This window comes from Gopherus flavomarginatus, chromosome 2 (genome assembly GCF_025201925.1).
Source record: "Gopherus flavomarginatus isolate rGopFla2 chromosome 2, rGopFla2.mat.asm, whole genome shotgun sequence".
NCBI classification, from domain to species: Eukaryota; Metazoa; Chordata; order Testudines; family Testudinidae; genus Gopherus; species Gopherus flavomarginatus.
Window position 1 is genome coordinate 158,275,047 of NC_066618.1, and position 576,716 is coordinate 158,851,762.

At 42.2% G+C, this 576,716-nt stretch overlaps 2 protein-coding genes across 4 annotated transcripts; one reads left to right on the forward strand and one right to left on the reverse strand.

The window, feature by feature from the left end:
- The first annotated feature begins 22,139 nt into the window (after positions 1-22,139).
- Positions 22,140-469,936, forward strand: LRRTM4 (leucine rich repeat transmembrane neuronal 4). Of its 3 annotated transcripts, none has more exons than XM_050940020.1 (3): positions 22,140-22,823; positions 24,899-26,445; positions 469,572-469,936. In XM_050940020.1, exons 1-3 carry the CDS (start codon positions 22,820-22,822, stop codon positions 469,794-469,796), a joined length of 1,776 nt encoding a protein of 591 aa, XP_050795977.1. In that variant the 5' UTR covers positions 22,140-22,819; the 3' UTR covers positions 469,797-469,936. The 3 variants fall into 3 exon arrangements, with proteins under 3 accessions (XP_050795977.1, XP_050795979.1, XP_050795978.1); XM_050940022.1 differs by having other exon boundaries at positions 24,899-26,494; positions 469,572-469,661; XM_050940021.1 differs by lacking the exon at positions 469,572-469,936 and adding an exon at positions 361,340-361,429.
- On the reverse strand, positions 461,639-463,820 carry LOC127044954 (uncharacterized). Its single transcript, XM_050940287.1, has 2 exons — positions 463,581-463,820; positions 461,639-462,235 (listed from the first exon to the last, which is right to left on the reverse strand). Exons 1-2 carry the CDS (start codon positions 463,771-463,773, stop codon positions 461,673-461,675), a joined length of 756 nt encoding a protein of 251 aa, XP_050796244.1. The 5' UTR covers positions 463,774-463,820; the 3' UTR covers positions 461,639-461,672.
- Positions 469,937-576,716: the final 106,780 nt, after the last annotated feature.

Sequence of the window (576,716 nt, forward strand, 5' to 3'; positions counted from 1 at the left end):
CCTGCTGATGGATGTATGAATCGAAGGAACTCTGAACTTCGTGGTGCAGCACAGTACTGTGTAGGTTTGGTCCAAGGTGTAGGTGGGAAGGGGTGATGTAGAAGTAAAGGAAGAAACACGAGCATCAATATTAGCAAGCTCAAGTGCTACTCAAGACACAATAGAGCATGGTTAGAGAGCATCAAGGATGGCAAGCCCTGTTGTGATGCTGCACGGGAGAATTAGTTAGTCAATTCCTCCAAGATTATTGTAGAGCACTGGACCAGAACTCGGGAGTTTTGGGTCCTGTTCCCAGCTCTGCTGCTGAGTGAGCTTGGGCAAATCACTTCACCTCTCTGCTCCAGCGTCCCCACCAGTCAAATGGGGATAATGATACTGCCCTCCTTTGTAAAGTGCTGTGAGATCTATTGATGAAAATACCCTATAAGAGCGAGGTGGTATTATTATTATTGCTGGTTCAGGTCAGTCCCTCTGTCATTTTTAAGGTAGGAGGTTGGGTTTTTGTGTTGAGGTTTTTGTTTTTGTAATTAGTAAACCTTGCCACCAGTTCCTGGACTGTAATGCAGCCTCCTTTGAAGTTTCAAAGCTTTCCTTTTGAATCAAGAGTGACACTGGATAGCTTAGGAAGCCATTCCGGGTGCCACGCAGTTCAGGATTCAATAGCAAAACTTTGCTTAAAAACTACAGAGCATTTCTAAGGCCTCTATCATGTCTTAAGATTGGGTAGAAAACCGAATATTGAAAGTAGAAGAGCAATTGGCTGCTCACCTCAAGCTACAATCCATTCTGCGTGTTGGCTCCACTTGTTTCAATAGACACAAATTCGGGATGTGACAGACACTTATGATAAATTATAGTCCATTGTACTGCTTTTTAAATCTAAAGGTGTTACTTGTTATGGAGTGAAACTCCAATCCAGCAAAGAACATTCAAGCATATGTTTAACTTTCACCCAATATTCCAGTCTCATGATTTACATCTACTCTCTGTGTACCACAATATATTTATGTGCTGCAGGCAACAAACACCATTACTAAATAAATAACACACACCTGGAGGACTAGGATGGGAACCCTGACCCCCCCCCCCATTTCTAAAACCAGTCATTAAGCACTTGAATGAAAGGAGATCTTACTTATTTGATATTAGTCCCTTAATTTCCATGGGAACCAGCCACTAGAGAGTGGTATTGGATAGGCCAGCACATAAAGCCAATGTATTAGTGTGCACGTATGCATATAGAGTGAAACAGGAGTTAAATGAGCTGGCCCTCTGCAGAAGGGTGAATTTCACCTGTTAAAGCTTCCTAATCCTGGAGGAGACACTATGCTGGCCCTGGCATGAGTTAGAGCAGCCTAGAGTTTGCTCTTACTTGCCCCACTGAACTTGGGTCGCCATCACTGCACGTCTTGTTTCCACCTTTGACACTTCTCATCAGTGAGTATGGGAGGAGTGCAGTTGGTATTGGAAACAGTCCTTCCAACATCTCACCAGTCCCCCTGCCGCCACAGGAATTTTCTGGCTATTTGAAGCGAAAATCTGGCTCCTTTGTGCTGATTGAGTGGGGGAAGGAGGTGAATCCTAAGTGAGAATGTGGCTGTGAATTTAGCATAAATCTGTATAAGATGCATCTCTGAACTATATGGCCATGATCTATACTAAAATAACCTCATTACAAAAGATGCAATTAAAATAGCTTAGCCACTCAGAAACCGTCCATTCAGACTAAAGCCAGAAGCTTTGTGTTCATGCTCGTGTGTGTATGCGCGTGGATTTGGCCTGCGAAACGTTGGCAAGTGTTTCATTGCACACCTGATAAATGCAATCCCAAGAATATTGCTTTTGATTTCTGTAATTACTAAAGCTAAAATGAATTTAAAAGGTTTAACCTTCATTATTTTCTTCGTTTTCGAATGACAATATTGATATTAATTGAGATTAGGGAGCTATTTTTAGATTTGTAAAAAAAAACACATTACTTATTGGCACTGAATTCAATTGCCTCTTTGAAAAGCTTTTATTTTTTACTTACAGCCCATTATGCATTCATATACTTCTTGTCCCTAATAAACAATTAGGCTGTTCTATGCTAGGATTTCTCCCATGCCATTTGGTGCAGGCTATACTTACTCATAAATGTATGAAGATGTAATAGATGAGATAACAAAACCCAGTGATTAAAATTAAAAAAAAAAATCCAAGCAAGCGGAAGTCAGCTGTGGAATACTCACAATGGCAGTGTTAGAGAATTTGAAAGACAGTAAAGATGGAATAATAAAGATCCTGGCAACCAGAAAGCCCACAAAGCACTTCAGACTCTGTTTAAAAAAAAAATCATCAGCATACTTCGCTCTTTGGGTGAAATTCACCCCCATGCAAAGGCACAAAGCAAGGACTATGCAGCACTTGCATTCTATTTGGTGGGTGCACAGGGGTGAATTTCACTTGCATACCATATTCCATCCAAGGATCTTGAAGCACTTGGCAAGTGTTAATTAATTAAGCTTTGCAATGTGCCTGTGAATCGTTATCCTAAATTGCCCCTTCTGCTCAACTAGCAATTCCAGCCTCTGGGCCCTATTCAAAGCCTTCTCTCAACGTGCTTCCCCCCATTCCTCTGCCACGTTCGAAACTCCCCCTCTCCACTGCTCTTTTTCCTTCTAATCTGTTTTATACTGCTGCCCATCACTATATGAACATGTCCCACGTAAAATCAATAGTGATAACTCTGGTCCTTTTCCTTTCAGGAGGCAAATGTCTGCTTGGGTAGGGCTTTGGAGTGTCTTCTGGATTAGCTGTTCAGGGTTTGGGGAGCGGGTGTTGGTATTGTGAATTTCACTTGTGGTGAGAAGGCTGTCTGAAAGAGTATGGTCAGACTCTGGATTGGCCTGATCTCCTCTGGAAGATGGTTCCATAGCTGGATCCCCTCACTCGGGAATGCTTTGTCCTCAGCTCTCACCCTCTTCATCCTGAGCCATATCCGGGCTTGTTTCCATAAAATCATCACTAATGAAGTCTGCCGATAGTACTATGATTGGGGGAGTAGTAAGTAATTTAAAGGACAGGTCATTGATAGCAATTGGATCCCTTGGTGAGCTGGGCACAAAAAAAAAGTGTTTTCATATAGATGAATGTATACAAAGAATACAAAGAAGATAGAGTCGTCCTCTCAGTAGGGCCTATCCTGGGAAGCAGTGACTCTGAAAAACATTTGGGGGCTGTGCTGGATAACCAGGCACTTCCTCACTCACCAGTGGGGGGATCCGGGCCTGTCCACTACTTTGAGTCACAGCCCAGGCACCCTGTAGATAGGCGCTCCTGCTGCTTCTTCTTTACTTGTCCGCCTATGCTGCTTCAATTCCCTGGGCCACTTCCCTGTGGCCCCAGCACCTTCTTCACCCTCTTCTCAGGGCTTCCAGACAGCATGTCCCAACAGCCAGCAGGAGCTCCTCTTGCTCTCCAGTCCCTGCTAGCAACTGCCCTGTCCAAGGTGCTACCTTCAGACAATCTGCTAGGTACCCATTGGGCTCCCTGCAGCAACTGAATCTGCTCTGCCCTGGAGCTCTTCTTATATGGCCCTGTTGGGCGTGGATTGGCTGCTCCTCGTAGCACCTCTCCTGCTGGCTGCTTTCCATGCAGCTTCCCTAGGGCTCTATTAACCACTTCCATGCCACTGTAGGGCAGATGCCCTATCACACTCCTATCATCGAAAAGCTGGCAGAGTATCAGTTGAGATAGCTGGGTCATGTGAGACAACAAGATGTGGGATATGGTGGCCAGAGGGTACAACAACTAGTAGTTATGGGACAAAGACCACAAGGAAGACCTAGAAAAATATGGATTTGAAGATTCGAGATTTGAAGAAGATTGTTGTTGGCTTGAAAGAGGCACTTGACAAAAACACTTGGGGATGAAGAACAAGAGTTGCCAACCCCAATTTATGGGACAAGACAAAGACAAAGTAGTAGTAGCCAGTTCCACCAGTTAGAAATCCTACAGCCTTGATTCTACCTTGCATCATGTAAACCAGAAGTGATTCCAATGCGGTCAATAGTTACTCTGGTTGTAAAACCGGTATGGAAATAAAATCAGATTGCAAGAATCAGTGCTTGTCTGCATAAGAAAGGTAATTCAGGTTAACTAAGGGTGAGATTTTAAACCTGTTTTTAGTCAAACCGGTGCAAAAGGCTGTTTGAACATTCTTACTGAACCTTAATGCAAACTCATGTTGGTTTAGTTTTAAATGGATTAGGAACAGATTTAAGGTTACCCAAGTAAGTCACTCTTAAACCATGTCCACACAAAGAACTTGCATGAGTTTAACTACATTGTTTTTCAAGTCTATGTGTAGACAAGGTGTTAGGGGCAGGTTTAAGCTAAAACAAAATAATGCCTGGCCTACACTTAAAACTTGGTCAATGAAGCTGTAACATTCACGGGTGTGAAAAATCACATCCGAGGGCTGTAGCTATGCCAGCCTAGCCTTTGATGTACATGTGGCTAGGAACAAAGCTTCCCTTGAACTAGCTGCCATCACTCTAAGAGGTAGTGTTCCTACTGCGGCAGAAAATCCAGTCTACACTATGGCTGCATCTACAACATGGGGTTATGCTGGTATAGCTTTAGTCCCCAGAGTGTAGACATGGACAATTCCATTCTTAAATTGAAATCAGAGTGTCTAGATTAAGGTTTTTACTTACTGAAATAAACTCATTTAACTAAATCCGTGCAAATCAGTGTCATAGATAGGCCCTTAGTAACATTTGTGAATCTGTTCCATCACCAGTGGAAATCATATCATACAGATGGTAAATCTAGACAGTAAGCTCTTTGGGTTGAGATTGTCTTTGTGTTCAGTATTTGTACAGAGCTTAGCACAATGGTGTCCTGGTCTGTGACTCAGACCCTTAGGCACTAGCGCAATATAAATGATAAATTATAATAATAATATATATCCTCGCATGATGTAATTTATTTAAAATGTCTCAGGAAATGTTATCTCACCAGTTAGAGCGTTTGCAAAAAATGTTCTTGGTTTTGGTTTGTCTCCACAAAATGTTCGAACCCATCTCTCTTATGGAGATAGCTTTTTGAACAATTATAATCTCGTATGTAGAAAACTTGCACTCATGTTACATTTGTCAAAATCTAGTTCCTTGGGGCCTGGCCCATCTTTTTGTTCTGTGTTTGCAAAACAGCTAGCGCAATGGGGTCCTACTGTGAGTGGGGCTGCTGGGTGCTACCATAATGCAGCTAATGAATAATGTTCAGACATAAAACCTTAGGGGTTCTGGTCTGGGACTATGGCTCCTAGGCACACAATTACAGTACAAATAATAAAGTATAACAGTAAAATAAGATCACTTTCCAAAATGTAGAGTGAAATTCACTCCTATATAGAGGGTCCAGGCCTATAGACCATAGAAGTTCTGAAAATAGAACTCAAGTGGTGAATCACCATTTCATTGACCCTCTGCATGGGAGTGAATTTCATCCTGCCTCTTAAGAGTGAAGCAGTTTTAATATAGAAATATGTGTTTCATTTTGGTAATTCAGCTGTAAATAGGAAAATTTCCATCTCTTTTTTCAGTTTAATTAGCTGGTTATTTCTCTTGATCTTTGTTACATAATTTGAAAAATCAGTGATGCAATAAATAGGTTTTAATCTTTGATTTGGTACTGATGATTACATTCTATGCAAAAATCTGTGCTAATGCAGCATTAAGGCTGAGAGTTCAGTTAATTGCACAACAGTCTTGAAATGCAGAATTAATGTAACTCCAGTCATCCTAACTTTGACCCCAGTTTAGTAAAGCATTATGCACTGTCCCTGTACAGTAAAGTATTTAAGCATATGTTTAACATTAAGCACATGCTTAAGTGTTTTGCTGAATAGATATGGACTGCTGAGTCAGAGACTTGGGCAGATGAGTCTTTCGTTATGTGGTACCACAACACTAGTCAATGTGACTTTATGTTGAAGTTCCAAAAAATGAAGAAAGCTGCTGCTATTTTTGAACTATTTACAGCTATCTCTGTCCTTACCAGCATACCCTGTCACCAAAGGGATCGTGTGTCATGCATAGGATAGTGACAGGCCTGTATTGCAGCAAAACCGTGAAGGTCTATGGAGCTTTTGTGGGTCAGCAGCTATGGAAATAAATTTTGACCAGATCGGGCCCTTGCTGTCATTCAAGCACAAGGAGAGTTGCTTATGTTTGAACAGAAATATGTAAACTCTTTTGTCTTTGTGTGTTTGTTTTGCTCTGTCTATTGCTCAGTTTGCTGGGAAACTCTCATACATTAATTTAGACAGACGGGGACTGATTTCCAGCCTGTTCTTAGCCAAGTCTCCTTTGCAGGTGCAATCAGCTACTTAGTGTAAACAGAAAACTGACCTCTAAATTGTGCCCCCGGTTATGATTTGTGCCAGTATGTTCCAGGTGCATTGAGGGAGGATTTGCAGAGACTACTGCAACTTGGCTAATTTCAATGGGGGCATACATCAGGGCAGAACTTTGTTTATAATCTGGTTTTGTGTGTGTGTTTATGATCTATGTATACATCAGTACAGTTAACCCATATTTGTAAAATAAATAGGGGTCTAATAGTATTTCTCACTGTTTAGTGTCATAAAAGATTCAAGGTCAAATTCTCCCTGTCACTCCTATGTAAAACCAGAGCGATTCCATTGGCTTCTGCTCCAAACTAACACCAGTACAATTGAGGGTAGAATCAGGGCCAGATTTAGGAGCAGACGACCCAGGCAACCTCCGGGGGGTGCCGAGTTCGGAGTGATGTAAGGTATTCAAAAGTTTAACAAATGGGGGCATCAAATGGGCAGCTAAAGATGCTCCTCTCCTGGGGCGCCATTTGATCTAGGGCTGGCCCTGGTTAGAATGTGGCTTCCTACATTGTAATGCAATGGATGTACACGCAGGCAAGATTCTAGAGAGCGGCGGAATGCCTGCATAAGTAGGCTTTATGCAGGTGTAACTCTGATAGACCCTGGTCGTCGGTGGGTGGGATCGAACCAGGGACCTCTGGAACTTGGGACCTGAGCCTCTGCTGCATGAGCTAAAAGCCAACTGATTGTTAGTTAACACACTAGAGCAGACTCATTAATCTCTTTCTCTATCTCTCTGTAAGTGGTCTCAGTGTCACTAGAGGGGGCAGAACACCACACCCTGGAAGTGTGTGGGTTATACAGATATGCTCCATACTGGAGGAAGGGGGCAAAATCCACCCCACAGGCCAACCTTGAGGGGTGCTGCAACTCTGAACGGGGTTAATGACCGCTGTCTGTCTGTGCTTCTCCCTGCGGCTCTGTGGAGGATCCGGTGATCCTACCTCAGCTCCATGCTCTTGTCCATACTTGCCTATACAGAGCACAATGGAACTCAGTTGCCCAGCTTAACAAGCATGAGGGGGCTCATATGGGAAGTCAGCCTGCCATACAGGGCTACGATGAGCCATCCAGTGCTGTAAGGCTTCATGCAGGACTGCTGCAAAGAGGCAAAGGTCACGTGAGGTGACTTGTGATTGTAATACTATCTCTTAATGAACTGCAGTTATATGGCACTGTAACGGTGCCCGGCCAGGGCTCGACCCTCCCTGAGGAGGAGGGGAGCCACACCGGCCTCGCTACGTGCTGTCTGAGTCTGCCATTTTTGTCAGGGCTAAGCGACGCTGCACAGTCGCTTGGGACTCCGGCCTTCTGCTACAGGGCGGAGTAAACAGTCAGGCAGCTCGGTGTCTCAGGCCCAGATGCACACACCACAAAACCACCATCATGACTGGCACCACTAAGCCACCTCATTGACCAGCTTAGCAGAGGTGCCAAGAGTTTGAGATGCACTATGGACGCTGAATTGTCTTCCCACTTGTACTCACTCCACACCAGGAATAAAGCACATGGGCAGAACAGCATGGAAGAAGCTTGCATTGTTTCTGGCCATGCCGTACCTAGTATCTGGAAAAACAGACAGGACCATTCTCGAAGTTGCTCAATCTGGCACCTTTACTTAACATTAAGTATTGGAGACAAAAAAAAATGCATGCACACAATATTGCACTGTGAATGCTGCTGATGCATTAGGAAATTGGGAGGCAGATTTTCAAGAGTGCTCAGCTCCCATTGAAGCATCAACATCAGAGGTGAGATATTCAGAATTGCTTAGGATGTTAGATACATATAGGGGGCTGAGCCCTTTTGCAAATCTGTCACTACTTGTGGGTGATGAATACAGCTAGATGAAAATTTTCCATCTAAGCTTTTGCTGCCTCCCCCCCAGTGAAAAAATATTTTTCTCTGAAATGAAAATGTTCAGAATTTTTTTTCATTTCAAATGTTTCATTTTTTTAAATAAAAAAAATCTTTTGTATATTCATTTATTTTACCAAAAACATTTGTTTTTCAATGTAAAACTGAAAGTTTATCGTAGGAAATTTTGAAGGAAAAATGGATTTTTTTTTTCTGAATCTCCCAGGAAAAGCCATTGGCATTTTTTTGACCGGCTGTAGTACTGAATACTTGAAAATGGCCCCTTATAAAAGCTGACCCTTTAAAAATAGATATTTTGGGAGTCAAGCCCCATTTCTTCTTTTTAGCCTGCTCTCTCTCTGATCTGGCCTTGTACTCAAGCTGTGGCCCAGGAATTGAGCTGCTGCAGAGGTCGGTGATGCAAATTTCACCCCCTTGCTTTTCATAGGCTTTGATGGACTTGAACATTCGTGAATATTGTGTGTGGTGGTAGAAGATTGTAATGCAAATAACAGAGCTAACCTATTGCGTGAAGTTGGTCGCATTTCATATTAAAGGTTTGATAATGTAGTTATAGTTGATACTGGGTTAATAAGTTATTAATACATATGACAAGCATGAATTGTATATGTTATATGGAGTAATAATCATGTCAGATGCAGGTGTTCTAGATGGTTGCAAACTCGTTACAACCAATCTGTTGAACTCTGTAGCAATTGAATAACTGTGCATTGAATAACAATAATACTTGGCTTTTATGCAGCATTTTAGTCAGCAGATCTCAAAGTGCTTCATAATCTTTAATATATTTAGCCCACTTGGAAGAGGGAAGTGCCATTTTACAGATGCAGAATCAAGAGAGGTTAAGTGACTTGCCCAAAGTCACACAGGAAGTATGTGGTGCAAGAGGAAATTGAATCCAACTCTCACAAGTCCAAGGCTAGTGCCCTAAACACTGGGCCATCATTCCTATTAATCAGTTATTAACCTTTTATAAACAATTTACAAATGTGCCCTTCATAAAAAGGGAAACCAGTTAGTTAGCCCGAGCTTAGGTGAAACTGTACGAGAATAGAGAACATGTTCTTGGAGCTGCAGTGAGAGTACCAGTAAAATGCAGGAAAAAAGAGTGACTCACTCAGCCAATCAAACACAGGTAAGGAGTATTAAGTTGTCATGATCAAAACCTCACTGGCTTCTCGAAGGATGAAGGCAGGACCCTGTCACCTTACTACTGCTGGATAAAATTGTCTCCTGTGCAGAGGTCCAGAGCAAGTCTTTTTTACACCACATAAGCCCAGTTTTGAGGGGTTAAGTGCTTCAGTGGCCTTGTACTGGCCCCCTGAACAGGGGGTGGATTCTCACCCACTCTTACAAATTAACCCTTTCAAATTAACCCTTGGTGATGTATTTACCAAGCCTCTGGCCAGCAAGTTGCTGCGGTGGTGATTCTTATGCTACCATTCCCCATTACCTAAAATAAAATAAAAATGGTTCCTGTCCTCGGAGAAATCAGCCAAAAAAGGAGTGTGAAACAGCTCCCTCTGTGGCTTGTAAAATGGGCTGTGTTACAACATTATAAACATGTTTAGTAAATCTTGTCTTGATTTAAAAATTGACATGGCTGGCATTCCCAAATGCCAGCACTCACATTTTCTACTTGAGAACATAAATGACCATACATTAATGCACTAACCTAATATTGCCGGCTTAGATATTTCCTTCTTTAATAACATTAGGAATAAAGACAAGTGACTTTTTAGCCTGTTGAATTGTTCCAAGGATGAAACGAATTGTAGGGCTTTAAATTTATTAACAATTGCCAGGTCTGAATTATTTTTATAGAGCGTGAGGCTCAACTAACTAACTCAAGGATGATCTTCAATATAAATGATAACCTCCAACACAATTACTGTGCCAGGGAGAAATGGAAAGTGGGCAAATGGTGTATTATGTCTCAGCATCATTTTGAACTTAAAGGGTGAGATTTAATTTAAAAGAGGGAGGAGGAGTGTTTCATTAGCAGAAATTGTTTTTTCTTAATAATTTTTCAAATTGAATGCTGGTCGTCCCCCCCCTTTAAAAAATAGACTGTGATAAACCACAGGTGGCTTCCACAATAGTTTGTAACCAAACTGAGCTTTAACATATTTTGGTGATTTTTGAGGGCCAGATCCACAGCTGATATAAATTGGAAAGCTCCTCTGAAGCTCAATCTTTTAAGTTTGCTTAGAAGCCTGAACCTCAGAAGATGAGGTTTCAATTCCCTGCTCTGCCACAGACTTCCTGTGTGACCTTGGTCAAGTCACTAAGGGCTTGTCTATACGAACATTTAGTTGTGGTGTGAATCTAGTCCTCTGCAGGATAACTATCTATGTGGCCCTTCCTGATGTGCATTAAGAGTTCCTTAGAGATCTTTGAAACTGGATTTGATCAAAGCACATTAACAACTTGTTAATGTGAATCAGCGGGGTCCACATAGACTGGTGGAGTGTGGCAGGGTAGTGCAGGGCAGGCACACACCTCAGCTCAAGTGAGCTAACTCTTTGTGCTTCAGTCCCCTGTGTGAACAATGGCTCTTTCCTGCCTAAAATGGTTCACTGCATACATCCAAGATTGTGAGGGTCTCATGTCATGGGGGTAAATAAGTGCCTAAGATTATCTATTTGTTAGACGAAGCCTCAGGATTTAGCCAAAGAAAAAATACCCTGGTACATAACATGCCCAAATGACCCTGTGGGGAAATTCATTCATTTAAATCTGGGTTGTTTTAATTTTTTTGCAGCTACAGTGAAACCTGTCTTATATACCCACCCAAGTGATAGCCAAAAAACAGCTGCCTGACAGAGGTGGTCTAACACAGATACTTCAGAATTTGATACTTTGGAATAGTTTTAGGAGACTGGAGCTAATTTAACAAGAGTGGTTTCTTGTGCAGGTTTCAGCGTAATTCCTTGGGCTTCTGAATATTTGAGCTGCCTGTTTCCAGGCATAGTTTGGGTTTACCTGATTGGCTGAAGTTTTTAGAGAGGCATCAGAATCATCTGTACTTATGTGGGTTGCAGTTTTCCAAACCCATCCATCTCACATTTCTGCTGACTTCATCAAGTCAATCTCAAGCCAGCGACAGTCTCCGGGTTAACACTTCTGAGTGGATGACATTCCTCAGATATTTTACAGGGGAAAGGAGTGGGAAGGAGTAGGGAATAGAGCCCAGATCACCTCATAAACAAGATGAATATCAGTCTAAAAATAAGTCTGATGCCTAAATATCAGTTGATGGGCACATTCTAAATCCTGGCCAAGTTTTCTTTTCTTTTCTTTTCTTTTTTAAATCGGAGCCTGAAGCTAGGCTCCTCCGTCCACAGGTCAAAGAGAGCCATTTTAAAATCAGGCAAGTACCTACTTAAAATTTTGGCTGCAGTATCTAAATGGAGGAAAGAAGCAGAGATGGTTATTTCAAGGGACATCCATTCTTATAGCCCCTTCTGTATTCTTAATAGCATTGTAATGCTTTAAGAAGGAATATATATAATGGGGAACAATGGTTCAGTTTCACAGTGACCAGTTGTAGTCAGATCTTTATATCACAGAATATTAAGGTTGGAAGGGAACTCAGGGGGTTATCTAGTCCAACCCCCTGCTTAAAGCAGGACCAATCCCCAGACAGATTTTTACCCCAGTTCCCTAAATGGCTCCCTCAAGGATTGAACTCACAACCCTGGGTTTAGAAAACCTGCCTTGCATTGTGATGTCTGATACCCACAAAGGCAAGAATGCAACAGGAGCTCAGTAGAGCTGGTTGGCAAATGTTGGCGTTTGTTTCTTTTCTTGTAAAAATTATTAAACAAAACCAGATTTTTCATTTTTGTCAAACATTTTCTGTGAAAATTTTGTGGTTTTGTTGAAAAAGTGAAACCTCCAAATTGAAATTTGTTTTTTGGCTAACAAAAGGTTTTCCTTTGAAAAGTGGAAATAAATCAGGGTTTGTTTTTGTGTGTGTATAGGGTGTTTTACAAACACCTGAATATTTTTGTCCAAAGCTATTTGTTTTGGTGAAAAAAATCTGTTCTAAAAAGAAATCTATTTGTCAATGAAAAACTTCTGTTGGGGGAAAAAATGACCATCTCTGGTGCTGATTCATAGTTGACTAAAGGCTGATGGGTGCCTTTAGACCTTCCTTTCTAAATGATGAATGTGTATTTTTGCAGCACCACCACAGCAAATATAAAGTCTCCAGCCCAAAGGGCTGATAAACTGATTCAGATTATCTGAACTGGGTTCACATGATTGTCTCTTAGATTTGACTCAGAGGAGTTCTAGTGGCACAGACTAAATGCATGAAGGTTATGCATGTGATGCAGTGTCTGAAGAACTTGGATTTCCATGTGTTAGGAAGAGAAATAGTGAGAAATTGAGGTGCTTATAATGAGATTCCAGAGAGTTCTGGCAAATGCAACTGAAAAAGAGGCTTTGTATCTTGGGTATATTTTGAGGATATTCTTTCAAGCAATACAGTATTTTTAGAAGCTGTGGGTGTATTCCAAGAAGGCGGCATTGACTCATAATCAAATTGATGTTGTTGGGGGAGGGGTTGAGTGGGTTAATTTCCTCTCTACTGATTCACTAAAGAAAAAGTGCCTCTTCATCCCCCATAATATAGTTTTCAGTCAGAAAGATAGAGGAGACATTGAGGGTCATATTTTCAACTGGTCAAGTTTTTTTTTTTAATTGAATGTTTTGTGTATCTAAAAATACTGGTTCATCTAAACCGAAACAGGTTCAGATTTGATAGATCTCCAGACACAAAAAAGTGGGGAAGAGGGAGTTCAAAATTGTGAAAACATTTAATTTTGACTTTTTAAAATGAATAATTCATTTTTTTCTGATTTGAAGTAACTTTTTGATTCAAAATTTTAAGCTAGTTAGACTGGGCGGTGGGGAGGTTGAAATCAAAAGAATTTGACCCAAACCAAAATATCTTTTTTTGGTTTGTGGATATTTTTGAGATTTTGACTTTTCTTCCTAATTGGTGATGGGGAGAAAATGGACTTTTGAAAATATTCAAGGGTTGGGAAAACCATTTCCCACCTTACTCTTCCCAGCCGTGTCCACCATAAGGACTGGAATTTCAGAAGAGTTCAGTTTCCATTGAGGCATCTAAGTAACGTCCAGATTGTGAAACATACTCGGAACCCAGATCGTTGGAAAATATTGCCACTCACTTTGATGTCTAAATGGTTGATTAGCCCTTTTGAAAATACACCCCCAACTGGGGGGCATCTGAATGTTTGAAAACAAGACCCTGAGGCCTGAGCACTTTTTGAAAATCTGGTTCCAAGGGTTCAGTTAAGCTCTCTCTCGTGTGCTCTCTCTCACTTTCATACTGCCCCAGCCCACAGTATCCTGTTGCATTTTGGATACAGTTAGACCTTCAGAAGCATGACCATATATTTTTGTTTGTACCTAGGCAGTATTTTTCACTGCCCTTGAGATGGAGAGGAATATACAGAAATATTAATAAAAGAAAAAGACCTTGTCTAGCTTCTGGGCCACAGATGCCATCAAACAAACTTATATCAATATCCAGAGGAGGAGGGAGAGGCAGTCTGAAAAACCTTTTTATAAAAGAGAAAATCATAGTTCCAAAATGAGTCTTTAGTTTGGTGTTGCTAGACAGTAGATACTAAACTACAGAGAAATCCAAGAACTGCTCATAGCAGCTTTTTTTACACTGGAAAAATGTGGCATACTAGCAAATGTGCTGCCTGAAATGTTTTAACTAACACAATTTTAAAATACAATTATGCCCTTAGTGTGGATGAGGAGAGTAATGTTAGCTGGTCATGGTTAACCCAAGGAAAAGCTGGGGCTTACCATGACCAACCAATATGTTTTCAGCATGACCATCTGTTGCTGTCTACACTTCGTGCTAATATTTTTAACATTTATTTTATTTGTAATGTGTCAGTTAATATATTTTTATTATGACTTGTTTTTCCCATTGAAGATATGGCCAGTAAGGATGGCACCCAACAAAAGGTCAACAGGGTGTCAGAGCAATTGTATCACCCAGTGGTTCATAATGGCTGAATCTGCTGACCCTTATGGCATGTTTATAAGACGAGCTATAGTTACATGCTTTTAAAGCCTGATCTGAAGTCAGTGGGAGTATTTCCACGGATATCACTGACTTCTGGATCAGACCATTTGTGCTCAGGGGTTGATGTGAGGATGGAAAAGAGTGGGGGGGTGCATGAAATTTGGTTAAGGGGTGATAATAGGCTGCTAGAGTTGTGTCATGATGGACTATATTTTTGTAGCTACACTTGGGCTTCTTCAATTTTGTGTTAGAAGTAGGTCAAGCTGAGGTTAGGCATTTATAATTAATCAAATGAATTTATAAATAAAATAAAATAAAGTAAAACTGCCTAAATAGGTAAGCAAAGTTTAAATTAAAAGCTGCAAATAAAAATTGAAATAATAATACAAATGAATATTGGTGAATGTGACATAACAGTGAAAGTTTTGGTTTGAAATAGGCTCAGAAGCAACTAGAAACAATGCCCTTCCTTAGTGGTTTGACCAAGGGTGGAGCATTCAGACACTAAAGACTTAAGTGTTGCATTCCTCTCCTAACCCAAACTTCAATTTTAAGACAGCTTCCTCCATGCCACAGCCGATTGGTACTAGTATGATGACCGCCATTTTATGCAGCACATGTGGGACTGAACTAGGGACCTCCAGAGAGAGAAGTGTAACACCAACAGACCAACTTGTTGGTGGGCAGAAGTGAACCTGAGACCTCTCTGGAGCTTAGTGCATGAGCTTCTACTGTATGAGCTAAAAGCCAACTGCCTGTTAGCTAAGGCTGTAGAGCAGATTCATTAATCTCTCTCTAAGTGGTCTCGGTACCACTAGATAGGACACAACCACACCCAGGAGGTGGATAGGTTATGCAAGCACAAGCTGCTACATGAGCTAAAGAGCCAAGACTCAGTAGCTGGAGGCTGTATCAGATTCAAATCCTCCGAATGGGCATATTGTGGGGGGAACTGTAACTCACCCTCACTGGTGGGTTACACTAACTCCAGACAATAAAGCTGTCATGTGAAACATATGTTTGTATGTGCCTGTGATCCTGCGCCCCTTGAAGACAATGGCATAGCTCCTATTGACTTGAATCGAGCAGGAGTAGGTGCTTAGGTCATACCTGTGCGTGTGGTCATTTCTGAGTTATTCAGATTATACCCCACCATGAAAATATCTACTCATGAGCTTGAGCCACAAAGTTCTAATCTAAAACAAACTTTTCCGAAGTCTGAAGCGTGGTAATATTTGGTGTTTGAGGGCATTCTATTATAGAAATAGGGTGCATGGTGCACATGACAGTCGTAAATAACTGCTCATTAAGAAATGTAGTGAATGGATGGGGTAATGGTGGCTCATGATGGAGACAAGTGAATTCCACCCATGCACTTGGAAAATAGATGAAATAGTATTTGTTTGAATATGTGGGCTGAAAGAATAAACACTAGCTTCTGAAGTCCTCTTAGCCAGAGCTCTGACTCTCAAGCTTTTAAACACTGAAGGAAATGAGCCATTGGAACAATTTACCTAAGGATGTGGTGGATTCTCCATCATTTGCCATCTGTAAATCAAAACTGGATGTCTTTCTTAAAGACACCCAATAACTCAAATGGAAGTTATGGGCTTAATGCAGAGATTTCTGGGTGAGGTGCTTTGGCATCTGTAATGCATGGGCTTAAAATCTATTAAATGAATCAGACAAGGATCTGACCAAGGCCTTCACAGTTAGGCTATATATGTTCTGTTCGTGCACATTAAATTACTTATATGAATGTAAAGACTGGTATACAGCCAGGTAATCTGGATATTTATTTGAGCTGGTTGAATTTTTTTGAATTTTTGATGAGATATGAAAATGAACGGGGAAGAACTCTGCAAAGTTTTCTGTGATTTTTTTTTCCCTCCATTGGTCAACCAATACATAGTTGGGATTTTCAAAAGCATGGAAGAGAGTGAGCTTTCCAACTCCTACGTCTCTGGAAATTGGATGCCCAACTGTGCTTAAGTACTTTAGAAAAACCTCACCTGATGGAGGTATTTGAAATGTTTGGAATTTCCAAAAATCAGAATTCCATGCATTTTGCCAAATATAAACAATATTGCCAGAACTCAAGATTTAATTTGGAGTCTGAACATATTTGGGGTGAAATCCTGGCCTCACTGAAGTCAATGAGAATTTTTCCATTAAATGATCATGATTTTGCCCTTTGTATTTTCCTTAGAGCCTCAGCTGGTGGTGTCTATATGGCAATCTCAACTTTATGATTATTTTAAAAAAAAATTCGTAGCTTTGTGGTTGTGGAAAAAAGCTTAAAGAGTTGACTCAAGTGAATCTCAAAGGCTCAGAACTAGAAGGCAAATGCAAAGAACCGAAAATGTATTATTTTTCTTTTCAGCCTGGTGATTCTGAAACCAGTCTCATGATTTTATCATTATTATTATTATTATTATTTTATTTATTTTGTGGCCTGACTTGTGAATTTTGAACACTGGATGCAATCTTGTGTAAATGTTCTGTCTTTTGTAAAGAGATAGAAGGCCCAGATGCTCTGGAGGCTGATTTATCTTTTCCTATTTATAATGTTGTTGTAGCTGCGTTGGTCCCAAGATATGAGAGTCACAAGATGGACCATCTTCAAAAATGCTCTGTGTAGCTCGAAAGCTTGCCTATTTTACTGGTCCAATAAGAAATATTACCTTACCCACTTTGTCTCTTTCATGTCTCTTGCTATCTCAGTGGGAGTCCCTTCCCTCTTCGAGAATTTCAAGGCCCCTATTATTTTCATCAGGTTCCATAAAAGCCCAGCAGGGAAGGACAGAATGGTGAAGGGGTTGAAGCTGAGTGAGTAAAAGAAAGAGACAGTTGAGGAATATGGAGGTATGTGGAGATGACATGATCAGAAAGATGAGCAAAGATCATATGTTCATCAGCTGTGTTCTGAATGGACAGGGCAGGGATGGTAAGAGTACCAGAGAAGAGCTCACAATAGTCAGATCAGAAGGTTTTGACTAAGGCTATGTCTATACTACAGCTGGGATCAATGCTCTGAGATCGATCTACAGGGGATCGATTTAGCGGGTTTAGTGACGACCCACCAAACTGACAGCAGATCTCTCTCCAGTCAACCCCTGTACTCTTCCCACAATGAGAAGAGTAAGGTAAGTCAATGGGAAAGTTTATCCCGTCGATCCCCTGTAGTGTAGACCCCGTGGTAACTCGACCTAAGGTATGTTGACTCCAGCTACATTATTCACGTAGCTGGAGTTGCGTAGCATAGGTTGACTTAGCGCGGTACTGTAGACATAGCCTTAGTCCTGGTCTGCACTAAAAAATAAGATTGACCCAACTATGTTGCTCAGGGATTTGAAAAATCCACTTCAGGGCATGTCTACACTGAAGCATTGTGGTGCTTCTGTAGTGGTTTAAGTGTAGACATAATCAAAGAGTGTGAGTTGACACTTTTGGGGCAGTGTGATTGGATGTGTACTTAGAACAGGTCAGGAATTTTTGCCCAAACTGGTTTTTGGGGTTTTTTTTGGCTGACTCGAAAAAGGGTTGGCGCAAGGGGGAAAGGCTTTGAAATTGTCAAATTGTGCTGTTTCAACATTTTCTAAAGGAAAAGTTCTCTTTCTGGTCCAGAATGACTTTTTGTTTTGAAATATAACTTAATTTATGCAAAAACGAAATTAAAAACAAACCAAAAGTTCGAAAGTTAAATGAAATGTTTCAATCAACCCAAATGGAATTGTTTTTCAGTTTGTTGGTTTGCAAAATTTTTTTAGATTTTAGCTTTTTGTTTCAATTAATGATGGCAAATTTATTCAGAAATCTCAAAAATTCTTGTGGGACAGGAAAACCATTTTCCTGTCCAGCCTTAGTTTTATCCTTGATGTCACTGTGAAATTCCAAGTTGCTGAAAGATGCAGCATAGTGATATGTGTGGTGATGTTGGTGGCCATAGATTTGTGATGAAATTTCCCTCCCCTCATAGGCATGTTGTAAGGGTTATTAGTGTCTGTACAGCACTTTGAAGATGTAATGTGCCATGTAAGTGCAACATATTGTTTATTCTCTATTTATTATTATCATTTCTTTATGAAATGAGATACAAACCATTAAGTTTAAAGGCTCAAGGCCAAACCTCCATGCTCCCTGACAGAATGACAAAAAACCCTAATCACAGCTATTATATTGATCAAAAGCTTAACTAAACAAATACAGAGTCATGAGTCTGGATGATAAAGAGTAGATCTCAGTGTAAACAGGCTCATTGCTTATTAGTATTGATAATTTCTGCAGATTTCTGATAGGAGCAGGCAAGAAATCTTGCCGTTTGGATTGGTATCTAAAATTTTGTGTAAACTCTCTATTTCTTGGGTAGAGAATGGGAATAAATAGAATGGGACTAAAAACAGGCATTTTTCATCTTTCTCATACAACTTGTTTCCTTTTGGGCTAGCTTTTAGGTCTGGTCAATAATTGGGGTTTGACACAATTAAAGTTGTTATGGGAAGTGTCAGCTTTCCTTGACATTTTTTTATTTGATTTTTGGGGGGCGGGGGGCAGAGAACTGAAACATTTTAGTGCAGGCCAAAAACATTTTGTTTGTCAATTGAAAACTGTTTTGGTTTTGGCTGAATTCCCAAAATTTTCAAGTTGGGGGTTTTTCAAAGGAATTCTAAAACAGAAACAAAATTATTTTCATTTTTGTGGAAGTTTTCAGCGGAAAGCAAAAAAACATTTTCCAACTACCTCTACTGCGGTATAGAATGTGGGACGGCTTCTGGCAGTTGGGCTTCTGGTCTCATATAAAAGTGAGAAATACAGACATCAAGGAAAAAGAAAACTATGGGGAAAGTTTTGAAGGTATTTTAGATTTCCCCCTCTATTGCCCTCTCCTCCTTCCCCCCCCCCAAAAAAAAAATTAGATTGAGTTTTTGGCTAAGTGTTAGATAGGTTTTTCTTAGAGAATTGTCTTTACCAAACCCCAGAGCCCAAGACTTTGGCCTTGTCTATATTAGACATTTTTATCATGATTAAAAATTACCTTTAACAATCAAGTTAGCTAACATGATGCGGACCATGACCTTGTTGTGTGTGTAGACATGGACAAATTGTCTTTAGCATCATGTCACCTGTTACAACTAAACCATGAATCTAGTAGGGTGGGTCCCAGCATCAGATTAGCTTACTTGATTGTTAAAAATCGAACATGGTAACATTTGCTAATGCAGATTCATCTAAGGTCAGAGTCTGAAAGGAGATTTGTAAATCGCCTCATATCCTTTATTCCAGGCCAGAACTAAAACCTGGATCAAAACTCCCCTGAACTTTGAGAAGTTGGACCTGGATCAGAAATTTATTTGAGCCCATCTCTAGTCCTTACTGGAGCTGTTTCCCCATCCCTAGTTACTGAGGGCCAAATCTTGATATCTTTAATCAGGCCTAGATTGTGCACTTGACTCTGTGTGAAGTGGGGAGAGAGGGTAGTAGGAGGGGGGCAGCCCCTTGACTTCATCTGGAGCTGATTGCAGGATCGGAGCCTCAGTTTTTACTCAGGCAAAATTGCCATTGGTGCCAGTAATCAAACTGGAATAAAGAGCTCAGGGTTTGAATGATACCTGAATTTTATCATTGTTAATAGTAGTGGAATTGCTAATAGCAGCATCCAGAGTCTCCAGGGAAGATCAAGGCTCCACTGTGCTAGGTGCTGTACAGACACATAGGTCAGTATTTTGAGAAGACTTCAGCTTCTACAACTGAGGACAGATTTCTTTCAAAGAGCTTGCTTCCCATTCAGGCTCATATATAAGTGGCCATATTTTTCAAAAAGGTCTGCAGGTTGGGTAATGAGCTCTTTTGAAAATCTGTCTGAAAGTGGTCACAACGGGGGATACCGGGCGCCGAGCACTTGTGAAAATCTGGGTTTTACAGGGGTTTCTAAATGGGAGCTGAGCTCCTTTGAAAATCTGGCCCATAGCATGATCTCGTCTGTTATAGGGTGACAGTCCTTAAGAGGGTAGAGGCCAGCACATCAGCGACTGTTCAGTTGACCTCCAGTTAGGCTTAAGTGAAGGCACTTGGGGGACCTGAGAAAGAGGAGAGCCTGATGACAGAGTGGGTCAGTCCAGGAGATTGGAGGAGGTCTCTGGGGAAAGCTGCAGAGAGCAGGAAGAAAGAGGAATTATGAGGAAGCCGGTGGAGGGCTAGGCTGCTGACCTGTCTCAGCCCGAGAGCCAGTGCCAGGAGGTTGGGAAGATCTGGGGGCTGGGAGGCCAGAGGATGGCCAGCCTGCTGACCCTCCTGAGCCAAAGAACTCAAAACAAGAGGGTTGGTGCTGGAGCGTGGATCCCAGGAGCAAGGCTAGGACTCCCAGGCAGGGAATAACACAGTGGGATTGGGAAGCACCCTCACAGCAGTCCTGGAGGGTGTGGGAGGAGAGAAGAAACCTGAGCCCAGAACAAGGGATTGGTCCCGGAGGGGGTTCCCTGAGCAGTGGTAGGACTCACATGCAGGGAGGTCTGGGGCAGTGGAACACTACAAGGTGTTTTGTCATGGGAGAGCTGACTTGGGGCTGTTGGGGAAGAGTCATGAGAAAGAAGCAAACCTGGGAGCTCTCAGGAGATAGCCTGGAAAGTAGAGCCCTAAAACAAGGGCAGAGTTTGGGAACAGACCGGAGATGGACTCTCAGGAGTATGAGCTGGAAATAAAGACCCAGGAGGGGGCATGGAAAACTGCTGTGAACCTGTCGTATCTTGGGAGGGGTGGTTTTATCGGGAGGGTTCTGTGGACAATTGAACATGTACAGCAATACGTTATGTCCAGAGATGGGCTTTGTATCAGATACTGAGAAACAGTGATCCTTTCATGGGCAAAAGGAAGGGGAAACGGAGGCAGTCACCCTCATGCTGTGGTGTAGGAGGGCACCTCAGGTGGGTACCATCCTATGACTCTGTCCCACCTTTTACATGGAAGGCATATGAAACCCTAAATAGACATGGTACACAAAGGGTGGGAGAGGAAACATAGTCACAGACGTGATGTGCGCAAGGTCACACAGGAGGTCAGTGATAGAGTTGAGAGTAGGAACCGGGTCTCCTGAGTCCCAATCCAGTACCCTATCTGCTGCACCACACTGCTTTTGAATCTGAAAAAGGTATGAGAATGGGGGATAAAGTATCAATAACTATGCATCTCTATCCCTGCACTGGATAGTGAACTTAATATTTTTCTGACAAAAAGCAATTAACCTACTTAAGGAAAGAAAAAAAAATCAATATATTTACATTGTAATGTGGCACTTTTAATTAAATTCCCTTTGTGGATGATTGACTTGTATATTTCACAGCCCCTGCCTGGCCCCTTTAAAACCACTTTCATTTTAAATCTGCAAGTATCCCCTCCCCTACCCCTCCCCACCTATTCCCCTGCTGAATAAAGAAAATAAAACAATTTATAATTTGCACAAGAAAAATATTCAGGTTAGAAGGATTTTTTTTTAGAGCATGCAGCTTGCTAAATATGCAGGAAACAAGTGTTTTATTTAGTCTTTTACAGTCACTGCAAGAAAACCATGGCATCAACATTTAATAATTTAGGCAGGGAGATGGGGTGGGGGACGAGAGGGCAGAGAAGTAATCTGTGTCTTTAATTTTCTTTTCTGAAAGGGGAAAGTCTGCATAGCAATGACAGGATCACTTGTTCATGCCTTTAATGTGCGATCTGTTTTCTCCAGTGGAGGGCACTCAGTGTATCGCAAACTAGAACATTAGCACCAACAAGCTCCAGAGCATCATCACTCTCTGGAAAGCCTTCTGAATTAGACAAGAGCTGCCTCTCAGCACAGCTACAAAACACTTTAATCCTGACCAGCTAAATGGATAAACCTATCCTGCATAGCTTTTAAACTGGGCTCATCTTATACAGCGCAGGAGGCCTGTTTGCTTCAAGAACTGGAGAGCTGGAAGATGGATTGCTGTGTCTGGGAATGGCAAAAGGCAGCAGAATAAGGGATGCTAGGTACCGGCGAAGATTTTCTTATTCCTCCCAGAGAAGTTGGCTTACCTTCATGGTGTGCTATTGCTTTTACATGCAGATTGCCAGTTAATGCTGTCGGTTCTCTACAGACTTATACAATGGCTCTGAGAGCTTAGGGTCCCACCCGATCTCCTCTGTACCCCCATCCCTAGTCCTGTCTTCCCCACCCCCATCCCCTTCCCCATCCCTTCCTTCCCTCATCCCCAAAATTCTTGCTTGTCCTCTCTAGGGAACTTTGTGTGGGTTACTGGCATGCACGCTGGATGGTGGTGATGTGACTGGCAGCTGTGCTGTGACATGAAGGTTGCAATGGTTTAAAGAAATGAGACCAATTTAAAAAAACAAAACAAAACACAAAAGCAAGAGTGAGACAGAGGAGAAATCAGTTGGAGGAAGAAAAAGGGGACATATTTGTGGATGACAAAAGGATGGGTAAGTGAACTTTTGTTGAATCCTTCTTAGCACAGTTGTAACTGTACAGTATATTTTTCAGTCAGATTATTAGCTGTTACAAGAGGGAGGACAATCTAAACAGCAGCAGTGCATTTCTTTGCCAGGTGACTCACTGTACTTGCTATTATATTTTTAGATCATGTTTCCCCCTTCTTTCCTCCTGCAGTGTTTTTATCTGTAATTAATTAAATGCATGCACTGAGTTAAGGACTGTGCAAAGTACATTCACAATCTATACAACCCACCCACACACCTCTACATACATAGATAAGTACATAGGATTTCTTCTGGGTTTATATTCATATTAAATAAGCCTGTAGATCTCTTACGCAGGCTGTCAGGAAGGATGTTTAACACTTTGCAGCTTGTGAGGAGCGGGTGTGGTGGGGGGAGGGGTAATGGATTTTGTTTTTTAGGTGGTTTTGAGACGGCTCACTGGATATCTGAAAAGATATCCCTAACGTAACTGCTAGATTTCCAGCAGTCATTTGCCAGCCTTATTTTTTCAAGTGTGACAGGTTTATCACTCCCACTCTCACTCCAATCTATAATAGCTCAAACATATTTCTGTGTTGCTGTTGGCACATAAAGAATAGTGAAAGATCAGGATTTAAATTAAAAACCTAGCCATTAAAGTGAAAGGCAGAGACACATAGGGGCTTTTTGGATTAAGAATTCTTGCTCTGATTGCCTCTTGGTTTAAAATTGGCCATAAAAGCAAATAACTGCAGAACAGTATTTGAGAGAGAGTGTGTGTGTGTGTGTGTGTGTGTGTTTGTGTGTGTGTGAGAGAGAGAGAAATGTGCACACAAATAATAAAGCCACTATTTATAGAGGAAATAAATTCTCCTGATGGAAGAAAGCAGCCTAATTGTGAGTAAGATTACAACTCTGGAGAGAGCTGGTGGTCCCAAAATTATTACAACCTTTGAGAAAGTGTGCGCGCCTATGTGTGTGTGTTGGATTTTCTGATACCTCTTCTCATGATTATTCAGACAATGTAGAAAATGTGACTGTGCTCACATAACAGCATTAATACCGAATAACCAATCTGACATCTGAAGTGCAAAGGATTAAAATCAGCAGCAAAGAGGAGGGGGATTCAGATTCAAGTTTCACTCTTTAAACTTCATAGTTTTTGCTGCTCTTAAGGCAACATTCCTATATAAGTGTATATATATTTACATACAGTGTATACAATCTACCCATATATAGTATTATCTATTTATACATTGGTTAGTTATGCATGAATAAATATGCACATATATTTTAATCATGATCATTTTATCATGACATATGAATGTTAATGAAACTATCAGCATGATATCTTGGTCCAGTATGGACGTTATATGAGATAGATACACATATATGTTTGTGTTATGTTTACATGTATGGAAATGAGAAGTCCCTGAAATGCAGTCGCAGAAGTATTATTCAGAATGCTGTTCGGTAATGCTTACATCTAATGTTCCATTATGCAATAAAGACACCATGTTAAAGGCAAGGGACAAACTTTATTATATATTGGCCTGCTTGCTGTAGCTCTTATTTTATATTAATTGTTTGGGACTGGACTACGAAAGATTTACATGCAGTTGGGTTTATTAAGGAACATTTTACTTGTTGAACTACCAGAAGCTGTCTCTCATTTCCTTTTCCAATAGTACAGTGAATTCAGCACAGTGACTTGACAAATACGTGTATTGCTAAAGCCTCAGCTTCTAATGATAAGGCTATACCAGCTACGAAGAGTGCTGATGTACAGGAGAACAAGTGACTAGCAAATAGGTTCCCAGTCATCCGAAGGGGTCATAAATCACACAAAAGTAATTGAATAACAAGAGCGGTGGGGGTGTGAGGGAAGGTAGGATAGGAACTCAAAAAAACCAGACATTTATACAACAAACATTGCAAGAAAGGAGCCAAACAGGTTGTCTTCAAATCAACTCTCTACCACTAATGCCTTAGCAGAAACCCCATTGACATTAGTAATCTGCTGATGATTTATTTTAATAGCTTTACAATGGACATTTGTCTTCTTTTTAATATTGTAGGTTTCCATTTAATTAAGCAGCTGAGAGGCATGACTGTGGTGTTAGTGCTACTGCCTACGGTGCTGTTTCTTATGCTCGCAGGGGCTCAGCGAGCTTGCCCCAAGAACTGCAGATGTGATGGCAAAATTGTGTACTGTGAATCACATGCATTCAGAGATATCCCTCAGAATATTTCTGGAGGGTCTCAAGGCTTATCGCTACGGTACAACAGCATCCAGAAGCTTAAATCAAATCAGTTTGCAGGTCTAAATCAACTCATATGGCTTTATCTTGATCATAATTACATCAGCTCCGTAGACGAGGATGCGTTTCAGGGGATCCGTCGGCTGAAGGAATTAATTCTGAGCTCCAACAAAATTACCCATCTGCACAACAAAACATTTCACTCTGTCCCCAATCTCCGCAATCTGGACCTTTCTTACAACAAGTTACAGGTGTTGCAATCTGAGCAATTTAAGGGCCTTCGCAAACTCTTGATCTTGCACTTGCGGTCGAACTCATTGAAAACTGTGCCAATCAGAGTTTTTCAAGATTGCCGAAATCTCGATTTTCTGGATTTGGGCTACAACCGTCTGCGGAGTTTATCCCGTAATGCTTTTGCTGGCCTCTTGAAGCTAACAGAGCTCCACTTGGAGCACAATCAGTTTTCGAAGATCAACTTTGCCCACTTTCCACGCCTCTTCAACCTCCGCTCTATTTATTTGCAATGGAATAGGATCCGGTCTATTAACCAAGGGCTAACATGGACTTGGAGTTCCTTGCACAACTTGGATTTATCGGGGAATGACATCACTGGGATAGAACCTGGGACCTTCAAATGCCTGCCCAACCTACAAAAGCTGAACTTGGATTCCAACAAACTCACCAACATCTCTCAGGAGACTGTCAATGCGTGGATCTCACTAATATCCATCACTCTGTCCGGAAATATGTGGGAATGTACTCGAAGCATTTGCCCTCTTGTTACTTGGCTTAAGAATTTCAAGGGAAATAAAGAAAGCACTATGATATGCGCGGGCCCTAAGCAAATCCAGGGCGAAAAGGTGAGCGATGCTGTGGAAACCTATAATATCTGTGCCGAAATCCAGGTTGTGGTCACTGAAAGATCATACCAGCCACCTAAAACTCCCCAGAGACCTCTCTTTGTCCCCAAACCTACCATTTCCAAACTGGAAAACAATCAAATGACCTCTGTGATGCCCACTCCTTCTCCAGACTTACCAACACCTGGAGCAGAACCAGAGTATGAGCATGTTTCCTTTCATAAAATCATTGCTGGGAGTGTCGCCCTCTTTCTTTCAGTGGCTATGATTTTATTGGTTATCTATGTGTCTTGGAAGCGGTACCCAGCCAGCATGAAACAACTGCAGCAACACTCTCTCATGAAGAGGCGCAGGAAAAAGGCCAGAGAGTCCGAAAGGCAAATGAACTCCCCTTTACAGGAGTATTACGTGGACTACAAGCCGACAAACTCTGAGACCATGGATGTATCAGTTAATGGATCTGGGCCCTGCACATATACCATCTCTGGCTCCAGGGAATGTGAGGTATGAACCATGATCCTCCTAAAACCATTTCAGCTGCTGAGAAGGAGAGGTAAATGTTTGAAGCTCTTGAGGTGTTTCTAATCACTAGAAAGATTAATGAGCCTTTTTCCTTTTGGCTTTGCCCAGTCTGAAAGGTTATTTAATTAAATTACAACAATCAGGGAAGTGACGGTGGCTATTTTCAATAGTTTAAACTTGAAAGAAGTTCATTCAAGGGTGAGATTAAGTTGGAATAAACAGCCATATTAAAGGCATCTGAGGCCCGATTCTCCTCTTGCATGTACCGCTTTTACACTGCTATTTGACAGGGCAGATGGACTAGTGGATGGACTAAAAATGTGTTTATATCCGAGTTTATGCCAGATCACATCACAAAAATGGACTCATAAAGATGATGCTGTTTAAACTTGTTACTAACATTTCCACATTTGGTCCCTGATGCAGCAGACCATATAAGCACAATGGCACCATTATAGTTAAGCACTCCTTTGCTGAATACTGATGGATTTAAGCACTTGCTTATGTGCTTTGATGAACTGGGGTCATGAAAAAGACCCAAGTTGAAAGATACATTTGCAAGAGCCTGCTATTTTTGCTGTAAACTTTCTTGACCACAATTGAGGTGTATCCACTGAGAGTTCTACCCTCTTACGCCAGATATCACTTTGGCTCTGAGCGTTTGGTAGATACAGGCAGGAATAGCCATCGTCTGTGTCCCATGTTCTTAAACTTTGTCAGCTTAAATTTGAGCTGTCATAGACATTTTCTGTAATTATTTGAACAGGGATAAATAAAAAGGGGCATTGCTTTTGATCACCACTGCTCCTTTATACTTGGTAAAAAAGATTTAGGCAATTACAGTGTGTCCTATTAGCAAATAAAACTTGGTAACTTAATGTTGTGTGCACTCTACTGGTATTAAAACAATGGCGGACCATTGTTGTTGTGGAGACCTGAACAGGAAATGTTAAGTGTGTATTGTGCCTGATTCACATCCCTCATATTTCCACTGATGTCAGTGGGTCAGGTTGAAATCAGAATAGAGTTTGGCCAGTCTCTTTGGAAACCACACATGTTTAAAGATTAAGGCCAAGTATTTTTAAAAGTCGATAGTGATTCTGGTGACCAACTGGAGACACTTTCCAAGGGCCTGATTTTTAGAGGCTAATTATTCTGCACTTCCTGAAAATAGCACCGCTTTATTGTGTCTCAAGTTGGGCATCCAAAATCACTACTTGCTTTTGGAGCATGTTGGCCTAAAAGACGCTGATGAGAAAAAGTGAAAGGCTGTGATTCATGGTTATTTTTCTTAGAGCAACATCCCAGCTGAAAATGAATGACCTGTTATATCCATCATTGCCATCAAAATTAATTGAGAAAGGAAGTGCAAATTCTGCTGTCTGCAACACCAGTGGAAAACGACTGAAGTCAGTGGAAATACTCTGGGTTTGCACTCCGTGGTCACTAGGAGTGCAATTTGACTCACAAGGTCTAATTCTGTTCTCTCACAGGTTTTATAGCAGTGTAGTTCCATTAACTTCAGTGACATTCATTTTTATTTACACCAGAGTAACTCAGAGGAGAATTAGATACCTCTAAGGCCTGATTCAAAGCCTACTGAAATCAAAGGAATTACTATAACGGCATTAGTGCATAGCAGATGCTATAAGTCTGAAGTCGTTTTAGGTTTGAAAATAAATTATACTGGTGTGAAATCATGGCATAGAAATTGAAAGGTGTGGGTCTTCTCTGGCAATTAACACAGGGCTTATATGGCATAATTTCTTCATGCTGAAGTTGATCTTAACGCAAAATTAAAGGCTGAGAGAATGTCAGGCCATGGTGAGGCTGCTATAAACCAAACAGAGGTCACCTGCCTACAATACATTGTTTTAGTATCTGGTTGATACAACTGATTGCTTTGCTAAGAAAAATAATTTAAGCAAGATTTTAAAACCATTTGCCTTTCCAGTGTTTGTTATAAAAGATGGCAAATGCAACATATTGACATTTTGACAACACATTTTCAAATCTTATCCTGCATTTAGAAGGCTTTTATAACTGATAATCAAACTATAGACATTCAGATGCATATAAACAGTGATGACATTTTATACAAATGCATTTAACTGCAACATTTGCACTGTCTTTAAATGCAGTCTCACATAGTGAGCTAGATTTTCAGCTCCTGTAAGTCAATGCAGCTATACTGCCTACAGTAGAACTACATGCATTTTTATCAGCTGAGGATCTGGCGCTGTAATTCCTGGAAACCATTTTTGTGTTTTAGGTACTAGAGAATATTCTGAGTCCTAAATGTGTGCACTGGAAAAGTGTAGATATATTGGATCAGATTCTGGATCTGACCTATAGTTTTCCCTTTGGATATAAGATAGGGTAGGACCTTTATGAATATTATGCTTTTTGGGCTGAATTCTGTTCTGTTACACCATTGCAAATCTGGAAGAACTAGTTAGTTCTGATTTGAACGTATATAAATGGGAGCAGAATTTGACCCTATATATTGAGGACCATTTAAATGGAAGTCAGGGCTTACAAGGCCAAGAGGGAAAATGTTAGCCAGTTTTTCCTGCTTAGTTGGATGAGTGATATTTTTTAACCACTAAATAACAATCCAGTCTTGAAGAGTATTAAAGAGGACAATGTCACAGGAGAATCCACGGTCAGTTTGGTAGAGGAACTATCAACAGGCCAGACTCTAGCTGATGTAAATTGGTGTAGATCCATTAACTTCAGTGAAGCTAGGCTGAAAATCTTGCCCTACATTCATGATGAGACTTGTTATTTCAGCCATCCAAAGGGTTGACCGCAGTTAATCACATGGGTCATGCTCTTCCAAAGACATTAATAACCTTTGTTCATGTGAACAGTTCTAATCTCAATCTCTCCTTAAAGCTCACCTGTGTTGTGATGCCAATAACACACCAGACAATGGCTGGGCAACTGGTGTGTAGCAGCTGCTGCTTTTCCTGCTAATCATTAATGTCTTGCTGTTTTCATGGGCTCTATCTCTCTGTTTCTTACATCTCTTCTTGTCGCTATCGTCTCTCGTCTTATACTTGGATTGTAAGTTGTTTGGGGCAGGGGCTGCCTTTTTGTTATTGCCTATGTAGCACCTAGTGCCAGGGAGCGCTACTCTCTGACTTCAGGTGAATTTGCTTTGGTGCTTCTGCTCATGTGAGTAAAGCACGTGAATGTTTGCAAGATAGACCGTGTAGTTTATGGGCCTGATAATCAGCTGATGTTAATCAGTGACGCTACATTGAAATCCATAGAGCTACTTCATTTTACCGTTGCTGGCAATCTGGCCCTGTATTTGCACAACAACTTACTGAACATTAGTTGTTTTAGTACAGAAGACTCAGGGAGACATTAAAGCACCTGATCATTGAAGACACATGTAGCATCCATAAGTCCCTGCTGAAATACTGTCCTCAGCTTGGATTGAACATTCTTCGTCTCCATAGCTACCAGGTTCCACTTGTAAAAGGGTGGATATGCACCCTGCAGTACTTATAAATTGGAAATAAAAATCATAGTATCTTAAGCAATAAAAGATTTCATAATTGGGAGGAAATGGGAATGGAATATATTATTAATAATTAAATACTCAGGCAGATATACTTCTGAAAGGACTCATATTTTGTAAAGGAGAGAGAGTCATAACTCTGGGCTGTCATTTCCCACAGGTCTGACTGGCTCATTCCTTGTGCTCAAGTTCAGCTTTCACAAAGAAGAAAGATTTAGAGGAAAAAGAAGGTCAAGTTCTCATAATAAAGTGCTAGTATTTTTAAGGACACATTGAAGTTGCTTAACTTTTTATATTGATTTTACTGTTTTTTTTCTGTAAATCTTTGTCTGCCTCCAAAAACCCTCAGAAGCAAAAGCAGCCATCTCCACACTTGAAAATATGTGTGTGTTGCAGGAAGGAAATGCTGAATTAACTATCTCATTGCATTATAACTTGAGGAATGTGCTGGCATGTTCTAACACTGGGAGTCAGTAGATGATTTCCAAGCCTGGGCTAGGGCTGTGTAGGCTCTGCAGGGTCACTTGTTGCTTTTGCTGTATGGAGCCCATAATTAGACACATCCAGCCAAACTACAGATAAAGATTCCATATTTGCTCATACATAACTGGCACTGACACATGGCACCTGGGTACTCATTTAGGCCCTAATGTAGCAGAGCAATGAAGCAGATCAGGAGATGCATTGACTTCAGCAGGACTATGCATATGTAGTTAGGGTGACAGATGGCCCGATTTTATAGAGACAGTCCCGATTTTTGGGTCGTCTTCTTATATAGACTCCTATTACCACCCACCCCTGTCCTGAATTTTCACAGTTGCTTTCTGGTCACTCTAAAAGCAGTGCATATTCTTAAGTGCTGTACAGAATCAGAAACGTATCTTGCAAATAGGGAAGTAAATTGCACAGCCACATTTTCAAAATGGTCTTTGTTTGTTTGTTTAAGTGAAACAAGGAGAATTACCTCTAGTTTTACAAATATAGAGTCAAATTCAAACCTGTTATAAATGGGTGCAACTCCACTGGGATCAGTGGCATATAATTGGTTACACCTGGCCCAAAGTGTTCCATTTAGCTGTCTGCCAAGGCTTATAATTTTGGCTCATACCACTCTGTTAGCAGGCTGCAGCTAGCTTCCTTTGGCATTTGCAGTGTGCACCTGTGTGTGCACATACTTCATCTCTCTCATTTGTACGCTACTGTTCACACCTCTACAGTGAAAAGGCAATTTGATCAGCCACACTGTATTATGATACACGTAACATGTCCCATGCAAATATATTTTGAGCTGGAACCTTGCTACAAAAAACAAAACCAAACAAAAACCCCACTTCTAGCAGAAGTTTCTTCACCTACTGCACCTCACGCCCTGTGCAGGTACTTAACACAAGGCCTGTGTGCCAGTTAAGTTGCATTTTAGCCCTGGAAATAGGCAATCTATTGGACATAACATAAGTGATACAAAAGCAGCAAAGAATCCTGTGGCACCTTATAGACTAACAGACGTTTTGGAGCATGAGCTTTCGTGGGTGAATACCCACTTCGTCAGCCAGCTCATGCTCCAAAACGTCTGTTAGTCTATAAGGTGCCACAGGATTCTTTGCTGCTTTTACAGATCCAGACTAACATGGCTGCCCCTCTGAAAAATAAGTGATCTATGCAGGCCTAGTGCAGGATTTCTATGCAGGAATAAGTTCATGGAGGGATAGGGTCATCATCTGCTGTTAGCAGGGATGGTGTCCCTAGCCTTTGTTTGCCAGAAGCTGTGAATGAGCTGCAAGGGATGGATCACATGATGATGACTTGTTCTGTTCATTCTCTCTGAGGCACCTGGCATTGGTCACTGTCAGATGACAGGATACTGGGCTAGATGGACCTTTGGTCTGACCCAGTATGGCTGTTCCTATGTTCTTATGAATGAAATTAACCTTTAATAACCAACTTAATTCTGGCTAGCAAAAACCTCTGTAAAGAGTAAAGAATCTTATTTTTAAAGATAAGTTTAAGTTCTTATGTAAAAATAGCCTCATCAGGTCTGCCCCACCATGTAAGAGACCTTTCTGCTTTCTTTGGTGACAAAACCAAGACTTTACTGCTTTTTACTCCTGTTAGCCATGCAATGGTAATGCAGCTATCACTGAGTGAACTTGAGTCTATTCGTTCTTGTGCATCTTCAAGAAAGATGTTCCTGGAGTTCCAGTGAGGTAGATGATCTTATCCCATTTTTCTTCTTAGCTTATGCACAATGTGCCTCGGGTGGCACGTGACCGGGATTCATCACCAAACTTGGTCCGTTGGTTGAAGCATTAGCTTGACCGGGCTCGTGGTGATAGAGGGAGTACAACATGAACTCTGATCCATGTCCCTCCTTAGCCCATTGAAGGCACACAGGACTGCTTAAGTGTCACAAGGGGAATAATTTTAAGATTCTGGGGTCACATGGTAGTAAATAAAGGCTTCATTTGGCCTGCACAATATACAGTGATGTCTGAGAAGGGAAGAACCCAACTTGACTTATGAATCTCAGGGCAAGTTTGCAAGGCGGCAGTTTTATATATATTTTCATTGTAAACTGAGCACAGCTGATGTGGAAAACGTTGAGACATAATTGACTTAGAACCCCACAGTACCACTTTTGCACATTCTCTTTGGAGTCTAACCACATTTCATCAGTTGACAAACAAATCCACCTGTTCAGATAGAAGATAATCATCTGTATTATGCTGCTGTGCCTTTCACTGGGGTGAAAGCCCAAGGCATTTGTCATTTTCAATTATACATACTAAACCAGTCACATTAAATAATACCCATCCAGAATTTTACCTCCTCTTCTCTTGCCATTGGGAAAGGATAGATTCACTATAAGAATCCTAATGCATGCGCACAGGTTGAGACACTATGGGCCTGTGCCTTTTAAGCCTAATTCAGAAGGAAATGTTGACATGCTAGTGACATTTACTATCTATTTATTTAAGCACCAACAGTGTTTTATATAAAACACAAATATTAAGGTCCTATTGCAATCTGAGGTGGTAATTCTGCAGAGATTTTAATGTGTGCTTAACTTGGCATCAGTGAGATTCCTCACATATATCATGAAAAAGATGTGCCTTTGTAGGATCATGGCATAAAACAGAAAATGGAACACGATGGAAAACCCCAAGAAAGGAATAACTTGTAGAGCTTTAAACAATTGTTGCTCTTAATTCTTGTTTGTTTGCTTCTTGTGGAGGGAAACTTTAGCAAGGGCTTGACTGCAGAGAGAATAGTGGCTTGGGGAAATGGGACAAGAAGGGTATTGCATACCTAGAGCACGGCATAGAAATGAGAGGGGCAAGAAATGACTGGGGCAAGGAAGCTGTGTTGTATACTGGAACCCATTTGAGGCATCATTCCAGACATGACCAAAGATGATAATTCCCTTTATGATTAATATTTGTTGGCTTATCTGAGGATGGACATAATGAATTTATATTCCTTGCATCCCCATTCAACTGTTGTGCCTCCTGGTCTTTTCCTGCTAATTATGATTAGCCTGCCATCTTCCCCACTGCATGTGTCATGTTCACTAGTGCAAATGGTGAAACTTCACTTCCAGCTGAATGCAGATGCTCTTGAAAAGGCTCTGTGTTTGCATAAGGAAATCGAATGAGGAGAAAAATAATGTGGTTTTCTTTAATGAAATATTTCCTGTGAAAAATGTTTCAATGTATAAGTGCTGGATTATATGAAGGAGGTGAGAATATTTAATTTTGTAGGGTACAGCAGCAAGCAGATGATCTCAGGCTCAAACGAGTTGGAAGATCATCTGGGTGAGGATAGGGTAAGCCTTGGAAAAGTCCTCAGGATTTGGCCCAGCTGTAGGAATTGGTGCTTTGAGAACTGAAGTTTATGCATTAGAATGTCAACAACACACTAGGGAGGGATCTGTAGTTATACATGCTCTGGACCAGATATTCAGTTGCTCAGTGTTTACAAATGAGGCCATGTTTTTAAATGAGCTCAGCTCCTGCTTAAGCATCATAGTAAGTGGCCAGATTTTCAAAAGTGCTCAGCATGCTACTGACCATCTGGCCATATGTCCCACATTGGCAGTTCCTGGGTATAGAACTCTTTTGAGAATCTCATTAGGCCCTTGTTGAGGAATTTAAGTGGGAGCTGAACTCTCTTCTAAAAATCTGGCCCAAACTGTGTGCACTGCTGAGCCCCTGGAAATCCCATTCTGTCGTTTGTTTCCTTTTGTATAAAGCTGAATGAAAAATGCGAGTCTGAAATAATGGGGCCTTCAATTGCAAAGAAGAGTTTCTTGTTTTTTTTTTTAAAGCATAAATGCATGAGGAGAAGTTGCTCAAGATGGTGTCCTATGGCAGACACCTCTCTGCCTCTTCCCACAGGAAAAGGCTTGATACTACAGATATCATCCAGTAGACAGACCATTTCTTAGTGGTGAGGCTCTGGAGAGAAGACCACGGCACTTTACATGGGCCCCATTAGCGAGGTATATGAGCACCTCATGATATTTAATCTCACAACAGCCCTTTGAGGGAGGCAAGTGCTATTCTCCCCATTTTACAGATGGGGAATTGAGGCATACAGTAACTTGCCCAGGATACTCCAAGAAGTCTGTGGTGGAGCAAGGAATTTGAACCCAGGTGTCCCAAGTTCATAATGGTACCCTGACCACTGGGCAAACCTTCCTGTCTAACAATGTTGCATCTGATAAGCTCTTGCAAATATTTATCAGTCAGAGGTTGACAATTAAATAACATGCAGCTCTCAAAGTATGCCAAATCCTACCCTACTTATCAAACATTCCTGCAGTGGTCAGAGGAAAATCACTGGTGTGGTTTCTCTTCCTATAATCATCCACCCTCTTAGTACTAGAAATACCACATGTGTTTTATACATGGTAAGGACTGATGAAACAGATAGGACACTGTACTGGAAAAGCTTTGTCCAAGAACAAAATTACCTACACTCCTATTATAATCATTGCATGGGACCCATGAAAAATCCCTGTGTTGGTGGAATTGTGCAGCTTGCTCTCTTCATTTCTCACATCCTTTTCTCTCTTGCCACTTCTTCCTCTCTCTCTGCTGCAGCCTGTGATGTGCTGCCAGTATTTTAAGTCATTTTTTTTTCCATTTTAAGCCCATGATGCAGCTCAGGATAGAGGGAAAATGTTCACAGAAGAAGGGTGAAATTTGTGGAACCTGTTTGTTTGTTTGTTTTTCCCTTTAAAAATAAAAGTGCTTTCTGTAAAGAATGCACACAAACTCATTAGTACATGTCCTGTGGCTGGAAGTATTGTTCAGATGTAGTTCTTGAATAACATGCAGAACCTGATACTTACTGACACTATGGCCCATTTGCTCCGCATCGCTCCTGCCAGTGTGAGGTGAATTTAAATGTAATTTACACCCATTCTATGGCTTCTGTATGTTGTTAGTGAGGTGTAAAGGGGGCTTGGTGTCAATGAGAATAAGGCCTATTGAAAAAAGTGACAGAGAGTCCTGTGGCACCGTATAGACTAACAGAAGTATTGGAGCATAAGCTTGCATCTGACAAAATGGGTATTCACCCACGAAAGCCTATGCTCCAATACTTCTGTTAGTCTATAAGGTGCCACAGGACTCTTTGTCGCTTTTTACAGATCCCGACTAACACAGCTACCCCTCTGCTACCTGAAGGCCTATTGAGTATAGCTCAGAGTTTGACTTCTGGAGTGAGGAGATGTGGCTTACAGACCTCGTAGGAGGATCAGGAGACTTGTCCTTCCCAGGAATGTTTTTGAGAGCTCTCTACAACCTGTACCATGCCAAAGGCTAACATTTGCTTCTCATAGTGGCAACGATGATTGTGTGTAACAGACAAGACATCCTTCCTTTCTTTGGCTGGTCCACGGAAGAGAAGTCTATTACGGTTTCTGATTGAGAAAGTTAGTTCTGTAGCTCAAGCGGTAAAGATCTGTGCTACGAAGGTTCAGGTTTCAGACCTTTCTCATGATCCATGTAGGGTGAGTCGTCAGCATCCAAACTGAGGCTGCGCTCCACCAGCAATAAAGAAAGCACCCAACCTTGCCTTCAAACTAGTGGTGAAATTTTAACAGGAGCACATTTCTGCTGATGCCCTTAACATCAAGGACTGGAACATGGACGGTAGTGTCCTGCTGTTGCCGTAACTGGGGCCTTACCTTTCTCAGGAAAATGAGAAAAACAAACCCAGCTGAAGTTTGCTTCATGTTATTCCCATGTACCATTCCCACCTGATGATTGCAGAGTAGTTCTTCCAAATGAGGGATGCAGCAATGGTGTCCCAGACACATGCACGTTCCAGCAGAGGTCTCCAGAACAGCAGGCCACTTGGAAATGGGCTGTTAACAGGTTAGTATTTCTGACTGAGACAATTTTGAGATCCCCATTTAAAACTCTGATTCTGAGCTACCATTGTGCAATGTGCTGTCTTTCTGTACATGAATGAGTTGTCCTAATAGATGGGTCCCTTATCCTCTTTGTGGATCAACAGCTGTGCCCAGCTAAAAAATCTTTCTTCTAACTCAAGTGTAGTAGTCATGTGACTTTTGAAGCTGAGACTCCAGGGTTCAAAACTCAGCTCTGGATGTGTGTGATAATTATCTATTGATAGATATCTGTAGATCATATCCTGTATGAGTTACAGGCAAGAGTTACATAATATAAATATGTGATCAGTTCTCCATATTATAGATAAACATTTTGCCATGAAATATTCCTGTATCCTTTGTTTAGAGCACCATTGACTTCCTGATACTTGGACATTTCAAGACAGGTATTTTAGGACTGAACACAGATGGGTTGCAGTGGTAAACATTTTAGACACTAATCAGCTTTTATCACATCTGTCTGTGCTGCAGCCAAATAAGCTAGATTGCTTGTAGCCCTCTCTGTGTATACAAAAAAACAAAATAGATCAATTCCCAGTGAATTCCTAGGAGCTCCTGCCACTTTACCTAGCAGCGAGTTTACAGCTGTCATTGGGGAGGGAAGATCTGAAGCTGGGGGCTGGGGAGTACCAGCCTATGTGGGAGGATTCTGTAATGAGTTAGTTTTGCCTTGTTACCATGAAGCTGCATGGGGAGAATGCACGGAAGTGAAAAGCTCGAACTGGTGAAGCTCTCAGCAGTATTCTTGCCAGGCTGTCTCTGAAAAGAAGGTACTTTGTATGCATATCCAAGATGAGGGGGAGGATGGAAAGGCCAGGGGATGATGATCTATAATCAGCTGCCATGCCTGTGGAGTAGGGCCCTGGGCAATTGCCCTGCTTCCTAATGCTAGCCCTGGCTTTTGATCTTCTGAATATGCAGAAAAACAGTTGTTGTGGCACAGGTGGGCCATGGCATTTTTATAACACGTTGGGATTGGGGGAGGGGAGAGATCAGAAATAAAAAGGTTGAAAACCTCTGATAAAGCCCATCTGGTAAGCTGAAATGTCATTGGGTAGGGCATTGGACGTTCATAGTGATTCAAAATGCTTTAAATCCTCCCTAAAAGCTTTGTGATTTAAGTCAGTATCTCTGATGTCAAGATTACTTCACCTAAACAATGGTTCCTAATAGCATCATCTGAACTTGTTGGAAAGTCCCCTGTAGTTTAAAGGGGGAAAAACAAAACAAAACTGAAAACTGGATTAGGGAGATGGTTTCTAAGCATTGCATTAAAGTGGTTTCATTAGAACAAGGTACATGAAAAGAAAAAATACCTCAGTCTTAAAAATATGACAGCTACAAATATTCAAGTCCCTGGGAATAATGAGGACTAAATATATATTTGCCATGTAGCCCAGTGGTTCTCAAACAGGGATCCAGGGGCCCCTGGGAGGCTGCGAACTGGTTTCAGGGGGTCTGCCAAGCATGGCTGGTGTTAGACTTCCTAGGGCCCGGAGCAGAAAGCTGAAGCCCCACCATGCAGGGCCTGCAGCCCGGGGCCCTGAGCTCCAGCACCTGGGACTGAAGCTGAAACCTGAGCAACTTAGTTTCACGGTGCCCTTTGTGGTGTGAGCCCCCAGGCAATTGCCCTGCTTGCTACCCCCAAATGCCAGCTGTAGCTTTTATATGGAGAAAAACAATTGTTGTGGTACAGGTGGGCCATGGAGCTTTTATAGCATGTTGGCGGGGCGTCTCAGAAAGAAAAAGGTTGATAACTCCTGATATAGGCAGTCTCAGCACAGAGATCAAGGACCCTGTGGCCATGAAGTCTGAACTGCCTGTGGCAGGTGATCCTTTTGAGTCAGGCAAAGCGCATGGTTGGCAAGACTTTTGTGTGGATTTTTAAACTAGTTGTTGCCCATTCTGTATCTGTTCTATAGCTATAAAATACCTACTTTTTATATAGTACTTCCTATTTGTAGCTTTCAAAGCACTTTACGTAAGTAGCATTATCCCCATTTTATAGAAAGGAAAACGGGGGTGCAGAAGTGTTACCACTTGCCTACTGTTACTGAGCAGGCTACTAGCAGAACCGGAAATAGAGCTCAGTGCTCTTCGGTCATAGACCAGAGCTCTATCTACCAACCCATACCACCTACTTAGTCTCAATGCCTGTCTACTTGGCTCCTTTCACTAATTCTATATTCAGTTAAAAATAAAGAAACAAAGAAAGGTATTTCTAAATTATTTCTTTTATCAGTGACATACAAAACAAATTCCTTTTCAGTTCAGTAACACTGGCATATATTACATCTTCCTAATAGAGGTGGTTCTAGGCCAAATCCCTACATTTAAGTGTTCCCAAACTATGGGGAGTTTGTCAGGAAGAATCAAAAATTCAGGTCATGGGTATTTTACTCTTGGATCTGCCATTGACCTGCACCATAAGCCACGTCTTGTCCATGCTTTTGTTTCTCCTCTCACCCTTTGTCTTATCTGTGAAGACTGTACGCTTTTTGCAGCAGGGACTCTCCCATTATGTGTTTCTACAGCACCTGCAACAAGGGGGCTCCAATCTTGGTTGGAGCCTCTAGGCACTACTGTAATACAGATAATAATAATCATCCAGACCTGACCATATCAGACTACTGACTCCTTAAAAGTAGCAAAGAATCCTGTGGCACCTTATAGACTAACAGACATTTTGGAGCATGAGCTTTCATGGGTGAATAACCACTTCCTCAGATGCATGTATTCACCCACGAAAGCTCATGCTCCAAAACGTCTGTTAGTTTATAAGGTGCCAGAGGATTCTTTGCTGCTTTTACAGATCCAGACTAACACGGCTACCCCTCTGATACTGACTCCTTGTTCTTCATCCAAGGGTGTGCCTACACTACAGTTAGACATCTGCGGCTGGCCTGTGACAGCTGACTCGGGCTTGTGGGTCTTGGGCTGCAAAGCTGTTTAGTTGAGGATGTTCGGGCTCAGATTGCAGCCTGAACTCTGGAGCTTCCCATCTTGCAGGGTCCTGCAGCCCAAGCCTGAATGTCTATGCTGCAATTAAACAGTTCCTTAGTCTGAGCCCAAGCCAGCTGCAGGTTTTTAATTGCAGTGTAGACTCATCCTAAAATTTTTGTCTTCACCTACAAAGCCCTGTGCAGCTTTGCTATTCCTGTATCTTTGATCGGGCCTTTCACAGGTCAGCCTCCACTCCTATACACTTTCAGTTATGACACAGTCAATGCTGCATACATCTGCTTCTGCCACAATTGTCTATCTTTGAATCAGGTTATCACCTCCCTCACCCTTCAGTAAGGTGACCAGATGTCCTGATTTTATAGGGACAGTCCTGATTTTTGTGTCTTTTTCTTATATAGGCTCCTATTACCCCCCAACCCCTGCCCTGATTTTTTACACTTGCTGTTTGGCCACCCTACCATTCAACTGCCCTAGCTTTGTCTGCTCCTGAACCAGTGCCACATGAATGTTAACCTGGACTGATCCCCTGTGAGGCCTGGTCCACACTACGCTGTTAAACCAATTTTAACAGCGTTAAATCGATTTAACGCTGCACCCGTCCACACTACACTGCTCTTTATATCGATTTAAAGGGCTCTTTAAATCGATTTCTGTACTCCTACAAAACGAGAGGAGTAACGCTAAAATCGATATTACTATATCGATTTAGGGTTAGTGTGGACGCAAATCAACGTTATTTTTATTATTAACTTTATTTTACAGTAGCTACCCACAGTGCACTGCTCCAGAAATTGACGCTAGCCTTGGACCACGTACGCACACCACCGAATTAATTTGCCTAGTGTGGATGCGCACAATCGACTTTATAATATCTGTTTTATAAAATCGGTTTAAGCTAATTCGAATTTATCCTGTAGAGTAGACGTACCCTGAGCTGTAGAGGAGGGATTAGGGCCCTTTGCTTCACTATAACCTCCATTCATTTCCAACACCTGGGTCTGCGTTTGTGGACAGCTGCACAGAACCTGGGCTGAATTTTGCTCTCAGTACAGTAAGCTATTAGGCAAATACCCAAGCAGCTGAAATTAAGCAAGAAAGCTTTGAAAAGCTGACCTGTCTCATATTTATCTCATTGCTTCTCCTTCGATCAAAGCATATGGTTAGGAACAACCTGCTCATTTTGATTCAACAGCCTGCTTTTACTTTACACTACCATCTGCTGTAAAGAGATAATTACTAGTTTTAAGTCAAGCTTGAAGGCAAAAGGCCCGGGGGAGAGGGGGAGAAGTTCAGTGTTACATTCCATCCTCTAGTCTCCTCTGCTGAAGAAAGGCAAGGAATTGGCAAGATGCTTCCTGATGTTCGTTCATTCAGTGTGATGTAGCTCCACCATCTCCAGGTACAGCATCTCTGAATGCTGGTCTCCAGTGGAACTGTACTAGTCCAACTACTCTCCAACTGCTAACTTTGCTTGCTTAAATCATGGCTAACTGATATGAGATTTTTTTCCCTATCCACTCTAAGCCCCTTATTTACCTGAGTGCTTTTGACATGAAGTATAGGGTTGAACTTCAAGAATGTGTGTATTGACTGTGGTCATCCTTAAAATAAACAAAACAAATCTTTACAGTTGCCTGATAGATGGATTGAGCCTTCATTACAAAGGTTTGCTGGGTAATATTCTATGGCCTGTGTTATGCAAGAAATTAAATTAGATGATCCTAGTACCCTTAAAAATCGTTGTCTTTTTCTTTCTTTAACTCGGTGAAATGTAAGTGCACAGAGCATCGCCATGTAATCCTTTTTTTTCTTTCTTTCTCTTATTTAAATGTCTCCCCTTTCTATAGTATCTGAGTGTATCCTAAGGATTTAAAAATGGAAATTAAAATAACTATCTTTCTTCTTTGTCAGCCTGTGGGAGAAAGAGCTTCATTTGTCTGTAAGGAATTTTATTGTTTGTCATGTATGTGTGCATATAAATAAGTGTTCTCTGAGTGAGAAGAATTAAATGAGGGAAAAGTAAACTGAAAAACTGAGTTTTGATTTTGATTCCAGAATTGTCGAGTTCTGTTGTCATTACAGTAGTAGTCAAAATTTTCTCTATCCAAGTTTAAACAACACTACAGAATGTTATAGATTCATAGACCTGAAGGTCAGAAGGGACTATCATGATCATCTAGTTTGATCACATGCACATTGCAGGCTAGAGAACCTCACCCACTTCTAACCTCTGGCTGAGTTACTGAAGTCCTCAAAACATGGCTTAAAGATTTCAAGTTATAGAGAATTCACCATTTAAACTAGTTTAAACCTGCAAGTAACCTATGCTATAGAGGAAGGCAGAAAAAAACCCAGGGTCTCAGCCAATCTGACCTGTGGGGGAAATTCCTTCCCATCCCCAAATATCAGTTAAACCCTGAGCATATGGGCAAGACCCACCAGCCAGACACTTGGTAAAGAATTATCTGTAGTAACTCAGAGCCCTCCCAATCTAGTGTCCCCTCTAGCAGTTGGGGATTTTTGCTACTGGCAGTTGTCAGTGGGCTACATGCCGTTATAGGCAATCTTATCATACCATCCCTTCTACAAACTTACCAAGCTCAGTTCTGAAGCCAGTTAGGTTTTTTTGCCTCCACTGCTCCCCTTGGAAGGCTGTTACAGAGCTTCACTGCTCGAATGGTTAGAAACCTTCGCCTGATTTGCAAGTTTTTAACTGTCTGTGCTGAATATTATATTTATTGTGGGTGTGTTGTGTGTCCTTGACTTCACTGCAACAGGCGAAACAAAGAAATTATCCAGCGTGCAAAAATGTTCAAGTATGATCAATAGATTTAGCACAGTGGTTTTCAACCTTTTTTTCTTGTATGGACCCCTAAAACATTTTAAATGGAGGTGTGGACAACTTTTCGAAATCTTAGACATAGTCTGCAGACCCCCATGTTGAAAATCACTGATTTAAGATATTGTCAAAAAAGCACATTGTATGATCTTATTAAAAGAGAGGCCTTCATCCTGAGTTTATTGAAAAGATGAGACAAAAATAATGAAATTTCTGCCCTAAGCCTGGTTATATCTGACACAAACTCTAGCCATTTCAGTAAACAAGTTACTGATGGATTGAGATTCTTTAGTTCAGAAGACAGAGACTCCTCAGATGCTATTTAACAAGCCTGCAATAGAAAGTTAATAAAAAAAAGTTAGTAATGAGTTTAAGCACGGGACAAAAACTCAGCTTAATTATACTATTATTACTATTACTTATTATTATGGTACTGACTAAAAGCTCCAACTGAAATCATTAAACTAGGCACTGTACAAACATATAATAATAGACCTTCCCTGCAGTTGGAGTGCTTACAATCTACATAAAAAAGAATGACACAGGATGGCAACGGAAACAGACACACGAGGTAACATGATTTGCCCAACGTGACACAACAGCTCAGTGGCAGAACCAAGAATAGAACACAACTTTTCAGAAACCCTTTGCAGTGTCCTAGCCCAGGGACCACGCCGCTCTTCCCACTTGTATGTCCATTTAACTTGTGTAGCTGAAGATCCATCCCACAATTGCAGAGAACCAGCACAAGGGCTATTATCACTGGAGTGGTGCCTGTGAAGCTCTCTTCACAAAGGGGAATTTCACTCACAACACCTTGCTCCCCACTTTACCTTAATCCTGATTTTTCCAAATATTACAGCTACGTACAGCACCTTCGCTTAACAAATGCTAGTAGAAGCAGAGCAGGAATTTGCTGGCCCTGACTTCTTTTAAATCGTCCATCAAGGCACAATGATAATTAGATGGATGGGTAGTAACGAATCAGAGCTATGAACAATCATTTGGGATTTTGAAGGTCATTGAGTGTAAGGGAGAGCTGTTTTTAAAAAATGAGAACCAAGTTTGAAAAATAGGGAAAATACCACTCAGATCCAGTGATTTAAATTATAATGAATCTGAAATGTGCTACTTTTAAAATTTAGTGATGTGATTGCCTGAAGCCTCTCCATGTGTTAATTAAATCATCATAATTGTAGTTTCTAGAGACTTGACAGGTTATAAATAGTCTATACCCCCCTCCCCGAAGCAATTTGGTATGAATGACAAGCAAAACTACTGTTGTTTCAACTGTATATCAGACATGAGTCCTTCCTAGTTCAGACTCTATATCTTGACTGTTATTTCATTGTCCTGAAATAATCAACAGTGCCTTTCTTAAAAGCTGGGCAATTACATTGTTCTTTATAGACACTATGCAAAATGAGGTAACTTATGTTCAGGGTCAGCGTCATCCATTTCATTTGACAGGTTGCATGATGAGAAGAACTGAGGATCAGGATTTCACAGGTAGGTTCCTCTACCCAAGGAGGGACCTAATCCACCCTGTTGTAAAAGGCAAAGAAGGAACCAGCATTCTAACCATATTAGTAGAGAGAGAGGAAACAAGTCGGAGCTGCTATCATCCTCATCCTCTTTTCCAGCGAAGACAGAATGGGAGAGTTACATGAAACCCAAGCAGCTTTGGTTGGCCTGGGGTCTGTACAAAGTTTTTTCCTTCACTTTTGATCAATATTGGTTTTCACCATATCATTCTATCTAGACTAGAGAAGAAAGCATTGGAAAGTATACTTGCTTGGAACTTGAGCTTTCAGCACATGTTCTATGCCTTGCCATTCACAGACATTTTACAAATGCCAGTTAGAAACTCTTGGTATTGACATCTCCTCATCAATTATTGGAAGTGTACCACATCCACCTTGACTAATGTGGCCTTCAACACTGGTTCTTCACTTGTAAGGCAACTCCTTTCTTTTCATGTGCCAATATATATTTATGCCTGTATCTGTAATTTTCACTCCATACATCTGAAGAAGTGAGGTTTTTTACCCACAAAAGCTTATGCCCTAATAAATGTTACTCTTTAAGCTGCCACCAAACTCCTCATTGTTTTAGTTAGAATAATAGAATCATAAGACTGGAAGGGACCTTGAGTGGTCACCATTTGCGCCATTTGGTTGTAATGTGTGAGCTGTCTTTAACTGAGCATAGTGTAGGCTACAATGGTTTCCTTCCGCTGGCATGGGACGCCAGAGTTTTGCAGCTGCATGAGTTCGGCTGTTCCACCTAAATCCAGCCCACAGTGGGGTATTTTTCAAAATGTGTGAAACAGTAAAGCCCCTGCTTCCTGCCACAGTGCTAAGCGCTATGGGTTAGGTGGGTGATGGCAAAACTGTTTTGCTGACATGACTGCTGAACAGTATTGTACAGACACTCATATCCCATAGGGCTAGCTTGCCTTCATTATAATCTGCCTTTATTATATTCAGCAATCATAGAAGGAACTTATAGGTCTGTATCCTGTAAGACATTAGCCTCAGCACTTGGCATTAGGCTTGAGGCCTGTGGGTTTTGGCATAGATAAATGACTCAACGGTAACCCCTAAGTTTTGGAGAACTGGAAATAGAGTGTTAGGGAAATTTTGTGCATAATGACATCATCCAACTACAGAAATGTGAGTGAACACCAGCTTTTGGAAAGTTTGGGAAAGAACATCCAACCGCAAGTATGCCATGGCAATGAATTGATATATATGACAAGAAGTTCAGATAATTAATATACTAGCCTATCATACACAAGTTGCATCCCAGCCTGTGGGCGGTAGGGAGAGAAATGTAGTCTGTGGGAGGTGCTAGAATGATGGCTGATGGTGGTGAGAGGGAAGGTGATGAGGATGAGGAAGATGATGGCTGACATTTCAGTTTGTGCTGCAAGGGATAGTGTGAACCTATGGAGGTGCAGATGTATATTCTGTGTCTTTACCTACCTTCCTGAGTCGGAGTGTTTGTGACTATGCTAAATGTATTAATCAACTATTTGTAAATATAGAAGAATACCTATAGTGTGAGTGTTGCAAGTGTGCACATTGGGGTTCCCAACTATATCATAATTTGAATAATACTAGGCCTGATCTTGAGATGTGAATCTGACAAGCCTCAAAGTGATAACTGGGGATTCTTCAGTAATCAATACAATTAATACATAATCTGTAGATCAGGCTACAGTGGACAGATCAAAAAATTGCAAAGAAAAACAAGGCAACTTGCCCTGTGCCTCTGAAATGCATTCTGAGCTCTAGGCTTGAATTCATGGAAGAACTTAGGGCCAGATTTTAGCACCCTGCTATGGCCCTTTTTTGCCATTCCAATGTTGCAAAGTAACCATAAAACTGGCTTAATCTGCCATTTCAAAGTTTACCCATTCAGGGGCATGACCAGAACATCTTTCCTGTATAAAGGACCGTTCAGGGACATTACCAGGCTGCATAACTTAGAGCAGCAAGGTGGGAGGAGGAGGATGGAGGGATGAAAATAGCACATGCATCTCCAGCTTTTTGAGGGTTAAAGCCCTCCATTCAGTTACCTGTGCATAATGTTCAGAGTATTATACGTTTCCACAGCTTTACCTCCAAACCAGGCACAGGGTTAGCTAGGGGAAAGGGGGCAACGATTACCAACCAAGGAGAAGTGATATGATGGAAGGCACACGCAGTGAGGCTTTTGGTCTGCTGACTATTGTGATATTGAAACTACTGGGAGCAGATGCGAAAATAAACCGTAGTGTAGCTCCCCTGCCTTTGGTCAAGATAAAAATTAGTGAGATCCCTAAACTGTCATGTTCTATGCGCTCTCATTCTGGAAGAGAGGCCATTGTAGGGATCTTCTGACTGACTGAGCCTTGCTTATTACAGCTCTGACTAGGCCAGTGACCCTTTCCCATCCCTTTGGTCACTTCACTCGTAGAATTGTGCATAAGTTTTGATAGGAATCCTGGAACTTTCATTTGAGTATTATATTCTTCTGCCAAACTGGAAGCCTATCCCTGTGCTGAGTGAACCCAACCTTGGTAATATGTCTCGGCTTCCAGGGAAAGCAGGCACAACATTGCAGTTTCAGCTATTTATGCTATGGAGCTGAACCATAGATGGTTCAGATTAGGAGATGATGGGGATAAAGGTGTTATCTTTTGGAGGGAAACTTTGTGCAAAGCTGGAGTGCGATGTATATTCACCATAGCCCCACACCCGTCCCACTAACTCCTCCCCCAGAGCTGCCCAGTCTCTACCCCCCCCCCCAGCATGGATTGTAGATCCGTTGGTGTGGGGTCACTGATGGTGCCACTGAGGCAGCATGACCTTTCTATCCCTGTCCAGAGGATACCCTCTGTTTGTGGATCTAGAAGGCAGCATAGTCTAGTGACTAGAACATTGGCTGAGACCTGAGCTTTATTTCATAGACTCATAGACTTTAGGGTCAGAAGGGACCAATATGATCATCTAGTCTGACCTCCTGCACAAAGCAGGCCACAGAACCCTTCCCATCCACTTCTATAACAAACCCCTAACCTATGTCTGAGTTATTGAAGTCTTCAAATTGTGGTTTGAAGACCTCAAGCAGAGAAACCACCAGCAAGTGACCCATGCCCCATGCTGCAGAGGAAGGCGCAAAACCTCCAGGGCCTCTGCCAATCTGCCCCAGAGGAAAATTCCTTCCCGACACCAAATATGGCAATCAGCTAAACCCTGAGCATGTGGGCAAGACTCACCAGCCAGCACTCAGGAAAGAATTCTCTGCAGTAACTCAGATCCCATCCCATCCAACATCCCATCACAGACCACTGAGCATACTTATCTGCTGATAATCAAAGATCAACTGCCAAAATTAAGTTATCCTATCATACCATCCCTTCCATAAACTTATCAAGCTTAGTCTTAACGCCAGATATGTCTTTTGCCCCCGCTACTCCCCTTGGAAGGCTGTTCCAGAACTTCACTCCTCTAATGGTTAGAAACCTTCATCTAATTTCAAGTCTAAACTTCCTAGTGTCCAGTTTATACCCATTTGTTCTTGTGTCTACATTGGTACTAAGCTTAAATAATTCCTCTCCCTCCCTAATATTAATCCCTCTGATATATTTATAAAGAGCAAGCATATCCCCCCCTCAGCCTTCTTTTGGCCAGGCTAAACAAGCCAAGCTCTTTGAGTCTCCTTTCATAAGGCAGATTTTCCATTCCTCGGATCATCCTAGTAGCCCATCTCTGAACCTGTTCCAGTTTGAATTCATCCTTCTTAAACATGGGAGACCAGAACTGCACGCAATATTCCAGATGAGGTCTCACCAGTGCCTTATATAAAGGTACTAACACCTCCTTATCTTTGCTGGAAATACCTCGCCTGATGCATCCTAAAACCGCATTAGCTTTTTTAACAGCCATATCACATTGGCGGCTCATAGTCATCCTGTGATCAACCAATACTCCAAGGTCCTTCTCCTCCTCTGTTGCTTCCAACTGATGTGTCCTCAATGTATATCTAAAATTCTTATTATTAATCCCTAAATGCATGACCTTGCACTTTTCACTATTAAATTTCATCCTATTACTATTACTCCAGTTTACAAGGTCATCCAGATCTTCCTGTATGATATCCTGGTCCTTCTCTGTGTTACCAATACCCCCCAGTTTTTTTGTGTCATCCACAAACTTTATTAGCACATTCCCGTTTTTTGTGCCAAGGTCAGTAATGAAAAGGTTAAATAAGATTGGTCCCAAAACTGATCCTTGAGGAACTCCACTAATAACCTCCTTCCAGCCTGACAGTTCACCCTTCAGTACGACCCGTAGGAGTCTCCCCTTTAACCAGTTCCTTATCCACCTTTCAATTTTCATATTGATCCCCATCTTTTCCAATTTAACTAATAATTCCCCATGTGGAACCGTGTCAAATGCCTTACTGAAATGGAGGTAAATTAGATCTACAGCATTTCCTTTGTCTAAATAATCTGTCACCTTCTCAAAGAAGGAGATCAGGTTGGTTTGGCACGATCTACCTTTAGTAAAGCCATGTTGTAACTTGTCTCAATTACCATTGACCTCAATGTCCTTAACTACTTTCTCCTTCAAAATTTTTTTCAAGACCTTACATACTACAGATGTCAAACTAACAGGCCTATAGTTACTCGGATCACTTTTTTTCCCTTTCTTAAAGATAGGAACTATGTTAGCAATTCTCCATTGTACGGTACAACCCCTGAGTTTACCGATTCATTAAAAATTCTCACTAACGGGCTTGCAATTTCATGCGCCTTTCCTTTAATATTCTAGGATGAAGATTGTCTGGGCCCTCCGATTTTGTCCCATTAAGCTGTTCAAGTTTGACTTCCACCTCAGATGTGGTAATATCCACCTCCATATCCTCATTCCCGTTTGTCATCCTTCCATTATCCCTAAGCTCCTCATTAGCCTTATTAAAGATTGAGGCAAAGTACTTATTTAGATATTGGGCCATGCCTAGGTTATCCTTAACCTCCATTCCATCCTCAGTGTGTAGCGGTCCCACTTCTTCTTTCTTTGTTTTCTTCTTATTTATATGGCTATAGAACTTTTTACTATTGGTTTTAATTTCCTTTGCAAGGTCCAACTCTACATGGCTCTTAGCCTTTCTCGCTTTATCTCTACATGTTCTGACCTAACTAAGGTAGCTTTACTTGATAATCCCACCCTTCTTCCACTCCTTGTAGGCTTTCTGCTTTTTCTTAATCACCTCTCTAAGATGCTTGCTCATCCAGCTTGGTCTACAACTCCTGCCTATGGTTATTTTCCCCTTTCTTGGGATGCAGGCTTCCGATAGTTTCTGCAGCTGCGACAAAGTAATTCCAGGCCTCCTCCGCATTTAGATCCAGAAGTTCTTCAGTCCAATCCACTTCCCTAACTAATTTCCTTAATTCTGTAAAGTTAGCCCTTGAGAAGTCAAAAACCCTAGTCCCAGATCTATTTTTGTTTATCTTTCCATCTAGTTTGAACTGAATTAGCTCATGATCACTTGAACCAAGGTTGTCCCCTACAACCATTTCTTCTATGAGGTCCTCACTACTCACCAAAACCAAATCTAAAATGGCATCCCCTCTTGTTGGTTCTTCAACTACTTGGTGAAGAAATCCATCTGCCATCACATCCAGAAAAATCGGAGCCCTATTATTCTTGCTAGCACTTGTCTTCCAGTCTATATCGGGGAAGTTAAAGTCTCCCATGATCACACATTTCCCATTAGTGTTTACTTCATTAAAAACATTAAAGAGGTCTCTATCCTATCCAAATCTGATCCCGGCGGTCTGTAGCACACCCCAAGCACTGTCTCAGGGGAGGCTCTAGTAGCTTTCTTTCCCCGTGTGATTTTTGCCCAGACAGACTCTGTCTTCTCCATTCCATCACTTCTGATTTCTTTACAGTTAACCTCCTCACTGATGTAAATGCTACTCCACCACCTTTGCCTTTATTTCTGTCTTTCCTAAACAGCACATAGCCTTCAATACCTGTACTCCAGTTGTGACTACTATTCCACCATGTTTCTGTTATCCCTATAATATCTGGTTTCACTTCCTGCACCAGTAGCTCTAATTCCTCCATTTTGTTAACTTGGCTTCTCACATTGTTATACAGACATCTTAATTTTTGCAGTTTGGCTTCACTGACATTCTTTACCCTGTTAGGCACAGACATTCTACCACCAGCATCACCTGTTAGTGTGGTATCTACACTACCCTTCCTCCTTATGTCAATTCTTCTATCCACAGCTGTATCCCCTCTTACTTTGTTTTCTTCCCTCTCAAGGTTAAATTCCGGCGTGGAGATCTCCTGGACATCTCCCAACCATCTCCCCCAAATTCCTAGTGTAAAGCTCTCTTAATCAGTCGGTCGAGCCTCCATCCTAGAAATCTATTTCCCTCCTTACTCAGGTGAAGTCCATCCCGAGAGAACAGTCTTCTGTCCATAAATGCTTCCCAATGGCCGTACATCCCAAAGCCCTCCTTATAGCACCACTGCCTAAGCCATCTGTTGATCGCCATAATCTTGTCACACCTTTGTTGCCCTTCTCTAGGAACCAGCAGAATCTCACTGAAGATCACCTGAGCCTCGATTTCCTTAAGTGTCTTCCTCAGTCTGGCATAGTCTCCCTTGATACATTCCAGTGAGAATCTAGCCATATTATTCGTTCCCACATGAAGGACAATCAACGGATTCTTTCCTGCTCCCGCTAGGATCCTCTTCAGCCTCAGGTCCACATCCTGTATCTTAGCACCCGGCAGACAGCACACCCTTCTGTTCTCCCAATCAGCTCTAGTTACAGGCCTGTCTATCCTTCTCAGTAAGGAGTCTCCAATCACGTAGACCTGCCTTTTCCTGGTGACAGTGTGATTCTCCGGTCTATCCCCTGCACCCACTGGCTGCAATTCCTCTCCATTCCTATTCACCCTTGCAATCCTCCTGGGGCTTATATTTGGTCCATTGACTCCTCCCCTCCTCCTGTAGGACTAGCAGCTCTTCTCTTTTTCCTTGCCCTCTCTCCTTCAGCAACCACCTGCTGTGCCCCTTCTTCATTTTCCAACTCTGCAAACCTGTTCCTGAGTTCTAATTCTCCTTCACTGGCCCGTCTTTTCCTCTGCCTGGTTCTCTTAGTCACATGCTTCCACCGTCCACTTTCCTCACCCAGCAGTCTCTCCTCAGAATTGTTTGGTCCTGCTTCCATCTGCAAGTCTGAGCTTATCCCTTCAGCCCCCTTGTGTCTGTGCTCCATCATCTGCTCAAACCCCCTTCTAAACTCGACCAGAGTTTCCACCTGCATTTCCAGTCCTTGGATCTTTTCTTCCATCAGCTCTATCAGGCAGCACTTCATGCAGACAAAACTCTTTTCAGGTACCTCCTCCAGGATCATGTACATGCCGCAGCTTCCACATCCAGTCATCCTCATTGTGTCTTTCACTGCTACCTCTGTATCAGTCATAGCCTTCCCACCTAAAACCTGGTAGTCCAAGAAACACAACACAACGCAAACCCCCAACAGACACCAGAACACTGGCAGACCACCACCCACTCCCTTAGCTAGCCTGTCAGTTCCTCTGTCTAGGTCTCTTAGTCTCCCCCGCAACCTCCCCCTGTAAACTCCCTCTGAAACTCCCCTGTTTACAGCTCTGTTTGCTGCCATTAGCCTGCAGTGTGAGTTTGGCCAAGTCACGTCAGGTTAAACGGTCAAAGGCACAAATGGGAGTTAGGTGCCCAACTCCCATGGACTCTCAATGGGACTTGGGCACCTAAACTGCCCTTTGTGCTTTTGAAGATCTCCCCCTTCCCCTCTGAGATTTTTTTTCGTCTCTCACCCTTTCTGGGTCTTGTCTATTTAGACTGCAAGTTCTTTGAGGTAGAGATTCTCTTTCTTTGTGCACAAACAGCACCTCACACAATGGGACCCTGATTTTGATTGGGGGGTCTGTCTCTAGGGTTTAATGTAATATAATTTGGACCCTGGATAGATGCCTATCAAATTGTTTTTTTGTTCTTGTGGTCAAAGTCTGTCTGATGTGGGCTGCTTTGTCTTAGTCTGTTATTATGGTGCCTATTCAGTTCTTTTTAAAATGTCTACATTGCATTCAGATGTAACCGAGACTGGCTTTCAGCAATTCAATTGCCTTCTCCAATGACTTTCTGCAGTGCAGTAAAATTGCATGATTTTAATGACTTTCTAATCCATTCCTTTCCCCAACATTATCATTTTCTTTCCCAGAACCTCTAAATCATATGTTAGGCTTTTGATTTAAAAAAAACCTTGTCAATGTCACATGCAAAGTCAAGTGGGGAAATAAAGGTAGCTCTTGTGTTTCCCCATTTGGAACATGAACTGTACAAATCAGACCAGGGGTCAAGTTACTGGCATTTCACATTAGCTCAAGTTTGCCTCTGTAAACAAAATCTGTTTTTTCCTTCGTATTTTGTCTTTATTTGTTCCATGTACTGAGAGTCCAACGTGCAAAAAACAGTTTCACCCTACCAGATTCGTCTTGTGCTGTTTATTATTGATCCCCACACATTTATTATATTCATTAGCCTTCAAGAGGTAAGTCCGCTCTTTCTTTTATTTTTTACTATTATAGATCAGCGATTAGACTTCTCATTGTTGATCCAGATAAGAACTTTTTATATAGACAATAGCAACCAAGAGACATGAATAAGAAAATATCTTCCATTATCTATTCAATTACATCTAATGAAGACCAAAAGAGGGGACAATTCACTCTGATAAAAATAAGTGATTCATAGAGGGATAGCTTAGTGATTTGAGCATTGGCCTGCTAAACCCAGGATTGTGAGTTCAGTCCTTGAGGGGGCCATTTAGGGAAGTGGAGTGAAAATCTGTCTGGGGATTGGTCCTGCTTTGAGCGGGGGGTTGGACTAGAAAACCTCCTGAAGTCCCTTCCAGCTCTCATATTCTATGATTTTAAGGCCAAAAGGGACAATTTGATCTGGTCTGACCACCTGTGCACACAAGCCCTTAGAACTTCACCTAGTTACCCCTATATTGAACCCAATGTCTTATATGTGACTAGAACATATCTTCCCAGAAAGGCATCCAGTTTTGATTTGAAGGAGAATTCACTACTTCCCTTGGTCGTTTGTTCAAATGGTTAATCATTCTCACTGTTAAAAATGGGTTAAACTGTCCATCCTCTTGCTTTTTGTTATGTTGCCACACCGCCCCCTGACCCAAGGCTGCTTGTGTAGGGGTCCTGACTTCCTGTTTATATTGGTGTGTAAAGTGCCTAGAGTGCTGTTTGCCCTGTAGTAAAAAATCCCTTTTTCTAACCTGGATCCCCGCGTCGTACCCCAGCACACAGAGGCAGATTAAAATCTAAACTGATCTGATGTCAGAAATAGGGTTTAAATAGTATTTGATAGTCCAACAATATACAGGAAGCAGGTCATAAGGATACCAATGCAGAACGTTGCTCTTGCAATGCCAGAACTGTAAAGCATTAAATTTCCATGGGCAGGAAGTTGAAGATAGTCAAAGTTTATGAAGAGGATAATTGGAAAGGGACTTAGTATACAACTTGCTTTCAAGGTTTGGAATGTTTTTAACAAAATAATTGCAGATCTTATAGCATGCATCTATAGGAGAGACTACAAATGTATTTACTTTTTTTTTTTCTTTGTTTAAAAAAATGTAGCCTGTCAGGATCTGTGAATGTTCATGGATTTGGGATTATTATTATACGTATTAGTTTCATAAGAGCACTCAGGACCCAATTAGGCTCCAGGCACCCTTGTTATTTGTATTGCAACGATATCTAGAGGCCCTAACCAAAATCAGGGCCCTATTGTGCTAGGTGTTGTGTACACACACACACACACACACACTATAAGAGACAGTCCCTGCTTCAAAGAGTTGACATCTAAATAACCGACAATACAAAGGGTGAGAGAGGGCACAGAAGTGAAATTACTCCTCCAAGGTCACATAACAGGTGAGTAGCTGAGCCAGATTAGAACACAGACTTCTTGACTCTCAAGAAAGTGCCTTATCCACTTGGATGCACTGCCCAGTTAACATGACGCTGTCCAAACAGAACACAGTCCATGCTACAAAGAGTTTATAATCAAAATGGGAAATTCTTGGCTGGGGGAGGGGAAGAAACAGCCTGTTGCCAGCCTCATTTCATGAGGATTCTGGATTCTAAATGTCTCCTGCATATAGACCTGCTCTACCTCTATGCAAATGACAGTTATTTTTATGGATACTTCTTAAGAAGCCTGCTACATCAAGAAACTGGGATTCAGGATGTTAAGTCACTTCATTACTTCTGAAAAATTTCCCATATATAACATTTACATGATGATGGTGCAGAAACCTTTATAACTTCAGGTACCAAGACATAAGTACAATTTTGGGGCTGGATCCTGTCAGCTGTGGAGCTCCACTCATTCTCACAGGGAATCAAAGAGGTTCAAGTCATTATAGGATTGGGCCCTTTTCCCGTTCATACTTTTATGAGATGTTTTTTGCTCTCTTTTGTATTTTTTTCTTTTTTCTTTTTTTGCAGATCCACAAACACAAAAACCAAATGATGCATCAGATATTTGCATATACTTTTCTGGGATTATATCCAACTAAATGTATATATTACATTGTTTTATGGCTTTATTTTTATGGCTTTATTTTTTTTTTTACGCCCACCGTGTTTCCTACATAGCTGAACATAATCATAGTATCACCTGCAACAAGGCGGGCAGGCATTTTTCATCCTCTGAAAACCTATACAAGGGATGATGCAGTTTTCAGTTGTCTCTGTCAATCAGTTGAGTGCTTGTGTGTTTATTCCAGGAAAGCTGAGTTTGGTACCACTTCTCTGTTGCACGTGTGCATACCATCACTTGCTTATTTAAGGACAATGGGTAGGTATGTGGGAATGCATTCTGTCTTCTAGCATGTCCCTGTCCAAATGGAATTCACTGGGATGCGTGTAATTAAATGGATCCCCAGAGTGAAATCATACTGATAGGTAAACTGTACTCAGCAATGTGTCTCCTCAAATGTGTCTCCTCCTGGAAGCAGAACTCAATGGGATGGATTTGAGGGGCCTGTAAAAGAGGTTTGTAACAAGTGAGCAGCTCTGAAGTGACTGGGGGTGGGACAGGGGTCAACTGGAACATCTGCTTGTGCATAAAATTTCCCATCTTCTCTCTCCCACCTCCTTGCTGTGGAAAGAGTTTTGAGAGCTTTGGAACTTGAGGTTCTTCCGTGGCCTCAAGCAGGGGCATCTTCTAATTGATAAAACTCTAGACTTGGAACTGGCAGATTTAGATTCTATTCCCATCTCTGCCACTGACCAGCTGTGTGATCTCGGACAAGTCACTTCCCCTCTGTGTGTCTGTTTCCCCAAATTATATATATTATAATTTGATTATAATTTATGGTTGCTTTACCTTCAGAGCCCTCTTCAGTATATATGGAGGCTGTGTGCTGGATAGCAGAGCTGGTCAGAAAATATTTGTTGTTCCCATAAAATTTTCAACAAAAATTAAAAGGTTTTCAACAATTTATTTTCTTCAAAAGTGGTAGATTTTTCTTCAAAGAAAAGGAAACCCCAAAATAAAATATGATTTGGTTTTCTGGAATTGAAAACTGAAAACCCATTTTTTTTCCAGTTTCTGTTCTCTAAACAATAATCCATTTTTGTTGTAAAAAAAATGAACCTTTTTCTTGGAAATTTCCATTCTGTAGAAAAATCAATCTTCATTTAAAAATATATAAATCAAATGACAAATCATATCAGTTTGGTAGTACTAGTTGGAATTTAAGCCTTAAAAAGGTAATTACCTTTATTTATTTTCATTATTATTTGTAGTGTGGTTGTGCCTCAAAGCCCTAGTCATAGATTAAGGCTCAATTGTGCAAGGCTTTGTACAAACAAGAACAAACTGATGGTCCCAGCCCCAGAGAGCTTCCAATCTTAAGTTTTACATTTCTGCTTTAAAAAGCAGCATATTAGTTCATAGCTAAAGAGTAATAGTTAATTTATTCCCTTAAAATGTGTGTCACAGAGACAACACATATGACACAAATGACTCTCCCTCCCCAAGAAGCATTATCTTTTCCTCCTCTGACCTTGTCTCACCTCCCCAAAACAGGGACATGGAAGACCAGCTGTGATCCTTTCTGATACACAAACCATTAGCACAACCGCTTTATATTTCATCCCCTCTGCTATCTTAAATAATTATTAAATATCTATAAAAACTAGTAGGACAATTGAATTCTGCTCAAGGGAAATAAGGAAGCCCCTTGCTGCTGCATCTTTCTTTTTGATAATAGCAATATTTTGATTTAAAACCCAGCACGGTACTATTTCCCATCTATGCAATGATAGTACCTTTATTGTGAGCAGCAAGCTTATTATTTCAGGTATATAAGTTTTTGGTTAGTGAATTCCGCCTTAGATGTGGTGTAGGATGTTTCTTTTCCTTCTTTCCCATCTACACTCACGATTCTGTCTAAAGCAAGCTTTTATTTTTACCATTGTGTAACTGCAGCTTTTGTCTCCTAGCCCTATGGAAGAGAGCATCTGTGAGGCTTGCAGTTTTGTCCACCATCCATGCCTTTACGTGGAAGTTTTCCCTCTGCTGAACCATGCCCTCTGCAGTCTCTTCACAGAATGCTGCCACAATTGCAGCCGTACATTTCCTCCAACACTAATGCCTCAGCAGCAACTTTGACTCCAGGCCAACATTTAAAATATGAAAAGGAAAGAAAGAAAGAAGGATGTTAAAAGCAGCCTGAGTCAAATAATGTTCCATGCTGTGTTGGAGCACCTTTCTCAAGCACAGAAGGCTCTTATGATGGCCTATTAATCAAGGAACAAATACAAGCTTCTGAATGAGCCCCTGATAAACACATCTGAATGCTGTGGGTAAGAGAGTGAGTCCAAAACACTGGGAGTTATTTCACAATGAGTGTGTGTGTGTATTTTTTTACTAAAAAGCAGCAGAATAGAAATGGGAGGTGAATTTGTGATTTACACCTGCCACTTACATTCAAAAAGTCTAATTTGAAATCAGAAATGTGTTGACTTAAGTGAAAACAATTATTTAAGGCAAACAATGTGTCACCCTGACACATTTGGCACCTGGATTTAATACGTTGCATATAAGGCACAGCATTTGCAAGGAGGAGGGTTGAATATTTTTTTATGACCTTACAAATATTGCTATGGCCATAGAGGCAATCAGATGCTACAATAATATAAAGAAGCTACACAGATAGTCATAAGTGATGGAACTAAAGGCGGGGGGAGTGCTGCACCCCTGGTTTCAAGTGGTTTCCATTATACATAGGATTTATGGTTTGATTCAATGGCTCACAGCACCCCCACTATACAAATTGTTCCAGCGCCTCTGCAGACAGTCAGGTGCATGGATGGAGAATTTAAATTACTGGTGTAGAGTAAAACAAAATTGAGATTCAATATAATTTATAGAGGGCTAATCCCAAACCCATCAAAATCCAAGGAAAGAGATCCAGTGACTTCATTAGGTTTTGTATTAGGGCCTGAAACCACTGAGTTTAATGTTTACTCTTAGTAAGAGGGTGACCAGATGTCCTGATTTTATAGGGACAGTCCTGATATTTGAGGATTTTTCTTATATAGGCATCTATTATCCCACACCTCTGTCCTGATTTTTCGCATTTACTATCTGGTCACCCTAACTCTTACATGGTTCGAAGCAACGGTATTGCACTGGAACTAAGCATTCCTGCAGGGCAGGTGTGACACTCTACCGGTTGCAGAGAACAAGGCTCTTGCACCAAGAGTGGCAATACTGCACAAAAGGAAAGGGAGGAGGCCAGATGTTGATTTGCTGAAAGAGCACGCAGAGGAGTAAAGAGAGACTATGTCCATGAGACTGGCTAGATGAGGCCCACAGTGGGTTTTAAAAATGAGGGCAAGTTTGATTTGGATGTAGAAATAAACTGAGAGCCAATGGAGTGCTGAGAGACTGGTGGTGCCGTCGTATGGACAGAGATTCCTATCAAAGCTGTCAGCCTTTAACAGCATAGTTGTTCATTTAGACATTACCACAGAGAGATTTCTTGGGGCAGGGGGTGAGACAGGGATTGACCTTCTGTTCTACCTATAAAAATTGCAATGGCAAGACTCCCCAGAGCCACCTTGAATCTTGATGGTTTCTCCTTGACTATAGGCAGAGTAATACAAGCAGTAGTGTCTGCACTTTATTAGTACCATGTCATGGAAATAATTCATGGCTTAGGTACGGTATGCATTTGCTATTTCCTGCTCAAATGAGCACACCACCTTTTTTTGCTTCTGGATTTCTTGGCTCAAATTTTCCAAACATGTCAATTAGCTTGTAGGCAGGTCACACCTTTAGGTCTGCATTTGTGTAAAGCATGTCATTGCATACATATTTGCATGTGCACGTGCCAGCCTTGCAGATGCTGCAAATTTTGCAGGCCAGAATGGATTACTTTTTTCAAAATGAGTTCCATCATGTTTCCAGGCCTGTATTTGCATATCTAATACTCTTGTGGAAAACTGTGATCCAAATGAATTATAGGTAGGGTTGTAAAAGCAGCTGGCACTGGTCTAACTAACTAACTAACTGCTCCCATTGACATTAATAATAAAGCTTCCATAGACTTCAATGGGAGCAGAGTTAAGCCAATCATGAACCCTTTTGAAAATCCCACTCTGTGGGATAGGTTCTTTCGTTCCTTTAACAATGTATAATATGTTCAGATAATACAAATTAAGCATTCTTGAACAAATGATACTAGAGAAATTGAAAGAATTGTACAAACAAGAATTAGTTTAGTTTTTTGGCCAATTTTTTATTTATTTATTCATTCCTGAAAATGGAATTTGGATTGAAAGAGAATTTTTTAAAAAAAGGTTTAAAATATTTCATGTTTTCAGCATTTGTTTAATTGTTTTTCCTTTCTTTTGTTTCTCGGTGGAAAAATAGAGAGAAATGAGGGTCAGGAACAAAATCCTTTCTTTAAAAAAAACCAAAACGAAACTTTTTGTTTTGTTGAAATTTTTTCCATCAAGAATGCTTTTGAGGTGAAATTATTTTTTAATTTCACCCAGCTCTAGCACAATCATGAATGAAATAATTCTTGGAACTCCCCTATGATGATGATGGGTAATTTTATCCCCATTATCAGAGGAACCTGAAGTACAGAGAGGCTAATGAGACCAGGTCCTCAAAAGTATTTAGGTTCCTAACTCCCATTGCATAAAATGGAAGTAAGGAGCCTGAATATCTTTGAGTATCTTGTCCTCAGTGATTTGCTGAAGGCTGCCAGGGAATATGTAGCAAAGCCAGGAACAGAAAACAGCTTACAAGATTCCCAGTCCAGTGTTTTAATTGCTGGAGCATGATTGCTCCTTAGTATAATGGTGTTAACATTTAAGTTTTAAGTGTGCTTATTATGAGGGAATTGAGTTAATAAATGAATACGTTCTTTTAGTAGCACCCTAAATTAAACTGCTAAATTTCTGCTCAGTTATATCTAGGGTTTCTTGCCAACAGAGATTCTAAACCTTACCTACAAGATGATACAGCCTGGAATGTACACACTTTGCTGCCAAATATCTTTGAAGATACTTGGAAGCTCAATGGTAACAAAGGAGAATTTGATTTCGACTCCCCTGAACTAATTAATTTAAGGTTTTTTAAATTAGAGTTCTGCAGAAGCCGGGTTATTTTCACTTGCATCAAATTAAATTCTCAAGCCTTTGCTTTATCCATATGCTACTGTCTGATAAGCTTTGTTCAGGACTGCAACTCTGTCGAGAGTGATCCTGGGTTTAATTCTTTTGTTGATGCGTAATGTATCCCTTAGTTAAAGTCTTGTTGTCTTACCACAATAAGGGTCTTTCTGTCATATGAAAAGTGCTTCATAGCAGTTTAGGGCCATAGTTAAAGTTTTTACTCTCTGTTTATGAAATTCGTTGTGCTTACAAAAACAAAGAATTTGTTTGTCAAAAAATGAAATATACATTGACTGAGAAAATCGCTCTTTTTTAATTCTTATCATGATCTCCTATGTACAATATTTTGCAAGTTCACCGCTACCTGATAGGCACAGAAGCCAGCGTATCATTAACCGAAAGGATGCTTTCCTCATGCTATATAGCAATTAGCCCCAATATACATTAAGCATTAATAAATGATTTATAGATGTCCTAATATACACGAACAGTATATATTAAAGATGGTAACAAGTACATCAAGAGGAAGATGCTATAGCTGGCTATAATCCATATAGAATTGGATTCTATTAGAATCTGTAACAATTGTTTATCTATTTCTTAAAATATCTATTAATCATTAAGGTATTTATAAATGCACCCAAAATTTATAAAGTATGCCAAAATAATCTATAGTCATAAAACAATTGAATGAGCTCACAGAAGTAATGTCTGCTACTGCTTTAGCCAAACTAGGCTGCACCGGCTACAAATTATCCTATATATCTTAGAGATATAGGTTTGGATTGTAATTGAAATAAATACAATATAAGCCAAAAGGCTGAAACTTGGGACTTAGATTTTCAAGAAAAACTTGCACCCTACATCATTTAGAATGGAAACTGGGAAGGAATCAGTTTTCCCATCCCAAATTGGGAATGTGAGATTTTTAAATAATTTCCCATCCCAAATTGGGGTGAAAAGTCAAAATCTCAAAAAAATTAACACAAAATATTAATCTGGAAAAATGTTTGCGACAATTTGAAATGTTTCATTTTGATAATTTTGAAATATTTTCTTTCAATTTTGACCCTTTCTAATGTTGTATTACTTTTAAAATAAAATAACTAAAATTTCAAAACAAAGTCATTTTGAACCAAAACTTTTTGCTGAAAAATGTTGAAACAGCTTAGTGCCTTAACTGCAAGACCATCCGTTCTCCATAATATTAAAAAAAAGAGAGAGAGAGAAAACAGCACTTTACATGGTATATGTCCTATGATATCAAAGATTCAGGTGAAGTAATAATAGCCATGAATAAGACCAAAGTGAAAATTACTGTGTTTAGTTGAAGCAGCAAAGAGTCCTGTGGCACCTTATAGACTAACAGACGGATTGGAGCATGAGCTTTCATGGGTGAATATCCACTTCATTGGATACATATGTGTTGAGTCGGTATGTAGACATATATAGCCCACAGAAACAAAGCTGTAACCTTTGTAATTTAGAGTCAATAGAGTAGTTTAAATTTGGGGAATGGAAAGAGATTATTATTTTTTTTGTTTGTTTCTTATGTTTACTGAGTCAATATTTATACACCCCATCTCACTGGAAGCGGATGGCTTAGAGTTTTCCCTGTACATCAGGCCATTGCTTTGTTTCAGTAAGCGGCTATAGTATTCATTTCTGTTCAGGTAAGCACTTAGATTTGTTCCCTCTCTCCTTCTGTTGATTGCTAATTAGGTGGATGCCAGGTCTGCTTTGTTTCCTTTTTAAAGCATTTACTTGGGACTATTTCATCACCATCTCTGAATCAAGCAACAGTGTGAATATCAAAGAGAGAACTGTTAGAAGCCTGTCTTCTTTCCAGTGAGTCAGTTTGGATTTTTCATTTCTACTGCTGCATCCTTTTGATGTTTTAGCATCTGAAACATGTCTCTTCGCTTCCTCCCCCGCTCTTTTTGGCCTCTCTGGTTGGTTACTTATGAGACTCAGCTGATTACCTCAGGGAAGGTCCGTGAACCTGCCAGGTTTCTTTATGGGAAGGATCTTTAGAAAAGGAAGTTGCTTTGGTGCTGTGTATTTTAAGAGCACTTGTTATGATATCACCCCATCTTTTACAAGGCTATATTAAATGTTGCAGCAAAAGATTTCCTACGCTTGAAAAGCTTCATCATGTTTTGTATCCAGCTCTTGCTTTGAATATTCATAATGATCATTTTTATTTGCATTACAGTACCACCATGAGGGCCCAACTGCAACTGGGCCTCCCCTTGCACTAGGTGTTGTATATACAAATAGTGAGAGACAATGCTTGTCCCCAAAGATCTTACAACCTGAAGAGACAAGACATACAAAAGGTGGAACTGGTGCCTCCTACTGGCTGTCTTGGGAATTAGCTCTGCATGGAAATGCACCCTCTTGAGGTGGTGCCTCACTACCATCATGCCTACTTTGAGACACACATCTCTCCAAGGACTGCAGCGTCCTCTTCAGCGACACAGCCCTCTGGCTGTGTCACACCCTGTGTTCCCCCCTTCTGGGGGACCTACAGTTGGCTGTTCAGCCACTTAGAATCATAGAATATCAGGATTGGAAAGGACCTCAGGAGGTCATCTAGTCCAACCCCCACTCAAAGCAGGACCTAATCCCCAACTAAATCATCCTAGCCACAGCTTTGTCAAGCCTGATCTTAAAAACTTCTAAGGAAGGAGATTCCACCACCTCCATAGGTAACTCATTCTAATGCTTCACCACTCTGCTAGTGAAATGTTTTTTCTTAATATCCAACCTAAAACTCCTGCACTGCAACTTGAGACCATTATTCCTTGTTCTGTCATCTGGTACCACTGAGAACAGTCTAGATCCATTATCTTTGGAACCCTCTTTCAGCTTGTTGAAAGCTGCTATCAAATCCCCCCTCATTCTTCTCTTGTGCAGACTAAATAAGCCCAGTTCCTTCAGCCTCTCCTCATAAGTCATGTGCTCCAGCCCTTTAATCATTTTTGTTGCCCTCCAATGAGCTCTCGCCAATTTTTTCACATCCTCCTTGTAGTGTGGGGCCCAAAACTGGACACAGTACTCCAGATGATGCCTCACCAACGTTGAATAGAGAGGAATGGTCACGTCCCTCGATCTGCTGGCAACACCCCTACTTATACAGTCCAAAATGTTGTTAGCCTTCTTGGCAACAAGGGCACACTGTTGACTCATATCTAGCTTCTCATCCACTGTAACCCCTAAGTCCTTTTCTGCAGAACTGCTGCCTAGCCACTCGGTCCCTAGTCTGTAGCAGTGCATGGGATTCTTCCATCCTTGTTGAACCTCATCAGATTTATTTTGGCCAAATCCTCTAATTTGTCTAGGTCACTCTGTATCCTATCCCTACCTTCCAGTGTATCTACTACTCCTCCCAGTTTAGTGTCATCTGCAAACTTGATGAGGGTGCAGTCCACACCATCATCTAGATCATTGATGAAGATATTAACAAAACCGGCCCCAGGACCGACCCTTGAGGCACTCCGCATGATACTAGGCATGGATCCATTGATCACTACCCGTTGAGCCCGACGATCTAGCCAGCTTTCTATCCACCTTATAGTCCGTTCTTTCAGCCCATGCTTCTTTAACTTGCCAGCAAGAATACTGTGGGACACCATATCAAAAGCTTTGCTAAAGTTAAGGAATAAAACATCCACTGCTTTCCCCTCATCCACAGAGCCAGTTCTCATCATAGAAGGCAATTAGGTTAGTCAGGCATGACTTGCCCTTGGTGAATCCATGACGACTGTTCCTGATCACTTTCCTCTCCAAGTGCTTCAGAATTAATTCCTTGAGGACCTGCTCTATGATTTTTTCCAGGGCCTGAGGTGAGGCTGACTGGTCTGTAGTTCCCCAGATCCTCCTCCTTCCCTTTTTACAGATGGGCACTACATTAGCCTTTTTCCAGTCATCCGGGACCTCCCAGGGGATCCTGCCCATCAGTTCCCTGAGAGAGTCACAGTCTGCTTTTCTGAAGTCTAGGGTCCATATTCTGCTGCTCTCCTTTCTTCCTTGTGTCAGGATTCTGAACTCGACTATCTCATGGTCACTGCCTCCCAGGTTCCTATCCACTTTTTCTTCCCCTACTAATTCTTCCCAGTTTGTGAGCAGCAGATCTAGAAGAGTTCTGCCCCTAGTTAGTTCCTCCACCACTTGTGCCAGGAAATTGTCCCCTACACTTTCCAGGAACTTCCTGCATTGTCTGTGCACCGCTGTATTTCTCTCACAGCAGATATCAGGGTGATAGAAGTCTCCCATGAGAACCAGGGCCTGTGATCTAGTAACTTCAGTTAGTTGCCAGAAAAAAGCCTTGTCCACCTCATATCCCCTGGTCTGGTGGTCTATAGCAGACTCCTAGCATGACGTCACCCGTGTTGCTCACACTTCTAAACTTTATCCAGAGACTCTCAGTTTTTTCTGTGGAGTTCTGAGCAGTCATACTGCTCTATTACATACAATGCAACTCCCCCACCTTTTCTGCCCTGCCTGTCCTTCCTGAACAGTTTATATCCATCCATCCATCCATGACAGTACTCCAGTCATATGAGTTATCCCATCAAGTCTCTGTTATTCCAATCATATCATAATTCCTTGACTGTGCCAGGACTTCCAGTTCTCCGTGCTTGTTTCCCAGGCTTCTTGCTTTTGTGTATAGGCACTTAGGATAAAGCACTGATCATCTTGCTTTCTCAGTATTAGGCAGCAGTCCTCCCCTCTTGTGCTCTCCTGCTCATGCTTCCTCCCAGTATCCCACTTATCACAGGGCTTCAGTCTCCTTCCCCCGGTGAACCTAGTTTAAAGCCCTCCTCACTAGGTTAGCCAGCCTGCTTGTGAAGATGCTCTTCCCTCTCTTCATTAGGTGGAGCCTGTCTCTGCCTAGCACTTCTCCTTCTTGGAACACCATCCCATGGCCCAAGAATCCAAAGCCTTCTTTCCGACACCACCTGCGTAACCATTGGTTGAATTCCACGATTCGACGGTCTCTACCTGGGCCTTTTCCTTTCACAGGGAGGATGGATGAGGACACCACTTGCACCTCAAACTCCTTTATCCTTCTTCCCAGAGCACGTAGTGATCTGCTCAAGGTCATTCTTGACAGTATCATTCGTGCCCATGTGGAGAAGCAGGAAGGGGTAGCAATCCAAGGGCTTAATGAGTCTCGGCAGTCTCTGTCACATCGTGAATCCTAGCTCCTGACAAGCAGCACAATTCTCGGTTTTCCTGGTTGGGACAGCAGATAGATGACTCAGTCCCTCTGAGGAGGAAGTCCCCGACCACCCCCCCCCCACCTCCTTCTCTTGGGAGCGGTGGTCGTAGAACCCCCATCCCTGGAACAGTGCATTTTATGCCTTCCAGTTGATGCAGTCTCCTTTTGCTCCTTTCGCTCAGATGTATCATCTAGTCCACTCGCCACATTAGTACCTGTGGAGAGAACATGAAAATGGTTGCTCACCTGTATCTGCATTGCTGGTACATGGATGCTCCTCTTTCTTCTTCTGGAGGTCACATGCTGCCAATTTTCTTCCCTGTCCTTCTGTCCCTGCTGTGCAACCTGGGGGACAGACCCTTAGTGGCTACTGCAGCGATTGTCTGGCCACTTTCTTGTGGCCCCAACATCCTCTTTGCACTTGCCTCTTGGCCTCAGCCTGCAAACCCCAGCAGCCAGCGAGGTTGTCTCTCACTCCCCGAGTCCCTGCTAGCAACACTTCTCTGTCCAAGGTGCTGGCAGTTCTCTCAGCTCTCCAGAGAGACAGTCCTTTCTCCCTGGGCTCTTAGCAAAGAACTGCCCTCCTCTGCCCTGCAGCTCCCTTTCTATATGGGCCTGCTTGTCCCTGATTGGCTGCTCCCTTCAGCCTTTCTCTGATTGGCTGCCTCCGGTGCAGCTTCCCTAGGGCTGCCTTTAACTCCTTTTCTGCCCGTGAGGGGCAGCTGCCCCATCACAGCAAGAAAAGAAGGATTATTGTCCTCATTTTACTGATGGGGAACCAAGGCATAGAGAGATTAAATGGTTCACCTTAGGTCACACAGGTAGTCTGTGGCATAGCCAGACATTGAATGTTCATCTCTGAATTCCTGTGCAGGGCCTTGTTGCAGTCTAATACTTAACCACAACCACTTAACCTCAGCCATGTTCTTCCCTGTTTTATTACTACAGAATAAAGGTCCTGATCCTACAACTCTGACAGACGTGCACAGCCCTTCTGAAAAGGACTCCGAACTAGAGCCGGGGTCTACCCATTTAGCTAAAACTGCAGGATTGGGCCTAGTAACTGGAATTTAGGTGGGCTCTTTACTCAACCTAATTCACTAACGTCCAAATTTCCCATACTGCCTTTTATGTCCCCATCCTTAACCTCCTCCCATATGCAAAAGTCACACAGAATTTAATAGAAAGTAGTTTTGTTTTTGGTGTGTATGTGTGTGTGTGTGTGTGTGTGTGTGTGTATAAATATATATATATATATATATATATATATATATATATATATATATATATATATATATATATATATATTAGAGACACAGACACCCAACTTTGGTTTTTATATATATATATATATATATATATATATATATATATATATATATATATATATATATATATATAAAAATAAAGTGGTGTGTGTGTGTGTATGTATATATATAGAGAGAAAGAGAGACAGGTGTCTGTGTGTGTACACACACACAATTTGGACTACCGTATTGAATATAATCTCTTCCCCTGTGTTTGTAGGACAGGCTCCCTCCTGTCTGACATGTTGGAATTAAATTGGGCTGATCAGTTGATCAATGTACAGGATCTGAAAAGCATATGCTGTTATTGCTTGGGATAAAGTTCTCTAGCTGGGTGCAGTAGCAACTCATATCCTCTGTGGACCAGCACAGAGAGGAAAACACGGGAAGGGATTCTGCCCTAGAGGCACTGGAGTCCCACTTCAGAAAGAATGTGGGAAATTCAATGCAATTTATGTTCCATTCAGTTCAGTGTGCTATTCGTGCTTATTATTTTAGCTGCGCTATGTTTCCATCTCTGCTGTGAGGGATGCGCTGCCATGAGGAAGCAGCTGATTTAGTGCCTTGGAGTCTATCCAACACATATTCCAGTAGGTGTCTCTGCAGCAGCCACAGGACTTCAGTCTTGGTGTCCATTCTTCTTTTAATATCCTATTAGCCCAGTATCCTAGGAACAACTTAGGGCTCAGACCTCTCCCTGTCTCCCTTTAATTAATAAGCACGAGCATATCTTTAACTGGATCTCTACTGGTCTCTGCCTGCCTTTGGCATAAAGCCAGGTCTCTCCCTGCTCTGGCTGCACAGCCATTTCTTCAGATACCCAGACAGCAGGCTGTTTGGTAGAATCCTCATAATTAGCACACCCTGGTGGGAAGTGAAACATGCCAATTAAGAGATTTTCCTGATCCTCTGATGCTCATAGGGATGTGTTGTGCCAGAGAGAGAGGCTTCCTTTTTTTGACTTGTTTTTGTTTTTGTTTTTTTAAAGAAAGAAATAGGGACAAGGCAAAGTATTATTTTTAAAACATATATATATGGTAAGATTGACTCATTTAGCAGCTATCACAGAACAGAAAAATAGCCTAGGGAGAACAAAGGTCCAGGCACAGTGGGAGGTTTATGTGCCCAATTCTGGAAGTTATTGACAACCTCCTGCAATGCACTGAGTCCCCCCCATCAACTCCTATTAAAGTCAAGATGTGTTGGGAGAACTCAGAGGCTGGCAGGGGGCACTCAGCACCTTTTGAAATGGGGCCAGATGTCAGCAAAACACAATTTGCACTTATGACTTGGCTTGTAGACACAACCACATATTGCACTGAAGCATAGCAAGGTAGAAGGAAGGATTCTGATCTTACTTTCACCAGTGTAACCGTGGCTGTGGGTCTGGAGAGCTTATGTGAAAGGTAATCCGATCCTGATCACTGTACATCTAGTTTGTCAGTGTGAATCCAGTCCTAGTGACTGATAATTCCAGCACTATGTGCTGATAGAGTTTGCTTGTCTCGGTTTGCTTCTCTATGGACCATCTTTGCCTTGTTCTGTCTTTGTACAGTGCCTAGCACAATTGGGTCTTGGTCCGTGACTGGGGCTCCAAGGCACTACTCCAGTACAGATAAAGAATAGTTTCAGAAACCACTCAGGAAAACAGATTGATGCTTCAGCAGAGACACCAGGAATTATAGATTGAGTTTCCCCCTCCCTCTCAGGATTGAACTGCTCTGTGGAGAGGCTGGCACAGCTTTTGCACCTGGTTGGTGGCTGCAAAGGGGACACCAAGTCCACAGGGCTGTCAGTCTGATAAACTTTCACTAAATCTCCTCCCAACACACACACACACACACACACACACACACACACACACACACACACACACACACACACACACACCGCCTGCTTTAGTCCATGCACATTCCGACCTTCTATGCAGTTTATTTAGCTCTGAACTCAGTAAAAGAAATAGAGCCCCAAGCTCTTAGTACCTTTGATAATGTACAGTAGAATGCACACTCTCCAGCTGTTTGCTCTCAAATATCTTGATAGCAACAAAATAGTTAAAACTTGCCCCCCTCAGAATTCTTCAGCCCAGACCCTCTCATACCTCTCCTACCCTAGAAATGAAGGACAAGGATGGGTGTTTTAGAGCATCAAAGGGCTTGTCTACACATAGTTAATCTGAAATAACTGTTTCACTTTAATTTCACACCCTGCCTTATTCTGGAAAAACTTTCAGATGTAGACACATCCTTATTAACTTGTGTTGCCAGCTCCCTGGTGAGCTGGGGCAGGGACGGGGGGGGGCGAGGAGGGCTGCCCACAGTAATGGGGGGGGCGCACAGGGGAACCGCTCCCTGCCCCAGCTCACCTCCACTCTGCCTCCTCCGCTGAGCACACAGCTGCCACTCTAAGTCTCCTCCAATCGGCGCCACAACCCTGGGCGGGGAGGAGAATTAGAGCAACGCTGGTGTGCTCAGCGGAAGAGCTGGGGCGGTCTCCCCAGGCGGGGTTAGCTGCTGCAGGGCGGGGAGTCTCCCCAGGCATGGTTAACTGCCATGGGGGGGCTGCACGGGTGGGGTTAGTTGCCGTGGGGGGGGGGCTCCCCAGGCAGGGTTAGCTGCAGAGGGGGGTAGCTGCTGCGGAGGTGAGGGGCTGGGTTAGCTGCCGTGGGGGGGGGGCTTCCTCTGGTGGGGAGGGGCAGGTGGGTGTGGTTAGCTGCCACGGGGGGGCAGGGTTAGCTGGGGGGGTGCAAGGTGGAAGTTTCACCTAGGGAACAAAAATTCCTTACACAAGCCCTGTATCTCATTATTTTTTGAGAGACTCTTATGATTCCTTGAGGATGTGATTCATGATTTTTTGATGTTTGAGATTGGCAATGGGTAGAACCTAATTTAAGGGACCACTATTTTTCTCATTCGTTGGTTTTCCTCTGATTGAATATGTCACACTTACAGAATACTAAGAACTAGTGATATTTTCAAAATAGCTCACTCTTTGGATTTCAATAGGAACAGCGTATCAGAGGGGTAACCATATTAGTCTGGATCTGTAAAAGCAGCAGAGAGTCCTGTGGCACCTTATAGACTAACAGACATATTGAAGCATGAGCTTTTGTGGGTGAATACCCACTTTGTTGGATTCATGGGACAAAGTGGGTATTCACCCACGAAAGCTCATGCTCCAATACGTCTGTTAGTCTATAAGGTGCCACAGGACTCTTTGCTGCTTTTAATAGGAACAGAGTTAGGCCAATCCTGAGCACCTTAGAAAACCCCACCCATAATATCTAAGAGTACGTCTACTGGGGAGGGATTTTATTATCTCTACAGGGATTGATTTATTGCTTCTAGTGTAGATGCGATAAAATCGATCCCTGATCACTCTGCTATCAACTCTGGAACTCCACCGCGGCCAGAGGCGGAAGCAGAGTCGATGGGGCAGATACGCTATTCACATAGCTGCAGTTGTGTATCTTAGGTCGACACCCCCCCCACACACACACAGTGTAGACCAGGCCTAAGGCTTTGTCTACACCGGCAAATGAAAGACACAACTTTTGTCATTCAGAGGTGCTTTTTAAAAAAAAGAAAACCTGAAACACAAAAGTTTTGCCCATGACAGGCACCAGTGTGAACAGCGCTGTGTCAGCAGGAGCACTCTCCTGCTGACACAGCTACCATTCATTGAGGATGGAAGTTTTTTGTCAGCAGGGGAGCTCTCTCGACATGGCTGTATCGCTAAAAGCTGCATAGTGTAGACAAAGCCTAAGCTAGGGTTTCTCAAATTGGGATCGCCGCTTGTGTAGGGAAAGCCCCTGGTGGGCTGGACCAGTTTATTTACCTGCCCCGTACAAGGTCCGTCTGATCGCTGCTCCCACGGGCGGCTGTTTGCTGCTCCAGACCAATAGGGGCTGCTGGAAGCATCAGACAGTATATCCCTTGGCCCGTGCTGCTTCCAGCAGCTCCCATTGGCCCGGAGCAGTGATCTGCGGCCAGTGGGAGCTGCGATAGGCCGGACCTGCAGACGGGGCAGGTAAACAAACCAGCCTGGCCCCCCCAGGGGCTTTCCCTACATAAGCAGCGACCCCTGTTTGAGAAACACTGGCCTAAGCACTGATATACAATAAAATAAGAGAAGCCTAGATCCCACAGACAGTGACCTCTGCTCTTCCTCTCCTAGTGTTTTCTATAGTATGTCCTATAGGTAGACTCAGGCTACAACACTTGAATCTGGATCAGGGACCTACCCTCGTTCCCTGTTTGTTTGGGTTTTTTTGTTTTTGTTTTTTCCACCTCTACAGAAATATGAGCCACTGGCAGAATTTTGATTTAGCTTTGAGTTCTGTACAACCCCAAAGTGTGTGTGTGTGGTGGGAGTAACATGTTTGGATTTCAGGTTTTGGTTTGTCCCCAGGTCTCACGATTGCTTACGTAACTTGTCACTGAATAATTAGGTGTCGTTATTTTGATAGAGAGGAAAGATTGTTTAATGGTTAGGGTGCTGGACAAAGGAAAGATTGTCCAATGGTTACGGTGCTGGCTTAAGTCTTAGGAGACCCTGACTCAATAGCCAGCTCCACCACAGACTTATTGTGTCACCTTGAGCAAGTCATTTAGCCTCTCTGTGCCTCAGTTCCCCATCTGCAAAATGGCATAATAGCACCGTCCTGCCTTACAGGGATGTTGAGGATAAATACATTAATGATTGGAGACCCTCTGGTATTATGGTGATGTGGGTTACATAAATACCTAAGAAAGAAAGGTAACTTCCAGATACTACAGTGTAAAGCATACAGAGTTGTTTTTTTAAAGATATTTCTAAGTAGGCATGCCCTGTATTGGTGACTCATATTTTTAAACACAAAAGGTTATTAATTTCCATATAAACCCAAGAGGGAGTATGGTTCCTTGATAGGGCACTGGGTCGGGAATCAGGAGATCTGGGTTCTGTTCTCAGCTCTGATACTACCTGTTGTGTCACCCTTAACAAGTCACTTCCTTTCTCTTTGCCTCAGTTTCCATTCCCACCTTCTGTCTATTTGGACTTCAAGCTTTTTTGAGCAGAGTTGCAGCCATGTTAGTCTATATCCGCAAAAGGAACAGGAATCCTTGTGGCACCTTAGAGACTGCTGAAATAAATTTGTTAGTCTGTAAGGTGCCACAAGTACTCTTGTTCTTTTTTGAGCAGTGATTGTTAGTTGGAGCTTGTCTAATGTTTAGCACAAAGGAGCCTCAATCTCCTTTGGGTCCATTAGATGCTACTGAAATACAACTAATAATAAATCTGCCCCTTTCAAATCAAGCATCTCTCTCTCTCTCTCCCTGCTGCTACAACTGAGAAGAGAAAAGAATACAAAAGCATGTGAAAAAGTTGGCTCCGAACATCTGCCTTTTCAGTGTTCAGTGTGGTCTGATGGGTCGTTGTCCAGAAGCCTATTACTAAGTAATGAGAACCATTTAGCTCTTTCATATGGTCTGATTGCCTGAATCTGCTTAGAGATGGGAGCACAGATCAAATAAACTACACTGTACATTCTCTCAAACAGGGAGGCCATCTAAGTTGTTTTAATTCAAAGGGAAATAATTGTACAGGGAAAAAAAGATTGTTCTTTAAAAAGATGATCCCTATTGATACTCTCCTCTTACTCTGACCATCCACAGCTTTTATGGACCTGAGCAGGCTGGTTTTAAAAATTATTTTTATTATATATTATTTATTTTACTTTATTAGGACTTTGGCCTTTCTTGTAAGTAGTGGCCGATATATTTTAATTAGCTAGTTCTCATTTTCTGTACTGCTTAATAAAATGATTCAAAAGCTATCTAAAAATAAAATCAGGGGAGTATGTCGCTGTTACAGGAATGTTTTTGTCAATTATTTATTTGAGTGTCGTAGAACTTATAGAGCATACCTAGCGGGGCAACCATCATAGGAGTTTAGTTGAGCATGCTTTGGGAAATAATGGACTTTCCAGGACATTCACTGAACCCTGAGTGTTTGTAAGAAAGTACTTTGAGATCCTTGGATGACCAGTGCTCTATCATTAAGCCCCAGTTACCAAGTTATTTTGGATAAACCAGATTAGTTTCTATGTAAATTGGGGACAGAGGGACCTATATGGTGTTTGGATAACATGAAGTTTAGATAGTTGGGATTTGGTTAATCTGAGTTTGCCTGTGCTAGGGCCTACTCTTGTAAACCCTGTACTGAAGCCAGTAGGAGTGAATTCTGCCCTTGGGGTGAAATTTACCACTTTGCAGAGGGCCAGCACAAAGCTTTGCAATAGTGTTTACTTGCAGTCTACTGTTTAGCCATTAAATGTGTCTGTGTGCTTTATAGACTTCCCAACAGGTTGTGACCCTTGATAAAAAGCAGAGACAAAGATGGAACTTAAGCTCTGTGGAAGCATGTCTGTAGTTGCAGTTTTCTTTAATAAACACTCTTGTTTAGGGCATGTCATTAACACCTCCTATCAAAACCTGTACCATTTAAGGCCTGGATCCTATCAGCTCTCCAGGACATAATGATGTCTGAGCTAAAACCACTTCCGTTTAACAGAGAAAGGATAGCTGGTAGAGCATTCTTGGTCAAGGCTTGGGCACCCCCTCTCCAGGTCTATAACAACTCAAGTTTGTCAGTCTTCAAGGCACTGTGTGAGGCTAATTCCCCTCCCTCCCCGCCCCGGCACATGAAGAAATAAGTGTTGGATAGGTTTGGCTGTGGGAGCCTGGGGTGATGATGATGATTTATTGTTTATATTGCAGTAGTGCATTGGAGCCCCTATGCATGGTCAGGACCACATTATGCTAGTTGTTCTACAAACATGGAACAAAAAGACAGTCCCTGGCCTAAAATTGCTTACAGTCAATGCATAAGAGGAGGACTGACAGGGGAGCACAAGGAAACAATGAGACAATATTGGTCGCCATGATCAGCAGAAGTGTCTGTAACAGCTACCTAACTGTTGTCAAATTCTTGTAGACGTCACCAGTAATATGTAGGGGAGTGCTGATTAATTTCAAAGCATTTTTTTTTTAATTTGCAGCTTTTCACAGAAGCTGCACTGGGAGGATTGATGGCTCGGTATATTTCATTGTACTTTAAAAAAAATAGGGTTAAGGGTGCCCAGAGGACTAGATGGGCGCTGTTTTATTACATACATTATAAATATAAATAAGTCTTTCTGTCCTCTTTACAAACGGCCAGCAGGAGGTGCCTGAGCTGAAATCCCTTTGATATAAGAGAGGGAGAGATCCTAAGTCCCACTTAAAACACATTGAGTTGGTAAAGTTGTGGCACAAGCAGCATTTAGACTTTTCCCTATTCCTGGGAGGAATTTCACCTTCTGTGAGATTGGTGTAGTAACTGCCCAGTTCTGGATTGTAGGCCCAGTATGACAAACAGCTAATGAAGAGTCTCCATTCAGTTAGGTGGTAGGGTCCTTTGCTTTTAGAACAAGCGTTCCATCACCACTGGCTCTGCCTGATCACAATGTGCAACATGGTAGTATCTGTGTATTTTCTACTTGGCCACAGAGTTGTTGTAGCATTATTTACTATTTCTTTTATTATTGTGGTAGTAGGTGGCATGAGAGGGTATGATTAGTTATATTACATGCATTCAGTTTATTCTCATTATTATTATTTCATAAAATACTTAAACTCAATTAGAGATAGAATAAGCCATCTGGTCCCTGTCACAGCTACAGTATATCATATACATACAGGGAGATTGCTTATTGATTTAGCCAAGTGTGAACAAGTGTTACTAGGAAACCACAAAAGTATTCATAATACTGGTACATACTATCACAGATCACATGGTGCTCTCAATTCTTGGCGAGGGAGCATTAACTTTTAACCAAGGAGCCTATCTTTAAAGAAAAATTGAGTTACTTTTTTATAGCAGACTATATCATTAGAGCTTCCTGAAGACAGGAGTATAATACATTTAGAGACAATGTGGTGTGTTTGTTTTACAAATCTAACAGTACTTGATATTCCAGATTTAGGTCCAGATTCTTGAAAAGACTTGAGGACGTGCATGTGAGTAATTGCACTGTAAGCAATGTGACTGCGTAAAACCTTATATAAGTCTTTGGAGGATCTGCACTTTACCTGATCAGGTTTGAGCATGGGAGAATTGGGGAAAACTACAAGCAATATACAAGGATCAGAAACATCACAAATGCCTTGAATGATCAAAACAGCTCAGCTTTTGAACATTCACCCAAGTTGCTCTCATGAAGTTGACAGACCAAGAATCAGTCACAATATTTATTTGGGAAATAAATTGGAATAAGAAATAAATTCCAGAAAATCATGATCTGCTCTTAAAACAAGTTTTGCAGTCAGAAACCAAGACAAAGAGCATGTCTACACTGCCCCACCCTGCAAACTCAAGACCTTTATGTTCACTCTTGGAGCCTTCACATGAGGGAGGTATTGTGCAGTACTTTGCACGCTGCAATTCACACCCTTTAATCTAACTGTGGGGCGGCATAGACATGCTCAAAGGCTCGGATCCTGCAAACACAACCATATGTCCATACAGAGCCCCACAGAAGTGCCTATTCATGGACATAATTTGCTGAAGAAATTATTAATTAAGAATTAATGGACTCTAATCCACTCAGTCAAGACTGGAACTGGGGACTTCAGCTTCCAATCTTGTGCTCAGCCTATTCCCCTTTCACAGGTGTTTGCGTGTACTGTATCCTTCCAGTCTCGGCATTCTAAACACCATCACCCCATCTTGAATTGAAGTCCAGATGTGTTGACATTAAAGCTGGGAGGGAAGTAGGGCCTGATCCTGAATAATGATGGATATTTGATGGAACATTATTGATAGAATTAGTGTTAATCCATTTCTATGTTTAAATATTATAATAAAAAACTTGACAATAAAAATGCACAAAAAATTCAGAAAACACCAATTTTCTAGGATTGCAAGATGTAAATTCAGAAGTTCCAAGGCCAGAAGGGATTTCTGATTGTCTAATTTGTCCTTCTGTATAACACAGACCATAGAACTTCTGTGAAATAATTCCAGTTTGAACTAGACCATATCTTTTAGGAGGAGGAGGGGAGGTGACCCCTTATTTTGATTTAAAAATGGCCAGAGATGGATCTTTTTTTTGGTTCAGAGAGGAGGAATTGTTTAAATTGAAAGCAGTGATAGAAATAGTTAATCCTGCCTATTATATACCCCCCTCTTCCTTTTAGAAAACACATATATGCTTAGCTATGACCTGTCCTTTTTCTCATACTTCATCAGCTTTCTTTGCAATGTCCTGTGGTTGCATTAGAATTTCCTCCAAGCTTGTCATTTACAGCATCTAATCGGATGCTGTTTTCCTCTGAGTCATGTTTGATGTTGGGTATTTGTGACTAAGATGTTACAAGCTTCGTCTAATGGAAAATAGGTAAACTACTCTGGATCTTAATTTTAATTTAGGAACCAGAGAACAGTGGCTTTTACTCTGGGTGTTTTCTAATTCGTGCCCTCGACAGAATATGATCTATGTTCCTGCAGGATTTCAGAGGGATTTTACTCCTAATAAATACAAATGTTTAAATAAATGATTCTTTTGGCAGTGGCTAATGAATGTGAATATTGGCCATAAGGTGTTTCTCTTTAAGGAGCGGTGTTAGAGTGGGAGCACAGCTATAGAAAGGAAGGATGGGCCAGAGATTAGAGTAGTCTGTTTAATACTTGGGAGACCTGGGTTTCACTCTCTGCTTCACCACAGGCCGGCTGTGTGACCTTGAGCAAACCCCTTAGCCTCTCTGTGCCTCAGTTCCTCATCCGTAAACGTGGATAATAGCACTTCCCTACCTGCCAGGGTGTTGTGAGGATAAATAAATGAAAGATTGTGAGGCACTCTGGTAATGAGGGCCACATAAGTACCTAAGATCCAGATGTAGGAGTTGATTACGAAAGCAACTAATCCATGCAGAGGTTGAACTGAGGAAGTGGGGAGGGAAGGTAGTGTTATACTTCTAAGCTCTGACTACTTAAGATACTGTAATTAGTCTTACCCACTTGACATGCCAGAAAAGGTACTACTCACAATATATGGTGCGCTTCAAATTATGATCACATACACCTCTGGTTTCCATACAGTGGGGGACTGCTGCACACGTGGGTTCTGCTGTGCCCCTTGGGCTTGGTTCTTTCTTGGCTGGGTGTGAGTGGAAGTGATGGAACTCTCCAAAGTGCCGCCCACTCGTGGAGCCAAAATAAGGCATCACTCACAGTAGAGGAACAATTTTGACATTTAAATTACCATCTTTGGCCATCTAACTTAATATTGGGAATGAACAGGGGTACTTCATGGCTCACAAAACTATTGATCCAGCCTCTTGGTTAATGTACGGATCTCAGTGCATCAGCTGTGCTTGATTCATATTTTGAATGTTTTTTTTTCCCAACCATAAGGGCTTGAGGTTTTTTATTTTAAGTGAAAGCTTCAATTCTGGAACCCTGAAAGACTGGTGGTGTGGGGTAGTGTTTCGTACCCTCTGCCCCCAATTTGGTTCCTGGTTCGGGGAGCGTTCCAATGGCAGAGTGGTAGTCCTGAGCAAACAACTCTCAAAAAGCAACTTGAGACAACGCAGACCCAAAAGCAATGAGGCTGTGCCAGGACCAGGAGCATATATGCCCTTGCTGCTACAATAGGGAGCTAATGAACAGGGGTCACCCTACCTGCAATGCATCATGCAGTAAAGAGGAAACAAGTGTAGCCAGGGGAAACCACCAAGTTAGTCTGTGTGTAGCAGCCTCAGTAAATAATTTTCCCTTTCTTCCCTGCAGCTGAGACACAAGGAACATGCCATTACTCTCCCCTTTCTTTCTGGGAACTGAAGGGGAGTAGCAGTGGCAAGACCCTCTGACAAAGCCTCCTCACAACTGGAGTCACCTGGGGCCCCTACTTGCTGGTAAATTAGAAGGAGCCATCTAAGCACAGCAAATATCACATAAGATGGATGGGGATGAGGAAGGTTGCAAGCCAAGAAACTAAGATCAATAATGGGGGCCTACTGAGATGGAGCATATTGCTTTATGATGATATCCTGGTGAGAATGTGATGGAGGCTGAATTCATAAAATGCTGCATTATGCTCATCAATTTAATTAACTCAATCAAGGTGCTATGCTACTGTATTAAGGGGCTGTGATGCTATTAAATAGAAGCTACATCAATGGCTATAACATATTAATGAGAAATCTGGAGGAAAAATGAATGCAGAGCTGCAGACAGACTCAAGCACAATTCTTTTTTTTATTTCATTTGGCCTTGACAATGCTATCTCTCATCTGGATCTTCTAGTGAGCTCTCCATAGCCATTACTCATTGTCTACATAGGTTAAACTCCATGTTAGCCATGTGCTGGACCAAACTTGTGTGTGTTTGGTGGTTGGTAACTATATTTGAACACACAGAGTGACATGAAAATGGAATTACTTCTACTAGTATTGCTTCCCTCTGCATAATTGAAAAAAGAAAGCCCTGGCCTATCTAGCATCTTTAGCTGGAGTGTATCAATCTGTGATATTTTCCAGTGAGTAACTTTTGTTTTAGATACAGTGGGCATTTTATTCAATAAATGCCTTTTCCTATGATGATGCTGCACTTTTTAATGTCATTTGGAATCCCAGAAGGAGATATTACAGCTTTTTATATTAAATAGCTGCTGTTGCTTTTATTTTGTGATGGTTGAGCACTAAATTTCGCATGGGGTAGAATGTTTGTTCCTTCTCAAAGATGCTATAAGATTAATAAAGTATGAGAGGAGGCAGAAGCAAACTGAAACTTAGGTATACCTGGGGTTGTGGCTTTGCCTTTCCTAAGAAAAGTAATATCTTACCTATCTCAGGTACTTATCTGCCCCTACTTACTATAGTATTGTGACGTATTTATCGTTGCAATACATCTCTAATAGGACTGAGGCACAGAGAGGCTAAGTGACTTGCCTAAGGCCTGGGCTACGCTAGCTGGGGGGTTCGAACTAAGATACGAAACTTCAGCTATGTTATTCGCGTAGCTGAAGTCAAAGTATCTTAGTTCGACTTACCGGGGCATCCTCACAGCAGCGAGTCGATTGGCGCGGCTCCCCTGTCGATGCCGCTTATTCCTCCTGCTCAGGTGAAGTATGGGCGTCGATTAGCGGATCGATTGATCGCGTCCAGACGAGATGTGATAAATCAATTCCTGATACATCGAATGCCACCCACCGATCCGGCGAGTAGTATAGACGTACCCCTAAGAGAAAGTCACAGGAAGTCTGTGGTGGAGTATGACTTGAAACATGTCTCAGAAATCCTAGTTTAGTGTCCTAAGCACTGGATCGTCGTCCTCCTCTAATATGTCCTGATTTTCTTCAATAGCATTCTGGTAAGAAGTGTGCACTGATTATAATCTGCTAGATAATCAAAAGTTGATATTCATCCCTTTAGTACTCAACAGTAGGGACCCATCTGCAGTAGGGGAAAGATGTGTTTTTAACATGTTTTAACATCCTAATATAGACAAAGCATGTTTAAGTTTTATCACATAGTTGGCCAAGATAAGCCACACCTTGTCTACTCTAGAGGTGAAATCCTATTTGCTCTGTTGAAGCCTATGGCAAAACTCCCATTGACTTCAATGGACCCAGGATTTCACTCTAGGATTTTAATACATTGTTGGATGACACTGGAACTCAGTGGGTTCAAGTCTTTGTGTCCTGGAACAAACTCCTGAGGAGTTTCTACGTTAATATGAGCAGTCATGTTAATTATCTCAAGTTCATTCTTGAGTTATTACAGGACCAAAATAGACTGGCAAGGCAGTAAAGTGGGAAAATGAGGAATTGAAGGAGACTGAGACAGGATCAATCAATCAGCACAATGTGAAAGCCCCAGAGGCAGCTTTAGTCTCTCATTCATACTGTCAGTTGTTATTTGTACTGTGGTAGTGTCTATAAGCTCCAGTGATAGACCAGGCTCCATTGTGCTAGGCGCTGGTCAATGCCAGAAGAAAGAGACGGAACCTGTCCCACAGATCTTACAACCTAAGTATAAGACAAGAGACAGCAGGTGGATCTGGACAAACTGATAGGGGAGCACAATGAGACAAAACTGGTCAGCATGATAGGCGTTTTGTGTGTCTTGAAAACCTTTAATAATCTCTTTTGTGTTGTGACAGGCAGGGGCGGCTCTATGTATTTTGCCGCCCCAAGCACGGCAGGCAGGCTGCCTTTGGCGGCTTGCCTGTGGGAGGACCCCGGTCCCGCGGATTCAGCGGCACGCTTGCGGGAGGTCCGCCGAAGCCGCGGGACCAGCGGACCCTCCGTAGGCATGCAACTGAAGGCAACCTGCCTGCCACTCTCGCGGCGACCGGCAGAGAGTCCCCCCCACCGCTTGCCGCCTCAGGCACATGCTTGGCGTGCTGGTGCCTGGAGCCGCCCCTGGCGACAGGGAGGTTTTGTGTCCTCCTTGTGTTCTATCTGCTCCCATTTGCAGGTTTAATCTGTTGGTAGTAATATCACTGCAACTGTAATGCAGGAATGCGGTTTGCTCTCAATGCAGTTGCTATTTTGCACAAACACTTCCAAATGATACCAGTCAGATGAGAATAATTGTAGGGTGCCAGTTGCTTTTTTTGGGTGGTAGAAGAATCCTTGTGTCTTGAATCTGAGGCATAAGGGGTTGAGCCACAAAGATTCAGAGGAGAGTGATTGTGGGAAATACAGAGCATCTGCAAATCCAGTCTGAAGTCAAAGGAAACTGCTGATGCTCAGCACTTGGTGAAATCAGCCCCCATCTGATCCCCACCTGATTAGCTTGAGCTGGTAAAATCTGGTGGGTATCAGATAAAGGCTACAGTTCTGTATCAAAGAGGGATTTCCTTTAGAGTGACCATAAATCATCTCATTCCTAATCTGCTCAAAAGCAAGGGAACTGTTAATGCTATTTCCTAGTACCTAATTTGTGGTGCGAGTCTTATTTCATGATATAGGATCAGGTGATCATGCCTCTTAGAGAAAGTGTAGGTGATATTGCTCTGAGTTATGTTTAAAAAAATGTAAAACTGAATGCACTCTTCAGTTAATAATAATACTTAAGCACGTTACATTTTACATGCTGTACAAACATTAACTAATTAGTACCCACAACGCTCTGTATGGTATGTAATTATGTATTATTATTACAGCTGGTGGAATTATTCGTTGCGAATAAATTATCTGGCAAATTTAGCTCTTTTTTTCCCCATAGTTAATGAATTTGTTCACAAACTGATCCTGATTTCTGTGGAGTTATTTGATGTTTTTGCCCAATAGTTAATAACAGTACCTTATATGTTCTTTGTAAACTATTCACTTCAACATTTTGTACTGTGCTGTTACTGTTGCTTGTATTACAGAAGCCCCAGCTGAGACCAAAATCTCATTGTGTTGTATGCTGAACTCTTAAGCCTGACCTACACATGGGTCTTGTCTGCATGAACTATTATATCAGGTGTGACTCTATCCTGAACTAGTCTGCTGCGGAGTAATGGTCCATGTGCACCTTGCTGATGCATGTTAAGACCTACTTAATGCACAAAATCTAATGCACAAAGTTGTTCCAAAGAGGATTAGATCAGAGCACAATAACTAACTGTTAACACTAGTCAGCAGAGTCCACATGGACAGTTAGCTCGTGGAAGGGTAGTGCAGGGTAACTTCATGCCGAAACTTACTGTGGTCTGATTGTTCATATAAACAAGCCCAAAGATTTTGTAGTGTTTAAACTCTGTCAGGGGCCTGATTTTGTTTTCTGATAATACCTAGCTCTTATACAATTCTTTTCATCAGTAGATTTCCAAAGGTGGACAGTATTGTTATCCCCATTTTATAGATGGGGAAACTGAGGCACACAGTGCTGAAGTGTCTTGCCCTAGGTCACCTAGTAGGCTATTGGCTTATCCAGGAATAGATTCCTAGTTTCCTGAGTCCCAGCCCATTGATCAATCCAGTAGGTAATGCTGCATCCCTATTATACTGGATACTAGCTTTATATCCTCAAGATTACACTGGTGTAAAGGTACCTTATACTGGTGTAGCTTATTTCCCTTCTTGCATGGGTCTAAGATCTACTGATATAAGCACATGTAGACCATATAATGACATCCACAGTAAGGGACTTGTACTTATTTAACCATATCGGTGTAGCAATGCAACTTTTGTGTGTAGCGAAGGTCCTAGTGAGAGACAGTCTCTTCCTAGAGATTTCAATATAAATAGACTAGACAGGTAAATGGCAGAAGGGGAAATAGAGACTCGGAGAAGAGAAGAAAGTGTGACAGAGTTAGGAATAGAATTTAAGTCTCTGGACTCCCAGTCCACTAGAGCATGCTCCTTCCCATAATTGTGTCATGAGTAATTTGTCACCTGTGTAAGAGTAGTCACTGGAGTCCTGAAAACCTCAGTTTGGGGGTTGATAATTCTTCCCATCCTGACACAGGTGTTGCAAGGCTCAAATTCACTACCATTTGCAAAGCACTGAGGTGGAAGGCAGTAGGCGTACTGAACAGAGGAGCTGTGGGTGATATGCCACTGAGCCCTCCAGTCCCTTACCTGCTATTTTGGGTTGAGATATTGAGATTGTTTGCCACTGGCTTTACAAACTATTTGTAGATAGCCTATGCTGCTGTCTGAATGGGCGTTCCAAAGTGGCGCTGCTCATAGACTTTTGAAGCACTTGCTGCAGAAGGCCTGACATTTTGAATTATGAGATGATATCAATTTCTCATATCAGCACTGGATGATTAGCACAGCAAAATCCCTCTGTTCTTCAGTTGCAAATGCCTATTAATTTCATATCAGCTGCTTATTTTTCTGTTGCTTTACCGGCATTCAGCAGCACTGGATCCCTGCTCTCTAGTGCTTTCTCTGTGTGTGTGATTCCCCTGCTCATATACACATGCTTGCATTAGCTCTCATCAAGCTACCAGGAGTACAAATAGCAGGGTAGCTGCAGTAGCATGGGTAGCAGAAGTGGAGGCACATTTGAGATGTACCGAGTGCATATCTACCTGAAACCAGTGGGTATGTACTCTTGGCTGTGCCTTCGCTGCCACTACCAGAGTTACTATGGCTACACTGCTATTTATACTTGGGCTAGCTCAGTGACAGCTGGCGTGAATATATGTACACAAGCAAGGGAATCACACCCCTGCCTTGATGTAGACGTAGCATAAGGGTAGGTCTACCCAACAAAATCTGGGCATGATTCGGCCTACCTGTACCAGCTTGAATCCAGCCAGTGTGGGTGTATCAAAGCAGTGAAGACAGTGCAGTGTGCACTATTGAGCTGGGGACAGATCCAGGGTCTGTGCTGGGCTTTTACAACCCATGCTCAAGTCAGCACTATGTGGTCTTCACTTCTGTGTTGCCCATGCTAGCTAAATTCAGGCTAGCCCGTGGACAGCTTTTGCTGTGTAGACATACCTTTGGAGAGAGGGAGTAAAAAGATTGGGATTGTTTATTTTGGAAAGGAGACTAGTTACAGGAAATGTAATTAAAAATAATGAATGGTCTGGAGAAGGTAGGATTGGGGTCTTCTGTTCTCCCTGTGTCATAATATGTGAAGAGCAGAACATTAGATGAACCTGAATGATGGTAAATTCAAAACTGATAGAAGAAAACATTTTTTTTTCATACAGCCCATGATTAGGCTGTGGAACTCATTGCCACAGGATCTCAGTTAGACCAAAATTACCATTAGATTCAAAGAACAGCTGGAAATTTGCATGGATAACAAAAGTTATAACAGATTAATGAAAAAAATTGAAAAGGGATATAAATCCTCATGCTTCATGCTTAACCCTATCTTTAGTCATACAGGTTAGGATCAGACATTCACGGGGCAGATTATTGCACATCTGCCAAATGCAGGATTTCTTCCTCCTTTCTCTGAAACAGCTAGTCCTGGTCACTGTTGGAAACAAGATGCAGAAGGAGATGGACCATCAGTCTGAGACAGTGTAGCAATTCCTATGTACCAACTAAGCAAATTTATCCCTTTGAGCTTTATTTATGGTTTCCCTAACTCAGCCTTCCCTATAAGACTCACTCTCTTCCCTACCACACATTCCTACTTTGCCCTGAACTGGAGGTGTTCAAAGCTGTGTGGTAAAAATCACAATTTTAAATTGTCTGTTGAATGAGGAGGAAGCGGAACAACAGTGATAATTACTATATCTGCAAGAAAGTTGTTTCTTTTATTCCCTCCTCTTCATTTAAAAGAAAGGAAGCAAAACAGAAATGTGGCCCAAATGCAGCATTTGTGTGGCTGTGAAATTTCCAGAGATCATTACAGTGAGCACAGGATCATTAGGGTAATCACAGCAACTGGAATCTCCTTTTTTTTTGCACACTTTGCAGTGAATATTTCAGAATCTATTGTTTTCTTGTCAAATGCGATGAATTTGTAAATATCCGCCTGGAACATACTTTTCAGAATTGTTCCTAGTAGTTTGATGATGATTGATTTTAACGGTGTTCCATTTTAAAATATACACACACATGATTTTATGGAGAAAAAGGGGGCTGGGAGTGGAGAAGAGATGACTGTGAAATATATGTGCCTGCTGTGATGGTGGAATCCATTCTCTCACTGGATAAGTGTATTTAGGAGTCAGATTTTCTAAGAACTTTTCTTAACATTAGCTAGGATTAATTAATGCACTGGGAAGTATTATTCCTCGTCACTGGGTTCATTGGCCCTTTAAGAGGGATGGGGCTGAACCTCACCTGTGCCAGGGTTAGACTCCCTCCTCACATGAAGGGAAATGACAGCAAGGGTCATGAGATGGGAGCATGTAAGTGGAAATCAAGCCTATTTGGAAAAAACAGGTTGGTTATTGGGTTGGTGGAGCTGTGTTGGTCCAAGGATACGAGACCGTCAATGTGGGTGAGATAGTATCTTTGATTGGACTAACTTCTGTGTGTGAAAGAGAAGAGTTTTTGAGCTCCATATTCAGGTCTGCGAAAGTGATCAAAGCAGGAATATAAGGGCTGCCTGACATTGAGAAAGAGTTTGAGAGAGATCTGCAAGGAGCTGGAGGCTGATGTGGGATACGCATCAGTTGAGAGCTTGGAGAAGAGGTGAAGTAAACGGAACCCCTTTGGCCCTTGACCAGAGTCAGGTGGCATAATGGTGGAGGCCCCTCTTTGCTGGCATGATGGGGCTGGTAGGCCAAATTTGAGTGGTGCTGCAACCCCATGCACTGACTTGCTTCCCTCCCCTTTTGTAACATTTCTGGTGTCCAGGGGCACCGGGCACAACCAACCCCTGAAGAGAAGTGGAGCAGGGTGCACCAGTAACTCATCATCCCCAGGGGGTGGGAGGGCTGGATCCAGGCTTTTGGCACTGCCTGGAGAAGCTGAGATGCAGGAGGAGGATGAGAACTGGGGCTCCCAGAACTGCCTGCCCCAGGCGGAGGTGGTGCTCTTCATCCTGACCACCTCTCTGGGTAAGACTATGGGGTAGGATGAGTTCTGGGCTGTATGTGGGGCAGCCGGAGGGGACTGTGTGTGGATTGGGTGCAGAGGGAGAGTGAAGATCTGGATGCAGAGCTGGCATGAGACTGCACATGACTGGGCATGGGGGAGCAATGGGGAGAGAGACCTTAGGTCTGGGTATACGGCAGTGGAGGAAGAGCTCTGAGTCCCCTCCTTAAGAAAAATTTGGTTGTACCTCTGGACTGGAGTAAGTGCTCAATGCAAGGCAAAGCCCTGGTAAAGGCTCTTGAACTTCTAAGGCAGAGCCTATAGCCAGTCACTGTTACATCCCCAATTTACAGCCAAGGCAGAAAGGTCAAGGGCTTGATTTTCTGTGATGCGGACCCCTACAGCATTCCTTGGATTCCTAGAATAATTTGTGCTCTAGACCTCTGAAAATCAGACTCTATGGCCAGAATTTTCCGAAGAGCTCAGCAACTAGCTGGGGCGAGACTTCCAAAAGTGCTTATGTGTCGTGTTGGGTGCTGAGTTCATTTGCAAGTTGAGCCGTTGAGGGTCACAATGAGAGCTTCTGGGTGCTGAGCTACGGTCCCATTTGTGGGTCCTCGGCAATTAAAAATCTGAGCTCTTCTGAAAGTGACTGTTCTAAGAACCCCTAAGGAAACTGGCAACAGATCTGCAATTAGAATCTAGGAGGAGTTCCTGCCTTCCCATTCAACAATACAGACCACTTTACCACACACCCATCTCTCACCACTTTGAGTACTCCTCCAGGTGCTGATTGCCTTCCATTTCTGAGCATTACTGGTAACAATGGGGAATTGTGGAGATCCAGGATTTTGTGGGTACCCCATAGGACTCTGAGCCCTGGATGTGTGAAAAAGGTTCATTGGTGTATGGTAGGATGGCCAATTAATGGGTCAAATATCATGTATTTTTGCCTCATGTTAAGGTGTGATGCTAAGGCCAATGGACTCGACAGGAAGGCTCCTTTTGACTACAATGGGTAAGAAAGATGACAGGGATTTTCAAAGCAGCCTAAAGGAGATGGGCACATGAATTCCATTGCAATTCAATAGGAGTAAGTCACCCACATCCTTTTAGGCACCTTTGTAAATCCCAGCCTATGTCATTTTCTGTGTAACGTACAGCACTGAGTTCATTGTTTATGCTTAACTAATAATAGTGTAACCTGTGTGTGTGTGTTGTAGGTCCCCCTCCATTGAGGATGTGAGTCACAGCCGTTTTCGGAGAGCTGTGGTTTAGCAGCTCATGCTCTTAGCTCTGGAGGTCCCAGGTTTAATCCCTCGTATGTGTCAGCCAAGATGGCAGCCATCACATCAGTACTGAACAGGGTATCTCAACTCTTAATGGCTAACATGAAGACAATTGCTTCATCACTAGGATCTTGTGCTGCTTTGCATTCCCAGCCAGCAGCAAAAAGCAATAAAGCCAGCAGCGAAACAAACTAAATTAGATTTTGTCATAGTTCATCTAAATAAGATATTCTTCTTAACTGCAATATTTGCCTATTTTCTGGACCATTAAATAATATCCAGTCATATTAAAATATGAACTTAGAGTGGTCAATTGACAAGTGTTTCCTTTCCGAGATGCAATTTGCACAACACATGTCTGAATGGTCCAATGGACAAGGCACTGATTAGAAGATCTGAAGTCTATTCCCAGCTTTTAAATAGACTCACTATGACCTTGTTCAAGTCACTTAACTGAGTTATCTAAATTCTGTACTTTTTATTTCCCTTATTATCAGTGAGTGCCTTTCAATGTAATAGCAAGAACAATCAGCCAACAAAATTCCCTCTCTTTTCCACCTGCAGGAGTACTTAAAAGGTGGAATGTGTAGATTGCATGAAAGGTTTATTCTGGGAAAGCTAAGTCAGAGAAATGGATGTGCCTGAGTTTCCCTAGCTATAGGACTGGGCTTAACTGTGCATAACTACTTTTGTACCTATGGAAGAGAAGCCTCAATATGGTTATTATTTATCACTATCACTTAATAGCTGCTAAATAGAGCTAGTCAAAATATTTTAATTTTTTGCTTTTGATTAAAATTGTAGTTGTTGGGGGGTTTTTTGCATTTTTTTCTCTTCTCACTGACTATACCGCTAAATAAAAATAACAAAATCTCTAAAATAAATAGACCAAAATCCTGGATCTCCACAATTCCTGAATTAGGAGGTACTTTGGAGTTGGTTCTTCTGTATGGCAAAGATCTATGGCACTTAATAGGGATGAAATGCACAGGACAGTACTGACCTCTCTGTCTTTATTTCTCTTTTCACTGCTCCTCTGTCTTGTTTATTTAGATTGCAAGTTCTTTGGAGCAGGGGATGTCTCTTAACTATGTGGCAGGTGCTGTATGTTTACATTGGGGCCCTTAAATATGTGGCCCCCTATTACCATAAATATGTGAACACCTCAGTCTTTCAATGTATTTATTCTCCCAGCAGCCATGTGAGGTAGGGCAGTGCATTTATTTCCATTTTACAGATGAAGAACTGAGACAGAAAGGCTAAATGACTAGCCCAAGGTCAGGGCCAGCTCCAGCCCTTTTGCCGCCCCTTTCTATTGGCCACCCCAGGCACATGCGTCCTTCGCTGGTGCCTGGAGCCGGCCCTGCCCAAGGTCATACAGCAAATCTGTGGAAGTGCAGAGAATCGACCCTGGATCTGAAAATGCACAAGCTAATGCCTTAACTACTGGACCATTCTTTTTCATCATGCTACCGTTTTACCAAATAAACATAACCATAAAAATGAAATGGGGAAAAAAATAAGGGAAAGAGAACTAAGAAGAGGGGAAAGAGACAAATGTGTAATCCTACATTATTTTTAATGGATATACCAATTTTACTAACAAATCCTTCACTCACACATCCACCCAGGCACAAGGATTATACCCTTTTCCCTAGGAGCACAGAGTTATGTATATTTTTGTTCCATTTTGAATATTGGGTCAAACAGATTTAACACTCCAGCTTAAAATGCATCCTAGTGGAGAGAAGACAATTATCTTGTTTTCTTGCATGAGTCAACAAATAGATTTTATTAAGGGGGTTGGAGCAATTTATAATGTCATGCTACTGCAAAAGGCAAAGCATGAATTCTCCTGCCTCTGTGCTTCGAGGGGCATATTTAATAAAGTCGCCTGTTTCAGTGTTTAAATTTCTATTTGATGTTTTTTGATTTCTTTAACTCTCCTAAAGACCTTCGTTGATCAAAAATTCATAAAAGCAACCAGTGTTGGCCAAGTGGAAATGTAACTGAACAGCACCATTGAAAGGTCACATTAATTATGAGAAGCAACTCAGAAAAGTTATTTTACACCCTATTCATGCTAATAGGGTCAATGTCATAACAGATAAAGTCATGGCTTTGTTTTCGGTCCCAAGATGTCATATATAGAGGGTTTGGTGTTAACATGGATTTTTTCTGCTGTGGAGGGATGGGAAAGTTTCTTAAGGCCAGACCTTAGCACGTCAGGTGCTGAGCATTTTTTGAAAATCTGATCCCAGCTATGGGTGCTGAGCACTTGAAAATCCGGCCTAGAGAGTGCAAGGTTTTATGAACCTTGTGATTAGATCAGAACTTTTTCAACTAACCCTTTTTTTCCCCCAGCAAAAAAGGCAGATTTGGTCATTCTGAAACATTTTATGAATTTATATTGATTGTGCTGAATTGTTTGGGTAAAAGAAACAAACCCTAAAAACATTCAAAGATTTAATTTCAACCCCAAACATTGTTTGAGCCAAAAATTTCAAAACATTCAAACCTAAATTATTCTCGCTCTCATTCCTCAGTTTTCCAGAATAGCCAGTGAACCAGCAAAATCACTTATTTACCCAGCACTATTTGTGATCTGCTGTTGAGGTAGTTTGAATTTGTGAATCTATTTTTTCCTCTAGTGGCACCTTAGAGACTAACAAATTTATTTGAGCATAAGCTTTTAAGGACTACAGCCCACTTCACTATGCATCCTATGAAGTGGGCTGTAGCCCGCAAAAGCTTATGCTCAAATAAATTTGTTAGTCTCTAAGGTGCCACAAGTACTCCTGTTCCTTTTGCTGATACAGATTGACTCAGCTGCTACTCTGAAACCTATTTTTTCCTCTGAAATTTAATGCACTTTCTTAAAAGCAAAGATGGTTAGAATTGTTTAAGTAGAAGAAGAAGCTGGTGCTATGGACTGGGGCTGGAATAATACCTCCTAGCTAAGCTAAAGCTTTACCCTATTCATAGTATGTAGATTGTGGCTTTGATTCTCCCTTGAGTTAAGGCTGGTTTTTACCATGCTGGTAGTGCAAAGCAGCCATAAAGCTGATATAACCAGCAATGAAAGGATAAACTCACCACACAGGGAGGCTCTGCTGATGCAGTACCAGCTCCTTCAATCACTAGACCATGTTTCCTTTCACCAAAGGTGTAGTTGCTCACTTCCCTTAAAGCAGGAGGTGAGCAAACCAAAGACCTAATGTTTCAAATAAAGTCCCGGACTTGCCTTTTTCTATGAGTGGTTCCTAAAATCATCAGCTGCAAGACTTCCTAGCTAGTCAATCCAAATGTGAAGCAATTTTAGTCCCTCTGTCAATGAAGGTACAAGTACAGGCACGTATCAAGGTTGTGCGCATTCTGTTTTGTCTTTTAAATTATGTAAATATGCAATTAGATGAATCCCTCTAGTTCACAAGGAGTTTACAAGGTAGCTTGAAGTGTAGAAGACCTTACATACATACCAATGTTCTAAGGCTATTGGACTGAGATTTTCAAAACAGCTCATGGGATTTAGGAGCACAAATCCATCAGAATCTCATTTTGTACCTCTTCAGTTCTTGTGTGCTTGAATTTGGCATATAAGGCGCTTAGTCCCTGGTTCAGCAAAGTGCTTAAGTGTAGGCTTAACATTAAGCATGGAGTAGCCCTATTGACCTTAAATTTAAGCCTGTGCTGAAGAACTTTAATGAATTGGGACTTTAGTCTTGCAGCGCATGAGCCTTTGAAGGTGAAACATCAGTTTGTATCTTGGGGTTCCGTTGTCTTTTTCCTTCAGTTTCTGCCTGTTCTCTCTGCTTTTCATCAACAGTATCTTGAAAAGTTGTTTTGCTCCCCTTTCCCTGTTAGAATGGGCCAGATAATAAAATGCAAAGGCACAAACATACACAGTGACAGGTAGGCCTCAGCTGGAGTATTGCGTCCAGTTCTGGGCACCACATTTCAGGAAGGATGTGGACAAATTGGAGAAAGTCCAGAGAAGAGCAACAAAAATGATTAAAGGTCTAGAAAACATGACCAAGGGAAGATGGGAAAAAACTAGGTATGTTTAGTCTGGAGAAGAGAAGACTGAGAGGGGACATAACAGTTTTCAAGTATATAAAAGGTTGTTACAAGGAGGAGGGAGAAAAAATTGTTCTCATTAATCTCTGAAGACAGGACAAGAAGCAATGGACTTAAACTGGAGCAAGGGAGTTTTAGGTTGGACATTAGGAAAAACTTCCTAACTGTCAGGATGGTTAAGCACTGAAATAAATTGCCTAGGGAGGTTATGGAATCTCCATCATTGGAGATTTTTAAGAGCAGGTTAGACAAACACCTGTCAGGGATGGTCTCGACAATACTTAGTCCTACCATGAGTGCAGGGGACTGGACTAGATGAACTCTTGAGGTCCCTTCCAGTTCTGTGATTCTAAGAAAGAGAGAAAGCGGTCTTGGACAGCATACAGAGCAGCTCTGTAGGGGAGCGCTAATCCACGCTACCACACAGAAATGAGAAATTTTGAGGGTTATTAAACACTGAATTCTCACAGTGCCTGAGCACCAAGTTACTTAGCCCAGGTCTTTGTGTAATTGGGATACATTTGAAATAAGCCTGGTGTTCAATGACCCTCAAGCTCTGGCTTCTATCTGTTCTGAGGTCTTTTTGTAGCACAATTAATTGGCAGTATTAAACAGATTGGCAGGGGGGATATAGGATGGCTGAAGACTGAAAAAGGAGTCCATCTGTGCTCTTCTTTGTATTGTATTATATACAAAAAATAAGGAACCATTTTTAAAATGACTCATAATAAGGGCTGGCCAAAAAATGAGAAGGGGTAGAGAGCAAGTTCTTTGTGAGGGGCACACATTTGAACTCTGCTGCACCTTGGTTTGAAATAGCTCAAATTTGTTGAGCAGCGGAACATGCTAAAAGGCCCATATATTTTACTTTGAGGTACCTATGGACAGGATCAGTGTTGGTATTCTTGGTAAGGATGTATTTCTGGGGTCTTGATTTCAGCATTGATTAATTATTTTCTGGATTTAGGATGAAGAGCAGTTTTTTGCCTTGTGTATTGCTGACACAGTACAGCTATAGCCTTGGATTGGAACATCTTTATGTGGGAGGCTGCTACTGAACAAAAATTTTTATTGTTACCATCTTAAAGCATTTTCACATGCTAGGATATTTTCTTCCATTACTTTCCCTTTTCTCTTGTAACAGCTAAAGCTAGCCAGTTTCACTCAGCTGATAGTGTCAGTACTATACTGTAGTAATACTAGCCTTCTTACACAAAGGATAGGCCCTCATGTGGGCAAAACCTACCATGCGGTAGCTATGTGCTTGTGAGCACCTAAACATCTTGTCTACCCTTATGGTCTCTTCTTTTGTTGTGCCTCATTTTCTGAACCACCTGGTGCTATTCTTCTTTGCTTGTCTACCTCCCAGTTTGTGTTTCCCACCTGCTCTTATGCCAGAAGGCCTAACTGAGTCTGCTTTCTCTTTGAGGGGATTATTATTGTGGGTTTCCAATGTATAGTGAACTCAAGACTATACATAGAAATCCTATTCACACAGAAATAAACTGGAGTTTTATTCTTAATTTAATTGGGGCCAGGATTTCAACCTAAGTGAGTAGATAGGTAATACTAGTCTAGAAATGAGCTTCCTGCGGAGTCTTATAGTTACAACAAATTGGAAATTATATCTAAAAGGACACAATTATCTGCATGGATACTTTGGAGGATGCTGACTATGATATAACTAATCAGCGAGGCTGTATTATTACATGTTCTACATGGACGATGTGAAGTCAATAGTTTGCTGTGGAAAAAAAAACATGAAATCCCAGTGAAAAAGAAACTGTATGCCATTTTGGGTTTGTGAAAGACAATGCTGCGTGTATGACCACATAGTAGGACCCTGGTTCTCATTTATACTAAGGCCCCATTCCAACAAACATCCCGGCAGTGTAAAATGGCCCTTTCCTGGGTGTCAAAATATAATTTGCACCTTAGCACTTAGTAATCAAGCCCAAGGGAAAAACACATGGGGTCAGATTCTCAAGTGGTCAGTGCTCATGGATGGGGCCAGATGCTCAAAATAGCTCGGCATCCATTTAATCACCTAAATGAGGGCCAGATTTTCCAAAGTACTCAATAGCCAGCAGCTCCCCTTCGGATACCTGTAGCCAGGTTTTCAGTTTTTAAACTCTACCCCCTGCTAATTACTACAGTTTGTGACTTATATAACCCACCTGCTGAATTTGGGACATATTGCTGGATACTGATTGTAAAGAAGACTGCCCACAATCCTTTATTCAGGTTTCAAGGCATAGCCTCAGTATCTAATGCCAATAATCCCTAAGTGAAATATTTAATATCTTGCTGTTCTCACCCATCCAGAACACTTAGATAACACTGCATCTCCTCTGTCATGAAGCTTTCTTGAGGTGACAATGTTGTTCGTGACATTAAGAAGGTAGCACAGCCTGCAATAGTATTTCTGCAAATGCTTAAAGTATGAAGCAGATCAAATGAGAGCTCACCTTCTATTTGACAACATACTGGATTTGGCTATGAGTAACAGGAGAAGCTTCTCAGCACAGAGTGACAAAAAACATCATGATAGGTTGCACCCTAGAGCTGTGTGCAGTAACCATTATCAGCCAGCTACAGAGTTCTTAGAAGCAGAGTCTGCTAGGAATTGGCCTGGATCTGCGCCATTAGAGTAGGGAGCAAACTGGTGTATGGTCTCCTAAGACAGATGCACAATCTAGTAGGCTATATGGTGCATTCATGTGGGGGTTGGTCAGAGAGTCCTTGAGTCTCCTGATTACCAGTCATAAGTAGAAGTGGTCAATGGCCCAGATATTGTCTGCATCTGCCCTTTGATGCATGAGATACTCTTTCTCCCTTCCAACCCGCTATTAAGGAATAAAATTGTGGCATATGTGCCCTTCTGTTCATTTATGCTTTGTCTTTGAGGTTTCATTTTCACAGGGCAGCAATTTCTGTGCTACTTAACTATTTTTGTTCCATGAAATGGCACTCCCTGCCCCACATGGAAAGAATAGTTTTACTACTCATTCAGGATCTGAGTTAGCCCCTTGCTCACATACAATGAGCAGTCCCTTATGCATTGCAATCATTAGGCCTGTTTTCAGAATAAGGTCCTACTTGGCAAGAGTGGCATGGAACTGGTCCTCAAACTCCAATGAACACAGAGATGCTACTGAAAGAGCTGTTGGTCATTCGATAAATGGTAGAGATCTCTGTCTATCTGATAGACTAGACCATCTCCATCCCAGTGTGTTTCCGTAGGTCTTTGTGATATTGGAAAGAATTAGCTTAAAGTGAGACACAAAACCCATGGCGCTGATGATCTATAATCATTAAAGTCTTGATTCAGTTTGGCTTTAGTGTGAATGAAGTATATACTCAGAGTCAGAAAGTTCAGTTTTAACTATGCAAGCATACAGCACTTCTACGATTTGTCTATGCGGGTTTCAGTGGTAGCCATGTTAGTCTGTATTTATACTTGCTTCAGTATCTTTTACTTCATACATCTGATGAAGTGGGTTCTAGCCCATGAAAGCTTATGCCACATTAATTTGTTAGTCTCTAAGGTGCCACAAGGACTCCTTGTTTGTTTGTTTTTGTCTGTGCAGGGACACTAAGGAAAATTAATCTAAAGTAACTAAAGGTGCAAATTTAAAGTGGATTATTCAGACTGCATTAAACACCTGTGTGGACACACTTATTCAGAATTAAAGTGGACTTCATTTGATTTAGGTTAATTTACTTTGGAAGTGGATTAAGATAAACTGAACTAAGGCCACTTTAATTCTGAATAAGAGTGGCCCATGCAGGCTTTTAATGCAGTGTGACTAATCCACTTTAAAAAAGTTCATTGGAATTAATTTTCCAGAGGGCTGGTTTACAGTAGAAAATTAGATTGACCCAGCTACATCACTCAGGAGTGTGAAAAATTCATACCCCTGAGCTATGTAGTTAATCCAGCCTAAGTGTCTGTGTAGACAGTACTAGGTCAAAGGAAGAATTCTTGCCCACTTAGACAAAAAAGAATGACCATTTTAGACACTTCCCTAACAGGGAAGGATTCTTTTTTGCCGAATATAAATCATGATTTGCATGCAGTGTCCCAGGCACATGCATGTGAAAACTTTTACGCAGTTAAAATGATAAACAAGTTACATTTCGCAAGCTATGGGAACCAGCTAACATACCTTTCAGCTAAAAACACATTACATCATCATCTTTCATTGCTGACTGTGAATATTGGTTAGGCTATCATTCTCCACCCAAATGTGTGTCTCGTATCTCATCCCCTATTAACTTCATTGTGCATTCTTTTTGTTTTGTCATTTTCTTATCAGAAAAAATACCAATAAAAGGGTGAACATTAGAAAACCACAGAATAGAGCAAGTTGAAATGTCCTTAGCTTCAGTAGAAAGATAAATATCCCAATAAGAAAGAATTAGATTTGTCTTTTCAAAAACCTAGATTGATTCTGATTGATCGGTAGTGTGAATGTAAAGATACTGCTTGTTTTATGTTAGTGCCGAGAGGTTCCATCTGAAATCCATGCAGCTTTGTGGCTGTTACCACGTCCTTGCCCCAAAGAGCTCACAATGTAAATAGACAAGGAATGGGAAAGGGAGAGCATTATTGTTTCCATTTTACAAATATGAAACTGAGTCACAGAGAGATGAAGTGACTTGCCCAAGTTTACTTAGGAAGCCTGTGTATGGTCCAGAAACTGAACCCAGATCTCAGTCCTAACCCAGTGCTTTATCCATGGGACCATCCTTCCTCTACAGATATCTGGAGCCAAATATGACAGGGATAGACTCCCCTTAGCATTGCTTTTTGTGCACTCACACAGGCTAGTGTAAAATGAAACTAAATCAAAATGGTAATGATTTACATACAACTTGCACTGACCTAAAAGAGAGCACAACGTGAAAGGCAGTGAAGAATCTGACCCTACAAAAAATATGAATAAATAAAAAACATCTGTGATTGTTCTGTGTCACAAATGACAGCAGACAAAATACTTTGCATTACCATTGGGCTTGACAGAATTCAGGCTTTTTAAAAAATATTGTTGATGGATAATATTGGTGCCTATTTTAAAGCTTTTTTAGATCTTTATCAATTTAAATGATCACAGTTGCACAAAATTATTGGGGGGAGTGTCAGGTAGTAATTATTTAATGACAGTAGACATTGAAATTCAAATAGGTAAACCTTTATAACTGTTAAAACATCAGTTGTCACCATCCCATGTCAAAATATACTAAGGAAATATCCTTAAAACAAACTTGATGTACTCAAGCAGCATTTTTCTTACTTTGCCTATCTGTAAATTTCACCAATTATTGATGGAAATCATTTTTGTCCTTGTGTGTATTTATAGTGAAATCAACATTTACTGACACTTACTGATTTAGAAATCAAATCCTTCCGAGCCTAATTATCTTCCAATTAAATACAGAGGATCCTTGTTGCCTTCTCTGTCGTCCAGAGATAAAATTGAGTCCCTGTATTTTGTTTTATGCTAAGTCTGTAATCAGGCCTGATTATTTTAATCCTGACAGACAGTTAGTTTGGGCAGTTTAGTGTTGTGTTATGATACAGATTCGCTGGTGCTTAAATATCTATAGCTACAGTTGGAATAGGAAATTGTGAACATGGAGCTGGTGCATAATTACAGCTTTGAATGATTATGGTTCTGTTAGGTTTTTTACAGTCTCATTTCTTTTCCTTGGTGGAATATCATAAATGTTTACAGGTGTTGGAAATAATTTGGTTATTTATAGGCTTGGAGATAGTTTGGTTCAAAGTTAAATATGCAGGTACCAGTCCTTTTTTAAAAGGGGATAATTTGTATAACAGCCCAGGCAAAGAAACAGATCTAGTTGGACACAGACATACGCAGTGATTCTTGAGTTATTTGTTTCTTCATTTAATCTGTTTATTACAATTATTTCGTTTATAAACTGCAATCCAGTAGTCAAAATACAGTACTCAATTAAGAAGGAGAAGAGGCAGCAGGCAGTGAAAGAAAATTGTAAAGTGGTACAAAGAACAAACATTGAAACAAAGTCTTTCTTTTGTAGACTTACATTTTGATTCTTTTAAAAAGTGGGCAGAAAAAATAAAGCAAGAATAACGTAATCAATGTAACAGGCAATAATGCACCCTTAAAATTGATGGTACTTTATAGGACTAATTTCTCCAGTTGTTGAGCTGTAAGTGCTTATGAAGTCTGAAAGCCTAGGTGGGGTTGTTGGAGAGGGAGGCTGAGAGAGAGAGAGTGACACAAATGCACACACAATCTCTGTTGCTTTGATCCTGCACGCATTTTCTCATGTGCTTAACTTTACTCACATGAGCAGTCCCACTGTCATTGAGTTAAGCCTGAACATAAATATTTGCAAGATTGAGGCCTAATGTTCTGATCCAGAGGCCACTGATATCAGTGGGAGTATTTCCATTGATTTTTTGATGGGCTTTGGCTCAGTCCTTTAGTTCGTACAGGACTGTGCAAAACTATAAAACAGAAGCCTATAGAGTTTCTGTGTGTGTGTGTGTGTGAATAATAGTAATTTCCAGTGTTCTAGGAAAATACAAAGAGAAGGGCATATTTTTCAAGCCGTGGCATGTCTTAAGCAGTCAATATTCCATTTCTCTGTTTATTTCAAAGCCTCTTGTAGTAGCTCTGCATCAAATCAAGGTGTCAGTGGAAGGCTGTTGAACTTTAAATGTAGCATCTCTGGTAGTAGGGGGATTTGCTAGGCATTGCAGTTGACAATACATTCAGGGAACACGCATTTCTTGGAAGTGTCAGAACTTCAAAAAGATTCAGGTTTTTATTTTGATTTTGCCAAGCTTATTTAAAAAAAAAAAAGAAATCTTTTAGAACTTGGCTCTGGTGAGCAGAATACAAACTACTGCTGATGACTGGTGTTTGTATGTAAGGTCTGACCCATGGAGACAGTGGTGCCTTCTGTAAGTGGCTCAGGGCTTTGGGTGGTCTGCATACGAAGCAGGTGCAGTTCAGAAAGGCTTTGGGGTGCTACATGGCATGATATATTATAATATACTAGCATATAATTAATACAGGGGTGTCCAAACCATGGCTTGTGAGCTGCATGCATGCTTGTGGAGTCCTCCACACTACCCCTCCTATTCTCCACCTACCAGACTGGGATGGGGGGAGCTCAGTGGTTCTACCCTGCAGCAAGGTGGTGGGGCTAGTGGCTTCAGCCGTGCAGAAGGTGCCTGATGAGATTTGGGGCTTCAGCAGGAGCGGAGCTGAAGCTGCAAGCCCTGGCAGGTGTGCCCGGCTCTCAAACTTCTGAAGATTATTGCATGCGGCTCAGAGGGTCAGTCAGTTTGGCCACCCCGATATGATATATGATATAATATAATGAAATATAAAATATTACATAATATAATACAAGAAGGATATACTTTACAAGCTGGACTCTGTAACAAGGGCATGACTCAGAAGAGAGATGGAAGAACAGATCGGGTCCTTTGGGTTGCTCACATGGTACAAAGGGCTTGGATATTGGCAGGCTGAGAGTTCCCTGGTTGGAGAGAGCTCTCAGCTGATCTCAAGTTGGCTGAGCCAGCTCCTACTTGATTCCTCACCCCAGACTTGATGTAAGGGATGTGTTGAGGTTGAAAGTGAGCCAAGGAAGGGAGAGATCATGGCAGGTGCTGCTGCACTTGGGCTGTTCTTAGCTGGCATATGTGCCCTTGGAGGCAGTTGCCAGTTCCTGTAGGTTCTTGGAGGAGAGGAAGGTGATCAGGAACAGTCAACATGGATTCACCAAAGGCAAATCATGCCTGTCCAACCTGATTGCCTTCTATGATGAGGTAACTATCTCTGTGGATATAGGGAAAACATGGACATGATTATCTTGACTTTAGCAAAGCTTTTGATACAGTCTCCCACAGTATTCTTGCCAGCAAGTTAAAGTAGTATGGATTGAATGAGTGGATAGAAAGTTGGCTTGATTGTCAGTCTCAACGGGTAGTGATCAACGGCTTGATGTCTAATTGGCTGCCGGTATCGAGTGGAGTGCCCCAGGAGTTGGTCCTGGGGCCAGTTTTGTTCAACATCTTTATTAATGATCTGCATGAAGGGATGGATTGCACCCTCAGCAAGTTCACAGATGGCACTCATCTGAGGGGAGAGGTAGATACACTGGAGGGTAGGGATAGGGTCCAGAGTGACCTAGACAAATTGGAGGATTGGGTCAAAAGAAATCGGATGAGGTTCAACAAGGACAAGTGCAGAGTCCTGCACTTGGGACGGAAGAATCCCATGCACTGCTACTGGCTGGGGACCGAATGGCTAAGCAGCAGTTCTGCAGAATAGGACCTGGGGATTACAGTGGACAAGAAGCTGGATATGAGTCAGCAGTGTGCCCTTGTTGCCAAGAAGGCTAACGACATATTGGATTGCATTAGTAAGAGTATTGCCAGCAGATCTAGGGAAGTGATTATTTCCCTCTGTTCGGCACTGGTGAGGTCACATCTGGAGTACTGCGTCCAGTTTTGGGCCCCCCCACTACAGAAAGGATGTGGACAAATTGGAGAGTGTCCAGCTGAGGGCAACAAAAATGATCAAGGGGCTGGCCCACATGACTTATGAGGAGAGGTTGAGGGCACTGGGATTGTTTAGTCAGCAGAAGAGAAGAATGAGGGGTGATTTGATAGCTGCTTTCAACTACCTGAAAAGGGGTGCCAAAGAGGATGGATCAAGACTGTTCTCAGTGGTACCAGATGACAGAACAAGGAGCAATGGTCTCAAGTTGCAGTGGGGGAGGTTTAGGTTGGATATTAGGAAAAGCTTTTTCACTAGGAGGGTGGTGAAGCACTGGAATGGGTTACCTAGGGAGGTGGTGGAATCTCCTTCCGTAGAGGTTTTTAAGGCCCGGCTTGCCAAAGCCCTGGCTAGGTTGATTTAGTTGGGGTTGGTCCTGCTTTGAGCAGGTGGTTGGACTAGATGACCTCCTGAGGTCTCTTCCAACCCTAATCTTCTGTGATTCTATGATTGCTGTAACCTATTCCAACACTGGTGCTGGAGATGCACAGGGCAGAGAATCAGGAAGCTGTAGCCACTTCCCACAGAACCCAAACCACTGCTTGTTTCAAGCAAATCTTGGCTTGAAAGGATCCAGTCAGGAAACTTAATTTCCTGGCACCACTCATATTTTGTGAGGCTTAATATCCCTGTCACATGACAGGGATGGTTTCTACTGACTTCAGTGGCTGCCACTGCAGATTCAACCTGGTTATTAAACATGTGTGCCCTAAATTACTCAGGTAGACCAGAAAAAGGAAAGAGAGAAAAAATGGACATTGCACAACTAAATGTATGGAGTGAATTTTCAAAGTCAAAGCTGCTTTTGAAAATTCAAGAGGGTCAGAGAGAAAGGATGGGCCCATGATTAGGGTAATAGCCTGGGATTTAGAACTTCCTTCCTCTCCCCACATTCCTTCTGTAAAATAGGAAGAATAGTACTGCCCTACTTCAGATTGAAATTGTGAAGGTAAAATTTGTGAAAGATTGTGAGGTGCTCAGGTATCATGGTGATGGAGAGCTATGCAAGTATCTAAGATAGTCCGTAGCGTGTAGTCAGGAATGTTGGAGTGAATCTAAAATAGGAAATAGAGCTTGAAAATCCTCCTGGATTTAATTACTTTTTCAGGGATAGGAAGATATTAGTCATGCAAATTTAAATTAATTATTTAAAAATTAAAATCCTGGTGCTTTTCAGAAAAGAGGGGATACGTTTTGTATAAATCTAGTTTCAAGGGGCAAAATCCACTCCAGGACATGCAGATGTAATGTCTCGTGCCTCAGGATGCTAATTGAAACACTGTATATCATTGCCGCTGTTTTATGTAATATTACCTACTTTTTCTACCGTTATAATAGAGGGGGTAAATATAACAATCCTTAGACAGACTTTTTGCAGAAATCTACTAAATACCAGTCTCCAGTTAGCTGGGATGGACTTTCCATATGTTCTAACTGAGGCAGGCTTTTGGAAATGGGAGGAGATAGTTAGCAAGGATTTATCATAGAGACGTTGGTGTGTTAACTATGAATACCGAAAGGGATTTGAATACAGTGGTGTCAAACATAGCAGTTTCATTTCACAGGGGTTCCTGTGAACATTTCCTTTGGCTGTAATTTGTGTGGTATAATGTAGAGTAAGTGAAAGCAACAGCCCCCTAGGGCTTGAGTCACAGAAGATAAAACTCAAAGCCATCATTTTCATATGTAGATGCCTAAAGTTAGTCACCTAAATGAATGTCTGATTTTTCAAATGTGTTGAGTATCTGCCACTCCCTCTAATGCAGTGGGTGTTCAGCACATCTGAAAATCAGTGTACTTGTTTAGGTGCTTAAATAGGGAGTCAGGACATATTTGTATAAGTATTTATATGCCTAAAGATGCAAGTAGGACCCTGTTGGGATTTTGCCATGGATATTAGGTGCCTAGCTGCTTTTGAAAATCCCACTAGCTAGGCAACTATCTGCATCTTTGGGCACCTAAATATCTTTAAAATTCTTGCCCTAAGGAGTCAAATTACTTTGAAAAAAATGTAATTGCGGTTTCTGATCTTCTAACGTAGATTCTTACCAATAACCTAGTGAGGTAGGTATGTATAATAGCGCCGGTTGAACATATGATCTACAGGTTTGCTCAGCCCTGTGCTGATTGGCTGCAACAACTTCCTGACTCCTTTCTGTCTTGTCTACCTAGACTATAAAAAGGGGCAACAGAGACACAGCAGCAAGCATCCCAGCCTGCGTCGACAGACTTGGGCTAGTAGGTCTCATGCTAGTGCTCTGAAGACTGCACTTGAAAGTTGCAGCTCAGCCTGGGCTTCAGAGCCTGACCTGCAAATTCAAAGTGCTTTTTACACAGCTATTTTTAGAGTACTAGTATCAATACTCCTAGCCCAAGTCTGTCAACCGAGGTTGGGAGGCACGTTGTTGCAGGTTAGGAGGCATAAACAGACAGACTGAATGACTTGCTCTGGATTTGGCGGTGGAGTCAAAATTAGGACCTAAAACTCCTGATTCCCATATGTATTCTCTGAACCCCAAAGGAAGGCTGCTATACTTAAAATCTATGTGAAATCAGTGTCCGCTTCTCTTACTTGCTGCATGTTAAAACCCAGATTGATTGCTCGGATAGCATTGTATTTCCCCATTCTGAAGTTGGGAAGGAAGAGCTCAGTGGTTTGAGCATTGGCCTACAAAACCCAGGATTGTGAGTTCAGTCCTTGAGGGGACCACTTAGGGATCTGGGGCAAAATCAGTACTTGGTCCTGCTAGTAAAGGCAGGGGGCTGAGCTCAATGACTTTTCAGGGTCCCTTCCAGTTCTCTGAGATAGATATATTTCCATATGTTATTAAGCCTGAAGCCTCAAAACATTGTCTGTTTCTATCTTCAAAACACTGTGAGAATTTAGGGTATTGCTACAGCAGCTCCTTTGGGGTTAATATTTTTTTTTAGCCAGCTGCTTCCGCCATGTCACCAAATGCTCTGAAGAGACGAGGGTAATTGATATAACAATATTTGAGTTAGGAGATTTTGAAGAAGTTCTGTGTTTCACTGGATCCTTCCGTCTTTCTGAAATATTAAGATATTTTGCTCAAACATTTTCGAAAGGTTTTGAACACATTTTTTCCCTTTGCCCCCAGGGGAAATTAATTTGAATGCCTCAAGAACAGGTTTATCCTTCTATATATGTTCCCTCCCCCTATGACAGAATACAATCTGATTTTTCAGGCTAGCTCTTAAGAGAGGTCTGCCAAGACTTTCTCTTTTCTTTCAATGGTGCATTGAAAGTGAAAATGAGCCAGGAACATGTCCTCTAGGGAGGCCATAATCATACTATACAGGTCAAGATTTTAAGCACTTCTAAATTCATAGATTAATTGGTACACAGAGTCATAGACCTACTTAAATTGGCAACATTTATTGATGAAAACTCTCAGACTTCCCCACAGCTTGAGTTCCAGGTCTGCCTTTTGTTTACCAGGGACCACACTTTTTTCTGGAATAGTTGAAGAGTGGGATTTCTTTTTTAATGAAATCTTGATGTACCTTCTAATCAAAAATTTGAAATTAAAATTTTTCAACAAGCTCAATGAGTGTTTGAAAAACAGGATATATTTTAATGAAAACTCATCACTTTATTTTGTCAAAATTCAACAAAAAGTTTGTTGAAAAATCGAAATTCAGAGAATTTCAACCAGTGGTAGCCTGGAACTCTTACAGTGGGCAGAGACATCTAGTGGATGCATAATAAAATGCGAGTATACTCCTGCCTCAGAGAGGATATCTGTCAATAAACTATGTAAAAGTCTGACTTCTAGCATGTAGAGTGAATGGTTACACCTACTGCACAACTGTGACAGAGCTGCTTGGTTTTTGATGTGTTTAAAAGCTTAACAGATGTCTAGTGAAACTTTTGCTTAAGGTTTGCAAACATTTTGAGCAAACTTGGGCCCAATTAAACCATCTTGCCTTAGGATATTTGGGTATTAGTTTGACATTCTAAGATGCCAAGAGTTGTTTTAGAGAAGTAATGGATTAATTTTTTTCAAAACAGAGTGGGAGGGATTTTGTTTAGGGCGTGGAACTAGGAGCCATGTAGAGAGGGCAGGGTTCTGCTTTCTCAACCAATCAAGACAAATTCTAGGAAGGAGGGCAGGGCAGCATATAATCTCTCTTCCCTCATTGTAATCGGGAGAGACGCTAACAGGAGGAGGATACCCGCTAACTTCTCTTAGGTCAGGGAGAATGAGGCTGGAATGTTTTTACTCTGCCCCTGAACTGTAGAGGAACATCTGAAAACCCACCAAAGATACCTGGGGAGAAAAAGGACATTGGGGGGTTGTGATTGGGGATTTTCGCCCAATTTTTGTTTGTTTGAGAGGCATCACGGCCAACTAGTCAGGATGGAGCTGCATGGATCTAATTTAAAGAGCCACAGCAATAGTCTGCTACTGTGGGTAATGTAACAAACCAGCGGAGCAACAATTGCAAATATTGTGAGCGGTACAAACAAATAAGAAATCTGTATTTCACTTTGGACAGAATATCCTGAAGTTAAGATTCACTTTTTTTCATGAGTATTTGTGCTATTAAAGCACGAGTGTGCAAATATAGGTGACAAGTGATTGTGAACCATGACTGAATCAAAATTTGCTTTTGAATTTGTATGGGAAAAAATGGTGCCCACCCTTCATCTCTCCTTATGTCTGCATCTCAATGGAGAATGTTTTACAAAAGAATAGAGGATATTTATTATCACGTTGCCTGCATGAATCATTATTTTTTAAACATATGACAATATATTGGTTCATATATTCACAATTATTTGAGCTTTAGGCACTTGGTGTGACAGCTGTATTGACAAGTGACCACATAATGCAGCAGTTAATAAAGGTCTAAATGTTTAATGACATCAGACTTGCTAATTTGGGAGTCTCTCATGGAAATGGATATTTATTAGGCACTGACTGTTTATCATTCATTTTGCAGACATGATTTGCAGACAAGATCACCAGATTTAGAGGGCAAGATGAAGGCAATATTCTGCACAAATAAACAAGTGGAGTGGGAAGGTTTGGTATCGCTGAGTGAGGAATGGATATAAATTATAAAACCACAGTACAGGATATGACGGAAGCCCCTTTCCTGGGGGCGAGGAGTGGGAGAGGGAAACAGTGCTGAGAATAAAAGTATTAAATAAATAGACAGCAAACTCAGCCGTATACATTCAAACCTAACCATAGGGATTGCAGATTATTTCCTCCTGTTCAGGCTACTTTGTGCCACCCACCGAAACTAGCCATGATTATCCAGCTAAGAATTCTGCCAACACGGATGAGCTACCTGCTGGCATAGAGAGTCATTGCTGGCTCCTATAACAGCTGCCTTCTCCTCACACACTGGTGTAGGTGGGAGGAGTATATCTGTGATACAGCAATTCACAACTGGCATGTAGTCTCACAGAGAATATAGCCTGTTCAGTTAGAGCAGCCTCTAAAGTGCTCTGAATTTCCCCAATGGGTCAGGTATGAATTCAGCCTGGGAATCAGAGAGGCCTCATTTGCCTCTCCTGGACTTTTGTATTAAGCTTCTCATCTTATCTGGCCCAGTGATGTCTCTAAATGGAGGGGAAAGAGGGAGAAATAAGTGCAAGCACCCCTAAATTTTGAGGGGTTCAGAATACAGAATCAGATTATCTAGCTCTACAATGAGTCAAACTAAAACAATAGATTGGAACATGTCTGAATTTCGCTGGAGAGTTTCAGTATCTCGGTCCCCATCCAATCTAGGTATTTATACTACGCTCATCACCTTGATATCTGAAATGCCTTAGGCCCCTCTTTAATTAAGACTGTGTACTGAAAGTGAACTTCCCCAGTGTTCAACCATATTAATGTTAATTTAGCTTGAGACTGGGAATATGATTAGTGCTATGTCCATGATGAACCTCAAAAGAGACTGGATTTTTGAATATTGTTGTCATGGTTTTTTGCATAGTTGCATAGTTCTTGGGCAACAAATCTCAAAAATCCAGTCTCTTTTGAGGTTCATCATGGACCTAAATTCTATCAGTGTTATAGAGGGTGGACAATTTATTAATTTACGCTGTATATGCTTTATAGAGAGTAAAACAGATTTATTTGGGGTTTGGATCCCATTGAGAACTGAGTGTCTGGGTCCTGGAGATAGGTAAGCCGCTGAGTGCTTTTCAGTTACAGCCTGCAGCTTTGGGGGTGTGGTTCAGACCCTTGGTCTGTGTTGCAGCAGGTTAGCATGTCTGGCTCAACAAGGCAGGGTTCTGGAGTCCCAAACTGGCAGGGAAAATGGGCTCAGAGGTAATTTCAGCATGTCAGCTGACAGTCCCAAGGGAGTCTCTGTGACCAAACCCCGATGCCAGTAGCCTCTTCTGAAAATCAGGCCCGCGGTGTGTCATATTGGGGATCTGAAAATTAACAAACCCAAAATCAGCTTTTGAAAACATGTACCTGATTTTGTAACCATTTCTATTTATTTTCCCAACCAGCTTTCTGACCAGCTGTACATCAGCTTTCTGACACTCTCCTCTAGTTATCTCTGACAGTGCTTAAGGAAGAGTCAGCCCTGATTAATATGGGTCTTCATGGAGAAATAGGGCTAACTTGTTTGAAGAAAAGGAGCCCTGTTTCCATATGAACCTGTGTGCAATCGCTCACCTACATTTGTGCATGTGGTTACTACAAAGTGCATTCATTTTGGTGTTTGCATGCAGAAAGAGACATGTAGATGCCCACGTCAGTTACCTGCATATGCAAATACCAAGTTTAGGTGTGAAATCATATTAAGGCCCAAAATCCTGCACTTAGATTTTTATGTTTGCATTGAGCCCTTTTGGAATCAGTGATGCTCTGTGTGGATGTGAATAAAGATACAATTGCAAGATCTGGGCCTAACTGTGCACAGAAATGGCATACAGAATGGTAAATAGCCTTAGGCTTCTGGACCTTTGAAAATCTGGCCCTTATAGTAGTATTCAGGGTCTTCACTCAAAAAGAATGTTGGGACCATTTAAAAATAAAATAAGAAAGATAGCTTCTAAGGTGAATCTGCCACTTACTGTAGCCACGTTACTGCAATATACAGAATGCAGTGTGAAAAAAAGTGCTCACAAATGTTCCATTTAATATGTTCTATTTCATAACTGCTTTCACATTCCTGATTTAAAAAAAAACAACCACTCTTTGCTGACTGCAAAGAGAAGCATGGAGTGGGAGAGAGAATGAAAGCAAAGTGGCTTGTTAGAGATAGAATTAGCATAATCAGGCAAAGCACAATAAAACACTTTGCAGTGACAGCTCTTCTGCATAATACTGTCTCACTGAGGTGTTACTTAATACATACTGCAATGGGGGGGCAGGGAGGCAGAGGCACCATTAAAATGGGGGAGTTTGTGCTGCTGTAATTAAGATTCTGTTGGCATTCCATTATCAACCCTATTTTAGGAGTATAACATGTTGGGAAACTTTAATGGTGAGAAGAAATTTAAAGTGAAATGCCTTGATATTGTAACAAAGGTTTTTTTGTTTTGTTTTGTGTATTTTGGTGTGTGAAAATCTGCTTTTCAAGACAACAGCCTAAAAAGAAATAAGTTCAAGTAGCTCTTCCACATACTTCATAAGTGGAAATGCATGTTATTATTCAAAAATATGGACTGTGCTTTCAGGATTTTTTTTTTTAATAGTTAGATATAAAGCATTTGAGGCCTCAATCCAGCAAGGTATTTAAACACTTCAGTGGGCTTTAAATTTAAGGATTAGTTTAAGGACTCAATTCAGCAAGTTGCTTAAGCATGTGCCTACCCTAAGGCAGTCTTTGGTGAAGTCAGTGGGGCTACTCCTATGCTTAAAGTTAGGCATGTGTTTAAGTGCCTTCTATTCAGTATAGGTTCTTATACCACGCTCATCACTGTAGTGTTGGGGAATAGAGATTTCAAAAGGTCTCTTACCTCTTAGGTGGGCCCAGGGTGTGGGAGGAAGCCGTCCGCGGTCCTTCAGTCCGGGGGGGTCATCCGTGGAATCCGAGTCACGGCACCAAATTTAGCTTGCATTAATTTTAGCTAAAGCCTGAGGCCTGGATGTATAGACTTGTAAAACAAAGCGAAAAGCATTTAATTGTTACAATATTATATGTTAAAATTATAGAGGCTTATATCGATATCAGGGCTCTGCAGCAGGGACTGACAGTTTACTATTTTAATCAAGGCCCTGGTACAGTATCCGACCAGTGACAGCAACCTCCAAAAGGCTTTGGTGGCAAGACAAGATCCCATATAAACAGTTGCAAATCTCTATCCAACGAGACGGGGGGGGGGCTGGGTTTGTTCCCTTACATTCCCTTCTTTTGATGCCTTTTATGGCATCAAACTTTTAAACATGGGTTATTAAGGTCTCAGCATTGGTGTCCCTAAAGTGTTGATTTTTGAAATAAGAAGGATGATTATTATTATTTTTTTATAAATTGGGGAAACTAGGGCTAATGATTGTGGGGGGACGTGGGGTAAAATTTGGGCAGAGGCAATAGGTTCTATAGCAGCAGAAACAAAGACACATAGAGAATAATAGTTCTCCCCCCAACAGATCCCACAGGAGATACCCATGAGCATGGGATGGCTGGAGGACCTTTGTAATTAGGCAAAGGACATATGTTTTCACACAAAGAGTAGTGAGTCTATGGGCAGTCTGGAAAGTATTTAGCTTGGCTTGACCCATGTTTTTGAGGATATGGAACTGGTTTTGTAATTGGGAGATTTTTTGGATCTCCGGTAAAAGAGATAGTAACGTATAAAATTGATTTGATACTATAGATGCCCAGTTAAAGGGAATCTGAAATTGTAAGGAAACCTGGTATGATTTATCTGTGGGCCAGTGTATAGCGTGAGTGCCTGAAGCCGTGACCAGATTGAAAGCTACATCCTGCAAAATAGAGGAATTAACATAGACACAGCTATTATTGGCCTGAATGAGGGTTCGGGAGGTGAGGGTCATTATGCGTCCCTTGCCTTTACAACATACTTGTTGATGCACAGTGACAATTATTTTTTTAGGCTTGAGCTTTTGTATGCATTGGAGCTGGGGAGGTTCTAAAGGCCAAAAAGTTTACAGGTTACCGAGCCCCATTTAAAGATCAGGCGTTATTTCCGTGGCACCGATAAGTAATCGGTTAGGGCCGTGGGGTGGTTTTATTTTCCATACGTCCCGGTGGACCACCCAGTCTGACATACAACCTCCCCAAGGGCCTGGGAGGATACGGTACGTGGGGGCCTACACTCCTTTCACAGGGCCATGAGCCTGGAAGGAACACTGTGAGCGCCAGCAATTCCACCCCGAAAACTTTTAAGTGTGTCTCCATGACCATAAATTAGGTGGCACGCCCGAGGCATTTGTGAGGGCAGTGGGCCGGGTTTGGTGCTTGAAGTCGTCTTGAATGGAGGCTAGCTGAACATTTAGGAAATCCTGTACCTCGGAGCAAGCATGGTCCCACTGCAATGCCTTCTCAGACTTCGTAGCGCGAATAACCATCTGCTTGAGCAAATCCTGGGTAAAGACACTAAGGGTGGAGATCACATGTAATTTACCTACCCCAGCCCGGACCCCAATTACCTGCGCCACGGAAATAAGTCCTGCGGCCCTTTTTTTATGCTGTTGGGCTTTATAGATATTTTAAGCGGAGGCAGCACTGTTAGCCACTTTCCATAGGGTATCTGTAATACTTCTTTTTTTTTTAGAGAGGAGTGGCTCCAAGCCTGTTGCTGTAGTAACCTGAGGGCAGCTCCTTGGGAACAATTAGGGTAGGTAGCAGAAATTTGGAAGTGAGTTAAGGGTAAGGAAAACCTAATAGTTCCCAAAGTAGCATTAAGTATGGTTCATTTAAACCCTGCAGAATCCCCTTTACTTGTAGCTTCGTACCATAACTGCTGGCTGAACACTTGAATGCCCTGCTTGGATGCAGTTATATTGGTTGTATGTGCGGGGGTATATTGAATTAGGGTGCAGGTTATATTTTTAGTCAGGGGAAGGGTTTCTTTACAGCTGAAGGACACTGTAGAAGGGCAAAATCTTTGGGTATTTACGACAAATTTGGTTACTTGGGTAATTAAGAAACAAAAAGGACCTCGTTTATTAAGGGTGGAACATAGGCCAAGGATTAGCATAGAATCCACATCTTTTCACCAATTATGTACAAAGTAAAGGGACTTAACGGGTTGATCATGGGGGTTAGTAGTTATGTTTACAAAGCTGATATACACGGCTTCAAAAGTTTTCCATTCGACCACTTGTTTATAAATGAGGCCTTGGACTGAAAAAATAACCTAGCTGAGCAATAAGAAAACAGATTACCAGAAGGGGATGGCCTGGGCCATTATAAAATGCTAGAGGTAATGCCCATGCTAAAATCGGAATGGGGCCGAGGCACAGAAGTGCTGTTTGGGATGTCCTTTTGGGTCGGGACCAGGGCACGGGAATGATGGGGCAGGGGCAGGGAAGTAGTCGGAGGAGAGGGGCTAGGTTTATTTAATAATTCAGGGAGCACTTGACACAGATATGGTACCTGGCCATACTTACAGGTAGCCACTTGGGGAATGAAACCCAAAACCCAATTTGTCCCACATTTCCAGGAGTACACCCCACAAGTCCCTCCTTGCCAGGTAACAATGTTTTGTCTTTTATACCACGGCCAACTTTTAACATTCTTAACAGTCAGGGACTTCCTTCCAGGTTGCTTCGCCACTGATCGCACAGTTCTTTTCCATTTCGGGGTTGAGAATGGTCTTGTTTCACGTGATGGGAGGTCTAGGGGCACTTCAGGGCGGCTCTCAGGTGTAGGATGGAGTGGTATTACTGGAGTACCAGTTCTTCCGGGCATCCAGAGACACTTAAAGGAATCATGAAAGTTTAAAAATAACAAAAGAAGCAAGTTTAAAAGTAACAAAAGAAACCTGGTTACACAAATAAAACAAAGGGAGAGCATTAACCCGCTTCGTGCCATGGCGGATTTTTGGACCAATCACAGCAAGAACAGTTTAACAGTAGTCCTACAACCTTTTCCCTCTAGTTTTTTTTTTCTGGTTTTGAGATATTTTAGTTCCTTTTTTTTTTTCTGTTTCTGAGATTATATCTTAGTTCCTTTTTTTGGCGTGTTAGGTGTTGCGGAGGGCTTCGATGGATGATGAGTCTCTTTAACACTTGGTGCCTGATTCGCGGGGCTGCAGGGTATGCTGGTGGGGTTCAAAGGCGGTGAGATCCTTTTACACCGAGAAGCCTTGGCACTTCACCGTGGTATGGGTGATTAACAAAACCTGATATGGACTCTTTCACCTAGGTTTCAGGGGAGGTTTGCGCAGGTGGACCTTGAAATAAATCCAGTCTCCAGGCTGTAAGGGATGGCACACAGTCTCCGCCGGATCAGGCATTGGACCTGTGAGTGAACAAACCTGACATGGCGAATTAGTGATCTGCAATAATTTAAAACAGTTTCATTATTTAACTGCAAGTTCACTTGACTGGGGAGCAGAGGTGGGGAAACAGGCATTTTTATGGGCCATGCCATGAGAATTTTGTGTGGGGATAAGCCATGTATTTGAGTATTTACAAAAGGTCCCCATGGAGTGGGGTGAGCTGCCGGTTTAGTCTGAACTGGCTTTTCGCTGTTGTGTGCCAGACAAATAGGGCAAGAATTCCAATATTGTTGAGCCATGATCGAAATTTTTTGGGGGGCATACCAATGCCATACCACTGATGCAATCATCCCTTCTTTGCTCACGCGGGCCAAACCATGGGCCATGTGAGCAAGGTAGGAGAGCAAAGCCCGGGGCGCAGCCAGGCAGCCATTTGGAGTACACCACAAGGCATCCTCAGGGTGTGGAGAACACCCATTTTGTCTCCAACCGTTGTTGTTCTTCTCAGACACTGATTCTTGCAAAAGCCAGGTCATGAGGGGACGCAGCTGGAGAAAGAGGTTGCAGCATACAAAGACAAAAATTTTAGAGGAAGCTGGAGACCCAGAAAGGGCCGCTTGCCTGGCAGCAGTGTCTGCCAGGACATTTTTGCACATAACATTATTGCAGGGCTTTTGATGGGCAGAACATTTAACAACAACAATTGCAGACTAAAGCTAAAGGGCAGATAAAAGGGCATTAACATAAGGGTCATGACTAATGGGTGCTTCTTCAGAGGTAAGAAATCCTTTATATTTTCAGAGCTGCCCATAATTATGCACCACCCCGAAGGCATATCTGGAATCCATATAGATGGTAACAGACTTGCCCTCAGCTATGGAGCAGGCCCTGGTAAGGGCAACCAGTTCCGCCACCTGGGCAGAGCTGGTCTTTCGAAGACAGTAGGCTTCCACCGGGCCATGGGTGGCACAAACTGCATAGCCAGCTACAAGCTGGCCCGAGGGTTTTCCTAAGACATAAGCCATTCACATAAAATAACTCAGAAATCTGAAGCGGAGTGTCCTCCAAATTAAGCCTGGGAGAAGAGAGCCCAGCAGTTACTGTTAGACAGTCATGGGGTTCACTATCCCCCCCACGGGAAACAGAAAGGCTAGGTTAAGCATAGGGCACCTAGTTAAGGTAACATTAGATGCATTTAAAAGAAGCATCTCGTATTTAGTGAGCCTGGAGTTAGAGAGATGTTGAGTTTTCCCCTTAGTGAGGAGAGCAATAACAGCATGGGGAACCACAATAATCAAGGGGCTGCCCAGCACAAGGGTAGCGGAAGATTCTACAAGGGCCGCCGCAGCAGCCACAGACCTAAGACAAGGAGGGAAGCCATCAGCTACTGGGTCCAAAGAGGAACTAAAATATGCAACGGATCTCTGCTTATTTCCGTGGGTTTGCATGAGGACCCCAGGGCCATTTCCTCCTTTTCATGACAATAGAGAGTAAAGGGTTTTGGTTTTTTTCTTTTTAATAAGCAGGGAGGCCCAAGGCTAATGCTCGGCCAGAACATGCTTAACCTGAGTGAAAGCCTCATTGGCCTCTGATGTTCAAGGGATGGGGGTCTGTGACCTTGTCCAAGGTCAAGTCTTGCAATTACAACATTTAAACATTTGAATAAATCATTTTTACAAATATTTTTGCTGATGTAGGTAAAACTGAGGAATTACTCAAATTACTCCCCATATTTTCCTGTATTTGTTTTATAGCCAGGCTAAGTTTTAATGGCTTTTACCTTTTTAACTTCTGCCTTGGAATACATGTTGATCTAAAATAGAAAACACAATCCATTTTGGCTTCCCTTTGGCAACATGACTGTTGATTACATAGAGCCACCTTAAGGCTTAATGTGGGGTACTTACTACAGTTTTTATCTATTTGTTACCAAAACAGATTTAAGTGGGTTTTTTTACCATTCTTTTGGTCTTGACTGCCCTATTGCAGCCACAACTTTGGATTTTTTTTTGTTTAGTTTTGTGTTTTGGTAAAAGTATATTGGTACTTAGTTTTACTGCTTAATTTTGTTTAATAACTGCAGAGTTAACTTTTAACTTTTTAACTTCCTTAAACCGCGGTTGCCATTTGTTTGGGCCCGATCCTTTTTTTTTTTTTTTTGCTGTATTATTTTTTTTATGGGCACAGGCATAATTTTACTACTAATTTAACATGGGAGGGTGGGCTTTTGCCTAAACTCCCCTTTTAACTGTTTATGCACACCTATTTACATATAAAAATTACATTTAGATACATTTTGTGTAATAATTAATGGTTTTTTATGTTCGGACTTAATACAATTTGTCCTTGAGGCAATAACAACTCCTCAGCCCCGGTGCATTATAAGAAAAACTAATAACAGGGCTACAAACAAACAAAATAGGGAGAACAAAAGCATAAACAGCAGAATAAATTATTATTTTTTTTCGGTATAGTTTGAGAGAGGGGTTTGCTATATTTTGGGAAGTGGTCTTGCTGAGTTCAGACAAATTTTAGCCAGTTGGGCAGACCCAATGTGCCCATTTTGGCTAGCATGATCGGCTTACAATGCCCACAGGGAGGGAGAGACCTTAACCAGCAGTTCCTGTTGCAACGAGGAAGGGCTTGAGTCGGTGTCCCCCACAGGAGCTTGCTCCTTTTGTAACAGGGCTAAAACTTTGTTTTGCACAGGATCAGGCACATCCAGAAACACCCCTTTCAGGGAGCAATATATAGTGCAATTTAATTTACACAGCAAATCCTTTCCCAACAGATTGACAGGGGAGCAAGGACTGAGGAGAAATGCATGGTACTCAGTGAGAGGGCTGATTGAGACTGACAAAGGAGAGGAAACAGGGTGGGGAATGGGAACATTTTCCACACCGATGGCAGTAATAACTTTTGAGAGAAGGGTGCTGGAGGGAAATCCTGCACCCTAAGAGTGGAACGCAAAGCTCCAGTATCTATTAAGCAAGAGGTAGGCACTTCGTTTATAATACAAGAACTGAAGGGCCAGTTTGATTGACTGGCTGACAATTAAATAAAAAAAAACTTGGTTCGAAACTTTCCCAGGACGAGGAAAACGCTTAGGAGGTCGTGAGGGACAGTTTTTTATAAGATGGCCTTTCTGCTTACAGTAGGCGCAGCATTTTTTTTTACGAGGGCATTTATCCTTTCAGTGTCCTACTTGCCCGCACGAAAAGCAGGCACCGGGTTTAGGTGGGAGGCTTACCAGGGGCTTACCCTTTTCGTCCTCGGTACCTGTCTCTGTTTGGGCAACCTTTTACTAGTGTTCTGCATGGTTTGAATGTGCAGAGCCATAAACTTAGACTCCGTCTTGTCCTTTTCCGTTTCCAGTTGCCTATAAAAGTGTTGTGCCGCAGCTAAAATACCCTCTAAATTTTCTCCTTTCCGATTAGCGACTACAATTATGGGAGGGTGAGAGGTATCTTGACCTCTCCCTTTATTAATGGCTACCAGTGGAGGCCACAGTTTACATTTTATAAATAAGTTATATAAACTATTTGGTGGGGATAAAGATGGCAGCCTAGAGGTTGCTGCTCCCCAGAGAGGGGCTCCCAGACCAGCTGCAGACTGGCCCGACAGTCCCTGGACCCAGACTAGCTTTCTTTGAGTTTCCTGGGCACGGACTTAACTTTTTTCGGGAGTCCTTAAGACCCCTTATTTGGAATTCATGGTGCCATTTTACTGTCTCATTATGCCAATTAAGATACGCATTGAACTGCCCCTGTGGTACGGCATTGGCAAGTGCACCTTGCAGGTGCACAATCCTGTCAACGTCGAAACTTCCTTCTAGGGGAAATTGCAATTTTGGATTATTTTTGGTACACCAATTTTATTTTTTTTTAAGTATTTACACGTCGATGGACTATAATGTACATACATATATGCAGCAGGCGTGCCTTTAGGAGGAACTGGGATGCCTTTGGATCCCCCTTTCCCTATTCTTGCTTCAGCCCACATTCACACAAGCCACACACACAAGGAATGCGATAGGATTGCCATGGTTCTAACACCTATGGCCTCGTTCCTGCCCTTGGCAGGGGAAAAAGGTTTCCGTGGACCAGAACCACGGCTGGAGACCTACAAGGGAAAGAGGTAAAAGGGAGGGGAACCTATAAGAAATCCGTGGTCCCCGCATGCCTTCTCCCTTGCGCAGAGCACCAGCCTTCAAGCCAACGGTGCCTCTTGAGCTAATGAGTTAGCGGTGCAGTTTCCTGCGGCTCCCTTTCTCTCTGAGAAGGGGAGGGAGCTTATGGCTCCTGAGGGCAAAGATAGGGACCCTGTGGTCCTTTACAAGACAGTACTCAAAGAGCGGTCACAGGGTTATAGGTCATGAAAGGGGAAGGGAAAAGGGACGAGGAAACATGCACGCACCTCAGCTGGAGAGCCACTTACCAAGGCCTGCCAGCTGGGGAGCTTCACAGTATCTCCAAGCTCAGCTGTGGGGCTTGCTTTCGAGACACTCCCGGTCACGAGCTTTCCCTTCGCAGGAGGCTCGGGGCTTCTTCCCACAGCTGTCACTTACACTGGCCGCTTGGCCTTCACACACACAGGCACGTTCTTGACATAGCTGTCAAGGCAAGAAACCTCAAAACCCGGGTCCCCACCAATCCTGGTAGGAAGGGGACCCCCGATCAACTCCCAGGGCGTATTAGCCCAAGAGCGGATCAGGACTCACCGGACCGAAAGGAGTGCGATCCGTGGGCTGCCGGCGATACCTTTAAGACCTTAAGACTTTAAGAACCTTGGAAAGACCTTTAAGAACCTTAACAGATACCTTAAGACTCTAAGAACCTTGGAAAGACCTTTAAGAACCTTGACAGATACCTTAAGACTCTAAGAACTTTGGAAAGACCCTTAAGAACCTTGACAGATACCTTAAGACTTTAAAACCTTGGAAAAACCTTAAGAACCTTAAAGAAAGAGCGTCAGGCCTGTCTGAAGTTAAAAGTTCGATTCCAGCTTGTGACTTACCCCCAGCCAGAGCCTACGGGCCGGTCCCTCTCCAGACCCCAATAGAGATTTCAAAAGGTCTATTACCTCTTAGGTGGGCCCGGAGTGTGGGAGGAAGCCATCCACGGTCCTTCAATCCAGGGGGGGTCATCCGTGGAATCCGAGTCACGGCACCAAATTGTTGGGGAAAAGACCACCACCCATTCGATTTTGGTCAGACAGGCTGAGTCACCTTTATTGTTATAACAAGAGTACAAGTATGCATACAGGGAGAGAGAGCGAAAATCCCATGCAAGGGATAAGCTGCTTTTCCCTTCACAAATTTTACCAAGGTTATAAAGGTTAAAACCGCAAAACGTCATATTGATTACACAAGTTATTTGCCTTTTTTTGGTAATTAATATTGCAGATCAGCAGGTTATTTACTGTAAGTTCAGTTTGGGGTATTTCCAGGTATTGTCTCTTTTTTTGCAATTACATTGACTGTCTTGTGACCTCTTGATTGCGAATACATATTGCAAAATCTATTGGAATATTCCATATATCACACATTCTGGCAGTGACTGAGCTGGTTATTTGATAACCCCACCTTGCAGTTACCATAAGCAAGCAGTAATTATCATGCTATATTTTGCTTGAAGCTGGGCTGGCACTTAAGTGACCCTTTGTCCCCCTGCCCAGTTCCTCTTTTGTCAGTGTTCTATACCCTGTTTCTTCATATCTAGTTTCCTCCCCACCAGTGCCTGGTATACTGATATTTTACATTATTTAGCTTGCATTAATTTTAGCTAAAGCCTGAGGCCTGGATATATAGACTTGTAAAACAATAAAGCGAAAAGCTTTTAATTGTTACAATATTATATGTTAAAATTATAGAGGCTTATATCAATATCAGGGCTCTGCAGCAGGGACTGACAGTTTACTATTTTAATCAAGGTCCTGGTACAGTATCCGACCAGTGACAACAACCTCCAAAAGGCTTTGGTGGCAAGACAAGATCCCATATAAACAGTTGCAAAACTCTATCCAACGAGACGGGGGGGGGGGGGGTTATGTTCCCTTACAGTAGTATCTGAGAGTCTTCCAGTCATGCATTAAGCAACATGATTATCTTCTATCCCACATTTGTTCTCTCATCCTTTCTCCAGGGGGGAGAGATGGACAGTACAGCGCTATTTTTTTTAAATAAAATTATAGATACACACACACACGTTGTTATATGCTTATGTTAGAGAAGGCAAGGTCAAAGAAATCTCCCTGCCATTTGTAGCAGAAGGTGGTGAGATTTGTGATGGTCCTTAGTTCCCGGCAGGGGCGGCTCCAGGCCCGAGCATGCCAAGCGCGTGCTTGGGGCGGCATGCCACGGGGGGCGCTCTGCCGGTTGCCGGAAGGGTGGCATCCTGCTCCTCTGGTGGACCTCCCTCAGGCATGCCTGCGGAGGGTCGCTGGTTCCACGGCTTCGGTGGAGCCACGGGACCAGCGGACCCTCCGAAGGCAGGCCTGCGGGAGGTCCACCAGAGCTGAGAGACTAGCGACCGGCAGAGCACCCCCTGCAGCATGCTGCCGTGCTTGGGGCGGCGAAATGTCCCCTGGTTCCTGGGGGAGTTTGTTCCATTGTCTCAAGCCAGTCCCCTGCTGAATCAGGACCTAAATGTTTTGCTAGATCAGAGAGCAAAGTAACCAAGCTACTAAACTCTTTAAAGACAGGTTAGGTTTCTCCTGTGGCCTATCCTATCTGCTTACAGAGGAAAATTATGCCATCTCTTGCATGACTACTTCTCTTGGAAAGGTCACAGTGGGTACTGGACAGCATTCCTGATGCAAGTCCCCCGTGTGCAACTGTGCAGAGATGACTTGAGGATAGGATGGAGAGAAAAGGGTACACAGGCTGTTTCACCTCTATAAATTGGCAAAGTGATGCAGGGGCGTGTTCCATCATTGAGGCTAGAGAAGCAGCTGCAGAGGGCCTGATGCAAAGCCCATTGATATCAGTGAATACCCCGTTGACACCATTAGTCTTTGAACCAGGTCTATAATGAGCAACTGCACCGCAGTTCCATGGTCTCTCTGGCAGAATTTGTTTTTCTCAAGAGTTTCAGAAGAACTGCTCAGAGTGCAAAATGGTTTCTAAGGCTGTGCAAGTGTTGGTGGCTGCTCATATTACATTGTGTGGTGGATTTGCAGTGTGGGCTGTGCTGTACTAGGGACATAGGTTGAGCCGACTAAACTCATTGTCATTTCGGACTTAAACTAGGACTTGAACCCAAGTTGTCAGAAAGAATTATCACTGCTCTCACCATAGAGTTGGGGCTTGAACGCTTCATGTCCTTGTGGTGCATACAAATTTCTTCCCCCTCTTCTGATTATTTTTCTGTATACGTAGTTTTGCACCATTTGAGTTGCCCTGTGTATCTTGAGTAGCTGCCTCCACCATTATCCCTAGAGCCTGGCCCAGGTAACCACATAAACCACCATTGAGTTGTGCAGAGATTCCTGATGAAGCCATAACTCACTTCGGAATTGGACTCTGACTTGCCAGAAAATCTAGGAAACCTACAGTGAACTTAACCTAAGTTTGGAGGTTTTTGTAAAACTTAAAACTAGTTGCTGGACATATATAACCAAAAGTAAGCGGTGAGTCTACATGACTCAAAATGGGATTTTTTTTAACATTTCAAAATAAAACAATATTTCTTTTCAAATGAAATTTAAAAAAAATCCAATTTTTAAACAGTTCTACATAAAACCAGGAACTTTAGTGTGAGTTCAGGAGTATTAATCAAGTTTTTTTTTTGTAATTGGCAACCCCCGAAAAGCAGGTCTTGACCCATGCCCTGTTATGTATGATCACAGGATGTAAAGATTGTTACAAAGAAGACATATCAGTTATCCTATTGGAATAAGAACACCATTCAACGTTAAACAAGAAGGAATCCATTCCCACTTCTTGAACTGACAGAGTCTAAATTTGTTGCAGGAGTGATGCCTCAGGTCAGTTCATTCAAAGTCAATGGGAAAACTCCCAATGAAACTCAATAAATTCTTGGCCCTTAGTTTCTAAGAACCAGATCCACAGAAGTTTAGGCTACTAACTTGCAGTGAAATGAATGGAAGTTAGGAACTTAAATACTTTTTGGATTTGAATCTTGGTGACAGATACCAGTGAAATCACTCTGGGTTGAGAGTGCTCAGTGCTTACCAGGATCAAGCCCTAGGTTAGAAGAAACAGCACAGCTCCTGTCCAAGTGAATATTGCTGCACTCCTAGAGGATGCTGATCACCCTCTTATGAATGTAACTGCCATGAACAGAAAAGCAAAGGAAGGGGTTAAAGGGATTACATAAACAGCAGTTGAATTTTTACATCTCCTGCAGTATGTTCAAATGTTCTGATTAAAGATCCATTTGCAAGTGGTGATTTATGGTTCATCCACAGAGATTTCATTTCCCTCGGGCAGCCCATGGACAGAACATGTTCATCTGCTTATCCACGGTACTGTATACGATTACAGGGCCTTGGTGTGAGATGCTTGAATCAAATCTGTTCCATGCATATTACCATAATAGGCCAGATGGGATGCATGGTCAGAACACAGCTGTTTTATGAATTAATCATGGCAAGAAAGACCTTTTCATGAGGAAAAGAATGTGCATTGTATTTTTAATAGCTTTTTAAAAAAATCCTGGGATCATCTCAAATGTGCCTTTGTAGGACATAGTCCAACTGATAAGACTCACAACTGGTACAGTCACCATCTTTGGATGGAATGAGACTGCCATTTTGACCAAGCCCAGGTCATGACAGGTTCAAATTCTTGGTGAATTTCTGGGCAAAGTCTGCTTCAAGGAAGATGGGCTCTGGTGCATTATGATAGCATATATCAGGTTTGTACACAGTCTTCCAATTGATAATCACTGAGGGAAAATATGTTAGCAGCTTATAAGCCTCTGAGGTGTGGAAATGCCATGAAAGGAAAAGAATTGTTGAGGCTTCTTCACTGGGAAGACAGCTAAGAGTAATAGGATGAGATTAATCCAAAATAAATTTAGTCTGAATAGCCTGAAAACATTTCTGAAAATTCTACCCTGCACCACTGAGAAGTGACTTAACGGACTTAAGAGCCTAAGTCCCAGACAAAGTCAATGGGATAATTCCTATACTCTATTTTCAAGAGCGATGTAGGCACTTTTGAAAAGTTTACTTGAGATTTATTAGACTGAATTCATTCACAAAACGAAGTGGTAGAAGCCACTTTGCTAAAGTCAGTTAAAGCTGTTCTGGAGACTGGCTGGTTTCCATAAAGCTTATTTTCTCTCAGTGTATTTTATCATCCTTTTTTTCTTAAATATATCAAATAAAAAGGACTATTAATATAGTTGAAACACTAGAATTAATCTAATTTAAATCCCAAATTATAGGTTTCAGTTGTGTGGCAGATTCATATTACAATAGAAATTAGCACTGGATTCCCTCCTCATCTGTTCAGAAGAAGAATATTATTATATAACAAACTTTTGGTTTTGAAACATTCTCTCTCTCAGGAAGGAGTGTTTGTGGAATTATATGGGACATAATTCTGAACTTCCTGACTTTAATGGAGTTGTTGTTTATATTGTGTGCATGGCAACCTGGGTTGTAATACCACAGTGCTCAGGCGGGCTGTGCACTAACTGTCCATGTGCACCAAGTAATTGCTCGCTAAAAGTTCCCTATTGATTTCAGTGGGTGCAGAGTTAGGCGAGCTCTAGATGCTTTCTACACCTTTGGTGGTCTAACAATAATGACATTTTCAAAAGGCAGTTTGGGGTGTGGATTTGGGCACCTCAGTCTCTTAGGTTAAATCTACATAATGAGCTAGGGGTGTGATTTTTCCCACTTGTTTAGGCATACGCACTAGCTCAGTGAGAACTAGTGCAATGTAAATAGCCCATTTCATGACTTCAGTGCACAATTTGCATGATTTATTCCTGTCATATAAGATGATAAATTTTCACACTAAGATCTGTAAATCTGTATTTATTCATGCCATATGGAAGCAAATAAAAAATCATTCCCTCTAAGCTTATTCTTAAAATTAAAAAGTTTCCGTAACTGAAATGTACTAAGAACAAGAAATTGAACTGTGCACCAACATTGGGCAGACCAGTATTAAGTAGTGTGACAGTAGGTGACTGCCTTAGGGCAGGTCTACACTATGGGGCTAAGTTGACCTAAGTTACGCAACTCCAGCTACGTGAATAATGTCACTGGAGTTGACGTACCTTAGGTCAACTTATTGCAGTATCTACACCACACTGGATTGATGGAAGAAACTCTCCCATGAAATGCACGTCAATCCCCCAGTAAGGGGAGACAAGCCCTTAGAATGTTAACCCTAGTCCTTTAGTTCAAAAGGTTCCTGTCATAAACAGATAGCTAAGGGTTAATGTTCTTTTACCCGGAAAGGAGTAACCTGAAACACCTAACCAGAGGACCAATCAGGAAACAAGACTTTTTCAAATCTGGGTGGAGGGAAGTTTGTGTGTGAGTTCTTTGTCCTTTGTCTTGTGTCTGTCCCTCTCGGCTATGGGAAGGATTTTTCTGTCTCCTGCTTTCTAATCTTCTGTTTCCAAGTTGTGAGTAGAAAGATCATAAAACAATAGGAGTTTTTTTTTTTTTTTTTTGTATTTACATGTGTGTAGTTGCTGGAGTGTTTTGAATTGTGTTCTTTGGAATAAGGCTGTTTATTCATATTTCTTTTAAGCAATTGACCCTGTATTTGTCACCTTAATACAGAGAGACCATTTTTATGTCCTTTTCTTTCTTTTTATATAAAGCTTTCTTTTTAAGACCTGTTGGAGTTTTTCTTTAGTGGGGACTCCGGGGAATTGAGTCTGCAACTCACCAGGGAATTGGTGGGAGGAAGAAGTCAGGGGGGAAAATCTTTTTGTGTTAGCTTTATTAACCTGACTTTGCATACCCTCTGAGTGAGGGAGGAAAGGGAGAGATTAGCTCTCTCTCGGTACTTGTGTTTTCCAGGACTGGAAATAGGGAGGGTGGAGTCCCTCTGTTTAGATTCACGGAGCTTGCTTCTGTGTATCTCTCCAGGAACCCAGGGAGGGAACACCTGGAAGGGAGAAGTGGGAGGAAATGGTATATTCCCCTTTGTTGTAAGACTCAAGGAATTTGGGTCTTTGGGGTCCCCAGGGAAGGTTTTTGGGGGGTCCAGAGTGCCCCAAAACACTCTAATTTTTTGGGTGGCGGCAGCTTTACCAGGTCCAAGCTGGTAACTAAGCTTGGAGGTTTTCATGCTAACACCCATATTTTGGACGCTAAGGTCCAAATCTGGGAATATGTTATGACAATTCCTTTTCTTGCCTTTGCCCTCACGAACTGAAGCACAATGTCACAGATCCAGAGATTGGCCAATGGCATTTTCAAGTGATAAAATAGCCAGCAATGTCAGTCTTTCATCGGCCATTGTTGATCGAAGACATGTTTTAGTTAGCCTGAGCTTCAGAAGTCTTAGAAAGACATCAAACATTACGTGTTAAGCATGGCAAAAGAAGTATTACTTTTATAGTCTTTCATAGATAGAGGTTTGATAGATATCTCTGGCATCTCATTAAATATGTTCATTATTTGTTGCTGTTTACTCTCTTCAGGTCTTAAAACACAAGTACATGTTCACAATTACACCATGAAACAAGGTTCACAGTATCGCAGCTGTGCTCTCTCTTATATCTCACTGACTGACTAGTGATGCCCTGCCCCTTATATACTGTGGAGGCATGGCCAGGCCCACCCAGAGGATTCAGGGGGCCTGGGGCAAAGCAATTTCGGGGGCCCCTTCCATAAAAAAATTTGCAATATTATACAATACTATATTCTCGTGGGCGCCCCTGTGGGGCCTGGGGCAAATTGCCCCACTTGCTCCCCCTCCCCCCCGTGGGCCTGGGAAAAATAAACCTTCCACATCTCAGCACAAATCCAGTTTTGAGAAAACTTCTTTACAAGGTATCACTGGTTCTCAGCATCAGCTAGTACTAAAAGGCACTAAAGCTCATTAAAAGGGTTGGAGAAATATTTTCCTTCAAAACTTTTTTTGGATCGAAAACTAGGGGTTTTTAAAAAGCAGAAAAAGATCACAGACAGTGTCTGCTTTCCTTCAAAATTTGTTGTGTTTTTTTTAATTGAAAAGCTGAAATTAGTCTGCCAAAACCTGAACATGGTTTGGGGTTTCAGATGTGTGTGGCCAAATATTTGCTGCTTGCTGTGTTTGATTGTTTAAAGAAACAATAAAAAATTTCTACTTAAAAAAAATCCAAAACTTTCGAACCACCTCAGCTTGTGACCAAATGCCTGAGCCCATCCAGTCGGAGTTTTTTCCAGGTTTCTGATACTCTGCTGGCTTCCTTGACTCATAACTGTCTCCATAACTTTGGGTTCATTTAGGTTAAAACATAAGAACAGCCATACTAGGTCAAACCAAAGGTCCATCCAGCCCAGTATCCTGTCTACCGACAATGGCCAACATCAAGTTCCCCAGAAGGCGTGAACCTAACAGGTAATGATCAAGTGATCTCTCTCCTGTCATCCATCTCCACCCTCTGACAAACAAAGGGTAGGGACACCGTTCCTTACCCATCCTGGCTAATAGCCATTAATGGACTTAACCTCCATGCATTTATCTGTTTCCTAGAGACTGGCTCCATGGGGTCCCTCACAAACTGGAGACGGTTACTGTGGGTTTGTCTATAGTATAGCTTATGTACATACTCCATGAACTGAGCATTTGAGCTTGTTCCAGAATCTGGGATCAGCCTATGTTGTGAAAATTGAAATGCTCAAAATAGCACATGCATGTGAATGGACACAGTGTGCTAAAATTAAATTAACCCAGGGGTTCTCAAACTGGGAGTCAGGACCCCTCAGGGGGTCACAAAGTTATTACTGGGGCTTGCGAGCTGTCAGCCTCTACCTCAAACCCCGCTTTGCCTCCAGCAAATATGTTACATATATATATAAATAGTGTTAAATATATAAAAAATTGTTTTTAATTTATAAGGGAGGGGGGTTGCACTCAGAGGTTTGCTATGCGAAAGGGGTCACCAGTAAAAAAAAAGTCTGAGAACCACTGAATTAGCCCCACTGAAGCCTCAGGGAATGCAGGGGCGGGGGGAGGGATCTCCCTTGATAGGCTTGGGAAGGAGGTAGGTGGAGTAGGATATTATCTTCTCATGTGATCCCTCCCCCAGTGGCTAATTTTAAATGAAGCTACCGTCCCCTGACATGAATCTCCCTATGGCACTGAAATGAAATATAGACTATAATTTGGCATTTGAGAAGTGAAAGGGATGGTAGCCCTAATGGAAAAGCTAACAGCTTGGCTCTTCTGCAAGCCTCAAACTGCTGAATGAGCTTTAGGGTAGGGAAGGCTGTGCCTCCCAAACAGCCTGGCCCTTCTCCCTATCCGACCCCCACCCACTGCCTGCCCCCCTCAGAATCCCCGACCCACCCTGCTCCTTGTCCCCTCACCATCCCCCAGAGACACCCCTCCCTCAACCACCACCCTGGGACCCCACTCCTGCTCCTGTCCCGACTGCCCCGACCCCTATCCACCCCCCCCCGATGAGTCCTGACAGACCTCCGGAACTCTGTCCCCTGACCGCCCCCCCCCAACCTCTGTCCCCTCCCTGTCCCCTGACTGTCCCTGGGACTCCCTGCCCCTTATCCAACTTCCCTGGGCCCACAACCCCAGCTTCCCCCTGACCCAGAGCCTCAGCGTGCTGCATCCAGGAGTGTCCCTGGACAGCGCTGCAGCATGGCTCTGGTGGGGCCTGAGCTCCTCCCCGCTCAAAGCCATGTGGTAAGGGGGCAGGGCTGCGAGCTGCAGCAGGGCCTGAGCTCCCTCCGCTTGGCCTGGAGCTTGCAGCCCCACCCTCTTACCACGCAGCTCTGAGAGGAGAGGAGCTCAGGCCCCACCAGAGCCACGCTGCAGCGCTGTCCAGGGACATTCCTGGATGTGCTGAGGCTCCGAGAGAGGGGTGGAGGTGGGGTCGGGCCAGGGAGGGTGCCTCAACTCTTCTTGTGGGGGCCCCTGCAGAGCCTGGGGCCTGGGGCAAATTGCCCCACTTGTCCCCCTCCCCCCCCAGGCGGCCCTGGGCATGGCAGACAACATTCTAGGAGGTTCAAGGAAAATGTAGTTATCAGAAAGTGTGGAAGATTCCACGAGATTCTACAAAGGTCCAGAACATTCTAGGTTAGTGAAAAATATATCCACATATGGAATACCTGAAATATTTTACTTCAAACATTCAATTTCCCCAGTTGTCGCTAACAACAAAAACAGCACCACAAGCCCAGCACCTTAGGTGGTCTCCTGGTTTGTCTGCCCCTAAATTCAGCCCTGACTGTTTCTCTTCCTTTAATACCGTCCCTGTGCATTACACCAGCTCTGCATTTCCAACCTGAATGGAAATAAGCTGTGCATGCCAAATTCCATGACTGTGAGCAGCTCATCAGTGTTGAAATGTCAGATGGCGTATACAAATAAGACGGGCAGTCAGGGCTAATGGAGCAGGTGACTTCAAGGTTGAAAATGAATGCCAATAACTTCTTATGTCTGTCTCATTCTGTTGTGTTTAAAAAAATAGTAAACAATTTTATATATATGTATAAATGGCAGCTAAGAAACTGCTTATGGAATTAGTAAGCTTGCTCACATGTCAAACAATGTAGTAGCTGCCATTTGTCAGTGGTATAAGATCTAGGGCAATTCTTGGTACTTGTATCTGTTAGCTTTGCAGAATAAGGAAGGAGAAATACCAAGATAGCATGCAACCTACCCAACAGTGAAGGTATGGTGCTTTACTGAAGGTTAAATACCAAGGGACCTGTTTCTCCTTTCCATTAAGTCCTATTTATATCACACTGGCCGTGTAAAAGGCCCTTAAAGTGTGTACTGTAACACCGATTTTAAGGCCCATTGACACATCCTGAATGGTACAAAGGAGAGTCATGCCGTTTTATTCACTAGAAATAAAAGATGTCTTCTTACTACACATCAGCTAACATGTGGTAACTAACACAAGGAAAAGCAGCAAAGAATCCTGTGGCACATTATAGACTAACATGTATTGGAGCATGAGCTTTTGTGGGTGAATACCCACTTCGTCGGATGCATGTAATGGAAATTTCTAGGGGCAGGTATATATATGCAAGCAAGAATCAGGCTGGAGATAACGAGGTTAGTTCGATCAGGGAGGATGAGGCCCTCTTCTAGCAGTTGAGGTGTGAACACCAAGGGAGGCGAAGTTGCTTTTGTAGTTGGCTAGCCATTCACAGTCTTTGTTTAATCCTGAGCTGATGGTGTCAAATTTGGAGATGAACTGAAGCTCAGCAGTTTCTCTTTGAAGTCTGGTCCTGAAGTTTTTTTTACTGCAGGATGGCTACCTTTAAATCTGCTATTGTGTGTCCAGGGAGATTGAAGTGTTCTTCTCCAGGTTTTTGTATATTGCCATTACTAATATCTGATTTGCGTCCGTTTATCATTTTACCTAGGAACTATTCAGTTTGGCCTATGTACATAGCAGAGGGGCATTGCTGGCATATGATGGTGTATATTACATTGATGGATGTGCAGGTGAATGAACTGGTGATGGTGTGGCTGATCTGGTTAGGTCCTGTGATGGTGTCGCTGGTGTAGATATGTGGGCAGAATTGGCATCGAGGTTTGTTGCATGGGTTGGTTCCTGAGCCTAGTAGTCCACTCCCGTCCATGCGAGTCTCGCTCGAAGTACACATGCTGTCAACACCAGAGGCAGCTCAGGCCGCGTGCAATAACTTGGTACTTCCGGTGCCGAGTGTGCCGCCTCAGTCAGGCCCCCAGTCCCATGGAAAGCTGCCCTTGGGCACCCATCAGCCCTCCCCGGAGGTGTCGGAGGTCGAGGCACCTTCCCAGGTCGAGGTGCTGAGTAGAGCTCCGTGACGCACGTCGACTCCGCGTCCCGGCTCTTCAGTGAGCAGATCTCACCCCTCTGGTCTCGGACGCCGTCGAGGAGGTGACAAGAGATGACGCCCTTTCTCCTCCAGCCAGTCCGAGAGGAACAGGTCTCGATGCCGTCAGCACCGAGGCTCGTACTCAAGCACCAGCCATTACAGAGGCCATGCTCAGAGTGCGTCCCAAGAGTCCCCGGCACTGAGGCACCCTGGTCGCAGGCGCCGCAGGGAGTCCAGAGATACCTCGTTGGAAATCTACCTTTCGACTTCCTCCAGGTCGAAGTCTCGTGGCAGGAGCCGTCATGACGGAGACCGCTCCAGTCATTCCTATGACACTGTGCGTTCCTCCAGGACTTCGGCATCAGCGCGCAGCCGTCTCTCCCCGAGCCGCACCGCACCGCATGACCAATCAGCCCTGCCGGCGCTGAGGCAACTCATTTCCAAGTCGTTCCCTGGCAAGGACAATGGTGCCACTGGGGCACCATGCCTCAGGTTCCTGCGCAGCTGAGACCTTGCTCCGTGGCGGGAGCCTCTCAAGGCCTCCCTGCGTCACCACTCTGGCACCGGGATCAGACCATGGGCGCCGAACCCCTGGCACCAACTCTGGATGTCGAGCCCATGATGCCATTGATGGCTGAAGGCATCGCACCATCCACTTCTTCGGCACCGAGGGATTCAGTTGCAGTACTGCCTTCCTCTTCCCAAGAGGATTTCAAGGCACATCAGGAGCTGCTTAAGAGGGTGGCAGCAAATCTCGAGCTTCGGGCCGAGAAGATGGAGGAGCCCTCCAATAACCTCTTCAATGTCCTCACCTCATCGGTACTGGGGCGTGTGGCACTCCCATTCCATCAGGGAGTAGCCAACATCACCACTGGCCTCTGGCACACCTCGACCTCCCTTGCATCAATTTCCAAAAAGGCCGAGAGGAAGTACTTCATCCCCACAAAGGGTCATGAGTACCTCTACACCCACCCAGCTCCTAACTCCTTGGTGGTACAGTTGGTCCACCACCCATGAGCGGAATGGCCAGCCCACACCCACACCAAAAGACAAGGACGCTCATAGACTGGACACCTTTGGAAAAAAGGTTTATTCATCCGAGAGTTTCCAGCTCTGAGTGGCCAACTACCAGGCACTGCTGAGCTGGTATGAGTTTAATCTCTGGGGTTCCCTCTCTAAGTTTGATCCCCTTCTCCAGGACAAGGACGGAAAGGAGTTTTGGGCCTTGATCAACAAGGGTGCGGCCACGGCCAAAGCAGCTGTCCAGGCAGCTTCGGATGCAGCAGACAGAGCTGCTCATACGATGGCTTCCGCAGTCTCCATGCGACAGGCATTGTGGCTCTCGCTTTCAGGGTTGTCGGTTGAATTCCAATCTATAATGCAGGACCTGCCGTTTGATGGTAAGGCCGTGTTTGCAGAATAGACAGATACCAGTCTGCACGGGATGAAAGACTCCTGCACCACCCTTCAGACACTAGGCCTGTACGTCCCTTCCTCTAAGGACAAGCCCAGGCCTCAAACCTCTGCTCCTCTCATTTGGGGCAGATACGAGCCCCAGCCTAAGTGGCAGAGGGAACTAAGGTGTTGGTCCCAATGCCAATCCCGTTTGGCCCCATGGCCTGCAACCTCTAAGGCCAGGCAGCTGGGGAAGCGGCGTTTTTGATTCATTGAGGGGGGTCACCGAGCCTGTTGCCAGTGTTACCCCCCGCACTTAATAAAGTTGCCTTTTATGAACCGTTTATTGGCCTTCCGACTGCAATGGGCCGGTATAACATCGGACCAATGGGTCCTCAGAACCATTTCCCAAGGGTACAGGCTGCAGTTTGTTTCCACCCCTTCCAACTGTCCCCCGTCTGGGCAGCCGTCCGGGGTCCCAGAGCATGCCCTCCTCCTCCGTCAGGAAGTGGAGCACCTCCTTTCTCTGGGAGTAGTGGAAAGGGTATCTCGAGAATACCAAGGCACGGGTTTTTACTCCAGGTATTTCCTCATCCCGAAAGCGAAGGGCAGGCTCCAGCCCATCTTCGACCTGCGGAATCTCAACCAGTTCCTCGTTTGTTGCAAATTCCGCATGGTGTCCCTGGCCTTTATTATTCCATCCCTAGACCAGGGGGATTGGTTTACGGCGCTGGACCTCCAGGATGCATACTTTCACATCCACATATTCGAGGGTCACAGGCATTTCCTCCGTTTCATGGTGGGTCAGGACCATTTCCAGTTTACGGTCCTCCCCTTTGGCCTCTCTACTGCCCCCAGAGTATTTACAAAGTGTATGGTCATCGTGGCTGCCCACCTCAGTAAAAACGGGCTGCAAATCTTTCCCTACCTCGATGACTGGCTGCTCAAGGGCCGATCTCGGTCTCTGGTGCAGCAGCACATGAGTGTCCTGCTAAGCACCTGTGCAGGTCTGGGCCTACTGGTAAACGAGGAGAAATCCACGTTAATCCTGGTTCAGCGCATAAGCTTTATAGGGGCACAGCTGGATTCCCGGGTGGCCATAGCCTCCCTTCCACAGGACAGATTCGAGATGCTCAAAGCTCTCATCGCCTCGGTGACGGCTTTTCTGGTGACCATGGCATTGGGTGTGCCCGCAAATCCTTGGCCGCATGACAGCATGCACCTATGTGGTACGACATGCCAGGCTTTGAATGAGGCCTCTTCAGCGCTGGTTGGCCTCCTGATACTCCCAGGTCAGAGACAGCCTGGACAAGGTGGTCATGCTGCCGCCCAGGGTGGTGGCAGATCTCCAATGGTGGTCACCCCGGATCATGTTGCTCAGGAGGATCCCCTTCCGAGAGCCTCCTCCATCACTAGACCTAGTGTCGGACGCATCGAACCTGGGCTGGGGAGCCCGAATGGGTGATATCAGGACCCAGGACATGTGGTCACCAGAGGAACTGACCCTGCACATAAATGTCAGGGAGCTCAGGGCTGTACGCCTGGAGTGCATGGCCTTTTGCCAGCACATACAAGGGAAGGTGGTCAGAGTCCTTATGGACACGACCGCCTTGTATTACATCAACAAATGGGGGCACGCTTTCCCAGGCCTTATGCCAGGAAGCCCAACTCCTGTGGGAGTTTTGTATAGCCCACAACTTACTTCTTTGGGCTTTGTATCTGCCGGGCAATAGCAACATGCTCGCTGACTGCCTGAGCAGGGTGTTCTCCCAGCAGCACGAGTGGTCCCTGCACAGGGAAGTAGCCAGGTGGATCTTCCTACAGTGGGGCGCTCCCCACGTAGACCTGTTTGCCACCGCCCAGAATCGGCAGTGTCCGCGATTCTGCTCCAGAGCGGGAGGGAGTGAGGGGGCGATATCAGACACATTCCTGCTCCCATGGTCGGGGCCCCTGTTGTATGCCTTTCCACCCTTCCCCTTAACAGGCAGGGTCCTACAGAAGGTGAAGTCAGACAGGGCGAGGATCATTCTCATAGCCCTGGATTGGGCTTGTCAGCATTGGTATGGGTCCCTACTGCTACACTTAGCAGCTCTCTGTGCAGGCTGCCGCTCTGCCCAGACCTCCTCTCCCAGGAGGAAGGTCGTCTCCTCCATCCCAACCTAGCCACATTCCACCTGACAGCATTGCTACTCCACGTGGCTATGTGGTTCATGTCCCTATCCAGGACATCTGTAGGGCTGCTACATGGTCCTTTGTCCACACCCTTTCATAGCACTATGCGATCGTCTCCCAAACGAGGGATGATGCCGGGTTTGGTAGGGCGGTGCTCCGCCCTGGTAACCCTTAAAACTTCACATTTAAACTCCTACCCGCCTTCTCAGGTATAGCTTGGAGTTACCTATAGTGGAATACACATGAGCAATCACTCAAAGAAGAAAGGACAGTTACCTGTTTCCGTAACTGGCGTTCTTCGAGATGTGTTGCTCACGTGTATTCCACGTCCCACCCTCCTTCCCCTCTGTCAGAGTTGTCTGGCAAGAAGGAACTGAGGGTGGAGGGAGCACGCAGCCCCCTTTATGGCACGATATGTCGGCCACACTCCAGGGGTCGCAGCGGTGCTCCCCCACTATGGATACCGCTAAGGGAAAAACTTCAGGCACTGGTGCACGTGGCGAGCAGGCACACCTATAGTGGGATACATTAACCTCTTGTATAGGCCTTTTTGTAAACAGTCAGGGGAAAATGGATTCATTGCTGTTGTGTTGACAGATTATTTTATCCAAAACTACTACTACTACATCTCTGACAATAATTAATTCAGTATATCCTGCAGGACATCCATTCATGAAGGGGCCAGGTCTGGGGAAGGTCCTCAGCTGATGTATTGGTTTCAGTGGAACTATGACAGTTTATACAGCCGAGGTTCTGCCCCATTGATGCTACCCCCTTTACAATCATTCATAAAATCTTGTTAAATAAAAAGCTAAGTTGTGAATCTTTTATTCCCAGTGGTGAACAATTATTCACCCGAGTAGTTCTATTGAAGTCAATGAGACTTCTCATGTGAGGAACTACTCCCTAAAGAGAGTAAAAGATTCATAATCTGACCTACATTTAACAGGTTTTTTTTTTTAATAGCATGAGTTTATTGCCAAACATTTCCAACCTTTTGAAATTGCAGATTTCCAGGCTGAGCAAAAATGGCTGCAATTTTCTTTTAAGGTGATAATGTCACCACAGCTTTTGAATTAAACTGATTAAGCAAAACTGGAATAAGCCTCACTCAATAGCAGGTGTAAACTCCTATTAGAATTATTCTCATAATGAATTTTGAAAGCTCCATTACAAACACTCTGGTTCCACAGATGGTAGCATTGAAAGCTTCTACTTATCCACCTTAGTTTAATTACAAGCAAATTAATACAATTTACTTCATTATATGGGGTGAGGGGAATGCTAATTTGAAAGAAGGCAGCATCAATGGCAATTACACCCCAGGCTTGATCATTCGGGAGTGGCCCGTGGTGTAATGCTATTGCTAGAAATATGATGGAAGCCATTAAAAAGGCTATATTTGCCGGCAGATCTCTCTCTCACATACACCACATTAAAGGTCTAATCTTGCAGTCTCTCTATTGACTTCCATGAGAGTTGGATCAAGCCTTAAATTTGGATTTTAGGTATAAGGAAAAAGTTTGGTGTTCCCAGTGCCACTGGTTGGTAAATACTGATTTTGTACTGGTGGCCACTTTTGTACTTTTTTTTTCTTTTTTAAGATGAGACCAACAGCTCCTCTCTTTCAGACAGTGGTTTTTATATGCAATAATACTTACTTGTTGCCAACTCCTCCATTGAAGTCAATAGCCCTTGATTCTCAGGGAGGAGGAAAATGTTCTGATGTACCTATTTTGAGACCTCTATCTCCTTGCCTCATCTAGGTCTTTAAGCGACAAAGAAATAAAAGTAAATTTATGACCAGGAAGCCTCCTCTGCTCTAGCTATGAAAGGTGAAACTGAAATTAATGGGAATTTCACCATTGACTTCAACAGAGCTAGGATTTCAGCCTGTAAGTATAGATAGAGTAGTAGGAGGCAGATATGACTGGCAGAAGAGAATCCTGGAGTATGGCATACTGTAAAAGGAACCTCATTTGAAACATGCCATTTAAAGAGCTTTTAAGATGGCTTTGCATAATTTAGGTTCATAGAAATAAACTCGTAAAAATATTCTTATACATATTGGAAAACCAGTCTCCAACCCTCGTCTAATCCAACGTGATATAAATAATCTTGTTTAAAACAATATGGTGAAAAAGATTGTTCTCCCTGATTTGCCTAAACTAAGATCATTTTGTAATGTCAGCTATTGGTTTCTAAGGCTAAATAGGTTGTCATTACATGAAGAACAAGTAATAATATTTTTAAAAAGAGTGATCAATCTGTTTTCAAATGTTCTGTACCAGATTGTGAGACATGGGGCCCAATACTGCCATCAGGTAGCCCCAACAACTCAGCATTTTGCAGGATTAATACTACAATATTGTAACTTAAAAAAACAAAAAATCACTGTATTTCTTGGCATGTGACCAGGGCCTGGTCTACACTACATGTTTAAACCGATTTTAGCAGCGTTAAACCGATTTAACGCCGCACCTGTCCACACTACGAGGCCCTTTATAACAATATAAAGGGCTCTTTAAATCGGTTTCTGTACTCCTCCCCAGCAAGAGGAGTAGCGCTAAAATCGGTATTACCATATCGGATTAGGGTTAGTGTGGCCGCAAATTGACAGTATTGGCCTCCGGGCGGTATCACACAGTGCACCACTGTGACCGCTCTGGACAGCAATCTGAACTAGGATGCAGTGGCCAGGTAAACAGGAAAAGCCCTGCGAACTTTTGAATTACATTTCCTGTTTGCCCAGCGTGGAGCTCTGATCAGCACGGGTGGCCATGCAGTCCCAAATCCAAAAAGAGCTCCAGCATAGACCGTACAGGAGATACTGGATCTGATCGCTGTATGGGGAGACAAATCTGTTCTATCAGAGCTCTGTTACAGAAGATGAAATGCCAAAGCGTTTGAAAAAAATCTCCAGACTACACAGTGCTGCGTGACAAGCGTAACGGACAGCCAAAGAATCAAATGGGCGCTCATGGATGGAGGGAGGGGGTACTGAGGACTCCAGCTATCCCACAGTCCACAGCAGTCTCCGAAAACTATTTGCATTCTTGGCTGAGTTCCCAGTGCCTCTAGGTTCAAACACATTGTCCAGCATGGTTCAGGGTATAGCTTGTCAATTTACTCCCTCCCCCCACCAAGTGAAAGAAAAGGGAAAGAAATCATTTCTTGACCTTTTTCAATGTCACCCTATGTCTACTGAATGCTGGTGGTAGACGCGACGCTGCAGCAGTGAAGAGCAGTATCCGCTCCTCTCCCCTCCCTGGTGGCAGACGGTACAATATGACTGATATCCGTCGTCACCATCAGCCCGTGAGCGCTCCTGGCTGGCCTCAGGTGAAGTCAGCTGGGGGCGCCTGGGTAAAAATAGGAATGATTCCTGGTCATTCCCAGTAGATGGTACAGAATGGCTGGTAACCATCCTCATCATAGCAACTGATGGAGCTCAGCCCCCTCCCTTTCCTGTGTAAAGAAAAGATTCTGTCCTGCCTGGACGATCATAGCAGCGGGATGCTGGGCTCCTCTCCTCCGCACCGCTTAATGTCCTGCCTGGACTGTCATAGCACCGAGAGGCTGCCTCCCCCTTATTTTATCTCACTAACAAGTCACTGTTTCTTATTCCTGCATTCTTTATAAAATCATGACACAAATGGGGGGACACTGCCACGGTAGCCCAGGAAGGTTGGGGGAGGAGGGAAGCAATGGGTGGGGTTGTTGCAGGGGCACCCCCAATGAATGGCATGTAGCTCATCATTTCTGCAGGATCTGACATGGAGCAGCTGTGCTCTCTGATACACTGGTTCTCTAGCGCACTTGCTATATATTCTAGGCAGGACTGACTCTATTTTTAGAAACCATAAAGGAGGAATTGACTCGGGGAGTCATTCCCAGTTTTGCCTTTGCCAACCTCAGCCAGGGGCACCCATGATAGCAGCAGACAGTACAGAACGACAGATAACCGTCATCTTACTGCCAATTTACAATGGCAGCAGACAGTACAGAACGACTGATAACCGTCTCTGCTATCATGCAAAAGCAAACGAATGCTGCTGTGTAGCGCTGCAGTAACACCTCTGCTAGTGGCATCAGTACACATACGGTGACAGTAAAAAAAAAAGCTGAACGGGCTCCATGGTTGCCGTGCTATGGCGTCTGCCAGGGCAATCAAGGGAAAAAGGGCGTGAAATGATTGTCTGCCATTGTTTTCCTGGAGGAAGGAATGAGTGACGACATTTACCCAGAACCAGCCACGACAATGGTTTTTGCCCCGTCAGGCACTGGGATCTCAACCCAGAATTCCAAGGGCTGGGGGAGACCGCGGGAACTATGGGATAGCTACAGAATAGCTACCCACAATGCAACGCTCCAGAAATCGACGCTAGCCTTGGACCATGGATGCACACCGTCGAATTAATGTGCTTAGTGTGGCCGTGTGCACTCGACTTTATACAATCTGTTTTATAAAACCGGTTTATGTAAAATCGGAATAATCCCGTAGTGTAGGCGTACTCCTGATATGGACTAAAGCAGATGTGACTGCAGGATTGCATAGTAAACTGTAAGGATGACACTTGGTGGTCTGTTTCCGTCACCTCAGCTGACAGCTGAAACACAAAAGGCTTCAAGCTTAAGGTCAGTTCACATTCTTATCTGAAGCTTATTCAAACTTCCTCTTGAGTCAGCACGCTAGGCTGGAAAGTTTCTGAGAACAGGGTTTCTTGTGGGATTTCTGCTTCCTCCTACTTCTGATCCCAAGAAGAGTCTTCCTTATGGCACTTCGTCTTTAGCTTCTAGTCCCAGCTGGAAGAGAGCTGATCTCTGGGAACTGAAAAACTTCCTATCTAAACCTCAGAAGGCTTGGTTCGAGTTTGGATCTGAAAGTGAAAGGAGGTTCATGGTGTTTATTTTACTTGAACAGCTACACCAATCTTTAATAATGGATTCTACAGTCCTTACTTAGGCAAAATACCTACTGAAGTTAATGGGAATTTTACCTTTCTGGAACAGTGCACCGGGGTTAATATGAAATGAAAGGGCTTTTTATTATGTTCTGTTTTGCATTTAACAGTGATTGCAATAATAACACAGTAATGAACTGGCACGTGTGTGTGCAGCAGTGCTTCTCTTTAATGGATGGAATCAGGAGTGTGTGTCATAGTCTCTATATTCACAGCAACTAATAGAGATTCTCCTTGCATTTAAGGGCTGAGGTGAGGGTGGGAATGAGAAGGAGTGGCACTGTACACATAGGTCTCAGATCTGCTGTTTATGAAATTTTCATTGGCTGTGGTGTTCACCATAATGATAATGGTGAAATCCCTAGGTAGCTATGGATTTGTTTCAATATCTTAAAAGTTGAAGTCTTCAAAGGACCCAACTCCCCCTGGAAATCAATGGGATTTGAGTTCCTAACTCTCTCAGGCTCTTTTGAAAATCCCCACCCAGTTATACTATATTTTTTTATATACCTTCAAGTACAACTATTAACTACTTTTTCAGATAGCACAATTCTTGGACATGTTACCATGGAAGCTTACTAAGTCAGTTAGTTTGTTTTAAAAAGGAAGATTCCTCTGTATACCTGAGGCTAAATAATCTGATTGTCAAACTCCACTTTTTCTGCTCCATTGATACAATTTATTTTCATTTTTATCTATGCTGAATGGACTGAACCCATTAGTCATTTCAGGGAAGGGTGCAAGTGATCTTTTATCATATCCACAAAGCTGCTGGGATGCATATTATGCCCAAAACTCAGAAAGCGAGGAAGGGAAAATATCTGTAGGTAAAATAGCAACCTTTGCTGCTTAGAAAATGGAAACTGCTCTATGAGACTTGAGTTCAGAGGTGTATTTGAAATCACCTAATTTGATCATTCGCAGTTCAGCACACACATTCACTCCTGTTCAGGGATAAATAAAATATGAGCTTCCGTTATGCCTAAATCTGTCACTTCTGCTTACTACATCTGGAAGGATTTTACTTTACTCCCATGCATATCAATTAGCAAGTCCCGTATGTTAATTACGACATGTGGTTTATGGAATAAAGTTGAAAGAATGTGAAATAATGATGGACTGTTTAAGTTTTCTCATGACCTAGTTTGCCCAAAGGGCATTAACATATTGAGCCAGATGTTCAACTGGTGAAAAATGTACGTCAGCTGAGGATCTGGTCCATCATTTTCAGTGTTGGCAATTACGGATAACTCCGTGGATCAGGAGGACAGTACACTAGTAATTCACTACTTAGGCCTCACTTAAGATCCAAGAACAAGGGAACATTCAATGAAAACAAAAAGCTGCAGATTTTATAAATGAGAAATAGGAAAGCTTTATTTTTATTTAGCTTTTGGAACTCATTGAGACAGGAGAGTTTAGTGGGTGCAAATAAAAATGACTGTGTATTTATATGGATAATGAGAACATCCCAAAGTTAAAATAATGAAGATTGAACAGAATGTTAAGTTTCTTGGGAGGGAAATAAATCCTCGTGCTTCAGGGCCAAAATCAATATCTAACTAATCATAGGGATTTGGGAACACACTTTCCCTGTGGATAGGATATTCTGTACCAGCCTAATGCAGAGCACCTTCCTCTGAAGCAGCTGCTATTGGCCACTGTCAATGACAGAGCTGAATTAAATTGAAAAGTGATTGGACCCAGTAGACAGTCCCTGTGTTATGTGTAGAGGTGAATTTCACCCTGAGCTAAAAACACTGGGCTAGATTCTGATCTGAGTCCCTCTGTCGTAAATCCAGACTTACCCTTTATCATTATTACTTATTCTTTGTAAAGGGGGAGCCTAGAGGTCCTGTTCAGGGATCAGAGCACTATATATGTATGTGTTTATGCTAGACACTGCATAAACACATACATAACTAAAAGAAGGTCCCTGCCCCAAAGGTCTTGCCATCTAAATAAACCTGTGTGGATGAGATTAAATCAGGTCCCCGCCCCTCATCTGGCTCCATTTTATGCAATTTAGCAATGAATCGGTTCAGCAGTCTCATGTCTAGTGCAGCGGGAACTTGATTATCTGCTCATGTTCCTCTTTTTAACATTTTTAATATACAAATTTTTTTCCCTAAAAAAACATCAAGGAGTCTGGTGGCACCTTAAAGACTAACAGATTTATTTGGGCATAAGCTTTTGTGAGTAAAAAAGCCCCTCACTTCTTCAGATGCATGAGTGAAAGTTACGGATGCAGGCATTATATGACAACGCATGAAGAGAAGGGAGTTGACAGGGCCAATTCGATCAGGGTGGCTGTGGTCGACTCCCAATAATAGATGAGGAGGTGTCAGTTCCAGGAGAGGCAAAGCTGCTTTTGTAATGAGCCAATCTCTCCCACTCCCTATTTAAGCCCAAATTAATGGTGTTAAATTTGCAAATGAATTTTAGTTCTGCTGTTTCTCTTTGAAATCTGTTTCTGAAGTTTTTTTGTTCAAGAATAGTTACTTTTAAATCTCTTACAGAATGTCCAAGGAGACCTTTTTTTCTAATTTCCTGAAGGAAGTTCTTGACTGGTGATGACTTCATTAAGCCCTGTGAATCTGCCTCAGGAGCACAGGTAGTAATTTGTGCACATACACATCAGTCTATGTGTTAGTAGCCCCCTGGACAGCATCTGTCTCTTCTCCCAAAATGAGAGCTGCTCTGCTATTCCATGAGACGGATTCTGATTTCCTTGATAACTGGAGTAAAAGGGAAGTCCTCCATATTCACACCTGTTATAGCTGAGATTTGAATCTGGCCCGGTGTGATTGACTGATACAGCAGAGGATGAGGCATCAAGGCAGAGACAGCTAGCAGCATATTTTTATCGGCGATGATATATCAGATCCCCAACCGCTTTTCCTCCCCCTCTCCCAAATAAAAGAGAAGGAAAGGAAAGGAAAGAAGAGGGGGGAACCATAATCTGTTAGAAATGTTCCCCTGGGAAACAATTGTGTGTCATGGAATACATGGAATGGTTCTGAGTGTGTTGCTTATACTGGGAGGAGGGGGCAGGGATGAATTTATGGTTAAGGAATTGAACTGGAATTGAGGAGGTTAAGGTTCAATTCCCCAGCTAGGCCACAGACTCCCTGTGCCAACTTGGGTAAATCACTTAATTTCTGTGTGCTTCCAATGATATGCTTCCTTTCTCCCACCTTTTGTCTGTGTTTATGTATATATATATACACACACACACACACACAGAGAGAAGTTTATATATATATATACACAGAGAGAGAGAGAGAGAGAGAGAGAGAGAGAATATGAATTTTTCAGGGTAGGGATGGGCTCTTTGTGTATATACAATGCCTGGCATGATGAGACCCTGATTTTAGGGTCTCCGGACACCCACAATCTATCAGAGTTTCAGGCTAACTGTACCTGTACTCTCCCTCTGTGATCCACTCCAGGGGTGTCCAGTCACTTGTGAGGCTTCCACCTGTCTCTGGATAGGGACTTGTTTCCCTTTCCCTTTTTGACCAGTGGTTTTAAGGCTACACAGCCCCCTACTATGCACTATGATATCCCCAATAAGTCAGTCTGCCTAAAGGCCAGAACCTGCACTTTGCTTCCTCTCCAAAGACCAAGATATGCCAGCAATTATAAATTACCATACAGCTCTTCAAAAGCAAGCAAAATTATTTTATAGACAAAAGCACACAGAGAAAACGTATAAAACAAAAAGGGGATTTACAACACACAAAGTACCATAAATCGCCCATCAGACCGATGGGGTCATGGTAAGTCAAATCTTTCCAACCCTTCAGCAAAGGTTGGAATCCCCAAAGGATCAAAAGTCCTGTCCATTTGCTGAATCGCAAGGAAGGCCACAGATCAGTTCAAGCTCAGCTTTTTATACCAAAAGCCTTTTCTTTGGTTCAAACTGAGTTTTCCAAAGACTTAATCTCTATTACCCCAGGGCATGGTACCTCTCTGGAGTTTTCTGTAGTCTGAGACCCGCCTTAATCACCCCCTGTTGTTTTTAGTCCCTGGATGAGCCGTGGTAACCTTCCCCCATGGTTGCAGTATCAGTCACAGCTTCCATCACTGATTGGTCCTTGTTTAGAACCTTTCATCGGAGGATTTACGGGACCATATTTAAGATGAAGGGACCAGATTATGCCAGTTTGCAAAGGGTGACATGAGGCCACATTGCCCAAGGGGGAGTCCCAGGAGGCACTGTGTGCTGGGCTGCTGCTTATTTCCCTCCCATGCAACCTGCTGGTTCCTGACACTCAGCCATGACCTACCACCTGCCTGCCCTACGCACCAGGGCACCAGAAGAATACCAACCCCAGAAATTCTGCATGCCCCCCTCAGGTGAGCTCCTTATATGCACAGAAGGCTCTGGTAGCTCCCTGTGGGAAAGATAAAAATTATTCTCCTCATTTTAAACACAGGCATAGAGTTGAAGTGACCTGTCCAAAGCCCTCGTGTTAGCACATATTCTGTGCAAGCTGACTGTATCTCTAATTCTAAACTGCTTCCAGATGAAAACCAAAAGCTAGGGCTACGTCTAAATTGCAATTCAGAGGTGTGATATGTAGAAATCTCTGATCTAGCTTTAACCGGTCTAATGCAGGTACCAAGAAAAACGAAGCCACAGCAATTCGGGTGTCAGCTCAGACTGTACAAGCTGACTGAGACCTAGGGTACTTTCTTGGGCAGGTAGCCAGCACTGAAGTCTGTGCCACCACAGACTCACTGCTATTGATACTCTGTTTTCACCTCTCACCTTTTGTCTTGTCTCTTTATACTGTAAGCTCTTCAGGAAAGGGAATGTCTCTTACTATGTATTTGGCAAACTCACCAGTACCTGTATTTTATTTACCAAGGTAAATAGCCTCCTTGTTTTCCCATCTAAGAGATCATGGGAAAAGAGATTTAATGGAGCTATGAAATTCTGAATGTTCCTGGTGTTCCAGTAACCAAATGAATGTAAAGTGAAAGAATAGGAAGAGGTCCTCTGCTGCATCTCGATTTCGTTTATTGCTGAATTCTGCACGGATAAGAGGAGTATTTCCAGTCTTTTAAAGACATTTTCTGTTGTTTCTCCATGAACTCAGAGACGTCAGGCCCTGTGGCAGAGAGAACCTAAAATGAGGGATTTGTTTGTGAGCATAAGAAGATTATTTTATTTGTCTACTTTTCAAAATATGTCTCCGAGGCAAACGCTTAAAGCAAATAAGTACCTCAAAGATCCACTGATAGAAGGAAACTGTTGTTTAATTCTTGCATGTTTAGGAGAGAACCATCAAAAATTGTGCTGGTTGATATTTGCAGAGCAAATTACTAAAATCACTGGAGAAGCAAGAGGCATGAATCCTGTCCGGTGCAGATGATACAAAAGCTGTAGTAATAATAATAATAATAGGAACACTGTTTTTTATCTGTCATCAGAGGATCAAACATTACTTGATTCTGGTGCCATTCCTATGAAGTAGGTGTAATTATTTATGGTTTTCCAGATTGAGGAAGAGGGTGGGTGTGTAGCAGAGGGATTAAGTGATTTGCCATTGGTCATATAGTGAGTTCAGTAGCAGAGCTAGAAATAGTATTAGCAGTAAATATGCCCAGTGGCCTATGATGGGATGTTAAATGGGGTGGGATCTGAGTCACTATAGAGAATTCTTTCCTTGGTATCTGGCTGGTGAGTCTTGCCCACATGCTCAGGGTTTAGCTGATCGCTATATTTGGGGTCGGGAAGGAATTTTCCTCTAGAGCAGACTGGCAGAGGCCCTGGAGGTTTTTCACCTTCCTCTGTAGCATGGGGCGTGGGTCACTTGCTGTAGGATTCTCTGCACCTTGAGGTCTTTAAACCATGATTTGAGGACTTCAGTAACTCAGACATAGGTTAGGGGTTTGTTACAGGAGTGGGTGGGTGAGATTCTGTGGCCTGCGTTGTGCAGGAGGTCAGACTAGACGATCATAATGGTCCCTTCTGAACTTAAAGTCTATGAGTCTATGAGAACACATGAGTACTGACTTCTGATCCGACCTGCTTTAATCACTACACATCTTTTCCCAAAGCCAGGAACAGACCTGGGGAGTCCTATCCTGTGCTCTGAACAGAAGGTCATGGTTCTTCCCAAACAGCTGCAAGTAGCCTAATGAAAATAGAACTTAATCCTTGTGCTCTAACCACAAAACGCACTCTTACTGAGCCAGGTATTGAATCCAGGGGCTTGTCTCCCAGTCACTCCAGCTCTAATCATTTGATCACATTCTTCTCCAGAGCACCAGTAAAAGCACCCAGGATTCCTGTTTCTGAGTCACTCCTGCTCTGACTACAAGACAAGCCTCCCACTCAGAGCCTAAAAATAGACCTGAGTCCCATTTCCCTGTGCTACCCACTAGTTCCCACTTCCGATACCATGTTTGGAATCCAGTCCCTTCCTACCTGATCTTACCTGTCTGTATTATGTTTCCCCATGTAAAAGGCTTGTCTTAAAATAATGAGCTAGATTAAAATAAAAATAAACATATCTCTGTCCTTGCAGGTACTTACACTATTTAATAGGTGCTTGTAGCTAGCTAGCAGGCAGGTAATCTGTCAAACATTTCAGCTGTCTGCACTGCTGCTGCTCTGTTCATTGCCAACCAGCATACTGCATGTTGTTAAACTGGGCCAAAAAGCCTCACAGTGAAGCTGATGAATTAGGGAAATGGCAAGGAGCCAGTTTAACTGTCCTTCATCCAAACCATTTCCCGTGCCGCTTCTTCCGAAGCAGCTGGCGCTGAATGCAGACCGAGATGGAATACTGGATTGGATGGGCCATGGGTCTGGTTCAGAACAGCAATTCTGATGCTCTCATTTTTCAGGCCCAATGTAATGTGAAAGCAAGGTCCTGACCAGACAATGGCCAAGGATGGAAGTTTTGATTGAGACCGGACAGCAGGCTACTCGATAGCTACACAAAGACAAAACCAGGATTTTAACTTGGATCTGTATTTCAGCCCATTTTCGACGTGTCTTTCTTCTTGACATGGGGTGCTGAGAGCTTGGATGCAGAGAAAATTAACAGGCAAGGGCTAAGCATTGATTTAATTTGCTTTAGTTTAATATTCCAGCGATAATGCTGTTGCTTTGCTTTCAGGACTCAGGTAAGGCAGTGGATTTACAGCCATGTCCGGCTAGCTTCAGCAATGAATTGAGTTCTCTCCTTCTCTTTCCCTTGGTCTTGCTACTGAGGTGGCCAATAAGGATGCCAATTAGTGCTACTTGTCCCTTTAGGATCAGGAAGAAGACCCTCCCTCCTCTGATTTTGCAGTGGACTGTTTGGATGACAGCACTTTTGAGTCATTACTAGACATTATCTGTGGTTTCAAATTCAATCAGGTAATTTACAGCTGAATGACTTTGTATCCATTTGCTAATTCCCTGAACCAGCCAGCCTCCCATTGTTTTCCACTGGTTTTTGAAGGCATTTCACATCTCTTGCAACACACTAATGAGCACCTGCGCATTAACTTGGCTTCCCTGTGTTCTGTAATTCATTTTCATTGTCGGCGTCTGACGCGTTGTATAGTGTTCAATTTGGGGTAGTATATGTAGCATGTTGCTACTCACTAAGATCTTTATATTTCTATGTCATTTCAATGCCTTGTTTAATTTCTCCAAGGTATGTGAGACACTCTAAAGTGCAGTATTTTTTCTGTGAACTAGTGAAAATGCAAACATTGCAGAATTCCAGAGGCTGTCAGAACTGCAAGTGCAAATATCCCATAGAGCTGGATTTTGAAACACTATATTAATGTTGAGCGTGTTGGTTTCCATTGGAACTGCCTCAGGAGTATGGGATTGATCCTTGAAGGTGTAAGTACTCTGGGTCTGATTCTGCAAAGCTGTGTGTATTATGCAGATAAAGCCATCTGTTCAGGAGGCCGCTTTCTCAGGGGCTGGTCCATGATTGTGCAACAAACTCCCACAGGAACTAATGACCAGTAGAAACTTCACCACTGTCTGCTCCAAGTGCCAGGCACGTTTCTTTGGTTTACCTGCTCTAACATTATTATTATAAGTTTATTCATATTGTGGTAGTGTCTAGGAGCCCCAGTCAGGACCAGGACCCCTGGATTGAACTAGGTACTATACAAATGGAAGAAAAATCTGGCACCTGCCCCCCAAAATGAACTATCTAAATATAAACACAACACAAACACAGAATAATGTATGCATTAAAAAAAAATCTTCCAAAACAAAATACTATACTATCCAATTCTCCCCCTGGGGAGAGGAGGAAAGAGAGAAAGAACCACACGTGACAGATGCTAGTCATGTTGCTTAATGCACTGCCAGAAGGTTCTCAGATACTGTGGTGATGAGAGTGATACAAGAACCCGTACAGCATAAAATAGAAGCACTGAAGTACATGCTTATCTGTAAGCACATTAGTAGTGCCATTGACTTCAGAGCATGATTATCAGTGTTGTTACACTACAAAACACAGTTGTGGTGAGAGCACCATTAGAAATAGCCCATAAAATCAATCAGTGGGGCTGCCACTACTTATGCCATACTAATTTTGCCCCATTATATATTTGTGTGTGTGTGTGTGTGTGTGTACACTGCAGTGGGATTTGGATCAGACCCTGCCTGGGGAAATGTGAGTCAGATGGGGTTAGCTAATTGGAAATCATAGAATCATAGAATATCAGGGTTGGAAGGGACCTCAGGAGATCATCTAGTCCAACCCCCTGCTCAAAACAGGAACAATCCCCAACTAAATCATCCCAGCCAGGGCTTTGTCAAGCCTGACCTTAAAAACCTCTAAGAAAGGAGAGTCCACCAACTCCCTAGGTAAACCATTCCAGTGCTTCACCACCCTCCTAGTGAAAAAGTTTTTCCTAATATCCAACCTAAGCCTCCCCCACTGCAACTTGAGACCATTACTCCTTGTTCTGTCATCTGGTACCACTGAAAACAGTCTAGATCCATCCTCTTTGGAACCCCCTTTCAGGTAGTTGAAAGCAGCTATCAAATCCCCCCTCATTCTTCTCTTCTGCAGACTAAACAATCCCGATCCCCTCAACTCTCCTCATAAGTCATGTGCTCCAGCCCCCTAATCATTTCTGTTGCCCTCCACTGGACTCTTTCTAATTTTTCCACATCCTTCTTGTAGTGTGGGGCCCAAAACTGGACACAGTACTCCAGATGAGGCCTCACCAATGTCAAATAGAGGGGAATGATCATGTCCCTCTATCTTCTGGCAATGCCCCTACTTATACAGCCCAAAATGCTTCTAGGCAACAAGGGCACACTGTCGACTCATATCCAGCTTCTCATTGGATGTACAAGTAGATGCAAGTGATAGATACAAGTGTTGTTAGCACACATCCCCAACCACAAATATCTGCCTATTGCAGTTCATAACCAGCACTACCCTAGCACTGCTGAATCCCCACATCTTCTGTATTCACCACCCTTGCTTTTAGGACCTGAATTCAATGGAAAATCTTTCATAAGAACCTAACAACAGCCGTACTGGGTCAGACCACTGCTCCAGCTAGCCCAGTATCCTGTCTTCCTACAGTGGCTAATACCAGGTGCTTCAGAGAGAATGAACAAAACAGGGTAATTTATCAAGTGATCCATTCCCTGTTGTCCACCCCCAGCTTCTGGCAAACAGAGGCTAGGAACACTCAGAGCATGGCGTTGCATCCCTGCCAGTCCTGGCTAATAGCCATTGAGGGATCTATCCTCCATGAATTTATCTTGTTCTTTTTTGGAACCTTGTTATAGTTTTGACCATCACCATATTCCCTGGCAAAGAGTTCCACAGGTTGACTGTGCATTGTGTGAAGAAGTACTTCTCTTTGTTTTAAACTTGCTGCCTGTTAATTTCATTGGGTAACCCCTAGTTTTTGATTTATGTAAAGGAGTAAATGCCATTTCCCTATTCAGTTGCTCCACACTAGTGAAGATTTTATAGACGTCTTCCATTTTCCCCTTAGTTGTCTCTTTTCCAAGGTGAAAAGTCCCAGTCTTTTTAATCTCTCTTCATGTGGAAGCTGTACCATACCCTAATCATTTTTGTTGTCATTCCATGTACCTCTTCCAATTCCAATATATCTTTTTTGCAATGGGACAACCAGATCTGTATGCCATATTCAGGTTGTGGGCATACCATGGATTTATACAGAGGAATTATGAAATATTCTGTCTTATCTATCCCTTTCCTAATGGTTCCTAACTTTCCATTAGCTTCTTCAACTGCTGCTGCACACTGAGCGGATATGTTCAGAGAAAGATCCACAATAACGCCAAGATCTCTTTCTTGAGTGGTCACAGCTCATTTAGACCCTATCGTTTTGTATGTCTAGTTGGGATTATGTTTTCCAATGTGCATTACTTTCATGGTTTAATTGGATTTAGATTGGGCTCTGTGAGCCAGCTCTAAACCCCACTGAAGACATCTTTACATTGACTTCTATGGCTTTTGATCAGGTCCTCTTTAACAGGGATGTGAGAGAATAATTTGTACTGTCAATGATTCTGTTTGCCAGTGATTTAAAAAAAAACAACAACAAAAAAACAGCAACTGAAAGGCATAAAGCAAAACAGACCCTTGAGAGGCGACAGATTACTGAGCATCGTCCTGTCAAATCTAAAGCAACGTTAGTTACATAAACCCACTAACAATTTAGCAGTCATCTAGATGAAGAAACCAGGCAATAAGCTGCTTGCTTAAATTTAGAACCATTAGTCATCTCATCACACTTCCAACTTTTCTTTTTTGTTCTTTTAATCTCTTCTGCAAATATTTATTTTTAGAGGAATTTGCTGCACTTAGGTTCAGGCACAGCAACATGGCCTAAAATACCATCTCTCAGAATTAATTCTAGGGAGTTTATTTATTTATTTATTCATTCCTTTTTACGGCAAAACTACTAAAATTATACTGCTTGCTGTGTTCCAAGCATCCTCTCCCCTTGTCTGCCCCCATTTATATTTGAAAAATATATGCAGCCAATGTGCAGTGGCTTGACTGGGCTAATTCTAGTTAATGGTGTTGAAAAGCACTTGGTGGCTTTCATTTACCCTGCACTTCCAAGTTTTGAAATAATTCTCTGGATTAACTATAGTAGACGGGAGGTTGATCTGAAGAGGTTTCAGTTCTCTGAAAAAATGGAGACTTCAGTTCTAATACCAGCAGTGATCACTTCTAATTGCTCAACTTCATGGCATGTGGACTGTTTAGGGGACTTTTGTGCAGACCTTTGCATACAAACATCTCTGTAACTCAGAAGAGCTAAGAGGATTTTGTGCCTGTGAATCTGTTTAGACAATCTCTTTTGCTCTTTAGAGCTATTAATGTTGAAATATTTTCTTACGTATGCCGCTTCCTAACTATTAACCCATGATACTTCAAGATCTTAAACAATTGACAAGGTTAGTATATCATTTACTGTACTTTTATTATTAGAGCTGATATTGTTGTTATTAAAAATAATGTATATGGTGGTAGCATCCAAAGGCTCCATCCAGGCTTAGGGCCCCTGTGTACAAATGTATACAAGACAGTCTAATTCTTTTATTGAAGTTTTTGCTGAAAATGTTCTCTCTCTCACTCATACCCATACACATTAGTAACAGTGAAACAAGGTACTTATCCCAAAACGCATCTTAAAAAGTTTATTTAGAAGAGATATTATTTGTCTTGAGACTTTTATGTAGATATATCGTCTTAGTGTTATACTTAAATATGCAACCATGGAAAATAACCCCATTGTTAGATGTTGCCTCTAGCAGTGGATGTAAAATAAGCATGTAGTCAAATATGCCACATAGTCACACCTGGTTATTAACAACATTCTCAGTTCTCAAAAAGCGTCTAAAGATTGGCCAGGCTTGGAATCCTGGCTATCGACAATTTTTCAGTCCACCTAAATTCTCCTAGCCTGTCACCTGTGTTTCCTGATAACTCAAAAGTAGGCCACATTCCTGTAGAGCTCCTGGCTTACTTTTAGAAATGGTCCCAGTGCACTTAGGGCCTGATCTTGGGAAAAGCTGAGTGCTTCATTCAACACTTCTACACATTAATGAGTATATAGCATCACCCCTGACATGTCATATGTCCACTTAGTTAATTTTTTCTTATTATCTGAAGTGCAGGTACCAATTTTCACCTGTAGATTAGTTTGAATGGGCACTTCGGTAATAGTGTAGAGAACTCTTCCTTTATTTAAGAGGATTTTGGGCAGACTGAAATAACAGGAAGGTACCTGACAAAAATAAATGTATTTTAATTTGACAGCAAAGTCTATGGGTTAGAACAGGAATCAGATTTCAAGTTTTTGGTTTCACAGTTCTGTAAAGCCCATCTTTTTTCCTTGAGATTTGGAGAGATGAACTGATGGGATATCTACACAGTAAAGTGAATGGGGAGTTGTTATTATGGAGCTGTTCTATTATTCCTTGAGTAATGTCATTAATGTATCAGCTTTTGACTAGTTGTGTGACACTGGGCAAATCATTGAACACTCCCTGTGCCTCAGTTTATACGTCTCAAAGCGAGTGGGGTTAACTCAGTTAATGCTTAGAAAACTTGGAGATACCAAAATGAATGATGCTGTGGAAGTGCAGGGTTTCTCTCTCTCTCTCTCTCTCCAATCCTGCAAGTTTCTCTATGTGGATAGACCTCTGAACAGGAAGGAAATCAAATGGAGTATTTCCATATGTTTCTACAGTCACTGGCTTGAGCATTTAGTTGTCATATGCAAATAAGCACATGCCTTGGATAAAATAAAGTGATGGGACTGATTTCTAGAAGAGCCAGACTCTTTTTGCAGTCAGTGAGAGCTGCACGTGCTCAGCACCTCTGTAAATCAGGCCCCATTAACTCAATTTCACATACAGCTCTCTTAGTGAATTACCTAACCTCTACTTCATAGAGCATGACCATGCATTTCTCACTGATCAGCTGAAGACACACCTCTGCAGAAATCCCTGCTACTAAAAATGGCTGAGAAGTATCCATTAATCACAAGTTGCACTAACAGTTTATTTATGCTGTCTGCTGAACAGAGTCAGGAGCTCTACGTTGCATTACACATTTTACTTGTCAACATGAAATGCATGCAGCACATCAGAACTCTGTCTGCTAGTCTGTAGGGAGAGACAGCTTTTCTAAACCTCATTAATTTTTTCCTGGAGAGTTGTCTCAAGAGTTTGTTCATGGATGGACTACTCCTTTCTTCCATGTCTAGAACAAAACTTCTTGCTATCGCAGTTCAGGGCAACTGCAGCTCTCTTCCCCCTCCGTGGCCCAAGAAGGGCACCCATTCTCAGGCTTCTGGCTCCCCTGCCATCACTTTTCTTGAGTGGAAATGTCTCTCTCTCCCTCTTGATCGGGATTTTTCTAGGGTGCACAAGTTCCCTCCTTACATTGTGATATCCCCAGCAAGACAGAGCATGTAAACAGGCCAGTGTCTCTGCTTTGCCTTCTGTTTGAAGGTTAATTGCCCACAGTTACATTACTGCAATGTTCTTTCTAAGCAAGCACATTTATTCTTAAGGTAAAAGCATTACAGAGAGAACATGTTACAATCAATAAAGGAATGTAAACACCTGCAAATATGCTTACCAAAGATCTTCCCAGCTCCAACAATGGGATTGCTCAGTGTCAGTCCTTCCAACCCTTCCCTAAAGATGGGGCCCCTCTTGGATAGCAGGTCCTGTCCATTTGCTGGATCAGAAAGAAGGCCCCAAATCAGGTTAAACTCAGGCTATTTACCCAAAAGACCTTTCTTTGTCTGTTGATCTTTGGAGAATCCAGTGTGAACTAGTATATGTGAATCTCCACATGCGGTGGTACCTCTCTGGAGGTGTTAGAACCTGGCTGATTTGCCTTAATCACTACCCATTGTTCTTAGTTCCTGGGGAACTATGATAGCCCTCCCCCACAGAGTAGAATTCAATCCTATATTCATTTAAAACAATGGAACAAATATATTGTATGGGGTTGCAATATTTATCTCGAGTCTTCCATAGAGAAGTTAGTTGCAATCCTGGCCCACAGTAATACACACATTTGATATCATACAGTCTTTCAAGAGTATTGTGGGAAATTGCCTTATCTGTCACTCTTGCATGATTATTGTTCCAGCGGGGCAATTCATCTGAGCTGGTCTTCAATACAATCAGCAACATGAGTCTGCAGAATCTGATTCTATAATGTTCATGTGGTCATGGTATATGTTATTTTACCCGGAAGCGGTGTAGTATGATGATTAGAACTGAATATTATGAGTCAGGACTTATGGATCCCAGCACTGGCCCTGTCGCTAACTTGCCTTCATTACAAGATGAGTCAGGCTATGTGCCCATGTGAGGGAATAGGCCTTCTTTTAAACCCTTACATGGGTTACCTGGTTCTTGGGTCCATGTGTGGCAGGGAGGAGTAGCTGGGGATCTTTACCTGCTTACTCCCTTTCTGGGGCAACTGAGACAGGGATTGGGCCGATCCTTTGCCCCCACTCCTTATTTGCCAGAGTAGCAGAGCCGGTGCTTGTGGGAAGCAATTTACTGCAGGCATACATGGGCAGAGAGGAATCTGAGGCAGTTGTGATTCACAGGAGTGTCTTTGGGTCTCACAATGGAAGTCCTTGCACTGACTTCAACCGACTTTGGGTCAGGCTTTAGGAGTGTAGGGTTTAGCAGATTGTGCTCTTGTGTCTTGACTGTTAATACCATGGGTACTGAATACAGTTCTGATGACAAGGGAGTGTGATGGGAGGGGGCAGGGATTATGGTACTTCAGTCTGTGTGGCATTCTGATACCTGCCCCCACGTGCATTCGCCATTTTAACTCATGCTGAACAATCCGACACAATATAAAGCAGGTATATCGAAGACACTAAAGTAGAAGGAGTTTTGCAGAGTTAGACCCTTTGTAAGGTCGTGCATGCTATTCAACTCGGCATCACCATAGGTAATCACAGAACGTCAGTCAAATCCTCCATTTGTCATATAGCATTCACATAGGCCATCAGGACCAAATTCTGCTCTCTCTCCCAGTAATGTAAATCAGGATGGAATATCATTAGCTTTAGGGAGACATAGTGGATAGAGCTCTGGATTAGAATTTAGGAGACCTGGGTTCTATTCCTGTTTCTGTCACTGGCCTACCAGGTGACTTTGGGCAAGTTACTTCACTTCTCTGTACCTCAGTTTTCCCATCTGTGAAATACATTTGTGCCCATCTGATTGAGGGCAGAGTCATGCTCACTTTGCTGCAGCAGCCAAAGCTCAACCATAGCAGCACCTGACCTTTGAAAGGGAAGACATGTCGTGGCCACATAGGTCAGGTGCAAGTGATCAATTAGCACCCAGGGATCAGGAAATCAGACAGTTGTGGGGACATGGGAAGATATAATTGTGGTGCAAAGGGAAAAGAGCAAGCACCTAAAAGTGTAGCACTGAATTCTCAAATTAAAGCACAGCATGTGGCATGAGATCCTGCTTATGTTCCAAAAGCAGATCACATGCCAGGGGGCTACAGCATTGGATTTTTTTTTCTTCCCTTAATCTCTGCTGCTTGGTAACTGCAGTATTTTTGGGACTGATTCTTTTGCTAATTGCTACCCAGAAATAGTGCCTAAGTTTGGCAGGGCTTTCAGGAGAAGAATGAAGGATTTTTTTGGAAAAAATAGATACGTATTAAAGTTGTATATATAAAAAAACCCACCCTGCTTTATTCCTCTCTCTTTGAAAATTCATCATTCAGGCACATTCAGGATGAGCTGGATTGTGACAAGGACTAGGAGAAGGGGAGTCCAAAAGAGATTGGGCTGCTTTAAAGGGGCTAATCCTAACTATTGTCAGTGTAGGCCCTGAGAGCCCCCAGGGGAAAATAGGCACAGGAGCACTTACCTTTCCTACTGGGCCTGATCAGGTAGGCGTGCTCTGAGCATGCCTAACTCCACACAAAACTGCTGGGTGTAGGGAGAGGCGTTCCTTATAACATAGAGCCCGGTTGTTAAGTTAATCACCTGGGACACAGGAGGCTCTGGTTCAATTATCCTCTCTGTCTGAGAAGAGAGAATTTGAACAGGGATCTGCCACCTCTCAGGTGAGCATCCTAACCAGTGGATGATAGAGGCATACTTACTCTACCTCTGGCCCAATTAATATTTAATTAAAGTGGAATTCAACAGGTGAGATGGAGAGAGACGCACATCGGAATATACCATAATCCAGTAATTAGGGTATTCATCTGAGAGGTGGCAAATCCCTGCTTAAACAATGAGGCACCAAGATTGTAGACTACTTTGAAAAGCACTGTCCTTTGTCTCTGTCCCTCAGTTTACCCAGGGCCCAATTGTTAGACACTTTAATGACAGTGGTGAACATTTGTTCTCACGAGGACCCGAATGGACTTCAGTGGTTAGCAAGAGTTGCACAGTTGAGCCTTAAAGATTGTATACTACTCTGATGATATTTCATGCAAATTAAGACTAACCTTCCAGAATGGGAGAGAAAATGTGGCATACTGAGTCCACAACCCACCCAACCCAAGCATCTGTTGCTCCAAAGCCATTAGATATGTGTATTAAATACATAGGCTGAAAGGATTTTATCTGAACCTGTCAGTCAGTAGATAATGCTGTAATTATTTTGTACCAAAAGGTGATATAATACTTATCCATTTTTATTTATCTGAGTCACGTTTTTCTGATGGGATTTTGCAGAAAGAGGGAGCTGAAAATGCAGGCAACTGTAAGCCACATCTGAAGCTGTATATTTTAAGTGGAAAGCAAGGTGGGGGAGAAAAATCAATGGAGTGGTTTCTGTGTAACATTATAATTGAGAAAAAAAATCAAAAGGCTAGAGAACTTTCTGGTGCAAGGGCCTCTTAATCAATGCAAGATCAGGTGGCACCATTGATTTCTGCAGACATTGCTCATGTTGGACATTTTTTAGAATTTGTTGTCACTTTTGAGTATATTGTTGTAAGAAAACTACCACTACGCTGAGTATGCCTGCTAATTTTTACATACTTGGTGACAGCCATTACACTGGAGCTAATCCACCTCAACAGATGCACTGTTTCTCAAGGGTGTCTTGCTGCCAAAGGCTCTCTTGTACTTCTTATTATTGCCAGAGCATTTTGAGACCCCAGTCTGGATTGGGATCTCTTTGTGCTAGGGGCTATAGTACACTGGATATACCCAGCCACAAAGAGCTTGCAGTTAGAGCTGCTCAGGAAATGGTTTTTGTTCCTGCAAAAAATGCTAATGAAAACAAAGAAGTTGTAGCTGGAATACCATAGAGATATTCCAGAAGGGACAGTCCCTCGTAGTATAAGGACAGTTATTGGACATTTGGTAGTATAGATGCATCTTTTTTGCCTGTTATATCTTTGTTATCTTGAGCATAGTTTGGTTGGCAGACTAGTATGATGATAGGAAGTTTAGCAGTAGATTAAATTGACAGACATCTCTCTGTTTACACTGGTTAGGCAAACTATGCTAGAACCCTGTTAACAATAACATTTAAACAGCGTTTACCCGTCACACCAGCAGAGCTAGCCGAAGCTGTGGAATTCATAACATTTTAATTAATTTCACAACTCACGTTGATGATGTTATTTATTTGTCTTGCTGTAGCAAGTAGGAACCTGTCATGGACCGGGACTCAATTGTGTTAGGTGGTGTACACAATGAAAAGAGAGTCCCTGCCTCAAAGAACTGACAACTCAATCACAAGTCCATGCAATCACTGTTCTCTCTGATAATCTCCCATGGACCCTGGAATACGGGCATGTGCACAGACAAAACACAGGCCCTTCAAATGTAAGGATGGATGTGGGGAAATGTGATGCACAATGACTTAAATTTTCCAATACATTAATCTTTAACCTATGCCATTAGATAGAAGTGAGCTGTAATGGTGTGAGAACAGAGCTGGGAGCCAGGAACTCTGGGTTTTTAATTCTGGCTGACACTTGCTTCATCTGAAACTTCATCTTTTTACCTCAGTTTCCAATCTATAAAATGCAGACATCTTAATGTTTATGTACTTCATAGCTGGGGGGCATGGAGACAATTATTATTTGCACTGTATAGCACCATTAGTGAACATAGAGCTGCTATCTAGCAAAATAATAAGTCAGATGTACTTTCATTAAAGTACTTTCAAGAGAAAGCGTTTTCCTCATTACATAGCTCGGTAATTTAAAAACCAAAACAATAACTGAGCTAGCATCTGTATCTTAAAAGGAGGCAAACTAACAAGGAGCTATTAGGAACATAACTAGGAGATCATTACTAAAGTGATGAACAGTATAGGGTGTACTTAAAGAGCTGACACCTTCTGAAAATGTTGTTGCTCTTTTGTTTTTTTTTCTTTTAGTGCAAGTTACATGCTTTACACCATCACAGCATTATGTGAATAGGCAAAATTTACCCCAAAACACTGAGTTATTTGTTTGTTTGGTTATTGAATTTCATGAAGCAAAGGGAAAGGCTTTGCTAGCATGAATTTCTCCTTCTGTGATATAAACTAACTGAGAGAAATGAACGTTTTCTGGAAACTGGGACCAAAGAGCCACATAATCATTTAGGCTCTGATCCTGAAAGCTGCTCTGTGTGGACTGACCCCTGCAGCGATACTTCAATAGAGCCTCATCTGGGGTTCTATCCACTCTGTGCAGCTTGTGGGACTAGGGCTTTAGAAAGTCCATGGCTAATGATGGTTTCCTGAGCTGGCCAACCAATGTGTCAGGAAATGTTAGGACACTGGAGTAAAACACCTGCAGCTGGCCCATGTCAGTCGACTCGGACTTGTGGCACTTGGGCTGTGGTGCTATAAAATTGCAATGTAGACATTTGGGCTCAAGCTGGAGCCTGAGCTCTGACACCCTCCCCGATTCACAGTTGTACATATCCTTAATGACCTGCTCACATCTGAAGGTACAGGACAAGTGCTCTTCCTCTTTTTCCTGCCAAGTGGATAAAAACCAGTGTCAGCTCCTTCTCCACCATCCACCAACCCATATCCCATTCTCACTACTACCACCCCTCCATGCCACCTATAAGCTTGCTAATATCTGTAAAGGGACTGCCATTTTTACCTTCTTCAGAAATGATAGTGAGAGATTGTCATAAACAGATAGTTAAGGGTTAATGTCTCTTTTACCTGTAAAGGGTTAAGAAGCTCAGTAAACCTGGCTGATACCTGACCAGAGGACCAATCAGGGGACAAGATACTTTCAAATCTTGATGGAGGGAAGTCTTTATTTGTACTGTTTATTTTGTTTTGTTGTTCGCTCTTGGGGCTAAGAGGAGCCAAACGTGCAACCAGGTCTTTCTCCAATCTTTCTGAAACAGTCTCTTATGTTCAAAATAGTAAGTACTAGCTAGAAAAGGCAGATTAGTCTTATGTTTGTTTTCTTAATTTGTGAATGTGTATTTTGCTGGAAGGAGTTTTACCTCTGTTTGCTGTAACTGGTATCTTAGGCTAGGGGGGAGGGAGTCCCTCTAGTCTATATAAGCTGAAGACCCTTTAAACATTTTCCATCCTGGTTTAGATAGATAAATTTTTACTTTTTCTTTCTTTAATTAAAAGCTTTCTTTTTTAAGAACCTGACTGATTTGTTTTTCCTTGTCTAAGACCCAAGGGGATTGGGTCTGAACTCACCAGAGGATTGGTGGGGGGAAAGGAGGTGGGGAGGGAGTTAATTCCTCTCTGTTTTAAGATCCAAGGAGTTTGGATCAATGTAACCTCTCAGGGTAACCCTGGGAGGGGGAAGACGGGGGAATGGTTTATTTCTCCTTGTTTTAAGACCCAAGGGGTTTGGATCTTGGGTCCCCCAGGGAAGGTTTTGGGGGACAGGGAGTGTACCAGACACTGGAATTTCTGGTTGGTGGCAGCGCTATCAGATCTAAGCTAGGAATTAAGCTTAGAAGGGTACATGCAGGTCCCCACTGTTTGGATGCTAAAGTTCAAAGTGGAAAAAATACCTTGACAGAGATTTAAAAAAATACAATTATATAATGGGTTATCAATTGTATGATGGCATTGGACTTAGTATGGAAGAATTCCATGCACCGCTACAGGCTGGGAACCGAGTGGCTAAGCAGTTCTGCAGAAAAGGACCTGAGGATTACAGTGGATGAGAAGTTGGATATGAGTCAACAGTGTGCCCTCATTACCAAGAAGGCTAATGGCATATCGGGCTGCATTAGTAGGAGCATTGCCAGCAGATCGAGGGAAGTGATTATTCCTACATGTGGAGTATTGCGTCCAGTTTTGTGCCCCACACTACAGAAATGATGTGGACAAATTGGAGAGAGTCCAGCACTGGGCAGTGCAAATGATCAGGAGGTGGAGCACATGACTTATGAGGAGACACTGAGGGAACTGGGATTGTTTAGTCTGCAGAAGAGAAGAGTGAGGGTGGATTTGATAGCAGCCTTCAACCACCTGAAGGAGGGTTCCAAAGAGGATGGATCTCGGCTGTTCTCAGTGCTGGCAGATGACAAAACAAGGAGCAATGGTCTCAAGTTGCAGTAGGGGAGGTCAAGTTTGGATATTAGGAAACACTATTTCACTAGGAGGGTGGTGAAGCACTGGAATGGGTTACCTAGGGAGGTGGTGGAATCTTCTTCCTTAGAGGTTTTTAAGGCCTGGCTTGACAAAGCCCTGGTTGGGATGATTTAGTTGGTGCTGGTCCTGCTTTGCGCAGGGCGTTGGACTAGATAACCTCCTGAGGTCTCTTCCAACCCTAATCTTCTATGATTCTATGATTGCCTGTGATAGCACTGGACTTGATCGGGAGGTCCTACATTCCCTTATGGAATTGGGGAACTGCCCGTATCTTTTATCTGTTCATTTCTAGATTTTTGCATCCAGGTTTTATTTTCTTATTGTTTTTTGGAGTGTTAATTGGACTCCACTTAAACATACTTTCAGCCTTCACGCCTTTCTAATAAAGTTTTGCATTTACTTACTACAATTAATCTGACCTGGAAAAAATTGTAAATTCATGGTTGGCCTGGCACTACTCATATTCTTTGTATTTCAGCAGTGCCTAAAGGTCTCAGATGAGATCAGCACCTCACAATGCTAGGTACAGTGTACACATATAGTGAGACAGGGCAGGGACTGTGAGCAGTTGGCATTGTGGATTCCTTTCACCCCTTGAAGCACTACTGTGATTTATTTATAGTGCCGAGGTGCCTCAAGGTTCCAATGAAATAGCAGAGCCCCGTTGTGCAAGGCACTGTACGCATACAGAAACATGCGTTAGGTCCTATCACGTCTTTTACTTATCCCGTGTATGTACGGGCCCGTTGTTACAACATATCCCAGTGCACTCTAACACTGAGGCATAATGGGATGAGTTAATGTCACCCAGCAATTCCAGCTTAACTCTGAACTGTGACAAGAATAGCAAATGACTAATGAAGCTCTTTTCCAAAACACTGTCTCATTAACAACCTGTCCTCATTACAGTGAGCAGTTCCATCCCTTATGCATGCACCTCAGCAGCAACAAGCATGGCATACAAGGTTTACCTCCTGCTATCTCTCAGGATATTAGGACTGACTGCTTTTCACTATTAACTAAACTTACCATGAGGCCATCTGACCTCCCAAATTCAGCCAAAGCCTCAAAGAAAGAATTTCAAACATCAGTGGCTTTAGCACACTTCTCTTTATCTTTCCTTTGATTTGAATGCCACACACTTCCCATGTGCCTTGCCTGATACAAATCAATCCCTTCCAGACCAAAAACGTAATGTGCAAATGTTCCCAAACATGGTGGTGTAAAATTTAGAACACATCCAGCGTTTGGGGTGGTGGTGGATTTTGCATTCAGATTGGCCCAGTGGGAATCCAGAGTTTAGGTCCATTCCTGTCTCTCTCGGAAATACAGAATATGGGTACAATTTTCAAAAGCATTTAAGGGCCAGATTTGTAAAAATATTTTGGAACCTAAAGATGACTAGGTGGCTTTTCAAAAGTCCCTGAATGCTTAACTCCCATGAAAGTTAGGTGTGCAGGTGCTTTTGAAAATCCCACTAGGCACTTATCTGCATTGTTAAGGAACTAAATGCCTTTAAAAATCTCTGTCTTAAGACTCCTAAGATCCTAAGTCTTTTTTTTTAATGGGACTTAGGAGCTTTTGAAAATTTTACCCCCTGCCTGAATGCACTAGATTATGTGTGAAAAGGTCCTGCACTTTTTAAGGATGCAGCAATTTCACATCAAGGTTAATAGAATAAGTCAATCTTTCAAATCAAGTGCCTATATAAAAATAACACTGTCTTGAGAATTGTTCCATGTTGGAACAATTTAACTTATTTTACATAAATATAACTATAATGTTGCAGGCTTTCAATTATATCTAACCCTCAAAGAAAACTCTGATTCATCATTTCAGTTTAATCATATCATTGGTTGAAAAACTAATACAAGAGTATATCCTGGTTCCAGCTCACAAGCCTGATATTCACTTGGGCTTGTCTACATGGGTAAATTAACCAGAATAGCAGTGTAGTAGGAAGAGAGCCTGAGACGTGAGCCCTTGGATCTGAGGCCTAGGCTAAAGTAGTAGTCAAACCTTTACTGATATAAAACAAAGACAAGCTGTGGGCAAGAGGCAGGACCTGCTCACAGAATCTGGCAAGAACAGGGCTGATATTGCATAAATACACATTCCTAAGTGCTAGGCACAGAGTACTCATGCAAACACATCCAGATATCAAGTGGTACCAGAATATCCCAATATCAAGGATGGTACAAAAACCTTCCCCAAGGATAATAGGAACACACTGACCCCTCCTAAAAGGTAAGGTCAGGATGATAGTACATAATAGAGCTGTTTTGATTGAACCAACATGGACAAGGTGATGGGTGATAATTACTGCTCCCGATGTGGCTAGTTATGTCAGAGTGGCGGTACGTAACTTGTTTATATCCGGGTATAAAGATGCATCTCAGAGGGAGTGTCTTTGTCTAGCCTAGGGAAGAACAGAAAGTCCTGCCATTCAGTAAGCTGGTCCATTGTTACAGGCATACATGTTTTATTTCACTAGGAGGGTATGAAGCACTGGAATGGGTTCCCCAGGGAAGTGGTGGAATCGCCATGCTTAGAGGTTTGTAAGTCCTGGCTTGACAAAGCCCTGGCTGGGATGATTTAGTTGGTGTTGGTCCTGCTTTGAACAGGGGATTGGACTAGATGACCTCCTGAGGTCTCTTCCAACCCTAATATTCTATGATTCTGTGATTAATGGTCTGGTAGAGTCTGCGGGATATTAGTACCATGCATCATCAACAATAAACCTGACTGGGTGCCTAGGTATCTTAACGGATCTGGTGGTCATTGAGCAGTTCGCTCGACGTCTGCTGTGCCAACTGTCTGAGCAGAGCTGGGACAGCACACAGGGAGAACACACACCCTCAGTCGAACATCTGTCAACAAGCTATTTTAGAAAATCTCACTGTGCAGATGCTTTTATTTCATAATAGTGATTTTGGTTGATTTCCCTGCATAGACAAGCCATTACACTAAGATCTTGATCACTTCAAGGCCCCTTTACACTGCCAGAGTGGTGTAAAAAGGCTTTGGTATAAAAGAGAATCATGCCTAATGGAATTCTCCCAAAGTGTTATATACAATTTGCAAATAACTAATTTACTGGACAATGATGTTATAATCAGAACATTACAAACGCTTGATGGGACAAGCTTTGCCGTGCCCTAGATCTACTGAAAAGCCAGAGAAGTCTTGATGGCTAATCTAGAGCGTAATGTTTTAAACCATACTAATAACATCCAGCCAGCTTTGCAGAGGGCTGTGCCTGCATTTAGAAGAAAATGTTGTAATTATCATCAGTAAAGATGATGTGGATGATGTAAAGATGATTATCCCATGTAGTTATTCAACAGCTCAGTTACTAGTTTTCTGGGGAATGAACTAGATGACCTATCACCTCTTTCCTATTTCTAACTTCCCTGATTCAACAACATTTCAGCAAGCTGGGAAGGGCTCCCTTGTGTGTATTTCTGAAGAAGCAATACAGAACAAAACCAGTTCACACTTCTAGAGAGGCCTCTGCCCAAAGGATTCAAAAGCAGCTTGGACAGTCTTGTGGTTAAGGTCCTGGGCACATAGGAAATCTGTTTTCAGTTTCTGGTTTTGCCACAGACTCCCTCTATGACCATGGGCAAGTTACTTAGCCCATGTCTACACTACAGGCACTAAAGAGGCACAGCTACGACACCGTAACTATGCCATCCTAGTGCTGTAGTATAGATACTTCCTACAGTAATGGAGAGGGGTTTGCTGTTACTATGGGAATTCCTCCTTCCTGAGCAGCGATAGCTAGGTCAACAAAAGCATTCTTCCATTGACCTAGCCAAGTCTACACCAGAGATTAAAGGGGCATAACTACCAGGTTCCGGAGTGTGCATTTTCACATCCCCTGAGCACTGTAGCTATGTCAACTTAACTTTTAAGTGTAAACCAGTCTTTAATCTCTATGTGCCTCAGTTCCCCATCTGTAAAACAGAGAGAATAACACTTCCTTTCTCCCACTGTGTCTGTCTGTCTTTAGATTGTAAGTTCTTTGGGAATGGTTCTGTTTCTCACTATGTACAAATCCTAGCACAATGGGGCCCTAATTTCATTTGACAGTGCTACTAGACTAAGAACAAGAACAGCTTTGCTCACAGAAGATAATTATTAGTGCTTCCTGTGTGACAAAGGCACTCATGGTGTCCTATTCAGTGCACCTTATGTCTTTCATAAAGAACAAAATAAACTGGACTTGTAGGAAACAAATTGTGTATTATTAAACCAAGAGATACAGGGCTTAATTTTCAAAAAACAGCACCTGTTCTTTCTCTCTCATACACTTGTGAGCATCTGGACAGTTGAGTCACCAGAGATACTCCAGCTTAGTGTTGGTCTAAGTGAAATCAGAAGCAGGTCCCTAGAGCCGGTTATCGCTTTCTCTGTTGCAGTGTTGCCAGCTCTCAGGATTTTATTACCCTACCTCCTGGAGCCCTCATTACAAGGGACTCTAAGCTTTCATTTAGGGGGAAAAAATGTTTCTAGCCCTGGTGGTTACAGAAAAAAGTTTGACAATGTGAACCCTATAGTCTCAAAAACCTGAAGACAAATAAGAGAAACTCCAATGTATTATTTTTTAAAATATCATGATTTTAATGTCAGTCTCATGACTTTTTTGCATATGACATGATTTTTTTTGTAACAGTTCATGTTGGCAATGCTAGAATGCAAGGCTGGAGAAAGGGGGAAGTTAAGGAGGTTTTCAACCATCTTTATGCTCATTGTATTCTGGGGTAGCCAGGGTCTCATTGAGCCTCAACTTCAACCTTATAGTCTGCTTCCCCTGAGCCCAAGAACTCAGACAATAACAGAAACGCAGTGTGCTCTGACTGCACCACCTCTCCTCCTCCATCCCAATATTCTAGGTGTAGAGCTGGTGCAGTGCCTTTACCCCAGTTCTGTGCTGGCTGGGATAGGCCCTCTCCATGGGTATCTTCTCAAAGGACCATTCACACCCACTTTAAAGTCCGTTTACACTGCTGGAGTGGCATAAAGGGGTCAGGGAGTAACTGAGAATATAAAGTTTCAACTGAGCAATATGCTTTTCCCTTCTAAACTGCTTTCCTGTGTGCTGTTAAACAGCTGTCTCATTCTGGCAGTCTGTCATGCCCTTGGGAGACTTTGTGAGGAAAGGTGTTACTAATTATATACATGCGTATACGTTCACACACATACGTGCATGCATGGGTGCACTCGGAGTACACTGACCTGCATTTTCTCTGTCAAATAATGGATGTAACTTCAACCTCTACTCCCTTCCGCCCACCCACAGACCACCTCTCCACCCTCCACCCCCTCTTTGCAGGAAAAATGTCAATTTATATAAACCTTAAAAGCCTTTAATTAAAAATCATAAATCACCCAACCATTTCAATCTAACTGGCTGAATGGGCTGCTCCCTCTCCCTCCCTCTTACACTCCTATTCACCTGGAAGGCAGGGGAAACAGAGGTCAGAAGGGCATTCAAACCTCTTAATTGGTTCCATTAACCATCCTTTTCTTCACTGTACAGAACTGGCAAAGCATAGTGCAGCAGTCTTGGCTAGAGCTCCACTTGCCTCGTCCTAAGCCAAGTGCTTAAAGCATGTTATAGTAAATGAATGAGTGCACTTGTCCTTTTAGGCTGATGATACATGGCCTACCTCTGCCTGGCTTGGCCCAAAATGGTTGCTTTGTGTGTCTCCTTCCTTGCATTCTCTGTGCAGCTCTCTCTCTTTCTCCAGCTCTGATTCCTCTTGATATGTAGGGCCAGATTGTTTCTGGAAGACTCACAGGTGGGTGCACAAGCAAAGAAAGCCTCCACTTGGCCTTTGAACTCCTGCACATTCAATTCACAATGCCTGCATTCCCTTGAGCTTCTGCATCTTCTTTGGGATCTCACAGACACAAAGCAGAGAGAGGAGGTGAGGGCATAGAGGCAGAACTATGAACTTCTCATTCACACCTTTCAGCAGAGCTATCCAATCACAGCGAGGGAAGCACACTGAAGCACCTAAGGATTGTGCTCTCGGGTACAGAAACAAGCCCCCAGCCAAAAATATTAACCCTTTGGGACAGTCTACACTAGAAAATTAGTTGCTCAGAGGTGTGAAAAATCCCGACTGAGTGATGTAGTTAAGCCAACCTAAGTCACTGTGTAGACAGTGCTAAGTTGACATAAGCATTCTTACATTAACCTAACTGCTACCTCTTGTGGAGATGGATTTACTACAGCAATGGGAGAGTTACCCTTCCCCGCCCCCTGTCAGCCCTGCAAACAAGTAGACTTTCATGGGACAACACTCATGTTTAAAGTTAAGCAAGAGTGTAAGTGCAGGAAGGAACGTGAGCTTGTATGGTAAGTGGATCTGGTTGAAACTTTTCCTTCAAAATGCTTCCCCCTTCTTTCCCCCCACCCCCATCATTTTTTCCCCCATCAAACTGGAAATTTCTGTAAGGAGTGCCCATTTCCAATATTTTTGGAAATTTCATAGCAAATCAAAAATGTTGGTTTTCAGCCCAAATCTATCTATCTTTTTATTTATTTATTCATTTCCAGTGACAGATTTTGAAAAAGGAAAGAAAAGACTTGGAATACCATGGACATAGACACAAAGAAAGAAAAGGAGATTTTGTTGCTGTTGTTGGCAGGGCCGATGAGGGGGCGCCATTTTCTTTGGCAGTGACCACGGCGGCCAGATCTTCGACTGCCCTGGTCACCACCGGCATTTAGGCGGAAGGAGCTGGGGCAGGGGAGCGTAGGGATGGCGCCTGCAGCAAGTAAGGGGGGCGGCGGCACGCAGTGGAACTCCCTGCCCCAGCTCACCTCTGCCCTGCCCCACCTCCTCCTCAAGCACACCGTGGCTGCTTCACTTCTCCCGCCTCCCAGGCTTGTGGCGCCTTGGGGAGCTGCCTCAAGGGGGGCGCCTCAGGGCAGAGGGGGGGAGCTGCCACGAGGGGGCACCTCAGGGTGGGGGGGGGGGCCACAAGGTGGAAGTTTCGCCTAGGGCGTGAAACATCCTTGCACTGGCCCTGGTTGTTGGAAGTTTTGAATTTTGATGAAGTGAAAATTTTCACACAATAATAATTTTTCTTGGATAAAAATGATTTTTCAAGCAGAAAATCAGAAACCCCAAAATATTCTGCTTTTTGGCAATTCTGGCCATATTTGGGGTTTTTTTTAATTAGTTTTTGTCCAAACAAACATTGATTTTCAGGGGTAGGGTTTTGCCAGGGTTTTTTATGAAAGTCACAATTTTTCATGGAGAGGAAAAAAACACCACCACTCTGACCAAGTTTAAAGCTGGTCGACCTAGCTATATTGCTTAGGGGTGTGAAAAAGTCAACCTAAGCCACCTCTAGGTTGACAGAAGAATTCTTCTGTCAGCCTAGCTACCACCTCTTGAGGAGATGGGTTTACTACAAGGGATGGGGAAAATCCCTTCCATCACTGAAGCCTGTGTGCACACTACAATGCCGCAGTGGTGTATCTGTGCTATTGTAGTGTTTGTAGTCTATGCTGGGTAAATAATTACAGTTCCATCAGTGTCCCTAGTTCCTGTTGTCTTCCTCCTTATTGTCCTCATACCATTGTTAGAGCTTACCCCGGAAGAGAACAATTGAGTGTTTAATGATGCCGGTTAAGAATGGAGAATATAATTCAGGCCTCTTTATCTTGCCCAAAGGTCAGTAAAAAGTTGGGCTTAAAACTGCTAATGCAGCAGCCTCAGAATAAACTAGATGAAGTATTACTCAGGAATGTGTCGTCTTAATAAATAAATGGCTTTAAAATGTTTAATTAAAAGGTCATATGTTGTTTTTATTGCTGTAGGATGTTTTGCCGTTGTGTCGATTGGGTAACGCAGAGCCCACATTATGTGTGCTGAAATTAGAGCACTGTGATGCCTGATGAAATGCAGAAGACCTTAAATAGAAACAGGCGTCAACTGAAATACAGACAGTATCTCACTTATTTGTAATACAGTAGTTTCTAGAGGCTCCTGTCCAGATCAAGGCCCAGGTGCTGTGCACTGTACAAACATGTAGTGAGAAACATCCCGTTCCCTAAGGAGCTTACACATCTGAATAGCCAAGGCAGTCTTGAAGGAATGAAGGAGAAACACAGATGTGTAGCATGCATGATCAGTACTACAGCTAGGAGTAGAACCTAGGCACCCGGAGTTCCAGTCCATTGACCTATACACTAGGTCACACTGCCTCTGAAATACAATGTGGTTTGCAAAACACATGAAAGACAATATTGTTGCCACCCAAGTGTTCCCAGTCTTTCAGATAAAGACAACCAATGAGGGAATAATTCTGGCACAAGCAGGCACTAAGGTGTCATTGTGAGTATATCTGACTATACGAATAGTGAAACAGAAAAACTTGATGGATGGATGGATGTGGCCTGGTATACGCTAGATTTCCAGGGTCATTACCATGGTGGAGCAGCAGCCATGGTACTGGGACAAGTGAGAGGGTTCCCAAAAATGTCTAGTGGAACAGGTTTGTGTGTCTATATGTGAATATGATACAATGTGTGTGCATATATGTATGTGCACATCTGCCTAGAGAATACATGTGTGAACCGATGTAATGGTTTCATTGCCATGAATTTGGGATCACCTGCCTAATTCAGGTGTGGTCATGACAGGAGTGGCCTGTGCAGGTCAAGGACAGTGTCTCAGCATTTAACTTTCCTATTTAGCTCCTCAATTGGGACTTCAACTCCCTTTTTGACTGGTGTGTATTTCTCCCTAATACCCAGACGTGGGTATTTAATAAGGGATGAGTGTACAGGGTTATCCCATCCTTTTGAATCCATTTAGATATTGAATGCCCAAGGTGGGCTGCACCTCACCGTATCCTGATTATGAGATGGGGCTTGCGATGGTATCCACAGAAGGTGCTGCAGTTTAGGACAGTTGTTTGTTTCCATGCAAGGAAAAGGGGATTTGCTCTTGACCTAACTGCTCCATGCCACTCAGGTGGACTTTTTTGAAGCCATGACCCATGGCATAAACCTGCCATAACCTTACTTGTATATAAATACCTGGAATTTTAATCGCTCTCAACATCACTGCTCTGTGCCAAATAATTTAATGAAATAACACACATTCTAAATAAGATGGCTCATGCACAAAAAGTAATTGCAGTGCCAGTAGCTTTACAAAGTGGTGTAGGAAGCAATGGAGATCATGCAGTAATTGCCGCAGTAATTTCTGTCCTCTGATAGGTCATTGAGGGAAGTCTTCAATTTACTCTTCATTGCAGTCAAACAGAATCTAGCAGACATCCTAGCCATCTGGTGTACTGTAAATCACGCCAATAACATGGCTACCCTCACAAAACTTTAATTATTATTCAAACATCCATGAGGAGAGCGAAACAAATAGCTCCGCACAAATACCTGTCCCAAAGGAAGGTCAGTTACAGTATCAAGAGGATACGGGGAGCAATCTTCTGAAAGATAAACAGAACAAAGATATGTTACCCTGCAGTGATTTAATCTCCCCTGATGGCTGATTGACACTTGAAGGATGTCACTACAAATATGGCATGTTCATGGCATCTCTGACCTCTCATCAGTCATTTTAATTTATGCTCTCATATATTTCAAATATGTTCTCAAGGTGACCGGAAAGTGGAAAGCTGTTCAAACTGGGATTTTTGTTTGTTTGTTTTTTTAAAAATCACAGTAGGGAAATGTTACTGAATGTAAAGGTTTAAATTTGAATTAGTTTTTCTTTTTCTCCCTCATCGAGGGGAAAGAAGAAGCTTTTATGTCAGTGAAATCTTTACAAGGGAGTAGTGTATTATAATCATTTTCCCTTTCAAAAAGATGGGCCCATAGCACCTTTCGTCTAAGAAGTTCAAAGTGCTTTCCAAACATCCCAGTTTTGAAAAGACTAATTAAATAGGAACTGAACCAATGCTTATTGAAATCCTTGGATCAGTCCCTTTGGCCACAATTCAAACAAGCCTCCCCATTCAAGAGAGAACTTAACCACATGCTTAATTTTGAGCACATACTTAAGCACATTTTTATCATCAAGCACGTGTGCTTTCCTGAATTGGGGACTTAGTGAAATAAAAAGTAATATACCTATTTTACAGATGGGCAAATGGAGGCACAGAGAGGTTAAGGGAGGGTCTACAGAGCAATCTGAAGTGTGATTGCAGTGTGGGTAGACATCCTGTACTAGCCTTTTGTGTGCTAAAAATATCAGTATAAATGTAGCAGTATGGGCTTCAGACCATGCTGTACAAACACGCTGGGAATGCTGGGTTCCTACTTTCATTGCTGAAGTCTTCACTGCTGCATCTACGCTGCTATTTTTAGCCATAGTAGTATGGATGTGTCCACTGGAGCTGCAAACAAACCTCCAGTTGCAGTGTAGACATATTCTAAGTGAATTCTCCAAAAGCACCAAAGAAACCAGTGACTAAGGGGAATATCTAATTGTTCTGTCTGTCTTTGTCTTCTTATATCGTGTCTATTCAACATGTAAACTAGAATACAATATGTTTGAATACCAGCCTAGTGCTCTGACCATTATTTCTAGTAGCAAAGTTGGGCCTGTTTCTGAATAACAAGGAGCACCATTTTTTTGAGTCAAGATGCACAAATTTAAACAAGTGACCATATGTTTCCTGTGCTAAAATAGACATTTTGTCAACATTGCAAATCAAGCCAAGTCTATGGATTGCTAAATGATGCAAAGCAGAAGAAATTAAAAAAATTATAGGAAATTTCTGAAGCCAACATTCTGTGATTCAACCACTCAGGAGGAAGGAACTGTTGCAGGAGTGCTCTATTTCTGTATATTCTTAAATAATTAATAGTTAAGGTATCAGAAGACGGTGCTGAAAATCATGTAGGTTTTGTAAAACCAGTAAAACTTAAGTATCAGGAGATAGCCGTGTTAGTCTGTATCCACAAAAACAACAAGGAGTCCGGTGGCATCTTAAAAACTAACAGATTTATTTGGGCATAAACTTTCGTGGGTAAAAAAAACCTCACTTCTTCAGATGCATGGAGTAAACGTTACAGATGCAGGCATTATATAGTAATTTTCACTCCGTGCACCTGAAGAAGTAAGGTTTCTTACCCATGAAAGCTTATGCTCAAATTAATCTATTAGTCTTTAAAGTAAAACTTAAGTATTGCAGATTGTTTCCTCTGGTTGTTCTCTACATCAGCTCTTCACTGGAATGTCGGGGCATGGGGAGGGTGGAAAGGATAGCTTGCAAGGTCACTTCCGTTACTCCATGAATGATGTTTCAGTGCCAGATATTATAGATATCCAGTTCCAGGATGATATGGTGGTTGGAAGCCCCCCGCCCAGTGCTATTGATATCCAGTTCAGATATTTATATTGAACCCAGTACTTCATAAACATTACTTTATCTTCACAACACTGCAGTAATGTAAGAAAGTGTTTTCTCCATTTTAAAGGGAAATTAGGTGATTTGATCTCTCAGGAAGTCTGTGGCAGCACCAGGAATTGAATCTATGTCTCTGATAGGCTTCAGAGTGGTAGCCATGTTAGTCTGTATCAGCAAGAAGAACGAGGAGTCTTTGTGGCACCTTAGAGACTAACACATTTATTTGAGCATAAGCTTTCATAGCTATATCTCCTAAGTCGCAATCCAGTACCATGATCACAGGGCTACCATCTTTTGCCAGGTAATTTTCCAGAGAGCTATCTCCATTCCTAATGAGCGAGTGATTTGTAATGTAGATACCAAAGGGGCCCTACTTGCCCAATTTTACTTCAGGGTGATCTAAAAAACTGAGATGTCATTGTGAAGGCTTGTCACTGAAATGTGCCCCTTTCCTCACCTTCTTTGTATGTACTGAAGCCTCATTAGGCAATAAGAGGATCACTTATTGTGCCAAGAACAAGACCATTGAAGTGTAGTGGTGTGGAGGGCAGCTCATAAAATGTCTGGCTCACTCAGTGCTTTCAGTCTCTTCCTCGGGATCATCAAGCTCTGTCTGTCTTTCTCTCTCAACGTTGGCTCTTTTTAAAGCTGTGAATTTCTGAGCTCTGGCTGGTGTGGGCCAGTCTCTCAGCTTATGTAAATTAGTGAAAGCCTGTTGAAATCCCCTGATGTGCATTGGTTCATACCTGCAGAGAATCTGGCCCAATATGGATTTGTGCTTTGAGAGCAGATATGTTGTTATCTGAAGAACTAAAATACAATACAGTTTATTTTTCCCTTTCTGGCCTTTTGACGATGACAACAAATAATCATGCCAAGGCTAAGGTGACCAGAAAGCAATTGTGAAAAAATGGGACGGGAGTGGAGAGTAATAGGTGCCTATATAAGAGAAAGTCCCAAAAAACGGGACTGTCCCTTTGAAAACAGGACATCTGGTCACCTTAGCCAAGGCTGTCTGGGGTGGACATAGGAGATGCTTACACAATAGGCATATACATTTGCAAGTATAGGTGCGGGAATGTCCAGGGTTAAACTGAAGTCTGGTTAATTTTCTCCTTATACACTGCACAAGCCCTACCTTGATCAGCAACATGGAAGTCTTTTGTGCATATGTGCCAGATCAAAGGATGATTAAAGAGGAAAATGGAACTCCAGGATCAGATTCAATGAAAGTTCTGCCAGCCTGTCACACTTCAAACTTGCCCCTGGCCCTCCCTGAAAATCAATTTGGAGGATTTGTGTGGATTTGAGTGGTTTTCCACCTACAAAAGTTAGACACAGAGGGGCTGATTCTGCTGTCACTTAATACTAGTTTAACTACACTGACTTCAGTGGAATTACTTGTGATTTCACTATGTATTTGAAGGGAGATACAGGCCTACCTGTTTAATCTGGCCTTATATGATGCAAGTGCTGTTTTTCCTTAAAGACGCCCTGGAGCTCCAGATTAGCAAATAAGAGCATTTCCAGACTAAATATCATCCTGTATCAGAGGCAGCATTTCTGCTCTGTAGGAATGAGAACTGAGGAAGATAAGAAAATCTGCACTGGAAAGTTAAAATCAAAGTGTAGTATTCTCTGTGCAATCTTCACCTAAGCCTCAAATCAAAGCAGACTTGGTGTTTTTAAAAGTTTTCTCAAAGGTTTGTTAATTCTTCCCCCCCGACTCCATCCTTCTCTCTCGCCCAGTCAGCAATTTCTGCTTCTACTCAAGATATAAAGTGCCAAAATACAGTAAACCTGGCTGTTTCTCCTGGTATTTCAGCCAATCTACTATCAGGAAATGTCACAATAAAACCTGCTTGCAGGAGTTTTCTAGCCCACAGGCCAAACTGAATAGTGCAGAATAAATAGCAAAAATAGCAAAGGGAATGCATTTCACCCTCAATTCCCCTGTCCCATCCACTCCCCAATGCAATCTCTTCATATTAGAGATGGGCTCAAGCCAGACAAACAGATCCAAACACCTACAATCTATCTACCTAAGGTACTTCTATGCCCCCCGTCACGATATTATCTGAGCACCTCATAATCTAATGTATTTATCTTCACAAAACTCTGTCAGGTAGAGAAGTGCTCTTATCCCTACTATACAGATGGGGAACTGAGGCACAACAAAACTAAGTGACTTTCCCAAGATCACACAAGAAGTCTGGGGCAAGATCAGGAGACTGAACCCTTTTCTCTCAAGTCCTAAGCTAGTGCCCTAACCACAAATTGTGGGTAACTTCATTCCAGAGCTGAACATCACTTCTCAGGCTTGTCTATGATGAGTGGGACTGGACTGAAAAATCAGAGCACTCATGAACCATAGGTTAGTTAGGATGCTGGATCCTGGTCAGAATGTAGCAGCTTGTGACCATCTGTCATTCCCACTAAGACCCTACCTACTGAGATAAATGGTAAATGAGGTCACTTGACTATCTGCAGGATCGAACCAGGGATGTGAAATTATGGGTGCTAACAAAAAAACATCCTTGCAATCTTTGGACCCTTTTCAGAAAAACACGTAAGCATGTGCTTATCTGTAAGCATCATTTCAATGGGTGTTTGTCTGAATTGCAGCCCATATGACTAGCAAACAAATCTGGGGCTACAATCCTGGTCTTGTTAAAGTCAGTGGATGTTTTGAACCAGAATTTTATTCCAGGTGACAAGAAATTTCACAAGATTTCAAGCCAAGTAAGGCTTAGAAATTCCATACTGAACTATCGAAGAATGCTCAGGTTGTACAAAAATAAGCAGTTATTCTGAATCACCGATATTGCAGTTCTGTCACATTTTGATCCCCTATATACCCAAATCAACAAGAAACTCCAGCTTCAAAATGCATACTATTTCAACCCCAAGTAAGGGTCTGTCAGAGATCAAGAGAGTCAGAGAGATACTTCTCTAACCCACTTCATTTCCTAGGCGGAAGAGAAAGTGGATAGTGTCAGTGTCAACTCTTGCCCTCTCTACCCATGGAACTGTTTCTTAAAAATAAATAATAATAATAATAATAATGATAATAATAATAATAGGAGACATACCTATCTCCTAGAACTGGAAAGGACCTTAAAAGGTCATTGAGTCCAGCCCCCTGCATTCACTAGCAGGACAAAGTACTGATTTTTGCCCAGATCCCTAAATGGCCCCCTCAAGGATTGAATTCACAACGCTGGGTTTAGCAGGCCAATGCTCAAACTCCCCCTTAACAGTGTCTCAAGCCTGTTCTCATTGCCTAAAGGAAAATCATAGACTCAGAGAACTGGAAGAGACCTTGGCCACGTCCAGACTAGGGTATTAAAATCGATTTTAGATACACAACTTCAGCTACGTGAATAACGTAGCTGAAGTCGAATTTCTAAAATCGAGGTACTCACCCGTCCAGACGGCACGGCATCGATGTCCGTGGCTCTCCGTGTCAATTCCGGAACTCCGTTCGGGTTGATGGAGTTCTGGAATCGATGTAAGCGCGCTCGGGGATCGATACATCGCGTCCAGACTAGACGCGATATATCGATCCCCGAGCAATCGATTTTAACCTGCCGATGCCGCGGGTTAGTCTGGACGTGGGCCTTGAGAGGTCATCTAGTCTTGTGCCCTGCACTCATGACAGGACTAAGTATTTTCTAAATAGTGTGATGTTAGCTGACAGAGAGAGAGAAAGCAAGGAAGAGAAGGGGTGAAGGGTTGGAAGAAGACATTTGAGAGAGAATTTTAATAAAATAAAATAGAAAAAAACAACCAACAAAATAATTGACAGCATCAGAACTCCAATTCTGTACCCTTTATCAGATTCTATTGCAAACCCACTCCTCTGTGTTTTGCCATTCTAACTGAAATTCACTGCTGTCAGGCCAAAAATCATTCCAATGTTCACATCAAAAGTTCTAGCTTTTTATTTATTTTTTGAAATAGACCTATTGCTGTGGACTGAGAATTTCAGTGAAAAATAGGCTCAGATAGGGCCCCATCCTGAAGATATAGATTAATTTAGGGCCCCAATCATGAGTGGCCTGGCCCAGATCCAGCTAAGTCCTTAACAAAGAATTTAACTTTAAACACGTGTTCCTGGTGGCTTAAAACTCAAAATACAGTCAAATACCTAATCACGTGCTAAAGTTTATCACTACTTGAGCCCAGGGTTTAACCACTTGATGGAACAGGAATGGAGCTAAGGTACATACTTATATGCTTTCCTGATTTGGGTTAGAATTCTCACTGCTCAGCACCTTGAAAGATCAAACCCCCAGAAATGTAAGATGAGAGCAATGTTCTAATTGCAGATGGGCTGGAACATAACCCCCACAAATCCAGGGTCAGGTCCCAATCTTGCTAGTGAATCCTTGCATATATGCAGAGCTCCATTGGAATCAGTGGAGTTCTGAATAGGCACAGAAATTCTCCTGAATGGGTCCAGTGGCAGAATCAAGGCCTTGGCACAGGGAAGCTCTGTTAAATCTGAAATGCAGCATCATAGCGAAATGCACCGATCATGGTAACACTTAACATGTTTTACAGAGTGACAGCAGTCTCTCCATGATATAGTTTGTGAGTGAGTTTCCGTTAAAAATGGATTTTTTTTTAGCTCCCACACCTCAGCAATCCCCAAGAAAGGCATTGTGGTCTCAAAATAGGTAGGTTAGGTCTGAGGATGAGGTAGAGGGTTTTTAGTTTGTTTTTAAATGTAAAATGCATTTGATTTATTGGTTTCCCATTTCTTTTCTGTTTCACCAGTGTAAATACAAAAGCCAAGAAGGTTGTGAGGGTTTAATTGAGTGTCGCGTTTGGCCCATTAATTGAAATAGGTCTAAAGATTTTCACAAGGGCCCAAATGTAATTCACTGTCAGTTGAGCTTATGTGCCTTTTAAAATCTCTCCTGTTATTCTCATCTTCAACCTTTTACACATGGGTAAGTTGCAGCACAGAGAAGTTAATTTACATCAGAGCAAGTCAGTGGCAGAGTCAGGACATTAAGTCAGGTGTCCTGATTGCTACTGGAGCTAGTTGAAATTTTGACCCTCAAAATATTTTTTTACAGATTATTTTTTGAAAACCTAATTGGACAATGTTCACACTTGTTTTGTAAAAAAAAAAAAAAAATGTGCGTGGGGGGGGTCATTAAAAAACGGAAACCTCTCAAAATTTCAGTTTTTGATTGGGGGAAGGACGTCAAGCCAGCCAGAATTTAGTAGTTTTAATTGAAAACCTGAGAATTTTTTGTTAAAAATGTAGACAAAAAAATGAAACCACTTTTACTTTTAGTGCAATTTCCTTTGTATGGGAGGGGGAGAAAATCATTTCCCAACCATCTGTAAAAACTAGTGCCATGTTGAAAGTATTCATTCACACTCCACAAATCAAAATATAGCTTTTATTGTAGAAAGTGAGTGGATAAGCTGCCTCTTCCCCCCCGCCCACTCTCCTCCACCCACTCATCTGCAGAATTTGTGGGGATACCTTTGTGTCTTCATTTACATCTAGTGATCTATGTCTTGGGTAGGAAAAGAAAAAAGATTGTACCAGAAGTGGCTTGTTGCAGTAGCCACAGTTCTGTGTGTGTACTTAGCTTTACATATATATAATATGCCAATTCCTTTGCTTTTAAAGAGATGCTCTACACTTGTCCCTAATAAAAACAAACCATGAATTTTACTTTAAGATGTCTTAATCATAGATTGCATCATGAAGGCTTATGGTGTTAATAGACAATGCCTGTTCTGTAAAATAACATTCTTTTCTTACCAGGAATAAGGAGTCAGGCGGGGTTGAGCGCTATAGATTACAAGATGGGCCAACAGCATTATTCTTTACATCTTCTTTATCCCTCTTGGAATAGGGGTTGCTCTTCAAGTCTCTGAAGCAGTAGTGCAAGCTTCACATTATTATGATTCATTATTAGAGTAACAGTAGCATTTAGAGGTTCCAATCAGAATTGGAGCCCTGTTGTGTTACATTCTGTATAAACAAATACAATGATACACTCCCTCCTCTGAGGAATTTGCAATTTTAAAAACCAGGGGTCATGAGACCTAACGAATAGGGCACCCCAGTGAGATGTAGGAGACCTCGATTTTATGCCCAGCTCTGCCACTGACCTGCTGTGTGACTCAGGGCAAGTCACTTCCCCTCTTTGTGTGTTTGATCCCCCTCCTACCCTTTGTTGTTTAGATTATAAATTCTTCTAGGTGGGTATTGTCTCTTACCTTGTGTTTGTATAGTGCTTAGCACAATGGGGCCCTGGTCTCAGGTAGGCCCTCCAGGTGCTATTATAATATAAATAAGTATAAGTTGCCTCTGATGTCTCTCCTTAGTGTAGGCTTGGCATGCCATTAGTAATTACACATGAGTGAGGCCTCATTTCTTGGGAGACAGGATGAGAGAAGTAAATAGATCAGCAGGCTGGAAACGGAATGTCTGTGCTAACTAATGTAGGTAAAGGGATCAGTGAGCTAAATGGTAGAAGGTCTGTACTAGCTAAAATAAGGGGGAACACCCAGGGAACCATTTATAAAGGATGAAATAAACCTGGAACATAAGGTGAGGTAAAAAGTTAAGTCGTGCCTGGGCAAAGCAGTACTATACAGGGATTGCTTTCTACGTGTACCCAAGCCAATTCCCAAATGCGTGATGCAATGTATAGTACAGGCAACCTTTCAGAAGTGGTGTGCTGAGTCTTCATTTATTCACTCTGATTTAAGGTGTCGTGTGCCAGTAATACATTTTAATGTTTTTAGGAGGTCTCTTTCCATAAGTCTATAATATATAATTAAACTATTGTTGTACGTAAAGTAAATATGGTTTTTTTAATGTTTAAGAAGCTTCATTTAAAATTAAATTAAAATGCAGAGCCCCCTGGACTGGTGGCCAGGACCTGGGCATGTGAGTGCCACTGAAAATCAGCTCGTGTGCCGCCTTCGGCATGCGTGCCATAAGTTGCCTACCCCTGGTATAGTAAATGCAATATAATGTATATAAAGGAAGAGATTTTCTGTGTAACTTGAAATGTGTACCACACAGCCAACCACCCCCAACACTTGAGTCTACTCAACTTAGCATAGCTGTGCTGTACGCAAAATCTGGAGTCAAATTGAGTTCTTAGGAAGCCAAGTGGAAAGAGGTCTCAGAGGGAATCCCAACACCTAGCAGTCCCTGGTAGAGCCCTGATTTCAAAGTACTGTAAAATAATATTATTATTTATTAATTATTACTTAAAATATGTATGATCCTTCAGGGTTCTTCAGTGGCCTGGAGTGAAACCACTTTGATCTGCTAAAGCGCCACTGAAATCGTAATGTAATGCTGCTCATTGAAGGTACATGTGGCAGCACCAAGAAATAGGCATTGGTTGATGGGAAGCAGCAAAATGGCTAAGGAGAATTACAAAACAGGATTTTTAAAGCCAGGTGAAGTGTGGTGAAATGAAGGGAGAGGATTAATTATTACAACATGCATTCTTGAGTCAGGATTCGTGGGTTCCAGCTTGGTCTCTGCCTGGGCTCTGTGACCCTGAACAACTCATCTGACATCTGCATCTCTCTTGCAGTGTTGTTGTAGCTGTGTTGCTCCTAAGACATTAGAGAGAGACAAGGTGAAGGAGGTAATACCTTTTACTGGACCAAGTTCTGTTAGTGAGAAAGACAAGCTTTTAAGCTACACAGAGCTCTCCTTCAGGTAGAAAAGTAAGGGCTCTTTGTGGCTTGGAAGCTTGTCTCTTTCACCAGAAGAAGTTGGTCTAATAAAAGATATTCCCTAACTGCCTTGTGTATGTCTCAGTATTCATATCTTTGAAATAGGCTTAAGAACTCACAGAGAAACTGAGGGTGTTTACTTAGTGCTTGTAAAGTGTTTTGAGACCTTTCAATGGAATGTGCTGAAAAATTACAAAACATTACAGTGTATACCAGCCAGAGCAATTAGTGACCATGAGTGTCCTTTGAATTAGCCTGGAAGGAGAGTAAAAGGGTAATTTATTTAGGACTGAGTCCCGTAGCCTGACACAGTGACATTTACAGTATATCACACAAGTGTGAGTTTAATAGACTGTTTAGGCCTGATCCAAACCCCAATGAAGCAGTTGACAGTCTTTGTGAGCTTTGGATCAGGCCCTTTGACTGATGCATCAGGCAACACACACAATTTCTTGGCACTGCAGCACCCTTGACCGCACTCCTTCAGAATCTCCACAAATGGTCACTCACAACAGCTACCCAGCCCTGTCCATCATGGACAAGAGATACAAGGTGGGTCTTGCAGCATTCCCTGATCATCATGAGACAAGGTCTATTACAGATAATTATGATCTACAGAATCACAGAATTTCTTAAACAAGTATTTACTAAAATAACACTCAGACACAAACAGGCTTCTGCCCAACTTGAGTCACACCTTTGTCTCCCTTGCTTATCAGTGATCACACCCTATTTTGACCTCTGTAGAGCACAGAGAGACACCTAGTGGCTGAATAATATACTAAAATAACATATCATTACATGGGTCATGGTGAGGAAATGAGTTCCCAGTGCAGAAAGAAAGCACAATAGTGAATGGTGAACAAAACAGTCAATATGAAATGAAAATGTATTTTTAAAGTGAATTCTATTTTAATATCCCAAAATATTAACAACACAGTTAAGACATTTATTTTACAACACATGATTTTTAATTGGGATGCCTCTTAACCTATTGTGTAGAGCATTACAATAAACTTCCTGAGAAGCTGGGGAAATATTGAAAAAAAGTAGCAGACTGGGTTTATTTTTATTTTATTGTTCTAAAAGAACAGGAATTCACACACATTTATTTTTTAAAAAGTAACAAATGATTGCCAACCTTCTTTTCATCATTATTGATAAGTACCTGACCTACAGTAGTAACTTGAGGTCCCAAATGAGAATGGAGCTTCACTGTCCTAGGTACTGTACATATAAATAGTACGATTCAATCCATCCCCCAAATAGATTCCATTCTAAATAGGCAAGAGAGAAAAGGTGAAAGGGACAAGATAGCTGGAGAGAGATGTGACTTGCCCAAGGTCACACAGCACATTAGTGGCAGAGCTAGGAACAGACCCATGCTGGTTGACTCCTAGTTGTGTGCCGTGGATTGTACTCTTTCTCTCAATAAAGGTTCGATTTTGGAGAGAGTGAAGATTCAGAACAATTCCTGTGTTATGTATACAGGTTCCTACATAGATTCCAAGCCTGTAAAGAGAATCATGCCTGTTGGTGTGATTATTTCAGGGGCTGCTGGTATTTCATCATATTGTCTAATTAGGCAAGGTGGAAGAATGCCTTGACCCCTGGATAGGCATCTTTTTGGTAGTTTTAAATATACACATAAAAAAATGTGAGCTCCAGCATCTAGACAGAGCCCCACTAAAGTGGTGGAAGCCTGAGTGAGAACAGTTCAGTGTTTCTTTAGAATGTGTAACTTGAAAACTGGTAGAGCAATAGGTTGGAAGAAAAATCGCGCAGCCGTCAAAAAGCCTTCTCCTTTGATTTTGTTCTGTCTTGTCGGTTTGCAGTCAGCTGGCGGGGGTGTACATGCAATTTCAACTCACTGAAATTTGCTCTTGACAGCATACAGGTTACATACGAGACAATTTTACCTTTAAACACATCATGCAGGACACCTAGGTACACGTCAAAGGGAACACTGAAGTAATGAGAGTAATTAAATTGTGATTGCGACACCTTTACTAAAACCTAGACAAACAAAGTGCTGTGTCTCTGATCTGAATACTCCCCAATAACCAGTGGATGGTGTTTTTAGTAATAATGTTACCAGGGGCTACTCATTTATTAAGTCTTGTTTTCTTCAGATGGTTTAAATAGATAAGGAAAGCAACACTAACAGTGTGATGCCCTAGGAAACGGAAGACAATACAGTATTATCTGTCTTATGGTACATGTTTCTGTGTGAGCGTCTATATAGAATATTCAATTTTGAGGGCCTGGCATTCAGAAGAAGCCAGCATCCAACAGTTCCTATTTACACATGTGTAGCTTAGTTGTCAAAAGAGCTCAGGGCTAGATTTTCAAGAACTCAGCACCTGCAATTGGGGTCAGATTTTTAGAAGAGCTCAGGCCCCCATTTAAGCTCCTAAATAAAGGGTAGATTTTCAGAAGTGTTCAGCACTCCTTATTGTGATACTGATGTCTGGAGCTTAGAACCCAACATGGCCTCAGCTTCTTTGAAACATGAGCACCCAATGTGACCCTGTAGCCATGAGATCTAGTGCAATCCTGGGATGCATAAATGGGAATCTTGAGTAGGAATAGCAAGGTTATTTTACTTCTGTATTCAGTAGGGGTACGACCACTGCTAGAATACTGTGTCCAGTTCTAGTGCCCACAGTTCACGAAAGATGTTAATAAATTGGAGAGAGGTTAGAGGACATCTGCAAAAATGATTATGGGATTAAAAAAACCCAATGCCTTATAGTGATAGACTCAAGGAGCTCAATCTATTTAGCTTAGCAAAGAGAAGGTTAAGAGATGACTTGATGACATTGTATAAATATCTACATGGGGAACAAATGCTTAATAAAGCCCTCTTCAAGATAGCAGAGAAACATATAACATGATCCAATGTCTGGAAGTTGAAACTAGACAAAGACGGACTAAAAATAAAGTATAAATTTTTAATGCTGAGAGTAATTAACTACTGGAACAAGGATCATGATGGATTCTCCACCAATGACCGTTTTAAAATCAAGATTGGATTTTTTTTTATAAAATTATGCTCTAGGGATTATTTTGGGGGAGTTCTATGTCTTCTGTTATACAGGGGGTTAGACTAGATCCCTTCTGACCTTTGATTCTATGATTCTGTGAAAATTTGTGACCTAATAAGCAATGAGACTTTCAAGTTTGCTAAGCCGCTCTCATTGAGAACAAAAATTTCACTGGGAGCCTCTGGGTGGTTAATCACTTCTTGACAATTCATCTACTTCAATTAGGTGCCCAACTGGAAACTGATCTCTTCTGAAAATCAAACCCTTAGTTTTAAATTGTTATAGCTTTAATACAAAGCAGAATATGAAATGAAAGGTTGTACTGGCTCAAATATCCTGCTGGTGAATTCCATCAAAATTAATGGAGTTACATTTGGCCCACTACGTTTAAATGAGAGAGACAATTATTTTACAAATGAAAAATATTCTGCAATACAAGATCATTGTCGTACAGTAGTCTTCTCCCCCTTATTGACAAGACTAATATGTATGTATGTATATACACACACTTGCTTAAGTGTTGGCATGACCAGATCCTTCCTGTAGATCAGTTTCCCTGTATCTTGATACATATTTACATCCATGCAAAGGGAGTGTAAAATGCTGCCAAATGAGAATGGTGGCATAGTTCATCCATCTTGTTTGGGGTAAGTGATAACTTGAGGCACAGTGCTGACTTTTATTTTTCCCGATGGGTGCTCCACCCCCACTCCGCCCCCTTTCTGCCCCTTCCCTGGAGGTTCCACCCTAACCCCATCTCTTCCCTCTCCCTAACGGCCCCTCGCCTGCTTGCTGCCCTCCCCCAAGTGCCTCCCACCAGTCGCCAAACAGCTAATCAGTGACACCTGCCAAACAGCTGTGGTTGGTGGGTCCTAAGCACCCCCTATTTTTTTATGGGTTCCCAGAGCACCCATGGAGTTGGCACCTATGGCTTGAGGTGCCGTGCAATGGAGAATCAGGCCCTTTGACTTCAAGTACAGCACTAGACAAGTAATGCTATACAATGCAGTCAGCATGCACTTTATTAAGATCATTTTGGGGTCTCTTCCTTCTTTGTAGCATGTGGGACTGGGGTATTAGCCAGCTTTGCACTGCTATTTTAGGATTTTTCCGTATTGCCCATCAGTGTAGTACGAAGGCACTGTTCTGCATCGTGACACTGTGGAATGCTCTGTATTACCCTAGGCACCTACACATAGGGAAGGATGGAAGGGGGGAGGAGCGGCTGTAGATTATTATATATACTAAGGGTGTGAAGACTTTCAAAACCACCTACAAGGCCATAGATGTCCAATCCCTGTTAATTTCAGTTGGGGTTTGACCATTTTAGGTAGATTTGAAAATCTCCGCCTAAAATGTCCATGCATATTAAGGTTTCTCTTAAATAATGGTGTGTGTGACCGGTTCATCTAACCCAAGAACCAATGCAAACCTCCTGCAAGGACTCAAACTCAGCCAGCTTGAACGATCTCTGCCCTATTCAGTCTAACTCCCTTTCAGAATCCTGGTCTCTGGTTCGTTCCATTCATCCTCAGCTCCTATAATTGCTCCCTACCGGAGTGAACTGCAAATTCTGCTGCTTGTAATGCTTTATAGATGTGAATTATGTGACCCATTTCATCTATTTTTTTTTATTTAATCATATCAGTCAGGCTTTATCTTCCGCATTTTGAGGAATGTTGTTGTTATAAATAGTTAAACATTTGTCAGAAATGTGTATTCCTGCTGTAAATCTGTGAAGAGAGCTAATTATTATAAGGGGTGGGGTGGGGGGGATGGAGGCAGAAGCTATCAATTTTACTGTAACACAAACTCTAAACAGTTAGCCCAACATATTGGTTTCCTCCTAATTCATACACTAGAACTGTGTGTGGTGTTTAGATGTTGCTTGTAATTATTAGAACTGGGAGCACTGGCTGTTGGGAGTCTGAAAGGACAGGAAACAGGAAGGAGGTGGGAGGAGTTGGGGAGGCTGAGTGAGAGTTACAGAGAGGGTGCAGTAGCAGCTTGGTACAGAAGTTTCCACTGTAAAAATAAAGTCCTGCTGAAGTTGTTAGTAAGTTGCCTGAGTGATACAACATTTTGGCGACGAGGATGGATCTTCTGCCTCAGAACCCACCTGCACCCTTTCTGCAAAGCCTAGGTGAGCCTCCAATTGCTTTTAGTGTCTCGATCCATATGTTTCAGACTTATCTGCTTGCAATCAGTGCTACAGAGATTTCTGAAGTAAGAAAGCGTGCTTTGCTAATCCACTGCCTTGGAGCAGAAGGGCAGTGTATATTTTACACTTTTCCTGTTGCAGATGATAAATATGAGACTTAACTCACTGCATTAAAGAACTTTTTTGTGCCAAACGTGAAAGTAGTAGCTAATCACTACAGATTTCGCCAGCATGAGCAGAAACAAGGGGAGACTATAATGCAGTATATTGCTTCCCTGAGGAATCTGATTGTAACTTGTGACTTTGGGAATATGGCAGATGAGATGATTAGAGACCAGCTCATTAAGAAAACAACCATGCTTCATGTAAGAGAACGCTTACTTCTAGAACCACAATTTACACTGGAAAAAGCAATAACCATTGTTACTCAGATTGAGTCAGCTACAGCTGAAGCCAAAATAATGAGCAGAAATACAGAAAACACAGTCCAGACTGTGACTCCTTTGCAGAAAAATTCATTATCGCTGCAGACAAACAATTGCAAGAGGAAAACTAATAAAAAGCCACTGAATCAGCAAATGCAAAATACAGTAAAAGCATGCTTTCGCTGTGGATCCCCACAACATCTTGCAAGCTACACAGGATGTCCAGCAAAAGTAGCTCAGTGCAATCATTGTAAAAAGATTGGGCATTTTGCTGATGTATGTTGCAGTAGCCAGTTCAAAAATCCAGGGTTGTGAGTTCAATCCTTGTGGGGACCATGTAGGGGATCTGGGGCAAAAATCAGTTCTTGGTCCTGCTAGTGAAGGCAGGGGGCTAGACTCAATGACCCTTCAAAATCCCTTCCAATTCTACGAGATAGGTGTATCTCCAATTTTATATAAAACGGGTGGATGCAGTTATAATACCAGATGTTACTGTGCTGAGCATGGACAAAATCACTACTGCACATATTCCCGAATAGATAAAGTGCACTGTAAACATTTCCACCATACCCTCAGGCAAATCACACTCCATTCAGCTAATGTTGGACACTGGCTCAGCAGTATCTATACTACCTGATTCCATCTATTTGCATTACTTTAAAGATATTCCTCTTACTGAACCCAAACTTCACTTGTTGTGCTATTTGAAAAACCATATTCCAATACAAGGCTGCCTGCCAGCAATAGTTACTTTTGGTGATTGCTGTATAACTGCAGAGTTCTACATTGTCCACAAAGGCACTCCTATCCTTGGCAGAGATTTATTGGCTGCTTTAAATCTCAGGGTAGTTAATGGACGAATTGATCTTCTTCAGCAAAGCACTCTTGCGGTACACACACCAATTTCAGCTGGGACCCAAACCAGGTTGAGAAGAAACTCGGCTGTGCTTATGGGTTTTTGCATAAAGTTAAAATGTGGCATAATGTGATGCCTGTGTGACAGAAATTACGGTACTTGCCATTTTCAGTCAGGAAAGCTGTTTCACAGGAACTTAGAAAACCTGTTCAAAATGACATTATTGAAGAGATTAATTCCTCGGAATGAGTTTCACCTGTAGTGGTGACATAGAAGAAGGGTGGAGGTATTTGCCTTTGTGTGGTCTCAAGGGAGCCAAATAAAGCTATTGTGATTGACAGTCATCTTCTTCCTCACATAGAAGAAGCATTTGCAAAACTCTATGGAGCAAAGATGTTTTCTACTCTTGATTTGCAGAGCGCTTACCACCAGGTTATGTTGCATGAAGACAGCAGAGACCTAACAGCATTTATTGCACATGACGGACTATTTCATTTTATAAAAGCAGCAAAGATTCCTGTGGCACCTTATAGACTAACAGACATTTTGGAGCATGGGCTTTCGTGGGTGAATACCCACTTCGTCGGATGCACGTAGTGGAAATTTCCAGGGACAGGTATATATATGTAAGCAAGAAGCAGGCTAGAAATAACAAGGTTAGTTCAATCAGGGAGGGTGAGGCCCTCTTCTAGCAGTTGAGGTGTGAAAACCAAGGGAGGAGAAACTGCTTTTGTAGTTGGCAAGCCATTCACAGTCTTTGTTTAATCCTGAGCTGATGGTGTCAAATTTGCAGATGAACTGAAGCTCAACAGTTTCTCTTTGAAGTCTGGCCCTGAAGTTTTTTTGCTGCTATACGCCATCATATGCCAGCAATGCCCCTCTGCTATGTACATTATCCAAACTGGACAGTCCCTATGGAAAAGGATAAATGGATACAAATCAGATATTAGGAATGGCAATATACAAAAACCTGTAGGAGAACACTTCAATCTCCCTGGACACACAATAGCAGATCTAAAGTTAGCCATACTGCAGCAAAAAAACTTCAGCACCAGACTTCAAAGAGAAACTGCTGAGCTTCAGTTCATCTGCAAATTTGACACCATCAGCTCAGGATTAAACAAAGACTGTGAATGGCTTGCCAACTACAAAAGCAGTTTCTGTTGTTGTTGAATTGGACACACAGAACAAGCAGCTTGAAATTCTTCTCTTGTAACTGCAGTAAAAGTGCTTGTAATAAGCACAACTACTACATCGTCATCCTCCAGTGGACCATCTGGTGAAGGCAAAGGCAGTTGAGAGGCAATCAGCTACCACATTTTTGTTTCCAGGCTTATATTCCAGGTCATAATTGAAAGAGGGTAGTCTAGCAATCTGATATCTTGCTCTTCCCAGTACTTTCAGGGTGAGCAATGTCGTCAAAGGGCTGTGGTCTGTGTGCAACTTGAATGTGCAGCCCCACAGGTAAGTTCTCCATTTTTCAGTAGCCCAGACACAAGCAAGTGTGGTTTTCACACCTCAACTGCTAGAAGAGGGCCTCACCCTCCCTGATTGAACTAACCTCGTTATCTCTAGCCTGCTTCTTGCTTACATATATATACCTGCCCCTAGAAATTTCCACTACGTGCATCCGACGAAGTGGGTATTCACCCACGAAAGCTCATGCTCCAAAACGTCTGTTAGTCTATAAGGTGCCACAGGACTCTTTGCTCCTTTTACAGATCCAGACTAACACGGCTACCCCTCTGATACTATTTCATTTTAAATGTGTTCCATATGGTCTCACATCAGCCCCAGTGCCTTCCAAAAAATGATGTCACTGACCCTGAAGAATCAACATGGAGTTGAGTGCTATTTGGATGATATTATCGTGTTTGGAAATAGTACTGAGGAGCATGACAATAACCTGCAGTCTGTATTAAACTGCATCAGCAAAGCAAGCCTCAAGCTCAATAGGTCCAAATGCAAATTTAGACAAACTGAACTCTCCTTTCTGGCGGATACAATTTCACAGGCTGGACTAAAACTGAACCAGATCATATCCTGGCAATTTCAAATGCTCCTCCTCCAACAGATTTGCAAAGCTTATGTTCCTTCTTGGGTCTTACCTCCTGATATGCAACATTCATTCCCAATTATGCTTCTGTCATTGAACCGTTACGAGAATTACTATGGAGAAGTTCAACCTTAGTGTGGACAACAGATGCACAGGCTAGTTTCAAAATGGTTAAAGACTTTATTGCACATAGTCCAGTACTTGCACTCTTCAGTCCTGCATTGCCCACAATTGTGGCTACTGATGCTTCTGATTATGGACTTGGGGCTGTCCTCACACAACTTCATGAGGATAACACAGAGAGGACTGTTGCATTTGCTTCAAGGACACTGAGTAATGCTGATAGAAAATATTCTATAGTCGAAAAAGAAGCACTTGCTTGTGTCTGGGCTACTGAAAAATGGAGACCTTACCTGTGGGGCTGCACATTCAAGTTGCACACAGACCACAGCCCTTTGACGACATTGCTCACCCTGAAAGTACTGGGAAGAGCAAGATATCAGATTGCTAGACTACCCTCTTTCAATTATGACCTGGAATATAAGCCTGGAAACAAAAATGTGGTAGCTGATTGCCTCTCAACTGCCTTTGCCTTCACCAGATGGTCCACCAGAGGATGAGGATATAGTAGTTGTGCTTATTACAAGCACTTTTACTGCAGTTACAAGAGAAGAATTTCAAGCTGCTTGTTCTGCGTGTCCAATTCAACAACAACTATGGGAATTTCTGACAAAGAGATGGCCCAGTAATCCTAAAAACCTTGACCCAGTTTTGCTGCCTTATTTTAGAGTTCAGGATGAACTTTCTTTGCTCGATGGCTGTGTACGAGGTACACACCAGCTACTTGAATTACAGTCAAAACTCATACACTTGGCACACAATACTCATCAAGGAATTGTCAGAACCAACAACGACTACGGGATCTGTATTGGTGGCCAGGGATGGACTCTCAAACTGAAGCACTCGTAAATCCTATGTCACTTGCCAAATGCATGATAAGACAGCAGTGACATGTACCCCTCCATTACAGCCTGTTCCTCTTCCTGAGTCTGCATGGGAAAAAGTGGTGATTAACATTGTAGGACCCTTTGATACTGCTCCAATTGACTGTCATTATGCCATCACTTTAATAGACTATTTCAGTAAATGACTGGAGGTAGCGTTTACATTGCAAATCTCTTCTGCTACCATAATTAAGTTCCTCTCTTCAGTTTTTAGCAGGGAAAGTAACCCCAAAGAACTGGTTTCCGATAATGGTAGTCAATTTACTTTCCTGGAGTTTGAAACCTTTCTAGCAGAGAGGAACATTTTACACAGAAGGTCATCTCTCTATTACCCTTAAGCTAATGGGGAAATCGAATGGTTTAACAGAAGTTTGAAAGAGAGTTTGCAAACAGCTAAACTGTAAGGGAGATTGTGGATACCCTTCACTACTGATTTCTTGCAAGCATACCGGGCTACACGACATGCCACAACACAAAGATCACCTGCAGAGTTACTGCATAGGAAACAGATGAATACTAAACTGAACATTGCTGGATTGTTAAAGGCACGACCTGATGCCCCAAATGAGGATGATGTGAGAAAAACAGTTGAACAGAACCAAGCGAAGTATAAGGCTTTCACAGACAAGCGGTGGGGTGCTAAGGAACCGAAGTTCGAGTATGGTTCCTTCGTTAGAATGCAAAAACCTGGACTTTTACGCAAAGGGGTCTATAAATTCACAGCTCCTCTTAAAATCATAGGTGTAAGGTCCCTTCTTCTCTATCGACTTTCTGAAGGGTGGGTATGGAATGCTTCTTATCTTGCACCTGCCTATGTACCAAGAGGAGATTATGCCAACACCCAGTCTGCATTGGATGACTTCACCATAGCATCAATACAACAAGACATTGCATTGGAACCAGGACTTGAGAGACGGCCTGTCAGACCTAGACAACCACCTGTCTGGACTATAGACTATGTCATGTAGTATCTACAGTGTTTCCAGTGTAATATTTCTGCCGGTAGTTTCTGTCTTGTTTCCTATTTGTTCTTGTGGTTAAAACAACAATATTTATTTTAATTGGGAGCATTTCTTAAGAGAGGAGGGAATGTGGTGTTTAGATGTTGCTTGTAATTACTAGAACTGGGAGCACTGGCTGTTGGGAGTCTGAAAGGACAGGAAACAGGAAGGAAGGGGAAGGAGTTGAAGAGGCAGAGTGAGAGTTACAGAGGGTGCAGCAGCAGCTTGGTACAGAAGTTTCCACTGTAAAAATAAAGTCCTGTTGAAGTTGCTAGTAACTTGCCTGGGTGATACAACACTGTGCCATATTGATGTTTTCATGACAAACAAAGTTTACATGTGGATTGTATATTACAACTCTTTTAAGCTACAGGACAAATTCTTCTCCAGCTTAAATCACAGCAAAATTTTTTAGTAGTTTCAGTGTGAGAGAGATTTTTGTTACTGGATCCTGCTCCTGTTAAAGTCAATGCATTGACTTAAATAGGACCAGGATTTGGCCTTTGTGATGTGGTACTACACCAATGAAGTCACTAGGACCAACATTGGACCTTAGAGCAACTTGAAATTTTCAGTAAAAGTCTATTAGGAAGTTAGTAAATATTGGTTCCCTTTAATCAATCCAGGCCTGTTTCAAAGCCCACATATATTTTTGTAGTATGAGTATTCAAGGGTAAGAAATTACATCAGCTATCAGGGCCGGCTCCAGGGTTTTTGCCGCCCCAAGCAGCCCCCCCTCCCCCAAAAGCTGCAATCACAATCAGCTCTACCGCCGCCGCTCCAGTCTTCAGCAACAATTCGGTGGCTGGTCCTTCCCTCCAACAGGGAGTGAGGGACCCGCCGCTGAATAGTCGGATGTGCTGCCCCTCTCCATTGGCCACCCCAAGCACCTAGTTGCTGGGCTGGTGCCTGGAGCTGGCTCTTTCAGCTATATAAAGCATTAAGGCAAGAGGGAAGTTAGTAGAAAGAATGAAGGAGGAGGAAGATGAGGCTTCAAAAAGCAGAGGAGGATGGCAATTAGACACTCTAGCCCAGGTCTTCCAAAGAGTTCGGTGGGACTTGCGCTTCTGAATCCTGTAGGTGCTTTTGATAATTGCAACCCAGATTTTTTAAAACAGTTCTGCCTGCTGGATGCTGTATTTCTGGTACTTTGTTTCTGAATGAGCTGCAAGGGGAATCAGGGAGGCCAGAGAGGAGCAGATTGCAATAGTCAAGGCGATAACCAAGAAACTGGCAAGCATACAAGCTGGCAGACAGAAGAAGAGTTGGATTTTTGAGATGCAAAGAGAAGTAGTTATTACCAACCTAGTTCACAGTATAATTTTTTTGTGGGAAGCCAGATGTAACATGGCACATTTTGTTCAGCTGTAAAGCACCTTAGAAGCTGTGCAGCAACACAAAGCGGTGCAATGAAATTTTTAGATTTGCACTTACCTTTTAGGTTGATACCCACTAAATATTTAACACCTGAAATTTCCAGTGCCTAGATTGAGCATTTTATGTGCTATACTATCCCTGCATTTTTAATAATCCAAAAGTTAGGCTTTGAGAGACCATTAAATTATAATTTGGTCTCTGTACCACCCTGGAGCCATTGTGCCAGCAGGGAGGGCCAGACCATTCTGGATTTAGTTCAGGGCCTAGTCCTTCAGAGCCAGTGAGATTTAGGGACAGATCCCCACACCCAAACACACACACACCAAGACCGAGAGTTGTGGAAGACCATTCCTTTAAAGACAATTCAGAGAAATCTACAAGAAGAGAAGCTAGTGGTCTTTCCTTTGTCCTTCTCTCATTTTCCTATGGAAAGACGTGATGGGGAATTTAGTGGAGAATTGAGACATATATTGTGACTTCTAAACTCTTTCCTTTCAGACAATTAGATTCCCCCCAATATAGTGTTGCCTTCTAACAGGCACTTTCCCCCTGCATGGTTCTTGGGCATTGGACATTTACATTTGGTGGAGCCAAATAGCTACAACCCTAAAGTGGCCCCTCTGTAACTGGCTGGTGCTTGCTGTATGCCTCTTCTCAGCAGCTGGTTAGTACTAATTCCTTTTGTTTTCCTTTCTTTCTTATTGTAGAGGAGAAAGGCCCGTTCTCTCAAGTATCATACTGTTTTTATGGATCAAACTCTGTATTACCTGCCTTTCACCTTCCAGCTGTTATATTCCTTTTGACTCAGATCCTCTGTCTCATGTTCATTTACTAAAGCTGTGCAGTAACATAGGTTCTCAGAATAATGACTTCACCATCATCAAATACATCAGGCTGTTACCTGTCTTGCTGGTCTCCTTTCCTTCTCTGATTCATTTAGTATAGCCGCCACTGATTTGGAAACCTGCCATTTCTTACCTCTTTTGTTCACCTGGAATGGCTTTCCCAGAACATCTGACTTAGATTAATGACAAATTCCAAATGCCAACAAAGAGAGTTCCTAGCAAGAACTTACCTGTGATCAAATGAATGCAGCCGTCTTGCGAGCATCTGAGCATATAATTATTGCCAAAACATAAAACAAATATATGGGCATGAAATCCGAAGCATTAATTTCTGCATGGAATTTCCAGCTCCATATAAACTGCTGTGAGGGCAGCCGAATCAATGGATGTGTGGCTTGCAGGTTAGTATACCAGCTGTGTGCTTGGCAGGCAGAAAGAGACAATTCTTATCAATTCCCCCCCTCCCATAACATTTTCACAGAGTGTTATTTAAATGCTCCTGAGGAAGTGTAATCTTAATTATGTACTGTTTTTAATCAGCAAATTCTACAGGATGCTGAAGTTCTCTGTTTAGCCACCACAGAAAAATGACACAAGGGGCAGTGCAAGTATAACAATCTTCAGTAGGAATTGACCCCAAAACCTTCAACACCAGTGTCCAGACTTTTACCATTAGAGTTGAAGGAGTAAGTCCATTTACTAGCGGCAATACTAAACTCTTCTCCTCTATGTGGATGAACCAGGAGCGGGAATGTGCACACAGTTTACGAGCATGTTACATAAGCTATGCTTGTATTTGTCTACTTATTTAATTTATTTCCATGATGGCCTAGAAAGACTAGCATGAGTGGGGAATTCAGTCTTTATTGGTCCTTCTATCCTTGGTGTTTCTACACTTATAGTAATAGTGGTCTGTGAGGTGGGCTCACAGGCCAGCTGGAAAGGGCACCATGTGATTTTGTATAAGCCCCCCAATAGGTAGCGACTGCTTCTGCTCACTATGAGTAAAATGTTCAAAAATGGCCAAGTCCCATTTTCAAAATGATTTAGGCACTGAGGAGCCTAAGTCATTCTGAAAATCAGTGAAACTTGAGTCCCAAAGTGAGATAGGAGGTTTTGAAAAGGTTCCCTTATGTATCTGTAAGAGTCTCTATAAAGGTGAAATATCTCTTTAGCCCATTAAGCAGTCGCTGAGCCATTCAGTCATCTTGTACAAGCTAGTATGGTCCTTTGGTCATTGCTCTTGGTTTTTTTATGTTTTGCTATTGCCATTAGGCAAGCTAGTAGAAATAAAACTTGTCCTCTTTGCCCTCTGTTTAGCATCCTGCCTTGAGCACAGGAGTCCTTGAGCTTAATATTCATCCAGTAAATACAAGTGGAAAGGATACTATTCATTTGCAGTTCTATTAGTGGAAGCTACAGTTAACAATTCAAATCTAGGAGAGAGATAATTGCTGGAGCTGATTGCCAGCCATCCTCCTACATTGACTCACAGGGCAAGAGAGAGAGAGTGAGAAAGGGAGGCTAAAATTATAGCACAACTCTCCAAGGAATATTAATGTAATAGTTTTAACACAATTCTTCTCACTTTTTATCAAGTAAAGTTAATTAAAAGGATGGCTCTGGTAATTTTTGCAATATTATATTTTCCTTGCAATAATTGCAACTCGTGGTTCACTTTGTGAACTAATGAAACTTTTCCTTTTTTTTTTTTTTTTAAACTTAGGAGCACATTATCCTTTTGGCCTGGGAAAGCTCATTCTGGAATTTTAATCTTGTTTGCTAAAAAATGTATATGTAATCTTCTGGGGATATTGCTGCAATGGAGGACCTCTTGTCGTGACGGCATACTGGTGTGAATGCTCTGGGAGATTGGTTGTGAATGTAATACCACACATGGTCATTAGGCAGCTCTGTAGAGTAGATTTGGTTGGATTAGGAAAAGATTAATCATATATATCATCAGTGTTATTTATTTGTATTATGGTAGCCCCTAGGAGTCACAGGTTAGGGGCCCACTATGCTTGGCGCTGCACAGGTGTGTAACAAAGACAACAGTCACTGACCTAGAGGGCTCATAATCTGCACATCAGTCAGGATGCAACAGACAAGTGAAACACACAAGATGGCTTTGGGTGGGTTGGGAAGATGAGGCAACAATAAAAACAGTAAAACCAATGGACAGTGTTTTCCCCAGGAATCGAAATTAAGGAGGCATTCAAATTTATGGGGTGTGTGTGTCAGGGCCAATGAGGGGTGAGATTGTGAGGGTAAAGGTGGGCTGTATGGCACCATACTAAAAACTGAAAAATGTTTCATGACCATTTTATTAGATTTAACTCATGTTTTAAAATCATCACTCAAGCATTCTTTGAAGCACGACATCTACATCCTTCTTGGTTTCTTGTTTATAATTTTGCACAACTCTGTTAATGAACTTCTTGACTGCAATGTTTTCATCTTTGGTGGCTTCTTGTGTGTCCAGTACTTCCATTCCTTCAATTGATATGCTCATTAGTTCATTCACATGATCAGGCAGAACGTGACTTCTTTCAGAACATAAAATTATATTCAGTGATGAAAAACAATGCTCAACTGTAGCTGTTGTTATTGGGAATAGCAAGAGATGAATTCTTACTTCTTTCATTTCAGGAAACATAGCATAAAGATTGGTTCAAGCCATTAGTGATGATAAAAAAGAAGTTGAAGTCAAATCTTCATTCATTTGTCGTACGATATTCCACTCTATGTTCAAATTGTCAATTCTGTCCTGAGCGTATGGCAGCCCCATTGCTGGTAGTGCCTCGCTTCACTCAACTGTTGGTGTCTTATAGGACAGGGATCTGTAAAAGCTACTTATAGGTTGAGCAGAATTTAAAAGTCGCTGTTGTAGATTTTTAAGAATCAAGTCTGTGCACTTTTTCAGTTGTCTTAACAAACACTTCTTGTCCTCTTCACTTAGGGATTCAATATAAATGCCTTCTTTAGTCAACTTCTTGACTGAAGTCTTAGCTTCTTCCAGTATCTTTTCAATGGATAGTGCTCTGATTGATCCAAATGTAGCTTTTATTGCTGGACAGAGATCTACTACTGTTGTAGCAGATGCCTGGATGGCATTGTGTAATGACCCAAGTGGTTTCAACAGTAGACTTACAAGAGAGAGAATGGCAATAGCCTTCTCTGAACTTAGTAGCAAAAGTAATCCACCAGCCTCGCTACTTAGATCCATCCATTCTTGACAGATACTTACCAAAGCCAGAAATAACGGCTGGAGTAATTTTAAAACAGCCAAGGATCGCTCATGAGAAAGCCAGAGGTTTTTCCCAGGTTAGACTAATTTGAACTTCAGTCCCAGTGTATCTTCTGTATTTTCCAATATATTCAGTCTTTTTGGACTTTGGCTGAAAAAAATAATATAATGGAGACATTAAATTTGTAGCTTTTTTAATGTCTTTTGAAGAGTCCGCAGCTCGTACTAGTGCTCGTTGGAGTAGATGACCTCTGTAGTGTGTATAGGAGAAATTAGGGTTACACTTTTCTCTGAGCAAAGTTTGCACTCCACTATGTCTTCCAGAGAAGTTTACAGCTCTATCAAATGCACAAGCAGCCATCTGTTCGGGGGCCAATTGATAAGCATATAACTAACTCTTCTAAGATGTGGGTTGTCACAGATGCAGCCGATGTGTCTTCTATAACTTGAATATCTAGAAATGAATGTACTGGCCTACAGCTGACATCAGGATAATGTATACAATGACTTAATACTTGATACCCATTTGCATCAGTGCATTCATCAGTCATGTATGCACTTTTTTTTTGAATGTTGTGAGAGAATTCTTCACTTTTTCAACTTTTGAGTCTTTCACAGTTGCACCACATGCTTCTAGCCAGTCAGTTGAGTTTGTTGCAAAAAGAGAGCATTTGCTGATTTTGTTTGGAACCAGTGTTCAACTTCAGGATGAACAAGTGACAATGCACTTAACATTGGCCTCCAGTTTGTAGTGTGTGGTATCTCTGGCTTAAATAGAAAGTATGATGCCACAGCCATATTTGTTCACATGAACTGTGTTGTGTCTCCAGCATTCTTAACAGCCTCATTAACACTCACTAGTGTTGTCCTTGGTCCATGGAGACTCAGAGTTCAGAGGTGCTTTCACATGAATACACCTCCCAGGTTGGGGTCAAGAAAGCACCTTGCTCATTCCTCCAGCTGCTCCCTGTTCGCTCTGCCTGCCATTGTTTGTTGTGCCACCATTCACTCCATCGCTGTTGCCAATGGCACTGCGCCGTCACCTACTGCTGCCACCTGCCACTGTGACCTCTGTGAGTTCCACCCAGCTCTCAGTGATATCAGCTGAGCTCTCAGTGGGGGAACTGCGCTGCTAGTGCAGTCTGGACCGTCTCTTCCACAGAAACTGTCCCACTGCAGGTCTAAGCACTTAGACCTAATCATCAGTGATTTCAGCTGTAGTGGTCACTTAACAAAACAAAAGACTATCTATGGAGCCTAATCAGCTCTGTCTTTAAACAGTGGAGAGGGGCAGGTCAAATAGTGCTTATGACTCAGGCAGACCATCAAGCAAAACACCTGTCCCCACCCTCTCTCTTGATGCCCTCAATCAGCACAGGCTAAATACAGTTCTACTGCCCTTTACTCATACAATAAGAACAACATTTTTTACCCATCTCATCGCCCCCTCCCACCCCCACACCCCTGCATTCAAGTGATTTGTAACCCAACCCCAGCCAAAATCTACCACTTGGGCAACACAGCTCTGTTTGCTGGATACTTAGGTAGATTAAGTGTGAATGTAAATACAATCCGGTCCTGAAGCCTTTCCCCCCAGCCCCTAGCTTATCACTAGCTGTCAGGAAGAGCTCATTTAGACTTTGCTTACAAATCATCATTTGAAATTATTAGGTTGGCCAACATCACCAAAATGAATGCCCTGACATTGTCATAAAAAACAACAGCTGTATACGGAAACTAGTCTATGTTCATACTTTTCAAATCTATTATACTTTTTCAGATACATGTATTTTATCATACACTGTATATACTTTTAGTGTTAATGTTTCCATTTCAATTCAAATTTCCAAACAATCACTAAATTGGCAACACTTCATGTAACTAGTTAACAAAACTGGGGAAGGGGGCATGAGAAAATTCGGGGTGGGGGGTGGGTGTAGGGAAATCCCTGCCAATAGACTTTATCTGAAAAGCAGAAATCTCAGCTTGCCCCTTAGCTAAGCAATGCCAGAGTGATTTATAGGCATTGTGATGCAGGTAACCTTCTGTTAAAGGCTTTGTGCTTAAGGCAGTTGTCTGGGATACAAGTTGTGTACGGTTATTGTATTTCACTTGTGCCAAGACAGAGTCTGTGTGTCCCGTGAAGAGTCAAAATTTTACTTGTGGTGGAACAGAGAGAATAGAGACGATCCATCTGTTTCAGCAGAGAATCCCCACCGATCAAGAACTCTGGGACAACCCGTTCCTGGCAAGAAAACAAGCAAACAACAAAAGACAACAGAAAGTCCAGTACAAGCATTCTTGCCAGACTTGATTTTTCCCAGCATGGTTCTGCTCAGCCCATGCTCTAGGTCATTGCTGACTCAGGCCCAATAAACTTGTGTCATGTCAGGTCATCTTCTTACCCTTTTTATAGTCTAAACTGGAGGGCTTTCCTTATCAGACAGACCTCTATCACTTGAACTAAAGGAGTAACTCCACATAGCTGCCAGAAGTAATAGGCTCTTATCCACTCTTTTGATTAACCACTGTACAGAGATTTCAGCCCTTCCTGCTAGGATAGCCATTAACCCCTTCCTGCCCTGGTGCAAAGTACACTGCATTGCCCACCCTTTATCTTTAAAGCCAACAATTTTGGGGGTACCATTTGCTAGTGGTTCACCACTACCACTACCACCACCAAGCGTTAATTAATTTCAGTTTGGTGTTTTGTATTTTGGGTGCATAATGCATTATGTACCCAGAACACACAAAACCAAACTCAACATTTCCTATTCAACTTACTTTTTCCTTCCATACCAGGCTGCTTAATGAGCCCACTCTAGGATAAAAATATCAGCACCTGCTGTATGCAGCAGCACAGACAGCTAATGCAATGTATTAAGGTTGGTCTTATGTTTTCTGACAAAAGAAAGTACCTCCTGCGTGTTCATTCCTGCAAATGAGATATAAAAGAGTTTCACATTTCCCTGGGGTATCAACACTGCTCACTCCATCAGACTGCAGTGGACTGAGATCTATTAAAAGTTTTAAAACTAATCATCTGCTCGGTTACAAAATCCTTACCCTGCTTGGGAAGACATTGTCAGGCTTCCATCACTCTGTCAACACTCCTGGTTGGAGATGGTTAAAAGTGTTGCTATTTTTGCAGCTATGAACAATCTAATTCCGCTAGACTTGGTTCCTACCTGCCACTTTCTGAATGTGTGTTACATATGGATTTGTAAAATGTACAGTCCCCAGATTTTATAATAAATATGTACTATACATATATAAAATAAACACATCCTCCTTTATCTGGCATAGCAGAAAATGTGCTTCTTGGAAAGCTGGCATGGCAATACATACTCTTTTGTAATTACCACACAGCTGACTGGACAATCCAAAAGCCATTCTAGAGAGGTTCTTAGCTCCTTTTGCATGCCCTCAATTCCGTCTGAAGTCACTGCGAGTGGCATTTCACAGGAGCACCCAGGGGACCAAGTCATGGACCAGGATCCATAGTTTTAGGTGCTGTACAAACACAGGACAAATTTTCAACACCAAGCATTCAAAAATAACAAGAGACTTCAAAAACTCATGAAATTGGCTTAAAAATTTACATTTTAAAAACAGTAATTCTTAGGGTCTTTTGATTCTCCTTCTGTTTTAGTCTTTAGAGTTAACTTTCTCTCCACATCTGTGAGGGCTAGACACTTACTGTTTTTTTCTTAATGAAAGCGAAGAGTCTCATGTGATAACAGCACTCCAGGAGTTGGGATTTCAAGAAAAGAAATATTGCAAGATTTGTGATAAAATTGTTTGGTAACACTGAGTCCATATTTGGAATGGCTATGTGGTTTGTGTTGACTTGACAGATTCCTTTGAAAGCTGAAGGATACTTATAAAGAGATAATATTATAAGCCAAATTCTGCTCTCTTTAGTTATACGAAACTTCCACTGAAGTTGGTCAGTGGATTTGGCCCCACCAGAAGTCTGAATGGCACTTGACATCCTTTTTTGTACCTTCCAGGCCTTTATTCAGACTACTGCTTCCTCTTCTCATGAGGTTGTGTCCTAGTTCTAAAAATCTAATCACTTTGAACTCAGGGCTGTACATAACACAAGGGATGACAGAATCCCTGTCCCTGAGGGGGTTCACAACACCCACTGAGCCTTATTTCTTCGCGGTTGCTTAAAATAGCCTCTCATTAAAGCAAATAAAATTGGTATGAGACTCCAGCTAGACATAAATTTCACATGCTGCTCTCTACATTAGCAATCTTAGAAGTAAATGTACTGTGATTCCACTGAGGACAGCAAAATGTCTTGAAAAGAGGAGTGCAACAATTATGGGACCAGGTATTTATAGCCTTTAGGGAAATGATCATTTTGTGGGTGGTGGGAGGAGGTGGAGATTCATTCAGAAGAGGGAAAGTAATCTGTATTGTTGTGGTTAGCTAATATTAATCCAAGCAATCTTGAATCATTCTCAGAGTGGACAGGGGGAACAAGCCGTGGGCTGGGTGTGTGAGAGGCAGCACATGTCCGCATCCTGGAAAATATGTTTTAAAATAACAAGTAGTGGGTGCATTGCAAAGGCACGATGTTTTGAGATCTACTGATGAAAAGAACTATGTAAGAGCTAACCATTATTATCATGTAGAAATACTATAAACCAGAAATACATATACACACACACCTCTACCTCGATATAACGCCATCCTTGGGAGCCATAAAATCTTACCGCGTTATAGGTGAAACCACGTTATATTGAACTTGCTTTGATCCACCCGAGTGCGCAGCCCCGCCCCTCTGGAGCACTGCTTTACCACATTGTATCCTAATTTGTGTTATATCAGGTCATGTTATATTGGGGAAGCAGTGTATATTTTTATGATCCAACTTGTAATGGCATCAAGCTTTTTAGATGTGATGTGTATTCAGGGATTTGGTGAGCTGAAATAAATGGGAAGTGATGATTAAAATGCACAGGGAAAGAGGAGAGGAAAAGCAGATTGAGCTCTTTAAGGCTCTCATTGTCAAGCATTTTCTCTAACCTTCCAGTTATTTTCATGGCTCTTCTCGGCATCCTCTCCAATTTTTCAAAAATTTGGATGCAGTATTTCACTATTGGTCTCTCCTGTGCTGTATATGGAAGTAAAACCACCTCACCTCTCAATTCGCATTCGTTACTCTCCTGATCAAACATCCAAGGATCCTACCATGAACAGCTATGGAGGGCTGTGTGTTCAAACACAAGATAGAGTAATGAACTGGAAGCAGTGTGCAGATGAATATGGTTATGCCTTATTATTTATGCCTAGCCAGAAAGGCCAGAATTTTCAAAATACCTGGGCACCCACAATTGGGGTCATATTTCCAAAGGTGCTCCACATTTTGGGTGCTGAATTCTTTTGAAAATCCAACCATAAATATCAGACCAGGAGCTGCTGGCTGCAGAGTACTTTTAAAAATCTGGGCTTTATTTAGGAGCCCAAATAGAAGATCAATTACTTTTATGAGCTGGGTGAAATCGTGAGTGCTGACTTTGCCTTTGAAAATCTTGTCCCAGGCTCATTTGAAAATGTGGGCTTATGTTACTTCTGCCTAATAGCAGCCATGAAACCAAAGAGAGAAACATATAGTTAAGCGCTTAATTAGCACAATGATGATCTCGCTTCTGATCAAATTGATTCTGTTTACACACTCACCCTTTCTTGTCCTGCTCTGTTTTAAATAATGAAGCTGGCATCAGAGGTATTGGCTTGAGAGTTGCTACTGCTCAGTACAGTGAACTAGTGCTAATGTTAACCGTATTTGCTTATGTATAACATGCACTGATATTTGCAAAGGAGTGCTTCCTGCTCTGGATCACCCAAGGACTAACTGATCTGTATTCCCCATGGACCCAATCCAGCTCCCATTGGAGTCAGTAGCATTTTTGCCTTTGACTTCAGTTGACGCCCAGTATGAGTCCACCAGTGAGCCAGACTATGCAGGAAAGAGAGAGCTTAGATTCCAGCTACGTTCTTGACACCCAAGAATGTTCTAAAAATAAACATGAGTCAAGTCAAATCATCCGACATGTGGTAGTAACAAAAACCACCACCACTGGGTTTGGGCAAGTGTCTATGTCTGGATAATTAACTTTTCTGGTTGAGCAATAATTGTCTTCATCCAGCCCTGACCCATTCATTCTCAGCAGTGAATGGTAAAAGGGCCATCGCTAAATGAAGCTGACGATATCAGTTCCAAAACTTAGCAGTTCTGAGTCTGCATCACACAAGTCCGTTTCTGGGCATCAGTCCAAGCCTTTCCCAGACAGGATTTTAGGCCTTGAAATTAGCATGAAGACTTAATGAAACCACTTAACCTTCTGTTTTCCTGACCTCTGCCAACACTGGAATTCCATCCTCCAGCTGAAGCCCTACACACCCAATTTGCTTAGAAATGGAGAATTGCATTATGGTTAGAATGATTGTCACTGACTGAGCAAGGTATTTAAACCCATACTTTACACTGAGCACATGAATAATAGCATGTGCTTAAATATCTTGCTGAATCAGGAGCATAGTTCTGGAGTCTGCAGGAAGGGGGGAGTCTATTTTATATAGGAATTCAGTGTGGTTGAATGGAATACACCATCCAGAGTAGGAAACTGCTTTGCAGGACTGGTGTGTTTATTAAGGCTCTATGATTCTAACAAACATTGGAGAATGAAGGACTCCCCTGAGTGTTAACCCAAATGTCAATGTGCCTTTTTATTTATTTATTTTCATGGTTCAAAAGATTTTGTAAACTTTTTTTATATATATTTTTTAAAGGCAGTTTCATTTTCCATTCTGTCCTTTTGTGCTGCTTGTTTCTACCTGGAAAAGGAAGCAAAAGAGGAGGAAAAATATCTTATGAGAGGAGATTTTTCGGAGGCTTCCAGCCTAAGGATTTGATATCATGAGTGGAACTGGAGAGAAGATCAGGTTTCACTAGGGACATACTTCGCTGAGAGTCTAGAGACTGAGGAATGTGATGCCTGGTCTCCCTAAAACCTTGGTTGGACGAGCTACATCACTCAGGGATTTGCGAAATTCACACTGCTGAGGGATGTAGTTACGCTGACCTAAACTCCAGTGTAGACATTGCTAGGCTGATGGAGGAATTCTTCCATTGACCTAGCTACCGCCTCTCAGGAAGTGGATTTACTAAAGTGATGAAAAAGCCCTGTCTCTGTAGTGTCTACACTGAACTACTGCAGTCGTATCACTGCAGCACCTGTAATACAGACATATCCCAAGTCTGGAGGTTGCTTCTGGATGTGGCATAGAGACAAATAGCAGAATCCTGAGAATGTAACATTGACTCTTAGGATATAAAACACTGCTTCTTGCCACTCAGTCTACTTTGCTATATAACCCCAATATTTAAAAAATAAACACAACCATCAGGATTTCCTTCATGTATGAACCCCTCATTGCAGGGAAAATACCCTCTTTGATGTTTGTACAGTGCCTAGTTCAGTGGAACTAAACAAGCCAAGGTTTTCACATTTAATTTTGGGTCCCTGATTTCAGGTACCTTGGTACTAACTTCTGGGTGTGAGGAGCACGTGTGCCTCTTATTGACCTCAGTGGAAGTTGAGTGCTCTGCTTTTTGGAAGATTAAGCCCAAGGGGTCTCGAGTTGGACACCCAAAATCATTGGCAACTGTTCAGATGGTTTCAGTCATTAGGAAAACAACTTGAGAAGAAATGTCAACTCCTGCCTCCAAGTCAGAGGTTCACTTCACACAGTAAAACATTACCTTGTTTTGATCCACTTTCAGTTTTGAAGGCTGTGTAGTTACTTAAAAAAAAACAATCCTAACAAAGAATAACATCTATCTCGGATTGTAAAGACTGAGAACAAAAGAAAAAAATGGGAGGGGGAAGATTAGTCTTCAGAAAACATTTTAGACAAACAAATTCAGCTATAAGGGGATTATAAAGGGTCGGGGAGGATAAAAGCACCCACAAGAGTGAGCTATTTTATGTATTGAAAAGAGAGAAAAACTCTCTTTGCTCAAGAGCATAGACTAAGAAGAGCTTAATCAAAGTCAAAGGACAATTATAATGTCAGAACAAATTATGATAAAATACTAGATCTGGAAACTGGCACAAGAGAAGACAGAGGGGTGTAATGTCTGGCATAATTGATTTCAGGGCTTGAATGGGGAATGCTGCGCATTGTAGAAACATCAGTTGTTCTGTTTTCTTAATCATTTAGCCTGGCTGTTCAGCTGGTAATGATGTTCTGGGCAGCTGTGAAAATAACATTCTGGGTAAACAGTAGGAGAAGGCAAATGTAAATACTTGATATCAGTTACAGTTAAAAAAGATTGTACTTTCTGTACAGCCTTATAAGGGGTCAATGAGAGAATATGCAAGTGCTTGGAGTCCATTGTTTGGTAATTCTTATATAACCAGGTTCTCACTTGTTACGTGATTCTGTGTTAGTCTATTAGCTGAACTGAAGATTTCAGGTGAGATCTGTAAAGCAGCCATAATAATGCAGAACACTTTCATCATAGATTTCATGTATGTTTACAAAGGAGGTCAATGTCATCATAGCCATTTTACAGCTGGGGAAACTGAGCACAGAGCAGTTAGGTGACTTGTCCGAGGACACTCAGAAGGTCAGAGACAGAAACCAGGTTTCCTGAACCATAGTCCATTGCCCCATCCCCTGGACCATACCGTTTTAAAGGACTGCACCTGTGTCATTTTTATTTAAAAATATTTTATGCAATTGTGTCATGCTTGTACAGTGCTTTATATACCCTCCTCCTGTGGCTGATCCACAGCACTTAGTCATCTACTGCTGCTCCCAGGCATGAGGGCGAGGCCCAGATTTTTAAGATATTTAGATGCCTAACCCATTGATTTCAATCTTAGGTGCTGTGACGAGAGCTCTGCATACAACCTGGAACTTCGGGTCTACTGTGCCCCCTTAACTCTCCAGCCTGGGCTGTCTCTCATGCTGTTTTCCTAGTGACAAGCAGCAAACCTCTCCCGGTGCTGTGGTCACTCAGTCAACAGCATGCAGGGACACGCCCAGCTAAATTGCATAAATGCTCTCTAAGCCACTCATGAACCATATATAGGGAAACACCAGCAAATCCCCTCAGCCTTGCACCCTTGAAATGTACTGCCTTACGCTGCTCCAGATCATCTCTTGAACAATGCAAGCTCATTCATTAGTTCGCCACTTCGTCAAAGGGTAGTGGACATGCACCAGCCTCTGTAATCTAAGCAAATTCCCCAAGCACTTTAAAAAAAACTCGCTGGTAAGGATAAAACATTAAAATAAGTTTATTAACTACAGAAAGATTTTAAGTGATTAGAAGTGGTAGGCATAAAAGTCAGAGATAGTTACCTGAGAACATAAAAAGTAAACACACATTCTAAATGCTAAATTTTCAGATTAGGCAAGATTTTAATCGAACAACTTTTCTAACATCCCACTGGATGTTCCAGGAAGGTTACAGTTCTTAATATACAGGCTGAATTTCCTTCTCAGCATGGGACCAATCTCCTCAGTTCAAAGTCTTTGTCTTCTCAGTATTCTAGTTGCCTTCAGCGTAGGTTGGAGGAGAAGAGAGGTGGTCTCCTGATGCCACTGTCCCTTACTTTGTACTCTCAGTTCATGTCCCAGCGAAGATACTGGCCCAGGCATATCCTGGTGGGCCTTGCTGAGTCACAGGGTTGAGTAATCTCCCACTGTGTGGTGCTTGTGCAACGGAGTCATAGCATTGAGCAGTCCTCCTTGTGTGGGGCTTGCCCAACTGTCTCTCACAGAACAGTAAATCTCTTGTTTACAGTTCCCCTGTTCGTCAATGGCTCGTGATAGTTGCTTAATGCCCATTTGGGTGTGGGTCACAACCTTTGTCGTCACTGGAGAGCTAGCAGTGGATGTCTCCCGAACGCTCAACATATTTCAATAACAACCATATAACAAAATCTCATCACTTCATACACACTAATGATATACATATTTTGACAGAACAATGAGTTTCAACAGATCGTGACCTTTCATGTGGCACCTTACAAGGCATGCCTTGTATGACCCATCACAACCATATACAAATGACGAATATAGGGGCTAAAGGGTGCTATGTTAAGGTACAAAGTGTCACAGGTGCTGAAAGATTGTGCTTTGGTGCATAAGGTCCCCGGTTCAGATCCTGCTGGTGTGCCGAAATTGAGGTCATTACACAAAGTTGGCTCGTTCCATTCTCATAGCGTTTTTCATGTCATATAAGGTTCCTTCTATGTAGACAATGTTCAATAGCTGGTGCATTTTGGAGGCATTTTGAATGAAAGGTGCTATTCACTATTCCTCAGCTCTGGGCCACAGTTTAACCATTGTTCTTCTCAGTAAGGCATGGAGAACTTATGTGGTCTTGGGAAGGAGGTGAGGGAGTAGTGTTGCAGAGACAGCTCTCAGTTTCCTTTGGGGCATGATCCAACGCTAAGTTAAGTGGAGCTGGTGAACAGTAAAGTAGTAGTGGAGAGAGAGAGGATCCGTGGAAGAGACAGAAAGAGAGAAGGTAGACATATGGAGAAAGAGTAAAGAGAGGAGTGAACATCTGGAAAGAGAAGTGATGCATCTAAGTCTTGTTAGGTTATATTTACAGGCTACTTGTTACTTTGTAGAAACTCCCAGGTGAAAAAGAATTTGTCCAGGATATTGTTTCTTGATCAGCTCATCTTCTCTGTGAAAGAGATCCATTGGTTTAAAAGAGGGTCTTGGATCTTTGGAAAGAACTTCACATACCAGAAGCCTCTAAAGTTTGCTTTTTGGATTGTGTGATATGTAAAGATGTGTTTGACCTGCAGATTGCGATCCAGAGTTGCTGACTGTTTGGAGTTGTTTGAGTATGGTGTTTAGGTTTGGATCCATCAGTTTTTATGGGCCAGATTTTACTCATACTCATGAATGTGTGAAGTCAGTGGAAGTACATGTCAGATAAGGTTCTGCCCAAGAAAAGAAAGGGTGTTAGATTCTTGCTCTATGTGATTTGTTGTCCGTGAGACGTGGGAATGTCACCACACATTAATGGCTTATTTTAATGATTCAGGGAAGTTACTTTATTTCCCCCCTCAAACGTTTTGATAAGAATTATTCTTTTCTTTTCTTTTCCCCTTTAAAGTGATCATTTTAAATGACACTACCCTAAACATGTGCAAGCAGATGACACCAATAGCACAATTAATTGAAACATATTGATGCCAGAAGTAAAACATTTCAAGTATTTAGTAAAAAAAAATAATAAAAAAAACAAAACCCAGACATATGTTAAGCTATATTTATTAATAAGGCAGACATACAGCCTGAATCTTTTCCCCACCTGTGATATTGTAAATCAGGTTTAACTGCATCAAAGCCATGACATTGCAAAGGGGTTGAAGTGGAGTAAGTGAAAGCAAAATGGAGTCCCAGGATATCTGAAAGGAAATCAGCTTTCTGTGTTGGAGTTTAACCTTCAGTGTTCAAATTCAGAATCAAATGCACCTAAAGTTTAGGAGTGTTGATGACTTAATTAGGCTTATTTATATTAATAGGGTTTGGGTGTGAACTTTAAATATGACTTCTGTCCTGGAGTGGATCCTCACCAAAGTTTGGAGAGGTTTGGATTCAGGGTTTCTTTTCAGGCTCTTCTCCATTATTAACTAAAAACAAAACAACCCAACAACAAAAAACATAGGTTCCCATTAGGTAACATTCCAGTGTAAGAAACCCACCCTTACTGAATAAATGTGTAGAAAGCATCCTAATTGTCCCAGATTTTTCCAATAAACTGGCTCAGAAGGCAGAGAAATAAAAACCAATTGGTATATTACACCATGCAACTCAGCTCAATATTGGGTTGCCTGTTGCCATAGCTGCAGCTAGGAAAATGCATTTTTCTCAAAGATTTATAAACAATGTTTGTAATGTTTTTAGCCCTTTGTGGCTAGACATAATATCCAGTGCCCCCAAGTAGAATATAAATTCAAACACTTGGGAATCATTCAGATCACATTTGAGCCTTGTTATGTGTAGGACAAGAATAGTATCTCACTAGTGTCCATTATTTTATCCTGCCTGCTCAGAAGATAACTTTCATGTACATAAATACTGGAGACACAGAAAACGGTTTCCTCAAGCTTCCTCTCTGATCCTTCCGATTCAAACCACTTTGCCCAGTGGTAGTCATGTTGGTGCATAGAACTGGGCGTGTAGTCTTTGCTGTCTTTGTTGTTAAGAATCCCATGTACATTAGTAATGATCACTACTTTGTAAGATTTGATTTATTAATGAGTCTAAAGTGCTTTGAGATTCAGGGAGGGAAAAAGCCCGAAGGTCCAGGTATTATTTTAATTATTTATTTGTTGCTTTCTTGTTGTTTACTTTTGCCTGCACTGCTACAATGCCTTGTGGGCTTAAGGTGCATGTGAAGGCACATTTGCATGCTGTTGATAAATCGTTTTCTAATGAACCATGTCTGCTCACATTCAGGACCCATGGGGATCTTCTATCTCTACCACCTGAGTTAAAGACATAATTCCATTAAGTAGCTAATGTTGTGGTTGCTGGGGCCGGACAGGGAGACATGGTCACATTAAACGAGCAAATTATATTATGGACGAGATTTTCAAAAGTGCCCAGGGACAGATTTACAAGTGCTCTGCAACCAGCAGCTACCACCATGACTCATATGGTTAGATTTTCAGAAGCTCAGGGTGCGCTCAACGTGAAGCTGAACATGCTGAGCTCTTTTGGAAATCTGTCTACTTGAACTGGGATTTTCAGAAGCGTTCAGCATTGAATTATCTTTGCTTCAGTTGAAGCCAATGGTAAAATTAAAAAAACAAACAAACAAACAAAAAAAACCAGTAGAAGCAGATTTACGCTATTGACGAGCACTTTTGAAAATCTGTCCCAGGTGATCTTTCTGGAGCAGAAGACAGGAGAATATAGCCTTGAATTTTCAAAGGAGTCTTAACGGAGTTAAGCAGCTTGATCCCACTGGAAGTTGTGTCCTAGATTCCATTTGTGCCTTTGCAAACTTCCCTCGCTTTAAAAAAAAAGCTTCATTCCAATATCCTTTGCCAACACAAAGTTCAGATACATATATAAAAGTAGATTATTTCATTTAAAGCAAAATAAAAAGCCTCATTGTACCTATTCTCAAATCCTTCCGTGAAACAATAAACTTGGACCAAGGGGGAAGAGAAGGTATCCAACAGTAGAATCCGCTGTCTGCTATAAGATAGCATACCTCAAGCCCCACTGATATTTGTTAGTGTTTTCCTTGGTTCCCTCTCCCTTTTAAAAAAAAGTTAATGAGCCATAAGGAAAGGCTGAATTATAATGAGATGTTTATTGTCAGGATCATGACTTAGGGGTACAGTGTGCTGGTAACTTGGGAGAGAGAAACATTTTTGTTCCAGAATATCGTAAAATCTTTTTTCAAACATCATCTTTTGCATCACTGGAGATGGATTTATTAATGGGCTGTACCTTTATACCTTCTACATATCTTATTAACAATAGTTTGACTTATGTATGCTCTGAATGTGTACATTTTAACAATGTGACTTTTTGCTTTATTTCTGGGAAACCTTAAAAAAAATGTATTTCTCCTAGGAATTAAAACGTTGCTTGTCTAACTCTTAACTTAGTTCTGAATAGCTTCACCTACTCAGAATTATTTTACTTTTAATAAAAACTAGATCATCAGGCAAGAGGATCACATTGGTCCCAATTGACAATAAAACCTAAATATCTAAGGGGAAAAATGTAACACCAATATACATGTGACAAATTAAGACCCCGTGGATGTGAGTGAAACTCCATTAACTTCAATATAGTAGCACTTGCTTGAATTCTGGTCTGAATTTGATATTACTTTTACTTTTATTGCGTTTACTTTTAGAGCTGATATGGAAGGTGATATAACTAACATAACAGTAATTGGGCTTCTGTGTAAGATAGTGAAACCTACCTACCAATGGCTAAATTCTGCTTTTAGTTACTCTGGTGTAAATCTGGAGATATTGCCAGATTTTTAAAGGTTCTTAGGTGCTTACCTCCCATTGATTTCAATGGTAGTTAGGTGCCTAAAAACCTTTAAAATATGGCCCTTAATCCACTAAGTGAAAAGAACTGATTTGAGTTGACACAGATGTCACTGATATCAAAATTATCACTTCGAGAAATGTAAGAATGGGAAACTGGCCAAAATCCCTGATTCCTTAAACCACACTTCTCATTCACTCTCACATAATTAGTCCCCTTCTTTCTAAGGTACTTATATGGCACCATTACTGTAGCATCTGAGCCCACAACAGTTGTGAATGTATTTATCCTTACGGCAACCCAGAGCTTTTGTGCTCATTTTACAGATAGATAATAGAGGCACAATGAGACTCAGTGACTTGTTTCAGGTCACACAGGAAGCCTGTGCTAGAGTAGGGAATTGAATATGGGCCTCTTGAGCCCCAGGCTGATGCCTTAGCCTCTGGACTATCCCCTAAGCTTTTATTTGTGTCTCACTCGTATTAATATACCCATTCTCTTCACTCAGGCTACTTGCATAAGTACCATTCAGTGGGCCTGATTCTTCTGTATCTTGGTGTCATAGAGTTTAAGGCCAGAAATGACCACCAGATCTTATAGTCTGACCTGCTGGCTAACATCGGCCACCAACACCATCCCACAACCTGCATGCTAAATACAACAACCAGAATTAGACCCAAGTATCACAGCCCACAGGAAACTAGACTATTATGTACCACAGACAGAGAATAGGAGGGACCGAGGTGCACCAAAGCCTGAGGGTCCTGCAATGGCAGGAAAATGATTAAGTGAGATATACAAGATGTCTTAGAGTTTGATCCAAAGTCACTTGTAATCTGTGGGAGTCTTTCCATTGACTTCAGGGGGCTTTGGATCAGGCCCTTACATAGTGTAAACCAGGAGAAATCAATAGCTGCATATAAGTGGCATGAGAACTGGAACCCAGTGCAAATGAGGGACAAAGAACAATAATTATTAACTTACACTGACTTATAACTTCTTTCTAGTTACTTTTCTGGCTACTTCTCCATCCTCCAGCACCTTGGTGCATGAGTGACACACACTTACTAATTTGTAAGTTACAACACCTCTACCTGCCACCTTTGAATGTAGGCCAAAGAGTTAAAAGTTAAAGTCCTCCTGCTTGCGCAAAAATGAAAAGTTTGGGAGATTTAAATAACAGACTATTTCAAGGCAAGGTAAGGCAGCATAACAGATGTTTGCATAAGGCTCTCAGGCAGCCATAATTGCAGAACTTAAAAACAATTTTCCCAGAGGGCATTGGGACAAAATAATAATATGCAAGCTATGATGTATATTAATATACAGCTAGTCCTTGTCATTTCTCCTCCTTTGCCTTTTATGTGAGGGCTGGCTGCTTGTATTATCTGGTGGATGCTTGTAGTGGCTGTAGAGATGAAGGTGTAATGCAGCAGTCTGTAATATAAATTTCAGTGCCTAGATGCAAGGATAAAGCCTCATTTGGTAGAAATTAGACACACTATCCACTGCCTGTTGTGCCCTTATGGACAAAATATTGGTGATTCATTGAAGTGAAGTAAAGTTCCTCTTTTGGACTCTTACATGTGACTGAGGAGACAGAAAGGGTCTGATTCTGAGCTAATGAAATGTAGGACAGCTTTGAGATGAGCTTATGCCACCTTTACACTTCCAAGAAATCCATGGCTGTTGCGGCCAATTCAGCCCATGGCATGAATTAGAGCAGCCCTGGGGGCTCCTCGAATTTGGCTAGCATCAGTCACAGAGCACCCAAAGTACAGAGCACTCTAGCCGTAGACTCTCTCACCTTTCCATCACTCCACACTATTCTTTTCTTGCTTTCCTCTTATTCCAGAGAGGAAGTAATTTACTGCTGGGTCACACTGGAAGCAGATTGCCTTTTCTTCCATGTCTGAATGGCTGAGCGCCATCAGGCCCAATGCTCCCAAATCTTCCATGTGCCTTTTACAATGCTGCTTTTACTGTCACTGTATAGATCCACTACAGCTTTATTTGCCATTCTTTGAGCACCAGTGACAGAGCAGAGGTGGAAGATAACAAGTGGGACAAATAATAACAAATAATCTCATCAGGAGTTTTGCATGTCATTATTATCCTCTTTCCATGAGAGCCATGTCAGCGCAGGGAGCACTAATGACTCGTCCAAACTGTCTGGGCAACCCAACTCTAAGGAAGTTGCAATGTTTAGTCTGTACTTTAGGAATGGGGAACAGGCCTCATTTGATCAAGGATGATAGTAGCATGACTATACCATGTGTGGGGGGTCTCTCTCATTCACAGGTGCGCCCCCACACACCCTTCCATCCTTATCTATCCATCCTAGAAATAGGAAGTTGTCCTTCTTCAAATTCTGTGTGAAAAGGGAACTTGACTCTTATGATTATATGAAACATATATAGCAAGTACAGGACTGAGTTCATAGGGAATCTCTTGTAAATGGAACTACTATTATAGGCATGGTTCTGAGTCATCAAGGGCACAGTCAAAGTTTGCTGTTTAAAATCTATGATGTGGATACATGTAAATATATATGATTATTCATGTCTAATCATTTTTGTATAATAAAACTGGAAAACTGATGTCTATTGAATATTGTGCCTTTGGGTTTTCCCTGCCCAGTGCTTGCTAAGTACTGGTGATGTTTCTTTATTATTATTTAGTTATCTGTTTTTATAGTATCTCGGGGTGCAGTGGTCCAGCGGGAATCTACTCTTGACTCTACCACTTAACTGCTGTGTGACCTTGGACAAGTCACTTTAATGGCTCTGTGCCTCAGTTTCCCCTTAACACCCTTTCTGTCGTGTCTACTTGGATAGTAATCTCCTCTGGTCATGGCCAATTTCTTGATATTTGCTTGTACAATATCTAATACAATGTTTTGACCTCAGCCAGATGCTACAGTAATAGAAATTTTTGCCAAAGAGCTAGACTGAAGCATTCAGCAGCCTGAATTTGTTGCATCTTTAGACTCATTGTGGTGGAATTCTACAAGAAAAATGACAAACTCTTTTGGGAGTGATCAGGTGTTTCCCATATGGTATTTGCATTCAAGTGATGTACATAGAATTGCAGCAAAGTGATACAAATGGGTTGCAGTGCGGAGAATAATTATGTATCTTACTAAACGTGTGCATTAGTCTGCTTGAGTTTGGAAGAAGAAGCCAAAATATTTGCTTAACTGCCAAGTGGAGTTAAGGAATTCAGGCAAGAAACTGGTTTACAATAATTTTGGTTCACAGATTTTTCTTGATGTGAAGTTATTCATCATTCCAGCTGTCCTAGGTTAATTACGCTAGGGGGAAAACGGCTGAGTTTGGCTTATAAGTTGAGGATTTACCGTATGGGAACTTATGATTAATGAAATGATGTTTCTGAGGGGGTTTTGTACTTTTTATTAATTATTAATTATTATTAATTATTATTATTATTATTAAAGGTAGCTCTTTCCTCCTGCTACGTATAATTGGCCAGGGCTGACCTTTGGGAATCATAAAATTGAAATAGCCATGGAAGGAAGTGCCAATTTGCAGGACATCACCGAATTGAATGTGGGACTCTAAGATAGAGAAATAGACACTTGAGAGACAGGGGTTCCAATTCTCCATTCGTGTGTTCAGCACAGAAATATCACAAAATGTGGTTCTGCATTCCCCAATTTCTGAACTATTCTGTATTCTCACAGCAACATCCCCCGTGGGCCATTCATCTTCATGTTCTGGTCCAGAATCCTTACACCAGCAGGTGTAGTGCAGAATAATTGTGGCAGTTCTAGACAATCAGGGATATACCCCAGGTGCCGTTTTTACCCACTTTCTGCCTCTGGAGTAATAAGACCGAGATAGAATGAAGAATCACCTCCCAGATACTTATATAATAATGTGCATGAATCACGATGCATATATATATATAGAGAGAGAGAAAATACAAGCACAAACCCAGAGAGAGAGAGAGAGAGATGTTGCTGTCACATGCAGGCCTATCACTCTCGTATAGACAGGCAATGAACATTTCCCTCCCCCCTTTTTATTTCCATTACTGCGGCCAAATATATATTTTAAAATGCCATTTCTTTAGCAAAGTTAGTCTTTGTAAAAAGGAGACAAAAATAAGTAATTGGTGAGGTAAGCTACTGTATCCTTAGAGCTTATTGTGTGGGATTTTGAAAAGCGCTCAGCAATGGTCTAACTCTGCTTCCCTTAAAAGTCCAAGCTAAAACTCCCAGGAGAAGGAGAGTTAGGTCAATTTTCATCTCTCTTGAAAATTTCATCCATTGTTATTAACTACATCTTTACTTTTTCCTGCTTTTTGTTGAGTGGAGAGCTCCTCCTCCATGATTGGTCATGTCTAAGTGCCACAGACCCAAACCGAAATCCCAAGTCTCAGTGCATCCAAGCTGAGGTCCTAAACCAGAAACAGGGTTGGACCTATCTTCACTGTCTACAAGAATAAAGAAAATAAGCCTAGGTTAACTATTAGTGCTAACATCATGCCCTACCTGCTAGTGTAGACAGAGTCAACACCTGCTACAGACAGAGTTTGAGATATTCAGAGAAGACTAGGAAATTTAGAGAGATTAGGGGGCAGGTTCTCTCTTGCTATAATCCTGTGCTTGGCACAGAAACAGTGGTGCAGGCAAAGGGAACTCAGAGCTGCCTTGCGGTTGATAAACATGATTGTCAGGGTGTAAGAGCTCCTTTTTCTGATCTCTCCTAGAGAAGGAGACTGAGCTATCCAAAGCACTGTAGGGAATTTAGATATGTTTTCACTAATTTTGATTAAATATTTATATACAAGTCCTGTAACCTGCTTTGAGAATCTCCCCCACAGTCTTAGATCTCCTTTTCTCACCAGGTATCTGCCATGCTGTCTCTAGCAGCCGTAAACCAGTTTGGCTCTGCCTACACCAGCAGCAAAACCATCCTTACCCACATGCACAGAGATTCAGGGTGGCCCATGGCTGACACCTGTTGTAGATCACAGGTGGGTAAAACCCATTTCTACAGGGGACAGAGCTTTCTCAGCGCCTGGTCTGAGACTGTGGAACTAACTTCCACAGGAGCTAAAGACTATAACAAACCTCCCCACCTCCCACTGCAAGTGCAGGGAAACTTCTTCAACCTGCCTTCCCTAATGTAAACACGTGCTTATTTAGAAAACCAAAACAAATTCCTACCAAAACAAACCCCTGCTCTTCATGTATAATTCTCCCGCAGGGGAGAAGGTGAGAAAGAGGGCACACTTAATGTAACAGATATTAGTAATGTCACTTAATGTGCAACTGGAAGACACTCAGATACCGTGGTGATGTGGGTGGTATAAGAACCTATATAGACTATAATAGGTCATTTGCCTACTGTAGACAGGGCTTAAAAGGACTAACTCACTGGTGAAGTTGCCTTAGGCAGTAATGCTTCTACATCTCAGCTCCTTCTTGAAACAACACTATACAAGGAAAGTATTATGAATTTAATAGCAATGAGGAAAAAACCACATATCACCCCTCAGAAAAACCAGATTCCATCACCTTGTACAGAGTTTACGGACATCAGGTTTACACCTTAAAAATCCATTGGGAGATGTATCTTATCTGCTAATAACCCTTTAAGATCTCTACTTGCTTCTGAATGGAGAAATCATTAAACTACATGTAGCCTGTCTGGCTCCAATGGATTTAATGATCACAGGGGTGGTGACCTTTCCAACTTATGGAATTTTTGCCATTTGCCTCTGAAGAAGAAGAAACAGATGGCTATGAGAAGGCATTATTCGCATGTGCTTTGGAAGGTCCGTATGCTTCAAGTAACAGCCTATGTTTCACAAAATAGCATTATTACTTAAGATGCTGGAGGCTACAGACTCAAACCATAATGGCTGGACAAGGAAAGGCCAAAGTTGCCTTCCCTGAACATAGGGTAGCTGAGGATGAGTCATCTGTGTAGAATTAATCCTTCCCAACAGAGACTGGCCCCAATCCAACAGCCATTTAAACATTTCCATTGACTTCAGGAGAAGTTGGGCTGGACTCTGAAAGGAGAATGCCCACCATACAGTCAAGTCATCTGTGTAGTTATTTACACAGTCCTCATCACCATAGTGTCTGATTTTCCTCAAATTATTAATGGACTTGATTCTCAAAGCACCACTATAATATAATGAAGTGTTATCCTGGGACATATGGTAGACTGAGTAACTTGCCCAAGGTGATGTAGAAAGTCAGTAACAGAGCCAGGTATTAAACCTATGTCTCCTAAGTCTGAATCCACTGCCCTAGCCTCTAGTCCACCCTCCCCCTCTTACCACAGTTACATCTTTTGATCTGTTTTCCTCATATTGATGGAGTGAGTTCTTTAGTTGTCAGGTACCATAGACCTTGAGAGTTTTTGCTGTCATGATCATTCTGAATTAAAATATCCTTTGTTAGAGATAGCGTCATAGACGTTGAAAAAGAATTAGCAAAGATCTTAATATTAGTAGGATAGACAAACAATGAAAATTGGAAGTGTATTATTTAAATTACCATTTGCAGACTGGTTGATAATAATTAGCACTGCTTTAGTGACTATTTCAGTGCACTTTGGATATGTTAGTAAGTTAATTACACTCAAGCACCACGCAAGCATCTTGTAAGGCTTTCATATTATCATAGTTATATTGTAAGCTCTTTGGGGGCAGGGACCATCTTTTTGTTCGGTGTTTGTATAGTCCCGTGGTCCATGACTGGGGCTTCTAGGTGCTGTGCCAATACTAATAAAGGAAGGAAGAATAATCTGTATTAGGAAAACTGAGGCACTGCGAAGTTAAGAGACTTGCAGTAAATCACACAGCAATCAGTCATTGGCAGAAAAGGAAACGGAACCCCGAAGTTCTGAAGAGCAAGTGTTCTCTCACCACCAGACCACACTCCCCTACATAATTTCAGAGCAAGAAGTATGAATGAGAAGGCATCAGCATAAAAAGTCTATAATCTCTTTTTAATTCATACCTAGAAACCTTTATTTGACTTTAAACAGCCAAAGCAGTATAATATGTTTTAATATCAGGATTTCTTCCTCATTATTGCTTAATCCTGTCCTCTTGACATCCTTTCTAATATCTTTTAAAGTGCTATTTTGTACTGTTATTGTAACAAAGACAAATCCTATAACACAAGTAAACACCTGTGCCCATATGTAATATGCATCTCCTCTGGCATCAACATTAATTCACACTCTTTTCTTAACCATCTTGTGCCCTCAGATACATAGGACATCTGCAGTTTTCACCTTTTATTTCAATCTTATCCTGGTTTGTTCAGGCTTCTGGGTGTCATGCTGATGGACTTGACTTTTCTGTTGTTCTCCTTAATGTTTCTCTAGGTTGCCCTCTTTTCTTCTTTCTAGGTGGTGTCCGTATTATTTTTGCCGTGGAAATTGTATTTATGGCATCCTTAAAGCTTATCCTCAATTTGTCCATCATGGTCATCTTACCATATTTGATGCTTTAGATTCGTTTGCTCTACTTAGAATGCCTGATGTTGAAATGGACTCTTTCCAATAGACTCTGAATATCATCTATAGGAATTTCCTTTGGCATGAGTTGATCATCTTATCAATTTCTGTGGTAGATTTCCATGACTCTGTTTCCTAAAGGAAGATAGATATGATGATAGAGTTAAAAATTCATATGTTTGTGTCCTTGTCAGTCATGCTACATTTCCAGATCTTTTCAACTTTCAACATTCATTAGGGGACAGTAAAGCAAAGCTATTTGTACAGATGCTGTAGAAGAAGAGTCATTGAAGTTATTTCCCCCCATATTCATGTATTTTTTAAATCTGCAAAAAATAATTATACATATTATTTTGAACAGCCGTGCTCCTCTGATGAATTCAACAGGGATGAAACCAGTAGACTTCTATAGAAATGGTCCTTGAATGTTCAGATTTTAATAGAAAGACCAGGTGGCTGGGGGGAATATCTTTTATTGGACCAACTTCTGTTGGTGAGAGAGACAAGCTTTCGAGTTTACACAGAGTTCTTCAGATTTCAGTAACGAATGATCTCATTTCTATATCTGTATTGAACCATGCTGTAGAATTCTGTACCAGAGATACAATTCTTTATTAAATTATACAGCATAGGAGGGTTTGAACAACGTATAGAAAATGTTATCATCTGTTATTAAGTCTTGCAGGACTTTTGAGGAGAGATTAATAAGACTGGGATTTTTCAGCTTGGAAAAGAGATGACTAAGGGGAGATATGATAGTGATCTATAAAATCATGACTGGTGTGGATAAGTAAAGTAAATAAGGAAGTGTTATTTACTCATTCTCATAACACAGGAATTAGGGGTCACCAAATTAAATTAATAGGCAGCAGGTTTAAAACAAACAAACAGGAAGTATTTCCTTACATAACGCACAGTCAACCTATGGAAGTCTTTGTCAGAGGATGTTGTGAAGGCCACAGGGTTCAAGAGAGAACTAGATAAATTCATGGAGGATAGGCCCATTTTAATGGCTATTAGCCAGGATGGGCAGGGATGGTGTTCCCAGTCTCTGTTGGCCAGAAGCTGGGAATGGGCAACAGGGGATGGATCACTTGATGATTACCTGTTCTGTTCATTCCCTCTGGGGCATCTGGTATTGGCCATTGTCAGTAGACAGGATACTGGGCTAGATGGACCTTTGGTCTGATCCAGTATGGCCGTTCTTATGTTTCCCACTATTAACTTGCCTCAAGCCTGGAAATATTTCAAGTGAATATTCAGCAAGACTATTTCACACTCAAGTAAAGAGATCTATAGCAAAAATCATAGAGTAAACATGTTAATATGGTCTCTTAGTAGCTACACTGATGACCCTTTAAAACTTGCCAGTTGCCTTAGATAGTAAATAAGATATTACCCCATAGAATGGAAAATTGCAGACATAGAGGTAGCTTTATCTGTTTGTCTTAAGTAAAACTAAACTTCCCTAATATGAAGGCCAGTGTAGTAGTTATCAAATCATCTTTGTGCAAATGGATGGGGGAAACCCACTATGGAAAAATCCTATAGAATTAAATAGGATTTTGTAAACATGTCTTAGTGTCAAATATAAGTCACTTTAAACATCTATACAGAAATAGATCTTTTCCACAGGTTTCTTGAACCTTTCTATAGAATTGTGTAGCAGGAATGTAACTGTCCATTACATAGGATGGTTCCCAACACTTACAACTGGGATTTTCAAAGGTGTTTAATCGCTCATTAACTTTCCCTGGGATTTGGGCACCTAGCTCCATTAAGATCCTCTGGAAATCCCAGCTTATAAAGAGATGAACTTATTATATTTTTCCATAAGGATAACTACAGTAGAGGGATATCTTTAAAATGCTTTTGGTGGATTTTCCATTCTAATCTGGATCATCTCTCTGCAGGTGCATACACACCTTCTTTTTGCAAGTGTAAGTCATTGACCTTCACTGTTTGTTTCTTTCTTTATTTATTTACCAAGCAAACACTATGAAGAGTACATAATGGCTGTATCTTGGATATCGACTTAATCCCAGATACAAGACAAGATCTAACACATAATCTATCCATTATTAATTATTCTCTTATATGTAGGATCAATTCCATATCTGCTGTCTCTCATGATAGCCCTTTTTTATTCTTTATCCTCAGCTGCTTGGATTTACAGGGACATCCGTGGTATTCTTTCCCCCTTCTTGCATTATGCTGCTAAAAGGTTTCATTTTAGCTAGTCTGAAATTAATGTCCCATTGAAAGGAAATTGTCGTCCTCTCTGGCTGAATAAGGTGACAGCTCTCATTGTATAATTGCCACTGCTATTCAGCTATTTAAAGCCGGAATAATGACTATTGACCAGTCATAGAAGTGAGAATTATAATTGTTAGATGAGGCTTGCCATAGCAGTATTGCATGGGCTTTAACTGCTGGGGGTGGGGATATCATAAACAAGGAGGGGAGGTCATGCTTGATGCAATATGTCCTGTGGGCTAGGGTTTGCAAGAGAATTTGGCATGTTTAATGCACTCATCACTGTGATATCCATGAGCTGCCCTACTAAAGGTTATGGGAAGGTTTTGCCAATTCAAAGATAAATCAAGATGAGGGCATTCTAACTGACATGTGTTAGGGCTTCTCTAGGGTAGGGAAATTGGCACTTGTGTCACTACCTTGATGTGGTTATGTGAGTGCAAACCTCTAATGTAATTGCATTGCACCAGTGCAAAGTGAGCCTTGCACTGATCCAACACCTCTTTTCTTACACCAGCATGTTGTCTCTCCAACAGGGGATTGCATTGATGTAGCTACACTGGTGTGGAAAAGCCGCAGTAAACAAGTCCTTAAAGTTTGGCAGTTTGGAGAAATTGTCACTGAGCTGTAGGAGGAGCTGGCTCATTTGCTAGAGTGGCTCTCTTTTCTCTCCATCAGCAGTCTTTCGAAGCAGTACCCCAGCAAGGTTTTCAGGGGCACAGATAAAAATTTAATGGCCCTGACCACTTGTCCTTCTTACGATCTTATGGTAATTTTCACCACAATAGGGTGCTAAATGCAAAATCACAGTCAGATTCTAACATGAGCCATTTATATTCTTCCTGACTGAAGTCTCCCTTGTATTTTAAGTTGGATGCAGAGCTTTTCACTTTCTGTCTTAAACCACTGGACGGTGTTGCTGTGCTCTGTTGAACTATTGCCACCTTCCATCCCAGAAGTAATGTTCACTGGAGCCCATTCTACATCTACTTTGCTGAGTGCTGTGTGATCTTTGGATGGAAGGTGCTCGACATGTCAATCACTGCTGTTTAAGATTTCAGTTCTTCTTGCTATGCACTCCCTTTTAAGTCAACTAGCAGTTTAAAGGGTATTCACGGCAATATCCAAGGTGATTTGAATCCTAATGTCACTGTAGCATAATGGTATACCAAAGAATAGTCTTATAAAATCATGTATTTTATATAATGGAGATAATAGTTTCCTGTCAAAACCCAATGACACATGCTAATTTTGAATGTTAGAGTCACTCTTGATTGACTATTTTGTTTTCAGTCATTGAACCTCCTGGAAAAGAAGCCACAAAGTCAGAACAGATGTTCTAACACCTAATGAGAAACATTTTGCTCATTGGGAAATGCTTCCATGTAATTATTGATATTATATAGATGCCCAGAAGACGGGAGTGGTTAAGAGTTATTTCTTTATCCTTAGGTCTATTTTGGTTAGGCTATTGTTACTAGAATTTAGTGGGAAAATTCATAGCCAATTATATATTTAGCTTCCCTTTTTCTGTTTACATATTGTCTGTGACTTTCTCAAATTTATACAGTCCCCCCATTAGCTCCAGTCTGTAGTTTGTTCACAAACAGTTTATGTGTAACCAAAATGGCCATGAAGGTCGCTTAGCCCTGGTCTACACTGGGGAGGGGCGGGGCGGGATTGATCTAAGTTACACAACTTCAGCAGCGAGTCAACTGCTGCTGCTCCCCTGTCAACTCTGCCTGGCCTCTCAAGGCGCTGGAGTACAGGAGTCAACAGGAGAGTGCTCGGGGGTCAATTTATCGTGTCTAGACTAGACACGATAAATTGATCCCCGCTGGATTGATCGCTTCCCAGTGATCCGGCGGGTAGTGAAGACATACCCTTAGTATTGATTCTGTTCATTATTTGAACAAATATGGCTCTTTGGGTACATCTACACTGCAGTTGTGGTGTGTGACTGGAGCTCACGTAGACATACCGAAGCTAGTTTTAATCTAGTTGGCTTGGGTACTAATAGCAGTAAAGCCACAATAGCACTGGCTTCATTGCAGGCTGCATGGAACCCCGAGTAATGACTCAGATGGCTAGCCTGCACTGAAGCAGGTGGTGTTGCCATGCCTGAGCTAGCAAGATTAAAGCTAGCTCAGGCATGTCTATATTAGCTGTAGACACACCCTGTGAGTGCAATGTAGACATACTCTTGAGCTACATCTACTCAAGGAGCTAACGGTGTGATTCCCAGCTTGCATTCACATACTTGCATTAGCTTTCACTGAGCTACGGCGAGTATGAATTAGCAGTGTAGCTGTGATAGTCTGGGCAGCACCACTATGGCTTAGCCTTGCCAAGCAGTTATCCTCAGGGTTCCGGTGGGTTTGTACTCACCATGGCTAAGCTATGCCACAACTGCCCTCACCAATGTTCCCACAGCTGCGCTGCCATTTATAGTCATGCTGTGTCACATCAAGCTAGAATGAGTACATGTACACAAGCTGGGAATCAAACCCCTAGCTCATCATGTAGACTGAGCCTTAGAATCAGGTTTCCACTGCTAATGCTTGCATTTGTGAGTTCAGCATTTTTCTTTCTGTATATATTATCTTTAAAAATTGTTGATTCAATGAAAATTGCAGCTGGTGAAATCTATTGCTATGATTTTTGCAGGTGGTGAAACAAAAAGGTCATGTGTACACACACACACAGAGACCAAATGTTTTTCGATTACACCAGTGCCTAGTGAGCCCAGCTGAAACAGGGGCCCCATTGTGCAAGGAGTACAAACTGTGACAAAGTTCCTCCTCTACCTTGGTGGGTCCTGCGCATATTGGTGGATTTTGCTAGCCTCAGAGACTTTCCTGCATTGGATCAGGAGTTGGGAAGTTTTGGGGGGAACCCAGGCCCACCATCTACCCCAGGTTCCAGCCCAGGGCCCTGTGGACTGCAGCTGCCCTAGAGTGCCTTCTGGAACAGCTACATGACAGCTGCAATTCCCTGAGCTACTTCACCATGGCCTCCTCCCAACACCTTCTTTATCCTCACCACAGGACCTTCCTCCCGATGGCTGTTAACGCTTGTACTCTTCAGTCCTTCAGCAGCACAGCATCTCACTACCAGCTCCTTACACACACCTCACTAACTGGAGTGAGAGCCTTTTTATACCAGGTGTCCTGATAAGCTTTAATTCAGTCTAGTAACTTCGCAATTGGCTACAGATGTCCTAATTAGCCTGCCTGCCTTAATTAGTTCTAGAAAGTTCCTGAGTATTCTGGACTAGTCCCTGTTATCTTACCCAGGGAAAAGGCACCTACTTAACCGGGAACTAATGTATCTACCTTCCACCACTCTCATAGCCATCTGGCCTGACCCTGTCACAAAACACACAGTCCCTTTCTTAAAGGGCTTTCAGTCAAAGGGCCTGACGAGGCTAGGATAAAAAGGTTCACCTGCTAATACATTTTAAAAATACAAACTTTTGTCCTAATACAAACAGGGCTTTGGGGTGATTTTCAAAGGCATCACTGGCATTTACGTGCCCAACTCTTTGCACAAGGCAAGATTTAGCACTTGGTATTACTTAAGACCTGACTTTGGAGCAGAAAACAGAAGAGATTGTGAATTAATTGGGTGACTAGATAGCAACTGTGAAAAAACGGGACAAGGGATGGGAGGTAATAAGCGCCTATATAAGAAAAAGTCCCCCAAACCAGGATTGTCACTATAAAAATGGGACATTTGGTCACCCTATGAATTAAGCTCATGATGCTATATGGAAAAATCTAATTGTCAAGAACCACTTGAAGGAAAGATACCCCTCATATATGTTAACCAACTGCTGAGAATTAGTTTTATTGGTATTGTAATATAACTTTCCCCTTCACCTCTTCCATGTGAGTGAAAATAACTGATTTGTGTCACTGATTGATTGGTTTCTGTCCAAAGCCAAAATACCGTAATTCTGTAATGCAAATGCGCACAGAGGCAGGAATTAACTTCCATGTAGCCATCTCCCTCTACCAGTGAACCAAGTCAGCAATTTAACACTAAGATAAAGAGACTGCACCTTCTCATGGTGGAGGTTCTCTCTGCACTTGTCTTTACAAATCACTTGCATCTTGCCTGGAGCATGAAGGAAAACGTGGACCAGATTGCTTCTTATTAAGTCACAATCTGTTTCCCATTTTGCTCCTGGAGCAGCACAGTTACATGCTGCCATTTACTCAGAGATTATGGCAGAGCTATACATTAGCCCTTGAAGAACAGGCATGGTAATAGAATGAGTTGTGTCAGTGTAAAATCGGAATCAGGACCATTGTTTTTAATAGCACTATGTAAGGGCCTAGTTCAGGAAAACGTGTAATTTCATACTGAAGTCCATCCTTATCCAGGACAGCACTTGTCATAAACAGATAGTTAAGGGTTAATGTCTCTTTTACCTGTAAAGGGTTAACAAAGAGGGAACCAAACACCTGACCAGGGGACCAATCAGGAGACAAGATACTTTCAAATCTCGGTGGAGGGAAGACTTTGTTTGTGTTTTTTGGGTTTTGCTTGGTTCTCTCTGGGCTCTGAGAGTGACCACATATACCTACAGGCTCTCTAATCTTCTATTCCAATTTAGTAAGTACAAAAAGTAGAAAGGCGGTTTAGTCTTTTTAATTGTTTTTGCTTTATTTGCAAATGTGTATCTGGCTGGTAGGGGTCTAATGTGTATTTGGCTAAAAGTATTTTAAATTGTATTTTGCTGGGGGGAGGCTTCTTTCTAGTGTCTATAAGCTGACAGACCCTGTAATATTCCATCTTGAATTTACAGTGATTTTCTTTATTCTTTTTTTCTTTTATTAAAAGTTTTGCTTTTAAGACTTGTCTGATTTTTCCCCTTGTTGAGGCTCAAGGGAATTGAGTCTGTACCTAACAGGGAAGGAGAAGGGAGGGGGGAGAGAAAGGGGGGAAACCCACCTGATTTCTCTGTGTTGTGATTCAAGGAGTTTGCATCACGGTGATCTCCTAGTGTACCCAGAGCGGGAAAGATCTGGGAGGAAGAAAGGAGAAGGGGGAATCCCTTTGTTTAGATTCACGGAGCTTGAATCTGTATATCTCTCCAGGAGCCCAGGGAGGGAACACCTGGAGGGGAGGAGGGGGAAGAGAAATGGTTTATTCCCCTTTGTTTTGAGACTCAAGGAATTTGTGTCTTGGGGGTCCCCAGGGAAGGTTTTGGGGGAGACCAGAGTTTATCAGGCACTCTAAGTCCTGATTGGTGGCAGCACTACAGGATCTAAGCTGGTAATTAAGCTTAGGGGAATTCATGCTAGTACCCATATTTTGGACGCTAAGGTTCAGAACTGGGAATTATACTAGGACAGCACTTCATTAAGTATATGACTTCAGTGGAATTTAAAAGCTTTGCTTAAGGTTAAGCATATGTTTAAATGATTTCCTGGGTATGGGTATTTTCCTGAAACAGAGTCTAAATTTGTAACTGAGAGCATAGCGGGAAGGATGCACACATACTCAGGAGATTAGTAATACTTATCTAAGCCATCTAACCCTATGTTGCCATTTGAAACTGGCCAGAAGTTGTTACTGTTTGTTGAGTCTCAGATTAAATTCTCCTGATTGTCTGTGAAATTTGAACTGTAGGTATTCAGTAGTTGTGTAGACTGAAGGTAGTACCGTAATAAATTAAATCTTTAGTTCTGCATGGTGCTACATAAAACATAAGAGATGTGCTTTCTAATTTGAGTATGTTCCTTTGTTAATTGCAATATCTGTTTAGGACATGCATTAATGTCAATATCCTTAATTTAATGGAATAGTTCCTACCCAAGTTATGATCCCCCCGCCATGTAAATTAGCACTGTGCACACATAATGGATATGTTAACCAGATAATGTTTTTAATGTGAAAACTGCACAATATAAACTCAAGATTTCTAGGAATCTTGTTTATTTCTATTGATTTGTTTCTCAGAGGAAATTAACAAACTAAATTTCTACAGTGTGTTGCCTCTCTTACCAGTTCACACTATTAAGCCTCCATCAACTCATGATTTGCTGTGAGGAATGAAAAGTTCAGAAAAGTGATAATTAACTATGAATCCTTTCACCTGTAGGCTACACATTTGAATCTAGGGGCCCAATTGCAAACACTTGCCACCTACTATCATGAATAGTTCTACTGGTGCCATTCAGTAGTTTTTTGCAAAAAGGGGCTTTATTGGTAGTTACTAAAATTGATTAGGTAACCTCGGTGACATTAGCTGGCCATCTTAGTTCAGTTCCACACTGAAACTAAGTGGTGCTTTCAGAGTAGCCAAGGAATGAATCAGTGGGGTAGCCGTATTAGTCTGGTTCTGCAAAAGCAGCAAAGAGTCCCGTGGCACCTTATAGACTAACAGACGTTTTGGAGCATGAGCTTTTGTGGGTGAATACCCACTTCGTGCATCCGACGAAGTGGGTATTCACCCACGAAAGCTCATACTCCAAAATGTCTGTTAGCCTATAAGGTGCCACAGGACTCTTTGCTGCTTTTCCAAGGAATGAATGTGTATGGAGAATGACCTCACAGTCAGTCAAGGAAATCGGGTACTTTCTGCAAAATTAGACTAACAACTCCTCTGTTGTAACAAATCTCTGGCCACCTGGAAGCCCATAGCTGTCCCCACATTGCATGCTACTTCATGGTGACAGCAGAGATGGACCCCAAAGCCTCCAGCTCCAGCAACATAAAATCCTATCACTCAAGTAAAGGCAAATTGTTTACACTATGGGCAATCAAGGTCAAAGAGATTTTTGGTACTAGCTGTGCAAACTATTTCACACCAATATGGTGCAATATGATGCCTTTGATCTTCATTCCATGACTCTGTTAGATTAACTTAGTGAACAGGGGATCTGGCTGTTGAACCTCCAGATTTGTCCAATTTCTTCTAGACTCTGACTCTTAACCCAAGCAGATCTTCTGCAACTCAGCAAGGAAAAAAAGCCAAGAGACACTATGATTGAGGCCACGAATGATCTCACTATTGCCAATCTATTTTACGTGGAAAGTCCTCAGATACTATGGTAATGAGTGTCAGTACAAAACCCTAAGTTAGTTAAAATAGCCAAAACGCTTAGGAACATATAGCATAGAACAAACTTGCATTAACTGGAAAATAGACTGACTGATCTACTGAATCTTTTACATCTTCGATTTCTCAGAGTCTCTGGAAGCTAATAATGCTTCAAAAAGGGATAGATTACTGAAAGTACTAAAGGACAAACAGGGGTTTGGTGAAAGCATGAGCTTCTTTCTAGCCTGTTCTTGCTGTCTCTCATCTGTGCCTGGAGGCATAAAGGAATGATGCATACTCTGCAATAAAAGTAGCATATGTGCTTCATACTTACTTATTCTGGGCCAAATTTTGCCTGCATGCCGCACGATCCTATTAATTTCACTGGGATTGTATGGAACATAAGCATGAGTGGCACTTGATCCGTTGTCTCCAGTGCACTAAATTTTAAGTGTAGCCAAGATCTGGAATGAAAGTGGTTGGCATTGCATGCCTTGGTTAGCAGTAAATGTGCATTCGAAAGACTATCTCTGTGAGCAGAGCATAAGAGATTTGTTTGAAATTCCAAGTCTTAAAATTAACAGTCACTTAATTAAGTCAAGTGTCATGATGTCTATCTCCAAGTTTTATGTTTGGAATCAGGATTTAACTATGGAGTTTAGCGCATGTTTCACACATAGAGCAACTTTTCTTTTTTATGACTATAGCACCTTCAGACCCCAACCGGATTGTGTGTTTAGTACAATGAGAACCCATAGCAAGAGATGGTGCTTGGTCCCAAAGAGTTTATAATCTAGATAGACAAGAGAGATGAATAATGGAAGGAAGGGGAAGTAGTATTGTGCTAATTTTATGAATGGAGAACTGAGAGAGAGAGTGATGACTTGCCCAAAGTCACATGGGAGGTCTATGGCAAAGCTTGAAATTGAGTCAATTTCTCCAGTCATCCCTTTGATCCTCAAGATCATCCTTCTTCTTCATTGTAGTCAAAGATGTTGACCACTCGTAGCTCACATTGACTTCACTTTGAGTTGTGGGTGCTCAGCGCTTTTGAAAAACAGGCCATTAAACTTTTGTTAATAAATAACAATAGAATTTTAGAAAGTACACTGTAGGGGGAACAGTCTTACATGGGAAGAGAGGCTGCGTTACTCTGCTTTTCCAACTGTGTAATTCCATTGAAATCAATGTGATTACATCAACATGAAATTAAAGTAATGCAGTGGTTGGTCAGATTCATGGATTAGATATGTGCCCTAATAGGTCTCTTCCTATTTCTCTGTTTATTTTAGAGTACATAGCTATATTTCTTATATGGCCCTCATGTAGTATCTGAGTGCCTCACAATCTTTGAATGTCTTCTCTCACAACACTGCTGTGAGGTATGGAATGTAACTTCTAGTATTAAGTTAAATGAATGTACTCTATAAAACAAACACATTTTTAGCTCCATAGTAAAATTGGCAACCGAATTTTATATATTTGCGTGCTTGTTTTTTCCATGATATTGCACTCTGTGTTCAACAAAACCACCCACTGGTCTCTTCTAGAAACCTTTTCCCATTTTACCACAGAGATAACCCTGCCGTTCCTCAGAATGGACTATGTGGACCCACATCTGCATCTTATGTTATGTTTTCTTTCCCTCTATCTGTACAATAGTATCTAAGGCTTTCTCCTCACTGGCCTCAAAAAGTCATAGTGTTTTTTTACTGTAGGATTTCTAACATATGCCAGCTATTCTGCTGTAAAATCCTAGTGAAGACAAGGCTCTGTAGGGTTTACCATGAGGTAGCTAGGCAAGGTCAACATTGTACCACTCCCCTTGTTTGACCTTACCTATTTTCCTCACAGTACAAACTAGTGCCTTATCTTCCCCTAGAATATTACAGTGGGATAGCTAAGGTATGTTACTTATCCCTCAGTAACACACTTCCTGTGCAAAAGTGAACATACCTTTTTTGCAGTGAAGACAACGTAAGCATTGACACATATATTTAAAATATCTTTCTCTCGCCTCCTTCCTCACCTGTGGCTTGCTGAGTTCACAAATTGTGTGTGTACATATGGGAGTGACTGGGTGTGGTGTATGTTGTGGTCTGACTGAAAGAAAACTGAGTATTTTAGAAAACAATCTCTGTTTCAAATTTTAGTCGCCATCTATCATAAAAAAAAAAAATCTCAGTGAGTAACTGATTATATTTCCCAAAAGTCTGGTGGTTCAAGACCTGTTTGTACAAATAAAAATGACATTCCTAAACATCCCAATAAAACAAATTAAATTTATTCAGGAGCATTCAATGAACAGCATTTGAATGGGATCTATAATATGCTTTTTAATTAAATTAATATAGTCATTTCATAGAGACAGTTCTCATTAGTACAGCAATACTGAGGTGACCATTTCTCTCTAATTGCATTGTATATTTATGTAAGGGGCTCTATTTTAGGATTGGTTTGAACAGATTTATGTGTGATAATGTCTTGACACCTAATGTGCATTCAAAAGGTAAAATATCCCTACTTTGCAATTGAGGATGTTAAATATTCAGCAATATAAATTATTGTTTACCATTGCTTGCCTTGAGTGTTGTATGTACACACTGCAGTATAAATTACTGTGGCTATTTAAAGGGATTATTTTTGTCCAACAGATTGAATTCTATTGAATTACATTGATTTCCTGTCTTTTAGGAGACAAGACACTTTTATTATCTGCTGCATATTTTAAATGTTAAAGGGACATGAATATAAATTCCAGTAAGGCTGAGAAAACACCATCTTTGTATCTCTCCACTTCTCTTCCGCTGTGTTTGATGCACAACACAAAACAGTCCTTATATGATTTTATTGATATTTTAACAGCAGTCTTTTCCTGTCTATTTTTCAGTTAAAGGCCCTGTGTTATATTCTCCATCACTTCTAATGTGTTTAAAAGAAAACAACAACAAATGATTAGAAGGAAACATATGAGCCCAAGAGATCTCTGGCTCTGTAAAGGCCTTGATTTAAGTGGATTAATACACTACTCACTCCTCTGGGCCTCTGGAACTGATTGGGAATGTCCTGCAGGAGAAGCCGAAGTAGTGGATGCTGAGAATCCATGAGAAACTCCAATCACTATCCTACAAATCCCCAGGTAATTTCAGCTGTGGCTGTCTCACCACAGCAGCCAAGCTGGCCCAGTTGCCACTGAAATCAATGGGAACTCTGAATGCTCAGCATCTTTGAAATTCAGGTCACTTGGGTGTCTGAATATGGATTTAGGTGCCTAACTTTAGATGCCCACATATGAAAATTGTGGGCTTTGGACCAGATCCACTGCTGCTATAAATTGGCATTGACTTCAATAGAGTGGCTTCAATTTACTCCACTGGAGGATTTGGCCACGTAACAGAGCACTAGATACTTAGAGCTGACCCAGCACTCTGGTCACGAAGGTACTATTTCCTCTGGAGTGGCTTTAATTTGGGAGATGGGTGCTCAATGGCTAATTATGCAGAGGGCTGATGAGATGAGAGCAATCAACCCATCAGCCGGAAACAGATAAAAGACAGGAGGGACATGCAAGGGGAAGACTGGCAGGGGTCAGGGATACAGGATCTCAGAATGAGATAATCTTTCCCTCCCCCTTTCCGGAGAGTTGGCTAAGGGGAAGTTTATGTCCATGTTGCTACACAAGGCTGCCGTAATGAACTGATGGAGGGGATCTAATAAATAACACACTGGTGCTTATAAACCTGGAAAGCATCCAGCCTGTTTGTGGTGGTCTGAAGGGCGGAGAAGAGAATCCTATCACAGGCCATTGTACAGAGATTTGAAATTGTAGGGTGGGATTTTCAAAAGCATTTACCATTGACATAATGCTGCTCTCAGTGAAGTCAACTGGAGTTTTACCATTCACTTCAGTGAGAACAGAGCTAAGCCAATGCTGAGCACTTGTGAAAATCCCAACTCCGATGTTTAATGAAGGCTGTTTTAATTATAGTATTTACACATGCTACTAAATTGATAACTTGTGAATCATTTGCATGTGTCTAGCAGGAAGAGACTGAGCTTACAATATTTCAGTGTTAAAAATGAATTGTTCTTAGCCTTTCATGACATGGAAAATAATATCATAGTGATTGCACTTAAAAAGTTCATTCCAGTCCTAATCACTGACTGGTTCCTGCAATGTTTCCCATTTTATGTCTAGACCAGGGGTAGGCAACCTATGGCATGGGTGCCGAAGGCGGCACGCGAGGTGATTTTCAGTGGCACTCACACTGCCTGGGTCCTGGCCTCTGGTCCGGGGGACTTTGCATTTTAATTTAGTTTTAAATGAAGCTTCTTAAACATTTTTTAAAACCTTCTTTACTTTACATACAACAATAGTTTAGTTGTATATAACAGACTTATAGAAAGAGACCTTCTAAAAATGTTAAAATGTATTAGTGGCATGCAAAACCTTAAATTAGAGTGAATAAATGAAGACTCAGCACACCACTTCTGAAAGGTTGCCGACCCCTGGTCTAGGGAATATCAGTGGAACCTAAAATAGCTGTAAAGCTAGACTGAACTTTTCAAGTGCACCCATTGTACCTTTGCAACAGCTTCATAGGTACAGGATTATGGAAATTAAAAGGCTGCAATGAAATTAAATCGTTTGCAAACACACCAACTTTCTGTAGTCATTGCATTCCTTTCAAGTATCAGTATGTGTTCGCTCCCCTCCCACACACACAACAGAAGTTGGTCTTTTGATTAGAGCAAATACTTGGAATCAGGATTTCTAGTTTCTATACTGAGAAGAGCTGGTTGGAAAATATGATTTTGTTTCCAGGGGAAATTTTAACAAAAGAAAACTTTTTTCCATTGGCATTTTCTGCAGAAAATTCTGACTTTTAATTTAAATACACCTCTACTCCATTATGATGTGACTCAATATAACATGAATTTGGATATAACGTGGTAAAGCAGTGCTCTGGGGGGAAAGGGCTGCGCACTCCAGCAGATCAAAGCAAGTTCAGTATAACGCAGTTTCACCTATAACGCTGTTAGATTTTTGGCTCCCGAGGACAGCGTTATATCGGGGTAGAGGTGTATTGAAAACTGAAATATTTTGCCCAAGCCCTCCAAATGCTGTTTTTCTGGATGTTTTAAGAAATCAGGTGTTTAAGAAGTATTGAAATTTTCCACAGAAAGTGGTCACTTTTCACACAAAGGACAAAAAAAAATCCATCAAATAATCAGTTAAGACAGAATTTTTTTTGACCAGCTTTAATACTGAGCTCTGCCACTGATTTGTGTTACCTTGGGCAAAACCTTTCATGTCCTCAGTTGGACCATAAGAGAAACGGATGTAATAAAATGCAACTAATTCTGCATCTATTGAATTCAATTGTCCTTTATTTGAACCTGGATTGGGTCCTAACAGGGATGTTTTGAGAAGTAATGAGGTCTATATGTTAAAGTTGTGGGGCTCCACAATCTCTGGGAAGAGGCACCATTTCCAAATTCATATTTCTTGGATTAGATTCAGATTGCTCCCTCTAATTCATGGGCTCAGTGCCCTCATATTGTACAATATACTCAATAGGGCACGAGGGAGTTAAACAGCTGCTGATCCCAGGGACTTCTCGTATGATCATATCTTGCACAGCTGTGCAAGGAGAAGGAACATTTGCCCATTTAAGGAAAAAAAGGCACAGCAGAGTGTTTTGACTCAGTTTTATATGGTTAACTTCTACAGCATCTTTCTCAAAGCCTTTTGCTAACAGTAGTTAGTTAAATAAGAACATAAGAATGGCCATACTGGGTCAGACCAAAGGTCTATCTAGTCCAGTATCCTGTTTTCCAACAGTGATCAATGCCAGGTGCCCCAGAGGGAATGAACAGTGACTCATCAAGTGATCCATCCGCTGTTGTCCCATTTCCAGCTACTGGCAAACAGAAGATAGGGCCACAATCCCTGCCCATCCTGGCAAATAGCCATGGATGGACCTCTGCTCCATGAACTTATCTTGTTCATTTTTTAACCCTGTTATAGTCTTGACCTTCACAATTTCATTTGGTGACCCCTAGTTCTTGTGTTATGAGAAGAAAATAACACTTCCTTATTTACTTTCTCCACACTAGTCATGATTTTAGAGACCTCTATCATATCCCCCCCTTAGTCATCTCTTTTCCAAGCTGAAAAGTCCCAGTCTTATTAATCTGTCCTCAGATGGAAGCCGTTCCATACCCCTAATCATTTTTGTTGCCCTTTTCTGAACCTTTTACAGTTCCAGTATATCTTTTATATATATAGACTTTCCATCTGAATCCAGGGCTGTGTTTTAGGTATTAGTATATGAATTTTAGAATGGGAAATGGAGGCGCAGAGGTCCCGGCTCATGAAAACATCACTGTTCAAGGAGAACACCTAAGCAGTGCTTAAGGTTGAGTGTGCTTTTCTGAATCAGGAGCAGAGCAGTCAAGTTACTTGTCAAAAGTTACATAAACTTTAATTATGTTAGGCACCAAGCCCCCATAGCTCCCTTGCAGATTAATTGGAGGTGGACAACATCTTTGAAAAACAGAACTATAATGAGTCAGTGGCAGAATCAGGACTAAAACCCAGGAATCCCGGTTACCAGTCCTCTTTGCTAAACGCTAGCCTCACATTTCTTCTTTCTGGCCAAATTGTCTCAGTGGAACATCTGCCTGAGTTAAGACTTGCAGGATTTGACTCTCGGTGAAATGGCAAAAATCCCGTTGCTACCTAATCGACACCCTGCCTCGTAATCCACAACTATTATGCCCCTTGAGGGTTGCGTTTTGTAGCTCTGACCTAATAGATGGGAAGTGTACAGAGTTTTTATTACATGCAGGAAGAAACACCAAATTATTTTTATAACCTCTTCGTAGTTCCAATGGCATTGCAAACTATTTAATCTTCAATTCATAATGTCGTCTGAAACCCTTGCTGTGTATGTATATGTAACCTTTATAGCTTTCACTCTCTAGATCATAAATGTGAACAAGTGTAAGTGTACACACACACACCCATGCACCCATCCTGGATCCAGACATCAGTTCTAAGTGGAAACTCTATGGTATGGACCCATCTGTAATAAATATTTGAGAGATAGTCCAACTGGTATTATATTTTCAGTGGACATAGAGAATGCCTGTGGTATAATAATAAAAAAAGACACATTGTTTCTTGGTTATTGTTTAAGATATTGATTCGTTAGTGCATTTACACAATATTTATAGTTATTAATAGTAAAATAGGACAAATAAACCTCTGCTAATGGGAATCATTAGTGTTATCATTATACAAATAATTTTAATGCCACTTAATGCCTTTGTTAACAACTGAGAACGTCAGGAGCATGTTTTCTTTCTTTGTTTCTACATTCCAAGAGCAATACCCTAGGAAACAAAATGCCAATCTTGTTAGCTGGAGCTGGCTTAAAACAAGTGATTGGGCTACATCTGATAGCATTAGACCCTTTGCTGCCATCTGGAATGCATTTGAGGAAAACAATCTAATTAGAAACAATTGTCCTCTTTCATCATGTGGTTTCTGTATTACCAACATCACTCTCTTTTTAATTTTAGTTTTAATAAAACTCTTTATTATTATTGAGGCCAGTTGCATTCATAATAATGTCGATTGTTAACATCATTCTTCTCTTCCATAGATCTCAGGGCACTTTACAAAGGAAAGTCAATATCATTCTCTGTGTTTTACAGGTAGGGAAACTGAGGCATAAGGCCATAGAGTGACTTTACCCAAGATTAGCCAGCAGATCAGTGGCAGAGCCAGAAATAGACCCCACATCTCCTGATGACCTTTCCTTTGCTAACACTGCCTCCTTGAGCTATTGGTTTGTAAAAAATTAATCTGCTTCTTATTTCAGCATAATCTCCCTTTAAATCATAATTATTGGTGACATTGCAACACTTTCCAATGTATCTTTGTTCCAAATATTCTATGGATTTTTAGCACAAAAAGTGACGTACATGTCCTAATAACACCTTGAACAGTAAACTAGAGAGTGAGTGAGTTAGTTTTCAGGCTTTCCCCCAGAATTCCAGACTTTTATGATCTATAACTGTGTCCCATTTTAGATATAGGACAAATTGTAAATATGAGCTCCCAGTTCAGGAGCATGTGAATGTAGAAATTTTGTTTTGGACAAATCTTTCACTTTGATGCCATTCCCAAAGAGACTATTGTGTGAAGTCAGGGGATGAATAAGAATCAGGAGGAGATATATAAACTCTGAGGGCTGAATTGTAACCTAAAAGATAATTGGAGCACTTCACACTCATCTGAAATTAAAGTTTGTCATTTGGAGACAAAAAAAGTCTGTTCTCATGATGAAAAAATGAAGGAAATAAAGATCAGTCCAGCCCTGCACCACCCCCAAAATAATAAAAGACATTTCATTCAAAATGTTTGTATTCAAGTCCCCTTAAAATTCTAATATTGAGAATAATATAAGTTAGAGTTGGAAAAGCATTTGGATCATCCAGCATGTTTCCATAGGGGAAAAGGATGTTCCCAAAAAGTATATCTTCAAGCGTCTTATCCCAGATTGTAGCCATAGTCAGAATATCCATGAGAACATGAGATGAGAAAGCGTCTCATGACTGAGAGGGAACAAACTCTTAAAAATTTTCTCATGTGTAAATCTCTCCAGGTGCCGTCACTTATTGCCTTTTGCTGAGCTCCATCTGATTTGCCCGTGTTTCTCCTGGCGTTAAGAATGCAGCATCAAAGAGTACGTCTACACTGCAATCTGGGCGTCTGACTGCAGCTCTTGTAGACATATCTAAACTAGTTTTAATCTAGCTAACTTGGGTACCGGTGGCAATGAAGCCATGGCAGCATGGGTTATCCAATCCTGCCCAGAATCCTGGGAAATTACTTGTGGGTGGGGGACGCTAGCCTTTGCTTCACTGTGCTAGCATAATCTAGCTAGATTACAGTTCACTCAAGTAGGTCTATCAAGCTGCAGTCGCATCCCAATGATTGCAATAGGCTTACCCACGGACTGTCAGATCCCTGTTCTATCACCTGACGACTGTGCCTGACCTTACTGTCCTGTGTACAAATCACTTGAATCCCAAAACCAAATTTGATGTGTGAGTGTATGTGTTTTAGGCCACTGGCCTTGATAATGAGGCTTAATGCAATGCAGAGCATTCTGCGGTGGTGAGAATTCTTTAAGTACTTTGAATATATTTTGCTTAAGTCATTATATCACCTCAGTGTGCTCGGAGCTGGGCTGAATGAGCTTATTGACATATGCAGTAGCTTACTCACACATCCACTCAGTTTTACTCACAGCAATAGTACTTTCTAATGTGTCCCCCCCTTTCATTATTTCTATTACTTTGAGCTAATGTACATTATTTCTCTCAGCTGTCAAGCCCTTGCAAAGGGTTTCATCCCACTGAGTGTAATAATATTGGGTATTTTGAAAACTAAGTTGCAGCTTGATATTGGGCTTGCTTTGTTCTCACCGAAAGAAGGGAAAGCACTAGCTAGACTTGCAGTGTGCGCACAGGTGTCTTAACTGCACTTTGTGTGCATGCTTTCAAGCTGTCAAAAGGATTATCAGAAGCAATTTTGGGGAACAATGTAGTGTGTAAAAATGCATGGTCTCTAGCAAGCCCTGTGCCTTGTTTAATTGTCTAATCATAAAAATCTTTGTAATGGTGCCAAAGAGAGAGAATTTTTTACACCATTATTTCGATCATTTTAATAACAATCTTGACTGTTTTGATATGACTTGCTCCATTTTCAAATACACATCAGATCTCAGTTCATTTATATGTTTTTTAAAAACTGTCTGCAGCACAGCATTTAGCTAGTAATTTCAAGACCTTTACTTCAGTGCTTGGTAGGGTAATTACATTTATTCTTTATGCTCTAGCAGTCTTGCCTTTTGCATAAAAGTGTCCCCTTCTCCGAAGGGTTATATCCTTGGCTCTAAAAATAAATTTGTGTAGGAGGGAGAACAGAGGAGGAAATCAGATGAGAATTGTGGTGTACAGCAATTTCTTACAGTTTCTGTCGAGCACCTAAGGCCACCAGTTCAGAAAAGCATGAGGGGCTTTCAGTCATATTGAGGGCAAGAGGAGTGGGTGGTGGGGTGTGTGTGTGTGTGTGTGTGTGTAAAATAAAATGTATGTATATTATGGACACACACACAGGCGCCATGGTCATTCCTATGCCATCTCTGGGGTTCTAAAATGTGGCATAGGCCCCACTTTTTCTGTAACCTCAATAGCTGTTCCACAGTACACCTGTCTGTCCGAGATTTTTTAGTATGGCAGCCATCACTGAATTCTGTAAGATGTTCAGTTACTATACTATCAACTATCAAGGGGTAGCCATGTTAGTCTGTATCCACAAAAACAACAAGGAGTCTGGTGGCATCTTAAAGACTAACAGATTTATTTGGGCATAAGCTTTCGTGGGTAAAAAACCTACTTCTTCAGATGCATGGATTGAAAGTTACAGATGCAGGCATTATATAGTGACACATGAAGAGAAAAGAGTTACCTCACAAGTGGATAACCAGTGCTGACAGGGCCAGTTCAATCAGGGTGGATGTAGTCCACTATATAATAATCTTGGGATTGGACCACATCCACCCTGATTGAATTGGCCCCATCGGCACTGGCTCTCCACTTGTGAGGTAACTCCCTTCTCTTCATGTGTCACTATATAATGCCTGCATTTCTAACTTTCACTCCATGCATCTGAAGAAGTGAGTTACTATAGTGTGAGGGCCATATAGATTTTTTGGAAGATAGGCCCTCGGTCTGCAGCCCTCTGAGCATGTGCATAGGTTTGCTCACCTGATCAGAGCTACATGCATGCTTAACTGTTTTGCAGGACTGGGCCAGAGATAATATCAACTGCAGGTTTTCATTGCTGATGAACTCAAGCTGTTTTTATCCTTCTCTCCAGAGAGATACAAAAGTGAGCAAATGTGATAGTTTTGGGGCATTTACTGCAGATTAAAAACTTCTGCCCTGCAAGTAGAAGTGAGTCCACTTCCACAAGATCTGAGGAGTCTTTATCTCTTATACAGAACATAGCCCAGATGTGTAGAAGCTGCCATCACTTCCAAGGTTGGTGGAGTTTAGATAGGGTGACAGGACAGCAAATGTAAAAAATCGGGATGGGAGTGGGGAGTAATAGGAACCTATATAAAAAAGAGACAAAAATTGGAACTGTCCCTATAAAATCAGGACATCTGGTCACCCTAAGTTTAGAGCTGGGCTTTGGAGAAAGGCATAGGGTGGATCAGAGGACAGAGGATCCACCTCTGTCTGGATCTACTGACCACGGAACAGAAATTCATCAAACTCATGGGATGTTGCAGTAGCAGCTTTGTAGCAGCCCTGCAGCTACTCACTGGCATGGAGGGCAGATTTCCTATTAGAGCTGGACAGGAATGTTTTTCCTATCCTGGCATTTTGAGGTTTCAGAAATGCCTGTCTGAACTCAGGATAAAAAGTCAAAATATTTGAAATCTGATAATCTGGGACAGGGGTGGGAGTTCAGTTCAATCAAAATGTTTGATGTCAACATTTTTGAAAATTTGTATTTGAATCTAACTGTTTTAATTATTTTTTTAAACAAAAAGTCATTTATTTTGAATTGGAAAAACAGACATTTTTTATTCAAAAATATCATCATGTGATGCCTCAACAGTTGTGAAACTTTTTTCCAAGTTGTTTGCATCAAAACAGATGTTTTTCCCACAGTTTGGGTTTTGGCAAATTGGTATTTTCCTTCCAAAAAAAAAAAGTGGTATAGAAACATTCCCATTCCCAATTCCTGTCCTTGGTCAACCAGAAAAATTCCCCATCGCAAAGCCTCCTTCTCAGTCTGAGGTGGGGGAATTCACCCTTTTGAAAACATAAGCAAGTAATCCAATGGGGCCCCTAGTTATGCAGCATTCCAGTGCCCTGATATAGCAAACTGGGGTTACAACATATCAAGAAGTTTTCTAGTGAGTGGGACTCAGGACACCTGGGATCTACCCTCAACTTTGCCATCAGCCATCAACTTACTTTGTAACCTGGGGACCAAATTTTCTAAAGTGACTCCTAAATTTCAATGATGCAGTCTTTGGGAACCCAGCTTCAGGTACTCAAGAGTGTAAAGCTGAGCATCCAAAACCAGAACCACCCAAAATTGGTGGATAGCTTAGAAAGCTTGCTTTCAACTGGTGTGTGCCTCAGTTTACCCAACTGATATACAGGTATAACACCACCTATGTCACAAGAGATAGTGTTGACATCAATTGGTGTGTCCAATCCTTCAGTTGCACTGCATGTTTCATACCCAGAGATACTGCAGGATTGGGTCCAAGGTAGATACACTCAGAGAGTCTCAGAGGAAAGGTACTATGTAAGTAGAAACATACTATTATGAATGACATTGTGGAGTATGGGCATGGATGACATTATCTCCTATAAGTCTTTTTTTCCATCATCCCCTTACAAGTAATAGGCTTGTTTCTTTACCAACTTGCACCTCATTTAGTCACATATGCCAGTACAAAGGAAAGGTAAAACGTTCCCAGAATGGGTATACCTTGCCCTCACTTGGCACATTGTACAAGGTGCAAAGCAGTGGGGAATCACACCCTTGTTTTAGAGTCATATACGGAAGTCACTAGCTATCCTGGGCAGAGTTCCCAAGCCACGTATCTCTTTCAGCATCTTCCGCACATCTCTCTTAGACCCTCTTCACATCACTTACCACAGGAGATGATCATAATGCTGCCCATGTACTAGAAACCACATCCAGATTGCTGCCAGAGGTCTTTCAAGATTATCCAGTTACCTGGCTGTCTGAGCCAAGGGGAAGGGTATAGTCTTTGTTCTAGAAAGTTAAAATCTCTCACCCCTGGCTACCTCCTAGCTTCCAGATGCAGGCTCTCGATTGCTTGTTTCCTTGTATGAGCTACACCTATTACAGAAAAGAGTGGGTGAGGAAAGGGAAAGAGGAGATGTTATTTATCATTGGTGTCTGTTACGGCTGTGGCAATATAACAGTCTGCCTTACAGCACAATGCAATGTACTTGACCGATGTCATAAAACTCAGGTCATAGCTGCCTGCCATTAAAAAGATTTCTCCTCCTCCTTTCACAGTTGTGTTGAAAACAGTTAACCTTCTGTTCATGTTTATTCACTATGCTTAACAACATCACCCACTTCTTCCTTTCCTCTATCCTTGCTGAGAAAACAATAGCAGGTATGCTGAACTGGCATTCAGGGAGGAAAAACTTCTGCAAATCTTATTCACAAAAATGAGATATAGTTGACAGGCTTAGATTGTAAAATCTTCTGGGCAGGAACCATCTTTCGGTTATGAGCTTCTACAATTATGCATTAAAATTATACTGTAAAATGCATATTAATGTAGATATTCCACGATGGGCCTAGCACAGTGGGGCCCCAAGCATTATTGGGGCACTAAGACAGTACAGATATTATCACAATGAATACAAGGATGAATGTAACAGGGTGGCTTGCCTTATGGGCTGGAGAATCTGGGACTAAGCCAACCCTAATTACAATATGAGCCCCACCTGTGTGTAATCAAGTGATTCTAGAACACAAGGAGCAGGAAGATGCACTGAAAGGGGGAAGCCCAGGAAACTACAGCCATGACTGTAGAGACGGCAGAGAGGGAGCAAGAGGCTCCTGTAGGGTAGGAGCTAGCAGGGGAAAAGGTCAAGAAGCAGGAGGGAGCGAGAAAAACTCCCCAGGCAGGGAAGCCTGGAAAGACACTGTCCAAACAAGGGGCAGACTGCAAAGGACCATCTGGAATGTGTGGTGGAATGGGACAAACTCTAGGCAGGTGGTTCTGGGAAGCAGAAATACAGCCCCCAGGGAGGTGGGGCTCTGTCCCCCTGAAGGTGGGATGAAGACTGTGGGTTTGTATTCTGTTTTTGAAAGATGTTATGTTGTTTTGGACTTCTGTGAGAGAGCCTGAATTAGGGTTTGAGGCCTGGAGGGCCAGTATTCACCTGAGGACTGAATAAATGGGACCTCTTGTGGGAATTGTTTGAATTACCTTTGAACTGTGAGTTCTTCAAGGGCCCTGAGGAAGGAGGGAGGGGTTGGTGGGAGGGTGCTGCCTGTGAGAGACAGAGTTTATGGGTAGAGGACAGGACTGGGTGCTATACTTGTCTGTGCCACAGACTGCCTGTGTAACCTTGGGCAAATTACTTCATCTCTCTTGCATTTCAGTTTTCCCATCTGTAAAATCAGGAAGATGATACCTACCTCAAAGGGACACTGTGAGGCTTAATTCATTAGCATTTGTAAAAAAGTGTGGAAGTAGAGCCGCTCAAAAAATGGTACAGGTGAGAATTTTTTTTTTTCAACATTTTCAGTAAATTCTGACTTTTTGTCTAACTGTAGCAAAGTGTTTCCAACATGGAAAAGATCTGACCAGCTCAGAAGTGCCCCTGCCAATAAAAAAAATTGCAAAATTTCCTCAAAATTATATTTTTGAAATTAGACATTTTGACCCAAAAATTGTCGAAAAATTGATATTTGGAAAAAATCAACTAGCTCTATGAGGAAGGTTACTTTAATCTTTGTAAAGTTCCTTGGAAGATGATATTGAGAAGTGGGTAGTTTTGAAAAGGGACAAACGTTTGATAATGGGCTTACATTTAGGACTGACCAAAGCAGGAAAAATTCCGAAATATCAGAAAAACTTAAGATGGGTTAAAAAAAAATCCTTTTATTTTACGTTTTCCTCTTTTTTTCACATTTATATAAATGTGCCTGTCAGACTAAGGGTACTTAAAATAAACAATACATTGGTCAGCACTGAACAGTTGCTAATCCTGTGTTAGCAACCATAACAATTACTCCATCTGTCTACACTCTTGAGCATGGCTTCTGAGTAAACAGACAAGATTTGCAACATGCTGAGAAGGTGAACAAGTCAGAGGGGGCTGGGTGTCAGATCAAGGAGGGGAGGAGAAAATACATTCTGGAGCTCAGAAGCCTAAATTAATAAAACATTGCCTCAATCTAATTCCTTTCTCAACTGGGGAGTAATTAAGCCTCTCAACGCAAGATGTAGAAAAGCATGGCTATGAATGTATTGGTTGTGGCATTTTCAAAGTCATTCACCCACTGGCTGCAGCGAGGATAGGTACAACCCAGAGCTGCTGAATGCTTTTGAAAATCTCATCTTAAGTGACATCCCAAAGTCACAAGATGAGTAGGTGGCAGAGCTGGGAATGGAATCCAGGCATGCTGCCTCTGTTGGTTCTACTCTAACCACTGAACACACATTCCTTTCTCTATTACTGCAGATGACCTGCAGTGGAACTCAGCAGTTAAGAGGGGGGAAAAAAACCAGCTACAGATCCACTGAGAGCAATTTGGAGTTTTCCCCTGAAACATGTAGCGTTAAGAAAATATAAACATATTACTGAAAAATTCCTCAAGTCGAAAGCCAGGGTTTTCATATGGCTCCAATCTCCCCCACCTCGGTTGCAGTTTTGGGCTTTCCATCTAGGATATACCTTTCTATTTCCTGAGGAATACCCTCTAAGAACTGTTCCATTTGCATTACGAGGGACAGCTCTTCCAGAGAGTTAACATTTGCTCCTGATATCCGGGCATTCCAATTCTTTTCAATGTGGTAGGCGTGTCGGGTAAATGACACATCTGGTTTTCACCTTAGGGCCCTGAACCGCCGACGGGCATGCTCAGGTGTTAGCCCCATTCTGATTCTGGCCTTGGTTTGAAAAAGTTCATAATCGTTCATGTGTTCCTTAGGCATTTCAGCCGCCACCTCTGCTAAGGGTCCACTGAGCTGTGGCCTCAGCTCTATCATGTACTGGTTTGTAGGGATGCTGTACCCATGGCAGGTCCTTTCAAAATTTTCTAAGAAGGCCTCAGTATCATCACCTGCCTTGTAGGTGGGGAATTTTCTGGGATGGGAAACAGTACCTGGAGAAAGGTTGTTAGGGTTGGCTGGTCCATCCTGCTTAGCCTGTGGTAAGTCCAGTTCATGCTTTCTCTCTCTTTCCCTCTCTTCCATCTCTTTTTCTTTTATCTCTATCTCTTTTTGTTTCATCTCCAGCTCTTCTTTCATCTCTATAGCTCTCCTGTGGTCAGCCTCTTTGGCTTTCTCTTCTGCTTCCAGCCTAGCCTTTTCCTGTTTAACTGCTTTCTTGGCACTCATTTTTCTGCTTTCTTATGCTCGCTGCACTCCCCTGCAGCTTACGGACTGGGATGCTTCAGCTCAGGCTGCTTGGTTAACAGAGATTTTCTAACTAGCTATCCCCGAGAGGTAGAAAGAAAGAAAACAATTCACTTGTAAATGCCTTTTGCTGGCTGTCTGCTGGCTCACAGCTTTGAAGCCTCCTCTTAACAAAGACTCTTGTTAAAAAGCTGAACACCTCTGCCCTCAGGCTGCTTTCCAAGCAGCTAGAAAGGAGAGAAAAAAAATCCTACTGGCTTTTGGTTCCTAAGAATCCCAACCGCTGCTCACCATGTCAAGGTTTTTCCCCCACTTTGAACTTTAGGGTACAAAAAGTGGGGACCTGCACGAACACTTTTAAGCTTAATTACTAGCTTAAATCTGGTACACTGCCACCTGCCAGAATTTAGTGTCTCGCACACTCTCTGTTCCGCCAAAACCTTCCCTGGTGAACCAAGACCCAAAATCCTTGGGTCTTAAAACAAGGAGAAATTAACCCTCCCCCTCAAGACTTTCCCCTCCCTGGATTGCTTTGAGAGGCTTCACACTGATCCAAACTCCTTGGATCTTAAAACAAGGAGGGATTAACCATCCCCCCCCTCCTTTCCCCCCACCAATCCCTGGTACGTTTAGACTCAATTCCTTGGATTTTAAAAACAAGGAAAAATTAATCAGGTTCTTAAAAAGAAAGCTTTTAATTAAAGAAAGAAAAGGTAAAAATTATCTCTGTAAAATCAGGATGGAAAATGCTTTACCGGGTATTCAGATTTATATAGACCAGAGGGACTCTCCCCCACAGCCTTAGATTCAAAGTTACAGCAAACAGAGGTAAAAATCCTTCCAGCATAAAGACACATTTACAAGTTAAGAAAACAAACATAAGACTAATCCGCCTTGCCTGGCTATTACTTACAATTTTGAAACATGAAAGACTGATTCAGAAAGATTGGGAAAGCCTGGGTGTACGTCTGGTCCCTCTTAGCCGCAAGAGCGAACAACAAACAACACAAAAAGCAAAAAACAAAGACTTCCCTCCACCAAGATTTGAAAGTATCTTGTCCCCCGATTGTCCTCTGGTAAGGTGTCAGCCAGGTTTACTGAGCTTTTTAACCCTTTACAGGTAAAAGAGACATTAACCCTTAACCATCTGTTTATGACACTGCCTCTGTTGGTTCTACTCTAACCACCGAACACACATTCCTTTCTCTATTACTGCAGATGACCTGCAGTGGAACTCAACAGTTAAGGGGGGAAAAAAACCGGCTGCAGATCCACTGAGAGCAGTTTGGAGTTTTCCCCTGAAACATGTAGCGTTAAGAAAATATAAACATATTACTGAAAAATTCCTCAGTCAGAAGCCAGGGTTTTCATGGAAATTTGTTTGAGAGATTTTCAGTCTTTGAGTGGAACATGGCAGCTTCAGTTTAGCAAACTGTTCCGTTGGAGAGACCAGAGCTTGCAAGGGAGTCCTATTCAAGCAATTCCTGTCTGCAAAGTGTGTGCAGCTGCTGAGATAATCCTGCCAGCAGGCTTCGCTTTAAATGAGTGGACTTCTGGCAATTTTTTAAAATGTTCTCGTGTGTGGATATTTTCAAATTTTGCTTCTGAGTTGAAATCATCTTGTAAGCTTTGATTTACCTTGATCTCCCCAGGTGTCTAGCTAATGCTGGAACAGTTATGGCTTATGGATGTTGAGTATTGTGAGTGGGAAAGCCTTTTTACTGTAGCTCAAAAGTACATATGGCAAGGTTTCCAAGGATGATAAAGGTATGGGGGAAAGTGCAAAATTACACCTTAATTATACTAAGCTTTTAAAACACCATCTTCTCTATTTATACTGCATTCACCAGTGTGTGTGTATCTGTGTGTTTTATACATATATATGCATAACATTTTAAAATACCTAGAGCAATAATATGTTCTCTATAAATAGAATGGAAAGGGAAGATAAAGATACAATGTAAGCTGAAAGACAAACTGGGGTATGAAAAATATGAAATTCTAAGGTCAAGACTTGCACTCAGAAATATTTCTACTTTGATTAAGAATGGGCAGGTGGCAAATTATGTGGGAATTGCTATCACATAATTATAGACTCAATTTGATATCTAACAGGATTGTGCATTTTTTTCTCCTCTCCCCATTCATTCCTTTGCAATGAAATAAGTGTGTTTTCATTTTTCAACTATGGTAGAAAGCTTTAGTTACTTGTAACAGGCTGGCAGAGTTTGCCTGACATACCCATCCCTCTTAGCAGATGCTGATCCTGCTAAAAAAAGGGATATGTGGCTTTTGCTGAGTCATTGACAGATGGCTTAACAACAGTTATGGATATATAAGAGGTGGGAATGACTGCCTGGGGAGGGAGGATTCAGTTGTGAGTGGAGCAATATTGAGGGAGGAACCCTCAGATGGTTGAAATAGTCTTTGTGTGCCTCAGTTTTCTCATCCCTAAAATGGGAGTTTTCTGTTCTTTATACAATAAGAGAAATGACACAACCACATGGGCACAGTTGGGTAATGCCTTTTACTACCTACACATAAACATGCCAGACCTTCCTACATATATACTGCTATTCTGATTTTATTTCTGGAGGCTTTTTACAACATAGAACATGAGGGCTACTAGAAGGCTCACACACTATTTCAAAAATATTATTCCTCTAGTATATAGCATGTGTTGTTGATATCACTTGCCTCTCTGAAAGGGATGTTGAGTGGCTTAATTGATTAATTATTTGTTGAAGTTGTTGTGGAAGGTGCTTTAGAAGGGCAAAGCAGATCTTTGGGGTAGGGACTTTCTTTTTGTTATGTTTGTACAGTGCTTAGTATGGTGGCTCCTAGGTTCTACTTCAGTGTGAATAATGAGATTTTTTTTTCCCCTTGGCCAGTGTGTTTTTTTATATTTATGTAAGTTTTGTACTGAAGAAATCTTAAAAATTAGATCACTGAACAGTGTTTAACACCTTGTAGGATATTAAATCTTCACCTTAGTTTGAATTAGTCCTTTAGGGTGAAATTCCATCCTGTGGGACCAGTATGAGGCCTGTGCACAATTTAAGTCCCATTTAAGCCCTCAAAATAGAGTTTAAGTGATACATTGTGATTTTGTGCTGGCTTTCTATACAAAGGTGAGTTTCACCCTGGAAAATTGCAAAAAATCTCTAGGGAAGGCTCATTATAGAATGACAACATTTTATGTTAACTATATATCTAGTCTCATACATTACAATTTTCTCTGTGTCCATTCAGCAATAACCTTCCATGTGGATGTGCATGCAAATGGCAAAAAAACTGCCAGGGGAAATGGAATTTGTAGGCTCAAGCATTGAGGTCAGTGCAGCAGTGCTGTTCCTTGACTCTAATCCAGGGCTAATATTTGTCCAGAGCCATTGGAGAAAAGAAGTTGGAACAAGACTAATGCATGTTGGCTGGATGTAAATTCAACCTTTGCTGCTTTTTTTTTTTTTATAAAAGGGAGGCAATCTGTTTACTCATGTTTCCATTCAACTCAATGATTTCAGAAATCCCTCCACTCCCTTCACTTTGATGTAGGTTTAACTGTCTACCTGAAGGGCTTATTAAATTATACCTGTAAACTTTCAAAGAACTCACATTAATGCTAAGTCTGTTTTGCCCCCAAAGAACCTGGTGGCAATATTTTTTTTAACGAAATGGAGTAGCTCGTTGAGTATGAGCTTAAGCAATTCTGTAGCTTAAAAAGGCAGTTTTACACCTGATTTTCTCTAAGGATGGAAGTTAAATTCCCTCTTCTAGGGCACAGCCTATTTTAGTCACTTTTAAAGATCCAAACACATGGTAAGAGTTAATTTGGTTTGTGGGAGGGAGATGGGGGTTTAGTCCATCACAAACCAAGCAGTCAGGTGCCAGGCAGTCAAAATGGATAGGAAGGACTGCTTCCTCCATGCCAGCTATAAATCTGTGTCCAACAAAGAGATATACTTATTTAAACTTCGCTATGTCCTGCTGATTCTGAGCATGGGATGGTGCAGTGAAAATTAGCTGAGAGAGAAGGCTGCACTGTTTGTGGTGGTTACAGCTCCTGAGATGTGAAAGGTTCCCACTGACTTCAGTGTGCTTTGGTCAGACCCATAGCTGATGTGAGCTTTAACAGCTGGATTCTTGAAACTCACTGCTCACCAGAGAGCAGATCTTCAGATAGTGTAAATGGACAAAGCTTAGCTGAAGTTAATGAAGCTGTGAAAATTGGCATCTGCCTCCTGATGTCTCAAGAGGTGTGGGGCGGCCTCTGTCCAAGGTGCTGATTGTGCATGTGTAGGATATACTGAAACTTATCATCTCACATAAAGGGTGTGAATAAATGTTTTGTATATATTCAATCAGACATTATACATGTCATATATATATATATATATGGTATATACACATATGCTTATGTATAATTTGATTAAATTTGGAGATAAATCCACAGCTGGTATAAATCAGCATAGCTCCACCTAAAAACCTTGCTGTAAACTAGTGGTGTTAGAGTTTCACATTGATGCGTATGTACAAGGATTCAGCAAACACTATAGTGAACACATATGTGCAAGGTCAGACCAATGTGAGAACCATAAGCAAGGTTACATGTGGGACAGCAAGTATTCTCCATGATCATTGCAGGCTGTTGTATCCTTGCTTTGTGCTGTTTGCATTTTTCACATGGAGTGTTGACATGTCTGTCTTCAAATTGGTTGAAGGTGATAAATCTGCTGCCAACTTGCTCTATTGTGGACTGTTGCTTCCCAGTTGCTGGGGTCAACCTGACATGTTTTCAAGTTTTTCTTCCGTTCTGTCTTTAATTACTTGTACCAGATACCATGAGAATGAGTGCTTTGCTTTAGCTAACCATCAAATATGGCATTGGATTTGAATGAAATACCCAGACCAATGTAGCTGAGCTTTTGTTAGCATGATTTGAATGTCAGACATCCAGCAATGATTAAGGATTTTGATATTGGGAATCCTGTCCCATGATTTGACCTTGCAAACAGACTGACAGCAACATATATGGAAATGTCCAAGTTTCCTGATGTGGCAGCAATATGTTGTGTACCTCAAACCTGTACAGAAGTATTGTAAGTACAACAGCCCGATAGACATTTAACTTAGTGCTTATTTTGAGGTCTCTATCATTCCAAAGGGAGTGTGACAGCGTTCCAAATGCAGAGTTGGCCTTTGCTTTGCGATGAATAATCTCATCAGTTGTGGCATTTTGTGATCGCGTATTCCCTAGGTAGCAACATGAGTTTGAAAGGATCATTGTTGACCTTAATAACTATATAGACATGCACGTCCCCCATTACAGGATAGACCAGCACTTCAATTTTCTTTAAGGTAGTTCTGAAACCGAAACTATAGACTACATAAGGGAAGTGATCAGTTGTAAATTGAATGTCATCAGTCAAGTGAGCAACTAGTTACCAGTCATCAGCAAACAAAAACTTAATAAGTAAATCTGCCACTTTTTTGTCATGAGTATGGGAACACTGCAGATTAAATCACTTTCCATCATTGTGGAACTGGATAAATACTCCTCTGTTAATGTCATGATGTGCCATCCATAAGCATAGCCCAAAAAAAGGATGTGAAAGAGTGTGAACCAGCATGCAACATTGCTGGTTTGATTTCATCAGTCACTCAGAGGGGGTCAACTGTCTTTTGGTTTTCACCACTCTGGCCATCATCCCATCATGAAAGAACTGATTGGCAGAAATTTTGCAGGGCATCCAAAGATGAATGAAAGTTTCCAGAGTCATGGAGTCAAACGCTTCATCTAAGTTAACTAACATCATATAAACACCACAGCTTTGCTCTTGGTACTTTTCCTGAAGCTGATGTACTGTGAAGATGACGTCTTTAGTGCCCCATCCAGACCAAAATCCACACTGAGACTCAGGGGATGATGGTTTCCACAAGAGAGGTATGTTAAGTCTATTTAGTATGATCCATGCAAAAATTTCTATGGCAACAGAGAGACGGAAAATGCCACAGTAACTGTCACAGCTTGTCCCATCAACCTTATGGTCTATAGAACGTTGAAATCCTGTGGCACTGACTGTTGCTCCCGGATAATGCAGAAGAGCCACGTGAGGTGCCTTGTAACATGATTGCCACCGTGCTTATAGATCACTGCTGGAATGCCATCCAGTCCAGGAGCTTTTACTTATGACATCGGCTCGTTTGATGTTTATATACAGTGCTTTAAATCTTCAGTGCACTTTCAGGCATTAGGAGCCTGATTCACCTATCACTTCAATTATCAACTAATGTAATTTAATAGGCATCAGTGAAATTATTCCTTATTGGCATGCAGCATGGGAGAAAGGAGAATCAGCCCTAAATATTTAATCATGGCAATGTTGCCATGAGATAGATGTTAATATTTCCCTTTCTTCCTTGATTTAACAATTTCCAGTTTTGTTAAATGTCCAGTCATGCTACAAATCTCACCTATTTTGCTGGGCATTTGGGAAAAGACATGCTGAATTGGTGGGGTACAAAGTATGGATTCAGAGATGATGTTGCTGTAGTGTGATGGGTGGTTACACTGTTGAGAAGTTAACTGGAGTCTGAGAAACTGAAACCAATCCTGTGTCTACTCTGCAACGGAAGGTGTGATTGCATGTCAGCTATTCATACCTGTGCCAGCTTTCATTTAGTTAGTATACTAAAATATAAGATGCAGTGGTTTAGGCTTCAATGTGAATTATACAAGCATGACAGGAACCTGGGTGTGTACTCACATTGCTAGTCGGTGCTGAAGCCCATGTTATATTTTCACTGCTTTGCCTTGCTTGTTAGCTAGATGAAAGCTAGGGCAGGTATGCCTACCTGAGCTGCAAATTGTACCTTTGATTGTAATGTAGAAATACCTAAAGAATCTAAAATTGCTTGCTGAAGTCCACCCACATAATCAGTGTCAGCCCAGATTAAAACTCCTGGCATCCAGTCCTATGGTCAGATCAGTAGACTACAGAATAGACTTTCAGAGATGCTGAGTATCTGTACTTTGGTGGGAGCTGTGTTTGCTGCTTGGCACCACTGAGAGTCAGGCCCCAAAGTGATCTCTAGAAACATTTGGAGTCACTGGAGTAATTCTGTAGTTATATTCGTGTGCAATCGGTGACACAAAATCATTGGAATGTAGGGCTGGAAGGAACCGTGAAGTCATCAAGTCCAGTCTCTTGCACTGTGGCAGGGCCAAGTAAACCTATTCTATCCCTGAGAGGTGTTTGTCCAATCTGTTCTTAAAAATTCCAGTTACATATTCCACAACCTCCCATGGAAGCCTGTTTCAGAGCTTAACTACCCTTGGAGTTAGAAAGATTTTCCTACTATCTACCCTAAATCTCTCTTGCTGCTGATTTAAGTCCATTACTTCTTGTCCTACTTTTAGTGGATATGGAGAACAATTTGTCACCATCTTCTTTATAATAGCTGTCAACATATTTGAAGATTGTTATCTAATCTCTAATCCCCCCTCAGTTGTATTTTCTCAAGAGGAAACATGCCCAGTTGTTGTTGTTGTTGTTGTTGTTGTTGTTTTAACCTTTACACATAGGTCAGGTTTTCTAAACCTTTTATTATTTTTGTTGCTCTCCTCTGGATTCTCTCCAATTAGTTCGAAAGTGTAGTGCCCAGAACTGGACACAGTACTCCAGCTGAAGCATCACCAGTGATAAGTAGAGTGGGACAATTACCTCCCTTATCTTATATATGACACTCCTGTTAATACACCCCAGAATAATGATAGCCATTTTCATAGCTGCATTTCATTGTTGAATCATGTTCATTCATGACCCACTGTAACCCCAGATCTTTCTCAGCAGTCCTACCAACTAACCAGTTATTTCTCATTTTATAGTTGTGTATTTGATTTTTTTCCCTGCAGTAAGTGAAGTACTTTGCACTTGTCTTTATTGAATTTCATCTTGCTGAACTCAGACCAGTTCTCCAATTTGTCAAGGTCATTTTGAATTCTAATCTTGTCCTCCAAAGTGCTAACAATCCCTCCCAACTTGGTGTCATCTTCAGATTTTATAAGCATACTGTCTACTTCATTATTGAACTCGTTAATGAAAATATTGATTAGTTGCCAGACTGACCCCTACTGGACTCCCTAGATATACCTTTCCAGTTTGACAGTAAACCATTGATGATTACTCTTTAAATACAGTCTTTCAACCAGTTGTGCATCCACCTTATAATATTTTTCACTTAGAACACATTTCCCTTTTTTTTTTAATGAAAATGTCATGTGGGACTATGCCACAAGCTTTATTAAAATCAAGATATATCATCTCTTCTGCTTTCTTCCCATCCACTAGTCTGGTAACCCTGTCAAAGAAAGAAATTATGCTGGTTTGGCATGATTTGGTCTTAACAAATCCATGCTGGCTCTTCTTTATAATCCTATCAACATCCAGATGTTTAGAAATTTAATATTTAAAATTTGTTCCATTTTCTTTCCAGCTATTGAAGTTAGACTGACTGCTCTATTATTCCCTCAGCCCTCTTTGTTACCCTTTTTAAAGATAAGTGGTATGTTTGCCCCTCTCCTGTCTTCTGGGACCTCACTCATCCTCCAGGAGTTCTCAAAGATATCGCTAATGGTTCTGAGATAGTTCCAGTTAGTTCCTTAAGTACCCTAGAATGAATTTAATCAGGCCCTGCTGACTTGAATACATCTAAATATTCTATATAATGAGACTGACGACAGACATACACACGTACAAAATCACATTTAGATGAAGTTATTTGCTATGAAATGCTGCAGTTATGATGGGTGAAATGCTAAATGTTTTGTCACGGTGCTTAAGAGCAATAAAAGAAACCAAACCAAAATAAAATTGAGAGGCTAAAGCATCAAATATGTACTGGAGGAGAAAATGGATTCTAACACTGTATGCAGGACTATTGCATAAGGCCATATTTGGAATGCTATGTGAAAGCCAGACTACCTTATTATCAAGAGGATATTACAGAAGTAGAAATGGCAGTGCAGCTAGAGGGCAATTCAAATGATACAGGGAACTTGCTTATCTGATTCAGTCACAAATGATTAGAGTAGCCAGCTCTGTATTTGGGAAAGATTAAAAGAGGATCTTATGGAGATATAATCAGTTCTGTGTAGAATGTAGAGGTGAGATGCTTTCTGCTGAAGCTAGTGTCAAATACAGGAGCTGGGGACATTATAGTAGAAGCAGGTGCTGTGTGCTAACTGTGCAGTTCCTCCTCCATCTGGCAAGATGCAAGGTTCTTTTGTGCCAATGAATCCTTGCAACAACCCTGCATGCGGTTGTTAGTGGAACGACTGGGAGTAGGATCTATGCTCCATGGAGACGTGTTTACATTGGCTCTGAATATAGTGGCCTGGTGTAGAGTATTGGAGAGGGGAGCAATGGAAAAGAAAGCAGCCTCTAGGAATCAGCTGTATAATCCAAGATGAGCCAACAAGCATGGGTCACGGATGGAGCTCACACATTCTGTGGCTCTTGCACAGGAGAGGATTTCAGTGAGATTTTCTAAGATCAGGAAATCTTTTATCAATGTATTATTTTTCTTGTCTTAGGTGGCTGGTTGAAATTACAGTTTTCCTTCCTCAGGATTCTGTCTGTTCTAAGCAACTGCATTATTCTCAAATAAGTTAGAGCAATAAAGCCAACTTGCCAGTGATCTCATGAGCATAGCTTTATTTAGAACATGTTAATGTTAGCATTCTCCAACTCCATCTGCAATTTAAAAGGATCTGCTGATGTTACAGTACATGCAGTCCCAGAGTACTGACAACATTATAGAAAAAATGTTGCCCTATTCTCCTTTAAAATAGAACTTTCAAAACTGTGGCTTGTGGATCACTGGTGGTCTATGGAGGGCTGGCTGCTCATTTCATACCAACTCCTCTTCCTTATTTTCAGCAGCTAAACTTCATTACAAGGGAGCTAACTATATGTTAGGTACTTTCCTTATGTTACTCTTCCACATAAGCAGTTGTTTTAGTTGCCATGGGGATGTTGCTTGATCACCAATGAAAGCAGTTTGAAAAATTGTGAAGGGGAGAGGGCAGAGCAGGGGGATGAGGAATGACATGAGCAAGGCATCCTGGAGCTCAAGCTCTCTAAAATGGAGTCCAGGCTATGGAAAAGACCAAAGGCCTAGGCTCAAAATACATGCAGAGACAAAGCTTTTAAGCTACCATAAAATGGGAATGGATCTACCAGCCAAGTAAAAATGAGAATCCACTGAACAAAATTTAAATGAAAATTTTTATCAAGTTCTGAGTTGTTCAGAACCCCCTCTCCAGACATCCCTCAACTTTCCTTTCTCCCTATTTCATATCCCTTCTCTAGAACTAGAAGTGAAAGCACCATGGCAAATGTCTGTTCTGTCGTAGACCAGAGGCAAAGAACTGGAAAATTCCTGTGGAGATCTCTTTTTTCTTGCAAGATTTCTATCCTAGTTTTGGAAACCAAAAGCTACTAATATAGTCAGTCATGGACCTTCGGCTAGCCATCTCTGCTCTGACCTGTTCCAGCTTCCTGCTACATTTGGGGAAAGTATTTTCCTTGGGGGTTAAATTTTTGAAAAATCCACTATTTGATGGCAGATCTGTGAATTGAAATGCTGTTGTTTTTATTATTCTTCTGTTAATCTGTAATACCAGACATGTCAATACTCCAGCCACAATTTGGGCCCCATTGTGCTCAGCATTGTACAAACATAGTTATTATTTAACATTTATATTGTGGTAGCACCTAGAGGCCAACAGGTCAGGGCCCCAGAGTGCTAGAAAATAATAATCCCTGCTTTATAATCTAAATAAAGTAGCCCTGCTGGAGATAAATTAGAAAGGTATTGGGTATAGTGCAGGTAAGAATAAAAGGCAATCGTGTACGTGGCTCTGCAGTCTATTTCTTGGGTTCAGAAATAAAATAATGAGTTTCATAAATATAGCATATTGGTTGCCAGAAGTAGCAAAGATCTGAAATTGGAGGATTTATTTGTTCTATTTAAGCTTGGAAGGATTACATTTTTATTGGTAAATGTCAGTTTCCCTGCACACACATACACACTCCCCTAAAAAAAAATATTTCCATTGAAGATCAGAATTTACAGATTAGTAAAATGCTGATTGGTTATTTATTAGACTTTGATTTAAGGGTGTTTGCACATTTTGCCATCTGCTGGTGGCCATTGGGGTGCTAACAGTTGTAAGCTTTAACTTTTTGAATCTCGACATCTACTGTCATTAAAGAGTTAACTACCACCACACCTCCACCCCACAGTTGTCCAGTCCTCCATATTTTTTTCCTTTTTCTCAAACCAATGCCCTGGGTGGGGGTGTCAGCTAGACAAAGATAGTCCTTTACAGAAAAATGAGAAGGAAGCATGATTGACTTGGCTATAAAGATGCCATTGATGAACGTACATTTTTGCCATTTTATTTATAAGCAGATGGTCTTAAAAGGGAATTCAGGGACCTTTTAAAATCTCAGCATCATCAGTGATTGTGCAGCTATTTAAAGTTAATAGCACGATTAGGCAGCAAGAGGAATTGATTTCAGTGTTTGGTATGAACAGGAAGCAAATGGCTGGGCACTGTTGAGCTTAAGGCGGTGCGGGGTAATACTTCATGAACAGGCTGATAATCAGAGTAAATCATGGCCCCCTCAGTCCTAGCTAAAGGGAGAAAGAGAACTTAAAATCCAAGCGTGTTCTAGAAGTTTCTTCTCATGAGTTTAGCATCATTTTTGGAAGATTTATGAGATTGTTAGACTCAGAAGCAGAATGTACTGCAGACGTCTTAAGGGGATGGCTAACAGCTTGTAACCAATCTCCCTGCAGAGTGAGTGCTGGTTTGACCCAGGCACTAGAGAATGGCTATGAACAAATTTAGAGTGTTCATTAAACTGCCATAGACTCAGAGATGCATTTCTATTGCATTAGAAGCCACATGGTCTTTGGGGCCATCTAGACACAAAGCTGAGGCATTTTCTCCCCCACTTCCCATTACAGTGTGGCAGCATAAGAGAGATTCTGAACCTGTTATCCCTTGCCACCACAAAAGCCTGTAAATGCTAGACCTACCCTAGTCCCAGGAACTCATGAGCTTCCTTACTCTGATTAACCTCTTGTGCTTTCCATGCCATTAGGAGATGAGTATATCCTGAGTTTACTAGTGTATGCTGTATATTAAACTTGCACATTTGTAAAGGCTGAAAGTCCTCCAAATAGAATGGCTCTGAATTGTCAAGGCACAGTCTGATCAGGGCCGGCTCCAGTTTTTTTGCCACCCCAAGCGGTAAAGCGGGTCTGGGAGATAAAGCTGATAGGCGGCACTTCGGCGGCAGCTCAATCGCGCCGCTTCATTCTTCTGCGGCAATTTGGCAGTGGGTCCTTCACTCCTCTCTTCCTCTTCAGTGGCATTTCGGAGGCAGCTCAAAGAGGAAGAGAGGGACTGAGGGACCCGCTGCCGAATTACTGCCGAAGACCTATTGTCCGCCCCAAGCACCTGCTTCCTTCGCTGGTGCCTGGAGCCGGCCCTGAGTTTGACAGTGGTGCATGGAATTAGAACATAAGGGAGAAGAGATGCTATCAACTTGCATGTAATTCCAGCCAGCAAAACTTGACTTTTTACTTTAGTGAGTAAAAGGATGATTACCTTTACTCAGGGCAATTATATCTTTTTATAGTTACTTTAGTGTCTGTCATAGCTAATGTGTAACTTAGTCACCATCATTTTTAGAGGTGAATACCTGACCGTGTGTGCTTTGTCCTATAGCCTATCGTCCTATCTGTGATTTTTTGAGTAGTTCCAGCTATTCTGATGTGATTTTTGCGAGGTAAACTTGCTTGTGTAATGACCATGGAGTTGGTAACAGAATAGACTTACTGACTTAACTGTGAGTTTGTTGTATACACTACTACAATATTTTTGTTCATGGTGTTTCGTAATTGCTAGTAATTCGGTGGAAAATGCCTCTATACACACACTTATCAACAAATCCACTTTAATATAAACCGCTTTAGTGATGCAAGTGTCTTAATGAGATGTCCCATTTGGCATTTAGGCATATACATTTGGCATATGCTAGATCAGTGCCAATCCTTCCAAGCTAGGGCTGAAAAAAGTTTGCAGTTTTTATTTATTTTTCATCAGAATGGCAAATGGCAGCAAAATGTAGTTCTGGAATTGGAGCAGCCCAAATTTCAGGATGTTCTGACTCATTGGTTGTTTAGCCAGTTGTAAGGATAGGAGATAGCAGTAAAATTCAGCCTGGGATCCAGCTTTGAATTCCAAATTGCCCTAGAGTTCAGAAGTGCTGGGATCCAGACCTACCTCTAGTCAAAACCATTTCTCAGAAGTCTGTGGACATTGACTGCAGTGTCCCTTGTGGTAGAGAATAGACAGTACCTGATGTAACGGGTTTAAAGAAGATTCTTTAATGACGCTTCAGGACACAGACTGACCCTATGTAGCTTGTTTGACTCTCTCTAGCTCCCATGACTAAACATGAACTCTGCAGCCTATGGTCATCATTACACTGTACCGCCCAATGTCTGAGCAGTCATGCCATGGGTTGATGACTACATTACACTGAGGTTCAGCTTTGAATGGAACCCCATTTTTCACAGGGTGGAATCTCATTATGAAGCAGTAAACCTGGTGTGTTCATGTTTGCATAGATTAGCTGGAGCCAGAAGCAGACTAGTGATATATTTCCCCAGTATATCTTGAACTTTATATACGCCAGGGTTGACATACTCTGGCAAGCTGCTACCTTAGACTGTTTCCATATCTCCAGGTGGAACAAAAAGAATCACTGCAGACTGACACATTTCAACAAGAAATTCATAAGACACAAAGGCCTGGTCTACACGGGGTGGGGGGTGGGGGTGGATCGATCTAAGTAACACAACTTCAGCTATGTAAATAACGTAGCTGAAGTCGATGTACTTAGATCAACTTACCGTGGTGTCTTGCAGCAGTGAGTCGACTGCTGCTGCTCCCTCATCGACTCCGCCTGTGCCTCTCGCGGTGGTGGAGTACAGGAGTCGATGGGAGAGCACTCAGAGATCAATTTATCATGTCTAGACTAGACGCGATAAATCGACCGCTGCTGGATCGATCGCTGCCCGCCGATCCGGCGGGTAATGTAGACATACCCCAATTCTCTGTTGCCCTGCTACGTGTGTATTTACTTTACCTGTGTAAAATGAGCACAACGTGGGTGTCAAATGCTGTCAGATGAGAATATTAGGAATTTGTACATGTGTAAACAACTACAGAAATAGCCAGCAAGACAGAATACGGTCCTAGAGTAGCTACTGCTTTTCCATTCTCTTTCATTTTAATAATAATAATAGGTAGTACTTATAGTGACACTTCCAATAACAGATCTCAAAGCACTTTGCAAAGGTGAATAAAGTATTACCCAAGTTTTGCAGAACAGGTAACTGACACACAGACATTTGGGTGACTCACTTAGTGTTACACAGGTGAGTCCAAGGCACAGTAGGGACCAAGGGACAGATTAAGGAAGGTGTTTAGATGCATCTGACGAGATGGGTATTCACCCACGTAAGCTCATGCTCCAAAACATCTGTTAGTCTATAAGGTGCCACAGGACTCTTTGCTGCTTTTATAAGTGTCTAAAGATGCAGATAAGCACCTACTAGAATTTACAAAAGCACGTAAGTAGGTTAGGCTCCTAACTTCCATTTGAAGTTAATGGGAGTTAGGCACTTATGCATTTGCATGTGAGCTCCCAGCAGCATGCTGTGAACCAAAGGGTTAATATGATCCTTGGACGCATAAACAGGGGTATTGAGTGGGAGCAGAGAGCTTGTATTGACTTTGCATTTGGTACTGGTGTGACTACTGCTGGAATAGTCTACCCAGTTCTGGTGTCCACATTTCAGGAAGGATGTTGAGAAAAATTGGAGCTCAGTCTGTTTAGCTTAACAAAGAGAAGTTTAAAGGGGTACTTGACCACAATTTATCAGTACCTACATGGGGAACAGAAGTTTGATAATAGATGGCTCTTCAGTGTAGGGTGACCAGACAGCAAGTATGAAAAATTGGGACTGGGGTGTGGGTAATAGGAGCTTATACCTGAAAAAGACCCAAAAATCAGGACTGTCCCTATAAAATCGGGACATCTGGTCACCCTACTTCGATGTAGCAGTCAAAGGAATAATGAGAACCAATGGCTGGAAGTTGAAGCTAGACCCATTCAGATTAAGAACCATTCAGATTAGGAATGAAGTGCAAATGTTTAACAGTGAGGGTAATTAAATCATGGGAACAATTGACACAGGGTTATGGTGGATTCTCCATCACTGGAAATCTTGAAATTAAGATTAGATGTTTTTTTCTAAAGAATATGGTCTAGGGAGTATTTTGGGGAAAGTCCTATGGCCTATGTTATCCAGAAGGTCAGATGAAACAATCATTGGTTCTTTCTGACCATAATATCTATGAATCTTGGTAAATCTGGCCATAAATCTCTGGTATAGAATCTTCCCTTCCAGTCTGATTAAATTCTGCAATACCCTTTCCGTATAAAGATAAAATAATTACCCACGTTTTTGGAGTATAACTGAGAAAATTCGTTCAGCTGTGTATTCAGAAGGAGGCTTAGCAAATTCACTACATCTTCTTTCCACAGTACCTGGAACCTTTTTTCCCCCCTCTCTCTTGCTAAGGCCTTTTTTTACAGTTACTGTCAACATTCCCAGTTGAACTGAATAATTTACCCTTTTAAACTGACAGCAGCTGTCATTATAAAAATTGCAGGGCCAAGTTTGACAGTATTCACACAATAGGGGGAACTTAAACTTTTAACAGGCTTTGAGAAAGCCCAGACTTTTCAGCACATCTTGTCAGTCTGTACATGAGCTCATCTCTGCCTTGTGAAAACTTGGCAGATTAGAAGATTATATCTGACAGATCTGAAACAGCATTGATGACATTCTCCAACAATAATATCTCTGTGAAAGGATGGGGAGGGAGGCGGAATGAAAAATCATCTTTTGGAAATTTGGTAAGCACTTTACAAATTGAAGGATGCTCCATGGTCATGAGAACAGCCATACTAGGTCAGACCAAAGATCCATCCAGCCCAGTATCCTGTCTTCCAACAGTGGTCAATGCCAAAAGCCCCAGGGGGAATGAACAGATCAAGTCATCATCAAGTGATCCATCCCATGTCACCCATTCCTGACTTCTTAGATAAAGGCTAGGGGCACCATCCTGGCTAATAGCCATTGATGGACCTATTCTCCATGAACTTATCTAGTTCATTTTGAACCCTGTTATAGTCTTGGCTTTGGTTATAGCTAACTATTTATAATTCATTCTGCTCAGGGAGGGTGTATATCCAAGATTGTTAATCAGGCAGAGACTTCTTATTTCCTCACTGGAAACCAAACGTTTATCAGGTTTTAAGACTTCCTGCATATCAGGAACCTGTGTGGCCTTCATACTCATTAGTGGCTATGATTTGAAAGTAAGGATTAGCAGTGGCTCACGTCTATGGCAAGTGTAATATGGTATTAAGATACATCTGGCAGTCTGAGCCGTCTGACACAGTAAACAATCAAATAGAAACTGCAGAGTGTGTGTGACTGCCGTGCCTAGCCATCATTGTGGATATGTTTTTACTTTTGTCAAGGTTAGCCTCATAACTACTGTTGTCTGCTACACTGTATTGATTTGTTTTTCAGAATGTAATGGAGCTGTCCATCTGTCTGAGCTGGCTGAATAATGGTGACAGAAACAAATATACTTTCAAATAAACAGCTTTAATTTTGATTCATATCTTGTTCAAGGCGGGGAGGGGGGTTACTTATTTGTGGATATCAATATGGGTTGTACACATGAATATAAAGTTACTGGGGGTAGTTGATTAATGCAAAGGGCAGCAGTTGGCCTGGTGAATCAGTGCATCCATTATTGGAACTGCTGGAAAAATATCTCACTATTTTAAAAATGTATTACTCTTTTTTTATTTTTTTTTATTTTACAGGGGTTTTTTTTGTCTTGTTTTGTTTTTTCAAAAATTGAAACATTTTGACCAGATGGTCAAAAGCAATGTATCTGTAGTGTGCTCAAGGTGACTGACCAATCCTATGAAATGTCCTCAAGCTCAGTTTGAGATCCTCCAATCCAAGTAGAGTGCTTATTAAACCCATTGGGATATATTGTTCCCTGAGACGTAGCCCTAATCAGGGCATCAGCTGTACCTCCCCAAGAGTAACCTCCTATGGCATTGTGATGCAGGGTATGTCTGCATTGCAATTGAAGGTAGAATTGCAGGTTATGTGGGTATACCTGTCCTAGCTTTAATCTAGCTAGCCTGGCTAAAAATAGCAGCAGAGTTGTAGCAGCCTGGATGCTGGTGCAGGCTAGCAAGGCAAGTAATACTCAGGGTTCTGGATGGGCTTGCACAGCCTGTACTGCCAGGGCTGCCCAGAGTATTCAGGGGGTCTGGGGTCTTCGGCGGTGGGTCCCCAGGGTGGAAGGACTCCCCGCCGCTGAATTGCCGCTGAAGACCTGGAGTGGAAGAAGCTCTGGGGGTCCGGGCGCCGTGAGAGTTTTCCGGGGCCCCCGGAGCAAGTGACGGACCCCATTCCATGGGGCCCGAAAAACTCTCGTGGGGGCCCCTGTGGGGCCTGGGGCAAATTGCCCCACTTGCCCCACCCCCCCGGGTGGTCCTGTGTGCTGCTTCAGTTTCTCTGCTATTGTTAGCTGTGCTGGCTAGTTTAAAGCTTGCCTGGGTATGCTTATTTGAGCTGCATTCACACCTCTGATTACAATGCAGGCATACCCTCAGTGGCACACCCGAGTCCGAATTCCTCCCCTGCTTCCATATACCAGCAGCAAACTAGTTGCTCTCCATGTCACTTGAACTACACTAGCCTGCAAGTGTCAAGTTGGAGACAAGACTCTGCCCAGTGCCTGCCTCCTTCTCCAAGGAGAGAATAAGTAGGCACTAAGACCTTCTTAATCCTGCTTGTGTGATCCACTAATGAGTGTGTTGCAGATCCTCCTCTGGCCTTGCCACATCAGGGATTGAATGGAGCACTTCCAAAGCTAAAAGCATGAGTTGCTACTGTTTGAGCTAAAACTCCCTAGTTAGGATTGTTTCAGACTCTGGTCCTCTGCAGATTATGCAGAGGTAACTCACACTCACCAAAAAAACTGGTCCGAAAACAGAATTTGGTTCCAAAGGAAATCCTAAAATTTTAGGGGGGAATCCAAATCAGAACCAGAAACCAAAACTTTGCACTCTACCATGTAATGAAAATTCCCATTCAGAATCATTTTGTTTATATTTTATATTACATACTATCAATATTGTATACAGTATATTAACATATTACTTTTAATATTACTATATGAAAGTGCAAATGAACTGAAACATCATTTTCTTATCAAAATAAAAATTCTCAGCATTACTTAAATGATATGATTGAAATGTTTTCAACCTTTTCCAGTCCAAAATTTTCTCAATTTACACATTCCCGTAAAATTTCTTGTTTTGTGTTTGTTGACTTAACAGTGTTTTCCAATGGAAAAAAATGTTCCATCTAAAGTTTTTTCAACTGGCTCTACTTACCAATGAGTTGCACTTGCCGTGACCGAATCTTAGAGGAGTAAGAGGGGAGGAATTCTTACTCCTTCCTCATCTCTTATGTGGGCTTATAGTCTAAATCACTATCACAATGAGAATAGAAGTTCTCACCTCCAGCTCTTCCTAAGTATTAAAGAGGACATTGCTTTATCTGGAAGGGAAAGTTTTTTGTGTAATTGCCTATAAGCCCCTGAACTGTTTGCCCTGTAGCAGACAGTAATGAAGCTAGTTATTGCCAAGGATCCTGACTGCTGTTTCCATCGTATCTCTCTTCTGTGCTGCAGATCAAAGCTCCGCCTCCCCGAACCAGACCAGCCTTCATCCCATCAGGCTGATGAATGCAAACAAAATGGCTCTCATTCCCCCAAATGCTGTTCACATATAAGGTGTTTGCTTTCATTTTTAAAGACCCTTCATTTGATGCAAAATGATCGTTTAAAGTGCAAAATCCATCAATTAGTCAGGCCAGGATGCTGACTGATGGATCCATTTGCAGTAATTATAAAATCTGATATATTATTTAATTCTCCTTTCAACTTTTCCTAATGAAAATAAAAGTATGAAGGGCACAACATCCTACCAAGCATGCTGTAGTTTAAGTTGACTGACTTTGCCTACAGATGGTAAAATGGAGAGGCTCATTCATTATAGCTCACGTTTTAAGAGAACTGAAAGCAGTGGAAGTTGGAGGTGCTCACTGCCTCTGAAGTCCATAGGGCATTGGACTGGGTTTTATTCTCAGGTCAGCTACAACTTCCTTTGGGCAACTCACTTAATCTACCCTTTGTCGTAAGTGTCATGCATAAAATGCCCAGTACTCACAAGTGTGTTATGGGGATAATATCCACTGAAGATGAGGCACTTGAATACTGCCTTGATGAGCGTCATATTGGTCCCTAGTTAGGTATGAATATGATTCCCCTCTCACTCATATCAGTTGCACACTTGTGTAACTCTATTTGTCCCAAGTCCTCAACCTCTGCTAATGTCCCTGTGATTGTCTGTCTACACTGCACACATCCAAGCAAGGGTTTAGGTTGGAGACTAAGAAGCCAGAAATTGTGTAGCTGAAACAGGTTAGAGCTCTTATACAAGCAAGCTGGGGAAAACAAAGTTCTCCTGGAGATCCAAGAGGAAGTCTTTCTAATAAGGCCAGCCAGCTGAGGTACTACAGCTGTTTGGGAATCTTTTCTCTTGCCTAGAGAAGTGGCGTTTAGGTTAGTACGGGAACAGATTGGCCCAGGAACTGATGGGACTTTTAAGTTGAATTGGAGGAAGCCTGTTTGTTATACGTTTTCTTGGCCTGGACAAAATCAAAAGAAGCTAACACTTAAAGAGGTCAGAAGCCAGCTTGTGAGAACCTGGAGATACAATTCCCACTGACTCCCCAGGAGTTGAGGGTCCTCAGTATGTTGCAAGAGGAACTCAATATCCTATAGAATCAGACTCTAAGTAAAGTACCACGTGATTTAGCCTATGTACTCTAGACATGTATCAAGTGACCTGCAAATTTCCCTTTCCAGTGTTGAGGCTGGAGAGGGTCCTAATAACACCCCTAATCACCTCCATCACTTAAAGGTAGGAGAAAGAGCTCTGCCTGCCAGCTCTGCTTAGGTCCTAGCCTGAAATCCATATGCCTGGAGTTAAAGAATTAAACTTCTGCCCTGTATTGGGTTAAGATCTGAACTAGAATCTTGAGTCATAAGAGCATCACACTAATAAGATGCTTCAATTTATTTGGACTTTCAGTCTTTTTTAGTGGGCCTGTCACCCTTTCTCCGTTCCCCCCCCCCAGCATAAAATAAAGAAACTGTCAGCAGCTTTAGCTGAACTAATGCAGTAGATCATGAAAACTGATCTCCATAGGATGAAGCACATTGTCAATGCTAAACCAATAATATGATAATAGAGATACTAGGTTTCTGGTGTATTTCCTTTGCTTTTCCCTTTTCTTCCAGTTTAGCCTGCAAGAATCCTAATGAAACCCATCATCCTGTTCCCAAAAGTTTGGGGCTGGAGGATGCTTATTCTTCTTGCGGTCTAAGCTGTGGGCTACAATTGTGAGAGTCTACAAAATCTCTGCGTGATTCAGTATCTGAGGCTTTTCCAGTCGCTTAGGTCACTTTAGGTAAGGATGTATCCAAAGTTTTTGGTCATGCCAGTGATTTTCTGAGGAATTCGGGCCCTTTCTGACTTGAAGTGAAAGAGAACTCGTTTCTAGTGTTCAGATCTTAATGGAAGGGATTTTAGTGTTGACCAAACTCTGCTCCTGTTGAAACCATCCCAACCAGTGAGTATTCAGTTAATTCTCCTGATTCACACCCAGGTGTCAGAACAGAGAGTCTGTTAATGACTGAATGTAGCTTCCATCTCTTAACTTTCCAATGGACTGTGAGCTAGTAGTGGGTTTCAGTCTGTTTCTTATAGAGTGCACCAGGAATATCATTGCAGTTCACACTAGCTGAACTACGATGGTTAGTTGCTATGATACTAAATTTTCTACACATGTTATCTGGGCTGGATTGGTTCCACTTATTCAGACTGGAAGGGCGTATGTCTCCTAAGCTATCCAGTGCAGTTTGTTTTCCCCGAAATCTTTTTCTGAAGCATTCCATGTTTTTATTTATTTATTTATATAAATAAGTCATTGATTCTCCAATAAAACTTTGTATTATTGGCACAATAATGTACCCGTGAGTTTGGCACCAATTAATGTGGTAGTCCAACGGAAGCAATGAAAACTGAACATAGGTATAGCAGCGTGAGCCCCTCGAATTGTAAAAATAAGTCAAAGCCATGAAACATCTAAAGCCTGGTCTGCAGGCAGGTTTTTGTATCAGCATAACTATGCCAGGCATAGACCAGGATGTCATTATACCAGTATAAAGCAGCTAATACCAATGTGACTTTCTCCTGTATGAGAAGGAGAATAAGCTCTCCTCATGAAAAGTCCCTTTATAATGATACTGTGCCCTTATATGGGAGTAGTATCGCTTTACCTACACCATTACAGCTGTACAACTTTTATGTGTAGATGAGGCTTAATCCATTCATAGCTCTTCATTCTCTCATATAGTGAAAGCTCAAAACTCAGATACCAGTATAGTTAAAGCAGTGCAATTCTACTATATAGACAAGGCTTAATTCACTCATGATGATGAACAGTAGCTCTGTTAAGTTCCCCCCAAAAACCACTTTCAGACATTTGATTCCTCCAGAGCTTCGGGTTAAAAATATCTTGCAAAATAAGTGTGTGTGGAGCAGGTGGGAGGGAAGGGGAGACCTGGATTACTTTAAAAAATCTCCTAAAAACTTTGCCAAAAAGAGTGGCAGTTAGGCTATTACCAGAGGTGTAGCGAGCACCCTCCGTACCCTCCGACTGGAGGGGGCCCCGCAAGGAAGTGGGCCCCTAAAAGTGGCAAAAAAAATGTAAGGTATAACTAGGTAAGTGACATTTATTGACGCTATTGCACAATCCATGTCGGTTTTACTGACAAAACTATGAAGTCATTATGATACGTCATAATGCTATTGGCTACATCAGTTGTCTGTCGGTCAGTTTCGAATTTTAGTTGGACCCATTCAAAGAATGTGTATTTGTGTTCATAATGGCGGTCGGCGGATAAATGTTATTAATTTAGTTGTTTAGTTTTTTATCATTTCCAATGCAGAAGCGTGCTTTGTGATGTCTAAGAGAATGTATAAGAGGCTTATTAAGAGCGGAGCTAGTAAACGAAAGGCAGCAAAAGATGCCGAGAAGAAACTTGAGAAAATTCCAAAGTTGTCAACGTATTTTGCACTGCAATCCAACGTACAGGTACAGGCACATGAAACGGACAGCGCTAGCAGCGACGAATCGTATCCAGAAGTATCCAGAAGTGCTTCAAGTGAGGTCGAAGGTGAAGCCAGTTGTTCTACCAAACAAACTGTGACAGATATTCCAGCTGCTGCCGGGAAAGAAATATCTGAATCTGAAACACTGACTGATGATCCAGAAGATTGGCTGTCTATAATATCAGACAGACAAGTGTGTGACATTGTTGCACGTGGCCCACCGCAGCAGAATGAAAGTTACGAATTTCCATTTAACGAGGAAAGACGGAGGTTCACAAGTACTCATTTCTATCGAACCATAGCAAATGGCGAGAAAATAAGGCGTTAATGGTTAACGTACTCAGTTCAGAAAGATACCATTTTTTGTTGTAAATTATTTGGCACTGGCGACATACCGCTACGTCGTGGAACATCTGCTTGGAAAGCACTGTCAAAAAGACTTCAGCAGCATGAAACAGGCAAAGGTCATCAAGACTGTATGGTGAAATGCTTTGACCTTCGGTCAGGCATAGTAAACCGTAGATCTATTGACCAACTCGAATTGCAGGCTTTTCTGAAAGAAAAAGATTTATGGAGAAATGTTGTCAAACGCATGGTTGATGTCGTTATTTTCTTGTCCAAAAGAAACTTGGCATTTGGAGGAAGTAATGAAAAGCTCGGCGATCCTTCGAATGGCAACTTTTTGGGACTGTTTGAATTGCTTGCAAAGTATGATACTGTCCTCAGCGAACTTTTACAGAGGCTTAAGAAGGCAGAGACACATGTTCAGTACCTCAGTCCACAGATCCAAAACGAGCTGATTCAACTTGTTGCCAGTAACATTCAAGAGGCCAATATAGCGCAGCTTAAAAAAGCAAAATATTATTTAGTTATTTTGGACTGTACTCCCGACGTGTCACATGAAGAACAGATGTCTGTGGTGTTACACTTTGTTGAATGCAACGGTGAAGATGGTGTCAATATTCGTGAAGCGTTTGTTGGTTTTCTTAATGTTCATGATACAACTGGCGAGGGCTTATTGGAAGCATTTCTTGAAAAGGCAAACAACTTAGGAATAGACATTGCTGACATGAGAGGCCAAGCTTATGATAACGGCGCAAATATGAGAGGAAAGAATAAAGGAGTTCAAGCCCGCATGCTAGAAATAAATGACCGTGCCTTGTATGTACCATGTGGAGCTCACACTTGCAATCTTGTGATCTCAGACGCGGCAAAGTCATCGAAATATGCCGTTGACTTTTTCGATCTGATTAACAGAATATACATTATCTTTTCTTCTTCACCTTCACGTTGGGATATACTTCAAGAATATATGCCAATATCTGTTAAAGGGTTATCGGACACTCATTGGGAGTCGAGAATTGATGCTGTGAAGCCATTGCATTATCACCTTGAAGGATTGTGCAATGCTTTGTCATCTTTGCGAGAATATGCGCTCGAAAAGAAAGATGGCAATACAGCAACAGAAGCCGATGCGCTTTTAGACCATGTTACTACGTGGCCTTTTGTTCTGACTGTGTACACGTGGTACGATATACTATTTCACGTCAATAAAACCAGCAAATTAATTCAGTCACCAGATGTGTCAATTGACGTACTGCAGGCAGAAGTCGGTGCTACAATGAAGTTTTTGGAAGACTATCGAAATACAGGATATAACTCTGTGGTCACAAATGAACGTGAAATAGCAGAGCGTATGGGTATTGAGCAGGTGTTTCCAGAAACCAGTGTGCGACGTAAGAAGAGAATATTTGGTTACGAATGTGCTGATGATTCGAGTCGTCTTTCTGCCGAAGAAAAATTCAAATCGCAGTTCTTTCTTGTTCTCACTGATCAGGCCATATCTTCTGTTTCGTCGCGATTTGACCAACTCGTGGAGTGGTATAAGTTGTTTGGATTTCTGTACAACGCTAACAGCCTGAAGCAGTGTCACAGAGAAAATGAACTGGAGAATCACAGCAAAAATTTTGAAAGAAAAATGGGAGACATTGATGCCAAAGAACTCATAATGGAATTGAATCATTTTATTTATGTCATCGAGAAAGAGGGAGAACTTGTCACGGCAAACAATTTTTTAACATACATATACAAGAACAGCCTTCAGGAGATATATCCAAATCTTTGCATTTGCATCAGAATTCTTCTGACCACACCAGTTACTGTCGCTGGTGCTGAAAGGAGCGTCAGCAGAATGAAACTGATCAAGAATATCCTGCGCTCAACCATGACAGATGACAGGCTTTCTGCGCTTGCAGTTATCTCAATCGAAAACAAGATTGCCAGATCTCTGGACTATGACGCATTGATTAACCAATTTGCGGAGAACAAGGCTCGAAAGAAGCACTTTGCGTAAATACGGAATACATGTACACTGTAGGCCTATGTATACATAATATGAACCCTGTATATTGTATAAAATAAATACCGCATTCCAGTTTCTGCATTGTAAGGGGACCCGGACATATGTTCGGAAGGGGCCACGTTCTTTGTTGCTACAGCCCTGGCTATTACACACAAGGCAGGGTGGTCAGAAGACATGTAAGTGCTATTTATGTAATGATATTTTTGAACTGCCAAAGGGCTTACACATTCAGCAATAATTAATCCTATGGGGTAGAGGGGGAGGGATTCTTTAACATAGAGGAAGGGAGTGAATCAGTGAAGCAACAACCACCTTAGTTCAAAGGGGTGATTCTTTTCCTTTTAAAAGCAACTTGCTGCTTAAAATTTGGGCCCTGATCCAGCATACCACTTTGGCATGTGCTCCAAATTAAACAGACACTGTTCTACTGAAGTAAATGTAACTACTTATGTGCTTAAAGTTAAGCATATGTTGAAATCCTTTGCTGGATCCAGAGCCTTGAAGGCTTCACCTTACTTTTCCTCATCTTGCAATAATACATCTCCTTGATAAGCCTCCGGATGCCCTTGGAAACTCATTAACAGCACTGAACAATTTTTGTTTGGCAGCAAAGTAAGGATTTTTTCCTACACTGGATAAAACATATGGCTTTCATTCCTGGAGTGCAGCTCTCCTTCATGTTGTTTTAAGTGAAACTCAACCCTGTCCAGAGAGCCAGCATGATGCCTCTGAACAACCTACTCCCCATTTCAAGCCCTGTATTTCTCCCTACCCAGTCTAGTACTCTTCACTCCCTTATGGAAAAGTCCTTTAAAATTGAATAGAAAACATTTTAATTGGGTTTTTTGAACCATCAGTAGAACTTGATAGATAATGATATCTCTGCAATATAATGTAATATAGGATGATCAATTATAGAGACATCAGTAGCAACTCCATAATTTAATTTGCATTGATAGATATGTATGTATGCATGTGTGTAGATATAGCCTCGGTCTCCTCTTTCTCCTCTGCTTCAAACACACATTACTTGTCTTGTTTGGAAGGTCCTTTGTGGCCTGTCCCTAACCAACTCATCTTTCATAGGCTGTTGAGATGTCTGCTCCTGACTCTACTCCACCAAGGATACCATCTTTCATCACCCACTTTCAAACAAGCACCTTTGTGCCTTCTCCTATCCTGTCCCTCTGGCTTTGGAGCAGATTCCCGTAGACCTCTTCAAAGCCACTTCATTGTTCACCTTCAAATCCCTCCCAAAATCATCTCTGCCCTGGTGTCTACAGAGGAGATGACAATAGTTAGGCAGCTGGTGAGCTGAACCCACTGCTTTCCATGGTGATCAATTTGGTCTCATTGTTTCTTGTGCTTCCACCATCTTGTTGTCACTATTGTGTCCTGTCTTCTAGTTAGATTGTTCCTGCCCACAAAGATCTTCATCTTTTTGTGCTTATACATTATGTATTGAGATGGGGCCATATATGTATTTGTAGAAATAAACATGAAAAGATCATTCTCTATTGAATTCTGTTCGCAGAATTCACAGAACCTTCTTTTACCTCTAACCAGTGTCCCACATTCTCCCTTGCCCATCCTGAATTCAAAAGGAAAACATAACCTTCAGAATGCTACTGGAGTGTGACACTGTATGTCAGTCCCTTTGGCCCTATAAGGATACTTCTACACAGCCCATGGCAGTGAGCATCCGAGCCTAGGTTGTCAGACTCCGGCTCATACTACTGCACTAAAAGTAGGTGTATAGAAACTGCGGTTGGGCTGAGGCTCAAATGCTAAAGCTCATCCCCCACCCTAAGCCACAGAACCTGAGCTCCAGCCGAAGCCATAGTGACTACACAGCTATTTTTAGTATGGTACATGAGACTGCATCTGTTGACCCAGGCTCAGAGGCTCACTGCCACGAGTGGTTTCTTGTTGTGTTGATGTACCCCACTGGTAGTTCTTAGCTTGTATTTGGCTTCATTTCAGCAGATACACATGACTGATTCTATTTTGTGCTGCCAAATCCCACTTCATGCAGGGTTGCTCTGAATTCTATTTTCTGTAAGACGGTAGTTGCCTTCCTTCCATTTGTTTATTTGTTGTAGCATTAGATGGGGGATGTGTGTTGGGGTGACAAGGTTGTGTGAGTGTGTGTTATTGAACTGACAGTGTGGGCACACGTTTGCAAAAGAGGATAAGGCCACAGTCACAAGTGCTCAACACCTGTAATTTGAGGCCAGATTTGCAAGAAGAGGTTCGCACCCAATGTTCCAACATCCTGAGCTCATGGAAAAACTGTCCCCTTTTTCTGGATCTCTTAAAACTGACTCCAATTTTGGATGCTGAGTAGAGCTGGCTGGGGATTTTGCAATGAATTATTTGTTAATCAAAAATATCTTTTTATGAATCCCCAAGCTGTTAGTGAAATAGGGCTGTTTTTGACAAATCTCCCAACTCATTTTTGGAGGAGGGGGAGAGGATAGATTTGATATAATCAAAATATCCAGTTTTGTTACTTTCTAAATGAAATGCCTTTGGGGTAAGTCAAAATGTTAGTAAATTTGGACTAAATTGATGGGGTGGAGGAGAGAGTCAAAATCAAAAGCATTTTGATGTTATTGAAAAGTTTCATCTGACCCAATTCTTTTTTTAAACATGAAAATTGTTGAGATTTCAACTTTTTGTCCCAAATTTGAGTTGGAGAAAAATTCTCTCAGGATGGGAAATCCAATTCCTGGCCAGACCTGGAGGTGAGCTCTCTTACAAATTTGGCTCTTTGTGTTCGCAGAAGGCCTTTCAGTATATTAAGGTTTGGGAGTGTCATCCTATTCGCAGGTAACATTGTTATGATGCTTTCTCCACCAAGTGCAGGAATATGTTGTTTTGTGAATACATATGAGGGGAAGGAAATACCAGTAACTTTCCCCTCTCTTTGCCCTGACTCCCCTAGATCTTTGAGGGGACACTGTTCAGACTATATGTCTCCATTTGTGATCACCAGGCAAGTAGGCAGTCAGAGCCAATGCTCTCAAATCTCAAAAGGTCATTGTGTAGAGGCAGGAGTAGCTTGAGAAATCCTCATGCTTCAGGACCCTTACTAAACAAGGGTAAGGAAGAATCTTTCCCCACGTGCAGGTTATCTCATCACTGCTATTGAAGGTTTCCTGAACCCTCCTGTGAAGTAGTTGATCCTGGCCACAGCCAGAGATAGGACAGTGGATTAGATGAAACAGTGCTCTGACCTGATATGGCAGTCCTATATTCCTAAAGCCCTACATACCATTATTTCAAAGGAACCAGTTTTTCTTTCCTCTGAACTGCTGGGTCAAACCAAGAAAGAAGCAGTTTCCATGTCTAAGGCTAGCCCACTGACAAGAAATACTGTCTTGTCTAAGTAATAAAATTAGCTCGATCATATACTCATTGTTTTGCACAACCCAAGCCCATATCATCTACATTAGGCCAATTTTATGGCCTGATTTTTTAATAGAGTGTAAACCAGCATAAATCACAAGGGGAAGAAATCGAACATAAAACCCTAAAACTCAAATGACTTGCTCGAAACCTAACCACACGGGCATTGTGAAATGCTGATGAATGACAAGTAATTACTTACTAGATGTAATACTTGTCAGTCAGCTCAAAGAACAATTACTAAACCTCACCTTGCATTATTCAGCAAAAGAACCACAAAGAGAGAACAAAGTTAAATACCTGAAAGTCTGTTGGCTCAATTCACCAGTGAGTACATTTGTTCTGCTATATTCATTTACTTCCCTTGGGCACGTTGCCAAATTATATGTCCTAAAAGAATATGATGGGAGAAAATTATTTTTTTAACAAAATGTTCTTTGCTGGCCTGGTATAATAGAGTTGTTGCTGCACAGGTGTCACTTTATTCTCATCAGAGGGTCTGATGCTGAGCTGGCTGCACCATTGGGAGTCGTACCTGGGCGGATGAGGGCAGACTGATGGCCCATCAGTTAGGGTACTAGCCTAGAACTCCAAAGACTTGGATTCAGGCACCTCCTCTGCCACAGATTTGCTGCGTGAGTTTGAGTAGGTCACTTAGTGTCTCTGTGCCTCAGTTCTAACTGTGTAAAACTCAGGCAGTAGCATTTCTTACCTCACGGGGAAGGGAGGGGGAGGATAAAAACATTAAAGATTGTGAGATGCTCATATACTACAGTAATGGGTACCTGAGAGAGATGTGCAGCTTAAAGAGAGTTTAGATAGTGAGAGAGGTTACCAAAAACAGAAAGAGAGAAAAATAAAATAGGAATTGAGCCTCTTACGTGACTTTTATTCAGTACCATGTGTGATGGAGTAGGGGCTGTCTGCATGAGGGATGGGAGAGCAGGGGAGGACTTTAGGGGATGGACTCTACCTGAGCCTCTAACCTGAGCTAGGCAAGGGGGGTGGGAGGTCAACACTTTTGCCTGGGAACCTAGACGAAGGAAGAGGCCGGTAGGAGGGGGTTAGTTTCAGTTTCGTTTTGGGGCTGTGTGGGGGGAATTCAGGGTATCCTAAGCTGGGATCCAAGCACCCTGAAACCCCAGAAGGACTCGATTGAGGGGTCCTGACTGTGCCTGCAAGCTGTGCTGTAACCTGCATTCCTGTTGTCCAATAAACCTTCTGTTTTACTGGCTGGCTGAGAGTCTCTGAGAGTCCCAGGAAGAGGGGCGCCGGACCGGACTTCCCCACACTCCATGACACCATGCATTAAAGAGTTTGTGCTTACCTGGCTCTCAGTATCCATTGAGGATCTTGGGCTAGCTTTTTCAAAAGTACTCAGGAACCAGAATTTGCCCCATATATATATAGGGCTAATTCTATATCTATCTATCTATCTATCTATATATATATATACACACACACACATATATTTTTTAAAAGATGATGACAAGCTTGGCCTAAAGTGGCCAGCTTTTCTAAAGTATCTCTGTAGGGTGAGGCTCTCACAGAGGTCAGTGAGAGCAGAGTTAGGCCAATGTAAAGCATGTTTTGAAAATCCCAGGCATTAGGGGAAACTGAGAATAAGGGCAACTGTTGAATTCTGAACTCTTTTGAAAATCTGGCTCCTTTGCTCTTGAGAAAGTCAATGGCAAAAGTTCTCTTGACTTCAGAGGGAGCAGAGTCGAAGCCCTGAATATTCAGTCTGGAGAGCAGCATTACTGGATGAGATGTAATGGAAATACATGTATGTTCCACTGTGATTGCAGAGTGAGAAAAATAATGGGCCAATCCTGTTCCCATTGATGGCCCTGGCAATGCTCCATTGATGGAATGTGAGTACGATTGGGTCCAGTGTTTCTACTACTATGTTTTATTGGCTAAGGCAGGCAACTTGAAGTCCCAGCTCTGCCACTGACTTATCTTGTGACCTTGAGTAAGTCACTTCATCCATATTAAATGAGGATAATAATTCTGGACCTACCTCAAAAGAGTATCATGAAGCTTGATTCAGCCATGGCTATGAAGTGCTCTGTGCTCCTCTGGTGAGCTGTGATGTTGTCATAAACAGATAGCTAAGGGTTAATGTTCTTTTACCTGTAAAGGGTTAACACAGGGAACCAAACACCTGACCAGAGGACCAATCAGGAAACAAGACTTTTTCAAATCTGGGTGGAGGGAAGTTTTGGTATGAGTTCTTTGTCTTGGGTCTGACCTCTTGGCTCTGAGAGTGATCTTTCTATCTCCTGCCTTTCTAATCTTCTGTTTCCAAGTTGTAAGTACAAGGATAGTAAGACAATAGGTTTATATTGTTTTCTTTTGTATTTACATGTGTGTAGTTGCTGGAATGTGTTAAACTGTATTCTTTTTGGATAAGGCTGTTAATTCATTTTTTTTCCTTTAAGCAATTGACCCTGTATATTGTCATCTTATTACAGAGACTATTTTTAATGTCTTTTTCTTTCTTTTCTTATATAAAGCTTTCTTTTTAAGACCTGTTGGAGTTTTTCTTTAGTGGGGACTCCAGGGAATTGAGTCTGCAGCTCACCAGGGAATTGGTGGAAGAAAAAAGTCAAGGGGAAAATCTCTTTGTGTTAGATTTACTAAGCCTGACTTTGCATACCCTCTGGGTGAGGGGGAGAGATTAGATCTCTCGGTACTTGTGTTTCCAGGACTGGAAGCAGGGAATCTCCTAGGGTCGTCCAGGGAGGGGAGCCTGGGAGGAAGTAACAAGGAAACAACGGGAGGGGGTTATTTCCCTTTGTTGTAAGACTCAAGGCATCTGAGTCTGGGGGTCCCCCAGGGAAGGTTTTGGGAGACCACAGTGAGCTAGGCACTGTATAATTCTTAACTGGTGGCAGCGATACCAGGTCCAAGCTGGTAACTAAGCTTGGAGGTTTTCATGCTAACACCCATATTTTGGACGCTAAGGTCCAGATCTGGGAAAAAATGTTATGACAGATGTGTAATTGCAAAGAAAAGGAAAGATAATCCCCTCTGTCTCTTCTGACTGCCACTGTGCATTGTGGGATTTTAACGTGAGAAATAGGTTCTGCGGGTGCTCTTTTACGTGCTCTTTTACGTGCTCTTGCTCTGTCCTCTCCTCCTATCACACTCACAACATGCATGCATTTGAAACCTGTTTTCTTTACTCATTTTTCCTCCTTCCAGCATGTATGGCTCAAGACTTGCCTTGGTTCTCTCTCTCTTCCAAAAAAAAATCATACTCCCACCTTGATTATGAATCAATTGATCTCATTACAAAAACCAATTTAATTCCAGGAGCTCTACTGGGTCACAATGCCCATTTTCACCTATTCACAATCTCCTGTTAGACTGTATTATTTTTCGGGCTCCTTTTTCATGGAGAGCTTAATAGACGCAAGTGAATAGCCTGACACCCAGGGAGTCTTGATTTGCCTCTTTATCAGAGTTCACCAGTGGGGCAGACAGTTAATTTCTGAGTCAGGGGAATTGTGTGCGCAGGCACGCGTCACTTGGTTGATGGACTTTTCCAGTAATCATTACAAAAGCTAAATACAGACCCAGGAGAAGGGAAACTTTTATCTAAAAATTGGATGCCTGTAAAATTTTGAAGTCCTTTCTGAATACGCTTTGTTATACCCTACTCTATGTTATGAATTGAATTAGATGATGGGTGTCGACCACTAGAAGCTTTTAATAGTTAAATGCTGCTGTAGTCGCTGGGGACAAAAATGCACTCTTTAAATCAAATGGGTAATTAATTTTCATGACAAGCTTTCAAAGTGCTCGACTGAGATTTTAGGCCTTATGTATATGATTTGACAGTTTTGAGTTTGCCTCCCTCTCCTGTAGGTGAAAACTGAAAGCCTTGCTGAGTCTCATCGCTAATGTGTACAGAGCTTCATAAACCCAAGAAATGGGCTTATTGCTTAAAACGAAGTATCCACTTTGGCATCTGCTCCTCAAAGTGTGTTTTTCAGCCCATTGTGAATGCATCCCTATTTATCTGTTTCATTCTTTAAAACCTGCTGGAAAAGGTCTTTTATTCAAAAAGAGCTGCTGGTAAAGTCTGAAGCAGAGGAAAACAGATTGGCTTGCTGATGGGCGAAAGAAGGATATTATAGGATCCTTGGTTTAGGATGCCTTAGTAATTCTCCCAGCCCTTGACTGCCCTAGGCTGAGAGGGGACTGTGCTTATCTCAAGAGCTTGGGTCTAGAACTTGATCCCATGTGCGACTGAATGTTTTTGGGCCAAATTACCTGCTGGTGTAAACTGGCACAGCATCAGTGGAGCTGCACATGCTTATATGAGCTGAAAATTTAGCCCTTGATGCTTTTTGATGGATTTTGTTTTTAAAACTGATTTTAAAAACAAAGGGTCAGATTTGTTCCTTGATTTCACGTGATACCACAAATGAACTTGGATCAGTTATTTCTATTGAGAAATGCACATGACTCCTGAGTTCTCTTCCTGTTTCTGCCACTGAGTTACTGAGCTAACCATGGGAAAGTGACTTATCTTCTCTGGGTGAAATTCATCCCTTTGCAAAGGGCCAATAAAAGGCTTTTGGCTCACCCTCTAGGCCTCTGTTTACTCGCTTAAGTGGTTGCAGATTTGGGTTTTTTAGCCTTGTAGTAATCTCAGATCCAGTATTGCCAGTCAAACAGCCATCAACTCCTATCCTGGCTAATTACAGAACTACCCTTAGGATCCTAAAGTTTTTTAAGTGGTGTAGTGTCCAGTGGATGTCATAAAGGTGGCACTGTTTTCATAACCGAGTTCAGTATCATTGGGAGCCAAAGTAATTAGCTATATTGTAAAATGGCTTAATAAAAAGTGACAGATTTTAATGAGGGTAGAGAGTAATTAGTTGTGTAATTTGAGGGGTAGGGAGGGGAAAATCTCACGGTAAAATAAATTGCTGTTTTTATGTTCATTAAACAGATTACAACAATTTTTCATGTTAGAAAATGACAAATATGTGCTCTGCTGAAGTAAAGGACATAAGTGCTTAGGAAAATAAAGCAAAAATGTGCCTTCTGCAAAGTAGCAGCTTTTTGAATCAAAAAAATTCTGTGCTGTTTCCTATTAGAAGAAATTGGTTCTTATGGGAATCTGACTCTGGCTGTCTCCATTTCTCATGGTATATCAGCTACAATTTAAGACTGAAGCATTTTTGAGTTTTGAATACAACTGGGTGAGTGTTTTAATTACAGATGGGAAACGTGGCTGATATCAATTGTAGATAGCATGTGCTTTCCCATGACACACAATAAATCTTTCGGGCTGCCTCAGCAAGAGAGGCTTACAAAGCAGGTATGGTGGGAAAGGGAGATTGAGTACGTGAGACTAGATCTGCAATTAAAGAGAAACGCATTGCAGAAGTCGTTGTTAGATGGAAGCATCCAGATCCAGGTATTTAGGCTCCTAATTTCCGTTGAAATAAATGGGAGTTACGTGCTTAAATGCCTTTGAGAATCTAGGCCTAGATGACTATGGAGACACAGTGTATTGTATTATACAGGTGCTCTTGGGATGAAATGCCTTTGATTCTTTTTCTTTTGTATTAGAGAAATGACCAAGAGGTTGGCAGATGCTGTAGCTATTGGTTCATAAATGCCCTTTAGAGTGTATTTGCTGTAAAACAGAACCCTTGCTATATGTAAATCATAGTATGTCAGGGTTGGAAGGGATCTCTGGAGGTCATCTTGTCCAACCTACTGCTCAAAGCAGGACCAATCCCCAGACAGATTTTTGCTGAGATCCCTAAATGGCCCCCTCAAGGATTGAACTCTCAACCCTGGGTTTAGCAGGCCAATGCTCAAACCACTGAGCTATCCCTCCCCCTTTAAAGCAATTCTGAAATAACTCCCTGTGTAGACAAGCCATTAAACCACAAAGTTTTTCAAAAGAGCCTAGCGGAAGCTTTATTTATTTGCCAGAGATGAAATCACTCAGCAGAGCTCGTCATTTATCAGTTAATCGGTAGGTCTGTGAATTAGATTCTTTGACAATTTGTGACGGATCACTTGTAGCAAAGGTATACCTGTTTTGAACCCACAGGATTTGAAAGTGCAGCAAATAGCAAAATTATAGCAGAACTGTATATTATCTCTGTGATGTTATCTTCATAACCACTGAAAGACGTTTCCTTTCGGGAAAGGATTTGCATGGATTTGCTTGTGGTGAATGAGATAAGAATTTATTATAGCCAGGTATTATTATTATTATTTATTTTACTTTACATCAGTGTGCTCGCCACTGAAGGGCAGCTAAGGATCACGCTTGGACTGACCTTGCATAATTTACCTGGAGGGTTTTAATAGCCTTTCTATTAATAAATGTCACTAATATACATGATTATCGTAACATAAATATGGAAGGGAAATGTAGAACTTCTCCCATTCACTTCCACTAGTTACCCAAGAGAATTATCTATGCCTTTATTGTCAATTTCTAGAACCATTTTCATTAGTTTGTTCCAGATGCTGATAAGAAATAACATAATCATAGCCAAACAATTCGGAATGATTCCGTATGAATATTGCTTCTTTACTGCAGGGGAACTTATCCACATGTAAATTATATCCCTGTGCTTATTCATTATTCGCTTTCCTCAACCCTGCATGTAGACCCTTCTTGATGATGCAGAATGAAATTGCACCACTGAACACAGGCTAACTCTGTTAGCCACAAAATAAATCCCAAGGTCAAATAGAAGGGAAAGCAATGTGATCTAGGGGCTAGAGCACTGGGTTGGGAATCTGGAGATCTGGGTTGTTGTCTAGTCGCATCCTCTTACCTCATTGGTTACCCCAGGCAAGTCACTTTTTCCTTCTGCACACTTCCGTTTCCTTTCCAACCTTTTGTCTGCCTTGTCCATTTAGATTGTAAGCTCTTCAGAGAAAGGGACTGTGTCTTATTATGTACTATGCCTACTATGATGGGGGCATAGTCTTGGTTCTATTGTAGTAGTAGTGATGATAACAAAAGGAATGTATTAAGAAAAAGAAGGAAAGTCAATACACATATTGAAACAGGAGCATTTCAGGCACTTTAGTGACATTTTTTTAGAGGCACTTTTTTAGGAGAAGTCATATTTCATTGCCTTAGACTGAAGAGTGTGCTGGATTTAGGCAACCCAGGGTTGAATTATGTCTTTGGTTATACGTGTGCAGCTCCCACTGTCAAGTCAATAGGGATTGCGCGGGTTTAATCAAAGAGAAGATGTGGACCCATTGCATTCTCTATGTGTAATGCTCTAGAATATATGCAAGGGTGAGACCTGATTTTTAATCAACCATGCAGTCTGGACCCCTGCTTGACGGTAGAGAACTTTAAGAGCAGCATGCGTTTTTATCAGGATCTATTTATGCAGCCTACAAATGGATGTGGCTGAGTCACTTACATTTCAGTACTGTAATATTTTTGTATGATGGGTTAACGTCAAGGCTTCATATGCATCAAAGATAACATTTAGTTCATTCTTTATTTAATATGAGAGAGTCTTAATACACAAATATATCTCAAATGTACTATTGCCCCAAACTCCAGGAAACACTATTTGCAAAGAGACTAAAATATACATGGGGTAAAGATGAAATTTTACTTCTCAGTATGTGCACTGTAACTAATAGGTAGGAGTTGACCTTGATCCATAGAAATGCTTAAGAGGTAGCCATCCATATGCCTTAGGAACCTTTCGACATAACTTAAAATACATAATTAATTATACTCTAAGTGCAGCAGTACAATTCAGTATAATCCACCATCAATAAGCCTAATAACTTAAAAGTCAGCTGTCCCCTTCTTCCTCCAACAATTCTTCACCCTATCATCCACCTTTATTTTCAAGTGTCTGGATAAAAATCCTTGCCATGTGCTCGAGTGGCATCAGCTCAGGACCGTTACAGAACAGGGTCGGGGAGAGAATTCCAAACAGTTGTCCCTCCACAGAAGGCATGGTCCACAGCCCACTGAAATAAATCCAAGTCCTTCTATGGGGTTCAGATCAAGCCAATGGAATGCCCAGCCAGCAGCCCTGATCTCCGTTTAGAGCGCCCCTGCTGTGGCAGCGTAGCATCACTTATTTACTTACCGACTGTGAATTTGGGTGTCTAACTTTTGTTACCTGACTTAGAAAATCATTGTTGTGTGTTAGTAACACTTTTTCTTAAAATGTTCTCTTTCAACTTTCTCAAATATGCCAGTGAAAGTTATTTTTATTTTTAATTCTTCTGCGACAGATATCAATGTTTCAGATGATCATAGATTTTCAATTCCTTCTTTGTGATCTTGTTGACATTTGCTATCTGTCATCTCCAAGCTTTGCATCAGCTTCAGACGTGAGAATTAAATGAGACTCCTTCCCCCATACATCAACCCATAAGCTTGGGAGCAGATGACCCCCAAGAGACTTTATCTTGTTAACTTGAATAAAAATGAGTAGAGAGATAACATTTATTATGTGTGAAATATTTTATTATCAACTTACAAAATACCACTGATGCCTCTTTTTCTTTCCATACAGATATTAGCATTTTAAGACTTTTTTTTTTTTTGTTGTTACTGCATAAAAAAGTTTTCTTCTGCATTTGAACTCCTAAGACACACTGGGTTTTTTCTTCTGTAATTCATCAGTTTTTGGGTGTTCAAAATCACTTGACACAGAAGGCAGATGACATTTAAATAATTCCTCTCTAGGCAGTCTCTAAAGTAGCATTTCTATGTCCACTGTATTGAAATTCTTGGCCACGCTTGATATTAAGTGTACATTTATAAAGGAATAATAAATAGTTGTTATGATCATGTTAGATATGAATACTGTTATAGATGATTATAAGTGTCACCAACTGGTTAATTTATGTCCCTCTCTGTGCCTGAGCCACATAGGAATTACAGCTCAAGCTGTCGACATTCATGCTATTAGCTATTGGGGTCCCTAGTTTAAGCTCCAGTGTCAGCCAAGATGGTAGCCATCATGTAAGTACATCAGTAAAAAGTGTTATCAATGATTTTAAGAGACTGTCGACCTCTATAACTATTGACTCATTTAATAACCTTGTACAAACTATTTAGAAATGCACCTTAAATTTAAAGTGTGACCAAACATTTCATGAGGAATATGCAAAAATCCACTGTTCCTGAGCTAAGTTCCAGTCAAGCCCTAACTTGTAGTTGCAAATGAAAAGGTGGTGCTCAAAGCCCCATCAAAGGTGAGTAAGCAGCATTATTCCTATTTTACAGATGGGGACAATAAGGCAGAGATAAGTGAAATGATTTTTAGAAGCTTCTATACTGAGTTAGTGGAATAGCTGTGAATAGAACTCAGGTCATGTGACTCCTATTCCTGCAGACCTGCCTCTGTGGAACAGTGTGGACCCTTGTGGCTGTGGTACGGACCAGACCCTGTGGTTCCAGGATAGTTGTATAGCAAGCTAAATGGCAAACAGGACTAGTCACTAGATAACCAGTAAGCTTATGGATGTCAGCCACTTTATTTCTGAATTCGAAGCAGTCTGTAATCATTTTCAGACAGTGCTGATATATCATGTTTGATATAAATCTCAAGTGGCTGGGTATTTTTTGTGTTTTATCATCTGTATGAGTTTGACAATTGTTTTTCTGTGCCTGTAAAAGTTAGTGGCTGAGTCCAAACTCAGGTCTGGCAGCTGCTGGACAAGCTTTTCTGCACACCTCTCCTGGGGCAACATATCTGTCTATGCTGATTCGTATCCTGCAATCATCACCAGGGTGTCTATGCATCTTTTAATAAAACACCCTGCAAAATTCTTATTCAAGTGAATAGTCCCACTGGATCCCAGGGCCGGCTTTAAGCCAATTCCCCCAATTCCCTGGAATGGGACCCCACGCCTGAGAGGGCCCCACACCTTAAGCGTCTTTTTAATTTTTTTATTTTTTTTCACTCACCCGGCCATGGGGCGGGAGGTCCGCTCTGGGTCTTTGGTGGCATTTCGGCAGTGGGGTGTCCTTCGGTGTTGCAGAAGACCTGGAGCGGACCCCCCTGCCACCGAAGTGCTGCTGCCAGGTATTCAAATTGGGCCTCGCCGTTCATAAAGCCAGCCCTGCTGGATCCAATGAAACTATATCCTCTGTGAAAAGTCAGCACATGGATTCATTAAAACCCCTCATTTCCATGCACAGAGTATTCTGAAGTTCATATTCCTGCGTCAGTATCTTCTGCAACTGTCTCTACATGCTGCAGTCCTCCTATTTTTCATGCCAGTTAGCCATATTATTGTTACAGGCTGAAGCTGTGCAATAATACTATGATTTTGATTCTTTGTTCAGACATAGTGGAGAGTGACATCTGCAGGGAGCTGATTGCAGCTCCTGGGTCATTGGCTGTCCAGCACTGGTAAAGGTTCGAACACCAGGAGACCTGCTCTTATTTTCACAATTGGTGCAAGGTCCTTAAGAATCTAGTGTAGTGGAGCTCTGTTTTACCACGCCCCTCTCCTCTTACAGTCAGGGTGAGAGGTAGCTGACTCAAGGTGGAGCCGCCTCTGCCAGCTTTTCTTCAGCAATTATCTTCAGCTGTTTGGTGGTGAGATCCAGTGTTGTATCTGGAATTATGATCCATTTTCAACAAGAGGTATTTGTTAAGGAAAACAACTACTGTCTATAGACACAAACTAACAGGTTTCCACATAGCTTGAGTTCCAGCTTTGTTTCCCTTGTTTACCAGGGACCACACCGTGTCTGAAACTCAGTGGATGGATAATATAATTGAACAGGTAGAGACCAACAATTCCAAGCAGACTTCCCCATTCCATTTCCCTTGAGATTAATCTGCTAGGTTTTCATCTCGGCCTGCAGAAGTGGAGAGTATACCTGGACCTTAATTTGCAAATCTCACTTCTGGAGTCAAGTAGCTGTGTGCTTAATAAATCAACATATGGCCTTGCCCTGACTGCTCTCCTCCTTGTGGTTCCTCTGCCACTTCTGGTGTTTCTCCACTCACAACTCTTTATCATCCTCTTCTATCATGTCTTCATTTATTTTCAATAAACATCCACAAAATATTTAATCTTCAGCTGATTATTATTATTCCCCAATGGCAAACTCCTTCTGCGCAACTTCATAATGTAAAAAAGTGGGTGCTTAATATTTCAGAGGGGAAGTGGATTCACTATTGAAATAATAAATGACATCATCTGTTGGGGTTATTTTTTGTCACTTTTATAGAAGAACAACACCTTTTGGAGGGTGTGGGAAAGGAAGGTTGCATTTATGCTGCACTCAAACAAGTGAGCGCTTGTTTCTTTTCAATGAGATGCTCAGATAATTTCGACAACACTTGTTAACTTGTCAAATGAAAAAACAGATGGTTAATAAAAAGATTATTTTTTCAGTCTCACTATTTAAAATTCAAGTTTTCTCATTGAACAAATTTGAATTTGAAGTGTGATTAGAGCCAGAAGAATGTCTTTTAAAAAAGACATTGTGAAATTCCTTACTTTCTTCCTCTCTGACTTCTAGAATAAATTTGTTCATTTTAGACTCAAATGATTCCACTAACTTTCTCCCGTCCTGTTTGTCTAGTGTTGCAAATTTAACCTGAGCTCTGAAAAGAAAACTGTTCATTCTTCAGTCATCTGCCAGTAGGGTGACCAGATGTCCCGATGTTATAGGGACAGTCCTGATTTTAGGGGCTTTTTCTTATTTAGATACATATTACCCCCTACCCCATGTCCTGTTTTTTTATGCTTGCTATCTGGTCACCATATCTGCCAGAAAGAGAGAGTCTCCATTTAGAACATAACTGGCAATTTTGTTCATTGTATTCTATTCATTCTTATACTTCTCCAATCACTGTGGTATCTGAATACCTGTTGCATGCTCCAGAATAGAGTCCATCTCTTCCGTTGTTGTACTAGCTCTGCAGAACTGTATTAGTTAAGTGAGCATCAGTGAGTCAGACACACACAGCAGATATGTTCTGAGTAAGAAGGGGCTACTTGTAAATAGACTACCCCTCTGCTTTCCCTCCCCGGGACCCAATTCACCATTGGCCTGCACATTGTGTCGTCATTTACACCAGGGCAACATGCATGTGAAACGCTATCATTATGATTTGGAAATGTTTCATACAACTTTATGTTAGTGTAGATGACACCACCATGTGCAGGGTTATGGTGAATCTGGCCCTTTAAGTCAGGAACGGGGGTGCTATTTCTGACTCTGCCATGGACTCCCTCTGTGATTTGGAGAAATTCATGTCTATTTCCCCATCTGTACAACTGCACTGTGGGGGCTTACAAGGGGGCTAAACTCATTACTGTGTGTGAAGTGGTTAGAGATTTTTGGGCCTAGTCTAAGTGCAAATTATTAACGTGTATTGGTTACTTTTACTTAAATGGATTGAGGGTCAGGGTAGGGTGACCAGACAGCAAATGTGAAAAATTGGGACTGGGTAGGGGGGTAATAGGAGCCTGTATAAGAAGAAGACCCAAAAATCAGGCCTGTCCCTATAAAATTGGGACATCTGGTCACCCTAGGTCAGGGTTACTGCCTGTACTCCATCTCAGCTGAGAAAAAAAAATCAGATGTGAAGAGCAAATCTGCATAAACTTCTAACTAGTAAATCTTGTGTACATAAAGTCTTAAGGGTCTGACTTCTCATTCACATGCATGCCAGCTCCTAAACATTAGTGAGGTATGTGCACAGGAAACAGACTGGTAAGATAGTTGTTGCTTTCAGTTGCTCTGAACCGCTTCAGCGTAACCCAAGTTTTCAGATGTTGAGCTCCCACTTGGCAATAAGGAAACCAATAATGAGCCCTGCGATTCTGCCACTGGGTGTTAAAAGCAAAACCTTTTAGTGTTTACACCTTTAATATTCTTACCACCCCCTGGCTACCTCTCCATCTCTTCCCACTTTGAGGAAACAGCTGGGGTGTTTATGGTAATGTGTAATATGATCCTTCCTCTCCTTTCTTCCATGCTTTGGTAAGCTATGAAATATTCTATGTATCAATATGGTAATTACCATCAGTGGTATCTGAGTTAGCATCCATTGACATGAATGAGCATGTTCAGAGCTATTGTCTTTTCTTCTCTTCTAAATGTTCTATTCAAGAGCTACTCCTTGAATCTCCATCTGTTTGGAGTTTTATGCTCATATGGTAGCTGGTGCGTAGGGGTTCTGCCATTGTGTCCGATGTTGGTAGATGATCAAACTCTTGCTGTGATACACCCAAGGGTATGAAACTCTCTCTGCCTCTCCTGAAATCTGGCTCATTTCATCTTTTCCCCACTAACTCTAAACTTCTCTTTTCTCAGGTGGTTTTTAAATTGCTATGGCTGTTGCTGATTGTTTTGTACTTGCTGTTTTTTGTTTACCTACCTTGACTATAATTTTGTTGAGAATGGGATGTTTGAGAAATTATTTTTAGGATTGTTGTTCAGTGTCCTGAATGCCTTTGCAGGGTAATGCTTGAGAAAATCATTATTAAATAATTATTACTATTATCTGCATTGGTTACATATAATCTCATTTTGCAGGTTTTCACTGTAAACGTAACAATTAAAGCTGCCTCTTTTTCTGAATGAAAGCTGAAATTCTGGAAAATAACTGAGAGGTCTCTCTGCACCCCCAGAATATTGCACACACTGCAAATATTGCTATAAAGTATCGATTCATGGAGTAAAATGCATCTCTAGTGCTGTAACAAAATCTTGGTGCTTTGCTGATGTGCTGATTTTTACAATGAAAAACACACATTTAGAGAAAATGGGTAAACAGTTGGAAACCCAGCAGTGAGGTTGTTGTGTTCACCAGAAAGTTTTTATTACAACAAAAAAGGAACAGTCGAAGCTTCTTATCCTGGGTTGAGATAGAGCAAAACTCAGTTGTTAATGGAGTTTAAAATGACTACTGTAGCATTCCTTTGTATGTATGAGTATGTCTCAACTCTCCATTTTGGATCCTTCTCTGTAGGATCTGAGCATCTCACAATCTTTACTGTATTTACCTTCAAAATTCCTGTGTGAGGAAGGGAAATACTAAGTGACTTGGCCAAGGAAACACAGGAAGTCTGCAGGAGAGCAGAGAATTGAACCGACGTGTCTCAAGTTAGCGCTGTCATCGTTGGGTCATCTTTTCCGTCAAACAAAGGGATCTGAGTCATCAGTTTTACAGATGCACAAGAAACTAGGCTAGCTGACAATGGCCCAGCAAGCTCTTCCTTGGAATCTCCATTACTCCCTGTGGATGGTGTCAGTTGTGTCCTCCTTTTTTTTTTAAATGGATTCTTTTTGTTTCACGTATATCCTGTTGTCTTGTGTGTGCTATCATCATTTTACCTAGATGATGATATGCTACTAACATCACTGGGAGACAGTGTAAATATTAGGTCTTCCTATGCATCCATGTTATGTGTAGAGTAATCACTGGGCTAGACAAGTAGATTGCTTAAAAACTGACCACCCTTAGGAATTATCCCAAGATTGGCTGAAGTCTGAGTGTGGAACCTCCATCCAAGCAGTATTGCTGCTGCTCTCTGCATTATGAAGTTCCTCTGCAGGAGGAACTATGGGTATCTGGCACATAGTGGTCTCAGGAATAGGGAAGCATGATTTGTAGCAGATCAGTTGTATTCCTTCCTGCTGCATGGGCCTCATCTGTTCCCTCTTAAATGGGAAAAAAAAAACAAAAGAAAAACCTCTTATAGCTGAGGGATGGGGCTATAACATTAGATGATAGCAAGCAGAGTGAGATGAGGCTGGAAAGCTCATCAGGGTCTTGATCCCACAAGGCTAATATTCTCTCTGTGCAGGCATCTGCCCTTTTGGAACAACTTACAGATGTCAATTATCAGAAGGATAGCCGTGTTAGTCTAGATCTGTAAAAAGCGACAGAGTCCTGTGGCACCTTATAGACTAACAGAAGTATTGGAGCATAAGCTTTCGTGGGTGAATACCCACTTTGTCAGATGCATCAGCTTACAGATGAGGACTCAAATGTAGTGATCCAAGAGTCTATATAACATAAATTTGCATTGACACCACTGGTATTCCCATCATTATGGCTGCAACAAGTACACTTAAAAAAACCCCAAAGCTGTCAAATCAACTCTCCAAATGTTGTAGTTTTGGCCATAATCAGGAGATGTTGCTCCAGCAAAACTTTTTTTGTTGCTTGTGTACACAACTCCACATAATCATCCCCCGTGTGCTAAACCAGTCCCCAGTTGTGAGCCTGATTCTCATACCAGGGAGAATCAGGAGTAACTCCAATCATGTTGCTTGGGTTAGATTGGAATTGTCTTGATCAGGATATGTTTATGCAGCAACAAAAGACCCATGGCATGACTACTGCTGGCCCAAATGCTGGAGATGCTGGGCTAAAAATTACAGTGTAGATATTTGAGTTCCGGCTCGAGCCTGGGCTCTGAAATGTCATGAGGGGTCTACACTGAAATATTTAGCCCCACAGCCCAAGAGCCATGAACTGAGTCCATCACAATGTAGATATACCCTACGGGTCAGATTTTCAAAGGAGCTCAGCTGTCAATTAAGCAGGAAAATAATGGGACATGTTTTTAGAAGCAATTTTTAAAATCTGGCCACCAGTGAGAAGCTGCTTGGTGCTGAGCAGAACTGGTTTGGGAATATTTTTTTTTAATGTTTGTTCATCAGAAAATGCTCATTTGTGTTAACCAAAAACTGAGTGTAGGAAAGAGTCAGTTTTGATTAATTTCCCATTTTTTGTTTTCAGGGGCAGTGGCAAGAGGGGGAGCTTAATTGTTTCAACTATTTTGAAATTCTTTTTTAAAAGCTTTTCAGGTTGAAATGTAAGCTAATTAAAGGTTTTAAAATCAAAATTAAATGTTTAAACTGACCCAATCTGAAAAAAAAATTCAGATTTTGAAACAATTTGCAAAAATTTTCAAGATTTCAAATATCTAGCCTGATTTGGGATGGGAGGAAATATTTGAAATCTCAACGTTTCACAGAATGGGAACACTATTTTCCTCCCAGTTCTAGTGTTGTCTGCTTATGAAAGTCTGGCCATAAATATGTCCAGAACTGGAGGGAGATTAAGGAAGATGACCCTAAGCCAATGTCACTTGATCCTTTTATTTTCTTTTTTTTTTTTTTTGGGTATCCATCATCATCATCATCATCATCATCTGCAATTGGGGAGGATGGATCAGATGATCTAATTCTTTAACCTTTCCAGACATGTATTGGATCTAAAACACTTCAGCATGACTGTCTCCCTCATAGTAGAGGAAAGACAGGACTCAATTGTTGTCATGAAGAGGATTCTTGTAATCAAACTGCTGGACACTGAAGATTCTGTAGTTCTTCATGGTTCTGTAGCTCACAGGATGGTTAAACACAACATGTGCTGCCTAGTGTCCTTATCAAGAATATCCCTAAGTTCCGGTCTCCAGGAGATGCCTGACTATACCGCAGCTCCTTATGTTATGGCTGCCATTTTGGTCAACACACCAGGGTTGAATCATAGAATATCAGAGTTGGAAGGGACCTCAGGATATCATCTAGTCCAACCCCTTGCTCAAAGCAGGACCAATCTCTAACTAAATCATCCCACCCAGGGCTTTGTCAAGCTTGACCTTAAAAACCTCTAAGGAAGGAGATTCCACCACCTCCCTAGATAATCCATTCCAGTCTTTCACCACCCTGTTAGTGAAAAAGTTTTTCCTAATATCCAACCTAAACCTCCCCCCAGGGCAATTTGTGACTGTTAGTCCTTGTTCTGTCCTCTAGTACCACTGAGAACCATCTAGTTCCATCCTCTTTGAAACCCCTCCGTTCAGGTAGTTGAAAGCAACTATCAAATCCCCCCTCATTCTTCTCTTCTGCAGACTAAACAAGCCCAGTTCCCTCAGACTTTCCTCGTAAGTCATGTGCTCCAGCCCCGTAATCATTTTTGTTGCCCTCCGCTGGACTCTTTCCAATTTTTCCACATCCTTCTTGTAGTGTGGGGCCCAAAACTGGACACAGTACTACAGATGAGGCCTCAACAATGCCGAATAGAGGAGAATGATCACATCCCTCAATCTGCTGGCAGTCCCGCTACTTATACAGCCCAAAATGCTGTTAGCTTATTGGCAACAAGGGCACACTGGAGACTCATATCCAGCTTCTCATCTACTGTAACCCCTAGGTCCTTTTCTACAGAACTGCTGCCTAGCCACTTGGTCCCTAGTCTGTAACAGTGAATGGGATTCTTGCATCTTAAGTGCAGGACTCTGCATTTGCCCTTGTTGAACCTCATCAGGTTTCTTTTGGGCCCAATCCTCTAATTTTCTAGGTTCCTCTGTATCCTATCCCTACCCTCCAGCACATTTACCGCTCTTTCCAGTTTAGTGTCATCTACAAACTTGCTGAGGTTGCAGTCCACACCATCCTCCAGATCATTAATCTGATTGAACCAGAACTACAGCTTGAGCTAAAGAGCAACACTCTGTAGCTGGGGGTAGTTACAGCCTGAGATCCTCTGTGGATCAGGCACAGAGGAGGAACATATAACACATACTGTTACTCTTGTCCATGCCTTCTCCTTTCCAAGTGCTTCTGTGTGCTTCTTCCCCCTGGGGGCAGCTCTCTTCTTGCATCAAAGGAGACTATGCCAGACTGGGGAAGATGCTTAAGGAAATCGAGGCTCAGGTGATCTTCAGTGGGATTCTGCCAGTTCCTAGAGAAGGGCGACAAAGGTGTGACAAGATTATGGCGATCAACAGATGGCTCAGGCGGTGGTGCTGTAAGGAATGCTTTGGGATGTACGGCCATTGGGAAGCATTTACGGACAGAAGACTGTTCTCTCGGGATGGACTTCACCTGAGCAAGGAGGGAAATAGACTTCTAGGATGGAGGCTCGCCGACCTGATTAAGAGAGCTTTAAACTAGAAATTTGGGGGAGAAGGTTGGGAGATGTTCGGGAGATCTCCACGCTGGAATTTAAACTTGAGAGGGAAGTAAACAAAGTAAGAGGGGATACAGCCATGGACAGAAGAATTGGCATAAGGAGGAAGGGTAGTGTAAATAACAGACTAACAGATGATGTTCGTGGTAGAATGTCTGTGCCTAACAGGGTACAGAATGTGAGGGAAGCCAAACGGCAAAAATTAAGATGTCTGTACACTAATGTGAGGAGCCTAGGGAACAAAATGGACAAACTAGAGCTACTGGTGCAGGAAGTGAAACCAGATATTATAGGGATAACAGAAACGTGGTGGAATAGTAGTCACGACTGGAGTACAAGTATTGAAGGCTATGTGCTGTTTAGGAAAGATAGAAATAAAGGCAAAGGTGGTGGAGTAGCATTGTACATCAATGAGGAGGTTAACTGTAAAGAAATCAGAAGTGATGGAATGGAGAAGACAGAGTCTGTCTGGGCAAAAATCACACTGGGAAAGAAAGCTACTAGAGCCTCCCCTGAGACAGTGCTTGGGGTGTGCTACAGACCGCCGGGATCTGATTTGGATAGGATAGAGACCTCTTTAATGTTTTTAATAAAGTAAACACTAATGGGAAATGTGTAATCATGGGAGACTTTAACTTCCCAGATATAGACTGGAGGACAAGTGCTAGCAAGAATAGTAGGGCTCAGATTTTTCTGGATGTGATAGCTGATGGATTCCTTCACCAAGTAGTTGAAGAACCGACAAGAGGGGATGCCATTTTAAATTTGGTTTTGGTGAGCAGTGAGGGCCTCATAGAAGAAATGGTTGTAGGGGACAACCTTGGTTCGAGTGATCACGAGCTAATTCAGTTCAAACTAGATGGAAGGATAAACAAAAATAGATCTGGGACTAGGGTTTTTGACTTCTCGAGGGCTAACTTTAAAGAATTAAGGAAATTAGTTAGAGAAGTGGATTGGACTGAAGAACTTGTGGATCTAAATGCAGAAGAGGCCTGGAATTACTTTAAGTCGCAGCTGCAGAAACTATCGGAAGCCTGCATCCCAAGAAAGGGGAAAAAAACCATAGGCAGGAGTTGTAGACCAAGCTGGATGAGCATGCATCTCAGAGAGGTGATTAAGAAAAAGCAGAAAGCCTACAAGGAGTGGAAGAAGGGTGGGATTAGCAGGGAAAGCTATCTTAATGAGGTCAGAACATGTAGGGATAAAGTGAGAAAGGCTAAAAGCCAAGTAGAGTTGAATCTTGCAAAGGGAATTAAAACCAATAGTAAAAGGTTCTATAGCCATATAAATAAGAAGAAAACAAAGAAAGAAGAAGTGGGACCGCTACACACTGAAGATGGAAAGGAGGTTAAGGATAACCTAGGCATGGCCCAATATCTAAATAAGTACTTTGCCTCCGCCTTTAATAAGGCTAATGGGGAGCTTAGGGGTAATGGAAGGATGACAAATGGGAATGAGGATATGGAGGTGGATATTACCACATCTGAGGTAGAAGCCATACTTGAACAGCTTAATGGGACAAAATCAGAGGACCCAGACAACCTTCATCCTAGAATATTAAAGGAACTGGTGCATGAAATTGCAAGCCTGTTAGTGAGAATTTTTAATGAATCAATAAACTCAGGGGTTGTATCGTACGACTGGAGAATTGCTAACGTAGTTCCTATCTTTAAGAAAGGGAGAAAGAGTGATCCGAGTAACTATAGTCCTGTTAGTTTGACATCTGTAGTATGTAAGGTCTTGAAAAAAATTTTGAAGGAGAAAGTAGTTAAGGACATTGAGATCAATGGTAATTGGGACAAAGTACAACATGGTTTTACTAAAGGTAGATCGTGCCAAACCAACCTGATCTCCTTCTTTGAGAAGGTGACAGACTATTTAGACAAAGGAAATGTGGTAGACCTAATTTACCTCCATTTCAGTAAGGCATTTGACACGGTTCCACATGCGGAATTATTAGTCAAATTGGAAAAGATGGGGATCAATATGAGAATTGAAAGGTGGATAAGGAACTGGTTAAAGGGAAGACTACAACGGGTCGTACTGAAGGGTGAAATGTCAGGCTGGAAGGAGGTTACTAGTGGAGTTCCTCAAGGATCGGTTCTGGGACCAATCTTATTTAACCTTTTTATTACTGACCTTGGCACAAAAAGCGGGAATGTGCTAATAAAGTTTGTGGATGACACAAAGCTGGGAGGTATTGCTAACACGGAGAAGGACCGGGATATCATACAGGAAGATCTGGACGACCTTGTAAACTGGAGTAATAGTAATAGGATGAAATTTAATAGTGAAAAGTGCAAGGTCATGCACTTAGGGATTAATAATAAGAACTTTAGATATAGATTGGGGACGCATCAGTTGGAAGCAACAGAGGAGGAGAAGGACCTTGGGGTATTGGTAGATCACAGGATGACTATGAGCTGCCAATGTGATATGGCTGTTAAAAAAGCTAATGCGGTTTTAGGATGCATCAAGTGCGGTATTTCCAGCAAAGATAAGGAGGTGTTAGTACCATTATATAAGGCGCTGATGAGACCTCACCTGGAATACTGTGTGCAGTTCTGGTCTCCCATGTTTAAGAAGGATGAATTCAAACTGGAACAGGTTCAGAGACGGGCTACTAGGATGATCCGAGGAATGGAAAATCTGTCATGTGAAAGGAGACTCAAAGAGCTTGGCTTGTTTAGTCTAACCAAAAGAATGCTGAGGGGGGATATGCTTGCTCTTTATAAATATATCAGAGGGATTAATATTAGGGAGGGAGAGGAATTATTTAAGCTTAGTACCAATGTAGATACAAGAACGAATGGGTATAAACTGGACACTAGGAAGTTTAGACTTGAAATTAGACAAAGGTTTCTAACCATTAGAGGAGTGAAGTTCTGGAACAGCCTTCCAAGGGGAGTAGTGGGGGCAAAAGACATATCTGGCTTTAAGATTAAGCTTGATAAATTTATGGAAGGGATAGTATGATGGGAGAGCCTAATTTTGGCAATTGATCTTTGATTATCGCCAGATAAGTATGCCCAGTGGTTGGTGATGGGATGTTGGATGGGAAGGGATCTGAGTTACTGCAGAGAATTCTTTTCTGAGTGCTGGCTGGTGAGTCTTGCCCACATGCTCAGGGTTTAGCTGATCGCCATATTTGGGGTCGGGAGGGAATTTTCCTCCAGGGCAGATTGGCAGAGGCCATGGAGGTTTTTCGCCTTCCCCTGCAGCGTGGGGCATGGGTCACTTGCTGGTGGATTCTCTGCAGCTTGAGGTCTTCAAACCACAATTTGAAGACTTCAATAACTCAAGCATAGGTTAGGGGTTTGTTATAGAACTGGATGGGTAGGGTTCTGTGGCCTGCTTTGTGCAGGGGATCGGACTAGATGATCACATTGGTCCCTTCTGACCCTAGAATCTATGAATCTATGAGTCTGCATTTGGAGAAAGGGCTCAGGGCAGGGGACAGCATGCAGAAGGTAGCACTGTGGCTATTACTCCATTATAGTGTGGTCACTAAAACCTGTCTCCAGCCCTCGAAAAAACCGGTGAACAGCAGTGATGCTGCTAACAACTGGATCAGTTACACTCGCCTGTGGAATAACATAATTCACACTGGCAGTAACTTAGTATTTATGAATCCGGCCTTTATGAAGCACGAAGAATAAGTGTCCTTCGCTTTGTTCCTTTCTCCTCTACTATCCCCTAGCTCTTGAACCTCTCATTCCTTTCCAGCTGCCACAGGTTCATGCTGTGCCACACACTCAGCTGAGTCATGTTGTCGAATGCTGATACCAGGTAATTTGCTCAGGGAGGGCCTGCTTATATGTCTTGCGAGTAAGTGCCATAAAAATAAGATCACTCTGTAAATCTCAGATGAGTCAGGTCATTCTCGAACACAGCTCTCAAAGTGAAATAGCCTGTGTTCTGCAAACTGCTGCATATTCATTATTCACCTCCACTGTTTAAAAAGGAGAGAACCTTAACATCAGTTTTACAGTTAGGATATGTTTGATTTGAGTTGCATTTTAAAATATGCTTTTATGTTTCTCTGTATATCAGATTGACTTTTTGGGTTTTTTTTTAATTGAAAATATTCAGGGTTTTGTCAAAAAACTGAAAGTTATTTTTATTTTTTCACTTTCAGAAACTGAAAGCTTTTCAATTAAACCCAAAGTGTTTTAACTGCTGAAAACTGACATTTTTAGTTTTCTGGGTTTTCAAGGAAAACACGATTTCCCCTCCTCCCCCAACAGGAAGAAATTATTTCCCATATAGTTTTAGTCTATATCCATTTTAAATGGTAAAATGATTTAAAGACAGGCCCAAAAGTTTAATCAGCAACCCCTTGTGACGAGTTGGATCAAAGAAACACCCCAGGGAGCTGCCAACCGATGTGCCAAGACTACCTTTGCTCCTGTTTTCCCTGCCAGCTCAGGACTCCAGCACCCTGTCTTGCTGAGCCAGACACTCCCGTCTGCTCCAACAAAGACCCAGGGTCTGAATTACTTGCCCCAAAGCTGCAGGTTTACCTAAAAACAGCTCACAGAAGTGTGCTTGCCTTTAGCACCCAGATGCCCAACTCCCAATGGGGTCTAAACCCAAATAAATCTGTTTTATATTGTATAAATTTACAGAGTAAACTCATAAATTGTTTGCCTTCTATAACACTGATAGAGAGAGAGGCACAGTTGTTTGCTCCCCCAGATATTAATACATACTGAGTTAATTAATAAGTAAAAAGTGATTTTATTAAATATAGAAAGTAGGATTTAAGTGGTTCCAAGTAGTAACGGACAGAACAAAGTAAGTTACCAAGCAAAATAAAATAAAATGCACAAATCTATGTCTAATCAAACTCAATACAGATAATCTCATCCTTAGAGATGCTTTAGTAAGTTTTTTCCTTGGACTGGACACCTTCCATGCCTGGGCACAATTCTTTCCCCTGGTACAGCTCTTGTTCCAGCTCACGTGGTAGCTAGGGGATTATTCATGATGGATCTCTCTTTGTTCTGTTCCACCCCTTTATATATCTTTTGCATAAAGCAGGAATCCTTTGTGTCTCTCTGGGGTTTCTAGCCCCCCCACCCCCATTTCCACTGGAAAAGCACCAAGTTAAAGATGGATTCCAGTTCATGTGACATGATTACATATCACTGTAAGACCCCAAGCCTTCATTCCTTCCAACCTGGCTCACAGGAAGGCTTGCTTGCAAACAGAGCCCCAGTCAATTGTCCTGGTTGGTAGGAGCCATTAAGAGTCCAAACCACATTAATGGCCCACACTTTGCATAATTACAATAGGCCCTCGGAGTTATATTTCATACTTCTAGTCCCAGATACAAGAGTAGTACATTTCTACAAATAGGATGATCACACTCAGTAGATTATAAGCTTTGTAATGATACCTTACAAGAGACCTTTTGCATGAAGCATATTCCAGTTATATTATATTCACTCATTACGATATTTTTATAAAACCATATAGACTGCACATCATCATCACCTCTGTCCACCACTGCTAAATTCCAGGGTCAAATATTAGGGGACAATGTTCAGTGGCACTAGCCAGCACAGATTGCCCAGGAAGTGAAGGGAGATATAGAGCCAGTGAGAAGCACAGGGTCTTGTCTTTGTCCAAAAACTTCAGTGGATACCTTTCTTTTTTTTTTTCTTTTTTTTTTTTTTGTTACAACACTAGATACCTGATCTATATAGCTTGGATCCAGATCTAGAGTTTTCCAAAGTTGAGGGTTGTGTGGCTATGGAATTTTGGTTTGGTACATTATAAAGAGAAGATAGGTAACCTTGCAAAGGCAGGGTCTGAATATCCCTGAAGCCTGGAGGCAGTTGGATCTATGGTTTTGTTTGAGACTATCTCTAATCGTGGTAAGGGACAATACTATGTCATCTCAATAGAAATTATTTAGGAGCTCTGGTGGAATATAGGGGCCTTTATTTTTGTTTTCCCCTGGCTATTTAGAGATAAAATGCGACACTTAGTAGCTGTGGGAATTGTCACTGACTAACAAGCAAGAACAGGCTCTGTTATGGAAGAAAGACCAAAATATTATTATAATTGAGGTGCATTAATAAGTGTAGGCCTAAATTTTCACAAATTGCTAATTTGCGATGCTTCAACTCTTGAGTGTTGAATTTGAAATATCTGAGAGGGAACTGATAATCAGAATTTGCTGAGCTCTCCCCTTCTGAAATTTGGGCCCCAGTTGGGTATGCTAAAAATGGAGGCACGTAAAAGCACAAGCCACTTGTGAAAATTAGGACCACTATGTAAAAACTATCATCTTGATCGTGGGTAGGGATTGAACCCAGGACATCCAGTAACTCTTATGCTTGGGGAGGGCGTGGGGTAACAACTAAGTCCTATGAAAGCACTGACGTTCTTTACGCTGTTGTTCATCACTGACGTAAGAGTGACAAAAGAGAAGTGCAAAAATGTTTTATGTTAAGGAAATATGGGTCCACCCATGCAACCTTTAGCCAGGTGAGCAGTCCCGTTGAAAACAGTGAAGCTACTCACCCAAGTAGGGTTTGAGGATCTTTTTTTTTTCTTTCCAGAGAGAGATGAGTTGTTTTTCAGAAGAAACTTGTTCAAAAGCCATTATCATGTGACAGTTGTTCAGTGAAATGAGTAGGTGGATTCAGCCTGGTAGACACATCCACCCCACAGATGCCACCTCTGGCATCAGAGGGTGTCAGAACTGACACCCTCATTGCACGGATGTAAGTAGGCAAGGAGACAAAACCATTATCTCATCCATGGAGTCAAGTTCCCTTCGGGACAGATTTAAAGTACGTTGTCAGGGCAGGATGGTAATGCTTATGCTTCATCTGATGTAATTGTTTGCTTCTGCCTTTACAATGGATTATTCATTTCGAAATGCGCCAGCAGTAGCACAAACAAGAATCTGTCCCTACTGGATCTGCATTATCCTAATCAGCTTCATTAGGATAGTAATATTCACAATAGCAGGAAATTTTTCAGTGATTTAGGAACTCGGCACGTTCTGGAACTAGTTCTGTCATGTATATTACACATTAGCTAATCAGTTTGGTACGGGGAAGTAATATTTAAACTAGCAGAAAATCATTAGATAACTTACAAAATGCTGAAGACACACAATGAGAATATGAGGCTTCTTTTGCAATGGAAAATGATTTAATTATTTTCTGCTGTTCAAAACATTCTTCTTGATAAAAATTAAAGCAATTGTGTTAGGCAGAAAATTGTGTTCTGCATTACTATTTGCTGAAAATGAATAAATGGCAGATCGTCAATTGGCTTCTTTTCCAAGCTAAAAAGAGGAGGACTATTCTTTTTCATACACAATAGTTTTTCAATGTTAATAAGGAAATTCTGTAAATCTGCTCATGCTTTATAGGAGTGGTTCTCAAAAAAAAAAATTTCACGGACCACTTGAAAATTACGGAGGGTCTCGGCGGACCACTTAATGATCTTTCCAAATGTTGTTTGTACCATTAGCTAATTATTGTAAAGCACTTTGGATAAAAGTGTTATATTAAAAAATACACTTTGATGATAATTAACGTTTTTTGTTCTACAAATAAAAACACACAACTCCTATTTTAATATCAGTAGTCTTGCCTTTCTAATGCGATGCATGTACCCTCTCTCTCCCACCATGGCAGCACCCGAGCTGGAGCTGGGAAAGAGATGGGGTCTCTCCCCCACTGCAGAGCTGAGGCTAGGAAGGAGAGCCATTTCTCCCTGGCAGCTGCAGCCTTGGAGCTAGGGAAAGTTGCCTTTCTCTGGCCATTGCAGCTCTTCGTCCCAAATTCCCCCCACCCCTCTTCTCCCCCCCTCCACCTCCCACTTACCCCCTATTCCCCCAAGGCCACCACCTCCCTTACATGTGTATCTTCTCCAGGGTCCAGGCACCTGTGTGGCTCCACTAATTAGGAGGGTGGCCCTTCGTTCTCTCATGTGCAGCCAACCAGGTGCACACCTTAGAGGGAACTATCCACAGACCACCTGAATGGAGCTTGGTCCTTGGACCACAGTTTGAGAATCTCTGTTTTATAGTTTAATTTTAAAAAGTCTATATCTCTGTCTAGTAGGATTATTCTCAGGCAGACAAACCTCCAGAAACTTACAAGCCACCTCTTTCTCTCAGTGCTGAGATGGTCTGATAGCTAGAAACTTCTTGCTTCTAACCCATTCCCAAATAATGAGGATATTTATCACCATTAAACAATAGCTCTTAATGCTATATAGTTCATCTGTTTTCTGTAGCCAGAAGGGATTATCTAGCTTCTGCTCTTAGACATTGTCCCTCCTTTACCATGTGTGGCCGTTTACCTTAATGCAATAACCGTGTGAAGTGCAATCACCCACTTTGCATGGTCATAAATGACTACACAAAATAATGGAGAATAGAGTCCCTGGAGTCTTAAAATTCCACCTATCCTGTGTAGATAAGGAGTGTCTTTGTTTTACCGGAGCTCTGTGGTAGTCCCTGGAATTTACTGTGCACGACAGATGTGATTAGAAACCTCCAGGTCTATACTTCATACATAGCACACCACTGACACATTATCGAAAGGCACTGGGCTCAGTTCTGCTCCCAGATAAATGGGCATAACATCAAAATCAATGAGCTATAGGCCCATGTGCAGCACGTCTAAAACCAGATTTTGCCTCACGGTGGTAAAAATCTTATTTACTCTGATTCCAGATCTTTATTTTTAAGTTGCATTGTGAATTTTCTTGGCCTGGTATTTATATGCAGGGTGTTGGACCAGATCTTCTTCTTGTGTTTCTTGATTATAAAGTTATAGAAGGGACTATTAGATGATCTAGTCTGACGTCCTATATAACACAGGCCCTGGAATTTCACCCAGTTACCCCCATATTGAGCCCAGAAACTTGTGTTATGTTAATGCTGATTTACACCAGATGAGGATTTGGCCCATTATCACCTGTCTCAGAACTATGTAAAGCAGCAAGCAAAAGTTACAAATGCAGAAAATTATGACCCTTCTCACTCCCCGCCTTGTCTCCCTCCCCACCCACGCATTGCTTGCTTCCGTGTGTGATTTTTGAGCTATTTGAAATGTCAGTAATGCTCTAATCTTCCCATTTGGAATAATCCATGAGAATGTTATGTGAATGAAGGAAACAGTGGCTGCATTCTGTTTATTTGTTGACCTAAGGTTGCAATCATTTTAGAAGAGCAAGAGATGGAAGTCCTAATGTGTGGGTGCATGCAATTGCAGGGGAGGAGGGATGTGATGAAGACCTACAAGGCAACCTGGATTAGTGGTTGTTCTGTCCCTCATGGCCTTCAAACCTCTGTTCAGATCTTCTTAAGGTGTTCAGACCCTCCTCTGACATAAAAAGGATGAAAATTAAAATGATTTCTCGTGGGCTTGACCTTGTTCCTTCAAACAATAATCTGTTAAACCCTGGCTTCCAGGCTCAGACTGCTGATGATAAAGACCTTTCCTGAGGGACTGAGAGAGGAACCTTTAACCCCTTCAGTGCTTCAGAATACGTAATGCTGTCTCTCTTGCTGCTCCTTATGTTTGGGAGGAGCTCTCGGTAAACCTGGGCATAGCTACCTCATTGTCCACTTTCATATCCCTCCTTAAAACTCTGTTATGCCACGATGCCTACAAAAAAACTTGACCGTGGTTAGGCAGCTGGTGCCCTGAGATTGCCGCCTATCATGCTGACCAATATTGCCTCATTATTTCCTTGCACTCCCCCATCAGTCTGTCCCTGTCCATTTGTTGTATTCTGTCTTATACCAGTGGGAACGCGAGCTTTGGCATCAGCTGCACAAGCCTGACTGACCTCTCCTGTCCCTTGGGTACATACTTGCTTCCGCAGCCCGTGCGGTAGCTTGCGCTGACATATCCTCACTGTTGTTTTCGCAAGCTAGCTTGGTTAAAGCTAGAGCAGGGATATCTACGTAAGCTGTAAATAACATACCTAGCTGCAATGTAGATATACCCTTACATTGCAGGCTCTTTGGTCCATATGTTTGTTCAGTGTGTGCGCCTAGCACAATGCGACATCGGTCCATGACTGGGGCTCCTAGTCAATACAGTAATACAAATAATAATAATAAACAGAAATAGCCTGTGGCCTGACCCTATAATCTGACCACTGCAGGTGGATCCCTTACACATGTATGGAGTCCCCCCATGCAGATTGCAGAGGTGGAATGCATATCTAAGCTATAAAATGGGGAATAATTAACTCAAACCTTGAACTCCCACTCTCCCCTCACCACTAGATATACCTATTATGCTTACCAGGGTGTGTGTGTTTGTTTATAAAAAGAATGTCTGCTGTTTGAGTGGAACATTCTGTACTTCACTAAGATGCCAGTGTGACAACTTCAAATGAGGGTAGTATGTCTGTTTCATCAAACAAAATTACATTTTGGAGACAATGTTTTAAGAGATTTCAGCACTGCTTGATATAGAGTTTATGGTCGATCACTTTGAACTGTTTCCTTTATTTTAAGCATCAGTCAACTTTCTTTGAAAATAATAATAAAAAAATAGCTTAGTGGGGAATCAGCTGCTGAAATGATCAACTACCAGCAGAAAGTTAAAGCGAGGCTGTAATGGCAGAGGTTTTAATTGCAGGCACATCGCAGCATATCTCGGAAAATCAGCATATGGGGATGGATATTTCGGAGAGATGCAGCTATAAATGCCACACATCTGAGCTGACAATCAGATGCTTAAGTGGAGAGACAGAAGAGAATCTGAATTAAATCCTAATTCTGGTGGGATCATGGTACTCCTCCTCCAAAATGTATTTAAACTTATACTTTTGGTTAGCTTTGTGGCTGTCAATTTAAGCAAGAACCCCAAGGAATGTAATAAAAGAAGTTTTTGTGTGTGTTTTGGGCCTGATTCTCCTTTACACTGGTAAACCTACCAGAGCTGTATAAGCATAAAGCTGGTATTAAGTGAAAAGAATCAGGCCTAGTTTGCCTGTATATGGGCCCAATCCTGCGAATCCTTTGTCTGCATGGGTCTGACCCAAAATCCTTAGACATTGATAGATTGTGGAGCAGACCCATATTAACCTTCCATTAAAGTCAATGGGACTACTCAGGAAAGTAAGATTTTGCAGGGTTGGCTTTACCCTTTGTAGAAAGATCTTGAGGAAGGATGAGCATTGTCAAACCCCTCCTCCACCCCACCCCCCGAATCAATAGGGATGGTAGAGTCAGTATCCTTCTCTCGTGTGTGTGTGTGTGTGTGTGTGTGTGTGTGTGTGTGTGTGTGTGTGTGTAAAATAGACGCATACACCTATGTAAAAATAGATACACATTTTAATTTTTTTCCTGATAAACAGAAAGATGCTTAATTATATCATAGTCAAGCTTCATAAACCAGAGAAGCTATCACTGTTTTCAAGCATTGAGCCTTTAGCCTGTACTCAACCACAGAAAAAGAGATGCTTGATAATGGTGTAATCTGAATCCATTACTGTTAAACAGAGACAATATCCCCTCCTGGCAAATTTTTTTTAACTGATAATACATTAAGAGCTTTTATATAATGAGAGGGAGTTTATCACAAAGCTTTTATGTATATTCTCTACAAAGTGTTTTACTAGTCATATAAGTTCTATAAACGATGCTGTATTTGCAATGGATGATCAAGTTTTACCAAAGTCTCTTCTGATAAGTAGAGCCATAAAATTAAAGCTATTGTTCTCCTGTGAATCATGGGAGCTCATCCATATCAAAGACTTTGAGTTGCGAAATTAATAAAATATTCATTAGGGAAAACATTTTACAATATATGAAGAATACATGTACAATATAGGCAAAAGTTAGTTCCCCCGACCTTCTTATTGGTAGTTCTCTGTTAAGTTCATAACCATGGGAAAGGTACATGTCATGTTTCCTGCTCAGAAAGATCTCTAACCCTTAACCCATTCTGGGCAGTGGAACAGAAACTGAGACAAGAACATAAATGAACTATTCTGATTCTGTTATACCAGTTCCAGCTGTATTAGTTTGCAGCAGATAGAGACATAAGAGGCTGAAACTACTGGAGTGGATTCCTCGTACCTACAGGAAAAAAAAACATGTCAGACGTGTCTTTATGACTTTTAAAGAAGACCTGTGAAGATACAATAAGCCCACTTCAGGGACCATATTCTGTATTAGCATAACTCTTATGGAGTGCACCAAAGGATTGAAAGCAAAAATGTCTTCAGATCAAGACTTGAGGCCTTTCTGGAAGATATGCTTTAGCCAAATAAATGTTGATAAGGTCGGTGCAGGGGTAACTAGGTGAAATGTAATGGACTATGCTTGACAGATCAGACAACATGATCTAATGGTCCCCTCTTCCCTTAAAATCTATCAGCCTATGACATCTGACTTGTCTGTGTCCTACAAATAGAGCTGTGCAAATAATTCATTTTTTTTCCAGTTTGGTTGTCAAATCAAAAATTCATTTTAAAAAACTTGTTCTGGGTTGTCCCAAAGTGATTTTGTTTGGCCAGGAAAAAAAACAGTTTTAGGATTGAATAAAGGTTTCATGTTTGAGGGTTGCTTTTACCTCTTTTAAAAGAAAATGGAAGTAAAATTAGCAACAAAAAGTAATTTTGAATTGAAAAATGAAAATGGTCCATTTACAAAATGTCCAAACAAAATATTTCGATTTGCGGCAGCTTTTTCTTTCAGCCAAAATAACTTGGTGAATTTGATATGAATTCAGGAAGTGTTTCAGTTATCCCAAATATACATTTTTCAGAGCAAAATAAGATTTTCATAGAATTTTTTTTGACCTGCTCTACCTATATATTTCAATAGAAAAATGGCACCACTAGAGACCAGCAAAACTCAGACCTTGAGTTGAGGTCTTCAGTTTCAGGACCCAGTACATTATTTAAAAAAATAAATAAAAAGACCTGACCTCATAAATTTCAGTAATAGCTAGAAACCACCAGGATTGAGGCCCCATAGTTCTAGGTGCTGTCCAAATGTAAAGTGAAAGACAGTCTCTGCCCTAAAAGGTACACAGTCTAAACAGAAAAGATATCCAAAGGGTAAAAGGCAGAGAGAGGGGAATTGGGAGACAGAGTGAGGGGAAGAGTCATCCAGTGAGACAGTAATGGGACCAAGGTTAGAACCCAGATTTCCTGAAACAATCTAGTGCCTACCCACTAGGTTATACAGCCTCTCGTGAATTTTGTAAGCATTTTTTGGATAGGGACTCTTTCCTACTATGTGTCTGCATAGCACGTAGCACAATGGCACCCCTATCCCCTTTCAGGCCTGTAGGTATGACTCTGATTTAATAAAATTGTTTCAGTGTTGAGGATTATAAACATGTATTTTTTTCCCCATTTTGAAAGATTTTGTCTTTTCCGGACTGAGGCATTTGTTTTTGAAGTTAAGTATGTGCATTGCTGAGCTGAATAACATAATATATCTAGAAATTAATATTGATCACCATGGTATCAGAGCCGAACCTTTTAAGGTTCTTCCATCACCAGTTTATCACCAAACACTTATATTGAAACTGGAGAGAGATTTCAGTCACTTGAATAACAATGTCCCAGTTATAATTGGGAAAAAATTCCTTCTAGTTTTCTGATATAATTATGGTAACCTTCATACTGTATTAGTTTTCCAAGAGGTATGCCAAAACACTCATTTACTAGAGGAGAGCCAGTAATTTACAAATATGCAAAGCTGTATAATTAGTACATGTTACTGTGTTCTTTTACAATGAAGTTAACAAAGGTCATTAATTTTCCATCCAATTTTTGTTTATGGGGTCTGGAAATTGTTCTTAGTGTTTGGATTTTTAATTAGGATAACTTCAGAGGATTACTAGGTTTGTTTTTTTTTACTTCTCTGCATAGATCATTAAGGCATTTCCTTTTGTTATCTGTCCTTACATATCTTTAATTCCTGTGGTAAAGTATATAATCAGAGCTACAAAGTTTGGATCTGAATGGGTGCTATTCAGGGCAATTCCCACTGCATTTAGTCCAGTATGTTTTTGTAAACAACAGGGTTTACATTAACTTCAGCAGCACATCCTGGTCTAATGAACTTAGATTGTGTAGGATGTCACTGGTGTGTTTAAAGTTAAATTTCACAAATGCAGTTCAGAGAATTTCTATATAAGCCATTTTAAGAAGGAAACTTGTATTTTGTTGCTGTAAGTCTAACTCCCATGGGTCAGTGCATATTGTGTTTTAAAGAGAGAGTTAATAAGAGTGAGATAATACTGATAGTGAATTTTGAGTTGGGTTCTTTGGCTCTTGGTATGTCATGTCCACATCTGGGTATTGGTTGTTTGGTTGTTGGTTTTTTTTGTTTTTTTGTTGTGGTTGGTTTTTGGGGGGGGGGTATTTTGTATTGTGTTTTGTTTTGTTTTTTTACATACTGATTAATTCAGGACTTGAACTGTCTCATTTGTGGGTTCATCCTACAATTGGATCCATTCAAGTGGAGTCTTATGCTTGTACACAACCCCATCAAAGTCAAGCAGGTCAAGATCTCTGATTACATTAAAGGGGAAAATGTGTAAGCACAGTCCTAGCCTTTGCATTTGAAATGGCTGTTGTGCAGAGCTATGCTTTTTGTTTGTTTCAGTTTTCTACTAACAATAATTCCCCATTTCCTAGACTGGGGTGTAGAATTGCCTCAACAATCTGCCCCTGTGAATGTGAACACCTGTGGAGACATTACATTATCAAGATGAGCTGGTTTGAAAAAGAGATAATAGAAGTCTATGGAGAGCTAGCTGTGCTGTCAAAACAAGTCTCAGCAATGGCAGGTTCTATCACCACTGGAGGAACGAAGCGAACTAAATCTGCACAATAATTAATGTACTTGGATGGGGCAGGGGATGTCAGCTGGACACTTTCGCTGAGAGAGCCTCAACTTGGGAACTTGCTTACTCTTTGGTCTCAACAAAGCCCCCATGTATTGCCAGAGAAGACCTATCTGTAATCCTAGGCTCTAAACAGCGGTCATGATGAGTTAATTGAGTGAAGGACTAAAGGAAGGTGTATCCTACACACTGCTTCTGTCCAACGGGGAGTCTGGAGAGGAATTGTGCCTCCGAATTCTCCCTAAAATTGTGAGGTTCTGCAATGCTCCCTATTCAGGGTAGTAAGTAAATGCCACAGTCTAGCTCTATATATTGCATATCCATCCATCCCTCCATCCAATCTAATCTGATAATCCCAGGCAGAAAATACAGTAAAATGGAGGTAGAGAGTGTGTCCCAGGAATTGAGAATAAAGATACATTACAGGGATGTATCCCCAAACCACAGGATAATTATAAACACAGGAAATTCAGAGTTAAGGTTAAATGTAAAAGAAATCTGAACGCATTCAGGTATGGAAAATGGCACCTTTTAGGGGACATTTTTCCCCTCTCATTGCCTGTTGAATCTCTTGTCCTGTGAAGGCCAAGGCAGCAGTGCCACAGACAGCCTTTCAAGCACTGATACCCACGCTAGCATACAGCTATGGGACCTTTAAGGCAATTGCAGTTGGACCAAATAAACTACTAATGAGAACTCAGTCTTGTTGCATGCCAAGTAGTTGTATACAAAAACTGGTGCTGGGTTGTTACTGTTGGCGTGGCAAACTCATTTAAGAGTTTCCCAAGCTGTTGATCTGAACCTCTCTGTAGCCTATGTAACCATAAGGATCAGACACAAAAATCCTTAATAACTAAGCTTAATTCCAATCTAATTTCTTCAAATATTGCCTGTGCCCAAGATTGGAATTATTCCTAACTATATGGAAAGTGGGAAGATCTTTCAGGATGAAAAAAGGCCGTCGGAGATGCTATATTAAGTGATCAAATTAATAATTAAGTTGAACTCCAACTAATAAACAGATTTATTTGCAAATTTTCAGAAAAATTCATTCTATACTCATTAAGCACTGCTTAGGGAGGGGAAAACCTGTTTTTTTCCCCCTACATAGCCAAGAGATTGAATCCCTGCTTTCAATGCAAAACTGAGCTCAACCTTAACAGTGGAGTTGTGACTGGTGCTTCCGTAACAGCCCTGTCTGAAGTAAACGGAACCTGATCCAAAGCCAGCGGAAGTCTGTGGAAGACTCCCAGTGCCTTTGATATGCTTTGGATCAAGTCTACAACCCTTGACTGTAAGGAAACAAGAATAATATTGTTATTCCTAATATAGGACTTAATTCAAAAACCCACTGAAGTCAATAAGATTCTTTCCATTGTCTTCAGTGGGCTTTGGATCCAGGTCACTATTTACTAATATAAAACATATGTAACACTGAAAGACCCCGGTCACCAGTGGGCAGCATCAAACCCAGGACCTCAGTGCACAAGCCTCTACAGCATGAGCCAGAAGCCAATTGGCTGTTAGCAGATTAATTTTTTCTCTCCAAGTGGTCTCCGTGCCACTAGATGGGCCAGAACACCAGACCCAGAAGGTGTATGGGTTACACATACCCAGGCAATTCCCTTTTTAAATAACGTATAAGCTACTTATTTTATCTGGTAACTATTGCTGCTCTCTTATGCCTTCACCAGTGACCCTGCTTTCTCATTCATTCTAATTCTTTTGTATAAGTTAAGCTGTCAGTTCAAACACATGACAACTCAGTGGGTTTTATTATTTGTTATTATTACTATTTATTTCAAGGGGGAACAGTGTACTCAATCTATATCCACTCTGGGTGTATCTGTGCTAGAGAAGAAAAAACAATCTGTGTTGAGAGAAACTCTTGTGAAACATAATTATACCATGTTTTGACATCTGCTTTTATTTTGTTGTGACCAAAAAGAAAAATGGTGTAAAAAATTGAGCTTTTTGTCAACAGGCAAATGCTCTAATTTCTCTGTCATCCTTTCCAGGCTCTGTAGAGCAATCGAGCTCAATCAATATCTTAAAGAGTTTTCGTGTAGAATATGTAGAGTTTTCTGTGGAAATGTCTCAGCAGCAGGATGACAAATGATCCTCAGGGAGCAGTGTTATCTAGTTGTTAGTGCAGGGGATAGGAGTTGGGAGACTGGGATTCTGTTCCAGATTACTACTCAATTCTTGTGTGACCTTGGGCAAATCACTGTGCAAAATTATAGTAATACTCATTTTTGAGATCCTTTGATTAAGGGTGCTGCTGTGATGACCCCCCCCCCCACCCCATGAATGAGTCAACGGCAGGACCTTCAGAACAGAACATAGATACTGGAGATGGAGTAGCTCCTCCTTAGCTGATAACATTAGTAGGTTGTTGTCCTCTGGTGGCGGATAGAGTGGAGTGTAATCTATTTTTCCAGTGTATGCATGCAAATTTTTATTAATTCAACTATTTTTTAATAGATACTTTAAGAAGCTGATTTAAAAACCCACTTGCAGTTTGTGCTAAACTCAAAAGTTTAACTATAGCTAAGATAATCCTCTGAAGTTTGAGATTCTTATCCAAAGCCCATCTCCACTTTATGAACCTCTTGAGTCTCCAGAATGACTAAAAATGTCATCGTAATGGGGTCTCTTGTGAAGTGCCTGGCATATCCATTTCAGTTCCCAACTATAGACATATCTACCCTGAGAGCAGTCTTCCCATAACAATTATATTCTTCAGCCTCTCCCCCTTGCTGGACATGAGGCTAGAAGGGAGGTAGTCTCTTAATATTTCAGAACCTTAAATAAGGTGTCTGTCTCAAAGGAGGTTCTATGTCCAAACCAATTTGCCCATCTGATTTTAGCCCATGTTTTCAAAATTCCCACTGAGAAAATTCTCATATTACTAAACTATGTCCTGGCTTCCTAGAATACTTACCCCTTTACTGACTAATAATTGAAATTAGCCCAGTCACCCTGGTCTAAATATTAAGGGTTTAGAATCCCAACCTAAATTTGAATACTGTTGAATGGTCTGAGACAAATTTCCCCATCCCAAGCACCCAAGAGCTTTGGAAAGTTGAAAATCTAGATCTGGGTCTAATCTTGGTGCCTTGAGATCATCTCTAGTTCATGATAATATTGTTTCATATAGCAGGAGATAGCTGGGTTTCCAAAACTGCATGTGTTGCTGATTTTACCTTCCTATCGCTCATTGCATATGGTATAAGCTCTTGCTCTGAGTTAAATCTGTTTGTACTGAGCATGTAGGTGACCTTTTCAAAGTTGTTTGGTTTTTGTTTTTCCCCTTGTCAGAATGATCACCGATAGTGTATCCATTTGAGTTATAACCATAAGGGTCAGAATTGATAACAGACCATTTTAAGGCACTCTTGCCAGCCCCTTGTAGATTTGGAAGTTTGGATGAAAGATATCATCGAGGTTTTTGGAACTGCAGTTTGAATTACTAGATAATGTGCCAGTGCAACATGGCAAATAAAAATTCATTGCAAAAAGGTATTCCATGTTGTTTAGCACTGATTTTCAACACATCTAACAAACGATTTCTGGATAAACACAATATCTTCCTTTGTTTGTGCAGTGAAATGGAGAGTCCCTCACAAAATGGATTGTCACTGATTGAATCATAGATTCCAAATCAGGAAGGAATCATTGTGATCTTCTGGTCCTTAATTAAAGGGGCCCAGTGCTATAGCCCTTACTCAGCTGGTTAGTCTCATTGGTTTCAATGAGAATTAGACCCTAAATAGGTTCAGACCATAAAACCAGATACATCTATTTACATATCCTGTTAAAATCAAGTATCAGAGGGGTAGCCGTGTTAATCTGGATCTGTTAAAATCAACAGAGCGAAAGGAGCACTAATCAGCTCCAGGCATGGGCAAATGAATATTCATTGTGCCAATATTTTTGGACTGGTGTTGGGAAATAGACATCTGGCAGAACAATGCTGATTTCAACACTGCAGCGTTTGGCAAACGTCATTTGTTTTGCCCATTCCTAGTAATAAGCCAGGGTGGTATTTAGTCCACTACATTACTTCGTTTATATCTTTTTTTTTTTTAAGCCTTGGCGTGTTCAAAATCAATGCAGCAAAAGTCATATATCATAGTGGGCGGAGCATAGGTGACCTTTTGCCACCATATTTTTGTGTGTATACACACACACACACACACACACAGCCAACCGTTAGGGTGCGGGGGGAAGCTTTTTGTGACAAATCAGCAGCTTGATACCAGTTGGAGCAGTTTCAGGGCTGCTCTAATGTGTGCTGGCAGATAGATGGCTCCCAAGGAGTTGGGGACCACCAGCCAAGATTGCCAGTGCACATCATGTTTCAGCTCAGAACATGCAGTATGTTTGTGAGGTTGAGATGGATGATGGAAGGCTGGCTAGGATTGCATTTAGGTCTGTGCCAAGGGGCCCTGATCCTGGAGTTGGGATTATTGCCCTAGAGTCTGTGTTCATTTTTAAGAAAAAGTAAGTTTCTAGCCCCCATGGTTGTGGAGAAAAGATTGAAAATGAGACATGAGAGTAACTGAATATGACATCTGCCTGAGTCTGCAGTATGAAGCTATGGCTCTGAGAGGCAGGGACCTCTCCACGCATCTGTTAGCTATCAGATCCATTGCTCAATGGGACCCCACCTGAAAAACCTGGGTATGGCAGAAGAAGAGTGCAGTGGCCCTCGGCCAGCCTCTTAACCCAAGCAAATTCTGGATGTAAACTCTTGTGGGGATGCCCTACTTTCACCCTGCCTCTCCAAGAATAGAAGACACCCCTATTGCTGAAGGAAGGGTGAGAAGTCCGTCCTTTACCATTACCTTTCTGGGTGAGAAGAGGATGGCTCCTGCCCCCTATGCTCTAAGAGTGGGGAGTGGGGGAGAGTTTGGCATGGGGTGGAGCCAAAAGGGACTTGTGCTGTGTTGTCCTTAGAGTCCTAGATTGCCTCTTTTGGGGCCCTGGGCTAGGAAAGGGCAATCCTCAGCTACTGTTTTAGGCAGTTTTAAACCCTGCTTTGTGCAGATGGAGGAGTACAATGGGGGGGCTTATCTGAGGCCAAGGGTATGACCCTGTGCTTCTGATAATGAATGCATGTCATCCACGCTGGGGATAATGGTATAGAGACATATCAAAGCTGGCAATCAAAGGGCTTTTATCAGGCATGCTCACCCCTATTATACTGATCAGTGTTTCATAGGAAATCATCAGTATCTTTTAAACGGGGAGGGTAGATTGTGCATCAGAGGTAGCAGGCATGTCAGCATGCAGCTATTTCACTTGCGGTATTTTTAACTGTAACAACAGGATGTTGGGAATGTTTGTCATAAATTCTCTGGAGATGATGGATTTGAAGGGAAAGAGATTAATTACTGTACAATTAGCATAGCATTACCTGCAGCGTGGAGAGGTTACAGTGAGGATGGGGATACAGAGGCAGATTTCTTGAAATGCAAAGGTAGAGGCCAGTGCTCCATCTTAGTCATTGTTCATTCTTATTGTAGCACTTACAGTAGGAGAGACAACATAATTCACTGATCTGAAGCTTTATGCATTGTTTCAGACTAGTTGGATGAATTAAAGATGGACTGGCTGCCTTTTACTTTGAGTTTTCTTGCTTGGACAAGGTTCTGCCACTCCTTTCTTTAGCATGATGACCTGAAATCTATTTTTGAACTTCAGCATTAGTCTGTTCTTTGTTTGTACAGCACCTAGCACAATAGAGTCCTGGTCCGTGTCTAGGGTTCCTGGTGCTACTGCAATGCAAATAATAAATTATAGAGGTGAGATTTTTAATGTTCATTTCTACTTAAAGCATAATTAAATTAAATCAACCCACAGAGTTTTGAAAAGAAAAAAGAGAGCAGCCGTGTCAATGGGAGGGAACTTAATGGGTTACTTGACAGCTGTAACAAGGTGGCTTGCCCCGTAAGGGCTAGGAAGGCTGGGGCTAGCCAACCCTGATTACTAAAGTCACACACCTGGGTTGGATCAGTGGCTGCAGTGAAGGAGCAAGCTCAGGATACTGAAGGGTCTGAAAGCCAGAGCCTGAAACTTAAGGCTCCAGACAGGTAGGATCTGGGAGTGGCCTGGCAAAGCAGAGAAAAATCTGGGAGTAGGGTAAATTGAAGACTGCTGGGAGTGAGCAGGCTCCAGGAGAAAGACCTGGGATGTGGAGTTTCCCTGCTGAAACTGAGTATAACCCTACAAGAAGGTAAACCACAGGGACTGTGTTTTGACTTAGAGTTTCATTTTGGAGCTTTATTTATGCAAATAAACTCAGAGCCCTGAGAAAGGGTGGGGAACGGCCAAGAAAAGCCTGTGTGGATTTTCAGAAGCCCTTTGGGGAAGAAGTAGTTAGCAGGGCAGTGCAGAGGCATCCCTTGCCCTGGGGGGGTGCACTGGAGGCAGCTCACCCCACTGTATTATTATTTTATAAAGGATGTAAATTTGGGGCTGTATTCAGGGCCCTTCAGAAAAAAAAAAGATTAAATCAGTGATTTTTTTTAATCCACCATCTGTGGGGAATGAAGATATTTAAGCAGTTTGCAAAAGACATAATCCTAATGGGTGAAATTCACTTCTGTGCAGACTAGTGCGTTGCCTAGGCATCACTTTAACTGTCAAAACTTGGAAGAGCTTCCAGACTTAGAGTGCACTTTCCGCCTTTTGGTTTTGGGTGGCGGCAGCTGGTGGTATTTTGATTTATTTCATATTTGGTCATTGAAAAGAGTGCAAGGTGATTTACAGAACCCTGTGGATATACAGGGTAAAATTTTCAAAAATGAGTTTAGGCGAGACTTACAAAGGTATTCGGGTGTCTAAAGTTGCAGCTGCCATTTTTAATTGACTAGATTTCAAGTTCACTGTGGGCCAGATATTTCAGGACAGCTCAAGGCCAGATTCTCTGAAGTGCTCAGCTACCAGCCATTCCGGTTGTGATGCTAATGGCAGCATTCTTAGCAATCTTGAAAGTTTGCCCGTCTCTCTAATATGCCAAGTAAAGATGCTGCGTTACTGATTCAAGTGTGAATGAATACTGTAGAAGCCTGAAAGTTGTTGCTTCCTTCAGATAATCTCATATCTGGAACATTCATGTTAACATAGCTAGAATGTTCCTCAGTATTTATGTTCCTTTCTGTTCCTGATAGATATTACATAATCTAATGAAACCTCTTTATTTTGTATATATGAGTAAAACAAGTGACGCCATCACCGAAAGCATAGCTTAAAATAAATTATGGATAGACAAGGATAAAAATAGAATACCCTGAACAGCGTGTATGCACGTTTCTCTGTGCTTGCAGCTGTATTTTCAAAAATGGGCTCTTATTTTTGGGTGTCCAATTTGAGACATCAAAGGCCTGACTTTTTTCAGAGGCACTCAGTGTGAGAATCTTTCATTGGTTTCAGATAGAGAACAGGGTGCTCAGAATCTCTCAAAATCTGGCCCCGATTGTGCAATGACTTAAACACAGAGAATAGGGACTGAACATTTATATGGTGTGATGGGGTGAAGCCATTGTAGGAGTGGGAGTAAGGGACAGAGTTGATTAGCTAGCCACACTGTCAATCATCCAGAAAGACAGGGGAAGGCTTTCCCTTCTTGCAAGGGGTTTTGAATAGGGAAGCTGTGTGTAAAACTGCCAACTCCCTCCCTGCAGTTTGGAATCCGTAGCTGGGTTGGTGAGGAAGGGTTACTTGGAGGAACTTGGGTCTGTTAGATTATATGGAGCACTTTGGATGGGTCAAAAGACTGATGTCATGTTATAGAAAGATTTCCCTTGGTGTTTGGGGTTTTTTGTTTGTTTTTGCTAAACCCCTCTGAATTGGGTCCTGCTGCTTTGTTTGGACCACCCTACTGTCTCATTCCATTACGTATGGATACTGAGAACATCCAGTGTTACATTAGGACAGATTAATTTTAAAAGACAGGATGAGATATAAACCTCCATGGTATATTCCAACTTTAAATGGAGAAGGTTAGGAAGAAATGGAAAAGATTAGGGAGAAACTTTTCAGATGGACAGGCTAGACTTGAGGGCTTCTCGGACGTTCCTTGGAAGCAGCTTGTAGAGTCCGCTGTCACCCATAGTATATGAAACTAGGTGACCCACTGCTCTGATGCAGTAATGCAATTCCTATGTTCAAACCTCAGAATCCCTCTGGATGCTGGTGGCCTGGCTTTCACAGAGGCTGAGCATCCGCAGCTCCCCTTGAATCCATGGAAGTCTGGCTGTGGGTTCTGTAGTGAAGATAGAACCATCCAGAAAGTACTTATCTTCATAAATAAGCGGGTCAAAATACTAATGTAGCTTTTTTCTTCCTGATATTGAAACATTAATGGGAGGAAAGAAGTGAATCCATAAATAAGTGGACAGTGTATCCATAGCAAATGGATGAGTATACACCGGCACCCCATCACAGGAGTCTGGCACTTTCTGAATCAGTCCATGGTAGCATTGATGCCAAATTGGTTGGCTTCCATAGGGTCTCCTGCGTTAAAGAAACAGATGAGCACTAGGTAATGCAAAGAATCCAGCAGCCTGGTCAGACACAGTCCACTGCTCATCGGGTGCTTGGATCCTGCTTCAGGTTTTGAGCTGCATGAGGAAAAGTTGCTCTTTTGGTGTTGGAAATTAGTAGCTTGATTTGCCCACTGAGTGCTCAGTCTTGCAAGGTGCTGAGCAGTCTCTGATCTTAATTTTTGCAAAGCACTTGAGCATGTGCTTAACTTTAAGCCTGTGAGTTTTTTCCCCCTGTTGGAGTCACTTAAGTTAAGCATGCTCTTCAGTGCTTTGCAGGATCAGGACTAGTGTGCTGAGCATCTTCAAGGATCCGTCCCTGAATGAGAATGAGTCTGTGGTGTTGCAGCAAATTCTACTCTGCTGCATGGGTCTTTAATGCTACTTAAATTAGCAGAGCCTTCCTTATTACACTAGTTGCAACTGAGAGCAGCACTGAGAATAGTTTCAGCTATCTGATGGAATTAGAGCATATATCTGTCAACCTAAAATGGACCGAACTATACTAGGAGCACAGACTGAACATAATGTGTTTACCATCTGAGGTAACATACATTGCACTAACTTTGCAGTCATGGGCCTCAATGCACTGTTTGTGAACTGCCTGACTGTAAATGATAAAAGCCTACAACTACTAGGTTCTCAGTGGAGGTGGAACCTCATGCTCTTGAAACTGAAGGTCATGGATACTTCCCTTAATGCTGCTTGTGTGTGATTCAGCTAGTGATGACTCAGTCTTCCGTGCATACAGTCATGGATTTTTATTACAACAGGCCTGATGTAATTAACCTCGGAGTAATGGAGAAAAGTGCTTTTGACATGACAGGGTTTTGTATTCCTGAAGGAAATGTTTGTTGTAAAATGTAAAGAGCTCTTTTTGGGGGGATAGCAGTCTTATACTGTGAACGTCAACCTACCTGGTTACAATGAATGAAATCAATGTGCGTATGCCACTCAAATGCATTACAATAAAGTAATTGTCATTGGCAACACAATACTCGTTTTCAGTTATGTAGGCACAATCCCATAAATCATGCAAGACTGATATGCTGCATTAGGAATACTGCCCTCAAATTAACTTGGGGTAATATATTTTTCTTATTACAAAATAGCCAGTCTGTGGATGCTGTAAACAAATGTCTTGCCAATTTTCTTTTTATTTAAAAGAGGAGGATCTGCAAGATCTGAACTCAAATCTGAGTTAGAACGAACACCTGCCATTTAATTATTAGGATTTACCCAGGACATACCAACTAGAGGGTAGAAATTCACTAAAGGGAATAGGGAAAGAGGCTGGATTTCTCCATGCTGTTGATGGATATTCACTGAGTGAGCTGCAGGAACAAATTAATTAGCTCAGGCCTGATCTTGTGATAGTTTGCATACTATATTGTCGTCTATGCCTGGTTTTTGCATAGGCTTAAATCCATCATTTAAACAGGTTCAGGAGAGCCTTCTAAAATCAATAATGATTTATTGTCAGCCGTGTGCTGTTTCATTATATTCATCTCTTTGTGTCTGTGTATTTTCTATTTTACTATCGTAAATATTCAAAATAGAGGTTCTGGTGTTGGGGCTTCACCCAAAGCCATTGAAGTCAAAATAAACTTGAGTGCGTTTCAAATCGGTCCCTTGTATATGGAGTATTGCTTGGGTTTATTATTAATCAGAATAACTAATAGCAGAATTAAAACTCTAAGCCATACCTACAAAGTTGTCATGGATTCTGTGAACTGGGGAAGAAATTCTGATGGCTCTACCTGTGTGTCTGTGTAGACATGCGCTCCCTGAGACTTGCCAAAATGCATAAAAGTTTCAGAATTGACTTTGGGGTGTTCTTTTGCATTGCTTCATCAAGTTCTACAAAGTGGTTGTTGGAATCAGTGCCATTACCATTTCAGGCACAACCTTCCACCTTTACTTTTCTCCAAAGAGAGTATTGTGCCAGCCTAGATGCTTCCTGCAGCCCAACCACTTCCAATTATCTTTATTGGACATAAATCATTTAGAGATCCATTTACAATGAGGCACTTTTTCCTATAAGGAAGATTGGCTGCAAGAGCTTTAGATTGGAGCACAATCCAAAAGAGTGAGATGGTTTACAAGCCTCACGTGGCCCTCTTTCATTAACTACACTCATTTATAGTCAGGCGTTTTATGTGTTTCTTCTCAGTGATAATACTGGAAATGATGGAGTAAAATAGAGTCCTATGTTTAATCAAGAGAGCAGCTCATTCCAACTCTCACTAAAAGATTTAAGGCTAAGAAAGATGGCTGGGGAAAGATTTAGCCTTTTCACAGTAAAAAACAATGAAAACTGCAGGTTGTGAATACTGAATAGGTATGGCTCAGAAGAGCATGCATTAACCAGTGTTTTGCTGCTGTGGTGGTGCTCTGGGAGGGGAGGGGAGGGGAGAGGGGGATGCCAAGTTTGATGTCCATCCATTGCAAAAGCATTAACCTGATTTTATGCATACATTTTTTAATGGGGTCCCTTTCATTCTCATGCCCCATCGTTGACATGGACAAGCTCATGTTGATGGCTGTTGTTGCTGACTGTGCTGGAGGAACACCAGAGTTGGTTGTCTTCTGCACTGAAGGTCAGGTTCTGATCCTTGGTTCTGTTCTCCTTGCCCTGCTCTAGGTGGACAAAGGCAACATTAAGGTTCCGTAACTGGACACTTCCATGATATCCCCTGGCACATAAAGCAGCCAGTCCTGGCTCTTTGTCCTCCCCCATCCTGCCCCCCTTTGAGTATCCAGCAATGTTCCCGAACAGAAGAGGGTGCAGCTAGACCTTGCTGTACTCCGGCAATTCCTAGACAGTGGAATAACTCCATGGCAATTATTGGGTTAGGCATAAGATATGCATTTTACACATGTAAAGGTCTGCCCAATACGCAAGGCTTCACAGAATTAGGCCTTCCCTAACTAATTCCTCCTCTCGTTCCCCCTAGGAGATAAGTGTGGTGTAGTTAGCTCCATGTTATAGACCGTGAGATGAAAGCAGAGAAGTTAAGTGACTTATCCAGGGCCACATATTGGGATTCATTATCAGAGCCAGGGTTAGAACTTGGAAGTTCCTGGCTCCCAATCCTCTCTACAGTCCATTCCTCCCTCAAAAAAGACTGTTTAAATACTGAATTGAAAAATCCTTGTATGGAATCAATTCCCATCATAAGCCATGACATTTTACTACCTTTCTGCATAATAACAAATACTGTTGGTCAAAACAATCTGTAACTCCCACTGTCTTCAACACCAACTCAGGCGCTGATGATTTGCAAGATGAAACTCTTAGTAAGTAAGACTCTTGCAAGATGAGACTTAATATTATTGATTTAGCTGCAGAGAATTTTAGCTCTGCTAAATTTGCTTGAGTATAGCTATTTTTTAAAAGAGTAAACAATCTTGGTGCTTACTTGTACCTTATGGTGCCTATGAATATGCGCCAACCTGCAAGATGTTGAACTGTGAGCATCTATGATATAATTTCCAGAATATAAGAATTTTATCTAAATTGACTGGTTTTGTGCCATTTTGAGTTGGCTGCTGTGCAGTTCCCACTTCCTCGTGTCATTGCAAAGGTGATGATGTTTCCTGACAGACAGAACACAACATTCTTTCTATATGCGTTGCTCATCTCAGATATGTAAATCAGGCAATGTGTCTGGCATAGAGCAGAATATGGCCCTATGCACTATAGCTTTTCATGGTAAATGAATGTCGATTAACTCATTAGTATCTATATATATGGAATTTTCTTTTCATTGTGCTCAGCTTTCTTAGAAAGCTGTTCATTTGGACTTTATTGAAGGAGTTATATATGAAGTTTAGAGGGTTTTTTTTAACAGTATAAAGCAATTAAGGTCTAATTTTAAGAGATATTGACACCCTCTGCTCCAATAATAATACCTAGATGTTATATAGCACTTTTCATCCATAGATCTCCAAGCACACTCCATTATCCCTATGTTGCAAATGGGGAACCTGAGGCACAAAGAGGAGAAGCACCTTGCTTATGATCACCCAGCGCATCAGTAGCAGAGCTAGGAATAGAACCTATGTCTATGCAGTTTCAGTCCGGTATTATGCATTAGGTCAGACTGCCTCTTTGCAGTACATGTAGGTGCCCAGCACCTCTTAAAATCAGGACCTTAATTTTTAGCTATGTAGTGAAATGCTGTCTTCAGGTTCTTATACCATGCCCATCACTGGTGGCATCTTACCGCCTATGGTGGAAAAGTTTCCCAAATAAATGCTCCTGTGTTTTAGGGCCTATAAAAGCACTAATATCTAGGATGGATCAAAACGCCTGCCTCTCCTAAGCCTGGCAAGATTACATTTAAAACCACAGCATAACAGTTGGCCTGCCTGATGTCCAGTCCACCGCAGAAAAATAGTTGGTTACAGTAGTGAATACCTTGGAAGATCTGTTTGTTCCCTCATATGCATGTATATTATTTCCTCAGATGATATCATTGTGCTTTGTAACATTTGACTGGGTTTATGTTTCAAAACAAATGGCAAAGTTTGTGTTTGACATGAACTGTGATGGAAAGACCTTGTCCAACTGTCTGCCCCTAGCTAGCTTACACTCAGTGTGATCTAGCAGTGAAATGTTATCACTGGAAATGCTGCTGTGGAAGTGAATGAGTATTCCTGTATAACACAATAAAGAACATACAGATTTATTATATTGGTTGAGACTAATTAGGCTAATGTCCTACCTCTGAGAGTGACATGCACCAGATGTTTCAGAGGAAGGTAGCCTGATTTGGGTAATTATGGCATAACCCTACTGTAGAAGATACTTCATCATAACCCTCATCAGTCAGCAGTTGGCCTATACCTGGAAGCATGAGAGTTTAATGTACTCAAACTTGATAGTCTCTAGGTGTCTGAGCCATAGCCCAATTTTGCTAAGAGTTGTGCTCCCACGTAGGCACCAATAATGACATAACTACAGAGCAAGATGAACAAAGAATCAATTGACTCAACAGTAAAAGGCTGATGTGGACATCCAGGAGTACCTGAGGATCCACCATAACCCCTAGAATTATGCATCTTGCTCACGAAACTTGGCAAATCTCCTCTAGAAAGAGGGCAGCTGTCAGCTTGATCATTTCCTCTGCATCGCCCTCTAACCAATGTTACATCCATCATGCCTGGATTGAGCGCCAGACAGCTTGCCTCATTCAGGCACCAAAGCTTATCTAGATGTGGAGAAACGTGAGACCATAGTGAAAAGGTGACCCAGGCCTGATTATCTTCAGCATCTTGCTATCCCTACAGTCCAATGTGTATTGTCTCTTCCACTGGCTTCATGCTGAACAGGAGGGGTGACAGAATAGAACTTGATGAAGAGATTATATATATATATATATAGCCCATTAGTGAGTGGGTTACACTTCCCCTCCGTGTCCAATCCGCAGAGGTCATGGCCCTGTTTCAGCCCCACCTATACAGCCTTTGCTCTTTAGCTCAAGCTATTAATTCTGGATGTCCCTGGTGTACTAGCGAAGATGGTGGTTGCCCCAGTTGCATCTCCAGTACAGGCTAGAGGCACTGGACTGGGAGTCAACAGACCTGGGTTCTATCCCTTGACTTGCCAGTCGCATGCAGTGTGACTTTGGGCAGCTCACTTCCTTTTGGGGAAATTATACTTATCCACCTTTTGTAAAATGCATTCAGACCTGCTGGTGAAAAGTGCTATACTAGAGCTAAAGTATTATAATTGTCTCTCTCTTTGTCCTTCTTTCAAACCTTTGAAATGATTTATTTTTAAAAGTTACAGTGCAAGCTTTAAACTTGATATCAAGTAAAAGGCTTCATTTATTGCATTTCACTTACATCTCACTACCTTGACTATAGATACAGGATTTAAACATCCCCCAAATTACTATTTTTTCAGAACTTTCTATTGAAAGGTAAATGTACTATAAATTGGTATAAAGCTTTCAGTTTTGTCTTATTTCAAGTCAAGACAGTAGTTAAACTGTAGCCTTTCATTCCTGCTGGATTTAGGAGAGAAGGCCATTCATTCTTTCACTTGGGCCATGGAAAAAAGGAAATCTTGGAGTCACTAGTAGTTAAAGATCAATATTAATTCAATAATGATGATTGTTGAAATCACCAGCATGTTATGACTTAAATCACAAGCTCGCAGCTATAAACACACTTGAAATGAGATTTTGGATTGCTTGTTTACAAAGAAAGGGAAGCCAGAGTTGAGAATATTATCACTATTGAGAATTATACTTCAATTAGCACTCCGATGTTTACTCATATTACCCCACTCAAATGTTTTTTATTGGTTATTACCAGAATTGCTGTGGCGGGGGGGATTCCAGCAGAAAATTTTGACAGAAATAAATAAAAAACAATATTCTGGTGAAAACTTGAATTCTGAAATATTTTGACTGGAAGCCATCTCCCATGATGCACCTTGATGTTCCGTCTTGGGGTGGGAAGGTGATACATCATGGCAGTCACATGGCTGCAGTGCATCATGGGAAATGAAGCCTGACTGGGGAGTCCAGCCGATGGTACCATGAGCCACTGTGGTAGCATTTCAGAACTGATTTGTTGTTTTGGGGCCTTCATGTTTTACAAATTAAAATCAGTCTTTTTCTGGGAAAAACAGATTCTTTATTGCAAAACATTTTGTTTAGTCAAAAACTTTGTCAAACTAACACTGATGGACATTTTTGACCAGCCATAGTTATCACCACTAAGTTTTAAGCGCTAGTTCTCTTCTTTTAAGTGCTTAACTAGGATGCTGAATATAAGTTTAATGCCCATGTTTCATCTCTTACATGTATGGTCACACTGAAGTCAGTTAAACTATTAACATTAGTATAGCTAACGGTGCATGGATTTGTTTGCAGTTTGGGGGCCTGACTCTGGGGGTGGGGGAGATGGATGAGAGGGGAAATTGATGATAAGTTTTGCAATTATTTGTTTGTTTTTTTTCAGCAAATACTTTCACTAGCTGTAAAGCTGGTTGAAAATTGGGAGGGTGGGGAATTTTTTTGTGTTTGAAATTTTGAAATGTTAGAATTTTTCCAATCCGTTCTGTTAATAACCGTGACAGATCCTAAACAAAAGTCCCAAATCTGAACGTCCCTAGCATTTAGAGAATGTTTGGAACCTGAATGCTGAGCCAGATGAATGAGAACTTTGGAAAAGCTCTTGTATAGTAGCACAATTCTGCAATGTTAAGGTTGCAAATCTGACAAGGAAATTATTATTTACTGCATGGTACTGGAACTCAGGAGACCTGAGCTCTGTTCCTGGCTCTGCCACTGGTCTGCAGGGTGACCTTGGACAAGTCACATCACCTCTCTGTACCTCAGTTTCCCCATTTGTAAAATGGGAATAATAATACTGCCCTCCTCTGTAAAGAAATTTAAGATTTACTGATGAGAAGCGCTGTATAAGAGCAAGGTGATATCACTGTTAGTGCCAATAATCTAGTGCCTCTCTATTGCTTGCAGTGGAGGGGGGAGAGAGTGAAACTACAGAATGCCTTTCTTAAATATGGAAGGACTTAAGCCTGTGCTTAAAGTTAAGGGGCTACAGTGAAATTGCAAGGACAAGTCCCATTTGTGTCCTCAGCATAGAATATAAGTGAAACTTCGGTGATTCGTAGCCCTTCTATACAGGAACGAATTTCACCCTGGGTCAACGTTTCCTGGTGTGTGAAATGGGTATAAAGTTTACCTACATAAAAGAGGTGTCATGAAGCTTAATTTATGTGCCACTGAGATTTAGCCTTGCATTTTTGCCACTGAGATCTAGCCCTGCTTTGAGATCTTTATGTGAAAGTTGCCATATATTCAGCATTGTATTAGTTAAGTATTCATAGTGGCCACTAGGGAATATAGAGTGAGTAGGTAAGCGTCTGGACTGTTTACTGCAGCACCTGTACATGTACTCAAGTTAGTTTTGATCTGCACAACAGTGAAGCACAGGCTAGCCTGACCTACCCTGGTGAGGAGTACATACACAAATCACCAGCACCCATGCTGCCACATCTTTACTGCTATTGTTACTCAAGCTACCTATGATCTACAGATGCAGTCACACTACTAATTGCAGCGTAGACATACCCAGTGAAACAGGAAATAAAGACCGTCAAGAAGTATTCATCCCAGCCAGGGAGTCCTTGGTCTCTGTAATCTCTATGTTCAGTGTTAACCACCATGTAATACTGATGATTGTTTTTAAATATTTGCTTTGTGATTTGAAAATGGCCCTGAGACCACAGAATCCATTCTCTTGCTGTTCAGTGTGGCACGGACCAATGAGATATAGCAATGAAATCGTGGCTCATTATCTGTATTATTGTGGCATCTATGGACCCTGGTCTCAAAGGTGTTGCACAGATAGTGCCTGCCTCCAAAGAGTTTACAACTTCAGTCCCATCACTGATTTTCAGTTAATTCTTCATCTCTGAGCTTACAGTTGGAACTAAGATGACAGGTTCATGGAAGCTTTGGGGGGAAGGGGCAGGCACTGGGGTAGATTGCAAATTACTCTTTTGGGAAGTTTAGAAATGAGCTTTTAAAGGGGAAGAGAGAGAGAAAGTAGAATAAGAATTTCCCTCTGTGATTTTTCCATCTGTCTGGGAAAAGATTGAAAGTAGTCCCAAGGCATAACATTGCATCTATTAATTCTGGGAGCAACACTCCCACACGTGGCTAATGATCCACTGTATGGATTCATTTCCTTTGGTTTCAACAGCTTAGTTTTGGGCATTAGGATGATGGATTTTTCCTGATCCTGAAGGGTTCACTTTGAAAGTCAAATCTCTTGCCTGTCTGTGTGGAAGAATGCTTAACCTCTTCAGCACCCTGGATGAGCTTACGGTTCCTCAGCAGGGGTGTTATCCACATGAGAACTTGATAGGAAGTAGGAAGGATGAAGTGGTGAAGGAGATCTGGTCTTTATTCCCAGTGGGATGTGTTTACACTGCAATTACATACCTGATGCTGGCCTGCGCCAGCTGTCTCAGACTCTCAAGGCTTGGGTGAAGGAGGCTGTTTAATTGCGGTGTAGACATTTGGGCTCGAGCTGCAGCCTGAGCACTGGGACCATCCCACCTCACAAAATCCTAGACCTTGAATATTTACACCACAGTTAAACAGCCCGTTAGTGTGAGTCACCTGGCACGGGGCAGCCACGGGTTTTTAATCGCAGTATAGACATGCCCAGACTTTCCTGTACTTCTGTGGGCATGTCACATCTTTGCCTCTGTTTCCCCATAAGTAAACTGAGATATTCCGAGTTCTCTACCTCACATAGATATTGGGGAGGATTCCTTAAGGCTTGTGAGGTACTCCGATACTAATTCAAAGAAGACTAAACAGGTCCTTAAGAGTAACTAAACAAAAGGAATAAAAAATCAATTGTTTGATTTAAGTCACAGACAGCAGAGCTGGACTGAAAATGGATTGGGGGAGGAGGGGAAAAATTTCATTGAATCTTGTTTATTTTCCACCTGTCATCCCTGCTTGGCAGTAAAAAAAAAAAAACAAAAAACAAAAAAAGGAATATACCAATAGGAAAGTAATAAAGTAACACTCATACAATTATATTCTTCACTACAGAATAACTTTGTCCAAGGCCAGGTGCTAATCTTTAAGTATTGCACTAAATCAGTATTATCTGTGTGAACTTCCTGAGTTTGGATTGTTTAGAATAAATATATTTATTAAATTGGGTTTTTTCCCCTCCACTTAGTCTTTTTCAGTAATGTATATACACAGATATGACACTTGTATTGGTTAAATATCTGCTACATTTTCTCATAACAAATTATGGGATTGCTGAGAGCCCTGGACCAGTTTATAGATTTAAGATGATTGTTCTCATTACCTATTATTGTGTATCTTCCGAAGGGAAATCACTTCTAATGACTTACCAGTCTAAAGAAAAGCACAGACAACTTAATAGGTAAGGACTGAGCTACACCTTTGAAATATAATCATTCAATGGGAAGTGTGGACTAGTGGTTAGGACTAAGACTTGAGAGGCAGAAATCCTAGATTGTGTTCTAGGCTCTGCCATCAACTTTTGTGAGTGACCTTCGGCAAATCACTTAGCCCTGGTTTGTGAGGGAGGGATGAAGGGTTGTTTTTTTTTACCAAAGTAGTTACACTGATACAGCCCCTGATGTGAACACAATTATACTGGTATCTTACACCCATATGTCTTATTCCCCTTTCTGTAGGGGATTACGCTATACTGCTATGAGCACATGTATAGTGGTGTAACTGCATCTACATTAGGGTCTTGTACTACTTTAATTAGACTAATATAGTTTAAGAGGTATAATTTCTGGGTGTAGACAAGGCATTAATCTCTCTGTATCTATTTATCTTTCTTTAAAATAAGTAACAAAATTTTAGAAACTTTTTTTTTATATTATAAGGATGAGATGCTAAACTGGTGTAAATCCAGCATAACAGCCTTATTTCAGTTGAGCTAAACTGATTTAACAAACTGAAGATCTGGCTCTGCATTAGAAACTACCTTTGCAATCCTATTGTCCATGTAACTATGTCTAATGTAGCATATTAACTCTGAGGAAGATAATTATAATCGAAAGATTTGGGAGCCAGGACTCCCTTTATTGACTAGTTTTGTGAGCTTGGGCAAGTCAGAACCTGTGTGTGTCTCTTTATCCATCTGTAATATGAGGATAATAATATCTAACTCCAAAAGGAAGCTGTACGATTTAATAAAAATGTTTGTAAACTGTTTGGGGACCTTCAAATGCTAGAGAGAGAAATTAGCCCTCTTATTCACAGACTTCTTTCCCAGTAGCCTGGAGCGTAAGTAGGTCCTAATCCTGGAAACGCTTATGTACGTGCTTAACTTTTGCACACATGTGAAGTCCTGTTAAAGTCAATAGGCCAGATCCTTAGCTGGGGGAAGTTGGTATAGCTCTGTTGACTTATATGAAGATTTGCTGGGCCTACAGCAGCTGAGGATCTTGCCATTTAGAACTAGTTATATGTGAAAAGTGAAGTACATGCGTAAGTGTTTGTAGGATTGAAGTCTTGGGTATTTAGGGAACTTAGCTGTGTACAGACTGACTTCCTATCCGATGGATCTTCCTCTGCCATCTCCTAGCAATGGCCCATAGCTTTGCATAGATGAGAGGTTCCATCAAAACGACCCTGCCATGGCTTAGTGCCGCACCCACTGTCAGTCTAGAGGACACTGTTAGTGTGTGTGTTATTATTTTGCAGAGTAAGTGGAGCAGCTGCCATCACGCTGAGAAGAAAATTGGTAACTCCATGCTGTCACCAGCAGGGTGCTTGTATCGGTTTCATTGATTTTCTTCCCTAGTAGGCAATGGCTGCTCCGTTCTCTCTGCAGAATGCATCCTTTATGGACTTTGTGATTGTGGCAGTCGTGTGGAAGGCTCTTTCAGTAGAACAGAATGATGTTATTAGTGAGAAGGTTGTTTGATGGAGCCACTTGGTACACAAACCATGAAGCCCGCTTCTGCTTTTCCTTGAAATGATAGTACTGGACTGAGACCAGAAGCAATTTCACTGAAGTGAAGGTTTCCCCATTTTCAAAATCTGGTGTGTTACTCTAACACAACTCCCTTTTAGTGAGGACAGTGACTGGGAACGGGGTGGGTGTGGGGGGATATTTCCTCATGTCTTTTTGTAATAAGATCTGGAAACTTGCCATAGCTCTGATTGTAGGAACTGAGCCACAGAACTTGGGCTCAGGAAGAGATGGAGTTCAAAAAGCCAGTTTTTGCTTTGGAAATAAGGGAGCAGATCTTGAGATGCTGATCCCCTTACTGACGCAAATGCAGTATTGCCAATTCCAAGCATTCAGAAATCACGCTGGCGCCCAGAAAGGTAAAAGCTGAGATTCTCATCTAATTACAGGCTTTAAGAAAAATACTAAAAATTATGAGACTTAAGAGAAAACCACAAGAATTGGCAACTCTGAAGGCCACAGCTATACTGTGGGCCCTGACCCTGCCAACACTTGTGCATAAAATTTCTTAGATGCCTATGAGTAGTCCCATTGAACTCAGGAGATCTGGGATACAGGACTCTTATGTTCTCTTTACTGACTTATTGTGTGATATTGGCAAGTTGCTTATCCTCTCTGCTGCTCCATTTACCCAGCTATTAAATGATATCTACTTTAATGTGAAACTGATTTTCTCAATAGGATTAGTCCTTTTCATAAAATTATTCATGATGTGCCTACCAACTGGTGCACTGGCATCTTCCACCATACATCTTGGAGTATAGAAAGGGTTAATTGGGATTGTTGCCTCAAGCCATTGCAAAAACTTTTCTCCCATTAAAAGAGCAGAAAGAAGCAGTAGAAAGAAATATTTCTAGGAGAATTGAGAGCAAGAGCTAGTCTCCTTGGACACAGTTCACCCCTAGAGCCATTGTACCACTTAAGCCTTCAAAACATGGCATAAGTGGTGCATTAGACTATCTTCTGGCTCTGTGCAGAGGAGCACATTTTGTCCCTTAGCAGCAGCCTGTACAAAGTTGAACACCGATGATGCGCTTCAGCTGAACACAGCAGAGATGTGTTCAGTCCTTGCAGTTTACAAAGCTTAACTCATTCTGTAGTAAAACTCCTAGAGCACCTTCCTCATTGTTCTACTTGTTGTAGGAGGGATTGTCACTTTCTATTGAAAGTTTCTGTTTATTCTGTTGAAGCAGTAATAATACTTTGTGCATCAGTTGTGCCTTTTCCTCTAAGAATTTTAACGTACTTCACAAACTTTACGGGCTGCGTTTTCCAATGAAGTCCAGACAGGCCTCCCTGAAGACACAGTTGACACATGTCCAGATTTACAAAGCTGTGTAGGCATTGTGATGGGGCAGATAACCCCACCACCAGTCAAGAAAGGGTTAAAGAAACCCCTGTGGTCACACTCAGCCCCAGCCTGCCGCACTTGTGTGGCTTGCTAGGCCTGGGGCGTGGGCCGTTGGAAGGATGAACTCAGCAGAGATGGGATGGTGCTCTGAGGTGAGCTGAGCTAGAAAGCCCAGACCCAGGGCACTGGTTTAGCTGCTGAGGAGCCTCTTGAGAGCACCGCCAGCCTGAGCCCTGTGAAAAAGGGTGTCTGGTTGTTTCTTTCACTGAAATCACCAAGATTAATTCTTGGCCTTTGGCCATGCAGGAGGGCGGGAGCTAAGATTTCCTGTGGAGCTGGAAAGACTGCTTCCCCTTCTAGGCGTGAGGAGGGGTAGCCTCTTTTGGGCCTTTTTGTTTGGATTGTTTTTATCTTCTTTTCTAGAAGGGGTGGACTCTGAGATACAGCCAGAGGGGCTTACCCCGGGACTGCCCAGGGAATGATGTGTGAGGTAAGCGAGGTTTTCACCTTCACCCAAGGAGGCGACCTTTGACAGGCATTTCCAGATGCAAATAGGTGCCTTGTGGTATGCACAAGATTTACCTAAGTGAGTTCGATACCTAGCGCTCATTGACCGTCATTGGGATGTAGCGTTCTAACCTGTTTAGTCACTTCATAAATCCCACTAGGTGTATATCTGCATCTGTAAGCATCTAAATACTTTTGTAATGTGATCCATAATCTATTACCTATGCTGCTGCTCAAAAATGGGGCATATATAACATGATGGCTAAGGATGAATAAGCCTCAAGTAGCTGGCTCACATAGAGCCTAGCTTTGCTATTTCTGCCAGTGAATGGGGTTACTCCTATATGCTCAAGTGCCCCAAGTGTCTGCTCTGGTGTTGACAATCCTAGGTTTATTCTCCCTTCCTGTTAGAGCTGGTCAAAATTTGGAATTCCCATTCGCCAGGAAATTTTGAAATCTTGACTTTTCAGGATGAAACCAATTTTTCAAGATCTTTGAATGTTTTTGCAAAATGGAATATTCCAAAAAGGTTTTGTTTTGACCTTATCAAAAATTTTGTTTTGACCTGTGAAAAATTTGATTAAATCAGTATGTTCCTGTGAAATGTTTCAATGTCACTAAATCGGCATTTTCCAAGGGAAAACTGTTCTGCTACACAAGTTTTGACCCGCTCTACTGCTGAGCTGACCCTTGGTTGGGATTATTATATGGGCAAATGTTTGCATGAGGCTCTCTTTTTTTTGAAAAATTGTCCCTACATAACTAACCTCACAGCACCACTGAAGGGCAGGTAAAATCTACGTACAACTATTAGCTGTGTTCCTTAAAAAAAAAAATGCATGGGGGGGGAGAATGAAAGGGGCTAGATTTTACGAGTTACACTTAAGGACTTTTGTTTCACAGGAAAGGTTCCCCTTCCCCCTGTCATAACTTTATTCCCAGATCTGGACCTTAGCGTCCAAAATATGGGGGTTAGCATGAAAACCTCCAAGCTTAGCCACCAGCCTGGACCTGGTACCTGCTGCCACCACCCAAAAAATTAGAGTGTTTTGGGGCACTCTGGTCCCTCTGAAAAACCTTCCCTGGGGACCCCAAGACCCAAATCCCTTGAGTCTCACAACAAAGGGAAATAATCCTTTTTCCCTTCCCCCCTCCAGGTGCTCCTGGAGAGATACACAGACACAAGCTCTGTGAAACTACACAGAGAGACTCCCCCTCTCTGTTCCCAATCCTGAAAACAAAAAGTACTTTCCTATTCCCCCAGAGGGAATGCAAAATTAGGCTAGCAATCCAACACACAGATCTCCCCTTGATTTCTTCCTCCCACCAATTCCCTGGTGAGTACAGACTTAATTTTCCTGAAGTAAAGAAAAACTCCAACAGGTCTTAAAAGAAAGCTTTATATAAAAAGAAAGAAAAATACATCCAAATGTCTCTCTGTATTAAGATGATACAATACAGGGTCAATTGCTTAAAAGAATATTGAATAAACAGCCTTATTCAAAAAGAATACAAATCAAAGCACTCCAGCACTTGTATTCATGCAAATACCAAAGAAAAGAAACCATAGAACTTACTATCTGATCTCTTTGTCCTTACACTTAGAAACAGAAGACTAGAAAGTAGAAAGTACTTCTCCAAAGCTCAGAGAAAGCAGGCAGACTCCCAAAAGACTTAGACACTCAATTCCCTCCACCCAAAGTTGAAAAAATCCGGTTTCCTGATTGGTCCTCTGGTCAGGTGCTTCAGGTGAAAGAGACATTAACCCTTAGCTATCTGTTTATGACACGCCCCCCAAATTGCAGACAGTGGGGCAGCTCACTGGCGGCGATTTCCTTCTAGAACTTGAAAATAAACAGATTAATACAACACATACACCTTTACATATACTCCTAAGTATATAACTAACAGACTTCTACATTTTAAGAACACTTTTTAACTACTGAATTCTGGGAAACTCTCACGGGAGAGTGCATCAGCTACTTTGTTAGAAGCTCCTGTGATGTGTTGAATTTCAAAATCAAAATCTTGGAGAGCTAAACTCCAACGAAGAAGTTTCTTGTTGTTTCCCTTGGCAGTATGAAGCCACTTTAGTGCAGCATGGTCAGTTTGTAGTTGGAACCGCCGTCCCCAAACATATGGGCGTAGCTTTTCCAGGGCGTACACAATGGCATAGCATTCCTTTTCACTGACTGACCAGTGACTTTCCCTCTCAGACAGTTTCTTGCTGAGAAACACGACAGGATGGAAGTTGTGATCTGTTGCTTCCTGCATGAGCACTGCTCTTATACCACGCTCAGATGCATCCGTGGTTACTAGGAATGGCTTGTCAAAGTCCGGGACCCTGAGCACAGGGTCAGACATGAGCGTTGCCTTAAGTTGGGTAAAGGCCGTTTGACACTCATCAGTCCACTTAACTGCATTTGGCTGGGTCTTTTTGGTCAGGTCGGTCAGTGGGGCAGCGATTTGGCTGTAGTGTGGTACAAATCGCCTGTAGTATCCGGCCAAGCCTAAGAAGGATTGGACCTGCTTCTTGGACCGTGGGACAGGCCACTATTGGATAGCATCCACCTTGGCCTGTAGGGGGTTTATGGTTCCTCGACCCACCTGGTGCCCCAGGTAAGTCACTCTGTTTTGGCCTATTTGACACTTTTTGGCCTTAACAGTTAGTCCTGCCTGCCTGATGCGCTCAAAGACCTTTTCCAGGTGTAGTAGGTGTTCGGGCCAGGAGTCTGAAAAAATGGCCACATCATCGAGGTAGGCAACTGCAAATTCTCCCAGTCCAGCTAGTAGACCATCTACCAGCCTCTGGAAGGTGGCGGGTGCATTTCGAAGGCCGAAAGGAAGGACATTGAATTCATACACCCCCGCATGGGTGACGAATGCTGACCTGTCCTTGGCAGGTTCATCTAGCGGTACTTGCCAGTACCCCTTGGTTAAGTCTATTGTAGAGATGAACTGGGCACGTCCCAGCTTTTCCAATAGCTCATCGGTACGTGGCATTGGATAGTTGTCCGGACGAGTTACAGCATTTAGCTTACGGTAGTCCACGCAAAAGCGTATTTCCCCATCTGGTTTGGGTACCAGAACCACTGGAGATGCCCATGCACTGGTAGATGAGCGGATTATACCCATCTGTAGCATGTTCTGGATCTCCCGTTCTATAGCGGCTTGGGCATGAGGAGACACTCGGTAGGGTGGGGTTCTGATTGGGTGAGCATTACCTGTATCAATGGAGTGGTATGCCCGTTCAGTCCGTCCTGGGGTGGCTGAGAACAATGGGGCGAAGCTAGTGCACAGCTCCTTGATTTGTTGCCGCTGCAGACGTTCCAGGGTGGTTGAGAGGTTCACCTCTTCCACGCCACCGTCTTTTTTCCCGTCGTAGTAGACACCGTCAGGCCACTCAGCATCCTCTCCCTGGACTGTAAACTGACAAACCTGTAAGTCTCTGGAATAGAAAGGCTTGAGAGAATTAACATGGTACACTTTAGGCTTTAGTGAGGAATTGGGAAATGCTATGAGGTAGTTTACAGCTCCCAGGCGCTCTTGGACCGTGAATGGCCCTTCCCATGATGCTTCCATCTTATGGGCCTGTTGCGCCTTCAAGACCATAACCTGGTCTCCTACCTTGAAGGACCGATCTCTGGCATGTCTGTCATACCAGGCCTTTTGCTCTTCTTGAGCATCCTTTAGGTTCTCTCTAGCAAGGGCTAAAGAGTGTCGGAGGGTGCTTTGTAGGTTGCTTACAAAGTCCAGAATGTTAGTTCCTGGAGAAGGCGTAAACCCCTCCCATTGCTGCTTCACCAACTGTAATGGCCCCTTAACCTCGTGACCATACACCAGTTCAAATGGTGAAAACCCTAAACTGGGATGTGGTACAGCCCTGTAGGCAAACAGCAACTGCTGCAACACTAGGTCCCAATTATTGGAGAATTCGTTGATGAATTTTCGTATCATGGCCCCCAAAGTTCCATTGAACCTTTCCACCAGGCCATTGGTTTGATGGTGGTATGGGGTGGCAACCAAGTGATTCACCCCATGAGTTTCCCACAGTTTTTCCATGGTCCCTGCCAGGAAATTAGACCCTGAATCTGTAAGGATGTCGGAGGGCCAACCTACCCTGGCAAAGATGTCTGTTAGGGCCAGGCACACAGTGTTAGCCCGGGTGTTGCCTAGAGCTACTGCTTCCGGCCATCGGGTAGCAAAGTCCACTAAAGTCAGTACGTACTGCTTTCCTCTGGGCGTCTTTTTTGGGAAAGGGCCCAGAATATCCACAGCTACTCGCTGAAATGGGACCTCAATTATGGGGAGTGGCTGGAGAGGGGCTTTGACCTGGTCTTGAGGCTTTCCCACTCTTTGGCATACCTCACAAGACCGGACATACTTGGCAACGTCCTTGCCCATCCCCTCCCAGTGGAAGGACTTCCCCAACCGGTCCTTGGTTCTGTTCACCCCAGTATGGCCACTGGGATGATCATGGGCTAAGCTTAAGAGCTTCCCCCGGTACTTAGTTGGAACCACCAACTGTTTTTGCGGCTGCCATTCTTCCCGGTGTCCACCAGAAAGAATTTCCTTGTATAAAAGTCCTTGGTCTATAACAAACCGGGATCGATTAGAAGAGCTGAGAGGCGGTGGGGTGTTCCGTGCCGCCGCCCAAGCTTTCTGAAGGCTGTCATCCGCTTCCTGCTCAGTCTGGAACTGTTCCCTTGAGGCTGGGGTCACCAGTTCTTCCTCAGACTGTGGACTTGGGCTTGGTCCCTCTGGAAGCGATGTAGGTGATGGGGTTGTTTCCGTTGCTGGTGAACCGCTCTCCGCTGGTGCACCTGAGGGTATTTCAGGCTCTGGCTGAGCCTTTTGGGTATGGCTGTATGTTGCATATGCCAGTTTTGGCTCGCTGGCGCCCTCTGGCGTTGAGTTTGAAGATGGGGTTGCAATGGCTGGTGCTGGTTGCTGTTCCAGTTCCGGGCCTGGGACTGGAGATGCTGTGGCTGTTTCAGTGGTAGGCATGGAATCCGGGTCCACTACCTCTGTCTGGGTCTCCGGTAACACAGACGGGGCCTCTGTGGACGGTTCAGGAACAGGAATGGGTCTGGAAGCTTGCCTGGTTTGGCTACGTGTAACCATTCCCACTCTCTTGGCCCGCCTCACCTGGTTGGCCAAGTCTTCCCCCAGTAGCATGGGGATAGGATAATTGTCATAGACTGCAAAAGTCCACATTCCTGACCAGCCTTTGTACTGGACAGGCAGTTGAGCTGTAGGCAAGTCTACAGCTTGTGACATGAAGGGGTAAATTGTAACTTTGGCCTTTGGGTTGATGAATTTGGGGTCAACGAAGGATTGGTGGATAGCTGACACTTGTGCCCCCGTGTCTCTCCACGCAGTAACCTTCTTTCCGCCCACTCTCAAATTTTCCCTTCGCTCCAAGGGTATTTGAGAGGCATCCGGGCCTGGGGATCTTCGAGGTGATGGTGGTGTAATGAATTGCACTCGCATGGTGTTCTTGGGACAGTTGGCCTTGATATGTCCCAGTTCATTACACTTAAAGCATCTTCCATCTGATGGGTCAGTGGGCCGAGGTGAGTTACTGGAGACTGGTGAGGTTGAAGGGTAGGGTATCTGTGGCTTTACTTGGGTGGTATGTGGGGTCTTTGGCTGTCCTCGGTTGTAGGGTTTATGGTCTGTGTGCCCCCTGGGGTAATCGTTCCCCTTGACAGTAGCTTTCTTGCTTTCTGCCAGTTCCATCCATTTGGCTCCAATCTCCCCCGCCTCAGCGATATCTTTGGGATTTCCATCTTGTATGTACCGTGTGATGTCTTCAGGAACACCATCCAAGAACTGCTCCATTTGTATGAGGAGGTGCAGTTCTTCCAAGGTTTGAATGTTGTTTCCTGTTATCCAGGCCTCATAGTTTTTTGCAATGTAGTAGGCGTGTTTGGGAAATGACACCTCTGGTTTCCACTTTTGGGTTCTGAAGCGCCGACGGGCATGATCTGGGGTTATCCCCATTCTGTATCTGGCCTTGGTTTGAAAAAGTTTATAGTCATTCATTTGCTGCTTAGGCATTTCAGCTGCCACCTCTGCTAAAGGTCCACTGAGCTGTGACCTCAATTCTACCATGTACTGGTTTTCGGGAATGCTGTACCCAAGACAGGCTCTTTCAAAATTTTCCAAGAAGGCCTCGGTGTCATCACCTGCCTTGTAGGTGGGAAATTTCCTGTGCTGTGGAGCAATAATGGGCACCGGGTTGTTAGGGTTGGCTGGCACATGGAGCCCAGCTTTTGCCAACTCCAGTTCATGTTTTCTCTGTTTTTCCTTCTCTTCATTCTCTTTTTGTTGTTTTTCCATTTCTTTTTGTTGTTTTTCCATTTCTCGGCGGTGGGCCACCTCTTCTTCTTCTAGTTTTCTTTTGTGTGCTGCCTCTTGGGCTGCCTGTTCTCTTTGGAGGGCTGCCAGTTTCATGCTTTCTTCCTTTTCTTTCATCTCCATCTGTCGCCTGTGTTCAGCTTCTTTGATTTGTTCTTCGGCCTCAATTTTTGCCTTAGAAGTCATGGTTCCTGTTTTCTTGTGTTGGGGTGCCCTCCGGTGTTTATCTTCTGAACTGCAGGTTCTCTGTTGCCTCCTGAAGTCTGCCTAGCAACAGTGCTTGTTTCCCTTTCTCTCTCTAGCTAATTTTCAATGAAAGTAAACCAGAAAAACCACTTTATTTGCATGCATATAAGTGCTGGTACTTGCCTCCTAATGGGAGGGCTATTGCATGACAAAAGACCCTCAACAGTCTCTTAATGGCTTCTCGCTTAACATGCAAGCCACAAACTGCCAGAGAGAGCAGAAAAAAAAATTCTCTCTGGTTCCCTTTTAAAACCAACTGTTTCTCTCTGCTAAAAAGCCCTTAGCAGAGAAAAGAAAAATATAATATTCCTACTGGCTTCTGGATTCTGTCTATATCCCACCTGCTGCCACTCATGTCATAACTTTATTCCCAGATCTGGACCTTAGCGTCCAAAATATGGGGGTTAGCATGAAAACCTCCAAGCTTAGCCACCAGCCTGGACCTGGTACCTGCTGCCACCACCCAAAAAATTAGAGTGTTTTGGGGCACTCTGGTCCCTCTGAAAAACCTTCCCTGGGGACCCCAAGACCCAAATCCCTTGAGTCTCACAACAAAGGGAAATAATCCTTTTTCCCTTCCCCCCTCCAGGTGCTCCTGGAGAGATACACAGACACAAGCTCTGTGAAACTACACAGAGAGACTCCCCCTCTCTGTTCCCAATCCTGAAAACAAAAAGTACTTTCCTATTCCCTCAGAGGGAATGCAAAATTAGGCTAGCAATCCAACACACAGATCTCCCCTTGATTTCTTCCTCCCACCAATTCCCTGGTGAGTACAGACTTAATTTTCCTGAAGTAAAGAAAAACTCCAACAGGTCTTAAAAGAAAGCTTTATATAAAAAGAAAGAAAAATACATCCAAATGTCTCTCTGTATTAAGATGATACAATACAGGGTCAATTGCTTAAAAGAATATTGAATAAACAGCCTTATTCAAAAAGAATACAAATCAAAGCACTCCAGCACTTATATTCATGCAAATACCAAAGAAAAGAAACCATAGAACTTACTATCTGATCTCTTTGTCCTTACACTTAGAAACAGAAGACTAGAAAGTAGAAAGTACTTCTCCAAAGCTCAGAGAAAGCAGGCAGACTCCCAAAAGACTTAGACACTCAATTCCCTCCACCCAAAGTTGAAAAAATCCGGTTTCCTGATTGGTCCTCTGGTCAGGTGCTTCAGGTGAAAGAGACATTAACCCTTAGCTATCTGTTTATGACACCCCCAGAGTGTTAATGGGAATTAGATGCCTAACCCCAATTTATGCCTTAGAAAATCTCCCACTGTGTTCTTCAGAAATTAATTGTCTGAAGACCAGAAGGAATCGTCAAATGCATTGTTTTATGGAAAATGTCAACATTAATTAACAAACAGTATTTGCCTAGAAATTGTAATTCCAGTTGAAGGTTGTTGGGTGGTTTGGTTTTGTTTTTTAAATACCCTCTGTGAATCAGTTAAATTAAAAACCATCCAAAATAACACTCTTATTAACTTTTAGCTATTGGCAACTGAGAATGTGGCTGGTGGTTTTTATTTTTTATGTTACTTGAGAATACGATAGGCATGGCTGCTTGTCTAGACACCTTCATTTTTTATTCTGTACCAAACTTGTCTTCAGTGCAGTTCTTAGAATCCACTTTACAGTGGGAGAAGTGGCATGAAATGAAATAAAAAAGGAATGGAAAGATATCTGTAAAAATTTCCTCACAGGAGAATGTGCTTAGATTATCAAATGCAGTTGTGGAGGTTTTTTTAAAACGTAATGTTGTGTTATATGTATGTTTATGATTAAAAAGCTACAATGTGCCTAACACTGGGGTGATTATGAGCACTGCAAAGCAAACCAGTTGTATCCCAGGCTGAGAATCCTTAGATTCTTAAGTAATTACTTAAAGCCGAGCTTAGAGAATCTCTCTGTTCTTATATGGTAACTTCATCACTATAACGTTCATGGATTTTATCCTCACAACACTCTGTATGGTGGTGCACCGAAATCTAACTGTAATCTTTTCTCCACAGAAATGCAGATTTGGGTCAACTGAAGCATTTTGTGAATTTGTGTTAAATGTACTGAACTGTTCTGGTTGAAATCATTCTCCCTCTCCCAAATTCAAAATAATTGCAACATGTTGTTTAAACTTTTTTTTTAAACAAAACACTTCATTTTTTTCCACAAAATGACTTTAAATAAAGACTTATTTAAATTTAATTGAGGGAAACATTAAAAGGTTAAAGTTTGAAAGCAAACCCTTTTTGTTTTGTGGCACATTAAAGACTAACAGGTTTATTTGGGCATAAGCTTTTGTGGGTAAAAAACCCACTTCTTCACGTTCTTATGCCCAAACAAATCTGTAAGTCTTTAAGGTACCACCGGACTCCTTGTTGTATTTGTGGATACCCCCTGATACTTTTTGTTTTGGGTCATTTCACTTCATCCTAAATTATTTTCATGTTTTTTTTAATAGAAAAATCCCATGTTTGTACAGCTTTAGTGCCCAATATTACCCCCATTTTTCAGATGAGGAAGTGAGGGATAAGGCAGGTGAATTGAGTGGCCTGTGATCACATAGCAAGTTTGTGGCAGCCGGGATTTTAACCCATGTTTCCAAAGTTACAGGGCAATGCTCTAACCACTAGACATGCTTCCTAAACCATGTTAACAGCAATTTGCAATATATTTGAGGACTTCTTCAGCACTTCAGAGAGGTCCAATGGATGGTGCATCTCAGACCCAGCTGGATTTTTGCAGGTGCCCGCCCTATTCGAAGAAAAAAAAGACCAACTTTCAGTCCCTGTAAAAATAAAATAAATTTAAAAAAAATCCACGATCTGCACAAAATCAAGAGCTGATCAGAATTTAACTGTCTCTTTAATCAAACAAACAAACAAGTAGATCCCAGTTTCAGGTAGATTTAACATACTTATGCACAGGTGCATTTTTAATAGCTAATCTAAGCCTGACAGCATATAGGAAATATCAGTCTTTTCGGCAAGCTTCCAGTGTTGAAGTGTTAATATACTTTTAAAGAGCAAAATGTAATTTTCCTCCACTGCTTAAAAGAGATCACGGAGGCTTTAAAGAACAACGTAAAGTCGTAACAACAATATAGAATTAATAATTGTGATCGACCACATTTTTTTATACTTTGAAGGGTTGTGTAGATTTATATGGGAATATTGTGTAGGACAGAAAAGAAACTAATCTGAAGAGAGATGAGTCTGCTATTCAAAGGGAGAATAGTAAGGTTTACAGGCTAAGGGACAGGCCATCAGCTGGTTTAAATCAATATAATTCTATTTATTCAGCTGAGGATTTGGTTCTAAAACTCATATAATTAGTCATGTAGGGTAAAGTCCTGAGCCCACTGAAGTCAAGAAGAGTACTACCACTAACCTCAATGGAGCCAAGATTTCATCCTGGATATGTGGGCCTTGAAGCCTTAAGGTTTTCTATGGGAGAAGTGTGTGTGCGTGTGTGATAGAGAAAGAGGGGCAGGGGGGTTCAGTGATGTTAACCGTGTTGCCAACTCTCATCAATAATGTGAGACTCGCAAAATTTAGGCTCCCCCCCGCCCCACCCCATAAAAAAAAAGCCCTGGGTTTTGAATGCAAGTTCTGACCCTCATGATTGCAAAGACTGAAGTGCTTCGTAAAGACTAAATGCGTAGCCTGTGATTCAAGAGACCGGCTCTCAGTTCCCTGCTTTGCCCCAAACTTCCTGTGTCCCATCTATAAAATGGGGATAACAGCACTGTCCTACCATACAAGGGTGTTGTGAGGGATGTGTATTGCTTAGAAAGTGCTCAGATATTGCAGGGATCTTATATATGAGAACGGTAGATAGATTATTGGTGGTGTTAACCACAAATATTAAAAAATCCTGAGTTAGGAACCTTAGAATCATGAGGGTTGTTTGTTTTTTAAGAATATATTTTGGTTTCACTTTCTTTGCCTTCCAGTTTCTAAACTTTTAGGGTGCACTCACTTCACATTTTCAAGCTTTTTATCGGCAACCATCATGGGTAGAAATGTACTTTTAAAAAAATTCCAATGAAAGCTGAGGTTCTCTTGCAATTTCATGCTAGCAGCAGCTATGGATTTAAGAAAACACCAAGTATTGTGAGCTTCATAATAAAATCCCAAGAGCTAGCAACAGTGGATCATAGCCCAGGCTTTGCACTGAGTAGTTCTGCAGCCTGGATAGTGGAGAATTCTTCCCCTTGGCACCTCTCGATGGCTATTCTGGACTGGGCAATTGTGTATTAATTGCCCATTGTGTATTAACTTTCTTACTCCAACAGGAATACAAAGTAGCATTCAGTGTGTATGAAGCCTTGATAAGATACTCACCTACGTTATTTAGCTTCATGGCAAACAAATACTAGAATGGTCCATACAATATTAATCTATTAAGAGTAAGAATCTAATTACACCTTTATTGCTTACATAATTTTGAACTAATTACCCTGCAAGGAGCTCAGTATCTGACACAGCTCTTACATCTCCTATAAATAAGGGTGTTTTTTCTATTTTTTTTAATCTACGTTTGGCATTTAATGCACAATAAGTGCCTTTAACGCTATAAATCTAAATTAAATGTTTATTGGAGATAGCTCATTTAAAATGTTAAATTGCATATAATCATGTTTTAATAAAAGAGGACCGTGCAGATGTTTTTTTCAGGCAGCATTTTAAAACAAATGTGATGCAGAGGACTCCTGATACCACAGTGCGGTATTAAATGCCTGGATAGATTAGATAAGATTATAATGTGAACTCATTCCCTGGAGTGGTAAGCCTTCAATGTTTGGCTTCCAGTAATTCCAGGATATAGTGAACTATTTCAGAAAGAGTAAATATTTTAGAAACATGCTTGGTTAATGACCAAGAGAAATCAACTACACATAAAATCTCAGCCTTGTTTCAAGAAAGCAAATGGGACTGTAAGCTTGTGTTTAAAGCCCAGAGGCTTCCTGGCTTGGGCCCTTGGACGCTTCAGTTCCCTGCCACTGAGTTCCCCTTGATGATATGTTCTTGGACTCTTATGCCTGTAGGAAAGTATTGGAACCTCTGCTTCTGTGGTCTCAAAGGCTTAGCTGACTCAGCAAAATTGCTCTCACCTAAACTTGGGTATTCATAGAAAGGAGCACAAACACTGCCAGCTGAAGTGCAAGAGTGTAATAAGGAAAGCCAAAGAGGAGTCTGAAGAACGGCTAGCCAAAAATGGCTAGCCAAAGGTAATAACAAAATGTTTTTAATTACATCAGAAGCAGAAAGCCTGCTAAACAACCAGTGGGGCCCCTTGATGATCAAAATACAAAAGGAGCGCTTAAAGACGATAAAGTCATTGCAGAGAAACTAAATGGATTCTTTGCTTCAGTCTTCACGGCTGAGGATGTTAGGGAGATTCCCAAACCTGAGCCGGCTTTTGTAGGTGACAAATCTGAGGAACTGTCACAGATTGAAGTGTCACTAGAGGAGGTTTGGGAATTAATTGATAAACTCAACATTAACAAGTCACCGGGACCAGATGGCATTCACCCAAGAGTTCTGAAAGAACTCAAATGTGAAGTTGCGGAACTATTAACTAAGATTTGTAACCTGTCCTTTAAATCGGCTTCGGTACCCAATGACTGGAAGTTAGCTAATGTAACGCCAATATTTAAAAAGGGATCTAGAGGTGATCCCAGCAATTACAGACTGGTAAGTCTAACGTCGGTACTGGGCAAATTAGTTGAAACAATAGTTAAGAATAAAATTGTCAGACACATAGAAAAACATAAACTGTTGAGCAATAGTCAACATGATTTCTGTAAAGGGAAATCATGTCTTACTAATCTATTAGAGTTTTTTGAAGGGGTCAACAAACGTGGACAAGGGGAATCCAGTGGACATAGTGTACTTAGATTTCCAGAAAGCCTTTGACAAGGTCCCTCACCAAAGGCTCTTACGTAAATTAAGCTGTCATGGGATAAAAGGGAAGGTCCTTTCATGGACTGAGAACTGGTTAAAAGACAGGGAACAAAGGGTAGGAATTAATGGTAGATTCTCAGAATGGAGAGGGGTAACTAGTGGTGTTCCCAAGGGTCAGTCCTAGGACCAATCCTATTCAATTTATTCATAGATGATCTGGAGAAAAGGGTAAACAATGAGGTGGCAAAGTTTGCAGATGGTACTAAACTCCTCAAGATAGTTAAGACCAAAGCAGATTGTGAAGAACTTCAAAAAGATCTCACAAAACTAAGTGACTGGGCAATAAAATGGCAAATGAAATTTAATGTGGATAAATGTAAAGTAATGCACATTGGAAAAAATAACCCCAACTATACATACAATATGATGGGGGCTAATTTAGCTACAAAGAATCAGGAAAAAGATCTTGGCGTCATCGTGGATAGTTCTCTGAAGATGTCCACACAGTGCGCAGAGGCAGTCAAAAAAACAAACAGGATGTTAGGAATCATTAAAAAGTGGATAGAGAATCAGACTGAGAATCTATTATTGCCCTTATTTAAATCCATGGTACGCCCACATCTCGAATACTGTGTACAGATGTGGTCTCCTCACCTCAAAAAAGATATTCTAGCACTAGAAAAGGTTCAGAAAAGGGCAACTAAAATGATTAGGGGTTTGGAGAGGGTCCTATATGGGGAAAGATTAAAGACGCTAGGCCTCTTCAGCTTGGAAAAGAGGAGACTAAGGAGGGATATGATAGAGATATATAAAATCATGAGTGATGTGGAGAAAGTGGATAAGGAAAAATTATTTACTTATTCCCATAATACAAGAACTAGGGGTCACCAAATGAAATTAATAGGCAGCAGGTTTAAAACAAATAAAAGGAAGTTATTCTTCACACAGCGCACAGTCAACTTGTGGAACTCCTTACCTGAGGAGGTTGTGAAGGCTGGGACTATAATGTCTAAAAAGGAACTGGATAAGTTCATGGTGGCTAAGTCCATAAATGGCTATTAGCCAGGAAGGGTAAAGAATGGTGTCCCTTGCCTCTGTTCACCAGAGGATGGAGATGGATGGCAGGAAAGAGATCACTTGATCATTGCCTATTAGCTTCACTCCATCTGGGGCACCTGGCATTGGCCACTGTCGGTAGACAGATACTGGGCTAGATGGACCTTTGGTCTGACCCGGTACGGCCGTTCTTATGTTCTTATTTGCTGGTAGGGTAGAGTTGTGCCTTTCTGTAGGTTAGCTGGGAGGTTTGGGGTGGAAGCATAGTCTTGTAGATAAACACAGGACTGGCACGAAGAAGCTCTCTTTTCTTCTGATTCAGTCTCTGTCTTGCTGTGTGATGCTGTTTAATAAAACTTTTAGCCTATCTGCTTCTTTCAGAATGTAAAGTGGGACGGTAATTCACCTCTAGGGCTGTGGAGAGGCTTAATTTATTTATGTGCCTAAAGCATGTTGTGACTCCCAGACGAGTGGTTGTATTACCGCAAATAATGTTATGCCCTTCTGTATTTTTTTGAGTTATTGTCCAAAGGATGCATATGATTTCCATGCACCCAGTGTGCAGTTACATATACAAAAATGGCAGCTGTGCATGCTATTCCATGTTCAATATGGGCCTGATCCAATTCCCGTGGAAGTCAAAGAGAGTCCTTCAGGGAGTTTTGGAATGGGCACTAGTTGAGGCTGCTCCCTAACTGCTCTCTGCATGTGGACTTGGAATTGCACAGAAATCTAGCCACAGCCTTTGGGCGTTGAGCTGCTGAAAGTTTGATGCTTTGCTAGGTGGGCCTATGTGAAGGCAGCTACACTTCTCTGTGTGGTCCTGGGATAAAATGGGTTGTACCACAGATTAAAACCCTCAAGCCACCAGGAAATTGCTTGGTGGCACTAGCAGCTGAGTTAGCCAGTCAGTCTCCACCATCCATTAAAATGTAAAGATATGATTTTCAAAAGTGCCCAAGTGATTTTGGAGCACAAGTCTGAAAGTCATTGAGATTGAGGCTCCTAAGTCACTTGGGCATCTTTGAATAGGGGATTGATACTTCTGACAATCTCACCTTAGAGGTAGCTATAATCCATAGTGCACACAGTACACTCTATAGCACTAATTTAAGATACTGTAATAGCTCTTTTAATAGCCAGCCTGGACACACAATCTAGCAATCCTTCCTTTAGTACAAGGAGGGTGATAATGGACCAACCACAAAAGATATTTTATCTGCCCATCAAAAATCAACTCTCAAGCTAAATTTTAAAGCTGTGCTATGCAAAATGGATGTTTGGGGCATTTTTAGTGTATTTTTTTCTTTAAATTAGGGAAAGTAACATCATTTATAGTTTTATTTGAAGAGTAGACCTAAGTAAAATTTTCTGCAGATATTAGGCATGTGTGCAACTGACTGCATTCATGCATATCTATCTGCAGGCCTCGTTTTTCACGTGCAGTCAATTGGCACATGCAAAGTCTAAACTCCAGTTTGTAACTTGCTCCTTTTATTGTTGATCGGTTGAATGACCCTAGAAGAGCACTTTCTTTTTTTTAAAAAAAAAAAAAGCTTGATCTCTGACATGACTACACATTGCTAGGGCATTTTTTCATAGTGCTATTGCATGTGGTCTTTTTACCCCCACTGGCTGGAATATCTGAAGTAATTAATGATTAAATTTAATTTTGAAAAACAGTCTAGGATTTATGGTGCTGTGCGTTATATAGAACTGACTTCTTATCAATCAACTGGAGACTCCAGCAATCAGAGGTGTGGACTGAGAATGAGCCAACTTGAGTTGTTTGCCTGGATCTCTCAGTGACTTGTTGAGGCACTTTGGCAATTCAACCTTCATGTTCCTCATGTTAAAATGGGAGTAATAATAAATGTCAGAGATGTTAATCAAGTGCTTTAGTCATAATTATGTGCTTGTGTAACATACTAGTGATGCATGTACTTTGTTCCTGCTCCAGTGGCTAGTCTACTAGAGGATAATAGCCTACTGCTGCTGCTAACTAATGGAACTGCTCTCGTGGTAGAGGTCTGTGCTGCTTTGTTGAAGATCCTGCATTCAAACTTCCTGAATATACTTGTGAATAGTCTTTTAAGTTAGTAAGAATCTCAGATTACTTAATGAACTAAGCGATGCCTACAAAAAAATATTCATTGATTCTATTGGCTTCCTCATTAATAACAAAATAATTAGATAAGTATTCACGGCAGTGTATTCTAAAGCACAAACTGTCTCCTTCCTCCATCTGCTTCATTTCAATATATGTAATGATCCCAGCCTGAATTGTCAAACATTTTAACCGACAGACGTTGTTATATGACCCACTTTCCACTCCAGCTCTTCAGCGAAGCCTTTATCTCTCTGTGCCTTTGAGTCACACTTCTACCTGATCAGCTGGAATAATCTGATCTGATCCAGCTAGAGTTCACTGGGAAAACTGGTATCAAATGACATAATTTTATCAAATGAATCACGGGGAGTGTAGCCCTCATTTAGGGCCCAAGCCAAAAACCCATTGACGTTAGTGGGAGGCTTTTTGTTGATTTTCTCCGGGCACTGGACTAGGCCCTCAAATTTGATCCATTCAGGATGTGTTTTTTCCCCCAGCCCCAAACATGCACACACAGAGCTTCCCCCTCCTTGAAATGTTACTTTGTAATTACTACAAGTGAAAAAATTCTGCTTACACTTCTAGGGAAGGTACGCTCTTGAAGAGTTAGACCCAGGATCTAGGGCAGGGGTTCTTAAACCGGGAGCCAGGACCCCGAATGGGGTCACGAGATTATTCCATGGGGGTCACGAGCTCTCGACCCCCCACCCCAAAGCCCGCTTTGCCTCTAGCATTTATAATGGTGTTAAATATATTAAAAAGTGTTTTTAATTTATAAGGGGGGGTCGCACTCAGAGGCTTGCAATGTGAAAGGGGTCACCAGTAAAAAAAATTTGAGAACCCCTGATCTAGGGAGTCAGACTGCAGAATCTATTCTGGATCTGCCACTGACTCACCCTATAACCTTAGATAAAGTCCAAAGAGCTTAACAGTCCAGTGATTAAAATTGGACTAAGAGGGAGAAACAAAGCAGAGGAGGAGAAAAAAGGGAAAGGGACGAGGGTTACAAAATCAGGATGACATCTTTAGTTAGGCTGAGAGGGATCTGTAACAGGGTGGCTTCCCTGGGGGCTGAAGAGCCCAAGGCTAAGCCAGCCCTACCAACAAGATAAGCCCCCCTTGAAACGGAGCAGGTGATTTCTCCCTATAAAGAGCAGCTGGAAGATGTAGCGAGAGGGAGAGGGATGGTGGGAAATAAGAAACTTGTAGGAGACAGCAGGCTCCAGCAGAGACTTGTAGGACTGAGACTCTAGCCAGCAAGGCCATGGGGAGTGTCCTGCTAAAACTGAAAAGGCCCCAGGCAGGAAGACCTGGGAGTAGGATGATCAAAGACTAGAAGGAGTGAGGAGGCTACAGCAGGGGTTCCTGGGATGCAGGGACTGAGACCATAGGCAGGAAAATGCTGAGAGTGACCTGACAATAGGGTAAACAAATGGATTTGGTTTTCGGACATTGAGTTTATTTTATCTGAATAAACCCTGACCACCAAGAAGGGATATTGTGAATGGCCAAAATAGGGGTGTAGAGTTTAAGAAGCCCCTAGTAGGCAAAACTGAAGGGGGCTGCCTGTAGCATGACCCCAGGTCAGAAAGTGGGTACTCAGGAGACAGCCAACCTGGTAACTGTACCAGTTCTCCCCCACACGGTGTTAGTTTATTTTGAACCATATCCTGTACAGTGAAAGAACACCTCTCCAAAGCTTTGGATACCTTTGGTCTGATACCTAGGCTGTAAGCTGTTTGGGGCGCAGACTGCCTCTTACTGTGTGTTTCTATAATGTCTATCACACTGGGCCGCCAATCTCAGCTGAGGCCTTGCAGTGTTACTGTAATACAAACAAATATTAATAATCTACTCATAGATAAAAATACACTGAAAGTTACTGTGTGTGTTGTGGAGGGAGAATTGGAACCATCTAGTACATGTGGTGATGGCAATACTATTTAGTTTTTGTCAAGCTCTTTATTTACTCTTACCTTCATTATTTTTCCCATTTCTCCTCGTCTACTTTACCTGTCTTTGCCTAGTAAATACTGTTTTGTACAGCACCTAGCGCAGTGGGGTCTAGGCCCATGACTGGGACTCTTAGGTGCTACTACAGTACAAATTTATGTTCATTGTTATTAAAAGGATCCCAGGAATAGATCAAAACCTCAGTGTTCTAAATCCCATACAGACATTATTGAACAAAACAGTCCTTGACCCAATAAGTTTACAGTCTAGGGGCTTGTCTTCACTACTGCACTAAATAGGTGCCACTGTGATCGATGCAGTAGCATTGATTTAGTGGGTGCAGACTCTCCCATCAACATCATTACTTCACCTGAAGGAGAGGCAGAAGCTATGTTGGGAGGAAAGTGTCTCTGGCCAAAATAGCACGCTGTAGACACTGTGTTAAGTCGGTGTAAGCTATATCACTCTGGGGGTGGCTTTTTCACACCCTTGAGCGATGTAACTTATATTGACATAAGTAGTAGTGTGGACAAGGCCTAGGTTATGAGCTAACAGCTATTTATTTATTCATTCTAATTGCTGGAGGGGGTTCTAAGGCTCAAATTAACACCCAACTCCCATTGCCTTTTTTGATGGGACTTTGGTAACTTATTGCCATCTGTGCATTTGCAAGTCTCCATCTTTATTAATGGATATATAATATTTCTTTCCTTTCAGTGCAGTCTTATGCTATTTTTATCATTGGCAGCAGGGGAATGTGTGACAAGCTAGATACGGGCAACTTAACAGGGTTTTCCAAAGTAGCTGTAATATATTGGGTCGCTTCAAAGCTATTCATAAGCGGGGTTAGGGGACCTGGTTTTCTGACTTACAAACATCCTAACTACTCCCGCTCATAACCCCAGTGGCAATGGAATTGAAAGTTTTGGCTGGTGTCTCTTTGTGCATGATGATGTAGGTGTTTCAATTGTCTATAGGTTTATCTTTCAAGTGGCTGTTCACGTGGAAATGGCTGTGTACATGGGCGACAGAAGATGGGTTCCCTACTGTGAGTGATTGTTGCTTGTCTGATTTCACACACACACACAGGAAATTTTGCTCGGTGGTGGGATCATTCATATAGTTCAGTGCCCTTCAGAAAAGAATGTTCCTTACTGGCTGACTGAATTGTCATAGAATACTGTTCATTTTCCTAAAGTGATTGCTGTAATAAAAAAATACTTCACTAGTGATGGGAAGGAAGAAGGGAAGCCAGCTCTGATCGGAGAAAGAGCACAAAGGAGCGGATACCACAAGCCAAACTACATGAGGGTCAAGGTAGGGGGGAGGGATAGCTCAGTGGTTTGAGTAGTGGCCTGCTAAACCCAGGCTTCTGAGTTCAATCCTTGAGGGGGCCATTTGTGGGACTAGGGTAAAAATCTGGGGTTTGGTCCTGCTTTGAGCAGGGGGTTGGACTCAATGACCTCCTGAGGTCCCTTCCAACCCTAATATTAAAAAAAAAATATGGGAGTTCTCTATTACTCTAAGAAGGTTGCACTGGTGCCTGGGGCCCTGAGCTGGAATTCTGCAGATATAGAGTCTGTTCCAGGCTCTGCTGAAGACATTCTGTGCCACCTTGGGCAAGTTACTCTTATGATGCAATACATTTGTTAATGTAAATCCATTGTTGTTCACCGAAGCCCATGCTTAAGTTCTAAATCAGTGGGACATAAGCTTTCTGTTGAATAGCAATGAACTGCTGACTAGGGGCCAGGAACTCTCTCTTCCAATCTGCAAAATGGACTTAACACTTCCTGTTTCTTACCATATAAGTGTCTTATCTATTTCTACTGTAAATTCTTTTCTGCAGAGATTTTATTCCTTATTTTCCTTTCCTATCACAGTGGGCTCCCAGTCTATGCTGCTCTGTGTTTGTACAGCATGTAGAACAGTGGGGTGTTGGCCCATGACCAGGGCTCCTGGACAGTACCACAATACAAGTACTAAAGAATAATACGCTGCTAGGAGCTACTGTTATACTACTGATAATAAATCAGTTACACTTCCCAAATGTCTTATACATACTTCATTACTTCTATGAAGCCTGACAGAGTCTTTGCAGGTTTCTATTAGTAATTATATTACTCTGAATCCTTCCTGCTCAGATGTTGCTTAGGGCACAGACGCGGCTCTGCTGTCCCTGTCAGCACGTCAGAATGTCTCTCTCATTGTGTCTCTAGATAGTTTGTTGGCCTTTCTCCTAACCCTCAACTTGGAGGACCGGTGATCTGTCTTTTGTCTCATCTTTGACATGACTGGCTTAGATGGTGCAACCAAGAGCTAAAACTCCTGCTAGCGTATCTCTCATGGTTATTGGCGATCACAAGCTTTCCCACTGTGTCAAAGTGCAGTCCCCCAGGAAGGAACCTACATGACCCAGCCAAGAGCCCGTTGTGCTCTACGCTGCAAAGGCACACGTAGTAAGAGACAATTGCTGTCTTGAAGAGCTTACTGGCAAAGTACACAGGACAAAGGGTGGGAGAGAAAACAGGCAGAGAGAAGGGGAAGCGACTTGCCCCAGGACATACTGGTGGAAGAGCTGGGGATAGAACCCATGTTGCCCAGCTCTAATCCAGTGCCCTACCCACTGGAAATAAAATTCTTTCCTAATCAGGGGATCTTCACTGCTCCCATTGACTGCAAAAGAATTAGCAGTTTTGCGCAGACTGGTGTAAATGAGTTTCTGTGTTGACAGGACAGCAAATAATGTTTCAGGTGCCAATGCCTCATGGCCCTGCTCTTTTTAATATCAGCAGCCTATGCCATGTTTCACATGTGGGGAGAGATGAAGTCGGTTCTCCTAATTTCTCACATGCTAGAGGAACCTGCTGGGAGCCTGATTGTATTCAGAGGAGTCAGAGCTCGTGTTCCAAGCAGGTCAAAATAATGATGTGCAAATTGGAGGGGAAGGGGAAGAAGAAATGACTCAATATTGTCAAGAGCAATATAGTTGAATCAAAGCAATAATTCAATATGATATATATCCAATTAAAATATACTCATACTCTCATAGACTTTAAGGCCCAGAGGAACTATTATGATGATCTACTTTGACCTCCTCCATGCCACAGGCCACAGAACCATGCCCCGCCACCCCTACAAGAGGCCCAAACTCTGGCTAAGTCACTGAAGTCCTTAAATCAAGTTATAGAGAATCTTCCATTTACCCTTATTCAAACCAGCAAGTGACCTGTGCCCCATGCTGCAGAGGAAATTGAAAAACCCCAGAGCCTCTGCCAATCTGACCTAGGGGAAAATTCATTCCCAATCCCGGTGACCAGTTAGACACTGAACATCTGGGCATGACCCACCAGCCAGATCTCTGGGAAAGAATTTTCTTGTGTGACCTTCAGCATGTGCCTGTAAATCCACCAAGGGTCTGATCCTGCATGGAGCTTAGCCCAGATCCTTAGCTGGTGTGGGATGGTATCGCTCCATTGAAGTGAGTGCTGCAATGCTGATTCGTACCAGCTGTTGGATCTGGCATGATGTGCATTGACAGTAACAAATTTTGGTAGCAAATATGTGTCTTCAATGAGATTTCTTTTAACTCTTCCTGTCTCTCCTATGTGTGAGGTACTTAGCAGATTTATTAAAGGGAGCACAGTATAATCTCAGTTTCTCTGTTTCTTGATCCGTCCAGTCAGCAGGAATTCTTCACTCAGGGTATGTCTACACTACGGGATTATTCCGATTTTACGTAAAGCGGTTTTGTAAAATAGATTGTATAAAGTCGAGAGCACGCAGCCACACTTAGCACATTAATTCGGCGGTGTGGCTGTGGGCACTCAGCTAGTGTCGATTTCCTGAGCATTGCACTGTGGGTAGCTATCCCTTATCTATCGCATAACTCCCACAGTCTCCCCCGCCATTGGAATTCTGGGTTAAGATCCCAATGCATGATGGGGCAAAAACAGTGTCGCAGGTGATTCTCGGTACATGTCGTCACTCATTCCTTCCTCCGTGAAAGCAATGGCAGACAATAATTTCGCGCCCTTTTTCCCTGAATTGCCCTGGCAGACGCCATAGCACGGCAACCATGGAGCCCGTTTAGCCTTTTGTCACTGTCACCGTCACCGTATGTGTACTGGATGCTGCTGAAAGATGCGGTACTACAGTGCTACACAGCGGCATTCATTTGCCTTTGCAAGGTAGCAGAGACGGTTACCATCCCTATTGCACTGTCTGCCATGCCATTGTAAATTGGCGATGAGATGATGGTTATCAGTCGTTTTGTACCATCTGCTGCTGTCATGGGTGCTCCTGGCTGGCCTCGCAGAGGTCGTCCGGGGGCGCATGAACAAAAATGGGAATGACTGCCCGGGTCATTCCCTTCTTTATGTTTTGTCTAAAAATAGAGTCAGTCATGCCTAGAATATGGGGCAAGCGTACTAGAGAACCAGAGAGCACAGCCATCCGTGTCAGAGCCCCAGAGATCCTGCAGAAAAGATGAGCTGCATGCCATTCTAGGGGGTGCCCCTGCAACAACCCCACCTGTTGCTTCCCGCCTCCCCCAACCCTCCTGGGCTACCACGGCAGTGTCCCCCCATTTGTGTGATGAAGTAATAAAGAATGCAGGAATAAGAAACACTGAGTTTTTAGTGAGATAAAATGAGGGGGAGGAAGCCTCCAGCTGCTATGATAGTCCAGGCAGTACAGAAATTTTACTTTAGACATAAAAGGGGGGGTCTGATAGAGCTCCTCCTCCAGTTGCTATGAGGAGGACGGTTACCAGCCATTCTGTACCATCTGCGGGGAATGACCAGGAGTCATTCCCATTTTTACCCAGGCTCCCCCAGCCGACCTCATTGAGGCCAGCCAGGAGCACTCACGGGCTGATGATGACAATGGATAGCAGTCATATTGTACCATCTGCCACCAGGAAGAGGTTGCTGATGTTCAGCGCTGCAGCACCCCATCTACTAGCAGCATGCAGTAGACATAGGATGACATTGAAAAAAGATAAGAAACTTTTTTTTCCCTTTTCTTTCAGGGGGAGGAAGGGTGTAAATTGACGATATATACCCTGAAACACCTGGGAAAATGTTTTTGACCCTTCAGGCATTGGGAGCTCAGCCAAGAATGCAAATGCTTTTTGGAAACTGCGGGGACTGTGGGATAGCTGGAGTCCTCAGTTTCACCGCCCACCCTCCATGAGCGTCCATTTGATTCTTTGGCTTTCCGTTACGCTTGTCACACAGCACTGTGCTGTGGACTCTGTATCATAGCCTGGAGATTTTTTCAAATGCTTTGGCATTTCGTCTTCTGTAACAGAGCTCTGATAGAACAGATTTGTCTCCCCATACAGCGATCAGATCCAGTATTTCCCGTACGGTCCATGCTGGAACTCTTTTTGGATTTGGGACTGCATCAACACCTGTGCTGATCAGCGCTCCATGCTGGGCAAACAGGAAATGAAATTCAAAAGTTCGCGGGGCTTTTCCTGTCTACCTGGCCAGTGCATCCGAGTTCAGATTGCTTTCCAGAGCGGTCACAATGGTGCACTGTGGGATACCACCTGGAGGCCAATACCGTCGATTTGCCGCCACACTAACCCTAATCCGACATGGCAATATCAATTTCAGTGCTACTCCTCTCGTCGGGGAGGAGTACAGAAACCGATTTAAAGAGCCCTTTATATCGATATAAAGGGCTTCGTTGTGTGGACGAGTGCAGGGTTAAATTGGTTTAACGCTGCTAAATTTGGTTAAAACGCATAGTGTAGACCAGGCCTCACTTTGTATTGCCTTTCTGTTTTTTGTGTTGTAGTAATGGTATTGCAGGAAGGCCCAGCTGAAAGGAGAGATGTTGCATTAAGCTCTAAAGATACTAAGGGTTGGAAGTCTTTCTGATCTCTTCCTGAGGTGAATCCTGGAAATGAGGGCCAGTTTCTAGGAAAATTCTGCTTCCTGCACACAGGAGTTGCACTTCTCAGACTGTTACATTGTCCCAGTGGAACCATAATGTTATGGCCGATGAGTGTGATGTGGTTCCTCAGAAAACCTGGACAAGCTTCACTGAAGGCTTTGGAGGTTGGATCTAGACCAACACATCTGACTTGGTATTCCTTCCTTCCTTGAATCATCAGGTCAATTCTACAGCTGGCATCAATTGCTATTGCTGCATTGAAACCAACAAAATTAGGTCAGCTTACATATGGCTCCAAAGTTTGTCCCTCTCACCAACAGACAATGGTCCAATAAAAGATATTACCTTACCCACCTTGTTCCGTTAATAGCCTGGGACGGAACAGCTACAACTACACTGCATACAACTTACCCCATCTTCAGATCTGTCCATCCTATCTTTTTTTAGTAAAACTTTGATCAGAGGTTTAATACTGGCTTCTTTGCACAGGTGAAAATCCTAAAACAGGCAGGCTAGATCCTCAGCTGGTGTATGTTGCTATAGCTCCATTGATTTTTTTTTTTCACCAGCTGGCTGTGTAGCCTGACATATTTAGCAAATGATGCAAGCTACAGAAAATATGTTGGGGTGGGGGAATTCAGAGCTAGGTAACACATGGGTACATGGAAGAACATTTCTTTCCTATGAATCATATTGCATCACGTATCAGAAAGATAACCTTAAATTCCTGGTCCTGTGAGGTGCTGAGTCAAGGGTAGGAACGATGAGGAGCTTCAGACCACCCTTGCAGGACTGGACCTATTTATTTTTTTCTGTCAGTCTGTCACTTCTCTTGTGCCCTGGAAGTAAACTTGGATCTGGCCTGCACTGCGTAAAGACGCCATTAGCATACTCAAAGGCCAGGAAGTAGAGCGAGTCTTTACCTGCAGCCTACAAGGCTTCCATTGCCTATCAGTGTCTTAAAATAAATGGATACAAAGCAAGAGCCCTCAAGTCAGAATATTTCTCCAGCTTCCCTCCACTCTGCCACCAAGCTCCAGCATGCTATTAATTATGCAGCCACGCTGGGCAAAGAGCTTCTTCCAGGGTCAGCAGAAGTTGCCAATTGACCAACAGCTTCATATTCAAACAGGGAGCCTGACTTAATCTGTATGGAGGGGGCTCGTTGTAAGAGTTGCAGATAGTGGGAGGCTGAGGTGCTCAGACATGAGCCTGGTCTCTGATGAGAATGAGATAAGTTCTGTTGAGGCCGTGCCAGGTAGGCAGGGAAGCTTTGCAGGACCTAATAAATGCTGTGCCCCTCATTGAGTTCTCTTGCTTGTCTTCTGCCATGGACACACAAGTGCATCCAGAAATGTCTGTTTATCTCGGGAGCTTCTTTGGCCCTCATCACCATAGTAGCTGAGCATCTCACACTTTTTAATGTGTTTATCCTCGTGTGTCTGTGAGGTACAGAAGGCCTATTACCTACGCTTGTACAGATGGGGAACTGAGGTCCATAGAGCCTAATAGGGCCAGATTTTCAAATATGTTTAGACACCTAAAGATGGAGATAGGTGCTGTAGCAGTGTGCAGCAGGGCCCCCTGGGCTCCTGCCTCTGTTGCAGTTTATTCACAGGCTTGTTCCCACCACTGTTTCACCATGTACAATTGGCCCTTCACCGTCTGCAGACCAGAGGGAGGGAAGAGCCAGGGCCGGCGCTACCATTTAGGCGACCTAGGCAATGGCCTAGGGCGCCAGAATTTTGGGGGGGTGCTATTTTGCTGGGGGGCAGCACGCGGGTCCAGTGGACCTACCGCAGTCATACCTGCGGCAGGTCCACTGGAGCCTTTAGATCAGCGGACCGCCCGCCGGCATCACTGCGGCAGCTCTACCGGAGCCTTTCCAGCCGTGGACCGTCCGCCGGCATGGCTGCGGTAGGTCCACCGGACCCGCAGAGGGCGGCGAAATGGCCGTCCGCCTAGGGTGTCAGAAACCCTGGCACCGCTCCTGGGAAGAGCTACCTCTCTGCTTCCACTCCCTGCCTTTTCCCTTTCCTTCTGCACTCCCTGGCTTCCTTCCTCTGAGGCTTTTACGCAGCCCCAGGCTAATTAGGCCGCAGCTGTCTCTGCTTCCTCAATTGGGGTCAGGTTACCTCCAGCCAGCTCTGGCATGACAGAGGGCTAGATCAGCAACCCTTTGCCCAGCACCCTGTCACAGGTGCTTAGTGGGATTTTCCAAAGAGTCTAACTCCAGTTGGTGTGTAACCTGTTTAGGCTTTTTAACTTTTTAATCTTACGAGGTGCCCATATATACATTTAATGCTTAAATGCCTTTGAAAAACTGGCCATCAACAACTTGTGCAAGATCACAAGGGAAGTCTGTGGCCATGCAGGAATAGAACCCAGATCTCCAAGTAGAGTCTGAATCACTGGACCATTCTTCTTCCAATTTTGACCTTGAAAACAATAAACTAGGCTACTTTTATTTATGGGAGTTGATTCCACACTCTGGAGAAGAGACCACATTTTTGAACATATCTTAATATTTGATACCTCTTAGAGATGGGCCTGCAACAAAACCACCAAATCAGAGTCTTTGATAAACTATCCAAAGCTCTTGAGCTGAAAAATGATAACTTTATTTTTGAAAAAAGTGTCCAAGTTGTTTTCATATGGAAGTACCTTTTTTTCATTCCATTCCCATCACCTGAAAAAATAGCTAATATTTATTTTGCTATTTTATTTAACAAGTCAGAAAAATACACCTCTCCCCCCAAAAATCAGTGTTCTTAATTAAAAATATTTTAAAAATAAAATTTTGTAGGTCAAAAAGACAAAAAAAAAAAAAGTTTGACAATACTGAATGTTGTTTAATTTCCCCCGCCCCCTCTAAAAAAGGATTGGTTGGTTGGGGGCTAGGGCTGGGGCTGGGGAGGGAATTTCCAGCCCTGCTCTTACATCTACAAAACTGGCCAGGAATCTTGTGAGATCAAGTTTGGTGTTTCCTGTTCCAGTCTCAACTGAGGAAGTTCAGATTAGCATACAAAAATCTCACAAGCAGCCCCTGTAGAGTACTCAGCCATAGTCCCTTCTGTGGCTGTTTGGCTGAAGATAGGATATAGGGAAACCCTGTGTGAAGAAAAGAGCAGGCACCAGTTGTGTTTAGCTAGCCTGGGAACTAGAGTCAGAACTTGGGAGGTTGTCTGGAATAATGACAACTTTAAGCATTCAAAAGTCATGAGTCAGGAGCCTTAAAAATCATAAGATATGTTTAAAATCAAGAGATTTTAAAAATCTAACACATTTTGGGAGATTTTTTTATTTACTTTTTGGTGTTTGAACCTTTAAAGTATAATGAGGTAACACTTCTAAGCTTTTCTCTTAAACAACATGGGGTAGAAATGTACCTTTATAACAAAAGCTGAGATTCTCGGATATTCATGTGACTCCAGGAGCTGGGGCTTTAAGGTAAGATGCTACATATTGCAAGACGCAAGATAAAATTGCTAGAGTTGGAAACAATATCTCTGCCTCTTTGTATTGTATCTTGCTTTCTTAGAATAAAAGAAAGTGAATATAGCTCCTGTGCAGAGAATGTAGTAAATACTTGTACCATGCAAAATATTGACCTCCATGCTGTATAGTACACTCCAGGGTTATTATTTATCATTTAGATTGGTACCTCCTTGTGCCAAGGATCATGCTATGTTGGCATTTCTAGGAAACAAAGTTGCCTCCCCCAGGAATAACTGTTTACAGATCTGGAAGTTAGTACAACAGAAGGCAAGCAGCCCAGATGGCACAGTCATGAATGGAGTTGGAGAACTTTCATATCTCAAGAAAGACCATGTTTGCATGCTCCATCCTGACATTTAGAAACTGGGGCCATTGTCAACACTTGGTCCAAGTCAAAATTTGATGGATCTATGTGATTCTGCAGTCCTGACTCCTGTTTAAGGTACTGATTGGAGTGGATTGTATCTATAAGAATACACACTATGAGCTGAGTTGAGAGAAGCCTACTGGGGTGCAGGCAAAGTGATTTCTGAGGGACTGTCATAAAAGTCTGTATCTCTGTGCAAGCTGCCTCTGTGTCTGATACCAAATCAAGGACCATTATGCTGATCCTGCAGTGAGATTCATATGGGTGCAGGGCTATGCTCTAAATTACGGGATAGGGGTCTGCATGAATAGGAGATTTGGGTTGCTTGAGTACTCCAGAATTGTGGTCAATACACAACTATTTCCAGTATGCATTTTCCAGTACAATTGTCCATCACTGCAATATTACCATCTTGTGGTCTCTAGCACTTCAAATATGAACCGATTTTTAGCTGGCTGCATGGAAAACTAGGAGAAAAAGCATGTGAGAAGATGGTGTACAGAACAATCGTACTTGCCTGTATTTTCTTCCCTCTTGCTGTCATCTTCAAGACTGTTCAAAGAAGCATGTGAATGCATGTGAGTTTTACATATAAAGAGTAGAATTAGTGTCTGTACTAAGATTGAAGAGTGTATAACGATGATTTTGTGACACTGCTTGAGCAACTCGTAACAAAAATTGTAACATTTCCAAAAACACCCCAAACCTGAGTGATTTAGGAGACTAAGAAACTTTGGCTCTGAGGACTAGACTTTCAATGAGGCTTAAGTCTATTTTGAAAATAGGACTGTTCTTAAATCTCTTAGGTGTTTTGTTTTGTTTTTTGAAAATTTTACCATCTGTCTGGAATGTGTAGCTGATTCATTTTACTTGGAGTTTTTATAAAGTCCTGTGTTTTAGAAGAAAAACAGAAATTTATCATCCGTTTTTAATCTCATCATTTCTATCTCCATCATGCCCACTCAATCCTATCCTTCTCCAGCAATAATTCTAGGTGTCTCCTGATTTCATTTATGCCATCTGCTTTTTAATAACCTTTACTACTATTCCATATGTTTTTTACACTTTGCATTATATGGCTGTGTCTGTTGTCGAAAAGCAACTGGATGCACTGAAATCAGTTGTCTTTGGTATGAATAATATATTTCTTCCTAGAAGTAGCTGGGTTAGCAAATCAAGTTGCTACTTCAGCATTTTGGAGAGTCAAAAAAAAGTATCCATTCACAGTACTGCCAGTCTCAAGTGTTTGAAAATCATGAGTCAAGCCTCAAATCATGAGATTTTCTTTTTCTTTTCTTTTTAAAAATTCTATGCTTTTTATTTTACCTTCTGGTTTTTGAGCCTTCAGAGTGCATTTGAGTCATGTTTTCAAGCTTTTCTCTGCAACCTTGGGGGCTAGAAACTTTGTTGTTTTAACTGAAAGTTGAGATTCCCATCCACATGCCTTGAGTAGCTGGAGCTTTTAGAGAGATACCAAATTTCACGAGAGTTGCAGACAGATTGCTGGAGTTGCCAACATTGTATTCAACTAACCGAATCCAGAACATAGAACCAGGAGCTCTGTTCATATATGTAAATTCTTAGAGCCTTTAATAATCACCCTCTGACTTCAAGAGAGGTAATATTTTAACAAATATATTATAATTTTATATTTTATTTTTTTTTCTTATAGATTAAATATGTTCTTACAGGAACTTGGTGGTAGTCAATGGGAAGCAGATTCAGCCAGTGGAGTTTTCAGGCTTCCGACATGTATTATGTGTCTATAATAACTAGAGCTGGCTGAACATTTTCCAGTGGAACCATTTTCTGCTAGAAAATGCTGACTTGACAAGCATATTAATTTTGTCAACGTTGTTAATAAAAAATTATTGACATGTTTAATTTTGATAAATTCAAAGCACTTTGTGTAGACTTTTACATTTTCCAATGCTAGTCCACTTGTCTTATACATTGGACCATGTAAATCTCTGTCTGTCCCTCTTCTTCCTGATACTATGCCCATCACCTTGATATCTGAGTTTGGGCTTGGTATGCCAACCCTGTTCTTTTTCTGATGAAAACTTGTATTTTTCCTGATGAGTTGAGGCTAATAAATATCATGCTGCTGATTACACACATCCTGCTGCAGAGATGATCCATAGCAAACATGACAACAATCTTCAGAATGACAGTGGCTGGCATTTATCTTTAAAGAGCCCAGAGATCTAATGGTTTTGCTGAACCAAGTAAAACATGAATTCTATAGAGTCAATTTTTTTATTCTGTTTCCAAAGGCTTCAGATGAGAAACTCTGTATGGATCCTGAAATAATTATTTTTGATTTATGCCTAATCACTCAGTGGTTCAAATAAGCAGCAGTCAGAGCAAGGCACTTTTTGTCTGTAAATAGCACGTTTAAAATGGGAAGAATAGCATGAAAGGTTATCTTTTGCTAGCTTAATATAATTGGTGAGATCAAAGAATTACAAAAATGATTTATGAATCTACAGCAAATTAAAAAGGCTTTCACATTTGATATTGACATCTCTAGCTCAGAGGCTCTCATAAGACTGTTACGTTGTTCATAGTGTATTTTGACACCCTCTTGCTTTTCAAAGGCATTAAAGATCTGCAGGAACCCATTGTTTGGAATCCCTTTACTTTTCCATGCTCACTATTATATTAACTTGTTTATGCTGCCATAGAACTTGACATTTTTGTGGCATTTTACCCATGGCATCATTAGGATTTAGGAGGATGAAGGAGCTTACACTGAAATGGTGGGGGTGAGGGAGAGGATGCATAAAAAGATTGTGACACCGATTCTCAGCTCTTGTAAATGGACATAACTCCACTGGCTTTAACAGAGCTACACTGGTTTAGACCAGCTGAGTATCTGGACTGACAGTCTTGTATTTTCGTACTCAGTTTCATAAGGAAGTCACATAAACAAAGACAAATAGAAATGTCAAATCCTTTTAAGTATACATATGTGTGAATAACTAAGATCAGAGTATTGCGGGTGGATTAGTTGTCTAAATCATCCCATTTAAGCCAAGTGGTCTATTAGTGTAACTGTATAGGGGTAATAGAGTAGAAAGTTGTAAAGCTCATGAGATATCTGCCTTTAGTGTATGGTCCTGGTGGGTATATACGCTAAGATCTGGTCTACCTTTAAAACTTCTTGGCAGTTAGGGGTCTGATTTTTTTTTTAAAAACTGATATAGCTATATTAGTAAATAACTTAGCATACATACTTATAACAGAATAAGCACTTTTATACCAATATAACTGTGCACACACTAGAGGGTTTTGCCAGAACTGGTATATTGTAAAGGAGCCATTCTTTAGCTCAAGTAATAGTAGAAGCCTGTGCTTCAGTCCTCGCTCAACCCTGACATCTGTCTGTTACAGTACCATAAGAAAGCGTTGCAAGAAGCTATTGTTTTCTGTTGCTTGTTGCATTTGGTTTTAATATTTGCCTCCATTCACCCCATAGTAATATACACCCACTCGTCATCACAATGATCTTAAGGAGCGGTACACTCGCTCGTAGATGCCTCATTCCAGTTTTATTTACCAATTTTAGGGAGGCTTTGGTTCAATTGAGGTAACAGGTTTGAATGAGAAAGTGATTTAGATGGAACTATTGAAAGAAAAGGAAGCTGAGAGCTGTACTGATTGCTGGAAGAATATAATTTGCACGTGAAGAGCTAGATAACCTACTCACCTTTTCCCACAGAGTTGTAATCCGCGGGTTTGACCATATGGAAGCTGGCATTCACACAGAGTGAATGTAAATAAAGCTTTTAAATGGCTTTGATATCAAAGCAATTTACGCTTCTCTCTCAGCAAGTGTTTCCATGCTTTCCCAGACACAGTGAGCATAATTGAGCATTCTCCTGTTTAGATTGCATTTGGACTGGGGACGGGGGAGGTTAAAACCCCAAATCCTGATTACTTTTTTTATTGCTTTATTTTGAATTTTGGAAGAAAAAGTGCATGGCCAGATTCTTGCAAAACATCTTGCAGTCACGTTTTCAAAAAGATTTCCAGAAGCTCCCTTTGAACATCTGGCTACTTCATACAGGTGCCTAAAGTCCTCAGCATTCAGCAGGCCTAAAATGTTCTCGGTGGGAGCTGTTGGTTTCGGAGTGCTTTTGAAAAGCAGACTGCCTCTTCAGATAACTAAAGAGGAGAGCCGATGGATGCTGAGCTCTTCTTAAAACCTGGCTTGTAATGAGTATATCACTTACTCTGTTGCTTCATTTCTGTTAATCGGAAAAGTAGATGTTCGCAATGATGGTTCTTCGGTATCAGTGTGTCTTGTTACTCTTTCTAGCGCTCTCTAGAGTGGAAAGTAGCAGTTGAGCCGAGGGGGAGGGCACCATTATGAGCACTAACTTTTATTTTTGCCAATAGTAATCTAATGGATAGCAGAAAGGGTCTCTAATTGGGTTTTGCTTGAGACGGTGAATAGGAAGAATGCTGCACAAAATGTACACAAACTGCCCACCTGAGTTATACACATTCTTCTGTATTAGAGAATGAGAGGGAAGGAATAAAACAGCTGTGGTTGTCATGGAATTTTAGCAATTAAGGGCAAAAGTGAGGCGGATATGGCCTCACTCTATTATCAAGGTCAAGGAGATTTATTTAAAAAAAATAAAAACCTATTGAGCAAATCAATTAACCCAGATTCCATGTGTGTGCTCTTAAATTGGCACTATGATCATTGTTTTTGATTAGGATAAGGATAATGAAGGTATGTTTACTGGAGAGGAACTGCTGACTCCCTGTAATGTTAATTTGACCCTTGTTTCAAGAGGGCATTTCATAGGCATTGCTCTGATTTATTTTCCCCCCATGGGAGATGGCACTTAACTAACTTCTTGTGCCTTTGTAAATCTCCCTTTCAGTAGACTATTAGAGCTGTGTGAATAACAGATTTATTAGTTTGGCAGCAATTGCGAAAAATCGAGGGGGGGGGAATAATGTTAATACAAAAAATGACATTTTGAGAAATTTTGGAAAAATCAAAAAGTGTGAACTAAATGTTTGTTAGATTTTGTCTCTATTTGCACATTCTTTGATCTTTTAAAAATAAAATTCAAATCAAAACGTTTCATTTCAAACATGTCCAAATGAACCTGATACAAATTGAAACATTTCAGTGTTGCCAAATCTGCTTTTCACCAAAATGTTTCAGCTGAAAAACCCTGCCTAGTTGTATATATCATACTGTAGTTTTAGAGCATCCACTGTCTTACACTGCATATCCTTGAAGAGAGCACAGCATGCAAATATCCAATCTGGCTGGTCTTGTGGTTAAGACACTGAGTCATTGACCATCACAAGAGACATGACAGAATTCCAAAGCTCTTGAACTTTGGGCCCATCTGTAATTTCTTCCCCAGGGTCCAGTAGAGTTTAGCTTGTACCTCTTCAAACTACAGTGGATTCTTTGAAGGTTGTAAGAAATAAATCAATCAAAGAATCTGACCAATCATGGCTCGGGGTCATACAGAAAAATGTCAATATATGTCTGATAATTTTGCAAGATAAAGTATGGCTACTTTTATAGCAATGTCTCAATACGCGTTGGAGAGCTAGCTCCTTAAATAGACTCCTTTGAGTCATTTCTGTATTCTACATAAGTAGCATATCATGGTAGGGACACAGGACTGGCAAATTCATAAAGTGGGTTTGTGATTATGTTGGGGGGATTTTTTTAAAGTGAAAGTAGGGGGAATCTTCCCTAATGTAACTCAGATTAAACTAATTCAGACCTGGTCTACACTACATGTTTAAACCAAATTTAGCAGCGTTAAACCAATTTAACCCTGCACCCATCCACACAACGAGGCCCTTAATATCGATATAAAGGGCTCTTTAAACCCGATTCTATACTCCTCCCCGACGAGAGGAGTAGTGCTGAAATTGGTATTGCCATGTCGGATTAGGGTTAGCGTGGCTGCAAATCGACAGTATTGGCCTCTGGGCGGTATCCCACAGTGCACCATTGTGACCACTCTGGAAAGCAATCTGAACTCGGATGCACTGGCCAGGTAGACAGGAAAAGCCCGGCAAACTTTTGAATCTCATTTCCTGTTTGCCCAGCATTGAGCTCTGATCAGCATGGGTGGCGATGCGTCCCAAATCCAAAAAGAGCTCCAGCATGGACCGTACGGGAGATACCGGATCTGATCGCTGTATGGGGAGACAAATCTGTTCTATCAGAGCTCCGTTACAGAAGACGAAATGCCAAAGCATTTGAAAAAAATCTCCAGGCTATGATGCAGAGTCCACAGCACAGTGCTGTGTGACAAGCGTAACGGAAAGCCAAAGAATCAAATGGATGCTATCCCACAGTCCCCGCAGTCTCTGAACAGTATTTACATTCTTGGCTGAGCTCCCAATGCCTGTAGGGTCAAGTACATAGTCCGGCGTGGTTCAGGGTATATCTTGTCAATTTATGCCCCCCTTTCCCCCGCGTGAAAGAAAAGGGAAAAAATCATTTCTTGACTTTTTTCAATGTCACCCTATGTCTACTGCATGCTGCTGGTAGATGCGGTGCTGCGGCAATGAACAGCAGCATCCTCTCCCCTTTGCTCCCCGGTGGCAGACGATACTGTACAAAATGACTGATAGCCATCCTCGTGATCATCCTGTGAGTGCTCCTGGCTGGACTCAGGTGAGATCGGCTGGGGGCGCCTGGGTAAAAATACGAATGACTCCCGGTCATCCCCGGCAGATGGTACAGAACGGCTGGTAAACGTCTTCATCATAGCAACTGGGGGCTGAGCTCTATCAGCCCCCCCCCCCTTCATGTCTAAAAAACAGATTCTGTACTGTCTGGACTATCATAGCAGCGAGAGGCTGGGCTCCTCTCCCCCCCACCGTTTAATGTCCTGCCTGGACTATCATAGCAGCTGGAGGCTGCCTCCCCCTCATTTTATCTCACTAAAAAGTCAGTGTTTCTTATTCCTGCATTCTTTATTACTTAATCACACAAACAGGGGGACACTGCTACAGTAGCCTAGGAAGGTTGGGGGAGGAGGGAAGCAACGGGTGGGGTTGTTGCAGGGGCACCCCCTAGAATGGCATGCAGCTCATCATTTCTGTGGGATCTGACACGGAGCAGCTGTGTTCTCTGGTACACTGGTTCTCTAGTACACTTGCCCCATATTCTAGGCAGGACTGACTCTATTTTTCGATAAAACATAGAGAAGGGAATGACCTGGGAAGTCATTCCCATTTTTGTTTTTGCGCCCCCGGCCGACCTCAGCTAAGGCCAGCCAGGAGCACCCATGACAGCAGCAGATGGTACAGAATGACTGATAACCATCATCTCATAGCCAATTTACAATGGCATGGCAGACAGTGCAATAGGGATGGTAACCGTCTCTGCTACCTTGCAAAGGCATGAATGCTGCTGTGTAGCACTGCAGTACCACCTCTGTCAGCGGCGTGCAGTACACATAGGGTGACAGTGACAAAAGGCAAAACAGGCTCCATGGTTGCCATGCTATGGCATCTGCCAGAGCAATCCAGGGAAAGAGGGTGCGAAATGATTGTCTGCCGTTGCTTTCACGGAGGAAGGACTGAGTGATGACATTTACCCAGTATCACCCGCGACACTGTTTTTGCCCCATCGTGCATTGGGCTCTCAACCCAGAATTCCAATGGGTGGGGGAGACTGCAGGAACTGTGGGTTAGCTACGGGATAGCTATCCACAGTGCAACGCTCCAGAAATCGAAGCTAGCCTCGGTACATGGACGCACACCGCCGAATTATTGTGCTTTGTGTGGTCATGTGCACTTGACTTTATACAATCTGTTTTACAAAACCGGTCTATGTAAAATCGGAATAATCCTGTAGTGTAGACGTACCCACACACGCCTATTTTATGCTGATTTAACATTATTGTGCTTGATTAATCTCTCACGCTAGTGTAAATCAGGAGAACTCCACTGAAATCAGTAGCATTTTGCCATGTAAGAGAAAGTAGAATCAGGAACAAAGGAATTAAACCAGGATCTAGGCCTTAAAATGAGGATCTAGGCCTTAAAAATCTAATAAGAGCATCTTTCTTTTCTAGTATCTATCCCAATGGAATTAAACCAGTTTATCACTGGTGTGACAGCAGGTTTAGCCATATTGACTTGTATAGAGTTATGCCAGGATTGAATTGGCTCACTGCCTTTATCATGCAAAGTTTGGAAAAATAAAAATCGATATTGAGTCATTTTTTTAAAACAGCCTCACTAAAGACAAAATAAGAAATGTAAGGGAAGGTTTTTGAGGTAGCTAAAGCCAGTGCACTGCCTTAAGGTGTCTTATTCAGTAATGTTGTGGACTGTGGACACCGTATAGAGATACCTATGGCCAAAAGGAGATAAATAGGGGTGATGGGGAAGAAGTATCACTGGTGCCATTCCACTGTTTCTATAACATCATAGGAGGCTGCACCGATATCATTCCAGTCCACTCAGCGTCATACAGAATTGAATCAACTTCAAAAGGCAAAGTGCATGGCTAACTCTGCTTCAATGTGACCTTCAGAGTGGAGGGGCGGTCTTTACATATTGTTCTCTGGCATACAGAAGAAGAGAAATGAAAAATTCATGGAACAGTTTGTTAGTAATATTTGACTTCAGAATATTCCTTCTCCCCCAACTAGACTCCCAATCCAATTTTCTGTTTCATTTGCCTTAAATTAAAGCAGGGTTTCTATGAAATTGATGGATATTGTCTGACTGTTAATACTTAACGAGATGCCCCATAGCACAACAGCATCAATGACTGTAGTTATTTGTCACAACACTAAATCATTATTTTATATACTAAATCTTGAAAGGGACATATCCTTAATTATAATTTTTAGGTGGAAAATTATGAATAGGATTCCTTTGTGGTTCAAATTAATGGATTGTAATAAAATATAATTGTCAAAAGTGTTGATGGAGTAAAGATTTGGATCTGTGACTTGCTTTCAACTGGATATGTTCAGATTCAGTAATTACTCTTGAGTATTCTGTATTAAGTTGGAATGGGCTAGTCCAACTTTAAAAGATCCCAGGGAAAGAAGGTTGGCAGTTCAAGAATAATAAAGTAGTGCTGATGAAAATATTGCTATGCTCATCTGAAACAACAATGATTTTAACTACTTGTTTTAATATAGAGCCTGCTTCCATTGAACACAAGAGGATAAAATTCTGGCCCCATTGCTGCAAACCTCACATTGAGTTCAGTTGGGTCTGGATTTTAACCACAGCATCAATTATCTGAGGCTATATCGACACTGTCCCACAGTTCGGTGTGCACAGTTATTCACACACCCCCATACTCCGAAGTGTTGTAATATAATTCTCCTATGTACATGGAGCTCTTTTTAGATTTGGGACTGCATGCGGTTTAAAAGCGTAGTGTAGACCAGGCCTAAGAAGTTCCTAGTGTGCAGTAACATAATCCTCTTCAAACAGGATTACATTTGTACATTTGTGCTCAGAGCGTCCACACAGGGCAGGCACACTGAAGCACTTTCATGCACAGTGCTTTTTACGCTCCTATAGCCCACACTGGGTGGAGGAGGGGTAGTGTAGACAAGCTGACAAATATCCTTTGTTTTTCAAATTGTTAATTAAAGCTCATTATTGCTACTTCATAAATTAAGCATTATATCTACTTTATGCATCATACAAGAAGCAGTATTGTCTAATCTCCTAGTGTATGCGAGGTGTAGTTAGACCTTGAAATATTATGTACTTTACACCTTTACCTGAAGCAACTAATACCCGTCTCTATTGGAACAGGCTAGCAGCCTAGGTGTATTATTGTTGTGATTTAATATGACTGTCACTTGGTACACAGCACGATTGTCGGGGTTAAATATACCATTTCTAGTTACCATCCTTCTAATTTTATCATATTGATGCTCTTCGTAAAATATTGCATGGTGCTTAGGAGGCATTGGCCGCAGTTCGGATAATTCATCTGCCTACTTCAAACCCTCCCCTGTAATTTCAGTTGGATATGGTACTCTTCACTTTTTCTCCTGTAGTGTAGCTATGTGCTGTTATGCAGCTGCCACCTTCCATCCCAGAGGCACCACACTGCCTCCCTATGTGATATTAGGAACTAAACACTTATGTTTGCATGTTTGTCTCAGGCTTTCTCTGGGTAGAATTACAGGTAAATGCCCTGTCACTACTGTGGCTTTTATTCCTCCTACGTAGATGCACATTACTTTTACATGCATAAACTTGCGTACTTATCTCTTATTAGAATTTGACCCAAAAATATCATCCTTATCATTTAATTCATATTCTTTTATATCCAATTTGCTTTTAAGGATAGGATATTCATGATTAGGTAAAATGTAAGGCACACAAACCTTTTTATTTATGGAAGGCATATTCACCTGCTGCACTGGGGATTTCCAATTACATTAACCAAAGATTTATTTCTAGCTGGCACCTTTAAAACTTGAATAATTGTGAATGGCAATAAATTGTGTGATAGACTAAGGGGCAAAAAAAAAATCCACAGTTGTACCTCTTCACCTGCCTGCATAAATAAGACAGAAGGGAATTGATGTGATAAGTTACCAAAGTGGCCAGTGTTTGAAGGTCTCTTCTTAGGACCTAAATAGCAGTGAAGGTCAGAAGAATCTTTGTCTGCCTGTCTAGTATCTATAGTGAGTAAAATTCAAGTCCTGCATGAGCATCACCATAATTTCTGATGAGATATATAATTTACAGAGCTGTGTGTGTAGAGCAGTGGATTCTATTTCTGTCTCTGGCACTGGCCTGTTGAGTGACTTTGGGCATGTCATTTCAAAACATTGTGCCTCCATTTCCCCAGTTTATAAAATGGTGGGTCATTTTGCCCAGCTCTCTTTGCAAAGTTCTTTGAGAGCTATAGATTAAAAAGTGCTAATAAGAGCCAAGTAGTATTGCTGATACTGTTTACTCATGCATCTCACCCATCTTTCCCATTGCCTTGTCTGCCGTCTCACTCCATTGGTTGGTTCATCCATCACTTGATTATGTCATGATCCTTGTCTGAGTTCTTTCTTTGGTCTGTCTCTTTGCACAGTGCCTGATCGCCGAGTAGGGTTACTTGGCTTACTATGATAAAAATAATAATATTATGCTTGACCATAATGAGAGCCAACTCTCTCTCACTTTCATAGGGACATATCCTTTGAAGGGCATACATATCTCCTGTTGAGTTCAGTCCAAATTCTCACAGCATTAACTTCATCTGAAGAAAATGTTAACAATGGTAAATATTGTTTGCAGAGGTGCTGTAATAGTGTTGGTCCCAGAATATTAGGGAGATGCGATGGGTGAGGGAATATCTTATATTGGACCAACTTGTTCTTTCGAGCTTACTCAGAGTCCTTCTCTAGGTCTGGGAAAGGTACTCAGAGTGTCACATCTAAATATAAGGTGGAACAGATAAGGAGTTAGCACATCAGTCCAGCTGACATCACAAAAAGCCACCACCACAGCTGGCACTGATTGGTAGTCCAAGTACAGTGGTCAAGTAAATTTGAATTCCCCCTTTCATTCTGGAAGTGGCCCCAAGTCGAGTCATGTAGGCTTTGATCTGACCAGGAAGAAGTGCCAGAGATTCCATGAAATCCTCCAGGGCCTGTTGTGATTCAGTTTATGTGGAAGGCGCTCAGAGACTGCACTTTTGGGCAGCGGTATAAAATCCAAGAGAGTGTGATTCTACGCCTATTGAAGCCAATAGTAAAAATCCCAGTGACTGCAGTGGCACAGAATCAGGCCTGTGGAGAAAGGAAAAAATCTTTGCTCATGCCACAAAGGTTCTAAACAGAGGCTTATTGTCTCCACAGCTATTAGACCTGCAGCTTTCATCAGCATTATGACTGGGATTTTCAAAGGGAGTCATCTATCCCTGTCAGGGTATTGCCATAATATCTGAGCAGCTGACAATCTTTTTAATGTATTTTAGTCTCTCAACACACCAATAGTGTGAAGTGTTGTTATCATAACCTTAGTCCCAGATTTGGACCTTAGCATCCAAAATATGGGGGTTAGCATGAAAACCTCCAAGCTTAGTTACCAGCTTGGACCTGGTACCTGCTGCCACCACCCAAAAAATTAGAGTGTTTTGGGGCACTCTGGTCCCCCTGAAAACCCTTCCCTGGGGACCCCAAGACCCAAATCCCTTGAGTCTCACAACCAAGGGAGATAATCCTTTTTCCCTTCCCCCCTCCAGGTGCTCCTGGAGAGATACACAGACACAAGCTCTGTGAAACTACACAGAGTGACTCCCTCTCTCCGTTCCCAATCCTGGAAACAAAAAGTACTTTCCTCTTTACCCAGAGGGAATGCAAAATCAGGCTGGCAAATCCAACACACAGATCTCCCCTGATTTCTTCCTCCCACCAATTCCCTGGTGAGTACAGACTCAATTTTCCTGAAGTAAAGAAAACTTCAACAGGTCTTAAAAGAAAGCTTTATGTAAAAAGAAAGAAAAATACATACAAATGGTCTCTCTGTATTAAGATGATACAATACAGGGTCAATTGCTTAAAAGAATATTGAATAAACAGCCTTATTTAAAAAGAATACAAATCAAAACACTTCAGCACTTATATTCATGCAAATACCAAAGAAAAGAAACCATATAACTTACTATTTGATCTCTTTGTCCTTAAACTTAGAAACAGAAGATTAGAAAACAGAACTACTTTTCCAAAGCTCAGAGAAAGCAGGCAGACAGACAAAAGACTCAGACACAAACTTCCCTCCACCCAGAGTTGAAAAAATCCGGTTTCCTGATTGGTCCTCTGGTCAGGTGCTTCAGGTGGAAGAGACATTAACCCTTAGCTATCTGTTTATGACAGTTGTTGTCTTCATTTTACTGATGGGGAACCAAGGCAGAGAGAGACTAAGTGACTTGCCCAAGAGTTTAAAAAAAAAAAAAAGTCTTAGAGAGAGAATACGAAGCTGAACCCAGGTCTTCAGAGTCCCAGTCTGGTGTCCTGCCCACTGGACCATCATTCTTATTAAAGTTTCATTGAAATTAGGCACCTAACTCCCTTATATTGGGCACCTAAGTCCCTTGGCCAATCCCAGACGATATAGATTTAAAACCCTGAAGGAGTAGGGGTAGGGGCGTGTGTGTTCATGTGCAGTGCACAAGTTCACAGGGTGTGTGTGAGGGGAAGTAGGTTAACATTTGAAACTGGCAAAGTTATTAGTAACCTTACTCAGGGCTTTTCTACACTTAAAATGCTGCAGTGGCAGTTCACTGAATACACTGCCTCTATTGAAAGGGGGTTATGTTGATATAATTGCATTAGAGGGTGTGGATTTTTCACATCTCTGAGCCACACAGTTATATTGACTTAATTTCCTGGTGTAGAGCAGGCCTCAGTAATGCTAAACATGGTGGTAAGTGCTGCCTGAATTCAAGCAAGGACTTTTAAATAGAATAAGTGGGTATGGAAAATAAATCCAAGATTTCCATAGGGACAATGTTCAGATTAGCCTTAATCTTTCAAAGGGGAAAGGGAAAAAAAAATAAAGAATTCTTTCTGTACCTTAAAATAAATGTATCCAAAGGTGCATGCTACACTGAACTGTTCACTACAGCATGAATGCATAACTCTGCTCTTTCAGATAATGGATCTGTGCTGCAAAGTTAAAACCCCTCCTGGAGTAAGAGACTGAAAAATCGTCGCAAGGAAATGTGCACTCTGAGAACGGCTGATTTGTGCACGCCACAGTATGCCATTGCATAGGTGCTTCTGAGGATTCACAGGATAATGAGCACTTTTATTTTTAAACACTTCAGTGCAACAGAGCTTTTCCAAATTGTATGCATATTGATTAACGATGTTGCATAATTTATGCTTCCACTTATTTCATCACTCTGGAGTTTCGGTTTTCCCTGGCAGTTGCTAGATTGCTTTTTAAATTTAGTCTGAGTTGAGAGAAATTTATTTTTGTGTCTTCCTCCTTCATAATTTTTTCTTAAAAATTGTTTTGTAAATGATTGTGTTATCGACTCATCTGCATACTGAGCCTCCCTGTCTAGTTCCTATGCAGACTCCTTTAAATCATGTATGACATCCTTATTATATCTTATTTCATACTATCTCCCCGACGATCCATTTACTTTCTTTGTATTCCTTTCTTTTAAATCAAATGAATGGATACAAACTTGAAAGCAGTGGAATTGAATAGATTAGATTGTATCTCTTTGCTTATAGATACATAGAAGTTTGAGAGCGAAAAGACCTGTTAGATCACCGTATGAGTGATTTTTCCCCTCTGCCGTAGCAGAGTTGTAGATGCTGCTTCGGAGAAGAGGGGTTCTGCACTTCACAGCTACCTTCTTTTTAGAGGAAAGAACAAGTGTTTAGGCACTACCATGAGACTTAAGAAACCCTGGTTCAAGTCTTTGCTATGCCCCGGACTTGTTATGTGATCATGGGCAAGTCACTTAGGCTCTGTCTATGTTTATGGTGGTGTGTAGAGCAAAGATAGTGCATGACCCCTTAACCATGGGTATAAATAGTCCTATAACCACCGTGGCCCTGCTTAGGCAAGTAAAGTAAAGACACACTAGAGTCTTCTGGTATGTACCACACACCGCTCTCTACACATCCATGCAGCACTTCCCGTGCCAACACTGCTATTTTTAGCAATGTCCCTCTGCCAGAAACTTTCCCCGTCACAGTGAAAGACTTTGACAGCAAGGAGAGGTTCTGGGTGGGAGAGGACAGAGGGAAAGAATCCAGCAGGCCTCCTCGCTGCCAGCGCCTTTCTCTGCTCCATGTAGCTAAACACTGTCATGTGGACACAGCCTGCTTTTCACTGTGACGTGTATGCAAGGCCTTAACTTTAGCTCCCCATCTGTAAAATGAGGATAGCGCACTCCTATCTCATGAGTGTGTTATGAGAATAAATATGTTAAAGAGTGTATGCGGGCCATGTAAGACCTAAGAGAGAATAAACAGAGGCCTTGGCTAAAACCTAATTTTATCCCCTAGTCTCTGAAAGCCCACAGCTCCCTGCAGCCATGAGATACACCCCATGATGTAGATTTTTGTCTGAAAAGCTCCTACTGACCCTGGTGGCATTTTTTTAAAATAAAGTCTATACTATATATATTTTAAATACAAATCAGAAAATGTTGTAATAACAGTAGGAACTTAGCAGATTGGAAAAGAAAAGATTTGACATGTATGAGGAAGACAAGAATATCCTGAGTGGTTATAGCACATATTAACCACAACAAAAAAACCATTAGGAGTTTGAGAAGAGTTTATTGCTTGAGGGTATAAACCACCTCCTAATTAATGGAAGTTAGGAAGTAACTTCCCTAGAGGCAGGTTATTCCATTACTGCCTACTGCAGGTTTTTGTCTTCTTTACACCTGGCTGTAACTAGCTAGTGTTCAAGACAGGATACTGGGCAGGATAGGCCCCTGTCAATTCCTGTGTTCCTAACCTATTTGATTTATACAATAGTTTTCTTTCTGAGACTGCTGCCTCTCATGCTGACCAGCATTATCTGATTGTTTCCTTATGCTCCGCTCTCCCCCATGTCTGTATCCACTTTTCTCTTGTCTTAGATTGCCAGTAGTTTGAAACAATTGCTGTATTTTTGCTGCTTAACTATACAGTAACTTGCACAATGGAGTCCTGGTCCTGACCTGGGCTCTTAAGTGTTACTGCAATACACATATTAATAATCTTTCATCCAAAACCAAATATTGAATCCAATTAAACGTCACTCTCTTACAAGCATGAGTGTTGCCTGTTTTGCAAATAAGAAAATAGAGGCAATGTAAAAGAATGGCCTTGATTCTGTGAAGTGTATGCTTAACTTTAAGCATTAGTCTAACTCCCAATGAAGTCAATGGGATTTAGGCATGGTATGAAGTGCTTTGCTAAATCTGGGGCTAAGAAAGCTGCCTTAAATTTAATACAGCAAATAAGATGTAAAGTCAGGAATAAGCCTGGCCCCTTTTTCTTGCTGTCCCTATCTGACCAAACTGCTTATCCTGTAGATTCCATGTATTTTTCTACAACAAAGGTTGTGCACGTGCGAGGCAGACAAATGCAAGGGAGTACTTAGGTACTGACAGCTGTCTTTATTCTGTTTTATCCACATGAATGTAAAAGTGATTAATCAATGGGATTAAAATGAGTACCAAAATAACGAAATATTTTCTACTTATTGTAGAGTGTTGTCAAACTTCCTTTCAAGGCAGCTTATTCTTATGTTACTCTTGAAACTATTTAGCAGCACTTCATAATGTGTAGCAAATCATTACTTCCTTTATTCTCCAATTGTAAAGCCATTGATCATGATTAATACAATCATACTCAATGTATGTGCAATATATTATTCTATGTGAATTCTAATATAATTCAGCTCTTGTGTCTTAGTGTCCATTATCTATTACCTATAGAAATGCATGTGACAGAAATGAATGCCAAATGAAATTGTTACAATCAGGTGTATTACAAATGAAAATCAGATACACTCATAATGATGTTTCAGTATTTCAAATACTATAAAATTGAGCAATTTCCTTTTCAAGTAGATCAGAGATACAGAAGGCTTTTGTGAGCTTTTACTTTATTGTGTTCTGTTTAGCTCAGCTAACTAGAGAACAGGCCGCCCAGAGTGTGGGGCAAGTGGGGCAATTTGCCCCAGGCTCCGCAGGGGCCCCCACGAGAATGGTTGAGGCCCCCTCCCTGACCCCTCCTCCCCCCCTTTCCCGGAGCCTCAGCACATCCAGGAGCATCTCTGGACAGCGCTGCAGCGTGGCTCCGGCGGATCCTGAGCTCCTCCCCGCTCAAAGCCACGTGGTAAGAGGGTGGGGCTGCGAGCTCCAGGCCGAGCGGAGGGAGCTCAGGCCCTGTTGGAGCTCACAGCCTTGCCCCCTTACCACACGGCTCCGAGTGGGGTGGAGCTCAGGCCCTGCTGGAGTCACGCTGCAGCGCTGTCCAGAGACGCTTCTGGATGCAGCACGCTGAGGCTCCAGGTGAGGAGGAAGCCGGGGGTAAGGGGCTGGGGCTGGGGGAGTTGGATAAGGGGCAGGGAGTCCCAGGGACAGGGAGGGGGCACAGGTTGGGGGGCGGTCAGGGGACAGAGAACGGGGGAGTTGGATCGTGGGCATTCTGGGGGTCTCTCAGGACTCATCGGGGGAGTGAATAGGGGTTGGGGCAGTCAGGGGACAGGGAGCAGGAGTGGGTGGTGGTTGAGGGGGGCCTCTGGGGAACTGTGAGGGGACAAGGAGCAGGATGAGTTGGGAATTCTGAGGGGAGCGGGCAGTCAGGGGGCAGGAAGTGGGTGGGGGTCGGATAGGGGGCAGGGCCAGGCTGTTTGAGAGGCACAGTCTTCCCTACCCTAAAGCTCATTCAGCAGTTTGAGGCTTGCAGAAGAGCCAAGCTGTTAGATTTTCCATTAGGGCTACCAGTCCTTTCACTTCTCAAATGCCAAATTATAGCCTATATTTAATTTCAGTGCCATAGGGAGATTCATGTCAGGGGACGGTAGCTTCATTTAAAATTAGCCACTGGGGGAGGGATCACATGAGAAGAGCAATATCCTACACCACCTACCTCTTTCCTAACCCTACCAAGGGTGATCCCCCCTCCCCTGCATTCCCTGAGGCTCCAGAGGGGTTAATTCAGTTGTTCTCAGACTTTTGTCCTGGTGACCCCTTTCACGTAGCAAACCTCTGAGTGCGACCCCCTCCCCTTATAAATTAAAAACACTTTTTTATATATTTAACACTATTATAAATGCTGGAGGCAAAGCAGGGTTTGAGGTGGAGGCTGACAGCTTGCGACCCCCAGTAATAAACTTGTGACCCCCAGTTTGAGAACCCCTGGGTTAATTTAATTTTAGCGCCCTAGGTCCATTCACATGCATGTGCTATTTTGAGCATTTCAGTTTTCACAACATAGGCTCATCCCAGATTCTGGAACAAACTCAAATGCTCAGTTCGTGGAGTATGTACATAAGCTATACTAAAGACAAAGCCACAGTAACCGTCTCCAATTTGTGAGGGACCCCATGGAGCCAGTCTCTAGGAAACAGATAAATGCATGGAGGTTATGTCCATTAACGGCTATTACCCAGGATGCATAAGGAATGGTGTCCCTAGCCTCTGTTTGTCAGAAGGTGGAGATGGATGGCAGGAGAGAGATCACTTGATCATTACCTGTTAGGTTCACTCCCTCTGGGGCACTTGGCATTGGCCATTGTCGGTAGACAGGATACTGGGCTGGATGGACCTTTGGTTTGACCCAGTATGGCTGTTATGTTCTAACCTAAATGAACCCAAAGTTATGGAGAAAGATATGTGTCAAGGAAGCCAGCAGAGTATCAGAAACCTGGAAAAATCTCTGACTGGATGGGCTCAGGCATTTGGTCACAAGCTGAGGTGGTTCAAAAGCTTTGGATTTTTTTTAAGCAGAACTTTTTTATTGTTTCTTTAAACAATCAAACACAGCAACACAAACAAATATTTGCTGTGGCCACACACTTCTGAAACCCCAAACCATGTTCAGGTTTTGGCAGACTAATTTCAGCTTTTCAATTAAAAAAAAACACAACAAATTTTGAAGGAAAGCGGATATTGTCCATGATTTTTTTCTGCTTTTTAAAAAACCCTAGTTTTCAATCCAAAAAAAGTTTTGACGGAAAATATTTGTCCAACTCTTTTAATGAACTTTAGTGCCTTTTAGCACTAGCTGATGCTGAGAACCGGTGATACCTTGTAAAGAAGTTTTCTCAAAACTGGGTTTCTGCCAAGATATGGAAGGTTTATTTTTCCCAGGGCAGTCTGTGGGCGGGGAGCAAGTAGGGCAATTTGCCCCAGGCCCGCAGGGACCCCCAAGAAAATATAATATTGTATAATATTGCAATTTTTTTTATGGAAGGGTCCCTTGAAATTGCTTTGCCCCAGGTCCCCTGAATCCTCTGGGCGGCCCTGCTAGAGAAGGCAAATCTTGGCAGAATTTGGGCCAAGTTTTGCTATGGTATATTTGTACAACTCTATTTACTTGGATTTAGTCTCTACCATTGAATTAATTGGGTGATGTTACTGATCATCTTTGCTCATAAGCATCTGTGAGTGAGTATATTACACATGTATATTAGAGCTGGTCAAATAATTTCTGTCACTACCTTGTTTTTTGCTTAAAATAATTCTTTTGAAAAAAAATAAAAATTCTCTAGTCATTTAGTTTAATGAAAACCAAACTGTGACAAGTTCCCCCTGGAGTGCCACTTGGAAATGGGATACCACTTGAGCCTGCCTGTCCACCAGCCTGGGTTTCCCTTTCTCTGTGTTGCCATGACAGGCTCTCAATTCCCCTTCCAGCACACACACAGGTAGAAACACACCCAGCTGCAGCTATATTCACACAGATGATGAGATCAGCTCTGCATGGGAGAGCTCAGCTAAGGTATTGCCCAACATGCATGTGCACACCCTCTCTGGAGTGTAAACCCAAAATTGTATTGTCTTGCACTTGCGCAGAGAACTATGCAGCGTAAGCTCGTAAAATTCACCCTCTCTCTCAATGTGGAGAGAGAGAGGTGCAAAAGCTTTCTGCCCCAAGTATGAGTTCCATTCTGGTTTTAGGGACAAAACAAAACAAGTTTATTAATGATAAAAGATAGATTTCAAGTGATTATACGTGATAGCAAACAGATCAAAGCAGATTACCTTAATAAATAAACAGAAAACACAGATTGAGTTTAACACACTAGATAGGTAGGATATAAATTAGCAAATTCTCACCCTGAGTGATAAACAGGATGGCAGATTCTTAAGGCACAAGTTGCCTTGGCTTTCCCAGGTTTTCATACACAAGCTAAAACTCCTTCTAGCCTGGGACCATCACTTCCCACACTTCAGTCTTTGTTCCTCAAGTGTTTCCAGGTGTGTTTTAGGGAGAGTGAGGTCCCCCTCATGATGTAATTTTCCTCCTTTAATATCTTCTCCCCACTTGCTGGAAAACTGTTTTGCTGTGACCTGGGTCAAACAGTTCCCATTGTGTAGTGCTATCTCTGAGAGGTAACATTGGCTTTTTACTGTCGTACCTGAAAGGCTACTTGTGGGTGTTTTCAACCTCATGACATGTTTCAGTAACACATACATAGCTAAACTTCATATCTTCACATACGATGGTAGCACATACAATCCAACGAGATATAGCTGTCTAGCAGATGAAGAGGTTTAGAATGACATCTCACAAGTTATACTTTGTATAAGGCATATCCTAATTACAAGACAGTGGTGAATATTGGGGTGTCACGGTGTCACACAAACATTTTTAGTTTCCAGATTGTTTTTAAGGACACCCTCCCCCGAAAAAGAGTTTATTAAAAATGGAAAGAAAAAAGAAGCTTTTCCATAGACGCTTGTGTGCCCACACAAATTCCTGACCAGCTGTAATACATATACACATTTATGTGAGCAAGGTATATCACTGATATAGGTCATGTATTGTATAGAATATGTGTGAACGTCCATGCACATATTTTTGTGACATTAAGGCTGATTCAAAAATGTCCTTCAAAACATTTTTGCTAGAAAATTTGGTTTGAGATTAAATTATGTTGCCAAAAAAAAAGTGTCTATTTTCAGTGAAAATTTGAGATTTCATTTTCAGTTTTTCTATGAAAAGTCAACATTCTTCGTGGCAAAAACTGTTTTCCCACCAGCACTAATAGTGGGTGTGTGTAATTTTCTGTACAGGGAGAGTTGCCTGTTGGAAACTTGCTTTTTAAATGGAAAATTGCATTTATAACAGTTTAATATGGATTTTCAGGGTTTCCCTTTCTTTCAGGAGCAAATCAAACACAGAGGCCACATTTAAGCTTTTTTAAGGTTTTCGTTTTCATTTAAAAACACGTATTTCGGCATAACCATAGTATACTAACCATGCTAAACTGATGGGCTTGTGATATGCAACAATACTCATTTGAAATCTTTGGTAAGAGATTCCATTTGTCAGCAAAAAAAAGAAAATATGTATTGAATGTCAGAATATTACTTTACATATAAATAATAAAGGAAAATGTATTTACCTTCTTTATCTTCTTGATTCTTATTTCAGCCTCCTACACACTAATTTGAGAAAACTCTATAATGTATTGAACATTGAAATCCCACAGGAGACTGTGTTCCATCTGATTATAATACACAGTAAAATATATGCTGTTAAAGAGAGCCAGATCCTCAGGTGGTGTAAACTGGTATAGTTTCATTAACCTCCGGGGGAGGGGAGAAGTTATAGATTGAGATCTTTACCTCTGCTTCAGCCTCTTTACACTGGGTAAAGAAGCAGAGTGATGTAAAGGAGCTCTAAAAGCCTTGCATCGAGCCAGGGGATCATGCCCCTCATGCAAAAACTGCACAGGACAGCCATAAAGACCCCCTCATAAGCCCTGGATAGGATATACTGGAAGTGAGATTGGGGCAGGAGCAGCATGTTGGGGACAGAGCCACTGCACTCAGCACTATAGGTATTCTGAGAAGCACCGTGTGTGGTCCATTGAGATGCTCAGGGAGGCTGCCGTAACCTAGACAGACCTAGGGAGCTATATAATTACACTGGGAGCCACTCCAGCCCCAAATTCAGAGGGCAGAGAGGTGGCTTAAAGGCACCTAACCCCCTTTGCCTGGGCTGCAGATTCTCTTAGGGGCTCAGCACAGAATCCCACCAAAATGACTTACTCAAGTTGAGAGTCTTCCCCCTCCATCTTTTTTAACCATCCATTCATCATTTCCTTTTTATTAAGTAACCCATTTCCTCTGCATCCTCTTTCTGCATGCTGTACACCCTCATCCATAGCCCATGATTTGTCCACTCTTTCTTCCTTCACATCCACTTCAGCCAAAATTCCTGTATGCTTTCCTACTTCCCTCTAATAAATATTAACAAAATGCTTTGTCTATTGAGAATTTAGTCTCTTTGTTGTGGACAATGGGGCAGATGCTCCTTTCGTTATCTCTGTTTTAAATTTGGATTGACTCCTTTGTCTTCATGGAGATACTCTGGATATAGACTAGCATGAATAAGAGCTTAGAATTTGGCACTATAGAAATAAATAATATAATGATCCCATGAGCTTATTCCTTGTTTGTTGGTAGTGGAGATAGCCTGAGCCATGATGCTTGTATTTACATCTGAAGATAACTTCTCCATAGTTTGGGGAGTGATATTGGGATCTGCTTTTCCAGCACCGTCATATATCATGTGTTCCATTCATTGCTAGGGTTGAATTTTGCTTTCCTTCACACCCGTGTAAACCTGGAGTTGTTCCATTGACCTCAGTGGAAATATTTCCGTTTTTCACTTGTCTGATAGTAGAATTTGGCCCTTTACATAGTAATCTTTGTGTAGCCAATGATACGTGTTAGATATCAAGGATGGATTCAAGCTACAAATTCATATCTAGATCAAGGTTTCAAACATTGCATAGTACATATGGAATTTTTGGTTCAGTTCGTTATAGATAGATACTCACCAACATCTGGCTGTGTGTCATTGGTCAGGGAAGGCTGGATCTAGGATTTGGTTTGGGACACTGTGGTGTATAAGGAGAAAGGGACATATTCTGCACTGTTGAAGTCAATGGGAGATTTGCTACTGATTTCAAGAGAATCAAGATTTAAACCATATTTGACAAACTCCCAGAACTTTAGGATCTAGTTTCAGCATAGGTAGCCAGAAGAAAAACATAAGAACGGCCATGTTGGGTCAGACCAAAGGTCCATCTAGCCCAGTATCCTGTCTGCCAACAGTGGCCAATCTGAGGTGCCCCAGAAGGAATGAACAGAACACGTCGTCATCAAGCGATCCATCCCCTGTCACCCATTCACAGCTTCTGGCAAACAGAAGGTAGGGACACTATCACTGCCCATCCTGGCTAATTGATGGACCTATTCTCCATGAATCTTTCTATTCGTTTCCCAAAATCTGGTACCAGCTTCCTCCTCAGTGTAATTTCATTGCCATTAAGTGAAGCCAATGGAGTTGGACCATGCTATAACTAGTTACCTGAGGTTTCTATCTATAAGGAGCCTATCCCTGATGTGTTCTGGAACTACTCTGGAATACTTTCTGTTCAGTCAAACTCTCAGTGTAATCCTTATTTATTTCAAATACATTTGTACTTTGCTTTCCAAGTGTCTTTCCTTCCCACCTAGAAGTAGGTTGCTTAGAAGTTCTTATAATACATTCAGGCAAAGTATTGATTTATGGTCATAGATTTTATTTTTTGGAGGGGGGAAGTCATCTTCAGATAGTTATTGAGAAAACTACTTTCCTGTAGAATTTGTTACAAGACTTTACAGAAAGTAGTTTTTGTTTGATCTTTTTGTTTCATCAGGCAGAGAGATTGTAATTTGATCAAATATTGACTTATTAGGCATGAAAAAGTTTCTTGTCCAAATTCAGAAAAATAGGTACCTGCCTTTATTTCAGAATATGGAAAAAGTGTTGTACTTAGCGCTGCTCTGAGCTTGTCTGTGTCTTCTGCTGGTTAGCCTGAGGGACTGAAAGTCAGGACACCTAGATTCTGTTCCTGGGTTTGAGAGGATGTGTGGTGTGACACTGGGAATCAGGATTTCTGTGTTATATCACCTGCTCTGGGAGGAGAACTTTGTCTATTAATCCAAGCAGGGGAGCTACTTAGGAGTCCTGAGTTCTATGTCCCGCTGTACCATTGAGTGAATGTGTAAACTTAGATTAACACACAAACGTTTGTTTTATCTATCTGGGAAATAGATGTAATAACACTTATCTCTCACACCTTCAGAAGATAATTTAACTAAATAAGATTTAATGACAATATTTTTTTAAGAATTCTGAGATCTTGGGATACAAGGTGCTAAAGCACTACAAGGAATTATTACCGGGTTAAATCCTAGAGACTTTGGCTAACATTTTCTAAAGTGGCTAGTATTTTTGGGCGCCCAGCCTGAGAATGCCTTAAAGTGGCCTGATTCTCAGAGGTGAAAAGGCACTTTATGAAAATCCAAACCCCTTTAAGGCATCTCAAATTGGACACCCAAAATTATTAGTCTTTTGAAAACCTTGGCCTTTAACCTTTACTAAGAGCAAACAGTGACTTCTGTTCACAAGCTACAGTGAGAAGTTTTGCATGAATGAAGGGATGTGTAAGGATTCCAGGATTAGACCCTTTATTGTTAGTTTATTATCCTTCACATAAAAGGGCTCTAAGAATTAAGTGCTCTCTGTGCAGTGTGTTTGAGGAAAGTGATCCAACTGCTATCAGCTAGACCCCAGTCTGGAATTTACTGAGTGCAGCTTTCTCAGTGCACTTTCCACAAAGCAGAGTTAAGTAGCTAGCTGTTGGGGGCCTGATCCAAAGCCTGTTGAAGAAAATGGGTGTGTCATAACCTTAGTCCCAGATTTGGACCTTAGCGTCCAAAATATGGGGGTTAGCATGAAAACCTCCAAGCTTAGTTACCAGCTTGGACCTGGTACCTGCTGCCACCACCCAAAAAATTAGAGTGTTTTGGGGCACTCTGGTCCCCCTGAAAAACCTTTCCTGGGGACCCCAAGACCCAAATCCCTTGAGTCTCACAACAAAGGGAAATAATCCTTTTTCCCTTCCCCCCTCCAGGTGCTCCTGGAGAGATACACAGACACAAGCTCTGTGAAACTACACAGAGTGACTCCCCCTCTCTGTTCCCAGTCCTGGAAACAAAAAGTACTTTCCTCTTCACCCAGAGGGAATGCAAAATCAGGCTAGCAAATCCAACACACACAGATCTCCCCCCCTGATTTCTTCCTCCCACCAATTCCCTGGTGAGTACAGACTCAATTTCCCTGAAGTAAAGAAAAACTCCAACAGGTTTTAAAAGAAAGCTTTATATAAAAAGAAAGAAAAATACATACAAATGGTCTCTCTGTATTAAGGTGACAAAATACAGGGTTAATTGCTTAAAAGAATATTGAATAAACAGCCTTATTCAAAAAGAATACAAATCAAAGCACTCCAGCACTTATATTCATGCAAATACCAAAGAAAAGAAACCATATAACTTACTATCTGATTTCTTTGTCCTTACACTTAGAAACAGAAGACTAGAAAGTAGAAACTACTTCTCCAAAGCTCAGAGAAAGCAGGCAGACAGAAAACAAAGACTCAGACACAAAATTCCCTCCACCCAAAGTTGAAAAAATCCGGTTTCCTGATTGGTCCTCTGGTCAGGTGCTTCAGGTGAAAGAGACATTAACCCTTAGCTATCTGTTTATGACAGGGTGTCTTTCCATTAACTTGGATTGGGATGTGATTGCACAAACAAATCTAAAAGCAAAGTTGTTTGCCACTCTGTCTTCTCTGCTGGAATTGCAAAGCTGTTGTATTCTGGCAGCGTAGTGAGTGTTTAACTGCTTTCTCCCTATGGTACCTGCTCTTGATCAAAAACTTGAAACCCAACCTTTCTGCATACATATCTGACAATTTTCCTTCCAAATTACAGCAGTGGTGTCATGGAAAATTTCATTTCCGAATTGCACTAATACAGATAGGAACAAAAAGTGTCAGATAGCATTACATTCCTATAATGCACCTTTCTGCAGTCAACGTGCTGTCTGCAGTGAACACGCTTTAGCTCGCAAAATGCTAAGAGTGACAGTTACACTATGACACTGTAATACTGCATTATAAATCACTGTCAGCTGTACCGCATCACAGCACGCACTTGTTTCAGCAGATTTCCTCTCCTTCCCCTGCCACCCTCCTCTTCCCCACCAAAAAACTTTCTCTCTCTGATATTGCCTGTGTCTTATAGGACCATTTCTAATTTACTGAGGCTAAGCCTGGTAAATATTCAGTGGGGTAATATCATCACAACAAATACTCCCTGCACAAAACACAAGCTGGGTCTCCCAATACCAATAAATATACATTTGGGTGGTTTTGCCTATCTACCTGAGGTAGGCTGGAAAATTGGAAGATGTCATGTAGGTAAAAAACTGTCTAATACTGAAAATTTCTATATGATAAGGGGCTCTGCATTTAGAACATGATCTGGTGGGGATGCTGGGCCCCCCTCAACTCCCACTGATGGCATTCCACTGAGCTCAAAGGGAGGTCGCTCAGCACCTTGCAAGATTGGACCCTGCGAGTGGCTGTAGCCTTGTGGCAAAGGGAGGAGAGCAAAGGATGTGTTTGCAGTGCTCTGTGCTGAACTACCAGCAGCTTTACAATGAAATATGACCCGATGTGGAAGCCTTGATTTACAGATGCAGGGTAGAATTCTCCTGTGTGTGGCAGAGTTTGCCTGCACAGCTACCCAGATGACAAGAGGTGCACTTGGAGGCATGACAGCTTGGGAAGCACGCTAATCTAGTGTCCACTGCACTGGGCGAGGACTCAGAGAGTGAGGTTCTGTTGCCACTGACCTGTTACGTGACCTTGTGCAAGTCATTTTGCTGCTTCTCTGTTTTGCCGTCTGGGATAGTGATACCTACTGTGTAAAGCATTGTGAGATCTAACAATGACCTACACTATGTGCAAGAACAAGGTGGTATTATTTGTATTATAGTAGCTTCTATAGCCCCAATTGAGATTGGTACCCCATTGTTTTAGATGCTATCCAAACCCATAGTAAGAGATGGTCCCTGAGCTTAAGAGTTTACTGCCTAAATAGACAGGACCAGAAAAGGGTGGGAGAAAGTATACTATCTCCATTTAATAATGAGGAACTGGAGTACAGAGAGATTAAATGTCTTACATTGGGGTTACAAAGGAACTTTATTGTTGAACTGGGAATTTAGCCCAGACAGTCTGGGTCCCAATCCAGTGCCTTACTCATAAAATCATCCTTCCTCTCCAACTCAGTTAATTTAGTCTTACATGTCCTTGTTTTCATTGGTTGAAAACCAGACTTATAATATTTCTTTGACAGGGTCTTTGTTAATTAATTTCCCTTTAAAAAGTAACTCTGGACATGCATTGTAAGAGGCCTCTGTATAGCTATGCTTTTATTTATGGTCTACTCCATCAAAATGTAACATGAGGGACTCTTAATCCATGGATTACTGAGTGGATAGATGATTTCTCTAAAGGAGCTGTTAGCATCTATTAAGTCAATGCAGACTTAGGTAGCTTTGATCTATGTTTTATGTACTAACCTTACAAATTTGTATGATATAGATATAGTGCTTGTACTACAGCTGCTTTAAAAAAAAACTGACTATGACCAGTTTTTCTGAACCACACAGAACAAGTCCATGCTATAAGTGCAAAGCATGCCAAATCAAAGCCATTTCTATCTTTTTTGGTCCACGTTATCACAGTATCTGAATCACCTCACCATTTCTATTGTATTTATCCTCTCACCACCCTTGTGAGGAAGGACATGCTATTGTACCTATTTTGAAGATGGGAGCAGTGAGGCACATACAGGCTAAATGACTTGCCCAAGGTCACACAGGAAGTATGTGGTAGAGTAGTAACTTGAACCCAGGTCTCCCAAAGTCTCTAGGTTAATGCCCACTGAAACGTTCTTCCTTTCCAAGGTGTCAGAATGCCCCTTCAGAGAAAAGCATCTGGTTTATTTTTCATTCTTGCTATCATTTTTAAAAGTCTGTAGTTAAAATTGTTACATTTATTTTAATGGGGTAGATACTGTAATGATATTAAACAATGATAATTCAAAATGGTTACTGAAATTCAACAACTCAAATCTATAACAAATAATTATATACTTACATGGCTGTTAATCCCAAATAAATATATCCTTAACGATTAGTTGTTGCAGCACTTGCATTTACTATAACAGCTGTTCTAAATTGAATTAGAGCAGGGGAGCGAGTGTCAGATCTAACAAATTCTGATCACAGTTCTGCCACTGCCATTTTAGTGACAAGACAATGAGGTCCCCGTTCAGCAAGGTGGTTAAGAGTATGCCTTATGTTAAGCATGAGAGTTCTACCACTGAAATCAATAGCACTATTCATGTGGTTAAAGTTAGGTATGTATTTAGGGTAGGGTGACCAGACAGCAAGTGTGAAAAATCGGGACAGGGGATGGCGGTAATAGGCTTCTGTATAAGAAAAAGCCTCAAATACTGTGACTGTCCCTATAAAATCTGGTCACCTTAATTTAGGGACCTGACTAAGTGCCAAATGCCAGATTTAAAAAAACACAAATATCCTCAGTAGATTGGGTTTTGAGCACTTTTAAAAATCTCAGACCAATATGTAAAGATTTGGTCTAACTTTTTAGAAACCTTTCTGTAATTCCTAGTAGATGGAAACTGAGTTGTCACTCTCCTTTCTCTTTCCTGCATGTCTACCTTTCTTTATTTTTCTCTCCCTTCCCATTTCTTTATTTTTTTTTTCATTTTTTTTCTATTATCCCCCTAATTCTGAGGGTGGGAGATCTATATTATAAAATATAAATCTGAAAATCTGGTCACTTGTGTAAGCCCCTTAAAAATCAAGGGGCAGATCCTCAGCTAGTGTAATGGTTAGTTGTAGCTCTGTTAAAGTCAGTAGATTTACACTGACTTATGCTAGTTGAGGATCTGGCCCCCAACATCTGTCAGCAGATTTTTTTGGCTGTGTAGTGAACCTCTGGAAAGAGAAGTTTATCATGGAACTGCTGACAGATCTCTAGCTGTAGTGGCTCCGCAGGCCAGGGTTCTAATAATGGTTCAGGGGTGTTAAAGGTACTATGGAGCATGCCAGTGTAGGTCAATAAATACTAATGCTTCTATTTCTCCTCATCCCAGATGGGGGCTCAGTTGTCAAGAGCCAGGTGGGGGAAGGGGGGGGCAGATTTTTAAGATCTTAGTTCACATTCAGGCACCTAAATAATTTTCCAGTAGTGTTCAAGACCTTGCCACTCCCATTTTGATACAGAAATCCCATTGCAATCAATGTGGTCACTTATTTAAATGCTTAAACAGGAGGTGAACTCTCAGTTCTGGGTTACAGCTGCAGAGCTCTTCTGAACCTAGAGCTTGGCTATCTAAGGCCTGGTCCACACTACGCGGTTAAATCGATTTTAACAGCGTTAAATCGATTTAATGCTGTACCCATCCACACTACAATGCACTTTAAATTGATTTAAAGGGCTCTTAAAATCGATTTCTGTACTCCTCCCCAACAAGAGGAATAACGCTAAAATCGATATTAGCATATCGATTTAGGGTTAGTGTGGCCGCAAATCAAAGTTATTGGCCTCCGGGCGGTATCCCACAGTGCACCAGTGGCCGCTCTGGACAGGTAACTGAACTCTAATGCACTGGCCAGGTATACAGGAAAAGCCCCGTGAACTTTTGAATTGCATTTCCTGTTTGGCCAGCGTGGAGCTCTCATCAGCACAGGTGACCATGCAGAGCTCATCAGCACAGGTAACAATGCAGTCTCCTGAGAATAGAAAAAGAGCACCCGCATGGACTGCACGAGAGGTACTGGATCTTATTGCTATATGGGGAGAGGATTCAGTGCTAACAGAACTGTGTTCCAAAAGACGAAATGAAAAAACTTTTGAAAAAAATTTCCAATACCATGAGGATTCAGCGGAGGGGGAAGATGACGAGGAGGAAGAGCTTGCAGAGAGCACACAGCACTCCATTCTCCTCAACAGCCAGAAGCTTTTTGTAACCCAGACGGAATTACCGTCCCAGCCCTCCCAAGCCACTAGCCCAGACAGCAAAGCCATGGAAGCGACCTCTGGTGAGTGTACCTTTGTAAATATAAAACATAGTTTAAAAGCAAGCGTTTTTTAATGATTGATTTGCCATGAGTGGTTGGCGTGCATTAGCAAGCATTAAAGTTACTGGAACAGTTTGTTAACATGTCTGGGGATGGAGCGGAAATCCTCCAGGGACATCTCCATGAAGCGCTCCTGGAGGTACTCCAAAAGCCTTTGCAGAAGGTTTCTGGGCAAGGCAGCCTTGTTCCGTCCACCATGGTAGGACACTTTACCACGCCATGCATGTAGCAAGTAATCGGGTATCATTGCATGACAAAGCCTAGCTGCGTATGGTCTCGGTGATTGCAGGCATTCAAGAAACATCTGTTCTTTATCTCGCTCTGTTATCCTCAGCAGAGTGATATCATTCATGATAACCTGCTTGAAATTAAGGAATTTTATTAAGGGGACAGAGATGGCCATTCCTACTGGGCTGCTTGCCTGTTGCTTAAAAGAAATCCTTCCTTGCAGGTAGCCAAGCGGGGGGAGGGGAGGAGGGTTAATGGCGCTGAGCTTTTTAGCGTTTGGCCATCAGGAATCCTCCCAGCTACCAGCCACGCGGGAGGGGGGAGGGGAGGAGAAAGGGGAGGTGATTAGCAGTGATCTGCCATTATACCAGCCATGTGGTGGGGGGAGGGGTAAAGCAATTCCAGTGTTAGGGTTAGGGTTTGGCGTCTGCTGCTCCTTGTTAAAGAATCAGCACAGGGAGAAGCTATATGCTTCTATGTATGGCTTACCATGACCGCATGCAAGCTGAATTATGATGCCCGGACCTGCGTCTGTGTTGATCCGTTACACCACAGCCGCAGGCACTCAATACTAAAAGAATCCAAATGCGACCTTGTAGTGAAATCACATGTACTATGTAAGGTGAATAGTGTTGTTCACTGTGAAAGAGTATAACTATTGTTTTGTGAAATGTATCTTTTATAATCCTTCTATCACTATTTTCCCCCACTCATGCAGCTGCAAATTTTTCAAGCCTCCCTACTCCATCCCGAAGGCTAGCTCAGAAAAGGCGGAGGAAGAAGAGGACACGAGATAAAATGTTCACAGAAATCATGGCAGTAACCCGCAATGAAAGAGCTCATCTGGGGGAGTGGAAGGACACGGTAGCAAAGTACAGGAAAGATGCCAGTGAACGTGAGGACAGGAGGGACCAACGTGAGGATAGAAGGGATGAACGTGAGGATAGGAGAGATGCTCGAGATGAAAGGTGGCAGCAGGAAGATCAGAGGTGTAGGCAGGAAGATCAGCGGTGGCGGGCTGCAACGTTGGAGCTGCTGCGTGATCAAACTGACATCCTCCGACGTCTGGTGGATCTTCAGGAAGAGCAGCGGGGTCACAGAGTGCCGCTCCAGCCCATGTTTAACCACCCTCAGTACTCACCATGTTCCATATCTTCCTCACCCAGACGTGTAAGAACGCGTGGGGGAAGGCTTTCTGCACCCGCCCACTCCACCCCCGTGGACAGTCCAACCAAAAGGCTGTCATTACATTGAAATGTCCTTAATGGCCTTTTTCTTCCCTCCTATCCTCCTCCCAAACCACACCCGGGATAGCTTGTTAATTCTCTGCCTCTTTTTATAATTACATGCTTTTTAAATGATAGTAACTTTATTTCCAGCAGCAAGCTGTAATCGAAGGGGGAGGGTGGGTTGCTTACAGGGAATGACTTTTAATAAAGAATACATGCTTTTTAAATGATAGTAACTTTATTTCCAGCAGCAAGCTATAATCGAAGGGGGAGGGTGGGTTGCTTACAGGAGGAGTCAATAAAGGGGGGGAGGTTCATAAAGGGGAAACAAACACAACAGTCACACCGTACCCTGTCCCATGATGAAACTCGTTTTCAAGGCTTCTCTGATGTGCACCGCTTCCTGGTGAGCTCTTCTAATCGCCCTGGTGTCTGGCTGCGCGTCATCAGCGGCCAGGTGATTTGCCTCAGCCTCCCGCCCCGCCATAAAGGTCTCCCCCTTACTTTCACAGAGATTGTGAAGCACACAGCAAGCAGCAATAACAAAGGGGACATTGGTTTGGCTGAGGTCTGAGCGAGTGAGTAACGTTCTCCAGCAGGCTTTTAAATGGCCAAATGCACATTCTACCACCATTCTGCACTTGCTCAGCCTGTAGTTGAACAGCTCCTGACCACTGTCCAGGCTTCCTGTGTATGGCTTCATGAGCCATGGCATCAAGGGGTAGGCTGGGTCACCCAGGATAACAACAGGCATTTCAACATCCCCAACTGTTATTTTCTGGTCCGGGAAGTAAGTCCCTTGCTGCAGCCATTTAAACAGAGCAGTGCTTCTGAAGACGCGAGCGTCATGAACCCTTCTTGGCCATCCCATGTGGATGTTGGTGAAACGTCCCTTGTGATCCACCAGTGCTTGCAGCACCATTGAAAAGTAACCCTTGCGGTTTATGTACTGGGTTCCCTGGTGCTCCGGTGCCAAGATAGGGATATGGGTTCCATCTATCGCCCCCCCACAGTTAGGGAATCCCATTGCAGCAAAGCCATCCACTATGACCTGCACGTTTCCCAGAGTCACAACCTTTCATAGCAGCAGCTTAATGATTGCTTTGGCTACTTGCAACACAGCAGCCCCCACAGTAGATTTTCCCACTCCAAATCGATTCCCAACTGACCGGTAGCTGTCTGGCGTTGCAAGCTTCCAGAGGGCTATTGCCACTCGCTTCTCCACTGTGAGGGCTGCTCTCATCCTGGTATTATGGCTTTTCAGGGCAGAGGAAAGCAAGTCACAAAGTTCAAAGAAAGTGCTCCTATGCATGCGAAAGTTCTGCAGCCACTGCAAATCGTCCCACACCCGCAAAACTATGCGGTCCCACCAGTCTGTGCTTGTTTCCTGGGCCCAAAATCGGCGTTCAATGGGTAGAACCTGCCCCATTACCATCAGGATCTCCAAAGCGCGGAGGCCCGTGGTTAGGGAGAAATCAGTGTCCATGTCCTCATCACTCTTGTCGCCGCGCTCCTGTAGCTGCCGCCTCCTCTCCTGCGTTTGCAGTTCATGGTTCACCACAGACAGCACGAGAATGTGTGAGGAGTTTACAACGTCCACAATCGCTCTACTGAGCTGAGCAGGGTCCATGCTTGCTGTGCTATGGCGTTTGCTCAGTTCACCCAGTAAAAAAGGCGCGAAATGGCTGTCTGCTGCTTTCAGGAAGGGAGGGGTGAGGCTGTACCCAGAACCACCCGCGACAATGATTTTTGCCCCATCAGGCACTGGGATATTAACCCAGAACTCCAAGGGTCAGGGAAGACTGCGGGAACTATGGGATAGCTACGGGATAGCTACCCACAGTGCAACGCTCCGGAAATCAATGGTAGCCTAGGACCATGGACGCACACCGCTGAATTAATGTGCCTAGTGTGGACGCATAAAATCGACTTTATAATATCTGTTTTATAAAACCGGTTTAAGTTAATTCGAAATTATGCTGTAGTGTAGACGTACCCTAAGTAAACTTGCACTGGAAAGTTAGTGCATTAACCTCCATCAGTTTAAGTGTGGTTGAAACCGGTGCCTCTATATTCGGGTTTAGCACTAAATTAAATCAATTTAGATGAACCTCTGAGTTTTGTAATAAGGTCTTAGGATTCCATGAGGAAACAGAAAGGATTCCTTGCATTTGCGATCAGTAAAGAGGCAAAGCAATGCAGTTTGCCATTTCTTTTGTATTTGTTCTTTAAGGACCTTCTTAGCATCTTCATGGACAAGTGGTCAAATCCTGCTCCCCCTGGAAGCCGTTGGGGCTACTTGCATGAGTAAAGTGATCAGGATTTATCCTTGTGTCATACTTTGACATGACAGGACCAGGGGTGACTCCTGGTTTTGAGTGAGGGAGAATGCTTATTAGTGAGTCTTCTGAGTTTCCCTTGTTTTTGGTGCTCCCAAGTGAATGAGTAACATGGCTGGGGTGGGAGGGGAGGAGAGGGGAGCATCCTGCTAAAATCTTTTTCACCTCCTCCTGGGTCCAGGTTTCGCTGCAGATTCATTTCCCCTGTGTACCCTTCTTGCAGCTGCGGGAGCATGGGAGCCTGCATAGATAAATGAAAGCTTGACCTTGGGTGCAATATTATTGCAACCATGAATAAAGAATGCATTTAATATTAGGTGGATACTGTTAGCACTTCAGGGAGCTGGTGTCCTAGTGCACAGGGCACTTGACTGGGAGGCATGAAACATGGATTCTATCCCTTGCCTCTGCAAAGATGTGATATAGGGCAACTCACTCCCTCAATTTGTGCTGGTTTTCTCAGTCATGTATTTAGGTTGCAAGTTCTTTGGGCATGGATTGTCTCTCATGATATGTGTTAACAGTGCCCAGCAGCACGAGGTCCCAGTCTCAGTTGGCATCTCTGATGTGTAATAAAGCTACTACTACTAACTTCTGTCGGTTTCCCTGTACTCAATATGGCCTCAAATAACTGGAAAGTTGTGGTAAAGTGGGACTAGTAATTCCCCATGCAAATATCCATCTGCAACATTTGGTTGTTTCAACATCCCCAGGATGAAAGGATAGTGTTTGAATTTAATAGATTTGATTGTTTCAACCCCCCCATCCACACACATTCAGGATGAAAGGATAGTGTCTGAATTTCATAGAAGGGACGATTAGATTATCTAGTCTGATCTCCTGCCAAACACAGACCAGAGCATTTCACCCAGTTACCCCTGTACTGAATCCAATAACTCACTTTTAGCAACCTATTCACTACCTTCATTTGCTTCTAAACAGCACTGAGACATTTAGCAACAAAGTTCAGTGCTCAATTTTGAAAAGTTTTATTGCTATTGCCAAAGTGAGGTATATTTCAAGCAGCCATGAGTTTCCTCACATTATCCTCACTCCCCAGGAGGGAAGACATTAATATTGCATTGGTGTACATTCTCAACAACCTTATGGTGTCTTCCATGTATGGCACAGGGCACCCGTAGGCTTTGATCTCTGTGAAAATGCAGCACAGCTGCTAATTGAAAATGTGAGCTTGAAATAACACAAGTTAACCACCAACTGAGACCAATACCATTGGTTTTACAGTACATATTGTGTAGGGTGAAGCTGGAGAAGCCATTTTCTCAGATCTCTCTATCTATATTTTTTCCAGATACTATTTTATTTGTCTACTTGCAAAATATTCTTTAATGGCAAATGACTTCCTGTGCAATGTTGTGTGCATGTCAGTAACTAACAAGGAAACTTTATTTCTTTAAATAGCTGTTTAACTTAAATGACAACATGACAAGGGAGCTGAGAGGAGCTAATTGTTGGACATTTAAAATATGAGGAGAAGAGAGGCTCTGGAAAGGTTTACAGGCACAAATTAGTGAAGCATAGTGAATTAATTAGGCTAAAGTTGTAAATTAAATGAAAATAGCAAGGAAGGCAATGATAATGGGCCCAATTCTCAGATGATGTAAATCAGTGTCATTCCACTGATTTTAAGCTTGAGGATCTAGTGCAATCGGTTGCTTACTTTGTGAGATGCTGTAGGCATGGGATGTCCTGCAAATGAGCTTTCTGATGCTTCATCAGAACATGAGGGTGTGAGCTGAAGATTAAAGAGTTAACTCCTCTTAGCTGCTAAATGGTTTTTTTTTTTAGAATTGAGTCTTCTTGATATGCAGGGCAGTGTTGCAAGTTACAATGGGATGGAGAGGCAGTGATATCATGTGGGTTTCAAAGGCTATGTATGTGGCAGGATGCCTTTCTCTAATTCTGCCCGCATTTTTTGCCTCCTAGTGAAAGAGACATCACTGGAACAGGGCAGCATTTGGGGAAGTGAGACAACAATTGCTATATGTGGGAAGATTAAGATGACAATATGCAGACTGCCAAGTAGTTTGGGCTCGAGGTGCTGTTAAGGGCGAGGAAATAATTATATTGTCCATAAAATCTACTCATCGATGCCTCTACTGCAGATTGCACAGTCACTGCCTTTTGCCTTCTGTGATCAAAATGTTTTTTTAAACTTCTGTTGTTGAGATGTCTCAAACAGTTTTTTTAAAAAGCAATTTCCATCATTTCAGCCTTTTGGCTTAGTTCAGATCTGGTATCAGTTAAACATCTGGTATGTTCCTTAACAGAAGGTTATACCTGCCCTTGGAAGGAGGTGATTTCAAGAGTGTAATGTCTCTTCCATCTCTGACAAATGGAATACTATCAATCAGTCTTTGACAAATCCCTCTTAGAGCCAGTGGGAGTGCAAAGACTGCCATTGACTTCTTCAGTCAGATTTGAATCAGGCCCTCAGTGAAGAGAACACTTTTGAAGGTGAGGAGGGCAAAATTAACTGAACAGAAGGAGAGTACTATGTGGAAAGAGGGAGAAATAGGAAGAAAAGTAACATGAGTGAAATCAAAAAGGAGAAATACTTGTTAGGAGAAAAGAATTTGATGTGGAAAAAAAAAGAGAGAGAAAAATTACTGATGGGGAATTAAAAAAACAACCCAACTAAGAAAGTTAGAATGACAAAATGAAGGTCATGTCTGAGAGGTTGAGAAGGCTGAAATATTATTTAAGAAAAATAGCAACAAGACAGAAGAAAGGACACACACGGGGATGTACAGTAGAAGGAATGAAAATGGAAGTGAAGGGAGGGGAAATAATAGGGAAGTAAACCAAAGGAGACCTGGCTGCATCCAGACACTATTGAAGTCAAAGAGTGTATTTCCATAAATTTAAGTGGGCTTTGGATCAGACCGGTGGGGGGCCTGTATTGATTCTCACATATGATTTATTTGACATTGATTTTTATATAATATTTGAAGCCAGAATGCTGAAGTAAACCCCAGATTTTTCTGCTACCTGTCTGTATTTTATACATATAAGCACTGATTTTACCCATGTTGGAATCGCTCAGATGAAATCAAAGGAGTCATACAAGTGTGAATGAGAGGTGAATCAAGCTTTAGTATATAGCTTTATGGGTCACACTTTATATTAAGGGTGTGTTTATAGATAGTGTATAATGAATTAAGAAATGATTCATGTTTGCAATTGCTGTAAATTGTTATAAAATCCAACAGATCAATAATCATAATGGTCCGATTTTTATATTAATGTTCCTCCTGTAAATGAGTTATACATGCTTAACCCTTTAGTAAGATATCTACTAATAATTTGTAAATCAGTTATAGATTGAGAGAGTCCAACCAGCCCATTGATGTTTTAATCCATAAATGAGCTTATAAATGTTCAATACATTATTAACAGGTGTTTTAATAAATGATTGATTGTTAATTGGCTACTAAACTCTAACATTAGGAAAGGGATAGATAATAAGACAGCAAATATTACAATGCCACTGTGTGAATCCATGGTACACCCATACCTTGAATATTATGTGCAGTTCTGGTCTCATCTCAAAAAAAGATACCTTGGAACTGGAATAAGTACAAAGAAAAACATCAGAAATCATTAGGGTTTGGAACAGCTTCCAGATGAGTAGAGATTAAAAAGACTGGGAATGTTCAGCTTTGACAAAGAGATGACTAAGGTGGGATATGGTAGAGGGCTACAGAATCATGAATGGTATGGAGAAAGTGAATAAGGAAGTGGTGTTGTCTTACCCCTTCACATAACATAAGAGTATTGTTCACCTGGCAAAATTAACAGGTAGCAGGTTTAAAACAAACATAAGTAAGTACTACTTCATACAATATGCAGTCAGCCTGTGGAACTCTTTGCTGGGGGATGTTGTGAAGAATAACTGGGTTCAAAAAAGAACTAGATAAGCTCATGGAGGATAGGTCCATCAGTGCTATTAGCCAAGATGGTCAGGGATGCAATCCCATGTTCTGGGTGTCCCTAAACGTACAACTGCTAGAAGCTGGGACTGGATGACTGGTTGAACCACTCTAAATTGTCCTGTTCTGTTAATTAGCTCTGAAGCATTTGGCATTGGCCACTGTCAGAAGACAGGATACTGACCTAGACGGATCATTGGTTTGACCCAGTATGGATGTTCTTATCTAAATCATGCATAGAATCACTTATTAACCCTTTTTAAATATACCCCTTGTTATTATTATTATTTGTATGATACATGTCAGTTCACCCTTTCACAATCCCCACTGAGCACCCCCTGCAGAGACTCTTTGGGGATATCTTTTAGCCCTTGCATCATGTAGCTGTCTTACCTCTCTTGTATTCTCTGCTAACTTGGTCTCAGGATTGGGGCCATTGTTCTCAGAACAGATGCTATTCATATCTTTGGAAAACAGCCATGTTTGTTCAGATTGAGCAACACCCTATACCCAGTGAGGGATTTAGCTGGATCCAAAGCACATATGGTGCCTAGTTCTCCATGCACCGTGATAAATTCAGTTCACAAGAATATGACATTATGTGTGCTGTTGTATAATAAGAGGAGTCTGTGTATTTGTTCAGTATCATTTCTAAAATGCAATCATCCCGAAGTGCTTTACTAAGTCAAATTACTTATTGATGGACTTTTGTAAAATAACTTCCATGTACAGTACTATCCATGTAACTTTCATCAGTGTAACTGCTTTAGCATATCTGTTAAATCCTTACAAGTGTGGTATCTCCTTTGCTGCTTTCAGCTTGCTTGGCACTTTGGGGCAGTAAGTTCACTAGGATTTAATTTCTTTGAGTTGTTGCTGAACAAGTTTCCCCTGGGCACTTATTTCCAATCTGTTCTCCAGGCCATGGTCTGTCTTGAGTAGAAATTTCTAATTGTACCACATTGCATCATGATTTAGTAATGGTTTGGCTAAGAATATAAAGCATTGGCAAAGGTGAGAATTTTGTCACGAGAGGCTTTGTTCAAACAGATTTTCCTTACTTCTGCTCTTCAGGTGTCCCCATTGACATTAGTTCTCTTCGAATCAGGTTCTTTAAGCCACTCCACATCCCTCTATTAGATGGAACAAGGTAGGTCAACTTATGTATTGAGGCAACATAAATTCCGTCAGTTGGTTATCTTACTTCTCTACTTGATCATATTTCTGCTACACAAATCTCCGCAGTGACTAGCTGAGTTAATGAGTTAGCTGCTTCAGTTCATGATATCCTGGGTATTTTCATGGCAGAAAATCATGGCTGGAATTTTCAGGGAATTAGATGCCTACCTCCCACTGAAAATCAAATGCCCCTTACTTTCTCGTTCTGTGATTACCTCACAGACCTTGATTTCCCATACTGATGAGAATGAGGCTTTGTCTGCACTGGGGATCTCAGTTCATGCAATCTATAGCCAGCTATTGATATAGCTGCACCAGTTCAGTGGAGCTAATGTCTGACTGATGTTGGGATAAGCACTGCCAGTGCAAATCATGCTTTTCCACTCCTGCATTTCAAGTCAGATCTTTAGCTGCTGTAAATCAGCAAAGCTCCATTGGCTTCAATGGAGCTGCAAGGATATACACCTTGAGGATCTGGCGATTGGGGGTTTATACTTACAGCTCACCAACAACTGATGGAACTGGGACAAATTCCTAAAGGGGATAAGCCATAAGGCAACTATAGAGTAATTACGCTCTATGACATACTACAGGAGTTGATCTTTGGCACTGAAAGTCAAGTTTACCCTGTCAGCATGGACTGTATTGAATGACCTGGTGGGGTTTTTTTTCTTTTCTTTTCTGAGTGATGTTACAGGTATCTCATTAAAACTAGTAAAACTTGTGTTGCGGTGTTTTTCATCTTCAAAGCTGATGTTACTACACTTTCATTATTCAATCCATCAGGCAGTAACATTTTCATAAGGGAATAAGATTGCCTGCCAGGGTGATAAGCATTGCTGAGTAAACTGGATTTTCATCCAACCATGACTGTTTGGATTATAACATTTAGAATCTGTTGCTTCAATAACTTTTCTTAAACAAAGATCATAGCACAACTTGAGCCTTTAAAACCACAGGAAACATTTTTAAAAGGCTTCAAGTTTCATGTAAAGATTAAGGGAAATCCATGTGGGAGAGGTTAATAGAGTAATGCTTTTATTAGTGATGATGGTGGCATAGGAAAACAAGCCTTTGTGTGCCTTAGCGCCGCCCTGTTAACCCAAAGCTCTAATACGTGATTGCTTCTCAGTGACACTAACCGGTGAACCTTAAGGGATTCAGATTTCTGATCAGATAAGTGTCCAGACTTTTGAGCTCAAACCACAATCTCAAAACTGAACAATTGCACCCTGGGATTATTAAAAATCTGCTTCTTCATAGCAACTACCTTTTCTACTGGGTTGTCTTGCCTAAAATCACTCTAGGTGATATTAGCAAGTCCTTGACTCTCTCTCTGTTCCTCCCTTCCCAACCTGTAAAATGAGCCCTTCGTCGTTGAAAGTGGGGGTATTGATGCTTGTTCTCCCATCCTTTGTCTTGTTTATTTGTATCATGGGATCTTCAGGGCAGGGATTGTCTCTTATTGTGTGCACAGTGTCTGGCATGACATTGCTGCAGCCTCTAAGCTGTTCCATGATATAAATAATTACACCTCTACCCTGATATAACACGACCCAATATAACACAAATTCAGATATAATGTGGTAAAGCAGTGCTCTGGGGAGGGGCGGTGAGAGAGAGAGAGAGAGAGGCTGTGCACTCTGGCGGATTAAAGCAAGTTCGATATAACGCGGTTTCACCTATAATGCTGTAAGATTTTTTGGCTCCTGAGGACAGTGTTATATCAGGGTAGAGATGATGTAGAAATTTCAGTGCCATTGGAGAGTGGTTCTTACTTTTACCCAAACTTGTTTTCCCATCCTTGCTTGGTACTTATTCAGTCATAAATTCTTTATCCCAGTAGGTGTAGTTGCAGTTCTGGCCTGTCTTATTGTTCTGTTATGCTGAATTAAGGAGTTAAAGGGTCACACAATGAGGTAGACAAGAATGCAAAGGCATCATGCCAGCTGCCTCTAACCTTGAACCACAGGTGAATCTCATAAATTTTAAATATTGGATTTAAGGTTTCCAAGACTCTTGATAGAAATACTACCAAATGAGAAATACCAGTAGGATTTACACCATACTTCGATTTAATTATTTCTTGGGAAGCACTATGTCCTGTCAAGGCATTTGTCCTTTGCTGTCAAATCAGCAAGCACCAATTTCCTTTTTCCAAACAGTGCCTGTAATGCACTGATAATAAATAAGAATGAAAAATTGTGCCTATGATTATTGTAATTTTCAGTGTCATGATAAAATAATAATCATTTTACCCATGCTGCCTATGCTGTATGTTCATCTACAGTCTCCCACACTTGGGCTTTCTTATGCAGTTTCTTATAGCTCTAGAGTATTTGATTTGCCCTTAATGTATTCACAAGCACAAGAAAGAGAAGTCTTCATAAAGATCTCCACATTGTTTGTTAGGCTGACTGAAAAAAGAGCAAAATTTTAAGAAGTTCTTCACTTGTCCACTGGCCAGGGAAAATTTATTTTGATATCCAGAAATAGGATTGGGTTTAGGCATGTGCTTTTAAATGATGATTTACTATTTGTACTGCTGTAGCAGCTAAGAGCTGCAGTCAGCATTTGGGACCCCATAATGCTATGCACCATACAGACATTTACTAAATGGACGGTGCCTCCCCCAAAGTGCTTGTTCTCGAAGGTTAATCAGATGACGTGTGAAAGCTGAACTCCTGACATCTGGTGGCCTTAAAATGTTACATGGCCTTTTTTGTGCAAGAGTAGAGCTATTAACTCTGGTGCCCTGGCTAATTCAAACCTAGGTAACTACCTCTCCCCCACCAATTTTTCATGCACTTTTAATTGGCTATGGCATTGTTGTAGATTCATAGAGTTTAAAGCTAGAAAGGACCATTTGATCATTTAGTCAGACCACTTTTATAACAGGGGCCAGAGAATTTCACCCAATTAGCCATGGCAGTTTTTCACATTCAGTCCTAAATGTTTATGTAGTGTTCCTGTGCACTGTCATCAGCTGCTATGTTTCATTACAGAGGTAGCCATATTTTAATGGAGGAGGAATGTACTCAATATACAATTTGTTATGCTTGTAAAGTGCATTAGGCTCCTTCAGGTTGAAGGGTGCCATATACATTTGGGCTGTGATTTTTCAAAGTTGCCTGGGGAATTAGCATGCTCAATTCCAATGAATTTTAAGTAGCTTTGAAAAAAATCTTTAAATGATTACTTCAGGGAGAATTCTGTGCCAACAAAATTAAAATTCTGCACAAAAATCTTCAAATTCTGCATATTTTATTTTTAAAAATAACACACATAATCACACCAGTTTCAATTATTTTTGGTCATTTTATTTCAAAATACCCATCAGCAAATATGTCTGTAATAATACAGACAACAACAAAAATTCAGAAACTGTTCTTGACAAATAGATTCTTCACTAGGCACATTAATACAGAACTCTGATTGATAATTCATTTAAACAACAATACAGAACCATATTTCCTGCACCCCCCAGAAGCAATGCAAAGGTTGAGGTGAGTCGGGGTAATGGAGGAGCTGAGGGCAAGGGAAATAATTGCTGGGAAGGATCCTAGGTGTGAACTTGGAAGGTTGTTGCATATGAGTGGGAAAAGTATAGAACACATTTTATTTGGGGGCGGGGGAGAGGAGGGAGAGATTGTTAGGGAGCTTCCCCCATACAGACTCTGGCTGACCCCTAGCCTCTCCCATTCAGTCAAGCACACATGTCTCTCACCCCCACTCAAACACCCACTCCTCCATTGCAATGTGACCTTCCACCCCTCTCCCCATGTGTCTCTATGCCCCCACTCAGCCACTCCCCCATCCCTCTGTGTGGCTCTGCACCCCCTCCCACATCACCATGTGGCTCTGTGCCTCCACTCCTATTCAGCCTCTGCCCCAGCCTGTCCTCCCCCATTAGCTTTTATAAGCCCCTGTCTGACCCCCCAGCACCGACGCTGTCTGTCTCCCATAGCCCCTGTCTCCCTACCTGGCCCTATAGGTGCTGTGAAGAAGGCTCTTCAGGCTCTTTCTCTTCCCTAGCTGGTTGGGAACAGCAGATGTGTTCTATTGCCAGAGTCCCCTCTGGTGGGAAAAAGGTGGAACTGCATCAACTTTTCTGCAGACGTTTTTTTCTGCACAAAAAAATAAAAATATGTGTGGCTCAGTAACTATGCGCATGTGCAGTGGTGCAGAATTCCCCTAGGAGTAAGTTATAGGGACCTAAGAACAGGAATTCAGAATTAGATAAATGATTCATGTAGTTCAGAATCTCCAATATCAGATGCTTCAGAAGAAGGGGCAAAAAAAAGGCCCTATGATGGATAATTACATAATAACCTGCTCCTGGGGAAAGTTTCTTTCAGACCTACCACACTTAATTGTTGACTTGAGGCATGAGAGTTTATCGTCCTGATAACATTTTTAGCCTTTCTCATGTAGCTGTGAATGTTTCTCAATAGCCTAAAAACATCTACTGATATTTTGGATCCTACTGCTTTATCCTTATTGTTTATTACAAAATACAAAAGTCAAAAATGTTTCATTACACCACAACTTGTAAACAGCAGCTCCAGTTAGCACCAACTTTTATTGATTAGTGAAAGTCTTTAAAACAAAGTAATATATTTCCTGCAAGCTATATCCACTGTAAGTAGATGTCTTGTTAATTATTATTATTCTCTTTGTAAGGGTTAATACAGCATGAGGATGTCAGAGGACTTCATTGACTGACAGTACCTAATGCACGGATTTCCCTTTGGAAACCCAAAGCCTGTTTTTTAGCAGCGATAATGATTCCTGTTCTAATTAATCAATTATACAGTATGAATGTGTTGCCAGCCTTGAAAAATGTAGGTAGTGGCTTCCAGAGGCCTCGGCGTGGCCTCTAAGTATTACAACATCTTAGTGCAATACATTTAATCAAAGAAAGAAGAAGACTAACAACAAGATATTTGGTATATAATAATTTTAGGGTTTTTTTAGACCATTTCCCATTCTTCATATACTACCTACTCAACAGGGATGTTCAGAGGTTATATTTCATTAATTTCTGTTAGATGTTCAGGTACCAGAATGGAGGAGGGACGGTGTAAGTGTTTTATATAGATATTTATTTATTTTTACCAGTATAACTGTTTCACTTAAGGATGTGATTTTTTTTTTTTTTTTTTACTGACATAGTTATACCAGTACAAAATCTTCATGTAGGCTAATCATAGAGCTCCTTTACGCTGCTCTGGCACGGGATGAAAACTTCTAAAGTGGGGACTGAATTCCATTTGGGGCCTTAGTGTAAATGGAAACAGGTGCGCTGGTTTTAATAAGGAAGGATTGCCTTTATACAGAATTTTTCAACAATCCAATCAACGTCTATAGGAAGGATATAGGTGGAGATTTTCAATGGAGCAAATGTGAGTTAATTGCCCAGTTCCTATTGATTTTTCTGTGGGAGTTGGGTGCCTAATTGTCCTTTGTGTCTTTTGAAACTCTCCCTCATAATTGTCTATTTAATGCCATAGGGCTTTTCTATAAGAATTAGATTAGCAGCATTGTTTCAAGTGATAGAGCTTCCTCCTTCACTTCTGTTGGTAAAGTATTTCACAGTCTGTTAGTTCTCACTGGCAAAGATATTCTTTTCCTGCTATTCAGCCTCAATTTCTTTTCTTAGTTTCTTCCCATTGGTCTTACTCATACCCACCATAAATAATTATTCTCCAACCTCTGTGTTTCCCCCTTCAGGTATTTACAGGCAGATATGGCTCACCATAGTGCTCCCTTAGCCAAGAAGGTGCTAACATGAAGACATCTGCTGGTAGAAATATTCTAGTAGGTATCTGAATACAACCTGCCTGCCTAATTATTACATGTCAAGTTTAATTGTATAACTGAAAATATCAAATCAGACTACCTTTTATGACATGTTGTGAGTAAAACAGCCCACAGTCATTCACAATGGGACATGTTGCCCAGAAATTGAAATATTTGTTCTTATTTGACACAAATTGTAATTATTTCCCTGAAGAACCTGAACCAATCACACTTCTCTTTCTAATTATTATCGTGGTTTCCGCTGAAAATGGTTGGTATGGTGTTCATTATTCTGATTGGTTTTGTAGCAATTGTCAAGTATTTCAGGCAACCAAGCAGAAGAAAATCCCATTGTGCAAATTGTAGCTTGTAACCTTAGAAATTTTCCAAACGTGGTCCAAATTCTCTGTTGATGTAAAGGGGAGAAACTTAATTTAAGTGTATGGAGATGCCCTCGCTTACATCGAGAGAGAATTTAGCCCTTGTGTATTTTAAATTGAGGCTGCACGTTTCATTTATTAAATTTAAAGCTGCATATAAAGCCAGACTTCAGCTAGAGTAAAGCTGTGTGACTCCATTTACTTCCATGGAAAGAGCTGGATTTACATTAGCTGACTATTTGAATGGATCAGTTGTTGTAACCTTTTGATTTTTTTTTTTAAGGTCCAGTATTGCCATCCCCAGGTGTTCAAAAACCGTGAGTCAGGCCCCCCAAAATCATGAGATTTTTAAAAATAATAAGCTTTGAGTTCTTTTTATTTGATTTCTAGTTTTTGAACCCTTTAGGGTCAGGCTTTTCTCTGAAGGCAGGAGGGCTAGAAACTTAGTCTCTTTTTTTAATGAAAGCTGAGATTTTTCGTGTAATTACGTGGCTCCAGGAGCTGGGACATGAAGAACAGCACCAAATGTGACATTTGGTGATAGAATGGTGAGAATTGGCAACACAGAACTTCATAAAATTTTTGGATGTAGCCACTCCCGTGTACAGTTGAATCCAGATGCTTTTGCTCAGTTTTACCTGACTCTGACAAATTTCTCAAGGTGAAATTGGCCCTTTTCCAGATAGCTTGCACCAGGCCTGTGCATTTGAAGGCTTAAGAGGATCTTACATGGTGGATAGGTATGGTGCTGGACTTTTGCATAACAAATTTTGCCCTAAATCAAGTCTGGGATTTTGCTCAAATAAAGACTAAGTGTCTCGGGATTTGCCCCTTTGGTTTTAACAAGGGTTTTCAGAAGTAAGGGCTTCCAGATTTGAGGCCTGATATTTAGTTGTGCTAAACACCTGCAGCTCCCAACAGGAACCATGGGTGATGGACACCTCTGAGAATCAGAAGAAAGGGCAATTTGGGATTAAGTCACTGTCTTGGGACTCAGGAGACCATGGTTTAATTCCCAGCTCAGTCACACAGTTTTCCTGTGTGACCTTGGACAAGTCACATGGGCTTTCCGTGACTTATGGTAGTTCCTATGTGTAATGCTACTTTCCAGAAGTGTAGCAAGGACTAATGCATCTGGTTTTCCCTGTGCACCCAGATATTATGGTAGTGCCTACGTATCTAGTACATAGCTACATAGATTGACCTATAGTGCGTATGTATGTGCAGATCACTAGATATGCACATAACTATATAAACTCTCACACGCAAACATACCATTTTCTTTTATTCACACTACAGTCCTGACAGATGTGTTCTCAGGAAGGTTCTGCCATATTCCACAGCTGAACAGAGACTGTATGTTATTGAAACAAAAGAAGATTAATTAGGCTGTCATTGTGTGAGATTGGGTTTGTGGGTGGCAGGCACGCTCAGAAGGCTGCATGGAGGTTGGCCATTTTTTTAATTATAGAAAAAAGAAGAGGAGTGGAGGGGGGAAAAGAGAGAGAGATAAACATTGGCACACAACTGCCAGCATACATATGACAGGATGTTTACCCCAGTGGCAGTACACTATTCATTTAGGAGGAGTGATGCAGAAGTAGATTTTGCCTTGAGTTAGCTGGCAAGATTCATGAAGAGGTTGTGTGTACGGAGGGATGTGGGGGTAGTAAATGCATCTGTATGTGTTTATTCAAATGACACACTCATCTCTGGGTTTGTTTATTTGTTTAAAAACTAGTATGTCTCGGATGCTGAACCATCCCAACGTCATGTGTTCTGGTGTTTCTGTGGATACAGAAAGCTTGATCCATCCCACCGCAAGGAGAAGTGTGTGTTTGCATCTGCAAGTGGGACCAGTTGGCTTTGCAGCAAGGGGAACTGAGTTCCAAAAAATAGACATGCCTAGGGAAGGATAGGTAGTATTTGCACTACTGCTCTCCTTTGGGGTAGAGAGCTTTAAGTATCAGCCAAGGCTAGATTGGCACACACTATCAGCATCTGTCTGGGAGAATGAGCTGAATTAGCATCTCTCTAAGGTGCCCTGGGCATGTGCTGACACCCTGGCTACCAATGCCTGCTTTTGGAGGCAATGCCTGCTTTTGGTTGGTTCCATGCCCCCAGTGGAGCATGGGCTGTGAGAGACACAGGCTTTGTCTATGACTAACACTTTTGTTGATAAAACTTTTGTTGGTGAGGGGTGTGAAAAAACACACCCTGACAGCCACAAGTGTCACCAAAAGAAAAGTGCTGCTGTGGGCAGTGTTAGGTTAGCAGGAGAGGCTCTCCTGCTAACATTGCTCTTTGGGGGTGGTTTAATTATGCCGGCAAAGAGCGGCTACACAGGGAATCTTACAGCAGCCCAGCTGGTCCATGGTGTAGATATATCCGTATGGTGCCATAACCACTTTCTGTTGCTGAGAGCTCTCAGCCCTGAGCTGTGTTTAGAATTACAACAGGGCTGAGTTTGGCTTAGAGAATGAGGAATTTTCAGTATCAAGTCATTAAAATTCAACAGCATTTATTAAGCAGATCAGAATGCAACTGATCTGTTAGAAACAATCTGCAATTGGAAAATATTTGTCTGTCCATGCTTTGAAAGATCTGGTTTGGATATATCTTTCCAAAGAAATGGGAATTGAACACTGGGTTCAAATTCTTTTAATTTAGTTTTGTCAAACCATGTGCAACTCAAAAAAAAAATTAAAAAAAAAGCACCTGTTATATCCTTTTCTTCTACTGTTAGCTATATTCAAACTTTGGTACAATATTCTGCTTCCCTGCATTCTGCCTATGGTTTCAACTGGATATGATAATCTTAATGCCAGTCTTTAGCTGTTGTGGATTCAAAATGCAAATAGCTGCTACATTTTACACCAGAGGTGGCTGCATTCTGATTGTGAGTGATCTGCGTATAGGGAACTATATTGCCCCCTTCTGTAGGGGGGGGAGGGAGAAAATACTATAAAAAACCTCACAGTGAACACAGCACATGCTTTGCTTGTCGTGGGGAAGGATTAATGGAAGCAGGCTACCTTGCAACTGCAAAGAGCTCGAGGTTCTTGGAACCAGCCCTGCAAATATTGTGGAGTGCTGCTCCTCCTTGTGCAGTCCTGGGTTACCCCTCTTATTAACAGCAGAGCCAACCATTGCCCTCCGTTCTGGTAGCTGTGCATTGTCCTTACCAAAGATGTGTAAAAGCAACAGACCAGTAGTCAGTGCTTCAAGGAGAAGTTTTAGCTTCAGCAGGGTATTCCATCCCCATGAAACACATGGAGATGTTGCTGAGGGGATGCTGCTGACTTGGGACAAGAAGGGAATCAAGGTATGTACATTGCACTTTCCTTCTGTGTGCTAGCCGCAGTTGCCATGAGTTGATTTGATTACAGTCTTTAAGTAGCTACACAGGAAACATAAATTTGATAATAGAGAGCTCTGCAATCTGGAAGACAAAGGTCTAACAAGGTCCAATGGTTAGAAATCTAATCTAGAAAAATTCAAACTAGAAATATGGTATAACTTTTTCTCAGTGAGGGTAATTAACCATTGGAACAACTTACCAAGGGTTGTGGTGGGTCCTCCATGACGGGCAATTTTAATATCAAGATTGGATCTTTTTGTTTCTTCTTAAAGATCTGCTCTAGTTCAAACAGAAAAAAAAATCAGGGAAGTCTTATGGCCTGTGTTATACTGGAGGTCAGACTAGGTGATGCAGGTTATAGAGCCAAAAGGGACCACTGTAACATGTTTGGACTCTGTAAATTTGATCCTGTTGGTGCCATGCAGTGCAGGGGATCGTAGGGCTTAGTTCTGCTGTTCCATCGTGACATACCCAAGTCGATGTGATTGCACTAGCATCCCCAAGAACAGGCTGTGTCCCATGGGTGCTGACCACCTGCAGCTCTTGCTGAATTCCCCTTGTCTGCCACTTGGAGCACTCTGTGAACCCAATCCTATAAAAAGCTTGAGAACCTTTTGAGAATTGCTAAGCTCCCCCAATTTATTCTTGTAGTCAGCATGAGCAGAGGGCACTGTCTCTGCAAAGGATCAGCCCTCGAGCTTGTATATCAGTTTAAGGGCCGGATGCTACGCAATTATAGTCGATGGAGTTGGCTTGAGCTTGCTTCCAGAGTGCTTTGGGATAATTGGAGATGTAAGGTGCTATACATGTGCTATCAATTAATATTCACCAGGGCAACATTCCATTATAATAAAGCAAATTGTTGGCTCTGAGTTAGTGCAATTAAATAATTAACCTCTGTCGCAAGGTGTTTTGAAGATGAAAGCACAAAATATATAAATATATATTTTGTAACTTTTTATTGAACATGACAGAACAAATGAATGGTACCTGTCGAAGGTCACTGATCTTGGCTCTAGGGTTTGCTTATCCAGCAGAAACTCGCCTGACCTGGAGTATTCTCTTTCCCAAAGATGTGCAACCTCCATCTGTTTATATTACAAGATCCATGATACACAGCCAACTTTTTTTTTGATCATTTTTTTAGACTTCCAAACCTTTCATGTTTTCTCCCAAGGGTGCATGACCCTGCTGCATCTGTAGATTCTATCTGAGAGACTGGTGCAGACATTTGACTTTTGTGTTAAATGCTCATGCAAATCAATTGAAGAGACTAGACATAGTCCTTGAAAGAAACAAATAAGAAAGCAAAAAAAAAAAAAAAAAAAAAAAAAGGATGCTTGGATATTTTACTTGTAATTCAGAACATGTTGATGAATAAGCCTATGGAACTCATTGCCCGTAGATATTATTAAGGCCAAGAACAAAGCAGGATTCAGGAAAGCAGGGGTAGGATTAGACATTGATGTGGAAAACAAGAATATCCAGATGGATGACTTAAATTGTGAAATCTCTGGGGCAAGTATCCTCTTTTTGTTCCGTGTTTGTACAGCACCTAGCACAATGGGGTCCTCTCCATGACTTGGGCCTCCAGGCACTATGGCAGCAGTTCTCAACCTACTTACCATTGTGGGAGGCATATGTGGCCCACAATGTTTTATGTAGGCCACATCCAATACTATCTCTGTGGCCCTGAGGATGCCACAGCTCCATGCTGATTGGGCTGCAGGTTGAGAAACACTGCACTGTGGTAATACAAATATGACTGACAATGATTATTATAGTAAATATACAAATAAGAGTGTTGAAAGGGATATAAACCCTCATACTTCACGGCTTAAGCCAATTTCTAACTAGTGGATGTCAGGAGGAGACGTTCCCTGAAGGTTGACTATCCCTGTAGGTTTCTTGCTCCATCTGCTGAAACATCAGGTGCTGGCCACAGTTGGAGATAGGATACTGGACTAGATGGACTCCCGGTCTGATCCAGTCTGGTGATTGCTATATTCCTATGAAGGTTTGTGACAGAGGGAGAAAATGGTTAGGCTTGTAAAGTGTACATCTCTTAGCTGTCCAGTTGTTCTGGTGGTTTTGTTTAATGTCTGTCAATGGGATTCATCAGGAACTTTAGAGGAATGAAACTGAGGCCGTGGATTTCCTAGACTGTATGTTGATCTCTGCTAGTCTGGTCGAGCCTGGATTGACATTCCCTCACACGTTCTCTGAATGCAGTGCCTTCTCTTAAACTTTCTCCTTTAACTTTGATAGTATTGGTGAGGGTGTTGATGTTTCCTTGGGGTGTGATGTGTGTAGTCATGGATGAAGCCTTATCTTCAGTGCTAAAAAGGTGCATTTTTTACCTCGAGGTAACTAATCATGTGAGCTATCCTGTGAAAACACAGTGAACACAAGGCATTTTACTTTTGCCACACGGTAATCTAAGTGAGGTCAGCCCCAGGCAAAAGGATAGGGCTGACCTCACAGCAAAACTAAAGTGTCTAGTCTTCACTAAGTTTGTTATCCATGTTAGTTACTCCGAGGTTAAAATGTACCTTTTTAGCAGAAAAGACAAGGCCTGAGTTTGATGGCAGGCATCTGGGAGAAAGGAAACCATCTGAAAGTTGGCTTAGAAAAGTGAGAGCTGTGATTGGTGGAGAAAGTTGTGGGAAGAGCCAGGGCAAATTGAAAAGCTGGCTTTTCTTCCAGCTCACTCATTTGTGGCCAAATACTTCTCTCAGTTGCAGCAGAGTAAATAGGTAGCAATGCCAGTGAAGTCAGCAGACTAAGGTTTACAGTGGAATATCCAAGAGCCAAATTTGTCCTAGTGTGAAAAGTCTGGCTGTGATGCTGAAACAGATTAATAGAAGAAGGCAGGGAGTGGGAGGGATGGAGTTTTTCTCCAAGTATTAGAGGGGGAAGTGTTATGGCCTGGAATGCTGGCCTAGACTCATTTGTTGTTTTGGAGGGTTGTATTTCATGACAGGTGGATGGGTGGGTTTGACTTCTGGCCTGTACTTTCTTTTTAAGATTAGCATATGCTCCCCTACTCTCTCTGCAGCCTCTACTGAAGCACTGGATCTTACGGTTTGCTCTGTCTAACAAGGATCTGGGATTGCTTGCCTATCCTCTAACCTCCTAAAATGGTCAGAATCTGCTTTCCTCCATACGGGTTACATGCTAGTAAATGCATCTCCTCGTTACTTACTTAGAAGCAGTGTATTCTTTGTTATCCCACTGAAGTTCCTCTCATGAATACTGCAGGCAATATTGATAAATTGACCCTTAATTATTTAAAACCATTTTCCCCATTAACTAACTTAAGGATGTTGCCTTTCATCTACCCAAGTTGAATTTATTGCAATGAATTATAAATTTCATTTCAATTAAGTTTTGTACATACACATCTCGAGATCTTGTATCCATCTGTTTGCCATCTGTTGACTGGTTTGCTGTTTCTGCAGAGCACATATTTCTTTTACATTTAGATGGTCAGATATGCACTGCTGGTTTATCATTCATCTCATCTTCAAGACAAAACACAACTGCATCCATCTTCATAGGCTCCTTAGATTTCTGAGACAACTAAAATAATCATTAATGGGTTATTTGGATTGGCCTTGTTTTCCAAGTGCACTTAATTTGAGTGGAAATTTCTGTATTTCTTGACAGAGAAGCAGATTGTAGAAACAATCTAAAGACTCAACATTAGATTGAGAGTTTAGTCCCAGTCTGTAAACTCTTTGGGGCAGGGATCGTGTTTTTGTCCTGTTGTACAGTACCTAGAACAATGGAGCCCTGGTCCATGCTTAGGACTTGTAGACATTGCCGCAATACAAATAATAATAAATGTATTTATATATTTGTACTGCAGTAGCACCTATGCGCCCCAGTCATGAACCAGGACCCCGGTGTGCTAGGTACTGTACAAACACAGAACAAAAAGACGGCCTCGGCTCCAAATTGCTTACAGCCTAAATACAAACAAAAGATAAGTAGATACAGACAGACAGACAGGAGCAGAAGGTTAGTTAACCCTAGTTAGTGAACTGCAAAAATAATTGGGGGCATACATAAATGCGCTGTCTCAGGAGCATATCTGGGAGGAATTATTAATAAGTCAAAATTCTGTCCCCAGCTCTTCCCTTTTCTAGGGGGAAATAGTCTGCTACTGGCATAGACCAAGAGCAGATTACATTATCAACTACATGGGCTCAACTGTGCTGGACAGAGCATTGGGATGGGCAGAGCCAAGGCTCCTGCAATTCAATAACCCTCTCCTCCCACTTGCATGGGAGGTGAAACCATAAGCCCTGTCAGCATTGCTCTTCTTTCTCAACTCCTGCACTGTTACTGATGTGGGTAGCCCATACGGAGAAGTTAAGGAGACGGTTTACACAGAATGAGCCATAATGTTGCTATCAGATAGAAGTAAATCCCTTGCAGGATCTTTTGCTGGTCAGTAATATTCAGTAGTGCTCTAGTGGTTCAAAGGGACTGAGAAGTTGGTGTAACCCACCAGCTGGGGATTCTCTGACACAGGGGTGTTCCTCGGTGATGTAGCGATAGCACCTTGCCACTACCAGTGTTTGACCCGTGCTTAATAGTCCTGCTCTGAGACTTTCCATTGACTTCAGTGTCAGCTGGAGCTGGCTCTATTGGGTGAAGCCAAGGATGGAAATGGAAGCCTTGGCCACGTTGGAAGTGAACAAAGGTTGAGCCCATTCGGTGGCTGTTTGGTGGCCACATGTGAAGCGGGTTGTTGGTCTCACCTGTTCATTAGGAACTGGGTTGTGAATGCAAACCCCACTGTGTCATTAACACTACAATAAGTCATCGTAAGCAAAGTATCGAGGTTTCAGCTTCTAATGCAATGCAGGTAATATCTATCGAGGAGTAGGATAAAGTTGAGGATCAGTGTAATGGACCATTGGTAGCATTGCCAACTTTCTAATTGCACAAAACCAAATACCCCTAGCCCTACCCCTTCCGTGAGTCCACACCCCCTTTCTCTGCCCTGTCCCCACGGACCCACTCCTGCTCACTCTTCCACACCCTCACTCACTTTCACTGGGCTGGGGCAGTGGACTGAGGTGCGGGAGGGGATGAGGGCTCTAACTGGGTGTGTGGGCTCTGGGTCTGGCCAGAAATGAGGGGTTCAGGGTGTGGAATGGGGCTCTGGGCTGGTGCAGGGGTGTGTGAGGGCTCTGGCTGGGGGTGCAGGCTCTGGGGTGGGGCCGAGGATGAGGGGTTTGGGATGCAGGAGGAGGCTTTGAGTTTGCGGGGGTTCAGGGTTCAGGGTTGAGGCATGGACTTACCTCAGGCAACTCCCAGTCAGCAGTGCAGTGGAGCTAAGGCAGGTGCCCTGCCTGTCCTGGCTCTGTGCTGCATAGTGCCCTGGAAGTGGCCAGCAGGCCCAGCTCCTGGGGTGGGGCAGGAGGCATCATGAGCTGCTCTTGCCCATGGCACCACCCCTGCAGCTCCCATTGTCCATGGTTCCCAGCCAATGGGAGTGCAGAGCTGATGCTTGGGGCAGGGGCAGTGCGCTGAACCCTCTGACCTCCCCGTCTAGGAGCTGGACCTGCTGGCTGCTTCTGGGGCACTGCATGGAGCCAGGACAGGTAGGGACTAGCCTGCCTTAGCCCTGCACCACTGTCGACTGGACTTTTAATAGCCCGATTGGCAGTGCTGACTGGAGCTGCCAGGGTTCCTTTTCAGCCGGGCGTTCCGGTCGAAAATGAGATACTTGGCAACCCTAGTCAGCGCTTACTCCAAAATTGGATACAAGCAAAAACTATGAAAAAATTCCATCAGATTGCAAGGCTGGCTTTCCTGGAATGTCACTCTATTTTACAACCACTTACAGCAGCAGAACTGACTTGTGCAGCTATCACATTTTTCAGGGTTTACCATACATATATTTTCCAAGGTGGCTGCATGTTCTGTATAGTTCTGGTAAACAAACAAACAAACAAACCTGCTATAGCACATCAAGATCCTAGTTGTGAGTGATGGAAAAGGCCTAGTGGAATGAGTCCATTCCCCTGCAAAGGGAGAGTCTAATTCCCTAACAGAGGGCCTTCTCTACTATTAAAATTATTCCTCTTGATTCCCACTATAATTCTCTGAAATTGAAGCAATTTTCAAGCTTATTTCAATTCCTCTTGGAACAACCTGTTTGCAAATGTTCCTTAAAAATAATAATAATAATAATACTGACTAATGTGTGAATAGTGAAGCAGGAAAGATGAAGGCCCTGATTTTCCACTAAATACATTGGTGGAGCTCCACTAACTAGAGGAAAGTTAGTCTTGAATTACAGCAGTGAAAGGGAAAGGGAAGAGCTCCTAGCAATGCAGGAACATCATCATTTCACTAGGGTCTATTCTCTAGCATTTCTAGAATCTATTCAGGGATAGAACTGAACAGAGGAACTTCTATGCCATTCTTTCGGTGTTTCTCTCCCTCCAGCTACTGTAATAAATGTGAGATAAAAATCTTCTGGCCTTTGATGTGGATAGCAAAAGTTTTTTGGAAGAAATGGGAAATTCTGTAGAACAGTTTCCATACTTGCCTGACTTCTTTGATAGGTTATGTTTCATCTGAACGTAGTGAAGTTCTCAGTGACCGTCTCAATACTAGAAAGATATAGATTAACTGAAGGGAGACAGGATAAATGTGAGAACACAAAATAAGAAATGGAATGATTTAGGATAGTCCACGTATAATTGGGGGTAGGAGTGTGTCCTGGTCTGTGACTGGGGCTGCTAGGTGCTACAGCAGTACAAATAATAATGGGATGAATTTGTTATTTGCATTATTTTTATGCCTAAGAGCCCCAACTGAGCTAAACTGTTGTGTATATACAAATAGGGAAAATGTACAATCTTAAGTAGACCAGATAGACAAAGGGTGGGAAACAGACACACTGATTTCCTCAGTGTCACAGACAAAGAACTGAATTCAGACTTCCTGAGTCCTACTCCAGTGCTTGAAACTGCACCTCTCAGGGGCGACATGTTAATGGTGAGACCTGCTAGCCTTTGGATTAGTCTCCCCACAGTGATGCTGAAAGCCCCATTGCATTGTGATATTTTAAAACTTGACTGGGCCATTTAAAACTTTGGCAGCTGGAGATAATCCTGTCCTGGCAGAGAGATAAATTAGATGATCTAAAATGTCTTTTCCATTTTACACACAAAATACTTAGTTTACAGTTAGGAAATGCCCATGAGCAACCTTATCAACACAATTACTAAAAATCAAGCAGGTCACTAGTGAAGGCAGCTGTGAAATCCAGTCCAACCTCATTTCACATGCTTCCCATCTAAATATCTGCTGACTCCTTGTGTCCAAGCTTTTGTTTCCACCATGCAGATACCCACAATGCACCAGTGGGAGTGCTACTGTAGGCAGGATTCCAGGCATGCTGCTTTGTGCTCTGAGTGACGTTCATGACAGAGTGCTCCGAACAATAGCACTCCCCCCAGTGCTACACTAGCACTCTCCCCATTGCTGTCACCTGTCGGAGCAACGGCCTATAAGTGCTCTTGATATACAGAACGATTTGGTCATAATGCTTTCTCTTCAGCATTACAGCAATCGCATGAGAAAAGCATACTCAAATACCAGATACACCACTGTCAGTGTTTCAAACTCTGGATCCACATGCATACTCCAGATTTACACTGGCATAACTGAGAGAAGAATCTTGCCTAAGGCATTTAGCATGAATGTCACTGGAACAGAATTTACTTGTTGAGTTGGATATAATTTTTGCCAGGCACAATGACCTCTGATAGAGATGGGGTGCTATGGGCAGGATTTAGTGCATCTTCTCTTTGTATTCACCTCACTCAATAAAGCAGAGCATTTATTTAGTATTCAAAGGCGGTTAACTGTCTTTCTAGTGCATTGTTTCAGCAATCATGAACGGCAGTACATGTATATATCTATTTGTAAATGTATGACTTTCAAGAGGAGAAAAGATAATGAGAAACCCTATTTACTGGAATATTGACAGAGAAATGAATTTCTCTGTGAAGTTGAAGGCATTTTCTTAGAGGTATATTTGATTATTATTTTTCTTATGGAAGATTTCCACTGTGATTATTAAGACTCCACTGCTCATCTTAAGAGAATCAATTTGCAAGAATTATACGTTCCATGTTCCCTTTTTTAGCATTATAATGGCATGGGGCCAATCTCTATATGTCTCTTAATAGCCATGGATATAACTGCCACTTAAGGGAAAATATTGTTCTCATGTGGAAGATTTGAGGGGAAATCTGTTTTATTGGAAAGGATGGGAGGGGCTGGGCAGTTAAAATATACCAAATGGGATAATCTTTCTTGCTAGGCAGGGGGAGTAGGGAGCTTTTCTGTTTACTAGCACAATGCATTTTTTTGTTTTGTTTTGTTTTTTGCTATACTGCTGCCTTTGCAGTCTTGCAGATCTGACTGAATGGCAGTCTTGCTCCAGTATCTGTCGTCTTATGTTCTTGTCACTTTCTTTAGCATCATCAGTGATGTGAGCTGGGGTATAGTGCCCTGTTACTGTCTAACCTTTGCCAGATGTTTTCATCCCTTAAAAGATCTGCCCTTTTGAAAATGTTTTCTTTGTTTGGCTCATCCTAATTAACACCAGGCCCAATTCAGCTCCCATAATTTTATGGTTAAGGCACAGGGCGGGGTCTCAGGAGATCTGGGTTCAGTTCCTGGCTCTGCCACAGACTCCTTGTGCAAGCTTAGAACTGGTTACTTAATCTCTCCAAATGTATACAATTTGGACAGTAAACTTTCCTTTCTCACCCTACATTTGTCTCATATTTAGGCTGTAAACTCTCCAAGGCAGGGGCAGTCTTACTATGTGTCTGCATGGCACCTGGCACAGTGGGTTTTAATCTTAGTTGAGAATCTGTAGACCCTACTCTAACACAAGTAATGCATAATAGTATATTAAGGAGATAGGAAACACCTCAGTAGGAACTGAATCAGGCCCACTAAAATGGAAAAAAACACTTAACATTGAAAACCTAGTTTAGAACTCTAGTGGTGTATAAGTACCAGTTGAGCTGCCCTGGCGGTCTGAATACTGTTTATGGTCTGCAGAAAATTAATACCGTTCCTTACTGTAACCAGTCTATGATACTGATCATTCACTTTGATTTTGGATAAATGACATAAAAGGATAAAGGCATGATACCTGCAAAATACATCTTTCCTTTTTTTCCTTTTCTTAAGATCATGTCTGTGCATTGCACAATAAGGACAGTCAGATACATTAGCCATGCAAATATACTCCTTGCCAAATGGACCTTCATTGTCGCAAATTAATGACAGCAAGGTCAAACTCTTCCCTTTATCATTCTGTATAAATCTGTCCTTTAAGTAACTGACTAGTGTTCAATGTAAACCCAATTCTTAAGACGTGAATAGATACCCAGGCTAGAAAACACACACACACACACACCCCAAACTGCATTTGCAGCAGAACCCTGGCCACTTCTGTGCATTAGCTACAGATTCAATAAAGGCAAAGTGGCTGTTAAGCTTTTCAGATTGAGTGACTTTTTTTTTATTGCTCTTGAAAGGGAAATGTTGGTGGCACGTGTCCAGAATCATAAAAAATAAATAAATAGAGTAGCAGACAAAAGAAGATGAGGTTTGGGGCTGGTTTGTAATTTGAGATCGATGTTTTTTCAGAGATGCTTGGGTGAGTTGAGCAAGAGTATTCAAGATAGCCAGAGTGCATCTTAGCTGCCACTTACTATGTGGGTGCTCATTATGCATCGGAGACTACACTTAGGCTCTTGATGAAGGCTGGGCCAGTTGTTGAAGTTGAGGATGAAAACACTCTCAAATGCTCTTCAATTCTTTTTGACATGCAATTAGGATTAGAGCTTTGAGGAAGCTCACCTGTTTCACCCTGAATCTCTGTAGGTTTCTTTCTTCTGCAGTCCTTTTTAGTGTCTCATTCAAAGCCAAATCAACACAGGTTGGTCTGGCTGATTGTCTACACTGCCCCAAACCATAACTCGACCTAGGGCATCCCCCAACAGTAGAGTTGGTTGGGTACCAGAATTTCTGTTCCGTGGGAAATTCTGATATTGGGAGGGGAGGGGAGGGGAAGAGAGGGTGGAGATAGGTCAGATTCAGACCACAAAGCTGCAGTTTTGAAATTTCCTGTCAAATGAAAATTCCAGGAAATTTCTGTTTGGGATCATTGAAACTTTTTGTTTTAGTGGCATTCTTTTGACCCTCATTATTTTGACTTTCTATATTACATTAAATCTAATATGTGATATATTCAGAATAGTGTGTGTATATGTGTGTGTGTCCAGATGCAGCGGTCAAAAAGATACTATCAAAACATTTTGACTTTTTCCCTTTGAAAATTTCCATCAAACACTTATCTGCAAAAAAAAGTTTAGATTTCAAGGTAATTGCATTTATTTTATTTATTTTTTTTTTGGACAGTAACTTTCATTGAAAAAGTTTCAACCAATACTACTCAGCTCTGTTCCCAGATTTGCTTTAAACAGTCTATAGATATTCACATCCAATAATCACATCAGTAGTGGTCTCTGTCTATTCCACTCATAGCAGTAGACCCAGATGACTGGGGTGCACTTACAGGTAGTGATCGAATGGAGGATCTCAAACTCTAGAATTAAGATTTGGTTCCTAGTAACCAGGACTGGAAGCAAGAACTGAAAAACTCAATCCTTTACCAATCTGACATGAAAACAAATTCCTTAGTATAGGATGTAGTTCATTATTTCAGTGAATATTAGCTGTCATAGACCACTCCTCGTCGCCCATTAGACTGAAGAACCATATTCGATAAAAGCATAATTAGCAATACATTTATTTTCTGAAAGATCTTTTCAAATCATTATCCTCAGAAGTGAGTATAGTTAATTTTGCACAGTTTGTTCCATTTGATTGTACTTTTATGTATGATTTATCTGTGTTAAACTGGGAAATTTTCCAGTTCTATTCTCTTGGCTCCAGTGCAACTTTAACCTCCTTGCCTTCCCTTCGTTTGCACAGATAGATTGTATTTTATCAGGAAAGACCTTTTCACTTACAAATAAGGATGTGAGATTGCAATGTCCCAGAGGGATTGTGCAGGCAGGGGGAGCAAGAGAAAAACTGATAACGTATAATTCCACTAATGCTTTAAAAGAAAATTTCTGAACAAATCATTAAAACTACAATGCTGGAAGGAAACTCTTTCTTGCATGAAGAATAGGTTTTTGATAGCAAGGACACAACCACCTCCCCACCCCCGCAACTCCAAACTGTCCCCCACTTGGGGTGGGAAATGACATGCAAAATCCATCTCCTGGTGTTACTCCAGTGAGGTCAGTGCTGTAAATCTGGATTTGCACTGATGTGTAAATTACAGGTTAGATTCTGGCCCAGTGGCATTGCACCAGGGATGAGTTTGGTCTCATATCTTTAGCATCTTATTTTACACCAGGATGACTTTATATCGATGAGAGGGAGAACAAGCAAAAGCAGCCCAAGCAGAAAACTAATCTCAGTACATCACAGTCGTAATTCTTACAGGATGTAGTGGTTAGTCATTGTTAGCAAGAGAATAGCTGGCTGCCAATCAGAGGAATGACAGGTGTAGCTGTGTGTAGGAGATGGCTTAGCAACCTATGCATCAGATTTGCAACACCTAGTCTGTCAGGAAACCTGACAGAGATGACTCAGCCAGTTCATTTAAGGTTAGAGAAACTGAGTTTAGCTCTGTCCAATTTACTGATTTGGGTCTTTTGGACACAAATATACCAACAAGACTCTGTCTGCACATCCCAGAGCAGTTTCTGTAGGGATAGACTTTTTCCCGTCTCCTTGGTGAGCTGTCCCCCTCTCTCCATTGTTATGTGCTGTTTTTCTAGCCCCCTCTTCATCCCAGAGGTGTCTGAGCGTGAGGAGTATCTGAAATGATTCTGGGTCTGTGCAGGAAGTGCTTTGGAATCCATGACTCTATGTAAGTATAAGCTGTTATTCATGGAAGCTTCATCATAATTAATCAGATGGGGCTGGACTGGGCTGCATGCCCATACAGGAGAGTAACTCGCACTCAGACCTGGGCTAGCCAGATCTTGCCCACTCTCTCGCTTACTCCCTGGAACAGATAGACAAGGAATGGCACGAGGCGTGGCTCCATCACTCCTTATCTACTGAGCCACAGGATATTGGGTAGACCAGCAAGAAACAACTCTTTTGCCTGAAACACAGGGCAAACTGGAAGGTAATTGTGCCTCAGAAGCCTCCTGGGCTATGCCTTGATTGGCCAGGGAAAGAATCCTGATTCTCATCTGGTGTAAATCCGCATAACCCTGTAGACTTCAATAGCGTGGTGCCAGTTTAAATCAGCTGAGAATCTGGGCCAATGTTCTCTTCTTTTACAGTAATTCATTCTGTGTGATGAACAGTTTTAAAGGCTGCATTTCAGTCTATATTGATTCCCACATTTGAAGTCAGATGAGTTTAATTCCTGATCCCACTAACTACCCCCTACTGGTAGACTTAATCTTGCACCATGGTGAATGCAACTGCTTAGCAACAGTGGCTATCTAGACCATGGAAAGAATAACTAATATATTGAGCATATCACCAAAGCGAAATATAAACCCTCCAGCACTTGCCGGCAATCAGGCTTCCTGGATCTATGCAGAATTATTTCCATATCATCTATCAGTGATGGGGTAGCAGGGCCTGGAAAAACTTGCCGCTCCAAAGAAAAACTGATTCCTTCTCTGATTTTGAAGTTTGTAAGACTTTTTTTTTTTTCTTCTTTCCTTTGTTTAAAAAAAATCATGTTCAAAATTAATTGGAAATGACAAGAGGAAAATGATCCAGCTGAACGCTTTGATAAGCAATCAAGACTTAATAGATTAGAAAATGTAATTAATTACTTAATTATACTGGAAGTGGTTGTTGTTGGTAGTTTGTTCATTGAAAAGCCATTTTGTTGTCCAGAAAGATACACTCATTGCATGAATATAAGTCATTCAGAATCTATTGCTGCTGAGCTTGGAATCTTAGCGAAAGACTCCTGAGGTCCCTTCCAACCCTAATATTCTATGACATTTCTATGACATAGATAGTCTAGACAGATACAAGATACTGAGTGCTTAGATTATACTGTCTCTTCCAAGTGCCTTATAAGCGTTAACTAATCAATCCGTACTCCTGACAGGACTCATATGAGGCTGGTTGGTAAGAGCTATCTCCACTTTAAAGATGGGGAAACTAAGAGAAAGGGCCCAAGGTCACAGGGATACTTCAGAGCTGGAAGTAGGATACAGATTCTTTAGTCACCTTGCATTTAAGAAACTCCAAATGCTTGAAACAGGAGGGGTTCCTATTATCCTATTTTACTGATCTTTCTCTCTAGGGTTTTTTATGCTGTCCTTACCACAGCGGAGGCACTTGGCAATGGCATTGAAAACGAGATCAATAAGTAGTCCCCAATTGGGGAGTTTCAGGCGCAGAGAGGTGAAGTGCTTTTGTCAAGACCACATGGAAAGTCAGCTAGTAGAAGCAGGACTTACTAAGGTGTTCTGACACCCACCAACCCCAAGCTGCTTGACACTTCTGCTGCTGCTACTACTATTATTAATAATAATAATATTACTTGTATTTATTTGTATTACCATAACATTTAAGTGCCTTACTCATGGACTAGGATCCCATTGCCCTAGGTGCTGTCCAAAAAGATGGCTACTGCCCCAAGGAATTTACAATCTTAACTGTCTCGTCAATACTCACAGCAAATCTTTTGAAAAAATGGCTATGTAGTGTGATAAATGGAACTGGAGAGAAAAGGTCTGATTTCAGGAGGGATCTAATTTGGTGCAGCATCAGGGACTCATGAATGCAAACCTGGATATGACTCCTAACAGACGGCAATTAAAGCTTTATGTAACACTGGCCTCTCAGCATGTATAATGAAGATCTGTCCTACAGCGCTGTGCGCCTGCCACATCACTTACTGCTAATGACAGTGGCTGTCCCATGATTACTCAGATCCCCATGCCTTTATTACTAGACCTATGCAAGGCAGTAATAGCAGCAGGTTCAAAGTATTAACAAACCTTTGTACTCTTGCAGAGCTGTCACTGAATGGAACCCAGGTGGATCGTCTACTTAATGGATCTCACTATTACTAAACTGTCATCCCTGTGGGTGGAGGAGTTAGAATAACAAATCAAGAGAGAAATTCACCCCTGTGTAGACCCGGTACTGGTCGTTGCATGACTTGGAGAGGAAAGATGCCCCAGTGGTTAAGGTATTAGCCTAGACCACAAGGGACTGGGATTTCAATTCTCTGCTACAGTCTCCCTTTGTGATCCTGGGCAAGACATTTAGGCTCTGCCTAAACATAGCACGTCTGTGGAATGATAGCACTTCTTTACCTTGCAGGTGTGGCGTGAGGAGAAATCTATTAAAGATTGTGAAGCACTTAGGGCCCAATTTTTAAAGGTATGTAGGCACCTAAAGATGCAGATAGACAGACAGCTAGTGCAACTTTCAAAAGCAAGGAGATTCTAATGGGAAACCTGCATGCTTTTGAAAATTTCACTAGATGCCTGTCTGCATCTCTAGACACCTAAATAAAAAACTTAGTTACTATGTCAATGGGGGCCATATAAGTAGTTACTTATGCTTATACTCACCCACTTAAGAGGTATTGTGTTGGCCCTCTGCACCAGGGTAAATCTCACCCTAAAAATAGTTTCTATGTTGTTTGCAATGTTGTGTTAGTCCTTACCTTGAAAGCGTGTCTCTTTCACCAACACAAGTTGGTCCAATGAAAGGTATTATCTCACCCACCTTCTATCTCTGAGTTATTTTTATAGCAGTTCAAAACAGAACAGAAGGGAATAGAAATGTGAAAGCAAACTCATTTTTTCATACGTAATGATTACTTTTATTCTTTTCTGGGTGAGATATTTAATCCAGCACTCTCTGAAGAAGTCCTCCATATGTAAACCAATTAACAGCCTCTGAAATATGGAAGAGGTGCAACCCTTGTAGTGAGGAATAAACAATGTGAGAACATATTCTTGTAAAACTCTGCTAGAGTAGCATTTTTAATAAGAAACACAAATTGAACAATAGTGTCTAAATGTGATTAATGCAAAAAGAGGAACCTAATTAGTTGATTTTTACCACACATTTGGGAGTGTTCATTTAAGCGGTGTTATTAATAGTTGGGTTTTTTCCATGGTTTTTATTTATTTATTTTAAATTCTTCCTAGTGCTGTGTTTCTTAGAAGTTAACTAGGTTTAGACTGGATCAGTTCGTTTATGGGAGAACATTGCAGAAAGCCCAGGTTGCACCAACTATGTGGTGTCTGAATTTTATTGGTAACAGTGTTTCCCCTGATTCTATCCTGAATGAATCCTGGAGTATAATGGTAATGGCTACAATGCTGCCGGAGTTGCTATCATTCAGATAGGATGTAAAACGGAGGTATCTTATCTCTGAAAATATGAAATATCCTGTGTCCCTTTTTGCAAGGATAGAAGTAGCAATTCTGGCAAAATACATATGCCCTGACAAAACTGGGTAGTTACATTCTGCCCACTTTAAAGGGACAACTGTATTTCCAACTCTTGTGACAAGTAGTATTTTTCTTAAGGCCCTAGCCGATTCTTACATTGATTCCTCATTACAAAGGTTGTACCTCTTCCATACTTCAAAGACTATTAATTGGTTTACATATGGAAGAGACTTTCAGAGAGTGCTGAACTAAATCCCTAAGTCAGAAAAGAACAAAAGTAATCACGTGACTATGGGAGAACCTTAGCTTTCATTTTTTAAACAAAGTTTCTAGATGTTATGGTAGCAGAGAAAATCTGAAAATATGACTCAACTGTATCCCACAGTTCAAAAACCAGAAGGCAAATAAAAAAAAAATCCAATATGTATTCTTCTAATTTTTTTTTTTAAAGCCAATGCCATGATTTCAGAGGGCCTATTTCTTAACCTTGGGTTTTGGCAACACTGGGACATTACTGTCAACTTGAAAAATCATATTTCCATCTGCAAATATTGTACCTACTACTGTTGCAAGTGACCATATGGTCAGTTTCACTGAGGCTCTATGGGGTGGGGCCCTCCCATGCAAGCTTCTCTCTGCTTTCCAAGAAGATATTTACTAATAGCAGCAAATCTGAAACTGAAGAAGCTTCATCAAGCATGTGCACAGAGAGAGAAGAGAGGAAGGGCAATGGGTCTGGGCAGATGTAGTGTTTTCTTCGAGCTGGCCCAAAATAATAATAATACCTACGTCTCCTATTGCACTGTTCATCACTAGAGCTCAAAGTGCATTACAAAAGATGACCCTTTTTTATGATGGAGAAGCTGCGGCACGGAGAGGGGAAGTGATTTGCCCAAGGTCACCCAGCAGGCCTGTGGCAGAACTAGGAATAGAATCTAGGTCTCCTGAGTCCTAGTCCAATGCTTTGCCTACTAGACGACACTGCTTAGGAAAGTTGGACACTCAGAGCCACGCTACCTCCTTTTGGAAATCTTGGCTCTTGTGTGCAATTTTCTATATGTCTTTTTGCTGGGTTTGTTAAAAGCACATTGAGATGAAGAGTATTAGAGAGCAGACAATTGCAAGATCATTCACGTAGTCATAAAGGAGCTTCAAGTTCTTCCTTTTCATTGATATTTAGTTAGATACAGAATAGCATGTGTTGAGGGTATGAGACAAATGGAACCATCTGTAGAGAGCTGAAGTCCGTTGGGGAAACCCCTAGTGCTTCAACATTCTGCAGCATTATCAACAGGAGAGTGCAGAGCTGATTGCACTGAATTGGTGTAGCAGAGAGTGGCAGCCACCTGCAACAGCAGGAGTAAACTTGTCCTCATGGCCTCCCTTTTTATATCATTAGCTCCAACAGTGCTGGGGAGTGGAATGGATTTGTATCTCCCTGGAATCACCCACGCATGCCTCACAGGGCATGAGGCTTGTGTTCTCGGTGTCATTTTGCCTTTCTGTGAACAAAATGACATTAGTTAGCTAACAGATTGTCCGGTGCTTCTAGCTGTACTGTACGCCATGTATCTCTTTGGCTGCGGCTGTTTCGTTTAGAAATGTTTTCCATAAGTTGAGGTTGCCTGCTATTTCCTTTAATTGTACTTGAGTTTTGTTCTCCTTGAATGTCTCTGCCTCATCTCTGAAAATATGTTATCGGGTTCCATCAGTTCTAACCTGAACCCAAATGTGTTCCATCTTTACAATGCCAGAGCATCCTAAGACCTGAATATCTTTCTCAATGAACATGCTTGAAGCACAAATCCTTCCCAGTCTACCTTGGAGTAACCACCTGAGGAAAATTGCAGCTAAGGTGAGGTTGTATAACAACCTCCTAAGGAAATTAGCTGGCACTTCATGGGAAGCAAATGCTCAAACTTTCTTCTCGTCTGGTTGAGCCCTCTGGGTTACTGTGCAGCAGAATACTGTGTTCCTGTCTGGCTTCATTCGTCTCACATCAGATTGGCTCACACACATCTACACTCAACCATGCACATCATAACTGGAACGATTCAACCCTCAGCAGTACTTTCCATGTTAAGCAATATCACTCCTTCACACATTCATCGTGAGGATGCTACAGACAGAATGGTTGAGAAGATCAGGGCAAACCCAGGCCTACCACTATACACAGACCCCTTCAACCAAGAACATGTTTGTTGTTAAGGCAGTCGTTGTGGGTCCACTTGTCCTGCCCAGATTTCTCTGTGATGTCGATGTGGCATAAAGAATGGTTATAACTGATCTGACCATGTGTGTACATGACTTGGATATGCCATGCCTTTCATGGGCCCTTTTGAATGAATTTCTAATGGGCCAAGGTCAACATGCAGCCAGTGTTCACATCTGGAGCCAATGAGAGGATGGCACACGCAGCTGGGGACAAAGACAGATAATGTCACGTATCACTGACAACTGCCCTGTGACCAGAGTGGATGGTGAGCTGAGGCACTCTGATGATGAATGCCACAAATTGCCTTGGCAAGCTCCTCCTTTGATAAGAAGAAGAACCTGAATCCAGAAACATTGTCTATAGAGAGTTGCTGAGGAAAGAAGCAAACTATTCCCAGCATATACTCATTAATGCAACATCTAAATTCTGGCACTTTGATTAGCTGGAAGGTTGCAAAAGTTTGATAGATCCTTGGTAGGAATGCTTTGTTCCACTCTTAGCTCCTGAAAAATTCCAGTGACTCAGTTTAATGCCCACTGAAGTCAATGGTATTCTTTCCAGTGAGTATTGGATTACACTCCGGGAGGAGATCAGATAAATAAGAGGGTTCTCATTTGTAGACAGCAGTAAGTGACAAACATTTCAGCTTTGTTTTTAATATACTCTAGAGAGCAGTACTTCACTAGCAGAAGATAGGTGCATCCCATCTCTGATGTCTTCTGTGATTCTGTTACATGATTTGCCATCTTGTTCTATTAATCTCCTCTGGTCCTCTTACTTAAAACTCTGTGTATTGCTATCAGGACTGGTGATGGGTGAGCCTGACAGTGTCCAGCAGTTGGGTTCATTAGACACTCATAGGTGGGATTTTGCAAAGTGCATTAGCGTACGTCTACCATGTGAAGAAAAACCCCTGGCATCAAGTGTCAGAGTCCAGGTCAATTGACGTGGGCTTGTAAGGTTGAGAATAGCAGTGTAGACATTCCCGCTTGGGCTGGAGCCTGGGCTCTGAAACCCAAGAGGATCTTGAATTTAAGCAGGAATGTCTACACCTCCATTTTTAGCCCCTCAACCCAAGCCCTAGTCAACTGACCTGGGTGCTGAGACTTGGTGCCACAAGATTTTCCTTTGCATAGTAGACATACCCACAGTGACATAGAAGCATAAGCCCTATAGATTTTCAATGAGACTTGGGTTCCTAAGTCACTTATGTGCTTTAGAAAATCAAACACACATGTTTAAAATCTTCTTTGAACCTGTCAGTAATTGAGCAGGTTGAAAAATGGAATTTTCATCCCATAAGAAATTCCACTTCAAAATTTTGTTTTCATCCTGAATCCATATGAAAAGTAAAATCTTTCAAATCTTCACAGAAAGGAAATTCTGAATACTTTCAGTATGGAAACATTAAAATAACTGAGCTGAAACATTTGGTTTTGATAATGTCAAAATATTAAATAAAATATATACATATTAAATATTCATTTTAATATTTTATATTATATACAAGTCAGAACAAACAATGAGAAATTTTGATTCTGAAATTTTTCAAATTTTTTTCCATTGAAAATGTTGTTGAAATGGACACGTTCATGTGAATCATTTCCGTTTCAATGAAAATACATTTTCTGATGGGAAATGGTTCTGTCCGTAACAGTGTCTTGTGTAATACACCTTCCTGCTTCGTGATGATGTCTTCAGATTAAGTGGTGATGGACTCAAACAAAATGTCAGACCCAAATGCCTCCAAGCTTTGGGGTTAGTCTCATTGCGGCTCCAGATTTTGCAACTGAAGATCCATGCCTATATTAAACCTTAGGTTGACTGAAATGAAAGGAACTTCAGTATGCTGCAAAATATTCTGAGTGATAGCATTGAAACCAGTGGCAACTATGATGTCTAGCTCTAGGGGAGAGGAAACCCCCTCCCCCGCTCCAAACACCACACACATTTGGAGCCTTGCTGAAGTTGTGATTCAGTGCCAGGACACAGCTGGTGCTAATGTTTGTGCTGATTATATTGGGACGTTACTGAATGCTGAATACTACCTCACTCTCTGCAAATAGCTGTGATGGCATCCGTTGCTGCACAATGTGACTAACCATATCCGAGAATCTGGTCTATTGGCTGTGTTTTATTTGTGAAAAGCAAAGCAATGACCTCTTACATATTAAAAATCAAGTGCAGACATAACTCAGGAACCATCTGCCCTCTTGTTATAGCTATGAGAGAGAGTGGCTGAAAATATAAAATAAGCTATCCATAACCAAATAACAGGTAGTTTTTTGAATTGCTTTACATAATTGATCCCTCAGCCAGCACTCCTTGCAGAGCAAGCTTTCTTAGTCTGACTAGGGAATCCCAGTGCTCACAGTGAAATCTGCATAGGTCTAAGTGGTTGGATAAGCCCGTCTGTCCCCCCACAAAATACCAAAAGAATATTAAAGAGTTTCTTTTCTCTGAATGCAGCTCAGCCTAGGAACTGGTCATATCAGAGATCCTGTAGAAAGCTGAAAAACAAAATGACCAACATATGTTTAGATTTAGTTTGTGTTGGCCCTGCTTTGAGCAGGGGATTGGTCTAGATGACCTCCTGAGGTCTCTTCCAGCCCTAATCATCTATGATTCTATTTAGTTGAAGGAGGGCAAAGGGGAGGAGAATCAAAATAAGAGCCAAAATACTGCATCTGCATAAATGGTTTTTAACAGAGGACCCCGGTAATCACTGAACTTTTGGACCTTTCCCTATGTGTCCTGTCTTGTGCTTTGGATACATCTCAGTGAATATGCAGGTTATTACAGCTGTATTCCAGTTTTACAGTCTGCCTGAGTTATTCCTCAGTGGGCTTGACAGGGACTTCTAGCTTCTACTGGGCTGTGTTTAGCCCCAAGGAACAGCATGTCTTCCTCTGCTTCTGACTGGATTTCCACTCAGTGTGCCTGTCGCACATGCTGCATGCTTGCTCTCGCTCTGATCTCCTGGCCAGATGTCTATAACTCAAGGACGCTATTACAGTTTATATCACTAGATCAAAGTTTTGCAGGGATTATTGCTCCTTCCTTCCTTGCCTTTCATTTAATATGATCCCTCTCTGGCTTAGGTCTTCCTAATGTGCCAGTCACCATGGAATATAAGATGACCTTTTATTGACTTTGGTCTGATCAATAGCACACCAGCCTACTGAGAGACTACGTTTTATTCCTGGCTCAGCCATTGATCTAGTGTGTGACCATGGGCGAGTCTGCTCTCCTTTCTTTTTGTCTGTCTTGTCTATTTAGATTGTAAGCCCTGTGGGGGCAGGGTCTGTCTCTGATTTGTATGCACAGCACCTCGTGCAGTGGGACCCCAGTTCCGGTTGGGGCTTCCAGGTGCTACTGTAATACATAATGGTGATGATAGTGATGGGCAATTATTGTTTCTCTTCTATGACTTGGCTAAAATCTGGTTTTGTTCTGAAAATTGTTGCTTTAAGGAAAAGGTGTCCATCTTTAATAAGGATTAAATCAATTGGATTCTATAGAAATTTCTTTAAAAACCTATACAATTTAATAGAAAATGAGATCCTTTCTGTAGACTTTTTTAAAGCCATCTGATAGAATTCCATAGCAGGGATAACATTCACTATTAAACTGTATAGAATTATTAATTATTATTATTATTATTATTATTTTTAAAATCATCAGAGTTTATTGATGGTCTTTTTTTTGTTAAATTTTATAGGACCCACATAGAAGGGTAAAATAAAGACCATCCTGAAGCATGTTAAGTATAACTCATAAAATCCACTTTCCCTTTTGCCTCCTCTGTTGAATGAATTGTGGAAAGATACAGACTTATTAGTGATCATGGTCCAGATCTAAAGCCCCTTGAAGTCAATGGAAAGATTTCAATAGATCAGTCCTTGTAAGAATTAATAAATGGAGCTTCCTATTTTATTTTATTTTTTTTTTACGAAAAATAAGGGACACTTATTTTTTTCCTCAAAATTTTCCTATTTTCTAAGAAGAACTATTAAAAGGCTTCCATCTTAAATGTGGGTTGGCTGGAGGACATATTGTGAACTTGTTCAGAACAGTGGCAGAAATCTGATTGATTTAAATAGCACTAAAGATTTAATTTTCTGGGATGATCTGTGTCCATCAAATTCAGAGTAAAACCATCCTTTGCTTTTCTGATATGGGCACTAGATGGTGATTCCATCAGAAGATGCTGACCAGGTGGGTAGTCTAGCATGTTGGGGTCAATGCTGCCCTCAGCTTCCACTGACTCCTGGGTCAAAGGCAGTTTGGCCAGCTTTCTAACTTGCAACAGAGGAAATGGCACAAAAATCCTGGCTCTTGCTGGCTAGAAGCTAGCAAATGTGCAGTGGGTAACGTGTATGCCTGAGGTGCACTTCTGTTTGGCACTCTTGTTCTCTCTAAAGAACTATAATGTTCTGGGTAGTAAGCTATGACTTCAGACAGGATCAGAGGAGCATTCTTGAGAGAGGAAGAAAAATCACATTGAAAAGGGAATACATGTTTTTCTTCTTCCTGTCCAATTATCAAGGTCTCCCATGGTTTACCTGGCTGTGTGTTTCTGTTGGACTGTGAACTGATTTCTGCAAATACCCTTTCTTTTCCCTCTAGGCCAGTAAAGGTGGCTTCCAGCTTAAATCTGCAGTTTGATGTAGCTTGGCTCTCTAAAAGCCTCTGGGAGTGGAACACAGGTATAGATCACACAATGTTTTCAACTGTAATTTTAGCCATCTGTTGAAATATAATTTCAAATTGGCATCGTTATTCTGGACAGTATTGTATGATTTCTTGTTGCTGCCCAATAAGGGGTGTGTATGTGTGTGTGTTTACCCTTTTCAATTTGCACATCATTGTTTGGCCTGTTTGGAACATGAGAGCTCTGACTCCTGTAAATGCAATCACTCTCTCAGTAGGATTCTCAGTGTAGCCTGTGAAGAATGAGAAACAGTTTCCACTCTCCCACCAGGTGAGGGATTGCAGGCGGAGGATGTTAAAAATTCAGGGTCAGAAAGGACTAACACTTGAAATGACCTTGATTGCAGTTCTACCATCTCACGAGTACCAGTGCATTAGTCTGATCACATAGCGATTGCCCTTGATTGATGATTTTCAGTAAGCATGGCCCTGATTCAGTGAAGCACTTAAGCACGGGTGTAGTCCCATGGTCAAAGTCAAGCACTTGCCTTAGTGGTTTGCTGAATCAGGGACTGTGTCAGAAAACTGACTGATGGAGTAAATCTTGTACTGATTTCGATAGAATTATATTCTCTATCCGTTCTTATGCCACTCTCATCACTGAGGTCTCTGAGCGCCTTCCAGTAGTGGTGTGACGAACATCTGTCATGGGTGGTTCTTTCTTTCATGGTCTCCCCAGGGGGATCGGTGGGTGTGCGGTGTATTGTTTTGCTTTGTTTAAATGTACACACTGCTATGAGTTTGTTAGAGAAAGCAGGTCAAAGAAGTGTGCTTTGCACTCAGAGCAGAAGATGGCCAGGTTACTTCCTTTGGGGATTGGTGCCAACAGCTTGGACTCAAGCATCAGAGGGTTATCTGGGTTAGTCTGGATCTGTGAAAATCAACAGAGAGTCCTGTGGCACCATATAAACTAACAGATGTATTGGAGCATAAGCTTTCATGGCTGAATACCCACTTCATCAGCCACGAAAGTTTATGCTCCAATACATCTGTTAGTCTATAAGGTACCACAGGACTCTTGATTTTTACAGCTTGGACTGGCTCCCAAGTAAACTGTCTCCTGCAAACTCAGGCTTTACCCTGAATTATATCAATTTTTTTTATCTCATTTGGCGAAGATTAATTATAACACTTGCATGAAAGAAATTAGAGTGGAGTCTGCTTATTAGCAACCTCTTGGTTCTCAACAAAAAGTTGCAATTATCCGAAGGTTGCAGAGAATCAGAAGGCAGATTTGAAAGGCCAACCAGCCAGGAGACGAAGTGCTGGGCCATGCACAGTCCCTCTCCCTGCAGCCCCATAAACTGCCTCCAGATGGGAGGGGAGGCTGCAGGCAGGGCAGCAGTGGGGTGTTTTGCAGGGCTGCAGGGAAGGAAGCTCTGGGATGTGCTGCAGAGAAGAAAAGTACCATGCTGGCCCCCAAGCTCCCAGCACCCCCATTCCCTTCAGAAAGTCCCAGTATCCAGGTTACAGCCCCTTCCCCACTGCTGCCTTGGCCACAGCCTCTTTTCCCAGATGCAAGCAGATCTGTGTGACTGCAGCCAGAGACGACACATCAACAAGTTGTCAATAAGCACCATGCCTTTTTCCAGTATTCAAATCCCATTAACATTAAAGCCAATGGGATGAGATTGGTTCCTGGTGAAATGGTTGCTATTAACCAGAAGTTGTTAATATCAGGGTTGCTATTACGAAATATCCACTGTACATGTTTTGCAAGTACCTCAGAGCAACTTAAACAAATGTTGAAGCACATCCCATGTACTCAAAAGGAGGCATGAAAAGTTAAGTGACTTGCCCGAGGACACAACATGAATCAGTGTGGCAGAACAGGGAATGGTATTCTGACTCTGAATCCCATGCTATAGGAATCAAAGCCATGATACCCCTCGAGGACCCAGCCCTGGTTTCACTATAAAAGTACAAAGAGTGATTTTTTTTAACACAGGTTAGAGATGAGGCCTGTGAAACTCTGCATATCTCCAAATAAGTGAACATAACTTTCAGAAAGGTAAATGCTAACTGAGGAAAGCTGTGTATTTTGCTATTTTCAGGCCTTGTCATCAGAGTATTTTGAAGATACTCATAAGGATCTGAGGAAACAGTCTATAGGAGTAAGGGTCCTCTTCCATACTGTAAAGCTGGGCTTGATTAGGGCTTTCTCAAGTGATTAATTAGGGTACTAGCCTGGGACGTAAAAGACCAGCATTCAATTTCCTGCTGCGATAGACTTCCTGTGTGACCTTGGGCAAGTCACTTAGCTCCTCTGTGTCTCTGTTCCTCATCTGTACAGTGCGGGTAAGAGCACTGCCCTGCCTCGCAGGGGTGTTGTGAGGATAAACGCAATAAGTATTGTGAGATACTTGGCTACTATGGTAAGGGGACCATAAAACTACATTAGATAGAGTCTTTGGATCACTAGTAACTATTGTGATTGTTATATCACACAGACATCCTTGGTCCCTTGCAATCCCTGCATTAATGTAATGCTTATGAAAGGTACCAGATTGACACCTTTAGTACTGATCTATCCAGGATAAAACAAGCAGCATCAATACAAAGTTATAGGACCCCACCTAACCTACACAACAATGAATAGTCCCTTAAAATGACACATGCTAAGTAAGGGCTAAGAGGAGTGGATAGAAGGCCAGGTTTTCCAAAGAGCTCAGCACCCATAACTGGGACTGAGATTTTCCAGAGACCTTCTGTCCCATTGAGGCACCTGAATGAAGTGACCGGATTTTCAAAACAGCTGAGCTCCCATTGAGAACAGGTGCTGCTGGTGGCTGAAAATCTGGGCCTGAATGATGATAAATCTTCTGACTCTGGGGTCCGTTTGGTTGTAGATCTTCCTGCTTAGCCTGCCAACATAAGAAAGGAGAGGAGCTAGTAGTGATTTGGTTATACGGACACATCTGGCAAGGAGCTGGACAGATACCACCAAACTCACTTCATATAAGCCACTGCAGAGCTATCCCATTGCAACAGCTGTTGCTAACTCTCAGCATGGGCTGTAGCTTAACGTGATCCGGGACCAATCCTCAATTCAGTCAACGGGGGCGGAAAAGTAACACTCACAACCATTGTATCTGTTTTTCTGTGTCCAGTATATTGTTTTTTTAAATAAAAGGTCTTTTTTTTTTCCATATGCAACCCTGCAGCAAACTTTTATTGTAAATTCGCCATTCTCCCATATGCTGTAGTACACTTGTCCAGATGGGACGATGAATTTAGCTGCTGTCAACATGTTTCATGGTTATATTTCCAAGACAAACCCTTGAACAACATGCCCAGTTTTCACTTGGGATGAACGTGATTACTGATGTGGGTTTTTCCCCTCTCCTTGGGAATTCCTCTTGTAAGATTCAGAAGGCAAATCTAGACACAAACTGAATGCAGTCTTTGTTGTATTTAGCAGCCTGCCTCTAAGCTGTCTTCTTCAGATACCACATGTGGCAGATACTTTTGGCAAGCGTCTAGGAGAGCACAGGTGCAAGGAGGAAGGATTGTCTTTGTTCACAGCACTGATCTATGACTTCATTCTGAAACTGAGATTCAATAACTGTTGCTCCACTCCTTGTGTGACCTTAGAGTCTTAGACAAGTCAGTCAGGGCCAGATTTTCAAAGGTTTTGGGCACTTTTGAAAAATTTCAATCAGTGTCTATCTGCATTTTTAGGTGTGTGTAGACGGGTTCCGCCGGGGCTCGACCCTCCCTGAGGGGGAGGGGAGCCACACCAGCCTTGGGTCGGGCAGGGCACCAAACACAGTTACAGTTAGCTCTGGCCCTTTGGAGCAGGGCAGAGCTCTTGGCACTAGGCCGGGAAGAGGGGGAGTCTGCCACCAGGTTACGGGTGGCAGGGGGAACGCAGGCCCACCCACTCCTCTGCGTTCTAGCCCAGGGCCCTGGTAGCAGCCATCACCGCTACTGGTGGTCAGTGGGGATCCTGACCAAAACACACTGACATCGGCAAGGTTAAGTCTGCAGCCTGACTGGAGTAGGCTCCCCCGGGCTACTTCCTAGCTCCCCCTCTACTCCTACCTGGTCCGGGGCTTCTGTTCCGGGGACGTCCAGGACCATCGGTTCCTCCCAATCCGGGCTGGGCGGCAGGTCCAGTAAGGTTTCGGGGAACGCGGGCCAAGCCTGGTCTGGGGGCTCCTCGGGGCCGTAGTAGGGGCGAGGCAGCTCGGGCGGCTCCTCGTCGTAGTAGGGGCGAGGCAGGTCTGGCAGCTTCTGGTCTCGGCCTCTGGCTCGGGCAGCCTCCCAGTTATGGGCGTCGGCGGGCACGTCTGCTCCTGCCGGTGGCAGACCTGCAACTGAAGGCTGGGGCCCAGCTTTTATTCTTCCGGGTCGCCGCCTGACCCTCTGAGGGGCGGGACTTCCGCTCAGCTGCCCCGCCCCCATGGATGACTGACAGGGCTCGACCCTCCCTGAGGGGGAGGGGAGCCACACCGCCTCGCTACAGAGTGTAACACCTTTGGAAATCTGGCCCTGAATTATTTGTCTAGTTTCGGGGTCAGCAGCCTTTCAGAAGTGGTGTGCCAATTCTTCATTTATTCACTAATTTAAGGTTTTGTGTGCCAGTAATACATTTAAACATTTTTAGAAGGTCTCTTTCTATAAGTCTAAAATATATAACTAAACTATTGTTGTATGTAAAGTAAATAAGGTTTTTTAAACGTTTAAGAAGCTTCATTTAAAATTAAATTAACATGCAGAGCCCACCAGACCAGTGACCAGGACCCGGGCAGTGTGAGTGCCGCTGAAAATTAGTTCACGTGCCATCTTTGGCACGTGTGCCGCCTTTGGCACGTGTGCCATAAGTTGCCTATCCCTGATCTAATTCCTAAAGAAATCAAATGGGAGTTGGGGACCTAACCTGCTTCGGCATATTTGAAAAATTGCACTAGGTGACCAAATACCTTTGAACATCTGTCCCTAAATCTCTGTGTCTCAGTTGATTTCATCTGTAAAATGGGGATAATTATACTTGCCCCATCCTCAAAGGGATATTATGTGGATAAATAATTGAGAGGTTCCTTGTAGAACACATATCAGTAAAAGCAGAGATAATCAGAAATTAGGATGAATGTTTTTGCAAACATTTTGTGAAAATTTTTGGTTCCCAAATTACTGTTTTCTTTTTAGAGTGCTTGAGATTTTTAAAAGATTCAAAATTTCAATAAAGAATTTTCATAAAAAGATATAAAAAATATCTAGTTTTTTCCCGACACTCCTCCCACCTGCTCAAGTACTTAGAGAGTCTTATTAAAGTAGCTCCTGAATTGGTTTATTTTCCCATTGTTAACGAGTGCTGACCCATAGCCCCTGCAATTATACTGGTTTGAAGGAAATCACAAAGGAATAATGAGATGGAAACTTGGACCGCTGACTGTTCTCATTTTGACTTGTTTTCTAGTCTAGAGGCTATGTTTACTACCGTGCCAGCTTGCCATATTATTTTGGTCGGGGTGACCTCTCTCTCTGTAAGAACTAACATCAACATTCTAAATCTACTTACCTATTTTATGGTTTTATACTGCCACCCATCAGTGTAATACTTGCATACCTTGTTGCATGTAAAATCAATAGCTATAGTGACTTCTCTAGGGGATTTTTTGATGAGGCCTTGTCTTGAAATGCTTAGGCTCACATTTTTAAAGGTATTTAGGCTTTGCTGCACTGAGCATCACAAGGCCATACTCATTTAGGAGCCAGAATTTTATTTTCAGAAGGCATTCTGAAGAATTCTAAATCCCATTGACTGCTGGTGAAATTTAGACTGAGTACAGCAATGCCTAAATACCATTTAAAATGTGAGCCATGCTGACCTGTAGCATAGCTGAAGTCCATAGAACTATTAACTGTGGGCAAGGATGGTGGAATCCTGTTCCTAGAATTTGGTGGTTTGATTTAATCCTTTTGTTAATTTTTTTTATATATAATATATTAGTCCAATATTAGTGTTCATGGAAAGTATGAGAGACATGACTGACAGCCCTGTAGTCTGTCGTATTCTGTTCATCTACAATAAAGGTATAGCATGAGCATTAGCAGTGCAGGTTTTCCCCTACACTGCCTCCCCCAGGGAGCCTCATCTCTGATACGCAATGAACATTTTTTAGGAGTGATACAATCACTCATTTTTCATGCCCAGCTGATGCCTGGGCGCTCTGCTGAGATTGCCAGCAAGGGTGCCGGGTGTGAGGGTGTTTTTGGTGACATAAGATATGTTCCATTTTTCTGTTCTGAGTCATTGTCTAATGACCTCTTTACTCTTAACTAATAAAAACCTATTTCCCTGACTAAAACTATCAGTGACATACACTTACATACACAAACATCCCACAAACAGATGGAATACAAGCTGTCAGGAACAGTATCCCTGATGATGCCACAGCACAACTGGTTGCTGAGCTCTGTGCCTTTATCCTCACACACAACTATTTCAAATTTGATGACAATATATATCTCCAGATCAGTGGCAACGCTAGGGGCACCCACATGGCCTCACAATACGCCAGCATTTTTATGGCTGACCTGGAACAACGCTTCCTCAGCTCTCGTCCACTCACGCCCCTCTCTATCTATGCTACATTGATAACATCTTCATCATCTGGACCCATGGGAAGGAGACTCTGGAAAAATTCCACCACGATTTCAACAGCTTCCACCCCACCATCAACCTCAGCCTGGACCAATCTACATGGGAGGTCCACTTCCTAGACACAACAGTGCAAATAAGTGATGGTCACATTAATACCACCCTATACCGAAAACCTACCGACCGCTATGCCTACCTTCATGCCTCCAGTTTCCATCCCGGGCACACCACACGATCCATTGTCTACAGCCAAGCACTGAGATACAACCGCATCTGCTCTAGCCCCTCAGACAGAGACCAACACCTACAAAATCTCCACCAAGCATTCTCTAAGCTACAATACCCGCACGAGAAAATAAGGAAACAGATCATCAAAGCCACACGTGTACCCAGAAGCCTCCTACTGCAAGACAAACCCAAGAAAGAAACCAACAGGACTCCACTGGCCATCACATACAGTCCCCAGCTAAAACCCCTCCAACGCATCATCAGGGATCTACAACCCATCCTGGACAATGATCCCACACTTTCACAGGCCTTGGGTGGCAGGCCAGTCCTCACCCACAGACAACCTGCCAACCTGAAGTATATTATCACCAGTAACTGCACACTGTACCATGGTAACTCTAACTCAGGAACCAATCCATACAACAAACCTTGATGCCAACTCTGCCCACATATCTACACCAGCGATACCATCACAGGACCTAACCAGATCAGCCACACCATCACCGGTTCGTTCACCTGCACGTCCACCAGTGTAATATACGCCATCGTATGCCAGCAATGGCCCTCTGCTATGTACATCGGCCAAACTGGACAGTCTCTACGGAAAAGGATAAATGGACACAAATCAGATGTTAGGAATGGCAGTATACAAAAACCTGTAGGAGAACACTTCAGCCTCCCTGGCCACACAATAGCAGATCTTAAGGTGGCCATCCTGCAGCAGAAAAACTTCAGAACCAGACTTCAAAGAGAAACTGCTGAGCTTCAGTTCATCTGCAAATTTGACACCATCAGCTCAGGATTAAACAAAGACTGTGAATGGCTTGCCAACTACAAAACCAGTTTCTCCTCCCTTGGTTTTCACACCTCAGCTGCTAGAAGAGAGCCTCATCCTCCCTGATTGAACTAGCCTCGTTATCTCTAGCCTGCTTCTTGCCTGCATATATATACCTGCCCCTGGAAATTTCCACTCCATGCATCTGACGAAGTGGGTATTCACCCACGAAAGCTCATGCTCCAAAACGTCTGTTAGTCTGTAAGGTGCCACAGGACTCTTTGCTGCACTTACATACAGTTGAGAAAATCAATAGTGGTTGATAGAGCTGACATAGCAGTGCTGTATGTGTAAGAAAGTGACTACGCAGTTCAGAGTAAGCCAGATATGTTAGGCCAATTTTGAGAATACAAATATACTTGTGAGACAGACTCTGGGAAGCAGGAGATCTGGGTTTAAATGATGGCTCTGCCACAAGCACCTTGTGTGACGTTGGGCAAGTCACTTAATCTCGCTGTGTACAAGTTCCACGTCTGTAAAATGGAGAAGATAACCCACCACATATTTGGAGAGGCAGAGTCTTAGTGGATAAAACTCTGGGGTCAGGAGCTCTAAGTTCTATTTCCAGCTCTGATCTTTACCCAGTCTCTGGCCTGGAGTAAATCACCTTCCGGTCCCACCATTTGTCTAATTAGATTGCAAGCTCTTTCTGTGTACAGTGTCTTGCATTCTGTGTTTGCACAGTGCCTGGCATGCTGAATCCCTGATGCCTGTAGGTGCTACTTAATGCAAATAATTGTGATATGTGTAATGCACATGCTCTTGTAACAGGGCAGAATTAGATTGAATACCCTTTCTTCCTATGTTAACTATTCATTGTTTCATCTAACTGAGAATGTTGCACGTTCTCAGTGTCATTGGGATAAGATATACTATGGAGAGATGCATATCTCTCATTCCTGCAATATACCTGTCTGTCTGGCATTACTATAGCAAGGAGAAGAGATCTGTGTAAGTTTGTATCTCTCACCCACAGAAGCAAGTCCAATAAAAGATATTATCTCTCCCACCTTGTGTCTCTATAGCAAGGAGAGGCTTTCTGAAGGTACTCACATAGTCCCTGCCCAGCACTGTCAGAAAGACAGTTGATTCTTCCTTACTCTCAGTTATAAGTATCACCAGATGTATCATATTGAAAAGTGCAGGGCATATTAACATCAAGCTTCCAAAAGCCTTCAGAATCATTTTGTTCCACTTGCATAAAACTGCCAGTCTAACTGAATTAATGTCCTGGATTCAAAAGCTGTGTCACTGAGTCCAGTTTATGACCTGGACTAAAGATAGGGCACAGGGTGGCACGCAGTGCTGTATCGAGGCTTTCCAGTTTTGGAACTTGAGGGGGTGGGGCAGGCCTCTGGGATGGGCTGCAATGGGAGGAGGGCTTGAAGTATTCTGCAGGGAACTGAAGGTATAAAGAAAGAGCACAGAAGAGGACACGGGACTGGAGGCACAGAAGCAGGGTGACTAGGTGTCCTGTTTTTGAAAAGGGACCCTGGTGGCTCCGGTCAGTACTACCGACTGGGCCGTTAAAAGTCTTGTCAGTGGTGCTGTGGAACCAAGGCAGGCTAGTCCCTACCTGTCCTTGGGCCCTGCAATGCACCCTGGAAGCGGCCAGCAGGTCTGGCTCCTGGGAGGGCGAGGGTTTGGGGGGGCAGAAGGCTCCACAGCATGCGCTGTCCCTACCCTGAGCACCAACTCCTCACTCCCTGTGGGCGAGAGCAGTCCGTGCCATGGAGCCTCCTGGCCAACCGCCCTGTGCCTAGGAGCCGGACCTGCTGGCCACTTCCAGGGCACAGCACGGTGCCCTGGGACAGGCCAGCAGCCTGCCTTAGCCCCCCAGTGCACCATGGACTGGGAGCCACCAGAGGTTAGCCCGCAGCCCGATCCCTAACCCCCGTCCCATCCCTGAGCCCCCTCTTGAACCTCAGCCCTGAGCCCCCTCAAACCCAGAGCCGCCTCCTGCACCCCAGAGCCCTCACCCCCCAGCACCTCAACCCTCTGCTCCAGCACAGAACCCTCTCCCACATCCTGAACTCTCACCCTCTTCTGCACTGCAATCCGCTGCCTCAACCTGCAGCCCCTTCCTGCACTCCAAATCCCTCGGCCCCAGCCTGGAGCCCCCTCCTAAACCCTAAATTCCTCATCCCCAGCTCCACCCCAGAGCCAGCAGCCCCAGCTGGAGCTCTCACCCCCTCCTGCACCCCAGCTCCCTGCCCCAGCCTGGAGCTCCCTCCCACACTCAGAACTCCTCATTTCTGGCCCCACCCTGGAGCCCGTACTCCCATTTAGGGCCCTCACCCTCTCCTGCATGCCAACGCTGTGCCCCAGCCCAGGGAAAGTGAGTGAGGATAGGGGAGAGCGAGCCACCGAGGGAGGGGGAATGTAGTGAGCGGGGACGGGGCCTTGGGGGAAGGGGTGGTGCTAATGTGTTCAGTTTTATGCTAACAGAAAATTGGCAACCCTAACAAGTAGTCATGGAGAGGGTCAGGGTGTCCAGGATATGAGAGGAATAGGCAAAAGGAGTATGGGAAAGGAGGAGCGGGTAGAGGAGTGGGAAAAGGAAAGGCAGAATCGTTTATCCATGTTAAAAATTTAGATATAAAACTTTAAGTGATTATAAAGTGTTCAGTGTTAGCTCAGCTCTGCTTCCTCTGAATTCAATGAGAGATCTTCAATAGGAGTCGTGTTAGCTGAGGCTGGGTGCTGTTGAAAACTACACACTAAGTGCTTTAAGTTTTTTATTATAAATAAAAGACTCTCCTTTTCTCCCCCATCTATCCCTTGCAGGTATAACTCACACAAAAGAGATCTCCTGGAAAATGTGTATACAAAAACCAAAAGAACATTGTTAAAAAAAGCTAAGGTTGAAAGTGTGACTGTTTCAGTGAAGTCCAGTTACCACCGAAAAACAATATCACACTGTTTACAAAATTCTGCACCTTTAAAAAGAAATGATCAAATGAAAAAAAATATATCTGGCATAGAATAATTTCGGAGCCCACTGCAACGTAATTTTCCATCCATACTCACTGTTATCCCATCTGATTTACATCACCCACCTAGCTTTAAATTTGCCCCCTAAAATATGCAACTGATTACTAGGAGAAAATAAAATCTCATGGCCTACAAGGGATTCATTTCCAATACTTTGTAGCCTAAAGTATCACAGCATGGCTCAGTCCACAGAACGGCATAGGTTAGATTATATACAACGCAGTCAATATAGTTAAAAATACAAATTTACAAGGCATGCATTTACTTGTCTAATCCTAGAGCACAATATAATCAACATTTTTTCAAAACACCAAACCAATCAATCATTGCAATTCTATTCATAAAATATTCTCCTACTGCTCCAACACATCACACTGAGAAGATCCATAAGACTTTGACATAATTAAATGTACTTTGGAGCTATCATCCTTTCAGAATCTTTATTACACTGTTATTAAATAATAATTAAAATCAGTGGTATGTATTCAGTATCACACTTCCATTATAGAACGGAATAAGCAGGCAAAGTTAAGGAGGGGTGAATGCTGGTGAGTAACAAAGGACTATATGACATTGGGGAACTGGCTGGGCTTTTTATCTGATTATTACCATCATTGGTGGGTTTGGTTTTTGGTTTTTTAAATTTTTAAGATGTGTAGATTTTCATGAAGAAAGTGTAATATTTTAGGCAGTTGTTACCTGAACTCCAATAATACTCAGGTCATAATTTTCTTCTTAGTTACACTGGTGAAAATAGGGAGTTACTCCATTCACCTCCATAGAGTCAAGTGGTGTAAGAGGAGAATCTGGCATGTTCACACACACATACATTCTTAGATGGTCACATACCTAGTTATTTGTATTCTTCACAGACATTTTAATAACATGCCTTAGATTTTTATTCAATAAGAATATCAGGCTGCATGGCCCTCTGTGTTGTGTCCAATATAATTAAGTCTTGACAAGTTATGATATGATCCATAGTAAATAGAGCAGACTTCTTTAGCAGGGGGTGGGGAGAGACACCAAAAACCAGATCTTGTGTAATACAGCTCAAAACCAGGCATTTCTGATGCTAGAATAAATGACTATACATACCAAATCTGTTAATACAAATCTGATGGAATGATAACTGCTGCTGCTGCGTCAAAGAATTTCCTGTTAAGCAAACACCTCTGGGGAAACATACATGAGTTGCAGTTAATTTCAAACTAGCGTTTAAGGAGGGTTTGGAGTACAGTTGCAAGTGATTGAGCTTATATATACAAAAGCAAGCCTGACCCTATTGGAGCTGCTCTTTTACAGTAGGTGGTTGCTTTCCCTCCTACAGAGCCTGCTTCCCATTAATTTGGTTTGCCAATTTTGTCTTATCAGAAACAATGCGGACTTCTTGTATAGCTAATCTACCAGAGATCACTTTTCTCCTTGCTGTGCAGTGCTTCAGTGGACTGTTTGCTATAGATTTGAAGAAGCAATGGGTGAATCTGGTTCTAATTAAAAAAAAAAACCCACAAAAAAACCTCATGACAACCATGTCATAGAATATTAGGGTTGGAAGAGACCTCAGGAGGTCATCTAGTCCAATCCTCTGCTCAGAGATGTCCCAGCTTTCTAACCTGGCATGAAGTTGGGGCCAATCTTTCAAAGGCATTTAGGTGTCTAAAGATGCTGACAGGCGTCCAGTGTGACTTTCAAAGATGCTGCAAGAAGGTTAGGCACTTCACTTATATTGGTTTCAGTAAGCTCGCCCGGCCTGTTTGAGGCAGTTTTGAAAATTGCCTAAACACCTCTTAAAATATGTCCCTATATGTGTCCCTGAAAATATAACCCTTTGTTGTGGTTGAAGATAGCTCAATGAAATTTAAAAATCAAACCAAAATCCAATCCATGACCCTGTTTCCTACACATGGTTAGTGAGCTGAGCAGGCCCCTCTGGAAATGGGTTGCAAGTGACTTCAGCTGTATAAAAAGGCTTTTCAATGGATCTTGACATCCATGCTACAATCCCTTAAAATCCATCAGCACTGACTCTTGTGTACATGAGCTACAACCCAGCAAATCACTAAAACACAAGTTTAACTTTAAGCCTGTGTCTAGTCCCACTGACATAAATGGAACTCAACACAAGTGGCTCATGCTATTTTGATTTGGAATACAACCCTGAATCAGTAGATGGCAATAATATAATTTTCCTGTGCATCTGACCTACCTGAAACCTTGATCTACTGGAAATATTGTGTGTGGGAGGGAGCCTAATCTACAGCCTGATTACTGGACCAAAGCAGTTCCAATAAAATGGATAATCATCCCAGTGACCAGTCCTCAGAAGTTTTCTATGATTAGTTGTTTTGCATTAAAAATGAGGGTGGGGAGTAGAAAAATCTTTTTTTAAAAAAACCTCTTTGCTGAAATTTCAAAATTGTTCTAAACTTTCAAATCTGGTAGGGAAAAAATCTTGATGATTTGGGAGGTGTCAATTTTTTGTGGAAAATTTCAATTAAAAAATCCAAATTTGAATCACTTCACCCAGCTCTACTTATTTTGCACCCTATTGTGAAAGTCCTTTTATTTTTAGGAAAAGGAGGCGAAACTAAGCAAAACTTCAAGATGGCCTGAGCTTGCTTAATTTGGTTGCTCCCAACAGATTCTGATGTCCTTTAGTCACATTGGGTAGAGTCCTAGTCTTCAAAACTGAAAGTCAGTGGGTTTTCTTGAGGACTTAATGAAGTGGATAGGTTTTCTGGTGTGCTTTCTGTTCTGTTCGGAGAGAAGCTTGAAAACTTGAGTCCTACAGATGCGATTTAAGATTTCATGAGTTCCAAGCCAGTCTCATGATTTCTGAACACTTGAGTTTGGCAACACTGAGGATGTGTTTCAGGAGCTAGATGGCAGACTGCAAACACAATAATTTCCTATTTTATAGATTCTTGGCGTGTCAGGGGGATTTATTCCCCTCTCCCATACCTGTAGTGCTTTGAATGTAATGCTAAACAATTTGTGTGTGGCATGTCCTTTTATTTTATTTTTTTCTTTTACTGGAATGGCAAATTAATCTTCTAACTATTAGCGCACAGACCAAATAAAGAGACCCCACCAAGTTTTGGGAATAGTGCCTCATGTCATAGTACTCATCTTTGGTATTTGAAGTCTAGTGAAATTGCAAGTAGCGATAGCATAGTGATTAGCAGAATTTCTTGTTCACTGCGGTGTGACACAGAGCATGCAAAAGGCTACCAAGTGATTAAGCACGCAGCAGATGAAAAATGTCTTCAGTTTGAAGATCCCAAGCATCTGTTTCCGTCGTGTGGACTGAATTAATGAGACAGTTTGTCCATGTAGTACTGGGTGAGGGAACCTACTTTCTGTGGATTGTGAAGACCTTGTCCAAGTGAGCAATTAACTTTAATCATGGAAGTAGTCCCACTGACATCAATGAATTACACTGTCTTTTTTACTTCAATGGCACGGCTGATGTGCGTGAATTTTAATTATCTTCAAAGGGACTAGGCATGCTTAAAGTTAAGCATATGCTGACATGCATTCCTGGATCAGGACCCAAGTTAGCTGAAAATGTGAAGACTATATTTCGTGAAGATAGCCAATGAGAATCCTGAACTTGCACCCACTGAAGCAATTGGAAAATTTCCCATTCATTCCACTAGATGTAGGACTGAGCCATAAAGTTAGTTTTCTTTATACTAAGGATATTTTCTAAGCGGTTTTGAAACGAGTTAGAATTGTACTGTAGTCCCCGCATAAGGTGACTCACCCCATGAGGTGACCTTGAAGGCAGTTCAGTAAAAACAGATCAGGGCACCTTAAATTGTATCTACACTCTGGTTCTAACTGGTTTTAAAACTGGCTTTGCTGAAGAAATTCTAAGATTGCCCCGGGGTATGCAGCATTGAGCAGGCCACTCTGAAAACAGATTGCAAGTGACTACTGTTGTGTAAGAACAGAGGAGTTTCAGTGGATCCCGACACACCTGCAACAATCCCTTAGAAAGCTGCAAATCTTATGCAAGTGAACCAAATGCGATTTGGTCCATCGTGTGCACTGGTGTGACATGAAATGGGGAGAGGGATTTTTTTTCCCAGACATTATAACCTCATATTGAGGTAATGCAGTGTTGCTGTCTGGGAAACAGGAGACCTGGATTTTATTCCTGGCTCTGTCAGCACTGTCTAGATGACCTTGAATAAGTCACATCACTGCTCTGTGCCTCAGTTTCCCCCACCTGTAAAGTGGTAATGATGCTTACCTCCTTTGTAGTGTGCTTTGCGATGTTCTAATGAAAAGCATACATAAGAACTGAGTATTATTATTTGGAAGGATAGTTCAGAGCATAACCAGAGAGGAAGGATGGTGTTTTGGTTAAGGCGCACTGGGTTTGGGTTCAGATTCCCAGATTTGATTCCCAGCTCTTCCACAGATTTCCTTGGACAAGTCACTGTGTCTGTAAAACCAGAATAAGCATCCCATTTTGTCTCTTTAGACTGTAAGCTTTTCAGGGCAACTAGTGTCTCATAGTTTGTCTTTTCTACAATACTTAAGACAATGGGGTCCTGATCTTTGTTAGGGCCTGTAGGTTCTACTATAAGTAATAAGGATTATCTACATTTTGATCCCCATAACCCAAATTGGCCTAACAATTGCTACAGTGTTTGTGCAGTATCCCCAAAATGGTATCTCTGTAACTATACTAGTTATGTTAACATATTTGAGCTCTCTGACTTAAGGAGAAACACTAATAAAATGGAAGGGTTAGGAATACTCCAGGGATGAGTAACACAATTTCACAATAGAAAGTCCCGTGGTACAAGGCTTCAGTTCTTTTGTTTTTAAACAAACTTTGTAAAAAAATGCATACTTGCTGCTAAAAGCAAGGAAAGGTGGTTGTTTTTTCTTCCTTTTTCTCCCACCATTGGGGCATTTTTTCAATGAATATTCATGTTTGGGGAGGTCAAGAAAGTGGTAGCACTGCAGTCAGAAGTCCTTGTCTCATCTCTAGGTTAGCCAAAGTATAGACAGCCAGAATGCAAGAGATACTGTGGCTTGGTAATTACAGTTATCATCACTTGAAGTGTCTGACTTCTATATAGAGGAAAGGAAAAAGTAATTCAGGCTTCTGTCTTGCCTTAGACCTTTTGGACCAGATCCTGCTGCCAGGTAAATCAGTTGCAAAACTCCCTTTTGTCTTTGACGTGAGCGGAATTAATTATTTTGTATTATGTTAGTCCCTAGAGGACTCAGTCAAGATCAGAGCTCCATTAGGGTAGATAACTGTAAAAACTTACAATGAGAGAAAGTCTCTGGCCTGAATACTTTATAATATAAATAGATGATAAAGGGAAAATGTGGCTTATTTTTCCCATTTTACAGATTGGAAATGGAGAAAGAGAACGGTTCTTTTGTGCAAGTCCTTGCGTACAATTTGGCACAGAGTTGGGAATTCAACCAAGATTTCATGAATACTAAATAAATAATAGAAAAATAGAAATGCCGGGCTGGAAGGGACCTCAAGAGGCAGGGCCAGGTATGCCTAAACCATCCAGGTTGTTTGTCTAACCTGTTTTTTAAATCCTCCAAGGACAGGGATTCCACAACCTCCCTTGGAAGCCTATTCCACTGCTTAATCCTTGTTATAATAAGAAAGTTTTTTTCCCTAATATCTAACCTAAATCTCCCTTGCTATTAACTAAGTGGACTACTTATCCTACCTTCAGTGGAAATGGAGAACAATTGATCACAATCCTCTGTATAACAACCTTTACCATATTTGAAGACTGTTATAAAATAATCCAACCTCTTTTCTGAAGATTAAACATGTCCAGTTTTTTTAAACCTTTGCTCATAAATCAGGTTTTCTAAAACTTTTATCATTTTTGTTGTACTTTCTTCAATTTGTTCACAGCTTTCTGAAAATGTGGCACCCAAAACTGGACACACTACTCTCAGTTAAGGCCCCACTAAGGCTTTGTAGGGTGGGACAGTTATCACCCATGTCTTATGACATTCCTGTTAATATATCCCAGAATGATATTAGCCTTTTTTGTGACTGCATCATATGGTTGGTTCATATTCATTTTGTGATCCACCCTAACCCCCAGTTCCTTCACAGGTAATGGAGAATCTTTACTTTCTTAGCCCTTACGACTTGTTCCACAGATCACTGAAGTCAATGAAGAATTCACATTAACTTCAAGCGCTTTGTCTTTTAAGAATACAAACCTGAACTAAGTGAAGCATGACTCACTACCAAATATTGTCAGTATTATAGAGCTGATTGAAATTTTGGGGGCAGAATTTTTTGTGATAGAAAATATGCTTTTGTCAAAACTGACACTTTTCATGGGAAAATGCCAACATTTCATAGGAAATCTCTACTAATCCCATCACAAATTTTAGGTTTTGTTTTGCAATAAAATCTTTTCTTCAGATTTTCAGTTTCAAAAAACCAAAAGGTCATTTTAAGTCAGTTCAATTTGAAATATTGATTTGAAATGAAATGTTTTATTTGGTTTCAACTTAATTTCATGTTTTTAAAACTGAAATGAAATGACATTAAACATGGGGGGGTCATTTTAAAATAATCTAACATGCAGTATTTTGTTTGTATTGCTAGTGAATGTTGATTTGAATGGATAAAATATTTTGAATTGGATTAAAACAGCCCATGGGGAGTTTTTTTGGTTTTCTGACCGCTCTGCATGACTGCACTGAAACCATCAAATCTTATACCACTTTGTAGTAGAGTTCCAAGTTCAGTTTGAGCTATGACTCAGACCATGTTCCAGATGGAGTTTGCAATTCACCAAAAATATGTACTGTATATAAGAATTGGTTAATTACCGGCCCTCCTTTCCCAGCATTGGGATGCAGCCAATAAAGCACCAAGTAACATTTTCCTTCTTTCTGTCCTTCTGTAACTTGCACAATATACATACTATAATTGAATGTCAAAGAAGTTTATGTGGTATTTAGACTGCTGTAAGAAATGCTAGATCTGAAAATTGGTCTGAATAGATGGTCGCTGTTCTACGTGAGTAGGTTCTTCAATTCTCCTCTACAGTAATGCTGTGTCCACCACTGGTGTTTATTATTCTGTTGTATTGTAATTTTTTTTCCTGGCACCTTATGTAGTTCAAGCAACTACATTTATTACAAAGTGAACATAAATTATTACTATTTTATTGTGACTGAGAAAATAGGTTCAGGCTGTGGTGCTGTTATTTTTAATATTGTTTTTTCAAAATATTTTTAGAGTGATGCATATAAAGAACATCATAAAACTGCCTGCACAGACCATATGAATGTGAGCATGCTTCTAGGAGAAATGGTTGTGTTGGTCAGAAAATTGAGGTCTTTGACCTAACACCTGCTACCCATGAATAGAAGAGAGAAAAAAAACTGCGTTTAAAAAAAGCTTTAGGGATAACGGGATGGTTGAGGAGGCTGGGTCAGAACCCTCTCATCTTTGGAGCAAAGGTTCACTTCTTGTGTAGGTTGCTACTGCTGCTCATACTTAGCTATTTTACAGACTGCTTTCCAACCCTATACTTTTGAGTGCTTTGCAAAGGATAGTCAACATCTTTAGCCCCATTTAAAATATGAAGAAACCAAGGCTCAGAGAGGTTAATAGAGCAGGTCACATAGGTCAGTGTTAAAGCCATGGACAGAACCCAGGTCTCCTGAGTCCTGTTTCCTCTGACAAAAAGTGGGCATGTGTGAACTGCTGGATGAAAATGCTAAGGTTAGACCTGATGGCAGAAAACTTTTATGGGGTTGTCACAGGGTGACATTGGCCCTCTAAGAGAAAGCAGGGTCAGTACACCTGTGCTGGTCAGCTGGCCCAGTTGAGCTTTAAAGGAGAGTACCTGGACTGAAAGTGAGACCCGATGAGGGGGAATCTTGCTGAGTCAGACTGACAGCCGGTCAGAAAGGGGGCAGAGTGAGTGGCCCTGGGGCTCTAACTGCCCGGTCTCTGGGAATAGCGAGCCTTGGAGACAACTAGGACTATGGAGGGAAGCAGGAATAGCAGGACTCCCACAGTCCCTGGGGAGGGGAGGCAGAAGGAACCTGCGAACTAAAGAGGGCAGCTGTAGCCCAGGGTGAGTTGAGGAACTATGTTTTGGTTGATTTGACCTGAGTTTGGACAATACAACTGCATAGAAGACACTGTGGATGTGGCAGTGAGTCCTTAGCAAGGTGGGGAGGAGCCCTGCCTTGTCACAGGACACTGTGAGTCAACCACCTATCTGGATTTACATGGCACACTAATGCTTTTTAGCCACTCACGCACAGTCTGGAATGCTATCCCCTGGGCCATAGTGAAATCCTTTATTAACTGTAAAAAGCTGTTTGGTAGCCCCTGTGAAATGAGTTAGTGGTCTTGCTCCAGCTTCTATATGATAGTTATGATGACCACTACAGTTGTCACTGATCATCCCCTTCTAGGATATTTTATACAGAGTCTAAGGAATGAATGGGCAACGAAGACTGAATTACATCATCACCGCTAAAGGTTGATCCCTACAGCTGAAAAATTTGGAGGTCTGAACTGTCACTGTACTTACTTTGTACATACAGAGAACATCAATTAATAAAGCTATCAATCAAGCATGTTTCTCACATGAGCACTAAAATAACATTTGTGAAAATTATTTCTGAGTTTGAGGCTATAACCCTTTTTTCAGAGGAAAAAATCTTTAGCAAGCCACATCGTTTCAAAATTCATGTGTTACAGATATCTCAAAACAGTGCAACCTCTTAAACCAGCAGGGGATGGTATTGATCATATTGTTCCAGTATTGTATGTAAGAAAACAAATGAAATATTTTATAAAAAAAGTCAACGAATAGCATTTTAATTTAAATTTACATGTAAAATAAATAGAAAAGGGGTCAGTGAATCCAGAATCATGACAAGAAACCTCTTAAGTAGTGGGTGATACTGTGGAATATGCTAGAATCCTGGAAAATTGATAGTCCACACCAAGCAACTCAATTTTATGTCACATTTTCTACAGTAATCCCTATTAAAGAGATGACATTTACCCAAAGAAGCATCTGGGTAGACTGTAATCTCTTTGGGGCAGAGACTGTCTCTCTTTTGTGTGTACACAGTGCCTGGCACAAGTCCCTTTCTCCTGCCCTTTGTCTGATACTTCTCTGTTTTGCAGGAGTGGGGGAGGATAAATTCAATCATCTTGTAAGATGATCAGATACTGCAGCAATGGGAACTCTGGAAGTACCTAGATAGATTATTACTTACTTGTATTACCATAGTGTTTACAGGCCCCAAGGGATATTAGGGCCCCATTGTGTTAGCTGCTGTATATAGGATTAGATGGTTTCTGCACTGAAGCTATTAAAATCTAAATAGACTAGACAGGCAAATGCAAGGAGCAAGTCTCATTTTCCGGATGGAGGTAGAATGAAGCATGAAGCTAAGATGGGAGTTTCAAATTAACCTAAGAGAGTTAGGCACCCAAATCCCTTAAAATCCCTTTGAAATCCTGCCTTAAGTGACTTGACCAAGATCACATGAGAATTATATGGCAGAGTCCCCTATTGAACCAAGATCTCCCAATCACAGTCTAGTGCCGTACCACCTTTCCTCTTGATAGACAGTTAAATAGTGAATTCTGTCTAACTTTGCCAATTTTCAATGATTAATTCCTTTGACACATCTATTTTGTCCAGTTTCAATAAACATCTTTAAGGGCGACTGCTTTGAATGCTTATTTTAAGATCTGATTTCCTTCAGCAAAGGTTGGAAACCTGCACTATATTAACAGTGCTTACTACAGGTCTCTTCATTTTTTGAAGCCGCTTTTTTTTTACCCTGCAATTTTATAAGCATGTTCTGCTCCTGATCCCCCAACAGTGAAACCAGAATGTATAAATATTTCAGACACGTTACACGAGCTTTGTTGTCCCAACCAGCAGACTCTTTCTGCTCTAAAGAGGCACGGGGATCCATCAATGGTATGAACTTTTCTTCCAGTGTGATAGGAAGAGATTGCATTGCATTGTGTTACATTGTAGTAACATTTTCCAGCTGAATGCTCTCCACACCTGTACCGTAGAAAAGTATAAAGGTAACTATGTCAACCATTGTCTGGTTGGCAACCAAATCTTTGAACTACAGACACACACCTGACCTCCTGTTACCTAGCTAGTTTGTTTATAACTGGTTTCTGAAGGCTATGTGACACTTATTATAGCTAAAAGTATCATGTCTCCGTTGGAGCCAATGCAAAAGTTTTAAGGCTCTAGTGGTTTGTAACTTTCTGGTCTCTTTTCCTGTTTTGCTGTAAGTTTATTTACTTTATCCAAGGGTAAGTAAGAGGGAGGGGAAAAGAGATAGTTACCAGGGAAACTAATGGACACTTAAATAATTCTCTCATGTTTCCATTTACATTAGAAGGAGCAGACAGAGGCCAAAAAATTAGTAGATAGTGTTATTTGAATTGCAGTGCCCCGTAGGAACTCCAGTCATGGGCCGGGACCCCATTGTGTTAGGTGCTGTACGAACACAGAACTAAAAGACAGTCTCTGCCCCAAAGATGATATCATTAGCATTGAATTACAGTTGCTCCTTGAAGCCACCTCTGAAATCAAAGCTCTGTTTTGCTAGGCACTGTAGTACACCTTGTTAGAGACAGTCTCTGTTCAAACAATGTACAGTGCCTTATAGAAAGTCCTATTGAATTCCGTTAGTTCAACAATTCAGTTAATTCTGCTCTATGCATGGGATGGGGAGACAAGAGATCTGGATTCTAGTCTTATCTCTGCTGTAAGGTCACTAGCCAATTTTTGGCAAATCACTGCATTTTTTGTGCCTTAGCCTCACCCTGTGTAAAGTGCGGATGAAGCACTTTGTGAAGCATTTTGATGGGTTCGTAGGTGTTTATGAACTCACCCAGTCATCTTGGACAAATCCTTTGACCTCTGTTGATCCGTCTGCAAATTGAGGATGAAAATATTTAATTGTCTTACAGGGGTGGGTTTGTGAGGCTTAACTGATGAATGATTGCAAAAGCACTTAAGCTCCTTGGATAAAAGGTGTTACACAAGGGCAAAGTATTGTCATTTATTTAGTCTTGTTGGAAATATACCATTGTTTAACTCCTTAGGCACTCTGGTTCAACCTATAGAGAGAATTCATGCTTTTATAGAATTTTGCAAAATCCTAGCACAATGTTTTAGGTGGGAATTTGACTAGAGTATTCCCTACATATATCCTGGATATTAGCTACTACAACACTTGAACTTTAGGAAACTGTTTGATATTTGTTGCCTTTGTGCTTTTATTTATGTTTTTATACACTGGAATCCACTTGGCACAGCAAAAAGATGACAGAGCTGGGTGGGTTTTTTGTTTGTTTTTTTTTTTCTGATTCTCTGCTCAGCACTGCAATGCTGTGATGATTTTTTGTTGTTGTTGAAGTAGCACCTAGAGGCCTCATTGTGCTTGACACTGTACAATCCAAAAAGACATGACAAAGTATGTACAGTGAAACAGAGAAGTGAAGTGAGTTTCCCAAGACCTAACAGCAGGTCAGTGGCAGAGGTAAGAACAGAATCTAGGTTTCCTAGATTCCAGTCCCATGCCCTATCCATGGGATCATACTACTACTCACACTGCACTGGTTCTGGTATGAGTTAAAGCAAACCGGAGACTGCCCGAAATTATGTGGCTGATAATGGTCCTCTAGGGAGGAAATTGCCAAATCACACTCTAGTAATGGCTGCCCCTAATAGGCAACCTCGTACTGGGCCTGCAAGAGATGGTGGCATAGAAGTTATCTCCATGTCCACAGAGGATTCTGTTCTGCCAGGGAAATCCACAACTGGTTAGATGTGGGTAGCTTCTGCTTGCTTTGTAGGGCAGCGAATCTGCCCCCTAATTATGTTTTCATCTCTACCTCTCTATCCTTTCACATTTACCATAATCCAACACTGTTTTTAGGATTTATCCCATTGGCTCCGGCGGAAGGAGGGTACCTACAATTTGCCTAATCTTCCCCTAAAAAGGACTCAGATGAGGCAAGCTGAACGTATTGTTCTCCTATATAAGAAGACCAATTTAGCTGCCTATTCTATGAGCCTGGTACATGTTCATCTTACCTGACACTTCCCCTTCCTCTGTATTACCACACAGAAGACATATTAAGCATAATTTGTAGCTATACTGGTAACAAAGTAATTCTGAATTGTTTCATGCATCAATTCACCCATGTGCCGAGCTTGGTTTATCATTTAGCTATTGCAATGCGCAATAATCCCGTGAACCAATTTTGCTACTAATTGGACCAGGCTATTATATACAATTCAGAAGGATGTTCAGAAACAGCCTGTGCCTCACACTCTTCACTTTGTACACAGTGCAAATCATTAAGATAAAGTGGCTCCTTTGGATTCACTATTTGTCTTTTGTGAACTCCTCACTTCCCCCGTTTACTGATCCATACCATTAAATCTCTTGTTTTCTCCTACATAGAGAAATTCCAGTCCTGGTTCTAACTTACCTCCCCCCACAAACAGGAACTGAGTATCTTTTAAACACCTTTGCATCTCTGTATTCTGGGGTCATGCAGGGTTCCACCCAGTACCTGGTGTAAGTTAGAGCAGCCTCAGTGCTGCTGTGACTTTGCTTTGCTCCTCATGCGGCCCCTTGGGAAACTAAAGAAAGTCATAGTGCAGGGCACTCTAAGCACACTCCTGATCTTCCCCCCTCTACCCTGGGTGGGGAGCAGAAATGGTGTAGTGCCCTTACACCAACTCAGCATTGACTGGAGAGACCCTCTATGCACGGGGTATTCTCAACAGGCTATGTATGACCATTTTATGCTCCCAAAGTAGGAGATGGGGGTCTTAGTGTAACTGAGCATCAGGCCTACTGTTTTCTCATATTCTTCTAGCTGTACTACATTGCTGTTATTGTAGGGTTGTTCTCTACACCTTGCTCCATTCTCAGGTTCATCTTTGAGTCATGTTCCAATTTTTTTGCATTCCTTCTAGCATTCAGCAGCAGGATAGGCAGTGTTAAGGGGTTCACTGCATCTTCAGAGCTACCGAAGCAGCCACTCTATGACCTGGGGAGAGGAAAGGATTCTTTACCCTAGCATTCCACAGATATCACCAGCACATAGCCGATCGTCTGGGCTGTACACCAATTCCTAGGATTCATTCCAGACAGCCATTCTTTGGCAGGTTTCCTCCTCTTTTTTAATCCATCAGTGGAATCTGACCATTGCCTTGCACCTGCCTTTGCATGAAGCACGATCTGATTTATTAAATGGACATCCTTCCTTCATGCTCTGCTTCAAGCCTCAGAATCTTGAAGAGGCAGAGAGAAAATACAAAAACAACGAGGAGTCCTTGTGGCACCTTAGAGACTAACAAATTTATTTGGGCATAAGCTTCCGTGGGCTAAAACACAAAATTACAGATACTTGCTTAGCATACATCTTAACACACAGCAACTAGCAATAGGCAAACCTCTGGTTCAAAAGTTCAGAGGGTCAGCTTGAATGTTTTTTGTCAAGGGCAAAAAAATGCATCAGAACCAGGAGAAAGGATGGTCCTGTGGTTAAGGTATTGATTGGAACTCAGGCAATCTGTGTTTAGTCCCTGGTTCTGCCAGCGAATTCATGTGTGAACTTGGGGATGTCATTTAGAGACAGATTTTTAACAGGGCTCAGTCCCCACCGTGCTCAGCTCTTTGGAAAATCTAGCCCTCAGTCTGTGCATCAGTTCCTAGATTTCCTGCTTGTTTGCTGTCTTCCTTTCTCCCAGCTGTGCTTTCTAGTTAGCTGGTGAGCATTTCTGGGCAAGGACTGTCTTCTACTAAACCCGTGAACATTGCCTAGCACAACAGAGCCTCCCTTTTGTTTAGGGTCTTCAGGCCCTACAGTAAGAACAATAGATTTGGGTTGAGAGGGACTATTTATTTTCAATTTTTTTCCAATCTGTTCCACCTGTTAGAGACCTGGTTGTGATATTGCCTTGATCTTACAGATGAACTAGACAAACTGAGCATTTGTTCTAGGTGGCTGGAACTCGTATAAACCTGTCAATGGGAGTGACCCCTTGCAGAAGGTTATTAACAGCTATGGCTCCTGTTCCACCACTCCAGTGATGCACCAAACTAATACAACACACACACAGAAAGATGAATTGCTTAGCCTCCTTGCTGATCCCTTTTGAGGGTTACCTTTCCCAAACAGAAAAAGTTTGAAAAATAGCCGAGTAGCTGGAGATGATTTGGTTCATGCCTGACTAGTTTAGAGGCTGGTCAAGCATACTGTCCCTTGTCGGAGTGTGCTGCAGTCATTTCCAACAGCAACTCCTGCAGGGCTTACAGGACAGGTTTTATTTCTTCTTTCAGCCTAGTCCTTTTCATGTACTATCCATCACTGCTGCTGAGCTCAAGCACAATAATGGTCTAAGCATGCAGCAGCTGCTTTGCATATACATTTATTAATGTTGATTATGTTAAAAGAGCTGTGAGGGGTTTTTTTTGCTAGGTTTACATAAAATCTCATCATAGTGTAATGAGCCAGCATGCTATGTACCACTTCCCCCTGCTGGATAGGATCAGAACTGCTGAACTTCATGTCCAAGGTCCTATACTTTAGGGTGACCAAATGTCCCTGAAAATTTCCTGATTTTCAGAGTGGGTCTCGGGCTCCCAGAAGATTTACACAATATAGCAATTTCCCATTTTTTATGAGTAAAACAGAGGGAGCATTCATTAAAATTCCTTTATTACTATGAAAAAGATCTGGAAGCCAGGAGACCATAAGTTAAAGACTCACCTCTTTGACAAACCATAATCAAATTCTTCCTGTACTCTTTATTACTGAAGGACACGTATCCCTGCCCTGGATGGCAAGCAATTAGTGATCTCCCCATTTTATAGTAAGGTCTTAACATGGTCACTTCTGGCAGAGTTGAGAATAGAACACAAGTCTTTGCTTTCACAGATCCAAGTCTCTCATTGTTAACCACACCACCTTTCAGAATGAATGGGCCAATATATGTTCTGTACAGGTAACTTCCTACTGGGCATTCTTTAGCTCCGGTGGTAGGGGATCATGTGCATTTGGTGTAAGATCTGAGTTATGTCCCTGACGTCTGCTTTAAGTTCTGAGTGGTTGTGGTGTGCAGCATAGTCCGAGAGTGCTGTGTATTTGTTACAGTAGGGAAAGAAGGTAATAATGTTATTATGGTTCATAGCCAGTAAGTGGATAGTCTGACTCCGATCCTCATGATGATGATACTGATTTCTTTTATGATCTTTTTCTTACTTTTCACTAATCACAATTCACAGAGGCTAAAACTCACCCTTTTGCAGAAGGCCAGTGCCACAATTAAGACCTCGAATGGTTCATGGGCTTCTGTTTGCTCTCTGCTAATGGGTGCTGTCCCCTGCCTTAAGTGGGGCCAGCAGGTCAGTAACCAAGCCAGGAATAGAACCTAGAAGTTTTTATTCAAAATCACCCATTCAAAGCACCGGACTGCATTCCCTATGACGTGTCTCTTTAGATATATTGCAAGCCACCTGCATGTATATCTACAGTATTGAAAGGAAAATAAGTTATCCTTCAAGGGACATTGTCAGGCTTATACCATCCTACCAGGAGGAGGTGAGGAGGAGTGTAAAACATATCAGAAGAAAAAGAACCTAATCATCTGATACATCTAGTATATAATTGGCCAGATTATCTGGTCCACTCTGCTGAGGTAGAGAAAAAGGACTGGAGATGACCCATAAACTCCCCTGGTCGGGAGGTGTCCCAGGTGGTATAGAGTCAACATAGCCAGCTCCCACACTCCATCCCAGCAATGCTGAGCATAGGTGATGGGGAAGTCTGGGGAAGAGCAGTGGCTAGAAGCCTGTGTGCTCTGGCTATCCCTACCTGGCAGATGGTCACTAGGGGAGAGTTTTCAAATGGCACTAGTTAGAGCAACCTCCAGGCTGCTCTAACTTGCATTAGGGCTGGGGCAGAGAATCAGGGAGCCCTAGCCAGCTCCCTCACAGCACTCGGCCATCTCTGATAAGCTGAATGAGCTCAAAAAATCTATGTCTATATGTCTGACCTATATTGGCTATGTAGTTTAGGCCCTGATCCTACACAGTGTAGTGACAAGGTTGACTGCTGAACTTGCCCAGAACCCTATTGGCTTCAAAGGGGGTCTGCACAGGTGCAGTAGTTGGCTCCCATGCTACACAATGCACTACCACGGCTTTAGACTCAGTGGGGCAGGATCTAAATCTTTTTAAAATGCCACATAAACTGCTGTTGCCCAATAATTATTTTGATTCCTTTTGCTTTCATACAGTAACTTAATAAGTATGCTCAAGGTTCTTCTGCTTCAAAGATAACTAAGCTGAGAATATTTCCTGACTGATCTTTCTTCCAATTTTCTTGCAGATTTTGAAAGTCTTTCCTGTTGATTTCCCTACATATTGTAAAACTTGCCCTTAGGAACGAAAAAGTCATTTGTTTTCTGGCGAGTATTAAAAAAAAATAAAAACAATGCTCTCATTGTGAAATATCCCTGCCTGCAATGCTGGACAATCTTGCATTAATTTTCTGCTTGCTTGATCTCTGATATCCAGTGTCTATAGAACATGAGTAAGGCATGAATCAAAGTTTTTTTATTAATTTTCTAATATTGTTTCCTATATGATTTTTTCCCTTTTGATTTTTTCCCTTGATTGCTGTTTTAGTAATCTGTTCAAATGCAATAAGAAGCCACTATTACAGACATCCATTTCAAGCGGGATGCTCAGTTTGGGAGAAAATCCTGATCCCATTAAAGTCAAGGAGAGTTTTCTTAATACTTTGTATTTCTAAAGCACTTTATGAACCTTAATTAAAACTCACAGCACTCCTAGATAGTGCCTAATTACCACACTAATGGGCTCATTAAAATACATAGGTAGGTTAGCAGTGGTATCTATTCATTGCTGGATAAATAGAGACAAAGACTGATGAAGTAATTTCCAAAGTTCAGACATACTGGCTATGCATAGCATTCATGTACTCAGCTAGGAGTGACTTTGCATGCTAGTGGCTGTGAGAGATCAGAGCCTGAAGAAGTTTGCATCCAAGATTGGAGAGTTAAGGGAACAAGCAGTTCAGGTTACACCCTGGGAAATGTCACACCTGGTTTTGGTGCAAAAGGGCTGGGATCTGCCCACTACTGGCTGGATGAAAATCCTTCCCCGACCACCACTGGATGGCATTTCCCAATGGGTAAGGGTTGGGGTTGGGGCTGGGTTCCTGTGCCAACTACCCCTCAAGACCCTGACATAGACAGCCTCCCAGTGGGTGTCAAGAACAGGGAGAGATGTTTGGAATGGGAAGGATTGCAACTGCTTTCTGCCAGCTCACAGCTGGTGTATGGTCCATAGCCAATTCTCATAAATTAAAGCAGCCCCTATGCTGCTCTAATTTATTCCACGACTGGAACAGTTTTTAAGAATCAGGTAGCTTTAACTGGTTCTCCTCAGATTTCAGCACAGGAGTGATGCTAGCCCTATAATTTTCATACTGGAAATGACATTAAGCAGAGACTGGTAGCTGAAGTGGAGCCTCTGTGAAAGGTTCCTTATACTGTCTGTACAGAAGATGAGAATAGAACTTAGGCATATTGATTTCCCATTGCCTATTCTAACCTCTAGACTATACTATCTTCTAGAGCCAAGAACAGAACTCTGGAGTTCTGATTCTGAGCTCTTTGCTGTCTCTAATGGACCATGGTCCCCTGTAAAGTGAGCAATAGACTGCAGGAGTCCTGATTCGCAGCCTCCAGCTCTAACAATTCAACAATACTCCCCCACCAGAGTCCTGATTCCCTGCTCTCTCCAATAGACCACACTCCCACCCACAGCCAGAAATTGTGATTCTCACTCCCTAGCTTTAGACACTAAAACCACACTCCCTCCTGGAGCCAGGAATAGAAGCCAGGAGGCCTGTGTCCCAGTGATCTATTCTAACCACTAGACCCCACATTCTCTTCCCTGTTATTTGCCTCTGCAATTTCCCGTCCTTTTTAGTAAAACTGGTGATTATATAAACCCTCGCCACCAACGTGAGTCATATAGATCCGTACTTTTTTGGAAACCGCGGGGTTGCAGTCTCTTTTCAGCGTGGGCACACAGCTCCCGTTAGTGCTAATGAGAGTGACATATGAACATCAAGAGGAAAAGCTATCCCTTATAGTGTCGGATTAATGTACTTTTCAATATGTTTGTGCGCCCGTGCACGCTGATTTCACTGCTAGGAGCAAGCGGAGGCAATTAAACTCTTGTAATTTCTCTTGAACAGAGTCTTGCTGAGGCATGAAGGCCTAGCGGAGGTTCCTCCTGCATGCAGGAAGGACGAGAACATGATTTGGAATGCTTGTAGTTTCTTTATTCTCTCTCATCAGAGAGGGCCCATCCTAGAGAAAATTGGCATATAAAACAATCTCTCCAAGAAAAAAACAACAAACTCTTGAACTCTTGCTTAGTTTACAGTATCATTTCCCCCTCCTTTAACTTATGAATTTCCTGACTGGCAGCTTCAGAGACTAGACCCTTATGTTGATCCACAGACCATGTGAAGCAGCATAAGGAGACAGTTGAGTTTGCATAGCTTGGTCTGTACTAAGAAGGTTAGCAGTGGTGCCACTTAGCAGTGAATGTGATGGTGGCAGATGGGCTTTGTGATGTGCATACCATTCCTGCAGGGACTGGATGGAGAGCCATTAACCTCTTTTTCCATATAGAATTCCAAAGCTGCATCAGGTTGAGATGTCCAACTTGAGAGACATTAAAGGAGTCTGATTTATTTTTGAAGTCCTCAGCACCCACTCTCTAAAATCAGGAGTCTCAAATTGAGCACCCAAAACTTAAACCTTGCATCCCAAGTCACAACCAAAAATCTTGGGCATTGCTCACTGCTGGCCTGGGACTAGATTGCAACTGAGGTGAAAGGCTCTGTGTCTGGTTATCTGTCGTGATGCTGCTTCTTTATTTAAAAAAATGTGTTAGTTTCATTAGCGCGTTTAGATTAATTAATGGTAGTCGTTGGGGCAGTTTTATGGTCAACTATTTATTCAAATCAGCTGAGACCCATCAACTCATTTCACAAAAGCCACAGAGCAGCCCTGACTGTTTGATCAGCCTATGCTCAGGTTAGATTGAAACCAGTAATGTGTAGAAGGAAAATCTTACATCTTTTGTTAACAACTCCTCTAAGTCACCCAGTCCTCCCTTTCCTGTAACATTTTGAATTTCTAGGCAAAAGTTGTCATAGTCTCTGAGTTATACCTATCCTGATCTTAGGGACAAAATGTTGTGCATTCGGCATCACGTTTGCAACTTTAAGAATACATTTTTTTTTTGTCTCTCCATGTGCAGATCTCATGTCCAACTTTAAAAGAGTATTTAAAACTCTTTAAGGAAACCATCAATTTCCGGGTAGTTCTCCAGCATGCTATAAATTCTGAGCATATCTAATGGAAAGCCAATATTTAATACTAGACAAAGACTTATTTCACTCATTCTCCAATGCCTTCATTTGTCACTCTGGCAGCAACATTATCAAATGTTCATATTAAAGACTGTACATATTTATTGTGAGTAATGGATGGAACAGGTTGCCATCTTTATGATCACTGCACGGAAAAACAACTCTCCCTTTTCCCTTATTGTCATAATTCTTCCTCGACAGAAGCTATGTGCTTGTTTTTTTAAATGCTATAAGGAACCTTTCACAGAGGCTCCACTTCAGCTACCAGTCTCTGCTTAATGTCATTTCCAGTATGAAAATTATAGGGCTAGCATCACTCCTGTGCTGAAATCTGAGGAGAACCAGTTAAAGCTACCTGATTCTTAAACTGTTCCAGTCGTGGAATAAATTAGAGCAGCATAGGGGCTGCTTTAATTTATGAGAATTGGCTATGGACCATACACCAGCTGTGAGCTGGCAGAAAGCAGTTGCAATCCTTCCCATTCCAAACATCTCTCCCTGTTCTTGACACCCACTGGGAGGCTGTCTATGTCAGGGTCTTGAGGGGTAGTTGGCACAGGAACCCAGCCCCAACCCCAACCCTTACCCATTGGGAAATGCCATCCAGTGGTGGTCGGGGAAGGATTTTCATCCAGCCAGTAGTGGGCAGATCCCAGCCCTTTTGCACCAAAACCAGGTGTGACATTTCCCAGGGTGTAACGTGAACTGCTTGTTCCCTTAACTCTCCAATCTTGGATGCAAACTTCTTCAGGCTCTGATCTCTCACAGCCACTAGCATGCAAAGTCACTCCTATCTGAGTACATGAATGCTATGCATAGCCATCTATGAATAGATACAGGGTGACACCCTGCTTTGCCCTCCAGAAAGGCACATCTTGTGCTGTTCAGTAGCCCACTGAATTATACGGGCTCATAATTAGTTTGTCATTCCAACAAAGGGTAATGAATATGCATCAAACTTGTCTTAAGTGGAGGTTTCCCAAACACCTCAACTGAACACATTGGTTTAGACAAAACAATAAACAAGTTTATTATTAAGGAAATAGTTAAATTTATTAACCAAAGAAAGATTTTAAGTGATAGGGCGTATAAATCAGAGTTGGTTACAAAAGAAATAAAAAGATAAATTTACAAGCTAATTCCTAAATGTTACCAAGGCTAATAAGCAAAAAGGTTTCTCTCACCCAAAAGTTTTCTACAGTCTGTACTGGCTGGAAAACCTCTAGGCCAGGACCACTCCCCCCAGTTCAATGATGTCCCTATGTCTTTCAAGCGATCTTGCTGTCGTGAGTACAGATGGGGGAGGAGAGGTGATGGGAAGGCCACTGTCTCTCTCCTTTTTCTTCTCTGACCCTTCGTACTGGAAAAGTATTTGCTGGGTCATGAGGTCAGGCAGTGCCATGGCATATGTGAGCTGTGAACTGTCCTTCAAGTGTATTGTAAATTTCTTGTTTACAACTCCCCTGCTGGTGAACCTCTGATTAAGCGGGTAATGGCCTTTTAGCACCTAGCTGGCATGACAGTGTGCCTTTGTCTTTGAGAAAATTGTCTATTATCCAGAACTACAGAACATTTCAGTAACAATCATAGTAAAATCTCATAGCTCCATATAAAATGTTGATACACACATTTTAACAGGACAATGATGTTCAGCAGATTGAGTTTTCAAATGATACCTCACAAGGCATACTTTGTACAAAATACACCTCCACCCCGATATAACGCAACCTGATATAACATGAATTCGGATAAAGTAGCGCTCTGGGAAGGCGGGGCTGCGCACTCCAGCAGATCAAAGCAAGTTCGCTATAACACGGTTTCACCTCTAATACGGTAAGATTTTTTGGCTCCCGAGGACAGCGTTATATCGGGGTAGAGGTGTATATTGTAACCATATAAAAGAGATGAACATGGAGTCCAGGGTGTCATATGGGGTACAGGGTATCACACTAGGTCAGAGATGCTGGCCCATATTCTATTTAGCAGACCAAAGTTCACATAAAGGATCTCCCTGTTCCCTGAGTAGCCCCAATGTAGATCATGTTCCCTCTCTCTCATATGCTGGGGCAATATGGAGGCACGTTTTACTCTGGGAGTAACTAAGAGATGGGAGGGGAAAGGTTTTGACTTTCCATATGTTTTTTTGCTGAAATGGTGAGGGAGGCAGGATGTACATAGTCTGATGCAACTTGCATCCCTAACTCCTAGCAGTGCTGTGATTTTCTGGTTCAACCACTACAGTAGTCTTTATAGACACACCATTGTAGGCCAGGCAGTCTATTCAGTCTCCCCACAGACAAGCTGGGAGGAATCTACCTCCCATTGGGACCTCTGGGCATGCTCAGTGCCACACCTGAGTCTCTCCACAAAAGAATGATAGCCCTATAGGGCAGTGTAGCTGGACAGAGTAAAGATCATATCTCTGTCAATGAGGATTGGGTGGCCCATATGTTTCTCTCTCAAGGATAGTCATTACCCTTGACATTATGGGGTGCATCCCCCAGGATGTTCAGTACCTTCTGCAGCTGTAAAGCTGAGATGGACTGTGAAGACTGAATTTTGTTTTGGGCGCTGTTGGCAGTCCTTTGGGGCAAAACTCTATAGTATTTGATGGAGAAGGTGAACCTTTCTATAGAATTTTAAATCAACCCGTGGAATTATATAGCAGGGAACATAGTTTTCTTTTAAATTCTATGGGACTTATTCTTCTCTTACACCAATTTTACAACAGTGCAATTCCTTTGAATTTGGTGGAGCTACTGTTGATACACAACACTGCAAGGGAGAGTCCCTCTAGTATAGATGTGGCACCCGGTACCCCATGTTCACCACTTTTTATATGGTGGTTATATTTTGTACAAAGTGTGCCTTGTGAGGTATCATGTGAAAACTCACAATCAGCTGAATGTTCTCATTCTCCTGAAATGTATGTAACATCACTGCAGGTCAAATTATGAGATTTTGCTATATGAGTCTTCCACAAATATTTTGTAAGTCTGATTAATGCCCACAAACCAATTTTTCAGATACAAAGACACACTGGCAACCCCAGACTGGTATTAACAAAGTCAAGTGGGCTATCACTTACTTAAGCAACCATTCTTCAGCAATGGGGAGCTGTAGACAAAGAATTTACATTTCCTCTCAGAAATGCTTCCAACCTCACGTACAGAGGAGATGTTGTCTGTACCCTGGTGGTTGGTAATCCTCAAAGAGAGGAGGAGGGTATAAAAAATAAGAGACAGTAAACTTCACCTCACCCCTCTCCTCCTCCTATCTCTCTACTCATGACCATGACTATGATTCTGAAAGAACTGAACAAAAGCGAGGAGTGGTCCCAGGCTGGGAAAAGAAGCAGCCTGTGAAATGTATTGCAGCTGTTGGTGAGAAAAACTCCTTTCTCACTTTTAAACCCATTAGCCTTCATTAGTTTAGGAACTAGCTTGCATGTTTATCCTTTTATTTCTTTTTAACCAGTCCTGATTTATATGCATCTCTGTTTGTAATCACTTAAAATCTATGTTTCTTTAGTTAATAAATTTGTTTTATTGTTTTATCTAAGCCGGTGTGTTTTGGTTGAAGAGCTTGGGAATCCCTACTGAGGTCAACAAGCCTGCTGCATAATCATTACCCATTATTGGAAAGACGAACTATCTATGAGCCTGTATTGTCCAATGATCTACTGAGCAGTACAAGATGCACATTTCTGGGAAGCAAGGCTGAGGCTGAGGGATATGCGGGTGTCTCCCTGTATATAATTCATGGATTCAGCTGGGAGTAACTTTGCATGCTGGTGTCTGTGAGTGAGTAGAGCCTGAAGGGGCTGCTGCTCCTCAGCAAAGTACTGTAAAAAGCATCTCAGGCTGGAGAGCTAAGGGGACAAAGCAGTCCAACAGGAGGGATTTTGAAAAAGTGCTCAAAGAGATTTTCAAAGGTATTTAGCTACATAAAGATGCAGATAGGTGCCTAGGGAATATTCAGAAATGCCTAAGCAAGTTAAGCTATAAATCCCATTGAAATAAATGTGAGTTAGGCATCTGACCTGCTTAGGAGCTTTTTGAAAATCCAATTAGGTGCCTATCTACAACATCTTTAGGAGCCTAAATACCTTTGAATATCTGGTCTTTAGACACTTGAGAGCTCAACGGACAGATTTTCAAAACACCTCAGGCTCAGTTTAGACCCCAAAATAAGAGCCCGTTGTGTTCAAATGCTCAGCACCCCACTTCTCCTATTGCAGCATTTGTGGACAGATTTTGAAAGAGCTTAGCAACCAACAAGCTGAGCTCTTGAGAATCTATCACATATTTAGGTGTATGAATAGAAACAGAAAATGAGGTACTTTTAAAATTTGGCCCAGAAGTCCTTTGGGATTTGTGCGCCAGATTTTAAAAGGGGTGTGTGTGTGTGTATGGGCCTAAAGATGCAGGTAGCTGCTTAGTGGGATTTTCAAAAGTTCTAGATACTTAACTCACATTAGATGCCCAGACCAGATCCTCAAAGGTATTTAGGAACCTAACCTAACTTGAAATCAAAGGGAATTATACACTTACAAGGAGATGGGGCCTACACAGTTTTGAAAACTGTACTAGGAGCCTATCTGCATCTTTAGATGCCTTAATATCATTGAAAATCTAGCCTTGTGGCTCTAAGTGACTTAGATGCCTTTGAAAACATCACCCTTTCATCCCTTTTAAATTTTATAGGACTCTTTCGTAAGGGAAATTATACTAGTAGTGTTAGCAGCAGTATCAATGACTTTCAGAATAAAATAATCTGGTTATTCTATCAGCTCCTCCACAGTGGAACATGAAAAATTGCCATGCCTTTCTCATCATACTTCCCAGAAACAGTTACTCCATAAAATAAATATAAAGCAATTTAAAGAAATACCTTACCCAAGGAAAAATAACAGGGTTTAAAAGATTTTCTCTTCTCCAGTAGTTTCCTATAGGGAAACCATTTCACTTACTGATTGAAAGATGAAATCTGCCCACAGACAGAAGAGTGGGATATTCATGGCTTTCCCTCTCATAATTGTGAGTAGTGTGTCCAGTTAAATAATCCAGTGAAAGGTTTGCATTTAAAGGGGAAGGCACTATTATGATCTGGTACGACAGATGCTCCCTTAGTTATCTTCAGAAATGACTCAGTGAAAGAAGAATAAAATTCCAGTTTGCATATTGTATCCATTAAACTGACAGGCGTGCTAGCAAGATGACATTATCTGGGGGCTTGTAACCTGTAATATACTTTTGCAAGGAAGCATGGACAATAATCATCATAATGGTCTCATTTTTATATTATATTATAAATAGTTTATGAAAATGTATTGCATTATTATTATTTTAATATATGGTTTCTCAATTGTTATAGACTATTGTTCAGCAAGCCCATAAGTAGCCTTATAAACATGGCTTTTAATAATCTGTTACACTAATGGGCTTATAACCCCCTCTAATACATACCACTCATGTCTTTACCATGCTTATAGCTATTACCTATTACTATATCTATTAACTATTTATTAATCCTTTATAAAATATAAATAGAAACTTAACATGAAGCATGTCCATGATATTTGATATTATAGTATATTTTATCCTGAATTACTCTCTGGGCTGTCGATTCTCAACATTTTCCATACTGGTCCTGTAAAATATGTAATCAGTATCATAGTTGCATGTGGAAAGCACTGGTCAGTGTGCATTGTTTTTCCAATCCACAGAGAATGTGTCTGATGCAGTTACACAACCTGTCTCCTTAGCTGAGGCTGTAGATATTTCTGCACTTGGCCTGAGAGGTCCTTGTTCAGTCCTCAGTGTTGGCCGAGATGGCAGCCATAGCACATACTGTTCACTGCCCTTGTCAGCTCATTTGCATTTGAAAGGTGAAACCTGAAAATTCACTCTGACACTTGCTTATGCGCCAACTTCCTCTCAGCAACCATATGTGGAAGGTTGCAAGAACTGCACTCTGGGCCTGTCCAAAGAGGACTGGGGAGCTAGGAAATGGCATGATGACCCTGATTTTGCTTCTTGATCCATTAGGACAGATATTTCCATAGATGATGCTGCATCAAACAAGAAACCACATGGGCACAGGGCACCACACGTACGCATCAGCTCATAGGATTTTGACTTATGTGGGGAGAAATGAAGGTGGGGAAAGTAAATAGAGAAATGGGGACAAAGCAGTAAAGCAAAAGTAGGCAGTGCAGATCAGAAAAGGAAAAATAATTTAAAGACACAGAAGGGGAGTAGGTTTGGAGAAAAGGGTGGACAAATTAGCCAACAGGGAAAAGATGGAAAATGAACATTGATATTAATAAATAAAAGACACATCAGGATCCAGAAGGAAAAGTGGAAAACAGGAAGAGAAAAGGGGGAAAGTCAAGGGAGATAAAGTACTTTATTTAGCAGAAAGTTGGCTTTGTACAGGATTTTAAAGCTGTGGGATATTAGCAGTTTCCTAGTGCACACCCAACCAAAGATTTTCCCTTTTTGATGGAGACAAGGTCATACCCCTTCCTAAGATTTTGACCCTACATCCTGCTCTACATCCTGTCCTCATTTTCCTTGGGAAAGCTGCCAGGTACAGACTTGGTGATTCTCTGCCTGACAACTCGGGCCTGTGCGTTCTGTCTCTTTCTCTTGCAATCTCTCTCTGGCTGCACTGTAGAGGCTCTGCTGCAGTCTTGGTTTGTGGATCCTGAGAGAGCCTGGTCTGACCTTGACATCTTTCAGGCAGGGCTCTGCACCATGACTGAACCTTAGTTAGGTCCTATGTATTCCTTCCTTCCTGGCTTGTGTCCTCTCCTTCTGGAAGTTACATAGGCTGCTGACATGATTTGGTGGGAAGTGAATAAAGGAGGCTAGGAAACAGTTTCTCTCTGGCGTGGGAAGGAAATTGAACATGAAATTGCAGTAAACAGATCAGGGAAGTCACAACCCCTTCTCCCCGTCATTTTATCAGATGAACTCTGCTCAGTGCTCCAGGCCTAATCCAGCCTTGTTCTAGACTCAGAGAAAGTTCTCTGTAGGATTTTTGAAGCTTGGCATACCTAGGGGGACTGTCAGGATTGGTGGCAAAGATTTTGTAGAACAGCAGTTCAGGTAAGACTCAAGGCTGAAGTTGAGCTGTTTACCTGAGGCTTATTCCACATTCATGTACAGCCCTTTGGCGGAGATATTTTCGATGAATAGGGTTTCTCATGAGACTTCTAGCACTTCCTCATAGAGCTAGTCATAATTTTTCATTTGATTTCTAAAATCAAATGTAGATTTTAAAAACATCCAAATAGGTATTTCTGCAGAAAATGTCAGTGAAATTTGGGAGGGAGGGAAAGGGGTTGAAAACTATTTTTGTTGTTGTTTTGTTTACAGTAACTGAAAATGGGATCCGTGTGTGTATGTGTACATGGGTTTATATAATTTAAAATACTATATGTGTAATGTGCAGCTCTGATTTTTGTGTACATTTGCAAACACACAGTTGAAATGTGCTTTACACTTGGAATGTAAGGTGGTTACGGATCTGATAGTTCTTAGCTCGTGGCAGACTCAGCTGAAAGTGCAAGGTCTGAAGTCTGGAGACAAAGGGCCTGTTTCAAGAGCCCACTGAAATCAGTGGAAATCTTTCCATTGACTTCATTGGGCTTTGGGTCAAGTCCTAAATTACTCTTTCACCTGTGCTGGACCTTCGGGTCACAACTGGAGCACACTGGCAGTGCTGTAGAAGCTTGCACTTGTTCTGCGGGTTAAGGGCCTGACTCCGGAAAACATTAATTCTATTAAGCATGCTCTAAGGGCTTCTCTGCATGAACAATCAATCCCGCAGTAAACTGGGAAGCGAACCTACCCTGCACTAGCCTACTGTGCTCTAACTGCCATGTGCAGACTGCTGATGCACATTGACAGTTTGTTGGAGTGCTTTGAGTTAGTGCTCTTTGAAATGGGACTGATTGTTCATGTCAATGCCCTAGGTATACTTCATACTGCCTCAGCACAGGAGAATGGACTAGCTGACCTTATGGGGTCCTGCCAGCCTCCATTTGTATAACTCTATTATTCTGTATAGTCCCATTTACTTTAATGGGTCTTAAGTACATGCTTAAAATTAAGCACATGCCTAAGTGCTTCCCTGAATCAGTTCCAAAGCGAGTTTCCAGAGCTTTCAACTCATCATCTTTCAACAGCATGAAATTCATTAACATTTCCTATATCAATTATATCTGGCTAATGTATCTAGTCAATTTATCTTTTAGGTGAAGCTGTGTGTTCGACTAATCCTAAAACTATGACTTCATACCTTGCTTATTATTTTTTATGTTAAATAATATACAGTATAAAATGTACTCTGAATTAGATTTAACATCAAACATATTAATTCAGTAACAAAACCATTGTGTTGAGACACTAAATGTTAGAGCAAATGAGAAAATATTACCTACATAATTCCAACGTCTGTGCATTCAGGAAGTATGGATACACTTAACTTTAAAAGTTAACTTGATGTGGATTGTTCAATAAGTACCATTAGATATATACCTGTTTAGGAAACAAATTACTGTATATACTTATTCATAAGCCAAATATTTTTGGTGGTAAAGTGACGCATCAAAGAGCAGGGATTGGCTTATAAACGGGTCTACACCAAAATTTGATGATTTAAAACTCTATAGAATCATTGAATTGAATATCTAATACGGGGATCGGCAACCTTTGGCATGCAGCGTGCCAGGGTAAGCACCCTGGCAGGCCAGGCCAGTTTTTTACCTGCCACGTCTGCAGGTTCGACCAATCGCGGCTCCCACTGGCCGCAGTTCGCCGCTCCAGGCCAATGGGGATGGCAGGAAGCAGCAGCCAGCACGTCCCTCGGTCCGCACTGCTTCCCGTTGCCCCCATTGGCCTGGAGCGGCAAACCACGGCCAGTGGGAGCCACGATCGGCCAAACCTGCGGATGCGGCAGGTAAACAAACCGGCCCTGTGGCTGCAGTTTGCCATTTTTAGCCAAATGGAGCTGCGCAAAGTGGCACATTGGCTGGGAATGGCGAACTGTGGCCACAGGGAGCTGAGGGGCTCCATGCCTGCAGACACTCCAAGTTAACAAAACATACCGACCTGCCAGCGGCTTACCCTGACAGGCCAGGACCCAAAGTTTTCAACCCCTGAAATATAGAGTTGGCTTATGAAAGGGTCATACAGTTTTTGCTATTTTTACCTATCCATTTTGGGAGGTTGGCTTATAAATGAACAGGCTAATGAATGAGTATATACGGTAAATGTAAATTGGGTTTATCTTAATTGCAAAGCACTATGGCGCAGGCAATCACAGCACTCACCTGGCTGAGAATTTTCATGCTTTTTTTTGTTTTCTAGAGAAGAAAACTCAGCTAATTCAATGGGATGGTTATTGAACTATTACACTGGAGTGAGAGGACCAGCTGTGTGAATATTTTTTTAAAGTATTTATTTTCTAATTTAGGCACATGAGCCAACAGTACTGGAAATTAGTAAATTATAATGGTGCCCATATAATTAACTACAAGACCCAAATTTTCTAAAGTAACTAGTGATTTGGGGTGTCTCGATTTTTGGATGTCCAAATTGAGACACCTTAGAGGGACTGATTTTCAGAAAGGGCATAACTTCCTATCTGTTATAAGTAACCTATCTGATTCCCAGCAATGTAATATATGCATGCCTCACAATCTTCAATATATGTATCCACACAACACCCCTGTGAGGTAGGAAAGTGCTATTATCCCTATTTCACAGATGGGGGAACTAATGCACAGAGAGAGTAGGTGGCCTGTATAAGGAAGTTTGTGGCACAGAGGGGACTTGAAAGTGGGTCTCCCAAGTCCCAGGCTAGCACCCTAACCACTTTGCAGAATCAAGTGTGGGTAATATACTAAAAGAGGAAAGGAAAGAGCCTGGATTACAATAATAAGACCATGGGGATATTCAACAAGTTTCCAATCCAAAGCCCACTAAAGTCAATGAAAACACTCTCATTGAGTTTGGTGGGCACCAGATCAGGCCCTAAAACATGTTCAAGTGATATAGTTGATGAAGGTGAAGATTTAGGTTTTTTTATTTTTTGTGGGCTATGTGAAAAAAACAAACTTTTTGCTTTTACTGCAGTACTTCCTCTAGCAGCTCTTTACATAATCTCTTAACAATGGCATCTCCTTATCTCAACATCATTGGGAGTGCCTGGTTATTAATTATGTTAATTAATGGCACCCTGCTGTAAAATGAGTAAGCCCAAGTTGAATTCTAGCCATTGAAAGAATTTTTAAATAAGTCTTTTCTCATTAAACCAGTAGCACTAGCGTTATACACTTTTTATCACAGCACTTTACACTATTTCACTCTCTTGGCAGCTCTCTGAGGCAAAACTATTGGCCTGGATTTTACATTCTGTTTTAGCTGTTCTTTGCCAAGGATAACTCTAGTTCAACAGCATTATGCCACCATAAAATCTGTGCAGCTTCTGAATTCTACAGTCCATTCCTATTCATCAAAGCTCTTGTCCACATGCTTAAGTGCTTTGCTAAATAGGGCTGAACTTAAATATGTGCTTACATGCTCTGATGAACTGGGGCCCAACTGAGTGGAGAATCAGGTTCACCAATACTGAGCATTCAAGAGAAAACTGAACAAGCATGCAGCCCTGAGAAACATGGGTTTAATGCTGCTCCAGAATTTCATTTGGTGTCAGGTACACTCAGCTTTGTTCTCTTTGTTTTAGTGCAGTTGTTATTCAGCCATGAGGATATCGAGCCATTAACCTCTCCAATGTTAATTTCACTTTGAAAGGGAAGATTTGCATTCCTAAATTTCACCCATTGAATCTTTTATGTTAATCCCTCAGATACAGGTTTATGTAAATTTTGCTTGTAATGGAATGTTTGTTTCAAGTGGGCGGCTGTTAAGACTGCAATGTTTAGACCATTTAGTGGGAAGATCTACAGAGGTGAAGACTTCAGAAGTTAATACCCGCTAATTAATACAGCCCTTTAGCTCAAAACCTTACTGAGGGTATGGCTACATTTGGAATTTCAAAGCGCTTTGAAGTGTAAGTGTAGTCGAAGCGGCAGCTCTGGGAGAGAGCTGTCCCAGCGCTGCATGTAAACCACATCCCTTACGGGTGTAGCGTGCAGCGCTGGGAGCTTTACAGTGCTGTATCTTGCAGCGCTCAGGGGGGTGTTTTTTCACACCCCTGAGTGCGAAAGTTGCAGCGCTGTAAAGTGTGAGTGTAGCCATGGCCTTAACTAAGTTTTTTTGGCTGACAGAGGGTATGTCTACATCTACAATTTTGCAGCGCTGGTTGTTACAGCTGTGTTAGTACAGCTGTATAGGGCCAGCGCTGCAGAGTGGCCACACTTACAGCAACCAGCGCTGCAAGTGGTGTTAGATGTGGCCACACTGCAGCGCTGTTGGGAGTGGTGCATTGTGGGTAGCTATCCCACAGAGCACCTCGTCCCATATTGGCGCTGTGGCTTGTGGGAAGGGGAAGGAAGTGTGATTGTCTTTCCGCTTCCTGTTCCTGTTCCAACGCCCCGTGGTGCTTTGGTACACATTCGGAGCAGTGTGGCAGCATTGTGATTCTACACGCTTTTTCTGCAATTTTTTTATAAATGGATCCTGAGCAGCTGACGACCTTATTGATGAATGTTGCCAGCACATCGCGCTTGGCAGTGGAGCTATTCCTTCAGCTGCAAAGTGAGAGTGACAGTGAGAGCGACAGTGAGAGTGACAGTGAGTCAGACGATGATATTGAATCGCCTCACTGTGAAGACAGTACATTGCTTGTGGCAGTAACAGACGTGCTCAGCTCCGTGGACCGGCGCGTTTGGGCTCGGGAAACCAGCACTCAGTGGTGGGATCAAATCGTCCTGCAAGCCTGGGATGACGAGCAGTGGCTGCAGAACTTTTGGATGAGAAAAGCCACTTTCATGGCACTGTGTGCTGAGCTCGCCCCTACCCTGCGGCGCAGGGACACGAGATTGAGAGCTGCCCTGCCAGTGGAGAAGCGGGTGGCTATTGCAATCTGGAAGCTGGCAACTCCAGACTGCTTCAGATCGGTGGCGAACCAGTTTGGAGTGGGAAAGTCTACAGTTGGAATGGTGCTGATGCAAGTTTGCAGGGCCATTAATCGCACCCTGCTAAGAAGAACCGTGACTCTTGGGAACGTGCAGGACATTGTAGATGGCTTTGCAGAAATGGGGTTCCCTAACTGTGGAGGGGCAATAGATGGGACTCATATTCCTATTCTGTCACCACCTCACCTGGCATCAGAGTATGTTAATCGCAAGGGGTATTTCTCCGTGGTTCTGCAAGCGCTTGTGGATCACTGTGGGCATTTCACTGACATTTACTCAGGATGGCCTGGAAAGGTGCACGATGCACACATATTTCAGAACAGTGCCCTGTTCAGGAGGCTGAGGGCCGGGACTTTTTTCCCAGACCGCAAGATCACAGTAGGGGACGTGGAAATGCCCACTGTGATCCTTGGAGACCCCGCTTACCCCTTAATGCCATGGCTCATGAAACCATATACAGGGAAGCTTGACAGGAGCAAGGACCGGTTCAACTACAGGCTGAGCCGGTGCAGAATGACTGTGGAATGTGCTTTTGGCCATTTGAAAGCTCGCTGGCGCTGTATTTATGGGAAGCTAGATTTGATGGAAAGCAGCATCACCGCAGTTATATCCGCGTGCTGCACTCTCCATAATATTTGTGAAGGGAAGGGTGAAAGATTCATTGAGGAATGGACCTCCGAGGTTCGACGCCTGGAGGATGAGTTTGCTCAGCCAGAGAGCAGGGCTAATAGGGAGGCCCAGGAAAGGGCTTCAAGGATTAGGGATGCTTTAAGGGAGCAATTTGATGCTGAAAGCCAACAGTAATGTTTGATGCATTTGATGTGCTTTGCTTTACCTTGCTGTGTAATATTTCCCACTTCCAGCAACAATAAAGCGGAGTGAAAGAAATAGAAAGAAAAAACTTTATTCAACAAACAGTACATAACAGGCAAGGGGGTTGGGGTGGTGGACTGTACATTTACAGGTTTTAATATGTCCTATTTTGATCAATATTCCCTGTCTGCTGCACTTCAGCATTACTATGCTGCAGAACAGTGGGGGTGGAGTGAACAGAGTAAGAATTATAGTTATCAGGGCTGGTAGGTGATCTTATAGGTGTTGGGGGCAGCTGGGGATAATATGGAACTGGCTGCTGGAGAAAGCTGTTTTGTGGAAAGACTGGGGAACAAGGAAGAGGTCTTTGGGAGGGCTGTTTGTTACTACGGTACATATTTGTCTGCATGGCTACAAGAGACTCGAAAGACTCAGTTTGGCGAGACAGGAGGCTTATCATCTGCTTTGTGGTTTTTTTGGCAGACAATTCCTTTCTCCTGCTTTCTGTTTGCCTCCATTCATGTACACTCTTTCTCCAGTCCTGTACACTGCTTCTCCATTCATACGTCTTCTCTCTCCATTCCTCTGTATTCCTACTTTCTCTGTTGTAGTGGCTCATAACAGACTTGATCAATTCCTCTTTTGATTTCCTAGGATTCCGTCTCAAGTTCTGCAACCTACGTGAGGCTGGTGATACGGCTGCAGTAGTCAAGGTCCCTAGAAAACAGAGATAGAACCATGTAATACACAGAGGCATCATTGTTTATTATCACAGTTTGAAGGACTTTTGAGACTTTTGGTAGCATCCTTCTCACATACCTCACATAACACAGAGAGGGCAGGCAAGCTAAGTCATGGCGAGAAATGGGGTGAGTGGTTTTGCCCCGATTTCCCCTTGGGAGTGGGAATTGACCACTGGGTCACTGGGGTTTATCAGCAATGGGTACAGGGGGTAGCTGGTGTCCTGAAGAAGGGACAGTAGTGAACAGGAAGGTGGTGAGCTAGCTGCTTGGGGGAGTGGTTTCTTTGGTCCGCGTTCACGCTGTCCTGACGGTGAGGGGCGGGGGTGGAAACGCGGTGCTGGATGCCTGCTTGGATGGGGATCGGGGAACACCAGAGCACACCGCGTGGCTGCCTACGTGCTGGGAGGGGGGGTGGGAAACACGGGAGCACACCGCGGGGCTGGGTGCCTGCTTGGAGGGGGGTGGGGAACACCAGAGCACAACGCGGGGCTGGGTGCCTGCTTGGAGGGGGGTCAGGGAACAGCAGAGCACAACGCGGGGAAGGATACCTGCTTGGAGGGGGGGGGTCGGGGAACACCGGAGCACACCGCGGGGCTGGGTGCCTGCTTGGATGGGGGTGGGGAACACCAGAGCACAACGCGGGGAAGGATACCTGCTTGGAGGGGGGGGCCGGGGAACACCGGAGCACACCGCGTGGCTGTCTACGTGCTGGGAGGGGGGGTGGGAAACACGGGAGCACACCGCGGGGCTGTCTACGTGCTGGGAGGGGGGGGTGGGAAACACGGGAGCACACCGCGGGGCTGCCTACATGCTGGGAGGGGGGGTGGGAAACACGGGAGCACACCGCGGGGCTGCCTACATGCTGGGAGGCAGGTGGGGGGAAAAACAGAGCGCCATGGGCTGGGGAACCGCGAATCTGGCGCCCTGCACTCAATTACCCCTAAACTCTCAACAGGGTTTCCTACTGCCAGACATATCACTGCTGCGTGTTACCTGGGAAGAGAGGGAGGGTCTTCTACAGGAATGTGGATACCGCCCTGGCCCCTATGCAGCTTGCCTGTGTGCAGCCATGGTCCCCCCACCCCTCGCTGCACAGTGGATCGGACGAGTTAGCCTGACCGGGACAGAGACCACGGTGGCTCTCCCGATCAATTTGAGAAAGCAAATTGCAAACGCTCTTGCAGAAACATTTCAAGAGATTACCGAGGCAGATTACAGAGACGTGATAGATCAAATCAATGGGCTATTCCACGTTTAGGCATGCATGCAGGCAGCCATAACCAAAATCCTCCTCTCCCAAAACATAGAAATCTACTTACCCCGAGCACGATCCTCAGCTTCCTCCTCTACATCAACTTCCAGCTGCTGCGACTGGCTAGCCTCCTCCGGGCTGGAGAAGAGATCCTGGCTGCATGTGTCCTGGGACTCCGGGGTGTCTCCCTCCACGCCAGTACCCTCACTGTCTCCGTCCTCTACAACATCCCCCACTGCTCCCTGCTCTGAACTCTCCATCGTGCTCCTAGGATTCGCAGTGGGGTCACAACCAAGTATGGCATCCAGCTCCTTGTAAAAGTGGCAGGTTGTGGGGGCAGCTCCTGAGCGGCGATTTCCCTCACGGGCTTTGCAATACGCACTCCTCAGCTCTTTAATTTTTACCCTGCACTGCAAGGCGTCCCATTCATGGCCCCTTCTCATCAAGGACTGAGATATCTGCCCATACGTATCATAATTTCTCCTTCTGGAGCGCAGCTGTGTTTGCACAGCCTCCTCTCCCCAAACACTAATGAGGTCCTGCAGCTCTGCATTGGTTCATGCTGGGGCTCGTTTGGTGTGTGGAGGCATGGTCGCTGAGTGATTGATTGATTAATTGCACTCCACACCTGGCTGAGCAAACAGGAAGGGGATTTTTAAATTTCCCGGGGCATTTAAAGGAGGGGTCAGGCGAACACAGGGCAGTGGAGTTTGCTTGATTACCAGAGAGGCTTCTTCAGGTATGCTGGGATACCTGCTTATGCCACGGAGGTCAACAAAAACGCTGGTGAGTGTCTACACCTGATGACCAGCGCTGGATCACCAGCGCTGGATCCTCTACACCCGAGGCTCGACCGGGTGTACGGCCAGCGCTGCAAACAGGGAGTTGCAGCGCTGGTAATGCCCTGCAGGTGTGTACACCTCCTAAGTTGCAGCGCTGTAACCCCCTCACCAGCGCTGCAACTTTGTAGTGTAGACAAACCCAGAGTCAAAGCTTACTTCAAAGAACAGATAGCACCTCATTCATTTACTTAATCAACTATTTGCAACACTTCATAGACTGTATATGTCCTTGTATAAAAACATTTAAATGAAGTTAGATTATCCCTCCTCAGTACAAAGAATTACTGAAAAAAAAAAAGTTGTCACCTATAAATCTCAGTGACATCGGAGTATGTTTCATTTTAGGTATATATAAGCTATTAAACCTAAATAAATATTATTAGACAATACAACTTTTAGAAAAGGAAATATTTCATTTAGAAATGATTGCTAACAGATATGTACTGGTGCATGGTCTTGTGGTAAATATCTTGTTATCCTTCATGCTATGTCTCTGCCTTACTCATTCTCCTGGACTGTAATAATGAACGAGTACACTTAGCCAAAGACTGAACGGGATATTATGATTGATCATAAAAGAAAGAAGAGCTTTCTGTATCTGTTGTATGCCTTCCTAAGCAACTGTTTGTCTTCATTACAATTTACTATGTTCCAAAGCCAAATTCAGAATTTTTTCTAGCCTAAATTGCCGCTATTACTGGTGGCAGAGTGGTACAACAAATAGAGCATAGGCCTAGCAGCTAGTATATAAGAATTTTGTTCTTGCCTTTATCATGGATTTACTCTCAAGTATCAGCTCTGTGCCTCAGTTTACTCACCTGCACAATGAGACTAACATCATATTTGTCTTCTTTTGCAAAGGGTGCTGAAATCCTCAGATGCAAAGGGTTGTAGAAATGTTAGGTACTATTTTGTTTTTTACAGTATTTATGGTAATCTGTTTTTGTGCTTTGAATGTTTAAATTGTAGTTTATTATTTGTGTTGCAGGAGCAATTGAGAGGCCTGTAACCAAGGTGCTGAGTCAGAAGCTGACTCAGCACTGTCACTCAAATCCCCAGCAATATAGGTTAATTGGGGCCTAATTAGAGAATCAATTAACAAGTGGAGCTACAGCTGAAGTGCTAATTAGAGGGGGAGGCAACCCCAGGAGCTGGGAACAGATGAATGAAGAGGAAGGAAGTCCTGGAAAGTGGGAAGCAGAGGGCCGTAAGACAGGCAGTAATGACTGCTGGTACTGCTCCCTTCCTTGAGAAGCAAGTGGGGGATATGGCCAGGACTTGTAAATATGTAAACAGCACTACAGGACTCTGGCCAGCTGGAACAATATAATAAAGCACCGTGGTAGAAGGAGACATAGAGTGTATGTGGTCTGTACTTAAGGTGAGAAAGGCCCCAGCTGAGAGAGGTGTTCCATAGAACTAGGCACTGTACAGACATCTCGGCCCCCAAAAGTTTACAGACTAAGAGAGGAGGTAGGAAGCAGCATTTTCCCCATTTTACAGTGGGGGAACTGTTGTGTAAGGTAACTTAAGTGACTTGTGGAAGACTATGGCAGATGCCAGGATCTGAACCTAATTCTCCTGTGTCCCAGTCCGCTGCCTTAACCATAAATCCTTCCTTACTCTTAAATGAAGCAAGATATTCATTATTCTGGAGACTGGATTTACTGTGTTCATAAATTCCCTGTGTGGGAATTTATATCAAGTTCCCATATGGTGCTTCAATAGAAAATCTAATCGCTTCAGCTTGTTTTAGAATGACCAATTTCCTCAACCCTGTACAGCATTACTCACAATAGGGTCTGATCCTGCCAACTTTTCCTTGTACATGAATAGTCCTACAACTAGTCATCTCAATAGGGACTGCCTATATAACTGACAGTTTACACAATCAGGCCCATACTCTGAAAAGTACATATGGGCCTTGTTCTCATTTGCACTAAGGTCTCTTCATGCCACTTGGTCATTGTAAAGAAACCTTGGAATGGGAATAAATGTAAGCTAATGCAGCAGTGTAAAGGGATCCTAGTGTAAATGAAAATCAGCCTCTGATGTCTTCGTGGAAATACAACACAGAAATCATATCTTTCATGAAATGAAGGGCCATCCCCGTTTGTGGCAGACCATCCTCTGAAGGCTTGAAGTTTGACTTTCATTTGGAAAAGCACTCAAATGTTCAGCTGCTCCTCCAAACTTTTAATATGGACTGCAAAACTCCCAAAAGTGAACTTTCCTGGGAGACTTTTGGCACTTCTATATTCAGTCTTGGCAGGAGATACCTTAAGAATAGCTTTTCTTGCAGTATTCTGACACATCTGCTTCCAGGGCTAGTTCCACTGGTTGGTGTTTTGGATCCCGTCTAATAAAAGCAGATACGTTAACAGTCCTGCTACAAAGGGGTGGGTTTGCAGTCAAACATGGCATGGCAAGATAGTGCCACAGGTAAGGGAAAAGACTAACCATTGCAAGAGATCATTGCTCTCTCCTTCAAGAAATAATTCTTTATGTTGGAGATATTTGAACCAATGAAACACAGCACATCTACACTGTTGTACCACTGCAGCTAAGTCAGTGTAGCTACAAAATTGCAAAAATCCTCATTCTAGACAAATTCTCAGTGGGATCTCAGGAATGAGGAGAGAAAACACCTTGAATTGATCAAGGGATGGTTTGGAAAAGTACTGAGAAATGGTTGGTAAGGAAAATACATTTAAATGCCTTTTAGAGATATTGTTGTGATTCTGATTTTTTAACTCCTGTTTGGAGAGGAGGGAATAAACAATGATGTACACAGGGGGACCCAGGTGGTTAATGTACTGTATATTATTACTGTAAAGCACAGGACCTCAATCACAAAGATCTACAGAAAACAAACAGTCTTTGGCTTTTACTATATCATAAAGACCTGCCTTAAAAGCTACGGACAAATTCAAACACTGTTGTAAAATGGTGCAAATTCCAGTTCAAATGAGAATTGTATCTGCTGACCCCAGGGAAGAATTTGGTATATAAGTGATCTTAGCTGTGACTTCAAAGTCTTCTGAGTGGTTTGACTTTTGCATTGGTGCATTTAAGATGAAAAAGTTCTTAGTTGAACTGCAACAGCTGGGAGTGTCTCGGAGTCCCTCCAGCATTCTGTAGAGAAAAAGGACAAAACTACTACCTATTAGATTTGAATGCAGGAGAAACTCATTGTGATGGGATCCCCAGGGTACAACCTGGAATTGGGGTACCACTGTGCACACCTAACTCTCCAGCCTGGGCTGTCTGTCACAATGCTTTGCTAGGGACAAGCAGCTATGACCACAATGCTTTGCTAGTGACCAGGCCCTGTTATCACTCAGCACAATAGCATGTGGAGCCCCACACCCAGCTAGATTGCATGTATGCTCCCAGAGCCACCCATGAATCACCCAGAGAAAGGCACCAGCCAGTTCCCCCCAGCTCCGCAGTCTTGCACCCCAGAGCTGTACTATCTTGCCCTGGTCAGAAGCCTGACCACTGTGCATTTATTACCCAGTCCTCCCCTCTCTCAGTGTGGAGAGGACATGCACCAGCCTTTTTAAACTGAGATTTCTCAAGCAATTCAAGCAAAATACACTGTTTTCGGTAAAGTATAAAACAAATGTATTAACTAGAGAAAGATAGATTTTAAGTGATTATAAGTGGTAGGTATATAAGGTCAGAGATAGTTACCAAAGAAAATAAAAGATAAGTGCACAATATAAATCTTAAACTTTATTACACTAGGCAGTATTTAGATCAAGCAATTTTCTCCCCCACTGGATGTTACAATTCTCAATACACAGGCCTGGACCAGACTGCTAAGTTGAACTTTTCATCTTCTCAGTGTTCTTGTTGCTTCCAGCATAGGTGGGGGAGGAGAAAGGGCAAGACATGCTGCCACCGTTCCCCATTTTATATCCTTAGTCCATGTGCCTAGAAGACAGTTGCCCAGACATGTCCTGGTGAGCTTTCTTGAGTCACTGGATTGAGCAATTCCCCTGGTGTGTTATCTTGTGCAACTGAGTCATAGAAGTGAGCAGTTCCCATTGTGTAGTGCTTGGGCAGCCCTCACTGAATTGTAAATCCCTTGGTTACAACTGTCCTGCTGATTAATGGTAATTGAACACCCACTCGAGTGGGAGTCCTTTGTATGTCCCTAGCAAATTTTCAGCATATTTCAGTAATAGCCATACAGAAAAATCTCATAACATCATACACACTAATGATATTCATATTTTGACAGAACATGCAGTTTCAGCAGATCATGACCTTTCATGTGGTGTCTTACATGGCCTATTTGTATGAAATATCACAATCATATATGAATGATGAATGGGGGGTACAGGGTGCTATTTTGAGGTACAATGTGTCACATTCATTCTACAATAAAAGTTGCAATTAACATTAATATCTCTGAGATGCACTGCTTTTTCATATCTGTCTGGACAAAGTATACCATGAATGAAAACTCATGACGAACTCTATGCTCTTCATTTAAAGTTTGGAAGGGAATATAAAGAAGTATTTGTTACAAGATAGAATTACAGATAGTGTATTTCCAGCTGTGATGAGTTTAGTTTTTCTACCCCTACTGGAATAAACTGCAACTTGTATTTCCCGTAGATTCTCACCAACCCCCATGGAGCAGGCTTTTTTTCAATTTGATCAGCTTATCTCCTGCAGATTATTAAATTACTTGCAAAGTTAGATCGGAAAAGATTTGTATCTAATGTTTTGCTATTAATTATATTTAGTTTTTAGGATTAACATTTAAAAGTATGGGGTATTTTTAAAAATCTTTGGTTTTTTAGGCCAGCATATAGTAAGATGCTTACAAAGGAATTCAAAAAAAGGGAGAGATGGGATCTAGGATAGGCCTTGGAATCTAGAGATCTAGGATAAGATAAGTCTATGCAGCACTTGAGCTCCCTGCACAGTTTTGCTTTCCATCCACAAATAGTCTTATTTATTCTAGTGAGAATTAAGCATAAGTGATTCCCACTAACTGTAAGGGCTGCAGAATTAGACCTATGTGAAAGGGACTCAGAGAGACTCTGAAAAGTGTTTAAATGTTTTTATTTTTTAACATATTGTGATACTTCCAAGAGGTTGACCTATCCAAGGGCCCATTGTGCTTGGTGCTGTACAAACACCTAGTTAAGCATACCATTCACATGTTTCTCTTTTTGTCTCTGTTTTTTCTGATGCAGGTCCTTCACCCAATGAAGACCTTGCCCTATTACAGCTATGACCAACCCGTGATTGGATACTGCCAGGCCCACAAGCCTCTCCATGTAAATAAGGCGTATGACACCATCTCCCGGGCGGAGCAGGTTGAGACCACCAACCTGGAACTCAATCGAGACCACAGCTTCATAGCAACAATTGCGCGCTCAGCCGCTCCAGCCATTTACATTGAAAGAATACCAAACTAATCATGGAGACCGCTTCTTTGGGAATGGGTGGGAGTAGGGAATTCTTTAGAGGAACTTTCATCTCAGAAGAGAACAGGACAAGAAAAACAAAAATCTACCATGCCAGTTGCAAATGTTCCAACAAACACAAAAGGAAAAGAGATCAAGAAAAGTGTGGAAATTCTGTCTTGCAATTCAGTGCTGAGAACTTGAAGATTTTCTTTTGCTTTAAAACTTTCAAACAAACTCCTTGGTGTAAATATTAAAGAGAGATTGTCAAGTTCTTATTAAAAATAGATTCACTCTAGCTACATAAAGGGATGGATTAAGAGTTCTGTTTGTATATTTGATTTTTCTACGTTGCACGGTTCTTGAGGAGGAGAACCACAGGTTAAAAACGAGGTGGGAGGTTCCAAGGTGGGTCAGTCATAGCTTCTTTATTAAGTGTTTATTACTCTTAAAGCTTTGTTTAAATTGATTTTTCTTTTCTTTTAAATCAAACAACAAAATGATGGCTATTTTATTTTACTTTTAGGGGGAGGGGTCAAGTGCTAATATTTTGAACTCCAAACATGGGCATTACAGCTTGTGTTGAACCAAAAGGACATTGGCAATTGATGCAGCAGAACAAAGAAAGAAAGAAAGAAAGAAACAAAAACCTTGGGTGCATGTATATTTTAAGACACATGGTGTGCACTATGGAGGGTACTTTGGATTTTTTACTATCTTCATCGTGCTTCATTGTCGACACTATAATTACCATTTTGGCTCTAAAAATGGGGAAACATGATGGAATGTCAGTTCACACATTTACAATCCAGAGATGGCATAGGCAAAAAATAATGGACTTTTGGGTACCCAAATGGATGCTATGTGCCCAAAATGGATTGGAAGGAAATGCATAAAGCAGGAATATTTCAATGAAACTCAATGGCTGACACAATTTCTAAAACACAGGAGAATGTGTAGCATTGGTTTGTTTTTTTTTAATTAATTATTATGATGAGTTAGCTTTTGTGTAGATTTTATCAATAAAAGGACAAAAAAAGTGGTGGAAAAAAATAAACATATTATTTTGTGGTTGGGACACCACAGCCAAACTAATGTTTGAATGGTTTTTCCAGATGTGTTATGTGGTAACTCGACTGATTTTAAGGGAAGAATCACCAAAGCCTCCTATCACCTTTTGGAAAAGAGCTACAAGAATGGTTTGAGGTGTGAAAACCTGAGGCTAAAGAAACTCAGTCTATTTAGTTTATCTAAGACAAAGGTAAAAGGTGATTTTTATCACAGTCTAGAAACGTCTACGTGGGGAGAAGGCATCTGATAGTCAAGGTCTCTTTAATCCTATCAGGCAAGATCCAATAGCTGCAAGGAGAAGCTGAACAAATTCATGCTAGAAATAAGATGCACATTTTTAACAGTAAGAGTGATTAACCCTGGGAACAACTTACCTAAAGCTGGGGTGGATTCTCCATCACTATACGTCTTGATATGAAGATTGAGTGTCTTTCTAAAAGGACATGTGCTAGTCCAGACTTAAATTATGGGTTTGATGCAGGAGGCACTTGCTGAAATGTCGTGGCCCATGTCAAGCCAGACTAGAGGACCCTAATGGTCCCTTCTGGCCTTACAGCCAACTCATTGTTCTGGAGTGGAATGAGGAGTCTGTGCTATCATTATTAATTGTTGTTTATGCTTTCAATGTGCTAGGCGGCTTCCAGACATTCAAGAAAGGATGACTCCCTGCTCTGAAGAGCTTGCAATCTTGGGACAGACAGACAGAGGTTAGTGGAAAGTGAACAGTGAATAGGGAAATGTACAAGTGAGCTCATTTCACTGTAAGCAGCATGCCAGAAGTGGGTGTCTAAGAGGGACATAAAGGAGGACAGAATAAGGGACTTGAAGAGGTTGCAGCATGCATAGGGGACAGCATGGTAAAAGATATATTGCTCATCCTGATAACCTGCAGGCTACAATAATCAGAGTGAAATTCAGTCCCATGTAGAGGGACAGCACTAGGGTGGTGCACCATTGAAGTCTTTAAAATCAGGTTTAAAGCCCTGGTCCAAAGTCTGCTGAAGTCATTGGAAAGACTGGGAATGAATGACAGGGGATGGATCACTTGATGTTTACCTGTTCTCTTCATTCCCTCTGGGACACCTGGCACTGGCCACTACTGGAAGACACGATAATAGGCTAGATGGACCTTTGGTCTGACTCAGTATGGGCATTCTTATGTTCTCCTATTGACTTCAGTGGACTTCAGATCTGGCCCTAAGTGGGATTCAAGTAGCAAATTGGCTGCATATTGGCTTTTTTGCACAGGAGTAAATTTCGGTGAGCTGCAAGACAGAACTCCCATAGACTTCAGTAGGAATAAAATCAGACCCATTACTGACAAATGGATCGTAAGAAATCCATGGCTGCTAACTGTGACTTTCTGGTTGACACTGTTCTTATTACTGTGGTACTTGGAACTTTGTGGCAACAGTTGAAATAGAGCTCTCTTCCCTCCACTCCTAAAACTAAAGGAAAATCTCTCCGGGCCTATGCCACACAGTTGTGTAATTCTGCTTCAGTCCAGTACAGAGCAGTGGTGTATCTGCCAACCTGCTCCTAGCAATATCACAGACACGATAACTTGTGTTTTTCTTTATTCAATAAGTAATGAATCCAGTATTGCCAACTCCCAGCATATGTGATGTTTTCTTCAAGCCCCAGCTCCAGGAGCCATGTGTATACCAGAGAATCGCTGCTTACTTTTTTTTTTTTTTAATTAAAGTTTCTACCCTTCATGGTCACAAAGAAAAGCTTGAACACGTGACTCAGGTGAATACAAACAGGTTCCAAAAAGAGAAAGTAAATAAAAATAACGCCAAAGTACTATTAGCGTGGTTTATTTTGTTTTGTTTGTTAAATCTTTTAATTTTAAACCAATCAAATAATTTGGAGGTGAGGGAGGGGGACTCATAATTTTTAAATGCCTGAGTTGGCAATACTGCGGCATCTTGTGAATTTTGCCATATTTCATACTCTAGCCACATGGAAAGCTGCTCACAACTGATGTGAATTCCTGCTTCTCCAGGACGAGCAGCTAACATTTGCCTATGCAGCCTGCAGTCGCCATGCAAGCAGATACTGACTGAATGTTTTGTTGCCTAGAACATTTTACTTTTGCCTCATCTACATGTGTGCTGGAGTCCTGCTGACTTGCTTTGTACTTTCTTTCTTCCTGGGCATATCTTGAAGATTAATTGGTTAATATTTGTAGAGAATCTTGTGGACGTATAGTTCTATTAAATTTTAAATGCTGAGTGTAACAGAGCTAATATAAGTGTTGCCAACTCTTTTGCTCTAATCATTAATTTCATGATCTTTTATATTTTCCTTAATGCCTCATCTCCTGGAGTCATGTGAATACAGTATAATGACAGCTTTCATCCTAAAAATATATGTTTCTAGCATTCATGGTTGCAGGGAAGAGCTTGAAAATGCGATCTAAGTACATTCTCAAGACTCAAAAACCCAATAAAAAGAACTCTAATTTTTAAATTAAACCTTGTGATTTTTTTTCAGTCACTTTCGTGATTTTTTGTTTTTTGTTTTTTGCATCTGACGTGAGTTTGGGGTGCTTGTGCTTGGCAATACAGCAGACTCTTCCTGGGTGAAATCCTGTTATTACTCAGTCAAAACTGTAATGCTGCCTTCAGTGACTCAAGAGCGTGAGTACCAACCTCAGGCTAGATTGTTAAGAACTAGAACACAATCCCCAAATTGGTTGAGAGTTCTATACTTAGATTTTACCAACCTATTATCAAATGTAAATTCCCTTGGGCACTATAACAGCCTGAATACAGAGTCACAGACAGTCCCTTGGGTACTCTGATCTATCTCAACACCTTAGTGTTCATACCTTTGTTATAGATGGCCCCTTACACCAAGAATCACATCAGTATTCAGGTTACTTCCAAAGGACCAGTCACTTGCATCTTAGAATTTACACCAAAGACAGGACTTGTAGCCAATCCTAGAATAAACTACACAAAAGTTTCTAAAGTAGGAACAGGAAATGAGTTATTTAAAAGGTTAAAGCTGGTAAACATATATGCACAAATGAGTTACAATCTCAAGTTTCAGAAAATAATAAAAGCTTCTATAATAACCGAGATCTATATCAGAGGGGTAGCCATGTTAGTCTGGATCTGTAAAAAGCGACAAAGAGTCCTGTGGCACCTTACAGACTAACAGATGTACTGGAACGTAAGCTTTCGTGGATGAATACCCACTTGGTCAGACGCAAAAAAAAAGCTTATGCACCCATGAAAGCTTATGCTCCAATACGTCTGTTAGTTTATAAGGTGCCACAGGACTCTGTCGCTTTTACAAGATGTATATGTCCTTTAGGGCTAACCCAGGCTAAGCACTGGGGATCTCTTGTGTATGTCTAGTAAACCTTGTCCCCTAGAGTCCCAGCAGTACAGAGATATGTTCCTTCTTGTTGGGGAGGTTTATCCCCCTCTTCCTTTGTGCTTTGAGCTGCAATCCAGCTGATAAGAGGAATCCATTTGCATGATTTGTCTTCACGGGGGGAGAGGGGCAAAATAACCACTTTAGTCCTCTTTAACATCTCATAGTAATGCATCTGGTGTCAATGGAACTTTTCTGTTGGGCAGGATGTGACACCTTCTGTTGCAGTTCAGCATTTCACACTAGTGAATGTCTGTCTTCTATCTGGTAGTTTACACCGTGACAGAGCTCACAACACAACTACTTAAATATTACCTTGCAGTAAGGGATACAGATATTATAAGTGAGATTAACAAGCATTCGATTAAGTCTAAAAACATTCTGATAATTGTAATCCTTTTTTAGCAGTGCTGGCACACAAGTGAGGCAGACTGATTCTAGCTATATATTTGTAAGTGTTCAGTTGAGAAATGGAAATCTTGGCATGAGCTGGCACCTGGTCTGCTTGGCAACACTGCTGACTAATCCTGGGCAAAATCCTGGTCTCCTCCTTACTCAATCAAAACAACCATTTGATTCAGCAGCTCAAATCTTCAAGTCCATAATTAATTCCCCCAAAGGCAAAACTTTCATTTAAGTAAGTAGGAGCTTTGCCTGAATGAAAATGAAGGAAGGTCCTTATATCTAAATTAGGGATTTCTCTATCACCAGAGTTTCCAAAGGCTGGATGACCTCATGATTGTGTTGTGTTTTAAAGGTGCAGAGTAAGGAGTGGTGTGGAGTTATACAGCCCCAGAAGGGTTTGTAAATGGGCAGAATGCCTGTTCTCACGCCCATTTATAGGGTTCAGCCCTATCTCCACTCCATGCCCACCACAGCCAGCCTCCTCTGTTGGTAGGGACATTGAACAGATGAAACCAAGGTCCCATCTCTCCCTGAACTTCCTTTGAGGCAGAAGGAAGCGGACTCCTGTGACACACAGGCCCACTGGTGTCTGTCAGCAACTCTTGTCAGGCCTGACATACTCATTGCGCCTAACATGCTGTTGTCATCACCTGTATCTAAAAGGTGTCATGTAAGGTATCATCTACAAACTAGTAACACGCTGGTCCCAAAACCTTTGAATGCTATATGTACGGGGCATGTACAAAGAGTTAGAAATATGTGCTAGACTCATGGTCTTGCAATGTGTTAAAGCAATGCATAAGCCCAGTCTGCCTCAAACAAAGGAATGTGCATTTGCTTGTCTGACCAGCCTGGTTGTCAGGCAGAGACGGTGAAGATATGTTTACATACAAGGTAAACAAATCTAACAAGACAACATGGTATCTACACGCATCAGGAGAGAGAAACTTTATCTGGGGATACACTTCATAAGAATACATTTAAAAGATTTACTTGACAATACAAACAGGGGATCTGAACATCAAATGATAAATCAACTGAATGTATACAATATTACTGTATTATAAAAGTGTATCAATAAGTCTGTGATACACTGGTGATTAGTATAATTGTAAAATTCATGCATTAATACTATACAAGAAATTATGGATACTCACTGATACTATGCTTTAAACTCTGTGACCAAACACAGCAAGCAACAAGTTTTCTCTCAGAGAGGAGGGAAGGTAGCTATCTCCCTGTCTCTAATGTAGATTAAGCATTATGGAATCAAATTCATGAAAATCCTATTTATGTACAGATCAGCAAGGGGATAGGAAGTCAACAGGAAAGGAAGAACAGCAGGAAGGCTTCCTGTCTCTTGTAACAGAGTCAGAGAGCCTTGGGAGATGTAAACAGAAACAGGAAAGCCATTTTGGGATATCCATCACTTGAGGGATTAAAGGGGCCAGATCTTTTGAAATCACAGAATGTTGGATCATTCAGCCAAGAGCCTTGAAGACTCTGAAAACCTGGGTTAAGGTGAGAAACTTGCTTAGGCAGAGATTGTAACCTGCTGAAATTAAGATTTAGTCTTAGAAGCATACTTTTACTATTGTTTGCTTGTAACCCTTTCTATCTTCATTCCTAATGCTTGGCATCCCTGAACCTGTGCCTTTTGTTTATTTAACTCATTTTACTTTTGCTATAAACCAATTCAGTGCAGTGAATGAAGAGAATGGTGTGTTAAGCCTATTTAAGCTAACAGGCTGCAGTGTGTTGTCTCTTTAAAGAAGGAACAAACTTAATGTCTGTGAATGTTCCAGGAGTGGGCTTGACACTACAGAGAGCCAGTGTGGGGAAAATTCAGGACCGGAGGGGCTTTTGGGTCACCCTGCAAAAAGTAACCGGGCTGTGGAAGTCAGGGTGTGTCATGCATGTTTGTAGACCAGCTGTTGGTGTCAGGGTTGTGAGCACAGTAGTGACGACACTCAGAGTTGCAGGGCAGGCAGTGACATAACACTGTACTGGTGTGAGCTGAACCCCAAAGCATCACACCTTGAGTGAATTGTGTCTGTAAGGAGGAATGGAGGTTCCTGGTACACAGCCCCTAATTGCTCACCTAGGTAAGACCCAAGCAGATTCAAGCCTTGTGTAAGGTGGTTAGTGATTCATCTCAAAGCAAACAGGAATTCACTGGTTTCAGTGCACTTGTTCCTAAGGACATGCTGATAGAGATTCCCCTGGGGCTGCCTCCCAAATGATACAGCACTCTTGGGGGGAAAAACAAACAAAAAAAAACAGGTTGCTTTTAGAGATCACAATTGGCTGTTGAATGCTCCCAGGAGCCAAAAAAGATTTTGCTGCTCACACCTGACCTCCAAAGCAGAGTTGATGAACCAAATCTTGTGCGCTTCAGCAAAGGACAGCAATTGACTCGATCAAATAGTAGTTTATGTAAGGGGGGAGAAGATTGACAAGTGGCTGTCTCCACAGTTGATAGCTGCCTGGCATGTAATCTTAAGTATTCAAGTCAAGTGTTAGTAGGACACTGAAATTAGACTGTCAGCTAGCATTATGGGTAAAATCTGCTAAAGGAAAAAAGGTGGGGAGGGACGAGAGAAGTGGAATCATTACAAGGGCTAGAAATAGCTTGCTCTGAGATTTAGAAATCTGAATGGATAAGATAATTTTTCCTTCAGGGGCTTGGAAAAAAATGTCCCTGAGGGAAAAATTGCTGTGCTGTGCATGTGCTTTGTGTGGGGCAGTCTATTGGAGAAGCAGAAAAGACTGTTAAAGAAAAAGGCCTCAATTTTCAACTAGTGATTTCTTTTTAGACTCATCAGTGTTAGGGTGCCCAACTTGAGATGCCTCAAAATGAAGGGGCTAATTTGTCAGCAAATGCTGACAAATTAGTTTCTTTGTTCTGAGGCATCTGAAGGGTGTCTCAAACTGGGCCCTCAAAATCACTAGTCAATTTTAAAAGTTTAGTCCAAGAAGAGGGGATTTGATCAAAGCTTAAAGTCAGATCAAAACCTGATTATCTGTCTATCAATCTATCATTTTAGGGTTTCAAACTGCTGCCTGTCACCATAATATCTGAGTGACTCCATGTGAAATCAATAGCGATAGTGAAACGCCCAGGGAAGTTCATGGAATCTCTGGACATTACAGGAAAAGAGGAAAATCTCTCCTTATTCCCCATATTAAGCTGTTCACTGCAGTACCAACATGGAAAATGCCTTCCTGGCCAGTATGGTGAGCTTGCTCAGAGCCTGAAGGATAAGATTTGATTACCCCATATCGTAACATGTATACTTACAAATGCTAATACTGGTCCCAGAACTAGCCAGCCCTTTAAACCTCCAGCCATGATATTTAGCTTGATACCAATGGACGATCTACATAGAAAAGTTGATTGCTTTGCAGTGGAGAGAAAAGAAAGAGTAAGAGTGTGTCAGCACTGCAACCACATTCTGTAGGACATCCGAGAGATAGTGGATGGCTATGTCCATCTTGTTGCACTAGTTCTTGATACCGTGGTGACTGACATTTTAAAATATATATAGGCAGGTCAGATTAATTTAGAGTGAATTGTATTGCTCATTACTGGAGTCAAGGGATACATTAGACCCCTATTTTCCTGACTATATGTCATACTGTACCAGGACATTTTCAAGTGCTCTGAAAATAAACTGCATCTGAGACCTGGGCATATTCCACAGATCTTTTCCTCCCTGCAACCTACCTACCAAGTGCTCTGACAGTGCCAACTCTGCAGTTTCCAGGCATTCTTTGGACTGCAATGGATTTTCACATTATCTGCTAGCTACAAAGAGATGATGCTCTTTAGGAGCTCTAAAAACTTCAAGCCATAAAAACTATTAAGGCAGCTTTATGTCTTAAGTGAGCAACATATTAAATTTATTGTTTGTTTTCATTCTATGATTTAACTACAGGTAACAGGTGAGTTTTCTGAAGAAGGTACAAATAGAGATTGCAAAAGTACTTCTTTGCACTCTCACTATTCTTTGTACTCTCTCCCGATCTGTCTACATATAGTGTTTAGGACACTACAATGTAAGTCAGGGAACCTGGGTTCTGTTTCCAATTCTGCGACTGCCATGCCATGAGACTATGAGAAATACATTTAATTTATATTTCCCCTGCTACCTTTTTTTTTTCTCTTCTGTTTTCTCTATTTAGATTGTAAACTCTTTGGAGTAGGGACTATGTGAATGCGCAGAACCTAACACAATAATAATAGCCAGCTCTTACATAGCACTTTTCATCTTTAGATCTCAAAGCACTTCACACAAAAGAGGGCAGTATCAATATCCCTATTTTACAGATGGGAAAACTGAGGCACAGGGAGAGCTGTGACTTGCCCATGGTCATCCAGGCCACTGGCTAAGCCAGGAATTGAATCCAGGTCTCATGAATCTAATTCCAGTGTCCTGTCAATAGTGGGGCTTTGATGTCAGCTAAGCTTTTGGGTGCTACTGGAATATAATAATAAATGTAAGGTTTAAAAATGTAATCTTCCATCCAGTGATATTTTGTGAGTTTAAAAAAGATAGGTAAATGCTAATGCAACAGCTAGGGGAACTCATGACTTCCTTTCATTCAGTGTTCCAGATTCCCTAGTGATCTGAAGCACTCTTATTTGCTAAGTGTGTGCTCTTGGAAGGCTAAGAATTAGGGGATATTGATGAAGAGGAAAAAGTATTTTCTTTCAAAGTCATCTTGGGATTTTCTCTCCTTGAGTTTAAAAAAAAAAAGCAGTCTAGTATAGTACAATAGCTTAAAAAATGTCTAGCATAGACATTAGAACCATACATAATTCATTCTAGCTAGCTAGCTATGCAGAGGTGTGTGTTGTATTTATATAGGTTGAATTTTCAAGGACACCTAAATTCAATAGGATACGGCTACCTTACCCACTGGAGGCAATGCCACTATACTGCATTACACCAGTTGACCTTGGTCTCTTTCTACTGAAGGCTAGTAAACATTTAGATATGGTTTCTGTCAGGTCACTGGCTCCAGGAACACCTTGGCTTGTTTTACTCCTTACATAGCCTAAACTGCAAAATGTCTGTTCCTGATCTCAGCCCACGAAAGTTTATGCCTAAATAAATTTGTTAGTCTTTAAGGTGCCACAAGGATTCCTTGCTGTTTTTACTTCAAGTAAGACTCTCATGGTCATCTGTCCCTAAAAGCAGCCTCCTCCTGTGTCGGCTTCCCAGATTCTAGTGCTTGTTCAGAAAATTGATTTTACAGGTTGTGAAAAGGTTTTTTTTAATTTGTTTTTTAATCCTGAATCAGGATGAAAAGCCAGCATTTTGACATTTTTCACAAAATGATTTTTTAAAAAAGTTTCAATTGAATCAAAGCATTTCATTTGAATAACTTCAAGATGTTTTATTTAGAGTTTGCCCTCTTTTTCTTTTTTCAATTTTTATATAAAATTTCAAAACAAAAAGTTGTTTTAAAATGTAAAATCTAAACTTTCTATTCCAAAAAGTCAAAAAAAATTTTCATTCCTTTGTGAAATGAAATTTCATCCAAAATATCTCTCCCCCCAAAAAAAAATAAATCAATTTTGTTAAAACATTTTCTGACAAAAAGCTGTCAACTAAAATTTTGTAACTGCGTTTAGTCGTTATCCACAACTCAGGCTTAGAAAATCCAACAGCTGAAAAATATCTCACGAAAAGCATTGTAGCTTCTCTTAGCAGCTGATGATACTCTAAGCCAGTGGGCAAACGCTCTTAATAACTCCTGCCACCACTAGAGGTGGTATCTATGTCCCACCAACATAGTGTTGTCCACCCTGGCACTTGGATCAGTATAACTTACATCGCTCAGGGGTGTGGATTATTCACATCCCGAGCAATGTAAGTTATACCGAAGTTATTTGTCATGTAGACATAGCCTTAGAGCTGGGAGACGAACAGAAGTGCCATTTCATGAAGGGTTTTGAAATTTAGCTTCATTCTGAATCAGAGCAAAAACCTGAAAGCTTCAAAATTCTCTGTAAAGGAAAATTCTGGAAAAAACTGTACACAAACAAAGGAAAAACAAGATGGTCCCCGACCTAAAGCACTTACAGTCTAATCATAAGACTAGAGGCAATAGGTACATACAGATAGATAGGAAAATACCAAGAAATAATGAGACAGTATTATTTGGCATGACAGGCAAGTGATCTCAACATACCCGCTACTTAACCATTGTCAAAGGAGAGTTTTAAGGAGGGATTTGAAGGAGGAGGATGAGTGGCTTTGTGGATGTTTATGGTGTGACTCTCCCAAGCTTGAAGAGGAGAAAGCTTACCGGTGCATATTTGAAAATATAACAAGTGGACAGTGAAGGCTGGCATCAGGTTTGATAAGAAGGAGGCACTATACATTTTATGCCATTAAACCTAAAGATGATTTCATAAAAGTTTTACCTATGTGGCAAAAGAATGAATGCATTTCTAAGCCATGCTAGATGTATACTGTTATTTATAATGAACTTACACAGTATTAGCAACATATTTATAGTACATTATATAAGATAAGCTGTTGGCAAACATTCAGAAAGCATTTATTGAGCAAGTCCCCATTTGTTCAATGATTTATAAAGCAAAGCTGCACAGTGTACAGTGGTGACAGCGTTACATATAAATCCCTTGCAAAATATTTGCCATTAATCAATAATTCTGATATTAATTAGTTTACAGTTTATCTCCAAGTGCTATGGGGATGATTTACAGGTCACTTTCTCACCAGCCCAGGCAACTAGGGCTTTGAAGTATGATGCGGATTATGTAATAGACTGGTAGTGTTTCTGACTTTTATTTCAGTCTACAAGTGGGCAAACTGTCCATAGGTCTGTGTGTCAGAAGGGGTCTTTGGTGAAGGTGCAATATGGACCTTAGTCCTATGAAGAGGTTTAGGAACCCATAACAAGTGGAGGCTGGATGTTGAGAGATCTGGGAGTATTATTCCTATTATTTGCATTGTGGTAGCCTCAGCCATGCACCAGCACCCTATGATGCTAAGCACTGTACAAGCACAGAACACAAAGACAGTCCCTATCCAGAAAGAGTTTGTAATCTAAGTACCAATGTGGGACAGGTCAGGGCAGCTGTGTCTTTGTAAATAAAACAAAACTTTGGAAAAGAAGCATGGCCTTGTGTTTACGACTCTGAACTAGGACTGAGGAGATGTGGGTTCAAGTCCCAGCTCTGCCACAGGCTTCTTTGTTGATCCTGGCCAAATCATTTAATCTTTCTGTGCCTCCATTCTCCAGCTTTTAAACCAGGAATAACACCTTTTTTTCCCACCCACCATTTGGTTGGCTTCTTTATTGATATTGGAAGCTCCTCATGGCAGGGACTGTCTTTCATGATGTCTTGTATAATGTTCAAACTTCATTGAAGTCTCTGTTTAATACTGCAATAGAAACAATAAATAAAAGATGCGGAGGGAAAGTGAATATACAGGTTGAAACAATATAATGATCCTTCCTTCCCTATACAGTTATTTTAATTCTCTCCCTGTAAATATGAAACTATGTACCTGCCTCAGTCTATACTCTTCAGATCCTCACTACTACGCATTGTTAAAGATCCCATAGTACCTCTCAAACAAATAAGGCTGTTAGCCTGGACAGATCTCTTCTCACCTGGTTAAATTCTGCCTCCCTAAAACTCCTTCTGAGGTTTAAACTGGATCTAGGATTTTTCTCCTTCCCTGTTTTTGGCCAAAATTGTTGTGCAGTCTTGGTGTGCCATGTTCAACTATTGCTGCATTTAACCACAGAGCTGGCTGCATTTCAGTGGTGGGTAGAATGTTCCCTAATTTTTAAGTTCACGTCATGCTTTTGGGTCATTTAGGATGATATGCACTCTAAAAATAGAAATGACTGTTAATATTAGTTGCCACTTGAAGGATGCAGGCCCCAGTATAGCAAAGCACTGACGCAAATGTTCTATGTAGAACACAGGCTTGTTTCTTGATTTCATGGGTTAGTTAGATCAGTGGTCTCCGAACTTTTTATCATTGCCCCTGTCCATGCCCCTCCCATGGAGCCAGGGGGGCAGGGAGTGCAGACCAGGGTAAGGAGGCTGAGACAGGGCTATGGCTGGGGGCAAGGACGGGAGTGGACCCTTGGCTGGGTGTGGAGCCCCAGGCATAGGTTGGGCATCTGGGACCCAAGTGTAGGGCAGCAATGGCTGGTAGCATTTCCCCAGGTGCGGGGCCAGCAGCGGATCCTTGGGTGCGGGGCCAGCAGCAGGGGCCAGAGGTGGAGCTGGGTGGTGCTCCCTCCCTGCCCCCTGTGGGGGCTAGTCTGGGGCCTAGCCATTTGCCCCTCTCCCCCTGGAACATTACTCCATGGCCCCCCTTGGCTGCACTCCACAGATTGAAAAAAAATGGGTTAAATTAATCATGTGCTTAAGGGCTTTGCTGAATTGGAACTAGAAAAACTTTTTTTTTCACCAGTATTCTCTTTTTCCCCAACCCCAAAAGTTACAGTGCCTGATACCCAGAAGTCAGTATTGCCAACACCACACTTTCAAAAATCTTGATTTAGGACCCCTCCCTGCCCCAAATCATGGGGTTTATTAACAGTAATAATTTGGGGTTCTATTTGTTTTTGAGTCTGTAGGATTCACATGTTCAAGCTTTTGTCTGAAACCATAAAGACTAGAAATGTATTATTCTTCTTCAAAGGAAAGCTGATCTCACAATCACATGACCACAGGATCTGGGGCTTTAAGAGAAAACACAGAATATTGCAAGACTCATGAACCTTAGCAGCACTTAAGAGCCACAATGCTAAGTGAAGTCAAGGGGAGAACCTCAGCCCCTCTAAAAATCATGTTTCTAAAGTTTTCCTAAGCCTGTCTCAATGTTTCCCATGACTTCCTAAAAGGGCCTTAGAAACTAAGGCTGTGTTCTGCTGTATGGGGCACAATCTGTAGTCAATAAAAGATTGCTTGTTTGCTCCTGTTTGAAAGAGACAGCAAACTAGTGGATTGCAATTATTTGCAGCTCAGCAGGGGTTTTCCATGCTGGGGGAAGTCACGTGAGCACTGTGAGGAAAGGGAACAGCTGAGGAGCAGAGAGTTGACCCTAATGACTTATCCTTTCACCTGTGGTTGTGCATGCTACTGTGTTTGAAGGAGTTACCAGAGCATTTGGAGATATACTGTAATCCAGACTGTTCTTGGGGGATATCCATCACTACTGGACCCTAGCAAGTAGCTTCTGCCCAGATGCTTAAGAGTGAGTACCTAATATGTATGATACCACAGCAAATTGAAGTTAATGGTCTCTGAACCAGAATGGTGCCTGTTGTAGTAAAAATGGGAGCCAGCTTCTGCTAGCAAGTTCTGAAATTCCCACCAGTACTAGTGGCCAATGTGTGTGGCTTATGTTTCACTTAAGTCAAATCTTTAGCTGATTTGAATGTTAGTGAAGCTATGTTGACTTATGCTAGCTGAGCATCTGGCACTAAATATGTATTTTTTTTCCCTTTCAGAGTTGTAACAGTTATTTTAAAATGAACTAAACATTCTCCATCGGGGTTTGAAACACACATGTGGTAGCATTAAGACTTTTACTTTGAAACTGACTATAAAGAGAACTGAAAGTGGCTTCCATTGCTTTTTATTACCCAAGCTGAGAGAAATGTGAAAAGGAAAGGAAAGGGTGTAAGTAGTGACAGGTATGTTGGTTTGGTAAATGTTTTTCTTTGAAATTTTTAAGGCATTGTTAGAAACAGGAGAAAGACATCTGGTTACAACATACAAGGCTAGATCCTCAGCTGGCATAAATCAGCATATTCCATTGACTTGAATCAGTTACACAGAGGAGGATCTGGCCCAGCATTTTTAAGTATCCCAGAGTATGTCTTTAATGTGAAAACACATTATGGCACATCTGAAATTTAAATGATACCATCTGTATCTAAATTGGTGGAAAACCAGCAGAGTTTCTCCTTGGCAGGTGGTATATCAGTTCAGGCTAGAAACTATAATAGAGTGGTTACATTCTGGCTCCTGGTCCTGTTGGTCTCCATAGGTGTGCCTACACTGTGGTGTGTGTGTGTGTGTGGGGGGGGGGGGGTAATCTTTATACCACACTAACTAGAGCTGAGTGGGAACCAGAATTTCCATCCCACAAGGGGCGGAGAGGAGGAAATCACTTGAAAACAGAATAGAAAGCCAGAACTGCAAAATTTTCGGCAGGACAGTTAAAAAAATCATTTGGAAGGACAAAAATTGATGACTTTTTTTGCTTGAATTTCTGGTGGAAGGTCCATGGTTCTGTGGCATAACAGTTGGCACAATGGTGCAGGGACCAAGGAGCTCTGGAGCTTGGTACCTGGGAAGCCCCAACAACTACGCTTCCCTGCCATGTGGGCTCCCAAGCAGTCCTGGGCTGGCAGGAAACCAGCCTGCCTATCTGGCTTCCATCAAAAATTTAAATGGAAGTGATGTCTTCCTGTGGCATGTGTCCATTTAGTTGAATTAGCATTTTGCTATGGAAAACTTTTCCACTGGCAAATTTTTGACCAGCAGTAGTGTTAACCTAATGAACACCAGGAAAAAATTGTATTTTAATATGTTCACTGGTAGGGGTCAACTCTCCTGGGTATTCTTTTTAACACATGATAGTTAACGCACTTCCCCTGCTCCCCCATTGACAAGGTCCTTGATTAAAATCTCCTCTAGGATGACATTCACTCCAGTGCAAAGGGCTGAACCAAGACATAGGCACCATTTAAGCACCATATGGAGGGTGCAAGTGGGCTTTACATGAATTTTCCCCTTAAAATGCACCTCTCTCAAGAACAGCTTTAGAAAGAGGTAGACCTGCTTGAGCACTGAATGGCTATCTAGGTGCTTCTGTCTTGTTTTTTATACACAGAATGGCTTCCTTTACTATGTTATTACCTATAAAAACCCTGTAGATAATTGGGTAAACTGGCAATAGCAACGTAAGAGGCACGTATATAATTGATGTGCAACTTATTAGGTTCCTGCTAGCAATATACATCCAAAAATATGTTGACTGATAGTCTTGGAGAATGCGTAAGAAATGTCAGATATCCCAGGGAGGGAAATTATCCCCAAAACTTGGTATAGTAGCAGGTAGAGCTTCAGGTATCACGGCTGGAAGCCATCCCTACATGCTGTGCATCTATAAACTCTCAGCAGGTGCTTAGGTACTACAGTGATGAACTTACTGCCAATGCAGATTGATCTAAGGAGAGTGAATTTATGTCCTATAAAATACCATTTGTCAGACTTCATATGACATCCACAGTTTCCTTTTCATGTCTTGTCTCACATTTTCCTGGACTGTACGCTCCTCTGGGCAAGGTCCCAGACTTCCTCTGTGTCTTGCAGAGTGCTGTCAGTGCTTAATAAATAATGGATATGATACAGACGTATTCAGGTAGGTTGATAGTCATGGAGGTCAAGTGGCAGAAGTCTGTGCTGTGGTGTTGAAGTTTCAGGGCTGCTGTAAATGTTTGTGCATGATGAAGTGCAGGGGAGACTGGTGCATCTAATAGAATACGAGTGAGGAAGGATGGCCTTGTTGTTAAGTTTGTTGACTATGATTATGGCGACATGAGCTTGATTTCTGCTGTTCCACATATTTCCTCAGTGATCTTGGGCAAGTCACTTACACTCTGTGGCTCAGTTCCCAAACTGTAAAATGGAGATAATAGCATCCATGCATCCTGGAACTGTGAGGCTGTTTGTTAATACTGGGAGGTGCTCAGGTGCTGGGTGCTGAGGACAATGCAAGTACCTGAGAGGGTTGGGGGAGGGAGAGGGCAGGCATTTGAAAATATATTTAAGGTTCCACCCAGGTATAAGGAGCTTCTTGGCTTAATAGGGCTGTATTCTTACTGAGGCTGTAGTCTGTTTCTTCTGTAATCACTGAGTTCTCATTGGACATTTTAAATACTAGTATCTTTTTGTGCTACATTCCCTGGGTGCTCACGGATGTAGGTACGGAAGAATGGCAACAGGTATGTGGGTCATTATCCCTTGTGTGGAGTGCAAACCCTAGGGCTGCAGAGCCTAATTATGAGAACAGCTGTACTGGGTCAGACCAATAGTCCATCTAGCCCTGTCTCTGACCATGGCAAGTGCCAGAGCTTCAGGGAGAGTGTACAGAACAGGGCATTTGGAATGATCCACCACTGTCTTCCCTCCGTGCTTCTGGCAGTCAGAGGTTTAGGGTTGCCCAGAGAATTGAGTTGCATCTCTGACCATCTTGGCTACTAGTAGTCATGGATGGACCTATCCTCCATAAATTTATCTAGTTCTTTTTTTTTAAACCCATTTATACTACACTGGACATAGTATTCAAGGTGCGGGTGCACCAGGGACCAGAACTGAGGCTGGAATAGTAGTTAAAAGTCCAGCTCTGTTGGTGCCCTGTGGGATGGTATCCTTTCCCTGTGCCCCCATAGACATAGCCTATAGTTATACAGGCTGTGTACTGGTCCCAGCAAAGATGAGATGCACACCTGTTCAGGGGGCCAGCATGAAACCTATGCACCACATACATCCTACTTTCATTGGTGAAGTGGGATTTACCAGTAAAGGGCTTAGTTTAGACCCTCTGCACAGGGGTGAATTTCATCTTAAGAGAATAAAATCTAAGGATCTGATTCTCCGATGCTCCTCAGCTTAAGTGGATGTCAAATGTTGCTACTCTGATCCGTGGGTGTTTTATATCCACTTTCCTCAAACACAAATGAATTCACAAGCTGCGAGGCACTCAGGCTTACTTTTTTTTTTTTTTTAAATTCAGTGGCTGAAATATCTTTTCTGTTTATGATTTTTTTTTTCTGTTACATAATCCATCTAGTTCAGAAGTCTTCAAAATTCTACTGAATATATGACTCTCAATAGATTTTGGAAAAGAGGCAGACCTGTAAAATGACCTGCCTACCAAATGGCTCCCTTATTAGAGTCTCAAATTCTACAGCCTCAGATGTCAGACAACTCCCTGCCCAGCTCCATTTAGGAGTATACCATCTAGGGCAGGCATTCTCAAAACTGGGGGTTGTGAGGTTATTACATGGGGGATTGCGAGCTGTCAGCCTCCACCCCAAACCCTGCTTTGCCTCCAGCATTTATAACAGTATTAAATATATTTTGAAGTGTTTGTTTTTAATTTATAAGGGGGGGCTTGCACTCAGAGGTTTGCTATGTGAAAAGGGTCACCAATACAAAAGTTTGAGAAGCACTGATCTAGGAATACTTGATCCTCCCTCAGTGCAAAGGATGGACTAGATGACCACTTGAGGTCCCCTGAAGCCCTACATTTCTGTGGTTTATTTAATATGAATTCCTGTTCTCTTTATTGATGTGAGTGGTCCTGCTAACTTCAGTGCATGTCACTGGGAATGAGGATACCCGGATTGTCTTCCCACCTCTACTGCTGACCTGCTCTTTGACTATGGGCAAGTCACTACTAGAGCTGGGCGAATAATGTAATTTTCAATTGGGCAACTTTGAAAAGTAAATCTCAAAATCATTTTGGGTTGGACTGAAAATGAAAATGTTTGAAGTTTTTAGCAAATAAAAAAGCTGAAAAAAAATTCATTTTGGGTTGAATGAAATGTTTTGTTTAGACAAAAACCAAATATTTTGTTTTCCATCATTTTAAAATGTATTTGAATGCTTTAAAAATAAAGGCCATTTTGAAACAAATAGGCATTTTAAACTGTAAACTTGAAATATTTGTGCAGCTAATTTGCATTCCAGCTCCTCAAAAAGTTTTTGAATGAAAATTTCACTCAGATATAGTTGTTATAGCATGTTGTGCCTCAGTTCCCCCATATGTTAAATGGGGGCTTCCTTCTAAAAATACTTTGAAAGTTCTTTGGAAAATGTTACGTAAGAGCGTATTCCTATCACTTGCATTAGTAAAGCAAGAAGGATTTAATATCTTTCTAGCCCTTCTGAAATACACATTTGACTTCATAAATTCAGGGTGTCTTGTATCATTAATACTATGAATTATTATTTGTAATTGGGTCCTTTGGTTGCTGCCAGGTCCGGATCAGGGTCCCATCATACTATACCCTGTACAAACATAGAGGATTACACGTTTCCCACCCAGGAGTTTATTAACCATCAGAGAAACAAGAAAATACTTTGTTGCACAGTGGCACAGTATCAGCAGCTTGAGAAGAAGGGGCAAGAAATAGATCATGGACAATTAGGGAATAATCTGTTCATCAGTTAGTAGTTGGTTTGTGCCCTGAAGGATGGGGGTTAATATCCTTTATAATGTCTTCACCCCCTTCTGGACCTGAATGGAATAACGATTCATGCAGTCTGGTATCTCTCTGTCTCCTTTAATGGTCAAAACTGAATCACTCAGAAGAAGGTGTTTAAAGCTAGGCCTGGTACAAAATTGTCCATCTAAACAGGAGTTTTATGAAAATTTTATGTTTATGAATATATTTTTAAATGCTCATCCTGCTCCCGTTGAGGTCAGTGGAAAGTTTACTAGTGGCATCTGTGATAGTAGGATTGGCTCCAATCCTATATTTTGGGGCAGCTGCACATCAAAATCCAATTCCTTGATATTAATGAAAACACATTGTTATGGGGACCTTTGTTTCCTAGTAATCTGATATCCTCAAACTGTCAGAATCTGACACTGAACAGATGGATATTTTTTGCTGGATAATTCTAGCAGGACACTCCAAACAGACCAGCATTAGATTCACTATTTGATAGATACAGAAAACATGTTTATCTTTGGCTCTGGTAAGCTCTTTGGGAGTGAATCTGTCTTTTTGTTCTATTTGTATAGCACCTAGCTAAATGGGGTCCTGGTCCATGACTGAGGCTACTAGGTATTACTGCAACACAATAAATATTACCAATGATAATATGGTTGAATTTCTCAATATACATGATAATGTTAACATGTGAATGTTATAAGGGATATAAACCATCAAGCTAATTTATGGGGTCAGGAATCAAACCCCCCCCTCCCTCATGGGCAGATTATTCCATACTGGTCATTTAAATGCGTTTGTCATAAACAGATAGTTAAGGGTTAATGTCTTTTACCTGTAAAGGGTTAAGAAGCTCAGTGAACCTGGCTGACCCCTGACCAGAGGACCAATAGGGGGACAAGATACTTTCAAATCTTGGTGGAGGGAAGTCTTTGTTTGTGCTTTTTGTTTTGTTCGTTGTTCGCTCTTGGGACGAAGAGTGACCAGACGTACACCCAGGCTTTCCCAGTCTTTCTGAATCAGTCTTCCATATTTCAAAATTGGAAGTAATAGCCAGGCAAGGCAGGTTAGTCTTATGTTTGTTTCTTAACTTGTAAATGTGTCTTTTTGCTGGAAGGATTTTTACCTCTGTTTGCTGTAACTTTGAATCTCAGGCTGGGGGTAGGGTCCCACTAGTCTATATGAATCTGAGTACCCTGTAAAGCATTTTCCATCCTGATTTTACAGAGATAATTTTTACCTTTTGTTTCTTTAATTAAAAGCTTTCTTTTTAAGAACCTGATTGAGTTTTCCTTGTTTTAGGATCCAAGGGATTGGCTCTGAACTCACCAGGGATTGGTGGGGGAAAAAGGAGGGAGGATGGTTAATTCCTCCTTGTTTTAAGATCCAAGGATTTTTTGGATCTGTGTAAGCCCCTCAAAGCAACCCAGGGAGGGGAAAGTCTGGGGGAAAAAGGAGGGAGATGATTAATTCCTCTTTGTTTTAAGATCCAAGGAGTTTGGATCTGTGTAAGTGTCTCAAGGCAACTGTAAGTGTCCGGTGTGGGGGCTCGGCCACGGCTGGGAGCCAGGCCGCCTCGCTACACGAGTTGGGTGAGCTGTCGCCTTAGCCTGGTGAAGCGGGAAACAGTCAGGAGCTCCAGCCCTCAGGCCAGGGCTGAGCAAACAAATAGTCCATTAGCCCAGGCCCTTGGGCAGGGCGGGGCAACAAGCAGTTCAGGGCTCAGTCCTTTAGGCAGGGACTGAGCAAACAAACAGTATATAGGCCCAGGCCCTGGGGCAGGGCGGGGCTCAGGCCAGCAAGAGGGGGAGTCTGCCACCCTTGGAAGAGTGGCAGGGGGGACGCAGGCCCTCCCACTCCACTGCGTCCCAGCCCGGGGCCCTAACAGCAGCAGGCAGTCTGCTGCTGTGTCAGTGGGGATCCTGACCACAACACACTGACATTGGTTCGGGGTCTCCTGGAGCCAGACTAGAGTCAGCTACCCCTGGGCCACTTCCAATCTCCTCCCCTGTTGGTACCCATGTATCCTCTGCATCTTCCGCAACGTCCCACGCCATGGGCTTCTCAGGATACTGAGCGCTGGGTAAGCGGGGCTGGTTCTTGGGATGCCGGGCGCTGCGAAGTTCAGGCAGCTCCTCGGGATACTGGGCGAGGGGAAGGCCCGGCCGGTCCTCCTCAGGGTAGCTAGCACGGAGCAGGCTCAGCCCAACAGGAGCTAGAGCACCAACATCTGTCCTCTCCAGCAGCCAACTGAGCACTGGGGCCGGGCCTTTATACTTCCTGTCCAGCCCCTTGACTTCCAGGGGGCAGGAACAGGTGGTGGTGGCTCTACCCACTTTGGCATCTGGTCTGGCTCGGCCCTCTCGGGTGTGGCTGGGAGCCAGGCCACCTCGCTACAGCAATCCAGGGAGGGGAGAGTCTACGGGGGAAAGGAGGGGGATGGTTAATTTCTCCTTGTTTTAAGACCCAAGGGGTTTGGGTCTTGGGTTCCCCATGGACGGTTTTGGGGGAACAGAAAGTGTGCCAGACACAGACTTCTGACTGGTGGCAGCGTACTAGATTTAAGCTAGTAATTAAGCTTAAAAGTGATCATGCAGGTCCCCACTTCTTGAAATCTAAAGTTCAAAGTGGGGAAAAAACCTTGACAGCGTTTTTGTCCCTTTCTCTGAAGCAGCGGGGAATGGCCATTGTTGGAAATGGGATACTAGGCTAAAAGGACCACTGGTTATATCCTATATGGCAATTTCTTTGTTCCTACTAGTTGTGAACTAGTCTCTCCGGTGTAATAAGAAATGGAGTTTTTGAAAAGGAAAGAGTGTGAAAGTTTTGAGGGGAAGCGAAGCCTGACGAAGATCAGCTCATAAGAGAATTGTAAAGGTCACCATGTCTATTAAGAGAAGTCATTCTTTTCTCTCTTGTATAGATTAAACTGTACCATTTTAGGCCAGTGCACCCTATATACGGAGTTGAGATTTACAGTAGAAGTCTCAACCTTCTAAAAAGTATCAGTATTTCAAAAGCACAAGAAAGTTGGTTTACAAAATGTTCCCTCATGTTAAATAATGTATAGACATTTACAGAAAAAACAACAAATCAATTGTTATTTCAGGTATATCTCTAGATGAGTCCTAAAGAAATGTCAACAAATCTTTTTGGTGCTATTTCTATTATACACATTGAATGGTTTGTACCATTTTTTTTTAAATACAGTTTCATTTCTGCTTCTCCCTTCAGAGAGAAACTTTATGCACAGTGGTCTTGGAGATAAGAGTAATTCCAAAGGAATGTCTGATGCTCTGTAATGCATTCAGAGAGGTCCTTTTTAAAATTTCAGAACAGTAGCAACAATGACTGATAGATCACAGCCTCATTCTCTGTGTTGCAAGATAAAGATCTCAGTAGGGTAGTGTTTCGTAACCTTTTCTGGATGTAGAGCCCTTATTCAAAGTCAAAAACATCTGTGATTTTTCCGTCCCTTACATTTACTAGGAAAATAAGAATATAAAATTTGATAATAACCATGATAGCCTTGCATTATTTGTGTGTGTATGTGTTTCAAGGTTGACAAAGAATACTTGACCTTGAGGGAGTAAGGAGTGCGGTGAGCAGGGGTGCGGGGAGGAGGGAGAGGTGGAGGGATTTTTCTTTGCTTCACATTGTAATAAAGTTTTCCAGTGCTTCTCTACCGTCTTATTGCCTTTTGTGACACTCTCCTGAAGCCATGACCCGTCATTGAGAAACACTGCAAAAGTCTATTGTTAGGATGGGTAGACCAGCTGGCACTGGAAACAAAGTTTAGAAAATATAGTGAGAGAGGCTGTTGTAAACGGTGACTTTGTGGACAATATTGCTTCTGGACAAACCATTGAGCACAGCAATATTTAAGGGCCTGACTCTCACTCATGTGGGAGACATTCAGACCTGTGCAGAGGAGCCGCGTATGGCCCATGCACCCATTAATGCGTCAAAGTACAGCTTAAGTAAAATTTAAGTGGTGCATAGACCCTTTTGCTGGCCATCTGCACAGAAGTCAACTTCACTATAGACCTGAACCTCTCCCTTTGAAAGTCACTGGAAAGACTTCTGTTGGCTTTAGTGGGAGTTAGATTAGTTTAGTACTTACTATACAAGTAGTCTAATTGATTTCAATGGAGTTGCTAGACAGGTATGGCAGTTGTGGTGGCAGAATGGAACCTTCATTTTGCAAATTTAAGAGGTTCAGATAAAGACCCAAAGGTCTGATGAGTCACATGAACTGGATCTAAATTCTGAACTTTTCGCTATTGTTAGTGATACAGAGCTAATGAAACTATGGGTGATCTAGCTAGATTATCTTCTGATCATCAATCTTATTGTCAACAAATGAGCTGTCTATAAACCAATTTGCTACTTGTAACATGCTTATAACATCTATTGATTATTAAACCTTTATAAACTATTGATTCATAGATTCTAGGACTGGAAGGGACCTCGAGAGGTCATTGAGTCCCGTGCCCTGCCCTCATGGCAGGAGCAAATACCGTCTAGACCATCCCTGATAGACATTTATCTAATCTACTCTTCAATATTTCCAGAAATGGAGATTCCACAACCTCTCTAGGCAATTTATTTCAGTCAATTAGGAACTTTTTCCTAATGTCCAACCTAAACCTCCCTTGTTGCAGTTTAAGGTCATTTCTTCTTGTTCATCTTAGCCTCTAAGTATAGAACAAGTTTTCTCCCTCCTCCTTATGACACCCTTTTAGATACTTTAAAACTGCTATCATGTCCCGTCTGTCTTCTCTTTTCCAAACTAAACAACCCACTTCTTTCAGCCTTCCTTCGTAGGTCATGTTCTCTAGACCTTTAATCATTCTTGTTGCTCTTCTCTGGACTCTCTCCAATTTCTCTACATGTTTCTTGAAATGCAGTGCCCAGAACAGGACACAATACTCCAATTGAGGCCTAACCAGCACAGGGTAGAGCGGAAGAATGACTTCTTGTGTCTTGTTCACAACACACCTGTTAATGCATCCCAGAATCATGTTTGCTTTTTTTGCAACAGCATCACATAAAGATATCCTCACTGTGACTTGTGACCAAAAATTTAACGTAGAATCCATCAAGTACCTAACTGTGATGCACTTACTCATGATGCATACTACTTTCCACTGTAAGTATTCCCACTGAAATAAGTGGGATTATTTATAAAATACTGCTTGTGGTAAATAAGGGCATCATAATCTGATCCCAAGAGAAAATAGATGTGGTACTCATTGTGAAGTCTTTATGATCTCCTTTCTAAGTATAACTACATCTTTAAGGTGCCTTCTATTAGAGAAGGAGAGTAAATTTAATTTGCGCGCATCTGTCAATTCAAGTGACAATGTTTTGTTTGAATTGCACCAGATTTGAGAGATACAGGCTGTGAATTTCAGAGCATATATGGCTGTGGCACTAGTGTGGATGGATGCCTTATTGCCTCAGGAATTTGAACAAAAAAGCCAGGGAAGTGCAAACAATCAGCTGCCCATTAACACTTCATTCTTTTGTTTGAAAAATGAAGTTGACGTAAACCAGAGATTTACAAATGATTTGTAAATATCTAGTGTAATGACTCAATTAAAGCTTTGTAAATATTTGCAAATCGGGGTTTGGAATTAGCTTATATAATGCATGCAAGCTATGTAATCTTCCAATTTACTTATCGATGTCAACATTAATTTAAGTCTTCTGTTAAAACTAGTTTACATAATTTTACTTGCTGAGAAAGCAATGAGGCGCACAGTCACATGTGCCCTGAAAGTGCAGCCTGGAAATATCTGCGTATCTAAACTAAGGCCCTGATCCTTCAGTCTGATCCGTGTAGCTAGCTGTGCAAAATCTCACTGACTTACATGGGACCCTGGGTGGGTGTAAGGGTGCATCCATGTTGAAGTCAAAGGAGCATCACGTTCATGTGCGATATGCCTATGGAGATCAGGTTGCCAGATGAGTGTCTAAAGGTATATCTACACCACAGCTGGATGTGTATCTTCGAGCTTGGGTAGATGTCTGAATGCTAGCTTTGATCACAAGCTAGTGCACTAAAAATAGAAGTGTGGTCACAATGGGATAGACTAACGACCTTGAGTACAATCTCACCTGGGAGCCTCTGAACATACTCTGTTGACTAGCCTGTCCCTGTGCTGGCACTGCTATTTTTAGCACACTTGCTTAGTCAAAAGTGGGATGAGGATGTCTCCCTGAGCTGAGAATTACACCTCCAGCTGCAGTATAGATGCTAAAGCATTTGAAATGTCAAGTATTAAGTAAGGCTTCAGTTGTAGGGAGTCTTTAGAAGGAAAAAAAAACACCACATTTCTGTGGTTTATCAGGCAAGATCTTAGCACAATCCTTGAGTGATATCAGTTGGCCATTTTGTATATAAACTATTTCAGTCTGGCTCTCTTTTGCACCTTTCCCCTTTAACTTTTGTTATAGGTTTGTTGTGACATTTTTGTAAACTTTCAGCCACTTCTTATAGTTTGGCTGGCAATCTGGGTAAATTTCTAGGCCAAATGATCACAAAAGTGAATTGGGGAACTGAGCGAGAGGAAATCGGAGACTGCATTAGGAGACAGGAAACCTCAGTTCTGTTCCCAGCTCTGCTACTGACCTGCTTATGCTAGCCTGTTCGCCACTCTGTACTGCCCCCTCCCTTTCTTTGGGTATATCTACACATCAAACTCGAGTTGCAGTTCCTACTTCAAGAAGACTTACCCCTGCCTCCTCTGGTCAAGCTATTAGCCACGAGGTGGGAGACGTCTATAATGTCTTGGACAGGTACATACTTCGGCTGGCTAGCCCCTCCCACTGCTCATGATGTCGCAGCACACTAAAAAAACAATGTCGCTAACTTGATCAGAGCTGGTGATGCTATGTTTCCTTAAGCTGAGTATTACACCCCCATCTTAAAGTGCAGCTATACCTTTTGACCTATCTTGACTACTTAGGTTGTAAGCTCTTAGGCGCAGAGACTGTCTCTCCCTAGGAGCATGTTCAGTGCTTAGCTTAATTCAGCCACAATTTGGAGTATTTCCTTAGTACAAATAATGTATTACAGATGTTAATTTCATTTTAATGCACCATTTTTCATATAGCTTCTTCATAAGCAGCTCCACATTCTTCAAAAACACTTAAAAATATGATTTATGTCCCCGTGGAAAAAAGATCTCACATCTTGCTCCAAATGCATTTTTTTTCCTAATGTTTAGTGCATGATTTTTTTCTCTGCACAGAAAGAAATCTTTCATAAAATACCTTTTGTTGGCCTCTTATATTTTCCCCTGCTCTGATATATTGGATCCCAATCTTATGTCATACATAATCCATGTGACTCAGATATCCAAGTCCCTTTGATGTAAAATAAACACTAACATAATTGTAAAGGGAAATCGTTCCTGCCCAGAGATGCTGTCTTTAAATTAAAAGACGAATAGTCAATATGATGATGATAAAGTAAAAGAGATAATGGAATCCTGTTGTCATTTCTAACAGTTGAATTTGTTGACTGCCACCTGGGGATTTTGAGTTATGACAGTTTTGAAGGTTGTCTTTGTAGTGAATAGTTAAAATAAGTACATTTTGTAACACCCAATAATACAGTTTTTCAGGCATTATAGACAAATTGCTTTTCAATTTAATTTATTTGGTATTGAGCGCAAATAAAATGTAGCACTATATGTTAGCAGGGTTATCAGAAATGACTCAGAGAAGAATAAAATCTTTTTGGATGGCTCTGTAGACCAGTGCTCAGACGTTTTCAGCTGGGTTACATTAATATCCTCTTAAAGCCAGTGTGTCCGAAAAATCACAAAAGCCACAAAACCTCATAGTTTAGAGTCTACAGTTTCAAGGTCTTCCTGTTATATCTTTCTTGCCATTTTCATGCCCCATCTGATCTTTTGTTGTAACAGATATGAATTGCCTAACCCTTTCCATTGTGGAAATAGCTTTCCTTATGCGTCCCCTACTCCCTCATGAATCCAACTCAGCAGAAAATTGTCTCCTGCACCCATACAATAACATCAACAACACTATGAGCTTGATAAATGGAGCTGTGCAGGGGGGGAAAAAGAAAATCTTTCCCTGTTCTGCCTAAAATTAAGTGGAGGTAGTTTGATTTCTTCTGTATTAACACACCAGAAACTTGGCTGAAGATTGAGAATCTGGGACAGATTTTACGAGATCTGGCTTGACGTTTGAGTGACCTTGTGCGATTTATGTTTGTAGGTGGAAACTCTACGAAATTCAGTGATTTATTTGTTTGGTTTTTGCCTGGCTTCACTTGGAACCAGGGGAAATGGGGTAATGCAAACTGGAACTTGGGCACCATGATGATGAGGGATGTATAGGTTCCTAGACAGAACTTCAGGGGCCAAGTTTTTTGCCAACTACACTGGGGATAAATGCTCAGTTTGGAATTAGATAGTTTAATCAATACTATCTAGATTCTTATATAGCTGTGTGATGGGGTGTACAAACCCCTTACTGGAGAACAAGGGGGTAAGCAGCAGCTCTGGTCCCAGGCAATCTCAAAGCTGCACCTGCAAAGCCTTCACAAGCTGGAGAAGGAGCTTGAAAGGGGAAGAAGAGCAGCTTAGCAGAGGGCTATAAGTGGAAGGCAACAGATCTCTGCTCTGGAGAAATAACAGCCCGGGCAAGCCCTTATTGCCTGAGACCTGACTCTGCTGACCTGAGAGAGGAGAGACTGGTGACTGTGGAAGGTCAGACACTTTTTCTTTTTGGTTCAGTTCTTTAATTTACCCTGGGGTGGGGGTGGGGGAAGGAAGCAAGGCAGCTATTTAGTACCCCAAGGTGCATAACTTAGCTGCCCACCACTGAGGCCTGCATTAGAGCCCAATGGAGAAGGTGCAGCCTGGCCTTTCCTACCACCACTGAAGGTGGGACAGCAACCAGAGCCTATCCTTGGCAGGGAACCCAGCTAGGAAAGACCCTGAATACAGAAGTGTCCAGACCCCAAGTCTCAGAGCTAAGGAGAAAGCCCAGAAGCCCTCACCCACACACCAAAAGACTCCTTCATTATTGCACTGGTCTTTCTGTGTATGCCAAAAGGAGTGGACTAGAATGTGTGATCTGGACAGAGGGCTAAGCCAGAAAAGAAGGGGGACTGACCCCACAGGGCTAAGTTGTAGAAGAAAGAGGAGCAGTCTGGGAGGAGGTCCACAGCCCCACCCCTGCCTGACCACTAGGCAGCAATGCTGGTGAGGGTCACCTTTGACAGGTCCTGTCGCTTGCCAGAATAGTCACACTTACTGCTGTTTTAAATAAGGACTTCTTTTATGAAAGGTAATCAGCAATGGGCCAATAATACTTTTCTCTTTTATGCACAGGATTCTGAATAATAACATGAAAGGAATTCATGCTTGTAAAACTAAACTGGCTCTTTATTAAGAGAACTATTTACAGAGATACCGTAACTGCAGCTAGCATTCCAGCCATATGCACACAGACTGACTTGCCAATGCCTCCTCCAAACTCTTCCCTCCTGAAACCTGTGCTGCTCCAAGTTCCAGGCAGGTTTCCTCTGAGGTGCTAAGTACTCCTGTACAAAGGGCCAGTGCAAGATTGGTGCAACATTTAGAGTTCCAGTGGAACTCAAATGGTGGATAATCTCTTCACTGGCCCTTTTCACTCTATGCATCCAGAACACTAGAAGCCAGGACTTCTTGAGCCAATCTAATTACTAGTTTAAGCAGACACAACTCCATTGAAGTCAGTGGAATTGAACCAAGTTATATCATTGATGAATTTTGCCAAAGGGCTCTATTCCTATCTCTGCCACTGAGTCTGAGTAATTATGAAAAAGTCTCATGCATCCAAATGTTCAGAATTGGACAGTGATTATGTATGTGTCATTTTGGGCTATATCTAGATGTGTTGATTTCCCCCTTGCTACTTATACTGACTTCAGTTAGAGCGGTGGTGTTTGGTACATCGGAATTGGTTTCCCAGAAACCGAGTCATTCAGTGTGAGGATGGTTCTTAAAATGTTGGCCTTAATTCTTCTTATCACTCAATTTTCGTATCTCTAAAATAAGAATAACAACACGTATCTGCCTCACGATGGTGCTTGTGAGGCTTAATTAACTGATGTGTGTAAAATGCTTTGAGATCCTTGGATGAAAGCAGCTTTGTAAATGCGAAGTGATGGCATTACGATTTGGCTTTGTACACAGCTATGCTGACGTCCCTGACCAAAGAAATGGAAAAAGGTCTGCATGCAAGCTACTAGCCATCTAAGATCTATGCAGGTCAGAGATTTGGAAGGGAGCTATTGATTTTCTGCTATTTAGAAGAGTGAGTTTCTCCAAAGACAAAAAGGTGTGCTGGATGTTGTGCAAAATAAACCTATCAGAACACCCATATCACAATTGCAATATTCCAGTCGGTTAGGTTTGCTTGGAGAACACAGACAGCTCTGCTTTCCCAGCTAAAAGCAGGCTTCTGTGCTGAGGACATCCAACACCATTCTTGTAAAATCAGTATATTAAAATAGTGCTGAAAACAGCCTTTTAATTAAAGCACTAAGTAAGGGCTCATCCTAGTAAAACCGGGCACTGGGCGTGCCCAGGCAAATAATGGTTACCTGTCTTTGTCGCCGTTCATTACCGTCTCCAGCTGGTTATTGTCTTATTATAGTAGCTCAGTAAATTAGTCAGGGTTCTTCTAACCTCTCAGAGGCTCACTTCGGGTTATGTCTTTTTTACTACAGTGAGTGAAAATTGCAGCTGTTAGATGCTATGCCAACTGCAGTGCTCCTAAGTGAAGAATTAATAGAAGCGAGTGGGGAATTACCTTAAAATTGGACCAGGACAATGTGAAGCTGGACTCAGGTGTATCTTTTTTCTCCTCTATTTCACGGTGTAAGCTACTCAATTATATATTTAAAAAAAAACAAACAGGGAGGTGTTTACTCTTTTCCACGTTCTGTCTTTGTTAGAGCTGGTGCCAGTACAGAGAAACGCACTCAGCCGAGAAACTCTTAGTCCCATCCTGATAGGCAGACTTGTTGGATTCTTTTGAATTTAATATCTGTGTAAGGGACTTTATGGTGGCCATTATTGTAGTATTGAAATCGTTTGTTTTCTCACATGAGAGAAGGATTGTTGATGGAGAACCGAGGCACAGAGAGGCAGGTTCTCAATGGTGTTTAGGTGCCTAAAGGATCAGATGATGAGATTTTTCAAAATGATTGAAACCAGTTAGATGCCTAACTCCCATGGAAATCTGACTCAGAAAGGCTAAGTGTGAAATCCAGGCCCCATTGAAGACAATGGGAGGAAGTTTCGCAATTGACCTCAGTGGGGCCAAGATTTCACAAGTGACTTGCACAAGGTCACACAGGAAGCGTGGGAATTGGGAAGACTGGATTCAAGTCTCTAACTAGTGCACTAACCATTGGACAAACCTCCCTCTCATTGGTGCCCTTTATTGTAAAATCTCTCTCGGATAGGTGGGGGACATGCAGGGAGCTCCAGAGTTTATTTATCAATATGGCCCTGATTGTTGTTGGAAGAACCCTGTGGAGTCCCACGAAAGCCAGTGATGAGCTGCTTAGGCACAGGAGTCCGCTTATGTGGCAGGAGAAGGAGCCAGTTGACCCAAGCTAATGTGGGCAAGGAAGCGCAGGGTTAAGGAAAAAACCACAGAGGCCTACAGCAGCTTGCTGAATCAGGGTATCTGTGCTTGTTCCAAGAAGGAGGAGTTTCTCAAAGGGCTTCTGGTTCGATAACTTTCAATAGAAATACTGAAAAAAAAATGAAAGAAAATTGCCATGGGAGGCAGTGTGGTCAGGTGATTAGAGCACTGGACTGGGGCTCAGGAGGCTACATTGTATTCCTGTCTCTGTCACTGGCATGCTGGGTAATCTTGAGTGAGTCACTTCACTGCCCCTTTCCTCGGTTTCCCCATCTGTAAAATGAGGACAGTGATACTAACCTCCTTTGTAAAATGCACTGAGATCTGCCAATGAAAAGTAGCTATATAAGAGGAGCTAGATTAGATTGCACATTACCAAGTATTGCCATAGTTAAACAAATTATTTAAAGCAGCCTTTATAAGTATTTCTTTTGAAAGTGTATCGTTCAAGAAGAAAAAGATTTCTTTGTAGATGATCAATAGGTGTAGATAATGTGGATGCTTTGATCATTAAACAACAGCACAATACATCTTCTGCAAGAGACTTTTCAAACACAGAATCTGTTTAGTTTAATAGTGTTCAAGATCTGTAGAGATTTTGTAATTCCCTGCTGTGTGTGGCATGTAATGGACTGAGTACTGGCCTGGGATGAAAAGACTTGGTGGCTATTCCTGTCTCTGCCACTGACATGTGGTCTGACCTTGGGCAAGTCACTTCATCTCTCCATGGACGCGTCTATGCTATGCAAAAACACCTTGCAGCAGTGAGTCTGAGACTCATCCCTCTTGCTGAGTTTCAGAGCTAAAGCTCAAGCCCAAGCAGGAACATCTGTGCTACTATTTTTAACCCCATCGCATGAGCTCGGTCAGTTGACCAGGGCTCTGAGACACACTGTTGTGTTGCTTTGTTTTTTTTGTTTTTTGTTTTTTTTTTTTGCAGTTTAGCAGCACCCTGTACATCTGTTCCCCTTCTCTCTCATTGTCTGTGTGGACTGTAAGCTGTTAGAGGCAGAGACTGTCTCTTACCATGTAAAGTGCCTAGGACAATGGGGCCCTCGTCTCAGCTGGTGTCTCTGGACTCTACTATAATACCAATGATAGGAAGCGTGGAAATCACCAGCACTTCTGCTGCCCCCAAATATTGAAATAACCAAGTGAATAATCAAACAATAAGTCCCATTGACGTACAGGGAAGACACTGCGTGTGTGTATACACTGCAGTTAGACACCCATGGCTGGCCCTTGCCAGTTGATTTGGGCTTGCAGGGCTCAGGCTGTGGGGCTGTTTAATTGCAATGTCCTAGAGCCCATGCTTTGGCCCAAACCCAGATATCTATACTGCAATTAAACAGCCCTGCAGCCAGAGTCATCTGGCACAGGCCAGCCACAGGTGTCAAATTGCAGCATAGATATACCTGTAAGTGTGCACCAAATGATTCCTTCATCTCATTGTATAAACCCTCCCCTCTCCCAGTGATGGTCTAGTGACATGGAAAGCCTTTCATTAACAAAATCTCCATTGCTTTCAGCAGTATTGCCAGAGCCAGGCATTCAAAACTTGAGAATGGCTTAAAAATCATGAGATGTTCAAAATAACAAAGGTTGACTGCCTTTTTTATTTGCCGTCTGGTTTTGGAGCCTTTGGTGGTCGTGTTTCCAAGCTTCCCTCTGCAACCAGGAGGGTGTCATAAACAGATAGCTAAGGGTTAATGTCTCTTTCACCTGAAAAAGTAACCTGAAGCACCTGACCAGAGGACCAATCAGGAAACAGGAGTTTTTTCAACTCTGGGTGGAGGGAAGTTTGTGTCTGAGTTCTTTGTCTTCTGCCTGTATGCTCTCTCGGATGAGGAGTGATTTCTATTTCCTGCTTTCTAATCTTCTGTTTCCCAGTTGTGAGTACAAAAGATCAGATAGGATTTATGTTTTTTTTGTATTTACATGTCTATAGTTGCTGGAGTGTTTTGAATTGTGTTCTTTTGAATAAGGCTGTTTATTCATATTTCTTTTAAGCAATTGACCCTGTATTTGTCACCTTAATACAGAGAGACCATTTGTATGTATTTTTCTTTCTTTTTTATATAAAGCTTTCTTTTAAGACCTGTTGGAGTTTTTCTTTAGTGAGGAACTCCAGGGAATTGGGTCTGCAGCTCACCAGGGAATTGGTGGGAGGAAGAAGTCAGGGGAAAACCTGTGTGTGTTAGATGTACTAGCCTGACTTTGCCTTCACTCTGGGTGAGGGGGGAAGAGAGATTGACTCTCGGTAATTCTGTTCTCCAGGCTGGGAACGGGGAGGGTGGAATCCCTCTGTTTAGATTCACGGAGGTTGCTTCTGTGTATCACTCCAGGAACACCTGGAGGGGGGGAAGGGAAAAGGTTTATTTCCCTTTGTTGTGAGACTCAAGGGATTTGGGTCTTGGGGTCCCCAGGGAAGGTTTTTGGGGGGACCAGAGTGCCCCAAAACATTCTAATTGTTTGGGTGGTGGCAGCAGTACCAGGTCCAAGCTGGTAAATAAGCTTGGAGGTTTTTCATGCTAACCCCCATATTTTGGATGTTAAGGTCCAAATCTGGGACTAGGTTATTGACAGAGGGCTAGGAACTTAAAAAAGCAAGCATCTGTCTTGGTTAATGACCTGACTGCAGGAACCTTAAGAAAAACACCGAATGTGGTGAGATTTATTTTTGATAAAATGATTGCAGTTGACAGTACTGCTTCTGCAGTGTGAGAATTGGGCACTGCTGTGAGAAGCACACATGAGAATGAAAAGAGAACCTTTAAGCCGCCAGTGGATCTCACTCATATTGGGTGGAATTCACTCCTGTGTATCCAATGTGAGTAGGATCAGATGGGTTTTTTAAGCCAAGGTCCGTGTTTTTTTCCCCCCTCTTATCACTTACTTAAGTCCCATTTTCAAATGGGCCTTATGATTTAAGCAGTATATTGTCCTCGTGTTGGCTCTCTACCCTGTGGTGAAATCATCCCAATAAAAGCAGAATCAGACAGCTGTTAAAAATGTTTTCCCTCATACCCCAAACAGCCTCTTCCAAGTATGTGTTTCATTAGTGCGATCGCAATCCCCAGGAATGAAAGAAAGAGATGTCACCATTGGGAATAGGGGCAGAGGCAGACAGGCAGTCTGCACTGCAGAGAAAAATGTGTCTCAGAGCCCAGACCAAATGACTAGTGAGGATCAGGCTGTGGGGCTAAAAATAGCAGTGTAGACGTTCTGGCTTGGGCGGGAGTGTGGGCTCTGAAACCCAGCTGGGGGAGGGAAGTTGTCAGAGTACGGGCTCCAGTCCAGGTGAGAACGTCTACCCTTCTATTGGTAGTCCTGCAGCCCAAGCCTTGCAAGTTTATGTCAGTTGGAGTGGCTCCGTCACCGCAGTTTTTCTTTATAATGTAGGCATACCTTAGGCAGCAACACTCTGGGGAGGGGAGTAAAAGAAATGCAGATACGCTCGTGCCATGCAGCCTGCAAAGAAAACTAATATTGGGGATCTAGAGTTTTATCTTCATGGATCTGAATGACAGCGACAGGTCAGTCTTTGTGTGCAGAAGTGGGAACCCAGGGAAGCAAGGAAAGCTTGGGGAAGTAACTGCTGCAATAAGAAACTCAGCAGGCAAGAGAGTTAAACATCTGTGCAGTATACAGAGCAGGGAGGGGCTGTCGTGGATTGAAATAGACATGAACAATGGCTCCTTTTTTGTCTACTGCTTTACATATGTCCCCTTAGAACAAGCAGTAAGTGAAGCAGCAGGGCCAGTGCTGCGGGTAAGAAGCGATGTGGGTGAGCTCACTATCAGATAGTGGAACCTGCTGGAGAAAGAAGTATTTCAGAAAGCCACAGAATGCAACTGAAACCCACCTACAGGCTGCCTGTTAACATGCACTGAAAGTCTTGGCATGAGCTTTGCCGTGGGTTTGCTGAAATCACTCTGCAAATGCGCTCTGTTTTATTTGAGGAAACCTCTCCCTTTGCTCTCAGTACAGCTGGGGAGTTCTCCTCTTCACCATTTCAGCACTGGAGTTTTGAAAGGGAGTCAACAGCCCCACCCTTTTACCAAAGCAGTTGTCATAAACATACAGCTAAGGGTAGCATAAAATCCCTCTTTACCCTATAAAGGGTTAATTCCTCTTTTACCTGTAAAGGGTTAAGAAGCTCAGAAAAACTGGTTGGCACCTGACCAAAAGAACCACTAAGGGGAGAAGATACTTTCAAATCTGTGCGGGAAGGGTTTTTGTTTGTGTCTTTTTTTTTTTTTTTTTTTTTTTTTGTTCTCTTTGAGTCAGTAAGGAACCAGAGCAGGAAAAATACATCTCCTTAAGCATATCTGGACTAAGCATCTAATATTGCAAAAGTAGTAAGTAACATCAAGGAAATGCGTTAGATTATCTTTTATTTTAGCTTGTGAATTTTCCCTGTGCTAAGAGGGAGGTTTATCTCTGTTTTTGTAACTTTAAAGTTTTGCCTAGAGGGGAAATCCTCTGTGTTTTTGAATCTTTTGTTATTCTGTAAAGTGTTTACCATCCTGACTTTACAGAGGTGATTCTTTTACCTTTTATTTAATTTAAAATTCTTCTTTTAGGAAACTGATTGATTTTTCCTTATTCTTAAGATCCAAAAGTTTGGGTCTGTGTTCACCTGTACCAATTGGTAAGGATATTTATTCTCAAACCTTCCCCAGGAAAGGAAGTGCAGAGCTTCAGGGAATATTTTGGGGGAATAGGATTCCAAGGGGTCCTTCCCCAATTCTTTGTTTAAATCACTTGATGGCAGCATACTGTTCAAGAACAAGGTGGAACTTATGCCTTGGAAAAGTTTTAACCTAAGCTGGTAAAACCAAGCTTAGGCGGTCTTCCATGCGGGTCCCCACATCTGTACCCCAGAGTTCAGAGTGGGAAAGGAACCCTGACAGCAGTGGAGGCAGCAAATCTGGGTCCCAGACTCAATGTTTTTAGAACATGGGGGTATGAGAGGCAGTGTGGTCTAGTGGGTAGGGCACTGGACTGGGACTTTCTGAGACTTGGGTTCTATTTCTGACTAATATTTACTGCTGCCCTGCTGTGTGACCCTGAGCAAGTCACTTCCTCTCTCTGTGCCTCTATTTCCCCTCCCACTCTTTTTCTGACTTGCCTACGTAGATTGGCAGTCGTGGACTGTCTCTAACTATATCTGCATACAGTATCTCGCACAAAGGGGCCCTGGTCTTGGTTGAGGCCTCTAGATGCTACTTAAAAAGAATAAAGCTAGGCTCTTAATCCATATTTAAGCACCTAAATAAAAGTGACAAAACTGAAAATGAAAGATGCCAACACCACTGTTTGTGCAGGCAACATTAAATGCTCTGGGAGCCCTGCCTTTAGCATAAATAGCTCTCCCTATTAACTCTGTTCTATGATTCTGTATATCTGATGTAAATAGTTCTCCCTCCACAACAAAAGGCTGGGGAAAGTGCAAATGTTTGGCGCAGACACAAACTGGGGACTAAACTGAGTGGCATCCCCCAAAGTCAGGTCCATCTGAGAGGCAAGGAACGCCCACTTCTCCCGCTCTATCCCATGTTGGGCACTGCCATTGAAATGAATTGTTCACTCTGTAGATGGTTAACAGATGTCTGTGGTTGTGGGGCATACAAGCCTCTATGCAAGGCAGGAAGGGGTTAATGGACCACTGAAGGCCCAGTGAACCCAAACTGAGACACTTGGTGCAGGAGTCAAGGGTCCAGCGAAGGCCTGAAAGAAAGAGCCTTGCTCAGTTGTCGGGAGACAGACCGAGACCAGATGTGAGACTCTCTTGTTGTGGGAGAAAAGGTAGGTGTGGTCTGTCTGAGGGATCTCCCAGAGGAAAGGGAAGAGTTTGTCTATGTTGCTTTCGATTTGTTTTGGACTTTGAGTGCCATGGGCAGGGTGGAGCTGTAAGGATATATCTACATTGTAACCCTGGGTCTGTGGATCCTGGGCTTTTGGTCTTCGTGTTTCCAAGACCATGCTTGTGTCCCCACTGCATTGTAAACTTGAGCTTACAATGGCGCGACCTGGGTCTCATCCCCCAGCAGCATCCTAGGCTCTGATTGCTGAGTGCTTGCCGACGGGTTTTTGTGTGGACAGAAATGGAGCTTGGGGTTCAAACCTGAGTTGGAGCCTGGGTTTAGCGTGCAGTGTAGACATGCTCTAAGTGACCTAGCTGGCAGGGTAAGAGTTTGTGTATGCAGTGCAGCAGTGCACACTACCAACATGTGAATTCTAAAGGGAGGGATAGCTCAGTGGTTTGAGCATTGGCCTGCTAAACCCAGGGTTGAGAGTTCAATCCTTGAGGGGGCCATTTAGGGATCTGGGGCAAAAATCTGTCTGGGGATTGGTCCTGCTTTGAGCAGGGGGTTGGACTAGATGACCTCCTGAGGTCCCTTCCAACCCTGATATTCTATGATTCTATGAACCTCTTGCACACCAGCTGGCCTATGTGGGATTTTCTGGTGTGTATTAAAAATTCCCAAGGTGTTAGAGGCTGAGCAGAGCAGCCACAGACCAGCTGGGAAACTGAGGATGAATGGCTGTTGCACCACACAATGCTGCAAGGGGGATCTCCCATAACACCTGTCTTCTCTGATACTTTTTGGATCAGGCTCTTGTAAGAGCAGCACTGAGATGGGATTCGTTTGCCAAGGTCACATTCTTTCTTTATGCATCTGACACGAGAGGCAGGAGGGAAATATGAACATTCCCTTCCACGCTTTCCTACACAAACACTGCAGCTATGCAGAGCAAACATTTTATATTCCCATTGGAGCGGATGGAGAGGCTGTCATGCAAATGCTGCAGAGTGGAATTGGTAATCTCCATCCTTAGAGGTTTTTAAGGCCCAGTTTGACAAAGCCCTGGCTGGGATGATTTAGTTGGGGATTGGCCTTGCTTTGAGCAGGGGATTGGTTTAGATGACCTCCTGAGGTCTCTTCCAACCCTAATCTTCTATGATTCTACCATAGATCAATGGATTTGCAGCTTGGAGTTAAAGAAGTTATGTTCTAGACTGCAGTAGTTACCTGCTCTGTGAGGAAAGCTTCGTTTGCTCTTGTTGAATGATAAGAACAGGAAAGGAAAAGACTTAAATTGTTTAGTACATCCTAGCTCCAGTTTGATTCACTGCATCAGCTGCTGCATGTAGGTTGTTGGCTTTTTATTTTTTATTTATTTATTTCCCCCCAGGGCTTTGGTGAACTGTGAATTCATACTCCATAAATTCATCGTCTCAGAACGTATATAGCTGTTTCCACACATCCTGCAGGGCTGTCTTTTTATTATGACCCATTGTAAAACCTGATGGTGTGTGTACTGTAAACAATGAAAGGGCTGTCGAATAAATGGGCCAAAACTCCTGTTTAAAGTTCCCACCTGCCCTTACTGTCAGAGGCTTTTCATTCTGCAGTAGAAGCTGGGGGACGGTTACTTTTGTGGTTAAAACACTGGATAGGGACACAGGACATCAGGATTCAATTTCTGTTTCTGCCACATAGTTCCCGTGTGACCTTGGACAAGTCACTTAAGTGTCTAATCACTTAGGGTATGGCTACACTGTGATAAAACAGCTGTGGCTGACCAGTATCAGCTGACTTGGGCTCATGGGGCTGGGGCTGTGGGACTATGCAGTGTAGACATGTGGGCTGGGGATGGACCACGGGGTGGGTCCTAGAGCCCAGGCTCCATCCCCAGCCTGAAGGTCTACACAGCAATAGTATAGCCCTGCAGCGCTCCTGAGTCAGCAGACACGGGCCAGTCACAGATGTTTTATGGCAGTGTAGGCATGCCCTAAGGTATGTTCACACTGCATTGTAAGCCTGGGTCTGTGGCACCCAAGCTCATGGACTCTGTGTTTCCAAGCCTGTGCTTCATCTTCCATGCTGCATTGTAAACCTGGGTTTGCAATTGCTGGACCAGGGTGTCACAGCTGTACTAACATCCTTACTGTGCTATGCAGACCTCCGGACTTGGGTCTGTGGCTTGAGCTGAGTCCACACTGCACAATGACAGGGCTTGGACCTGAGTCACAGCAGGACTCAGGCTCTGACTCCTCCACCCCCACACCTCCCAGTAGGATTCTTGGACCTGGGTCCTGAGTGTTTGCTGACCAGGGTCAGACTGATCTGTGTGTGGATAGAAGTGGCCTTGGGATCAAACCTGAGTCAGAGCCTGGGCTTAATGTGGAATGTAGACATACCCTCTGGTGCTTGTGAAATGTTACCCTTAGTCTCTCTGTGCCGTACTTACCTATCTGCAAAGTGAAAGTACTCCTTTCCTGTCTCCTAGCCTTGGTCTTGTTTATTTGGATTTAAACTTTTCAAGGCAGGGACACTGTATGCACAGTGAATAGCACAGTGGAGTCTTAATTCATCTGTGGCAGAAGTGGGGATTGAGCACAGGTTTCCGTAGTAGAACTGGGGCAGGAACTGGATTTTCTATTTCACAGGAAATTCTGTGACTTCTAGCTCTTTATTCCCCGCCCACCCATTCCTAATGGAAAGAAAACACATTTCTAAATTGCCTGTGAAATGAAATTCCAGAATATTTTTGAAGGTTAAATGAAACATTTCTTGTGTGTAAAATCTGATCACTTGAGTCGAAATCAGAACATTAATTTTTTAAAATGGTTTTTATGTAAAGCATGGCTTTTCCTTTGAAAATTTGTTTTCCATTCTCAAAATACCAAAGCAAGATGTTTCAAAATTACTGAAATGCTTCAGTTAGTGGGTTTTTTTCTAAACAAATCTTCACCAAATGCCACACATTTAAAATTATATATTTCAATCAAAATGAAGGTAGCAATGAAAACATTCTGGCCACATTTACTTCTGACTCCCAGTCCAGTGTCCTCTCACAGAACCAGCCACTTTTCCTCTCCGTTGTGAAGGTTAACCTTTTTAAATTTTATTTTATGCTTGCTTGCTTTCTGTTTTGTTGAGCATACATCACATGAGATTTCCTTAAACCAGTGTGTAGAGTAGTTAGAGAGTTCCTGATCCTCCCCAGCTACCGGGGAGGACCAGGATGTGTTGCACTAGTGAGCTTAATAAATGGTGGGAATTCTATTTCTTTAACAGTTGCTTCTTAAAGCATGGGTCTTTGAGTTTGTCCTCATGGCACAAAGTGCTGAAGGAGATGTTAAATCATTTACAGGAAACAGGGGACATTTGTTTAAATGTCCTACAGAAGTTCTCAAAACTCTTTAACATTTCAAGGTTCTCTCTTAACTATCTCCTATCACTAATTGCAGTCAGGGGAGGGGAGAGAAGAAATTAGTTTTTGTTTTTGTTCTTTCCCCAGATTTGTCAATTTAAAAACATTATTAAGCTGGTCTAGTTTTAATTTTGGGAAAGAGCATTTCATTATTAATTCAGAGATGGAGCCATCTATAATGGCACTTGGGACCTGCCAAAGTACTTTAAGATCAATCTGGGTAGTCAGAGATGTGAGAGTAATAAAACACTTCCTCCTTGAATGGTCTCTGAGTACCCTTGGCAAAGTGAGCAGGCAGTTTGGTGAACGGCACAATCAACTTTTTGAAGTCCCAATCCCAGGACTTTAACCACAACACCAACTATCCTCTCTCTCTCTCCCCAACCATGCCCCATCCCGTATCCTTTCTTCCTCACACACACTTTTCTCTTATGCAGTAACAGTCATAAAAGTTAAGGCACAGCAGGATGTGACGTGATATCGATAGGATAACTTTTCAAGTTTGCCAAGATTTTGCAGTTTTTAAAAAGTGTCTTGCTATCTGCCAACATTTGCTAATTGAGCCCACATAGCCAGATGGCATCCACTCTCTAGAGTCTAGAAGAACATTTTCCAACTGTCCTGGAGCAGAGCAAATAGTAGGGGAAAACTTGCCTGTGAATATTCTTCTGTATAAAGCATACTTTGGATTGTTTGAATCAGGAAAGCACATATATCTGTTTAATTCAGACCTTTGGGTACTTTTTGTATGATGGTTATTGTATTAAGGTATGCCCAGGGGCACCAATCATAGACCCATTGTGTTTGTACAGCCCCTAGCACTTCACACAGAGATAGTCTCTATGCCAAGAAGGTTAGAATATAATTGTAAAACGAGAGACAATGGGTGAGTGTTTCAAACACACAGTAGGACCCCAAGGAAAGTATGTGACAGAACTGTTCTGCGTGATGAACGGTGGTGCTGCAGCCTTTGAATAATGTGATTGTTCACAAACTGTGGGTTTCAAGCTTGGATGTTCAGAGGCAGTGTGGTATAGTGGATAGAGCACGGGATTGAGCCTCCGAAGACCTGGGTTCTATTCCCTCCCTGACTACTAGGCTGCTTCACCTCTCCATGCCCCAGTTTCCCCATCTGTGAAAACAAAAAACTGGGGATAATGATTTTGACCTCCTTTGTAAAGTGCTTTGAGCTCCACTGATGGATAAAGACTGCATATTACTTTATTATTAATGTTTTCAGCTTTCACATTGAGTCTGAGTGTCAAACTTGCACGTTGCAGCAGGTGAAATTCAGTCCTGTGCGAAGGGCCCCGTGTAACCCCGTCTGGCAAACTTCAGCATTTTGTCTCCCTCTAGTGACTGGATAATGTCTGCTACTGCCTCTGACCGCTAGTGGACTCGATCCTTTGACTTTAGAAGTAAATGTATGCTTTTAGATCCAGGAGTTTAGGGTTCAGTCTGTGCAGGTGACTGCTCCGGGCATGTCATTATACTAACACCGCTTAAATCCTCAAAATAGGGCTTAAGTGTTGTGTGGGTCCAGTGCTCAGGGGCGGCTCCAGGCACCAGCACACCAAGTGCGTGCCTGGGGCGGCAAGCCACGAGGGGGTGTTCTGCCGGTCGCCGCGAGGGCGGAAGGCAGGTTGCCTTCAGCAGCATGCCCGTGGAGGGTCCGCTGGTGCTGCAGCTTTGGTGGACCTCCCGCAGGTGTGCCGCCAAATCCACGGGACCAGGGACCTCCCGCAGGCAAGCCACTGAAGGCAGCCTGCCTGCAGTGCTTGGGGCGGCAAATACCTAAAGCTACCCCTGCCAGTTTCACCCACTATGAACTAATTCACCATCTCTGGCCTGGTCTATACTGCGGGTGGGCGGGGGGGTAGATCTAAGATAGGTCAACTTGAGCTATTCTATTCTCGTAGCTGAAGTCGACCTATCTTACATTGACTTACCTCCCGTCCTCATGGCGCGCTATTGACAGACGAGGCTCCCCGTCGACTCCGCTTCCGCCTCTTGTCCTGGTGGAGTTCTGGAGTCTAAGGGGAGCATGTTAGGGGATAGACTTAGCGTGTCTAGATGAGACACAATAAATCAATCCCCGATGGATGGCTACCCGCCGATCCGGTGGGTAGTGTGGACATACCCTAAGTTAAGATGGGGATGGTAGATAGAATCTCCATTTTGTACATAGGTAAACAAAGAAGAAAAAGGAGTTACCCAAAGCAGCATATTTGGGAAAAGAGGAAGCATCACAAATGTCAAGAAGTATCTTAATTTTAATCAGTAGGGGAGGTATTGTCTGGTGGTTAGAGCAGATAACTAGGCGTTGGGAACGAGTGGCTGTATTATTGTGCCATTGATTCTTTGTGTGGGCCTGGGCAAATAATTCTACCCTACTTTGTTATTCCTCTGATCTTGCAGCTGTTTCCCACCCATGCAGTCCTACTTGAGGTGAAGCCTATGGAGGGAGGGAAGGTTGTGCAACTGAGCTCCAAAGCCCGGATTCAAATCCCATTAAAGTCACTGGGAAGCCTTTCCACTGTGTTATGTTTGCAACCCGTGTGAAGTCAAATACCATGGATAAATTTCAGGAGAGAGAAAATCCCTCCTATCACTCAGTCACTCCTTCTTCCTTTCACAAGTTTCATTTACAGATTCCTTTAAAATGTGTAGCACGTATCACTATTTTGCCTCAGCAGAGACGATGTTCGCCAGTTATCTGCATGTTTAACAAATAATTCCCCAGCATCCAGATTTCTTACAAAGCTATTTTTCTGCCAAGTCAGTCACCAAGTCACTAGACCATGTTGGGTTTAATAATGATATACAATTGAGACATCTGACTCCCTAATTCCTTTTACAACTAAATTATTTAGGTGCCTGATATTTCTCAAGGTTGAATGGGTGCTGTCCCATTGGTGTAATTACTGCACTGAAGTCACTGGGTAATACTGGTGTAAAATCAGCATAAGATCAGAATCAGGCATATTGTCTTTTTCCATGTCTTCAACTGCACTGGTCCCATGCTTGGTGCTCAGCAAATAATAAATAAAAATTGATTTGCAGATGCCAAAAGCAAAATGTGCACATAGGGATGGCTAAGCATAGGCTGAACTGAACCATACCTTCAAGATTTGCCTCTACGTATGCATGGTCCCTGGTAATGTCAGTGAGAGAAGGGAGCTTTATACTTAATGCAATACCTTTACAGCCTAAGGATTATACTTGCTTACTTCACCTGAGCAACTCTTGGTCTGTTGTAGGGAAGGTGCAGTTAAGTAAGAGCTATATGAGCAATAGAACACAAGAATTGCCATACATGGTCAGAGACAAGGTCCATTTCATCCTGCATTGAGCCTTTGTCAGTGGCCACTACTAGATTGCCTCAGAGGAAGATTGAAGCATGAGGTTTAATATCCCTTACAAACTTTTTGCTATTATTTATGGTAACTGGTTATTCTTAGCATCCATAGAGATGTCCAATCCCTTTTTTGAATCTTGTGAAAGTCTTGTCCTCAATGACTTCTTATGGCAACAAGTCCCACATTGTGCACAGGGCTGGCTCCAGGCATCAGCATTCCAAGCTGGTGCTTGGGGCAGCATTCTGCAGGGGGCGGCAATCTGTGTGTTTTTGCCCCAAAGCAGCCCTCAGAATTGCCACCGTGGGCTGGGGGGGCGGGCAGTCCGTGTGCCTTTAGGGTGGCAGGCGCATTTCTGCGGTGGTGGCGGCAATTTGGCGGCAGCTTCTATGTTTAGCTGTCGGGGCGGCTTCAGCTAAACATAGAAGCTTCCACCGAATTGCCGCCGCCGCAGAAACACACCTGCTGCCCTAAGGGCACAGGGACTGCCCCCCCCCTGCGGCAGCAATTCAGCACACTGCTTGGGGCAGCGAAAACTGTAGAGCCGGCCCTGATTGTGCGGAAGAAATATTTCCTTCTATGTGTCACAATTATGGGTGACGAGCTCACTATGTTGCTATGTTACCATCATGATGCGGGAGCTGTGCATCTCTTTTAAATAAATCCCATTTATTTTTGAGTATTTGTGTAATCTGAAGTAGGATATTTTTCAGCTGGTTAAAGAAGCCTCAGCTCAGACAGTTGTGAAATATAGTTAACCGGAACATTTGATAAACTAATCCACTTAACTAATTTATAATAGAATTTTGTTCTAGAATCTAAAATTCATTCTTTCTATAATTTCAATGTGGAATGATTTAAACCTCCAAACTCTCCTGTGATGTAAACCTTTTTTTTTCTTTTTCCTGTCTAAAATGTAGAGGGGTAATATTAAGATAAAGCCCCTGCTTTTTCTAAATGGGGCTTAACTCTATCTCCAACATTACATTTGCATTTTTGGAACTACAAATGTAACTCACATTGCGAGTCTTAGACCCCCTCTAGTGTCTGGTCCATGGAAGAGGCAGATGAAATTGCTACACCTGGTAACTCGGAGAGTTAGTTCTTCATCTTGAGGAATAGAGGTCCATTAATAATATGTGGCTTATACAGATATTTTTACGCACAGATCTCAAAGCCCTGTACAAAGGTGGTGAGAAGGGGAAACTGAGGCACAAAGTGATTGAAGGTCCTCCAGTAGAAGAGGTGGCAAGAATAGAACCTTAGTCTCCTGAGTATCAGTCGAGTGCTTTATCCACTAGCTCACACCTTCTTTCTTAATGGGAGAGGTCCGAGGTTCAGTCTCTGCTTCTGACCCATAGTGCTGGCTATTTGCAGTTGCACCAGTGGTGCTTCCAACTGGCACCATGGTTTTACTAGCCATTGTGCATCTGCTTCAGAGGTAGGAGCAGCAGCTGCCCAGTGGTTCTGCTCTCTCTCCACATTCTGCAGCAGACAATGCCCACGCACTTTGTTGTGGTCATGATTTCAGCCTACTGGGTGAGCCATGATGGGACCCAGCCCTGACGTCTTCAGAGACAATGGGGCTTTTGTGTAGCTATAGGCCTGGTCCCAAAGGCCACATTCTGCAGTATTTAATGGCACAAAAATCCCACTGAAATCAATGGGAGTTTTGTTCTGTTAAGAACTGTAGTATTGTTCCCAAAGGTATTGGAATAATCACTGCTGAGTTCTTTGAATCTGCTGTCTCTTCCTCAGGCCTTTATAATATGCAGGCCTATTTTCTCTTTTTCATGCACTTTGGAAACAACAAAATGGTACATCCCTCGGATACAGCCTTGCCAGACTAATTGAGTTAGCAGGGACCTGCGTTTTTGTTGTAGGGCTCCAGGGATCTGCAGTTTACAACCTGATTGTTTTCCAATTGTGTAATAAGTAGGTTTGTTTAAAGTAGGTTTGTTTAAAGCTGTCAGTTAACTCATTCTACAAGGCAACCTTGAGCAGAGTAAATCCCCTTGCCATGAATGGTCGCTTTTCCTTTTACTGGAGTTACCTGAGACCAGGTATTAATTTTAAGAGGGACTTGACCTATTTAGGCCATTGGTGCCTACTTAGGCAACCATCCCTAGTGTAGACAGGGCAAAGCTGCTTTTGGATGGGTGGCACTCCCCCGGGTTAAGGTGCTTCCAGGCAAACTGATACTTATAGCTGTTTGCCTGGGCAGTTTTCACAGGTTCAGCAGCATCATTGGCTTTGATTGAGATAAATCCCAAAGGGCAATGGAGGAGGAAAGGCTAGAGCGCATCAAGACAAGGTTTGCAGATGTCATGGGTTAATTGAGGACAGGGTAAAAACTGGGGGGAGGGAAGGAAGGTTTGATCCTGCAGGCCCTTACTCAGACAATCACCCATTGAAGTCAAAATAGCAGTTCATTTGAGTAAAGATTTTCAACATTAGGCTTGTGTGTTTCCCTCAGTATAAAATAAAGGGGCTGAGCCTCACTTCTCTCTTCCTCGGTGTTTCTTACACCTGACTCTGCACATCCAATGTGCAATTGCCGTGCTTAATGGGGTAAACTGCTGAAGTGCAGAGTTAATACAAGGTGCTTTGCTTTCCAAAGTCTGTTCAGGAGAAAAGGCTCTTGGCCAGATGTGTGTGGGTGCAGGCAGCATTTGATGTAGGTGTTCAAGATGAGTATATTAGTGAATAGAAAGGAATGGGTCAAACCATGTTAGAATCAGCCCTCTTTGTGCACAAGCGTGTGGGTGCGTGAGCCTGCAGGTAAAGCAGGACTGTGCTTCTGAAGTAGCCCAGTTCAAAGGAATGCCCCCTACTGCTGTCGTCCTCACCCATAAAAATGTCTCGGAATGACTTGCATTCGTTTGAACTGGTGCAGGTTCTTTAGCAAGCTAAGGTATGTCTTCACTACAGTTAATGCATGTGATTGGCATCCAGCTCTGAGTGCCTGGGTCAGCCTAGCCTAGGTATGAATAGTCACTGGGAAGCCATAACTGAATTACTGTGTCCTCACTGCTGCCACACTCCAACCATGAGTTGCTGGGACATCTTGGGGCATATTCCATGGCTCTTTGGGCTACAGTAAGCTGAGCCACTCTATAATTGCCAGTGAATTGTAGGAAAATGTATCTGTCCTTCTAGGTTTCAGAGGGGTAGCCGTGTTAGTCTGTATCAGCAAAAACAACAAGGAGACTTTGTGGCACCTTAGAAACTAGCACATTTATTTGGGCATAAGCTTTCAGTGGGCTAAAACCCACTTCATCAGATGCATGAAGTGGAAAATCCAGTAGGGAGGTATAAACACACAGCATATGAAAAGATGGGAGTTGCTTTACCAACTGTGGGGGGGAGGTGTCAGTGCGAACAAGCCAATTCAATTAAGGTGGAAGTGGGGTGGAATTGTGGGAAGTGCCTCACTCAGGTTTTAGCGGGTGGTGCCAGAAGAGCCAGCTAGGTTGGACTGAAAGCACCACCCAGGTCAGAGGTTTTGTGTGTGGATTGGGGATGGGGGAAGAGTGGATGTTAATTATGCAGGGAAGATCCACCCCCAGTGTGTGAGCCAGAGTGGTTTGTATTAAAGCAGTCATGTCTCCATCTGCATTTGGGTGTCTACCATGTAGAGGCCTTTAGCTCACTGGAGCAATTTCTTGGCAGGATGAATTGTCCCGATAATAGCAAGAACAGAAAACCAATGCGGAGGCAGGGGAAGGTTTGAAATGTTGATTATATGGTTTGCTAATGTTTCAGATTTCTTTTAGCTGATAGGATGCATTCAGCTGGATAGGTTTTGCTCACCGCTGGATAGGATCAGAACTGCTCAACTGTGTTTCTTAGGCTCTGTAATACTCACATCAAATGGAGATTCTCCTTTAGGTCAAGAGATGAAAAGTGCTATAGGTTCATTAGTGTCTGGATTTTGGTTGTAGGTCTCCTCCGAACCATGGCCCATGCACAGCTGTTGCATATTTGGTATTCAGCTATGTGTGAGGAGTGTGTAAATATCTGGGGTAATGATGAAATGAGCAGATGAGGCCTCTTTCTTTTCCTCTTTGCTGTGTCTTCCTCTTGACTTTTATATCAAATTGTGAATAAACTCTACTGGGAGGAAGGGGGAATCCTCAGGTCAGTCTGTTCCCCCCGTAGGAATCCATCTGGTGCATTTCCCTTGAGCTGACCTACAGGAATTTTGCTTGACAAGAAATCAGCTCTGAAATTCGTTCCATTGTGAATCATACAGGACCAGTCCTGCCAGGAATTCAAACCTAAAACTGTATGTATTTGGGTTGCTAGAAGTCATATAAGGCCTCTCAGGAAAAGAATCATTGTGCTTTCCCTGGCCAGAAATTCAGACCCATATGTCAGTCCTGGCAAACTGTATGGACCTGCTTATCCCCACCTTTTAAAAAAATGTTTTGACAGTAACTCTTGTGGGTTTGTCCTGCCAGAAATGCAGTGTATATGTTTGCACTGCCAACACTTGATGCCACTGTAACTGCACCCTAGAATGCCAAGAATCCAACCCCTATGTTTATATTTTCAAGAATCAAATACTGTGAGTGCAGATGGACAGGGCTCACCATAAAACCAGACCCCGTTCTTCTCTATAGTATGGGGGTCCTCAAACTGGGGGTCGGAACCCCTCAGGGGGGTCACGAGATTATTACATGGGGGTTGCAAGCTGTCAGCCTCCACCCCAAACCCCACTTTGCCTGCAGCATTTATAATAGCATTAAATATATTTGTCATAACTCTAGTCCCAGATTTGGACCTTAGCGTCCAAAATATGGGGGTTAGCATGAAAACCTCCAAGCTTAGTTACCAGCTTGGACCTGGTACTTGCTGCCACCACCCAAAAATTTAGAGTGTTTTGGGGCACTCTGGTCCCCCTGAAAAACCTTCCCTGGGGACCCCAAGACCCAAATCCCTTGAGTCTCACAACAAAGGGAAATAATCCTTTTTCCCTTCCCCCCTCCAGGTGCTCCTGGAGAGATACACAGACACAAGCTCTGTGAATCCAAACAGAGTGACTCCCCCTCTCCGTTCCCAGTCCTGGAAACAAAAGCACTTTCCTCTTCACCCAGAGGGAATGCAAAATCAGGCTAGCAAATCCAACACACACAGATCTCCCCCTGATTTCTTCCTCCCACCAATTCCCTGGTGAGTACAGACTCAATTTCCCAGAAAAGAAAACTTCAACAGGTCTTAAAAGAAAGCTTTATATAAAAAGAAAGAAAAATACATACAAATGGTCTCTCTGTATTAAGGTGACAAAATACAGGGTCAATTGCTTAAAAGAATATTGAATAAACAGCCTTATTCAAAAAGAATACAAATCAAAGCACTCCAGCACTTATATTCATGCAAATACCAAAGAAAAGAAACCATATAACTTACTATTTGATCTCTTTGTCCTTACACTTAGAAACAGAAGATTAGAAAGTAAAACTACTTCTCCAAAGCTCAGAGACAGCAGGCAGACAGACAAAAGACTCAGACACACAATTCCCTCCACCCAGAGTTGAAAAAATCCGGTTTCCTGATTGGTCCTCTGGTCAGGTGCTTCAGGTGAAAGAGACATTAACCCTTAGCTATCTGTTTATGACAATATTAAAAAGTGTTTTTAATTTATAAGGGGGAGTCTCACGCAGAGGCTTGCTATGTGAAAGGAGTCAACAGTTCAAAAGTTTGAGAACCAGTGCTACAGTATGAGGCTACCAGGAAATCTGTATAATGGCATTTGTGCAAGACCTGTTGCTCTTTTCTTAATTACGTGGTTTGTTGCTGTGAAATGGCTCATCGTCCCTGCTTGTTTTCTTTCTTCACTTCAGACCTCATCAGGCGGCTGGCAGCTCTTCCTATTACTCTGTGGTCCCTTCAGATCTTACCAGCTAAAATAAGGATGGAGCGGGTCAGCAGCCAGATGAGGGCTCCAAGGTGTGTTACTGGGAAAGGTGTGCGTTGACCCTGAGTCAGTACAGAGGCCCAAAGAGACAGTGCTACTTTTCCAGGAAGGAGAGTGCAGTGGTAAGGGCATTTAATCTTAGTTGTTGGGAAACCTAGATTAAAGTCCCTGCTGTGCCACAGACTCCCTGTGTGACCCTGGGCAAGTCACTTGGTCTCTCTGTGCCTCAGTTTCCCCTCTGTATTATGGGGATATCACCACTTTCCAGGCCTCACCGAGGTGTTGAGGGTAAATTGTATTAGATTGTGAGCTTCTCCTGTAGTACAGGAATACGGGTCATAAACATACACAAGATACACCCTGCAATTAGCTTGGGCCTGTGTGGAGCTCTGACTTTAATTGGGGCTCTGTGTGGATGCAGGACTGCCTGAACAGAGCTCACTGTAAGGCTGGGACCCAAGGGTCTCTGAATGGTGCTGAGCAGTTTTTCTCTTGTCGGTTCTTTGGATGAGACTTCAAACAGAGGTGATAAATGCTTGTCAAGCTGTTGACATGTGAGTACAAGCACTGGTCCAAGTCTATTTACATTCTCACTGATACTTGAAAATTCCCCCCGCGCTTTCTCATCTGTGGGGCAGTCTTCACTTCCTATCCTAAACTACTTTAGTGTTGCTGTGAAGGAACTGCTGTCTTTCCACCTGGAGGTGGTCTGTTCACATACACACAGATGTAGTCGTGTTTTAAAGAAATAACTTCCTTGGCCTGAACTTTTTTTTTTATATTATCAATAGCGTTTTAGTTGAAACTACATATTTCTGTGTACAGCCCTTAATAACAGACCTTCTAGTAAGCTAATAACATATTTACTGTTTCTGCGTAACTGTTTTCCTCTTGAAACAAACAAAATACTCTAGTTTTAATTTCAGTACCAGCAAACAATCCTTCAGACAAATTTTGCCTTGCGATCCCATCTCCAGTACTACATATTGAGGTGTAATTTAAAGTGGCTGGATGAGTCAGACTCTATGAATCTACTAGAGACTACTACTGACAATCTGTTTTACAGGGAAGGCATCCAGATACTATGCTGAAGGATGACAATAGCAAAACTGTAAAATCAAAAGAAAATGTCCAGGAAATCAATTATGGTGTCATCACATGTAGCCAGTAGGTTCAGAAACTGTTACATTGTGGCATTTGGGAGGATCCAGGCTGGGAATATGAGACCAGATTATGATCTTGCTGAAACCAACAAGTGCAGGAAAATGTGTGTGATTGTTTCCTAGACCAGAAGGTTTCACACAAGTGAGAATTAAGCACTGAACTTCTTAGGAAGTGTTTTTGACTCTTTAAAGCATAGGCCTGGCCATTGGGAGATGTGGGGAATTCCCAGTTCTGCTACCAACTTGATTTATTCATACTGGACAGGTTACTTCCCTTGCTCTGCCTCAGTTTCCCTAGCTAAAAATGGGATACGGATGCTACTACCTTAAAGTGCTCTTATTTCTTTGAATGAAAAGCCCTGTGCACGTTCTAAGTGTTGTTTGCTTGTTGTGATATCCCCAGCAAACCGGACCTCCTAAATAGGTCAGCATCTGCATTTTGGTTTCTCTCTGAAGGCTATAAATAGTGTAACTGTCAGCACTTATAATTTACCACACAGCTCTTTCTAAGCAAGCACATTTATTCTGAAGGTGAAAGCATTACACAGAAAACACATTAAAAATAAAGGAACCTATACACATACTTATAAAGCTTAACAGAGGCCACCTAACTCCAACTTCAGGCTCTGGTAGGTGTCAGTCCTTCAAAACAAACCACTGGGTTTCCCCATGGTTACACGTTCATAACTGTCTCGGATGCAGAACCGGAACGATCCATGAATAGTTCAGCCTACAGCTTGGATTTTTGATTATGGTCTCATGTAACAGGTGATCAGTGGACAATGGGTAACTCCTCAGGCCTTAGCTTCAAAAGGCTGGGTTTTTGCATAACCAGAGGTGGCGTGTTTGTACTTCCTCTAGACATTCCCCAGGAAAACCACTCAACATATCTCATTCCAATAGTCCATTCTTGTCTGACACATGGTTCAATATAGTCTTCTGAACCCCAGGTGTCACATCTCCCTCTCCCTCCCCTCCCCCTCCAGCCCCCAAAGTTACATAAAATCCTGGCCTACAATAATACATAATGGACTCCAAAGATACCTAAAGTTAATTCAGTAAGGTCTCCCAAGGATATTGAAGGAAATTGCCACATCTGTTGTTTGCATTCAAGTAGACCCTACAGAGATAAGATCTAGACCGTGTCTACAGGAGCGATGGCGGCACAGCCATGGCACCATGGCTACACGACGATAGCTCCATAGTGTAGACTCTTCCTACAGCAATGGAAGATTTTCCATCTCTGTAGGAATGGCACCTGCCCAGGTGATGGTAGCTATGGCGACGGAAGCATTCTTTCTTCGACATAGCTACATGTCCATTGGGAGTTAGGTCAACGTAGCTATGGCACTCAGAGGTGTAGAGCTACATGTTATATAAACGTAAGAGCATCCCTACCCCAAAGAACTGACGGTCTCAGTAGAAAAGGCAGACAAATATTTTCCCAATGGGGAATTGAAGCATAGAGAAAAAGTGGCAAGGTAGGGTTGCCAGGTATCTGGTTTTCAGCCAGAATGCCCGGTGAAAAAGGGACCCTGGTGACTCTGGCCAGCAGCACTGACCGGGCCGTTAAAAGTCTGGTTGACAGTGCTGCGGGTCTAAGGAAGGCTAGTCCCTACCTGTCCTGGCACTGCGGTGTGCCCCAGAAGTGGCCAGCAGGTCGGGCTCCTAGAAGGGAGGCCCTGAGCACTGGCTCCACACTCCCCCTGGCCGGGAACCACAACCAATAGGAGCTGGGGTGTGTGTGTGTGCGTGTGCGCGTGCAGGCAAGAGTCGCATGTGGAGCTTCATTCCCCCCACCGCCTAGGAGCTAGACCCTGGCTGCTTCCGGGGTGCAGCACGGAGCCAGGACAGGCAGGAAGCCTGCCTTAGCCCTGCTGTGACGCTGCCTGGGAGTCACCAGAGGTAATTCCACATCCTAACTCCCCGCCCCACTCCTGAGCTCTACCCCCCTCCCCGGGCCGGTGCAACCATTTAGGCAGACTAGGCGGTTGCTAGGGCACCAAGATTTGGGGGCACCAGAAAGCAGCACCCCAAAAAAAATTTTGAGTGGCCCGCTGCTGCTGGGATGGAGAGGGAGTGTGAGCTGCTGGCGGCAGCGGCAGGGGGCAGACCAGAGTGTCCCCTGAGTCAGTGCGCCGCCGTGGCAGTCGGCAGCCCAGGGGGTCCCCTGGGTTAGTGCATCGCTGCCGCCAGCCACCAGCCCAGGGGTTCCCCTGGGTCAGTGTGCCGGCAGCTGGCAGCCCATGGGTTTTCCGGGGTCAGCGCGCCGTGGGCAGCCCTGGGGTTCCACTGCGCAGTTGCTGCTTCACTTCTCCTGTCTCCCAGGCTTGCGACGCCAATCAGCTGTTTGGCACCACAAGCCTGGGAGGAGAATTAGAGCAGGACAGCGTGCTCGGGGAGGACGCAGAACAGAGGTGAGCTGGGATGGGGAGGTACCACAGGGCTCCTCAGGCCAGGGGGCGGGGAGCTGCCGTGGGGTAGGGGGAGAGCGGGGAGCTGCTGCAGGGCTGGGGGGGCGCAAGGTGGAAGTTTCGCCTAGGGCGCGAAAATTCCTTGCACCGGCCCTGCCCCTCTGCCCCCAACCTGGAGTCATCTCCTGCACCACAAATTCCTCATCCCTGGCCCCAGCCCAGATCCCACACCCCAATACCTGCCTCAACAGCAGCCCCATCCCACACTCAAAATTCCTTAGTCCCAGCCTAGAGCCCTTTCCTGCAACCCAAACCCCTCATCCCTGGCCCCACCTCAGAGCCTGCATCTCCCAGCCCAGACCCCTCACACACCCCAACCCCCTGCCTCAACCCATAGCCTCAGGCCCACCACCAAGCCTGGAACCCCCTCCTGTACCCCAAGCCCTCCCACCCCAGAGCCCACAACCCCAGCTGGAGCCCTCACCCTCTCCCGCACCTCAACTCCCTTTCCCAGCCTGACACCCACTCTTGCACCTTGAACCTCTCATTTCTGGCCCCACCCCGCAGCCGGCACCCCAGTTAGAGCCCTCACCCTCTCCTGCACCCCAACTCCCTGCCCCAGCCCAGTGAAAGCGAGTGAGGGTGGGGCAGAGCGAGCCACTGGGAGCGGAAATGTAGTGAGCGGGGATGGGGGTCAGGGCAGGGTCTTGGGGAAGGGGCGGAGCTAGGGTGTTTGATTTTGTGCGATTAGAAAGTTGGCAACTCTATGACAAGGTCACCGAGGAAGTACGTGGCAGAACTTTGTCTCCTGATTCCCAGCCCTGTGCCTTAACCATAAACCATCCTTCCACTAAAGATCTTCCCCGGACAGAAACAAAACTTCAGACCCCATTTAAAGGTTAAACCACCATATTTGTTGCATGAAGCTCTCACTTTCTGCTTTTGTTTTCTTCTCTGAATACATTTCTCATGCCCGGAGCTTGCCTACATAAGGGGAAAGCCCACTAGCTGGTGTGCACTGGCCACTCTTCACTAACATCCTTTGTGGTTACTCTTAGGCCTGGTCTACACTACGTGTTTAAACCAAATTTAGCAGCGTTAAACCGAATTAACCCTGCACGCGTCCACACAACAAAGCCCTTTATATTGATATAAAGGGCTCGTAAAACTAATTTCTGTACTCCTCCCCGACGAGGGGAGTAGCCCTGAAATCGGTATTGCCATGTCGGATTAGGGTTAGTGTGGCCGCAATTCAATGGTATTGGCCTCCGGGCGGTATCCCACAGTGCACCATTGTGGCTGCTCTGGAAAGCAATCTGAACTCAGATGCACTGGCCAGGTAGACAGGAAAAGCCCCACGAACTTTTGAATTTCGTTTCCTGTTTGCCCAGCGTGGAGCTCTGATCAGCACGGGTGGCAATGCAGTCCCAAATCCAAAAAGAGCTCCAGCATGGACCGTACGAGGGATACTGGATCTGATCGCTGTATGGGGAGACAAATCTGTTCTATCAGAGCTCTGTTACAGAAGACGAAATGCCAAAGCATTTGAAAAAATCTCCAGGCTATGATAGACAGAGTCCACAGCAGGGCCTCAGCACAGTGCTGTGTGACAAGCGTAACGGAAAGTCAAAGAATCAAATGGATGCTCATGGAGGGAGGGAGGGGGTACTGAGGACTCCAGCTATCCCACAGTCCCTGCAGTCTCCGAAAAGCATTTGCATTCTTGGCTGAGCTCCCCAATGCCTGAAGGGTCAAAAACATTTTCCCAGGTGTTTCAGGTAAATGTCGTCAATTTATATCCTCCCCCCCCCCGAAAGAAAAGGGAAAAAAATCATTTCTTGCCTTTCTTTAATGTCACCCTATGTCTACTGCATGCTGCTGGCAGACAGGGTGCTGCAGCGCTGAACAGCAGCATCCCCTCCCCTCCCTGGTGGCTGACGGTGCAAAGTGACTGATATCCATCCTAATCATCAGCCCGTGAGTGCTCCTGGCTGGCCTCGGTGACGTCGGCTGGGGGCACCCAGGCAAAAATGGGAATGACTCCCTGTTATTCCTGGCAGACGGTACAGAAGGATGGAAAACCATCCTCCTCATAGCAACTGGAGGCTGAGTGCCTCTCACCCCCACCCCTTTCATGTCTAATGACGATTCTGTACTGCCTGGACTATCATAGCAGCAGGAGGCTGCCTCCCCCTCATTTTATTTCACTAAAAAGTCAGTGCTTCTTATTCTTGCATTCTTTATTACTTCATCACACAAATGGGGGGATAACTGCCATGGTAGCCCAGGAGGGGTGTGGGAGGAAGGAAGCAACAGGTGGGGTTGTTGCATGACACCCCCTAGAATGGCATGCAGCTCATCATTTCTGCAGGATCTCTGGGGCTCTGACCCGGAGTGGCTGTGCCCTCTGGTTCTCTAGTAGACCTGCCCCATATTCTAGGCAGGACTGACTCTATTTTTAGACAAAACATAAAGAAGGGAATGACCTGGGGAGTCCATTCCCAGTTTTGTCCATGTGCCCCCGCCTGACCTCAGCGAGGCCAGCCAGGAGCACCCATGACAGCAGCAGACGGTACAAAAGGATTGATAACCATCATGGCCAATTTCCAATTGCAGACGGCGATATAGGGCTGGTAACCGTCTCTGCTACCTTGCAAAGGCGAATGAATGCTGCTGTGTAGCACTGCAGTACCGCGTCTGTCAGCAGCATCCAGTACACATACGGTGACAGTGACAAAAGCCTAAATGGGATCCATGGTTGCCGTGCTATGGTGTCTGCCAGGGCAATCCAGGGAAAAAGGGCGCAAAATGATTGTCTGCCGTTGCTTTCAAGGAGGAAGGATTGAGTGATGACATTTACCCAGAATCACCCACGACACTGTTTTTGCCCCATCATGCACTGGGATCTCAACCCAGAATTCCAATGGGCGGAGGAGACTGCGGGAACTATGGGATAGCTACAGGATAGCTACCCACAGTGCAATGCTCTGGAAGTCGACGCTAGCCTCGGTACATGGACGCCCACCGCCGAATTAATGTGCTTAGTGTGGCTGCGTGCACTCAACTTTATACAATCTGTTTCCAAATACCGGTTTCTGTAACATTGGAACAATCTCGTAGTGTAGACATACCCTTACTGTGCCAAAAGAGTGCCTGTGTGTGCATTAGTGTAATATGCTTTGGAAGTGAGCTAAGCTAAACTGGCCTAAGGTACTCTGCACAGTAAGAGAGTCTACATGGGGAGTCCGTGCACAGTACACCAAGATATGGATTTGAAAGTGCACTGGCTACCCCACCCTATCTTCCATGCGTATCCTTTAGTCTTGCCATTAATTGCAAACTCTGTACAAAGAGTTTCCTTTCAGCTGCTCCTAATAGTATTCAGGAGACTGTAATTGTCCATTAAATAACAACCTTTGAAAGATTTACACTTTACTAAGTAGCACATTAATCTCCTCTGCTTGGGCTTCAAGCCATTGTATGTTCATTTGCACTGACTTTGCATGTCCAGTGACACATTTTCAGCAACTTGTTCCTCCGCTGATGGCATGGTTGTCACAATATATGTAACTTGCCTAAACAAGTTAATGCCTGGCACTTAAACACCAACCATTTCAAGATAACAAAAGCAGGTTGACTCCCAGTTTGTAGGACCAAAAGCTTTACCTCCTAGGATTAATAGAAATGGGTGAAAACAGATGACCCACCTGACCTATCATACAGAAAAACCAAACCCTCCTTGTCCTCTGTCTGTCACACCTACATGTTCAGATTTCTTTAGGAAGAAAACATTACTTAATGGTCAGAACAGAACTGTCTTTGGGTCTTTCTGTTCTGGGTTTGTACAGCACCTAGCATAATAGGGTCCCAGTCCTTGACTGCAGCTCTTCGGCTTTACCACAATACAGTAAGTTCTGTTCCTGAATCTGCCACTGACTTGTACAGTTTGGAACAATTCGCCTCTCTGTACTTTTTAGCCTTGAAGCTGACAATGAAACTGAAATGAATGACTCAAAGAAGTGTTAACTTGTTCAATTTACTGTTAATCACTCAAACTCCTTCATTTCCCATATTTGAATTTGTATTATTTTTTCAATCAAGCCAGGTGTTTATACACAGATTTTTCAGGGTCATGTTTGTTACTGACCTGGAAAAATGGATGAGCTTTGAAGGCAGGGAGGAACCTATCTTTGTCTTTATTTATTTGAATTAATGGTTGATGGGGCTCCATTGTGCTAGGAGCTGCAGAAACGCAGAAATGTATAATAAGAGATGATCCTTGCTCCAAATACCTTACAGTCAGGAAGGGTGGAAGAAGATACAGCATCTCGGAGAACAGAAGAGACTTGAGCACACATTGATATAAGAACATAAACTTTCTTATTATATTTCTATATTTCTGATCCTCTCCCTAAATATGGGGTTGACCAGTATCAGCAAACAGCCAGATGTTGCACTCAGCTCTAGCAAGTTGGCTGTGGAAAGACAACTGGTGAGCCCTTTTTCCTTCCTTATTTCTTCTCTTGAGGAGCCAGCTTGTGAAATATGGAGCACTTCCTGTTGGAGGGTTGGGGCATTGCCTCCTGACCTGGTGTTTTTCATTAAGGTCTCTTTTGGGACTATGTTGCCTGTAATTACTTTTGACCTTTTAAACCATTATCTAACATTTCACTGCAATCACCCTATGAGCTGCTTTTCTGCCTATAAAGCTATTACCTAACTAAATACAGATGACTGCATTTCCTTTAGCTGTCCCGTGAAAAGCATATGGTGTATCTCTGATCTTGTGAGTGTGTGTGTATGTTAGCAAATACAGTCCTAGCAGCGCCACTAATCATATCCGCCTCCAGGTAACTTATAAATACACAAAGTTTGAGACACAGGGAGATAAAGTGATTTGCTTAATGGCAGAGCCAGGATTTGAACTCTTGTCTCTGGAGTCCACATCCAATGACCAATCCTATTAAGACATATTGCCTCTCCATAGGAGAGCTGATGGGGCTACTCATGTGGTTAAGTCCTTTGCTGAATTGGGACCAATGGGTGTTACATGCCCAGTTATCAGTGGACAGTTGGAAAGTCAATAGAAGCCGGAATTATCAAAAGAAGCCTAAAACAATGGGACTCTTTGAGGAGTGAGTTAGTATTCAGCATGGTTAAGGGGATCAGAATCTGGCCACAAGAATCATTCACACTTGTGTGGAGGTGCAACACAAGACCTATGCACTGCTGAAATCTCACTTAAAATCTCTCTGGGTTTGAGTGACGGTTGGCCCTCTGTTTAGGGATGATTTTCACCCTGAACTTCTTTCCCATCTGATGGTGTCCCATATGAGGAACTAAATCACCCATCAGAAGTGCCCCAGATTAGCCACCTTGTTGTTGTGCAGAGAAAGAAATCAAAGAATTAAATGTGCCGTACAGTTGTCCCAGGAGAGGTCAATGCAGAATAGGTATGTGATACAGTGGGGGAGCTTGCTGCTTCTCTTCTGCTCCTGTTCTAAGACTACACAGATGATTTACCCCACTCTGCCTATGTCTCTACAGCTGTCAGTCTAGGACCTAACACCAGTCCTATATTTGCTAATAGGAAAAGAGTGCTCACTGAAAGCCAAGTCTCTGAAATGGCACCAGCTAAAAGCCAATTTTTGTTTCCCAGTGGAACTAAGAGGAAAGGGTCATTGGTTTGTCAGAAGATGCACAAAGCATTAGTTGGAAATCTTTTTTGTTTTTTAAGATACTGTCAGAAATGGGGCTTGTGTCAATGACTATTCACTGATGTGAATGTGATCAGTTCTTTTATAATGTTTGGTCTGAACCTTTGCTGTGTACGGTATTACATAAATGAGGCAGTAACAATTATGTTTGACTCTGAGGTATTTAAATAGCTTATATTAATAGTATGTTCTGAAAACATGCCAGCATCTCTCTTCAAAGGATCCTGGAATAGCTTTACAAATATTCTTCAATTTAGTTTTTCACAACTTCTCTGAAGCTAGTATCATGCTCATTAAATAGGCCACAGACAGGTTAAGTGACTTACCCAAGGTCACATAGTGAGTCAGTGGAAGAAACTGAGAATAGACCTCAGTTATTATGATCTTCACTGTTGTACCTTAGCCACTAAATTATGCTTCCCCCTCATTCCATTGCACATATTTATGAAACCCTGCTCAGCTTTTTATCTCTTGCATACGACAACACAGTCTTCCAAGTTGACATGACCATAAACTGTTCCCATCATAAAAACCTGAGTATAATGAGTTTAAAAGAGAGCATTTCCTGTGTTGTACAGCTTGCGAACAGCTTTAACCATAGAGCTAAAAGGATAAAATATAGGGAATAAAAGTGTCAGGTGATGCAGAGTTCAGAATGTATTACAAATTCCAACTGCCACATCAGAGGGTGAGATGTCTGGAATATCCCATGATGGAAATAAAAAAGGGTCTTGAACTTGAGTTGTCCCAAACTTCTAGGGCATTGGGATCTGGCATTTTCATTTGGCTTGACTCTACAGAAAGGGGCCAGCTACAAAATTCACATGCGGGTCTGGATTCAGGATCAAATTTCCCTCCACAGAGTTCAAATAACAGATGGAAGAACTGTCAGAAATGGGTTTTGGTTTAAGTCTTTCTACACTGGAAGTGCAAGATGGTGCCAAGAAAGTGCCACACATATGAAAGACGACTTTCTTTATTGTATTATTATGATCCCATAGGATATGTTGCCTTTGTGCTGGTGTGTAATTGCAATGTCTTGCTCTTGCTTTCTCTTCCTGGGTACTTCAGGCTTTTGTGATAGAATGACTTTTGTGGGGCCAGTTTTTCTACACACCCTGGTCATCCGATAGTGGAGATATAGGCTTAGGCCTAAGGTGTACAATTGAGTAAAAGGCTGGGGTCAGTGGTATGGCAGTGGCAATGTTACATTCAAAGTAACATCCAAACCAGGAGTGCCAGAAGTGCCCTAAACAGGGGGGTGGGACTACTGGTGCCCCACCCTCGCTCTGCCTTTTCCCCCTAAGGCCTCGCCCCTCACTCTGCCTCTTCCCCTGAGGCCCCATCTCCCACTTGCTCCTCTCCACTCCCTCCTCCTGTCTCTCACCTTTAAGACAGGTAAAAGTGATGGAGCCACGGTCCCTTGGTCCTCTCTGTTCCGGAGCCCCGGGTCCATCTCATCCTCCTCTCCAATTGCAGGGAACTGCCTCATCTGGGGGTCAGCATTTGGGATCAGTTAGAGGCAGGGTCTATGAAGACTTCAAGTGTTGTCATAGGTTGCTGAGGAAGCCATCTCTAAAATGACTTTTGAAAGCTGTTTGTAGATAACAATCACACCTTGGCTTCTACAGATTCCAGTCATCATCCAAACTGACGTAATATTTGTTATCCTGAGAGAGACAATGATGATGATTTCCCCTCTTCTTTTAATCCTTCATAATTTTTATTTATTTACTTACTTATTGGCAGAACATCTATTTTTATCCTCCAGCTAATGCACTCTTGGCTGCTTCATGCTGTATGTTTGGAGAACCAATATGCACTCATGGAATGTATCACACTAACTTGAACAATATCAGTAGCTTTGCCAAGTTCACTTCTGTCCTCTAGCTGTTTCCACCCACAGACATGCTTTAGCTAAGTATGGAGAAACCTCCTATTAATGCATAACTCGCACAATAGGTATACATAACGTCATCTACATTGAACTCAAATGACCGCTTTCATTGCTGGCATAGAACCCAATTGACGTCAGTGTCTTCATATTTACCAAAGATGCATTTTAACTTGGTATCAGTAGCATTTTTCTGGATTAAAGGTGGATTCTCATCTGGTTTATACTTCAGGATAAATGTTGATTTAGGCTGAAATTTATCCATGTGCAGAGAGCTTACACAAGGCCCATACCACTTGAGCCCTCAAAATTGTACTTAAGCTATGTCTTAGCCCTCTGCAAGGAGGGGGAGTCTTTCACCTTTTAGGACACTAAACCTGGATCTTGGTTTTACATTCAGGTACCAGGGGGTCAACGCTATCAGGAAGCATGTTGCACATGCAGGGTCCAGCTGTCTTTCTCAGACCAGCCTTTGGTTTTATTTTTACATCACTGTTTGTGGTTCCATTTCCTTGGGAACAATCATTATTGAACATATTTCCTGTGCACTCCTGCGGCCTTAACTGCACTTCTCTTGCTCCTGTTTTCCTAGGAGCTCAGTGACGGTGGCAGGGAAGTTTATAGTGATGAGAACAATAAAAATGCCTATAAATAAATGTTATTTGACAGAATTCACCCTGCAGGGCAGGCAGAATTTTACAGCTTGCAGTTGCAGAGTCAAATTTATTTTGAACAGGAGACCTGGAACATCCCATACATAAATCGGCTTTATAGGTAATGCCAAAGAAACAGGTAAAATTGTGTTAAGTTAACTTCTGTGATTGGTTTTTATAAATATTTACGGGTTGCTCCTGTGGTTCTTGTTCACCTGAAATGTATTTTGACTTCAGTGGACATTACAAAAGCTAAGGACTATACTAATGCTTGGCAGCATGAGACTATATCTAAAGATAGACTTTGACCATAATCTGGTTCTGAACAAACTCGACACTTTCATTTCAGAAGTGGCTCCAGATCCTGAGGCAAACAGGCTCAAGATTAGAATTGGAATTTTTCCTTGGAAAATGCCAGTTGATTGAAAACCAAAACTTTTTGTGGAAACTGTATTTCCACAAAACTTTCATTGAGAAGGTTTCTCTGGTCCGGAAGTGGAAAGTGGAGGGATGTGGGTGGAATGGATGGATAGATAGATGCTGGAATAGCAAGTAGCACAGTGGTATAGCTTAGTGAATTTTAAGAGTGCAAAAGAGGACTTGCCACAGCTTACAGGTTCTTTAATTAAGTTAATAAAGAAGATGAGAGAGGTGAAACACACACACACACAAACTTTGAGCTTTAGTTAATACAGACAATTGTAACTGAAATCACAGAAATTAATATACAATATTAATATAAGAATAAGATAAATAAGTACAGTTTTTCCTGAATTGTTTGTACTTAGTCTTACATTGTGCATACTTACAACCTTATGGAGACCATTAGAAGTGAAGATGGACAAAACGGTTGGAGTGCACCACAAGAGAAGGGCGCTTGGCTAGGCTTTTTACCTACTTGCCTAGAATCCCAACAAGGGATGAGTTTGACAACATTTTATACACCTTTTTTTCCATTTCTCTCACTCTCACTCACACACGGATATATATCCAGAACCATATCTGATCAAGTCTCAGCCTGTATTCATATTTGCTATTCCAGAAGACCAATTTTAGGGTTCTGGTTGTTCACGTGCGGTATTCTGGTGGATCATAATTACATTTCTGACAGACAATGCAAGCATTTGCATGAGTCTCTTTCCCAGACACCAGTGTGGCTAGCTCCTGTTACAAAAAGCCCCTAAAATGCTACCTTATGTTGTTTTGTAGTGACCTGTTTATCACACAATGCACCAGGAAACTATCCCAAAATACATATTGCTCTATTTTATCACTTTATGTTAACCATGTATCATTCCAAAACCTGAAGTCCAGCACAGAAAACTCCTGCTATCTTGTCCCAACTGCCAACTTCTCCTAAGCCTCTCTCTAACCTCTTAACACTTATGGCTTAAGACCTATAGCCAAACATATTTTAATACATATTTTGGTGATTCTACTTTCTGTTACAGTTTCAATAACTTCCATTATTGTTTCTATAAACATGCTTAGCAGAGAGAATCAATCTTACCCGAAACTAGTATAGACCCTCCAAGATGGGGCCTTGGGTCAAGAGTGGTTAGTCCTGCTTTGCCTGGTTCATAGCAGGGATTTGAACTTGAGTCTCCCAGATGATTGCCTAATCCTTGGGGTATACAGTCAATTCTCTCTCTGTGTGTCTCTCCTTTGTTGGAGCTGTCTGTATAAATAACTGCAATATTCTTTGGGGAAGAAAGACAGACAGAATGACTCTATAGTCTGGTGGTTAGGACACTCTGCGGGGAGTTGGAGACCTAGGTACAAGTCCTTAATCTGAGTTGAGCAGAGCCTTGAATCGGTGTCTCCCACATTCCTGGTAAGTTTTCTACTCATTGGGATAAGGTTTCAGTTTTGATCTGACGGAATTCTTGTTTTCCAGCCAGCCCTAGTCTAGATTTTAATTTTACAGTAGCCACCTATCTTCATGATGAGCCCAACCAAAATCTTCACTCTAAACACCCCAGACTCTTGGGGCTACAGAGTATTAGGTTAAGCTCGGTGTCTGAAATCTGGATCTGATTTTTTGCTACTTAGGCCTTTCTTTCTAAAAATATCACATGGTGGCAAAGCCAAACTTCTGTATCTCTCGCAAAGAGGTCATTCTGATCTTTCTTTACTGCACTTGCCTAGCTGCAAACCATTGCAAGACTAACAGGATGCTGCTGGTTCTTTGCTTAGTCATTTCTTCTTGAAAGTATAAATTAAACACGACAGCAACAATGACAGCCTCTGAGAATTAATTTCATTCAGGAAGGCCCACCAAATTCAGGAAGCTAAACTGGGAAGTTGGAAGTAGCTTGGGTTGAAATATAGCAAACTCCCAAGGTAATTTCACCCCTTCACCAGTGCCTGAACAAGCACGTATTTTTATCCAATATTAGTAAAAAAACAAGCAGATGATTAAGAGATCAGAGGAACATACAAGGAGCACATTTGCTCTCTATTGCAGCTTGTGATCAGCTGAGGATTCTTGGGTTCCACACTGCATCCTAGGCCATCCTTAACTGCAGGAGGAGGAAAGTGGCAGTTCAGAGGCATCAGCAGGAGACAAATGCTTGCCACTTCTTCGGCCAAGCGGCTGGAGGGGACCTGTCAGGATGGGGTTGTGTCCATATCCTTCACCCTTAATGTAAAACCTGGGCTGGGATTTTCAAAGGAGTGCAAGAAAGTTGAGGTGTCCAACTCCCATTAACATCAATGGGATTTGGGCACTGAACCCACAAAAGCTCCTTTGGAAACCCCAGCCTCAGTGGTTGTGGAAGTGCAAAGGGGCATGGACTTTGGGTGGGATTTGCATACACTTAGTGCTGGGCTAACTGCTCTCATCACAATCAGTGGGAGTTTTTCCATTGGCTTCAATAGGAAAGGATAGACCAAACTGACCATTCCTAAATGCCGCCTCCCCACCCCCCCGCCACACACACACAGTGTTGTGAAGTTTCAGTGCTTAGGAAATAAACCTTGATTATTTGTTTAGTGTCAGCTTCAGCTGTTTGAATTATTCACCCCAAATAATGTAGCTCCATAAATAGTTCAGGTGAACACATTTTCCCTATGGGTTTATCTTGAATTGGTTGCTAGGAGTTTTGGGTATTCATTATTGGCCTTATGATTATCATCATATATTTGTATTACAGTGGTGTCTAGGGGCCCAAACTAAAGCCAGGACCCCATTGTGCTGAGCCCTATGTAAACAGCTAATATGAGACCATATCTGTCTTGAAGAGCTAAATAGACAAGACAGACAAAGGAGGGAGGAAGAAATGAAAATTAAGGAGAGGTTAGGGTGACCAGATATCATGATTTTATAGGGACAGTCTCGATATTCGGGGCTTTATCTTATACAGGCGTCTATTACTCTCCACTCCCATCCTGATTTGTCACACTTGCTGTCTGATCGCCCTAGGAGAGGTGAACAGACTTGCAGATGGGCACATAACTAGTCAATGGTAGAGCTGGGAGTAGGATCTACATTTCCTGATCTCTAGTCCAGTGCCCTATCTACTAGACTATGCTGCCATCTTAAATTGCAGCTTGTTTCTTTTATCAGTAATGTCAGTCCTATAAGAGCATCTGTGCATTTAAAAGGGGGAGTAAAATCCACAGTGTCTTCACTGTGGTAATTGGAAGCTCTTCTAGTATCTAACTTGCTCTGAGCCTTCCACTTCTTCCCCTGCCTTTCAGAACATGTGTTCTTTCTTTCTTTTTCAACCTGGCAGCTCCTCAGTCTGCTGTGATGTTGTTTCTCTTCCTTTTGTGCACCTGTCATACAAACAGCAAGACCTGTGTGTTCTCGCTCCCACCCAGCTGACAAATCAGATTCCCCACAAGCTCCAAACTCGCCTTGTCCTCTTCACATCCTGGGGACAAAAGCACAAACATGAGAGAGAAAGCAAGGCTGGGTGACCTTTATGAAGAGAATACAGCTCTGATGTCCAACAAAATCTGCCCTTTTAAAGCCTTTTCTGTAATGTCTACAAGTTTCCCGCTGGTAAAAATATGCCTGTGAATGTAATTGTTGGACTGGCATAGCACTGTGGGTTTCAGCTGCCCTAAATAATTTTAACTTCATTACTTACTAGTTTTGTACGTGAAATTTGTACATATTCGATGTTTTAGATTTGGCAACTGTTTTATTTAAATGTTGCCATTTTTAATGAAGACTCTTGGCAATTTTGTGTCTACAGCTGAAATTTTATTTTACATATACATGAAAACACAAACTTTATAATGTACTATTGATCTAGGACAGGCCTGCACAACTCGTAAAGCGGCGAGGGCCACATTACTCTAAAGAAAACAGCTGAGGGCTGAAACCCCCTAGCCCCGCGGAAACACACCCCCTCAGGACCTCCCGGCCCTGCGAAAACACCCCACTCCAGCACCACCCAGCCCTGCAGAAACAAACCCTCCTTCCTCAGCACCGCTCCACCAAAACAGCTGTGGGCCAAAAAGGAAGGTTGGGGGTGGGGAGGTGATACTTGATTTTAAATCAATCAGGGGCTCCCAGCTGAAGAGGTGGCTGGGAGCCCTCGGGCAAATTAAAGGACCCGGGGCTCGGGGAACCTGGAGCTTTCCAGGGCTGGGGCAGGGATTTAAAGGGCCTACGGCTCCTGCCGCTGAGGGGAGCCCGAGCCCTTTAAATCCCAGCCCCAGCCCATCCGCTGGAGCTGCGGCTGGGATTCAAAGGGCTCTGGGCTGCCCGCAGCGGCAGGGAGCCCTGAGCCCTTTAAACCTCAGCCATGGCTGGGAATCTCTGTGGGCAGCCCAGAGCCCTTTGAATCCCGGCCGACTTTAGGCCAGTTCAACCAATTTCCCTGAATCAGGCCCCACCCCTAAGAGGGCCCGGCACCTAAGCCCCAATATGGTGTACTGGCAATAGCTGGTGCGCTTTACCGGGGTGGCCCGGGGGCAATTTAAAGGGCCTGGGGATCCCAGCAGGGACGAGCTCCAGGCCCTTTAAATTGTCACCAGAGCCCCACTATTGGAGCCCTGGGGTAGGGCTGCAGGACTCTGGGGGCAATTTAAAAATCCGGGGCTCCTGTTGCTTCTACCGCCCCGGACCTTTAAATAACTACGGGAGCCACATTGGTTTCCCAGGGCTCCCGTGGCCATTTAAAGGGCCAGGGCGGTAGAAGCAGGGGAGCCCCAGGCCCTTTAAATAGCCCCTGAGCCCCAGGCTGCTGCTGCTACTTCGGTGGGGGAGGGAGGAAGAGGGGGCACTCACCATACAGGGTGGGCTGTACCCCCTGTACCTTCACCCCCTGTCCACAGCCAGCCCCTGCTACACCCTCTGCTGCATCCCCTGCCCGCAGCCAGCCCCGCACCGCTTGCCCTGCCTGCACCAGCTTCTGTCTGCAGCCAGCCCTGCACCCCTTGCCCTGCCTGCAGCCAGCCCTACACCCCCTGTCCACAGCCAGCCGGTCTCCAGCCACCCCCTGCCCTGCCCGCACCAGCCCCACACCCCCTGCCCTATCTCCAGCCAACCCTGCTGCACCCCCGTGCCTGAAGCCAGCCAGTCCCACACTCCTCTGTCTCCAGCCCTGCCAACCCCTGCCACACGCCCCTGAGGCCCTGCCTGAAGCCAGCCAGCCCACCCCACACACCCGTCTCCAGCCAGCCCCGCACCCCTTGCCCTGCCTCCAGCCAGACCCTACCTCCAGTCAGCCCCTGCCCTGCCTCCAGCCAGCCCCATGTCCACTGGTGCCCTGCAGTTCCCAGGGCAGTAACTCTGCATACCTGTTTCAATGAGGGGGGCAGAGAGCAGCTGGGACCCACACATGTGAACACCGTAGGGTGACCAGACAGCAAGTGTGAAAAATCGGGACAAGGGATGGGGGGATAATAGGTGCCTATATATGAAAAAGACCCAAAAATCGGGACTGTCCCTATAAAATCGGGACATCTGACCACCCTAGCACACCCCTAGGGAGTGGCGGGGACCCACACATGTGAAAAGAGCTCAATTCTAATTCAGGCCCATCTTTTTAAAAAAGAACTTTAGGTAGAGTTAACATACATCCGTGTTTTCCCAGACATGTCTGGCTTTTTGGTTCTTAAATCGCTATCTGGGAGGAAAATACGGACGTATGGTAATCCTATTGCTACAAAAAATACATACTGTGGTACATCCCTTAAATCAGAACTTTTTAAAAGGGCACCAGTTGCTAAGAAATGAAAGCCTTTTTTTTACATGGTTGTGGGGTTTTTTTGTTTGTTTGTTTTTTTTTAGTCATCCCTTCCGCGGCCCTGCCGAAAATGTTTGAATTGGTCCCCGCGCTTCTTAAAGCCAGCCCTGCTGGCCACGGCTGAGATTTAAAGGGCTCAGGGCTCCCTGGGGCTGCGGGCAGCCCAGAGCCTTTGACTCCCAGCTGCGGCTGGGATTTAAAGGCTCCGGGCTCCCCGATGCTACGGGCAGCCCAGAGCCCTTTGATTCCCAGCTGTGGCCGGGCTTCAAAGGGCTCTGGGCTGCCCGCAGAGCACCGTGTGCGGGGGATTTAGAATCCCTCGTCGAGCCGCACAGTGAGGCTCCGTGGGCCGCATGCAGCCCGCAGGCCTTATGTTGTGCAGGCCTGATCTAGGATACAATTTTCAAAAAGCACCTATGTGATTTAGGAGACTAAACCCCACTGATTTTCAATGGGATTTAGAGGTTTTTGAAAATGCTACTTATATGGCCTTTTGTTCGCACATGCATGCATATATATACACAGGCATATGTGTGTAAAAGGCTCGATGGGTAACATTTTCAAAAGCATCTCCAACATGGCTGGTAAAATGGGCATGTGGCCAAGGTATCTATAGGTCTGGCTCATCCCTGGCTGCATCAGTGGGACCCTAGGAGCTATTGGCAGCTGTTGTAAAAGGTTACCCTGTTTTACCTCAGTCTGTGCCTGCCAGCCCTGGGATCGGGAGAGGGTATACGTGATGGTAAGCCACCTCCATCTGGCTTTGTTGTGAACATGGCTCAGGTGGAGCTAGAAATCTGACCCAATATGAGTCTGTGCCCATGAGTATATATGTGTGCATTTCTCCATGTGCGTGTATATCATTCGCCTTCTATGCCTTGGATGGTGCCACAGGTTTTGGTCCACCACTAACATTTTATGTTCCTACAACCACCCTGAAGTCCAGCATTCCAGCTGGGTTACACGAGTCCATTTTTGTTGAATCTAATTCTGTGGCTCCTGGATCTTTCACAATTCTAACCCTGAGCTTCCCACACCTGCTTCCCTACCCTGTTTTTTGGCAGTTGTTGACACTGGTATAACACAGTAATGCATATTGCAAGCTCATTTCTGCTAGCACTGAAGTGAGCTGGAGACTTCCCTTTGACTAACAGGAATGGGTTACTGTCACATTTTGTTGGCTTATAGAATTAAAATCCATGGTTATGGGTGCTATCTGAATAATAATAAGATGCATGAATGATCCTCTGAAGCAATGTGCAATCCACCTGTCTCTCTATTCCAATTAATACTGGTGGTTTCATGGCAAAGTGTAACCTGGTATGATTTGGGAGCCCAGTTTTAGAGAGAAGATGTTCTAATAAGAATCTGAACTCTTTTGGGTGCTTTTCCTTTACCAGGACACTGGGAGTCTTGAGGAGGTTCACCAGTTATTGCTATGTACACAGCAAGGTTCTGTGCTTAAGAGCTAAGGCAGACAAGGGCTTGTTGATTTGACCATATCTTGATGACCTTTAAACTGAGTCCTTGCAATGCAAGGAGAAGTTAAAAATAAAAGCACTGCAGAGCTCACAGTGCAGATGGTTGCACTTCTAGTCAGTCCCAGAGATGAGACGGCCTTTTACCTCTCGCTCCTGTGGGTGTCATGTAGAGCTCTTCTGTTAGAACATGGGCAGCAGCCGCGGCAGATGTAACAGATGGATTAGCTATAACTTCCCTTTACAGCTGAGTCCTTTGATCCCACCTTTCCAGTTTCAGGATAAAATCTCCTTATTGTTAACAAAGGAGGATAAGTACAGCTGGGAGAGAACTTTCAAACAAAACTTTTCTTTCCTTTTTTTTTTTTAACTGAAAAATGCATATTCAGGTCAACCGAAATGTTAAATTATAATCTTATGTCAAATTCGCCAAATTATTTTGGCCAAAAACAAAAATAAGGAAAAATCAAAGTAGTTTCTTTCAGGGTGTATCAAACTAAGTGTTTTTGATGTTTTTATTTTTATTTTTTTAATTCCAAATGACTGATTTTGATTTTACATTCACTTTATTAAATTTTACTTACATTTCTATTGGAGAAACATGTTTTTTTTAAATCCTCAAACAATGTTTTCAGATCAGACCAAACCTTTAGTTTAACCTAGAATCAAACTTTTAGACCCTTTTTTGATTTAGCCCCTGAACTGAAAAATCATTTATTTGCGGAATTCCAGAGATCAGCAAACCTATGATCAGTTTTAATGGAGAATCCCTGCAGTCTGATATTTATAGCAAGGTCTGTTTTGAGCGTTGCTATGATGGAGTAGTCTTATTTTTCAACTATTCTCCTCTCCCATCCTGTTCTTACATCTAATGACTACTTTGAAATCTTCCTCCATCTCTCTCACATCTGAGATAAGTGTAAGCGGGGGAATGGTCCCGCTATTGTGGGGAACTTTTCCTGGCTTCTGCACTATGCTGGTGAAGTGGGCTGGTGAAAGGATCTGAGTCCTCGCTCCTACTTCCTTTACCCAGAGGCCTCCCTGTCCTTGAGGACTCCCCTTCCACTCTCCTGTCTGGCAGAGTCCTCGTAACCCCAGCAAGGCTGGGCCCAGGATTCCGGGGGGGCTCAACCCCGAACCCTGCTGTGGTCACGTAGGACAGGGACTAGGGTGTCCCTACTCCGGGGTACTCTCTTTGCACTGTGCACCTCCCTGACCCACTGATCACATCATACAATTTAAAGCAAATACACGTTATTTAATTAATAATTAATTTAAAAAAAAGAATAAGGAAAAATGGAAAAGGTTAAAGGAAAACACATCACCCTGCTCTGTAGCACAGAACATTAGAAACAGTGTCTCTGGACATCAGGGTAGTTCACAGTCTGTTCCCTGTAGGTCCCAGACTTCCTTCTCAGGCCCTGGCTGTGCTACAGGGACACTGCGGGTTGGACACTTGCTCTGGCGGTGGCCGCACACTCTCAGGCTCTGGGTGGCAGGACCCTTCTCCCCAGTGTCACCCCCGCTCTGTGCTCTGTCAGGGTTACGATCCCCCTCCAAGTCTGGCCTGCAGGGCCTCTTGGCTGAGGCGTCTCCCTGTGCTGGGCCCATTGCCCAGGGTCCCCCTTGCTCTCCCCAGCTGCTCACCACACCCAGCTCCGGACTGTTCCAGCCCCAGCTCCACACTGCCTCAGCACGGCTGCTGCTGCTGCTCTGCCTTCAGCTCCCTGGGCTGCTTCTCTGGCCTCTCTGGCTCCAGTTGCTACAGCTCTGCTCCCAGGGCAGGTCTGCTCTGCACTGCAGGCTGCTTCCGTGACTCTCTCTCAGCTCTAACCTGCTTCTTGGGCTGCTTGTCTGGCCCCTCTGGCTCTGGTTGCTGCAGCTCCCCTCCCAGGGCAGGTCTCTCTCTCTGGGCTGTGCTCTGGCTTTTTGGACTGCAGCTCTGCTCCCAGCAGCTTAGCTTGGGCCCCTGCTCTCTCCTTAGCTCGGCCCCACTCTGTCTGACAATTCCAGCTCACACAGAGGACGGGACCTACCCTGGCCTTCTGTCTCTTTGATTAGCCTGCCAGCCCTGTCAATCAGGCTGACCTGGAGCATTGGCCTCTCGCCATTGTTCTTGGGGACTGTCAGTCTCAGGGTCCTGATTTGCCATCGATCCCTCCCCTTTTAGTTCTGGGAGCTAGCAACCAAACACCCCCACTGAATGTTAGTAAGGGGATAACAGTCCGCTTACATAAGTATCATGTCATGTCTGCTTGAGAGTTACAGGTAACTTCTCATGCTAGTGCTCAACACTTCAGGCTGTAATCCCTGTTGTGTCAACCTAGGTTCCTTGGCACTTCCAGAATGGAAAGTTTTGATCCTCCTAATTTGGAGTCTTGCTAAAACCTAGCAAGAAGCAATAGCCTGGGAACATTAACACTGAAGAAAGATGTTACAATGGCATGAAAATCTAAAGCAATCTCCACTCCCCTTCTGTGAAAACTGTCAAGGACAATAAAATAGTCTCAACATGGACAGGCACTGACTAATCTATTTCTCTTTGAGGGGGAAATAAATTCCTCTCGATACTAAGTCTTTTTTTAATGGTGTGATTCTCCCTATGCAATCTGGCCTCATTTTTCCAAAGTGGCTCCAGTTCTGACAAGCACATGACCTGATTTCCATAGATGCTGCCTATTCACAATGGTAATTGACTTCATTAGGAGTGCCAGATGCTTAGTGGCTCTAAAAACCAGGCCTCTATGGGGCTCCAGAAGAGAAGAGCCAAAATTAATAGACCTTAGTGAAAATATAGGCTCAGTGTGTCCACACCACAGAAATTACCAATGGAGTAGACCCTGCTGTTGTTAGTCTCAACAAACATGCCAGGGATGGAATGGTTTACTGGAGGTTGAATTCCACGAGACCCTAAAGGTGTATATTAAAGACTAGACATATTTGTAGAAAAATCTTCAGTTTTTCCAGGGCTGCGAACTGGGCACATTTCACAAACACTAGATGCATGTGAAGAAAAGAGGCATTGTAATTTACCAGTTTGGTATTCATGAGGGAGTGAATATGGCCTTTAACAGTTAACTGTCAGAGCTACAATTTCCTAAACAAGTTCTACTTTCGTTCAGATGGTAAAGAACTTAAAGACCTTTAGATTGTAATCACTTTGGGGGCAGGGAGTGTCTCTTTATCCTGTGTTTGTACAGCACCTAGCACCATGGGGTCTTGGACCATGACTGGGCTCCCACACACTACTACAATAAAAAAACAAATAATAGTAAACCGAGTTTGGGGAATTGAAGGAGTGGAGGTTCTGGTCCTCAGGATACATGCACGATTTGTGTAGTTTTATCCATGGGTTGCAGCTAACTTAAATAGCACGACTACCTTGCAAGGGGACTAAGAGGAAATGAAGGACCCGAAGCAAGATTAGCTTTCTTACAAATATGGCTGATGAAATTGTGTCAGTTAGAGCTGTTCAAGGCTGTGGTAACTTTGCAGTGCTTTGCTGCATTCCCGCAAGAGGAGACCGTTTGGGTCCATTCCCCCGATTCTCCTTCCATCTTTATGCGCTTTGCTGCCCCCAGTCACGTTGCACAGGTCACCTAATGGACGGAAACCTGGAGAATTTCCATGATGAGTTTAAAAATAAAAGTGAGAATTTGTCACTTGAGACGTCAGTGGATGCCGCCATCACTGGATTGGACTTTGATGATTTCTTAGCAGATGTGTGCCAGCTACCTCGCCAGAACGGCCTGAGTTTCCACCAGGACACACAAAGTATAGCACTGGTGGCCTGCTGTAAGGTTGGGAATTGACCCTGGGCAAGGGCAGGCTGCTGGCTGCTCCTCCCATGAAGTGCTCTCTAGGGGAAGGAGAAAGGGGGCAGTTTTCCATTGGGGGCTTGGTAGGCGGAAGATGCAAGGGATTCTCCCTGGCCGTGGCCCTTCTCCTGCCAGCACCACTAACTTCAGTGACTGCTTTGGCTGTTTTTGGGTCCCTGTAAGAGTGGAGGTAGCAGGCATTGTGTGCCAACTCCAGTCTTGATGGGCTTTCTTAATCTGGGATCCTGTCCTCCAGGGCCTGGACCAACAGAAGTGGTGCAGCCCATGGAGTGAATCTAATCCCCTGTATCTAATCTCCTTCCCTACTGCCCTTTTCACACTATGCTGCTTCAATGAACACTAATCTCTTTTGCAGTTTTCTGTTGCTTCTTCCTTTATGCCATGGCCTGCCCTGCACATCTGTGCACGGAGTAGAGGTTAATGCCACAATAAATGGCACAGCCCAGACAAGAAGAGCCACAATCAAATGGGCAAAGCAAAATAACCCAAGAAAGAAGAGGGGATGGAAAAGACTGACTTACCCGGATAGAAAGGCCTGATGCTGAGTCTTGAAGACACCACTACAGAGGGAACCTCAGAGGTCACAACAGTCAAAGGCTGACCCAAAGCCTTGAAGGCACGGCTTCAGAGAGAGACTGCAGGATAAACCCATGGATTGAGTTCTCTGGCTATGCTCCTTGAACTGAGCGAGGTCCTTCCTAGATGAGCCTTACAGCTCCACAAGAAGAAGAATCTGGCTGACCTCAGCAGCCTTCAAGAGGCACAGGGCAAGAGAGGTAATGACTGAGGTACAGTAGCTAAGGCTTGTGCTATTATCAAGGCCTTGTCACCAGTAGCAGGTAGCATGTGCCCTGATCATGGCTGACTTTGTGTCCGCCTGTGGCAGAGCAAGGGTGGAGACGCTGTGGTGAGTTTTCAGGATTCCTTTATCAGGTTCTCTTTTTTTTATCTTGAGGCGCACAATGAGCTGGAAGCTTTTTGATGCAGGAAAGGCTGGATGTAGTATCCAGTGCGAGGAGGGCAGCTTTAGTTCTCCCCAACGTGCACAATTATCAGCTGTAGAGTTGGTCAAAATATTGAGAACTGGTTCCCTGTTGAAAAAGTCATCTCGTTTAAGTCAATGTGTCACATCCGTTTCAACGTGATTTTCTCGGGAAGGTTTCTCACAGCCCAGAAGGAATTTCTGGTCAAAATGAGATAATCAGTCTCTTTCCACCCCCCTTATCCCCCCCGACCACTGAATTTAAATATTTATACATAGTGGAGCAGCTCCATGACAGAGAGTTGGGCACCAGTCTATAGAGTCACTCACCTGGGATATGAGAGTCCAAGTTGCAAGTCCTTGCCCATATCAGGCAGAGGTGTGGGCTTGAACCTGTCCCTTCTCCCAGGTAAGTGCCATAATTACTAGGCTATTGGCTATTCTCAGATTGTTTGGTCTCTTGTGTGGTTTTTTTTTTCAGTATCTTCTTTTTTGTTCCACATCAGAAAAAATGCAACTTTTGACACCTTGACATTTTTTGTGAAACAGCGTAGTTTTCTGGCCAGCCCTAAACAGTGGGCTTTAAGTTCCCAAGGGATGTCTACTTTTGTACAGTCTCAAAAGTTCATCTTGCCACTCCTGTTAGTCAGTGTTCTTTTCCTGCGACACTTGAAATCATCTCCACTGGATTTATTTATTTTTTTGAGCTGCAGTAGTAACAAGTGACTGCTAAGCATTGTACACTTGACAAGCTCTGGTTGGCTGTTAAATTTCTTTGATGCTTAATCCTCCTGTGGTGAGAGTACAATCTAGTGATGGACACTGATTCCTGGGCTACACCACTTCCCCACTGTGCAACCTTAAAGTCATATGATCCTTCTGTCTCTCAGGTTATCCATCTGTAAAATGGGTATTATGGTACAGAACATGTCTACCTCATGAGGATGTTGATTCATTTTCTCTCCTCACTTTGTATGCCCTCACATAGATTGGCCAGAATCTTCTTCATTCTTATTTGTGATGTTACAATTTTATATATGCTATGAAAATATCATATTATGATTTGTATTATGGTAGAACCTAGAGCCCCAACTAATATCAGGGACCATTGTGCTAGGTGCTATATATACCCATAGAAGGCGATAGACTGTAAGCTAACAGACATGCACAGGATAGCAGCAAGAAAGTATTGTTATCCCTATTTTACAGGCGGGGAACAGAGACTAAAGTAACTTGTTCAAGATGACTCAGGAATTCTGCAGCAGAGGCTGTAACTGAACTCAGATCTCCCACATCTCAGTTCAGTGCTTTAGTCACGAGAACATCCTCTCTCTCAAAAAGACCTCAGTTAAAGAAGGCAGGATTGATGAGTGTCCTGAGAGTTATGAGGGTTGTTGACCTTGACTTCCGGTTGTCTTGCTTTGGAGGGTTCAGGTTGAAACCATCTACCATGCATTAATTTTTGTGTTTCAGTTTCTTTGTGCAGCCCATTGCAATTTAATTCGGGTTTTATTTTCCTGCTGCTGGATTCCTTGAAGCAAGCGAGAGCCTGACCTTTAGAATTTTTGATGAGGTTGTCAATGTTGCAAGGTTGTCATAGCTGCGGTAACTACTGGGTCTTTAAAAGAAATGTGAGGGTCATGATGTCAGGCACCCGTATAACGGCCGGGGTAGTAAGCATGAGAAAACAATCCCAAATACAGCTAATATTGACAGTGATGACCTTGCATTTATATAGCTCCTTTGATTCAGATAGACCCTCACCAATTAGTGATCTGGTCCCAGCTGGTATTAATAAAAGTCAGACCAGAGTAGTCATGCTTGATTGCCTTATTAATAAAGTTGCCTCTGTTATTTAACAATAGCACATAAGGAAAGAGATACAATACCCGATCCTCAGAGAATCAAGTTTGCAGTCAATGGCTGTCTGATCCCACTTCTGTCTGGTCCAACTAATAACTCAAATTTCTGTCACTTTATAGGTTGTCTACAGGCAATCTATAACTTCCCTTTTCTACACACAGGACAATTATGCATATCCCCTTCTCCTTGGTACATGTTGCAAATTTCAAAGCACATACTGCAATATTCAGACTTCCTCTATTAACATGGTTAGAAGACTTGTGCTGATAAACAGGCTATTCTGCTAAACGCTAAGTGACTAAACTTTCCATTCTCACTAGTTACAACTTTGCACTCTTAATTAAGTTGTGTAACCTTTACATTATTATTGCAAATTATTCTTAAAGCTTGCTGTAGATTTGGTTCACTCGACAATAAGCTTTTACTTACCAATAGGCCCTTTGGCCTTGTGGGTCGTTGACTTCAACGCTGTTTGGACAGACCAGGGTCTTGATATTCCTCTGCAGTACACAGTACCCTCCATTCCCAGTGAGTCAAGAGAGTTAAAGGCACAACTTTTGTTGTGTTGGGGATTTGGTTCCTCTGAACATGGAGCAGCTGGTGATGTTGTTATTGGCTTTCATTCTGTCTCCACATCCAGTCTCGTACCCTCCCATGTTCAGGTGATCCAAATCCCTGAGGCAGTAAACACAGAACATCTGTTGATTTATGACAAGAACATTCCACCACAGTTAATCATTTGCCATGGGAGTTCAAGATGTTCAGAACCGGAGTGGACAGATAGAGCAAGTTACCCACACTCTGCTTTCTCTCAATCCTATTTGGGAAGGATTAGGGCAGGAACAACGAACAGGATGGCCCTGAAAACCGGAGTAGTTGGAAATTCGCAGAAAGAACATTTTTTTCTATCTGAGAATGCAGATTTGTTGAAATCGACATGTTTTCAGGAGATAGCTGGATGTTGATGAAGTTGCAGTGGAACCCAGGCAACTTCATCAACCCAGGAACCCTGTTTGAAACATACCTGAATTCCTGCCAACTTACCTGGAACCCGTACGGTGGGCTGCTGAGGAAACTGGGTTTCCGAGCAGCCCACCTGGCAGGCTGATGGGGAGTCAAAAGCATGGAAGCCTTGGGAGCCCCAGATCCCAAACGCCTGAGCTCCCAGGCTCCTTAACTCCTCCTCAGCTCTCCTGATGTGATGGCGAGCCAGGAATCTTGGCAGCCCAGACTTCCAGGCCTTTCAAGGTCTCTGGTTCTGGGGAAACCCACCCAGTGGACTGCCGTGGAGCTGGGACTCCATTCCCTTTCTCAGAGAATTTCAATTTGGGAAGGCGGGGGGGGGGGGGTGTTCCAAATCAAGAGGATACTGATCTTCAACATATCAAAATCCTCCACCAAACATAATTGCCTTTCTCTGCACACTTCTACTGAAAACCCATTCCAAGGTGTTCTACTTCCTTAGAACTATTTCTGTAGTTTCAGGCCTATAGAGTTTATTCTTCATTTCCGGTCCTAAACTGTTAGTACATGCCGAAGCTACCCGGTAAATAGTTGTCATAAACTACCCCAGAGGTGCTGCATTTCAATGGTGGTTTAAGTATTCTCTCTCTCTCTCTCTCTCTCTGTATATAGCTATAGATATAGAATCTGATCTACCTCTAGCATAGTGTATGCAATTGATAAATCATTTCATAAAATGCCTGGGGCTCTTTCAGAAGAAAATAAGCTGTATTGCTGCAAGTTATTGGGCTAAATGTTGCTTTTCCTCAAGCCATGGTAAATCTAATGAAGTAAATGGAGCTATTCTGGATTTACACTGATGTAACAATGGAAGTTGGCCCGTTATCAGTACTTAAGGGGGAAATTATGACAGGGCTGCACTTTCATGACAGTGCTTGCAGAAGGCTTGCCTTCCCGAGCTGAAACAATTCATATGCAGCCCACAAGATAAATGATAATTTGCCACTCGTGTCCCATTCAAACTTGAGGACATCTGCAGGGTTCTCCTGCAGTGACCGATTGCTCTACCTGAGGTGTTGAAGTGGCATGTGACCAACATTGCTGGACATCCACTCACTATTTCCCAGGAGCATAGTAACATCACTAGATATTCTACCTTGCTTTCAAGTCATTGATTGGATGCTATGCAAGCACATCTGAAGGTAGAGTTTAGCCCCTAGGGTCTTGTTTGTTTTGGCTTCTATTTCCTCTTGTGGTGATTCCCCTCTCACTGCCTCTGATGATAATTAAGAGGGAGCATAGAAATTCCGTGTGATGGGCTGGATTCTGATATCAGTTACACTTGTGAAACAGAGTAACTTATTAGTACAGGAGTTAATCTGGATTTAAACCATAGCCACAATGACCAGTATCTGTCCCGATGAACGCAGTCTTAGGTCAAATCTCAGTATTGCACTAAGGCCAGAAGATAGGAACAACTATTGCACTCTATCATAAAAATATTTAAAATGAAGATACATTTATTCATGCATCTGACCATCACAAGACCATGATCTCTCAAGATACCACAGCCAAAATTCCCTGCATTATTCCCTTAAAAAGGGAACTGTTGACATTCCATTGTTGCTTAACAGTTGTATCTTTTTTTAATAGCCTTTTTATACTTCACAATGTTGCCAACAGAGAGAACTGAAATCAGGGGAACCTTGGGAGCAAAAAGTCTGTTGCACTGAATTCCCCTGCAGTATTGCTCTCCCGTGATATAGCTTTTCAGCTACTCTTAATGCAACTAACAATTGCTCTTGAAGGTAACAAATGGATTTTGGATTTTTGAAATTGGAGTAGTAGTGATACTTTTAATGTTTCCTAATTAAGAATGGAAGTGACATTCTTGTTGCAAAGACATTCTACTGACAAAAGGGTTGCATTAAAAATTAAAGTGATTCATTGCATTAATTCTTCTCTCTTTCTTCTTCTAATCCTCCCAATATATCTGGTAGGATTAGATTGCAGAAACGATTCCAATTCTGATCAACTGGATGCTGTAAAATCTGAATTTGTATATAAATTCCATAGAGTCACGAACTCTAACATGATCAAGTTGTGCATTGCAAAGCTACTTGGCTACAATGAAAAATGCTTGTTCTCTTTTGTCATAAACAGATAAGTAAGAGTTAATAGAACAGAAGTACTTCATCTCTCTTTTGCCTGAAAAGAGTTAACAAGTTCAGTGAGCCTGGCTGTCACCTGATCAGAGGACCAATCAGGGGACAGGATACTTTCAAATCTCGAGGGAGGGAAGTTTGTGTGTGTGCTGTTAGTTTTTGGTGGTTGTTCACTCTGGGGGCTCAGAGGGATCAGATGTGCAACCAGGTTTCTCTCCAATCTCTCCGATACAGGCTCTTATAAGTTCAGAATAGTGAGTACTAGGTAGATAAAGTGAGTTAGGCTTATGGTTGTTTTCTTTATTTGCAAATGTGTATTTGGTTGGAAGGAGTTCAAATGTGTATTTGGCTGAAAGGAGTTCAAATTGGAATTTTGCTGAAAAGATTTTAATTTGTACTTGTATACTTAGGCTGGGAGGGTATTCCCAGTGTCTATAGGTGAAAGACCCTGTACCTATTCCATTTTTTAAATCTACAAAGATAATTTTTACTGTTTTTTTTCTTTCTTTAATTAAAAGCTTTTCTTGTTTAAGAACCTGATTGTTTTTATTCTGGTGAGACCCCAGGGGACTGGGTCTGGATCTACCAGGGAACTGGTGGGGAGAAAGGAGGGAAGGGGGAAAGAGAAGTTTAATTTCTCTCTGTGTTAGGATTACTTTCTCTCTCAGGGAGAGTCTGGGAGGGGGAAATAGAAGGAAGGGAGGAAGGTGAACTTTCCTTTCTGTTTTAAGATTCAAGGAATTTGAATCACAGTGATCTTTCAGGGTAACCCAGGGAGAGGAAGGGTTTACTTTCCTTGTGTTAAGACCCAGAGGGACTGGGTCTTGGGGGCCCCTGGGCAAGGTTTTTGGGGGGGACTAGAGTGTACCAGGCACTGTAATTCCTGGTTGGTGGCAGCGCTACAAGTAGTAAGCTGGTAATTGAGCTTAGAGGAATTCATGCTGGTACCCCATCTTTTGGCCGCTAAGGTTCAGAGTGGGGAATTATACCATGACATCTTTATACTCATTATAAGGTTTCATGTTTCAGTGAAAATCCTTCTCCTGATGTTGCACTGGGAATGAACTCTGTCTAAAGAGCATGCTCCTATCAGAAGCAATGGCAACACTCCCACCAAAGAAAGGAGAGGGGAATTGGGCTCCTTTTGGCATCCATTCATTTTTTTATTATTCCATCTCTTTTTTTTCCTGTCAAGGATTTTATGTGCACCTGGTAAATAATTGAAATGAAACTTTTTTGCATCTGTGTGTCTCAAAAAGCTACCAAAACACTGCATTAATATATCACAATCCTGTTAGGTGCAAAGTGCTCTCAGCTCTCATTGAGGTTACTTAGCAGTGTGCACGATTGGGCCTATTCTATCCCAGGTACTGATACTGCCCTGAGCACTATAGCATCTGCGCATCTCCAGCAATTACTGGTACTTTCTCCTCACAGCACATGTGAGGTAAGGAAGAGTTGTTGTTGTTGTTGTTGTTTCCCATTTTACAGGTGTAAAATCAAGGCCTCGTTGTGCTTAAACTCTTCGCAAACGCATTCAGCTGCATCTCTTTGTTGCCAACTCTCAAGGTTTTATCAAAAGTCACACAATATTCGGTCTTGTGTTTTTGGTTTTGCTTGTTTCTGAAAGATGCAGCTGCTGGTGTCATTGATTAGTAGAATCAAGTTTCTTGCTCTGGTGGCTGTGGAGAAAAGCTTGGAAATGTGAAATGAGTATTCTTTAAAAACTGAGAGGCAAATAAGAACCACCTCAAATCTTATGAATTGTAAGAAAAATCTCATGATTTTGGGGGCCTGACTCCATGCTTCTTTTTTTTTTTTAATGCATGGGACTGGGAATACTGGTGTAATCAACGCCATGAACATGCCATGGTGGAATCTCGCTCGCCTTCTGTGAATACACATTGGCTCTGCTTCATCGGGGACCCATCTGTAGCTGCATTTTGAATGCTTACCTCTTAGCTTGCAGGCTAAATATCACTTCTGTGACTGGAAGCTCTGTGATGGCATGAATCTCTGCAGATTAGATAAAACACCTACCTTCAAGATAGTGTTTTTACAAATTGCCTGCAGCAAACTAGGTGAATAGTGATACACAGTATGTTTCTTTTTGCAGATGAAAAGGCAATATGGAAACAAGTAATTTAAGGGATGCTTTCCATACTGTTCTGTGTGTTACTATGAGGAGGTAGCCAGGCGATGCTGAGAATTAGATAGTAAGGATCATAAAATATAAAAAGGAGTGAGATTCTCAGCTGGTGTAAATGGGTTTAGCTCCACTGATTTCAGAGGAGCAGCATCAATTTATACCAGCTGAGGTTCTGGCCTATGTAATGCAACTTGGGGCTGCTACTTGGGCTATTGATCACCACAGTGTTGCAAAAGGTGAAGCCAAAATAAAAATTATCACCGGTTGTTTTCAGAGGTCAATGAATTTTTGAGCCATTGGAGTATGCTAGATAGCATTATACATTATACAGCACTCTGTACTAATAAAACAAAGAAAGGAATTGATATGGGTGGGATGTAACATTTACTCCATTGTGTGGATAGGGTTGGAATCAGAACCCCGTTTTCAAATATCCTCGAACTTGGGGATAGGCCACATTAAAATTCTAACTCATGTTTAATGATCTTGAACCAATGCAGCTAATCCCAATCTCTCAGGTCGGGCCTGTTTCCATCTCAATCCCAATAACGTAACCAATACAGTTATGAATATGTCTTATCAGGAAATCAGGAGCAGCCTGTATGGGCTGAACAGTGAATCAACCTTCAAAGCTTTGGAGCCAATGCGTGGTTCTCTGTCATGATGGGAGGAGACCCGGAAGGAAGAGACGGATTTATATCTGCCTTCCAAGAGAGATAGAGGTGGGTTGTGGGCTAGGGGTCGTGCACAGCACTATGAGGATTCTGGGATGTTTTCTAGGGCTGCACCAGTTTACACTGGGGGCAATGTTGGTCACTCCACTCCACTCCGGTCCAGAATCCAGAGGGCATAATGGTATTTTAAAGCTCCTTTTGCTCTAACCCTAAGGAACAACACAAAGTTGGTCCCTCAGACTATGGGTACATCAATGCTGGAGGTGTCATTTCCAGTTCGGGGAGACATACCCATGCTAGCTCTGATTGGGCTAGCGCACTAAAAATAGCAGCATAGCCAAGCTGCACAAGTAGCATGATGTGCTAGCCACTCCGAGTACAAGCCCATCTGAAACCCTAGAGATATATCCAGGGCAGCTACCCCTTTCCATTGCTGCTGCAGCTGTAGGTGCACTGTTAGTTTTAATATGCTAGCTTAATCAAAGCTAGCAGGGGGTATGTCTATCTAAGCTTGCTATTACACCTCTATCTACAGGGTAGACATATCCCTGTGTGTGAGAGAATGCGAGCACGTTTGCTAAAAGAGCTATTTTAATGGCACTGAACACTTCTACAGTTAGAACTGAAAACAGGGGCCATGATTTTCACATGTGATTAGTGATTTTGAGCACTTGAATTTTTGGTGCCCAGCTGCAGGCCCCTTAAATGAGCCGGATTTTCAGAAAGCGCTAAGCATTTTCTTCTTCCTCTGAAAATCAGACTTCTGTGTGGTGTCTCAGATTGGGCACCCACAATCAGTAATCACTTCATAAAACATTGGCTTAAAAGATTTTTGTTTTCCTTTACATCTGCATCCCTGCTGTTAGCAGAGGCCGGAACAGATTTCAGCTGCAGTGAAGGGTCTGTCGAGCCAAAACAGTTTCTGCATCTGTTCCCTCCTCTGTTAATAGCATCAGCCTGGAGATGTAAAATAAAGAAGGGGGAAAACTGTTTGATTTGTATCAAGCTGATGTGCCTTGCTCGTCTTGCAACTGCTACTGCCGTTCAATGGAATCTCCTTGCATAATACTCAGAAGCAGATTCTGACACATTGATAGAAAACAGAACCTCTATGAATAGTAAGTTGAAAAATTAAAAGAGCTTTGCACTTTCGAGCAGCATTTTTTCTCTGAGTTTATCTTGCTATTATGTCTATTTTTCTGCTGCATTTTTTAAAAGGCTTGACCCGTAAATTTCACAGATGCTCGGGAACTAGCAATACACCTCAGGCCTGATTTTTCAGAGATGCTGTTTGCAACTCTTATTGAAATCATTGCTAGCTGAAAGTCCTCAGCATCTCTGAAAACCAAGACTTTGTCCAGTCCTGCTATAAACACTTCCTGTTATGTGATTACTGGATAGATTCCATTGCAATCACATCAAATGGTAGGTGAAACACTTTGGATCAGAGTTACTTAATAATTAAGAGACAGTTAAATAAATGATTTTGAATTAGATTTGCTGCTTATCATAGGATAAGACTGCATCTAGCCGGTGAAGGGGTAACAAATTGCAAGTAGATAAATGGATCGCTGAAAATAAGAGAAACAGTGAGAGTAGTTAACCATTGGAAGAATCAGAGCCGTGGCGGATTCTCCATCACTGGAAGTCTTTGAGATTGGATGTCTTTTTAAAAGTCATGCTCTCAAAAAGTCAGAAAACATAGGTTTGACTGGATGAAATTCTCTGTGCTGTGTTATGGAGGTATTCAATTTAGCTGTTCATAATGGTCCCTTTCTGACCTTCAAAATCATGAATTGTTCATGATCTCCTGTATTAAAAAAAATTGTGAACCCAAAATATTTCATTGAATTCACTGCAAAAATATTTCATTTTCCATCTTTAAAATCTGCCATCTAGTCAGGGAATGGAAAATGATATCCTGTGGCCAAACACACCATGTATTGAGAATAGTCCCTATTTTTCAAAGTGGTTAGTGATTCTAGGTGCCCAGCTTGATGAGCTTTAAAGGAGACAGATTTGCAGAGGGCAGATGCTCTGCATTTTCTGAAAATCAGGCTTCTTAAAGGGGTGTCAAATTTGGATACTCAAATACTGAAGCATCCAAAGTCACTAATCACTTCTGAAAATCTTGGCCAGTAGTCACAGTGAACCACCCAGAGCCTTGAAATTATTTATCCTCACTTCTTGGGTAAATATTTAGAAATAACAGATGCACAGGCACTTGCAGAAATCAGAAATGATTTGGGTGGGGCATTCATCTGGCGGGAAATTTTGAAAAGTGAAGTCTCATCTTTAAAAGTGACATCAGAACCTCAGTCACTGAGGGGCTTTTGAAAATTTTACCCCTCCTCTTTACAGCACCAGGGCCCTCTTCTGTCCAGTCCCTAAACCAAATTGAGCATTTTCAGAGGTTTAAAAGGGGGGGAAAAAAAAAGATTAAACACTCTTTTTTAAAATGCCTTGTCATAAACAGATAAGCAAGAGTTAATAGAACAAAAGTGCTTCACATCTCTTTGCCTGGAAAGGGTTAACAAGAACAGTGAGCCTGGCTGTCACCTGACCAGAGGACCAATCAGGGGACAGGATACTTTCAAATCTTGAGGGAGGGAAGTTTGTGTGTGTGCTGTTAGTGTTTGGTGGTTGTTCACTCTGGGGGCTCAGAGGGACCAGATGTGCAACCAGGTTTCTCTCCAATCTCTCCGATACAGGCTCTTATAAGGTCAGAAGAGTGAGTACTAGGTAGATAAAGTGAGTTAGGCTTATGGTTGTTTTCTTTATTTGCAAATGTGTATTTGGCTGGGAGAAGTTCAAATGTGTATTTTGCTGAAAGGATTTTGATTTGTACTTGTATACTTAAGCTGGGAGGGTGTTCCCAGTGTCTATAGCTGAAAGACCCAGTACGTATTCCATCTTAAATTTACAAAGATAATTTTTATTGTTTTTTTTCTTTAATTAAAAGCTTTTCTTGTTTAAGAACCTGATTGTTTTTTTATTCTGGTGAGACCCCAGGGGACTGGGTCTGGATCCACCAGGGAATTTGTGGGGAGAAAGGAGGGAAGGGGGAGTAAGAGGCTAAATTCTCTCTGTGTTAGGAGTACTGTCTCTCTCAGGGAGAATCTGAGAGGGGGAGAGAGAAGGAGCGGGGAAGGTGAATTTTCCTCTCTGTTTTAAGATTCAAGGAGTTTGAATCACAGTGATCTTCCAGGGTAACCCAGGGAGGGGAAGCCTGGGAGAGGCAACAGTGAGGGAAAGTGTTTACTTTCCTTGTGTTAAGATCTAGAGGGTCTGGGTCTTGGGGGTCCCTGGGCAAGGTTTTGGGGGGACCAGAGTGTACCAGGCACTGGAATTCCTGGTTGGTGGCAGCGCTACAGGTTCTAAGCTGGTAATTAAGCTTAGAGGAATTCATGCTGGTACCCCATCTTTTGGACGCTAAGGTTCAGAGTGGGGAATTATATCATGACATGCCTTATTTCTCATTTTCTCACATCTCATTAATTCTGGGTTCTAGGCGGGTCTAGCAAAAACCATAGCAGTTAATCTGCGATTAAAGCACAGAACATTATTATTTTTAGTGCAGCTGCATTTAGGACCTCAGCCAAGATCAGGGACCAGTTGTACCAGGGATACTTTATTTAATTTATCTCTGTTGTAGGTGCTTATATGACACCCCCCTCCAATTACCATAGCATCTGAGTACTTCAATTTTTAATATTTATCTTCACAATAGTCTTATGAGGTAGGGAATTACAATCATCCCATTTTATAGGTGGGAGCTGAGGCTAAGTGAGTTGCCCTAGGCAATACACCGTCTGATTGAGCAGGTGATTGAGCCAGGGTCTCCAGAACTGCAGGCTAGTGCTCTAACCACAGGATAATCCTTCCTCTACTTTTATTGAGAGAGAGCGCCTGCCCTAAAGAACTCACCATCTCAATAAAAAAGGATGGGAGCAGAAATGGAAGTGAAGTGACTTGACCAATGTCACGCAATGGGCAAGGGGCAGAACTGGGAGTAGAAACCAGTATCCCAGCCCATTACCTTGTGCACTAGGCCGCTCTGACGCTTGACGTTTGAGCCTTCAGCAAACATTGATTTCACTAACAACCAGATTGCTGAAGCATTAGGTCTGGGCAAGAATAAATTTCCAACCAGTCGCTCTATTAAGTCTTTGTGCTGGGAGTCAGCAGTTTTTCCAGTCCACAGGCAAAGATGAGTTTTCCCTGCATCTTTATATTAAGTTCATTTGTTGCTTGTCAGAATTCTAAGGGGAGCTGGCTCTGAGGCTGAATTGTGGCTGTTTAGTTTGAATCGTGACTATATTAAACTTTATTATGCTTTGAACAAATGCAGAATGAGTGTTTGGAATGGGGTGAGATTGATTCTGTGCTTCATGATGCATTGATGGACGTCTGCGGATGGGGGGCAAGGTCAGTGTGCATGTCTGGGAGAAATGCAGGGGCCTGTTTTCTGTCTTTTGATACTTAAATCTGCTTCGTGAACCTCGCCCAAAATGAATTACATAAGAACATAAGAATGGCCGTACTGGGTCAGACCAAAGGTCCATCAAGCCCAGAATCCTGTCCTTTGACAGTGGCCAGTGGCAGGTGCTCCAAAGGGAATGAACAAACAGGTTATCATCAAGTGATCCATGCCCTGTCAACCAATCCTAGCTTCTGACAAACGGAGGCTAGGGACACCATCCCTGCCCATCCTGGCTAATAGCATTGATGAACCTATCTTCCATGAATCAATCTAGCTCCCTTTTGAACCCCATTAAATTATTGGCCTTCACAACACACTCTGGCAAGGAGTTCCAGAGGTTGACTATGTGTTATGTGGAAAAATACTTGCTTGTGTTTTTTTTAAACCTGCTACCTAGTATTAGATATTAGTATACTATCTCCCATCCTGATCCTTCCTATGTTGATATCACGGGTTCAACTCCCATTTATTTCAGTGGTGCAAGGCAAGAACCCGGAGCAGGAGTTTTCTACCTAGGTGTCTCCAACAGATGTTAAGAGGTCATGTCCACCTTCCCTGTCCCATATTGCTAAATGGGAATTGAGTCCCAGCTGGATGCAAGGGGAGTCCAGATGTGCAAAAGGGAGGTGTTTGGCATGGAAAAAGTTGAGAACCACTGGCCTACAGTAACATGAGTTGTTGTGGGTTGCCCTGTTATCTCTCATGACTAACCAGGGGGAGTGTGATATCACTGTATTTCTTTAGTCTGGTTGTAGTCCCCCTTTTTTTAATGCAGTGTTTGCTGGCTGGGATGTTAACCAAATGACCTTGGGGATGCATGGGGTCTTATTTTCGTGAGCATGCTCCACACAGCCTGCTGAACTCTTTTGATACTGTTTAAAAATACAGAAAGGTTCTTGGCTGTACATAAAGACACCTGAACGGGTGGTGTATGGTTTATTAATACACTATATTTGGTCTATCTTGAGCTCAAAAGAGAGCTGTGGAGGATTGAGGGGGAAGAGAGAGACACAACAACAAATCCTAAGGGAATATTTTACATGGAGAGCACTCAGATACTACGGCAATGGGCAGCAGTATAAAACTCTAAAATAGCATATTGATTAATCAAAAAACAAACTCACAGCTCTTCCATTCGATTGGGAAAAGAGGTTGCAGTTAGGTCATGGTTAGCTGACGTTTGTTAGCTTTTAACCTATTCTAGATGTAGGTTACCATCTTTTACCCTCGAAGTGTTGGCTGTTTTTTTCTGGGCCTGATGAGGAATGAGGACAGTCATGTGAATATTGTTCTGCCTCTAGTGGAAAGTCATACATGACGTTGGGGAAGGGAGCAGGTGAATCAGTCATGTTCTAAATTCATAAGTTTTCTCAGTCATGCCTTGTCTCCAGCTCTCTCTTTGCCTGTCTAATTTTCATAATTTGCATTATCCTAGAGGAGTCCAATTGCTCTGCTTGTGTGTTTATATTACCTTTCCCCCCCTTGTCCTGTGTTTGATCCTTTCTAGTTAGATTGTAAGCTATTTGGAGGAAGGACTGGCTACTTCAGTGTTTTGTATAGCACCTAGCACAAGGGTGGGCAAATTTTTTTGGCCCAAGGGCCACATCTGGGTGTGGCAGGCCATGAATGGTCACAAAATTGGGGGTTGGGGGTGCAGGAAGGTGCTCCAGGCTGAGACTGAGGGGTTTGAAGGGTGGGAGGGGGATCAGGACTGGGGCAGGGCTTTGGGGCGCAGGAGGGGGTCAGGGGGTGCAGGCTCTGGGCAGCGCTTACCTCAAGCAGCTCTCAGAAGCAGCGGCATGTCCCCCCTACGGCTCCTAAACGGAGGCGTGGCCAGATGACTCTGCGTGCTGCCCTGCAGCTCCTGTTGGCCGCGGTTCCTGGGTGTGGAGCCCCCTGACTGCTTCTACGTGTAGGAGCTGGAGGTGGAACATGCCACTGCTTCCGGGAGCCATATGGAGTGCGGCAAGTCTCTGACCATGCTCCCCTGCTGGAGCGTCAGAGCTGGGCAAGCCCTGGACCCTACTCCCTGGTGGGAGCTTGAGGGTCAGATTAAAACATCTGGAGGGCTGTAGTTTGCCCACCCCTGACCTAGCACAATGGGGCCACATTCTCGATTGGTCTCTAGGTGCACTACCATAATATGTTTATCAATGATAATGGTAGCTCATAAACAGTTTCCCCCGTATTCAGATTCAGTTAATTACAGTAACTTACCTGGAGGTCATGTATGTATTAACCTCAACGTATGTACTAGGCATATGTTGGACTCAGCTTAGTTCATTTTTCAGTCAGTATCTATAGTACAGTCACAGTCATTTTGAGGTAACTTTCCCCATCCTTGTAATTAACGTTCTGCCTCTTTTTATTGTAGGTACCTGGTGTTGTCCACATAAGAAAAGGCAATTTGCATTATAAAACAGCCGTGTCTGTTCTGATTAAGAACAACATTCTTCCGCAGTACTGTTCCCATGAATATTTAAATTAATTAAACCCAGCACAGATTTTATTTCACCTTAACGACTTATAAATGTGTCTTCTTATGTCTGTGTAAATGAGTGAAACGCTACAGACGCAGCACTTAATACACCTAATTAGTAAAATGATATACGCTGAGAGATAGGGGAACAGATTATCATCTTTAGAAGCCTTCCATCTCTGAGCTATTGTTAGCTAGCTGGTAGCCTTAACAGTGGTGTATTTGTGTGGTTTTTCTCCTATCTGCTTCACCATTAAATTTATTTAAGACTCTACTTCATTGCTAAAAGCCCTCAGTTCAGAGGGAATAGTCTTAATAAAACAATGCAATATGTTACAAAGGATATCTGACATACTTCATGGCATGTGTGTGAGAGTAATTCTGAGACCAGCACAGGTTATAAAGCCCCATTTCTTCCATGAGGTGCTAAACATCACTCATATGCTTTAAGAGGCATATGTAAGGGGAACTGGAACGAGATCAGATGTACTGGAGGATCATTGTGTTCCCAGAGTTCAATGGTTCATGAGCAGCAGGAAGGGGGAAAAATACTTGTATATTTTACTGAGACAGCTATTCCTGTTGTAATGAACTTGGTAGAATGAGAATTACTCATCTGTGTTGTCGGCCCTGTTCTGCTGATTAGGCCCTGATCTAGGAAAAAACTTAAGCATTTGCTTCAATCCCATTGATTCCATTTTTTTTTTTAAAAAATTTTATTGGTGCCCTGGATTTTATGCATGTTAAACACCTCAATTTGCTTTGGAAAACTGAGTAATTTAAATAGCTAGGCTTAGACTGCCTGATTAGTAACAGAGTAGATATCAGCGTCTTTGGGCACCTGACTGGAGAAACCTTGAGAGTGCTAGGCTCCCATGCTCTGAAAATCAGCTCTCTTTGTGTCTGAAACTGGTCACCCCAAAATTAGTGCAGCCACAAATCACTGATTGCTTTTGAAAATCTTGGCACTACTCTCTGATTTTCATTAGGGTAACAAAAGCTTCAGGTGCCCAGCACCTCAAAAAGTCAGGTCACTACCACCCAATTAAAGATCAGATGTGGAGCCCTTACTTAGAGAGCTAGCCCTATTGAAGTCAAAGCACCTACAGTTCTGCAGTAATGACAATTAGTAGGATTACAATAGCCCCCACTGAGATAAGGGCCCCATTGTGCTAGGTACTGTACATACTCATGGTAAGACTCTCTCTCTCTCTCTCTCTAACCTAAAGAGCTTTGCACTCTGAATAGACAAGACCCACAAAGGAAGGCGTATAATCCCCACTTTACTGATGGTGAACCAAGACACACATTAAGTGATTTGCACAATGTGCTGTGGGAGATCTGAGGCAGAGCTGGGAAATGAACCCAGATCTCACGAACCTCCTAGTGCGTGCCTTAGACACAAGATCATTCTTCTCCCTTTAGATGTTCTGCTTAGCTTGTATGGGAACTCGTGCTTTAAAGGACTTCATCCAAGGGGCAGGAAACCCACTTCTAAACTGGTGGAATTCTAAACTTCCAAGATTGTGCTCACCCAAGTAAGGATTAGTAAAGTTTGCAGGATGCAATGGCTCTTTGCATGCTCAAATGTGTGGTGTGCATCATCAATAGGAATCTGGGGTGTTTTTTTGTTTTTTGTTTGCTCAGAAATACTGGCGCTAAAAATTCTAGGTTTGCCTTGGTCCTTGGGTATAGTTACAGAATAACTGAGTCATACAGAAAGTGGGAGAACTGGGCAGGTGAATTAGCCTGTTAGTTTCTAAATTCATAAATGTTCTCAGGTTGTAATAATGTGTGATTTTTCACTCCTGGAAAACATGTGTGGGGAAAGATACAATTCTGTCTTAAGCAGGTTGGTCTCGATTCAATTTAAATCCTGCTAAGAGTGCTAAATTGGCGTGTAAGGAGGTGAGTCAAGTGCTAACAATCTCTTTCAGAACGAGCTGTAGATGTGTCGTGATTCTAATTTATTTCTTTATGATTCCCTAACGGAATAAAATATACAAGAGGGATATAAATAGGGGGTTGGTAACAAGAAGGTGGTGGGATATAGACATAACTGAACCCTGTGTCCCCTGCAATGTGACAGTTGAAACCAGGGAAGCCTATCAGACAAATGCTCACATTTGACTGAAGGGAGAGAGGAAAGCTATTTTATATTCACAGCTGAAATCAGAAGATCTGGAATTCCACCCCCCACCCCAGTTGCAACTGAATTGGCTTTGTAACTTGGAGTGAGTTATTTGATCCCCCATTTCCCCATCTGCAAAATACTGTGTTGCCCCTTCTTCGAACACTGCTGACAACAGCATCACCCCTCGGCCAAGCATGAGTGGGATTCTGGGGGCTTGCTGGTCAGCTTCCCAGCGAGGGAGGAAATCAGTGATGTGTTCTAGTGTCTTTCCAGCACAGTTAGCTTGAGTTGGCACACTCAAGTTAACTGCGCTTGAGCTAAATGAGCCTGAGCAGGTGTGACTGTATTCCAGAGGAGCACTGGAGATGCACAGAGTGACTTGGTTAGTAGCACAGGCTGGTTGGATTGGCAGAGTTGTTGGATTAGCTGCTGCTGAGTTGTTACAACTCAAACTGTTGCTGCAAATCCCGGTACATTAGTATCTCCAGCTTCAGAAGCACTCGAGTCAGCTCACCGATCCCTGACAGCAGAGCTAGCTGGAATTTAAAGCACCACTTAACTCAAGCTAGAGTTTTCTGTGTGTGGATGGGAGTCAAGTTATAACACTTGTATTATAACTTGGGCTAACTGCTGTGAAAACACAGAAGTGTAACTTGCTTTCTTTACACACGTGCCAGTCTTGGAACAGGGGCAGAGACAAAAGTATGTAGGCAGGAATCTCATCCCATGGCAGTGTCTGATTCCCAGGAACTGTGTCTCCGCTGTGTGTCACAACTTCCCTCAAAGGACAGCTGAACAACAAAACTAAGCAGAATGCAGCATTTCTTCATCCTCAAAACTAGCTCATGTACTAAGAAAAAAATAACTTGCAAGACTATGGTTAACAGCGCCATATAGGGATGCCTGCCGTAATACCTCACAAAGGTCCTGTGGGATTCGCTCGTTTTATATTTGTAAAGTGCACTGAATCTTCCGATGAAAGATCATCATTCTGTTTGGGGATGATTGTATTAAAATAAAGTAGAATATTTTGAAGGACTTTTCCCCCCTTCCTTTATGTTTAAAAAAAGAGAGAGTGAAAAATGTTAGTATGAAAAATAGAATGGTTGAAGTTTTTCCATACACAAAGCTTTTTTTTTTTTTTATAATTCCTTTTTGCTGAGCGCGCACATTCATACATCTTGGTGCACATCAGAACCATTCTTTAGAAGAGGCAGCCTCTCTTCCTTGGTTTTGATTTGGGATGTGTGAAATAGAAAGGTAAAATAATGTTTTATTTACAAGAACTTACAATGGGGACAGTCTTAAGCTACAGCATCACAAAGGGTCCTACAAGAAAAAAGGTCAAGAGCAGCCCCAAATTTATCTTAGGTTAGCACTGATCTACCATATTTTACCTTGCTGGGAATGCCAGTCCCTGGACTGGTTACAGAGACTCATTAACGCATCAGTTTATCTAACTATAAATATTGCTGTTATGCTAAAATTGTGATGATTATTGAGCTGTTATTTTCACTTAAATAATTGAAGTTCTCTCCTAGATGTTCAGTGGAAGATAAACCTTAAACTCCTATAGATTTTCATCCGAAGAAGTGGGCTGTAGCCCATGAAAGCTTATACTCAAATAAATTTGTTAGTCTCTAAGGTGCCACAAGTACTCCTGTTCTTTTTGTGGATACAGACTAACACGTCTGCTATTCTGAAACCTATAGATTTTGTGCTAATCTTGAACAAATAATTATTTTTCTTAGATTATCATGAAATTAATGAAATTTATAAGAAGCATTGTCCTATTTATTTTAAGATTATTGCTTCTGAGGGATTCCACACTGGGGATTTGTAAATTTTTCTCTAGCCTGATAATTATGACATATACTTAATTACATGTTGTAATGTGTGTTCTGTGTCGATGGGGCGGTGGAAAGGTGAACCAATGAGTGTTAGAAGCATTCAGTGAGATTTATGCTGTGGGAGCGAATTGGTGTGGTGTTCAGTAAAAAAAATAAAAATGAGTAAAGTTGGGAGAGAGATGGAATAAGAAGAAAAGGGTTGGGGGTAAATGTTTGTGTCGTCAGGCCCTGATTCAGCCCAGCACTTCAACTAAGGCTTAAAGTTGACTGCGTGCTGAAGTCTGTCCTTATTTGGCACATTTAATCATCGTCGTCATGGCATATCCCAAAGGGACGTAGCTTCTGTGCAGATGGATCATCAGATCTCTCTCTAGCTAGGTCTTTAAGATAGTCCGGCTGCATGTCCAGTCTGAGTCGATCATTGGAGATGTGAGTGTGATATGGAATCTTCTGGTTACCATGCAATCACCCCAGAAGTAAATTGCCAGAATCCCTAAGGGACGCAGGCAATGTGGGGAGTCTTGCTGGAGAAGTAGTTGTTCTTAGTTTGGCCCAAGAGGGGCTGAAGAATAATTTTTACTTTGGATTTGTTAGGACTTTCATTTGGACCTGTTACTTTGGAAGAGGTTTGGATTTTATGTGACTTGGCTAGAGCCAGGCAAGAGGCAGATGGCCAGCCAGAGGCACCAGAGACAAGAACCTCTTACCTGATTACACCACACTGCACCTCTGGGAAGAGGTGAAATAGCTGATATTTTCCAGTAGGCGTCCAGGTACTGAAACTTTTTTTTCCTTACTTCTGCCTCTATGTTTACGCTCAAGATGATCGCATGACGTACAGGGATGTAAAGGTAGTTAATGCACCATAATGTCATAGAACTTAATCTACAGAAAACATTTGGCATTTTTCATGAGACTCCAAAAATTTCCACTTTACATAATAATCATTGGATCTATTCCACATTTGGATCATTGAAATTTGAAAGAGTATTTTCATATGATTTGACCTCAAGTTAATGAGTAACAGGAAACCCCAAAGTCCTATGGATTCTACTAGGATTCTATAGAAATCTGTCTGGGTTGGGTTCTATAAAAATTGTTCTAAAAAACCCATAATGTCAGATTCTCAGCTGATGTAAATCAGCCTAATTCCACTGATTTCCATGAAGCTAAGCTGATTTACACCAAGGGACAATGTGGCTCATAAAATGGAATAGAGACTGAGAATTTTTCTATAGTTTTTTTTTTTTAAACTTGCACTATAGAATTCTCTGTTAAATCCTATAGGAATGTTCAAAACTCCTACAGATGAATGCTTACTTTCTATTAAATCCTATAGGGCTTTTCCATTAGGGCTCATGATTTGCTAGAACGCCTTGTAAGACATATGGCAAAATTTCATGGTTTAAATTTCATATTCGGCAAGACTTAATGTAGCATATCTGCCTGCTATGAGGCATTAGTTCCTAGCACAAGGATGGGGGTTGGGAGTAATTGCAAAAGAAATGTTAAACTGTGAACATCTCTCTGTTAATGTGATTAAATGTATCTTGTAATAACAGTCAGACCCATTGCAGTCTACTGAATATTGCAAATTAGCAAATTAAGTGGATAAACACAACTAAAAATAAAAACCAAGGATATTGCCTAATAAAATATATTTTGATTATTTGTTTTGACAAGCGTAGCTTAATTTTCATCAAAGGGCAATGTCCTCCAACCTCTACTCATGTTACTAGTCTCATTGACTTGAGTGGATTATTCTACTATACCTTCCACTGAAGAGGTACTTTTATCTGTCTGTGTTTTGTGAGCACATTGGCATGCTTATGGGGATGTAGAGCAGGGCTGCCCAGAGGGGGGGACAAGTGGGGCAATTTGCCCCGGGCCCCACAGAGGCCCTCACTAGAGTTTTTGGAGGCCCTGGAAAGCTCTTGTGGGACCTGGGCCCCTAGAGCTTCTGCTCCGGGTCTTTGGTGGCAATTCGGCGGTGGGGGCTCCCCGCCGCCGAAGACTCCAGGCCCCCTGAATCCTCTGGGCAGCCCTAATGCAGAGTTCATGCTCTGGCCCCAAATGAGCAGCATCAGGTCTCTAATGGACAATTCCTCCTCTGTACTCCACCACTGCAGAGGGCTTCTTATGGTGGAATTGAGGCAATTCCATTGTGCAAGGAACTCAACTTTAGGCGTCTCTCTCCACGGCTTTTCATGAGGGGCTATATTGAAGTCATTTGGTATTGGTTAGGCCCTGACGGAAAGCCCACTAACGACAATAGAAAAACTTCCACTTTATAAGAACATAAGAATGGCCCTACTGGGTCAGACCAAAGGTCCATCTAGCCCAGTATCCTGTCTTCCGACAGTGGCCTGTGTCAGATGCCCCAGAGGGCATGAACAGAACAGGTCATCGTCAAGTGATCCATCTCCTGTCTCTCATTCCCAACTTCTGGCAAACAGAGGCTAGGGACACCATGTACTTTGTACTCATGTCCTAGGGACTTCAGTGTGCTTTGGTTCAAGTCCTTTATCCAGACTGTGGTCTCTTTGGGGAGATGTACCCCTAAAGGTCCACTCCTGTAAAGACTTGTGACCAAGCATAATGCGTATATGGGAAAACTCTTTACAGAATAGACAGTGATACCAAACTCCTTTCCCAATAGGCATGTGTCCACATCATGGACCCACCCCACCGTCTCTGCCAAAAAGCCTGGGGCTGAACTGAAGGAGGCTCGACTACACCCTCTCAATTCTACAGGTCGTTAAGCCAGAAAGGGCCACTAGAACCATCTAGTCTGGCCTTCGGCCTAGGGCTCAGGGTTGTCTTGAGGCGGGGTAGGGGAAGCTTGTGTTCAGCCTCTGCAATTGCTCTGCTCATTCTTCACTCACTGAGAGGTGTTCAAAGGCCCACAGGGGAATTATATGCCTGACTCCCACAGGCTTTCAATGTGGGTTGGGCATCTAAATCCTTGATGATCCCAGCCTCGGTGCCTGGGGCTCTGTGGTGTGATATACAAACCCCACGCTGGAGAGCCAGGGACAAAGGAGCAACTCTGGGCCCAGGCTGCCCCATCCAGCCACACCTGCAAAGCCTTTGCCCGAGTTCAAGACAAGGCTTTAAAAAGGGGAGCAGAGCAGCTTGGGCAGGGGTGTCAGGGAGCGGAAGGGAACAGGCAGCTGTTCTGAGCTCTGATGGGAAAATACTGCTTGAGTGCTCATTCATGGGGACCTGACAACACAGACCTGTGGAAACCCACACAGGAGAAGCCGGTGACTGAGAGTGCAGGTCAGAGACATGATTGGAGTGATTTACTCTGGGGTAGGAAGAGGTCTGGGGGGGATAGCGGCTTAGCACTCCAAGGTGTTGGGTGTAGCTGCCCACCACTTAGCCCTGGACCATAGCCTGGGGGACGGGGTAGGCCTGTGCTCCCCTACCAACTGCAAGAGGCCTTTACCACACCCGGAGTCTTCACCTAGGTGAGAGACCGGCTGGAAAAGGCCTTGGCTGTTTAAGGACCCAGCCCCCAATAAAGTCTCTGTGCCAAAGAGGAGGACCAGAAACCCTTGGGGCGAGAATGCTGAAGACCAGACTGTGCCTTCAATGGGGAGAAACTCTGCCTCACCACTAGGCTGCACTGTTGGTGATTGTGCACCTTCTACAGGCTGTTAAATAAGCACAGCATTTATCCAGTTAAAAATATATGTACCTTTCCCCTTTTAAATGAGAGATTGGCTGCTACTTTATTATTGCTATAAAAATGAAGTGATTTAGGTGCATACCTGTGTTACAGAACCATTTACTGGGCCAGATACTCAGCTGGGGTAAATAGGCCTAGCTCCAGTTTACCCCAGCTGCAGATGTGGCCCACTGATTCTTATCAGCATGTTCCACTCTAACGTCCATTGGGGGGAGATGTTTCTTGGTAGATCTCTTAACAGAAGGCGCAAGATGACTCACTCCAGTCGTCATGTCAAAGCATTGCTACATCAGGTATTATCAGCATCTCTCCTTGGATACAGAGACACCCCCCCATTTAATGAGAAGCAGTATGAAATATTATGCATAGTTAAGAGGCCTAAATATCTGCAGTCATCTCTAATAAGGTGAAAGGCTGCACTGAGAAGGAGCTGTTGTCTATGGGGTTCACATATATAGCCAAGCACCACCACATCTATAAAAGATTAGGCTTTGTTTATGCAAAGTAGTTCAGGGCTCCGTTATGGAATTTTTATACAGAGAACACTTCGGTAGAGTTTGAATTCTCATAGGAGAGCTGCAGCACTTGGTGTTTATGATGATGCATCTGTTCTGAGTGGCAGCTGTTTGGGAGAAAAGAGAAATTTACTGAAGAAAAAGCAGTGTTCTGCTATTCCCCCCGCTCTTCTCTGTGCACACTATCTACGCAGACTGTTGTGCATATGATAGGGATCTTGGGTTTAGTAAACACCTCCAACTCTTTATCAGCACTGAAAGATTTGTTGGCCTCTTGTGTAACTGGTGCTGCATATTTTCCTCCTTAACATCTGGAGTTGGCATACTGTACTCTGTTCAAAGATTGCATTTTGCTCCTTATCAGAGAATGAATATGCATTATCCTCCCTTAGTCAGTCATGACAAAAATAACTTATCCACTATGTGAAGATCAGAATGTGATAGCATTATCAGAAGTATGAATACATCTTTTACTTCTCTCTTGTAGCAAAGATCTTATAAGAGGCTACATAAAACCTTTTTGCGGCATTATAGTTTGAGGATGTTTACAAAGGAAACTAGCACATTGTCTCATAACTGCAAAAGCCTGAGCTAAATTTAGATGATTCTCAGGGGGAGGGGGAACTGAAGGTTGAGACGTCCAAACTTGTCTAGGGGATTAGTCACATGACTCCCACTGAACTGAACGGGAGTTATGTGGCTATATCCTTTAGTCATGTCTGGAAATCTCAGCATATGTGCATTGCTCTGATTTGTATTGGGAGAGGAGAAATAGGAATAGAAATCAGTTAGGAAGTAATTCGGACTGACAATGTTGAGACAAGAAGTGAGCTTAAGTGTTCACTGTGGACACTTAGAATATGTTCTATCTGGAGAACAGGACAAAAGAAGACGGTTGCCAGGTTGACTGCAAGATGACACTTTACTACTTATGGTATCTGTTAGAAACTATGATGTCAATGCAGCTGTGCAATAGCCTAATCCTCCTGAATGATGCAAATATTTCAGGTGATGATTATTTGATACAACGTATTGGGGAAATTCATGGCTGATATGATAATTCCAGCATTCATCTGCTCATACATAGAATTGTTCCTCGGCTAGGTTTTTGACAGTGATATCATCTTCAGTAATTTGCTTCATGTATCACATCAAACCTTATCAAACCAGTTCACCTAAATACACAACCGCTGAAGGTGTCAGAAGCACTTTAAAGATGCTTTTCTCCTCAGTTCTTTAGTGGTTTTCAGCATGTTGCTGCAATCTTTGCACAGATTGATAGGGCTACTCAGCCTGGGTAAGGGTTGTAGAATTAGTTCCGATGGGAGTTTTATTTATCTTGGTCATTAATGGGATGTGTCAGCTCATGAATGCCTGCATTATGCTACGCAGTATGAAAGGTCTCAACTTGGTAGCCTTAAACAAAATGTAGTTCTCATGGGGACCGTTGTCGTTGGGTTGAGGAGCTGGTGACTGGTCATATGAACAGTTCACATCCTTGGATGCTAGTGAAAATATACTCCAAATCAGTAGTGATGGGAAGTTGTAACTATCTGATATCTGCAAGCTCAGTTTGGTAGATTTCAGCCCAGCTCCTGGTGAGCACAGGCTGACATCACAGAAACCACCTCCCTATTGGCCTGAAACTGGCTCTATCTCAGGGGAGAGGTGAAGGATTGAACTGAAGGAAACTGAATTACCATCTCTTCCCTAAAGATAGCCACTGTACTGCTGTGGCGTGGTGGAATACAGCAGTGTCTAAGGCTGTCAGTAAACAAGAATTCTGCTGTCTGAAAATGTGGGTTTTATTTATTTATTTATTTATTTAGTCTTTCCACATCAGAATGAAAGCAAGAATTTTCCATGTAAAAATGAGGTTGAGAGAGAACCACCCCAGAACAGCCAATAGTTAGGGCCATCACCCAAAATCTAGGAGACCCAGGTCAAGACCCTGCTCCAAATCTGATAAAGCTGGTTATTGCTCTAACTACCCAGCTATTGCTTATTCTGTGGTGGAGCATGCTCTCTCATTTGAACTAGTAATTCCATCTCAAGAAACCTTCCTGCCCAAAATTTCACTGAAACAGAAACTCAAAAAAATCAGTAAAAAGAACAGGAGTACTTGTGGCACCTTAGAGACTAACAAACTTGTTTCAGCATGAGCTTTCATGAGCTACAGCTCACTTCTTCGGATTTGTTAGTCTCTAAGGTTCACAAGTACTCCTGTTCTTTTTGCGGATACAGCCTAACACAGCTGCTACTCTGAAACCTGTCAAAAAATCAGTGTTTTCCAACAAACAATGTTTCTTTGAATCAAAGTTCTGATCAGTTTTAGCTGTCAGTACAGAGCCTTAGAACTTTCTAATATCATTCCTGTTACTAAGGATGGGAGAACTTGTTTGGGCAATAAGAACTAGCCAAAACTGCAGATTTTTCAAGTGTATGCTTGTTCTCAGTGATTTTTCAGAGGTGCTGAAGTTTCACTGAAGTCAATGGGGGCTGCAGGTATTTAGTGTCTCTGAAAAATCAGTCCTCTTTTATCCAGGTAGCTAATTATGGAGTTAGGTGCCCAATTTATGACCTCTTATTCTTAGTCCCACTGCTCTATCTTCTAGATCACTTTCCATTCCCAGTTAGTCAGGTTTGTCTTGCTCCAGTAGCACAGCCAGTGAATTAGAGTTCTTCAGGAGACTTTTTTTTTCCTGGGCTGCCACTCAGGGAGATATCTTCTGAATGGCTCCTAAAATTTGCATTGTCCAAGAATAAATCATTTTAAATTTCACACATGAAATTTCAGGACATCGGGATCTAATGAAACTTTGTGGAATGTTTCAAAAACTTCCTAATGACTTGAAGGAACATGGCCAAGGTCTTGTTCAGAATCATTTAAAATCCTTCCACCCCAATGCCCACCATTTCTTATAATGATTGTTAAACTAGGATTGGTTTCTTTATAGGATCTAATACTAGTGAAGTTGATGGAGACACTCATCCCTAGTTAAGTAATCAGGTCCTGTGTTTTTGAACAAAAAGTTCTGGATTCTTTTCTTGCTGGCCACCATCACATACAATGGCTTTGTGTAATTGAAGTGCCTTTTTATGCGGAAATAGATCCAGATACAGGAGTCCAGATCATCCACTGTTCTATAGAGCTGTGCGAATAACTCTTTCCTCCCTTCCACACCCAATTTGCTGGCTGAACAGAAAAATTGCACGGGGTTGGTGGAGAACTTGTTGTGGGTCAACCTGAAATAGTGTTTGTTAAAAAAAAAAATGGAGAATTGAAAAAGATCAACACATTTATTTTGTGGCAAACATTTAATTTGACCCAAAACAGAACCTTCGCTTTTATTTTTTTTTTAGTTTTTTATAACCTTTTAAGAAACAAAGTTGAAGTAAATTTCCAAATAAAAAAACATTTGGTATCAAAATATTTCATTTTGACATTTTCAAGATGAAATATTTTGGGTTGATTTTTTTTTTCAGATTTTTTTATTCGTATGATCAAAACAATTTGGTGAATTGGATGCAAATTCATGTAGACCTTCAGTCAGCTGGAATCTGCGTCGTTTTAGTTGAAAAAAGGGTTTTGGCTGAAAATTTCCTCACAGCCTAATGGGAGTAGCTCCAGGGAATTCAATGCAGCTTCTGTTGACGCCAGCCGACTCCCTAACCAAGAATTGTTATATAGATGTGTGCACAATTCAAGAGGTTCTTCTTCTTATCTAGGTTCCTTCAGCTTCACTGGGTCCCTTTCTATCTACAATATTAAGGGAGGTAATCATGTTTACATTTCTCTAGTATATAGAAAACCTTCCCAATGCAGTTTGCTTAGTCCAAATATCTGGGACATAATTAATTTCCCCATATCATTGGTTGCCTTTCTGATTGATTTTAATGTAATTTTCTTTTTATCTTTGTGCCTTTTGAGTTCAAAATGTCTGTCTTTTCCTCTAATTGTATGCAGTGTAGTTGTAGTCATGTTGGTCCCAGGATAATAGAAAGACAAATGGATGAGGTAACATCTTTTATTGGACCAACTCTTACCAACAGAAGTTGGCCCAATAAAAGATAGTACTTCACCCATCTTGTCTATCCTTTCCTCTCAGTGCTGCACATTTTGCTTGATGAGGGCAATTGGCTCTTCTTTTCCTATTTACATATAGGAAACAGATGAATGTTTTCCCAGCTGATGCTATTTCAGTAATCAAAAAGCAGGTTTAACAAAGACAGAGTAGCTGCTATAGGTGCACTGGGAGAAGTACAAATATCATTTCAATTGATAACATATTGGATCCTGTCAGCTGAAAGACCCAGCACAATTTACCATTTTCATGCCATTAATTCATTGGAAGAGAATTGATTTGTGAGATTATTTCAGAGAACGTTGACGGTAAACTCACTCTATTATGTTGCTTTCTTTTCTGGTCCTTTTTTTGTAACTAAATTTTCCTTCTTTAGGAGTGAATTTCTTGCTCATGCGATGTGGTTGAGAGAAAATCCCAGTATTGTCAAATCTCATAGTATTTGGTGTTTTCTGTTAAAGACCCAGTTTCTGGAATCATGAATATGTGAGAATATCAACTTATTTTTTTTATGGAAGTTTCTAACCCTATTGATTTGGTGGGGCGGGGCTTAAAAATACAATCTGAATGCCCCTTGAAGATTCAAAACCCAGCAGGCAAATAAAAAGAACCCAAAAGTTGGTGGTTTAAAAAAAAAAAAAGCTCTGTTTTTTGCGGGGAGGGGGAGGTTGTTTGTTTTAGTTTTTTAAACTAGTCTTGTGATATTTGGGGGACCTGGTTTATGATTTCTTGAATACTTGGAGTTGGTACCTGTACAGTCCTGGAGACCTTTGTCCCCTGAACAGGTATAGCACTAACAGTGATAGTGCAAGCTTCATTACTCCGGTCTTCAATCACTGCTGCTCATGTGGTGGTGTTGCTGTTCTGATTTATTTGTTTCATGGTAGCACCTAAGGGTCCATCTATACTAGAAACACTGCAGCGACGCAACTGCAGCTGTGCCATTGTAGTGCAGACACTTGTTACAGTGATGGAAGAGCTATTTCCATTGATATAGTAAATCAACCTCCCTGAGAGGTAGTAGCCAGGTCTATGGATGAATTCTCCACCTCATGTGGACATCAATGGAGCTATACAGATTTACACTAGCTAAGGGTCTGGCTCATTGTAAGTGCATCTAATGCTATTAGTATAGAAATACCTTTAAAACCAAAGCCAGCTAGCCTCTGAAACGCAAAGTGAAACATGGATTATGGGGAGGACCCTAAATAAGCCCTAATAAAAACAGCATCATACAAACCCACCCTGTGCATCACATCCAAGTTTTCCACAGCTCTCTGTATAACCACAGTGTGCTCTCTCTACCCTCTTTCAGTGGCATCTTGTTTTTTCAATGTAATAGGTGACCGCGTCATTTACTATGTGGCTTCGCTCCAGCAATTTGAAGTACATTATGTGCTACGGCGCTATCCCCAGACAACCCAGGGGGGAAAAAAATTAGATCACATGTAATTACCTCCACAGCACTTCCTCTCTCCCTCTTTCTCTCCCCTTTGTGGGCCAGAACAGGCAGCATTCAGCAGCTGCCAGTGTCCTTAAAGTAGATGGAGAGAGAGAGAGAGAGAAATTTTTTGCAAATAAGTGTTTTAATAGCAGAGATAGGAAGCTACCTGTGGGAAGCGATGGCTTCTGACTTAGATCAGTAAGGGGCTTGCACCCTTCATTTTGGAGCATGGCCTGGGTTTATGGGTTTATTTGTGTACGTTCATACCACGTGTACCTTAAACAGTACCTAGCCAGGGCTTTTGGCACCACTGGTATGTAATTGTTTTTGATATTTGTATTGTAGTACCAGCTAAGAGCTCTACTCGTGGACCAGCGCCACATTGTGCTAGGCGCTGTACAAACTTGGAACAAAAAAGATGGATCCCTGCCCTGAACAGCTTCCAACTTAAGCTTTTGTCTGCATGGGGACACTCAGGGAAATTAAACCAAATTAACCACAGGAATGAATTTAAAGTGGTTTAGTTAAGCCACATTAAACCGCTGTTGTGGATGGTCTTATTCAGAATTAAAGTGGCCTTAATTTGATATAAACTAAGATGAATAAAGGCCACTTTTTTTTTTCTGAATCAGAGCACCTGCAACAGCCATTTAATCTGATTTAACTAAACCACTTGAAATTTATAGCTGTGGTTAATTCATTAACTTTCCTGAGTGTCTCTGCATAGACAAACTCTAAGTGAAAAAACTCCCTGGTAACCACTAAAAAAGGGAAGACAAATTTCTTCTCTTAATGTTTGACTGAGAGAGCCTAAGGAATTGAAGTAACATCAGGACATATTGGGCCAAGGAGCTGTGCCATTTTGCCCATAATTTATTCTGCCAAAAAACCAAAAACACATGCTACTTGTACCTAGAATATTGTACATAATATGCAAGCACGCATGCATTTTGTCTCTAAAAGAATATCTCATCTAACGAAATGCAGATGTATATGATGTGAATACAGGCAGCATTGCACACAATACTGATTGGGGAAATGCAACAAAACATGCCTGCTTGGCACCTCTTTGGAGCTACCGACCCAGCATCCCACAATATGTGCCGCCCCCCAAGTGGCCTCTATTCATATTATTACTCATATTAATCTTAAGGTACTGCTTAGACACCCCAGTTGAGCTAGGTGCTGTACAAAAACATAGCAAAACCTTAAATTTCATAGACAAGACATATCAAGGATGGGAAGGGAAATGGGCACAGAGAGGAAACTTGCCCAAGGTCACACCACAGATCAGTAGCAGAGACAGGCACAAGATTCCCAGTCAGGTGCTCTGTACCACACTGCAGTTCTATAAATGAAGCTCAGTGAATCTTCTAAGAAAAAGAGTTGAACGCCTTGGCTATCCTAAAGCCTTCTGAGCTGAGCACTGGCTGCAAGTCAACAGCTTGAGTGCGATTCATTTTTCCCCTTTTGAAATTGAACTGTGTATACAAACATAAGGGCATCATCTATTCAGGAAGTGATGCCCATCTGATGGATACTCCCTTTAGAAGAGATCATTTTGAGATGCTTAATAGCCTTGTTATGATGTTGCAGGTGTGTTTTTATACAGCAAGTGCAGTATTTGGTTGTAAAATAAAAAGTTGATACATAAAACAAGGTTAAAAATACAGTCTAAATTGTTAAAGCTGTTTGTTTTCTCTCAGTTGTAGATCTCTCTTCAAGCTTCTCCCCTAAGTTTTAACTTTTTCTCCTCTCTTCAATTCAACCCCATTCTTGTTCCTCTTTTTAATGACCCAAATAAAATAGTAACTTTGCCCTAAACAGCATTTTCCTCAGGGTCTGAGCACACTATCTGTGGCCTCCAGCAGTATTGCTTTATGCTGTTAAGCTGGGTCAGGAATGATCAGAAATTGGATGAGAGACCTCCAGGGTACAGCAGACACTGATTTCGTTGATTCAGTAAATGGCCTTTTTCCCCCCCTTAGGCACTACTGCAATAAACATGATTAAGGATCAACTGAGAATGGGACTTCATTGCACCAGTCACTGCACAAACAGAATAATGCAGTCTCTGCCCTGAAGAGCTAACCATATAACAGATCGTAATAACCTTTTAGGAGCCAGGGCTCAAGCAATGCCTCAGTATAGTGTTAGGAGGTGTGCTATGCTTCTGTTCTTCAGATAAGAGGCAGTGTGGTCTGCCCATAGGGCATTGGACTGGAAGCTGGGTTCTGTTCCCAGATCTGCCACTAACCTGCTGTATGATCTTGGGAAAGTCATTTACCTCCATCTTGTCAGGTTAGCAAATGTAAATCGTTTGGGTCAAAGATCGTTTCTTACTATTGGCTTGTCTACGTGGAAAAGTTTTACCTGCTATACTAGCACTGTTGTTATATTCATGGAACACCTCAGCCTGTTATGACCATTCTCGTTCTAGTATGGGTCAGATGACTAGATGTCCCAATTTGGTAGTGATAGTCCCAATATTCCCAAGGTCTTTGTTTTTATATAGGCAGTTATTACACTCCACCATCCCGATTTTTCACACTTGCTATCTGGCCACCCTAAGTATGAGTGGCTCTTTTTTTTGTTTTTTTCAGTTTGGCTTAAGACCCTTCCCAAGTGACATTAGATATGAGGCACGCATATCTTGGAATGAGTGTATCCACATACAGACTTGCCATGAAGAAACAATTTAACCTCTTTGTGTCTGAGTTTTATGACAAGCAAGATGGCTCTTCTTTGTAAAGAGCTTTGAAATCTTTGGCAGAAAGTGTTCCCTTAATAACAATATTAATAACTATATGTGACCTGATTCCAGTTCCAAATGCCACCTCCTAGGCCTATGTTTAGTCCAGCATAGTTTCGACTGCAAACAGTTGCTTCATTGTAAATCAAAAAGGTGGCTAGAAAGTTGCTCTGTCAAAAGAAGTCAGTGCTCCTCCCTGCACATCAAACTAGAGAGAAAAGAGGATAGCCCAGTGATTAGGACGCTAGTCTGGGTCATAGGAGACCTGTATTCGAATCTCTGCTCTATTATATACTTCCTGTGTAACCCTGAGCAAGTCACTTAGTCTCTTGTGTGCTTTGATTCCCTATCTGTAAAACAGGTGTAATAATGCTTCACTCTGTACTTAACGGGTATTGTGAGGATAAATACATGGAAGATTCTGAGGCACTCACACTGTAGTAATGGGGGCCATATAATTACCTAAGATAGATGGAGCCAAATGCTGAAACCCGTACATAACAGCACATTGTGTTCTAACTAGACATTTGTGGCTTAGTCCTGGAGGTAACATAGAGCTATTGAGTGAAGAAATGTGTGTAACAACTGAGTGGTTAAAATACTCAATAAAACAATTTTGCTGATGTGAAAATTGCATTCAATGGGATCATTTTTCAATACTTACATCAGTGCTAATTGCTGGCTCCATATGTGGGGATCAGCATGATGCATTCTTGCTGCTCCTGGGGGCAAAGTATCTTTTATCTGCCTGTGAAATGCCAGGCATGCCTGTGGCTCTGTATAACTAGCCAATAATAAGTCTGATGAATCATGCGACAGAACCACCCTCCAGTGGTTTCATTATAGCATAAATTACAAATGCTTTGGACTTGCATAGCACTGTGGGAACTGAGTGTCTCAAAGTGCTGTACAAAGGTTAATTCCTGTTAGCCTTTTATATCTCTATCTGGTCAGAATTATTTCCCCCCACAGAAACTTTAAGGGTTTTTTTTTAGTTTTTTTTTTTACATCAAAAACTGAAAAAAACAAAAAAGTCTGAAACTGCAGAAAAAACAAACACTTCCATGATAGTCAAAAAACTGGAAAATAAACAGAAAATAAGCCAAAAAAGAAATATAGTAGACCCTTTCCACAGAAAAATATTTAGCCAAAATGCAAATTTTTCATTAAAAAAAATTAACTTTTGAATGGAAAAATGTGTTAGCACCCATACATGTAACCTCTACCTCGCAGGGATTTTATCCCCACTAGAAGGGGAAACAGAGGCACAGATAGATGTGCTTTGTCTAAGCCTATAGCAGCATGTGAAACTAGACCCCTGGTTCTCCCAGTCCCCTGCTCCAACCACACTACTCCATACTGGTTGCATTTCAGTGGCTCAGCAGTAGGCATGTTGATGATCCATCATAACCTTCTGAGGTGCAAGTGTGGAGAACATTATAACCACCCTGTGCTGCATGTTATCTTTACGGCAGCAGAGAAAAGAGCACTGATTGTTGGGTCCGTGTGCTGGGACGAGAAGAGATGGTGAGGGATGAACTTGTCCTCCATCATTTGGATGGATCTGATTGCATTTGGGCTGAAGGTCTCCATGTCTCTACCCATGAGAAGAAAGGAAATTCTGGGGATGCCATTTAATGTCTGAATTAGCATTCCACTTCTGCTACCATGACAGGGAAGTACTCCCTTGGAACAGGCAGAAGACACTTAGGGCTAGTCTACGCTACCGAGTTTTGTTGACAAAACTTAGGTTGACATCCAAAAGTCGACAAAACAAAAATCACCAAAGAGTGTTCACGCTTGCTCCCTCTGTCAACAGATCATGTCCGCGCTGGGGACACCATCATTGACAGAGTGAGCAAAGCACCCTGCAGTGTTGTGGGATGGAAGAGCTGATCACTGCACATCTTGGGATTCTCTCTGAGTTCTTCCACAGCCCCCTCAGCTGCTGAGAGCAGCATCATGAGCAGCTCTGTGAGCTCTCCATGCTGAGGAATTGCAAAGCAGCTCAGCAGTCTGTCCCCT

Bases quoted from the DNA above. Each gene is read 5' to 3' on its own strand.
- LOC127044954 (XM_050940287.1), bottom strand. From the start codon at position 463,773: ATGGAGAGTTCAGAGCAGGGAGCAGTGGGGGATGTTGTAGAGGACGGA. The intron at 462,236-463,580 runs GTAAGTAGATTT...TCTGTTTTCTAG, and splicing joins AGCTGAGGATCGTGCTCGGG to GGACCTTGACTACTGCAGCC.
- LRRTM4 (XM_050940020.1), top strand. The intron at 26,446-469,571 runs GTATGAACCATG...TTTCTGATGCAG, and splicing joins CTGGCTCCAGGGAATGTGAG to GTCCTTCACCCAATGAAGAC.